Source organism: Rhynchophorus ferrugineus, unplaced genomic scaffold (genome assembly GCF_030347505.1).
Source record: "Rhynchophorus ferrugineus isolate W39M unplaced genomic scaffold, kcgeb_rfMv2 rfM1, whole genome shotgun sequence".
Taxonomy (NCBI): domain Eukaryota; kingdom Metazoa; phylum Arthropoda; class Insecta; order Coleoptera; family Curculionidae; genus Rhynchophorus; species Rhynchophorus ferrugineus.
In genome coordinates this window covers 51,906,944-52,456,328 of record NW_027472580.1, presented here as the reverse complement: position 1 = coordinate 52,456,328, position 549,385 = coordinate 51,906,944, and the positions used below count along the sequence as shown (strand labels likewise).

Below are 549,385 nucleotides of genomic sequence, written 5' to 3'. Positions count from 1 at the left end.
AATAAATTAATGTAATGATGTAATTAGGAAAGGTTTTCATACCATTCCCGAGTCATCCTGCTCAGAAATTTAAAATTGTCCTTGACCTATCCTTTGGGTTTCCTACCACAGCTCCGATCGAACAGGTAAATTGTACACTACAAGCCCAAATAATAAGACTTAAGAATATTGAAAGAAGAAAGTGGTCATGACTAGATAGAACTGATTTTGATACATAATCATTTCAAGAACCTTTATTTTCTCTCGCTTTATAATGGTGATAGTAAAGATGCTTGTAGCTCTTTTCAAATTTATGATCAAGATTATTGTTCCTAATATATTTAATATACTAAGACACATTAACATTACATTTTGATACGATAATGGTAAGAAATACATTAAAAGATATATAATAAGATACATATTTTTTGAAAATTTTAGCTTATTATATGGTATTTCGCTAAAACGTTGGTCATCCAAGGTCTTAATTTTGTTGTTTTAACATATTTATATTGTGAATTCTACGTGAGCAGCGCCAACCGGTAACTGTCACCACCGCGAGAAGATAAAGTTGATAAAGTGTTTTCTCGACAACAGATACATCCAAACAGAGTTATATTTTCCCCGTGCAGTTGGCGTCCCCAAGCATAAAAATAAAAGAAAACAATTACAAGAAGGGGCTGTCACAAAACGAAGATCTATTTTTGTCGGCGCGGAAATGTGATACTTCGGAGACAAGTTCAAATAACGCGTAGCACGTCGAGAAAGATAAAAAGGTTTTCTTTCTGTGAAAACCTACTCTTATTATAGACGGTCATTTGCGGCATCTTTGACGTGAAAAAAAGTACACGTTGTTGCAAAGGGTAAAGATGTTCGATGACAGCGGCCGTTCGCCACTAGAAAAATTAATATATTTTTACAAAGTGGATTTTTTTAAACGGCTTTTTTCGTATGGTCTCTGATGATCTTCGTTATTTATTAAATTATTTTTTTATTACTAGTTTATTAAGTTTTTCATCATAAGATCTGGTCATCATATCAACAATATGAGGTTTTTTTTTGTATACGCTTCATCAAAAAATAGTAAGAAAACAGCAACGTTGTGTTTTATGAATTGCTGCTCCTTGATCGAATTTTTAACAATATAAGTTTAGTGCCTACATGATTTGAAATTATTTATTTAAAAATATCTTTAAGATGAACCGATAACTCTTACCTGATAATGTGTTTTTACGCCCTTGATCAGCGATATCTATTAGTTAATTAAAATCTAACTGCTAAGTTGTATTGTATACAGGCGCTCATTGACATGGAACGATCAAAATTGTATATTCGATATTCGCTGCCGAAGTCCATGAAACAGTTTTATGAAGATGATGCTGCTCCGTCATAATTTTGTAGTTTTTGATTTTAACGATTTAAAACTGGCGATTTTGATGTCAATAGCAAGGAGCGGTGTAGAAGATCAAAAAAGTTTTAAAACAATGAAATAGAATCCGACTGTCTCACATATCGAATAAGACAAATCTAGCTTTTTGAGAAGATGATTTTGAAAGCGCGTCTATTGCGAGGCGATATTCAGACAAATTGAACAGCAAGGAAACAGAAGAAGAAAAAGATGAAAACCGTGTGCTGAATTGGAGTTTGGAATTCGGTGTGCGTTTGTGCGGTGGGCATCTTTGAACATAATTGTTTATACTATCAGGCCTTTAAATGTGAAAATACAACAGCACTTGACGAAAATAAAGGAAAAACAAGGAAAAGAATAAGAGCAGGGAGAAAAATGATAATAGACGATTAAAAAGATGATAATAGACGGATAACTGTGAATATGGAATATGGAAATAGATGGATTGGAGAAAGATAAAAGGAGGGTAGGAGAGATATATTTACCAAACAGTTAATTGCAAAAAATGGAGAATGGGAGAGTGTGGTGACCAGGGCGACCAAAGACAAGTATATGGCGAAAGAAAATGGGAAAATGGAATAAAAGCAATAGACAAAATAAATTCAACAAGGTAAGGACTACAGAAAATATGACAAACTGCACAAATTAAAAGTATGGATTTAGGGCAAAATAAGTTAAATATACCAACATCTACACCACTTGGTGGTACAAAAGGTGATTTTTAATTTAATACGGTATACTCTTGTTGGCAGAAAAATGAGAAATGTTGTAGAAAACTATGGAAAATAGTTCGATTTATTAATAGTTCTCAATACTTTTCTTCATAAAGGGAAGAAATGACCCGAATATATACAAGCATCTAATACATAAAGTCTCGTTACTATTTAATAAAATCTTTTCTACAGTCACTCTATTAGTCTGAGAGTAAAACTGAATAGAAAAAGGTTTTAAATGCATTATATTCAAGAAGGATTAGTTTGAAGGGGAGCAAGAACTGTTTACGTCTTATTATATTTCAATAGACTTTTATTTTTTTGTTTGTTTTTTGAACATATTTTATCAAAGCACTAACAGTTCAACTTCAGCTGATGTAAGTAGTAAAACATATTTTTTTTAATAAATATCAAACCAGTAATTAAAAAAGTTTCAGAGCGCTTCAAGATAAAACTATTCTTAACCATTCTCTAATTTAACGTATAAAATTGAATGTTTGCATGTATTGAATGTATTTATGGTGGGTTCTTTGTATTCCTGTTGAAGTTTCTGGCCCATATATATAAACAAAACATTTTCAGTTTGTATATTGGCTATGAAAAAAAAAATTAAAAAGTAATTTAACATTTATCAGATTACGACAATGACATTCGTCAAATTAAGAAGAGTTACTATCTTTTTCTAGGAAGAGTCAATAAAATAATGTTAAATGTCTAGCTGTATCCAGGAATGTAAAAAAGTGTTTTGTGGTATAACCTGTTTCTTGAACTACTTATAAATTAGTAAGAAAGATTTAAAATATTTTTATTTGGATACAGCTGGTACTTAAAGAGTTGTGAAGGAATTATCTATGAGTTAAGAGAGTCACAAAGGAACAACATTTTGTCAGCGTTCTAAAAGTTGAAATTTTTATTGAAATGAAGCAAATAATCTTAGCTTTTAATAATTAAAATGTTTATTCGGAAAAAAACTAGAGAAAGACAAAACAGTAATAGCAAAAACATTTCATTAGTAATATCACTTACTTAAATTCAGTCAATTATTCTAAATATTTATTATATAACTCCCTTATGTAAAACCAAACAATAAAAATAGAAATGCGCAAAATGTGACGGCTGTAAAAATACTGAATTCTTTTAATGCCATTAATGAAAGAACTGAGAATTGCGCCGATCTTTTTACCACCCAAAAAGTTGCGGTTTCAGATGAAAGAGATGCGAAGGAAGCACAGGAAACCACAAATCAGAGTTTTCTCTTGGTATCCTCCTTATCTCCGGGGATACGATTTGACCCAGGGTGAATAAACTGTTAACATCGCTTCTGCCTTCAACTGGATGCCTTATATTTCTTTTCGATCGGTATGAATACGGAACGATTAATACTTTTTTAAACTATTTTAATTATAATGGATGTAGTTTTTATAGTTGCCAGGAAGCAGCGGTGGTCGTTTGATCTAATGCTAATCAGCTAGCCGCAAAGTATGCTAAATAGTTGGCTATGTAATCTTCGGCTTATAAATAGGACATTAAAATGCTGATAATATTGCACCAGATCGTGTTCGGTTCAATAGATTTTAATTTAATTCAATTAAAACATTTTTTGAGGTCAGTGTCATTAGATGGCATTATAACAAATTATGTATATATGCTAATTTTTCTGATGCATAATAAAACAGATTTTATTTGCGAAATTTAACTTTTTATTAGAACTATATAATATTATATAGTTATAATACATTAGTTTTTTTAATAACTCACCATCATGTCATTTTAATGTCTGAGCTTTCATTAGAACGTAATTAATATTACAGGATTACCTTTAAAACACAAGTTGTTAAGTTAAAAACACAAGTTGTGTGTTGCCTTTCCTAATAATTTTTAAATTAATTGCATGTTACATTTGATTTGCTTAGTAAAATCTTAATTTACAAATTAATGTATTACTACTGTTCTGTTGTACTTGTATTAATATACAAGCAAGGCGAGTAGAAGATTAATATATAATTACGTTTATAATTTATTAAGTACATCAGTATGTATTTCCTAAATTAAAATAAAATTAATCTACTTTAGCTAAAGCTAAGAATACACTTATACACTAAATAAGTTCGTGTGGTTTGATTCGATCAATCTTATGATTTAGTGCTTGTGGTCCTGTATTGCTTCCACATTGCTGTGATTTAGCAACCTTATTTCATGTTTTAAGGCGAAATCTTGGATCACTTCGTGTATCCATTTGATTATGAGGTCATCGTGCAGCTCTCGGTTGGTTACGTAGCTATAAGCATTGGTAATTAATCGTAGAATTTGACAGCTACTTGTAGTTGTTCTATAGCTTTAGACAGAGATAAATCTTTTGCCATTATAACTGTGTCGTCAGCAAATGTTACAAGTTTTGGGTAGATACGTTGGATTACTAGTGGATTTGATCTCTTATTGCAGTGCCATATTTGTACCTCATAGGTCCATATTGGTATGATTAAGATTGATTGATAAACCAATCTTTTTGATTTTAAGTTGAGAGTATCTTCCCACTAACCAGTACAGCTGTTTGACTTTGAGTCTAATCTGCTCTGCTTTTTGTGATGATGTTTCCAGTTTAACCATGGAGATATATTCCGAGGTATTTCGCTGATTTTTCTTGAGGAATCGGGCACCCGTCAAGTGATATAATTAGGTTTTTGTCATTTCGCCGCAATCCAAAATTAACATGAACAGATTTGGAGTTATTAAGCTGTATTTTCCGGTCTCTAGTTCATTTGTAGATCTTGTTGACCGCTACTTGTACTTTTTTTACAGCCTTAGGCAGAGATACATATTTTGCCATGATAACTGCGTCATCGGCAAATGTTCCAAGTGCTGTTTCTTTTGTTGTTGGGATATCAAATGTATAGAGCAGATATAGGAGTGGTTCCAAGACACTACCTTGTAGACCTCCAGCCGAAATAGGTCTAATTGTTGAGAATACCCCTGAGGGACTTTAAATTTTATTTCGAAAAGATATGATTTTAGCAGTAGACAGTAATACCGCGACAACAATTTCCTCATTTAGTATATTAATTCCAAATACCTGACCAAAAAATAAATGGTTTAATACGTTTCAACAGCAGTTTCTAAAATAATTTTGATATCGCAGGTAGAAGCTGAATAGGCCTGAATAGGTCTTAAGTGGTTTGCGTCTTTATTAACTAATAATTGTAGAATTAACGAAGTATTTTCTTGATTGGAATAGTGAGTTTGTTTGGTCTTGATTGGAATTACGAATGATGAGCCCGAAGTTTAAGCTGCTGTTAAGGTTAACAATGAAGTTAATTAATTTGTTTTTGCTGCATTATCAGGAAAAGAACGTAAGACTCAAAAGTATTAACGATCTTGAACTGCAAACCCGAAATATAATTGAACAAATTCGGAAGCTACTTCGAAATCAAGAGAGAAATCAGAATATGAGGTAAATCAATCCCTTGAAATTAGGGAATTGATGAAAGAGAGACGAAAAGCTAGAAGAGTTTTGTATAGAACAAAAAATGCTGTATGCAAAATAATGTTTAATTGAATTAGTGATTAGCCCGGAAGCAGATTACTCGCTATGGTCAAAGTGCTTAACAGGTAAATCAACTCAACATAAGCCACTTGACAGGTGCTTGACACGTGCATGGAAGGACAGCACGAGGAATGGAACCCATCAACATCACATGGTCGACGACATCCCACGAGACTAGCCTGATGGACGAAAACCACACAAGACCATCATGTATACCATCAACACATGAACACCCTCGCATCACTAGACGGGACACGTAACATACTTATAAGTACCCTCAAACAAAGCTAAACGCCCCAAGACGAACGACGTCCTGCTACAACTCCAATGGCAGCTGATTCCGTAAAACTCCTCGCTCAGGTTGGGATCCCCATCTCATCAGCAGTCCCCGGGCGTTTGTTTGCGTGATTGCGGGTGCACTCCGGAACCTGCACCACATAGAGGTACGTTCCACGGCAGTTCCACTAGCAGGGGAGTTATGTGGCGACCGCCACGACCCTTTAGGCCACCACGAATTCACCACCATCAAGTACAAAGGTTGGCAACGCCGGTGGATTGGTACCATGCAGTTCCAGGCGATAAAAGACCATCACGACGACGTCTCGTTCTCTTTTCTTTTCTCTATCCCCTTGTAATAGTACCACTTCCACAGCGCTACCGTACTTCCTCTACCTAAATTCCTTCCAAAAATAGTAGTGAGTGTTCTGACAAATAATTGCAGCGGCAGCCACACATTTCGACCTATTGACCGACCCGACGAACATTCCTATATATGTATGCCTATTAAGTGTCCGTGTCTATTAGGTGATGTGACTGGGTTAAGACTCACATCTTCCGCTGTTACTAACAGATGGTGACAACAAATTATTTAAGCCCATTTAAGTCAACGAAAGGAAAAACCTAGTTTCAAATATATTACTAGAATCTAGTCCTATACTATACTTTGGAAAAAATTGGAAAAGGAAAAGGACATACTCCGTAAATATACTTCTGCCAATGATACCTGATGAGAGCATTCAGGTTGGAAAAAAGTCAATGCATCTGAAAACCGGCTTATAATGTTGTTATTGCGAAATCAGGAGATAAATCCAACCTCCAACCAATAGCCTAATAGGCATTGTAAGCTCATTATTAAAAATATTTGGGTGAGCAAATTTCTACGCTTTCATTGAAACAGCAACATTGAAAAACATCATCATACCTGTAAATCCATCAAGTTGCTATGTTAATAGACGAGGTATACCGCATTTTTCAGACAAGAGCTTAATGGGGCTGTTCTCCTGGATCTATTTAGTGCTTTTGTGTATCAGGCAAACTGACAAATATCAATAAATAAAGTGTTTCAAAATTAAATGTTGAGGATAATCTGAATGTAGCCCCATCAGCCTCATGGTATGCCAGAAAGAACAAAATTCAGTGAGAACAAGGAATGCCATTAAATGTCTCTGAATCTACAACACTATACAATCATCGAAACACTTATACAAGAAGCTTCCAGCATCAATAATAATTCAATTCGATCAATTCCCTCTCTGTTCTCGTAATATCAGGCTGCAAAATTTGAAATAGAATATCGTTTGGTAATTATGAAAGGTCTTGGTGCAACTCCCGAAGTTCTCTACGACAGTTCCGATAAACACAGATGCATATTGCAAATCCAAGCAATAAGACTCAAGAAAAGCAACAATAGCATATCCGAATGATGAATTCATCAGAGTTGGATCTACTGCCATCGTTCGTGATCCAGAACAAGATACTAAGAAGTGACGTGACGTCTGCTTTTCCGTTCCAAAGTGAGTTTGTGTTCTCGAAATTGTTAAAGATTACACGCCAGTTTCGTGAGATGCAAGAGGATTTTATTTGTAGATTCTATGTTATTGATTATAATAATTAATTATAATTGTCGTCTTAAATAATTACATTTAATTCCCAATATCTAAATAACAAAAACATTGAATCACAATAGCTTGGAGCCTACACGTTTTTATGTAGTTTTTATTTCTTTATTATACTTTACCATTTAACGTTTCTATTAAACTTAATTAACAAAGAGATAAGATATCCGGCACATTAAAAACATAAAAGTTATAAAGTTGAAAAACTAAGAGTGTACATTAGGAGATCAATAAATTCCAATGATAATTCACCTATAGCATAATTTACGTGAGAAACTAATTGGTAGTTTTAACGTAACATTTTTTTATGATAAGAAATAGTAGCATTTTGGAGTAATTATAAGAAAAAAATTATAAAATGTCGATAAAACAAACATTAAAAGTTTTACTGGAACTGAAGTTTTAATATGTAAATATTCTTGGTAATTTATCTTAGTTTTATAATTTCTCTTTGATATTTATCAAATAATATATTCATGAGCTTTCACGAAACTAAGACCTAAATATTGTGTATGAATGGACGAAACGGCATTTCAGAAAATGTTTAAAAATCATCTTAATTTGAATATTAGATGCATAACCTATTTTTTCCGTAAACATACTGATGACCTTTACGACCTGGCTCAAGATTAAACATTGTTGCCATTTAGGATGTGAAAGAAATATTAAGGCATAACTATATATTTTATATAAATACCCTACTTTATGTTGATTTAATTGTTAGTATGTTATTTACTTTTGTGTTTAATTTGATGATTTCTTAATTTTTGCCATATATTGCAAATTTAACTGATATTAACATATATTGTACTCTATTCTTTGTTACTTAATTAATACTAAGAGTAATTACTCTTAGTAATTCTCTAGTTTTTCTCTTCGGATAACCTTACATTTATATGGTTTTCAGGGACGAATCGATTTTAAAACATAATAAATGCTTATTGTGAGGTACTAATGAAATAATTTTTTATTTGTATGGTTAAATTATCGAATAATTAAATTTATAAACACAAAACTCGTCTAAACAGTTATCCGAGTTACTTGGAATGACATCCTATAGAATAAAATAGTAGTATAGGTGAGGGAAACAATTATCCCAAGGAAATTAAGAAAATAATAGGAAAAAATGACAACTGAATAGAACACCAGAAAATAAAAATATCTTAAATAATATAGCAATAGGTTGAAAAGACAAATATTGGAAGTTAAAAACAAAGAAGTGCCATTAAACAATTAAAACGATTTTGTTTGCACCACCCACTTATAAAAAATCTAGTAGAAAATTGTGCACGTAACAATCAACAAAAAGCTGATCGTTTGGATCGGACCTACAAACCAAGCAAAAGAGAATTTGGATATAATTTATAATCAGGCCTTTTCATAAGGTTTCAACTCCTAAAATATTAGTCTCTGAGATGCGAAGATGTATTTGACAAATCATTTCAATCATGTGGTGGGTTATGATTGTAGAGCTATCTTCATTATTCGAGATGATCATCGTGCGATTTCACGTAGGGTTCACTTGCTTTTTGAATGTTGTCGTTGGTAGATATACCCCTGCCGCTCAATCTCCTATGTGTTTGGTACAACGGCCACACCATTCCTGCGGGTTTTTCTTTTTTAATTTTAGTTTTTGCCTAACATCTTTATTTAATTTTTGGTATTTTTCTAGATTTATTAATTAGCAACTTGTTTATGATCTTCTACTATTTGTAGACATTACTGTATCGTTCTAGTTCCTGGAGCTTATTTGTCATTTCGATTTGAAACTCATTCTCATATTTTGTATTTTGGAAATAGCTCTAGTGGCGATTGATTATATGCGGCTTTTTCCACTTTGTCCTTTGGAGTCACAATTGCACTGTAAAATGAAAAAGATGAAGTAAAATGATGAAGGTGGTCAAATCCACAATCAGGTCCTCTCATCGCCATTATCTCGTTAAGCTTTGAATGAAACCGGAAGTTTATTAAAGCATAATCCAACACCACTGAATCAATGCCTATTGGCTCTATGTTAGTTGGTTCTTAGAAGGCTGTTAGAATACAGTGTTATCTACTATCTAAGTTGTTTAGTAAGGCAAATAAATAAAAACATAAACTATTGTCATTCATGTTCCACATAAAATTTTATTTCTGGAGGCATCTTTCTATAGCATCTCCGTATGAGGTGTATGGCGTATAATATATATTTTGAGTCTTTATTTAGATAAATTGGTACAATTTAGTTTATTCAACGTATTGCCCACCACAACTTTTTCCCATCTTTCAGACACTACACTGACTTTGTGTTGAAAAAATTCTCGCATTTTGAAGCGATATAAGATTTGATCCAATTTTTGGCTTCTTTAAAGAAGTGACGTGCTGTTAGATCAGACCATGAATTATTGATTGAGAAGAGTAAGAATTTATATTTAACTAATTCCATATAGATTTTTATGATGAACAATTACTTCTAAAGTTTTCCAAAAATGACATTTACTCGCTTGAGAACTCAAACTAATCTTATAATATAATTTTTTTTACTCTTTGTGATTCCACAATCTGCCCTATAGGCAATAAGTATTTCTTATATTATATTTACATGGCATGCAGAAAATCACTTCATTAAGCGATCTTCGGTATAAAATATCAACTTAATTAATTAATCTTATTCTAAAGCTTATTCTAAAGTCTACATATGTCCAGTAATCAGATTAGGTGGTGTTAAACGTTTTAGGCTACGCACTTTATTATCACGTCGCATATTTAGCTGATTATAGGTTCTAGAGGAATATCGCGTTTTATCACTTTATTTGAAATATAGTTCGGAGCATCAACAATGGCACGCAACACTTTATTTGGAACCGTTGAATAATGGATATATTAGATTTGCTAGCGGTACCCCATAGTTGGATTCCATATGACCAAATAGGTTTGAGTATAGACTCATACAGCAACGCCTTGTTATCTAATGATAACTTGGATTTGAGCCTGATGAGCCAATACATTTGATATAATTTCAGTCGAAGTTGTTTTCGTTTAGAGAGTATGTGCTTCTTCCAGGTTAGGCGTCGATCTAAGTGCATACCAAGATATTTAACTTGCTCTGCTTGGGGGAGTTGACGATGATTGATACTCACTGGTGCACATGTTCTTCTACGCAGAGTAAACGTTACATGGTTGGATCTTGTTTCATTGACTTTAATGCGCCAGGTTTTCCACCATAATTGTATTTGATCCAGGTGGGTTTGTAGGTTTATTGATGCTGTGACTGGATTTTCATGGGATGCTGTATCGTCTGCGTATGTCACCACAGTAGTTATTTTTGTGGTGGGCAGATCGGCCGTATACAGAAGATAGAGTACTGGACCCAGTACACTACCTTGCGGAACTCCTGAATATATGGGGTTTAATTCGGTATGTTCATCGCCTTGATTTACAATAAAATGTCTATAAGTGAGATACGATATTAGCAACTGATAGTCCGGATGAGGGAGAAGTTTCTTTAGTTTAACCTGCAAGCCCATATGCCATACTTTGTCAAAAGCTTGAGATATATCTAAAAGAGCAGCCGAACAATATTTTTTGGCATTTAGGTCACTGTTAATTTTGTTTACAAGTCTGTGCACTTGTTCTATAGTCAAATGCTCATTGCGAAAGCCAAACTGATGTTCTGGAATAATTTTTCTTTTTTATGTTGGCTCACCAGTAGAGATATGTTGTAAATTATCTGTGTTTATTGCTTTTAATAGTTCTCTAACTTTTCAGGTTATTATTTTTGAACCCCACATTAAATGTTTTGCATTTTAATCTGAAGATTAGCGTACTGAAAAAATCTTGAAAGTGTTCTGCCTTGTTGTTATGTTTGGGTGGGCAATAAATCGCAGATGCTTTATATCATTTCGAATGATTATGGCTGTACGTCCATATGCTTTATCATCAAGGTGATATGTATGATAAAGTTTATATTTGGGAATTTTCAAATAATGTTTATCCGTAAGATGTCTTTCGTAAACCATCATAACGTCAATATTTTGTTCAGTTACGAACATTTTTAGTTCCCTGGCGTGTTGTTGGAACCTGTTCGCATTCCAGACGGCGATTTTGTAGCTAATGGTTTCAGGCATTAGGCAAGTTTGCTGACGACGGTTGTGAGTAGACCAAGCATCGTACTCATTTGATTCATTAGTTTGGCCATCATGTTTTCTAATCTAGAAATATTGCTGCTAGTTTCAGTAGATTGTGATGTAGTTTCTCGATTTTGTTCTGAACCATTTTCAACTATTTGGGCATAAGTTATGTCTGGCCGACTTGGTCTGATGGGTGGACTGGTAGGTGTGGATTACTTTTGTTGCTGTTGACGCCTTTTTTCTCTCAACGCAGAATAGAGTTTCTGCTGTAGTTGCTTTTGAACTGCGCAACCCTTGTAGTTCGCTGGATGATTTCCGTTACAGTTAGCACATTTGACTTTTTCATCGCGAACTTTACGAGTACAATCTCCTGTTTTGTGTTCTCCTGTACATTTTACGCATCTATATGATTTGCGACACCTCGTGCATTATTAATTCTTTTTGTATGTGGTGGTTCGCATTTAATAATATTATTTTCCAATTTAGTGATTTCATACACCGCCTTATTATTTCCATTAGGTTTCCATTAAGTCCGTCCCGTGATGTAATCCTTTTAAAACGAATTTAAATATTCTCTCGGATTTTGGCCTGAATGTATGGAATTGGGTGTTTCTTTCATCTAATTCTTTTACTAGAACTTTAAAGTGAAAAAGAACTTTTAAGTTTCATATAGGTCATGGATGTGTTTTATTACTCCTATCTTATAGACTGTTATTGGTGGTGGTTTGGGAACAACTTTTTCAGGGCTTGGTTGTATATTTTCTTCAATTTCTTCCGACAGGTTGCTAAAGCTGTTTTTTTGTCTCTATTGGTTTCTGTAACCATTAATCACTGATTCTTGTTTGTTTCATCGCGATTTCTTCTTCTGGGCTTCTCAATCGTTTTTTGTTAATGACTGTAGTCCATTCTGATTGTGGAGTTTGCGTTATTGCTGATTGTTCTAATCTTATATCAAAGTGTGCAGGTTATTTGGTTGAATCGCTGTGGTTTACCATTTTTAGATTTTTAATATTTTATTTTATTTACTTCCAGAGGATAAAAAAATAATAAAAATAAAACATTGTTTATTCACGCACTTCATTTTTCACTTACGTATTATTTTTTGCACTAGTTTTTGACCAAAAATACTATAAATGAATTTCAGAAGGACTGTTGTAAAATAAGTGGAAATAATTTTAAAACACTAATAAAAATGAGATGCAGGCTTTTTGTCTGGTCACGTAAACACGTATTCACTACACTTTGATAATATAAATAAAATGAAATAATTTTAGATTACTTAACTAATGGCACCTTCTCTTTGAACAATATTCAACGTTGTTTTTATTGTACTGAAATGACTATTTTCTCAAGTAAATAGGTATATAATGGATGTAATTTATTATATGTTAAATAAAAAGTTTTTTTTCAATTTAAGAGTCAAATCAAGCTAAATATAATTAACATGTATATACAATATTAATTGTTATTTCAATTCAATTTAGATAAAATATATAAAATTATAAGATAATATGATGACACTAAATATAGATATCCTGTGATATAATCATTAAAATTTATATTCATAAAGATGAGTTAATCCATAAACATCTTAATAGGTTTAATTAATTAATTTGCGAAACAAACTGTCAAATCTTGACGTCAAGAAAGCCAACGTTAATAAATTGAATTCATTGACTAAAATTACACAAATAATTTAAATTTATGACAGTATAAATCAAACGTTGTGGCAAATATACGGACCTAATACATCCCATTTTAAATATAGATATTTTGTGATCTATTGAAACCAAACTTCGATCTATAAAAATATGTTCTGGCCTGTGTGTAACATAATTTGATAGATATTTCCTGATATGATCATTAGTATTTGAAAAATTGGTCGAAAGGGCTACATTTTTTAAAAATTTTCGAAAATAAGGTACTTTACGAATTATGACACTTCGAATTTAATTTACTGCTTAAGCGTGCTTCAGTGGCAAAAATAGCTTTCTAAATAAAAATAGCTCGATATAGATTTTGGAAAGTGTTAGACTGCGTCGGTAATTATTTGGTTTTCTTTTTATTGTGACAGACTAGTCTTGAGTTTGTTCATATTTTAGAAGTTAATTACTTTGTAAATGGTTGTTTCAATAATAAATTACAATAGTTTAAAATACTAACTAATAAAATGGCATATATATTATGCGATTTAATATTAAGAATCTTTAATTCATTTTTGATGAGATTCTTATAGATAGATACAGTTTTTTTTCAGTTTTATTGATAGTCCATGTTTCCTTTGAAACTATTCTTTTAATTTTTCAATTTCTATCCAGAACATTTTTTTGTAATATTGTATAATTTTTGTATATTTGTTATAAAATTTAATTCGCTAAAAAACAATTCAAACAACAAACAAAACAAAATTTGTATCTGCGTCAGCTCATTTTATAGAAGATTTTGCAGAAAGGTTTTGGTCCACAGGCTTACAAAATCCAACACGTACAACTGAAGGCATATTATATGATCACTGGGTTAAGCGTAGATTAGATGAATCTGTCGGAAATTATTAACTCAAATTTTCATAAGAAAATGTTGTGAAGTTAATTGTTGGTCGAATAGTTACTTCAATAATAAATATTGCCATATATGGAATGAATTATTCCTAAGTCTATGCTGAGATACTATTACATCCAGAAAAACTGACTGTTTGGTGTTTCCTTAGACTGTTGGAATTAAACTATACATCAACATAATTTTTTCAAAACAATGGCAGCCAAAACGTTATAATCAATATTGACTGCTATTAGGGTCTTTAACTCTAATAACCCTTCAATTACTTGCGATTAGTAATTAATAATTAATATATATATATATATATATAATTATAATTATATATAATAATAATATAATTAGAATTATATTGTATTATACTATTTGGTATTTGTAACTTGATTATTTCTTAAAAATGTAATTTGTAATTGGTATTTCAAATACCTTACGCTCAGGTATTTTGTAATTAGTATGTCAAATACTTTAAAATACATTTAAATATATATATATATATATATATATATATATATATATATATATATATATATATATATATATTATTAATGGGTGCGTATTATTATATGATTTCAGTTATATAATATGACTATCCTGTCTTCTAGTAGATCACTTCAGTAAGTAATCTATTGCACAACTTATAATCTAAATGAGATTATTAATTCCCACTCTATGTGTCTATTAATCAGTCTGAATGGCAGTTTGCGTTTGAGTCTACGCACTTCATTGTCATCGCGTACATTTAACTGTTTGGCGAGTGCATTGGGATGCAGTAATAATCTTTCAGAGTACTTTGCACTAACACTCGGAATTACACTCGTTATGGGGATATCACGCTGAATCACTTTGTTGGACACGTAATATGGGGCATCGACGATGATTCGCAACATTTTATTCTGGAACCTCTGGAGGATGTCTATGTTAGATTTGCTAGTAGTACCCCACAGTTCAATACCATAGGTCCAAATGGGCTTAAATATTGACTTATAGAGCAAAACTTTATTATCTAATGATAATTTAGATTTACGCCCTATCAGCCAATACATTTGGTTTAGCTTAAGCCCAAGCTGTTTACGTTTTGTAACTATATGTTCTTCCATGTCAAACGTCGATCGAAATGCATTCCCTGATATTTAACATTGTCTGCTTGCGGAAGTTCATGATTATTCAATTTTACTGAGGGACATGTTTAAATATGCCAATATTTAAAATTAGGCTACACCTTACTGTACTGTTTGGTACTGTGCGTCAAATTTTAGAAGCTGTAGTTGAATCACCATCCACCTCTGACGTTTATGAGGAATTTTTACTAGTAAATATATACAAGTTGAAATTAGGAAGAGAGAGTTATTTTTTCCTAAACATCAGATGTGCCAGCCACACGTTAAACTTTTGGCCACTACAGACATACTACATAATTTTATTAAAACTAAATGTATACTATTCAGCAATTGCTAAAGGTATTATTTTATTGAATATGTCCAAAAGGCCTATCTCGGTTGAAATCATAGAAGACTGTATTAGATATCAATTAATATATCTCTATTCCCTAATATGAAAGTTTACGATCCTACAGTGCAGCTTATCAGAAGTAAATCGAAATTAAAATGACTAGAACTAAAATACTTGGAGAAATTAATAGCTAATAATAAGAATGAATAGGTACAGGGTAACAATAGTTACTATGGTAAATTTCTTCTTAATTCAATCTCCGTAAAAACTGGATCAGATTGGCTTCCAATTTCAGGCACTTTACTGTTGTTACATCACAACTAAAAGAGATTTGAAATAAGTTTAGAAAGATTTAATAAGTTTTTAAATTGGCACCTCAAATAAATGGAACCATATTGGTATGTTACCGCCCTAACATAGTTACAAAATCTTTTGGTTACTTTGGTACTGGTCCTTTGCTAAAGATACACTACAAAATATATGAAATAATGCTTGGGAGTAGAAACGGGAGTAGCAGTACTAGTAAAGAATGTTATGATTTTATTGCTTTTGTGAATAGCGACAACGATCAACAACTGAAAACTAAAATGGAGTTGAAGGTAGTCAGCTTTCTAAACGATAAAAGAAAAAAGTTTATCATCTTTGAGCGCTAAAAGCATATCAAAAAAATATGTTGATGCAATATAATACAAGTTTGTGGTCATCAGGACCAGCACATCTAGTATTCATGAAAGGTAATTCTTTTTTTATTGATTAACACGCTGGGTTCGTTCTGTTCTATTTACATAACCTAATACTTTTAATTTTGTATTTTAAATACGACGGAGATGCTACTTTGTAATTAGTATTTTAATTAAAGCAAAGCATCTGTTTTGCGTAGCTCTGACTAACTTTTTAGAAGAAGGAAACCTTATAACTTCCAGAAAAGTGAAAATGCTGTAGTGATTCAGGCAAGTTGCTCATTTATATGCGTTAAAATTTTTCTCTTGATAATCTTGGTGATGTTAGAATGCCAGTCTCATTGATAATATGTAAAATAATAATTAATAAAATTAGGTTTAAATTCTAGACCAAAAAATCAGTATTTAGCTCCCAAATGAAGGTCGCGGGTTTGCTTCTCGCCGGCGACAATAATTTTTTGTTGTTGTGTAGTTAGAACATTTGTCAAATCGCTTAGGCTAGGTAGCAGACCCCGAGGCCTGAGGCGCTCCTTATTTTCAATCATTGATTCTTTATTTCTATTTTTCCTCATAGGGCTACACCTTTACTTGGCCTACCCATTGTATTATTAAATAAAATAACTGTGTAATTTATTGTAAATTTATAGCAAATATCTAGCACTAAACTAAAAAATAAAATATTTTTAACAAAAACATTGAATCGACTTCAGAAAATAAATAATGGAACTTATTAAAAATTAAAAAATAATCGAACATAGATTTTTAACACAAAAAAAACATTTAAAAATAAAATATGTACATAATGATCGTTGTAATAACTAAATAAAAATAAACAAAAAGTTATTTAACCTATCTACTACACGTATTTTATATTCTATTATATATACACAATTTAAAATTGTTTTTATTTAGTTATTACGACGATTTATTCAACATTTTATTAAAAAAAAATTTGTGTTAAAAATCTAAATTTGGTTATTTTTAAATTTTTGCTTCTTATTTATTATTTGAAGTCGGTTAATTTTTGTTGTTAAAAATATTTTAGTTTTTTTTGTTTAGTTATTTTAGTTTGGTTTAGTTTGGCCTTTATTGGTAATTATGTTAATGGGTTGAAACATAAACGTTTCTTCCATCCTAGCTAATTCCTGGGCTCAATTATTTTCCGCGAAACATTATTGGAGCGTATATGTTCAGTAACATAATATTTTTTAAAGTTTTTAATTTCTATTATTACACGTAATTTTCTTAATAATATTGACTGTATTTATATTTTATAACACTCATTGACTATTTTATGTTTGTAATTTAAAAAGTTTTGTATTTTTTGTAAATACAATGTATTCCTCATTTTAATTTGTTATTGTTGTATGTTTATTATAGATTCAATAATATGCATAACTTTATTGAGTTATACGAATTATGATACAATTTATTGTAATAATAAATTTGTATAGTTACAGAAGTGTTTGTTCAATATGGCACAAGCATTTTAGTTATATAACTGCACATTATTTTATATTTTAATAATATAATATTATTTTTTATTTTAATTAATAATTAAGTGAACAAATTAGTTGCTATTATAATGTCAAAAATAAAGAGCTTGTACCAAAATTGAGGAACCATACTTAAAGATTTAAAAGATCGTCTTTAAAATCCCATAGTTGAAATCCGAGGCTTACCTGATACTATAAATGACGATCAGTCCTGTTGAAAAGAGGATGGTTGAGGATCGGGATAAACAAGAGGATTTACTCGGGACATGATATACCCTAGTGAGTGGCATTCTCAGAATAAAAGCTGTAGATTTGTCGTGTTTTCTTTTCATAAATGTAACTTGATATTAGCTATTATATTTCTATTTTGTTTAAAAATATTTTATTTGTATTTTTTGTATTTATGGATTGAACATCTGTTTTACTTCTGTATTATTGTTATGAAAGTCCTGGAGGTCTAAATATTGGATTTAAATATTATCCATGTTTATTTGTATGTATTTGTCGTCACTGTTTCTACAGTCGTTTTAAACTTTTAAATTAAATAATTTAGAGTAATCAACCACTTATTTTAATAGATAAATGAATATAAAATTAACCAATTCCTTCTAATGAACTAAATTTAAAGAATCTAAATTAAAGGAGAAAAGAATAGCAAACAAACAGTTTAAGAAGATCGTGTATAATGTTTATTAACAAGAAACCAAGAATTGTGGAACTTTGACAGTGAAACCATGTTCTCTCGTCTCTCTTTTTTAAGAGGGTATTCTATTTGAAATTTTTTTAAGAATATGCTATTAAGATGCTTTTTTAGAACTTAAATTATTTTAGGATATATTAGCTGGTTTAGTAACGCGGCATCTACATAGAGGCATCTAAAAACGAAACTTTAAATCCGTCCTTTTCGAAACTACTTTTTTCGATACGGTTGACATGATATAAAAGGTCAATTGAAAAATCCCCGGCCTGACACATAAATGGCGCTACACGAATTAAATCCATATATGTTGAATGAATTGAATGAAATAGTAGACACTCTAAAGATATCGACTGAACGTGTACATCATATCATTCACGAATATTTAGGTATGAGAAAGCTCTGTGTAAGGTGGGTGTCGCGCGAGCTCACTTTTGGCCAAATTCGGAGCAGTGTTTGAAGATGATTAAGCGTAATAAATCCGAGTTTTTGCGAGGATATGTGACAATGGATGAAACATGGCTCCATCATTTCACTCCGAAGTCCAATCGACAGTCATCCGAGTCATCCGACTGCACACGATGAACCGGTCCAAAGCGTAAGAAAAGGCAACAGTCGGCTGGCAAGGTTATGGCGTCTGTATTTTGGGATGCGCAAGGAATGATTTTCATTGACAGCCGCTATTTTCTGCTCTCAGGTGATAGCCGAAACTGAGGCCTATTTTGAAGCAAAGGACAAATCATACTACAAAAATGGTATCAAAAAGTTAGAGGGTCGCTATAATCAGTGTATCACTCTTGAAGAGAATTATATTGAATAAAAAAAAACTAATTTTTCCAAAAAATTTGTTTTCCTATAATAGTCCGGGGACATTTAATTGACCTGTTAAGTTCTACTGAACCGATTTTTGTGAAATTTTTTTTCTTATATTTTAAAGTCTCGTTTTTACCAACTAGGATCAGGACTCAGAACGAATCACGGTCCTCGGCATTAAACCCTACCGACTGGCAAAACATCCGCCTTTACCCAGTCAGGTGTACTGGCGTGACTAGGATCATTATCCTTCTCAAATTTCGCGCTATTGCCTTTTGAAAAACATAAACATAACATAACATAAATTTACGACTATGCCTCAGCAGGATTGGAAACCGCGATTATCGCAACAGTAGGAGGACCGTCCTGTCTTGACTACTGCGCCAATTAAACAGGCTTAATTGAAATTTGTTGTAGGCCTTCTCTATCATAAAAAGTAAAGCTGAATCAAAATTTGGATTCTTACTATTTTTAGATAATTCAGAAAAATCAAAAATATTATAAAAAATAACTCGTATTATAATTATATATAAAATAGCCATAATTTGGCAAAAAGATTGTATTTTGTAGCTGTAACTTTTTGGATTTCTAACTTTTATCTTTTTTTCTTTTATGTATTTTTTAAAGATTAATAAATATCTAATAATAAATATCTAAAAATGAAGATTAAAAATATTGTTTCTTTTTCTTTCACTTAAAAAAATATTTAAAATTCATGCCTCTATACTAGAATACTCTCTTAACCTAAAGCTAATTAGTTATAAAGTAGCTAGACATTTGCTCACCACCGCCCTATCTATTTCAGCCGATCCTCGTTGCAATAAATTATCTTATTATGGTCCACCCTATTATTTTAAAGATATTCTTAACATTCTTAAAATCAACTATTCAATGTGCCCCGAGCTTGATTGGCGCAGTGGTAAAGACGGCAGGACGGTTTACCTACTGTTGCTATAGTCGCGGATTCGAATCCTGCTAGGACATAGTCGCAAATTTATGTTTGTGATTGTTTAATATTTGTGAATGTCTGCCCTAGGCAAGAGTATAAAATCCGACAAGGAAACTAAAATTGGTGACTCGCCAGTCGATAGGCTTAATGCTGAGAAGACTATTCAATGTGACCATAAGAAACTAAAACACATATTTTCAGTTGGCCTGACTTAAAGAATATAAGAGGATATAATTTACCTACATAACATTATGATTTTATAGTCAGAACGAAAGATGGATATTTTTGTTATCAATTATGTATAATATTACAAGTATTTACACATACACTTATTTATAACTTTGGAATATAGCTTTTTTGGAATAATATGTAATATTAGTGGTCCTATTATACATCTTCGGCAAGTTTAATTAAAAAATTAAACAAGGAAACTGTCAAAAATTGATGCAAATTAACTTATCTATGATTACTTAGCAATGTTATATTAACGAATACATTAGCCGGCGTGAGTTAAAAAAACGATAAGAATCTTCATCACATCGAAATACAAGTTACGCTACTCGTATTGTGGAAAATCCAAAAGTTATCTGTAATATATAGGCAACCTATATTAGTGTCGATGATTTAATATTAATTTGTTAAATTATATTGTATTGTAAAAATGATTAAAATGAAATAAGTGGTATTTTGTAATAATTGAATGAATGATTTATCAACATGATTGTTTTGGACATTTTAAATTGATCTTATACGTACTGTGTGTTCTAATGAAGAAATTTGGGCATTGGATTAGATTGTTAGTAGTAATACATTAATAAAAATTATCTGCTTAAATAATAAATAAAAAACTATTAAAATTATATAGTTTCCCTAAAATTTCTATACGATTTGTAGAAATCTCTCGGGCTCGGCACCGACTTTACAATGATCAGTTGGTAGTAGTTAAAATAACATTGTAAATAGATAAGTAGGTTTAGGTAGGTATTAAGCTAAATTGTGTGTATATAGTAGAATATAAAATATGTGCAGTGGATATGTTAATTTTATTATATGTTATGTTTATTTTATTTAGTTATTACAATTATTATTAGGTACATATTTTATTTAAAATGTTTTTTTATATTAAAAATCTAAGTTATTTTTTGAAGTAGGTTCAATTTTTTTTGTTAAAAGTATTTTAATTTTCTCTTTTTAATGTCAGATATTTACGCAATAAATTACGCAGTTATTTTATTAAGTATTACAATGGATAGACCAAGTAAAGGTGCAGCCCGTATGAGGAAAAATAGGAATAAAGAAACAATCATTGAAAATAAAGAGCGCTTGAGGCCTCGGGGCCCGCTACCTGGACTAGGTGGTTTTGCAAATGTTCTAACTAAACAACGAAAAGTCGGAAATTGAACCCGCGACCTTCATTTGGGAGCTAAATGCTTTGAACATTACACCATAGAAGCAATTACCTACATTATTTCTATGAGGTCTTATGTGCTATAGTTAGTGCTTAAAAAAGCAGATTTAATGGCTTTTGAACTAGACAGCTTTCGATTTTCCGTCACATCAGCACAGCAATAACGTTATACCCAAATATCTGATTATTTTAGATAAAAAATATGTGAAAAATTTGTACGCGTCTTTGAAATTTGAGCGTTTCCCTCGATTTGCCTCCCTTCCCCCCAACAGATCCTGATTTGGTTCCAATGGGAAGTGCCAACTCGGAAGTGTACTCTTTCGAATAAAAAAATAATTTTGAAAATCGGCTCATAATTGACGGAAAAATCGGTGAACATACATTAAAAAAATTATACATAGACATAGAACCTCCCCCTTTAACAATAAGTCGGTTAATAAAGGCAAATCATTTTATAGTAGGATTTAAACTTAGTCTGCCACTTAAAATCATCTGATATTTTCTTAAATCATGTAAAACATATTATACTTATAACTATTTAAGAAAAGATCAGATAATTTTAAGTCGCACATAAATGGGTGGTGCAAATTCCTTAATAGGGGAGAAAATTTCCGGTCAGAATTATATTTTTCATGCTAAACAGTATTTTTCAGAACACAATATTCAAATTTTAAAGTTGCATGTCTGGTCCCTTGGTTTGAATATTATCAAAAATTGTTGGGGTTAAGTAGCAAGTGCTGTGTCCCGAAATGGGAAACATTTTAATATTTTAATTTAGTTTAATCTAACAATACTATCCAAGATGAGTGGAAAACGTTATCTATATGAAACGCTGCCGAAGAGACTCATTGAAGTGGTGAAAACTAGAACAGGATGTAGCCAACAACTAAAAAACATATGGATTTAATTCTAGTAGCGCCATCTATGTGCCAGGTTGGGGACTTTTCAATTGACCTGTTAAGTTAAAATTAAGAATAATATTTATACGCTATGCAAGTTCGTGTGGTTTGATTCGCTTCAATCTTCTGATTTCCTGCGTGTTGTCCAGTAGCTGTATTGCTTCCATGATGTTATGATTTAGTAAATTTATTTCATGTTTTAAGGCAAAATCTTGGGTATCTTCGTAAATCCATTTGATTTCGAGGACATCGTGCAGTTTTTCGTTGGTTACGTAGTGATAGGCATTGATAACTAATTTTGATGATTTTGATTACTTTGATGTTTTTGTGCAACCCCATTGGTCCAAATTGGATTTATAATTGGCTGATAAAACAATAATTTGATTTTAGGTCGAGTTGAATCTTCCGAATCTGACGACTATTTATATAAAATTAGTATTTAAACTGAATAGGAGTGTATTTTTAAAAGGATTTGGCCATCCGGGATCTTCCGCAGCCAAGATTCAGATTGCGTTGCATCTGTTCGCGACAATTGCTCTAGGGAGTTCATCTCCCTACAATTATGTGACCTTTTCCGTAATTGTAATCACTCGGCAGCATAAGGCTCCCGGTTCAAAATTTATCCCCAAACAAACTCAGGTCATAACAGTCATAACCAATTGTGGATAAAAATGCAGTTAATCTATTGCAGATCAATTTTGGCAAAATCAAGACTCTAAAATATATCTTATATCTTAAAGAAACACAACTTAACTAATGAAAACATATTTTATTCAACAATGTTACATTAAAAGGAAAAACAATTAAAATAAAAATTTACAAGTAGTGTTCTCGAAAATTGCACAATCCGACCCACCGATAGTAAAAGTAAATAGTAAAAAAACTAACTAAAATAAATTGCCTAACATAACAAAACTTCGTGACTTTACAACTAAGTTCATCCTTACCGCTGTGAGCCAGAAAAAGGTTTTTTTTCTGGTGCAGCTGTAGGTGGAGGGGATAATTTTGACGCAATACAGGGAAGTCCTGGGAGAGTACCATATAATTATTCTATTTTTCACTATCGTAAAAACAAATATTTAGGTACGTTAACTGTATTGCCCTTACGTTCGTACTTTTAATAGAAGATAATACTGAAAAAAATCAACATGTACATTGGCTTCAAAATGTGTTAATTTAGATATTACCCCTTCATTTTAAATTAAACATTTGCGTGTTAAATCTACCTAGAGTGAATATATTTTTGGTTTCTATAAAAATATCGTCTAATAAAGGAACTTAATTTCATTAATTGTATGCTGAAAATAATTTAGATCGAAATGTTAAATACTAAAATAATTATGTTGTACAGGGTGCTGTAAATAAAAATGGTTATATTATATTTAAAAAAGAGACTCATGTTAATGTTCAGTTGATAATAATTTTTCAAATAATTGTACAACACCCTGTACAATGCAATGTACAATATTCTAATGATAATGTAATAAAAGGGCTAATTGAAATATCTTAAAACTATCTAATTAATAAACATTCTAAAATTACTGTAAAAATAATTTAGAAATCATTCGCCAATACATCACAGTTACTTTTATTTCCTTGTCAAATGTTCTTGTACTACACTACTTTGAAGGACTATTCTTACAAGTTTCGCGATTCTAAGCTTATCTACTATCATTTATAACGAACAGTGTTTCGATATAGGAAATGTCCATTAAATTAATTGTGTTATAACCGAAGCGAACTATGACTCGGTAAAAAAATGTTTTCCTTTTTCTTGCAGGATTGCATTCAATTTGTTAATGTCGTCGCTCTATCTAATTTTAGCTCACAACATCAAAACTATAGATGAAAATAACAGGAACAAGCTAGTCGACGTCTAATTTCTGTGTGATTTCTTTTAAATTAGGCACAATTCTTTGACGCAAGCTCATCACTGATTTCGTACTTGAAATTTAGTGATTTTGTTTTTTAGATCTCCAATCAAGTACAATCATAAAATTGTTTATTTAATAATAGTTGCGTAATAACGTGGCTACATAAAAACAGTAAAATGAGTATGATATATATTAAGTGCTTATTAGATATGCAGTTTAGGCAACCAGTAATTCTTAATACTTGTAAATTTTATATGCCCTTGATGGAGATCTATATACCAGCTATATAATAATAATAATATTAAACACCAAAATTAGGATAGTCTAGCTTTATCTATGTTAGCTATTTCGTTCGGCGTAAAGCCTAGAATACTCTGGATGGCTTTTAAGTGACCTTGATTGTTTTCTTTATCGGTTAAGAAATAGTATATGGCTGATCTGAGAAACTGTAATGTGATTTCAGGGTCGATTTTATTTTTGCTCTTGGCTTCCATCAATTGTCGATACATAGCCTGAAAAATTTTAAATCGTTTAGTCAAATACATTTATAGTTACGGTTGATAGTGCTGATGATGTTAGAAAATACATATATATAGTGTGACACATGCAGGTGTGGGGTTGTGTAATAATAATTGAGATGATTGCCTGAAAAGTTCCATAACTTTAGTGAATTTGTAGATACTACTACTACATCTTTAACTTTCTATAATGCAATGGCGCGTTTAAGAATTTTAAGTTAAATCGTATATTTTACCATCCAAATTTATAAACTTAATAAATGAAGTGATATGTTTTTAAGATTTCCATGTTGAATTGTTTGTTCATTATTAAACGTCAGAATACTTTATTACTATTTTTATTATTTTTATCGGGCTTAAGGAATAATTATTGTATTTTTATGATTAATTGATTAATTAGTTAATTTTTAGATTTTTAGATTAATAATTGATTTAATTTCTAAGTTTTTTTCTTAGGTGGAACATATTAACATTTGATATCAAGTAACCGAAGCTAGTTGTAACTTATTTGTTCAATTAATTAATTATTAACTTATTTCATCATATTTTCATCAAAACATATCATATCGGAACCTTAAATATTGTGTGTAATACTGTGAAATTACCACATTTAGAGGGTATTTTAATGATGGATTTTTTTCAAACCGAGTATAACAATTACGAACCTCTTGGGAATAATAATAGGCCAAAAAGCTCAAGCATTTGCTGTTAAAGAATTCAGCACTATGAAACAAGTGTTTCTGATGCTTCAAAGGAATTGCTCGCCTATTAGAAATAACAGGAAAATTCTTATTTTAAAGTATTGTATGGAGATCACTGACTAAAGAAATAGAAGCATAACGTACCATCGATTTAGGTTACCTTTTCTCAAAACTACTTGTTGAATATGATTAATATGACGAATGTGTACTAAATTAGGAGTGAACCTTTCTAATATATTCGTCTATCATTCCTATTTTTTAATTATTTCACAAAAAGTAAAAAAAAAACAAAGAAAAGTTTTTTTAATCCAGCTTTTTCAGAAAAAATATTCCTCTGAGTTACGGACGATAAAGGCATCTTTGCTGATTAAAAATTATTTTGTGAGGAAACTTAAGATTAAAAAGTTTATTTCTTGAATTACCAGAACGATTGGACTCATGTCGTCTAGGTTGTGCCATTTTCTTTAGGTTTTCCATTTTATCAATCACCCTATTTGGCCGTTTTACAAACGTTTTTTCGAACGAACAAATTTTTTGAATAGAATTATTGTATTATTACGATTTAGGCCTCATTCTTTTCCAAATTTTAAAGCTATGTTATAAAAAAAATGTATTACACATTTAACCACAACCCTAGACCATCTTTAAAATGCGGATTTCGCGTCCATGAATCGATTTAATTTGTGACATCCTCAAAAGAATGAAGCGACTGTTCGGCCAAATCGTGTATTCTTGATCGGAATAGATGATAATCCGAAGCAGCAATATCTGGAAAATATGACGAGGGGGCTAGAATGTCCCATTTTAGCATTTCACGACAAGTTTTAACCTCTTGACCTACATACGGACGGGCATGATTCATGTCATGTAACATGATTATTATGTTATACCTTTCTTGATATTGTGGCTGTTTATCTTTTAGTGTCCGACTAAAATACATAATCTCAGTTCTATAACGTGCTGATGTGTAATCGTTTCGTAAAGGTTTATTAACATTATACGGTTCCATCATATATACAACAAGATCTTCGAGCTATGAATATTTGGCTTTATCGTGGATATGGAAAAAAGGCTAGGATTCCTCATGATTTTTGGCACTTGAGGTTGTCATAGAGAATCAACTTTTCGGTCCCAACAACTATGCAATACCAAATTGCCATACCTTTCTGACGTTGGAGCAGTTGCTGAGATGTGAAAAAAAAGTGCTGAACATCAATAGACTTTAATTCACACAGTAGCGTTTTTTTAATAACAAATTAATTATTTTTAATGTCCTTCTTTTTAAACCAGTCTAAGACTTTTAAAAGATGGAAATTTGTTTGTTGAGTATCCGCGTCCAGCAACTTTGCTAATACCGTGTCTTCAAAATTCTTTACTGCTCTGGGATACTTTTTTCCTTCTATTCCCGCCAGTGATGGTAGTTGGGTTCAAAGCTACACATGTTTTTGTCATTTAGATATATGTTAAACTCTATATTGATACTTCCATTCTCTATTTTAATCTTCCATGTCTTGTAAAATGGCCAGATTGGTCATCTTGTATCCCTAATATATATTGGTTACTTTATTGTATGCATGGTTTAACTAATATTTCTTATTTTTATGATAAAAATATTAATATAATTTAAACTATATACATTTCTTACTATTTTTTACTTAAGTAAGATCAAATATTAATTATATCATTAATCATTAGAAATTAAAATATTAATTTGAGGAAATACAATTACATTAACTAAAAATAAAATATTGTCAAAAGGTGTAAATAAAGTGAATAGGAAAACTTGTTTGCTGCGCAAAAATTAGAGATGACATATTGCATTAGCTCCAACATATGGCCGTAAAATAACTTTTGTGTAATTCTAGACTAAGCTCTTTGGCCATTACTGAACTTTTCAGACTACCCATCTCAGTCGAGTTTTATTAAGAAAGCTCAAGCACAGATATCTAAAGAAAACATATATGTAGGTGCTACAAGAAATATGATCATGTTTCATTTTCGCCACGTGCACGAACATTTCTAATAAATTTCGGCTTATAAGAAAGAGAAATCAAATACTAAATCTTCAAATTACTGGGCCTATGCCTGTTGTGAAGCAAATATCTACAGGGTGCACTAATTAAAAGATTCACAATCGAGACGTTCTTTTTTACCTTTCGTGCACCGAGTACCCAAAGCGATAGCGCCTCTTTGGCGCTCAATAATGGTTGTGAGTGGTTAGAAGTTGACGCGTATTCTACGTCCTAGAAAACGACAATACACAAGGGTTATGTTTATGAATATTGCGCAAATACCAATATTGTTCGATTGGTATTTGCTTTTGATTTAAATGGTGAACGTTCACAAAACCGTTTCACTAGCCAAAACAAGAAAAAAACAAGTGTTGTCGCTGACCTTGTTACTCATCTTACCTTTATATTCTCTAGTTCATTCTTGGTTACTTGTAATTCGTTGAGTAATTCAGGAACAGAAACTCTATTGGGGTGTTGTCTAGCTATTTCCATTACCTAATAAACATTTTAGATATTAGACAAAACAGTTTTAATTAGGCAAAACAGTTTTAATATATATTATGTGATGCATATTTTGTGATGTATGTTCATTTTAAAAAGACATTTATTGAGGAAAAATGGCACATCATTTTCTACAACCTTTTTCCATCTTTCCAGCAATATGTTGATACCGTATCGAAATAACAATATGGGTTGGCGGCAATCTAATCATGAATCTATTTTCGCATTTCTTCAGCATTTCGAGAAGATACACCTACCAATTCAAGCTACAACAGGGTATCCTCCACAACACTTTTTTGCAATAATACACTCGTTCAATGTGTTCAATTGACGTTGGTAAACATCAGCAGTAATAGCTTATCAGGTTTTAGCAGTTCGTAATACATTACACAATATTCCGCTTCAATGTGGATTGCTCTCTAGGTCTAACTCATGATTGCGCTTGGGATTGTCGAAGTAGATCCAACATTTAACAAGCATGTGTGCTTAATAAATAGTTTTTTACAAATTGCACAAATTAACATGAATAAACTGTTGATGAAAAAATCATCGTATTTTTAACCGACTTCGAGAAAGGAGGAGGTTCTATGTTCGACTGTATATTTTTGTATAGAGTAAGTCGTGATCTAGCTGATCAAAAATGTCAAAAGGTGTTAATGTATTGATTTAAATTTGCAGGACAAGAAAAAGGAGTTACCCGGTCAGCTCAAAAAATTGAAGTGATAGCGATCTGAAGGTATGGAAGTAAATCAAACACTTGAAATATAATCCAATTACTACCACAAAGAAGGAATCAGAATGAAAACTAGCCACACTTTGTATTGTGATATACTGCTTTAATGATAAATGAGAAAATATATTTGCATTAAACTATCAACGATAACGGTTTATTATAATAACCTCAAGAGCTAGAAGTATTCAATTAAGCCCAGCTCAACAATCTTCTTCAGTTAAAATTATTAAATAAGAGATCATTTATTGTGAATTGCCAAAACGAAATGAAAATATAACTAGGGATCGTTATAGACTACAACTTAAAGAACTTAAAGAAGAAGAAGAAAATGACTGGAATACTGCGACAAGACATGGCAAAACAAAACTCAATTAGTATAAAAAGTTTCTGGAAACGTTCAAATAAGAAATTCTGTCTTATTCATTGCATTCTCCAGATGTTGAGCTGCTGTGATTACCTTTTTTTGATTGCATCTGAAAGAGTTCAACTCGGGATTCGTTTCTTGACTGAAAGATCGGACAAAGTAGTATTAGCTATTTTTCTCAATTTCATTTTAAATGAGGTGTTTTATTTTCTATTTATATTTCCATACTACTCTAATTTAAAAGAATGCGAAGAAGGAAAATATATGATGTAGGTATTACCTGATTAATACAGGAGCTTTGCAATTTAATATAATATAATGAAAATATTTCAAATCTAACTTACTGCGTTTTCTGGCTCCTTAACAACCGACGGACTTGGAGAACTAGTGTCTAAATAGGTCTTCTTAGCGTGTTTTTCTTGTTCTTCCAGTTTTCGACTAGCCTCCTCCAGTTGCGATTCTAATTCCTTTATCTTTTCTTTAGCTGAATCCAATTCTGGTACCAACTCCCAGTATCTATATCGAAAAATTCATGGAGATCTATTGTTTAATTCAATTTTTAGCGTTACCTTGCATTAATCTCTGTTATTCTTTGTAACAATTCTTCAACTTTATCATTATGCTTTTGCTTCAGATGATAGGTTTCTTCCTCGTGTGCTCTGATAAGTTCTTGAATTCTTTTCTCGTATTCCATGATTAATTTGCTTTGCTCGGAGTTTTTGTCCACAATATGGACTGAACATGCTTTATCAGATGTTTCCGTCTTTGTTTTATAAGGAGACCTAAGAAAAATCTATTAGCTGCAAGTAAAGTTGTACAACATATACATGCCTTGTGAAGTCATCATTAGAATGAATAGAGGAGTTAGTACCATCATCGAAATGTCCAGAATCGGCAAAGGAACTATTCAGTTCTGTTGGTACCAGATGAGAATGAATATCAACAACATCCCCATCTGGAGTGGTTTCTTCACTGGGGTTTTCCTGAAAATACTAAGAATAGTCGAAATTTAACTTGAAATATTATTTCTCATCTTACCCTTACAGTAACCGCATCACTGCTGTTTGATTTGTCTTCTGGTGAGCTAAGGGCAGCCTTGTATAGCCTTAATTCTACAACTTCTTTGGTTAACTTAAGAATATCGCTATCTTTCTGTTCCAGGTCCTTTTTGGCTTGATGTAAAAGATATTTTAATTTTTTAACTTGCCTGTAAATATATTATTTACAAATTACAAATGCAAATTACTTATAAGTGGTCTTCTTATATAGTAAATTTACCTGTGCGCTCTTTGAGTTGGTGTTAGGTAATCCTCTCCCGATATTCCCGCATTTTGACTGCAGTGAAAGACATATCTGACACAATGAAACGATTTAATTAATTCAGTATGGACAGAGATCGTTTCCTTGTTCCGAAGATGGTAGCTATAAAAATACTTACTTCATGCTCCTTCCTGAGAAAGTGGTACCATTTCTGGCAACGCTAGCATGTTCGCAGGACGCCACACTGCTGCCTGCAATCACGTAAGTCCGTCAATTAGCAACAAACAGTGGAACGACAAAAGCAAAAGTAAAAAAAGTATCATGAACGGTGTCACGATATACCTGTCTATCGCAAGTTACCCGAAGACATACCGGTTTCAGAACTGGTAACAATTAGGTCCAAGATAGCGATTTTCATTAAAAAAACAGACCGTAAAAAGTTGCTGACATTTTGTTTTAATTACTAGGGAATGTATTTCTTTTGTACATATATATTAGCGTTTTTGTTGAATTGAATCTATCTTATTATTTATTTAATAATAACTGAATTTATGAAATTTATTTATTAATAAGCTATATCTCTTATTTGCATTTTCATTTACGTCCTGTCTTACATATGGGTGATTAACTATATCTGATACGTTCAGGCATACAGTGCAACGTGTTGAGTTTAATTTTGTAACCCTTGTACGCAACTAATACACCGACTATAAGAATAATTACAGTGGCAACACTAACTAAACCGAAGTGGTAGCGTTCCATGAGGATTGAATATTAAGAAATAAAATATTTTTACAAAAAAATTGAACTGACTTCAAAAAATAAATAAGGAACTCACCAAAATGTAAAAAATAATGAATCTTTTAACACAAAAGAAAAACGTTTTAAAACAAAACGTGTACGTAATAATCGTTGTAATAACTAAATAAAAATCAGTTTGAAGTCGGTACCGTGCCCAAACAGTTATATTAAATTAGATTTGTTTTGCTTCTTTTTAATTTTGTGTTTATGACAAAAAATTATATTATTATTTTTGTATTGACGGGTCAGCATCGACTTTAAACTGAAATTCTAAATTGGTCACTGGCAAATCGGTAAGCTTAATACCGTGTACTGTAGTTCGGAAAAAGGAGGCTTTAACATATATTAACAGAAATATACCCAAGATAATTTTATTTTACATAGAAATTTAACCGACTTCAAAATATAAATAAGGAACGCACTAAAATGCAAAAAATAATCAAACTTAGACTTTAAAAAAATCAGTTTGAAGTCGGTACCGTGTTCAAACAGTTATATTATATTAGATTTGTTTTGTTCCTTTTTAATTTTGTGTGTACGCCATTATATTATTATTTTAGTATTATATAAGGGCTCAGCATCGAGTATTACAATGCATAGCCCAAGTAAAAGTACAGCCCCCGAAAATAAGGAATATTACCTAGTCTAGGTGATTTGTCAAATTTTCCAACCAAACTAGAGAAAAGTTGGTGCTCTGTTGGGAATCGAACTCTTGACCTCCACGTGTGGGCTTAATTTTCGAACTATTACACCATAAAAACAGTTGCCTGTCATGTTTCTACGACTTTTCATATGATATGGCTAGTGCTTAAAAAGCAAACTAAATGGTTTTTACACTGATCTTTTACTTTTTTTTACTTTTTGAACACTTTTACTCCCGATTTTTCGTCACAGCGATTGAGCAATGACATTATACACAAATATCTGATTATTTCAGATAAAAAATATGCCAAAACATTGTGCGTGCCTTTTAAATTTGAATTCCCTCTTCCCCTCAACAGATCCTAACTTGATTCCAATGGGACCACCTCGGAGGGGCACTCTTTCACAATAAAAAACTAATCTTGAAAATCGCTCCAGAATTGACGAAGAAATCGGCGAACATACATTAAAAAAAGTATACAGCCGAATATAGAACCTTGTCCTTTTTTGAAGTCGGTTAATAAATGCATTGTTTAGATTGTACAAATCTTTTATTCCGAGAAATTGGCTGAGTATATTTTGTTTAAAATATTTTTCATTGTCAACATATGGTATATCCGCATTGAAAAATAATCTACCCAATATTTCGAAAGAATTATTAAAACAATGACTATGAATGTGAATATGTCGGATTTGATTGGGCTTTCCATTTAAGTATTTTCATGTAGATGTTCACAAATATTTTCACAGAAAGAGTCACTTGGTTAGATTTTTTCTCTTATAGGAACAGTTTGTATTCGATATTTCGCTCAAACGTAATAGTTTTGTTTGAATTTTCATTTTCGCGTTTTCGTAGATTTTTGGGGTTTCCACGGTGTTTATAACTTAGCATTATTATATGCTTCGATTCGAATAAACGATGCGTTTCATCTGTCACGCCCGGTAAACAAAAGGAGTAACTTCTGTTGAATATGGCAGACATGAAGTAGGACATGACAACCTACTGAAGCATTTCTAATATTTATTTAATTGATTTAGCAATAGGTGGCAAGCGCTGTCGTGCAAAACATAACTTTGCGTGCCTTTTAGCATATTCAGTTTTAATGTGTTCAGTTATTCTTTATAACCACATGCCGTCGCAGTGTTACCAAGTTTTAACAATTAACAAAACGGAAAACTCCGTTATAATATCACATAAATACAAATCATAATTTTGGTATAGGGGTTTTCAATGGTGGCGGATCAATGTTGCCTGTTTGTGGTGAAGTTTAATCTGTTATTTATCATTTAGTCACTGATTGCCGCTACTGTACCGTTTAGTTACGGCAAATTATCGTGGCCAATAACACGATTGAGTTGTAGGGTCAAAAATAACAAAATTGTATTATTTAAAAGACCCAATTTTGAAAAAAAAAATCTTTACAGTCCGAGGCATAATTTTAGATGAATGGTTATGTAAACAAGTATGATTGGTCGACAAGCAAACAGGTCAATTGAAAAGTCCTCAGCCTGACACATAGATGGTGCTACTAGAATTAAATTCATATGTTTTTTAGTTAGCCTTAATGATCAAAAGATGCGTGTATAAATTTGACAACTGTCGGATCATTAGTTTGTGAATTATACCATTTTGAGTGAAGCAACTTTTGTTATTGTGAAAAAAATGGATCAAAAGGAACTTCGCGTGTTGATAAAATATTGCTTTTTGAAGGGACAAAATACAGTTGAAGCAAAAATTTGGCTTGATGCCGAGTTTCCGGACACTGCCCCAGGAAAATCAACCATCAAGGATTGGTATGCTAAGTTTAGACGTGGTGAAATGAGCACCGAAGACGGTGAACGCAGTGGACGCCCAAAAGAGGTTGTTACCAACGAAACCTCTCATTCACGAATATCTGGATATGAGAAAGCTCTGTGCAAAGTGGGTGCCGCGCGAACTTACTTTTGATCAAAAACAACGACGAGTTGATGATTGGGAGCAGTGTTTGAAGATGATCAAGCGTAATAAATCCGAGTTTTTGCATTGATATGTGACAATGGATGAAACATGGCTCCATCATTTCACTCCGAAGTCCGATCGACAGTCATCCAAGTGGACTGCACACGTTGAACCTGATTCAAAGCGTGGTAAAACAGTCGGCTGGCAAGGTTATGGCGTCTTTATTTTGGTTACGGATTTTCATTGACTTCCTTGAAAAAGGAAAGGAAAAGGAACAGGAAGGACCATCAACAGCGACTATTACATAGCGTTATTGGACCGTTTGAAGGACGAAATGGCCGAAAAAACGGCTGCAGTGCTGTTTCACCAAGACAATGCACCGTGTCACAAGTCAGTGAAAACGATGAGCCCTATTTTGAAGCAAAGGACAAATCGTACTACAAAAATGGTATCACCCTTGAAGGGAATTATGTTGAATAAAAAAACTAATTTTGACAATAAAATGTGTTTTACTATGGTAGGCCGGGGACTTTTCAATTGACCTGTTACATAAAGTTCACCCTTTGAAAGATAGAATCAATAGAGCTACATAAATCTGATAACCGATTTCTTCTAGCTAAAAATGAATGATAATTTGGCGGACAATATCTAATTCTAGAAGAATGACGTTAGAAGAGTTTATTAAAAAAATCCATCTTAGTAAGAATGCTTTCTCAGTGTCGATGGCAGTAATCCAAAATTAGAACTTATAAGAGACATGTTAAATTTACATCAACTCCTTGAGCTAAATCGTCACTATATATAAAATATATCATGCAATATCATATTAAGAAAAGGTAGCTTGTAACTAATTAAATCTAACTAACCATTAACAGCAATTTAGAAGATTAAACAGTAAATACCAATGGATTAATGAATATAATGAACAATTGGACATCTAAAAATAACCTATTTAGTAATTTCAATCAGTAGTAAATAGTATTGGGTACGGCAACAAAAAAATAAGCCAGTAATATTTTACTACTGTGATTAAATAAAGTAAGATATACAAATCGTTGTATTGTTCTTTATGAATTCTTTTGCCTGGTCACACTCTCAAAAATTGCGTGAAGCTATTCGATTTAATAGATTAGAATTATAGGCCAATATCTCTTTTTATCATAACAGTATTGCACTTTCTTATATAGCATTGGGCCGGCTTGGTGGCGCAGTGGTAAAGACGACAAGACGGTCCACCTACTGTTACGGGATACTCGCGGGTTCAAATCCTGCTGGGGTATAGTGGTAAAATTTATGTTTGTGATTGTTTAATATTTGTGATTATTCTAGGTAAAAGTGTAAAATACGACAAGGAAAATGATCCTAGTCACTCCAGTAACCAAGCTGGGTAAGACCGAATGTCTTCTGGGATGATTTCTAAAGCAGTTAAGCGTAAAATAATTTGGTTGTTATGGACAAACAAATATTTTTGAGGACGGGGTTTTGCGTCAGTGAAGAGGATTAAGAAATAGTAAAAAATGTTATACGGAATCCAACAACTTCTTTTAAAATATATTTGAAACTCTTCTTTTTACTAGCAAGGGATTATCTGGACTGAACATACAGCTTAAAATGCTCTGGTTAATCCCAGAAGACATCTTACCTCGCCTGGTTACTGGGATCATGTTCCATGTAGGATTTTTCACTCTTGTCTAAGGACAATCATAAACGTAAATTTACGACCATTCCCCAGCAGGATTCGAACCCGCGACTATCGCAACAGTAGGAGGACCGTCATGTCGCCTTTACCAGTGCGTCAACCAAGCTGACAATCTAATAATGACTTGAAGAAGTACAAAAATGTATAGAAATAACATGGTCCAAGTTATATTCTCAAATTTGGAAAGGTAAATAATTTGTTTGTATTTTATTTCAATAGTCTTACTATTTTTTAATTGCCGTATTATAATAATAATTGTCCGGATAAATTTTTATTTAATTAAAAAGGTTTTTTGGAAATTATTGACGAATTGATGAGAACAAACTGTTAAGATTCTTGAAAAATTGTTCAGATAAAGTGGACTTATTTTAAAAGTTACTTTTTCTTATTTATTTACACATTTTTGTGAATAATATTAGTTTTATGAACCTATCAATCTACATCTAAAGAAAAAGTTATACACCCACTCGATGAAAATAAAATTATCTTAATGAAAGTGGCCTATATATGTTAAATTTTCTTTTACTAGATAATGAAAATGCACGGTATTTTGTTTTGCTACTTTCGTAATAAACCCTCATGAAACAATTTATCTTCATGCAAATAAAACACTTTTTTACAAAATTGCGCTCAATTTAATATGAAACTATTTCCTAAAGGAAAACCGTTTCAGCTACAACTTTCTCTGTAATAACCATTTTTACGTGTTGTTTTTTATCGCTATCCTTATCGTGTTAATTAAAGTGGCAGCTCGTTTTGTTTCAATGGTCTCGTGCTTTTCATGTCGTGAGCGGGATTAATCAGGAGGGATATGTAGGGTTGCCTAACGATGCGTTTCATTTGATAAATTGGTATTGATTTGGCTAGCAATTATTAGCAATTATATTATCTAATTATTGGTTCTGGGTAGATTCTGGATTGATTATTCAAGTTTTACATTAGTTTGTTGTTCTCCCATATTTCTGGCAATATGGCGATACCGATTCGAAAGAATGATGTTGATTTGACAACTATCCAATAATCTATCTATTTTCACATTTCTTCAATAAACTGGGTGTGGCAGAACTTCCCATTGCAACTGCAACACTATATCTTTAATAAATTAACAACGGATTGCGCAGCGTTTTTATGCGATTTGCTAATTCCACCATAAGCACAACAAAACCTTTAATATCTACAGCGTTTTGAATTGTCCTAATACTGACATTTGAACAATGATGATATTGCATGATAACGAAAGAGTTTTCTATAGGATTTTTCAATAAGGCCGCTCGATGTTGCTAGTCTGTGGTGGCCATTTTGTCTTCGCGCCGTCCATTTAATCTCCCCTTCAATCTGTCAATTTGTTACGATACCAATTCAATTTGAGAAAATATACTATCAAACATACCTCTAAACATGGTTTTATTTGATCATTTATAAAATCTCTATTACTAGAATAACACACCGTATTATAAAACATTATCTTCTCAAATATGCTTTTAGGCAAATGTTCTTTCATCATATATCGGTATATCGGATATAATTACTTCTGCATTTGTATTAACTGAATAAATCAATAACACTAAATGGAAAACCGTTATTTTATGTAGGGAAATGTCAAAACCATCGCATTTAATAGTTAGGTTAGGTTGGTTATGAGTTGTTTATATTTATAGTTCGTATTTTTGTCAACAATCTTAAGCATCTAATACAAAAATATAAATACATAAATAATATAATAAAAAAAAAGAGACTGGAAAGACTCACATCTACTTTTATGACTGAAGAAGAATTAGAAATCTACCCAAATTTTAGCTTATTTATATTAATATTTTTAATGAATCACACATTTTAATTTTTTTATATTTTGTCTATGTTATATTAAAATTGTCAGTGAATACATATGATTCATCTAGCACAAGGCTATAATGATATTTGATTGATTTATTTATAGACCGGAAAACATTATTCAAAACAATAGAAATTTGCAAAAAAATATATAAAATGGAACAAAGTGTACCAAGAAAATATTATTTTGATTGTATTGCTAAATCCATCGTATTGCAATTTATTAGTACAATTTTGTTGGCGTCCTTGTATATACAGTATATTGCAAAATTAAATTACGAATAAATTAATCGACAAAAAGAAAATTTTAGTTAATTTACATTAGTAGAAGGTACTAACGATACATGATTTGATATTTGCTGATGTTATAAAATTGTAGACGTTTGTTAGTAACTATATATTTAGTACGAAGTAAAATAAGCGACATTAAGTTTGTATTTTACTTTATGTATAATGTTTCTATGATAATATTTTTAAAGGAAATTAACCTAACATTGCCGTTCGATAAATAACTCGATTAATTTGTTTACAAAAAACACTATGGTATTACTAAATAGAAAATTTGAATTATACTTCCATTGTTACATAACTGTACTTTAACAGTTTTCAATCAACTCAACAGCTTTTTTAATTATTTTTCTATAAATAATATATATTGTTCGGAAAGCCATTTTGACTTTATTAATTTAGGATTTTTTTATTAATATGGAGAATAGACTTTCTTTTAGTTCTGGTTTAAATTTGGTATAGTCTTATTTTAATAATCAATGTGATTTGAACTCCCCAGAGACTTTTGTGGCGTAATCGACCTTTTAGATGGAAAATATAGCAAACAGTTCTAAAAAAAGCGTTGACCACACTTATAGAAAGCGATCTGAAAAATAGGATATTAACATTGTCCGGCTGCTACCGACTGCCAACTGTGAGATTTAGAGAGAAATGTTCGGAGCTCTGCGGTACTAATAGTAGCGTGTTGGTTGAGAAGTTGAGAAGTTGGTTGAGGGGCTCGGGATTGCTGATAATGTTGATGATTGGTTGCATCAATGTTATATTCCTGCTATTTTTGAATATTTGCAAGTAGTTAAAATTGCTAAAGTGGTGAGAGGAAAAGTCATTTCGGTTATTTCATGTTCTTCAAAGCAAATTTAAAGTAAATTTATCCAAATAAATTTCATACATTAATTAATTATATATATTTTTTTCGACTACTCTTTATTACTTCTCCGATAAAACCATGATTCCATCACTGCAGCACTTATGAGTTTTTTAAATTTATGATTTTTATTATTTTGGAGAATATACTTTGTTTTAGTTCAGTTAAATTAGTCAGTTTTAATAATCAATGTGATTTATGAAGAATGTAAGTAAATTGGCGTTGCAGATGTTGCTTCTTATCCAGATTATTTGAATAAAGTGGTTATGTTAGTCTCAATAGAAGTGAAATGTTCTAATGTTGCATGGAAATAAAAGTACTGTTGATTTCTAGTCAAGAATACAGCTTTTATATACACCTAATATTTTTACTCATTATATAAATGGCTTTTAGAATTTCATGATATTTCACACTGTATATTATTTTGTTGGTTCAAATCAGTTATTATAAAATTAGTAGATTAAATATAATTTTTACAATATAATTCGAGAAAAGAAAATTTAGTGTTTCGCTTCTATCTCATTTGGAAATGTATTAATCAATATATATGGGTCATCAACCTTTACGCTGTAATATTAATAGCGTAGTAGCAATTTGTTCTTACTACCGTAATCTTTTAATTATTCCCACAGTAATTTGAAAGTTAAACCATATATCTTAATAAACTGTATTAATATAAAATCAATTCGTGTAAGTACTACAATAAATTATTGTGCTATGAAATATTGCCGATTAACAAATGTGATAATAGTGACGTTTTAATATTTTGTCTGTTAATTGTTCAGGATGCGAGAATAAGTGCATAATTGGAAGAACAAATTACGTAAAGAGCAGATACAGACTATTTTGGTTTTTACATGCCTGTCCAGTGAAAGGTGAAGGAATTCCTCAGAGACTTTTGTGGCGTAATCGACCTTTAAGATGGAGGATACAGCAAAAAAAAGCATTGACTACAATCATAGAAAGCAATAAGAAAAATAGGATATTAACATTGTGCGGCTGCTACCGACTGCCAACTGTGAGGTTTAGTGAGAAATGTTTGGAGCCCTGCCGAACTAATAGTACCGTGTTGGTTGAGAAGTTGAGAAGTTGGTTGAGAGGCTATGGATTGATGATAATGTTGATGATTGGTTGCATTAATATTTTATTCCTGCTATTTCTGAATATTTCCATGTAGTAAAATTGCTAAAGTGGTGAGGGGAAAAGTCATTTCGGTTATTTCATGTTCTTCAAAGCAAATATATCCAAATAAATTTCATACATTAATTAATTGTATATGTTTTTTTCGATTGGCCTTTATCACTTTTCCGATAAAACCATGATTCCATCACTGCAGAACTTCTGAGTTTTTTGGATAATAAACCGAACCAATTGAATTTTACAAGATTTTTTGAAACCAGATTCACACCATTAAAGAGCTTGTAGAGATTGAAACAAATGACAATCGGATGGGGCAAGGTCTAGAACATACGGTGCGTTTTGTTTCATTGTCCTCCTATTCATTTATTCTGGTTCTTTTTTCAATCGCCTGCTTCAGTCGTATTAGTAACTAATGATTTGGCCAGATTTTAGTAACTCGTTATCAACAATTCCTTTCTAATCTCACCAAACATTTAGTATCACCTTTCTTGGCGTTAATGTAGGCTTTGTAATAGTTTGTGAAGCTTTTTCTAGTTTTCACTACTTTAATCCACTTTCCATCGGCGATTTACAAATGAGAATTTAGCCCATTAATGTTTTAACTGTTAAATCATGTGAAACATAAGTACCAAAATTATTAGGTTTCCAGTGTTTTGTAAGCTGTTCAAAAATATTTTATGGTTTATGTTCCGTTCCGTTCCGTTCCGTAATGATGTTGTTAAATGAAATAGTCGACCTACTTCAATATATTAAAGAACTTCTTAGATTTCGCAGGGCTTCATTCATTTTGAACATTTAAATTTCCGGAACAAAATTGAGAGAACAAATTCTAACAATGGCGTTCATTTAAGAACCACCAACACTACATCATTTATGATGAATCGACGCTGATTTTTTTCATGTAAAAAAGTTTATAGAAGAAAGTAAGAGGAAAAGTAAAAGCAAAAATAAATATATACGTAAAATATGACAAAAATTAGTAAATGAAGGACGCTACCTTTATGCATCGAATATTCTGAGGACTGTCACTTTTTAAAGGAGCTATGGTATTAATTGTTTAACTGAATAAGTATTATTAAGGATATGCGACTTTTCCATCAAACCTATCATTATAGATATTTAGTTTAATAATCTTATCAGTAGATACGTCTTGATTATTTTTTATTTCACTGACAGTATCGTATTACTTGGTTATAGTTTATTAGTGATAAAGTTTTCAAATAAGTTATAGCATCATCATTATATATTTAATTTATATGCTATTTGGCTACAATAATGAAGGAATTGATTTTGTATAATTAAGTTACTTAATTCATTTAGATTTATGATATACTGTAATTAGTAACATAGAGCTAACAAATAAGCTGATAAATTACTCAGTGTTTGAAGACAGATGGTTGAACATTTTATGCTATACGCCGTATTCTTGTGAAAAAATGTTTTTATATAAATATTATGATCAACCTGAAAGCACTTACTTAACACTCGAGCAGACCTTTCGAATGAATGACAGTAATTGAATGACAGAATGAAGTAATTCAATTACAAGGAATCTAGGTTTCACATTAATTGAAACCATGAAAATCTGAAATGTTGTTGTCTGGCATCCAGAGTCCTTATATACTATATATTGTACTATATATAGGGAATTATAATTAAAGAACATATTAAAAAAGTGTACTAAATCCGAAAGTATTGAAATTTTGAACCGAATGAAAATTCAGGTATATTTTAACAACTGAGAGGCCATTGTCGCAAATTTGAAAATAAATAAGGTCATATTACCATCAATAACAATATAACCTAGTGATAAACAATTAAGTATAGTAATATAAAAAAAACTTACCTATACTAGTAATACTTTCGTTATCCCAGTTGTCCAGATGTGTTATCGAGTGATTCTTTGCCGGCGAAACTGGATTGCTGCCAATTGACGGCGACTTTGAACTAGTTAGGCGCGTACTGGACAATGATAACGACTGAAAGAGACAATAACATCATGAATGGTGAGGTCTCTTGGCGACAAAAACCGCAAATTAAAGTGAACGCATTATAAAGAATCAAAAATTTCTCCAAAAAGCGTGAAGAATCTGTTCTAGATTTAAATTTATTCTGGGTTATGTGCGTCAATTTCTCTAGTAAACTGACACCAATACATCATTGGTAACGGCGATTTGTTCGTTATTAAATTTTGTCGCGCCCGCTTGTCCTATTATTGTTAGTCGCTAACAGCTGATTGTCTTGCCTTTTTCAGTTTCATTTCGATGAGAAGTGTTCGTTGCCGTCGATGGAAACTAACTAACACGAGACGTCGTATTATGTATGAAAAGGAAATAAATATGCAATTCTCAGGTTCTTGCGTTCATGGGAAACCTTACAATGGTGTGGAAAAAAGGCTTAAGATAAAGCTTTTTCACAATTATGATATACTGTTGCAAAAAATTCAATACAAGAACATACAGTGCGGCTGAGAAGTTAGAAGTATTTTATTTAATAAACTATCAATGAGTTCACCTTATTAATTTATTACCTTATAGATTTTCAAAAGAATATTCATATATTATTAATCACTTATTCACGCAATATTTTTGTTGAGTCAATCAATAAGTAAGTCAGACTCGAATTGCATTTTCGCAGTACCTACAAATTGAAAACCGTAGTTATTTCTCAAGCTTTAATTATATAAACATTTTTTCACCTTTATTAGGCCTACATTTTCCTTCACTGAAATCTCATCTCACATATAGTAATTTCACTGAAAAAACAACACGAATTTACTGAATTACATCCAATATATTCAGGAGTTCCACAAGGCGGTGCATCGGGACCGATAGTCTCCGATATATCTGCTATAACATATACAGCTGATCTATCGACTACAAAAATCACTACTGTGTCATTTTCGAACGAATCTAGCAGGTTACGAAGATTCAGTAACAATATTGAAGAACCTTCCAACACACCTTGATAAAATATAACTGTGGCTGAAGACATGGCGTATTAAAGTAAATTAAACAAAATCTACCCATGTAACATGCCCACCAGTGAAAATCAATAATTGCTAATTTCTCCAAGCTGAGGATGTTAAATATCTTGAACTATCTTGATTATCTGATGAAAGCTATCAAGTTTTCATTAGATCAAGGTATTAGGTATTGCCATATGAATTAAAACTTAAGCCTATTTGGTCATATGGAATCCAACTATGGGGTACTGCCAGCAAGTTTAATATAGCCATTATTCAACGGTTCCAAAACAAAGTAATTCATACCGTTGTCGATGCTCCGTATTGTCTTTGAAGAAGTGATACAACGTGATATCCCTTTAGAACCCATAATGAGTATAATTCAAAATGGTTGTGTGTGCTTAAAAAGAGTTTTAGCGTACCCCAATCTGTTAAATAATTAGTACTAGTCAATTAAATGTGCGACGTGATAGTGAAGTGTGCAGACTAAAATGTTTAATACCATCCGATCTAATTATAAGACTTATATAGATTTTCAAATAAGATTTAAAATAAGATTAACAAATTAAAATAATATGATGTACACGTTCCGTTGATATCTTTAGAGTGTCTGCTGTTTCATTAATTTCAAATTACGGCCATTCAAAATCATTTTATGGATTTTTAAAATATTTTCGTCGGTAACAATCTCTTTTGGGCGTCCACTGCAATTAAAAATCAATGTTTTATCAATACGCGAAATTCTATTTTATCCGTTTTGTTCATAATAATAAACGTTGCTATACTCAACATTCACAAACTCATTAGTTACAGTTGTTGGATCGTTGATCCAACAGCTGTCAAATTTATACACGTATTTTTTGATGGTTAGGGCTAACTAAAAAATATTTAGATTATTAGCGTTATCTATGTGTCTGGCCGGGGACTTTTCAATTGACCTGTCAAATTTTACCTCTTGGATCATACGAGGATTGGCGTGGTTTATAACAAGATTAATGTCATGCAATTCTTGATATAGCGGTCGTTTTTCTTTTAATACCTGCAAATTTTAATAACAGCTAATGTCTTACATTTTAAATAATTTTTTAAGGTTTTTAATCCATGAACACATTTGTTGAATAAGTTATTGTGAGTGGGCAAGAGTTTGGCAACAATCTTCGTTCAGCAGCTACTTTAAATTCAAGTCTTCGAACTTCTTCATTGTCCCGGGTCGTTGTGTGTTTTCCACGTGGAGATCTAAATTCTCTAACTTCTCTTCTGATCCGAAACCTCCGGAACTATTCCAAGCATTTTTTTGCTAATAGTGTCATACACATAATTAATGCATATGTCTCTATTATTATTATACGCTATTTTGGTAAGTTGACTTTTTTCGCGATTAAAAGTAAAAAAAAAACATATCAAATTTCCATCTACTCTTTTGAGCTCCGTTTTTTTTAAATGGCTAAAAGTGTGTTGGATAGTGTTGGTGAACGAGAACTTTTGATACTCTTGATGATAAAAATGCCGCCAAAAGTTTTAAAGGAGGTATACGGAGAGATAAAATTCGTTATTTCGATTTGTAAGACAAGAAATCATTCGAAAAACTAACAAAGTTATGTCGTAGAAAATTCGTGGAATGCTTGGTCTTGTTAAGGCTGGAAATCGTGCTGGGAGTTATCTTCTCAAGAGTGGACAAACGCCTAAAAAGGAATGATAAATAAATAAGGAAATTGGTTCAACACGAATTGAAACCTAGGGATATTAATTTGTATCGAATTATCACTGGCGATCAAGAAAATCCTTCATAATAATATTTATCGGTTTCATAATAATATTTATATAATACAAAAAATGTTTTTGTTTTAATTATTGAAACAACGAGATATTCCGCTAGAACTTATAACGAGTATAATTTAAAGCTTTAGTGTTAAGTACTTGAAAATAGTGTCAGTGTACTCAAGATATTTTATCAAAATATTAACATTATCAAAATTGGACAAATTAATTTGAATTATTTCTTTTAAATAATTAGAATTTGCTATTTTATGTTTGAATAGCGGAATATGAAATTTCTTCAAGTGATAGTCCTAGTTCTTTATTTTCAAAACAATTTGTTATTTATACGATTTTTTAAATTACATTTTGCATTGGATATGCTTAGTACAATCTTAAATTACAAATTAACTTATTACTATTGTTCTGTTGTACTTTCATTAATACACAAGCAAGGCTAGTACGGGATTAATACATCAGTATGTATTTCTCAAACTAAAATACTAATCTACTTAAGCTATACACTAAACAATAAGCATTGGTAATTAATGGATGCGATGGATTACTAGTTGCTTTGATGTTTTAGTAGAACCCCATATTTGCACCCCATAGGTCCAAATTGGCTTTGTGATTGACTGATAAACTAGTCTCTTTGATTTTAGGTCAACTTGAGAGTATCTCCCGACTAACCAGTACAGTTGCTTGACTTTGAGTCTAAGCTGCTTTGTTTTTTTTTAACATGATGTTTTCAATTTAACCTATCATCAAGATTTATTCCCAGGTATTTAGCTTATTCTGCTTGAGGAATCGGGCATCCGTAAAGTGATATAATTAGGTTTTTGTTATTTCGTTGCAACGCAAAATTAACATAGACAAATTTATAAGATTAAATACATAGTTTTTGAAGTGTTTAAACCAATATCGGCATGTTGCTTCTCACAGAGTACCGTTGCCGTTTGACTTATCAGGGATTATGCACTATTATTTGTTTGTGATTGATATATTATATACTGAATAAACTATAAATAACAGTCACTTAAATTGGAGCTTGCTTATGGATGTGTTACCTTTATAAACTATATTCATTCCGACTCTCTTGACTGGAAAACGGCGGAAACTTCCCAATATTATTCATAAATGATTACTGAAGCTCCTGTTATAATGTTAACATTATTCATGGAATATTTTTTTCAAATCTTAGCTTTAAGATGTTGTATATTTGTTGAGCTAAAAATCGATGCCAAGGCGACGAGAGGGCGTCGCGATTTCGTCTTCATTTCACTGAATCATTTAAGATTTGCCAACTTTTTTGTCATATAAAATGTTTCAAAATAATGTGACATATACGGGATTTACATTAGCATAATTTGAAACTAACTCAAGAAAATGAAATAATAGAAATATTTTTTACTATAATTGATAGAAATATTAATTTAGTACATATTGTTGCATGTTGGCAACACTTCCGTTCAAATAATATGACGCGTATGTATTGTTATGTAACGCGTAGTTATATTTCAATCTTGTAGGTTATATTTCAGTGTATTTTTGCGACAGTTAAAACAATCGATCATTAATTAACACTCACTGGAATAGTATTATTTCGACAAAAACAATAAAAAGGTAGCTCTACAAAGCTAATATTCATGAAAAGGCAGTGATTGAAAAACCCTTAATGACGGAAGCCTACTCTAATATGCGAAAGAAGTGGTGCTACGATCATAACATGTGGGCAGTTGATTAATGGAAGAATGTGGTATGGTTCGATGAAACATCGTTTACATTTTTTACTACAAATGGTCGGGTTTATGTATAATAGTTACATTAGTGTGTTATATTAGAAGAACCCCAAAAGAAGGTGACGATCCAGATCCACGTGGTCTACGATCCAGACGGCCTGGTTCCTACAGTCAATCATGAGGGAAGTTCCGTTATGATATGCATGGCAAAATCAAGAAACGTGTACCATTACTTGGATATCTTAATATAAAAAGTGGTAAATATGGTTTGGTCCTCGTGTACCGAGGACTGTTGTCTAAAGCTGATATTTAATTATCATAGAAAGATTGTTTATGGTAAATTATTTCACTCTAATTGAAGCTGAAGGTGAGCTGAAGGTAGTTTTTAATTTATAATTTATATTTTAATTTCTTGGAAAAATATTAATTTACTGAATATGGATATTATTTTGCTTTTCTTTTATTACTTTAAGTTTCAAAATGGACTAGACGTTATATATTGAAGCCTAAAGAGTGTTTTTTCTAATCAGTTTTATAATTATTTAATGAAGCTGGAGAAAAAGAAGAAAAGGAAGCTTTACTACTTTATAAAGCATAAAGTATTGTATAGCAAAATAAAAGGATTAAAAGATGATGCAGGTCTGCATGAATTTTAACATGATAAGGGAGTATGAAATTCCAATGGATTTATCGATAGATGAAAAAAACCTAAAGAAGTTTGTTTTTGTATGCACTTGATCAATAAGTATATTAACTTAAGTCTCTTGACAGAAACGTTATTCTTATTCTTGTTTTAAAATGCATCTAAATGAATATGTAGCAAATAGTTATGAACTAGCTCTTGGCGATTTTGATTTTGATGGAGAAGTTCAGGTACTTGAAGTATTGGGTATGAAGTCGCAGCAGAAGATCAAGTAAGGTTAAGATATTTGATGGGTTTCAATTCCGTTAGCAGGATGCCAGCTTTGTTATCCGTTTTTCACTTCGATACCAATTTGAAATAAGATAATTTTGTGTTAAAATTATTTTCTTTGTTGTTCAACTTTTAAATAGCTTTTGAAATTATTGCAAGCAAATGAAGAGTCTAAAGTTTATCTAGATTTCAAACAAAGTAAGTTTCGTAACAACAAGATTTTTTGTACAGTAATATATCAACTCTAATATATAGTGCTAACAATTTTAGGACGCAAATTTTTGGGATTATCAAAATTATAATTTTTTCGCCCTTTTTGAGTCTATTTTAAGTTTAATTTGCTCTGTAATGTTCTTTATTTATCTCTTGCTCAATTTACCTCGTCGTTTACATGTTAAGTATTATTTTATGGATTATACTTCGCACGCATGTCTTCAAACCATCTATATTAAAAATATAATAATGTTCCATATTTAACTTGTTCGTGAATTAAAAAACTGATTTTAAAGTTTCATCCCAGTATCTGATAAGAGTATATGACTTAGATTTAATATTACTAGGGTAATTTTGAGGATCTAATATAAAAATTTAACTTTTGTTTAGTTTCCATCTGCACTTTGTAATTTATGTTAGGATTTTTTAATTCATTTCAGAGTTGATTTTTAACCCATGCATTTCTAGCACCTTTTTTTTCTGAGTCATCTCCGTGATATTTTCTTAGTTTAAATTGTTGCAGTTTTGTTATATTTAAGACAAAAGTAGCACTTTTTATTTAACTAGGATCTAATGAATATAAATAAAATTTGGGTTTTAAAATTATTGGTTATTCAATAAATCGTCATAAATAATAACTTTTAAAATGAAGTTTTTTTTGAAGTTTGTTTGATTTAAGTTACTTCACAACGCATTGGGGTTATTAGCGACTGAATATATATATATATATATATATATATATATATATATATATATGTATATATATATATATATATATATATATATATATATATATATATATATATATATATATATATATATGTATATATATATTTGCGACTGATTATATATATATATATATATATATATATATATATATATATAATATTTACATAATTAAAGTTGCATTAGCACCGTTAAAGTGGATACCGTTCTTTCTACTGGAGATAATGAAAGCTTTCAACACCGACCGAACCGAAAATATTGACAAGATTGCCTGGATTTAATAAGAATCGATATTATATCAACGATTCGTTATTTGAGGTACTTTAAGGAAATTATCTATAGAGTTATTTGTGGAGAAATTGGTTTATTAAATTGAATTGTGCTTAAAATTGCATTTTCGACATTTATCAATTTTCATTTTTGATTTGGAAACATCTGTTGTCGAATTCCTTCATTTAACATTTAATGTTAAATATCATTAAATACTTTTACAAACTTACGATAATGCCCAATTGTCAGTTTTGGCTTTAACCATTTAATAGTAATTTTGATGTCACTAACAAAGAACGGCCTGGAGAATGAAAAGCTCGAAGACAAAGAATCATTACTTGCCAGGCAAAAAAAAGAGTTTATAGCCATAAAGTTTTACTGTGTAATTGGTTGGAGCAACAAAGTGTAGTGTATTTTGAACTGCGAAAGCCGAATGAAACTGTTACTGCAGATGTCTACCGATGTCAATAGAGCCAACTGTATGACTTATTGTTGCAAAGAAGCCAGCAATAATGAGTAACAGATGCAATGCATCTACTTGAATGAAAACATTCGACCATAAGTTACATGAACTGTGATGGATACATTATTGCAGCTTGAATGGGAGGTTTGCCGCACTCAACGTATTCACTAGGTATTATGAAAACTTTAAAGTGAAAAATGATCAAAATACATGCAAGAAATACTTAATAATATATGAATAATAGAAAATCGCATCATTAATGCAGCATTATTTAAATAAATTTGAATAAGATAATATTATCAAGATAAAATTTACACCCTTACCCTATTGATATAATTGAACTATATACGTAAGAATCATCATAATATATATTATTGCTATAAAAAATACTATTAGTTTCAAGCAAGTGTCCAAGGGGCACTAAAATTCTACGAGACCCATACTACTACTTTTTTATTATAAAAATGTTACGTTAGTCACGATATTTTTCTGATACTGCGGAATACGTCAAAAAATCCCTTCGAGAATATTCGGGGTAATTTTTGGTTAATTACATAAATCGATGTCGTATGCTATTATGGAACAATATGGTAGTGAAACAAGTGAAAATGAGTTCCGTTTTCGCACGGTGTTTTCTGTTTCATTAGCAATTCCGATTGTTTTCTCACCGTACTCATTTTATTCAAATTCCATTGTTTCGTGCACGGTACTATAAATAATCACATGGTACTATAAATAATAGGTGTTGTTCGGAGAATAACACCGTTTAAGATTTTTGTTTTTGTACTTTTATTTTTTTTGTAATAATAAGGTAATACAATATTTTATTTTGAGTATATATAAAATTTTCAATAGTTATTGTTTTTTGGAAATATTGTGGATTGATTGAAAGTTTGGATAATCCATCTACAGTTCCACAAATCCTTAATTTTCTCACTTCTTGAGTTCTTAAATATTTGATTTTTTTCAACATTTGGGGTTTAGCGAATTTATTTATATACATTTCAAAGACTAATCAATTATTAGACCTATAAATTAGTTGTCTTAAATTTGAAGCTTCATTGTAAAAAATCGGTATAATGTATTTAAATATTCAAGTATTGTCCATCGGATTTTATCTCCAAAGAACAATGTATCTAATACTATTCACGAATCGACCCACTTTTTGGCATCTTCATGAGAAGTCAAGCGCTGTTTAGGTAGGTCATGACACATATGTCTGTACAAGTAATAATCAGAAGGAGCAAGGTTTACAGAATACAGCGGATGGGATAGTACTTCCCATTTCAATGTTTCCAAGTATATTTTCGCCGATTTTGCAATATGTTGTAGGGCGTAGCCATGCTAAAGATTAACACTGTTGTATTCTTGCTCGAATTCCGGCCGTTTTCCGTCAGTTGTAGTCGATAACAATCTCCATTGCTGGTTTCATTAGGTTTTTCGAATACAGAGTATTCAGTAATATTTTTCAGTAATTTATTCAGTAGTAAAATGATAACAAAAAAATCAGTTAAAAGGTACAAAATATAAAAGCTTTTGGATCATTCCCATATTTTTCAAGTTATTGGAAATTGTTTCTTGTATTACTTTTAGCAATTCTACATATTATTCTTGTGTTTTGCATGGCTTGATATAAAGTAATGCTTTGAAATCTTCGTCAACGGGTTTTTTTGGCTGTCCAGAACGCTCTTTGTCTTCAGTATTAAAATCACTACTTTTAAAATATTAAAATCACTATTCGCAAATTCAGACATTTTCAATATTTCAACACAATTTTGTTTGTTCATACTTAGATGAAATGACACATGAGTTAGAAGTGAAGCTTATTAGTGAAATTTCAACATGAAATTGGTTACAAATGTACCGGATGTGATTTAAAATACAGTAACACCATCTGTTGTAAATTATTTAAAATGAAGTTATAGCCCTAATGCATATATGCCATTATGATTGTTAATATTTTTCCCCCTGACAGGTAAAACCATAATTTCATCATTGTAAACCTTCTGTGATTTCTGAGCAAATAACTCAAAAAAGGGTCTTTTCCATCTAGTTTGGAAGTTCTAGTTCTAGTTCCATCAGGAGTGTTTTGTAGACCCGCGAACGGATGGTAGTTCCTATGAACTATACAGGGATGCATTAGAGCTTACCAGTCAATTTCTTTCAATTTTTGCTTAACGTTGTCGTGATGGAAAGAACCTGCTGAGGTGATAATAGAGCGTCGAATTAAGGATTTGGCAAAGTTCGAATATCTCATGATTCCATCTTAGTCAAATCTCAGTCCAACCAAACAATTTGTAGACCTTTATGAAGATTCGAGTTTCTTTTGGTATCTAATCTGGTGTGGGCTCTGAGTTGAAAGATGCTGGTCTACCTCGATACCCCCTCTACTGAGTAACGCAGGCGAGGTTAATTTTTAATATTAAAGTTTTCAGGAAACTGGTAAACCGGTAAACCAATTTTGACACTTACATAAAAAATAGCCCACTGATCTGTCTATTACCAAAGCCCAATAGCTTTTAAAGGAGAAAATTAATGACGATACCTTTATAACTAGAATGTTTCATTGGATTGTTATATGTCACTTTTGGGATTCGCTATAGTATGTATAGTATTCAATAAATAAAATGTGATATAATACTAATACATATTGATTAAGAACTTAAACTACACTTGATTACACACCCACAATAGTTGAGTGGGCAGGTTCCTTTTATTATATTTACATTAAATTTACCCTCCCACTAATGTACTTGCTATACTGTACTTCATCTACTATTTTTATTAGTTTTTATTTTAATAATAATAATAATCCAATAATAATTTATATCAAATAATTTTTTATTTATTCTGTGCCTATTATGAAGAAAATCAACATGGATATTAAATTTGTTATTTTGGTATTTCATTGGTGATACATATACCCTATATAGTAATTTGAGATAAAATACCGCAGTCTAGCCAACTTGATAGCCTCAGTACCCAAGTTGATACAATGACCCCTATACCACTAGGATAGTGGCGGCTTTGAATTCTGTCTGGGCAGAGATATAAATGTAGATATAGATAAATATATAGATATAAAAATAAATTTATGTTTGTGAATGTTTATATTGGTGTTATTTCACTCATGTTGGTAACCAGGCAGAGGAAGATCAGAGGGAAGTCTTCTATAATTATTGTTAAGTGACTGGTCATTTAATAAGTTCAGGAAGTTTTCCAAGCCCATATTACGGAAATAAGTGTAAACCAGGTAAACCCTAGATGGTTAAAGGATATCCTAAAATATACACACTAAATATATCTAAAATTGAAGATAATAAAACATTATGTAACATTTTAAATTATTAATATTTTCTCTCTATAGAACCGATCATGTTGTTATTTTACTTCCTCAAGGTTGATAACCGGCTCAAGCTATCTGGCTACTTTTTGAACTTATTATTATTCCGTGACAGTATTTATATCTTTCTTAACTTTGAATTTTAGGCATTTGTTATATATTCTTAAAAATTTCATATGCTTTTTTAAAACCTTGCCTTGAAATTTATATAAATTAGTAAACTAATGGTGTCCGTTATGTTGTAGATTTTTAATGCTTCTAATACTGGTTAATTGAATTGGATGCAGAATTATGTTGCAAGATGTTACTTAAATTATATTAATAAAAAAATGAACCAATCAGTTGGTTTGCTTTAGTGCAATATGAATTACGTCATAACGTGAAAGTTGGTAAAAAAACTTTCAACTATTAATTGCAAAAGAGCACTATTAATAATCAACATAGTTTACTTTGATTTTCTCTTTCTTTGATATATAAATTTAATTAATTAATAAATTTATAATGTATTATTTTAGAATTTGTCAATATTTGTTAGTTTAATCAAGAATAAACATTGTCAAATTAAGTATTAGTAAAGTTCTATAAATTAAGTAGTTAATATTATAAACAGTTTTATCTTTTTACTTTTTAATTGATTTTTTAAATTCTCATTCTCTCTCAATCTCATTTTTATATTATCATAATTGCTATATGTTTATAAAAATAGTATATGTTATAAAATCATCATTATCATAAATCTATAGCCGGTGGTCGGGGAAAATGTCTACTTCTCAACCAATAGGGAATGAAAATAATGAAATATAGGTCTACGGTAGGATAATTGTCACATCCTTAAATGTCTTAGTAACAATAACATTAACAACTGTAACATTTCCTCATAATATACCAGTTTTGTAGTACGATTTGTTTATTGCTTCAAAATAGGCCTCAGTTTCGGCGACACACCTCTTCACTCGACGAAAATTTCTTCCCAGGGAGCATTCCTTTGAGATCTGGGAACAGGAAATAGTCGATGGGGGCAGATCTGGAGAATATGGTGGATGAGGAAGCAATTCGAAGCCCAATTCATTGATTCTTGCCATCGTTTTCACTGACTTGTGACACAGTGCATTATATTGGAGAAGCAGCACTTTCTTTTTCTTCAAATGCGGCCGTTTAACGGCTATTTCGTACTTCAAACAGTCCGATAACGAACGTCTGCAATAGTCGCTGTTGATGGGCCTTCCTTTTTTAAGGTAGTCACTGAAAATTATTCCATGCGCATCCCAAAATACAGACGCCATAACCTTGCCAGACGACTGTTGCGTTTTCCCACGCTTTGGAGCGGGTTCATCGTGTGCAGTCCACTCGGATGACTGCCGATTGGACTTCGGAGTGAAATTATGTAGCCATGTTTTATCCATTGTCACATATCGACGCAAAAACTCGGGTTTATTACACATGATCATCTTCAAATACTGCTCCGAATCATCAACTCGTCGTTCCCAAATATGCCCAAATATTCGTGAATGATTCGTTCAGTTAATATCTTCAGAGTGTCTGCTATTTCATTCAATTTCAATTTACGGTCATTTAAAATCATTTTGTTAATTTTTGAAATGTTTTCATCGGTAACAACCTCTTTTGGGAGACTATTGCGTTCACCATCTTCGGTGCTCATTTCACCACCACTTTGTAGACTTAGCATATCAATCCTTGATGTTTGATTTTCCTGGGATAGTGTCCGGAAACTCGGCATCAAGCCAAGTTCTTGCTTCAATTGTATTTTTTTCCTTCAAAAACCAATATTTTATCAACAGGCGAAATTCCTTTTCATCTATTTTTTTCACAATAACAAAAGTTGCTTCACTCAAAATGCTATAATTCACAAACTAATGATCCGACAGATGTCAAATTTATACACTCATCTTTTGAGGGTTAGGGACAACTAAAAACCATATGGATTTAATTCTGGCGGCATTTTTGTGTTAGGACAGGGATTTTTCAATTAACCTGTTAAAGAAGAAAAGGCTCCTAGACCCCCTCCTTATTAGACCGATGCAGCTTATTACTTCAATGGTAGATATCAATGGTACTTGAACTTCTACATTAGACTCGTTTAAATTTTCAATAATATGTAATCCGTCAGATATAAATATTTTAGTCATCGAAACTAACATCAGATTGGTCAAGGAGTTTGTAGCCTCATAATGAACACATTATTATTGAATTTGTGGTTTTAAAAAGATTTTACATTACTATGTTGAAAATCAATCATTTTGATATAAGCAAATAGAACCATCCTAAAATTTTTAAGGGAATATATTTTCGAAGAAGTGATAATAAAACACATATTTTTTTAATTAATAAGAAAAATTTTATTACTATTTCAATGTTCAAATGTACCTAGCTCTAGAAAATAGAAATTGAGCTCAACGTCAAATTTCATTAATCGTAATTCTCGAACAGAAAATCCAATAAATTCAATAATAGTAAAATGTTTAAATAGAAGTTGGTTTCCAATTTATCGCATTTTGATGTTTAACCTAAAAATAAAGGACATCAGTAGAAACGAAATACATTAATCTAACAATGTTGTTTGCGGTTTAATAGCTGTTAAAAAATAGAAATTTGAGAGATGGCATTTTCCGCTTTTATTCGCAATATAATGTTTTTTTTTATGGAGAGAGTGAATTATAATTATACCTTCTTGATGAAATGCAATTGAAATATTAATTCGTTAGTTTTCTTTTCTCGTAAATAATTGTTATCTTTTGTTGTGCACTAATAGTTTTTCAGAATGTGTTATTAATATTTTAATAGCTTACTAAAGGAAATGTTTGTTTTACAAAACTTTACTGAATGAATTAGCTGAAAGTCTCTGATAAAGGGCTTATTAGATTCTCCTTTGAGTAAAGAGCCATAGAGGATATATCAAAAGGAAAAGATGACAAAGCTTTTCATTATATCTGGTAACTTTAGAAACATAGAAAGGCTTTTATAAAAATAATTAACTTTTGATTTAAATAACAGGCAATTGTTAATCAACAATTGTTAATTATTAGTATTATTGCTAAATTAATACGTTTTAGTTACATTTTTACACAACACATTTTATTAGGTGAAAGCTTACATTGACTATCATAACCGATATCAATTGTTGAGAATACGAAATATAAATGTAAACAATCGTTATTAGATAGGTATTATTAGATATTATTATATAGATTAGGTATTCTAGTCTAGAAATTAGATTTTTAATTCTTTAAAAATATTTTCAAAGCTTTAAAAATATGCATTTAAGAGAATTCAAATTATCTTCAGAGCTATTTCGGAGATATTAATATGATTATAACAATTCTTCTAAGTTTTTTGTTATATTTTAAAATCTCCTTTTTATCGACTATTGCTTATATCTACTGCTTAACGTGGGCTTCGAACTAGTAACCGACACCGTTACTTCAAAGTTTCAGAGTTATATCTGCAATGTTTGTTAACAATATTTTTCTACAATAGTATGTTTACATCGAAATAACTACTTCAATATCGTCTAAATGAAGTTTTCAGCGACATGTTTGAGGTGAAGTTTGAAGAAAATTAGTATTATTCATCAACACATTGTCCTATTCAAAAATATATTGGTAAATTCAGAAAATAATACCGGAATTCGACATATAAATATATAACTTCGAGGTTCGCAGGCGTGTAACATAATTGAAACGTGAAGAAAAATAATAAATTATAATATATAATACCAATAGTTACATAATACGGAAGAATTCCGCTATTAGAACTGTTAGTAGAAAGTTAAATAAAATATTAATTATATTAGTGCGTTACATATAAGGATTAAATGAATGATATTAAACATCCATACGTTAATATAGCTGTCACGAGAAAGTTTAAAATGTGTGTGTTCGGTATATAGAAAATATATTATAAAATAAAATATTTTTATGACATAAATATTTTGGCATATAGTCCTTATTCGACTTTAGGCAAATTATTTGTAACGTTTTCGAATAAGTGGAGCTGAAAGCGTATGGCAGAGTGTCGAATATCCTGAAAATTTACACTAGACCTTTAAATCAAATTTTAACCTTTTTCTTTCAATGATATCTAGTCTCAGTCAGCTTAGTTTCTAGCTAGGATGGTTGTTCCTTGTCAAATTTTATATTTCGGCTATAGACTGGTTTGGACCGGACTATAGATTGACTATAAGCTGGTTTCTTCGGCGAATTGACGACAAACTCAATCTAAAAAGGCCCTTATACATAGCCCTACATCATAATGCTATGTATGTATTACATACATATTTAATTTCTGTTTACTGATGCATGTTGCAACTGATATACTGGTAGAATAAGTCGGGTATTACAGACCTGTTTCGCTGCTTAGTGGAATATTAAAGTTGTTTGAGCAACTACTCTCATAATGTATTAAACCATTATTAAATAATATCAGTTTGCTGATTTGGATTTCGAAATCGTTGCTTAATAATCCAAGTGTATAGAGTAATAATGGTTATTAAAAGGGAATTTGGGAAAAATAAATACCACGCTGAAATTTTCTTGCACTTATCACAGGCGTTAGACCGCCTGTGGCATTTTGGACTAATTCAGGAGATGAGGAAATTGTTGCTGCGGTATTATTGTCAATTGTTAGTGTCGTATCTTTTCGAAAAATAGTTTAGATTATCCCATGAAGTGGCATTTTCTATAATAAAATTTATTTTGGGTGGAATTCCTTCTGGTAATCGCCCTGGAACTTTCATTTCTGGAAGGATTCATTTCTGTATAGACAATATAAGATCTACAGAAGAACTTGAGATTGAATTAGAAAGATAAAAATCTAATTTTATATAATTTCAAAGATGCTACGTTACACATAATCCACTTAGATGGCAGATTAAATTGGAAACACCATGTTAAACAAACACTTGGACAATCATATGTAAATATGGGATTCCACAATGTCATTAAATCCACTAGTAATAATTAATTTTATTAGTAAGTAATAATTAATATAATTTAATTTTATTTTAGGAAATACATACTGATTTATTTATCTCGCACTCGTGTTCGTGAATTGATCCAAGTACAAATGAAAAGTAGTAATAAATTAACTTATAATTAAATTAATCGTATCTAATAAAATATATTATAATTTAATCTTAACTTAATCTTAACTTAATCCTTAAATTTAAAGAGTAAGGGAAATGACCAATAATTCGAAATGAAGTTAAAATGATTACTAGTAATATAATGATATACTCATGTAAATATATATTAAAGTCGATGTATGGTAGGGGTGTCGATATTTTTTATATCGGATATATCGGATATTAAAATATCGTTTTCAATATTTATAAAAAGTATCGATATATCAGAGAAAAAAATTATATATTTTTGCAATATAATACTTTTAATAAATCCTTAAAATTAAGTACCAAATTAAAAGGTTAAATAAAAAAAAATATTGCCTAAAAATATCGATATTTTTTCGGCATCCCTAATGTACGGCACTGTTTGGACCTTACCAATGATTTTAAAAGCTTTTAGTAGGATTATATTACATTTTTAGCAACAATAAAATTTACCATAATTTAAACATAAGGTAATATAACTTAAATTTAAATAATTTAAATTGTAAATGAAATTTAATATATTTAGTAAATATGAAATATTTTATCAATTTAAAACTTTAATACAATTTTAATAAAAATTGCATTAGTATGTTATTGGCGAAAGTAGCTTTAATACATGGAAATATAATAATAGAACTCGTGATTCTAATTTTAGCATGAACTAGTTTCAAAATGTTAAGGGACGTGACATGATTAATGAAAATACTGCTGTACAACTTTTTAATAGATTGATTGGTTCCTGAAATACGTTATTAATAGAAAATAAATATATTAATAGAAGTTAGCAATTTTATTATAATATTAAAGCTTAGTAGGTTAAAAGTCAACTGGATAAATACATTATGACAAAAAACAACAAAAAGCTTTCTTTGAAAAATTTGTCCGGATATGTTATTGCTGTTTTAATTCGTGAGGTATCTATAAAAATCGAAGAATTAACTACACACACCAAACATTTACGAATAAAACTAAACGACCTCAAATATGTTTTTATCAACTTAACTAATAAAAGGCTAACCAACGCACTAGATCGCAAACACTATTATTACGATTATTACTAGACAATATTGGATCGCAAATTAAAATAGAAGGAACATTTTAAAAATAAATTAGTCGAGCTGAAAACAAAATATAGACGGCTATGTTGGCTTCCTGAAAGCAAATTTAAAATGACAATAATAAGATTACGATGTATAGTCAAGTGTTAAAACCGATATGGTTGCGTACTATACTGCTATGGGGTTCATTAGTTCACTATACAGCTGTAGGCACTCGGCGCAGCAATATAAGGAATATTCAAATATTTCCGAACAAAGTGTTGTATGACGAATTTGGTATACACGCAATGCAACATACGGTCAAAGAAGTTAGAAGCTTCATCAAAAGCTAATTGACTATCTTGCTCTATTTTTGCTAGAGAAGGCAATAGCGAGTGCTATTGGAAACTTTTGTTTTGTTGTGTTTATACGTGTATATTGATCGACTATAAGGACAGTCGTTTTAGTCGCTAGTAGTCGTTTTAGACTTTTCGAAAATAAGAACTAGAAGCTCAACCTGAACGATGTCGTGATTGATGCCACATGATCTGGTTTATTAATTTTTCTGGGAATAATAGAAAATGAACCCACTTTGAGGTAATTCTAGATATATTCACAGATAAAATAGAGATTTAACTTTATAGGCAATTTTGAAGAAATTTTATTAGTTGTTTAAATGGCTATGCTAAAATCCGCGAAGATATCTGATTGTTTCATTTCGTTTCAATCGTATCTTCAGTGTGTCTTACGTAGGGAAGGGTGTGTTTATTTTTTTATTCGGTTTAGTGATTAATTTATTAATCATTAGTTCGTTAGCATAATATCGGTCTGTAGTACAATGCACCACAAAAATGCAGAAATGCAGCACCGTTTTCGTTTGAATAAGTGTACGTCTGTGTTTAATAATGTTATTTATTTTAATATTATATTTTATGGATATATTTATTCTTATATTAGATTTTATAGATCTGTGTATATTATATTTATATTTAAAATAATGTATTATGTAATTTTACATTATATATATATTTATTTATACAGATTATATATATTTTAATTTCTTCAATAATTTTTATGAGTTCAAGTTATATGAGTGGTCGATTATAACCCCATCTAGACATTGGATGTAGCAAAACTTTTTTTCAGAGATTATTATTGACTTTTCTCTGTACTAGTCTATGGATATATTGTGCTAACAATATATTGTATTTTACTAAACACTTTACTAGAAACATAGAAAAAGTTATGATGAAAAATATTTCCTTAATGTAAAAAATTAAGACAAATTTTTATGTTATGGAGCAATGATATTTACATTGTTATTATTTTATAGTCATACATGTTACTGTACATTATTGAAATATTGCGTCTTAAAAATGTTTATTAAAATAATATACGACAATAATGTGCAAGTTATAATTTGAAAGTTTTTGGTAAATTATAAATACAGAAGTGTTGAAAATTTCTACCAAATAATAAGTTTTGTTTTTTTACGCTTGTACAATAAATCGTCAGATCTCACGGTAAAATTGTATAAAATGACACATGAACTTCTCTTTCATCTATTGCTCCAGTACGCCCCTGCTACTATTATTATAACTTATATCCCAAGAGAACGGAATTAGGTTTAAGTTAAAAAACAATAGAATAGTAGAAAACTGATAAAAAATAGTGTTGGCAACACATTAAACCGATCGGTATAGAATTTCACGAGGATAAACTATTGTACAGTATAATTTCGTATTTATTAACTTTATTTGAACTCAATAATATAATACAAATATTTTTACATAGGGAATGAATTTGATTCGTAACATTAAAACATTATACGATAAGAAAATTGAAAATACGAATTGTCTTTGTAAATATATATGTCTATATATGCGACTACCAAACGAAACGAAAGCCTATAGACCTATATCACTGCTGCCAGTAATATCTAAGGTTTTTGAAAACACTCCTATTGAAAGAACACCAGTTTGGGTTTATTAACAAGCATTCAACAGCTGACCAGGTCCACAGAATAACAGATGTTATTGAAAAAGCCTACGAAATTAAAAAAGTATACTCAGCTATATTCTTAGATGTAGCACAAGCCTTCGATAAGGTTTGGCATGAAGGCCTTGTTCATAAACTACAGGTAATGTTACCAAAACAACACACCGCACTATTAAAATCGTACATTACTGCCAGAATGTTTAGAGTCAAACAAGAAGAAGCTTACTCTACAATAAAAGAAGTTAAAGCAGGTTTACCACAAGGAAGTGTACTGGGGCCAATGCTTTGTCTAATCTACACTTGTGATATACCACAAATGGAGAATATTACGATGGCTACATTTGCTGATAATCCTCACGAAAATTACAACAGGCAAGTGACAATATAAATAATTGGATACAAGCCTGGAAAATAAAAATTAACGAAACTAAATCTGTGCATGTGCATTTCACCTATAATCAGCCCGTACAAGCACCAATAACATTAAATAATACTATCATTTCATATAGCAACAACGCTAAATGTCTCGGAATAAATCTTGATGCAAAACTTTGCTGGAATGAACATATAAAGAAGAAAAAAAAAAGAACTGGAATTGAAATATAGGAAAATGTATTGGCTAATGGGTAGAAAATCACAGTTATCAGTAGATAATAAATTGTTATTATATAAGCAAATACTGAAACCTATATGGACATACGGAGTTCTATTATGGGGATGTTCTGCAAAGAGTAACATAAACAAAATATAATTTTTTTAGAACAAAGAGTTATTGTGCGCACCCAAATACTATAGGACTGATTACATACATCGAGACCTTCAAATACCTACAGTCAGTCAAGAAATCAAGAAAATTGAAAGGGGACATGAGGAAAGACTCCATTCTCATGAGAATATTGAAGTATTGTAGATTTTGCAGATATCACCAGAACAGGACACAGGCTCAAAAGAATCAAACCATCTGATCTTGTGTAGTGTTGTGTAGCGAGGTGCATATAATAGAAAATACAGCAGGGACATGTATAAACATTATTTCACCAGGGACTGAGATAGGGCCGATGGGTCCTCCTAGTTATATACCTAGAATTAAGTTATTATAAAGACAAATTGTAGGTTAGTCGGAAACGACTAGTAATATTGTAATAATTAAATAATATAAAAAAAAATATATATATATATATATATATATATATATATATGCGACTAATATGGCCCTGGTTGTTCGAAAAACGATTTGAAATTCTTTGATTCGATTTCGATTTGAATTCGAAAAACGAGTTTGATTGATTCTATGCGATGAGTGTTGATTGATTGATTTTATGTTAGAATAAAATAATTTTTAAGTAAAATAAATATGTTTGCTTAAACCATATACGTTCCCTAACCAGTCGAGCCGGTAGAATTCACAGAGATCATGAAGCTTTCTTTTTAGAATTTATTCTATTAACCTATAGAAGTTTAGTTATTACTAATTAAGAAAATAATCAGTGTATTAAGAAAAGAATTAAGTTAACGTTGCATTGGTAACCGTCCCACAGATATTCGAAAGATTCCTTGACATAGTTAAATAGAGTTCAGGCAAAAGTATCGCCATTCAAGCAGCAAGAATACCAAACTGGATTGAAGGTACCCCCTGTACTCCCAAGTCCCATAGCCAGAAACAGGTAGAGGCAGAAAACATACATGCTTCGAAAAACACAAGTGGCCATGGTTTCCTCGTACAAGCATCGGAAGTCATGGAGTCGCATCACCAAGGGCACACTGAAGTTACTGTGATCTAAAATAATCTACTGGAATTTGGATGAAAACTTGTAGATCTGGGTATAAGGCCTAAGACCATCGAAGACAGACTGTAGTTACTGTGAATTAACATAACCTACTGGAATTTGTGCGAAAAAAAAAGAAAACAAAATACTAAAAATTTGAACGAAGTAGGTGAGGGTGTATGGCTACCAAAGATGGATTACAGTAGCTGGCGTATATTATTAGAATTTAAGGACATCAGAACTTACGAAACTACCCCATGCAGTTACACCATGGACATTTGGATAAAAACTGCGTACGAAGGTAGATTCGATACTCATAAATTGTTTCACTATAATGCCAAGTTGCCTAGATAGGAGAACGACCACGTATGTCCCTTTGGTCGTTTCTTTAGGAAGAGGATATTATATTGCGCGACTCATACGGTCCCGGGCTGTAGAAAAAACGGCGTGTCTATATCAGATTGTGATAAGGGCTTCATTTACATTAAAATAGGATGGGACCGGCAGTGTTGCTTGTGTAGTCAGTTAAATAAAAACGTTTTCAAATCAAATAAAAGTTCTTATTTTACACCTTACACGTTTTATAACATACACATATCGTAGTAATTTTATAAATAAAAAACAACAAAGCCGGAAACAACAGGAAACAATTAACTTAATTATTCCGATCGCAGCTCTTTAGATCGAAACAAATTATTCTCGATGATTTTACATTCGATTTCGATATCTGGTTTTAATCAAAAGAAATTCGCGCTATTAATTAATAGCAGCAGTGTGGCAACGTGACCGGCCTGAATGCATATGTTGATTTAATAAAAAAAAAAAACAAATGCAACTTTTAAATAAATCCCGGTAGGGCAGGAAATTATTAACGAGGCAAGCAAACGCCTCAAGGCCGAACACCATTATTTTCTATAACCTCTAAAACGTCCGCAAAATATTAAATGGTTGTTAATAGGGACGATATAACAGCGTTTAGCGTTAGACACGGGGAAAAACACATTAGCGATTAACATTGGCGTTTGTACCGTAGAGAAAGGACGTGGAAAAAAATGACAGAAAAAATGGTTTGACAAAAAATACACTACTTACTAGACTGCGAATCCTGCCTGGTGATTGGGGAGAATTGACGGTAGCCTTGCTGATTCCCGTCGGTGGTTTGGTCGAAATTTTCACTGAAGCAGGTCGATGTATCGACGTCGATTTTCCACCATCGTTGGTGGCGCGTTTATCACCCCTCTCCATGAACGAGTCGCCCCGTTGCAGCGGAGGGTCGTTGCCAGACTGCCGTCGGCTGGCAGCACCGTTTCCTGGTAGGGGTCGAGGGCTGGCAGAAATGTTCTGCCTTCGGTCTTGACTGGAATTAGGATTATTGATTGTTAACCATTTTGCGATGATGCTACTTTTTGTATACATTTTATTTATTCGGTTAATTAAGATGTTGTCTAGTTTATAATATATATTATCGATTTTGTAATATTAATTACATTTGTGTAGTAGTATATTTTTTTTAATAACTCATATAATCGCATTTACTCGCAACTAAAACCTAGTTCGTTATGTAAATAAAACTTTATAAGTAGTAGAACTAAACTAACTATTTAACGCTATTTTAAAACTTCATCTTCAGTACGAACATAACCAACATTTCATAATTAAGTTTAATTTGAAAAATACATGTTAAGACAGCACTTTAGACAAACATAATTCGCTAACAATGGAATAAAAATCTCTACCAGTGCGACTCTATATTGTTCCTCATTTCATCACTATAGATTGCTGGAAGAAAATCACAATTATCAGTATATAATAAATTGTTATTATACGATATTATAGAATTATTGAAACCTATATTATATATATTATGGAATTTAATTATGGGGATACTCCTCGAAAAGTAATATAAATACCAAGTTTTCTAGAGCAGAAGTCCTGATAAGTATTATAGATGCACCCAGATTGTCACTCAGGACTCCATTCTCATATGAATACCGAAATGTTACAACTCTTGGATAGCACCAGAACAGGACACAGGTTCAAAATAATGAAACTATTTGATCTTGTATAGTCAAGTCTACTAAGGTACATTTAATATATAACCTGCAGTGTTAATACATAAACATTATGACACTAGAGACTAAAATAGGGACTATGGGTCCTCTTAGATTGTAGAGAAAGGTAAATTGTAGATTAGTAGTGTAAATAAAACTTTATAAGTAGTAGAACTAAACTAACTATTTAACGCAATTTTAAAACTTCATCTTAAGTACAAACATAACAAAAATTTAATAATTAAGTTTAATTTGAAAAATACATGTTAAGATAGCACTTTAGACAAACATAATTCGCTAACAATGTCTACCAGTGCGACTTTATATTGTTCCTCATTTCATCACTATAGATTGCTGAAAGAAAATCACAATTATCAGTATATAATAAATTGTTATTATACGATATTATAGAATTATTGAAACCTATATTATATATATTATGGAACTCAATTATGGGGATACTCCTCGAAAAGTAATATAAATACCAAGTTTTCTAGAGCAAAGTCCTGAGAAGTATTATAGATGCACCCAGATTGTCACTCAGGACTCCATTGTCACATGAATACCGAAATGTTAAAACTTTTGGATAACACCAGAACAGGACACAGGTTCAAAATAATGGAACTATTTGATCTTGTATAGTCGAGTCTACTAAGGTACATTTAATATAAAACCTGCAGTGTTAATACATCAACATTATGACACTAAAGACTAATATAGGGCCGATGGGTCCTCTTAGATTGTAGAGAAAAGTAAATTGTAGATTAGTCGGCAGCGATTAGTTTAGGTTTAGGAGTTTAGAAACAAGTTTAGGAGTAGTGCAAACCAGAATTATTACCTGTACCCAGAATAGAGTTCGTATTCGAAATTAAAGTATCGAATTGAAATGAAAGTGTTAACTTAATTTTTGTTTGTGGATCACCTTCAAACTAGTATAACAATAAACTCAGATTATTATTACAATTTTTGGACAAACTGAATTGAAATTATTATGAAAAATGCCAATTTTAATAGAATAACAAAATGTACCTGTTGACGTCGATCAACTATAAACTTCAACTAAAAAACTTATAAATAATATGAGCTATTTATGTCTTTTACAATAAAGCCAGTATTATTAGAATAAAAAAAAACAAGTAATATGATTCAGATTATTAACGTAACCTTTTAGACAAGCGGTAAATAAATTTTAATTGGGAAACATTAATTCTAACGCACTAAAAAACAATTTTCCATTAAAATAACGTACCTTTTTAAGCGGCTCAAGAACGTCTAGCTAAAATCAGCTCCTTATGACTTTTGTCATAAAGTTAGTATTATTAGAGTAAAAAGAATTCGAACAAGAAAGTAAAATCACCTTCACAATTGTAAATTAGTTTTCTAAACTCTTTGAAAGATGTCAAAGTTCAGTTAATTCAGGTGGTGAATTGTGTCACCATTTTGATTTTGTCATTGGAAAACTATCAGATAATATCCATACGTCAAAAAAATGTCAGATTTATTGAGAACATTGCCGTTGTTCGTGAACACAGAACATAGAAATATAGAATGGGAAATTAATTAATTAACCATGTTCTCATTGTGCATCTAAATCACTAGAAGACTGTTATAATACCACTAATTTCTAATAAAACATACTTATAGTCTATCCAATAAAACATCCAAAGAACGTCATCCACATTTATCATCATTTATCATGTCGCAATGTTGCCGCATCAAATTGTGTTGCCGTTTGTCGGTTTATAACCTCTAACTATTATCACCAACATTTTGAATAGTTTTGTTTGTTGAAGAATTTGAATCAACACAAATTGAATTTTATAGATTGATTCGGTTACGTCTTAATTATACATTTTTACAAACTGCATTTGACAATATATTTATGAGCCTTGCTCGTTTTATTGGAAGTACTATAGCTTGTTTCATTTCATTTCAATATCGTCACGTCCTGTGACATATATTATTATATGCAACATATTCTGTTGTATACAATAATTTTTATTTGTTATATTATTTCGGAAGATTTAATTATCCACATTAATCATATTTTAGACTATTTTATTTTTATTATATTGTATATTATATATTATATTTATTAGAAACTATTTTATCAAATAGGACAATTTAAGAAATTAATTTGACTGATTTAAGGCATTAATAAGGTTTCAGCAGGATTTGTATTTTAAATATATTCGAATATAAATTATATACAATTTTTTATATATTTTAAAGTCTCATTTTTCCAACGATGATTTGGATGATTTCGAACGAGGGTTTATCTGGACTGGACATACCGTTTAACGACCAACTTAAAAATCATCCCGGAGACAAAGAGTCTTACCCTGCCTGGTTGCTGGTGTGATTGAGATCATTTTCTTTGTCGGATTTTACACTCTTGCCAATCACAAACATAAATTTACGACCATGCCTCAACGGGATTTGAATACAATGATGATTTTGGCCTGAAAAGAGTATGTTTAACAGTCTCATGTTCTGTACTTTTAATTTAATAGATTCAACTGGAGCCATACGTCAGAAACTTTTTTTTTCATAGTTTTGTCAAATATCGTGAAGATTTTTCAAAAAAACTTGCTGTCAGTGACAATATTAGTAATAATTTGATGCCCTTCAGAACTCAAGGGATTTAAAGTCTGTTGTCAGACCTTAATGGGGTATTGTAGTCTAGAAATTTGAAATGATCGATTTTTTCATATTTCCAAAGTTTAACCTTTTAAATATATATAGCTGTAGTGTATGTGTTAGTGAGGCGGTATATAAAAGCAAAATTTTAACCGTGTTTTATCGAAACCAGTTATTTCGATACGATTGACAGATCTTTAGTTTTACTGAAACGATTTACTTGACATTTGGTAGAAGCCTTTTCTATCATCTCTTCTGTTAAGGTAAATCTATAACGGAATTTGGATTTTTAATATTTTTAATTATTGAGTAAATATTTAACAGTAAAAGGAGAAAAAAATTACAAAAAATTGAACGGACTTTTTGCTCGGCAAGTGACTTCAAAATGATCAGTTAGTAGCAGTTAAAATAATATTTAATTAATTAAATAGGTTTAAGTAGATATTAAGCTAAATTGTGTGTATATATTAGTATATAAAATACGTGTAGCAGATATATTAAATAAGGTTTTTGTTTATTTTTATTTAGTTATTACAACGATTGTTATTTACATAGTTTATTTTAAAACTTTTTTTGTGTTTAAAATCTAATCTGATTATTTTTTACTTTTTAGTGAGTCATAGTGTTAGATATTTGCTCAATAAATTACGCAGTTATTTTATTTAATATTACAAAGGGTAGGCCAAGTAAAGGTGCAGCCCGTATGAGGAAAAATAGGAATAAAAATACCTAGCTAGCCTACCTAGTCTAGCGTCCCCGTGTGAAAGCTTAACTTTCTAACCGTTACAGCATAGAAACAATTGTATATAATATTTATACAACTTTCCATACGATATAGTTAGTGCATAAAACAAGCTGAATGGTTTTTACACTGAACTGCTTCGGATTTTTCGTTACATCAATTCAGCAATTACATTATACACAAATATCTGATTATTTTAGAAAAAAAAATATATGAAAACTTTGTACACGCATTTGTAATTTGAGGCTTTCCCTCGATTTACCTTCCGCCCCCTTCTCCTCATCAGATCCTAACTTGGTTTTAATGGGACCACTTCGGAAGTGCACTCTTTCGAATAAAAAAAGAATTTTGAAAATCGGTCTATAATACACGGAGAAATCGACGAGAATACATTAAAAATATATATATACCAACGAACATAAAACCTCCTGCTTTTTCGAAGTCGGTTAAAATTTGGACGAAAAGGAGTTTTGTTTTTGTATATGAAATTTCTATTTGTATTTTAAACAGTAAACGATTCGTAATCTTTCTCATATAAAAATATTCGCGCAATATTTATCTCACTTGAGCCGTAATCCAATTAAAGTCCTTTGATCAATTGTAAATCATCAACTAATGAAAGTGCAAGATCCGTAAAAGAAAACATAGTAAATCATTATTTGAAATGTACCTCGTGACAATTCTAGGTTTTCGATAACAAGCTATTTACTCGAATTTTTCAAATTAAACTGATACCGATTCGTATTAATAATGTTTGTATGTTATTCAGCTTTATATATCTTGCATTTTGGAAATTAGAACTCTGCATCTAACAATCAGGATAATGGAGGTAGTAGCATATATATTTAAATTAAGAGGCGGTGTTTTATATGCACTATTTCATATATATTAGTTTTTTTTGTACTTTTGGGTATATATTAAAAGATATTGTACTATTATATATTCACTTTTTATTACCAATTATGATATGGGGCAAAATACTTTTACTTTTGTAGCAATAAATCATAAGAGTTTCATTGATATTAATATTTTAAAACTATTCTGCGATAATAAGTAATATATTAATTACATTATATTTTGTGAAATTATTATAATATTAATAATTTATAGTAATAATAAAATTAAAGTCCCTTCGGTTATTGGAAATAAAATGCTAAATAATACATTACAATATCATAGGTTAGTTTTGTCTTAGCAGTATTTCTGCTGAATTTCAGAGAAGCCTTATGATATTCATTTCTGAGAATACTCGACTCATAGGTAGATGAAATAAGTAAGATCTTATTTGCTGTTTGAATACATTCTTCTACACATATTAAACTATCTCTAATAGATATTATCAATGAAGATCGGGATATATTATAATTATATTTAATAGAAAAGTTTTTTATGAACATGTTTTTTCATCATATGCACCCCTTATTAACGGTTATTGGCTTATTATCATGGGCAGGTATTTTGATCAGCGATATTTCTTATAGCTAAATATTGAATTATATATCATCTATTTGGTTTAATATGATAGTCATATTGTATTACTCGTATATTCGAAAATACTTTTTCCAATTATTTATTTTTTATCAAAATATTCATATAACATGTTTGCTTAATTATGTTAATGATGTTGAATTTTTAATATCAATTATCATGTTTTAGACATTTGTTCAGAAAATAATGACTTCTTTAACAATCATTAGTGGTACACTTTTTTCACTGGAAAAAGTTCTCAAATATTATGTAGAAAGCAAATTACAATTAAAAACTAATTGATGTACATCTCGTTTACTGAATGAATGATGAAACCCACGACCTTTGTATGTGGTATGTCTCCACATATGCTATATTAGAATGATAATGTATGCAATAAAATAAAAGTACTCCTTTATTATTGCCATTATTCTCGTTAATCATTTCCTCTCACGAACATCAGTACATTATATTTAATTTAAAAAATTGTTCATCGCAATGGAAATTATAGATAGTTGTGCTTTAAGAGATATGCAAATTGTACTAGCCATGTGTGTTTATAAAAAGAGTAAAATAATTCATGTTTCTCTCTTTGATTATTGTATCGAAAGTTCAGTATTGTATTTTTTTGTATATATAAATTAAATCTGGAAAAAGCATTGCTCATTTGTAAATATTTATTTGATAAATAATGTAATCTACATTATCGATTGTATATAGTATGTAGCTAGATCATACGTTATGTGAAAAGATAAAATAATAGATAATGTTACGTAGGTTTATCGAAAACTTTCCCTTTATCCTAATATGGATAATTTTTTCAAATGTATGAATATATAACAATTTATGTAATTAAAAATATGTTTGCAGGTTTGCATAAGTGAAGTGTTAATGAAAATTAGCAAAAACTAATATACACTTTGGAATCACTCACAGAATTTGGAGCTGAGTATTAAACTAAAGATAAATTATCATTATACATTGTATATTTGTACATTGATAAATTAATGAAAATGAACTTAAATCAAAATATATTTTAAAATCATTTGGAGATAGTAAAGCCATAGAGAAATAGGGACTTAACTATTAATTTTATAGGAAATTTTGGGGAAATGTTTCGCGACGTCCAACATCTAGGTGTTGCCACTTTTAACTTATTTTTAACTACTAGTTTTAAACTCTACGCTATAAGCCGTGACAGGATCTGATTGGCTCACTTCGTTTCTATGGTACGTTTGTTATTTATTTATTTTGAGCGCCATGTTCAGTATGGCTGACATAAGGAATAGTTTAGAGATTAAATTATTAGCTCATTAGTATATATAAGTCGGTAGTACAAAAAGTAAAGTAAATTATCGATCTAGGAAGTGCTGTGTGATAGTAAAGAAATGCAGAATCGTTTTGGAGAATCGTCTAGAAAACATATTTATATTTTATAGATAAATTAACATTATATATTTATTGTTATCGATTATATTTATATTTACTTATTTTACAGATTATATTTAATTGAGTTTTATTTAATAAATTTAATTCAGAAAAAAATATTTTTTATTTACATTTCAGAAGATTTAAATTGACGAATCAAATTACTTGAGTGGCCATTTATGCGCCCTCTGGATGTTGGGCAAAGCAAAACTTTGCGTTACTCTATGAGTATATCTCTCTATGCGTAAAGCTAAGTATTAGGATAAAGATAAACTGAAGATATTGAATAGATAAACTGTCTCCTTATATTGTAACATATCTCCAATATTTGTTGGTTTGTGTATACCATATACAACGTACCTGTATAACAAGAAGTTATGATGGGTGTTGGTCGGTATGGTCGATATGTAGTTTATGTATGTTTTTGTATTTCAAATCACTATAAAATTGAAATACTTAGTGTATTCCATTACGATGCTGAATAATTCAGAAATTTTATTTGGGGACTCTGCTGAACTCTGAACTGATTATATGTTTTCTGAATATGTGGAATATGGATTATTTTTTGAGAGAATTTTGGTGTTTGCAAGAACATGTCAAATTAACCAGAATTTGGAATATTAGACACAATTAAATGCTGAGTGAAAGTAGATGAAAATCATAAACCTTTTCGTGTTAGTTAATATGATTAATCTGTTTTTCAGGCAGATGTTATATATTTGATCTTAAATGGTTTCTTATGAATCAGGTGTTTATACTATCATCAGATTACATTTACGGTTTCTTTGTACCTAATAATTTGTCAGTTTTTAAGTTTGGATAGATATTTTAACATTTCATCAGTTCAGTAAGCAATATTTATTAGTATTTCTTTTTGAAATACTAGCGGAGATTCGATCAGTAGTACTTTAGGAAACTAGTTATTGTATAAAGATGTTTCGACTCACTTAAGAAATAATTCGTTTTCATTTAAGCTGTTATTGGTTTTCTTCGTCTTTGAAACCAACCTACGAGTTACTCAGATCTATGTCTTACCTGTATATAATAATACACACCGTAATTTACTTTAAATATGCATCCCGTTCATATTTCTGATCAAACAGCTTTGCTCACTTTTGTACTTTTATAAATTTAAAAATAACTAATGAAAATGCAAAACTGTCTAGTAAACTGTTTTTTAGTGACTTTTCTTGTTGATGATGGTTGATTTACTGTTGAGTCGATGTCTAATAATTCCTCATAAAGATAAAGCCATCCTGAGTGCTTCAACATAAAAAATACTTGACTTGTATAGTATTTCTTAAAGACATACTAATTTTAGATTGAAAAAAAAATCATTCTCAGATTTCAAAAGAGAGGAACAAAAGAGCTTTAGTTTTCCCAATCCACGGGCCTACATTTCTCTAGAAATATTGATTCAGTGAAAGTGTTATATAGCGCGTTAGTTTACCCAGTCAAAAGTTTTTGTGCCTTTAAAATGGAGATTTTAGAATGTTATTTTTGTAATGTTTTAGTTTTTTACTAGGGAAAATGTAGTTTGAGCTAATAGCAAACTATGTGGTAATCATGGTCATGAATACTTAATCACTGAGGGACTGAATATTAGCCATAAATAGTTCTGAACCATGAAAATAAGCTCGATACTTAGGCTCCACCTGAATTAACAGTGAGAAATTTAATGAACCGAGCTTTCATTTCTAATCGCAGTTGAGACAAGATGCTCGATTTGAGAGGTGATGATATACTGGTCGGTTTTGCTCATCATGAGATTCTCAAATATAGCCAAACCATTAGTGCGAATTAATACCGTCAATAAAAATTTAATTATTGGTCAGAATTGATCAAATGGTTCAATCATTCGTCCAGAAATCTCAAAAGATCAACAGTGAGAAAATGGTACATGAATTATTGCTGAGAGTTTGAAATTTATATGAATAAATTCGCTCCAAAAAACATCAAACCATGTTTCCCCTATATAATAACATAATGAAAGTAAGTTTAAAACAGCCATTGGCTAAAATGTTTCTATTGTAAGCAAAGAGGTTTTCGTTTATAAATTTCTCAGTGAGAGTGGTGGCGATTTTTAAAACATTCAATGGAAATATGGCATATTATGTGGCAACAAAGAGTTGTTTTGATATGTTTTCATCATTATCACATTATTATCAATTCATACTCGGCGCTTGGGTGGTGTGTTTAACCAAGATGCTGCTGTAAGCGCCGCACGACTTCAGGCGGTCGGAAGCACTTATTCTCGCCTCAGAAATGTTAGTCACCTTTTTTTCAATACTTTGGTCTTCGGTCAGTGCCAACTATATCATGAAGAATGCTAGAAGCATCAACGTCTGTATCAGTGAATGTGGCGATATCATCCGAGAACATCAGAGCGATCAAGGAGTATGTAGCATCATAATAAAAATATTAAATCTATTCAAAAATCATAATGTCGCTATGTTGAAAAGCAGTGGACAGACATCTCCTTAGTGAACACCGATTCGGATCCTAAATGGGTGTCACGAATAATTTCGAATTCTTATACATCTACTAGAACATTGGTAAAATGACTGAAGAACTTTAACAATTTTCAGCCCAAAGTGAAAGGTAGTGTTAATAGTCGAAAGCAGAATGAAAATCAACTTTTTGATCTCTTTGATTTGTTGTGTCTTTTGTCTCATTTATATTTTCATAAACACCTTGATAATTTTAATGATAAGTTTTAAGTATAGCTTTTTTTTTGCTTAGTTAATTTTAGATATCGAATTAATGCACCATTCAACACTTATGCGAAATTGTGTGCGTACAGCAGCTAAGGGTTGATTAAACACTTATTAAACATTTGACACAATGTAAAAATTGTTGTAAAACAGCAATATTGTAAAACTTGTTTTTATTTGTGCTCACCAAATGGGCCTTGGATGATTATTATTTATTCACAGATTTGAATATTTTAGAGAAAAAGATCACTATTCCAATAAAGAAGTCATGGATATATATTTTGTGGACAATGATACAAAAGATGTTTAATAAAAATAATAAAATTTTTGTTGTTTTCCAAACTTTCTGTTATTTTCATAATATCAAAATTCTTATATATATTTTTCGATTATTGTATTATTATTCGGTGCTTTAATACAGTTGCATGTAGTTAATCTTTAATGAAATTAAAATTATCAATTTCCTCACACATTTATAGCATTACAAATGCCTACCTCAGTGATTTTTCGCTGGTTGAATCCAGAACATCTCTACCAAACGTAACATAAGGACTGGTTCCGATTTCGCCTTTTAACCTAAGACTGTTGTGTCTACGGAAAGGCGTGGGAGATAAGATTGGTATCCTGGATTCAGATGTTCTTTGTTGGTTGGAGGGAAACATTTTTCCACTCATGATTTCTTCTTATGAATATACCTGTAAAATGGAATTTTATTAATATTATTACGGTTATTTGTAAACTATAGTAAATTCATTGAACAAATTAATTGACTGACTGGTTTGTTTGAATATATAAAATTATGGTTTATTTTTTAATTAGTTTATATGCCATAATCTTAAAATAGTTATTAACAGGTCAAATGAAAAGTCCCCGGCATCACACATAGATGGCGCTACTAGAATTAATTCCTTCATATGTATTCATATGTTTTTTAGTTAGCACTAACCCTTAAAAGATGTGTGTTTAAATTTGACAGCTGTCGAATCATTAGTTAGAAAACAACGACGAGACGAAACGATGGCAAAAATCCATGAATTGGGCTTCGAATTGTTTCCTCATCCACCGTATTCTCCAGATCTGGCCCCCATCGAGTATTTCCTGTTCTCAAATCTCTGCTCGCTGGGAACAAATGTTTGTCGAATGAAGAGGTGATCGTCGAAACTGAGGTCTATTTTGAAGCAAAGGACAAATCATACTACAAATATGGTATCGAAAAGTTGGAGGGTGGTTATAATCAGTGTATCACCCTTGAAGGGTGATACACTGTTGTTGTTGAATAAAAAAAAACTAATTTTGCCAAAAAATGTGTTTTGCTATGGTAGGCCGTGGACTTTTGAACAATTGAACTGTTATAAATAGTTAATATTCTAATAATATTAATTTACATATAATTGACTGACATTTAATTCGAATATATGACCTTGATTCTTAATCTTTTGATTAGTTTTTTATATTGTACTATAAATAGAACGTACACTAAAATTATTTTCAGTAGTTGTTAATGATATTAATTAGATAGGTTAGGATAGCCATCTTGAAATATCAATTTTGCTTTGCAAATTAGTTTAAATAAGGCAAGAAATATAACGTTAAATGAAATATCACGTGTACCAAGGTTCTTAACTGATATACGCACAGACAATACAATACGCGGCAAGCAATGAAGCAGCAATATTGAAAGGGTTTGAAATGGTATTTTAGCCAATTCGTTTGTATTTTTCCACCCTTTTTCCCTATAGCTTATCAGCGTCTAGTAACATTTGATTCATCAATTGAGAAGTGGCCCAAAATTCCTTGATAGTTTGAACTGGATCTTTGTCCAATGGGTCTTGCAATGCATTATCAGAGAACTGGTTGGTTCTCCAGGCCGTTCTTTGGCACTGACATTAAAAGCACTACATTTAAATTGCTGAAACCAAAATCGTCAACTGGAATACGATAGGGCACCATATTTCTTCGAGTCAAACAATAAATAAAATGAATGTTAAAAATTTTGTTATGAGCCTTTCATAATTAGCATCTGTATGTACTGAATGACTTACTAAAATTAAAGAGAAACGCTTATTTTACGTAGAGAGATGTTAAAATCATTCGAATTTATCAATTTTTCAGCGAAATTGTTGATCGTGGTTGCTGTAAGTATCAAATATTTTATTAATATTTAGTGATAGCGTATTTGGCCATTAAATAAATACAAATTCAATAACACTCATTTCAGAGTAACGTATTAATTTCAATCCTTTTAGATACTCTTTCTTCAGTTATTGTAGTAAATCCATGACTCATTAATTATCACACAAAAATGTAGAAAATAATTTTTATTTTGCAAGGTTCAAAATTGCTGATAAGTTCTTGTTGTTGGTCTATATTCAGCAAAGGCAGTATCCACTGTGAGAACAATGTTCCAATTTTCATTTAAAATTATAATATCTATAAGGTGTCACCACCTCAAGCAACACCAATTTTGTAGATTTTATACTTTCTGAAAGATTTACTGATTTTGAGTAAGCAAAACGCTCAGTATTATTGATGTTTGTACTTGTACCACCATGTTTTAGTTCAGCATACAAGTCAATAATAGTTGATTTCTCTGGTACCGATTCTGCATAACGTTTATTAAACTATTGTTTGATTTTAACAAGTATTTTTGCCCATCAAAAACAATGGAAATTTTTTATGAAGGAATTTTGTATCCATTGTTTTAAAAATAAAAAAGTCGTTTTGCTAAAATCACCATAACTTGTATACTAGTTGTTGGAATGTCATGAGATCTATAGGTCAAATCGGACGCTTATTGAGGGGTGTTTTATAAGCATCAAAACAGTATATATAAACTTGAATTTCAACATCAATTATGTCTCAGTTTATCAACAATTATAAATTTGGAATATAAGGAATTATAGGCCTTAAAACATTATCATCTTACAGGCGATAAGTCACTGTAACAAGTCAATTGAAAAGTCCCCGGCCTCCATTGTACTACGATTTGTCCTTTGCTTCAAAATAGGCCTCAGTTTCGGCGATCACCTCTTCATTCGACGAAAATTTCTTCCCAGCGAGCATTCTTTTGAGATCTGAGAACAAGAAATAGTCGCTGGAAGCCAGCTCTGGAGAATACGGTGGATGAGGAAACAATTCGAAGCCCTATTCATGGATTTTTGCCATCGTTTTCACTGACTTGTGACACGGTGCATTGTCTTAATGAAGCAGCACTTTCTTTTTCTTTAAATGCGGCCATTTTTCAGCGATTTCGTCCTTCAAACGGTCCAATAACGCTATGCAATAGTCGCTGTTGATGGTTCTTCCGTTTTCAAGACAGTCAATGAAAATTATTCCATGCGCATCCCAAAATACAGACGCCATTACCTTGCCAGTCGACTGTTGCGTTTTCGCACGTTTTGGAGCGGGTTCATCGTGTGCAGTCCACTCGGATGACTGTCGATTGGAGTTCGGAGTGAAATGATGGAGCCATGTTTTATCCATTGTCACATATCGATGCAAAAACTCGGATTTATTACGCTTCATCATCTTCAAACACTGCTCCGAATCATCAAGTCGTCGTTGTTTTTGGTTAAAAGTGAGCTCGTGCGGCACCCATTTTGCATAGAGCTTTCTCATACCCAAATATTCGTGAATGATATAATGTACACGTTCATTTGATATCTTTAGAGTATCTGCTATTTCATTCACTTTCAATTTACGGTAATTCAAAATCATTTGTGGATTTTTTTAATGTTTTCGTAGGTAACAACCTCTTTTGGGCGTCCACTGCGGTCACCGTCCTCGGTGCTCATTTCACCACGTTTAAAATTAGCATACCACTCCTTGATGGTTGATTTTTCTGGGGCATCAAGTTTTTGCTTCAACTGTATTTTTTTCCCTTCAAAAAGCAATATTTTATCAACATGCGAAATTCCTTTTTATCCATTTTTTTCGCAATAACAAAAGTTACTTCACTTAAAATGCTATAATTCACAAACTAATAATCCGACAGGGGTCAAATTTTTAGTTAGGGCTAACTAAAAAACATATTGATTTAATTTTAGTAGCTCCATCTATGTGTCAGGCCGGGAACTTTTCAACTGACCTGTTATTAGAATAATTATTTAACTCCAATTCATTACTTCAGTAATTAAAAATGACTTGAAAATATCTACTATGTTAATGAGTTAGTTTTGCCTTTCTATAAGATAATGGTGAGCTAAATTTGGTGAGTAGGCTGGATATTGATGAAAAACAATTTAGTTCTTTTCTAAACAAATAAGCTAGGTTTATTTAGGTGACTAACATTTTCCGCGATCGGAAGAGTTGCGGCCGATCGCCAAATTAGATTTAGTGAAGAATGTTCGAAGTACTGTGGCACCAACAGTAGCGTATTGGTTGAGAAGTAGGCACTAACCGTGAGCACCGGCTATGGATTTACGATGATGATGATGCTACGATTATTATTTTTCCAATGTGTAGGTAATCTACTACCAAAATTCCGTTTTGCATTTCAATAATCTCATGGTAACATTTTCACTTCTCAACTCGCCTTGGAACCAAAGTACATTCATATTCCTTCTTGTTTTGATTCAGTATTATGGTGTTAGATCCTAGTCGTATCCATATTGATTTATAATTGTTACCTTCTGAATTAAGTGGGTGTAAAGAATCGTTAAAAAACCCGATGATCAAAAGATAAAGCAAGAGTTTACTCGTCACGCCAGAAAATCAGGGCTAAAGTTACCAAATTAACGAAGACTCAAAGTTATTAAATATGCAGTTTTCGTGGAAAACAATTTTCATTAAACGAAAGGTAATAACAGCTGTACACGAATATCTTACACTATAGTGATTGGATCCATGAAATAAATCTATTGAAGTTCACAGAAATGTCAGTAAAAATGAAATTCGTTAAATAATTATCATAAATTATTGAACAAGCTAGTAATTTCAAAATACAGTAGTAAATATAAACATATATGCTAATGGTAATGATATTTTATTGATTCTTTGTTAACAGGATAGTTAATACAACCTAAAGGTTTAATATTTTCCTTACGGTCCTTTTAAATGCACCTAAATGGGCCAGTTGCCAAGAAGAAACAATTTGAAACTACGCTAACAAATGAATCTTTTGTTCTTTATGGCCTCCATTTATTTCACTTTCATCAATATCCTTTAGAAGCCTCGTTTAGTAACAAGAATAAATTGTAATACTTAAGCAATTTAGATTAAAGGTTGTATTATTATAAAGTAGGCCTTATTTAGTATCGAAAATTACTATTTTTTTTGGTGCAATTTGAATTACAGTTCTTAAATAGTTCCTTTGCTTTAGAAAATAATTTGTTTTTACAGTTTATAAACATTAAATTATGTTAATTTTTTGAACCTTAATATAGCAAAAGGGTTTGTGTTGAAAATTGAAATGCTGATAACTTCACTTGCTTAGAATATAGAATCTGGTGCTTAGTTGAGGTTGGTGAGTTCTTTGGCAAGTGCTTCCCGATGAGGCACAGTACCAAACAACAAATTATTGGTCATATTATACATCTGTAAAATTATTTAAAAACAAATATATATAATTTGGAAACGTAACTTTTCGAATATTGTCTTTATGTAAGATTATTGGTCTTTAAACAATACAAGTATTGATTTTTTTAATTTGTATGAGTATGTTATTACAAAGATGGTAACCTAGAATAAAATTATTAACAACAATCTACAGTATTTTGTTTGTTTAGTAACATAAAGTTTTTAATTGAGTAGACGCTATTAAAATTATATTTAAGTATTTAAATACTATTTATGTCTTGTTGTGAAATTAACTAGCTATGAAATTAAATCTACACAAAAGTAGATTACGAATTTTTAAAAAAGTAGAAAATTTCCTTTATATTTTACACAAACAAAAACAAGTGAAACGTTTTAGATGCATTTCGAACTATAAAATAATAAAAAGTTCTATGTTTTGAAAGTCGAAACGCTGATTACTTGACTCGCAAATGAAGAAAAATGTACCAGCAAAAGTAATGTTCATAAGTTTCTAATCATCCATAAGTTTTAGTTTGAAATAAGAATTAATAATTTTTTTAACTCTACTTATTTTCATAGTTCGACTAGTTTTTCTACTGAATTATAAAATGTTAGAAACGCTACCTTCATAGGCTACTATTGTTTCCTTGGAATAGGAATATTGTTATATTATCATTTAGAATTTTAAGAATCTAAATGATAATATAACAATAAAATTTTTATATCTGCTTCAAATAGTAATTGTTAAAATGTAAATAGTTAATAGTATTAGTCAAATTAAATGTTATATAAAAATCACGTGTACTAAGTATTTAAAGGTATTTTATTTTAGGTATTAAATCTTATAATTCGTCAAACAAGAGCCAGTGTAGTAAAAGACATTGTTATTAGAAAGTGATTTTAAATCACTGGCTTATATGCTTACCAGTTTAGGATATTTTTAACTAATTGAATTATATCAAGTATTTCTTATATAATTTTAGCACGAACGAGTTCATAAAACAACTTATATTATCAAATTAATTAAAATTAACTTAAATTTATGTTTAAAAAAACAAATAAATAACATAATATTATTATTTTTTATTCTATTAAAAAAGGTAAAATAAGCTTAACATATAAGAATATCAAAATAATAATATTGCCTTAAGAATAAAAAATACATTTGGAACATTAGTCTATAGTCTCTAAATGGGCAAACCTTGTCTCTTTATGTATGATTAGATACATCGATAGTTATACATCTATAATCAGTGAAGTTCGACACAAGGGTTAATGTCAAAATCAATTTGGTTGTGTGCTGTGGATTGTACTTGCTGTCTAATGTCTAGGATTTCGAGCAAGAGACTTGTAGAAAAGTTTTACTTAGACAAGATAAAAAATGTTTGCTTCCAACTGTTAAACTTCCACCCCCAAATAATCCCAATGATTATTACTTGTATGTACATAATTTAAGTAACGTAACGCTTAATGTCTTATTACATTACTATATAGTGGTAAGCTTAAAAAAATAAATATATATATATATATATATATATATATATATATGTATATGAACAAATATGTTATGGAAATAAATAAATATATACGTTACGTTATATACAAAATATATAAATAAAAAATATATTTTGCAGTATAACATTTTGGCGAAATACTGAATAAAATATAAATAATAATTTTGTAATAGTTAAGTATTTAAGAATCAAACATTTAAATCAAATATATTCTATCAATGATATCTATAATAGTTTCTGTACCAACTAAATGAAAATTGAAAGGCTAATCTTATGTCCTGAGTGCACTTTATCTAATAGTTACATAGATTTTATACTGTTACTTTTACTGATGCATAAGGCGAAAGCTTATTAAAGTTAGACTGTATCACTGTTTTTTTTATATAATTTTATTGTATAATTTTCGTGACATTTACATTCTATATAACTGTTGCGGATTATATCCAATTCTAATTCTAGTCAGTTCTAATCAGGAAGAGCAATTAAAAGTATTGTTGCTTTTTATGCGTTTCATACATTAAAAAGACTTATAACATTTTTGGAATCAATCAGTTGTATATTTTTATTTGTATTATATCATTTTAATTAATTTCAATAAGAAACTTCTTTTTTAAATATAAATATATTTTAGAAAGCAAATTATTGTTTACAATCATAAAATTAATTTATTTTAATCAAAATTTTATCCATGTAATGTTTTCCCACTTTTCCACCAATTGATGAATAGAATTATATTTCTAGTTTTAGTGTAGTAAAATATCTATACAACCTTAGTCAAAGTAAGATGATTCTTCTAATATTTAACCGATTATATAATCCGGCAGTAATGTAAACATACATAAACCTTTTAGTATATTCTTACTCAATCCTCTATGGTCCCACTAAACATATTTAATAAATAATATATTGACCGCTTTGTTAAACTATATATTTTCTACAGAAACTACAAATCCAACTTCAGGGTAATGATAGGTACACATATTAAAATAATTTAATTACTCTTTCACATCTTTCTGACTACTTATTTTGTTTCTTCGAATAGCAGGATTATCATTCTATTGCATATGCCCTTTTTGAGAATTTTTTTTTTGTTACGAAGACATTATACACATTTTATGTTCTAAAATTCGTCGGTTATATGGACATACTCCTTTAACAAAAAATAATACTATTTATAATGGTTTGCAAAAATCTTTAATTATGGTTGAACGCTGTATATTCTATAAAAACATTGTTCTAAGTAAAAAGTTAATTAAATGAACGAATTAGATTTTTCAACGATATTTGACAATATCAAAAAATGGTTAATGCGCCATCCGCAAAGTTTTTATAAATATGTCATTTAAATTTGTGACACCAAAACATCGCAATATTGCCGCATCAACTCTGAGTTTTAGTTGTTTGGCTTTGTCATAAAAAAATTATATTCTAAATAAAATAATTTAACAAAAATATTATCAAATATAATTTATTTTAACATTATAGAACATCTAAAAGCAATAGTTAATTATACCGCCACAATAGTTTATAGGTTAGAGTTATAACTTCTTATCACTATCGCTTTCAAGAATTTTACATACGTCATCGTGACAACCGGACGACTTTGACAGGCCCATTCGTGTACGCGTCCTAACTAATCAGACAGTATTGTGTCTCATTTTAACTAAAATAAAAATGAGAAGGAATACATTGTCTGATTCTAAAACAAATTTACAAATTGCGACAGGTAATTAAACATCTTGATGACGTAACAGGTCAATTGAAAAGTCCCCGGCCTACCATAATAAATCACATATTTTTGGCAAATTTAGTTTTTTTTATTCAACATAATTCCTTTCAAGGGTGATACATTGATTATAGCGACCCTCTAACGTCTCGATACCATTTTTGTAGTACGATTTTTCCTTTGCTTCAAAACAGGCATCAGTTTCGTCGATCACCTCTTCATTCGAGGAAAATTTCTTCCCAGCGAGTATTCTTTTGGCATCTGTGAACAGCAAATAGTCAGTGGGGGCCAGATCTGGAGAATACGGTGGATGAGGAAGCAATTCGAAGCCCAATTCATGGATTTTTGCCATTGTTTTCACTGACATGTGACACGGTGCATTGTCTTAGTGAAGCAGCACTCCCTTTTTCTTCAAATGCGGCCGTATTCAGCGATGTTATCCTTCAATCGGTTCAGTACCGCTATGCAATAGTCGTTGTTGGTGGTCCTTCTGTTTTCAAGACAGTCAATGAAAATTATTCCAAGCGCATCCCAAAATACAGACGCCATAACCTTTGGAGCGGGTTCATCGTATGCAGTCCACTTGGATGACTGTCGATTGGACTTCGGAGTTAAATGATGGAGCCACGTTTCAGCCATTGTCACATATCGATGCAAAAACTCGGATTTATTACGCTTCATCATCTTCAAACACTGCTCCGATTCATCAAGTCGTCGTTGTTTTTGGTTAAAAGTGAGCTCGCGCGGAACCCACTTTGCACAGAGCTTTCTCATACCCAAATATTCGTGAGTGATATGATCGGTCATTCAAAACAATTTTGTAGACTTTTTAAATGTTTCCGTCGGTAAGAACCTCTTTTGGGTGTCAACTGCGTTCACCGTCTTCGGTGCTCATTTCACCACATCTAAACTTAGCATACTAATCCTTGATGGTTGATTTTCCTGGGGCAGTGTCCGGAAACTGGGCATCAAGCCAAGTTTTTGCTTCAACTGTATTCTTTCCATTCAAAAAGTAATATTTTATATAATAATTAACACGCCAAATTCCTTTTTATCCATTTTTTTCACAATAACAAAAGTTGCTTCACTCAAAATGCTATAATTGACAACCTAATGATCCGACAGCTGTCAAATTTATACAAGCGTCTTTTGAGGCTTAGAGCTAACTAAAAAACTAGTAGAGCTATCTATGTGTCAGGCCGTGGACTTTTCGATTAACTTGTTATGTACAAAAACTTTGAATAGGCTATAGATAAAAATCTAGTCTCCAGAAAAATATGGTCTTTGAGACATTACTTGTAGATGATATTTTGTTAATTAGAGATCTTTAAGTATTTTATCGGCAATAAATCGCTTATTATACCGTTATTGTTTGAACAATTAGAACAACAATTTTTGTGCTGCTTCTTGCTTGCGCCAATCTTAAGATTTGAAGGTATTTTAACAAGGTTCTATTTTGATCTGTTCAACATATCCTTCATTATTTATGTTTTAAGATATTATTTGATATTACCTTTAGAAAGAACCTTTATCATTTAAAATTCTCTTGAAAAATTAACTTTTTACAAAACAGGAACACAAAATTGGTACATTTTGTAAAATATAATTTTAATTTTTAACACATTATTTAATTACAATTTAATGTTCATTCGTAATAATTGTTATTACTGGGTACCATTAAATCAAATGTATTTATACATTGTAATAAGATGATTATATCTTATATTTATTATTCTTACCCTTGTTAATATATAAATACGTTACATATGAAAGAGGTGAATTTATACAACTTATATTAATATACTTCTTTGTAAGTACTTTTGAATGAATTATTACCATATGTTGTTACTTATATATAGTGATCATTTGGAAATACATTAATTGATTATTAAAATTTTGAAATATTCATGTTAGATTTATATAGTTAGAATACATATATTATTAGAAAATATATATTTTAAGTCTCAACGCAAAGATCAATACTATAGACAATCAGTTGCAAAGAGAATATCTAAAAGATATCATACTTACGGATATATTGTACAAACATAATTATTGAAAGGGGTTTACTGGCCTGTAAAATTTTGTATCAAATTTGAATAAGACAACGTTTTTTCTTTCTTTTTTTTTATTGAAACTTTTGTTTCAAACTTTCATTGAAAATGCTGGCAAGGTAAACATTAATTTATACTCGATTAATACAAACGATTCTTATCCAATAATTATATTATTTATATGGTAAATTGTGATATAATATTATTAATGTCGGTTTCATGAATAACTAATCAAACTAAAACTTGCAAAGCCAATACGTTCTTTATCAAAATATTACTAGTAAAAAAACAACCCAAAATTTAAATTGATTGAAATATTCTAAAGACGCTTTTTTGGTATACCCTACCCTCTTCAACATATATCATTTTTAAGATAAGTTCAGAATATTTACAATTTTATCTTATTGTTGCCGAATTAATGATACATGATATTTTAGATACAATATTGTATATATAATGAATGAAAAATCATCTATGTAAATAACAAATATAGTTATATTTTTTACATATAGTTTAAATACAATGCGTAATAGCATTTAATAATACATATGATTAATTATAATTCTTACTGAATTATTATCAATAGACATCGTTATTGTCAATCTGAATTATTTCTTTTGTTGAAACAAAAACATGTGCAAAAAAGTAATTTATAAAACTTTCCCTAACTTACTATTTTCTCCGTTTATTATGAAAATTAATTATGTATTTATAAATATATTATAATTTATTGTAAAAGAAAATACTCGATATTTTTATGGTTGATTTTATTTCTGGTTCCCTAACTTACTATTTTCTCCGTTTATTATGAAAATTAATTATGTATTTATAAATATATTATAATTTATTGTAAAAGAAAATACTCGATATTTTTATGGTTGATTTTATTTCTGGTAAATGCAACTTTTTCTATATTTACATTATTAGTACCACGTCACGGATACTGTATTTCTATGTGGTGTTCTAACTGTACCTCAGCACTGTAATTATCCGTACTTTTAGCGCGTGTATATTTATATTAAATATTATAATATCCTAGATCGCACAATATCGTAAAATACATTTTCTAAGCGTAACTATTAACAAAATTTATTATATAAGAATAAGTAATTCTGCTAGAAATGTTACATATTTTAATAAATTTAGAAAGTAGTTAATGTAATAGAGTATTATATAAACAATGAATAAAGTTTGATGTATAGATAATATATATTAAAAAACTGTTTAAAAAATTCGGTCAGGTCATAAAACAAATAATATGTCTAATTAGTAATAGAAAATGATAATTTACCTTTTTGCGCACCGTTCAAACAAAAGTTCAATGATATTTTGTTTTTAATAAATTACTCACCATATTTGTTGTAAAATGAAAACGAAAAAAACTATATTACGATATTTAACTGAAACTGACACAATCTTGCTTAAAAACAAAACAGCTAAATATGCCACGCTACCTTGATTACTTTTATCGTTCTGGCGCAGGTTGCTTTTTAATCTTATCAACAAAATTCACTTGCTTCACGACTGACAATCTATGTCACATGCCAAACGCAGTGCGACTCGGACTTGCCGAGGCGTTCGCGGTTAGAATGGGGCGCTTGATACGGGGGTACGGGAAAAAATTTGATCCATATTTCGGTCTATACAAACAAAACGTACCGGTGCCGCAGTCGTTTGTTATGTAAGTAAGAGGTCGATTCCTTCCGCTTACCTTTCGGATGGTCACGAAATGTCAAAACAAAGTCCCGGATTGTAGTCTGGTCAATGAAAACAAAAATTATTGGCAGAATGGCGCGCCACTGTTATTCAACGCGATTGCGAATTTTGTTTATTTCGCCGTTGACCGGAACCAGCAACCAAAACCATTTCTTGCAACTCATCGCGCTCTGCTACAGTTTTGAGGTTGCATTTCTTGAAATAATGATTATTTTGGTTCCCCTCTAGTTGATTCGAAAAAAAGTAAAGGGGGGCATCAACATTGTAACTCTCGCTCTCGGCCGTCCGTGACGTAACACAATACGCTACACCATATATATGTTCTTTCATTCTTTATCCTGATTGTATACATATTAGTTATCCAATCTTTATCCCCATTTTTTATATTAAACACATTTTGATATTTTAAAATATAAGTATCATTTAATAATAATTTTATTAGAACTTAAATAAATTAATTTTAAAAACGCGCATAACATTATGTGTATGTGTATAATTGGTTGTATATACCCAGAGAACCTTAGTATAAATCGAACATAATTTGTTTTTAAGACTTATTATGGCATATAAAAAATAATGATTATCTATTATTTCCTTCAATATTTTTATACATACAGTTTTATGTATAATATTATATTTACCAAATATTAATATTGTAACTCAGTATTAAATATATCTATTAAATATTGATAATCAACCGGATTATAGGCAACCAAATATTCGAGATTTTTAATTTTTTAAAATATATTTTAAAGTCTCCTTTTACCAACTATGGGTTTATCTGGCCTGGACCTAAAGTTTAACGTGGGTTCCGAACCACGGTCTTCAACATTAAGCCTGCCGACTGGCGAGTAACCAACCGATTTAGAAATCATCCCAGAAGACATCCGGTCTTACTCAGCCTGGTTACTGGCGTGACTGGGATCATTTTCCTTGTCAGATTTTACACTCTTACCTAGAACATTCACAAATTTTAAACAATCACAAACATAGATTTACGACCATGCCCCAGCAGTATTCGAACTCGCGGCTATCGCAACAGTAGGAGGACCGTCCCATCGCCTTTACCACAGCGCCACCAAGCCGGCGATTTTTTAAATTATTGTGGGGTATAAACATTATTGACTAAAACTAAAATTTTAAACAAAGAATGTAAACTGCCATCTAAATGGGAAATCTCTATATATTTTTCTACACTTTCAAAGAAAAGTACATTGTTTTAGGTGTTACTTTTAACAACTATATTTCTTCAAAGGAAAGTGTATCTGCGGTCGTCAAGGTCTTATTTTGCTGGAGAATAAATAAACTGGGTGCGTGATCAACCAGTAGATATATATTTGGTATAATAGTGGTGTAATTGTCTGCGATTGTTTAATTATTTATAGCAGCGTTAGGTGTCTCACCATATTTAACATTAGTCTCTTTTTCTATAGTAGATATAATTATATTCTGTGGTTTGGCACGTAACACAGTACTAAAAAAAATTTGTTTACTATTTATTTATTTGAGTTTTTGCATATGGCTTGTGAATACTATGGCGAACAGTGTATAAAGCATGTTTTCGAAATTATTTCAAATATTTTATTTTTGAAGATTTTTTAAATCAAATTTATAGCAATCAAATTAGAACTACAATTCAAGAAAATTGTCTCGTAATCACTTAACTGATTCCGGAGTTATTAAAAGCATCCGTTATAGCATATATGTGTTACAACTACAGATGATATTTATTGCTTAATTTTTGGAGATTTCTTGGCAAAATTATTTCAAAAGTGTCTTTTTAAGTTGAAGGTTTCGAGATGATAATTTTGCATTTTCAGTATTTTAAATTTGTGCATATCGTCCAGTGTTTTGAACTGATTTCTCATTAAAAGATTGCAAAAATATTAGGTAAATATTCTGGCGAATCTACGGCGTACTTTCTGTCTTGGACTGAGCACTGTTAGGAAGCAATACAATTTGCCTACTTCCTTGACCAGTAAATAGCCTTTCTGATCTGAAGTTCTTCATTCAACTGGTTCAGTTGTTGTTTGTAGCTTTCCGCTACCATCAGTCTCAGTCAAATCATAATTCGTAATGTAACTCGTATATAACTGTATAATGGTGTAGGATCGGACTGGATCTACTGCTTAATGTGGGCTCCAAACAGTAGTCGTTGACATTAAGTTTACCAAATCTGGCTGGTTACTGGGCATGACTGGGATCATTTTTCTTGTTGGATTTTTAGACTCTTGCATTTTGGACAATAGATGACAGTAATTAAGAATGACAATAATATTGATTTATAATAATAATATACTATAGATTATTAAAAATATATTAATTTTAAAACTAAAATTGGGATTAGTAAGATTGTACCAGAAAAAAAACACATTTCAAAATTCGCCATGTTAAGTCAAACACCAATCAGAAACTCTACGAAATAGTGACGTCACTTACCCTTTCCTAACCCTCATTTCGGCAATCCAAGGTTTAAACTTTCTATCGAAGCGCGTTAGGATAGTTTTTATTAGGATAATTTATCTTATATTTCACAGTTAAAAAGTCGATTTTGTGTTACCAATGGAAATATACAAAAAAACTGAACTGCGATTTATTAACGCAAACACACTAAATTGCAGAATCGACACGTTGAGTCACCATCAACTCAATCAAATAATGTATAGTAACTGAAATAATAATTTAAAAAATATATTATTAGAACTTTTATAGAATTGAAGTGAACAAGTATATCAGACACACTCAAGTAAAAATGTTATCAGTATACGAAACGCTACAATTGATACTACATGGCAAGAAAACTAATAATTTGCCCAATATTATCACAATTGCCAGTTGTCTATATTTGCTAAGATAAATCAAAATTATATTGATGGCAAATCTATTAAAAAATTAACAATTAATGATAATTTCATATTAATAATAATGGTAATTTAATAATATAATATTAATAAGATTCAGATTGCATATTTATGTGAGAGATGTGCAAATACTCATTTTATATAGTTCATAGTAACTATAATACAAAAAAGGTTTAAATTATACACATTTGATGAGGGACGTTAGATTTTCATAAACTTTTGGCAGCGTTGTAAAACGAAAAATTATATCCGGTAATGTATCAAATTACCTTGTAATATTTGTGTAAATAAAATCTACAAATTATAATTTTAAAGCTTATTTTAATAATAGGTTAATAGCGTTACAATAGCAATACATCAGCAAGCACCTGTAATACTTTACAAAATCTGTGTTTAGGTATTCAACATATTGATTTTTCCTATGAATTATGAATAAATGAATTCTTGCCAATACATACTTACCAGGCTGTAAAAACTGGATAAAATAAGTTTGTTCAGTCAAATATTGTATTAGTTACCCTCAACCAGGTGAATTATAGCCCATCGAATTATTTAATATACAAGAAAAGAGATATTTGATATCAGATTTTTGTAATCTAACTATTATGGAATTTGACTGTCGTTGAACGCTTGCATTTAATTAATATTTTTTCTTGTATTTTGGAAATATATAGTCGTTCTGTAGCGAGAAGCAGTAAATGATAAAAGTCCATTTTCGTTTAGTTGGCATTCGAGATCTTTAGAAATATATACTGACTTCATGTACACTTGTGCAACTAAAGCCATAACATTATATTAAATATTATTTGGTAACTGGAAAAACAACAAAATAACTAGGGACTTATAAACACAATAAACAAATCAAATGAGGCCTAACCTCAAATGTTATCAACAGTGTTATTTAGCTCGACATTACTTTAGTTACACTTTAGGCATAATTAAAGGTATTTAAAATATTTAATATTTACATTAGAATGGGAATTATCGGTGTTCAAACTATACCGGCTGGTTTGCACCTTGCAAGATTTAACCCTATTTTTCGGAGTATTTAGTGAAGTATATTTACATTAAGGGTCCTTACACCATCGAGGTCGTCGTTGATAATGTCCGATTATAATACAAAATTATTAAAATAATGTATAAATAAGACTTGTACCCATAAAAATCGTCCAGTGCGACCAAAACAACTACGCTACGCGCAGATTTGGGGCATTTTTATTGCAAATCAATTTTTTACAGAAATAACTTTGATTCCTGGTAAACTAAATATGTAGAATCATAAAGTAGTTTTTCAAAAATAGTTATCTATTCTGTTCCAATTATCGTGCTCCAGCAGGATTCGGATCTACGAATATCGCAATATCTAAATTCATATTCAAACTTGTACTTACGTTGTTGTATTAATAATTTAATATTATGTTACTATATTTTGTTACATTGGAAGCCATCGACTAACTTATTGATAAAAAGTACATTTCAAGGTCTGATTTTGTCATACATAGAAAATGGATTTGTTATTAGCTTACACTAAGGCATGTTTATTATAGAGCAATCGATTTACAAAATTAATCATATATAATTTGTGTCAATCAAAGTCATAAAACGAAAAACTGAAAGAACAATTTTTGTTCTATCAGTATGCTAATGGACTACATAAGGGGCAGACGTGATGTTTGTATCAGGGTGATGTACTTCTTAGAGCAAATTGATATTCGTACCTTAAAACGTAAGTTGAAGAAGATTTGTAGACATATGTCTATCTTTTTATTTTATTTCGTTCTATTAATATTATTAATATTTAAAATGCTTTAGTCCTAGTCATTATTATTTAGTTTCTTAGTTTCTATAATTTGTTAGACTTTGTTATTTATACTTTAAAGTTTGACAATTATTTCATGATTAGAAGCTCATGAGAACTGTGTAAGTTTGTAAAGCTAAATAATAATAATACGTATTTTCAAGATTTTATTATTTTTTGCGCTTGACTATTTCATCTTTGTTAAAATAACGGACATATAAGTTTTCGATCATATTTATATAGGAGAATTGGCAATACTAATGAACCAGGAATAATTATTGTATGTTATAAATATAAAGTGATTCATTTAAAAATATTCTGATTTGTTTATGATTAAAAACAAGTAACTAAAACAATAAACCACAATAGACATTCAGGTAGCTAATTACACAGTTTGGTTTTCTAGATTTTAAAAGTATTATTTTACACTTGCAATAAAGCTATTGTGATCAAGAAATAGTAAGATGTTGGTAATAAGTGGTACTGTTCTGAATTTTTTTCGCTCAGTTAAACTATTTACACCAGACAGTCCCTGTTATTCGTATAAAAATAATTATTTGAGAGCTACTCATTGGGCTAAAACAATTTCAGAAATTGAATTCAACAACTGTTTCAAATAATTTTAAAAAAGTTGACATACATGCTTTATATCCACTTATAGGAGATAAATCCATTTTTGTAATTTTGTGATTAGACTATACCGCGACCTTATTTAGAATACATACATTATCTTTTTGCCTTCATTATGTTTTCTGTTATTGGCAAATTTAATATAAGTGTTTTACTTATTATGAAAATATAATTTATTAATTACATAATTTATACCCTAAATTTAAAATGTATTCAATCAAATTTAAAATTGAATATCGGAAATCGTTATTTATTTATTACCATAATTTGAATATAGCAAAGAGCACTAATCTTGTTCTGGCCTCAAGAAAATTTATCCCTGAAACTATAAACAGCATTCTACTCGTTGTATGTTCAAGAAATGTCTATATTTAGTAAAAAAATTGAATCTGTTACCAACAATCTCAACATAATTATAAAATATGTTGTATCAAATAAACTGCTCCGAAATTGATTAATGACAACTTCTGGACTGGAACTGAATAAACGAAAAATTCCATAGCCAACTGCTAGTTAGGTATAACTTAGATTCTCAACTAAAATATAAAACGCACATAAAGAATACATGTAAGCAATTGAGTCATAAATTAGGAAAAATATATTATATTTCTGAGCGCTTTGCAATGAACTATACTGATAACATCATGTTAGACAAAAAGCAAAACACATTCGAACCAAAATAAAACAACTATGCTGGTTAGTGAGAAGATACTCTCAACTTAATCAAAGATATTGATTTATCAGACAATCATAAAGCCAATTTGGACATATGGGGTGCAAATATAGGGTTGCACGAAACATTCAAATCAACTAGTCATCCAACGCTGCCAATACAAAATTCTTCGATTAATTATCAATGCATATCGCTACGTAACCAACGAAGAACTGTACGATGACACGAAAATCAAATGGATATACGAAGTTTTAAAAGATTTCGCCTTAAAACACGAAAGAAGATTACTAAATCATACTAACGTGGAAGCAATACAACTATTGGACAACGCGCAGGATATCAGAAGATTGAAGCAAACCAAACCATACGAACATGTATATAAAGTGTATACCTTTAGTGTAAACAATAGCTTAAGTTATTATAATTTTATAATTGAGGAATATATTTGATGAATGATATGAATGATGTATTTATCTCGCACTCGTCTTGCTTGTTCATTAATACAAGTACAAATTAAATGTAATAAATTTATAATTTTTAAATAATATTTATAATTTACTAGCTGACCCGACAGACTTCGTCCTGTCAAAAAGATTTGTAATGTGGCAGTTTTTGTGCCTACGTATTTTAAAAAATTCTCCTGAACAGAACCATCACCCTGGTGATAGGGCGTTGTGAATAAAAAATAATTAAATAAAACATATATAAGGATTGAAAAGTAAGTAATCGCTTTATTGTTAATCATGTGAATCATAATTATTATTATTATTATCATTATATTGCTTTGTGGTATACGATGTTTTTTGTTTGATTACCTGGCGCATAGATAAACAAATCTGATGGTTTTCCAACACGGGAACAGGCAACATACAATTGACCATGTGAGAAACATGGGTTTTCTAGATTAATACCACAAACACTTAATGATTGCCCCTGGGACTTGTTTATAGTCATAGCAAAAGCAAGCCGTCAACATGTCTATAGGAAATTTGCCATTACCAATGTCAATGAGTTGTTTAGAGAATATGTTTCCAGATTGGTCATTTTGCAACTCGACACGCATATTCTTGCTTAAATGAAGTACTTTAACATGTTTCCACAAATTGGAGGACTTTAGACATGCATTGAGTTCATCAGCTGGCGTTGATCGTGGAATCACTGGCAATGTTTGACGAAAATCTCCTGCTAATAAAATCATTGCACCACCAAATCGGTTATTATTGCTACGTAGATCTTTTAAGGTTCTGTCTAAAGCCTCCAAAGATTTTTTATGTGCCATCGTGCATTCATCCCAAACAATCAATTTACATTGCTGCAAAACCTTTGCCATTGCAGAGTTCTTCGAAACGTTGCAGGTTGGAGTTTCATTGCTTTGCATATTTAATGGCAATTTTAGTGCTGAATGAGCTGTTCGATCACCTTCAAGCAAAGTTGCTGCGATTCCCGACGAAGCGAGTGCAAGTGCAATTTTATTTTGTGAGCGAATTGTTGCTAATATTAATGAAATAAAAAAAGTTTTTCCTGTACCACCAGGTGCATCTAAGAAATAAATCCCTCCAGTTTCATCATTTGTTACTTTCATAAGAGTTTCAAATACATACTTCTGTTGTTCATTTAACAGTGGAAGATTTGTTTGAATTTATTCTTTCAAAGCGTTGAGATCATACAGTCTTTTTCGATGCAACTCTTGGTTAAAAGCGTCATGCATTGGACGATTGGGCGCGGTCAGGCCTAATTGAATTAATAGTTTGTTTGACATTATCAAGCACATGTCCTCAATTGAAATCAATGCTTCATTGTAAATTTCTTCACTGATTTGTATATTTGGATTTCCCATTCTATTCCGTATTTGATACAAAATATCATCACACATATAATATTTGTACTTCATCCACAAATCAATTGGGTTTGATGGGAAGCATGTAGATATGATTATAGAAAACAATGTTCGTATTTGATGAGTGTGTGATGATATTACAGCATCATTGAGAGTTTGATCCCAATGAGCGTCATTTTCAAGCAATTGCAAACGTTGACAGGCTTCTCTGTAGGATCCACACAATTCACCATCAACAGTTCGTAACTGTTGGAATGATGTTGGGCCACGTACATTGACTAATAGCAGTCGTAAATAAAAACATTCATCATTGCTTGGATGTACTGAATAAATCCGGCCAATCGCATCGGTGGAATATACATCTGTATATCCTGGAACTGGTTTTCCTTGTTTCCGTCGTATAAATCTCCTTGAGGATTGATTCCAGGTATAATATTTTGGCATTTCAGAATATAGCAATGTTTGTGCGAAATCATCGTTTTGGCATGTCTCAAAAAAACTGGTTAATGTAGTAGATGGTGGCTGAGCAGCTCTTTGTACTGCGTTCTGTGCTGTAAAATACACTCTTTGTCCATTTTCTAAATGCACAGCTAAGTGAACAACAGAAGGGTGTCTCTCATGAATAGGAAAAGAAAATATTCGCCAAACTGCTTCATTACTACTGACATAGCGGCCCATTTGGTATTGGGTAACTTCATCATTAGAATTCTCTGCACCAATTCCAATCACAGCCATATCACTCCCTTTGGTTACATATTTGCAAATGTATTTAATCGATTTCACTGAATGGCAAGATTCAACGTTGATGTGTGCTTTGAATGTCTTTGATAAAATGGGTGAATATGGAACAATCCAACGATTATCTATTTCAATATCTTGTTAATTTAATTTGACAATTGTTGATTTTCCATTGTCTGCTGTCGATCTGCGACGATACAATGGATAACCGTCATTACCAGTAATTGTTTCCGATATTAATGTCCGTGGATATCGTTTTGAACATTTACCATCCATCATACACGGTGAATTTTGATTAAGAGTTCCACAGGGACCATGTATCATGTTTTTGATAACTACCTCATGCAATCCAGGATCTACTTGTACATTAGGGATTTCAGCTGATATCACTGCATCAACTTCATTTGGCCTTATCTTTTCAACCAACCAAACCAAAATGTGTGCATGTGGCAATCCTCGTTTCTGCCACTCCACAGAATACATCCAGCAGCGTGTCTCACCAAACACATTATGTTTTACGATGAAATTCATTAAAGATTTCAACTTTTGTCTAAAGACTCTGGCTGTAATATCATGACGATCAATGGATGATTTCCCAGGTAATAACTCCTGCTTAATTTGTATCCATTGCGGATTGCATGTAAATGTGATGAACAAATCTGCTGTACCATAATGACGAACATACGACATGGCATCTTGAGCATATTCGTGCATATGCCGAGGGCTTCCGATGTATGTTGCTGGAAGAATAGTCATCCGACCGACATTCTGTGCATTTCCATCAGTATTAATCGCATCTCGAAGGTGAATATACTCTTCAGATCGGAGTTTGGTTTGATTCAACCTGATGAATGTTAATCTCTCCGTTTCAATTTTAACATACATGTCATCAACATATTTGTGATATAATCGCCGACATTTCAATATGTGATTATCTGCATTTTCCCGAATCATTAGGCGGTATGAATAGTTCATTGAACTGACTTTTTTGTTGGTTTCAGAACCTGTAAACAGATTTTGTTTTAATAACATTCAAATATAAAATTAAAATACGTAATATAGTGACTGAGATATTATCGCCATAGCTAAACTAATATTTTAGTTACCTGTAATGGGATTTATCATTTTTATTGAGAAATCGTAGCCATCTTCACCTTGCCAAAATATAATGGGATATTGCAGTGCATCATATGAGCGGTGTGTTTCCTTTATACGTTGTAATTGATCATTCCGACGATGTAAAACAATATCACGGGATTCCAAGTTTTCTCCAACTACAACGACAGCAACTTCATCAATAGTTGGTATTAAAACGTCTTGTATGTTGACCTGCAGGTGTTTTATCAGCTCTGATTACAATTTTGTGATTATCGGATGGCATCAGATCCAGGGCAGTTTTAAACAATATAATCAATTGATTGTGTTGATGAAATAAAGTTTGTAATTGTTCTACAATAGACCTTTTTACTAAATTGTTATGTGCACAACGCAGATCAATTTCTTGTGGTGAATTGCCCATAAAATAAATTTGCAGGAATTTGTTGTCGCTATCTGACACTGGTAACAGTGAACCTGCTCTGTGATATATTTGCCCTTGTATCTGTAAATAAAAAAAATATTATGGTGTGGTATAAATTAATGGATTGTCAATGATCAAACTTAAATAATATTTGATCTTAAAAAGTATATATTTAGTTTTAACTAATATCTATCAAATATAAAATATAATAAAAGTGTCACTGAAACTGAATCACCATATAATATGATGACTAAGTGATATATTTCGTAATGATTAAGAAATTGAAGATTAGTAACACATCTTAACTTTGGTGACAGAAAATTTTGTTCGCTAAAATAATTATGAGTAACTGCTGCATTTGTTGCCCCAAATGAAGTCATTTGAAAGCAATTGTTATATTGTTGAATATGTGTCAAAAAGTGTATAGAATCTGTTCCTATTCCTGAAACCAATGAGTACAATGGTTCTGGTGGTGGATCCAATTGTATCAATTTCACTTTACCATTTGCGCAACACAATCCATTGGCTTCGTTTTTGTATTTTAATGCCTTACAGTGTGAGCAAACCAAGTTCATAGAACCAATAACAACACATTGGTAGTTACTGTAGTCAATTGACACATCGTAACTGAAAGCAGCTGGATTCAAACTTGCGCGATTATTAGTTGAATGTCGCGCTCGCGCTTCACGCGTTTGTGATATCCGAATTCTTTCACGTTCATTTCCGTCGTCACGTTCTTGTGCAGTAAGATTAGATCGGTAATTAGCTTGGTTTATAGCATTTCTGGTTCTTCTACCTAAATTGCTTCGTCTTATAGGAGGCATATCAAATATAAATTATTTTTTCACTAATCACGAACTAAACAAACACTAACTAACTAAACACTCTGCACAAAACACGATATACGAATTTGTTTCGTGTATCACTTGACAATTCATCTGTCATCTGTCAAAAGTCATCTGTAACAGACAACTTTTTTTTTTTAAATTTGATATGACTTGAACTCAAATCCTTTTAATCCGTACGAATTGTTTTATTTATTTAAAATTTTTTATTTGTTTAAAATTTAATTCAAATTTTAAATAAATAAAACAATTCGTACGGCTTAAAAGGATTTGAGTTCAAGTCATATCAAATTTTAAAAAAAAAGTTGTCTGTTACAGATGACTTTTGACAGATGACAGATGAATTGTCAACTGATACACGAAACAAATTCAAACAAAAAGGGCTATTTTTAGGGTTTTTCCAGCAATAATTCTAATTTTTCTCGCCGTAAAAACCATCCCTGAACTTCAACGAACATTTTAAAAAAAGATTTGGCCAAATTGGTCCAGGCGTTGTTGAGTTATGCGCTTAGGAACATATTTTGCGATTCATTTTTATATATAAGATAATTAACATTCTACTAAGCATACATAATAAAGATGTTACCAAAAAAATAATAATAAGCACTGATTATATCGAATATCGCTGTTAATATAAAAAAATTAGAAATTTAATTGATGTAATACAAATAAAAAATTAACAACAAATAACCAGAACTTATCAGTCCATTAACGTTTTGTAAATGTCTATTTTCCCTCCTGTTATCTTCATTTTGAATTAGTATTTGGCTAATTACGTTTTTCTGTTCTCTGCATTGTTGTTCATAAGCGATTTCTATTTCCGTAATGGTATACTATTTTCAAAACAATAAAAAGTATTGTTGTGCTGGTGGTTAATTAAAAGAAATATGGATGTGCTTGCGACACGATTGCTGATGACCGACGGAAGTAGTAAAACGGTATGTGAATTTATAATGAAGAAAATATGCACAATGGTCAAAAGAAACGTATAAATAGGAAGTCCGTAATACAAGACAATATGCTATTAGTAAAATACGAATATACCATCAAATAATGTCGAGATTGCGTAATTCCAATAGATTGGTATGAGAATATAGTTTCCCTTGCCTTAGTTTTGTGTGTTTGTATCGAAACTGTTACTACTTGAAAACATATTACATCCAATTCTCAGTCTCACTCGGTTATATTCTCCACAAGTGTTGAATTCGATTGTTAATTTATATGTATATCTTCTATTTTATTTCATTTTACTTCGTTTTAATGAACTGAGTTTTTGTATCTTATTATTTACCACACTTTGTTCTTATTTATCTTGATCGTTTTATTTTATTAATCTTGAATTTATTCTGTTTCACTTATAACTAATTCCAATTTCATTAAGTCTAATACAACTATTCTTCAAAAAATACTTAATATTTATATTTTATATTCATTAATGTAATCGATTATTAAAATTCAGAAATCGTTTTTGAGAACTTTTTGCAACCTTTTTTAACGTCTTTTTTTTAACAAACAAAAGTCTATGGATTAAATTAATGATTCGAAAACAAAGGTCGATAGCTAATTAAAATATTAAATTCTATTTTTCCGCATTACTAGAATAAACTGGTGTTTGCGGAAAAGAGGTACTAAAATTGATTTATATGAATGCAAGTTTGATATTAAGTAAAAATATTTACTTTATATGATGCGGCTCGATTATAGTTTCTAAAATTTATTTCTTATAATATCTTCGAACGCTTAAACATTTCAAAGAGCCATATTGTATATCACGTCGTGAGTATGTAATAATAAAATATAACTATAATACGAGTATAATGATTATATTAAAATTCAAGCGTATTGCCAATTAATCCAATTAACATTCCATACAGGCCATAATTTTTCCATTTCCAAAATAAAAGACCGTCCCTATATAAGAATCATAGATGAAATTAAATAAAAATCGCCAAAAGAGTTCAATATTAACTCAAAAACGAGATTTAGTGTTGGTGATTGGACGAAGCACTATTATTTTGAATATGTTGAAGGTGGAAACAATAATGTAACTGAATAAACAACGTTCTTTATAGAAAATAAAAATCTTCCCTATAATATTTGTTAATGTGGTGTATATTTTTTATGTATAATTTATTCTTAATGCAATAAGGCTAAATACATATTGACAATCTTAAGATAACACTATAAAAGTTCTTTAAGGAAAAACCTAAAGATAGCCCACACTAACAGGTCAATTGAAAAGTCCCCGGCCTACTACAGTAAAACAGTTTCTTTGGCAAAATTAGTTTTTTTATTCAACATAATTCCCTTCAAGGGTGAGACACTGATTATAGGACTATCAAACTTTTCGATACCATTTTGGTAGTACGATTTGTTCTTTGCTTAAAAATAGGCCTCAGTTTCGTAGATCACCTCTTCATTTGACGAAAATGTCTTCCCAGCGAGCATTGTTTTGAGATCTGAGAACAGGAAATAGTCGCTGGGGGGCAGATCTGGAGAATACGGTGGATGAGGAAGCTATTCGAAGCCCAATTCATGGATTTTTGCCATCGTTTTCACTGACCTGTGACACGGTGCATTGTCTTGGTGAAACAGAACTTTCTTTTTCTTCAAATGCGGCGATTTCGTCCTTCAAACGGTCCAATAACGCTATATAATAGTCGCTGTTGATTGTCCTTTCTTTTTCAAGGTAGTCAATGAAAATTATTCCATGCGCATCCCAAAATACAGACTCCATAACCTTGCCAGCCGATTGTTGCGTTTTCCCACGCTTTGAAGCGGGTTCATCGTGTGCAGTCCACTCGGATGACGGTCGATTGGACTTTGGAGTGAAATGATAGAGACATGTTTCATGCGTTGTCACATATCGATGCAAAAACTCGGGTTTATTACGCTTTATCATCTTCAAACACTGCTCCGAATCATCAACTCGTCGTTATTTTTGGTCAAAAGTGAGCTCGCGCGGCACCCATTTTGCACAGAGCTTTATCATATCCAAATATTCTTAAATGATATGATGTACACGTTCAGTTGATATCTTTAGAGTGTCTGCTATTTCATTCCGTTTCAATTTACGGTCATTCAAAATCATTTTGTGGATTTTATTAATGTTTTCGTTGGTAACAACCTCTTTTGGGCGCCTCCTGCGTTCACAAATCTCAATAATCCGACAGCTGTCAATTTTATACACGTATCTTTTGAGGGTTAGGGCTAACTAAAAACATATGAATTTAATTCCAATAACGCCATCTATGTGTCAGGGTGGGGACTTTTCAATTGACCTGTTATATTAAAATATAATATGGATCTCTTAAAAATAGAAAAGGTATTTCTTGTATTCCATAGATATAATTTTTTATATATAATGATTCATGCATTTTATCCGCGTTAACAACATAATCAGATATCAGGAAGATATCATTAATAACGCGTGCCAGTACAGGAAAAGCTTCCACTTGCTTTTAAAAATGATCTAGTCATCCAATGAGGGGTCTAAATGGGTTCATTCTAATAACTTATGCAGCAGCTGAATGATATTGCATGCTATTTGTATACTATATTATTATATATTATCTGTCTATAGTAACATTGTTCATATATTAATTGACACTACGTTTTTTGTTGTAAATAGACTTTATTACTGTACAAGATCAAAAGGCTTGATTATTTTGAGTCTATGTCATGCTGATTGAGTGGGGTCCCTTGCGATTCTCTTAATTTCTTAACTGTCGATATCAGAAGGTTTTAGTGTAAGTAATCATATCTATATTTAAGATCATTTCCATTATTTTTAATATTTAATATTATCCTCCCAATGGATATCTTTTATCGTTCGAATGAGCAAAGGGGTTTTGCATCGCAGTTACTATTGCTCGACTGTTGTAACTTTCTGGTGATTTCTTTACCGTTATCCCTATCAATAAGAATACCAGTATCATCATCTATGGCGATATTTTCCATTTGTGGTATATCACATGTGCAAATCAGGTAAATAATTGTTCCCAATACACTCTAGTATAAGATTCCTCTTGTTTGATCCTGAACATTTTATTTCATTATTTTGTTTTGATTTAGTATTCCAAACCTTGTCAAAGACTTGGGCAATTGTTTAATATTTGTTCATAAAACTGATGAGCTGAAGTATTAGATTTTTTCTTTCTATAACTTAGTTAAACAATTTCAGTATGATATTTTAGAATACTTGTAAGATTTTAGTTTACCTGATGGTTTTCTTAGTTTTGGGATCATCATACGTTATAAAGTAAATTAACGTGCATGTGTTAAAATTAGCGAAAATATTATTTCTATCTACTCTTTGTATGCCCTACCAGTATTATTATTAAAAAACTTATATCATTGCTGATGGCACCCATCTAATATCGAAATATAAAAGGTCACTCTTATATGTAATACATTATATATTTTCTTTATTCAGTTTAAATTATTTGTTAAAAATAATTACTTAAACAGTTATTATAATTATGGCAATAATAATTAATTATTAACGAGCAAGTATTAAGGTTTTTTATTAATTTAACCAGCATTACAAATAACAACAGCACATCAAAGCATTGGCTGATTATATGTCTAATTGAATGAAACAAGTATTTTCTTCATGTCTAAATAAATGCATTAATTATGTCGTTTTTTATGTTAATTGATTTTGAAAAACGCACTAATTAACTTTATTAACGAACGTTAATGAGTCAAAGATAACCCTGTAAGTTAAACGTGATCCCATATGTGCCTTCTATAATTACAAAGGAAGCAGACCGCTGGACTAGACTTTCGGTACCACTGTAGGAATCATGGTGTCCGATCATGGAGTCTATGCGAACTTAGTCCAGACGTACGGATGAAAATAACCAGGTAGCTTAATTAACAACGTTACGAACTGAAATTCGACGTACGGTTTACCGGTTTATATCATGACTTACCAGTCCCACTCGTTGGCTACCATCGTCCACCCCACTCCAAACCATTGGTAAAATCGATGGGGAAAGTAATGGGTACAAATATTATTAACAAACATTCAACTGATAATTTAAATAACACTTATAGGTATATCATTAAATTTGTAGTTTGTTGAAATATTAATTTCGTAGTCATTATGATAACATAAGTTCTAATGACTTTAATCTTTTTAGTATATCATTGGATTTTCACCTAGTTTTTTGTTTTCTTGACTTCTCTTTCTTATTTTTAATCACTTCCTGTTTTGGGTACTAATGGATGTCATATCACAAATAGATACCATAACACATACTCGTTCTTCAGAATACTTTTTTATTAATACGTTGTTACTAGTTTTTGTCGACTTTTTACACTTTTTTACAATAGGTATATATTTAGGACAATGCATTAGTATAGTCTCTATAGATTTTTAATTAGTCTCTATACTAATAATGTTCATGTATCCTGTATCTGTCAAATACACTACAAGATCAGATGGTTTGACACTTTTAAATCTGTGCTGCTTAATTATTACTAAGAATTGTAATACTTTGGTATTAACATGAGAGTAAAGTCTTTCCTTATGTGTGCTTGAAATATTTTTTATTTCCTGATTAACAGTTGATAGCTTAAGCATCAGTATTATAGTATCCAGGTACAACCACAATACTTCTTACTGATTTTTTCTGAAAAAATTGTATTTTATTTGTATTACTTTTCGCGGAACTTATCACTAACTGAATTCTTTAGATTTTAGAATTTGCCTATATAACAATTTATTAACTATATGGAGTTATTCTTCCAATTAACCAATACTATTTTTTATACTTAAAGTCTGATTCCCTTATTTTCTATTCTTTTTAATGTCCTCCTTCCAAAATAATTTTGCGTCGAGATTTATGTCAAAATACTTGCATTGTAGCTGCAATGCATATAGCTATATGGGGAGGTATTATTATTTGTTATTGTTGTAAGTACAGTTAGATTATATGTAAATTCTAAATACACCAATTTGCTTTGATGGAATTTGAAGTATTGGTCCATTTATTTATATTGCTCCACTCGCCTGTTGTAATGTCTGTTTTTTCTCAGTTATCTCCATTAAGTAACTCAATATCATTAGTAAATGTAGCAATGGCTATATGTTACATTTATTTTTGATATATCATACCTTTAAGGTAAAAATCAACGTACTCCAATACTCTCTTTGATACACCTGCTTAGCTTATTTCATTGTAGAATGGGATTCCTCTTTTTTGACTCTAAACTGATGGTAGAAGTTCAGTGTGTTTCTCTGGCAATATTTTCTGAAGTTTTCTGAAGTTCTGAAGTCATTTCGTGTCCATGCCAGTATACCTCATGTCGAAGTCTTGATCTATATCTAAGAACATAGCCAAATTGTTGAACATTTGTTCATAAAACCATAGTGATAAGAAGATATTACATTTTTCTTTCTATAATTTGTTTTAATATTTCCTATATGAGTTATTCATATACCTTAGGTATGTAAGATTTTAGTTCATTTAGAAGTTTGTCTTTTTTTGATATCATCAGCCGATTCCTAAACATCTAGAGTTTGCTTTAGTTAATAAGTTTCCTTTAGTTAGTAAATTCCATTTCTTGGTGGATTTTGTAACACTTCTCTGATTATGGAGTGCTCCGTTGCTTTCTTTGGGTTGTTGTCAATTTTTATAATGTTTGTGGCTTTTTTGGCATGATTCGATAAACTGTTAAAGTGTAAATTATTATTTGGTTTGAGTATTTGAATAATTGATCCAGGATCTATTATGCTAGGTAGAAATTAGTGCATGGGTTGATTTTTATTGTTTATGAAACAGCTGTTTAAAAGACGTATATTAAACAACAAATAAAAGAAAATATAGATTATATGATAATGTTTCTATATTTTCTTGTTTGTCTTTTTCTTCGTTATATCAAGACATTTATGTAATACAAAAAATTCTGAAATTGTGTCCAGCGTATTATTTCAGATAATATCATTGCAAGTTTGTGCTCATTACTAATGCAATATTATATTATTAAAAGTGTAATTAAGTAACTTCTGTTTTTATTAAATGTTTGCAGACAATCTATGTATTATGGATCCATATATAATACTATCTTAATGTGGTGCTCACTGAGGTATTGTAACACGTGAAAATTATATGAATGTTTTGATGTTGCGAATTACTTAATCATGTCTCTGCTCCTAAAATAATTGTTTTTTATATCAGATTTAAACACATTGATTTCAATACATACCTTGTGTAGTGGTTTCACTTAGTTTGAGTTTCCAGTTCCGTGTCTATATATATTTCAGTCCTTTTGCGTTCGTAAATTCACCGCTATTAAACTTAACAGTTTATAAACAACTTCTCGCACATAAGTTACTTACATTTCAATTACTTCAAATTAAAGAAGCAAATATTTTTTTTGTTTGACAAAGTTGATTATCTTATTGAAAATATATGTTTTCCTGCAAAATAGATATTTAGCAAATAAATTAAAAAAGACAAAAATTCGATGTTATTTAACACTAAATTGAACTTAACTGATAATATTTTTAACAAAATTGAATTTAATTACAAGAAAGAATTTTAAAATTCAAATAATTAAAACATGTTAATAATAACCATACCACTATATTTATCGATGTATTAAATTATTTACACTGTATCATGTACGTGCTCACGTGCGGTATATTTAATATATTATTTCGAATTAGTCGGATGTGTTAGTTTTGACTTAAACAATCCCAAAAGAACAATAGAAATTGAATGATAACATCAGTAATGGTAGAGTCATCATCGTAGTTACCGTTAATGCATTCTAAAAAAATAACATTTGTACAAGCGAAATTCTATTAAAATCGGCTCTCGAATTATTACAATTAAATTTACTATTAAAATGTCTTATTAATATTAATAAAATAAATGTATAATAATTTTATATTTCTAATTAATTAATAACTAGATCTGATTAAATCAAATACTTCTATATATTTCCATAACGCGTTTAAAGTTAGATGCTACGTTACTAAAACGGCTATATCTTTATATAATAATTTAGATTTGGAAAATTCCTCTAAGGAATATATACTTATAGGATTAAGTTTTGAAAGTATAAAAAAATCGAACTTTTCAAATTTCTAATTAAAAGACTAGAACATATAAGTGTTTAAAATGTCATAATGACTGAAATGAATTCAGAGGACACAACGCAGACACAAAAAATCTTATTAGCACTTAAATTATGTCGTACAAAATGTAACTTTAGATTATATTATATACTTTATAGTACCTAATGTGTCATAAAAATTTGTTGCAATTTACCGAGATATACTATTATAATTGTTTTGTACTATTCTTCTGAATTGTGAACGGTGCTCTGTAGCTTCAAATGCATTTTTTAAAAATTAGTGTTAGAAGATGTTTTTAGAATATCTATCTAGGAACTAAGTCATCAGTATACTCATCAATAAAAACCGTTTTATTTTTTTGACTTCTTAGTTACTCATTAATTTTTCTTGTGAACAAAGTGTGCTTGATTTTTGTGGCAATTTATTTTTCAGATAACTGTGTTATCAGTAGTTTTGGGCATAATCGATTATATTTTAATAAAATATATAATCTAAAATATCGTTTTCAATATTGCCAAATATAAACCCCCTCTAAACTATATAATCAATTCTATAAAATTATACATTTTTAGTACAATCAAGAATGTGATCCAATTTTGATTGTGTAATTTTCTCCATCTGTGTCTCATATTTAATCTGAGATTATCGATTCCAATCGAAATAAGTTGATATATACTCAATCAGGAGTAGATATTATTTTGGATATATTCACTAGTTAACATGTTGTCGCCTTAGATTATTTTTATGAGGATCTATTAAGGACAGGTGATAGACAAACAATAAACACAACTGATGCAGTTAAAGCCAACTATTAGAGACAGAATAATCAAGAATGTGTGCTAAATTAGGTTAAAAAACGGCTGGCAAATCGGCATTTTAGATGATTATGTTTTTTATAAGTTAAATTGTCTGGAATAGGACAACAATCATTAAATAATAAGAATATTTCAGTAGCATTATAAAATAAGGTAACCTTATAGTACACCAAAATTATCAGGAATAAACATTTCCATTCATTAATTTAACAAGCTTAATATTATTCTCGATATAATATTTAAATTGAATTTTGTACAATCACATATATGTTATCTGTGAAAATGTATGAGTAAGAATTTCGTGGAACATATTCTTAATCAGGAGATTAATTTTCTAGTTAACATGATGATATTAATTAGAAGAACGTAGCAAAAAATTTTTTTTTTATGTGCCTTAAAAAATGTTATTTTATTTAATAAACGAAGTCTGATCTAATATCTGGAATAACGCCTCGTTGCTTGTAAAAACTTAAAGAGTCACAAACATGTAATTGAAAGTATTCTAAGTTGCTAGCATTTCTGTTGTTTTGTCAATATTTAAATTTGACTTTAGAAAAAAATTGCACTAACAGGTCAATTGAAAAGTCCCCGACCTGACACATAGATGACGCTACTACAATTAAATCCATAGGTTTTTTAGTTAGCCCCAATCCTCAAAAGATTCGTGTATAAATTTGACAGCTGTCGGATCATTAGTTTGTGAATTATAACATTTTGAATTGAAAGTTTAGACGTGGTGAAATGAGCACCGTCGTGGTCGTGGAGTTGATGATTCGGAGCAGTGTTTGAAGATGATCAAGCGTAGTAAACCGGAGTTTTTGCGTTGATATGGGACAATGGCTCCATCATTTCACTCCGAAGTCTAATCGACAGTCATCCGAGTGGACTGTACACTATGAACCCGCTCCACAGCGTGGGAAAACGCAACAGTCGGCTGGCAAGGTTATGGCGTCTGTATTTTGGGATGCGCATGGAATGATTTTCCTTGACCACCTTGAAAAATGAAGCACTATCAAAACCAAAAAAAAAAACTTAATTTTGCCAAAGAAATGTGTTTTACTATGTCATGCCGGGGTCTTTTCAATTGACCTTTTATGAGGCTATCTAATTGATTCGTTTTACACCGTTCCTGTTTTAGTTAACTATTTTAATAATTTCAATTATTTTTAATAATTTTATTAATTATTTTGAGTTTCTACCTGTATGAAATTATTTTATTATGATTTAAAATAAAAGCAAGATATTAAGAAAAACGTTACAGATGAAGTCCTGGCATTGTGAAACTAAAATATTTCATGGTATTAGAACAAGATCTGCTTAAAAAAATCAGAAGATAAAGCAATTAATACTTTATTTAGATCTTATAGAGATTGAAGAAAATTGTAAAAATGTGTAATATTTCTATTAAAATGTATTTATTTTATTACGATAAGCAGTACAAATGAGTTTTGAAGTATTTACTAAAAATACGTATCAAATATTTCTCCCTAAAATCAATATTACTCAAGTAAAATCAATTTTATGTACCAACCACGATTATCAAATGCTACATGAGACACACAACGATTATAGTCCATTAATAAAAACATCGCATTTTTACAGTGGCGATTTTGACATAAGCGACAAGAATGACAACCATACAGTTTGAAGACGCTAAACAATATGAATTTACATGCGACAAAATTCGTATGTGAAACTTATATCAAAGGTATATGAAAAATATAGTGCAATTTTCCCCGAAAAAGTTTCAAGGTTACAAATAAACCGTCAATATTCATTCATACACTTTATAATTTAATTGATAAGACCTACTATCACTATTTTCAAACATTATGTATACTTGATATATTTGTTATATAACTCTAATAAATAATAAAAACACGTATAAGTTCATGAAGAAAAATGCGGAAATACGTCAATCTCATTAAATGGTAATTAGCACAAACTAATTTTCGAGAATATTGATAGTAACAGTGACTTAAATTACTAGAATATATATTTATTGATAAATAATCAATCAAAAAGCATGAAAGCTCAACAATAGAAATATCTCTCCTCTTGTATATTATATAATAAAAAAATTAAACAAAAAAAATCAAATATAACTCACATTGCGTGGATTTTAAACGGATATGTTACCATGATAATCGTTTTTTGGGCTAACATTAATCAGCACTGAGTAATTTCCCCCACCATCAGGTAGTACCCATACGTTATCGTTACTACATTATTCGAGTTTACCTGTAAAGTTGTAGTTGTATTACGCTTGCAGCCGTCAAAAGATTAAAGTTTTGTGAGTCATTTGACTAAACCCAATTGTCAATAATCGTACTGTTGCGGTTCCTACGCCAATTTTATACCATCGGATTTTTTCAGTGATGTTTAGCAGTGTTGACAACTAAAATTACCAGAGGTAAGTGGATGATGGTTCGTGTTAACTTTCATTCTAATTTCTGCATCTATTTCGAGGTAACCGACAGTAGATGGATTACTTTTCTTTTTGTTAATATCGAACAAAAACCTGTTACGAACAGATGTTGTCTCTTCATAACGTTACGACAATATTATTTGGCAATTTTATCAATTGATCATATCTAATCAGCATTTAGATATATTGCCAAGGTAATAGGCGAAAATTTATTGATAATAATACACATGTTTTTAATAGTTAATTTCAATTTGTTCGTATTTAAATCCTATGTAGGTGTAAATCTCATGTAAGTTTAAATTTATTTTTAAATCATTCTACGAGGCTAAAACAATGAACAAATTGCAGGAAGGAAGTTACTTAATACTTTAAAACATTAAATAGACTTACTGTCAATAATATTAACATAAGGATTCACATCCTTTCTCAACAAAGACTGATTACGTATTTCCATCTACTGAAGTGTAATGGAACATTGTTTTTATATATTTTTATTTTAAAATAACGATGCAACTATCACTAACCAAAAAACTTATTTTTCTAAGGTTCTAAGGTTTTACACTTAATTTAAAACAGTAAAATATTTATTTTACTGTTTCAAAATGTATTCAAATTAAGTCCTAATAATCGGTTTTAATTCAATAAAATTTATTTGCATTTTTTTTTGATTATGATCTTAATCGATCATTTTTTTTTACATAATTTAAAACATATACCAATTTTTAGTAATTTTAGTTATTAAATATAACTGTTTATTTTAATGGTTATTGTTATTATTGTTTAATTTAATTAATTAACATTCCCCATTTCGTCGATTTTATTGATATACTAAGCTAGTCATATGACGTTTGTGTTTGGATTGATATATCCACTTTAAATTACCAGTGATATATAACGCAAAAGTGACTTCTTTTCTGGCGCTAAGGCAATGCCTCGGATATGCTCTCTTATTTCATCAATTTCAATGATTCCAGCTCATTTAGTATTCAATTTTATTGGTTTAAATCAACTTTTAATGATTCCACGTGTTTTTTCTTGTGTTGTTCCTCAAGTAAAGCCTAAGAAATTTTCTAAATTTCCTAAGAGATTTTCACATAAAATTCTTAAAATCAATCAATATTTAAAGCACAGAAACTTTGTTGAGTAAGTAATAAATACCTTTTTCTTTGCTGAAAATTTGCCGTTGAAAAGTTGTTTTATTATAATAAAGCAAAAGCACATTAAACTATTAGTTGCTTGTAGGTATTATGATAATTTTTTCACTTATATATATAGTTATTCTTCAACATTTTCTTAATTTTCCCATCTTTCTGGTTTATTAGTGATCCATTTTTGCACTACTTCTTCCTCTCAACAGCAACCACGTTTCAGTTAAGTTATGCTGCATCGATCTGAACAAATAGTAATTAGAAGGCGCTATATCTGGCGAGTATGCTGAATCTGTCAAAACATTCCTTTCGCGCTGCAACAGTGCATCTCTTGCAATATGTATTGTCATGCAAGAATTATATTTCTTTCATTCTATTACGTATGTTAATACGAACGTTAATACGCATACGTCAATTGACGTTGGCAAACATCAGCACTAACAGTTTCATTTGGTTTTAGTAGCTCGTAATTACACTACACCCCGCTAATCCCGCTATATACACAGTAAGATTTTATGGCCATGCATATTTTGTTTTGGTGTCGATGAAGATGCCTCTCCTGAATTAACCAATGACTTTTTGCGCTCTTCATCGCCTATCACAATATACCAGAGAAAGCTCTTCTTTTTGTCCAGTAACCAATGAAACAGCGATGTTGGTGGGCTTTTGCCTCCTTTCCGGTCTTTTCTTTTGCATGTAAATGTCTGGAAATAGTAGATTCATCGTCTGCTAAAATATATGAGATTGGCAGTCTGAGCTGTCTGTCTTAAATTTTGTAGTTCATTCTCCTGAAGCTTTTTTGGTCATCCAAGCCGTTCTTTGCACAAAACCAACAATAGAGACATGACGAAGTAACATCATCATAAGCTTATAAAACCTGCTGTCATGGGCTTCCACAGCAGATTTATTATATTTTTTTACTCATAAAATAGGAAACGGCAATTTTGAGCGTTCCATGATTAGGTATACAATTTTTTTGATAATTAAATTTACATTAGATATGCTTAGTACAATCTTAATTTATAAATTAATATATTACTACTGTTTGTTGTACTTGCATGAATGCACAAGCAAGACGAGTATAAATTAATACATCAGTACATATTCCCCAAATTAACGTTGCTATGATTTTATATTCTTTATTCATGTTATAAGGCGGAATCTTGGATAAATTCGTAAATCCATTAGATTTCGAGGTCATCGTGCAATTTAACTTAACACCAAAATGGATACTCAGGTATTTGGTTGATTCTGCTTAATGAATCGGGCATCCGTAAAGTAACATAATTAGGTTTTAGGTTTTAGTGCATTTGTAGATCTTGTTAACTCTCACCTCTTCTACAATCTTGAGCAGAGGTATATCTTATTCCATAATAACAACTGTGTCGTTAACAAATGTTTCAAGTACTAGTTCTTTTGTTGTTGGGATATCAGCAGTAGAGACAAGATATATAGTTTTTTTTAAATATCGAATTAAATATTAATATAAAATTAAAATTGAGTAATTTTTAGATACAATATATTTTTTCAAGAACAATATTCGATATTCTAAATGCTATATTTTTACAAGTAATGCTATATGTTATCGAACAGTGAAAACTTATGACATTGTCAAATATTTAGATTTAGATAGAAGGAATTGTTGTTGTTCTACTTGCTAGACTTGTGGAAAATAATAGTAAAGCGTTTCATGTTATACCCACTTTAGTTAATGTACTTAATTCACCTCAGTGTAATTCATTTTTTCGAGTATTAAAATAATTCATAACCATACAAATATAAGTAAATGAAAAAACTAAATGAAATAATAATTTTTATTCATATTTTATTTTTAATTTATAACGAATTTTTAAATTTATTGTAATAAATTTACACAATTTTTTTTTGGTAAAGGAAAAATAAATTTTACCATCTATTTTTATCATGTTTTATGTAATAAGTATGCTAGACAAGTACTAATTATAGGATTATAAATGTTAAATTTTAATAGGGTCGGCCATATTTGTTTACCTGTTACTGTTGCTAATAAAAACATAATGTAATAAAAATCACAATATTCAAGATAATATCAAAATAATGAATATATGAAATTCAATAATTTAGTTGTTTTATTCAGAGATGATTATTATATCACAATGAAATATTTTATTATTTTACTATAATTACAAGAGTATGGTGACGATCTGGCTAAAATTAAAATTTATGAGTTAGTTAGATGCAGGTGTGATAAAGTTAATAAAATTGTTCTTAATTCAAAACAATTTACTTAAAAAAGATACGATAATTTACTACTAATCATTCGGCTTCTTATGACAAATGGTTGAGAAACGGCCACTTTAGTTAATGTACTTAATTCACCTCAGTGTAATTCATTTTTTCGAGTATTAAAATAATTCATAACCATACAAATATAAGTAAATGAAAAAACTAAATGAAATAATAATTTTTATTCATATTTTCTTTTTAATTTATAACGAATTTTTAAATTTATTGTAATAAATTTACACAATTTTTTTTTGGTAAAGGAAAAATAAATTTTACCATCTATTTTTATCATGTTTTATGTAATAAGTATGCTAGACAAGTACTAATTATAGGATTATAAATGTTAAATTTTAATAGGGTCGGCCATATTTGTTTACCTGTTACTGTTGCTAATAAAAACATAATGTAATAAAAATCACAATATTCAAGATAATATCAAAATAATGAATATATGAAATTCAACAATTTAGTTGTTTTATTCAGAGATGATTATTATATCACAATGAAATATTTTATTATTTTACTATAATTACAAGAGTATGGTGACGATCTGGCTAAAATTAAAATTTATGAGTTAGTTAGATGCAGGTGTGATAAGGTTAATAAAATTGTTCTTAATTCAAAACAATTTACTTAAAAAAGATACGATAATTTACTACTAATCATTCGGCTTCTTATGACAAATGGTTGAGAAACGGCCACTTTCAACGTTTTTTGTAGTGACATTCTCAGCTAATGACCTCGATATTCGTTTGTCTCTAAGTTCTTTAACGGCTGATCTTTTCTGAACGTCATCAGAAACCAAACATTTTCGATTGGTTTGGCATTGACAATGCCAGTCGATCTAATAGCTGTTTGAGGTCGTTGTCTCTTTATAATCACTGTCTATGTACTCCTTTTATAGTATTATAATTTTTAAATTGAACTCGAATGCAACATGAGTTTTTTAAAGAATCAGTTAAATCTCTTTTAGCTTCAGCAGAAACTTATTTATTTTTTAGATAGATATAATGTGTTTGAAAAGAAAATTTATATTATTGATTTATGTTATAATATTATTATTAATAGGATAGAAATTTTCGCTAAATTTTATCCGAATAAAAATTTTATTTCAGTTTTTTAAAAATATTATTACTTATTTACTTATTTAAATTCTAAAAAATTGAACCGGCTTCAAAAAATAAATAAGGAACTCACTAAAATTTAAAAAATAATCAAACTTAGATTTTTAACAGAAAAAGAATTAAAATAAAATATGTACATAATAATTGTTGTAATAACTAAATAAAAATAAACAAAAACCTTATTTAATTTATCTACTACACGTATTTTAGATTCTACTATATACACACAATTTAGCTTAATACCTACCTAAACCTATTTATCTTTTTACAATATTATTTTAACTACTATCAACTGACTACTTTGAAGTCGGTGCCGCTTTCTTCTTCGTCGTTTTGCACCAAAGTTATATTAATTTAGATTTCTTTTGTTGGTAATTTAATTTTTTGTATATGTAACAAAATTTTATTATTATTTTTGTATTTTTTGGGCTCGGCAGCGACTGCAAAGTGATCAATTGGTGGTAGTTCTCTTTTTAGTGTTCAATATTTACACAACAAATCACCCAGTTATTTTATTTAATATAAGTATATTTATTTAGTATAAGTAAAGGTGCAGCCAAGCAAAGTATGAGTGAAAATAGGAATTAAGGAGCGCGTCAGACCCCGAGGTCCGCTACCTAATTTACATAATTTGACGAATGTTCTAACTAAGCAACAACAAAAAGTTCCACGCCGGGGAACGAACCCGCGGGAACCTCCGTTTGGGAGCTTTAATCATTACACCATAGAAGAAGGTTTCTACAATATTTCTACGAGGTTATATGCTACAATTAGTGCTTAAAAAGCACACTGGATGGCTTTTACACTGAACGACTTTCGATTTTCCGTCATAAATTAAGCGTTTCCCTCGATTTAACACCTCCCCCCTTCCCCCACTAATAGACCCTCATTTGGTTTCAATGTAACCACCTTGAAGTGCTCTCTTTCGAAAGAAAAATAATTTTGAAAATCGACACTCATAGACGGAGAAATCTGCAAACATACATAAAAAAAAGAAATATATATATATATATATATATATATATATATATACATATATATATATATATATATATATATATATATATATATATATATGTATGTATATATATATATATAGCCGAACATAGAACCTCCTCCTTTTTCGAAGTCGGTTAAAAATAGGTCACATTTTTAATTGTTGAGGATATAATTGATAATTATATTTTAATTAGTTTTACTACAATTAACTATCTAATTATATTAATTAATGTCGAATTATCAAACTCGAATTTTATAACATCTATTAACATACAAAAAAATAGTTGAATCAAAAATAGTGTAAAGTAGATACAACAGGGATCTATTTTAGTTTAATTACTCTTGATTTAACACCCAAAAATTTTCTTTGAAATTTGTTTGAAAATAGTGATTCCACAAATATACCCTCGGCTTTATTGAATTGTATGTTACCTGTAGCAGTTTATTTTTTGGGCTGGCAAGTAGTCACATTCGGTGAACAGATTTAGGATTTTCCACGTAGCTTTCCTTAGGTTTGAACATTCAGCTTTTCGCCTTTAATGCTTATAATCAGGTTTTTTCTCATTTCATTGTTTTCTTTTTGAACTATTGGTAATTATTTAGAGGTTAGGGTGTAGCTTTGACATCTTCCCTTGTGGCTAGAATATATTCATTACCAAAATTATATCAATTTGTATAGGAATGTACTAAAAGTTATATTTTTATTATTTTTACGGCATAAAATTTGTAATCTCTAACAATCTGCTTATCAAAAATGAAAATGATTCCATTTTTACATTAATAAAATCCTATATGTTCTATAGGATCTGTAAGGAGACCTACTATGGATATTCCTTCAACTGGAGACGTGTATTTGCACTTACTCCTTGTTATTTTTAAGGGAATTGCAAATTTTATTTTAATACTTCGGGAGTGTGCTAACGAAATTAAATTGCATAGTTCCTATCTTGGAGAAACAGATGCAATAACTTCTGTTGATTCCCATATTTTATTTCTCAATAGGGTTAAGTTATAAAGATTTTGTAAAGAACTGATCCATCATTGGGTCTAAAGTCAAGTCTGTGGTTAGAGTTAACCTTAGGAAAACGTAAACTACAAAATTCCTTACGCCTATTTAAAATCTAGAATTTCCGTATAGATTTTCATTATTTAATTTTAGTCATATCTGTGTTCGAATTGGATCTCTTGAAAATAATGTTATCTATCCGAACCTTCACGTCTTGTATTATAATATTAATTATATTGCTTAGAAAAATTAGTTCTTGATAATGCTATTGCTCTAATAGTAATAATTTATTAATTATAACTGGACAATCGAAAAAAAGCGATATATATAAACGAAATTTATGGACTCTAATGATAGTCCTTTGATGGAAAAAAGGATACTAGAATGTAGTGCTTTTTGTAATCGCAACTTAATGCAACTTAATATATAATTTCAGGTTGAGTTAATATGCTCCATGACTAGCGAAACATTGATACGTTGCGTTACGGGGATGTTAATCTTTGTTTTTACAAAGCTTTGACCTTTATGTATAAAAAACTCACAATTATATTTTATTAATATTATCTTTAATATCGCAGGTAAACAAAGCTTCGCCGTAATGTTTTTTATCACAATTAGTACAAATAAAAAATATTTGTTGTTCAGTTTTTAACCTGAATCGCTATATTTATCGCTTGCACTTATCGCGATTAAATTTATTTAGCGTTTATAATACCTTGAAAGTTAGAACGCTTTCAAATACGTACTTTACACTATAATTTTATATTGAACTATATATAATTGAAATAATACATAATCTATATAGTGAATATGATGGTAATGTTTTTTTAATGTATATATATATATATATATATATATATATATATATATATATATATATATATATATATATATATATATATATATTTGAATATTATATGTCCTGCGTTTTTTATGTATCTTTGTTGGCTGATTGTTTACCAATCCGGTCTATTCGAATTTGGGCAGCAAACATTGAAGAGTTTGAAAGACCAGAACGTCTGCATTAAAATGGATGCACTGAGCGTAACATTTACATTAAAGAACACTCATTTGACAATCAATGACTGAATAATAAACAACCGTTACTTTCATTGAATCATAATTACATTTACAAATTTTTATTACATATAAACAAAACTTATATACAGTCTATCCAAAGTTATTTTCTACATACGTCATCTGAATTTGTGACGACAAAACGTCGAAATGTTGCCATGATATCAACAATACGCAATATCAACTCTGTGTTTTAGTTCAGTTTGGCTTTGACATACAACAAAATTCTAATCTAAATAAAGTAATTCAAATAATTCAATTACAGTAAAACTAATGCATATATTATCGAAGGACTTAAAACTGAGGCCTAATCCACCTAATTAACTATTATATATCCAAGTAACATATTTAACTTTCATTAGAGAGCATATTTACCTTTTACGCTTACTTATGTGCCCTTCAGTACAGTGTTTCATTTTAAAGATATTTAAAGATTTAAAGATATTTATTGATATCACTGTATTTCTCCTTCGATTGTTCTGTTATTACCTGTAAAAATCTTTCTTGATAAAACTAGATTTAATCACGGCACTCTTCTTAATGCATTAGCCACATTTGCAAAACAGTTAGTATTCTTTCTCTATTGACACAGTTTAACCAAATGCTCATGTATTTTCTGAACTATTACACACATATCTCTGCAGATAAATCTTTTACACTCTACAAAATCATTTCCTAGAGTTGTTATATATTAATTATGTACTCACCAATCATATCATATTCAGAAAGTTCCATTCAAGTGAATAAATAAGCTATTAATTTCCAATATATCTAACATTTGTTCAGAATTCTAACAATGGTCAATTTCTTCTTCAATGTGTCTTGCTTGCCGAAGCTGTTATTAACAATTCCTGTTTCAAGCTCAAAGTACAATATATCTGTAATAAATTTAATCATAATATTCAATCATAAATGTTATGACTAATAAAACTAACTTTTTTCCAACAACTTTTGTTGTCATAACACTAGTTTTATTATCATCTCGCCATGAGTGACCGTTGGATATATTGGTCCCATTCTGAAATATCCATGTCTCATCTAAATACATAAATTAAAATAATAATTCCTTCTTCATTTTATTATACGCTTTTATTAAAATGTTATTCCGTTAAAAGCAATATCCGGAAGGATCAAAGTGTCCTTTGAAATTATTATATTAAAGTATGTTTGTATTGAATAATTACTCACTGTTTTTATACACTTCATATATTTAATGTCTGATAGAGCTAACATGAATCTCATCTGATCTTGATTTGTCACTCGCTTATTATGAGGACGGTTTTTTTTTGGTGAATTCAAGATCATATTTTTCATTTTTGACATATTTCAGTGACCGTGCCCATACTAATCAGCGCAGCTGCAACACGCTTAAGAATATTTTCAATAACAATCGCAGCAAATTAATATTTAACAGTGAAAATGTCTACCTCTCTAACGAATTTTACTGGCAAGAGGGGGCCTCCATTATCTCGTTCCTGTTCAAAGTAACTGATTATAGACGCAGTCTATTCTGTCTGGCTTCAGAATTTTCAATTAGAGTAATAATAAGCAGCGATTTGAAATTTATCGAAACAAGCAAAGCATTAAAACAACATTTGACGGTTTATAATCTCTTATCACTATTGTCTTGAAGAATTTTGTGTACCTTTGACTACAGGACGACATTGACAGGTGAGTTCGGTTACACGTTCGGACTTATCAGATAGCATAGTATCTCTTTTTAACTAGAATAAATAGAGAAGGAAAATATTGTCTGATTCAAAAAAGAATTTACAAATTGCGACAGGCAATACATTAAACATCTTGATGGCGTATGTACAAAAAAAAACCTTGGATAGAGTATTTAGAGATTTTTAGGATATCGATTCAATTAATCTGTGTTTGGTTTTTTCCTTTTCTAGTTTCAAGCCTTGTTATTCCACTCGGCGTCTATTTTGATGTTGATCGTTAAATTCTCCATTCAAGTGATGATGCGAAGCTTCTGCCTGTCCAAATTTTTAATAGTCTGCTACATATACCTTTGTTCTGGACAGTATTTCATAAATGACAATTCCTTTGCCATGATGCTAAATTGACTTGCCAGGATGTTTTTATAACTAGAACGTTCTATGGGCTGTTTTTATGTGAATTGAATAACATTTGCTTATAAATTAGTTTTAAATGTTTTTTTTTAATTTGAAGCTTTATTGTGAAATATCGATACAATCTATTTTATTCAAAATATTGTCCACCGACAACCTTTTTCATACTTTTTCCCATCTTTCCAGTGAATTCATACGGCACAAAATGTCCAAGCTGTTGGATCATTCCCATGTTCTTCAAGTGACTGGAAACGATCGAGTAATGAATTCAGATCCTCGTTTTCCATTTTTTTAGCTGTCCAGAACCCTCTTTCTTTTTGGTGTCAAAATCACCAATTTTAAGACGTCGAAACCAGTGTTCACAAGTTGCAATCGATGGAGCATGTTGCCATAAGCTTCACACAGCATTCGAGATTTCCTGCAAATGCAATTTACTGGATACTTATTCAAACATGTTCCACGCACTGAATAAAGTTTTGTTCACATTTCGACGAAATAACTCGACTGAAAAGTACAGCCTGTTAATGGGGCTTCCACTTGTAGTTGATTATAAATGTATCTGATGCGATTTAACATACAGTAACACTGTAATCTGTTATAAATCCTAAAAATTAACGTATAGGTCTATATGGGCGGTGTTTTTTTAGGCAAAGCTTCCTTGAAATAGTTTAAGGTTTATTGACGTTTTTAAACTCTCGTGGAATTGTGTCATTAATATGTATGAAATATTTGAGTTCTTGACAGACTGTTATACATCTCGTGTGCTTTACTTTATCTTATATGTACATTAAGGTAATGAAAACGCGTTTAAAATTCAATTAAATATACTATACCATCAAAGCACATTTTCAATATCGTCTACGTTTCTATACACCTGCATTTTTAACAAAAACAATTTTACCAACGACACGTTACGGTTCAGTTTGACGCATTCTTTGGTGTAATTATGTGATCAGAATTTTTGTCGTAGTGGTGGTATATATTTATTTAGAACGTAAAATATTAGTAGCGGCTTACTAAGATTATCCACATAGGAATTATTTCTCTCCCATTTTACATATTTTAATAATAATATACTATGATGCAAACTGAAATAAATTGATGTAATGCAATTTAAATAAACGGACTCGCTTTGATTATTAAATTGCTGCACACTTGGTTGCATATATGACTACTTTTATGTTCGTTGTACTACTATATACCAACATAATTGGCTTTATATGTGATGTTATTATTGTATTTTGTCTCATAACCAGCTATTTTTAGATTTATTAAGAATAATTTTTATATTTATATTAAAACAATTTTGTTACTAATAGCATTACGAAATATTAGAGTTATTAGTATTTCATAAACTATTAGCATTTTTAAAATAACAATTTTTGTACTGTTTATACTTTATTAGTACATTTTATTTTACTTATAACATTTATATAATAGTTCAAAATTACGGAATATATACACAGAATCGTAATTTTTCCATCTGAGTGGCCATGAAAGGAACACTACTATGTACTATTTGGTTTTTGCGCAAGAACTGTTCTATTTAATAGTTTTCAAAGTCATTTTTTTTCAAACTAATAGTTGCAAAATCTCAATTACTATTTATAAAGGTGAATATACTGGGGAAAAGAAAACGCAAGTGTGGTACTGTCAATCCAAGTTGCTTTGTGGATTATTAATTATACACGACTTCAGTGTATCTAGGTGATTGCTTTGTGTAAATACTAATTAGCTTTATCTCGTTTACGTCGTTTTTTTTTAACTTTATTGATGTGTTATAATATTAAGATAATCCCAGTAAAATGTCGGAGTGATAAATATTATCTTCACAATTTTAAACCTAACAGTATTTTATTTTCAGACGTTTTAACAATGGCTGAGTTCGATTACGGATGGCGGGATAGCGACATCATCAGCAATACCTTGAATAAGACTTATTACAAGAATATAACGTCGAATGATCGAGATGTGGCGATTAAGGCATTGAGGAATGTGATGAAAAATAGCGAGGACTTCGAAATACGCAACTATACCGAGCAAGATGACAAGACATTGCAGAAGTTCCTTTTCGCCAGGAATTTTATTTTGGAAGACAGTTTCGAATTGGTGAAGAATTATTACGCCTACAGGAAAAGGAACCCAGACGTATTCAGAGGTCTCAGTCTGGAATCGTCTGATATTCGACGCGCTTTAGAAGACGGTAAGTGCATAGTGTAATCTTTATATCATATATAATATTTATACTGTCATGATATTCTTATATAATTTTCATAATGGGCTTCATGATAATGATTTGATACATTATTCATATCATTTACAAAGAACACGATTTTTTTTTATGAAATTACTCGTGAAAGATGTTGTCTATACCAAATAAAAATTTTAAAAAAGTTGTTATATTGTTGCCGATTAACCTACAATTTGTTTTTATAATAACTTGAATTTAGATACATATCTAGGAGAACCCATCGGGGCCCTATCTTAATTTTTGGTGTAATATTGTTTATGTATTAACGTTTCTGTTTTTTTTTATTAATGCACGTCACTACACTACACTACACCGTACACAAGATCAAATGTTTTGAGTCTGTATCCTGTTCTGGTGTTATCCAGGAGTTTTCTGTATTAGCTCGATATTGACATATTCATACCTGAAGGTCCCAGTGTAAGTAATCAGTCTTGTAGTATGTGGGTGTACTGCCTCAGGACTTTGTTCTGAAAAATTTGTGTTGTATCTATATTATTTTTCACAGAACATCTCTAATTGGATTCCATGTGTCCATATAGGCTTCAACCCTTGCTTGTTTAATATCAAGTTATTGTGTACTGATAATTGCAATTTTAACCAATACGTTTCCCTATATTTTAATTCCAGTTCCTTGTCTATTTTATATGTTAATTCCAACGAAGTTTTTAGCGTTGTTGCTATATGTTGTTATTTATATTGTCACTTGCTTGTTGGAATATTCGTCTAGCTTATTCGCTCCGTCAGAATGCAAATGTAGCGATTGTGATATATTTCATTTGTGGTATTTTTTTATTCGAAAATGGTGTTTCATACATCTTACATCAATTCCTCAACGTCATTCCATCAAGAGCTACACAATCATTCCATCGCCGCCCTAACATTTCAATGCCACTTTTATAGAAAGATTTATCTATTGCTTCAAAATAGGTCTGTCACCAGGTGCTGTTCACTCAGATGATGATCGTTTTGATTCCGGAGTGAAGTGATGGATTCATGTTTCATCCATTGTCAGATATCGACGTAAACACTCCGGTTTGTTACGTTTAAACACGGACAAACATTGCTCATAATCATGAGCATTACAATGTTAGCTAACTTACGCAACTTCACTTTTTGTTAATTCAAAGCGATTTTATGGATTTTCTGGTGTGACTACCTGATTTGGACGTCCATTGCGTGCATTATCGGTGTCTCTACGATTACGTTTGAATTCAGCAAAACGACATTATATTGTTGTTTCTGATGAAGCGGAATCCTTATAACACTTTTTCAAGCCATTACTTCGATTGAACGGTATTTTTCAAGAAGAAGCAATGTAAAATTAAAACACGAAATTGTTTTTGATTCATTGTTTTGAACATAACAAAAATAGTGTCACTCTTAGCATAATAACTCTCAAACTTATGAGTAGAATATGAAGTGAAAGTAAAACTAACTGACTAACTGAATAAAGCGGTGAATGCAATAAAACTAACGCCATCTGTGTGTTAGGCTCGGGACTCTTCACCTCATGTGTTATGTACTTTGTTGTGGTACATTTGCTTTAGCTTCTTTTATTATAGAGTAGGCTTCCTCTTGTTTAACTATAAACATGCTACCTCTAATGCAAAAAAAATTTAAGAGTTCTGTGTGTTGTTTCGGTAACATTTTCTGTAGCTTATGAATAAGGCCGTCATGATATAACTTTTTGAAGGCTTGTGATACATTTAAGAATATAGATGAATATACCTTTTTACCTTTATAGGCTTTTTCAATAACATCTATTATTCTATCAAAAAAATTTCATTAGAAAATTGCTATAGTAAACATAATGATACACATCAAAAAGAGAAATTAAAAAGGATAGATATAGTAGTAATTGATATTGTAGGAAATGATAAACTATTTCATATTTGTTTTATGTGAATTGCATATATGTAGTTCTAGGCATAATTATGTGAAAATATACCAAGAATATTTCTTATTATAAAACAAAATAACTTTATTCCGCCATCAAAAATATAAGAAATGATCAGAAGAGTGATACAATATCTAGTTAAGATATATAACTTAAAATTGTTTTTCGCTCTTAAATTAGCAACTCGCACTTGAAAGTTTTATTATTATTCATCAACGTCTCTTCAACACTCATACAAGTCTATGTTATATAGTTAATAATTCATTTATATTTATATAATTTTAATTCATATATAATATAATTATATAAATTGCATTTAATTTATTGAAACATCCTTAAAATACATGTATATTTATAGACGCAAAAAAGTGTAATGAGCGATAAAGTAATCTTTTTAAATGTTATGTAAATACATAGTTACATTAAAGTAGGACAATAAATTCATTAGTCTACATTTTGTTGATTCTTAATTATTTATTTTAGCACTTAAGTTGTAAATTATTTTCAATTCGGTCTTATTATGGTTTTAAAAGTTAATAACTGTTTAAACCAGTTAATCTTCATTTAATATTAGATATGAATCAACTAAGAAGTATTTGAAGATAATACCTATTGCTTGCTAAAATATTGTTAAACCTAAGGCTAAATAGAAATATGGGTAAACGGTTGTATGCACATATGTAAACCATCAATAAACAAAAGAAATTATACATCTTTAATTAACTCCAAACATTTTTAATTATATTCCAATAGTATTTTCAACATTAATACACACACACACACATACACACATACACTATTAATAAGTAGTTATTATTATTTAGTACTTATTATTTTAACAAATTGAATATCAATCAACTCAGAAACATTTCAAGATAGTTAATATTGCCTGTTAGAAAAATTGTTAATTAGAAAAATGGATATACGGTTTTATATAGATATAGTAAAGCAATATATTAAATAGTAAGAAACAAGTAACTGAAAAAATTTGAAACTAATAGTTATGGTCTAATAGATATTTAGATATTATGTGAGACTGAAAAAATATTCCCCATAGTGTAATGATCACATATCACTTAACGATCTTGCTTTATTAGTTTTTGAACAGCATCAACGTTTTATGATTTTAATTATAAAATCACTACTAAATGTATTCATTATTTCATTGTTCTTGATACATTGATACATTCATTGCTTATGGTACTCTGTCTATTTACTATATGGTGGTGTTTGGAAACAATATACTAGTCGTAGTAAGGACCTTATCATTGAAGATGTCCAGATATCCATGTGCAGTAAATCTGGCAGTAATGTGAGGTGAGAGAACCAGCTGAACACTGCGATATTGTTGCTCAAATCATAACGGAACCTGGCTCATGCTTGACTCTAGGAAGCAAATAGTCGAGATAGCAGACTTTTTTTGGTGGCTTCCAAACATAACCCGGCTTTTGTAGAAAACAATGCCAACGATGATTCATCGGACCATACCACATTCTTCCAATGGTCAAGTGACTAGGTTTTATGATTTTATGGATGCTTTATGATCACTTCTTTCGCAATTTCTGTTATAAAGGGTCTTGCAATCGCAACGCTTCCATGAATGCTAGCTTTGTTGAGCTCTCGCCGTACTGTTTTTATACAGTATTATTCATGTAAGTGTTCTGCTATCACTGTTGAAGCGTTAGTTTTTAGTTGTCTGGTTACAAACTTCTTTATTTTGACATAGTTTGGATTTCGAAGTCACCACATGACAATCGACCAAGTGCACAGAGTAACAGCGGTTCTTGAAAAGACATTCGAAGGCACAAGAAGAAGATTTTGACCTGGCGTAGGCATTTGGGATTAATCTACAAAATTACCAAATTACCACCGCGATATTACTGTCGACTGCTGGAATCATATCTTTTTGAAAGAATATTTACAGTCTCGCATGAAGGGACATTCTAAACCTAGCTACTTAAACCCTTCAGCTGGAATTCCATAAGGTAGTATCTTGGGACCACTTCTATATCTGCTCTATACTACTGATATACCAACAACAAAAGAAACAGCACTTGGAACATTTGCCGACGACACAATTATGATGACAAAAGAAGTATCTCTGTCTAAGGCTGCAGAAAATGTAAAATTAGCGGTCAACGAGATCTAAAAATTGACTAGAGACAATATACAGCTTAATAGCTCTAAATCTGTCCATGTTAATTTTGACGGATGCCCGATTCCTCAAGCAGAATCAGCTAAATACCTCGGAATACATCTCGATGGTAGGTTAAATTGGAAATATCACGTTAGATAAAAAGCACACCATATTAGACTCAAAGTGAAGCAACTCTACTCTTATCCATTAATTTGGCTTTAACAGTTAATAAAACCAATTTGGACCTATGGGGTACAAATAAATTGGTAGTAATTCAATGCACCCAAAACAGATGCTTATTGCAATGTAACCAACGAAAAGCTAGCTGCACGATGACATCGAAATTACATAGATATACGAAGTGATCCAAGATTTTACTTACTTATTAACTTTAGCTTAAGTAGATTTGTTTTATTTTAATTTGGAAAATACATACTCATGTTTTTATCCCGTACTCGCTTTACTTGCGTTTTAGTACAACAGAACAGTAGTAATGAATTAATTTATAAATTAAGATTGTACTAAGCATATCGAATGTAAGGTGCAGTTAATTTTAAAAAATAACAGACCCTTTTGTCTCTGCCATTTAGGATTGCTAATAATTAAATCATTTATGCCTCTTCGCCGATGATTTTTTATAAAGTCTGCCGATTACTACGGTGGACAGTGGCCCTCGTGAAGCATTAAACAATTCGCTACAGACGGTCCTGCATAATCGAGCATAAATGAATTCATCATCTCAACCCTGTTTCGAAGTTTGAGAGAGCAGACCCGTCGTCTGTTTTAACGGGACAAAGCCAACAAACCTGCAAGACGGCATGTAAACTGAGTAACATGTCCCATTGCCAACATGCAACAAATTGTACTAACAGGTCAATTGAAAAGCCCCCGGCCTGACACATAGATTGTGCTACTAGAATTAAATCCATATGTTTTTTAATTAATCCTAATCCTGCGTGTATAAATTTGACAGTTGTGCGGATCATTAGTTTGTGACTTATAGCATTTTGAGTGAAGCAACTTTTGTTATTGTGAAAAAAATTGATAAAAAGGAATTTCACGTATTGATAAAATATTGCTTTTTGAAAGGAAAAAATACAGTTGAAGCAAAAACTTGGCTTGATGCCGAGTTTCGGACACTGCCGCAGCAAAATCAACCATCAAGGATTGGTAGGCTAAGTTTAGACGTGGTGAAATTAGCACCGAAGGCGGCGAACGCAGTAGACGCCCAAAAGAAGTTGTTGCCGACGAAAACATTAAAAAAGGCCACAAATGATTTTGAATGACCGTAAATTGAAATTGAATGACATAGCAGATACTCTAAAGATATCAACTGAACGTGCACAGCATATCATTCACGAATATTTGGGTTTAAAAAAAATGGCTCTTTTGGCCCATGTTCTAAAACATTTTCATTGCTATTTAACCTTGGCTTTTCGGTTTGTCAGTTTTCTCATTCTATAATTCCTCCATTTACAATTTTCAAGACATTGTAATTTACACAAATTGCGTATAAACAATAAAATTAATGATTCTGATAGATGCTATTAATAAAAATGTCATTATTACCCTTTAAAATATTAGTTAATATATGAAATAGTATGGCTTAAGGCAAGTATCCGAAGGAGTTTTAGGTTTACCTTAATTAACTTTTGTAAATTATTACCATTTACGTTATGATATGTTTAGATAATTACTGTTTACTTCAGTAATTTCTTATTAAATGTAGATTCAATATATGACCGAAATAAAATTAATTACCATTAAATTAATTGTTACACAATAATAATATACAAGATGTAATAGATAAGTTTTATTTGTATATAATTTTGTAGTTTGCTTATTTGTTTTATTATACAGTATTTTGTATGTGAAGCCCTATACTATCAGAAAATAATAATTTTTAGTTACTTTTAATATAATCTTTTGATATTTCATGGATACATTATGTAATTTGGTAATGTAGCCTTAAAAATATTTTAATTTCAGGTCTGCCAGGTGTCTTAAAAGACAAAGATCGTAAAGGCCGCTGCGTTTTACTTTTAACCGGAAATAACTGGGATTGCAGTTACAGCCTCCTAAGTATATACAGGGCTATGTTGTTCTCCTTAGAGCAGCTGACCAACGATATGCATAATCAGGCGAATGGATTTGTCGTAATAGTGGACTGGACAGAATTTACATACCGACAAACATCTTGCTTAAAACCGTCCATATTGAGGGTAATGATTGAAGGTTTGCAGGTAAATAAATTAGAGTTGATATCACTGATGTATATAATGTGAAATCCATCGAGAAATTCAAAACTTTTTACAGGACTGTTTTCCTGCCAAATTCAAGGGTATTCATTTCATTGGCCAACCGTGGTATGTTGATGCAGCACTCACAGTAATAAAACCTTTTTTAAAGGAAGAAATTAAAGAAAGAATATTCAGTCATGGAAATAACTTGAGCACATTACATGAACTTGTACACAAGTAAGAATATTTCATTTTATTTTATATTTCATTGTTAAATATATTTATTTTAGGGACGTTTTACCGGCAGAATTGGGTGGCGAGCAACCTAGCTATAATCCTAGATCTTTCTTAGATTTACTGGAAGAAAAAATGAGAAATAATGCTTGAACAGAATCTCAAGAGGTCTACAAGATAATGACAATATTATGACAATAAGAATGGTCGAAAAATAGTGTTTTTAAAGAACACATAAGCTGAAAGCCGTTTAAAAATACTCGATGTGTAACTAACAGCATATGCTATAGATATGTGTGATTTTTAATGTTTTTTGCCCTTTTTATGCTCCTATTTAATTATTCACCTTAATAAGTGTTAGTAGCATTTTTTACTCTCTTCTCTGAAACTGTTTTGCAATTATTTTATCAAACTTAGGAAAATGTATAATTGCTTTGGTTGTATTTTAATTTTTGTGTTAAATATTTATATCCTTATATCGCTGACGGGGTAAGCTTATATGCAACCAAATATACCAAACTCATATGCCAAAAGTTGTATAAGCCTTTTTAAATTTTGTATTGATAAATACAAGATATTTAGATGGAAATGGCACCCTGTTTGACGTGTGTATTTGAGTGCATATTCAGTTGTATAAAAAAGACTGACTATTTATATATGGAAATATAATAGACTATAAATAAATCTGTGATTAGTACATGTTTTAATATCCTTTGATATCCTTTCTAATAATTTATTTTAATTATAACATCTTTATAATAAATATGTATATTTCATTTGATCTTTTTCTGAAATATAAATATGTGTTAGTAGAATAATAAAAAAAATTAAATCATACATAGTCTGTAATATATAAGCCCCAATTCTTTTTATTTTTACTTTATACACGTCTTTCCAAAATATAGGCAACCAAATATAGCTTGATGGTAAAGTTAACCTCGTTAAATAAAAGCCTTGAAAATAAGAGAAGTGATTACATTAATCATTTTTGTTTAGTTTAATATTTACGGTATTAGTGTTTCATCTTTACGCACAATAAGCGCTCTTTATTGATCAGACGGCATTATCTTCAGTGAGCGTTGTGTATTAATGTAGTGCGGTTCAGCTGATTAAAGTTCAAAATGAGTCTTGGTAAAATAGGACATTTTCTTATTGCCGCACACTTTTGGTTTGGTTGTTATTACGATTGGAATTATGTAAAAATACCAATTGAAATTCATGATATGGGAGATTCTTCATTTAACTCTAAAAAATTAAAATTTTTGACTTATTGGGATGCTGTAAGTTTTTTGTGGAGTACTAAATAACATCTAATTCTTAATTTTCAGTTGTTACAATCAACTTTTTTTACAATATGCTTTCTCAATGATATTTTTGGTACAAACGAAAAGTATCCAAAATCTACACCATTCTTTCGAAAATTAAAGGATTTGGTAAGTAGAATAATTTTTATCAGTAAATAAAAAAAATTGTAATATTAAATTAATATTTAAAATTTTTGATTGATTCAATAAACTGATAAACTGATAATTTTAGATTACATTTATAATCACAATCAACTCCAAGGCTAAATAATACAATTTGTTATATTTAATATTTTCCTTTTTAATCCTAATTAGAAAATTATTATTTCTCTTTCAAAATTAATAATTAATATATTTTTTTTTAAATATTAATTAACTAATTAGTGATATATGTCTACTATATAATATATAATTAAATATACATATATATGTATATAATGTATCAATAAATAACTCATTTGTTAACATTATAAATTATATATAAAAATACTACTAAATGCGAAAATAAAAAATACAAAATATAAAAATTGTATACAAACTTATGTTACATACAGATTATTTTATTAGTACATAAGGCAGGTTAAAGTACAAATACTATTGTCTATGTAAATAATTTAAATTTTCACTTTTTTATGAATATTTCTCATAAAAAACAAGTTTAATAACCATTACTTCAGGTTTATCTAGTAACTGAAAATGTTTATACTTCACTAACGTCATAATGTAGTTTGTAGGTTGACCAATTAAAAATTTGTAGAGTGATTTAATTTTTATTACTATATTGTGAAATATGTAGTTCCTTAAAATAATTTATAATGCTTTAAAATGTGGAATTAATTAAAGAAATATTATTCATTAGTATTTTGAATTGAAAAATAACGCGTGGATATTTGTTGATATTTCACGAATAAATCAAGGAAATATTTTATATAAATTTGCTAACCGCTAAAGGAGTAATATATATCCAAAAAATAAGAAAACTATAATGTATCCCAATATGTATAATGTATAATGTATATATGAGCATTATATACGTTTAATGGTTTGCAGGGTTTACTTAACAAATCTCAGTTAAACATATTTATTTTTATCTTTTATTTAATATTAATCCATTTGTTGTTGGATTTCGGTAACAATTAAACCTTTTTTAACACCAGTAGCCCTACTAATATATTGAGCGTTCCCAATATTTTGGTCAAGTTTAACGCCATCTGATGTTTTCAATAGAGCATTTCATATCAGGTATAGTCTTGATCACTATACCGAAATTAACAATAACCACCGTTTACCGGTAACCACCGGCCGTTTTTTAAAATTACATTCATGCTCTTCAAATCCCTTAATAAAATAAATAAACTTGACTGGTTTATGAACAAAAACTTGTTTTGATTCAGCGTTTGATGTAATTTTATTTGCCTTCACTAAATATCACATAAAAGACCGTGACTCGATAACCTTAGTTTAGTTCACATATTTTAGTAAATAATATAATTTTAACCTTGTTTATATAATAAAGTATTTTGATAAATTCGTTTGATTTTCAAGTATAATTTATATGCGTTTTTAATTAACTATTACTTTTTTAGTTGTTACCTGCTTTGGCTTTTCCTTTGGCCATGTTTGTTGGAGTCACGTTTTGGGGGTTGTACTTCATTGATCGTGAACTGATATTTCCACGAAGTATAGATCCTTATTTTCCATGGTGGTTGAACCATCTCATGCACACCAATATTATGTTTTTTATTATTTTAGAATTATTTACCTCATACAGGAAATATCCATCAAGGAAACTAGGTCTATCTATTTTAACATTGTTTATGGTAATTTATTTAATATGGATTCATATTTTAAATGTTTATACAAATTTGTGGGTTTATCCCATACTGAATGTTTTAAATTTCCCAAGTAGAATAGTATTTTTTGCTATTTGTCTTGTATTAGTGGTGGGAATGTATCTTATAGGGGAAAAAATTAATGCGGCTAAATGGGGTAGCTACTCTTCAAAACTATCGCTGAAGAAACAATAAAAATATGGGTAGTTTGTACAACAAAACTGGGTATTGTTTTGATATGTGACATTAGAATATATTTGAGGTCCTTTTGGTGTTTTGTATTTATTAGACTGTAAGTACTACAAAATTTGTTGAAAGTTGATGCAATAATGTTATCGTTTTTGTAGGTTCAATATTATAGATATTGAGCTTGTAGTATTATTATATAGTGGCCTATAAATATGTACTTGTAATTTTTTACACTTGTAAAAGATTATTAGGGTGCTAAAATCCTGTTGTATTGTAAGGTTTGTGGAGTGTTTCATGAAGTTGCCTTGTTACCAGTCTTACTGTTAAATAAAAAAATTAAACACTCAATCAAATTATATAATACTTTCATTGTTAATAATTTCTTATTTAAATATAATATATACTAATACATTATTTAAATAAGAAATTATGGTTGATTTATTAGAATTTTAGTTATAATTATATCTAGTCTTTTGCCCTCTATAGTGTTTGTATTAACAAATTATTTTGTGGGAATACAGTAGTCTCTCTTTAAAATTCCTTTGTAATAACCATTCCATTATAATAAAAACAATAATCATTTCGGTTGTTTCATTTGTTAAACATCACATCAATTTTTTAATACCTAACCATAAGCACCCAAAGAAAATATTTGTGTACGCTAATCAATAAAAAAAATCTCTACATAATGTTACATAGAGTTATTGTAGGTTCTTCTGTTTTTTTCCTAAGTTACTAAATCACATCAGTAAATTTCAAATTATTTTCGGTTATTAAACTATAAAAGTCATATACTCACAGCTTACTTAAGAAATAAAACTGCAATGTTCTTAAACAATATTTATTTTAAGTTATGAAATAATATGGTATTACTTCTTGCTAGCTAAAATTATACCATCATATTTCTGTTGGAACCATTTCATAGCATCTTCCTTTGTTAAACGATGTTGGAATCCAACTTTTCCTTGCTTTCTGCGTCTGTGGGCTACATTGAAACCAGGCCTGCCCAATACTACATAGAAGTCCAGACCATAAATACCAATACTGGGATCATATTTAATTCCCAAATCAATGTGTTCTTGGATACCAAATCCAAAATTACCAGATGCTAAAATTTTAAATATTTTAGTAATAAAATAAAAATAATTATAAAGATTATGTTTTACCTGAAAAGTTATCTCTTCTTAATTCATATTCTCTAACTTTCAAGCCCCTTTCTAAAATTTCTTCAGCTTTAGCACCTCTTACTGTACAATGGACAGCAATTTTTTCATTACGGCGAATACCAAAAGATCTTACGGTATATCTAGCTTTTGAAAACACCGGTTGTTGTCCGGTGAGTTGTTCCAACACCTTAAAAAGTACCGGAACAATAAAATACCTTGCCACTCTTAAGAATAAATATTTTACCTTAGCAGCTCTAGTAAGTCTATCACCACTTTCCCCAACACAGATATTTAGGCATAGTTTACGGATATGTAAATCCCTCATGGGATTTTTTGATCTATCCTTAACTTCTTTCTTTTCTTTCTTTGCTACGGGCTAAAACAAAATAAAATAGGTTATATCTGCCAATCTAAATATACATGTAAACAAAAATGTGGAATATAATAAATATTAACTTCTTCATTTGGTTTAATATTTATGACTATTTATTTACTAACAACATTTAGTCTATTTCAGAAGTAAAAGCCAGTTTGCAAAATTCCAAACAACTTGAATTACTGCAACTAAATATGTAAAAAATTTCAATAAATAACACTAAACAAAGCAAAATAATATGATTAATTAAATAATCAAATATTTAGGCAATATTTTAAATACATTTCATAGCATTAAACACTATATAAATTAAGATGTTCACAGATATTATTCGAAAATAAAAATTTAAAAACACTCACCGCCATGGTTCAACTTTGAAGGAAGATGTCAAACTGTGGGTTGTCAAAATATGCGTTCAGTGTAATAAAATGGCGTCTTTACAGGTGTTATTAAAATTATTTTTAATACTTAAATTTATATATATCAACTAGTTAAATATAAAAATGTACTTTAATGTATGCTAAGGTGATTTCTTATATAAATTTAGAGTTTCTATTATAAATTAAATAGCAGATAGTGAGAACCTGGCAACATCAATATCGTTAAGAAAGGAATTCTTTTTATCGGCTGACTCATGCGTTGCGAGGGAGAGTTTGATTAATAAATCTAAACATTAAAAACAGATTAATTTTGGCATTTCTTTCTTTATTTGAATGTACTTATATGCAAAATGTCTATGAATAAAAAAAGTGCAGTTGATTTTCTTCAATTAGAGGAAATTGGACCTCAAGTAACATCAACCGATCCAAACGAAAGAAAGTTAGCGAGAAGATTACGCATTGAAAGGCGCTGGGAAGCTTTAAAGAAAAGGTAAAATCAAATAAACATACTACAATTAATAACATTATTACAATCTAAAAAAATATTTTAAAATATTATATATCTTTGCACATACCTCCAGTAGGAAAGTTATTATTAATTTATATAAATTTATTTCAAGCATTACAATGTTAATTTTTTATTTAGTAATCATTAATATTATTTAGTAATATATGAGATTACAGCATTTGCATATATTTTAAAGCTTCTTTAGAGAGCTATAAATATAACCCACACATATATAATACATATTATATCTAAAATACAAAGTATTTGTGCGCAGATAATTTTGTGTTGCATAACCGTAGAACATAAGGGTAAACAATATCTAAATATCTAATACCGGCGGTAACATCTGTTGGCTAGTCTAGAATAATAACTGTAGAAAATTATGGATTGACAAAAATGAATGTCTTAGAACGAGTTAATTGGTGCTCGATATTGATTATAAATATTTAAAAAATGGTTATATTATTTATTTGGAATATTTTAATTGAACTGATTTCCCTTTTCGAATAAATTACATGTTTATCATTATGGAATTATTTTATTTCATTTGATTTCAGCAAACTAAATGTTACCGACATTGATTCATCTGTCGAAGAGCAAAATGCGATTTATAATCAACTGCAAAAAAGTGCCAAACTATTAGAGACATATTTGATGGAGGGTATGTTTGTAGTTTGCTATTAAATCGTGCTAATTGAATTAATAATTATTATAGGAGAGGAATATATAACAAATGTACGAGTAGCTAATGATTCGAGGGAAGTTGATCGCAGAGAAAGTGAAGGAATTAACAGAGAAAAGATATACGAGCAGCTTGATCAAGAAGCAGATGCTGCTCAAGAATTATTTAATAATATTGCAGATAAGTGGGCGGTATGCTTCGTATTTTTTAGTTGTATATGTATGTATGTGATTGTGTTAATCTATGGAAATCATCAAAAATCCAACTTTTATTTGTATTGTAAATATTTCAGGATTTTTAAAATAATGTTTCCTTATTATATATTTTTTATTAAATTATACTATTATGTGTTCATATTTTAAATTTGGTTAGTCTGTCCAGTAACTTTTACGCGAATATTTTGGTATATCCTGGTCGGGAAGACCCGCAGGTATAAGCGAGTTGGACTGGTTATATGGGGACTGCTTCTGGGCTACCCACTAAACCCCATTCTATCAGCTGATCCAATGACCCTAACTGATACTTCTTACTGTTAGTAAGGAGGGTGCCCGTCACCGGTAAGAGGCACAAGAGCCAGGCAAGGACGTGGCGTCATTATCACACCACGCAGCTTACGGTACATGAGTTAATCGCTCGCCGGAGAAAGTCGAGACAAGTTGGAGTTAGAGCACGACGGGGTAGTGTCGGCTGTGATAGAATAAGGTAACGAAGAGCCGAATGAGTTATTGGACTAAAATATCGGCTAGCTCGGTAATACATCTATGTTCAAGAGACGAAGAGTGGAGAAATATCTCGAGTAAACCTCGGATATAAAATCGTGAACTTGGGGGACGTTTGTTTCTTTATGAATTTGATTGTTCCTGACGAACCAGGGGGCATTGATTATTCTCCTGAGAATTTTGTTTTGAAAGACGTGAAGACGTTCCACCTGGCTAGGTTAGACATATTTTAGATAGACACTGGAGCTGTATAGAACGACTGATCGAACCACCATCTTGTACAGGAGAGATTTTATAGAGAGAGGAATCTGGCTGATTATATACTGAGAAGGCCTGTTGGCCCGGTTCATAAGCGGGAACAGCAAATTAAAAATACCTTGACTTTTATGGAGGGACTTTTGTATGTGGGAATTCCACCTAAATTTACGATCGAAGACAAGACCGAGATAGTTGGCTTCTTCTGACAATGGGATTTCGGCGTTCTTGATTTTAAGACGCGAAATGCTCGGTGCAAAACGCTTCTTGTGGAAGAGGATGGCCTGGGTTTTCTGTGAGGTGACCTGCAACCTCCAGAAATGTAATGTATAGGTATAGGATCTGAGTGAGCTTGAATGCCTGTATGATAAATGGGTAGGTTAAAAAGTGTTTACATATTTTTGTAGAATATAAAAAACAAATGGAAAATCGGATAGAAATAATATTATTAAGAGATAAGTATATGAGCTTAGTTCCTATTTTTAGCTTATATATTTATGAAAGTATTATGTCAATTTTTTATATATTTTTTTCAAAATAGGGCATGCTATACATAAATGGAAGTTAAAATAGTAAAATTATTTATAGTAAAAGCTAATATAGTAAAAATTATAGGTATCATTGGATATTTTTCTTCTAATGTTGATGAATGTTGCTAAGCCAAATTCCAGTAGTTATACCTCTTAAAAGAGGATATGTTCAACAAGCTTGATATGCATATGGCGGTAATTGTTATGACTGATCATTCATTTAATTTCTTTTTGTTGAATTATAATATAAATATTGAATATAATAGTATTTTTAAGATATTTAACGATATATTTAGATTATATAGTATAATTTACTATACTATTTAAAAGGAATTAGTTATTAATTTGTTATTAAAAATAAATAACTGTATTCAATTACTGAAATACGAATTCCTTTATTTTTATATTAATTAATAATCTAATTAATAATATATTAGTAAAATATTTCTTTATAGTCAATTCAGAGACACAATGACCCTTTACAAATCAATGAGGACATTTTGGAACAGAAGGAGAAATGTGATATGTTAATAAGCCAGAAGGATGGTATTATCGCTATGCTGAACGAAGAGCTGAAGAAAGCGGAACGGATGTTCACAAGGGATCAAAGGAAACAGAACCAAGACATAAACACGTTAGCTCAAAGAATAGAGAAACAGGTAATTTAATTGTTAACATTTTTTTTACCATTTTAAATTTTAAGAAGTAGATTTTAGTAAGCTGAAATAATGCTTTTTCTGTCATTGTTTATAACGATGCTGTAGAAGAATTTCTTTAAACAAATCTATCGTATCAATGCAAAACAAGTCAAACATAATTTTTTCGATAAATAACGACTGTTTGAAAAAACGATCAGTTCGGTAGAATTAGGCTATAAATTAGTTTTAAAGGATTTTTTTAATTCCATCTTTTATTGTGAAAAATCGGTATAATGTATTTTATTTAAAGGATTGTCATTGTCATTCAATTGGACAAAATGCGAAGTAGAAAAGTAAAGAACTGCTAAACTACCTAACCTAACTATTAGACTGGATGGTTTTGATATTACTTATAATATTTAGTTCTACACAGACGCTAACGATGGAACGCTTGAAATTGTATTTTCGACATTCTTTAATTGTGTTCCTTGATTTTAAAATATCTCTTGCCGAAGCCAATCAGCAAACTCTTTTAAAATCTTATGGTGATGCTGCTGTATCATGTCTCAATTGTCGGATTTAAAAGGGGCAATTTTAATGTCGATGGCAAATAATGACCTGGACTCAAAAATCAATTCTGAACTTCCAAAGAATTTTCAGACAACCTAGCAGTTAATGAATGAGGCCTTAATAAATCAAACAGTTAATGAATAACGCCCGAAACAGGCATTTACATGCGATGGGAAATATCCAAAAGGAGGGAAAATGGATACCATACGAATTTATTGGAAGTGCCATTGGGAATCGTTTCAACATCGCAGTTTCATTGCTTCATGGACAAAGAAAGAACAGTTTTCTGTGAAATATTGTGACTGGCGATGAAATATGGATATGCTACAACTGAATCTCACGCGTAAAAAGTTATGAGGTAGCCTTAAAAAGTTATGAGGTATAGTAGAGTCATCTTTATCAACACTGAAGCGGAATATTTATGACTATAAAGAATTGCTGTGTACATGGTGGGGTTGCAACCGAATTAAACTATTTGTGCACATGTCTGCAACGTATATTGTTGAAAAAATTAATAACAATAGCAAGTAACAGTCTCAAAGTCGTCCTCTTGCATGACAATGGTCTGACATATGTTGCTAAGTTGTACAGGATATACCGTTGTAGTATTCAGTGTTCTCACCAGATATAGCGTATTCTAGTTAACACTTCTTTAGGTAATATTCCGGCATTGTGACACGGTTTCAAAATACTGAAGAAGTGCGAAAATGGATTGATGATTGGATCGCTACAAAACTATTATATATTATTATAAGAACAACTTTCGACACGATATCACCATGTTTGCAGAAAGACGAAAAAGATAAATGTAGAAAATGTTTTTAAAAGTGAAATAAATTATCTACTATAATTAAAAATAGGTAATTTTAATAATCTCAAGATATCTCTCATTAAAAGTTACAGTATTAAAATATTTCTACATATAACTACAAAGCGTGTTGGAATGATTAAAGTAATATTTCTTTTTCATATTAATCATTAGAATTAATTCGCTGCTTTTCTTTTTTTATATTTTTTTATTGAAATTGGAATGGAAAACACATTTTAAAAATAACTCCTGCCTCAACAGACATTGATTAAGAAACGTGGTGATTAGACGGATCAGTATCTGAAGCATACGATGGGTGGGGTGCTATTTTTCATTTAGACCTTCTCAAACATTTTTTGACCTGTTTTGATATATGTAGACTAATAAGTAATGTTGAGTTTTTTGGAATATTTCGGTTAAATCGTCTCAGTTACGGTTTAATTATAGTAGTTTATAGTAGATGACACTTTACTGATATATGGCATGTTATTTAGTTTTCCAACTGATATTGATGATTCATTGGATTCAACTGATGTAAAACACTATCGATTAATTCAAAAATTTGAATTATAGATTACATTTATGAGGAGGGCATACCGACAGGAATTAAATGTCATTGAGCAGGTTATATTACAAGAGCGGCAACATTTAATTGAAAATGCCGACAAGAAGTGGGAAGATCTCTATCAAAAGCGAGAAGAACAAGAGTTATCTAACACTAACAAGAAATTTGAACAAGTGGAAGAGTTTGATCAGAGAATGACTCAGTTGAGAACTGAATTTCAGGTTTTATTTCATATACACATATAAACATTTATATTTTTTAAATACAATATATATTTTAGGATTACTATAGGGAGACGAGAATACATTTAGAAAATGATATCGAGGAACTGCAGAGAGAACTGGAAAAGATTAAGGCTCTGGCATTGTTAAACAGCGAAAAATTGGACTATAACTATCAGATACTGAAGAAACGAGAGGATGAAAATATTATCATTAAGTCTCAGCAGAAAAGAAGAATGAACAAGCTCCAGGATGTGATAAATGACTTTAGATCGAAAATTGCGGAATATGAAAATAGTAGTACTAATCAGATTAGAAAGTTATCTGAAAATATTAAGAAGCTTCACAGATCTATTTTGGATGTAAGTAGTTCCTCCCATCTCCTAAATAATTTTTTAGGCCTGTTTTGAGGCAAAATGGTATCGAATCGTCGCCACTAAGAATACAACTGCAACAACTTTAAAAGCATCTTTTTTTTCCTTTGCAAACTCTATAAATTCTGCTATTATTAAAGGTTATGTAACTCATTTAGATATCATTTGGTATCATTCTGAAACCTTGGGTTTAATCTTAAAAAATAACATAAAAGTCATGAAAATATTTCTAATTTAAAGATAATTTTAAGATTGAAGAAAAAAAAAGTAAAAATGAATCACCTAATGTGCATTTATTCTTATATATATTTTCCTGCTAGGTGGAAGCAAAGGCTGATCGTTTTGCTCGTGTAAATGATGAGAAATTTCATATGGTATGGGAAATGAATCGCAAAAGAGTTCAAGGTGTGCTAAGAAGAATCTTTGACACCGACAAAATTTTGTATGAGCAGCAGATGGGCATCGATTGGGATCCCCCGCCAAATTTTATCATCGATAAGAAAGCTCTACCCAGTTATAAATTGGCTTTAACCTCACTTCCTCCTGAGTCTATCTTTGGTAAAATATAGAACTCAGGTGATAAAAATGTAGTTAAATTATGTTTTCAGACTTAACTAACCCTAAAGGGGCAGGAACGATTGTGGCCAAAACGAAATCGGGTGCAACAGGGCATGAAGAAAACATTGAAGAACCAGAAGTGAATGAGAACTATCGAAAAGTAATTAAACATATTTTGATGAAGATTTCGGACAAGAGTGGGTTCTTGGCAGAAAGGCGATTGAAAACTCTTCTAAAAGGTTACGAAGATGATCAAAAACATTTGGTCCGATTGGATAACGTATTTCAGGTTTTTATCATATCTTATCTATTCATTTTTGTTTATATTTTATGACATTAAATATTTTATTCAGTTTTCAATTAAATGTTGTATAAAATTTTCAATGTAAATTTATAAAATTATAAGTATAGCTTTTTTGGTTGCAATGGTGAAGGAATAATAATTGAGGAACATGACATAATGGTGGAGTTAAATTTACAATGTATTTCTTGCACGATCGGTGATGTATAATTAATTCATATCATAAGTATTTTGTTTTCCTTTTTTTATTAGATACATTTATTTTTGTGATTAATCATGTTTTTGTTAGAGAATATTTCATAGAATGTATAAAACATATTTGGAGGTTTTACATAGTATCATTATTTGTCGACTTAGTCGGGTCCTGTTATGTTTTTATGAATGGAGACCTTTTATTATAACAATTTTACAATAAAGAAAATAATCACTAATACAACTAACTTAAAAATGAAAACAAGAGATCAGATTAAAACGGAATGGTAGCAGTTATTTATGATAGCAGATCAAAAATGTGTCTGATTACTAAGATTGTTAGCTTCATCTGTTTAGCGATCATTAAAAAGGAATATATGGCAAAATTCCATGAGCAAGGATGTAGACTTATTTATCAGATACACCAGATTTATTTCTCATTAATTATGTCCTATTATATAATAGGGATGTTTCACGAAATATTATTATTTTCTTTGTTTGTGGGAGTGTAGAGACATCACAAACCACTATGAAGTTAAAGATTGGCAGAACTGACTTTGTTAATCAAACGTTAAATATGAACCTCTTATTTCACCAGTCAAAGCGATTCTTCCACCCTTACATATAAAACTTTGTTTAATGAAGACCATGGATAAAAATGTTAAAGGATTTTTGTATTTGAAAACTGTTTTTTTTTAAATTAAGTTATGCTAAATTAAAAGAAGAAAGAACATTTTTGTTGGCCCACAAATAAGAAAACTTAAAAAAAACAATGAAATCGGTCAAAATCTTACCGGCTTGTTCATCTCTAAAGAAAGTAATTCATGGATTTTTAGGCCATTTTAAAACTGAAAATATCGAGTTTTTATTGTATCACTGATCGCTTGTTTTAACCGTCGAAAAACATAAAGGTTTCTACTGATCACATTTTGTTGAATCACTTGGGGCGAACAATCTCTTTAAGAATATATTTCTTACATACCCGATTTTTCGACCGGAGATTCGATTTTTATTTGACAAACAAGGGAAACGCTTTCACCAGGATTTAAAACAGATAGAAGACCGTTATTAAGGAAATGTTAGTAAATTACTGTTGGTTTTTAATTAAAGAGGATTCTACTGTTCACAACAGGAATAGCTAATATTACGTCATTTTCTGTCAGAATATATCTTTCAGATTGATGAGCATTAAAAAACATTACATAGTATTGCGGCCAACTTGCATTTGAGTAATACTGGTTTGAAATTAATAGTACGGTGGGAGCTCTCCAAAGCTAACATTCATGTCTTTTTGTTTATTCAGGCCTTCACTATGGGACGATTTGTACGCATCAGATGTAGCATTTAATCAGTTAATGCAGATATATTTGATTTTCGTTGTAAGCCGCTTTCTATTCAAAAAACGTATTTCAGTATCTGCCTTCAATTCATACGGCAGCCGATTGTTTTCATAGTATTAACATGTTAACTCCCTAGGACTTAGATTATATTGTTTTTGAGACAAGTCTTTATCAAGTAGTTCCACCACTTTCAATAATTAAAACTGTTCAGGTCATTCTCTGCTTCTCAAATTGTCTTTTTTTTAATATTAAAATAGTAAAGTAACTGTTTAACTAAAACTAATATAGTAAAATAGTAATTTACTGCCAGAAAAAATCGACATTTGGGGGTTGCTGTTTATTTTTTCTAGATTAATAACAGATAAGTGATGCGAAAATTTAATTAAGCTGAAATTTCATGCGTTGCAACAATTGTCATAGCATTTTTTTGTGCAGAGTCGAAAATTGTAAACAGTTACGCGGTTAGTTTTTAGTATACACAAATAAAAAATTATTGGGGTACCAAATTATGACTGGGCAGGTATTTGTCAGACCGGGATTCATTCGAGGAAATCTTTTTTACCGCTAAATGATCATGTAATTTGCAATATTAAGTTTTTTATCTTAACAACCATTTTCGGGTGTCAGACAGGACTGATTTCGTTATATAATTTTTTTTTCTTAAGAACATTATGTCCAACAATTTCCAACGAAAGCGTCAGATGGCGTTTGATAACAGTGTTGCCAGAGTCAGATATATAATTAGTAACCCCAATATTTCAGACAGTATACATTTTGTCAACTACTCTTTAATCAAATAAAATATACTGACGTAGACTCTAACTAACGATAATTGTCTAATATGTTACAGGCACTAGGAATACAGGGTGCTTCGAACATCGACATTCTATTTAAACACTTCCAGCCATACACATTTTGTCCCATTTGTAATGGGTCATTTATCATATCTAGCACCAAAGTGGACACGGATTTGATAAGTTCGGGAACTTCCCAAATTTATTCATTATTTTCCAGTAAGTTCTATAAACGTTTTTCTTTCCGCAGATGTACGCTATTGTTGGTTTGTTTAGGGACTACCGCTATAGAACAACTTATCATACCAGAATTAAATGATGTAATGGATGCCATTCGTCAACCCGACGCGGTATTTGATAATGTCATGGCCGATATGGTGACTTCAGTCGATTTATATGAAGATGTTAGTTCCGAAAATTCTTACTTTGAACGAATTGAAGATATATGCGGTGCTGCGGGAGTTGATGAGTAGTAAGTTATGCAATGCAATGCAATAGTGTAAATAATAATGTTTATGTCGTATGAATGAGGGTTGCCTTTTATATTTTATTGTTCACTAAGATTTCGTTCCAGAATAGGACCATTGAGTTTCTTGTTTTTTATATTTTTGTTATAAATGGTAAAAAATTTTCGTATATTTACAGATGGTGCAGGTTGATGTTATTATATTTTTACAATGAAAAAAGTTCAATATAGCGTCGAGTGATGTGTAATCAAGTTTATCAACAGTTGTTTATCAAGTTTAACAACTATTAAACTAATTAACTAAACTGAAAACAACTAAATTTTAGTTTAATCCGCCTGGATTATGCACGTACAAAAGTCATTTTTGCATATGATGCGGACTGCCAGTGTATAGTGATGGAATAATATATGCAGTATCGTATGTTATTGATATTAATTGTTCTATCTACGTTACTCAAGATCATTATGAGGCACATAATGATCGCATGGCGTCGATCATAAGACTTGGACACTTGACTGGAATAATGTGGTATGATCCGATGAATCATCGTTCTGCCTGGTTAGTTTACTGCGAATGAATATCTCAACTTCTTCAGTGATGAAGTTCTTGTTATGAGTAGTATATTGTTGAAACACTGTTATATTCTAAGATGATAATGCGTCCGCACACATAGTTAAAAAGGTTCAACATTCGTTTGACAGATGGCACAGTTAGCAGACCCTCGCATAATTGAACCGTTATAGGGAATTGATTAGATATAAGCAGAAGGGGTAGATTTCCATCTTCAACTTTATTGAAGCAATTGGAGGATATTTTGGTGCATTCCATTGGAAACTATCCAGACACTACGAATCTACCCCGCAAAGAATTGCAGCTGCTTTAAAAGCAATTAGTCAATATCTCAATTAATAAATATTGTGTACAGGTCAGGTGTTTATATTATTTTGTTCATCCCTTGTATTTAATTACTTGTCATTTTTTACCTGTTTTTAACTTTAACTTGCTTTAATGAGAAGGTAAATCCGCCATAATATAGTCTGGTGCATTTAACTGTAATACGTATTTTATGTTCATTGTGTTTTAACTAAATACTAGTATAAATTTATTTTGTCGTTTTTAGTGAAAAATCCAAGGATAAAACAAAGTCACCATCATCTCGTTTAAAACAATCTGGCACGAAAGGTTTTATAGAGATGTTGCAATGTCAATATAAGCATCCTTTAGTGATTAGCTCGGTTTATGTTTTGAAAGCTTTGAGAGAATTTGTCGTTTCCTATTATGTGAAAAAAGCAGGGTAAGTACCTGTTATATATTGTTAATAATAGCTGTAATAATACTACTGTCAATACATTACATAGGGTGTTTATTATTGATTTATGTTTAAATTTAAATTTTATACTTTAAATGATTTTGTTTTTTGTTATTAGTTATTATTTGCTAAAAAAGTCCTAAAATATTGCAGTGGCAGTTAGGAAACTATAAACATTAAGTGAAAATCATAAGAGGTCACGTCCTGTGTACATGGCCGATCTCTTTGTCACTCTGTCATATGTTTCTGCTTTGATGAGGGCATGGAGAAAAGTTCTTGGCGTGACATAGAGATGGCGTTTAAGTACATTAGTAAAATTGTATTTTTCATTAGTTCGTGTGACAAATATCAACTTGTTACAACTTACAAGTAGTTTTTCAAGCGTTTTTTTTTCGTTAAAATGGATAAGCTTGAATATCACGCCGTCATAAAATACTTTATCTTGGAGGAAATTCATCCGTAGTTGACAAATGTCTTCAGAGACATGCGACTACGGTTTAGATCACTTGGATTAATCATAGTATTAATCAAGCATATCTCTCGACCTGTAAATAATGGCAAAACACTGCAACCACACTGGAAACTATTAAAAAATCTTATTGGTTGATAGGCGAGTGGTGGTAAGTACGATAGCTGATGTTGCGGGGATATGGGGAAAAAGGGCGCGAAATATCTAATTCCAAATAATTAGGAATCTGAGATATCTCCACAAGATTAATTAGCAATGTCATTTGTGATCTTTGATGAGGTATATGTTCATCATTCAACATCAGAAACGAAACAGCAGTGGAAGCAGTAGATGGAAGATGTTTCAACGTCAAAGAAATCGAAGGCGATCGTATCTGATGGAAACATCATCGCTGGTGATGTTTTGGGATAGTAAACAAATCTTGTTAAACAGTCGAATATTACTCCAATCTTTTTGACTAGCTGAAAGCCAAAATTCATCATACGAGATCTAACTTGAACAACTTTCATCACAACAACATCTGTCACTAGGACACAATTTGCTTGGTTGGTTGGCTATTTTTATGAATTGATATCGTCAAATTTCTATCTATATCCGAACTTGATGTATAACGCCGGATTTTTAATACTAACGAATCAATTGCAACCAATTTCTGTGATGATTTTTTGTTATAGTCTAATTCGAATTGGACCAATTCTTCATCGAAGCATGTTGTGTATTATGGTCTTTTCCGATTTTCCACTCGCGTGTGATTGTTATTCTCGTTATAGAACTATTAGTTGCTTGCATGTATTTTGATCAGCGATATCTATTGTTGAATATGGAAAAGTATTAATTCAAATAACTGTTAAGCAAACTAATTTATCTTTTAAAATCGATTGTTTTAATATTTTTTTTTATAAAATGACAATTACTAATTTATTTATGACATTGTTACTAGCCGTTTCCGACTAAGCTACAATTTGTCTTTACAATAACTTACATCTAAGTACATATCTAGGAGGCCCTATCTTAGTCTCTGCTGTAATAATGTTTATGTATTAACAATGCTGATTGTCTATTAAATGTACCTCACTAAACTAAATCACAAAAGATTAAGTGGTTTGATTTTTTAAAATCTGGCTGTCCTCGTGCAATTTTATTGTTTTCCTGAGTATCAGTCGGTATCTGAATGTCTCAGTGTAAGCAATTAGCCTTATACTATCTCAGTGCACCTACAATACTTCTGAGAACTTTGTTCTGGAAAACTTCCGTTGTATTTATAATCTTTTTCGCTGAACACCCCTATAATTGAATTCGATATGTTCATATAGGTTTCAACACTTGTTTGTATAATAGCAACTTATTACTAGTATTAATTCTGATAACTGTGATTTTTTGTAAATTAACCAATACATGTTCCTATATTTTAACTTCAGTTCTTTTCTTTTCTTAGTTTTGCATTGCAAGATTCATTCCAAGAGAGTTGGCGTTATTGTTATATGGAATGATACTATTATTTAGTGCTATTGGTGCTTATGCGGTCTTATTATATGTGAACTGCACAAGCTTAGATTTACTTTTGTTATTTTTTATTTTCCAAGTTTGGTTCCAATTATTTATATTGTCATTTGCCTGTTGTAATTTTCCTGTGGCTTCTTCGATATTGTTTTCGACATCAAGAATCGCAGTGTCATCAACAAATGTAGTGATCATTGATATTTTCAATTTGTGTTGAATCACATTTATATAGTTTATATAGTAATTTAGAGTAGATAAATAATTGGCCCAATACATTTCCTTGCGGTACATGTGCTTTAGCTTCTCTTATTGTAGAGCTTCAGCTGTCTCGATGTAAGATTTCAGTAGTTTAGTGTATTGTTTTGGTAAATTTTTCTGTAGCTTATGAACAGTGTCATCACCTTATCGAAGGCTTGTGCTATATCTAGGAATATAGTTGAATATATCTTTTTATCTTCATAGGTCTTGTCAATTACATCTATTATGTTCTATATCTGGTCAATTGTCGAATGTTTGTTAACAAACCCAAACTGATGAGTTGCAGAATATGAATTAAATGACTAATTGATATTGCACCCATTTTTCTCAACAAAGGTATTTGTAAAGCAAAAATATAATCAGAATATACAGAAGCACATAATAGAATCAGAAACAAACCTATTATTTGATTCTGCCCAAATGTCGTCTTGACTCACCTAAGATTCAAGAACTTGATTTCACAAAAAGACCACGCTCGATTGAAAACCCTGAAAAACGTCATAAATTATGTATGTATATATATTGAGTAATTTTTGTGCATATCACAAAAATATGTGTAGAGATGTTTGTTTTCTTTCAGTCTGGCATTTAATTGTGCAATAATATTTATATTTATACATTTTTTACAAACATTATTTAAAATGTAAATATTAATCTACCGACGTGAATATATTAATTTGTAATTGGCGGTTTAGCGCGTAATTTAGTGGTGGATAACTTGATTTTCGTTTTGATTAATAATAATTTACGATTTGCTTCTCTGATTATCATTTTCAAATGTTATGTAGGTCAGTGCAAACTTTTAATATGATAATTTGCGTATATTTACATTTATGAGGATATTTGACTGTTTTGCGTTTCTTTTTCAGAATCTTATGTTTTTCATGTTTGATAGGATAATGTTTCCTGTTTATAGGTTGTTTAAGAAAGTTTGTCGTTATATTGCTTGGAAACTTAACTTAAACAAGAAATATTTAGCAAAAGCTTTGGATATTTCGATGCGAGCGAAAATTTCGAAGTTTTGAGTTTCAAAGAGGTAGTAGAACCGTGTATTCCATATTCGCTTGTTAAGGAATTACATTCAGATGCGATTATATATGGGAATAAAAATATATGGTCATTTAATTTTTTTCATATAGGTTTCATGATCGTTGTGTGTCGGAACCATACAACGTTTCCTTGATGGGGTTTGTTCAATGGTTCTTTGTTTTAAAGAAGTATATTGGGGCCAATTATTTACTTACTCTACACATGTTATATACCACAAATGGAAAATATGAGTAGATTTGCTGATGACATTGCGATTTACAGGTAACAACAATTTTACATACAAACAACAGGTAAGTGACAATGTAAATAATTGGACCCAAACTTGGAAAATAAACATTAACAGGTCGCATACACACCAATTACAATAGATAACCCTTAATCATTCCATATTGTACAAACAACAACAACGTACAACGTGGTTTCTCTCTTGTCTTACACTTGTATGTATCTGACAACTACATAACTCTAAAGTCCCTAGAAACTAGTAACATTTCATTATTGTACTTAACACAGATTTCTTCTTTTAACTAAAGAAGAAATATTATAAATATTTATCTTATGACTTATCATTAACAGTTTCCTCTTCTAGTTTCACTTTTTGAAATGGTAGGTTAATATGTTCATTACAATATCCAGGTTACTCTTCAAAATTTACATCTCTAGAGAACATAACGTTTTTTGATCCTTTTAAATCCAAATTCTAAACCGTTCATCACCATCATATCCTATGAGATGCCCTTTTACGGATTGTTTTATACATTTTTCTTCTTTTCCGACATGTTGAACCAATAATCTTAGATGTTTGATTCGCGGTTTCTTTCCATTCCACAATTCATAAGGACTAACACCATCTGCAGATGATTTTCCCGTTCTGTTCAGATTATATACTGCAGTGTTAACTAACTCAGCCTATAATCCTGCTGGATAGGTCACTTCTAGATTTGAATATTTCAATGTCGTGGCGATTTCAACTACAGTTCTGTTGTCTCGCTTACAAAATCGATTCTTCTCAGGAGTATAGGGTGTCCTCAACCTTTGTCTAATTTCGGTTTTGCGTAAGATAAATCTAACCTCTCCATTGTCAAACTCCTTGCCATTATCACTCAGCATCTCTTTTACCGAATGTCCCAATATCTTTGTAAGTCTTTCAGCGCCTGACTTTTTTGCTATAAAATACAATACCTTAATTTTGTATAATTATCCTTAAACAAAACAAAGTAACGATTCTTTCCAAATGATTCATCAAAAGGTCCACATACATCTGTTGATATTAGTTCACCTGGAGTTTTTGACACCTCTCTTGTACCGAATGGTGAACAATGTCCCTTTCAATATGTACATGGTTCACAAATGTCTCCTTCATCTATCTTGACATCAATACAAAAATTTTCTTGAGTTTTGCTTTTATGTGATGTTTATCCTGGTGACCTCATCTCCCATGATATAACTGTATCAGATCAGGTTTACCCTCGACAACAGAATATACATCAACTCGATGTTCAGGTAATAATGGTTTAATGGCTGCTTTGTACAAAGTACCATTTACTGCACGAAAATCACATAACTTCAATTAACCATGAATCTTTATAAAACAGGACATAGGCGTTGACTCAAACTTACTATTTTTATTTCGGTTATGAGCAGCTAGAACCGAAAACACATTTTTGGAAATATTCGGTACATACCAGACATCCATCAATGTTATTTCCTCACATCTGTCATCAGCACTTTTAATGCATTGTGGTTGACTGAATGCCTCATAACTGACAAAATAATCTGGCCTATTTGTCACATGCTTCATGGCCCCATTGTCAATCCACCTATTGTTTTCATCTACTTCTGCAGAAAAAATCTTACCGCATGACCTTAATAGTACTATGTTTGTCTCTACTGTTTTGTCCTTTTCCTCCTTCAGTGTTGCATGCTTAGATGGTCGTCCATCAGCAATCCACTTTTGACATTGTCTAATTCAATGGTTGTTTGCAATAGTTACATGTATTTTTTCACTTAAACTTGTGTCTGATTCTGTTATCTTGTTTTACTTTTCTTGATTTTACCGCCAAAACTTCCTGTTCAATTTTTACATCACTGCTTTTTGTAAAATTCCTTTCAAACATGTAAAGTTGTTCTTTTAGCTCTTCGAATATCCTCATGTCATTCCTAGTTAACAACATCCAACTTGATTTGAAAGTTTCAAAGTTTGCTGGTAAAATATGCAGAACTTTGCATACTAACATTAAATCAGGTAATTCATTTTCGTTTTTGGCCTTAAATTCATTATTTAATTCATTCCACAAACCTGTCAATTTTGCAATGTGTGTTGCGATATCTTAAAAAGTCGGTAAACTGATTACTTAAAACCGAGACCTTCAGATACCGACTGTGGCTCAGAAAATCAAGAGAATTGAATGGAGACATAAAGACAGAATTCATTAAAAAGAATTTAACCATTTGATTTTGTGTGGTATACTGTAAGATAGGGCCGATGGATCCTCCAGGATATATACCTAGATTTAAGTGAGTGTAAAGGCAGCAACGACCAGTAACAATGTAATAAATAAATTTAAAAAAATCCACCATGAAAATATCTTATTCTAAAACCCTCTACTGAGTACTATATTTATTATTTTAATACTAAATTTTTGTGTTTTAAATCTTTTTTTTATATACACCGACTCTATAAAATAACAATTAATACCTATAGTAAAAACGAGAGTTTATTTATAACATCTCATTTTTATCATTTAATTAGTACAGCTTTAGGTAACAATTTTTCATAATTACAATTTTTACATTTCCAAATATCAATATTTTATTGATCATAAAACTAAAAACCAATTACTGTTATTTACTATCAACCTATTTCAAATTATGGTCGGTCAAGATATTTTCATAATTTAATAAATGTTAATATTTAGCATTTGAATTAATATTTCATCAATTTATATATCATTTATGTTGATCTCTGCATATCTTTTTATGGATTATATTTATAAATGTATGTATCATTCTTAGTAATATCACTAAGAAATTTATCTAAGCTAAAATAATTAAATAATCTTTCAAATATATAGACGTACACAAATATATTATGTAGGAAATTGGTTAGTAAGATTTGTGTTCGATCAGAGTTGGCGTTAATAGGTTTGTCGGTCTATTTTTTCGGTAGATTGTTGAATTGAGACTTATTAATTGAGAAAGTTTTAGTGAAAGCTCTATAGTCTATCCAACGTCGCAATGTTGCCGTATCGACTCTGAGTTTTAGTTCAGTTTGGCTTTGATATATAACAAAATTATAGTTCAAATAAAATAATGAAACATAAATGTTAACAAATATAATTTATTTTAACATTATAGTATATCTAATGCATATATTATCCAATAATTTAAACTACAGGTAATTATAAGCGACAATAATTTATAGGTTAAAGATGTTTTATTATATTTACATTTAACTATTTTCCACACCGCCCATGACATAGAGTTCTAGGCGCTTTTTTATATAGTGGTATCCCCCTGGCATCCCCCTATCTACTATATCCAAATAATGTATTTTACTTTCATTAGAGAGTATATTTAGTGAGAGTATTTTAGTATTTAGTGTTTAGTTCTTGTTTCGTTCGATGGCGTATATTTCCTTGTCAAATCATTTTGATGAAACCACTGTATTTTTTTTTCTTCTACTACTATCTGTGTACACCATTCTTGATAAAATTAATCACTGAATTCTCGCTAATGCATTTGCCATATCTGCAAAACAGTTGTTATTTTTTCTCTCCTCGCACATTTTATCCAAATATTCATATATGTTCTGAACAATTACACCCATATTTAATGGACATAAATCTTTCGCACTCTAGAATTCGATTTCCTACAATTATCCTATATTAATTATATATACACCTTTAGATGTTTCCACTCTCATCGTCCTGTCTTGAAAATAATTAGCATTGAATCATAATCCTATATTCATAAAGTTTCACTTAACTGAATAACTAGTTGTTCATTTCCAATTTATCGAACGTTTATTCACGATTTCATCATTTCTCAATTTCTTCTTCAACGTATCTGATCGAGCTCATCCAAACCAAAGGTGTTATTAACCTTTCCTGTTTCCAGCATGAAGTAGAATAAATCTGCAATGAATTATTAATAAATGTTATGACTAATAATACCTAATTAATTGTTATTCAAACGTTTACCTATTTCTATCAACTTTAGTTGTCTTAACATTTTTAACTATCATCTATTACATCTTAACTATTTTTTTTTACCATCTTGTAATGAGTGAACGTTGAATGTATACACAAATTGAAATAGTAAATGTTTTGATTTTATTATATGTTTTTAAAAACTGTATTCTTTTATTTACTTTTTATTATTTAAAACCTCTGAAATAATTGTATTAAATTATGTTTATATTGAAACAAATACTCACTGTTTTTATACATTTCATATATTTGATCTTTGATAGTGGTAACATAAAGTTGATTTTGATTCGTCGCCTGCCTCCTATGAGAACGGTTTCTTTTCGTTGAATCCAAGATTATGTTTTTTTGATATTTCAGCCCATATTAATATTCAATACAGCTGCAACAAGGTAAAACACATTTTCAATAAAACCAGTAGAAAATTAATATTTAACAGTAAGAATGCTCACCTCTCTAACGAGTTTTATGACAAGAGGGCTCAATTATCTCGTTCCTGTTCGAAATAACTGATTAGCGGGAAAATATTTCCTGGAGAATGGAGCTATTTGAAATTTATCAAAACAAGTAAAGCGTTAAGACAACATTTGCCGGTTCACAATCTCTTATCACTATTCTTTTGAAGAATTTTGCATATGTTTGACAACCGGGCGATTTTGACAGGCTCGTTTACGTGTTTGAATGTATCGGACAACATTGTATGCGGCAGGCAATACATTAAACATATTGATGATGTATGTTTACAGTAAGTTTGGAGAGACTATCAGTATTTCATTAGGCAGTGTGTTCGATGAATTTTATCAATATATTTTCTTTACAGAAGTTTTTCTTCTTGTCTAACTACTAACTATACCTTCTCGTACTGCTCAAAAACCATTTTAAAATCAATTAATACGAATTGTGATGATAACTAGTTTTGAAAAACTATTCTATAATATTTTTCTATAACAGTTTCTAGGGAACTTTTACATTTTCTCTTTTTTCTCCTTTTCATATTTTAAGATTAACTTATTTATTATGTACCAATACTTTCCGATTTTGAAAGTTTCTTTTCCTGGGTAAGTATGCAATGTTATGATTTGATACATATGTCATTATTTTCTACTCTCATTAACCTCAAAACTGCATAAGTTATATTCCGCCCAAGTAACAGCGTTATAGATGTAAAGGTTATAGATTTATAATTTATAGAATTTCGTGTTTGTTGACAACGCGTTGTTTAATAGAGCCACATCAGTCATGGAAGTGTTGCTATCACTTGAATGGGACTTTTATCGCAGCCGTCGTACTTTCCCGACATAGCTCTATCCGACTACCACTTTGCCGACTTTTCTCGTCGATGGGGTATACATTTGTAGAGTATTGCTTCGCCAATTCCGGAGATGTTAAAAAATAGCTCGAAGAATGGTTTAGCTCAAAGGAGAAATTTTCAAAAAAACGGAATTGCATCATTAAAATCTCAGACATTTTCGAAGTTTGCATGTAACAAAATGAAGTTCGCTTTCTAGACTTATATAAAAATATTAATATATCTACGAAATCAACAATATATGGATTTATCGATATTTTTCGCGCTACTAAATAGTGATGTTTATCATTACAGTATTTTCTGGTTAAATTTTAGAAAATAATAATATTATCAATTTTGACCTAAATATGAGTGCATTTTTATAGTCCATTAATCCACTTTCCTTAGATACATATAATAATATTATAATTGTTTATTGCTATCATCATCTTAATTATTGATGTTATTATATTTGTGCCAAAAACGGTTTATAGCGAAATAAAAATCGAACAGAAATAGATGTTGGACTATTATCACCAAGAGCATTGGAATAAGTATTATGTTTAGAGATTTCGCATTGAAAAATTGAAAGATATATTTGTAATGCAGTTTAATGACATTTAAAGATGTAGACGTTAGTTTTAAAGTGACAGTATCAAATGTGCCAATTTAATAAGTTATAATTTTAATATACTTGTGCAATTAAAATCATGTATTAAAATTAAGTGCATTTAAATTTTTAACATATCAAAATTCATATGCAAAAAGTTCATATACTTATTTCTGGAACTATTATTAGATTTTATTACTGTTATAATATTTTTGTTCATTTGCATTTATTAGAATGCAATAGTGATTTTACTTACTGTTATTTGTCGTCAGTTATAACATTGTATGAAGAATATGGTTTTTGATTTTACAGGGTGCCCACTACTGGAGCTCGATTAGAAAAGAAACGACTATCAATTTCCCGTATATTATCCGAAAAAGATATTAACAATTACTGGGAGAAATTCAAGCAAAACTTCGGCCAAGATCGCGTGAGGGTCTGGGATGCCTTATTGGTTGGTTTAAAAAAATACCACGAGATTTTGAAAGGTAATCTTGCTACTATTTAATTTGATTCTGTTCATGTTTATATTTGATGCCGTTAGATCGAAAGAGTATCTGTGATGATGTTCTGAAACTGAGAAAAGAAAATGCAGAACTGAAGCGTTTGTTAAGCAACTATTTGGATCATCGGGAATTTTTGCCACCACCTTGTGCTAATCAACGTGATGATTCTGCATCGAAATAATATAACATATATACAAATTTTATATTAATTTTATACGGCTTTAAAATCGTAAAATAAAGTATGGCAATTAATTGTTGCTTTATTGTTGATTTTTTTATTATGCTTTATTATTTTAAGTATGCTTAAATTTAGTCACCCATCTTTCTATCATTTCAAATGAAGAGAAGTCATTATATAGTTAAAAAGAACATGTACAAATTTGTTATAAACAAGTGCAGACTTTTTTACATTTGTAATTTGTACAAAATAATAATTTCCTAATAGGTTGTTTAAAAACCATATGCATTTTTTAAATAAGTATTTATTTAATAAAGCTAGTTGAGAATTGAGTACACATTCTATGTATAGAATAAGGTAAGGTAGCGTCATTAGTTTACTGATTCAAAATTATTGTGTTTTGAGAATTGAGAATTCAGAAGGTTATTTGCGCCTTATTTTGCTTCCTATTTTTGAAAAGAGGAAAACACACGTCTCAAAATTTGTAAGGTGGTTAGGTGCCATTCATTTATTCTGTAAGATGACTTGACTATGCCTTACTTTTTCTTTCACGGGGCTGAAAGAGGGTTGATAGTTTTTACGTAAGAGCGTAAGTGGCGATGTTCGTGCGTTTTTTCGTCCGACATGCCCATTAGGGCATGTTTCCTGCCCCAAGGCATATTTAAACATCTGATCGCTTTGCGATTTTGTTAGTGTGACAGTCTTTAAAAATTAAAGTTGAAGCCGCATTCAAATCTCTTCTTTACGATATTTATTGTCCATCAATACAAGAACCGTTCATGGGAAGAATTTGTTTTGTATACTGTAAATACCTTGCGTCGAAAAAGACAGTGCAAGCCCACAAACAATTTTATGGCTGTACTTCCAATATTGAAAAAGAAGAAGTTTTAGCCGTTTCATATCCAAAGCGAGGAAAATAAGTTTTGCGCCGCTGTTAAGAATCTCAGAGAAATAATTGAGTAAATTTGTTAATTACGTTTATAAAATTCTAATAGTTATTTCCCAAAATACCGCTTTTATATCTGCATTTTCCTAGCTTTATGCTAGTAGTTTGAACTCTCTGGCATATTGCCGGTCACTGTTTGATCGCATTTTGTTGCCGCTACCTGGTCTCTGGCTTATTTGAGACATGGAATAACAATTCATTGGTTAGAAGAGAAAGTGATTGGCAGATACAGTAATAGAGTATACTTTCAAAGTTGGCGCGACATTCATGCCACTATAAATAGGGCGAATCGAGGGGTTCTATTTCATTCAGTAAATTAACAAAACTCATAATTCCCAATTTACAATTCACGATAACTCATGAGTTAGGGTCGAGATGTTTAGGTATAAAGGCCCATATTAAAGATCGCCTTGGTTCACTTAAATTGTAATTAATGCAAATAAAAAAAATTAAGTAGTGCAATATAAAGTGTTTCATTAATGGGCAAGAAAGTCTAGCTGACATCGTCAGCTGTGAGCAACTAGGGCGTAGAGTGAATCAACAACAATAAACAAATAAAAATGCTCCAACGGTAGCTCGTTACGAGCTATCAAAACAGTTCTCCAACAATGAAGAGAGAATTATTTTTTTATCATTAGTCGCATCGAGACTGATTTTGAATAGGTGGACGTTGACGACGTCACAAGCCGGAAAGGAAATTAGAAGCAACACCTTCGGAGATTTTTTAGTGACAGATCCATTTTCTGAACCAGTGTTGAGTTGGACTGGTCAAAATCTTACATAAATAAAAATGATAAAGAAAAAGTAAAGAAAAACAACTTTTTTTTGGCAAAAATTATTAAATAATATTATTGTATTCAAGTAATTGATTGTATTTTATTTGTTGAGTCTATATATCCTAGCAATGAGGTGTCATTATATTGTGTTTTTAAGAAAATAATACTTATTCCTTTATTTTACAATACCTTTTACAATTTTCGTTCTGTTTTTTTAGGCATTCCTTTACAGAATTAAGCGGCATTTTTTAAGTTAAAATTTTAAAATTTTCTCTAATTATCTTCTTGTTATTTGAGATGTTCTTAAAACTGGATATTAAAATGAAACATAAAATAAACACTTACTTATAAATGACTAATAAATAATAAAGGATCAAAATCATTTTTTAAAATCAATGATCATTCAATAATTCCTCAAAAACCATTTTGAAAAAAGATAATTATATTTGTTGTACATGGTAAAGCCAGGAAAATCTGTCTATACCAATCAGCTAAAGTGAGAAAAAAGTGAAAAGTAATGATTTTTCTGTTGAAGTTATGTAAGGTGTGCTCCATTTTGATAATCGATATCTATTGGTGAAAATGTAAAGAATTAATGTAAAAAACAGTTTTGACAAAACAAAACTCCGTTGATACCGATGCGAGATATTCATGACCATAAAGTCTTGCTATGTATATGGAGGGATAAACAGTAGTGTATTACGAACTGCTAAATCAAATAAAACTGTTACTGCAGATGTGTGGTGAAGTCAATTTAACAAACTAAACGACGCACTATTATAGCTACTGCTAACGTCGTTCTTTCAACACGGTATTGCCATGTTTCCTGAAAGATGGGACAAATTTGTAGAAAATGACGGAGAAACACTTTGATTGGTGTATATTGTGTCAATTTTTATTAATAATGACCTTTTTCAAGAGAAATTAACCAGAGAAACATATAGCATCTAAACCATGCATCGATCCAATTTTTGGTATCTTTTTGACATCAGATGCTATCAAGACAAGTTCTAAAGGAACAGAAAAAACAATATCTGCAGTATTTGCAATGCTTTTTCAAGCTGTTATAAAATCTTGTCATACTATAAAATCACTTAACGGTAAAGTTTTTGACGTTATGTTCTATGCACCCCTATGTTCTTTGTCGATCTTAAATCCGTGTAACTTTGCAAACTTTTGACACTACTGCTTTTTCCGCCTTGCTATATTTTTACAAGCACCAGATGCTTATTAAATCATTAAAAAAGAAATAAATATTTACTGATAGAAAAAGCTAATATATCAATACTATGTTGTTGGCGGATGACCGATATTTGTCAAGTTTTACGATATTGCGTTTTATATCAGACAATTTTAACATAATTTATTGATGGTATCAAGCGGAAACTTATTTTCACATCTAACATTAACTAACGCATCATCGAAATAAAATAATATACATATGTACTTTCTATACGTTTATTTATCACACATTTATAGACGATATAAAGCAAATAATCACAATCTATTTGTAGTCAGATTTGTAACATAGTGAAAAACACATAGATACATACTACCTAATATAGGCTTAATAGAATTATATACAGGGTGCAAAATATTTTTTTTATTTCATTATTAATCCACCCTATATATTTTTTATTTATAAGAATACAAAAATGTTTACTTTTTACTTTTACTGCTAATATCTTCGTATGTTACGAGTAATCGTTGAACTTTTTTACCTTAATTATACCATTGAAACATTTAAATTACTTCCTATAGTTGTCTGATGGTTTCTCTTGTTTTCAGAAATAACGAATCAAAAATAGTTTTCGTTTCGTAATCTTTTAATAAATACAGGTTCGTTATCTTCATCTTCCTGTAAGAATATATTATGTTTAAATAGTTCAGTAGCATTCAACAAATCTAGGAAAAATTAAACCAAGTTGTTCATTTTGTTTTTTTGTAGTTGTTCATTTTGATTTAATTTCTATTAATGTCATCTTTACAAAGGAATATGTAAAACTACATATAGTAATAATGGTAGTAATATACTTGACGGTTAAGGCAAACGGTCAGTGAAATTTGTAATATCAGACTCGAAAGAGGGCTCATCGACATCATCGGTAAAGAGGATTAGTGGGCGAAACCCAAAGTTAATTGACAAAAACTGATAGAGATTAAAGAGGAGTGTGGCCAGACAACATAAAATTACCGTAGAAAAATTGATAGCTCCATAGAGAACCCCAAAAGAAGCCTATGATTCGGACTGTCTGCTTCTGATTAATGGAAATATTGTGGTATTGATGAATTTCTAACTATGCCTGGTATATTAATGGTATAATACTAAGTTATTCCAAGATGATAATGCGTTCTATACAGCCAAAAGTTTCAGACGTGGCTTGAGGAACATCAACATATGATTTTCCCTGATCAACATTATTCCCAGCTCTTACACACACAATTAAATTGCTATGGAGAGATTTAGAGCACAGACTGAGGAGGAGATTTCCATGTCAACAACATTCGACAACAATGAACATTATTGATGCAGTTGTGTGATGTTTTGGTACAAGTGAGACTTTCTTTGGAAACTATTAAGACATTCTACGAAACTATTCTGCGATTAAGTACCTTTTTTAAAACCAATGGTGGTTCAACAGTTAAGATACTGAATAACCTAGCAATAGTTTTTCCTAGATCCAGTATGTAGAGTTTATCTAAAACAGCATTAAACTTACAGCAAAAAATGATGGTGCTTCAATTTCAACAGTATTATGTGTTCCTCCTTCTTTAGCCGTTAGCCAGAATGTTTGCATCATACCTTTACCCTAAAAAATAATGTAGTTACAGATCGCGCTTCCTATTTGAATTGGATGTGATACTTTAACTTCCACAAAGCCTCTCTCCTCTATTTTGTAGCCTCCAATTACGTCAAGTGCTTTTTTCATTTCTAAACTGATATGTATTTTTGAAGCTGAAATATATTTTTATTATCCATGTATTATTATTATATATTGAAATTAAAATACCTTCTCCTGTTGATTCCATTCTGGATGCTGTATTAACTGTATCACCAAATAAACAGTATCTAGGCATCTTCGAACCAACTATCCCTGCTACCACAGGACCAGTATGCGCCCCAGATCTAAAATAATATCTGCCAAAATAGAAAGATGTTTATAACTATTTTAGTATTACCTTATTTGTAATTTTTCGGATTTTCTATGAGGAATTTTAAAATGTTTCGAACCTGCGAGTAGATCTAACGCCATGCTTGCTATTTCCGAAACATGTTTGTTTCCTACGACAATACAACAAGAAGTCGTTAGTGGTCGATTTAGTTTTGACGCAAAGGTCCTTACCATTTTTTACTGGAAGTCCAGAAGCGACCATGTAAGAGTCTCCGATGGTTTCAACCTTGTAGACATCGTAACATTCAATTTTGGCATCAAACTGTTTGTAAATTTTGTTCAGAAACGTAACAACCTGTAAAAGTGTGAGACTGAAAATAATTAAGGATACCAGTGACAATAAATTAACAATACCTCTAAAGGGGTGCTAATAGCTGCTATTTCAGTAAATCCAACGATATCACTGAAGTATACCGTGACGGATGCGTAATACTCGGCGGGAACCTAAAACAGGAGCGATTATGAATACTGTTATTATATAATACATTATGTTTTTATGTTACTTGTCTGGTTTGCTTTAGCTGCGTAGCTACACTAGGAGGCAGCATTTGGAAGAGAAGTAAATCACTTTTCTTTTTCTCACGTTTTAGTTCTTTGGCTTTCTTGGATAAATTAGCTGCATACACCTGTGATAACAAATATACATCGATTTTTTAAAACTGCAAAATGAACTGTAAAAGAAAGTATATTAATAGTAATCAACTGCCTTTGTCATCATTCCCCTCCAATCATTTCCCTTAACCTATAACCATATTAGAATCTCCAAGAATTAGTACAATTATTTTTTAGTCAAAGGAACTAAATTGAAAATTTGAAATTTGAAAACTATAACACGTGTTTCTCCGGAGATGCTTTTGAAATAGACGAATATGTGCCTTCATGCACATAACTTCATGCTGATAAGAACCACACAATTTAACACTAAAAACTCTAGGTATTACCACATATACAGGTAATATTGTATCTTGCATTATCAAAATATTATTTAAGACTGTCTGTTTTAAAATGCTTAATTAAAATGATATCATTGTACCCAACATACTGAGAAAAGGAGATGTAATAAGAAAAATAATTAAGTGTTCCTGTATTTTGATGTATTTTGAAAATGGGTTATACAAATATTAACTAGTATTTAAACAAATTACTTTTAATAATAGTATTTTTTAAACCTATTCTTTAAATTTCCCCGGTATTAAATAAACCCGCTTTGCGCTTCCTCAGGTGACTCAAGCGAACAAAAATTGGTTACAACTTTATACATAGGATATTATATTGTAAGCTGGATAATTGAAGCTGGACTAACTTCAAAAGATATATCACTTTTCTCGCATAATGCGGAGCGATGACTTGTTTGTTTACTGTGTACATTTTCTGTTGAAGCATTTATTTTCGCAGGAAATACTGATTATGAAAAATTTATACAAGAACCTAATAATATATTAGGGTAGTAATGCCAAAAATAATTTATAGGATTTTTATGAAGTTAGTCAAATAGATATTTGAAAAATTTACTATAAAATAAGGATGATGGATGACAAATGTTAACAATTGTGCGTAAAAGATAATACGATAGACGTCCTTCAAAACATAGATATAATAATGTATTATTGTGCTATTGTGAAAGCTACGTTTTACTTAAGATTTATGTTAGCAATATTTACCTGAATCGTTGCTACAGCATTATGTACCAACCAAATTATAACTGGAGATACAGCTAGAACCACAATGAGCAATGTTACTCCTATAGCTTCTTGTCGAGCAGCGACTTGTAGATTTTGGTTAACATATTCTCTAAAGTAAGTGTATGTATTAATAACATTATTTAAAAGCATTTAAATAAATCTTACCCAATGGTAACACGCAGTGACCTTTGTAATTTTCTTAATTCATCGGTGTATAGTGCTATGGAGTCAAAATAATTTAAAGCTTGAGAATAATTGGGATTCCTTTTCTCATTCCTCATTATGATATCATGCCTGAAAATACCAATAAATAACAAAATATCGCCCTAAATCTATGTCTGACACTCACTTCAACCTAATATTTCCGTAATTGTTCATCGTCTGTGACAAGAGTTTGTATTCTTCTTTCAATTTTGCGACATAATTCAGAGATGTGTTCAATAAGTCTTTCGCTATAGAATCGTGTTGAATATAGCTGATGTAATTCGGCGATCTTAGATAACCTTTACCAAAGTAGTTGACGCCATATACACTAGCAATTCCAGTGCTTTCAATGCTTTTTAGTAAGTTCTTGAAAGCCAATAAGTATCTGCAATAATCATCTCATATTTTTATTTTATAGAACACGTTGTTTCAAGAAGGATACCTCCAAACACCACTGGTGTCGGTTTCTTTGATTTGTTGTGTTAAATGTTCCAACATGGCTGCGTTGACCGTCGTATACCAAGCTAGCACATCTGTAACGGTTGTTTCTTCGGAAAGCTTAACCGTTTGCCTACAAAATGTTTTATGTTGATTTTTAAAAGATCATTACATTGATTATCAAATATTTATGGGTGCGTTCGGAAATCTTTTTTGTGACTATAAATATGTAATACTGAGTAAAACTATCGGCCAGTATTATTAAGTCGAGATCAGAATATATGATATATTAAACATTTAAGATAATTTTTCGACACTGGTCTTTTAATATATTACCATGATTTATATTTCATACGATGAGCATTTTTCGATAGGCACATCCATTAGATAAAGTGACTGTTATGTGAAAAATAATGACGTCTATGTCAAATTTGATATAATATAGGTGAAATATTGTTGACTGTTTATGATAAAGTATAGTTTAAGCAAAGCTATAAGAATGGCTTAGAATGTAACGAGTCCGGGCACATTAAACACAATAATAGCGAGCACGACACAAGGAAATTGAGCGATTTCGCAGAAGCAGAGTTCCTATGATCTAGAAACGAGTGGTATTCCATTACCATTTAGAAATATATTAATGTGCTAACAAATCAGTTACAGTAGTGGAAATATCAATCGTTTATTAATATTATCACTAAAATAAAGCGGTAAATCTACTGGGTTATGTTGTGCTGGAGGAAAAGTAAGTTGCCAAAACCACTCCTACCATCAGATCCATTAGGCTCATTAGTTTTTGGGATCGGAAATTATTATAACCACTTCATGGCCAATTAACGTTAACAAAACCTTAAGAAAGCTCAGATACCAGAACATCTTTATGATTTATTAGGAGCAGTGTTACTATTACCAGATCATTTGCTCAAATTTATGAATCAAAATTTATTTTATGGTCAATCTGGATGCGGAAATTGATAAGCGCTTTGTTTATAATTCAAAGTAAAGAGAACTATTGCCCAAGAACTACAAACCTGTCGCCAGAACAACGATTTAGTAAACATGTTTAAAATAGCATTGGATCGAGATCTGACAGCCATGATATCACCATCAGACTCGACAAAACACCTACTGGTGAGTATGCGAGCAGATTTAATTGGATAATTAGTAATAATAACAGATAACTAATAGAATTAACGTTATATGTCTAGAAGTTTTTCAGCTCGTGGTTTTCTAGTTTTCATATGCAAGTCATATCAAATAGTGGAAAATCCCCTTAAGCGAAAGAAACTTCGTTAGAACTCCATCATTACTTTTCATTCATTCACTTTGTTGTTATTCTATTCACTGGTCCGTGTTTACAGTTATCTTGAGTTTGAATTTCTAATGTTAGAATCATATTCACTTGACATTAGTTCCTACTTTTGTTAAGTAAGGATCAGTTAGTCACCATTTATAACGGCTACAACCCTCGTTCATTTGATCCCTCATATTACTTTCTGACCAATTTTTATCTGGACTTCTCCCGATACTCATTACATCTTCAGCTTCTCAAATAATCGAAAAAGCTCGGACATCTCGTTAATGACTCCTGAACTTCAATTTATTTAAACTTATTCGTCCATTTATTTGTCGCAGGTTCTATATTCTGCAGAAAACTTATATGATAATAGGTCCTTTATTATATCTTCTGGCTTATTCTAGTCTCTATTTACATACCACCGAAAAAAATGACATTCTAACGGATAAAAAAAGGTTTTTTTTCATGTAATATAACTCGAAAAAATTATAAAAATATTCAGAGAACGGGACGGCTGCCATCAACACAAAAAGTGTTTTTATGCTGCGAAATTGGAAACAGAAGGGTATTGATTTAGAAGCCCCTAACACCGAAATTATTGCTATATGTTTTATAAATAACAATTATTCTAAATAATATTAACACTGCGCTCTTATTATGTGCGGCTTTGGGAATTTTTGAAAAACATTATGATTCTCTTACTACTTTTAAAATGAATCAAATATTGAAGGATTCGTCGAATTCATCAGTTGTCAGAAGGACGACAAAATGTTATTCGGCAGCAATTGGTTTTATTTTAATTAAAAGAGTAAAATTAAAGAGAAATGACAGGGAATCTAGTAATAAACGAACATTTGTAGTGCGAAAATATCCGAAGAGATTTTGATATTGATACAAATAATTAATAAAATTTTTGTGGTAAAAGTTTAAGTGAATTTTGTCGTCTGCCAGCTAATTTAAACGACCATTTAGATTATTTATTGCTTAGATATAGAGAATCAAACTAAAAATAATTGATATTTTCCATATCTAAATATGGATATTGTTATGTAGTATTAACAATCTTTCTTCTTGGTATTCTTAATAAGTCGAAGGTTATATTTGTAAAGGTGATATTTATAATACATATGCAGACTTATGTAATTAGTTTTATATTACTAATTCATAATTTTTACCACTATTAGTTCTAATTACTTATTATTTAATTTATTTTATATATTATTTTATGTTTTATTTACCTAGTATCCATATTAACTTAATATACATATACATTTTTACCTAAATGTGGTGAGATTTGTGATGAAAGTTGTCTTGTCCAGGTATACTTTTCTGCTGTCGTCGAATTGTAGAATCAATTCTGGCCAGACGCTCATATTTCGTAGGGCTTCGTTGGTCAATCGAAATCTTGTTTCTAAATTTGTCCTGAAATATATAATTAATGTAACAGGGGTACGAGTAAGATACTATATTTTTATCCATAAATTAGGTACAAGGACAATATTTTTGTTTTTTTTATATCAAGATTTACATTTCAGTACTTATTATTATATTATTAAAATAAATAAGCAGGAAACTGTAACCAACGAGCCAACCGTCATCGACATGATGAAATGGATCAGTGAATTTCAGACTGAAATGCGACACAATTTTAGTTAGCAAATAGTGTAGAAAAATTGGAAAATTCCAAAACAAGATGAAGATAAACAAAAATAAAGTTACTCATTAAGTTCAGTTCAGTTCTTAAGGATTATAATATGGAACGCAAATGGGCTAAATCAGCTAGTCCCGGAACTAATATTATGAGAATGAGAAGAATATTTCTGAGAACAAATAACATATATAATAGATATAGCTCTCATATTGGAGACTAATAATTCTAAACAAATACATAAAAATACAGGGCTATGATGTATACTGGACAGTACACCCCAGTGAAAGTGCTTGACGCGGAACAGCTCTAATTATAAAACAAAATATGCCGCATTTCCAACAAGATGAGATAAAAAATGAAGAAATACAAGTTACAATAGTTAGCATTGAAAAGAACGGCCGAATGAAAAAACACAGGAGCTACAAAATAACACAACAGCAATACAGAGATTTATTTTTAAAATTAGGCCCACGATTTTTTATTGTACTGACTTTAATATTAATCACACAGCCTGGGGTTTACGATTAATAACACTTAGAAAAGAAAATAAATTATTCGCAGTAATTAATATTACAAATTGTAACTATAATTCAGGGCACGAATCCACTTATTATCCTACAGACAGTAATAAAGTGACAGATCTACTGGATTTTTATATTTTTAAAGGCATCTCATCAAATCAAATACAGATTGAAAACTTGACAATTCTGAAATCTATCTGAAATAAGTCTGAAAAAGTATAGACGATCTTGAATTCAAACCCAAAATATAATTGAACAAATTCGGTCTGCTGCAAAATAAGCTACTCTGGCATAAAGAGAGAAATCAGAATATGAGGTAAATTACCCCCTTGAAATTAAGGAATTTATAAAAGAATGACAAAAATCTAGAAGAGTCTGGAACAGAACCAAATATTCTGTAGACAAAACAATATTTAATAGAATTAGTAATCAGACAAGTCAAGATATTGGAGAATATAAACAGAATTGATTCGAAAGATATGTAAGTGAATTAAAAGCGGAACTTGAGTATTTTAAAGGCCAATTATTAGAGCACCGCCTATTAAAAATGATCGAAATGAATGGGTTCGACGCAACGATGAAAAAGCTGAATTATTTGTAGAACATTTAGCTAACATATTCCAACCGAATGATATAGAATCTATAACAGATATAATTCCAAACGGGCCGAACAAGTTGGATCTTACAGGCCTATTTTACTAATAAATTATTCGAGAAAATGCTTTTTAAACGTATTAAACCAAGTGTAAAAATATCATATTTCCAGTTTTGATTTCGAAATCACCATTCGACAATAAACTAAGTGCGCAGAGTCCTATATTATATATATTTATTGACTTGCAATATTCCTGGACGTCTCACAAGCTTTTGACCGGGTATGGCATTTGGAATGAATCTACAAAATGAGTAAATTGCTACCGCGGAATTACTATCGGTTGGTGGAATCATATCTTTTTAAAAGATAATTTAGAGTATCGCATGAAGGGGCATTCTCAACACTTAAACGTATTTCGGCTAAAGTTCCACAGGGTAGTGTTGATACCACTCCTGTATCTGCTCTATACTGCTGTCAACAACGGTCAACAAGATCTACAAGTAGACTAAAGACTGGAAAATACAGTTTAATAGCTCCAAATTTTTCCATGTTAATCCATGTTAGTTGCGTTGCAGTTAAATAACAAAAACCTAATTATATTACTTGACGGATGCTCCATTCCTCAAGCAGAATAGCTAAATACTGCGGAATATATCTCGGTGATAGGTTAAATTGGGAACATCATGTTAGCTAAAAAGCAGAGATGATTAGACTCAAAGTCAAACAATTATATTAGTTAGTCGGAAGATACTCTCAGCTAGACCTAAGATCAAAGAGATTGGTCTATAAGTCAATCATAAAGCCAATTTGGATGTATGGTTATGCAAATATGGGGTTTCATTAAAACATTAAACCAACTAGTAATCCAACGCATCCAAAACAAATTTCTACGATTAATTACCAATGCTTATTGCTACCTAATCGACGAAGAGCTGCATGATGACCTTGAAATCAAATAGATATACGTGATAATAAGTGATTCAAGATTTCGCCTTAAGACATGAAATAAGTTTGCTAAATCACAGCTACTGGACAACATGTAAGAAATCGGAAGATTGAAGCGAACCAAACTACATGAATATTATTGTATGTACATTAATACTGATGTATTAATTCCGTACTCGCCTTGTTTGTGCAAGAACAACAGAACAGTAGTAATAACTTAATTTGTAAATTAAGATTGTACTAAGCATATCTAATTTAAGATGTAATTAATAAAAAATAGCATTATTGAGTTATACAGTGTTTATATGCTAACAATAGGACGCTAAAGTTGCACTTTCGACATTCAATATTTGATTTGAAGATATCTGCTGTTCCTATCAAGCACTCATATCCTCATATCAACCACGTCATATTCCAGCTGTCAGTTTTGGTTTCAACGATTTAGAGGTGTTTTTTGATTTTGATGTCAATGATTTTACAGTTTATTGATTACTTTGAAAACAATTACTTTTCAATAACTAAACTCTCAGGAGACTTTCAGGCAGCTTAGCAGTTGAAAAATCCACTTTTTCTAGAGGTTTGTAGGCGATGGGAAAGATACGAAAAAAGAAGAAGGCTACCATATGGAAATGTCATTATTGATCAAGAATTCATTGTTTTCAAAACAAAGAAGAGTTTTCTATGGCATATGCAATTGGCGATGAAAGTCTTTCCGGATATAGCGCTTTTTGATTACCACTTGGTCAGATTTGTGCAGCGCGTATTGGCTGGCACACGATTTTGAAATGTGTGAAGGAGTGTGAAGATGGATCAATGATTGGATCGCTGCTAAAACAACAACTTCATATCGCCATGTTGCCAGAATGATCACTGAAAAGCTTAAGAAAATAATGGAAAATATATTGTTTAACCAATATTGTACCAGTCTTTTTTAATAAATGCCTCTTTAAGGTGAAAAATATTATCGAAATACATTAATACCTAATATATCTACAGAAATATTCACTAATTTAAGTGATATTCATCAACCAAATTCTAGATTAAAACTCAGTTATTGTATGATTATTAACATAAATTAAAACGAGTAGATGTATTATAATATTAGACCAAAGTAATAAAGTAGTAATAAATACTTCTTCTGAATTAATCCATTTTTTTCTGGGGTAAATATTTTAAGTAAGAAAAAAATGAATACAAAATAATTTAACTTCGAATTTATGATTATATGAGCGTATCATACCCTTTATACTTATTCATTTTTTTCCACTGTAATTTACTCTGAAATTTCTCGACATCCTTACACGAAAATCCATAACATCCACCCATTAATTTACTATATGATTTCTGGCTTTGGGACGTATATTGCGGACAAAGCTCAGCCAATTGATTTCTATCAGATACAAGTAAATAAAACCAATATTTACTCCCCTCATATGAAATGCTCTAAAAATAAGTATGAAGACATGTATCGCAATAATTCTCCTCATAGACGTTTACTTAATCATTTTTAGTTTTGTGGTTTACGAGGGGTAATTTTTATATGGCGCCTCTGACCTATTTATCGCCCTCGAATAATTGACTGGGTTACGATTATGTTATATTGCCTTGATCGATTAGAATCGATATGATTTTATAAAATATTTCATACGTTCTATATCAATCAGGTGTATTATATTAGCATGATTTGTTCAATAAACTGATGATAAATTATGATGTTTGGGAAGTCTATCCTATCTGTTTTACAGGAGATGGCTCTCAGCACTTCATAATAAATTCATCACTGTAACAGTTAATTCTGTATATTTGTTATTTGATATAACAATATATAGAAAAGCTTTGTGTCTTATTTCTAATTCTGTAATCAGAAATGCTGCATAACAGTATCCATTTATAATTTTAAGCTTATGGGGAGCTTATATGGTCAGATTGAAATTATTTTTACATGTTAGTTTTGATGCTTCAAGGCTGATAAATTTAGTCCATGTTTGATGAAAATTGGTAATGATACACTTCCTGAAAGATATATCTGTTTGACATCATGTTTGTAATTAATTGATGATCGTCATCTTTGATATTTTAATTAAATCGGTCTGTTTAGCGTTAACGTCTAAACATGGACCTCAGTCACCCGTTACCTCTTGTAACAGATGTGACCGAATATAAGTTTTTGTGTCCTTTTCAAAGGGTATTAGAACGTTTAACTATATTAGTTTTAGTTTTAAGTTACTTAAACTATCTATTAAACATTTTTATATTATAATAATATATATGATTATATTTCTTACCTATAATGCGTTCCGTTGGTGTATACGAAGAAGGCAACCTCAGAACGTTCTAGTTGCATTCTAGTCACCACTTTTCCAAGTTCAGTTGCAAATGTTACCTAAGAAAATATAAGAGAAATTATATTAATAGTGTAGTAAGATTATTTTTCTAAGGTCTCTCTTAATTATTTTTAAAATGACGCTCAGTTTAATTGGAATGGAGATTTATGAAAATATAGAGAAATGTTAAAAACTGTGTATGTAATTCTCGTATATAATTGGAGTTAAACAGAAAAATATAAATAAATTTTATATATATTAAAATGATTAAGTATAATCAAGTGAAGAACTTCTGGAATCAGTGGTAGCAATATAATAAGAAACGACATTACCGATATAATTAATGTTCGTTATGGGAATTTGAGAAATGTTATAACATCTAAAAATTATGCTTTTAATTTATAAATAATTAATTAGTAAAAGCTAAAATTAAGTAACCAGAAACCAATTGTTACTACAATTGCAAGTTTGAAAATAACATCCACCTAAATAATAATATTAGTATTTTCATCAAGTTCTAAAAAAAGGGAAACAACTAAGAAGTCTCTCCGTTATGTCGCGTGACTGATACGGCCCTGGCTACGAAGATTGTGTATTTGGACAAGGTTATGTATTTACATTAAGAATGAATGGTATGGAGTGAGACATATAGGGATAGGGGTTTGGTTTATGTTATATTAGATTCGCCTGTATCGTTTTGTATCGCCGTTCAACAAGTTGCCATCTCTTTCCGTAAAGTATAACAGCCCTTAAAGTAAAACAGTAAAATAGTTTAAAAACTCTTAAAATTTTATAATTTATGTATGTAGTTTTACGGTTATATTTTATATTCTTTGAATAGTTTTTTTTTCTAAAGTTATAAAGTGCCTTTTCGTTAAGAATAAAATACCGAAGTATAACTATAGTATTAACTTATGTATACTAGTGCAGCATAATATTTGAACAAAATACCGAATATTTCCTATATATAGTATATAAATACTGATATCAACAATAAAATTGATTACCAACAACTAAATAATGACAGCATGAAAGTGTTATGACCGATAATTAGAAATGGCCAAATTTGTGAACAAGTATCAATAATAGCATGTGATAGAGGTTGACAGCTTATCTCAAAACGCTGGCGAAAAACTGATCCTGATAAAAATGGAAATTCAAGTGGATAGTAAGTTGCACTTGAAAGTAGGCATTCTCATAAGATCTAAGAGATTACTTTGAAGCGATTTAAGATTTCTCAGTGGTCAATGTTGACATTGGTATAAGCTATGTGACGAAATTCAAGTGCAGTTCAAATTTCTGTCGCCTTCGTGTATCGGTGGCTCCGAGTAATCTAATTTTCAAGATTTGTGCGGCATTGATTCGGCTGAATTAGAGCGATGCCGTGGGTTATGTTGATTTTGTTGTGTGAGGGCATAGTTGGAGTATAACGGGATCAACTCGCACGATCGATCGATTGGTAATAAATTAACGTAACACTTGAGATGTATGAGTTGGTATCGTTTTTTACAACTTTCCTATGCTAAATAATATAATATAATTTTTTATTTAAACAAACGACGTTATCTAATATCTTTGAGATCCTGGATCAGTAGGATTTTGTACGAGTGCAGCTCCGATGTCAATTTATTAATGTGTAGTCTGTGAAAGGTAGAACTTGGCCTTTTAAATAATATATTTTCAGCGCCGTATCTCATCGACCCATCTTAATTGAAAAAACCCTACAACTATCAGCAAAAACAAAAGTAGTAAATTAAATTAGGACTAATTAATAACACATTTATTTTAGTGGTGTAAATAGACATGCCCCTCATGGGATGTATGGGATTCAAAAATAGTTTCTGTAAAATATGATTGCTTCGACATTAATTTTCTTGGATAATAAATTCAATTTGAATAAATGGAACATTTATCACTAAAATTATATTATTATTGATTACTTATTTTTGTTATATTTTAATGCCTCCTTTTTACCGACTATGATTTATCAGGACTGGACCTATTGCTTAACACTGGCTCCGAACCACGATCCTCGGCACGAAGCCTACCGACTGGTGAGTGGCCAACTTGGAAGTCGGTCTTCTCCAGCCTGGTTACCGGCGTGACTGGGATGATATTTAGGCGGATTTTGCACTCTTGCTTTATGGACAATCAGAAACATAAATTTACAACTGTGCTCCAGCAGGATTGGAATCCGCTTCTATTGCAACAGTAGGAGGATTATAGGATTTAATTTACTACACGGTATACATTAAATGGCGATTCTGTTTTCGGAACATCAGACTGTAAGGATTTTGAAGAAACTCAATATCGAAATTATATTCAGGTCATACAGGAAGTTTATCTCAGACATTTCCTAACCCCCAAAGTTAAGAGGTCTAGCTTAAGGTAACAGCTTAATCTACTACGACATTTATAATATGCACGGACAAAGATACGACAATGGTTCGAATATGAAGAGTAAACATAGAGGTGTACAGAAAATAACTTTAGACATTAATTCTCGAGAAATATCTGTACTTCATTGTAAATACCGTTTCAGCCTTGTCATAAACGATGCTGAAATAACTGATGATAAATTATTTCTCACTTATTTGAGTTCAATTTCTCACAATTTTCTCAAGATCTCACAACTCTCGTAGGAAAATGAAGTGTTTTAAAATTATTCTGGAATATTGAAAATTTTGGAAAATATTCTGATCATGAATAATTTAATTTTTGCAGAAAGCTTGATGAAGCTTTAATATACGATTAAAATCGAAAATGATATGGTCGGAAAAGAACTTTTACGTGAACTACAATTTCATGTAGTAGTAGTCGACGGTAGTACTTGAGTGTCTACTATAATACTAAATACTTCGCTTTTATATATAATAATCATAACTTTAGGCTTAATAAAGTACTGCGAAAGTACTGTAACTGAACATAGATATGGAACGCAACGTTCACTTAAATAATATAAAATTAATTTGCCTATAACATGTTTTTCTGATTTATATTTGGCAAATAGAAGTGATTAAATAACATATACTCATATATAACACATATAAAAATATTCTGGCTGAAAGTCGACGAAGTGTCTTTATGACGCGTAAGGCATAGTCTGACGAGTTTTCCTTAAAATGCAAACATTCATTAACTATTTTAGATAGCCTAATTAATTATTTCAAGGAGATATATCTATAATCTAAAACTTAATTATAATAATATATGTCCCAACCTTTGCTATATAATTTCTTTTGGTTAGTTTGTCTTAAATTTAACTTTATTTAATTTAAATTTAATTTATGTTTATAGCTTTTGCTGAAAATTGTGGTTTGATATGGTCAACATGATACATCGTATTATTTATATTATTATTTAATATAATTTTTGAGTATTTTTCCATTATAATATTTGATAGTTAGATAGGTTTACGGTTATTACCGTAAAAAAATAGTTTATGCTTATTCTTATTTCAGTGTAATATTTTGTGTTACTCCAAATAATATTCTTCAGTGCCAACATTATAAACAAATAAATTTAACATCCTTTCTGTGATAAAAAAACTATGATCTTACCACCAAAAGTAAGGATTGAAGTTGAATAAAACCGGTTAATTCTAATCAGAAACTGTTGAAATAATTTCCCGACTCCTTTTAATACTTTAATTACAGATCAATTTAAGCGAAAACCAATAATGCCTGTACATGTCCATACATTTTAATTTGTCATTGGCGTGGTGTAATTAAGTTAACAAATGACTGTCGGGTTGGAAAGTGTGTTGGAAGAGCACCTCACACCCAGTGTCAATATGTAATTAATGGAAAATTTTTAAAGGGTCTGCTTCTAAAAGTATGCCTATCGTATAGAATAATGTTATGACCGTTATATATTCTTCGTGCTTTTAATTATTTCACCCCATTTGTTTATGTCCGGTTATTTGATACAATTATTAATTTGTTTCACTTTGTACGGTGACTATTATTAATATTCTTTCGTGGAAGTTTTTTTTTTATAAATATTAAGATATATTATTATGAAATTTTGGCGTATACCTATATTTTAATATTTTTTACAATATACTTTTTTGATAATATATAGATGAAGCAATTTCGTCTAGAATCCCTTATACATTATTAAAATTAATATATTTGTAAATTATTTTTCAACAATATTTATTCTGTCCAAAATCACTAAACACCTTGTGAGAAATGCAGACAATAATATTGAACATTCAGCGATAATTTAGTATCGTAATATTTGATTGTGAAACCTTTATTTCTTATCATTATATGCATTCTCAAAATATTGATTCGATTAATTTGCTTGAGATTATTAAGTCACACTAAGACATAAAATGTAATTGGTCATATTCATGTTAATATGTCAATATTGTCAGTTATTGGAAAGTAATTTTCTGGGTTTGTTACAGTTATGAACCCGTCTTTTTACTTTTTTTTTTTTAATAATCTTAGATTTAATTTTTATTGTCTAGGGGTGAGTAAATTTTCTACTAAGGTGCTATCTATTTTTTTATATTTTTCTTTTTAAATCTCTTTTTTACCAACGAGGAAATCATCCCAGAAGATATCCCGTCTTACCTTTTCTGATTACTTGCGTGACTGGGATAATATTCCTTGTCGGATTTTGCACCCTTATCTAAAGGACACTAACATATTTTAAACAATCACAAACATAAATTTACCAACTATCGCAACAGTACCTGAGTACAAGAGGACAGTCCTGTCGCCTTTACCACTGTGCCAACCAAGCCGGCGCTAAGATGTTTTGTTTGTATACTGTTTCGAAGATTTCTTAATAGCTTGTTTTTTATTAGCGTTATTTTTAAACAATTTGAATTAAACATTTTGAATCACGTTAATTGTTAGTAGTAGTAATAGAACGAGAATTTTTATTTCGCATAATTTTCTAGTTCATGGTATACAGTTTATAATGTCATATTTATTAGGGTAGTTAATTTATTTGGTATTGAACTATGATTAAACGTAGCTTGAATATGTTTTTATCACATATTTTACAAAAAATTAATCCTTACGTAGAACAATACTAATTAACTCGATCAAGATAATAAAACTCGATAGGTGGTAGCTATTCGGGAAATATTGACTCACAAGCTATGTGGTTTTGTTCTTTGTTATTACACGATATTCCGATAAGGGTTAAATGGGATATTAGTCTTTTCTAGGAATGTTTTAAATGATTTTAATTATTTCTTCATCACAATGTTAATAGTTTCCTACTACGTACTGTTTCACACCTACAAAAATTGTACAATACAAATATTCATTCTTAAGAACCTTTAATTAAACACTTTATCTAATACTATTTTTTATATTAGTAATATTAGTAAACTTGTAATTATTTTACTTTCAATATGTGAATATTGATTACGTTTTTTGAACTGTTATTGGCGATTTAAAAGGTTGGGTTTAGTTTTATTGAGAACGGATCTTTGGATAAAAACGCAGCTTATTATTACAAATGCTTTACTGTGATTAGATTTTCTTTAGATTCCGCTTGGTCATCACTCGGTTAAGTAAGTTGAGCACAATATATTCACATCGTTTTTTGGATTTTACAGGAACTTAAAATATATCAAAGATCGAGTATTGATTCGAAGAAGGCATAATAATAAACTAAAAAACTAATTTTACAGCAGATGACAATTTTACGTTATATAATATTAACTATATATGTATATACACACGTTGTGTATACACATATAGTCTATTCAAGATAACAGTGAACTCACGTCATGAATATATGCCTGTTGCAAATTGTAAATTCGTTTTAGAGTCAAATAATATTATCCTTCTCATTCTATTCTATTTAAAAGGGGATAGAATCCTGTCTGCTTGTCTGATATCGAAATTAAAACGAATCAGCCTGCCAAAGTACTCCGATTGTCAAATGTCTCCAAAATTCTTCAAAACATTAATTATAATAATTACAGGTTATAAACCGGCAAAAGTTATCTGAAAGCTTTGCTTATTTTAATATATTTCAAATCGCTGGTTATTAGTACTTTGATTGAGAATGCCGAAGCCAGACAGAACAGATTGCGTCTCTTCATTGTGAGTCAGTTACGTCCAACAGGAACGAGATAATGGAGCAAAAATAGCCAGTAGAATTATTTAAAGAGGTAAGCATTTGTACTGTCAATTATTAAGTTGCTGCGTTTTTTATTGAAAATATTTTTGTGTTGCAGCTGCACTGAATGTTAGTATAGGCAAGGCCGCTGAAATATCTAAAGAAAAAGAAAAATATTATCTTATATTCACCGAAAAGAGGCCATCCTTATACTAAGAGGATGACTTATCAAAATCAGATTGATGTTAGCTCTATCAGAGATCAAATATACGAAATGTATGCAAAACAGGGAGTAGTATTTTCAACATAAACTTAATTTAATAAAATTGTTTCAGAGGAAACTATTAATCTGAAAATTATCCACAGAAAGCTTAAAACTATGCAGACCTTTCAAGGATGTAGAGCACCTTTTAATAAATTGTTAGGTAATATAGGATTTAAATGGTGTAAAGATAACCCACGAAGAGGTCGAATGAGCCTTCCAGACATTGCTTTTAAAAGAATACAATTTTTAAAAGCATATAATAAAATCAAGGAAGACTTATTATTTAGGGGAACTAGTATACTCAATGGTCACTCATGACAAGATTATAATTAAAATAGTGTTGGCAACAAAAGTTGATGGAGAAAGGTAAACGTTGGAATAGATTTTTTTTAAAGTTTATCGAAGATATATAGTTTTTTATGGTAGAAACGGGAATGGTTTATAACCCCTTCGGTTATGATGAACTCGATCAGGCACATTGAAGAAGAAATTGGCAAATGATGGAATTGGGAACAATTGTTATATAGATTCGAAATTAGCAGCTTAGTTATTCAATTCAACGAAACTTTCTGAATATATGATTGTGATTCAATGCTCCAAATTTCCTAGACAGGATTATAATAGTAGAAACAACTCGGTGAGATATAATTAATATACGATAACTGTCGAAGGAAATCTTGTTGTAGAGTGTGAACGAATATACATGAGCATTTGGTTAAAATATGTGAGGAGAGATATAATATTAACTATTTTGTATATATGGCAAAGGCATTAGAGACAATGTAGTGATTAAATCTAGTTTTATCAAGGAAAATTTATACAGGTAGTAATAGAACAAACTAAGGAGAAATACAGTGATACCGTATGACTTTACTAGGAAACAATGTACCGAAGAAAATAAGAACTAAGCATAAAAGGTAAATATGCTATCTAATGAAAGTAAAACATATTACCTGGATGTATAATTGTTAATTAGGTATCCAGGGGATACCACTACATAAAAAAAACGCGAACTGTATATATATATAACTCATAGGTGGTATGGAAAAAATCAATATAAGTATAATAAAACATAACCTTAAGTACAAAGAATATTGTAAATGTATAATTGATTAGTCCTTTGGTAATATATACATTAGATGTACTGTAATGTTAAAGCAAATTATACTTCATAGCAGTATTTTGAACTTAATAATATAATTTTTTATTTTGAACAGTTTAATTAGTTTACCTACATTAGAATTCTGTTGAATGTGAAAGCCAAAATGAACTAAACCTCAGGGTTGATGTGGTAAAATTGCGACATTTTGACGTCATCAATTCAGATGACTTGAGATCTTTGTTTTATTGAATGGACTATATATCAACAATGTTTATATACGATATTTTGGGAAGCTGAAGGGTCACTTGGACCGTGAGTACTGATATTATTGCAGAGATATGATAGCATTGTTATCGCTACAGGTAATTTCTTATTAGAAACTACGACGGAGATGGGTTCGGAAATTTAACGTTGAATATTAGGTATTTGTATGTAATCATTTTTCCGTATTAAAAAAGCATTCATATTATTTAGCAGCGATTTATTTTGAGACCTTGCGACAGATATATAACATTCAAAAGTTATTATATTTGGTGATTACTCTGGCTCTGGATACTATAAATTTTTTTAAACGTGTACACGAGTGTTGTTGGGCAGTAGACATATGCAGTATCATTTCCTCATACACTGCACCATGCTAATTCCATCGTATACGCAGTATTACTTATATTATATACTTATATGTTTTAAACATCTCGCTTCGGTGTCGATAGGATGGCACTTCTGGGTTAATCCGCAATATTTCGGCTTGATTTTCATCGCCACATATAATATGTCACAAGAAAAGCTTTTTTAATCGGCAACTAATGAAACCGTCATGTTCAAAAAAATTGGAATTGTCTCTTTAGTTAACATTAACTATTGAAACCAATAACCATTAACTAACAAAACATATACAGCTATTTGAGGGATGTTGAACATCTCTTCATACACTGTTGGGTAATATAGGATTTAAGTGGTGTAAAGATAACCCACGAAGGGCACTAAGCATTACATACATACAACACTGCATTTAAGGAATGGCTTAAAGTACATAAAATAACTTTCGAAGAGATCATGTTAAAGAATGAACTATTTCCAATTGTTGCTCGGTAAATATATATGGAATATTTAATTGCATTTTATGTAATTTAATTTTTTGGAAATAAGCCTGAGAAAATAAGCCATAGTAGATCAGATTACTGAACGTTATGGCCATAGAGTATTATGTCTTCCTCCCTATCATTATATATTTAACCCAATTGAGTTGATACGTGGTATTGTAATAGACATTTAGGTCAAGAAGAATATTCAAACCAGGATTGTCTGGATTTATGGACAGAGGCATTGTCGAAAATAGCACGAAGAACACGAAACAAGAATTTGACAAATGGTAGGATCTTGAGCATATTTTTATATAGATTGGAAATAAACAGCTTAGTTATTAACTTGATTAGTGTTTCTAAAAGTGACAGTGGTTGAATAAAACTTAATGAATATTGGTTTATGATTCAATGCTGACAATTACCAAGACAGGGCGATGAAAGAGGAAACAACTAAAGGAAAGTATACAATTAATATACTTTAATTGTAGGAAATTGCATAACAGAGTGTGAAAAATTTATGAACGTGTATGTTATTGTTCAGAATATACATGAACATTTGGTTAACATGTAATTTTATCAAGATGTATACAGGTAGTAAGAGGACAAACTAAAGAAAAATATGGTAATATCATAATGACTTTACAAGGATATATTGCATCGAAAGAAACAAGAACTAAAGTAAAACATAAATATGCCCTCTAATGAAAGTCAAATAGATTACTAAGTTATACAATTGTTAATTACGTGGATTAGGCCTTCGGTGGGTACCACAACATAAAAAACGCGCCTATAAACCTACCTATACTGGTGTGGAAAAAGGTTCAATGTACATATAATAAAACATTTCTAACCTATAAATTATTCTTGCTGTATAATTGATTGTAGTTTTAAGTTCTTCGATAATATATCCATTAGTTGTACTATAATATTAAAATAAATTATAATACATAACATTTTTGTTCATTATTTTATTTATATTAAAATTTTGTTATATGTCAGAGCCAAAATGTACCAGAACCCAGGGTTGCTGCGGCAACATCGCGACGCTTTGACAGGTCACCCGTTTCACTATTGTTTTGTATAGACTATATATAATATTTATGTATGTGTTACAATCATACATATTACATATTATCGATAGTTTTTTTTTGGATAATTTAAATATATTTAATTTAATTAGGAATGCAACACCTTAATATTACAATTAAATAAATTATTTACCTGGTTCTCTATTTCTATACTATCGTGTTTAAATATCATGATGTTGTTCAGCATTATGCAGGTTTGAACGATCAATGCCATAATCGGTATGAAAGGCAGAACCAACATCTGAAGTAGATGCAATTTGCGCCCTCTTCCATCTGCTGGGTTAATCGATTTTGCACAACAGTATCCCCGTGGCGCCATTTGAGAGACGTCTTCCGAACTGAGTGATCTTAAGGAAAAGTCATCACCTTCAGTTATATTGTTAGTGAGGGCGTTTTGATTTGTCTTCTTGTCGCCTGCCATAACTGTAAACAAAAACAACGAAATTTGGTATTAAAAGTAGTGTTTTTATTTTGACAATTTGACATTTAATAGCACCTTTAGTAACAACTGAATATTCACTACAAAAGAATAACATATAAAATTAATTTATCTCTTATAAACTTTGGTAGATAATGATAAGTGGTTTTGGATATTAGTGATTTTGAATAGTAGTGAAACTAAATATGAAAAGTTCCTGCTAACCACTCTATTTTCATATTCATTAATTTTCTACTGAAATTTACATGTTTCAAAAATCAACGTTTGCTAATATCGCGTTAATATTTATTTAGAAATACCGATTTCAGTTTTAAGAAGCTATATTAGCATAACAAGGGAATAATGTGTGCGCGCTTATTGTTAATAGAGTAATTTTAGAAAAGAGTATCTATAGGGTGCTTATTGGGAAGATTTTAAATTTGAATTTCGCGCCAATGATTAATACGAGATAGTGAGGAGAGATATTGGTCGACGCGAGTGCGCGTTAGTGCTTTTGTTCAATTGTGTTTATATACGAATTTATAAGTTTTTAAGTTTAGTTAATATATATATATATATATATATATATATATATATATATATATATATATATATATATATATATATACTAGAGGAAGTGTGACAATATCTGACGATTACTAGCTTAGTTGATATAGCAGTCAAGGCGACAGAACGGTCTTCCTACTGTTAAAAATCCGAATGAAGAAAATCGTCCTATTCATGGCAGTAACACGCCGTACCCTATTGATATAACAAGGGTATAAAATGTAATAACTGCTGATAATAAGTTTTAACTTGAGTAGCATATAGTATTTCCCTGTGGTTTAGGAATATCATTAATATAGAGCAAATAGAGAATAGGTTCTAGGACGCTACCTTGTCACACTTATATTCATTTTAATTCACAATATTCACTATTTTATTTTTAAGAGTCTGAGAATATGATGTTAATATCTCTAATTTTTATATTTATAGTAATTTATTTAGTAATAGTAATTTAGTAACTTTAGTAATTTATTTATAATTTAGAGTAATTTATTATTAAGTTACTTAACTGTTTTGTTAAAATAATAGATTTTCAAGATTTGTTAGGGCTTTAATGTGCTGGATAAAAAGCTAGAAGAACTGTCTTTTTTACAGTATTTTCGCTAAAGGTTACTGCAATGTGTGAATGATTAGACTTTAAATCAAAGGTCTGTTCAATTTCTTTGTGATAAAATAATCTAGTAAACCGGCGATTTTATCTGTGTCAGTAGGCCAATAGATAGTGTTGCCTATTAAATGGAAATTAAACCGCCTTTTTGATTTCCTTATCTTTTAGTTTGGGTTAGTCCTTTAGTTGGGGTTAGTCTAAATTCCCAGTCTTTTTCAAAAATAGATCTTTCTCCCAAGTTTATAATTTTGTTAATGGGTTATTTTTTGGTAGACTGTTTCAATTATAAGTTGCTTCAATTATTGTTTTTTGTTTCGTCGATTTAGTTCCGACTACTGTTAAGATTATTGCATCTCAGAGATAAGACAGACATTCATTAGCATTTAGGAATACTTAATAGCTATATATTTTTAATAACTTATTTTTCATATTCAGCATTAGGGAGTTCCATAATGGAGATTTCAAATAGTGGTGCTTAAATCTTTGTTCTAAGTTGATTGGGTTACTGGGGAGTGTAATATTGTTATTTCTTATTGTATTAGGGATTATATTTTTTATCTGGAGATAATTTATTTGCCTTTTTTTATTCAACTATGCTGCGATGGTATATTTGCTGTAGTTAGCGGAATGTTGAAAAATACATCTTATTTAACATAAGTCGGAGTTGTATTGGCATATGTCTTTATGTCCCTATAACTTTCGCCTCTTATGCGCTGTGGGATAAATTTTTTGTTTCTCAGTGCTTCAATTTTAATTTATATATTATTTCGATACACTTCGATTTTATGGTTTTTCTTCTAGCTCCTTTACTATTCCGCAATTGTTGAAAATTGCTTGTTCCTAGACATTTCATGTCACTGTTTTTTATTAGCTCTCCTCTTTCCCGGTATTCATTTTCTGTATTAAGATTAATTTTAATTTGTCTTTATAAGTAGTAATCTTGTTTGTCGGTATCAGGTCACTTGCTATTTTCTGATGCTAGTAATTATTCTACTCACCTGAAAAAGCAATCAGCCTCGGACCCTCGCATAATTTTTTACTTATATTTTTATAGAAAAAAAAGGAAAATTTAAGGGCTTCATATTTTGGATTATGTGTTGAATTAATAGTTACAGAATATAATTTTTATGGATGTTTTATCAAATTTATGTCTCATACAAATATATAACAACGAATTTAATCTAAAAAATATTATCCAGTTTTTTCTACAACCTTGCTTCAAGTCTCATGTAACATATAGTAAAAAGCAAAGTAATATTGAGTAATGAATTTGCAAACTTCCATGGTATAAAGTCATCGATGTTATGTACATTGTACATTTTGTACACCTAGGGCTAGGATGGGGTCAACTCTACCGAGCATGTAAGGTGCGGAAGATATAGGAGTAATATTCACAAAAGTTCAAGAGGATATTGTGAGTCACATGGTCACTCTCTTTTTGTGGATGATTTGTTTTAGTACGCTAGTTTTAGTTTCTTGAACATGGGAATCTCATAAAAATAAAATCACTCGTCGTACATTCTTCATTACATATATGTTTTATATTTGTTTCTGAATAGGCACTTGTGCCTGATCTGATAAAATTCCTAAACAGTGTCTCAGTGATCATTTAACTTGTGGATGTCATCGCTAATTTGAAATTCATTGGTTCATAAATTTCTTGACATGTAACAACAGCTAATGCCAATAAGTCTAATGGAGCTAATTGAGTCGATTTGATTCTGTTGAGGATTAAATGTGGTTTATAGAGTTGTAATTGTGGTTAATTTTTATATTATTTTTCACATTAATATACCTAGTCAACAGGCAACGATTTTTCACGAAAAGAAAATTGTTTATCAACATCAACAAATTCCTATATTTCTTTCCTATATAATGTAAGCAATCGTAGCTATTGTCTTTAAAATGAACTGCACTTATTCATTTGAAGTATTCATACTTTCAGCTATAAAATGTAATTTATACTCTCAATGATGAAGATGCACAATATCTGCGTAGTAATTTTTAGAAGTGGTGATGTAACCCCAGTATTATGCCCTCAGGTTAATGCCAATAAGTCTAATGGAGCTAAACTATACAGAACTAGTCTTAGGGTATATATTTTTGATAAAAAATATGTTTTTTTTGTAAGCTAGATGTTTTCCCGCGATTAAGATATTATTATTAAGATACTATTAAGCGTTATATAAAAGTGTCAACAGCTAATTTTACACATTATTTGTTGCATAGACTGAATGCAGAAAATTAAGCAAGAAGTAATGCTCTGTTTTCAAAGTAACATATTGGGTCACAAAAATGGTTTCAACGACAAAATTTGAATTGCTTGTTATTTGCTGGATTAGTTAAAAGTAACTTTAAGAAAATGGTAATAAAATATGATATAAAATTTCTTAACAAAAATATTATCATTAAGTTATTAATGGTTTCTCATTTATTTGCAAGTAATTAAAATTATTAAATAATACCCATGATCACAACTATGAATATTTTATAGGGGCTGTATATTTTGACATAACATTTCTATATAATCAAAAAGTAATTTTCAACTAATCATTTCCGTTGTGTTCAACTCAGAATGTTACAAATTGGAAATATTTCTACTTTGTACTTGTGTTGTTAAAACACTGGCAGTAATTAAGATTGGCGTATTTATCAGGTTTTCGGAAGTTAGTGGTAAACGTTACTATAAAAGACTAAATGACGTAACATTTCGATTAAACATCAACAAATATATTTTACATTCAATTTTCAATTATATATTATTAGAACATATTGGGTCGATTTGATTCTGTTAAAGATTGAATGTGGTTTATTCTATAACTGTGGTATGATAATTTTTATTTGTTATTAATTGGCTTTCAGATTAACACACCTAGTTTACTGGCACTGATTTATGAAAATAATTTGTTTTTCAACAAATTCGTTATTTTTTGTATAATGTAAGCAATCGTAGCTATTGTCTTTAGAACTCATTCATTTGAGGTGTTCATCTCATTGTTTGTTACGATATTTGTAGTCATTTTCAAAAGTGATGATGTATTCCCAGCATTTGTCCTTGTTGTAAAACTAGTGAAGTGATACTACTTAAATTGTTATTCTATTTTGTTTGATATATAGTTTGATGATATTTTTGTTAAATTCATATGAAATTTACAATCAATATCACTTTTTAAAATGAGCAGCATGTGCTAGGTCTAGAACTTATTATACAGTATATTAAAACACTTTTTAATTCTTAGTAAGAGAAACGTACTTAAATTTAATATCAAATAAAAAACTTGATAAATAAATAAGAAATGTAATTTTTGGTTTGTTTTGAGCTGGTTGTGCTGTCTGTAACAATATGAGTATAATGTTATATATTAATAGGGTAGGGAATCTACTCGTTCCTTCCGTTTTGATTTTCGAGTCTTGTTATTGGGACTAGCAGCGTGCAATTTACTAGAATGGAATCGAGATTTTGGTAGGAATTTCAAAATATGGGCAATTGGAGTTTTTAAATTTCTGAATAAGATAACTTGGTAATGGTTAATAACGTAAATTAAGTAAATTGGTTTCAGTAAGGGAACGATTCTGGTGATAAATTATTCGCAGCTTCCAAAAATTGAGCAATGTGGCTATTGCATTTAGCTGTTATATTTCTTAATATTTCACTCAATCAGTAACGTTTTATCCAGGATAGTAAAATATGAAGTCCTTGACATTTATGGGAGATTTAGGTACTTTTGATTGAATTTACTACTATTTTTTGTTAATTCATTTAATGCTCTATTAATCGATAATTTTCGCTCTACTTATTTTTAGGTTTAAAGGGCGAAGATGATATAAGCTAGCATGGGCCCATTAAAATATTTCTTTTATCAACTAGCCCTTTTATTTTATGAATACTTTTGAATAAAGAATATTATTCTTCAAATAGAAAATTCTAAACAACTATGCTGTAACAATATTGTAGGAAAAAAGGATTAAATGAAACAGTCAAGCAGAGTACAATTAGTGTAACCAAATTATTTTATTTTCTATTAAGCTACAAATATGTTGCAATAGTGGCACAGTGGAAATAATAAAATGTCTTTTATTCTTTAAAGTTGATACTTTAATAACTTAGTAATACTTTAATAACTCATTTAATTATATTTTAATTATTGTTCAAAGTATATGTAATACGCAAAGAGCATTTACATTACGAAGGTATCTTGCCAATCTATATTATACAATATTCCTTTTCTTCCCTTTTCTTAAATAAATATTAATTATATTTTAATTATTGTTCAAAGTATATGTAATGTATATATCATTGTAATGCATTTTCTATAACTCCTTTACTTTATGAACTAACGACGTTCTAACTTCCTATATCATTAATATCTACATATCACTTTTCTCCTAACTATACTGATTGGATAATTTTTGCAGATTGTTAGGTGCTATGTATGGTTGAACAAAATTCTTGAATTATATCTATATCCTATCATAACATTCAGTCAAAAGTTATTATTGAAAATAGATTATTTCATTATTAACAAGAGAACTAATAATTATAAAAAAAGCTACTCTAAAAGTCTAAACTCTAAACTCTAACAATCAAATAAACCATTAAATGCTGTATATATGATATTAAGAGTCAGCAATAAGATATATAATTAGAATACCGAAAAGGCATCCTTATATTATTGGTTTTCAAAATTAATTATAGGAAATTGTAGGCAATATTACAAGGTCTTCATGGGCTTGACAACATCCGTCGATCTATTTAAAGCAAGATTAAATTAACTACAGTGCCATAAAAAGAATGATGATAATTTGAAAATAGACAACTAAATATTGTAAATAATCATCTGGTTCGAGAGTGGGATTGAATTCGTTAAATCTATTACTCCATAGTTTACTATTATTTTTAAAAGTGTGTAACATATCGGTACAATATGGAACTATCTTTGGATTGTTTACCAAAATACTATTTGTTATACGTTGGGTTACAAAAGGATAATATTTATGTTCTTTATTTTTAGATTTTGGTGTATTTAGAGCTCTTTGTTGAGTTGAATACGAACAAGATTATATTCTATGATAATTATTATTTCTTTATAACGTAGAGATATATCTCTAATTAAAACGAAGATGTCATAATGTAATAAAAGAGAGATGTTATTATATTATTAAGTAATTAATAAAATATATAAAGGAAGATATGGTGACACCCTGTTTAAAATATATTTCATATCATAGAACCTGTTTTAAAACGCTGAGAAGAAATTACTTTTGGCTATTGCATCTAAAAATTACATTGAGATAACAGGAAATCGTAATAGCACCAGAAAATGCATAAAACAGCGCTTCTAATAATATTTTGATAATGCTTACTTAATTTGTTTCCAGATCTTTGCCACATCAAACGTAACAACGAACGAGATAATAAGCGAGTCCGAAAGCAGACTGTATCTACTTGTTGATTGGATACCAGGACTGGATTGACCGTAGCCAGTAGTCGTCCAGGCGCAACTTCTGAACGTGCACTTCCAGCGAAAACTAAATTTCGCTTGTCGTTGTGGCCGCTCGGACAGTCGCAAACTTGCGCAAATTCCGAGACAAATATCGAAAACGAATTTCGATGATGTTTGCTCGAAGGTAAAGAGGGTTAATTGGCTTGCCCGATGACTTAATTTCCTCCCGGTTTTTTTTTGCGCCAAGGAGTGTTATTGGGGGTGAGGGAAAAATCGAAAGTTTTATTAACGAAACGGTCATTCTGGTCCACGTGTCGAATGGCGATCCAATTGTGCCATTATCTTCCTTTTTCTGTTTTTGAGTAATTATAATTGAATATTTCTTCCATTGTTTCAAATTAAGTTCATTTAATTATTATTAGGAAGGAATAATGGGACATTTTTATACTTAAAATTGTTCAAAATATATATGAATATAATAGATGTCAGTAAGTATTATAAAATATTGATAAAATATAAAATATAAAATATGTATTATAAATAAAATATGAGTGTGTACTTTGCTCTCTTTCTAAATTATATTGTGCAATCAATCATTTAATACTGTTTAAAATTGTTAATTGAGAGTTAAATCAAAATTAATCAAAATTAGTTAAATAAAAAATTATGTATTTATCTTAAAATAAATAAACTTGTTGTTTTTGGTTGTCCCGGTGTTTTGAATTACACTAATTTATATTCGCGTTTGTTTTAATACAATATAAAAAAGTTTAGACTAATATTTGTTGTACTTGGGCCAAACCTCCCTTGAAAATGAACAAGTTTTGGTGCGATAAAATGCGTTACTTATTTCGTTACGGTAAATGCAATGTAAAATTCCCTCCAGGAAAGTGGATACTAAAATATTTTTTAATATTTTAAGGATATTGACCGACTCATACAAGAGTTATTTTATTTAAGCGATTACAATTTTAACACTTATTATTATACTTATTATGATTCAACTAACTTATGCTTAAGCGACTGGATATTGTTAATTTTTTTATAGGATGTAGATCTTTTATACAACTCTTACTATGTAACAGTTCTTTATTGATTCTAATGAAGTATCATCCATGTGCCAGATTATGCTGTTAAGTTTGTTTAGTAATGAAATTAGAGCTTGATTTTTATTTGAAACATTGTTTTTACATTCCAATTAGATTTTTGGTCACTAGATTAATTTTTATATTTAAAAGTTGTTTATGTTGTTATTGTTTTATTCATCAATTATTTACTTTTTGCATATAACCTTGGTTTGTTAAATATTTAATATATTTTATTGAATAATATTATACGTCACATATATAGGGTGGTACGGATTGGTTAATTTATATAACATTTTGAGCAATATAACATTTTGAGGTTAATATGGTAGTTGTGTGTCACGTGCATATATGCCTACAGTGCCATTCTATTAAATTTTGATATTGCAGGGATCGTAATGTTTATAAGTAGCTCGTAACAAAATATTATTAGAACAAGTTAAGTTTTAAGAAGCGAGTATCAGTAGAATCTAGTTGAAAAATTATTTTGTCTTGTTTTAGACATTGTTTAGGCTTCGTAACTGATGCTGATGGCTCCCAGGACCTATTTTTTATCAAAGGTAATACTCTTATTCTATATATCATTATATTATATTACTATAGTGGATAGTGGATAGTGGAATATTCCATATACTAATTTTCAAGATTTTTAGGCATTTTTCTATTGTTTTGTGCACCAACTGGAAATTAAGTTTCAAATATTTAGGTTATTTTTGAAGAATAAAATCTACTACAAAGTATTTCTTGCATTTATTTTTTTGCTGGATTTGGATTTGTTACTTGTCTTGGAAATAAACATACGACCACTAACAATACAACTACTTAAAAAAAACTGCTTACTACATAACCGCTCACCCGGAGTATGTTTTTCATATACTTTTACTAAAATATAATTATTTACGGCAGCACTTCTTCATCATAGTCATGACGTTTTTTTCATTATCAAACTCTCTGTATAAAGCAAATATATATAAAGTCCATATATAATCCTTTTAATAAAACAGCCTATGCACGTCATCAATGCTGTCGAGTGTATTGCCAAATAAAATTTGTAAAATCATAAAATTCATTTTAAACTCGGGGCGGATTTTTCTTTTTCGTTTTACTAATTTGCATAAGTCTGGTTGAAAAAAGACAGAATGGAGTATGATGCGTCCGATCATGTAATCGAATCGGTCTATAAAATTTGATTAGTAATATGTCAATTGAAAAGTCCCTGGCCTGCCATAGCAAAACACTTTTTTTTCGCAAAATTAGTTTTTTTTATTCAACATAATTTCCTTCAAGGGTGATACACTAATTATAGCGACCCTCCAACTTTTCGATACAATTTTTGTAGTACGATTTGTCCTTTGCTTCAAAATAGGCTTCAGTTTCGGCGATTACCTCTTCATTCGACGAAAATTTCTTCCCAGCCAGCATTATTTTGAGATCTAAGAACAGGAAATAGTCGCAGGGGGCCAGATCAGTTTTCAGCGATTTCGTCCTTCAAACGGTCCAATAACGCTATGTAATAGTCGCTGTTGATGGTCCTTTCTTTTTCAAGGTGGTCAATGAAAATTATTCCATGCGCATCCCAAAATACAGACGCCATAAACTTGCCAGCTGACTGTTGCGTTTTCCACGCTTTGGAGCGGGTTGTGCAGTACACTCGGATGACGATTGGATTTCGGAGTGAAATGATGGAGCCATGTTTCAACCATAGTCACATATCAATTCATAAACTCAGATTTATTACGCTTGATCATCTTCAAACATTGCTCCGAATCATCAACTCGTCCTTGTTTTTGGTTAATAGTGAGCTCGCGCGGCACCCACTTTGCACATAGTTTTCTCATACTCAAATATTCGTGAATGATATGATGTACACGTTCAGATGATATCTTTTTAGAGTGTCTGCTATTTCATTCAATTTCAATTTACGGTCATTCAAAATCATTTTGTGGATTTTTAAATGTTTTCGTCGTTTCGTTTTGAGGGTTAGTGCTAACTAAAAACTATGGATATGGATTTAATTCTAGTAGCGCCATCTATATGTCAACCCGGGAACTTTTCAATTGACCTGTTATTGGTAGTGGTCGACACCGTTATCATATGTCTGCAAAATTGTTCAAAACATGAATGATAATAATCAGAGGTTATAAACCGCAAACATTCTTTTAGTGATTTCTGATTAAAAATGCCAAAGTCATGAAACAATCAGGCTCAGGAACTGATTGAGCTCATAACAAGAACGAGATAATGGGGCCCCTTTTGCTAGTAAAATGCTATAGATGCTGTAAAATTATTTATACTATTAAATATTATTAGTTGTTGTAGTTTTATTTATATATATTTTAGCGTGATGCAGCTGCACTATATATTAATATATGCATTGAAAACAAGAACTAAATATAAAAAAGTAAATATGCTCTATAGTGAAAGAAAAATATATTACTTGAATATTTAATTTTTAAATAGATAAATTAAACATCTAGGAGATACCACAGCATACAAAATGTGCTTAGAACTCTACCCCGTAGGTAGTATGGAAAAATAGTTCCATGATAATATAATAAAATAACTCTAACCTACAAACTATGGTCGCTGTTTAATTATATTAAAATAACAATATTAAAATAAATTATATTATTGTTATTTGCCCTTCAGTGAAATAAAATGTGCTGAAATGAACATCTATTAACAGTTGCTTTGTGAATAATTGTGGAGAAAAGGTTTTTGGAGAGAACAACGGAATATTGCAGAATATTAACAAAATTTTAATGTGCGCTCAAAATAGATTGACTTTCAACTTAATAAGTTTAACGAATAAGAAATAAATATATTGTTACTCTTATATATTATTAAATATATCATTCAAACATTGCTATTACATTTACAATAAATTATATACACGTAAGCAATATTGGATTACTGTTCTAGATACCAAAAATTGGCTTATCGATTTACATATTTTAGCTGTGAAAGTAATGTAATATGGCTGAAGTTTTTAATGGAAATTGAATTGCAGACAAATATTGACGAACGACTAAACTAGTTAAGCAGCTTGTATTACATTTGTTTTATTGAAATACCCCATTTATCTGATAAGGTCGCTTAGGCCATCTCAATATGATAAATTATTCATTAGCGGTTTAGATTGAGAAATTATTGTAAGAATAATATGTTCATGGTTTTCTTGAATAATCACTGATTTTTAGATAAGATATTTAAATCTTTGTATTAGTGCAATTTCAAAATGGTTATTTAATTAGTTAAACTAACAATCGTTAGAACTATTTTTAAAAATTTTTAATGCTGTCAAAGCCTTTAAGTGGCATTTTGTTGACGAAAGGTCTAGTTTGGTACATGTGGACAACTGTTGCCAAAGAAGTGTTGCATTATTTCAGTTAGCTGCAGTTACAGGTGTATACTGAAGTTTTTAGTTATTTCTGTTGGTGTTTATAGAGAGAAGAATTATAGAGAGATAATATTCAATGGTTGACCAGGTGCATAAAATAACAGATGTAATTGAAAAAGCCTATGAAGGTAAAAAGGTATGTTCAGCTATATTCTTAGATGTAGCACAATCTTTGGATAACGTATGTCACGACGGCCTTGTTCATAAGCTACAGAAAATGTTATAGAAACAATATACTGAGCGATTGAAATGTTTCATTACAGCCAGAATGTTTAGAGTCAAACAAGAGCAAGCCTACTCTACAATAAAAGAAGCTAAAGCAGATGTACAACAAGGAAGTTTATTGGGGCTAATTCTTTACCTTCTCTATACATGTGATCTCCCAAAAAATGCTTATTCACTCTTGCTGTCGGATACAATAGCGAAAAAGCTACACGAATATTACAACAGGCCAAGTGACAATATAAATAATGGGACCCAAACTCGGAAAATAAATAATAACTGAAGTAAATGTATGCATGTGTAGTTCACGTACAATGAGACCGCACAAGCATCAAAAACAATAAATAATACTATCATTCCATATAGCAACAATGCTAAGAATCTCGGAATGAATCTTGATGCAAAACTTCGCTGGAAGGAACATGTTAAAAATAAAAAGAAAGAATTAGACTTAAAATATAGGAACATGTATTGAAATGGGAAGAAAATTACAATTATGAGTGCATAATGAATTGTTATTATACAAGCAAGTATTGAAACTTAGATGGAAATACAGGTTTGAGTTACGGGGATATTAAAACTAAAACCACGAAAACTAATATAAATATAATGCAAGCTCTCCAGAACAATATCCTGAAATGTACTGTAGGTGAACCGAGATACTGCAAAACTGATTATTTATACCTAGACCTTCAGATAGCTGTCACTCGGGAAATCAATAGAATTGCAAGGAGACATGAGGACAGACGCTTTTCTCGTGTCAATATCGAAGTAATACAAATCTTGGATAACACCAGAATGGGACACAGACTCAAAATAATCAAACCATTTGATCTTCTGTAGTGTAGTATCGTGAGGTGCATTTAATAGAAAAACAGCAGTGTTAATACATTAACGTTATCACTCTAGAAACTATATATAGATTTAAATGATTGCAAATATAAATTGTAATTATTGGCCATTTGGTTATATATTTTGCTGCTCTCGCATGCCATTTATCTATACTATTCCAAAACAATAGTTTCTCTTTTGGATTGAGCCTTTGGTTATGCGGAAAGTACGATAGAGGCGATAAAAGTTCCTATGTAAGTGAGTTCAATACCTCTTTTGACTGGTTTTGGTTTATGAGACGATTCGACATGCTGCAAAATCACATTATCATGTATTTGACCGTATTGCCTTTATGTTTCTCTAAGTCTAAACAGTTCATAACATACAACATTAATTTGGCCCCACCAGAGACGGAGCATAGTATTATAACCAAAGTGGTTTGACCTTGCAGTCGATTCTTTTAAGCCCAGGTCGAGGCTGGGATTATATTGTATTGTTCGCATTGGATTTTTAAAACAAGTTAATTTTTCACAATTCGTTACTATTCGAAGCGGTGACTTCCGTTTGTACCTTTGAATCAGCATTTCGCTGACAATTTTTGTGCTTTATAATTGTCTATGATTCAAGTCATGTGGCACCCATATTACCAATTCTTGGATCTTTCTTTTCGTTTCCAATCATTCACAAATTGCAACACGGCTCACATTCAGTGCTTCTGCCAATTGTTTTTGAGTTTGTGTGGGGTCTTGATCCAGTAACCCTTGATATTCCACATCTTCAAAATTTTCGGTCTACCAGGACGTCCTTTGTATTCGAAGTTGAAATTACCTTATACTAAACATACAAGTGAAAAATACGGCATCATTTATTAAATTAGTAGGAATAGTGGAAAAGTAATTGTAATAGGATTTTCCAAAATGATTACAAAACAGATGTGCATGGAATACAAGTTAAGACTCTGCTAGATTATAATATCAACCGATATATCCGAGTTCCCTATGCCGCCTCTGTAATATAGGTGCTCTATCAACACCCATACAGAATACGAAAAGAGACATAACGCGTGGTCCGAAAAGTAAACCGGATGTTTTGTTTACAAATTTACGTATGGCTTCTGAACTGTGGATAATTCAAGCAACATATCATAGAGAGCGTCTTAAATAATAACCACATTAAAATCGAGACTTTGGAAAATAAATTGTCTAATAAAAACATATTCTAAGAAATACAATAACTAAAGCTTATTTGTATTGATATATACTAGTTATCCCCTAAGCACTAAAATGCAAAGTAAATATAAATAAAGTGTAAATATATATAATAAATTTAACTATTTAACTATCAACCATTGGTAGCCATTCAATCCCAGATCCATTTTTGTTCTTCAAGACATGCTGCATCGATCTGAACAATCATAAGGCACTATATCTACTATATCTAGCGAGTACGCTGAGTGAAGCAGAACTTTCCATTTGATTTTAACAGTGTATACTTCACAACTTTTGCAACTGTTGACTTTTGTCAAATAAGAGGATGACTATGCGTCTGTTATTCGATATTGCTGATTTTTTTGAAACAATTGGTTATTCCCCTTGTTAATTGGCATCTGTAGTTGCACAGTACAGTTGCATTCGGTATTAACAGCTCCTAGTAGACTCTGTTTCAAAATCTGTGTGAAGTTTCTCCTGGAAAACCCTTCGTTTTTTCAAATATTTGATGAACTTTGGCAGAAAATTTGTTCAAAATAAACGACAAAGTAAAGAATATCGAATATCCAATTTTGATTGTTCCATGATTCCAGCGTTACATAGAATAACAGTTTAATTGAAAAGTCCCCGGCCTGACACATAGATGGCGCTACTAAAATTAAATACATTTTTTTTACTTAGCCTTAACCCTCAAAAGATTCGTGTACAAATTTGACAGCTGTCGGATCATTAGTTTGTGAATTATAACACCCAAAAAAATCCACAAAGTGATTTTGAATGACCGTAAATTGAAATTGAATGAAATAGCAGATACTCTAAATATATTAACTGAACGTGCACATCATATCTCGAATATTTGATTACAAGGTATTTATGTATACTATAATTTAAAGGGCTAGGTCAGCTTCAAAAATTCTTCTCGGTTCTCCTCACTTTTTTTTAAAATCTTATTAAATAGTATAATATGTTTGGAATATTCTCCCAACAGTTTTAATATATTAGCGTCAAATTCTAGGACATAGACTCTCTTCAGGCCATGTCAATGTAGCGTGTCGCAGGTATATTTTAAAACAGCTGCTAAGCAATTATTTGTCTGTCCTTCTCACTTGCCCTCATTTTCTAAGAACAACTAGTTGAATATTTTAGTTGGTTGTTGCTTCTTCAGCGACGAACCAGTTAACTTAGAAAATTAGGATACATTACATAACAAATATTTCCGGATTTGGCGCATGCGCATTATTTAGTATAGAAAGCCATAGAAAGGAATAGACAAAATTGTCTTCCTTTTCTAACGGCGTTTTTTTTTTGGAGTCGGTTCGTACAGTCAATCAAGTGAAAACAACAAAAAAATCTAAAATATTTAGATTTTATGTTAAATTAATAATTCCATAGGAATAATAACTAAGTCGTGTTATTTTTGGTAGTTTAACATACATTGATTTTCAAATATGAGAGAACAAGGGTAAATTAGAATGTAAGTTTAATTTTTAAAATATTGTAAATTCGAAACAGCATCAAATTTATATTTTAGTGGTAATGATAGCTGCCAAATTTATATCACACCATTTTCAACGACATCGAATAGGTATCAATATATGCCAAAATTTAATGATAACAAGAGCAGAGAAGAAAATTATTTTTGTTGTGATGGAAGTAGTCAATTTATTAATGAAGTTTGTCCCTCAATAACAGGAGCAAAAATTGCTGTAACTGGTTTAGACATTTATTGTAAACATGATATAACATAATTTAGTAATCATTAATTTTTATTTTATAGCTGAGATGTAGCTAGAATTTGTTGAGAGGTAGAGTCGAGTAAATTAGACAGGATTTTGCTAGGATGCAAGAACAGTGGAGAGTGATACTATGAAACTATTAAGTTTGCTAACAAAACTAGATTTGGATCAAATAAACAAAATATAATATCACACTCTAATCATCTAATGACAAACAAGGAAGAGGGAACGCATTTTTATATAAGAGTATAGGTAAATAAATTATTATGTTGTAAGTGTAATGATATTGAATGGATATTTCTTTCAGCTTAAAAGTACGATCATACATTCGTTTTAAGCTAGTAAATGTACAATATGTTAACCGAAAGCTCGAGGTTCATTAATGGGGTTTGCAGATCAAGAATAGGAGCAGAAATTGCAGTAGGAATCATAGTTGATCACATTTGAAGATTTTTAGGATAATTTCACTGCTTTTATATATAATGGTGGCTTTTTCGTTTGGTTTTAACTATATTGGCTGGAAATGATCTAAACGATTTTGATCTTGTTTATGGTAATGTTTATGTATATGGTTCTTGGAGTTCATGATAATTGTTCAAATATGAAAATTAATTTAAATATGGTGTTTTTATAAAAATAGAAATGCTTCAGCTATAGTAATTATATTTATATTATCACATCTCATTCAATATTTTTTTAAATAAATGTTTGTTATGTGTTATTTCAAAAATTTCCCTCGTACTATATATCGGAAACTATATATAATAGTTTCAATGTTAAATTAAATATTTATCAAATTTGTGTATATTTGTTTATAAAAAATAACTTATATATAAAAAAGGAGTAAGTAAATGAAGATGAATATACGCATATATGTTAAATTGAATTATACCCTGTGTCAAAAATAAATGAGCCCAATATTCGCATGCGCCAAATTCGGAGATATTTGTTAAGTAATGTATCCTTAGAAATTGCTTCAAAAATACTTCCTGCTGTTTCAAAAATAACCCAAATTTCTGCAATTGTTGCTGAAACAGTCACAAATATCCCTAAAGAGAGCATGAGAACCACAAATAGCCTAAAAAAAGTTGACGTTGGGACCCGAGAAGCAAGAATTCGTGACAAGTAAAATCAAAAGGATGTTCCGGATATTGCTGCTGCGGCAATGTCTGCATGATATTTAGTAAGTTTTAAAGCAATTCTTAAAAGCTGGTGGATATGATTTTTCAAAAAAAAATTGATAATGTTAATAAAATATCGATATATATATATATATATATATATATATATATATATATATTAAATATCGCCGATGTTTTTTTGGTCGATATATCGATATGTTTATATTTTTGGCCAATATTTTTCGATAATTTTTAAAAGAAGTATCGATAGTTGAAAATAAAGGAATCGAATTTTATTTGTAACGTAACGGTTTTTGGGAGGAGAGTATCGAAATTTTGATGTGGGATGTATCTTCCCTGTCAAATGGATTTTGCGCTTTGCGAGCTTTTATTTTGAGACTTTTCACCTCTGGACTTCAAGTGAATTTTGAGTGATCTGATATCGATTTTGTGTTCGCTGATATATGATGGGTTATCCTGATCACGCCAGAAGAAATTTTGTTGAGATTTTTTTTTATATTTTAAAGTCTCATTTTTACCAACGAGGGTTTATCTGGACTAGACCTACGGTTTAACGTGGGCTCCGAACCACGGTCCACGGCATTAAGCCTATCGACTCGCCAGCGACCAATTTAGAGACCATCCCAGAAAACATTCGATCTTACCCAGCCTGGCTTTTATTAAAATTTCCTCATTTACATTTCTTGTATCTATTTACTAAAGAAACTACAAATAATTGAAATCAATCAAACTACGCCATTTATTTTATACTAAAATTATTTAAAGCAGGATAATATTATATTTAAAATAAGCTTTAATACCGTTAATATATTTTATTATCACATAGGTGCATATTATATTTACAAATTTATTATAGAACTAAATATTTTCGCGTTAATATTTTACTGGAAGATACGTCTGAAGAATCGAGTTGGGGTGTACGAATCCAGGGATTGGAGCAAAGTTGGTGGGGCGCGCGGTTGGGCTTGGTGTTGGTTTTGGATATTTGTATCCATCATTATCGCCTTCATAATTGTACGAGTCTTTGTAGGATCCATCATCACCAAATCCACCTGAAATGAAAATTAAAATATGATGAACTGAGTATTATTTTTTAGAGCAATAGACTAGTATTAATACGAAAATATATAAGAATGATAACAACTAGATATTTATAAAACACTTAAAATAAATTATTCTCAAACAAATCTATTATTAATTACAACTGTCACTTAAAAAATAAATCATTTTATATTGAACAGATACAAAGATATCTGGTAACATTGTTAGATATTACCTGATTATCTTGATTCAGATACTATAGATACATCACACTGCATATAATAAATTGTTTAATGAGTTTTTATTTGATGAGAACTGATGTTATTAAGTTCGAAAGGTTCGTTCGAGTTAAGGTCGAAATACGTCCAAGAAGTCGTTGATATTAATTTTTGGATTATAAGTGACACTGACCCATTCATATATTTTTCATTACGACATCCTAAAACTAACGTCAATTTTTTTTGGGTATCTCAAAATATTCATACATTGAAATCGATTTTCAATAAATAAAGAACAAAGTGGTAGTAGCACCATGGTATTTTGGTAATCTTCCCGATTATTATTTTAAGGATGAACTAAATATATTAAAAAATGTATACAGAAGTTTAGGGAGATTATGCTGAATAATACAATATATTTCAAACTATTAAGTGGTTTTTTAGAAGAAAAATATAGTGGTCAATAATATGATTAAAAAAAAATTTCAATCTTTCAACTATATAAATATTATCATTAGAAATTGTAACTGATGCAAGTAATATCCACTCTAATAAAAAATATCACAAAATAACTTTGTGAATATAGTCTTTTGGCGCCATTAGTGGTATCTTTCAAGGATTCAAGGTGGGTATGGAATTTGAAATTCGAAATTAATTTGTGAAATTAAAGCGGTTAGCCTATTATTTTGGATCTTCCAGGCGATTTTTATTTATTTTTTGGGTTTAATGTACTGAGATTATTTTGATATTTTTAAAACAATTATTACCAGCTGTATAAGAATTTTTTGTTGAACATTTTAATACGAAATTATGGACAATATTTATGACAACCTTGCTATTTTTAAGCGCTTTTATATACAATCCTAAAACAGACATAAATAAAAATCACTCGATTTTTATCAAGATGTCTCAAGATCATCTAAATTTCTGTTTTAATAGTATGACATTTAAAGGTACTGTTTCCAATATGTTATGAAATATAGATTCGATCATCGCCTATTTTTGTTTCTAAATCATTTGTTTTGTTATACTGTGACCCTAGTCGTATACAAATATCAATTTGTAATATACATCTCAGTATAAATTTGTTTAAAATAGCCATTATGTAAAAATTCCAACGACATTATTTTATTAATATGTATATTAGCATTCCTCGGAGTTGCAATATAGTGAAAGAGTGCAAAAATTAACAATTATTATTTAAATTAATAACACTTCTGCCGCGTATACGGTGCTATTGGATAAATATTTAAATTAAAAAATATCGAAATCGCAAAATTTTAATATTTTTCTGACATTTAATTTTTGACCAGAATTCATTCTTATTTTATTTACATTAGTGGAGATTTTTTCCAAGTAATGCTACAAATAAATTTTGATTAGATTGAATTTCAATATAATATTTCATTAAAAAATGTCTTATTTTGTTTATATTACATCTATATCTATATCATCATTCTATATCATCTATATCTTGTATTTTGTTAACCTTTTGTCTGCAATCACCTTCTTTTGAAAGTTACAATACAATATATTTCTATTATGAGCATATAATCTACTGCTTATTTTACTTGTTTTATATGATATAAGTTTATTCTATTTTTACATAGAGAACGAAATGAATCAACTAGATACTTTAATTATTCACATTTAACATATTGTTAATTGATTTTAATAAATTAAATTAATTTACCGGATCTATTGGTCTGATTTAGTTATTTATGTTGCCTTACTGCATTTGTTTATATTTTATAAATACGTATTTTATGGAACTAAATTATGTAAATTGCCTAATGAAAAATTTGCTTTATTTATTTTTTATTATTAATTAATTTTTATAAGTAATTAACTATATTATTCTTTTTTAAATTATATTAATTATATTATGATTATTTTATTTTATAATACAAAATCTTGGGCTCTAAACCACGGTTTTCGGCATTAAGCCTACAGAATGGTCAATGGCCAACTTAGAAGACATCCGGTCTTACTCAGCCTCGTTACTGCCGTGACTGAGATGGTTTTTCCTTGCCGTATTTTACATTGTTGCTTAGAGACATTTACAATAAAGATCATTAACAATAATTACATTCATACCCTGAGGTATTCGAACCTGCGATTATCGCAGCAGTAGAAAGACAGTCCTGTTGCTTTAATCACTGCAGCTATCAAGCAGACACTTGTTTTATAAAATAAATACAAATTAATTTTAATTTTAGGTAGAAATAAACATACTATCTGCATTACATAACATACAATTTTTACTTTTAATTTGCCTAAAAATTATTTGTTTATAAAACAACATTTATTATGTAAATTGACAAATGAATTATGTTATTTATATGCGAGAATGGCGTTTAACAGAATTCCAGATTCAAGACAGTACAAAAACTAACAAATATTCAAATCAAGTTAAAGAAAAAAATGCGGAATTTTGAAATCGTGTTATTTTAATAGCTTTTCATAAGATGTTTCATTAATTAATGATATATCAAGCGTTATAACTGAATATATTAGAAAGACAGTTGTTTTCTTTTTCTGTTGGTGCAGTTTAGTTGCGTTATACTCTTAGGCTATAATCTATTGTTTTATCCCCATGTTCTAATTTGTAATAATATAATTAAAGTATGTTTAATAATATTTTAATAAAAACCAGCAGCTATATTCTTATGTGTTGTTCATTTAAAAAAACATCAACTAGTGATATAATAAAAATCTAAACAATAACAATTACTCTTTGTTAATAGTATTGGATAAATTTTTGATCATTTTATAGTTACTTTAAAGTTATAGTTATTAAAGTACTAGATGTTTTTACGTTTTTTTTGTAATATTAATGTTAAGTCATGGATATTTTGTTTTAATTTAAAATCCTTATTGTATAATTAATTCAGTTCAATTCAGTTAATTCAATACTTGACTGGAAACTATGTTATAAACTATAGTGTTATAATAATTAGGTAATTTTTCTTATGTCACAACAATTGCTAACTAACTAATGCAAAAATAATTAATTAAATCATTAAATTGTTATTTTTAACAATCTATAATAATATGTGATAGTAAAAGTTATATGTTAATTAGTTGATTATCGATAAAAGACTATATTCATTTATTAAACTTACCACTTGGTCCCTCTATATGTACGTATGGGACATCTTGGTGAACGTAACGTCCAGAGTCATCAGGTTTGTACGAACCTATCGCAACAGGGACATTGTCTGAATGTTTACATACTAGCAACATGATTACTTACCACTATCATCGTGAATATATTGTCCACTGTTAATGGCTTCATTCAGGTTATAATTACGGACACTTTGTTGAAGATTGACCGGAAATGTAGCAGCTGAGGCCATATACAAGACTCCGAAGAGCACGATCTGAAAACCGTTATGTATTTAAAAATTTTTCCTTACATTCACAAATTACAAGAAATTTTATTGAACATTTCCACTAAGTCATACAAAAGTACTTATTCTTTACGTACCACTGTAGGTGTATTCATGGTGTTCACCGGACTAGATTGAAACCGACTAGTTTGAATTCTTCAACGTCTTTGATTTTATATATAGAACGATGCTACCAATTGCTGATATTTGATATACATCCGATTTTAGTTTTAGCATTGTTTTCGCATAGTTTTACGTTAAAGTTCACGGTAAAATATCTTATTATGCAATGTTAATGGAACGATTGATTTAGTATATCATTAATTGGATTTAATAATATATACACTAACGAAGTTATCTTATAAATAAAGTGGCTAGTAAAGGTCTTTCTTTTAAGTATATAAAACAATTATACAATAATAATCATTGTTAATTCCCTTATTAAAATGACAATAAACTTTTTATTATTGGTTTTATCGGTTATTGGTGGCGGTATTAATTTTATGCAATTTAAGCTGGTAGAATTAGAGATTTCTGAATTTGTTGAAGGTGCAAAGATATTTGATTTTTTATCAACTTTTGAATTGACCGAAATATTAAACTTTTATTAGTGGCTGTCTTAGAAGATCATTACAAGAATGTTATTCTGTCTACTATATGTTACATATTAAAGTAATAGAAAAATATTTGTTTGTAAGTGATAAGATCCTCTTTATTTTTTCGCTGTTTCAACTCTTGTACCCGTCTTTTTAATTTGCTTTACAGGAGGTAATAAAGGTAATAGTTCTAATTCTTCGCCTTCTTGGTGTCTTAAATGTATTCGGTGTCTTAAATTAAAATTGATATATGTTAAGCGTCCAAATTCATATATAGAGAACACAACTACATGTGTTAAACGGTGAGATTGCTACAGCTATGTTTGTTTAATATTACAAAAAAACAGGAAGATATTATGTAATGTGTTTAAGATATAAGGATTTTGTTTACGTTAGAATTGGATTGAGCTAGCAGTACCTTTTGTGCTCTTGGTTTAATAAGTCGTCACGTCTATGCAAAAAAATCAAATTTTTTTTAAATAAATTTTAAAACATTGTTTTTAAACATAAGATGTTTCACAAATAACGCAGTCGGTAGAATTATAGGGCCGTTATCTTTTGAATTAATTCAATTAAGTGGAGATTTATTTAAAAAATAAGCAGATTATTAGGAAAAGAAGATAGACTGATGTTGGATTGTTTTTACTTACTCAAAGCATTTTTTGGCCTAGTTAAGTAAAGTTTGGGCAAAATTATCGCTGTTGAAGCTGTACTGCCACTAAAGGTAGACTGCCACTGATTAAACTCTACTTCATTAATAAAACAGTAACATTATCCGACATAGTATTACATTAATAAGATTCCTTGCAAATATGATGTCTTTAATACGAAATTTGAAGTGACTTATTGACATAAGGAAAAACTTTACATATATTTTAATGTTTTTTAATAGTGTTTTAATATCGGCGAAGAAAAGGTAACAGATTAAAAGGCATTAAGTGATATTTATCTAATTAATGTCGTTTATGAAATCAAGTTAAAACATATTTATTATGAAAACTCTTACATATGGGACATTAAAACAACTTTTAATACAATCGATTGGTGTCACCAGGTATTAAAAGCTTGTAAAATAATACGCATTGCAGATTCCACAAAATGTTTATCCTAAAAAACGTTTAGCCTAATTTTTGGTATGGTTAGGTTAGAGTAGGAGTTTATTCCGATTGTAGTAGTTTGCTTCTTTTTCTATATACAATTTCCAAATTGGTCTATTTTTCGTTAGTGGAATATTTAGATTTTAAACTATGAGATCAGGTAATATCCGTTTTATTTATTATTTTTTTGGCTCAGGTATTATGATATTTCAGCTGATTTTTAATAGACACTGACTGAATCTACTTATAAGTTTTAGCAATATAAGTATGTCCATTAACCCTGAACTGACTTGAAACTTTGTTGTAGAAACGCATTGATTTTTATAGGCTGTAATTTTTTAACACATTTATTACACATTAACACTACTAAAAGACAATTGCAGTTAATATATTTTCCACTGAATCACTTAGTGTTCAAACATTTGCAAGACCAGAAGGCTTTTTCCGCTTGACGCGTCTAATGACATTATTCACATTTAGAAGTCTGGACGCTTTCGTGTTGACGTGGTTCTGAAGTCTTCTTTGATGGGAATCGATAAATCATCTGATAGTGTCCGTTACAGATGCGTGCATACCAAGTCGAATTCACAATACACTTCAGCACCTTACTGGCGCCACACTGGTTTCAGCACCTGCTGATATAAAATAAGCTTGGTGTAGGTTGATACCTTGGAATTTCGTCCAAGCACCCAATACATTTTCCTGAACTTGATATTGAGTTCACCGTGTTTCTTTTTTATGTTCTATCTGAGCTTGGCAAACGGGGCCATGTCAAGGTATTTTGCTCTACTGCAGCTCTGCTATCATGCTGCAGCGTGGTGCTCTAATTTGCACATTCACTGTGTATAGATTTTGGTTCATTTAATTTAATTCACCATTTTTTTGTCCAAATAGCAACTTTATCAAGAGTAGACTAGAGTTTCCGCGTTGAGCTCTTTAGAGTCTCTGCTAGTGCTAATACTGCCGTATCATCAGCAAAGGTACCAGTTGTACTATACGATGTTGTGGTTTTTTAATGACTCGATTTTTTATAGTTATATCTTGTTATTAGATATGTAAACAGTTGGGTGGCAGTTTTATAATTAAGGTGACCGAATTGTTCATAAGGTCAGTCCCTAAGTGTTTTAAACTTATTTTTGTGATTGCCTATAGATTAGGTTATTAAATTGTACATATTATAACTACCCTACCAATAACAATCACACCAGTAAGAGCGCTGGATATAAGGTAACCTTATCAATGTTTTTTCCTATCTTCAAAACAGTTCTTGGATTTAACAGTTAGTGGATTGATGTGACTATGTTTTTAAAGAGCTTCTTTTAGTTTTTAATTTTATGAATAGCCAGAACTCTGACTGTGGCATGTGAGATGACTCATTACTGCATATGTGTATATAATAATATTCCTTATTGAAAGTTTGGCCCGGTTGAAGAAACTCATATCATCACCGTAGTATAATAAACACTAAACATAAATTTTGTACGTAGTGAACAAATTTGTATAGATCTGAACGTAGAAATATACACAAGGACTTATTACAATGTGGGCTAACATTACAGTAACAATCATATATTATAAATTGGTCATTGTAGTAAAGATGACTTGAAAAAAAAAGGATTATACCTATGGGTAAGATTTAACGTATGCGAAGGCTAAAACTATGTGTTAATCTTAATCTCTAGGCAGCTTTCGGATGCAAATTAAAAGAAATGTCAGATGCATCATAAAGTCAGCATTTTGATTCTTATTTAATAATGTTGGGGAAGGTAACAATAAATTTCGTTGGAAATGTAAACACATTGGTTGTTTTGTCTCTTAACGATTTTATTTGCCTTTTTTGTGTCGATATCGGTTCGGTTATGGTTCATATGAATTGTAATTTGGAGAATCCGTGGACGTTAATGTGGGTGTTTATAAAAAAATGCGGACACTGTTATTCGATTAATATATAAATGTTTTTGTTGGGAATGAAGAGAGAAACGTGCGACATCACTGTTTCAGATGCAGTCATGGTCCAGGAATAACAGGCTTAAATATTACATAACATCTCTAATAACATTTTTAAGGTAAAACGTCATCTCACTGAAATCTAAGAGATCCGTAATTGAGAAACCCCGGTTATCTCCCATTACCTATTATTAATCTTTGAGATACTTTGGGATTTTTGTCTTTTTATGTTTTCATCTATTACTACTTAATGGCCTTTTTATGTTAAATGAATACTAAATGGACTATGGCTATATTAATTAAATCATCATTCATTAGTTATAAAACAATACCGAAACTATTTTCTATATTCTATTATATTCTACTATTAAATATTTGAAACTATTTATTATATAACAAAACTTTATGTTGTTAGACTTAAAACAAATTTGTATTCAATTTCTTTACTAATATACTATTGTGTATCTTGCCTATTTTTGATGTTTAAATTGGATTGAGTTTTTCATTGTTAATTTTGTTTAATGAAAAACTTCATAATCAAGCGCTTTAGGTGAGCCTTTTAATTTGTTGCTAATACGATAATTCAAATTTGCTTTTAGTGCACGGATAATTTAGAAATACGATTATTTTTTGAAGAAACAAAAATGAACTAGTTTTTTTCAGCTAAAATAATGCATCTTTCTAAAATAAATCGACAAATGGCACACTCAAATATAGTACATATATACACAAAGTAAATTAGTGGGCATCTAATTGACTGTTTAGTTTCTAAACATTAAAATTGTTAAATTGTTATAGAATCTAACTAAACTTATATTTTCTACAGAGCATAACAATCAATTAATTCAAATGGCTTAATCTAGATATTTTTTGGACTCTAGTTTACTCGGGAAAGTAAAAACCCTTCGAAGTAAACTATTGGTTCCAAGGAAAGGTGATTGTCAGTTACCGTATAGTTTCAGAGTGGGAGTGACATACACACTAAACAGGGCGAACCAAGAGGTTCACAAGCATTTACGATCAATTCACATTAAAGTATTCATGAAAATATTCACGATAAGTTTATATTCACGAGTAGTTATTAGTCGAGTTTGTAAAATAAGATCGATTCGTATGATCGAAGATATTTCGTGTATTTTATTATGTTGCATTATGTTGTAATTATATTTATAAGTTATATTAGTAACTAACAAACAGTTTACTTTTTTATAAAGAAAGATAATATACCCAGGAACTAATTGATATCAGTTTCGGAAATCACTGACATTTTCAAAAACAACTTATTTTTGATCATATTGAATAAGTAATTCAATATGGTCCTTGGAGCCGGATACCGATTTACCAACCAGTAATTACTAATTATTTCTCTTTACATTTCTGCTCGAAAGTTATTAAGTAAGCTTGGCTTTATACACTTACAATACATTACATTATGCCCGGAACAACTATCGATTTTGAATTATCACAGCCATCAGTATCATCAGTGATTCTACAAACGAATCTATATTTAACTATTGTCATCCTCAATGTTTATCAATATTATGTTTATCTGCTTGGTTACACCAAGCTTCTTTCGAAAACGAAACAATGTTTCATGAAGACACAAAATAATTTTTTATATACAATTTTAAAAGGTTGAAATAGTTATTTTCACACGCAATGTTTTAGAATATAGCGAGGCAGTTATGTTATATCGTTCGAGTGATACGCCACTAGTTATTCAAAGAAATAGGACGGTATAAATACACCGTAGGACCGAAAGATTTGATTATTGAGACCACTAAATATAGTGGTTTCGTTTATGTTAGTGTAGATTCAAACCCTTAGTGTCGGTTCCTGTTGCCCTTCGGGAAGTTGATACTTCTTTCCTTAAAATAAAATAAAAAATTAAAGTACATTAAAATTGTTGTGTTTTAAACGCCCTCACATTTCATAATTGGTGCACTCGGTAGGATTATGGAGCGATCATAAGCCTGGTCTTTTTTGAATTCATTTAATTAATCAGAATGAAATTAACTATCAAGAAAGAGGACGGACTGACATTCGATTGGCAATCGTTTCGCAGTTATTTGAAGAATTATTTGGTGTAGATTTTTGGAATCTGGATAAAAGTACAACAACCTTATCCATCTCCATGCTTGTTTATTTATGAGGGAGATGTTACGGGACTCATACCAGTCTGACTATTTAAGATATGTGAGGTACCTAGATATAAGGGTTTCGTATATATTACAATAGGATTAAGCTGGAAGTATCGCTGGGACTTCCAGTTCAACAAGTCGCCACGCCAAGTTGTATAAGTAAAATAAAAAAGTTTTTATTGTTTTTATCCCTATAAATTTCACAACTGATATCAGGTCAATTTTTTCAATTAATTATTTTTCAGAATAATTTCGACAGCTATTCAACACTTAATGCTCTTATATTTGTATTAGATTGTATTAATATTTCTCGTAAATTGTGCCTTGTTACTCTATTTGGATGTCTACATTAAGTACGAGAAACAGTAACAAGACACACAAAATATCTATTCAAGATAACCGATAGCAATTTATAAGTTTTAGATAATCTTTTTTTTGTATAAATACATAATAAATATAATATTTTAATTAATATAATTATAGAATAATATATTTATTTATTTATGAGTTTTAGATTATATTAAAAAAATATAATTTAATTAATTAGATTAGGAAAATCTATTACGTGTCTTTTAGCAACATTTACAGCTTCTTGCATTTAAATTGACTTTAATAAACCCAGTATACACCACGATATCGGTGAGGTTTGTCATACTTCGGGTATATTATTCCGGATATGGAATTTTTAGAACTGAATCAGTAAATTTTTACTTGAGCGTAAATTTTAATTGATTAAGGGAATTTTAGAAAACCCAATTTTAGAACAATGTCCGGAATGTCCGGTAATATTTTATGTGCCTCACATTTTCTTAGATTTCGGATTTTTAGTATAAATTGGCAGAACGTGATACATTTTGATTATGTTCTTTTGAAATATTATAAGTCGGCTTTTGGATTCAAGTAATAGGATTATCTATATTTAAGTATAGGTATAGGATATCTTTAAGTAATAGGACTAATTTTAATCAATAAACGAGCCTCCAATCTAGAAGCTAATAGTTTAGATATGAGCACACGGATCAAATCAAATATTTTAAAATTAATCTTGTTTTCACATCTAAACGTAAGAACTAAGTGCCTAATTTTTCAATTTCTTACTTTTTATTACCATTAATTTGGTATATAATATATTTTCACTCTCTTTGAATTACAAATCTCTTTGGTATAAAAATAAGTGCAAGAGGGTCCATGGACTATATATAGTATGGAATAACTTAAATCATAAAATAAATCAAGATTCGTTCACAATTCTAGTAGTATAGCGTAAATACTTTGATTGGACAATATATTTGATATTATGATAATTACTTAATTAATTTATTTTATTCAGTCGCATTAAATAATAAATATTAAAAATATATAAATAGTGGTCTTCTGGACGAAGATCAAAACTGCTACATAAAACATTTCTTCTACAATTTTTTATATAAAATGATTTTACAAATTTAATATTGTATGATAACAGCAGTTGTTAAGCCCTCCTACTGCTGTAATAGTCATAGGTTTGAATACTGCCAGACATGGACGTACTTTATATTTCTGATTGTAACTCTAAATGTCCCCAGGCAACAGTCTAAAATCCGACAAAGTATAACTACTCCAGTACTCTGGGATGATGTCTCTAAGTTAATGATGTCTCTGTTAATGCCGAGGAATATGGTTTGAAGCCCAAGTTAAGCAGTTGGTTGTTCGTAAAAATATGACCAAAATATAATAAAAAAAGAAGCATTAGCACTACGTCGAGTGTCAGTCTAGTGAACTCTGGAATCTAGTCTAGTCTAGAATTACTCGAGTGTAATTACTGATTACTATGATCCGTGGAGTTACTGAACAACCTACTGTAATATTGATCATTAATATAAAATCATATTACAAAACCTTGGCCTACTGAGTTGAATAATTCCATGAAATAACTAATTTAGTAACATAATATTTATTGCTTGTTATTATAATAAAAATATATAATGCTACAATAATTTTATTGAAGAAGCAGTAAAAAAACATATAAAAAACTGTTTTTCCAATTATTGTTTGTGTCAATGCTAATAATGACAAGTAAATAAATTCTTTGCCTTCAGATATTAAAGTTATTTGTCTTGGAAATGTTAAAACACTTTATGTAGGCGGATATATTCAACTATTTTATTCAGTTACACTGTTACATAGACAGAATTATTAAGGTGATTTATGAATGTAATTTTATATTGTGTCTGTATCTATAATTTTTTAAGATTATCCATATTTTTTTCATTTTGTTTATGAAGATTTTTTATATTTCCAAGTTATCATTTACTATTAAATGAACAATTCTTGTATATAAATATATTACTCGTATTACAATTTCGCAAACGGCTGCAAGAATACCGACGATAATCTAGGATCAGGGTTTTTAGGTATAGAAATCGATCTATCAATGTTTGACCTTCCAATACATTAGTTTTAAATAAATATTTAATTTTATTGTTTTAGCGCGAACTTTTGCCAAATATGTGATTGCTTCTATGCCATAAAACGATTGATAGTATATTTTCGTGCCGTCTTTCTTTTATAAGTTGGACAGTCATTGTTTCCACTTTGCTTATATTTTTGATTCTTTATTATTTCTCGAAACAATTTTACAATAACAAAAATGTACATAAATATATATTTTGTGCTGGTATATTTTAATGTATGATTACAAGAACTATAAAAATATAAGTAATAATACAGTATATTATCACATAAGTTTATCATAAGTCAACATTGTAGACCATTCAATACAGACTCTTGAGGAAGAATGCGAACGACTACACAGTCATCTCTGTCAATCACTGTCTATTATTATTTGCAATAGCTAGGGTTATTAAACCAAAAATAATTATATGACTTCAAATAGTCTGAGCAAAGCTTGATCTGCTAGATTTCTTTATTATAATATATTTACACGAAAAACAAAAATTATTTACTAATTATCTTAAAGTTATTATTGATATTAATGCCATTATTTATTGGTGAAAGAGTGAATTTTTAATACTTATTACCTTTGGTGTTTGATTTGAAGGATTATGCTTCCGAAGTCCATCAAATAGTTTTACTAAATTATAGTGAAATTGCTGGTCAATTTTGGTTTGAACAATTTAAAAGTAGCAATTTTTGATACCAATGATAATTAGTGGTCTGGATTAAAAAAAAGATGTTGAAAGAGTGGAGAAAATAGTTGACGAAAATAAAGATTTGCAACACTTATTGGACCAAAATTCCAGATAGTTTAGTAGTTAGTTTATGATTTCCAGGTGTTTTCAGAGAAAATGGCTACCATAGGAAGTGAATGAAAATGCCATTTCGAACTGTTTCATTATTGGGGCTTCATTGCATGTTGCGCAAAGGAAGAGTTGATCTGCTACGACAATTTTCAGTGGAAAAGTTAGCCCATGACAAACACCCACAATGATAACGAGGCGGAATATTCATAGTCATAAAGTTTTGCCGTGTTTAGGGTGAGATCAGCATGGTACGACATGTTAATTGGACAAATAGAGTAATTGAACGTATTGTTGCAAAAAGACAGTGATGGTAAGAAATGAAATTCAAGTCATCTTTTTGTTTGATAATGCTCGGTCATACTTTTCAAAATATGTGAAGATATCCTGTTGAATCTTGAATGAGAAGTTCTGCCGTACTGTACTCACTAGACATACCGCTTTCTGATTCATAGTTGTTCATATGGATGTAGCGTGGTTTGGCAGCCATGTAATTTTGAAATACTGATGATTAACGAAAATAGATCGATAATTGCAACTTTGTTCTTACGATAAAATATCGCCATGTTGCCAGAAATATGCGAAAACCTTATATATTGCAGATATTTTTCTCATTAAGTTGATTTTTAAAGTAAAAACATCATAAGAATGCATGCAAACATATAATAGATATTTATTTAATTAGATACTATAATAGTTTGGTCATTAGGCATGGGGTTGTCTATGTTTTCAACGGTATAATTTTGATTCATCATTGTCATGCAAGGAAAATATTATACAAGTAAAATATTTGTTAGTAAGATAATTAACCCTGTGGTTCTATGATCTCTTGTTCGGTAATTTAAATACTGCTGTTTTTATCTTGAATATAATTTCAAATATCCATTTAATGAATTAGATGGAACCACATATTGAAAATCTGGAATATAATCGATGGTAAATGAGAAGTTTTTAAAAGTGGACATGATGAACTACATGAATTACATACTCTACTCAAACGAAAAACGATGATATATTATGAATTATGTAGCCATTGTTGAACTGACGACTTTTTGTTGAGTATTTAGCATTTATCACCAATAACTATATAAACAAATAATAAATAATATACTAAAAAATGTATATATATTCAAGTCTTGAGGCTTACATACAAATTGATTTATTTTTTTTGGATTATTAGTATATCACAGATGCGAATAATTTCTCTAGAGGAGATACCACTTGACTTTCTTATATTATGTTACGCAGTTCCAGTCGCCACAAGTAGCATACTTCATCAAATAGGGAATCACATTTTCCTCCATGACACCGGTAAATAGATGAGACCACGGGCCTCTTGCGAAGACAGCGACGTCATCAGCACCGTGAGTTTCTTTGTCTTTTGGTACGGTACCTGGCCATCGAAAACTAACGTCACCTAATGATGCAAAAACGTACGTTTCAGTTAGCGAGAATCGATAACAAAATAAAATTAATGGAACTTACTCATCTCTTCGGGTGAAGGAACGTATCTGTTTCCGTAATCGTCTGTCGGTTTATAACCCGGGCCATTAGCATAATTTAAAATGGTGTAGAGATTGTCATCGCTACCTTTGCCTGCATACCCGAAAACATCGCTACCTCGTGCAGCATACCCAGCGTAGCTCATGGTATGGGCATGATCTACAAATAATTAAAATGATAGGTATAATTTAAAAAATATTACTTACACCTAATTAGATCTTGGTTGTTAATATAAGAAAATGTATAAATATTAAGATTATCAAGATTTCAAAATAAAAAGGAAAATTATTGTCTTTTGAAAGGGTGCGTTTCTTTGATGAAACTTTATTTTGTTTTATTGTAATTCAGGTTATCCATGCTAATAAAAATATGCATAAGATCTATATAATAATTTTTAAATCGAATTTAACTATGTTTTTGTTCCAGTCTAACGATACTTTAATGGGACCTCTGTTCAACAGGTTTTTAACAAATGTATATCAGTTAATACAATATTTTATTTTATTCTATTAACAAGCTATTTTATTTATTTTAAGCCTGTTTTAATTATGTTTTATAATAAATTATATTCTAATAATATTGGTAAAAAATAAAAATATTTAAAATTTATCTACAAGAGGGTTATTTTTACTAAATATTTACCAGTATTGTATTAGGGTCTTTTCTCTTTTTCTATATCTCATTATTGTTTGTTTAGATATTGGATCTAAATTGTATTGTTTCTTCGTTAAAATTTCATTTTATCGCCAAATGAGCTCGTTGAATTTGATAGCGATCATGATAACATACAACATGTATAAATGTTATATTATTATGGATCCAAGTTCAGTTTAGTGAACTAGGGGAGTGGCAATGGTTTGTGCCGTTTCTTCATATTTGAACATGTGAACAAAAATTTATATAAAATTATTTTTCTATTACGGTGTGTAAAATACTGCAGATATATCTCCACATCGCATAAATAGTTATTAATATATAGGGCAACTGAGTTGACAGGTGACTGAGCAACTAACAAGAATCAAATAACGATTTGTAGACCAATAATAGAATTGTATAGTTTTGTTTTAAATAAGTGTCCTTATTTATGTTTTTGTTGACAGTTCATTTCCAGTTGATCTGGAGTTATTAAGAACAATATTTTAAAAATATGTCTATAAAGTGAAACAGTAGTTGTAATATATGTGGCATGTTCTTCTTTAATCTTCTTATATATAAAAATGAATCGCAAAATGTGTTGGTAAGCGCATAACTCAACAACGCCTGGACCAATTTGGCCAAATCTTTTTTTAAAATGTTCGTTGAAGTTCAAGGATGGTTTTTACGGCGAGAAAAATTAGAATTATTGCTGGAAAAACCCTAAAAATAGCCCTTTTCTTTTTCCCATACAAATGATTTGTAACTAAAACGTAGTCAATTTGAGCTTTATTGCTATGGTATAAAGTTCATATTAAATTACAAGCACTCACTGTTGTCTAAGCAATGTAGGTGTGTTCCTAACGTCAAAGATCATATCTATCAAAACAATGTGCGTGTGTGCGTTGGAGCACAGAATACATAGTTGGAAAAGTTTAATGTCGCGTTCCGAAACTCGCGTTTCTTTTGTATTAGTTTCGGCACGCGAGATAAAATGCATCAGTTTCCACGTCATTACATCAGTCAAACAAAAATCGCGTTACCAACAGTATTTTATTATTTTTAATATCCAAATTTTAAATAAATAAAACAATTCGTACGGCTTAAAAGGATTTGAGTTCAAGTCATATCAAATTTTAAAAAAAAGTTGTCTGTTACAGATGACTTTTGACAGATGACAGATGAATTGTCAACTGATACACGAAACAAATTCGTATATCGTGTTTTGTGCAGAGTGTTTAGTTAGTTAGTGTTTGTTTAGTTCGTGATTAGTGAAAAAATAATTTATATTTGATATGCCTCCTATAAGACGAAGCAATTTAGGTAGAAGAACCAGAAATGCTATAAACCAAGCTAATTACCGATCTAATCGTACTGCACAAGAACGTGACGACGGAAATGAACGTGAAAGAATTCGGATATCACAAACGCGTGAAGCGCGAGCGCGACATTCAACTAATAATCGCGCAAGTTTGAATCGAGCTGCTTTCAGTTACGATGTGTCAATTGACTACAGTAACTACCAATGTGTTGTTATTGGTTCTATGAACTTGGTTTGCTCACACTGTAAGGCATTAAAATACAAAAACGAAGCCAATGGATTGTGTTGCGCAAATGGTAAAGTGAAATTGATACCATTGGATCCACCACCAGAACCATTGTACTCATTGGTTTCAGGAATAGGAACAGATTCTATACACTTTTTGACACATATCCAACAATATAACAATTGCTTTCAAATGACTTCATTTGGGGCAACAAATGCAGTTCGGGAAAATTTTATGCCAACTTTCAAGGTATGTATTATAGCAGTTACTCATAATTATTTTAGCGAACAAAATTTTCTGTCACCAAAGTTAAGATGTGTTACTAATCTTCAATTTCTTAATCATTACGAAATATATCACTTAGTCATCATATTATATGGTGATTCAGTTTCAGTGACACTTTTATTATATTTTATATTTGATAGATATTAGTTAAAACTAAATATATACTTTTTAAGATCAAATATTATTTAAGTTTGATCACTGACAATCCATTAATTTATACCACACCATAATATTTACAGATACAAGGGCAAATATATCACAGAGCAGGTTCACTGTTACCAGTATCAGATAGCGACAACAAATTCCTGCAAATTTATTTTATGGGCAATTCACCATAAGAAATTGATCTGCGTTGTGCACATAACAATTTAGTAAAGAGGTCTATTGTAGAACAATTACAAACTTTATTTCATCAACACAATCAATTGATTATATTGTTTAAAACTGCCCTGGATCTGATGCCATCCGATAATCACATAATTGTAATCAGAGCTGATAAAACACCTGCAGGTCAACATACAAGACGTTTTAATGCACCAACTATTGATGAAGTTGCTATCGTTGTAGTTGGAGAAAATTTGGAATCCCGTGATATTGTTTTACATCGTCGGAATGATCAATTACAACGTATAAAGGAAACACACCGCTCATATGATGCACTGCAATATCCCATTATATTTTGGCAAGGTGAAGATGGCTACGATTTATCAATAAAAATGATAAATCCCATTACAGGTAACTAAAATATTAGTTTAGCTATGGCGATAATATCTCAGTCACTATATTATGTATTTGAATGTTATTAAAACAAAATCTGTTTACAGGTTCTGAAACCAACAAAAAAGTCAGTTCAATGAACTATTATTCATACCGCCTAATGATTCTGGAAAATGAAGATAATCACATATTGAAATGTCGGCGATTATATCACAAATATGTTGTTGACATGTATGTTAAAATTGAAACGGAGAGATTAACATTCATCAGGTTGAATCAAACCAAACTCCGATCTGAAGAGTATATTCACCTTCGAGATGCGATTAATACTGATGGAAATGCACAGAATGTCGGTCGGATGACTATTCTTCTAGCAACATACATCGGAAGCCCTCGGCATATGCACGAATATGCTCAAGATGCCATGTCGTATGTTCGTCATTATGGTACAGCAGATTTGTTCATCACATTTACATGCAATCCGCAATGGATAGAAATTAAGCAGGAGTTATTCCCTGGGCAATCTCCCATTGATCGTCATGATATTACAGCCAGAGTCTTTAGACAAAAGTTGAAATCTTTAATGAATTTCATCGTAAAACATAATGTGTTTGGTGAGACACGCTGCTGGATGTATTCTGTGGAGTGGCAGAAACGAGGATTGCCACATGCACACATTTTGATTTGGTTGGTTGAAAAGATGAGGTCAAATGAAGTTGATGCAGTGATATTAGCTGAAATCCCTAATGTACAAGTAGATCCTGGATTGCATGAGGTAGTTATCAAAAACATGATACATGGTCCCTGTGGAACTCTTAATCAAAATTCACCGTGTATGATGGATGGTAAATGTTCAAAACGATATCCACGGACATTAATATCGGAAACAATTACTGGTAATGACGGTTATCCATTGTATCGTCGCAGATCGACAGCAGACAATGGAAAATCAACAATTGTCAAATTAAATTAACAAGATATTGAAATAGATAATCGTTGGATTGTTCCATATTCACCCATTTTATCAAAGACATTCAAAGCACACATCAACGTTGAATCTTGCCATTCAGTGAAATCGATTAAATACATTTGCAAATATGTAACCAAAGGGAGTGATATGGCTATGATTGGAATTGGTGCAGAGAATTTTAATGATGAAGTTACCCAATACCAAATGGGCCGCTATGTCAGTAGTAATGAAGCAGTTTGGCGAATATTTTCTTTTCCTATTCATGAGAGACACCCTTCTGTTGTTCACTTAGCTGTGCATTTAGAAAATGGACAAAGAGTGTATTTTACAGCACAGAACGCAGTACAAAGAGCTGCTCAGCCACCATCTACTACATTAACCAGTTTTTTTGAGACATGCCAAAACGATGATTTCGCACAAACATTGCTATATTCTGAAATGCCAAAATATTATACCTGGAATCAATCCTCAAGGAGATTTATACGACGGAAACAAGGAAAACCAGTTCCAGGATATACAGATGTATATTCCACCGATGCGATTGGCCGGATTTATTCAGTACATCCAAGCAATGATGAATGTTTTTATTTACGACTGCTATTAGTCAATGTACGTGGCCCAACATCATTCCAACAGTTACGAACTGTTGATGGTGAATTGTATGGATCCTACAGAGAAGCCTGTCAACGTTTGCAATTGCTTGAAAATGACGCTCATTGGGATCAAACTCTCAATGATGCTGTAATATCATCACACGCTCATCAAATACGAACATTGTTTTCTATAATCATATCTACATGCTTCCCATCAAACCCAATTGATTTGTGGATGAAGTACAAAGATTATATGTGTGATGATATTTTGTATCAAATACGGAATATAATGTGAAATCCAAATATACAAATCAGTGAAGAAATTTACAATGAAGCATTGATTTCAATTGAGGACATGTGCTTGATAATGTCAAACAAACTATTAATTCAATTAGGCCTGACCGCGCCCAATCGTCCAATGAATGACGCTTTTAACCAAGAGTTGCATCGAGAAAGACTGTATGATCTCAACGCTTTGAAAGAATTAATTCAAACAAATCTTCCACTGTTAAATGAACAACAGAAGTATGTATTTGAAACTCTTATGAAAGTAACAAATGATGAAACTGGAGGGATTTACTTCTTAGATGCACCTGATGGTACAGGAAAAACTTTTTTGATTTCATTAATATTAGCAACAATTCGCTCACAAAATAAAATTGCACTTGCACTCGCTTCGTCGGGAATCGCAGCAACTTTGCTTGAAGGTGTTCGAACAGCCCATTCAGTACTAAAATTGCCATTAAATATGCAAAGCAATGAAACTCCAACATGCAACGTTTCGAAGAACTCTGCAATGGCAAAGGTTTTGCAGCAATGTAAATTGATTGTTTGGGATGAATGCACGATGGCACATAAAAAATCTTTGGAGGCTTTAGACAGAACCTTAAAAGATCTACGTAGCAATAATAACCGATTTGGTGGTGCAATGCTTTTATTAGCAGGAGATTTTCGTCAAACATTGCCAGTGATTCCACGATCAACGCCAGCTGATGAACTCAATGCATGTCTAAAGTCCTCCAATTTGTGGAAACATGTCAAAGTACTTCATTTAAGCAAGAATATGCGTGTCGAGTTGCAAAATGACCAATCTGGAAACATATTCTCTAAACAACTCATTGACATTGGTAATGGCAAATTTCCTATAGACATGTTGACTGGCTGCATTAACTTTCCTCAAAGTTTTTGTCAGTTAACTCGATCAAAAGATGAACTTATTCAGAAGGTGTTTCCAGATGTTTCTCAAAATTACAGAAACCATGATTGGTTGAGCGAACGAGCTATACTGGCTGCAAAAAACATAGATGTAAATGAATTAAATTTCAAAATTCAAGAACAAATTACAGGCGAATTGAGGATATATAAATCAGTTGATTCGGCTACTAATCAAGATGATGTAGTCAACTATCCACCGGAATTTTTAAACTCGCTGGATTTGCCAGGATTGCCACCTCACAATCTTCAATTAAAGGTTGGATCGGTGGTTATAATGTGGCGAAATATCAACCAACCGCGTCTTTGCAACGGTACACGGTTAGCGATAAAAAAATTACTAAACAATGTGATAGAAGCAACTATACTCAAAGGAAAGTATAAAGGAGAAGATATTCTCATACCGCGCATCCCAATGATTCCGACTGATGTGCCATTTGAGTTTAAACGACTACAGTTTCCAGTGCGGCTTGCTTTTGCTATGACTATAAACAAGTCCCAGGGGCAATCATTAAGTGTTTGTGGTATTAATCTAGAAAACCCATGTTTCTCACATGGTCAATTGTATGTTGCCTGTTCCCGTGTTGGAAAACCATCAGATTTGTTTATCTATGCGCCAGGTAATCAAACAAAAAACATCGTATACCACAAAGCACTACAATGATAATAATAATAATAATTATGATTCACATGATTAACAATAAAGCGATTACTTACTTTTCAATCCTTATATATGTTTTATTTAATTATTTTTTATTCACAACGCCCTATCACCAGGGTGATGGTTCTGTTCAGGAGAATTTTTTAAAATACGTAGGCACAAAAACTGCCCCATTACAAATCTTTTTGACAGGACGAAGTCTGTCGGGTCAGCTAGTTTAAAATATATCTAGAGTTGTAGAATAGAACTACATTTTTGTTAAGAATTTGATTATCGTTGATATGGCACAAATATTTGAAATGTGTGCCCAAATAATAAAACTTACAGAAGCGGAGATATTTTAGTATGTTGAGAACATTATGAGTTAATGCCCCTCCTCCTAAAACTACAATTTTGTAAGTTGTGAATTTCTTTCCAAAAATGTGAGTTAAGCACATAATCCTTCGATATATTTCTATGTGACTTTTTCTAGACATTTTACCATTTCATGATTTTTTTAATATAAAATGCTTACCTAGCAAATAGTCTGTTTCATTTGCGACTGGTAATAATTGTTTTTTGTTATATATATATATATATATATATATATATATATATATATATATATATATATATATATACATATTCATATTGTCACTAGACATTTTACCATTTCATAATTTTTTGAGTCGATTGAGCATACAAACAAATTGCTGAAGATATTGAAGGTATACCTCAAATAGTTTATGAAAAATGAGGCATACTTTGAAGAAGGAAAGCATTAATAATTACTTGTTTTGTTGTTTATTTATTGAATTCAAAGAGTGGGATTATGATCATGAGCAATATTTAAAATATTTTGAGTACCGAAAGAATTTAATATTTATGTAATTTTTTTATCTTTATTTAGGGCGAGTTACTTACTATTAACGCATTACTATTACTTGTAACTGGGTAACTGATATGAAAAACGATAAAATTGAATAATTGTTCCTTTTATAAATTTGACATAATTTTTATTGAAAGTCAAAAGGAAAAAAATATTAATTCCATCTAAGCTGAAATAATTAGAATTTTTGTTCCTATTCAACTGATATTCTCATTATTTGTGTATGGTGTAGAAAAATGTATAAAATATCAATTACTCCACTGTTAACTGAATCAAATTACTGACGAAAAATTTACCTGATGTAACAACAATTAAAGTGTCTTCCTCATTGGTCATATCGACAGCTTTTTTAACAGCTTTTGAAAATTCTACTGTTTCATCTAAAGCTTTTCGAGCCCAGGCTTCGTGATGAGCGGTATCAATTCTTCCGCCTAAAAATGAAATTAATTCTGTGAATACTTTTCATGTTAACAGTTAACAGTGTGACAGCTTCTCAATTCAGTTCAGGTAATAATTTGATGAAAAAAACTAGTCTATTCTTACCCTCTACAAAGAGAAAGAATCCTTTAGAATCCCATTTATCTAATGTCTTAATTGCTGTTTCCGTCATTTCCTCGAGTGATGGTTGAGTTTCATTGTTTCGGTCCATGTTGTACTGCATATGGCAAGAATCAAATAAACCTGTGTATATAAATAAATAAGTCTACATAATATCGAAATATTGATAAAATTGATCAGAATATAACTTTCTTAGATGCTTTTCTGCAATTAATGGTGTTAACAAGTTCACAGGTGTGTGAACAGAGTTTAGAGTTTGCAACACTTTACAACAGATGGTATTATTGTGTATTAAGTCGCATCGGGCCTATTTGTAATCAATTTTATGTTGAAGCCTCATTGACAGTCATCGCATTTCACTATGTGTCATTTCGTCAAAGAAGAACAATATATTTTTTCAGTATATTGAAAATGCCTGAATATACATCGAGTAAATCGCATTTAGCGGGAAGTCTTGCCTTTTTATTCCAATTTGAAGAAATTGACAACTGAATGTCATCGAAAGCAGTGTGAAGCTTATGGCAACCATGCTCCATCAATTTCAACATGTGCATACTGGTTTCAGTATTTTAAAGTTGTTATTTTGACACCCAATACACATAGCGTTCTGGATAGCCAAACAAATTGAAGACGAAAATTTGTAGGCGTTGCTCGATCAAATTAACAATGTGAATCGCTGTTGATTAGAAGAGATCCGTTAAAGTCAAGAATTGCCTGAAGAATGGTCAGAATACGAGAAAAAACACAAGAACGTAATTCTTCAGCATGACAACGTTCGATTACACGCTGAAAAATCGATGAAAACATACTTGGAAATATTAGTATCGTTCTTTCGAAATGGAATCCGTAAACTGTCTTAAAGATAGAAAAATGTAACGGCTATTGATGAACAACACTTAATAAAACTAGCGTAAACTATACTGAATAAAATTCATTGTACCTATTTTTACAATAAAGCTTAATAAATAATAATTAAAACGAAATTATAATTGCATAATTATACTGATTGATATTCTGCAACTTTAAAAGCAACATATAATATGTACGAATACGAATATGACATACATAAGGTACCATACACCAATATCATTAATGTACTAAGAATATTTAATTCAGAAGAAAGCTTTTACGAATTGGGTGTAACCTTTATTGATTAATATATTATATAATTGACTGTTGGGTTTTTCTATGTGTGAGTTATTATCTAAATTACTTCTTTATTTAAAAAGTCCAGGAATACTATTAGGTATGCAACATATCTAACATCAAATATTTGCTGCGGTTTATTATGGCAGAACCGATCCGATAATTTTTAAGAATTGCAGGTTATAGATCATATGCCAGCGATTACAAAAAACCTTCCTCGAAAAAATCTAATGGAATCAAATCCTATCACGATCTACGAGAAAAATCATATTTTAGAATCTCTCATCAACGATGAGATAAAAAAGTAGGGACAAAAACTAATGATGCTTTTGTCACAATCAACATGCAATCGTAACTTTTTGTGATTGTATTACAAGTTTCGTATGAATTGTTATCCTTTAGCCATATCCATATATATGCCTCATTGCTCAAAATGATTTTTCAGCTAAAACTGGAATACAATTAGATGACTATACATAATGTCATATCAAATACTTTTCTACTATACTCCCATGGTCTTTTTCGTATTACAAAATCATAATAAAGAAATCATGCAATCCCGCAACTTGGCTTATTACACTCATAATAACAACATCGACTTGACCAAAGAACAACCATTGAACCCCACTGAACATATACCTATAATGTACAATTCATTTCTGAGCTTATATGTTTGATGCCAATTATATCTGATATGAGACCAAAATATTGTTTAAAAATTACTTAATAATCAATCAAGGTGTTAATCATGATGTTTGGGCGTTAATAGATTAATAGTTTAGAAACCTGTTTTTTATTTAGAAATGAATGAAAAGTCAATGAATTCTTTACAGAGTTTTGTGGCAAAATCGACCTTTTATATGAAAGATCGAACGAAGAACTCCGAAAAAGATATTGACCAATATTATAGAAAACTAAATTGTCCTAGCTACTAATTGTACAAGGCTAGAAATGTTGAGGTCAATAGCCAACTGTGGCGAGAATTAATGAAGAATTTCCTGCGGCACCAACAACAGTGTATTGGTTGAGAATGACTCCACCCAAGCGCTGTCTATGGAGTGATGATCACGATGATCATGTAATATATCATGATTGAAGTTATGAAAATTAGCTCATATGAACTATGTGACTGTGAAATGTATAATAAAATGCTATTCAACGAAACACCAAGTTAAAATAAATATTTCTCAAGGTCTGTGTCCATGATCATCATTTTAACATATTTTCATAAAAGTTTGGCATGCCATTTTTACATTTATATTTAAATATTGAGCATTCTAAAACTGGAAATGAATACTATTAATACTAGCAGGTTTTAGATATTTATGTATATATTTTTATATAAAATACTTACCTAGCAAATAGTCTGTTTCATTTGCAACTTGCAATAATTGTTTTTTGTTCCATATATATTCATATTTATCACTCTGACTTCTCCTAATCTTTTCCCATTGGACTATTAAATTGGCTCCATCAAGCCGTCTTCCCTTATTTCCTTCTTCGTCAAGTTTACCTTCTGGTAAGAAATTTGCCCTTCCGCCACCTAATAACATTCGAGATATAATACATTCTTTTTCATTAATTATATATTAATACCTAAGACTACATTTAATTTTTGACCTGTCATGCCATAAATCATTTGATGCGCGATATCGTGACAGTCTTTTGCTTTGAGCCCGTTTTTAAATACATCTGCGTCAGCTTCCCAATCCCTGTTAGCCGTATGAGCGTAGACACCAGCAGGAGAGGCGTGAGTCACACGAGTCGTTGTAACTAAACCAGTTCTTTTTCCGTTCATTTGGAAATATCTAGCGACTGATTCAACGTGATTTTCATCGATGTTCATAGCTGTACAATTGTTTTTAGTTACAGCCGCCGTAACGCCAATTGTTCCTAAATTGGCTTTAATACCTCCAAGATAAGCGGTTGCTGAACAGGCGGAATCGGCCGTTTGATGATCTACACAGTATGTCTAAACATATAAAATATTATTAGATATCTACTTTACGTTATACGATTTTCAAGTAGCAGATTCAACAAATTCAGTATATTAGTTTAGAAGCCTAGAATCTTGAATAAATCGATTTTTTTCATATTTTCAAAGATTAACCATCTCAGAATACGTTCTTAAGAGAATTTTTGAAAATTCAAATTATTTTCGGAGATGTATCTGTTTTAGTGACTCGGTATCTAAACTGGCTCAATCGTAATCGAAATTTTAAACGCGTATTTTTCGAAACTACTTTTTCGAGACGGTTGACATATCAAGTTTTATGGACCGATTTACTTGAAATTTGGCGTAAGCCTATACTCTATAAATTCTTTTAGCGCAGAAACTATAACAAAATTTCTATTTTTACTATTTAAAAAAAATTCAAACACGGTAAAAACATTGGTCGACGCCATTTTTTTTTGATCCCCCCATTTTATCAGCCTGAATTATTAGGAACATAATTTTTTCCCATTTTGTTTTTTTATTTTATAAAATTATAATTTTTTTATATCACTTGAAAAAAACTCAAATCTTATTTTTATTCACCTTTGTAATTTAAAAACAAGCTATTTACATGCTGAGGTATTGGAAGCTCAAAACCAACGAATAATAGCAGATCACAAATTTGTCAAATTGGAGGGATTTGAGTGAGAAAGGCTGATAATAACATCCTTGCAGAGCCTGCTTGGTCAGCGTAGTGGTAAAGGCGACAGGACGATCCTCCCACTGTTGCGATAGTCGCGGATAGTCGAATTCTGCTGGGGTATGGTCGTAAATTTATGTTTGTGATTGTTTAATATTTGTGATTGTCCTAGGCAAGACTGCTAAATTCGATAAGGAAAATGATCCGAGTCATGCCAGTAACCAGGCTGGGTAAGACCGGATGTCTTTTGGGATGATTTATAAGTCAGTCGCCAGATGTTAGTCGGCTTCATACCGAGGACTGTGGTTCGCAGTCTACTTTAAATTGTAAGTCCAGTCCAAGCTCTCGTTGGTAAAAATGAGACTTTAAAATATGTATAAAAAACATCCTCGTAGCAGACTGTTAAGAGAAATTAGACAACTAATTTTGAAAAATCACAATCAATCGTTTTACTACATTTAAAATTTAATTTTATTTCTAATTTGTCTTTATTTTTATATATAAATATATAAAATAAAAATTATTATTGAGATGTATAATGGCAATAGAGTAATAATTTGTTTTAAAATAAATTTCATATATAATTATATTGATTAAAAAAAGTATACTTGTTTAAAACATAAGATTTCCTCACTAATAAAAGTTTACTTTTATTACTCCGATTTTTCTCATTGTATTTCTCTTGTATATTTTACAATATCTTGGAAGTATCCTTCCTTATGCTAAACTCACTTAATCCAGTAGCCTTAAAATACATTGACCTCTAGCTAAAGGACATCACAATAATAATATACTTGTTTATATATAGCTTGAAGTAAATACATTTTTATTGTGATATTAAATAATCAAATATGCCACTAAATATTGACTCAATCTATAATTTATTATATTTATTTTATGATAATTAACGAGGAGGTTTGAAAATGTTATGAAAAATAACAAATTGTCGTCCTTATGTTAAATTGTTAATATAACAATATTATTTATTTTTTAACATGTTAAAAGGGGAATATTTATAATATTACCTGACCGTTGCAAAACGTATTAATTATTCAGGTACACAATAAAAAATGCCAAATTTTATCTGAATATATTCAGTAATGTTTTTGGCCCAGAAGTTATCTATCTATATATATAACATTTCTATTGCTTTTTTATATCCCAAAAAGTCATTCCAAAGACAGTCAGTGGCTTTGCTAAACTAGGAGTGTAATACTACCGATATAAAATCGTTGCCACATCTGTTTGAGTATCGGCATAAAAACTTTTATGAGAATTCTACCTACACAGGTAATAAGTATAAACTGTAATAAGAATTGCTAACATGCTTTAAATACATTAACGTAGTTGTTTTTTTACTATCTATAAAATATGTATGATTATTTATTGTTTATTTAATGTTAATATTGTGGTTATACTGGAAAATACCTTTATATTTTAATTTAAAAAAAAAATTAAAAATATTGTGTAATACTAGTTTGAATCTTTTTGGGCAAATATTAATATATTCATCAAAATACATATATACAATTCCTATTTTCACCTGAGCGTGTTTTGATTTTTGCGAAATAATTACAGTAGTATGATATATATTTATTTGACTTAGATATTGAAATTTGTTTTTCTCTTTATTGAGAGTAACTTTAATAAAACTTATACATTTTTAATGATTTTAATAATCTCTTTTTACCAACTATGGGTTTATCTGGACTGGGCCTAAAGTTTAACGTGAGCTCCGAACCACGGTCGTCAGCATTAAGCCTACCGACTGGCGAGTGACCAATTTTAGAAATCATCCCAGAAGACATCGGGTCTTATCCAGCCTGGTTACTGGCGTGACTGGGATCATTTTTCTTGTCGGATATTACACTCTTGCCAAGAACATTCACAAATATTAAACAATTACAAACATAAATTTACGTCAATCCCCTTTACCACTACGCCACCAAGCCGGCTTTAGTAATCTTTAATAGTAGTTGAATTTGTAAAATATTCAGGCGATACTGTAGTGTCATTTTAAAAAAAGTTTTGGAATAGTGTCTATTAGTATCTTTATTGTCTATTAGTAAAATATAATCCTAGTTTAGTACTGCTTTTCAAATAAACTTTTTAAAATTTCTCGTCCAACTGAATTTAGTTTGAATTCTGATAAGGTGGTGATTCTACTGTAGTGACTATTATTATTAATACTATGAATAATAATGACGCCCATAATATTATTATAGTTCATATGGTTGCATTTAAAATTCAACAAACCGATTTTTTTAAAAGTATTTGTCCTTGAAAGTGATCTTTGATATATTTAGTTCATTATTTTTCCAGTCGGTGAAAGAGTTACTGAATTCGAGTAATGTAACTGCGGTTGAAGCCTTTTTGGAATTGATTTTGATTGAATGATGTGAATTGATTTTTGAATAAATATGTTGGAAAAAACCCAGCAAATGTGAGTAGGCGTATTTTAATGGCGGAAGCCACTAGTCATCGGGCATAGTTTGAGGTAAACTATATCTAAGATTGAATCAATATTTTTTGTTGACGTTTTGGTTTGAAAAGGGGATTTATGACGAACAATACAACGATCGAGTATTTCGTATTATTTATTTAATAGTTTACTTGGAATATTGTATAGAAAAAAAAAAAGAATATCATTGTACGTTATATTCCTTGTAACGCCAATGCCAAACTCGAATAAACGATCAATATTAGTCGGCCAAGAATCCGGGTAAACATAACAAGAGCGATTACTTTGCATTCACTTACATGCCGAATTGCGGTTATGTTGGTTGTATTTTCTTTTTTAAATTTATATTTTTATCATGTGATACGATGGAAACTTTTGTCCCATATACATTTTAAGGTTATAAACTAGCATTATTGATAATAATTTGTTATATGTTGAGTTATAATTAAATATATTATAGGATGATTCTTACTTTTGATAGACCAGTATATGGAAACTCTTCGAAAGATAACGATTTTTCTTCCCCGCCTAAATATGTCCTAGTAGCAGCGATTGTTGGGATTGACATACCATCCCCAAGAAAAAAGATAACATTTCTTGCGGTATCTAAAAAAAGCGACAATAAATTTAATTATATTGTAATAGTAAGCATTTAGTTTCAAATAAAACTCTTAATCTAGTTTAAAGATTGGACTTAAATTATAACTATTATATTAAAGACCCTGAAGAAGTTTTGAATGTATGTATAGTTAACGGATTTAAAACATTAAAACTTTAAAATATTTAAAAATCAAAATATAGTGAGTTATAAATGATAGTTACCGCCATAACATAAAGCTGTTGAAATTTTGGTAGTTTCTGTGTAATTTTTGTAGAAAATATTTTATTACCTTAAGCAGTATAAGGACGCCTTTTGCTAAATATAATTTGCCTTTGGTTTCGAAAATTCAATGGTTACGGCTATGTGGTCATAATTTATAAGTTAAAACTGTTAATAAAAATAATATTCCTATAGTTTTTTTAATTTATGAGTAGTGTTTATATTTATTTTATATATTATCTTCGCTCAGTATATTTGAATTGAGATTTCGACGTTTTCTCACCCGATTGTACATTATCTTAAAATTGTATTATGATGGTAAAATATACTACATATTATATTTGTATCTTAAATTCTACTTCTTACTAAAATTTGGGCGTCGGTAAATTCTCTCTTTTACAGCCATCATTGCACTGTCCTTCCAAAATTCGTGGGTCTTTTCCTGAGCTATTTCTTCCTTTGCTTTCAGTCTTACCATCTTATTTTCAAACGGCCGTACCTCTTCAATAAAAGAACATTAAACAATATAGTAAACACCATCTACTCTACATACCTTCATCTTTGTGGTAGTGAGATAGGCTCGGTAAACACAATATCACGTTGGCACATAGTAATAGGCAATAACAGTACTGAATCATTGCAAACTGTTGCACAGGAACTGGTTAATTTCTAAATCGTAGAGTGTAATCGATTGGACGCAAAAAACTGCAATATTTGAAATTGGTCATAAATGTATAAGTACCGAGATCAGGTTCATTCTCTCCCACTATTACATGACTCGGTAAGGTCAATGTAAAGTACCACTGATACTAAAATAATTAAGTCTGTCCATTCTGCGGTTTGACATTCAATGTGGTTCATTTTGCAGGCTCGGCACGTCCTTGTTTTCTCGTTTTTTTTCTTATATGATTGTCCGGAATAAAATATTAGGCGGCTTTTTTTTTCAACTCGCTCGATTGGTATACTTTTGTGCAAGTTTTTCAATTTGAAATGTTGCTAATGTTTATTATATAACAAAAGAAGTATTTGAGAAATATGTAGAAAATATATATAGTCGGTCTTTAGATTTCCATTTAATTCGAAATATTGCACTGGGGATAATTAGCTTAATTTTTGTAAATATTTTTCGATGTTTTTGTTGATATACATTACCAATTTATTGATATATATGCCTTTTTGAACGATAATCTTTTTCCAATTTTGTGGTAATATCCTAATTCAGTCACTGTAAAATTAAGTAACTGTTTTCTTGCCAAAATGAACAAAATTCACAAGACTCTTTTGAAAAAGTTATCTTATTAAATATTTCATTTTGTCATATTTTTTAAATCCTACAGTAAGACAAAAATGGAAGATTTTTGAGTTAAAACACCGATGAATTTATTATTTTTCATCTCTTCCAAGGTAATCCGACGAGGATGCAAAATGTATTTATGTCAACGTTTTTTGTGAACGGAAGAAATTGATATTAAATGACAACACAATGATAATTTTCCCAGTTACTTAAGTAAATAGGCTGATGAAGATATGGGTCCTGGCCATCTGGGTTAGTTCCTAAGTTGGTCTTTGGTCACTGTGTAGGCTGAATGCACGGTCGTGGTTCGAAGCCCATGTTATGCTATAGATCCAGTCTTATTTTAATCCTGATTGGAAAAAAAAGCCTTTAAAATATAATAAAAGAAAATACAAAGTCAATTAAATCTATTTTGTTATCACTATTATTTTAGTTTAAACCTAATAAAAACATAGTTTGCTAGATATTGTAAACATCAGTTACTCAGGTATATTGTTTGCAAAATTAACATTGACCTAGAAGATCGTTCTTAATTTTACTAAATTTAAACTCAAAATCAACTCAAATGAAAATATTATCAGGGTGGTTATGTTTGGACGCATTTTCGGAATAATTTCGACTGCTGGCCATTTACAAGTTGACATGTTTTATGAATTGTCAATAATTAATGCCCATGGGGATATCAAATGGAATTTAATTGGTTAGGTAGTAGTGGAAATCTAAATAATAATTATAAAGGGTAGTAGTGTCTTAAATAAAATGAAATAAATAAAATAACACAATAATTAAAACTATAAATTAAAAAATATCATTAGTATCTAGAGAAATTTAGTATTAATTTAATATGTAATTTTAGTTTTAGATTAAATTTGCTGAAGTAGTATTATTCCAACCAAATTAGCTATCCAAATTTAAAAAGTAATTGAGTAATTAAAGTCGCATGTAAAATTATAAATGCCTTTAATAAAGGTCCTTTGGTAATTTAAAATGAATAATGGCAATATGGAAGTAGAATAATAATATAGATCCTAGGGTTGGTTAAGACTAAGGAATTTTTATGAAAAAATTCTTCATGTTTTAGAAAAACTATCTAGCCGTTAAAAAAGTGCCCAAAAATATTTTTATGAAAATTATAAATTTATTATTTTCAGTTGTGATTAGTTGAATTGAAATTATTTTAGAGAAAATTTATGTTGTATTTTTATAAATGGAAATTACTTTTTTACACATTTACTAAAATTTAAATGCCGGCTTTGTTGGCTCAGTGGTCAAGGCCACAGGACTGGGCTCCTACTGTTGCGACAGTCTCAGCCTCAAATCCTGCTGGGACATGAGCATAAATTTATGTTTGTTATTGTTTATAATTGTGATTGTTCAAAAGGCAAAACTGCAAAATCTGACAAGGATCATTAACCTAATCATGCTATTAACTAGGCTGGGTAAAACAGATGTCTTTTGAGATTATATCTTAATTGGTCAGTATTAAACTGACTCAGATTCTAAGCTGGTCTCAGTCGCCAGATGAATTCTGGTAAAAAGGAGACTTTAAAATGTAAAATTAAATAAAAAAATAAAAAGTATATTAAAATAAATGTAACTGAATTAATAGCCAAAAAATACATATGAATTTCAAATGAAAATGAATGAATTGTTTTTCAATTATACATCAATTATATTTTTCAACTCGAAAACCTTTCATGTCACCTTTATTTAACGTAAACGTATTCGTTTCTTGTAATTACATTATTTAGGCTTATTTCACGTACATCATCAATGCCGTCGCGAATATATTTACAAGCAATAAGAACTATAACAATAAATGCGCATAAACTATCACTAAGTGTTATTGAATCATACTTGCGTCACTATTCAACGAGGCGACGACTGAGCAATAGATTTCGAAGAAAAAAATAAGTGTTTTTATCGAGATAAAAAACAAACCTACCTCAATATCAATTATGAGGCGGTTAAAATAAGCGAAATATATATACAATTATTTAATAGAAGTTAGCAGCCATGACAGATTTTGATGTCATGTAATCGAAAAAATTGATCGGTGATTGCTTGACTGGGTAGACCTTGCTAGTCAGCTTGGAAGATAATAATAATAAAGAGTAAACTAATAATAGCCGGGCGAATAAAATTGTATTAAAAATATGTATAATATGGGTCATCTGCTGTTAAATTATAACTACATGGTAAAACTAAAACAGTGACTGAGGGTCCTTAAAATAGAACTACTAAGGTTTTTTTAGGTTGATATAGTTGTTTTATTGGCAAGAGTTGACTTTGATAGTTCTTGGCAGTCACGTTGTGTTGTCATTCACTCACTCAGTCAGTTACTGTAGTTACGTAATTGAGAAAACCCTCCAAAAGATCAATTTGTACTAAATAAAATAAACGATTAAAGTAAGCACTTGTTAGTTCAGATGTGTTTGGTGGTCAGATTCGAGCGAATTGACGTGATTGTGAATTGACGATTCTTGTTAGATTTTGTGTCTGCACTCGTAGAAGGACCTATACAAGGAACTGATTCAAAACTGACTCAAGAAAGTCAAAGTTAATAAAAAATTATCTGAAATAAAAGAAGAATAAATCAGAAAGTCCAACTATATAATTGAAAGTTAGCTGTCTGTTGAAACTAAACATGTATAGTATACAATTTTATTATTCTTATAATTTATTATAAGATGAAAAAAATTATAGTAATAATGCTTTAACATTCTGTTTAAGACGTAGAAAAAATCACATAGAAAACATAAAGATAACCTATAGTTGTATTTAAAATTAAATTTCTTATCAATTTGCGAAGTATTGATGAAAAGCATATAGATTAAACTGTATCTAGCTTGAGAAAAAGATTAGTCAGGATTTAGGCGTAGTCGTGGTTGTGTAAAGTACATTTTTATACTCCTTCCTTTCATAGAGAAACGAATGCAGTTTACCTTCATCCCAGTCTCAAACTTCACAATATTAATCTGAAATCTGAATCGCAATATTCATACATAGTGGAACTGGACGAGTTCAAAGTGTTCTTCTCTTTTCAACCTCTTGGTAAATGCACTGTAGTCGAATAGTTTTAGTTTATATGTTTTAGAATATTGATAGAATTATATAGAATCAATTGTCACTGCCAATTTTCTTACATATAAATCCACATGTGTAGTCCTTATAGAATTTAATTTTATTCGCCATTCTTTAGTCTCCTCAGTAATGTTATTGACAGCTGTCTGTAATCTATTTACAGTTGTCTCGTTTTTGTTACTCTTGCGAGTGTTGCAGTATTATCAGCAAATGTGGCCAATGTTACTCTTTTATATTTAGGGATATCAATTGTGTAGTGTAAACGCAATGTTGATACAGCTAAAGGTACTACCTTCTGGTGAAATCCCCTAGGTGGATCTCAGATTTGAATAACCTTTGCTCTATCTTATTCTGATGTGACGGTTTGGACGGAACATGGGATTTGAGCTGAGCAAATTGTCGATTTTTTTTTCTGAGTCGGCGTTCATTAATCAAGTTTATATTACTGAGGTAATATGGCTAGAACGCAGAGTGAGCTTCAAAAAAAAATGTAATTAATATTGTTCCAGACCAAACAATTTGCTGCTGCAACAGTGGCGAGATTTGGTTGATATTTCAAAATGTTTTTGCCATAAATGCTTTTGCATTTCAAACAATAATAGCTTGACCATTCTACAAACCGCAATTTTTATAAGAGGCATGAATACATTTTTCATTAAAGTCCACCACGCTTTAGGAGCTAAGATGAAATAAAATTCATTCTGAGATCAGATTAACCTATTTTTCCGTCGCATATTATCAGTAATTAACAAATTATTGTTAAAATTTCTCGTTACCTTTCATTGTCGATCAATAGCCTCGTACTGAACATTCATCTCAAACAATTCTAAGTTTCGGAAACATTTTTACTTAGATTTACATATTCAAAACCGATGAGTGGGAGAATCTCTTCGGATTCTATAATATTGATGGTCTGTGAGGGCGGATTTTGGGTTTTGCGGTTAAAACGGTCTCTTTACCATTCTTGGCTCAAGTTGAGTGACGAAAACCTCGAGTTTTTCTAAAGTTAGCACTAAATAAAACGCATGTTCTGCTATACAGAAATGCTCCACAATGACTAAATTTTCAAGAGCCAGGCTATCGATTAGCGTAAGTATCCCATCACATTTTCGCAATTCTTTATGCTTATTTTAAATTATATTTTAAAATCTTCTTTTTATCAACTGCTGCTGAACTTGAGTTCCGAACCATGGGCTTCGGCATTAGGCTTCCCGATTAGCGTGTGACAAACTTATACAGAAGACATCCGGTTTTACCCAGCTTCTTACCCATTGGACAATAACACTTATAAAACAATCACAAACATAAATTGACGACCATTCCCCAGCAGGATTAGTATCTGCTACTATCGCAGCAGTAGGAGGACCGCCCTGTCGCCTTGCCATCTGCACCAAACAAATAACAAAATATAACATTTTGAGACCGTTTCATAGTCGAAATTTATAATTATTTTAAATCATTTATAATTAACGATAAAATGTTTATAAACCCTGTTTTCGAACAGCATTCATTTCTTTACAAATATTTAAAGTTAAGGTAAGGTAAAATTAAGTAAATATATTATATTTTGATATTCATGTTTATGTTTTAATTTTTCTTTGATGGATATATTAGAAAAATATAGCAGTTAAGGAAATGAAATTATAATAGAAATAATAATTTTTTTATTAATTTGTATAGTTGGGCTGTTATTTATAATTTAAATTTCGTTTAAATAATATTGTTTTAAAATAAATAGAGTCGAACGCCATTAATTCAATTTATTTCTCAATTATAATAAATACATGGTTCCTTATACAATAATGATATTGATTAAATTGTATTAACAATCACCAATTGGGGTATAATTCTGATGAACAAAAATGGAATCGCCATTTACTTACGTATTAACCAAATTTTGTATACAAAGCGAATTATGACACATTTGTTTTTAACCTTGCAAGTTTACAGTGCATAACAATGTATAATTACAGATGTATGTAAAAAATATAACAATGATTAGATGTTATTTATAATTTGTTTCTTATACTATGATATTTAGATATCTAAAAACTTTATATAAATTAAAGGCAAAAGGTACATGATTCTTTTTCTCGAAATTATATCTTGCAAAAATTTTCGGACATTTAAAAAAATACATATTGTCATCTCGTTTGCTTTTTAATGTTAACAACCTACTTACTGCACCAAATTCTGGTAGTAATCGGTTAGCGAAAAAGTATATTAAACATCTGCTATTGGTACTAGTCGATTCTTTCTACCATTTACCTATATTAAGAAACATTTCTTGATTTGATTCATACAATTCTGTAGAAACATTCATAGTCATATAAGAGTCCTGGAAAAGAGATATGCAACTACCAACGCACATCAAACATTTATTCCATTTATTACTACTATTACTTTGTTCTACCCCATCAATATTATGAATTATCATAAATATTTACGATACCAGAAGCAGACCAATTACAACAAATTCGATTTCAAACATTTTCTTAGAAATTTTACTCGCAAAATAACATACCTACCTATCTATTTAACAAAAAAATATTCATTTATAATCAACGATAAAATGTTTATAAACCCTGTTTTCGAACAGCATTCATTTATTTTATATAAATACGCTCCCTACGTTACATTGATATTTTATTATACTTATACATAGAATGTGAAGCAGTGCCCATTGTAATAACATACATGAAACTTTCTAGATATATCTAAAGTATTCAGAGCTTTAAATTTTTTTTGATGTAATAAAAGTGAGTTAGTTGTATGGCCGTTTTAGTAATTCAAAAACTGTGAAGATTATTCTGGATATTTACCTTTTGTAAACTACTTATTCTTCTATATATACGAGAGCATTTAAAAGTATTTTGGAAATGCTTTGAATATCGCTTGGATACGAGTTCTAAATATTTGTTTGTTTGAAGTCGATTAAAAAGTATGGCAATATAATTTATATTGCGGTGAACTGCAAAAAGGGTATAAATCCCCAAAAACTCTGAGTTATCTGTTAATAATTAGAATAATTCATCTCCCCAGGATTTAAGCTCTAGTATAAAGTAACTGTGAAGATTAGATGTAGTTGAGATCTTTAATTAGAAATCTGAAAGGAAAGCAAATGCGAACTTAATTTCCTATGTTTTGTTAGAAAGTGTATACATATTTCAATTTCAAAATATTAATAAATATGTTATAATAATTTGTTAACGTATATGTTAGAAACATTTTGAATTATGATATTAAGAGATAAATAATATTTTAAGAAACAAATAATCTCACCATATCCAAAATATATCAAGACAATGATACGGCACAAACAAAAAATATTTAGAACTTACGTCCATCCAGAGGCTTTTCTAGTTTTTATTTTAAATTAATAATATAATCTAATATTGTTATCAATATACTTTTAACGCTATTGTATACACATATTTCATTATGATATGATTGAATACTTTTGATTTAATGTTATTGCACAGATGAGACTGATTCTTTTCAGCTATCTTTGTTACATATAAAATAAATGAGTTTCACGCATCAAAATATATATTTAGATCTCTTTTAGAAATATTATATTATCAGCAATACCAAATAGATTCTTTATAAATGTGTATATCGTGTATATATGGGAAGACTAAATATAAAGTGTAAGGTTTAAGAAGATAATGGAAATTTAACGATTTGAAAAATTTAAAGCTTGGAAGATTCTTAAGTACAATATAGAGCCGTGGATCTTTATAAGCAGTCAAAGATTTTTTTAATTGGACCATAGTTCCTATCTAACTAGTTTTTGGAAGTCAGGATTCCCACAAATTCTGAAAGAGAACGAAAAACATATTAATATTGGTGTTTTTATAAAGTTGCTGTTTCTAAAATATTTTCATAATGGATAATCTCTTTTAAGTTATTAAAAAAAGAAGTCTTATATACAGTGACTGTTACACAAGGCGCTCTTTTGGCGATTAGACTGATAGACCACTGCATATTTGAACGAAAGAGATCGTCAGCTGAGTAAATAGCGGTTCCAAGGTCACATTGATATATTGGAGTATATTGATTAACAAAGTTGAAAATAATATTTTTCTTAGTTAGACCAGAGACTTGTTAAATTTGATTGTATTTTAAATAAATTAAAGAATTTGCGAAAGAAAAATGTCGAGTGTTATCTATGCATTACTTTGCACTAAAAATTCTTTGTTGTTAATAATATTTGAAGCGGAGTATTCTCTTAAAACAAACAATATAGGTAATGTTGCAAATTTAATTTAAAGAAATCTCCAATTCTTCTGAGTTATTTGTAAAATATAGTTTTCAATTTAGTTTACAAAAACAATGAACTATGTTAATCCAACAGTAATACAAGTATTGCTGAAAAAAGGGCACAAAAAGTGTTTCAAAAGTGAAATACAGTTGATTCCCAATAATAATTCATTAGTTTTTGATTGTGTAATATAACATAAAAAAAAAATTTGATTAAAAATATGTAACGCTGTTATATTGAAATCATCAACATTGAATTTACTTGTATCGTTGAACAATAATCATAATGTTATTGTAATGAACAAAGCCTTACCTTCATAGTTTACTTGACCGTCACCATCTAAATCGGCTTCCTTGATCATATCGTCGACTTCCTCTTCGGACAGTCGTTCGCCTAAACTGGTCATCACGTGGCGCAGCTCAATGTTCGATATAAGACCGTCATTGTTCTTGTCGAAAACCCTGTAAAAGCCGTCATCGTCACTTGACCCACATTTAAATTAGGATGTTACAAGCGAATACATTCTTAAGATGCATGGACCTTGGCGAGCTCCCAAGTTTGTTTTTTGAAAAGTTCAGCGAATCGGGAAACTTTTCCTTAAATATGACGTATTTATTTGTCATTTTCGAATGATGCACGTCCGAGAGTTATTCGCTCTTGAAAAGTTTCTGGCTACAAACCGAGGGTCTTGCCAAGTTAAATTGACATCGCGTTTTTTCTTATGTTCTTTTTTGTTTTTCCGATTTTTCCTCTTTAAAGTTGTGCAGTTCGAGGACTGAATATTTACGAAACTAATATTTCTTTCTGTATAATGTAAATAAACAGTATGTAAACATTTCCTGTATGTTGGATACATATAATGAAGTTGTTATAACATTTTCGATTATCCATATTAAGTTATTTATGGCATTCTTCACAATAATCGATGAAAGGCTCAAATAAATTAATTGATAATATAAATGTTAATATAAGTTTTCATCTCTTTGGTTTGAAATCTGTGAAACTTAATGCACTCAACCTTCTTTTCTTATATCTTGTTTAAAAGCCTTCAGTCTGCTGTCTTATCAGATATCGGCAAAATTAACATGTTTTAAATCAACTTCAAGATTAAGGCTGCAGTAACCCATTAGATAAACAACTGTACGAAGACAGTTTGTTAAGTCGGCGACTTTTTGAATTGAGAAATATTTGTTTCTCAATTCACGATAGTGTAATAATAGTTGGAAGTTTAAGGCAATAGTGATGCTTTTAAAGTTACTGAGTGTGAAATTAAAAAATCATTGTCTCATCAAGCTACCTTCGTAGCATTTCACTAAAAAGTTTAATTTTTTAAAGAAAAGGGTTTTAATCGCAAAAATATTAATTTACTTCAAAAAACTGATTTATTTAACGAGAAGAAGAGGCGACTTGTTGAACGGCGAAACAAAGCGACACTGATGGCCAAGACAGTCCAATCCGTATCATTCGTTCACCATTAAGTTAAAAGATGGGCGGATAGTCTGGAATATATATATATATATATATATATATATATATATATATATATATATATATATATACATACACACATATATTTATATATATATATATATATATATATATATATATATATATATAAAGTAATTTATAGTCCTCCCAATAACAGAGAATGCACGTCATAGATGACGTTGAATACACTACCATATGCAGTTTATAAAAATGTAAAATTCGCTTTAAATTCGAAGCAGATTTTTCCTTGTGATTTTGATAGTTAAAGTAACTTAGTTAAGAAGACACAGAATACTGTCTGTACCATCGGAACGTGTAAATGAATCAGTTTATCAAACTGAATTTGTTTTGGTACTGGTTAACTCTGTTGTCAAATGTCTGCAAAATTCTTTAAAATGTTAGTAATGCTAATCAGAGGTTATAAGCCAGTACACTTTGTAAATAGAAGTCAAAGTTGACACGGTATCATTGCTACGTGCTGATATAAATACATTTTGATGACGCGGATTGGCTGTTTTATTGGTTAGATTATATTAAGGGAAAAAACAGTTAATCCCAATCCATTGAATGATAAATATTCATTGACTAGATCTCCCGTTCTTTACAATACGTATCCAAACTATCAGACGAGTTTTAATAAACGACGTATATAATAAAGTCTTGTTCTTGTGCGATCGGATGTAAACGCTATCAAGCAAAACAAAAAATAACAACATCAATTTTAGTTTGGCGTAATACGTTTTTTATTAATCAATATTAGAGTGGCTGATATATCAATATTACTCAAATTATGTTAATGAAATGTAAAGGGAATTAATAGGTTTATTTATATAATGATCTCTTAAATTATTTTCTAATTGAAAACGAAACAAATTTACGAATTAAACAGTGAATGATTTCTAATAAATTAATTTACAAGAGCATTGCAAATTAATAGACTTTTAATTCTATTTTTGGTATAGTATAAAATAAATTTGCTTTGTTTAATAGCTATTTAAATTATATAGGTTTTGGGTTATCGAATATTTATTAATTGGAATTATATTAGGTGTTTGTATATATAATGATCAGGTTTTACCTTTAAAGGCATTTCTTTAGAACAATAGGTGTACAAAATAGTAATCAAAACCTCAGTCAACTTTTTTAGCGCTTTTCTGGGAACATAATAATGTCGTCTCTTGTTTTATATTCAATCACCGAATCATTTTCGCGCTTCTTCAGTATTTCCAAACCATGTGACAACCAAAAAATACTGCATCAAACTGAAAAAGTGGTAATCAGAAGGCGCTATGTCTAGTGAGTACGCTGGGTACACCAGAACTTCCCATTTGAGATGCTAGATTGTATTGCTCTCAACTCTTTCAACTGAAATTCGTCGTTAAGCATTCTCATGCAAAATGTTGACTTTGTGCCTATTAGTCGGTATTGCTTGTATTTGTTTGCAACAATACATTGTTAAATTGACTTGATAATTCAGTTGACGTCCATAGACGCCAATAGTAACAGCTTCATTCGGTTTTAGCAGTTCGTAATGCGTTAATCGTTACAATTCATGAACGTTTACAGAAGCTTGATCATGCGGTCAAGTGGTTCAAATTCTGGAGGTCAACCCCCTTAAAACCCAGGCCATCATTTTCCATAAGAAGCGTTACGCACTACGCGTCTCGCAACTTAAGATCGTCACCGTAATAATTCCATGGCAGGATAACGTCACGTACCTAGGTATTCACTTCGACCGGCGGTTCGGTTGGCATTCCCAAATCCAGAAAGCAATCCCGAAAGGTTCGGGGATAGCACACCTGCTATCTTCTCTGATCTGCCCTTTTAGCAGACTTCCCATCTCCATCAAATGCTTATTTTACAAGATGATAATTAATTCCGTCCGTACTCCTCTATGGATCTAATGTCTACTTCAAGTGTGTTACACCCAACCAGGTCAAATGGCTTCAAGTTCTCCAAAATAAGCTCCTCGGGAGAATATTAAACGCTCCATGGTTTGTCAGAAATAATCAAATTCATAGGGAAACTGACACTCCAGAATTCAAGCATATCATATCTCAATCATTCCACAAACAATAACACAGCTCAAGTTCTTCTGAAAACGCGCTTGTTCGCGAGCTGGTCGACATGCCGGGAGCTTTTTCCAGGCTGAAACGACCTCATCCTACAGTCATAACTTTTGCCCCCATGCAACAGTATCCAGTTATGTGTTAACTCAAGTTCGCGAATCAATAGAATCGCCGAGTCCTCGTGCCCAATAACGGCTGCCCGATCAGCGGGTGCCATATCCCCAAATTTAATGCAGTAGCAGTAGCGATCTACAGTGGTTAACTGTGAGGCGGTTTCGGTTTAGTGTATTCGTAAGCCCAGAGGCAGTCCCACATAACCCGGTCCAACTTGTCACTCTCCAGGGCAAGTCTCCGCGACCAGGCATGCGTCATGCATTCCACCGCCTAGAGCCGCCTAGTTTTAGGCCAGAACAAAAAAAAATGCGTTAATCGAGCCCATCATAGATACATCAATAATTTGTATTCTGTAATATTTAATGAAAAATATTCGAAGTCCTGCAGCATCAACAGCACCGTGTTGGTTGAAAAGTAGACACTCTCTCCGAGTCTACGGATTGATAATGGTAATAACCATCACTATTTCGCCGATTTGTCGATGTGGATTACATTCCTGAATCGATCCGATGTAACCAACATTAATAATTGCGAGAAAACGGAAACAAATCACCATAAGTGCTGACGGTTTTTTAGGATTTTTTAAATTCAAATAACTCAAAAATGCTAATCGGAAATCTATTATTTTATATCGAGAAAATTTATTTAACAGTTAGGTAGGGTTGTTTAATAATTTTTTCACATCGCAATATTATGTAGTTAATACGTATTTATATTTTAAGAAATGTTAAAATTATAATTAATCAATGATATTACTATTGTTAGAACTCTACCTAAATGCTTCTTTAAGTTCTTCTTCTCCATCAGCATCTTTCATTTTCTTCGACATCATCTGGAGAAATTCGTTGAACTCTATAGTACCGTTGCCGTCTTGGTCTACTTCATTTACCATATCCCTAAGTTCCGTTTCTAAAAAATAAGAAAAATGAAATGGTAAAGTGAAATAGTATACTTTATGAAAGTTTGATGAATTCAGATTTTATGTTATAAACAAAGTAATATTATAAAAAGTGATATTATCTTTTGTTTATGAATTGAATCCAAACTGGCAAAACAGTGGTAACAGTTTAGATTACTATTGTAAACTTTTGTACCAATTGGATGTAACATTTTGTGAAAAGTAAAAACATTTCTTAGAAAAGAAATCCGGTAAGATAATATATACCAGGTGTATCGGAAAGTCATTCCGGTTTTTTCCAAAAAAAAAAACTACATAATTTTCAAGATAATGGATATATTTATTTATTTAGAATATTCTCCGTTTCATTCTATATATCTGACCTATCTTTTAGGCAATTTATGGATACTATTCTAAAAAAAATGTTTGTCCTTTGAGCAAAACCATTCATGGAGCCATTTTCTAACTTCTTTAAAATTAGACAAGTGGTGCTTTGTAAGTGCGTGTCCCATTGATACGAAAAGTTGATAGTTGGTTGGACGGTTGGCAAAGTCTAGATAGTATGGCGGCTGCGATAATAAGATCCACCGAAGTGTTTTTAACGCTCCCTTGACCAGTTTTACTTTATGAGAGGGCGCGTTATAATGCTGTAAAATTACTTTACGTGTCTTCGAGACAATTCTGGACGTTTTTCGATCAATACACGTTTTAAATTGATCATTTGTCATTGGTAGCGATCACTATTAACTGTTTCACCAGGTTTCTACAGCTCGTAATACACTACTATAACCGGCGGTAACAGCCACTCTGGCCCTACCAAACACAGTACATTGTCTTACGAACAAAACGATTTTCTCTTGGAGTCAATCGGCCAGCTTCACCAGGTGATAACCAATATTATTTGCTCTTATGGTTTTCAAAATAAATCCACTTTTCCTGACCCGTCACTATTCACTGCAGAAATTCCTTCCGATCATACCTTTGAAGCAGAATTTCACAGGCGATTTTTTAATTCTCCATTTGTCTGTCATTCAATTGATATGGTACCCATCTTCCTATCAATCGCTAATCATTTCTTGGTCCACATTTAACGCTTCTGTCAATTATTTTTGAGTTAATGTGAACGAACTATAAAGTGTATGTGAGTAACTATAAATCAGTATATTTATGAAAGAAAAGAAACAATTCTATTCTATGATAATGAAACTTAAATCCTTAATAAATAATGGACGCATTAGATACAACAGATAGCTTAAGTTACTATTTTAGATAACGTTCTCGTTGCAAATATTTATGATTAATATATGATTAACACTATTTAATATAACAGCATCCGTGATAAGTCATTATTAAGAAACAGCACTGGTTTCTTTTAAAAATAAAAATTAACGGATATACTGTAACAATTAAAATTCTTGGGTATTGCACTCACAATTTTAGTATGATTCATGAAAATTGGCACAGTTTTAGACTTTCACAATTAATCTCCTTTTATATTTAAAAAATAGTTAAAGCAGCAATGTTTATTTATATCTTTGGAAATTAGAATTCTAGGTCGTAATAATGAATCGATTTATGGATTAGTCGATGGGGAAAAGTGGGGTCATTGAAGGCTCTTCGTGACAATAGAAGTGCAGGTTCCTCACATCTGCATAATTCGAAATATTTGATAATAAGAATGTTGTTGGATGATCTATAAAACATTTTGAGTAGTTGACTAAGTAAGGTTTCAACGGATTTTGACGATTTTATATCCAATAATTCTGCTTATAGCTATCTCTTATCATTATAATGCATCTCGAACAATATAAATCTCCATCTATTAATGTAATAATATTAATGGAATTAAGAATAATCTCCACGAATTTTTCCACTACCTGATTCGCTTCATATGATTCCGTCGATTCGAGATCATCGATCTGGGTGTTTAATTGAGAAACATTATGAGAAACCTTTCGCGCATTATGTACTAAACCTTATTATTTCTTTATAGCGGTATTGGTAGTAGTATTCAAGTTTAACGATCAGTATCAAGTGCAATATAGCTGCCAAATATAAAATGACATGTATCTCAAAATCAAAATGAATTAATTTAAATATAGCGTATTCAAAATAATAAAGTTCATTATAATTTCATTCTGATTAAACAACATGAAATAAATTATACATGTTTAAGAATAAAGCAAAATAGAACAGTGAAGATTGATATGATTGTGTTAATTAAAATTTAGTTCTAGTAGGATATAGTTAGTAAAGATTGTTATATGATTATAATTAACCAATTATTGCTATTAAATATTTATATTGTTTCGTTTTATTTATGTGAAGTATGGTTTTACTAATAAAAATAAAAATAATAAATAAACTGAAAGTATAAATAAAATATTTTTTATTTAATTTTTTATTTTTACCCATTCACATTTTATAACTGGTTAATTCAGTATAATATTCGGGGAGACTATAAGGCTGTTCTTTATTGAAATTCTTTAATTAACCGGAATCAAATCAGTTTTCAAGCAATTAAAACAGGTTGACGTTGACTTGAAGCATTTCTCGGTCTAGTTAAGTGTAAAAAAGTGTTCGGGCAAACATATCCGAAGCTGTAAGATTACAAAAAGTGTATTTATTCTCAAAGATTCATCAAGATCCAACCTCCATGCTTTGAAAAAAAATTTTAGTCCCTGGATTTCTAATTCACGTATTGTAGTTCAGGGTATTAGGTAATATTACGCGGATATTAGTTGTTACATATGTTGTTGTTAGTGATACATATGTAATACTACTGGAATTTCATTTGCAATGTGTGGCCAGCGAAGGCGGATTGCAGTGGATACTATAGGAATTTAGAGTATCTAAAACTTGAGAACCTATTCCATACAGAGTATATCATGAAAGCTTGGGTAAAAAAGTGCTATTCAGAAAATTATTGAGGCCAAACTGGCGGAAATGTATACGTGATACTTGAAGGAGAAATAATTTTAATTCCAAACTATAAGCTGTCCAGACGGGAAAAAGAGCGAGAACATCCCACTGGTCCTTTTTAGGAGAGAAGTATCATATCGTGCGACTAAAACGGCCTTGACTACGAAGACCGAGTATTTGTGTTATACTGAAAGGTGTGGTGAGTGACAGGCCTAGGCATAGAGGTGTGGTTTGTATATAAATGAGCTTTGAAGTAAAATTAAAATTTTTGTTGTTTCTAGTAATTATTATTTAGCTTAATTTGGTGATAATGGATGTTAGTTAAACATCTCAATATATGTTATTGGACATATTTTCCAAGAAAAATTCTTAAATTTGTTTTTGAATGAGTGCTAATTAATGTTAATTAGTTAAAGACAAAGATGAGAATAACCTAAGCATATCATAATATTATTATTATTATTGGGTATATTGGGTATTATAACTATATAATATTTTAATATTTGGGAGAGTAACTACAATGGAAAACTTAGTTGATCGAAGATAATCCGTGCTACAATATGCTACAGTCAGCTATGTGTGTTATTATTACTGAAAATAAGAACAAAATTTGTTACAAATGACACATGAAAAGAAAAACTGTCAATAAAGCATTAAAAATGTGCAGGTCCAGTTTATATATATCTCAGAGGCAAACGGAACTATCTATCAATATTCATACATAATTACCACTTCGGCATGCTGTTTAAAAATACCTAAACCTATTAATAAGCCCATTGTTTTTGAAACTTGAATTGAACGAAATTTCCATAGCAGTCCTTCACTTTCTTCAAGAAATAACATATCACATTTGCTGGGTATATCTCTAAACCACCTGAAAACTTCCCAACCTGAAGGGATAAGCTAAGGTTAATAAAGGTATATAACGTTCCCACACCTACAGGACCTAAGAGAAATTGGAAGGATAGAGAAGTTGGTAGGGGGATTCAAAATAATTCATGATATTGACAAGCACAGCGAGATATAGAAGTACGGTTCAGTCAGACTTGACTGAGCTTTAGTTGGATACTAAGCACTACATTCACTTCGATAGCGTCCAGAACTCAGTCATTTCACAAAGCTCTTTTAAATACCAAAGCAACAAAACTAAGGGCAGAAGATCAACCCTATATGGCACACTTTTTTAAATTAAGGTCTGTAACAAAAAAATAATAAAAATAATTAATATGTCCTTTGATTGCTATGCGTTAAAAAGCAATTTAACCTCAGATATTTAGTGATGAAACGTGTCCGTTTTCTAAAAATGAACAATAAAGCGTTAGAATGTTTTTTTTTATTCCCAACATATCCACGTTTTATCGCCGCTAATTTACTGAACTAGTTTTTCTTGTAATAGATACTTTGGAAATTACTTAAAATATAAGTAGGTAATGCCAATTGAAATTAGAAATATTAGAACATAAACTTATAAGGAAGATATATGGTCGTAGATTTAAGCTGATAACTTTACGGGAAAAGATTAATTCCTTGGTCCGATCAGTAATCGAATTAGTTCTATGGTAAGATTTTAGTTCTTGGAACAAACGCCGATATGTAATTTGAAACTTTATGTTAGCTTAAATGAAATTATATCATCGTCTTTTCCTTTCTGTGCAAGAGGATGATTAATCAAACTTGTCGAAAGTTGCTTTAATCTTTCTGTAGACCTTGGTTGGTACTTAGGATAAAATGTGCAGAAAAAATACTGAGAAATACAATAATTCTCTTTAAATTTTTAAATTCACTAATAATAATCTGGCCGATACTTTTTTGTTTAAAAGTTATTTTGAACTAAAAGAAAAAAGTTTTAAAAGAAATTGGTTTCATTTAATTGAATGTTAAATATTGAGTACGTAAATATTTTGTTTTTAAGATTTTTAATTTTGTTTGTCAATGTTAGTTCATGTATTCCTGCGTAATTATATTCGATGGATAATATTTAGACTAGGCTATAAGAAACATGTATTTCATAATATTTCCAAATTATATTTACGGATTTTGCTGTTGCTAAGTTATTTGGTCTTTATTTAATTACACCATTTAATAACGAACATTGGAAATTATGTCAGTTATTGTTTTTGTCTTTTCTGAACACGCTGTTGCTATTTCAAGCAGAATCGAACATCGAAATATGATGGTATATCTATGAAATAAAGATGTGATCAATTTCCAACTTTATAAAAATTAAACTGATAAACCCTATAAAATTAAAAATTAACTGTTATTTTTACAACTTGTTTTTTATGTATGCGTCAATGACGAAATATATAAAAACATTTCAATATATGATTAACAGTATGTTAAAAAATATTAATTTGGTGAATTTAAATATTTAGTCAACAAAACCGACATCTCATTAATAGCGCCAAAAATTAATTAATATTCTACTAATTGATTTTTACTTAACAGAAAAATAGACAGGATCTCTTGCCCTTGGTGCTTGAAGCTGTTTACATTAAAGTTTTTATTGGTGTAGGTTATAGGTTGATACCTATTATATAATAATCTCTAGTTAGTTTTATCTTAGTTCACTATCACGAAGTTTAATTTTTTTTTTAATTGATATTTTATAAGATAATAACTAAATATAATAATTTTGTTTTTTTCTATTAGCCAATGCCTACGCGCTCAAATCTAATTATATAGGATTAATAATTAATCACAAAAAGGATGGTGATTTTCGGAGACCATGTTTTTATTAATATTTTATATATTTAGATTATTTTTATAATTGAAGCATATTTTTGATTATGAATTATGATAGGTAATCTGATTTATGATTATAACCTTATAATTGACTTACTCTGTTTATAATATTATAGCTGAAAATGTATTTGCATAATTTATATGAATATGTGTAAAAACATTAATTTTATAATAAGGAAATTAATTGTAAATTGATTGATACATATTGATATGAGTTACCAGTATACTTACTATCATTAATGGTAATTTAAAAATTAATAAAAAATGCAATATATAATAACAAATAATATTGTACATTATTTAACATAAATAAATATATAATACATTATATGTAGTTTTTTTAATTAGAAAACTCTTGCAAAAACAATTCAAACAAATAAGGGAGACTCTGGAAACCTGTTATTATTTTTAGTCATGTTAAATAAAGTGAAATCTAGTATCAAAGAATTATATTTACCTGTTGGTCTTTGTCCTAAAGATCTCATTACTACTCCTAATTCGGCCATAGTGATTGTACCGTCTTCGTCTTTATCAAAAAGCATGAAAGCTTCTTTGAATTCTGCCACTTGATCTTCAGAAAGTCCATATTCGCTCTGAAATACAGAAATTGCGATATTAATACAGCTAAATAGTTACTTTTAATTTAACCATATATATTGTCCTTAATTATATAATTTATACATCAATAATTAATATACATATTAAGCTAATCTCTTTTAATAATACTTGAGTAAAACACGATTTAAAGGATGCATGGCAACATTCTACAACAAAATATATGTAATCCAACAAGTTTTTAGGTGTTAACACTCTTTAGGTATAGAATATCCAAATATTAGTAAAATCGTTGGTCGTGAAGAACGGAGAAAAAAAATTAAAGTAATGGAGAATGGATCTCTACGAAGGCGAAAAATTGTAATTGTATGGAGATTTTTAACATTCTTTTTAATTTAAATTTAAATTCTTAGAGCTTTTTAATCCAGCTCTAACTACAGTTTCCGTAAGATCTCCAATAAACTATTAATAATATTTTGAAATTAGTTTATGGTTTACCCAAAATTACATAACGTTCATATTGCTTTGAAATATTTGTGTAAATTCTATCAGTTCTCCAAATCTCCGGTCTAGAATAACCTGGTCGCGAAATGACGGACATACTTTGCCAGGATATTATGAAAAGAATATCATGATTTTGGCTATAATTTGTCTGAATAACACCATTTGGAATAAGTGTATATTCCGAATAATATTACTCTATTCGAGAAAAAAATCTGTCTATTCCGGTGGCAGATTTCAACGTATATATAAGCGCAGTCAGAAATAGCCTAGAAAAATGGCCTAGGGCTTTGGGAAAATTTGGTAATGGAAAAAGGAATATCAATGATTTACGTTTATTGTCACTTGCGTCATTAAATAATTTTGTGGTAGTTAAGATTGTATTCCAACACCTTCCGAAGCACTAACATGGCGGAGTTTAAGAGGCATTGATTCCGAGGTGTTAAATTATGTTTTTTATGATTTTATTTCATTCAAAACTCAACCATTTCAATGCAATGCGAGCAATTGATTGTGGATCTGACATCTCCACTGTACAATAATGAAATTGTGACTATAGTGGTAAAAATTTAAGAAGTCGCATATTAATCTATCATAATAAATCGCGACTAGAGCTCCTTATGGAATCCAAAATAAGAAGTAGTTGCAAATCCAAACAACAAATAAATTCCATGCACTAGCTTTTGGTACACTTGATAAGCAAATATTTGAAACATTTGTTGAATATACTTTGAACATATATGTCGAATGAAAGATGAATGAACTCCTCACAGACTTCAAGATCAAGATCGTTAAAAACCATCTAAAAAATAAGAGATTTAGTGAAGAATATTCGCCCTGCGGTAGCAATAACATCGTATTAGTTGAGAACTAGACACCGCTACCGAGGGCCTGCTATGTATTGATGTTAGAATATTTCATATTTTTTACTTATTTGACGGAACATTATTTAAGTGACTACATAAATATACAAGATTGCAAACAAGACCTGAGTAACCAAAAAGTGTTTATAAGGTAAGTTGGGGAGTTGAATTTAAATTAGTAGCCCGAAATTGGTTTCGATATAAAATCTAAAATAGGTCTTTTGACCATTAATAACCATTTATTTAAAAAAGTATAAACCAGAAACGAACAGAAGTTCAACTGAGTCTTTTGTACTACTTGGGGTCTGTTTCATGCATTAGGGACCAAGAGTAATCGCTCATCATGCCTCCGTCCCAAAATCCTTGGTATCGGCTTTTGATTTTCCCTATATTTTGTTGTAGTCTTTCCCCATGTTTGTTGCTCATGTCGCCCAAGTTTTGTAGGAAATAATATATATTTGAGCTCCAATTCTGTGGTAATTTTGCAACAATTTGTCTATTAGGTGCTTGTAATCCAGTGATTTGTGGTTATCGAGAAAGCTTTGATCAACACTTTGAAACAATGACCATGCCCCTGCTTCATCAGGCTTTAAACATTTTGTAAAGTCTACGAAATGATTTTCTTGGATAACGAAATTGTTTTCACTGTTCGCTGTTAATGAAGGCTGTTAATGTTTCAATTGCACCGAGTCAAATTGGCAATGGATCACTGTCCGTATTTGGATTTGACTTCGAAACGAACAAAAGTATATTTAATCATGATTTTTCTGTTCTTTCCAAAAAGTTGGCACAGAAAATGAAAATTATACATTTTCGCCAACTGATTACTTGTACAGCTTTGTTCTTGTACGCGTTACAATATAATTTCGGTACCCATGGCTTGTCAGTGTTTACAAAAATAAAACCAAAATACTGCAATTATGTATTTTTACAACTTTATGGCTGCATTTTCACATGCTCTGTAGTACAATTACAGTTCAAAAACAAATTGACAGCCGTTATAAGATTGCAGTGATACCGTCATGCGCGAACTCGAAAACTAAAAGCCATTTTGACAAACGGATTGAATATCTGAGTTTGTGGTAACAAATAACATTAAAAATAGCTCTCATCTGCTCGGGTTCAGAAGTTAACAGCAATTTGCAAACTTGTGTTATTAATATTAACGTTCATGATATTTGGGCTTTTGTATTTTCTGTATAGAAAATTTTAAGTCACCTAACTTACATCTCTTTAGCCTTTGGTATCATTTTTCTCAGAATCATTAACAAACGCAAGTACATAGACATTTGCAACTAATCATTTGCATCTAAGAGACATTGCAAGGAATCGAATATGATCGAATCATAATTATTATCGGAAAGTACTGATAGTTCTGTTGTGTTAGTTTTATTATTGTTGCAGAGTTTGTTCGCATAATCGTGATTATTAAATAATTTTTAATAAAGTGTTACTGCCGATGGGTATTACCGATCCTTGATTATTGAGATGATATTTTATTTAAGTCTTATATTGTCTTTTTTTTGTGTTTTTCTTTTATGGTTTGTTTTTACACTGCTGATTACTTCTAATAACAAAAGAAACAGTACTTGGAATAATTGTCTTTGAACTTGTTTGTCCAGAGCTATAGAAAAAGTATAAATGTCATTGAATAAGATCCACAGATGGACTAAATCTACAAAGTGAAATAAGATTTCGCCTTAAAACATGAAGTAAGGTTATTAAATCATAGCAACGAAAGTAATATCACAAAAAAACAATGATTTTGTAGGTATAGTATATCTTAAGAAAGCATTTTTGTTTACAGACAGAGATTTGTAAACATATATTTAGCAGATGTTGGGAGGTATAATTAAATATGTTTTGAAGTAATTAAATCTTTAGCAATTTTTCTACTTTTTCATATGACTGGTAGTGGTAGATAGGACGGTGGATACATTTATAAAGGGATTCCGGAGAATAGTCTCCAAGGTTCCAAGGTGGAATTATTTATTTTGATTGTTAAATTTGCCCCACATACTATTTTTAAATAGCACAGAATATAAAATTAGGAAAAACTGATACATATCTTATATTAATATTTATTTAATGAAGCCAAACAGCGTATTAACACTCCATAGAACATAGATAGGTATAAATTAATCATATCTTTATATCTAGATATAAAGATATGATTAATTACTTGTTAGTTAATTCATTACGGTAGTCAGCCAAGTTAGTTAAATTATTGTGCTTTAAACATTAATCTATTTATTAAGTAATTTTCATGGCATTGTGCTTTTTTAATTCCAAAATGCAGCGCAGACTCATCAAAAAAACATGTGGTGTTTATGGTGATAGGTATTTAAGTGAACGGCTGTGTCAGGATTGGTTTGCTAGTTCTCGTTCTTAAATCTTGAAAATGAATATAACCCTTAGCGAACTTTATCATCATTAAATATCAACTACAAAAATGAGAAATGTATTGGAGCGAGTTTTTATTTGCGAGTCCCAGCTCAAACGAAACGAAATCGAGCCATTACTAAGCATTAGCACCAATAAGAAAACGCACACATCCCTTTATATTATATATATAGTACTTACAGATGATTGTTGTATTTCTAGTTCACTAGTTAGTCTTTTCAATCTGGAATATTCTTTGTCGTAACGGTGATTATTTGTCATTTTCTTTGTTTTTAATTCCGTTCTTTTTATAATCGGAATCTATACGCGGCTACGTTTTTTTTTCTTAATGAAAAATTCTGGAACATAATACGTCATTCAGAGGATGTTTCTATTGTGAAGTGAATGGAGACTGTTTATATTATACGTCGCGGGTATCTGGAAAGCGTTGTCAGTTTTTGTTAAGACAATGAGGTAGTCGGGAAATTTTAGATTTTCGTTTATTTTTCCTGACATTCCGCAACTGCAAAAACCGTATTTTTATCTTATAAACAACTACCTACTATGATTTTTTTTGTAGTAAGTTAATATTAAATCTTAAATTAATCTCTTTGAATGATATAACAGCGTTGGTGGTGTTTGAAGTTGAATATAAATATTTTCTTATTTAATATTGTGTAATATTACATACCTATTTTTATTAAAATTACAATTCGTCTTCCCGTGTAGATTTCAAAATTTTTAAATAAAAAAGCTAGTTCCTAAATTTAGGTTAAAATATAGATACCTTATATTTAATTTGTGGATTAGTTGAAATATGCAAATTATTTCAGCAAAAGTATATTTATCGAACTAAAAAATAGGTAATTTTCAATTTGTTAGCTAAAGTTTAAATAAACATTTATTAACAAATTCTTGTAAATGCATATCCTTTATTATCATTGCATTGTTCGTTTTGCTTTTATTGACGTTTAAATATTCCAACAATTGTTTGGTTGTTTATTTCAGAAGGTTACCACTATTGATTATATATAATTTGTTTTATTGTCTAAAAATTAAAATGAATGTTTATCGATAAATATTTATAAATGTACATACTTTATCATAACTTCATTGTCCTTATTAATATTATTGACGTTCACATATTCCGACAATTGTTTGGTTGTATATTTCAGAAAATTACAACTATTCATTATATATAATTTGTTTTATTGTCTAAAAATTAAAATGAATATTTATCAAATAATATTTATAAATGTACATAATTATGATAACTTCATTGTCCTTATTGATATTATTGACATTCACATATTCCGATAATTGTTTGGTTTTTTATTTCTGAGATTTTATTTCTGATTTTATATATTATTATCATTATCTTGATATATTGCCAATTTGTCACATAAAAAAAGAGAATATTTAGGCTATCGATGTTAATAATAAACAAGTTAAATATCAGTTCTTATCATGTCATTATGATTAAAATTAAATCGTGTATAACATTGCGCAATGCAACAGTCATAATTGAAGAAACTTTTATATATTGCAATATTACAATTAAAAAAATGTAATTAAAATTGGAAATATATTTTTGCAGATGATTATTCTTTTCTATATCAATCCTTCATAGAAGTAAAACACAGTGAGCCGTTATAAAAATTCAGAAGTAAATATCGTTATTATATGGACAGTAGCTATTTTGTACTTTTATCATATATATTTGATTTAGTGTGCCTTTGTAAAACATGTATTGTGGGTTTAAAAGTACGAATGGAGTTAAAACATGTAATAGTTTGTTATAATTACATTGAAAAAACAATTATATTTAAATAAAAATGTTTTTTTTGCAAATGCAGTTATTTCAATATTGTTGATCTTGATATGCTGTAGTAAAACCTGGAATATGTAAGAAAATAAATTATTTCATAAATAAACCAGAGGTATTCAGTAAAAAGTAAGTGCTCTTGGCTACCGTTGACACGAAAAATAAAAATCTATCAATTTAAATTTATAGGTTCATCAACCAAAATTTGAAATTATGATGAGGATTAATTTTCGAATAAATCGAATAATAATAGCAAGGTAAATGTTCTCATTTACTAATAAGACTTCAACTATTAAGAACTTGATTTATTCTGTTTGAAATATAGATGCAGCTCAATATGCACATGCGCCAAATCCGGAGATATTTGTTAAGTAATGTATCCTGGTTGTCAGATGGATATATTTAATTTTTGAATAATTATTTCTTAATATATAGATGGAAAATGATCTATTTTTTGAATCGAGTAATAAAATATATGAAAAGTTCAGCTAATAAGAGGTTGAATCCTATAAATCTATTAACTGATTGTATAAAATGTAAATATTTTGGATCGTTTCAAGTAGAAAAATTAAACCTGTGTAGATTGTTTAAATATGACATTAATAAAAAAGAAAGCAAGTTTAAAATAAATGTAAAACATATAAATAAGTTGGACAAAACAAACATTATTTTTGAAAAACATTATTTACTTTTTATTAGTTTATATGTTATATGCCATTTATTACGTTTTTATTATAGTTTGTTATTAGGTGCCTAAAAAGTTATTGCACCTCAAAAATCATTACAAATAATAATATTTATACGTTTTAAAAATATAGAAATGTGCATCAGATATCGTAAATTTTATATTAAGTTACGTTAGATATAAAGTTGAGCTTACTTTGTTGCCAGATGGATATATTTAATTTTTGAATAATTATTTCTTCGCATTTTCCATATATTTTTTTCTGTAAAGAGAAAATTAACTACTAAATCAATTTTCATTGCAATTACTTTTTTTTTGGCACAAGTTCTCAACATAAATAGATACACTTAACTAGAACGTTGATTGATTGAAAGTGTGGTTAGGTAACTTTTCATGTACATAATTAGGCATTTGTTGATAGATAACCAAAGTTGTACCACTAAAATGTTGTTTATGTAAGTTTTTTTTATGTGTAAAATTAAAATAATTTCATACCGGCCGAGAAAATCTTAATTTCTCCAATATATGTAATATATTGTGTTTATTACGAAAGTTTTCATTTAGAATCACGTTTAGTCACATTTTCCACATACCACGGCCACGAAATGTCTAAAATAAGCATTTTACCCTAGTTTAAAAGTGATAAATTCGGATGATTTTTAACAGAGAGTCGATGGCTGCCGAAAAGTCGCGTTTTTCGCTGAGCACTAACGGTTCTGTTGTGTTTATTTTAGTTGCTGTTTATTTATTTAATGTTGGCACTGGTGACAATCCAAACGTTCGGATTGGTTTGGAGTAGGACGATGTTATTTCCGAAGCTAAATTTTTCCAAGTTTCCGACATACCGTAATAGTTTATTGCTGTGATGTTGGCTCTATGCTGTTGTATCCTACTAGTTTTTGTCTTTAGAATTGTTTAATTCGTTAAAGTTCTAAATTAGTGTAAATAATTTAATGGGTATATTATAATATTTTTAAATAAGTCGAGCTATCAGTGGCAGATCTATGTTCGTCAACTTAATACAATACTACTTTATCTAACTGGCCTTATATAACCTTATAACTTCTAGGTAAAGTAACATTGTTATAATATATTACTAAATGTATCTAGCTAATGGCTAGTTACCCGAAGCCAGCTTGAGCTTTACTATTTCCGAAATAAGGAATAAGTTCATATACAGGGCACGGACAAAATAATGTCAACATCTGACATAGATATAATATTTTTTTATTAATAAGGTGCTGAGCCACCATTTTCTTTTAAGACAGCTGGAATTTTTGCGGAATAGATTCGTAGTATCTGAACAGTTTCCAATGGAATGTTGTCCCTTTCTTGAACTAAAAAATCCCCCAATTGCGTCAGTGTTGTTGCAGATGGAAATCTAATCCTCATTCACTGCTCTAAAACTCCCGGTCAATTATAATGGGATCTGGAGATTGTGTTGGCTAGAGATGATGATTGATGATATTCTGATACTTGTCAAACCTATAGGAACTTTATCGTTAAGTTTGTTGATCTATTCATTTGCAGTAATAAAGAATGAGAGGATCAGCTGGATAACAGGATATGACTGACCAAATTATAACGCAACATCCTTTACAATTTACTGTAAGTGTGTATCTCTATTCATAAACCTGGCGGTTTGTATGAAATAGTGTAAAAGATGATTCATAGCATATTTTCCCAATCTTTCTCAGTTTAGCGATGTCTAACCTTATAAAAGGTCTCGCAATGGCAGCCCGTCTATGAATGTTAGTTTTGTGGAGCTCCCGCCATACTGCTTTTGTTGAAACAGTATTACTCAAGTGAGAAATTCTGCCGTCACTTTTTCCGAGGTAGTATTGTGTTATTTGGAAACAATCTTTTTTAACGGTCGTCCATCACTGTCGGTTAATTCTGGATTTCGTCTACTATTCCTCTTCGCTGATGAGGTTTTTGCCATATTTTGAGTATTCTGTCTTTATCATGGATATTACTGCTCGTGAAAAGTTAAACAAATCAGCTGTTTTCATCACAGAGGCTTCCGCTAACCGTGCACCAAGGATTTGCTCTCTTTTGAAGTTTGAGAGATCACAAATATCACTGATCTCTTAACTTTCGCAGAACAAAACCTATACACTGAAATATAACTTAAAAGACTTAAAATATGTAAACTGTAACATGTAACAAGATGTACTATAATACACGGTGTGTATATTATTTTGTCTCTCTCTTTTGTCTTTCCTAAATTAAAATTCTATTTAGACTTCTTCAACTAAAGTGAAGAGTTACATTTATACTCTATTATTATAACTAATTGTAATATTATAACTCTATACAAGTTCTTGTGGTTTGTTCTGTGCTTTGTGTTATCCAATAGCTTCTACATTGCTGTAATTTTATAACCTTGTTTTCTATTTTAAAGGGTAATCTTTAATTACTTCGTAAATTCTTTTAATTTCGAATAGTCATGGTGTTGTTATTCATTGTTAACGTAGCAATAGGAATTGCTAATTAATCGACGAACTTATTTTGTAAACTATTTATATACAACATACACATAATAACGAACTATTATATATTTATTAGATATGAAATAAAAAGGAAAATCGTTGTTAGTTTTAAGATATCACATATACATTTACTATTGTGTCTTTGGTGAATTTATTCAATAGTGGGCTGAAGAGTGAAAAATCTAGACGGGTTTTCTGCGAAGAACTATAATTCTAATGTGACATATTGGACCCTAGATACAATAGGCTGTGTTTATTGAATTTTTCATTCTATTTCTTTGGACTTATTATATTATTAGACATCGAAATTGAATACCTATCATTGCATTTAATTTTTTTCCTTTATTTACAGATCTGATCTGATCAGCTGATCATCAGCCATGTCACATGTTGGTTAACAATCTAATGAAAAAATCATCGCCATTCATAAAGCACAAAAACATTTCAATCACATCGAATTTAATCTGAAATACAGGGCACTTAAGTACAGGGCAAGATATATATCGTTTACCGCATTTCAGTGCAATTTTTGTGTTATTATTTAGTTACTCTGGTTAAGATTTAGGTCTACCGCCATGATCCTTTATTAAAGCAAGAGACTAAATTGTGGTGTGAACACTCTTTGGCTTCCAGGCGAGCTCGTGTTCAGAAATAGACCAAGAAAATGTTGGCGTCGGCTCTTCTAGAATATTCTCTAAACTAGCAAGACTATTCTCTAAAACAAAGTTACGTTACGCAAAAATTCGTAAAATAGGGCCCTATTTAGGGGACAAAAACTAATTTTCAATTAAACTGACCCACTTTCTACGTTATGAATTGTTTTAAATTCCAGCTTCTCTATTTTTAGCCCCTTCTGATTGCTGCCTCTTCTCACACGTTTAAAAAAACTTTTAATGAAGGCAAATTTTGTTAAGTGAAGAGACATCAAGAAGGTCTTGATGGACGGATATTAGATTGGACTCAATGCATTACAAGAACCTACATATATAGAAAATATGGCATTTTGCTATAAATATCACTAATTTTGAAACTTAGATGTAATAAGACGTTGAATGGCAAATATATGGAAAAAGAGGTGGATCAACTAATGATATTTTAATTCTTCCTTTATACAAAAAAAAACCTTTACGTTAATGTGAATGTGAAAACATCAGAAATGTAAGATAAATCCTCTAGAGCTTCTTGATATTATAGTAGGGCCATCTTAGCTACGCTTATTAAATTATTTAAATGATATTGAAAGGCATCTATTTGAAATATTTCACAGAAAATCATTCTAGGTTTGGTACTAATTATAATATTTTTTCATATTTCTGATTATAAATTTTGATATTTAATATGAACGGTCGCGTATTTGGCCTCGAATGTCTTCAGGAATGTTTGGAAAATTATGTTAACATTTAATTTATTCAAATGATATAATTTCGCACTATACCAAAACTGAGTTCGCCCCATTATGCATGTATATCTTCTAATTTGTATACTAATGCGTGTTTTTAGATAAGCCTGATTACTGTAAGATATTTTGTTCACATAACATAAATATGTCAAATATCAGCCGTTTTGCTGAATGGACCCAATTACGTAATTTTAAGAAGGATAATTTATTCGTTTGTTGTCTTATATTTTTAACCGACTTCGAAAAAGGAGGAGGTTCTGTGTTCGGTTGTATATTTTTTTAATGTATGTTCGCCGAATTCTCCGTTAATTATGCACCGATTTTCAAAATTCTTTTTTTTGTTCAAAGTCAGCAACTCAAAGTGATCAGTAGATAGTATTAAAATAATATTGCAAATAGATAAGTAGATTTAGGTAGGTATTAAGCAAAATTGTGTGTATATAGTAAAATATACGTGTAGTAGATAAGTTAAATAAAGTTCTTGTTTATTTTTATTTAGTTATTACAAAAATTATTATGTACATATTTTATTTTAAAACGTTTTTTTTGTGTTAAAAATCCAAGTTTGATTATTTTTTAATTTTTAGTGAGTTCCTTATTTATTTTTTGAAGTCGGTTCAATTTTTTTGTTAAAAATATTTTTAAATTGTTAAACAAAATCTAATTGAATTTAATTAAACTATAAACTGACACAGGATAATGACGTCATGAGCTAATTGGTAAAACATGTTAATATTAGGTTAATTTTTCTTGAAAATTTCATTTTTGAACAGAGTCATGGTTACACAGACTTACTTTTTAATGATTATATAATTAGTCATTGGCAAATGGTTTACATAGTTAAAATTTAATAAACAATTATATACAATTTTTTCATTTGCTAATATTCGCACATAATAATTGATAAAATAATTATACTGATATATATTTTTGTTCATATTTTAAAACAAATAGTAGTAAATATTGTCTACAAATTTCATTAAGAAGCTTACTTGTTTAATCCTCTATATGGATTTATAGATATTATATTATATTTATAGTTTTATTATATAAATTTTAATTTAATAAGTAGAATGAAAGAAAGGAAAGTAAATTCTTCCTTTTGTGAAAATAAATATTTTCAAATGAAACGACGAAGAATTCGATTGAAGACAGACAATCTACAACTTATATCTGCTGGTGAATTAACATATTGGCAATTAGTTCCTGAAAAAATCGATACAAAATGTTATTGGGCTGAGTCATTGTTCAATTTATCATCAGATCTTATACCGGTTATAGTAACAGTTTCTTCAAACGTCCAGAGATATAGTCATTATTTAGATAAATGCTAAATAGAGTAATTTATTCAAATTTGCTATTCAAACTGATATGGATATTGAAGAAGTAGCAATATTTGTTTATTATTACATAATATCTCAGTGATATTAAATACTTGCTGTCCTAAATTACTAAAAAAAATGAAATAGTTTCGAATTAAAGTCTCTTAGGTCCCACAAAATTGTTCATATTAACATTAACTTCTTCACTGGCACTGTGCTCACTAACACCTTTGCACCTAACACTTCGTTATGACAATCCTCATTTTCAATATATATGAAAAATATGCAGTACTGAAAACGTACAGAAAATACTAGGATGATGAAATAATTCTGAAACCCGAAAAAAAGATTGTAGTGTTATGATAATGTAGCACAAGGGTTGCATGTTTACGTTACTGAAGTAATGTTTCAGTAACTAAAATCATACATTACAGATATACAGTTTATAATAAAATAAGTTGATGGAAAGATTGACCTACACTCAACATATTCAGGTTTTTCATAGAACAGTGCACTTGGTCTAGCAGTGTATTTCTTGCATACAGCTGGTTTACCAACCAGAATTTTTTTTAGAGGGGCAACCTACGCTCAGGACACACGACTCTGTCGACGTTAACATCGTCTCGATGATACAATAGTAGCAACAACAGAACGCCAAACACTTTGGCTAGTACAACTCTGACTGAAAACTGACCAACTATTTATTTGCAAACCAATACTGATAAGACCCATTTTTTAATGTTAAAATGTGAAACATATGCTACCATATGGCTTGATTAAAGGGAAGAGATTTATGTTCAGGCTGTCAGAGATAAAATAGTAAAATTATAAAATTGTATTATAATTTCTGCATTTTTATTGCTTTACGACGATATTTTCTGGCAAATTATTGGTTTATGTTTGATCACATTTTATTGCCCCTACCTTGTCTCTAGCTTATTTGGGACAGGGAAGAAACGGAAAAATTGATGGATATATACAGTATGTTTTCAGAGTAGGCGTGACACACATGTCACCCTAAATGAGGCGAATCAAGATATTCGCACCCATTCTCGTCATATTTAATTCTAGTTTACAATCCACGCAAAGTGTTATTATTCAAGTAAGATCCGTATAATCGAAGATAGTTCGGGTATTTCAATGTAACTGTAAGAATAAATATAATATACGTAGTTACTTTTATTTCAAGTAAAATAGTGGATACACAAGGAATTAATTGATATCAGTTTCGTGAACTAGTGATATCCTTCAGGCTGACTTATTAATTTACCCGACTAAACCAGTGTTTGACTATTATTTTATGAATTACACAAAGTAATTCAACTTGGTTTGTCAAGATCAATCAAGGTTCTTCGAGCTGGATACGCGGGTTATTATTTATTAACACTATTGAACCAACGTTCCGAATATTATTTTATGAACTGCACCAAGCAGCTTTTTTAATTCCCATTGTAACGTCTAACTTAAGTTTATACAATTCAATTTGCTAATCGATCCAAAGAAAACGCCCTGTTTTTGTGAATACATATTTATGTATTGCAGCAGATATTTATTTATATTTATATATACTATTAAATAACTTATTGGGGTGCATTCTATTTACGAGGACACAATTTATATGTTTAGACGCAAATGTCAAATCTATCATATTTTATTGCAGCTCTGTGGGTTTAAAATATAGCCGATTTAATCTCCAACGGTTCAATTTTAAACATTAATTTAATATATTCAAATCTCTAAAGAATTGAAAGCGAGATAAAATGAAAACCAAATACATTTAAACAGTTTCGTTAACCAGCAAAACAAACAGACTATTTATTAATAAATAATTCATATAGAATAATCAAATATTAACATATAATTGAAATGGTTTTTGTTCAAGTAAGGGAGCGGTTTCAGGGAGTGAAATACAAATTAAAGCATGTAAATAAAAATAGTTCAAATCCACATATAAAGCAGTAAGTAATTTTTAAATATTGAAGTAATAACATAATTTTCTGGGGACAAAACTAGCACTAACGTGGAAGAATTAGGAGCTTTAAGAAAATCCGCTTATTCTCACTCATAAGCTCATGAAAAAAATATGTTAAATATTTTATTTCATTTTATTTCTGATAAAATATACATTACTGAAACTATCCATAAGAGTGTTATATAATTTAGAAAATATTTTTTTCAATTTTAATAGCAAATCTACTAAACTGAAAACCTTATATTTATAACCCAACTATAAAATTTTGATTGACATGTTTTTTTTACATAATTCCGATATAAACACCTCTGGATTGACCGGCATTTTTTCGTCCTAAAATAGACCCATTTCTTTATTGAAATAAAACTATCTGCGTAATATATTAACGATGGGCTAGTATTAGCTTTATTTCCTTTCGATTCTTAGATACACCCTGTTTATTTTTAAACAGGATTTAATATTATTTGAATGTGGTTGAGAAGTTTTTTTAATTAAAGCCATTAATTTTTTGTTTAGCTTATTGTACCTTGTACACATTTGTTACTAGTCTGTTATCAAGATAATGTTATAAAAAAATACTGATTGGTTTGTCTTTCAAGGGTTATATAGAGTATATTGTTTAAAATACGAAGTATGAATATAAACAACTGTTAAACAATATCGTCTAACTTTTTTTAAATATATTTTAGACCGGAGATCATCCCAGAAAAGACCTGGTTTTACCCAGCCTGGTTACTGCCCTCTCTGGGATCATTTTCCTTATCGGATTTTGCACCCTTGCCTAAAGAAAATTACAAACATAATGACTATGCTCAGCAGGATTCTAACCTGTGACTATCTCAACAACAAGACGACCGTCCTATCCATAGTTTTTGTGGTTTTGTAGGTTATTAGGTTTTGTGGTGTGTTGCGACTGGCGATGAATAAACTGGATCTTTTACGACAATTTCAAACGCAAAAAACCATAAGTCAATCGAGGTGAGCTAGCCACATTCACATCAACACGAAATATTAATGGCCACAATAAGTAACATATGCAAATTCATCAGTTTGCATCAAAACACTGCTGCAGCTGGAATGGGAGCTTCTGCTGCATCTAGCGTACCACCTCGTATAGCGCCTTCTAGTTAATCATTGTTCATATCGAAGTAGGCTTGGCTGACACATGGTTTCCAAATACTTGTTCATATCGAAGAAATACAATGTGTCTGACTGATGGATCGTTACCAAATCAACATGGTTGTTTCGACGCAGTATTGCCATTAAGATGGGCATTAAGATGGGAAAATTTGCAGAAAGTGATGTAAAATATTTTGATTAACATATATTGTATCAATCATTCTCATTAAATAGCTTTTAAAGATATAAAATACTATAAATGGCCTAGCAATTAAAAACAATTTTAATCCAAAAAGCTTTTTTGGAGAAAATATTAAGTTATTTTTTAATATAACTTCACTCAAGAGAAATATAATCATTTCTTCGTTCTCCAACTTTTCTATAACTGATTTATTTAATGTTGATGCTTTGCATTTTTGGCCTATGACCTTTGAAGATACGTATTTATTTCGAAAGCCACTAAAATTGTTTGGTGATCAAATAATTATTTTATTAAAAAATTAATTTCATATTTTTTTAAATCCTTATTTAGATTGATTGAAAATTTTGTTTAGATTATTGATTTCAGAGTATATCATAAAAATGTAAGTACTGCTTAGTTAGGTTTCGTATTAGTTCGAACACCCAAGCGGATAATGTTTGGTTAACATAGTAAATGAGGTAGGATTTGACATGTAACGACCATTTTCTATTTAACACCGGATCTAACCGCAACAATTTCCCGCGGTGGTTTAATTCATTTTGAGTAGGTTATGATTGACCATACCATAATTAAAAAGTATAGAACAGAAACCCTTAGGTAAATTGTATCAGCAAATTGTAAAAAATAAACTTCATCTATTCATTAGGGAGAATGTCACTTTTCAATAAGTTGCTGTTGGTGCCATAGGACTTGTCCACAAAATCTCGTTACTGCTAACGGCCAATCTCAACCATTTTGGCCTCAAATAGTGTCAGTACTTGGATAAATAGAAAGTATTTTTGGAGCTCTTTGCATCTTTCATTCAAAAGGTCGCTTTCAAACCATATTTTTCTTAATATTTTTGTAATCATTGTAACTAGAATTGTTCTTTATGTCTAGAGATCAAGAAATATTTGCGACAGGAAGGTTTTCGGTTAAAATACATTGATATCGCTGTTATTTTTTGGTTTGAATACTGACATTAAAGCTAAATGAATTAAGCTGATAAATGAGTCAGCTAAATGCTTTTAAATTATGAAATGGCAGAATATTAATGCATGTATCTTAAACTTTGCTTTGCTCTTCATATACTTTAAATAAATATATTTATTAATAAAAAATAATGTATGAATATTTATATCATCTTGTACTTGATACAAGAAATATTTCAATTAGTTTTTTTTCTTATATATGATATATGTCCCAGTATAAGTATTTATTTAATACTCAATGTTATTGCGGATCAGTCTTCTCATGATTCTAGTATCTAAACTTTCAAATGAAGCTCATACTTTATAAGAAACTAAATTTTTACATATTTTATTTAATTGTTACGGAATATAACATATATGGTATTATGAACGGAATGTAATATCGTTCAAATATACCTTGTAGTTTCTCAGTATTGTATGGATATATGGATTGTATGGACTTTGTATGGTCCAATTTTTAATGAATGTTGCACTATGTTAAATGCAAGGAAGTCGATTGATTATATCTTATTGGAATAGATCTGCAATTTCAGAGAATTCCAGAAGAAACGATTAACGAGCTCAAATTATACAATCTTGGCAGAAATCATGTCACCTCTAAGAGAAATATTAATATTCTGAAATTATTTGTATAGAATATCATCGCCTAAAGAGCCAAAAAAACTCGACTAATGCACTAAATTAATTACTGAGTTCATTAATTTAGATATGGTCTCATGAACTGAATACAGAGGACTCAAAATAACACTCTTAGAATTTTTTTCATTATTTTTTTTACATTTTTTTATATATTTTAAAGTCTACTTTTACCAACTATGGGTTTATCTGGACTGGACCTACGGTTTAACGTGGGCTCCGAACCACGGTCCTCAGCATTAAAGCCTACCGACTGGCGAGTAACCAACTTTAGAAATCATCCCAGAAGTCATCCGATCTTACCCAGCCTGGTTACTGGCGTGACTGCGATCATTTTCCTTGTCCGATTTTACACTCTTGCCTAGAACATTCACAAATTTTTAAACAATCACAAACATAAATTTACGACCATGCCCCAGCAGAATTCGAACCCGCGGTTATCGCAACAGTAAGATGACTGTCCCATCGCCTTTACCACTGCGCAAACCAAGCCGGCATTTTCATTAATTTATTGAATATACTTGAAAAATTGAATTATTTTTGAAAATTACTATAATCAGTGAGCGTGTGTTGCAATTTTCGTTGTAAATATAGGTGACTATAATATAATATTATTGCATAGTTACATTTTCATATATGGATGTAGCAAATGTTTACAAAAACAGCAGTTATAGCCCTGGAAGGCTTCATGGACAATAACATTAACATGTTTCGATTACAATATTTTTGGTCAGTTGGAGATGTTATGATTTTTTTTCCAATCATTTCCCACATGACCTTAATAAGCAGAATCGATGCGTAGTTGAGGAATGTAACTGTAGTAATAATTTTAAAAATAATACTAGAACTTTTATAGAATTGAAGTGAATGAGTATTTCAGATACATCAACCATGATGTGGTAGAGTAATAAAAACCTTCATGGCAAACATACTGAAATCATTTATGATGACAATTTGAAGATACAGATGCTAATGTATTTGACAGGGCAACCAAAATATATTATTTACATAGTTGAACAAAATTTAACAAACACAAACACAGAACCAAACTCTAGATTTTTTTTAATTTAAATATTTTCATTAGTTTATTGAATATACTTGAAAAATTTAAATTATTTTTGGAAATTACTATAATCTGTCAGCGTGTGTTGCAATTTTTATTGTAAATATATTATAGTAAAGGTGACTAGCTGATTTTAAATGAAATAGAAACACACCTTTCATCTCCGTGATGATCTCATCACTTTTTGAAATTTGTTGGCCGGGGTATATATAACAGTTTATTTTGTCTCATTCGTTTTTATTCGTATAATTTTTTTATTCTTAATAGATTTGTTAAATATAAGTTGGCTTCGTTTCAAAAGATTTTAAATCATTGGCATGAACGGCTATGCGTTCTTTAAATTATTGATATGTCTTTAACATACATTTTAATAATAAATATAGAAAACATTATAGCCTTGTATAGATATTTTATTTAATTATCATGTACTTATTAAGCACTTGTATTATTTGTTACTCCATTTTTATAAACAACTTGTTCATAAATAATTAAATAACATAAATATATACATCTTTAAATCTATTCTCCAATTAGGAGGGTTTCGCACAAAATAATACTCGGAGGCTTAAATCTACAGAAGCTATCCGATCATACACATCCTCCAAACTGACGTGATTAGGATATTTTGTTGTTGTGGAATGTTACAGTTTTGTCTATAGACAATTACAAACATATATTAAAATTACCCATGCCCTAGAGGGATTTAAGCTCGCAACTATCGCTTGGTAGGAATAATTGTTCTGTCATTTTCACTACTGCGTTACTATGCTGTAATTTAAATTAAAAAAGTTATTTAGTACCTAATATATATTCCATTGTTTTTTGGAATGCTATAAAAAAGGAGTTATAATAAAATTGAAACGTGATAAGCAAGATTGGCCATTTTTAAGCCAAAATAATTTTTATATACATTATTTGATTGAAAATAATTGTAAAAACCTTTAAAAGGATGACTTTATTTTAACTTAATTTTGAAAATTCTGCATTTCTTATTTGGTCATAAATTATTTTACATATATATATATATATATATATATATATATATATATATATATATATGTATAAATATATATATTACATAAAATTAAATTAAAGAAAGTATAGGATTCTAGTAAATTCCATAACAAAGTTAATTTTGTGAAAAAAATGTTTTAGAAATGCTTAAGAATAAGTATTAACTGTAATTAATTTAAAACTACGTTTCTATTATTCCTAAGTCTGCAAACTTATTTTAAGGTATTTCAATTATTTGTATTATTTTAATTCCGTCTTTATTTTTAATTTCTATTAACTAAGCCACTAGTAGTTAATTTCTTTAAAGAATTTAAATATCTCAGCATTATGGCGTGCTTAAGGATACATTGCTCCACAAATATCTTCGGATTTGGCCCATGCACCTATTGAGCCGTTTAATCTTAAAACAGAGAATAATCTGAGTTTGGCGCATGCGTAAATACAGTTTTATTTACTTTTTTATCTTATCGCGCTTATTAGATTTAATGTCGTATATATATATATATATATATATATATATATATATGTGTGTGTATTCTCTCGTGGGCTTTTACCCTATATAGTAAAATCAATAATTATATTATAAATAGTTATAATTAACGCTAAAACAAAAATCGCTAGTTAATATAGATTTCGAAAACAACATAATAATATAATGGTTTCGAAAAAGTTTTTCGGTTTTTCTCATATTTTTAAACATAAATAAATGATACATACATGTATCGTTTAAAGCAAGTAAACTTCAATATATACCTATTTTAAGGTCAGTATTATATCGTGGAGATAGTTTTGGAGATAGTGAATCATCAAAACTTTCCATCCAAAATATCCTTAATTTTTGCCGAGATAATAAAGATGTATATGGCTTAACCTTGGCAATTACGTTAGACAACGCTTATCCTATTTATAAAATTTTCAATTTTCTCTTCTTTAATCACATTATTTTTCAACAGTAGAGGGTCAAACTAATGGGTTTAACCAGTTTGAAGCAGCTCATGATGAACGATTCCTTTCCATTCTAAAATTAATGATATTTAACACGACCTTCCTTGTTGGCGATGTGAAATTTGGAATTCTTTTCTTTTTTCCAGGTTTCGACCACGATTTGTTTATACTAGATATTTTGAAACCTATTTCGTAGTATTATTACGGAATGCAATATCTGGGTCCATTTCCAAAGATTGGTTGACAAGAGGTAGGTTCATCTTTAACGGCGAAATCTTGGGAACGAAAACGAATAAACTAATTCTGACATTCCGTTCGCTGTAGTGATCGTCATCATAAACACAATATATAATTTTTGATAAACTTACGTACATATTTCCGTTTTTGGAAATGTGACTTTAAACCCATGTATTAAGAAAAAGCTGATATTGTAAAGAATATTGTAATCTAATTTTATGTGTATGATAATGTAATTAGTGAAGTTGATTAGGTCTAATATAAACTGTACAGATCTAGCTACCTTGCTGAAAAACTACTGAGGAAAAGATGTGTTTTATTATTTATAATACTTGATGCTCGAAAGTTTGTGACAAGGAATCCAAGGTATAAGCAAAGGTGGCCCTTTAACCTTGAAACAGGATATGGAGGAAGGTATAAAGATCTTTTCTAATTAACAATCGGCATTCTGCTGTAAATTGCCAGGTATAACATTAATAGGGTAGAAATTGATTAAATTAAAGAGCTATTGTTACCGGAAGTTCCCTTTATTTCCATTAATCTAGAGTATTGAGTAAATATTGCTTTTTGAGGATATATTTGATAACTTTGCTCCAAGAAATTGAAAGCATTATTAATGTATAGTTACATTTTCATATATGGATGAAGCAAATATTTGCAAAAATAGCAGTTATGTCAATGGAAGGTTTCGTGGACAATAACATTTGATAGCAAATGTTTCGATGACAATATTTTTAGTCAGTTGGAGATGTTTTATAGAATTGATTGAGTGAATATTCCAGACACGTTAATCATAATGTGGTAGAAAATCGGAGAACATTAAGTAATTATACTATCAGTATAACACTTTCAATGTTTCCACGGCAAACTTACTGAAATATTGTTTGCTGACAATTCGAAGATACAGATGCAAATGTATTTGACAGGGCAACTAAAATATTCATTTTACATAGTTGAATAAAATTATTAGAGACTCATATACATAATAAACAAGAAAACGCGGCCCAACTTACTTAACATTATTTACTTAGTGATCTACACCAACATAAAAGAAGTTTAAATTATATATATTTGATGATGCAGCTCTGTGCTGTATCAAATTACCTTATAATTGCGTAAAGAAAATGCACAAATGGTAATTTTGAAGTTTATTTTAATAATAGCCCAACAATATTATAAGAACATGTAACTACAATATTCCATCAAGCACTTTTAAAAATCTATGTTTAGACCAATTTTAATACATCAAGTTTTCCTATGAATTCTTCAACTAGGTATATGCTTAGATGACACTTCAGTGACATTTCGTTAGTAGATTTGGTTTGATCTGTACGTAAGTATTGTTTGAAATGCTTGAAATAACTGTTTGGAATAACATGCATACCAGGCTAGAAAAATTTGATAAAAAAAAATATTGTTCAATCAATATATCACTTACACTTAATTTTGTAATACCTCATCGAACCATTTGATTTAAAAGAAACCCGATATTTGATATTGGCCTTTCGTAATCTAACCTTGATGAGATTTAATTGACACTTGTTGAAGGTTTGAATTTAATTAGTATTTTTCTTTGTATTTTGAGAAAATTTTCGCTAATAGTGAATGTTCAGTAAGTTCAGTTAGAAGCCCATTTTCTTCTGTGTAGATCGATGATCCTAGATGGCGTTCGAATCTTGTACAAACATATAGTGTCTCCATGCATACTTATACGACTAAACGAGTCACATATTGAATTAAAGACTGAGTATAATTTTGTATATTATTTGGTAACTGAAAAAAGGACAGAATTATTAGGGACTCGTATACACAGCAAACAAACAAATGAACTGGATTAACTTCAAACAGTATTGTTTACCTCGATGTTACATTAATTACACTTAATTAATTAAAAGTACTTAAAATAGTAATAATTATTTTAGAATGACATTATTATAATCTATACTGGCTGGTTCCCGCATTTTTCTGTCTTGCAACGAAAATACTCAACTTGTTTTCGGCTTTTAGCGATATACATTATCAATATGCGATATAATATCTTACTGTAATACATAATAATGTATAAATAAGACTTGTCCCCATACACGCCGTCCAGTGCGGCCAAAACAGCTACGCCAAATGTCAACTTTTCTTTCAAATCGTTTTTTTTTTTAGAAATAATTTTTGTCATGTAGTGTATTAACTATATAGAAAATGGGACATTAAAGACTAAGAATAAATATCGAATTTAGAAGAATTAGAAATGCGATTGAATCAATATTAAATTAAAAATAGAAATGTTCAACATTGGCCGATGAAATCGAAATAATTATCATAACTAGACGATTTTATTAAATAGTTTGCAGAGTTGTGCAACGATACAGTTTTCAAAGCATATAAGTTTATATAACAATAAAGTAGGTTGCAAATTATTTTCATAGTAAATTAATTCAAATTATTTTCTTCTTAGATAATAAATTATTCTACTTGGCCGTCCGCATTTTTAATCTGAACGATTTAAAATCTTATTATCTTCTAACTAATCTTTTTAATAGCCATCAATAAATTCTTCCACGTGATAGTGGGTGGATTGCATAAAATATCTGCTAATATTTAACAATATTTTTGTCTCATACATTGAATAACCACGCTTATATGATAATTTTATATATCTGACCTGTTGCAAATATGTCAATGTCTCTTGATTTATAACACGATCTACATTTTTCACTCATAATAGAAAAAAGAACGAAGTAAATTATGTCATAGAATTGCCGACAGCTTAAACACATCTCCATCGTTATTTATTAGTTTTATACGATACACAACGTTCGAAAGTGAAAATGAAATTGATATTTAAATCATCTCATCAGGTATGCGGTAAGATACCGTATTTAATTTTTTTAATAATAATATGGAAATTTATTCAGACATTGATCGTTAACATAAATGCTTCAGCTCTCCTTTTCATAGGTCATGTTGGAGGAGAGACAGAAATGTTTCAAATTAGGTGATTAAGACGGTTGTTTGTTTGTTATAATTTAATATATTTGTGTGTTTTTTTTCATAAATATTTTGAAGCATTATATATATTAAATATCAAAAGTGACTAATTTAAAAGTTATCTTAAGGTGAATTAAAATTGTGTTACGGATTTTAAGTAGATAAATAGTTTTAAACAAAAATGTTTTTTTTTTGTTCATGAGCACTGTTAATAATTATAATATAATTTTGTAAATATTTTTAAAGATATTTTCTTTTCTTTTGTTTCTCAATTTCAATAAATTTGCTATATAACAAGTCAATTGAAAAGTCCCCGGCCTACTATAGTAAAACACATATTCTTGGCAAAATTAGGTTTTTTTATTCAACATAATCCTCTTCAAGGGTAATACACTGATTATAGCAACCCTCCTACTTTTCGATACCATTTTTCTAGTAGGATTTGTCCTTTGCTTCAAAATTGGCGTCAGTTTAGGCGACCACCTCTTCATTCGACGAAAATTTCTTCCCAGCGAGCATTCTTTTGAGATCTGAGAACAGGAAATAGTGGCTGGGGGCTAGATCTGGAGAATACAGTAGATGAACGGATTTTTACCATCGTTCTCACTGACTTGTGACACGGTGCATTGTCTTGGTAAAGCAACACTTTATTTTTCTTCAAATACAGCCTTTTTCGCCAATTTCGTCCTTCAAACGGTCCAATAACGCTATGTAATAGTGAATGTTGATGGTCCTTCCTTTTCCAAGGTAGTCAATGAAAATTATTTCATGTGCATCCCAAAATACAGACGCCATAACCTTGCCACTCGACTGTTGCGTTTTCCCCACGGAGCGGATTCATCGTGTGCAGTCTACTTGGATGACTCTCGATTGGACTCGGAGTGAAATGATGGAGCCATGCTTCATCCATTGTCACATGTCGACGCAAAACTCGGGTTTATTACGCTTGATCATCTTCAAACGCGGCTTCGAATCATTAAATCAAAATTATCCGAATCATTAAATCCCGAAAAACTAGTCGTTGTTTTTAGTCAAAAGTGAGCTCGCGCGGCACCCACATTACACATAGCTTTCTCATACCCAAATATTCGTGAATGATATGTTGTACACGTTCAGTTGATATCTTTAGAGTGTCTGCTTTTTTTGATTCGATTTCAATTTACAGTCATTCAAAATCATTTTGTGGATTTTTTAAATGTTTTCGTTGGTAACAACCTCTTTTGGGCGCCCGAACTGCTTTGGAACTGCGTTCACCGTTTTCGGTGCTCATTTCACGACGTCTAAACTTAGCATACCAGTCCTTGGTGGTTGATTTTCCTGGGACAGTATCCGGAAACTCGGCATCAAGTCAAGTTTTTGCTTCAAATGTATTTTTTCCCTTCAAAAAGCAATATTTTATCAACACGCGAAATTCCTTTTTATTAATTTTTCTCACAATAACAAAAGTTGCTTCACTCAAAATTCTAAAATTCACAAACTAATGACCCGACAGCTGTCAAATTTATACACGCATCTTTTGACGGTCAGGGCTAACTAAAACATATGGATTTAATTCTAGTAGCTCCATCTATGTGTCAGGCCGGGGACTTTTCAATTTATCTGTTATGTTATGTAAATAAAGTACTGGTTTTTGTACGTTTCTCGATTGTTTTTGACGTGAGTGTTGTTCATTATCATTAATTATTATCATATAATTTCATCATCATTATTAATAATACATATTTTCTTTAAAGCTGTATATATCTTATATATAAAAATGAATCGCAAAATGTGTTGGTAAGCGCATAACTCAACAACGCCTGGACCAATTTGGCCAAATCTTTTTTTAAAATGTTCGTTGAAGTTCAAGGATGGTTTTTACGGCGAGAAAAATTAGAATTATTGCTGGAAAAACCCTAAAAATAGCCCTTTTCTTTTTCCCATACAAATGATTTGTAACTAAAACGTAGTCAATTTGAGCTTTATTGCTATGGTATAAAGTTCATATTAAATTACAAGCACTCACTGTTGTCTAAGCAATGTAGGTGTGTTCCTAACGTCAAAGATCATATCTATCAAAACAATGTGCGTGTGTGCGTTGGAGCACAGAATACATAGTCGGAGGAGTTTAATGTCGCGTTCCGAAACTCGCGTTTCTTTTGTATTAGTTTCGGCACGCGAGATAAAATGCATCAGTTTCCACGTCATTACATCAGTCAAACAAAAATCGCGTTACCAACAGTGTTTTATTATTTTTAATATCCAAATTTTAAATAAATAAAACAATTCGTACGGCTTAAAAGGATTTGAGTTCAAGTCATATCAAATTAAAAAAAAAAAAGTTGTCTGTTACAGATGACTTTTGACAGATGACAGATGAATTGTCAACTGATACACGAAACAAATTCGTATATCGTGTTTTGTGCAGAGTGTTTAGTTAGTTAGTGTTTGTTTAGTTCGTGATTAGTGAAAAAATAATTTATATTTGATATGCCTCCTATAAGACGAAGCAATTTAGGTAGAAGAACCAGAAATGCTATAAACCAAGCTAATTACCGATCTAATCGTACTGCACAAGAACGTGACGACGGAAATGAACGTGAAAGAATTCGGATATCACAAACGCGTGAAGCGCGAGCGCGACATTCAACTAATAATCGCGCAAGTTTGAATCGAGCTGCTTTCAGTTACGATGTGTCAATTGACTACAGTAACTACCAATGTGTTGTTATTGGTTCTATGAACTTGGTTTGCTCACACTGTAAGGCATTAAAATACAAAAACGAAGCCAATGGATTGTGTTGCGCAAATGGTAAAGTGAAATTGATACCATTGGATCCACCACCAGAACCATTGTACTCATTGGTTTCAGGAATAGGAACAGATTCTATACACTTTTTGACACATATCCAACAATATAACGATTGCTTTCAAATGACTTCATTTGGGGCAACAAATGTAGTTCGGGAAAATTTTATGCCAACTTTCAAGGTATGTATTATAGCAGTTACTCATAATTATTTTAGCGAACAAAATTTTCTGTCACCAAAGTTAAGATGTGTTACTAATCTTCAATTTCTTAATCATTACGAAATATATCACTTAGTCATCATATTATATGGTGATTCAGTTTCAGTGACACTTTTATTATATTTTATATTTGATAGATATTAGTTAAAACTAAATATATACTTTTTAAGATCAAATATTATTTAAGTTTGATCACTGACAATCCATTAATTTATACCACACCATAATATTTTTTTTATTTACAGATACAAAGGCAAATATATCACAGAGCAGGTTCACTGTTACCAGTGTCAGATAGCGACAACAAATTCCTGCAAATTTATTTTATGGGCAATTCACCACAAGAAATTGATCTGCGTTGTGCACATAACAATTTAGTAAAGAGGTCTATTGTAGAACAATTACAAACTTTATTTCAACAACACAATCAATTGATTATATTGTTTAAAACTGCCCTGGATCTGATGCCATCCGATAATCACAAAATTGTAATCAGAGCTGATAAAACACCTGCAGGTCAACATACAAGACGTTTTAATGCACCAACTATTGATGAAGTTGCTATCGTTGTAGTTGGAGAAAACTTGGAATCCCGTGATATTGTTTTACATCGTCGGAATGATCAATTACAACGTATAAAGAAAACACACCGCTCATATGATGCACTGCAATATCCCATTATATTTTGGCAAGGTGAAGATAGCTACGATTTCTCAATAAAAATGATAAATCCCATTACAGGTAACTAAAATATTAGTTTAACTATGGCGATAATGTCTCAGTCACTATATTATGTATTTTAATTTTATATTTGAATGTTATTAAAACAAAATCTATTTACAGGTTCTGAAACCAACAAAAAATTCAGTTCAATGAACTATTATTCATACCGCCTAATGATTCGGGAAAATGAAGATAATCACATATTGAAATGTCGGCGATTATATCACAAATATGTTGTTGACATGTATGTTAAAATTGAAACGGAGAGATTAACATTCATCAGGTTGAATCAAACCAAACTCCGATCTGAAGAGTATATTCACCTTCGAGATGCGATTAATACTGATGGAAATGCACAGAATGTCGGTCGGATGACTATTCTTCCAGCAACATACATCGGAAGCCCTCGGCATATGCACGAATATGCTCAAGATGCCATGTCGTATGTTCGTCATTATGGTACAGCAGATTTGTTCATCACATTTACATGCAATCCGCAATAGATAGAAATTAAGCAGGATTTATTCCCTGGGCAATCACCCATTGATCGTCATGATATTACAGCCAGAGTCTTTAGACAAAAGTTGAAATCTTTAATGAATTTCATCGTAAAACATAATGTGTTTGGTGAGACACGCTGCTGGATGTATTCTGTGGAGTGGCAGAAACGAGGATTGCCACATGCACACATTTTGATTTGGTTGGTTGAAAAGATAAGGCCAAATGAAGTTGATGCAGTGATATCAGCTGAAATCCCTAATGTACAAGTAGATCCTGGATTGCATGAGGTAGTTATCAAAAACATGATACATGGTCCCTGTGGAACTCTGAATCAAAATTCACCGTGTATGATGGATGGTAAATGTTCAAAACGATATCCACGGACATTAATATCGGAAACAATTACTGGTAATGACGGTTATCCATTGTATCGTCGCAGATCGACAGCAGACAATGGAAAATCAACAATTGTCAAATTAAATCAACAAGATATTGAAATAGATAATCGTTGGATTGTTCCATATTCACCCATTTTATCAAAGACATTCAAAGCACACATCAACGTTGAATCTTGCCATTCAGTGAAATCGATTATTACATTTGCAAATATGTAACCAAAGGGAGTGATATGGCTGTGATTGGAATTGGTGCAGAGAATTCTAATGATAAAGTTACCCAATACCAAATGGGCCGCTATGTCAGTAGTAATGAAGCAGTTTGGCGAATATTTTCTTTTCCTATTCATGAGAGACACCCTTCTGTTGTTCACTTAGCTGTACATTTAGAAAATGGACAAGGAGTGTATTTTACAGCACAGAACGCAGTACAAAGAGCTGCTCAGCCACCATCTACTACATTAACCAGTTTTTTTGAGACATGCCAAAACGATGATTTCGCACAAACATTGCTATATTCTGAAATGCCAAAATATTATACCTGGAATCAATCCTCAAGGAGATTTATACGACGGAAACAAGGAAAACCAGTTCCAGGATATACAGATGTATATTCCACCGATGCGATTGGCCGGATTTATTCAGTACATCCAAGCAATGATGAATGTTTTTATTTACGACTGCTATTAGTCAATGTACGTGGCCCAACATCATTCCAACAGTTACGAACTGTTGATGGTGAATTGTGTGGATCCTACAGAGAAGCCAAGTCAACGTTTGCAATTGCTTGAAAATGACGCTCATTGGGATCAAACTCTCAATGATGCTGTAATATCATCACACGCTCATCAAATACGAACATTGTTTTCTATAATCATATCTACATGCTTCCCATCAAACCCAATTGATTTGTGGATCAAGTACAAAGATAATATGTGTGATGATATTTTATATCAAATACGGAATAGAATGGGAAATCCAAATATATAAATCAGTGAAGAAATTTACAATGAAGCATTGATTTCAATTGAGAACATGTGATTGATAATGTCAAACAAACTATTAATTCAATTAGGCCTGACCGCGCCCAATCGTCCAATGCATGACGCTTTTAACCAAGAGTTGCATCGAGAAAGACTGTATGATCTCAACGCTTTGAAAGAATTAATTCAAACAAATCTTCCACTGTTAAATGAACAACAGAAGTATGTATTTGAAACTCTTATGAAAGTAACAAATGATGAAACTGGAGGGATTTATTTCTTAGATGCACCTGGTGGTACAGGAAAAACTTTTTTTATTTCATTAATATTAGCAACAATTCGCTCACAAAATAAAATTGCACTTGCACTCGCTTCGTCGGGAATCGCAGCAACTTTGCTTGAAGGTGGTCGAACAGCCCATTCAGCACTAAAATTGCCATTAAATATGCAAAGCAATGAAACTCCAACCTGCAACGTTTCGAAGAACTCTGCAATGGCAAAGGTTTTGCAGCAATGTAAATTGATTGTTTGGGATGAATGCACGATGGCACATAAAAAATCTTTGGAGGCTTTAGACAGAACCTTAAAAGATCTACGTAGCAATAATAACCGATTTGGTGGTGCAATGATTTTATTAGCAGGAGATTTTCGTCAAACATTGCCAGTGATTCCACGATCAACGCCAGCTGATGAACTCAATGCATGTCTAAAGTCCTCCAATTTGTGGAAACATGTCAAAGTACTTCATTTAAGCAAGAATATGCGTGTCGAGTTGCAAAATGACCAATCTGGAAACATATTCTCTAAACAACTCATTGACATTGGTAATGGCAAATTTCCTATAGACATGTTGACTGGCTGCATTAACTTTCCTCAAAGTTTTTGTCAGTTAACTCGATCAAAAGATGAACTTATTCAGAAGGTGTCTCCAGATGTTTCTCAAAATTACAGAAACCATGATTGGTTGAGCGAACGAGCTATACTGGCTGCAAAAAACATAGATGTAAATGAATTAAATTTCAAAATTCAAGAACAAATTACAGGCGAATTGAGGATATATAAATCAGTTGATTCGGCTACTAATCAAGATGATGTAGTCAACTATCCACCGGAATTTTTAAACTCGCTGGATTTGCCAGGATTGCCACCTCACAATCTTCAATTAAAGGTTGGATCGGTGGTTATAATGTTGCGAAATATCAACCAACCGCGTCTTTGAAGGTTAGCGATAAAAAAATTACTAAACAATATGATAGAAGCAACTATACTCAAAGGAAAGTATAAAGGAGAAGATGTTCTCATACCGCGCATCCCAATGATTCCGACTGATGTGCCATTTGAGTTTAAACGACTACAGTTTCCAGTGCGGCTTGCTTTTGCTATGACTATAAACAAGTCCCAGGGGCAATCATTAAGTGTTTGTGGTATTAATCTAGAAAACCCATGTTTCTCACATGGTCAATTGTATGTTGCCTGTTCCCGTGTTGGAAAACCATCAGATTTGTTTATCTATGCGCCAGGTAATCAAACAAAAAACATCGTATACCACAAAGCACTACAATGATAATAATAATAATAATTATGATTCACATGATTAACAATAAAGCGATTACTTACTTTTCAATCCTTATATATATTTTATTTAATTATTTTTTATTCACAACGCCCTATCACCAGGGTGATGGTTCTGTTCAGGAGAATTTTTTAAAATACGTAGGCACAAAAACTGCCACATTACAAATCTTTTTATTACACCTACACAAATAAAACCTGGCGCAATCGATATGATTATTCCGAGAAGATTATAAGGCTGTGGTCCTTTCAATTCATTCAGTAAATTTAAATCGAACAATTATTGGGAAAACATTATTAAGAAAAGAAGGTATGTGGCGTTGGATCTCTAATTGTTCTTAGAATATGATACGTTCTTTAAGATCCCTTTGCCCTTGAAGGGTGGAGCAAAGTAACTTAGTTATTTTGACGTGGAGAATGCAAATGAATCGAGGCTTTAAAAAGCTCTAGCCTGTGGATACGTGGAATTTGGATGTAATGAAGTTGAGAAAACTAATTCTAGTTTATTGAAATTTAGATCGGTCTGAAATATCTTGGTTACTCAATGCTTGGAAATTTCGCTAGATACATAAAACACGGACAAAGACTGATCAAGGAAATCATAAATCCTTCCGAATGTCTATGGTATTTGAAATTCCATTTCGTTGTACGATATTTTAGATCTTTTAATTTTAGGTCGTTTAAGTGTTTTTTTTTAAAGGTTTGAACGATGATGTGAAGGAACTAGGCAGGATTTCTTTCCAATTGTAGAGTTTGTCATCTTTGCGAATATTTAGCAATTATCAGGGATGGCAACATAGTTGATGTTTCTTCGGTAATAAGATGTGACATCTTAACATGCCTTAGATATTTTAGTACTTCGTAAGAGTTCATTTCTAAAGACGCGACCGTTAGTGCCCCTACATTCTTCGTGTTCGGTTTATTTTACTGTGTTTTGTCCCACCCAAGGTTTTCATCAAATGGTGAGTTTGTTCACGGAGTATTCCAGATTTCTATTTTTAATTATCACGTATTATTTGCTAAGGCTTCATTTACTATGTTCCCTTTATTATTTTATATTTATTAGTCTTCATTTATTAAATTCAATTTTCCATTTAGTATTCTCTATTTATAATTCTCTATTCATTATACTACATTATGCTGTACTTTTTTTTATCCATTTATCGTTATCTATTTTATTCTACTCTATTTTATTATTTCTTCGAATCGTCATATATTCCCCATAATTCTTAAAATATGGTAAATCAATGAACATAGTTTTGTGGTTGCAACTGTAAATATAAATTATAACTATTTTATGAGCCAAAAACTAACGCCAAAGTAGGCAGAATTATTTATGTGTAGTTATGATCTATGGATTGCTCGAACTCATCAAAAGTGGTTTAAGCTGGCTGCTGGTGGCAGCGTATCTAGCGCGTGACCTTTGGCTTTCCCTCTTGTACGCGTTGCACGTCCATCATGTCTGGAGCTGGAGAAGTGAATGTACAATAGCAACAATACTGTTGATTTATTTATTTATTTATCTGAAAATTTAACGAGACTTACTAACCTTAGTGGCAGGATCTTGTGCGTCTGCTTCCCTTGATCTTATTGCACGTCCATTATTGTTAGTGCACATGTCATACTTCATCCTAGAATAGTTTATCATTGCTTCAGTTACCGTTATTGTCTGTTTTATAATGACTGTCCGTCAATGTTATTCATTAGTATGGACTAAGATTATTCTTAGCCATCATAGTTATTCCATCATTGTTATTGCCTACTATTGTCATCGTCTTTTGCTGATGTTATGAATACCACACGTCATGTGCTAGTACAAGCCAGCGGTGGATATGTTAAATAAAATAGAAATGTATTTTTTTATTCTCCTAGGATTCAACATTTTGCCCAATAGGGTAGTAGGCCAGCTTGTATATAGATGACTTATGGGGCACTAGACTAAACAAGACACCAGCAGAATATCTGGATATATTGGATGTAATTCAGTATATTTGTTATCCTATTTTACCTTTTGTTACACTGTTATAGCTTTCATGCGGAGGTGTGTTTGTGTGTTTTTTTTATTTTAAGCTTTCGTTTAGATTAAAATAAGAACAATTCGAGACTATTGTTAGAGCCTCAGTTGACCCAACCTGTCACCACTTCTTATTATTGTAATAAAATACCTATATATTTCATAACAATTTAATTATAGTAGTTAAAATAATTTGATTCGGCATAATACCCAAGTCTCATTCAAATTAACGTTTTGAAAATTGCATTCAAATGTGTTTTTATAATATAACAAGCAAATGCGGAACTCATTGTGCCTTTACCCCCCTCTACTGTAAATTGGAACTCTGTACATTAAAACAAAATGTTTAAAACAAACCCAAAAAGAAGTTCAAATCCTTTCTTATATTTAAATAATTGAACAAAAGTTGCCGAGAAAAATTCACTTTTCCGCATGTTTCGACCGGAATAACGAGGCACATTTTACATGTACGAGTTTTACGAAGTGACAATGTATCCACAAACCACCGTTTGGTACGGATTATGGGCAGGCGGTGCCATTGGTCTTTTATTTTAAATAACATTTTTGGGGTTATCTATCTGTTATATAATAGTGGTAACCTGTTTCTTTTGGATTAAATGAAAGGGTGTGGACGCCACGTGGTTCTAGTAGATCACCGCCAAGTGTCGCACAGAACATGTTATGGTCGACATGTTGCATGAACGGATTGTGATTATATCTGGGGAGGTGACGTGAATGAACTGATAAGGTCGCCTGAGATGAAATTTTACTTCTGAGATTTTTTGAAGCCGAATTTTTATACTAAATAGGTACATTTCACCGATTCTTTTAAAATAAACATAATTCATATCTTCACTCAAATGTATCGCATAATAACTTAAAATATCATTACTCCGATGTGTGTTGTAGTGAGAGACCGCAGGGGACTTCAACGATACTAAATTCTCTACATAATGACATAAACAGGTCTATGAAATTAAAAAGGATTGCGCAAATATCTCACATACGGCTTGTTTCATTTCGTTTTAACCTCGACCTGTTCTTATTGAAATTCTCTATAGGTACAACTCAGTTCAGCATTTAAACAAAAACGGCGACCAAGTTAAAAACTTGCTTTTGTAACATGTAATATATTACTAACGTATATGGAAATATTTACACGGTAAGCTCGCCTTCTTCGACCCGTTCAATTGACCGTCATTTAACCGATGTAGTTATTCTGTCTCGAAATGTAGTGGCTTTCAAATAAAGGTCTTGCGAAATGATTGCGTGCTACATATATCTGCTTCGAAACACTCTTCCACGTGCTTAAATATCATTTTAAATGTTTTAAATATTTTTCTAAGTTGTTAATGCGATTTTGTTTACTGAAACGTTTAATGGATATAATACGCATGTCAATACTTTATAACGTCGTTCCGAAATTCAAGATACAGCTACTCAAAATAATAAGCAAAACATTCTTGGGTTTATTTTAGTTAAATCGCTTTAAATGTTTTTCTTGGCTGTTCACGGAACTGAGCGATTTTTTTGAAACACTTAATGGAGTATATGAGACATGTCAGTATTATGATATGCATCCTATCTTGGTAACTTTTTAATTAGGACATATGTATGATATGTAAACATAATATATATCATTTTTATATTTAGTGTACAAATAAGTTTCAGTCGTTTTCAAAAATAAGACATCAGTAACAAACAAGAGTGCACTTTCGAGGTGGTCCCATTGGAATCAAATTAGGATCTGTTTGTTATCGAGGGAAACGCTCAAATTTCAAGGGTACGTACAAAGTTTTAACATATGTTTTATCTAAAATAATCAGATATTGGTGTACAATGTTATTGCTGAACAAAATATGACAAAAAATTGGAAGTCATTCAGTGCAAAAGCTATTCAGTTTGCTTTATAAGCATTAACTATAGCATATAAGGCCTAGTAGAAATACTGTGGACAACTGCTTCTATAGTGTAATGTTTAAAGACTTTAGCTCCCAATCGGAGATCGAGGATTCGATTCCCGGCGGGGATAATAACTTTTTGTTAATGTTTAATTAGAATATTTGTCAAGTTACCTAGGCTAGGTAGCGGAGTCCGGGGCCTGAAGCGCTTCTTATTTTCAACCAATGTTTCTTTATTCTAATTTTTGCTCATACTTTTACTCCATTACTTGGCCTACCCATTATAATATTAAATAAAATAACTGTGTAATTTATTGAGTAAATATCTAGTACTAAAAAGAGGAAAATAAAATGTTTCGGTGTAAAATGTTTTGTGAAATGATTCGGACAGTGAGCGGAGTAAGCACTGTTAGTTTCGGTGAATTTATGCCTTACTCTTTTAATTCAAGAAATTCTCCAACTGGATCCCATCATTTGATTTTAGAAACATATGATAATCTTGGTGTGAAATAAGTTGTAAGTAATTTTAAAAGTACGCGAATTTGACATCAACGACAAAAAGCATTGTAGAAAGAAAAAGAAAAAGCAAAAGAAAAATAAATGAAGATGTGGAAATGTGAGTTAAAACTGATTCATAACATATTTCATTCTACAATTTTTTTTTTATTCGGATAGAGGGCGGAGTAAGGGTTATTTTTGGTGAAATTATATTTTACTTTTTGTAATTTAACAAGAACTGTAGTTTAGAGACATATGATAATTTTTACTTAAGTGAAATATGTTGTTGTGAATAAATGCAAGAGTATGGCTTTGAGAATGGCGACAAACCAGCTATGGACAATCTGTTAGTAGGGCAGTAGACTAAACAAGATATCTGGCGAACAACTGAATATATTTGATGTAATTCACTCCATTGGTTACCTTATTTTACAATAAATTGTCTATCTGTGAAATATGATTTCAATAGCTAGATTTCAATAGTGTGGCTAGGACAGAAGCTTTTTCTTTTTACTTGCAGAAGGGAGCAGTCTGTCGGACCTTATAAAAGCTGGAGATAATATATATCGAGAAATGCACAATATTAATTGTCATTTAGGATTTTATTTGGTTCACCAATCTGTGAGCTTGTTCTATTATTCCGTATTTGTTTCGGAAACAAAATCGGTTCTCCGTATTCTATTATTACACTTTAGAATATTACAACTTTGTATATTACAGGTAAAACTTATAGGACACTTAAAGGGTTATAAAACATAAAATTCTAATAAATAAATGTCGAATTATTTATAAAAAATGAACTGAATTAATTTGCACTCGCAATACATATAAGTCCATATACGCCCCAAAAAAGTTGAAAATACGGGGAAATGCTATCTATATATATATTTTTAAGTATATGTCAGCCACAGACATCGTTTGCCTATCATTTTACCGGTATTTATGCGATGGTATAAATTTAGTTGAACTTTAAATTATTATAAAATATTTTGTGTGGTTAATCTTTTATATTAGTGATTTCCTAATAATATTTGGGTATGCAACTCTTCTTATTAAAATATGATCCGCAAACATTGCTTAATTTATAATACTTCAGCAAATAATAACTTTATTTCACCTAATTTATGTAAAATATCGAAATACAATTCGAACAATTTTAGTTTTTATATTTGAAAAATCAAAGAAATTAATATTTTATAAAGAATATTGCAAGTGGAGATTTCAAGGAGCCTATTTAGAAATTCGATTTTAAAAATCGAAGGTTATGAATGTCAAAATTATTCCATTTCGGAGCCAACTTTGCAATTAGTTGACAATTTATGGGACCATCTAAAATTCGAGTATCCTCCATTTGAATATCGGCGATGAAATCGTCAATGTTGCAGAACCGTATTCAGTTTATTTTTGTTGTGACTTGAGGAATTCCGAAAATGATATAAACATATTTAAATATTCGAGAAAACATTGTGATCCAAGGTTTTTTGTGTTTTATGGATAAATATATATATATTATACTTGACTTATTTAATGTATTATTGCCAAAAAGTTGACAAATTCTGCAGTTATTTAAATTCTGACATTGGATAAAAATAATATATATCATAATAATATGCAGAAATGTGATGTTTTGCACAATTTGTATAATTATGGTTAATATACTGATTTATAGAACGCTTTTTTTGGTTGCTTTAAATGTCTCTTAGTAGCTATTGTATACTCGGTGTTTAATATTTTTGGTTAAGGTGAGCACTATTGGATTCTATTTATTTTCATTGTTTATTTATTGCTACAAATTTAAGAAATATTTTTCTACTTGAACAGTATTAAAAAAATTGATCTGTATTGTTTTTGTTCTAGTGTGTTTTACATATTTTGATCTTTTTAAAGTTATACCTATTCAGATACTGAAATGAGATATATCTTATTAAAATTGTGATATATACTCACAATAAAACTCAGTCTGTAAAATAAAATAATAAACTCACATAATTTTGGGCTTAGGTTATGCTATTCAATTACCTGCATCAATAGGTTTTGAAACAATTTGCTTTGGGTGAATACCTTGCTTCTCTTTCAGACTTTAGTATTCAGCTTAAACAAATTTGTGTTGATTTGCTTCATTAATTATCTTCTGTTCAAGTGTTTCATGTGTTAATAATACGTAGTGTTATTATTAGTGTTGGGAACAATCGACTGAAATCGACTATCGACTGTTCAGTAACTGACTACTTTTTACTATCGACTATTTCAGTCGCTATTTTTGGTTCGACTGTTTTTACTAGTAACTGTTTTCGTCGATTGTTTTCAGTCGCTATTTTCGGTCCGACTGATTTTATTACTATTTACTATCGACTGTTTCAGTCGTTTACTTTTAGTTACTATTTTCGGTTCTGTTAGTTCATTCGACTGACTTTTAACGTTCTGGCCTTCCGTTCTAGCCGCGATTTTGAAACTAATGCACCGAATTTAAGCTTATATAGTTTTATATGTAATATATATGGTTTTATGTTTTTTTTGTAGTTTGCTTGTGAATAACTATATATTGTAAATTAATATAGCAGCATTTTGGATCGCTAGTTTTCGAGGGCAAAAAAAATTAAATTGTAAATGATGGATGATAGTAAGATACTTTTGACTGGCATAGTAGGTAATACTTTTGACTGGTATAATAGGTAATACTTTTTTAATAAACTTTCGCGATTTTTGTCCAAGCCTCTTGTTTGTCGAAACTTTTTTCCTAAAATCTTGAAAACCAAAATTAGGTACCAAAGGTTTCAGAAATTGCACAGATCCAAAAGATTTGAAATCTTTTTTACGGTAGCAGTTGTTAAATTTCTTTTAAAAATATTAACCGTAAAGAGGTGAATAAAGCATATTAAATATTTGTAATAAATATATTTTCTGATAGGAAAATTCTACTTTAATATTTAACAATTTATTTTGTTGGCTATTAAGAAGAGCACCACAATTTTTATTTGTTAACGAATAGACTATCTTAACAGAATATTTTCAACTTTTAAAGCCCATTGAAATAATGACCACCGATTTATCTGGAGAAAGATATCCCAATGATGTCTTTAATTATACGGTTAATAAGAGGACTGCAACATTCCATCAAATCCAGGATTTTAACAAGTGGATGGGGAAATAATGACAAAATTGTCTATTAGATGTCATCAATAAAAGACTAGCAATTTTAGAAATGAATATGATATATGGGAAATCCATATTTTTAGATCCTAGATTTAAAAAAGCAGGATTTTGTATTGCGAATAATGCTGTGGCGATACAAAAAGGTATCACAAAAGAGGTATTTTCCATTCTAACTTCAAAAAATACAAATATAGTTCCACAACTCGAAATTCAAGACAAAATTACTAAGCAAGAATGTATTGACAACTGGAGATATTTTGATAAAAAAATGGCTAGAATGAAAGAAGTAATTACTCCAAGTACTGCAGCAACTTTGCAGATTTAGCAGTATTTGGAAATTCGATTTATCAGGCGTTTAGAAAACACATTGGATTTTTGGCAAACCTATAAAATGAAACTTCCTGAATTATATCAGTTACACATAAAATATTCTTCTATACCTGCAACATCTGTCCCCTGGAAACAAGTTTTTTCAAAATCTGGGCAAATAATTAATGATCGAAGAAATAGCGTTACGGGAGAAAAGTTGAACATGATAATACACAGTAATTTTTTCAAAAGTAAATTAAACTTTTATTTAAAAAGGGTGTGGTAGTTATTGTACGATCATTTTTAGGTTCATCATGGATTAGATTTTTTAATGATTAAATTATTAATTATTTTTTAGTTATGGTTATGGAAAATCTTTAAAAGTTCTTAGGGTTTATTTAAGTTGTATTTTACTATTTATATTTATCATGCTGTTATTCAAAAAAAGCAATTAATATATTAAAACACGATAAAACATTTGTGGTGTTATTATTCCATTCATTTTTACACATCCACAGAACATTCAATATGAAAGCAATCCTACTTCCTTTAAATTTATTTTATTTATTACATGATAATAGAAATTACGAAATTAGTAATTTTGTTTTCCTTTTCTATTTGAAGGTTATCACGTGAATGAATAAATATACGTTTCGGTTATAGTACCATTGGAGAATATAAAGACATTTAAAATTAACTGCTCCAAGCATTTATCTTCTTTCCTATCTCACATTTTATACAGACAAGAATTCGTACATCTTCGTCTGACATCACGAATGGAATAAAACAGCCGAACCGTGTATTTGACTGAAAATAGTAATTACTATTTTCAGTCGCTATTTTTTTGACTATCGACTGTTTCGACTGTTTTGGGACTATCGACTGTTTCGACTGTTTTTAGTCGATAGTTCCCAACGCTAGTTATTATTAACTAAATTTACAACATCCATCTTGAAGATTCCTTAGAATCAGTTGTGCAACTACACAACATTAGTTAGCACATATATTAAATTAATCAATACTTCCTTTTTATTTGGTTCAATAAATCAATTATGCCTCGTTTTCCACTTGAATTATTAATTAGTGTGTTTTTGCAGCAGGACAAGATAAGTAATATCTAAGATACGTTAAGATAAAATGAGCCGTTGGTGAGAAACCTTTGAATGTTTTGGCTTGTAATATCAAATTAGATGTAAATATATTATGCGTGCTGTATACCTCAATAAGTCAGAAATAATGGGTAAACATCACGTGGTACCAAGTTGAAAATATAATGGTTTTAAGCAGCTGTAATTTAAAAAGCTTAAGTTAGTAGAAACTGTTAGAGCATATAAACTAACCAAAAACTGTATAGCCCTCGCATTTTAAAATGCGCGTAATATATTATTCGTGGACGACTTGGCTAAATCTCTAATTAGATCTCAGTATTACTTAATAAATGTTTGTGGATTATTAAAAAATTGTACTCCCTAATTATACAAAACTATATGTAAAAAACGGTTGTAAATGTTGAAAGAAGATAAGTTAAATTAACATTATCAAGTGAATCGCAAACATACAAACAATACCAAAAAGTAGATGAGAAATTTGATATATGAATATTAGAATGAGGTTAGTAGTAAGAATGAACTTGAACAAATGTTTGAATGAATGAATGAGACAAATTTGATTTCAGTGATATAAAAAATAAATAAGTTATGTTATAATCATGATTATTTACAAATTAGTTTATTTATAGGCTTGTTTTATATTGATTATTTTAATATATTAAACGCAAGTTTTTTTTGCTTTGCATTCTTTGAGTTTGAGAATTGTATAATGCAATAATAATGAGGTTATATCTTGCTTGATGATTATGATCAACGTGATATTTTATAGTTTATATTGTTAAGTTACTTTGAATAGAAACAATGATTTATATGTTAAATGTTTTGCAAATTACATTATAGAATAATAGTTGAAATATGGTAAGACTTACTAATAAGATAAACTGACTGCTAATTGGAGTTACTTAATAAGAGAAAAAACTTAAGAAACAGTGTGTATAATTCAGAGTCGTCAGAAATGTAATTAGTCTCTATATATATTCAGTACCGTATTAGCCCATAAGTACAATAAATAATTGCTTAGGGCATAACGTCTAGGGAGCACTAGAAACAGCACCAACAATTTTGCTAGAACATAAATTCAACTTATAGACAGTGGGCACATTTCCAAAATGAAAATTAGTTTGAAGGCATGGAAAAAGTGATGATTTTCACAGAGAATGTTTTGAGAAATATTAAGTTACGTTAGGTTTTTGTTTATAGTTATTCTTGCATACATGTTTATTCACAATATATTTTTAATGGGCGGGTTTTGTGCTTTAGGTAATTTATCTAATTCTGTGTTTTCTATATTAATCATCGAAGTGGCACTATACCCAAATGTGGCATTATGAAGTAATAATATCAAAGAAAATAAAAATTGAACAGATATAATTTTTTTAAAAATGTTTATTGAACCTGCACTTTCTATTTTATCAACGTTGCGTCAATAATATGGAGGTTGTAAGGTAGAATTTGGGATATATTGCAATATATGTTAATTCATTATTGTTGATTATCTGAATAGAAGAGGGAGTTTATAATTATAAATGCTCTGTCGATGGCAAAAAGCTCTATCGCCAGAATATCTTTTATAGGAAGCTGAAATCATTGAATATACATTTGAATATCGCAAGTATAAGTTGCACCAATATATTCCACTTTTTTGAACAGATATGACAAATATTTACAGTGTTCCGCTTCTGTGACCTAAGCGAAGATAATTTTATGTTTTGATATTTGCAATGTTTTTTAGGATATCTTCCCAAGAAGGGAGTAACACTTTTTGGAATCAATCATATCTCTAAATAATAAATATTGGTATATTGAAGTATTTCTCTCCTGTAATCCAGGTGGAAATACTTCTCTGTGCTGATATTTGCAATGTTCCTTGGCTACTCTCCCAAGCAGATATTCTGTTCATCGGACTAGGTAGGCTCGTTAATGCATTTTGGTGTGCGAAGTGCAATGCTTTTCCGTATGTATCCGATTACTTAATAAAATTTTCCTTTAAATCAAACGACAAATGTAATGAATATATATGTTTATCGTCTATATAAAGTGAATAACCGAATAATTTTAAATAAAAAGCTGTTATATTATATAGAGGAATATCAAAACCATCGGCTTTAACAGTTAGGTTAAGTTGTATAACACTTTTTTACTTTGATATTTCATATTTTCATCAATAGATATCGCTGATTAAAGTACGAGTATATGCCATTATCTATCTAATCAATTTTGTTAGGCGAATTGCATGGCGTATAGATATTATTTGTTGCATATACCACTATTAACAAACCTATTTCTGTCATTAATCTATTAATCGGAAAGAGCTAGACCTATATCACTGGTGCCAGTATTATCTAAGGTTTATGAAAAACTCCTGTTGAAAAAAATAAAACCGATCATAGAGAGAAAAAACCTAATACCAACACACCAGTTTGGGTTTATTAACAAGCATTCAACAAATGACTAGGTCCACAGAATAACATATGTTATTAAAAAACCTACGAAAGTAAAAAAGTATATTCTTAGATTAGCACAAGCCTTCGATAAGGTTTGATATGAAGGCCTTGTTCATAAACTACAGAAAATGTTACCAAAACAATACACCGAACTATTAAAATCGTACATTACAACCAAAATGTTTAGAGTCAAACGAGAAGAAGCTTACTGTACAATAAAAGAAGCTAAAGTAGGTGTACCACAAGGAAGTGTACTGGGGCCAATGCTTGATCTACCCTACACTTGGTATATACTAGAAATGGAATATTACGATGGCTATATTTGATGATTATACTGCTATTATAGCTGTAGGAGGCAATAGTGAAAAAGCCTCACGAATATTACAACAGGCAAGTGACAATATAAATAATAGGACAAAAGCTTGGAAAATAAAAATTAACTAAAGTAAATCTGTGCATGTGTAGTTCCTACAATCAAACCATACAAGCACCAATAACATAAAAAAATACTCTCATTCCATATAGCAACAACTTTAAATATCTCGGAATGAATCTTGTTGCAAAACTTCCCTGGAAGGAACGTATAAAGAAGAAAAGAGAAGAACTGGAATTGAAATAGAGGAAAATGTATTGGCTAATTGGAAGAAAATCACAATTATCCATTTATTAATCCATGTTTTTATCTTCAAGATTTAATTGCACTACTTTACTGAATTTAATTTACAATGAATTCATGTTTAATAACAATCACTTAAATTTAAATGGCATACTTAAATTATCAGACATATCCCCTCGTTGGAATTTTACACTCACCAAATTAATAGTAACTATCAGATCGTGTTGATGATGTTTTCCTTTTTTCGGTTTTTTTGTTTTCTTGGCGGCGGCCGCAGCTTCGACTTTGGCTGGCGCCTGTTTTATCGGCTGGCCTTTCTGCTGCGCGGCCACTGGTTTCTGCGAAGTCTTACATGGTGTTTTGGGACCACCCTTAGACGCGTGCGTGGGCGTACGCGGTCTCGGTTGAGTGACGTGTCCACTACCATCGGCCGGTTTATTACGTGCCTGAAAAATAAGAATAACCGCATTATTATGAACTACGTAGCTTGTTTTCAAAAGCTAAATAAAATGGACATCATTGGCATGTTCTAGGCGTGCGACTACAATGGGAACTTTGCTTAAATAACACCAATTAATTAATACATTAATTTTGGTAGATATTTTTAAATTTTTATTACCAGTAAACAATTTGTATATAGCATTTGTTTTTTCTAATACTGTTTTGTGTCTGTCTGTTCGTTGATTCGAATGGAATTTTATTGAGATTCCAATCTAATGTTTACATAAATCTATGCAAATTTTGTACCTATACATAACTTAATTTTTTTTTGTTCGGTCATTTGACATCTTTTAGTACATTAAGTTTTAAATCTCTTAATAATTTTTATTACATTTTAAAGATTTGATCTTAATTAATTAATACACATTAATTTGCTACTATTATTACTCGCATGAATATATCAAAATAAGTGCGGCATAAATACATCCGAATCAATATTTCAAATAAAAACAATTGTACAATTATTAACAAACATTATACAATTTTGTATGGTTTATGTCGCTTCAATCTTTCCATTGCATGCTGTTTGTCCTGTGCCTTATGTTGTCTAATGCTGTAATATAATCTTGGATAAATTCATTAATCCATTTGATTTTGAGATTATCGTGTAAACCTTTATTGCGTTGGATTAATAGTTGGTTAATGTCTTAGCAATCCCATATCCGCAACTCATAAATCTAAATAGACTTTATAATTGACTAATAAATCATTCTGTTTCATCATCAATCATTCGATCAAGTAGGCAGTTCTTTGACTTGTTATTTGTGTCTGATCTATTAAGCTTTTGGCTAACATTGTTTTTCCAATTTAACCTACCATAGAGATGGATGCCAATTGCATCCCTCAATTGACATAACAGTCGATTATAATAACATAGATGTATATATTATAATAGTGACAGTAGTATAATTGTAAATAATAATATGTTGTACATTACATTATTAACAATATATATTGCATTTATCAAGATTATTAAGAGATTTTTAAGAGTAAAATAATTTTGACTGCATTTATGTTATCTTGGTAAATACTAGATATTTTTTTGATTGATTTATTAAATTTTCTAGGGCTATTTTCTAAGATATTTTTTCAAGCCTTTTGAATGTTAAAACATCTTTCTTTTTAGTTTCAACGAATAATAATGTTAAAATATTCCTGTTGAACTATAAAAGATATTATTATTGTATTTAAAAATAGTGCAATAGTTAAATAGTTGATAAAGATTTATTGAGATAATGCATTACAAATATTTTTTTTAGTCATAACCCTTTTGGTCTGTACAATCAAGTCAAATACATAAAATATAAAAATAATTTTACATCATTAAAAATAAACTCTTGTCTTGAACGTAATCATCTCTTTCGTTTTCTTTCCCAAAGAAAGAGAAGGAATACATACATCTTCGCTTAACTTATGGCATAGTAAAAAAACATTAGTAACCACCCGTTGTAATAAAATAGAAATACATATATTACTTTTATCACATTATGTTACTTTTACCTCCCAAATATTAAAATACAATGAAACATATGTGGGATTAATATTCCATTCCTTTCTTTACACTGTCACTTGCCAAATTCAAATTATTGAAAGTGAAATGATCTATGCCACACAAAGAATCAAACAATTATCTCCGTCCGGTTTCAAAATTAATACGTAAAGAATTCGAATATCTTCATATGTTATCATGAATAGAAAAATAGTCGAAGCGTGCATTTGACTGAAATAGTAATCAACATTTTTAGCCGTTACTTTTTTTGAATATCGACTAGTTCGACTCTTTTTCAACTGTTTTAGTCGATAGTTTCCAACGCTAATAATAAGACGTATATGTTGTAAAGATCCATAAAGACTTCAGAAGGTTGATGGGTCTCAAACATGTGAAAACCAATAAACTATTGAAGTAAAACGAAAGGTTATATATAAAAAATAGATCTGGCGAATTCATAAAAGATTTAGAATCGTTTGAACAAATCTTAAATATCTCAGGTTACTTCAATTAAAAAGATAAGCTTACACAGGTTTGTGTTTGATAAGATTTACGGTGTTCTTGGAATGGTGTTATGGTCAAATTTACGGTCAATTACGGTCATACCCGAGATCCGTAAAATCGATCTTAATGTCAAAGATGAACTATGTTTCTATCTGTAAGTTATATGGAATAATTAATAAAATTAATAGAAAAGTAAAACAAGAAATTAATGTTTGATATAACATAATAAAGCCTTATTATTATGGGAATAAAATTTAATTATCAACATTGTTACTTGATGAAGATGTCATACAGAATATATAAAAAGCTAATCTTGTAGATAGTTTAAAGTAAATATATTATTAGTAATTATGTTTATAGAAATTGATATTACTAATCACAGTTATATGCTGATATTATATCATTATTTATTTCAGCGATATTATACATCTAAACTTATTAGTTCGAATTAAAGTAATAAGATTAACCAAATAAAACTTGCAACTATATTGACAAATATAGGTGTGTATTGGTTTCGATAGTTTAAAAGCGATAACTTCGACGACGTCTTGGTCAACCAAAAACAGTGTTTAATAAAAAATACTTGGTGATGTCAAATACAAGAGCTAACAAAAGTTTATATGCATTTGATATGATTTAAAATACACAAGTTTTAAGTGAGTGACACTGAATGGAATGATTTGTTGAAATAGGAATATATAGTAGCACTGAAAGCAATGGAAGATTTATATATTTGTGTTACGGTGGTCATCAATGACAGCCTCTTTCGCATATTATCGTCATACGTAATCCACTGTTCATTTTGTGTTGTTAATTTTCAAATTTTGTTTTGTTTCAGCAAAGATTCACAGATGGAACTTGGCCTATTACGTTTTTCACGGTTAATTCATGTGCAACTTAAGTATTGAGCTTTTAACTAGTATTCTGTCTTCCTGCTATACACAAAGATTATTATGGTTCGACTCAATATGTCAGTATACCCCTTTTTTTATCTTTAACTGACCTTTACTTAATCAGTGAGCCTGATTAGCTATTTAAAAGGCACCCATAACAACTTCTATCCAGCTTTATATTTTTATTTGATTATTATTATTATAATAAATATTTGTTTTTTTAGATCTATCTGTCACTAAGGTTAATGTATAGCTTGATAAGAGTATATTCGGGAGATGCTCTCTATCGAGAGATATTTTCCATACAAATCTTACTAATTCTACATAGTAGACTTAATGTCTATGGAGAAGATTTTTCAGACAGTATATAGTTTATGCAGTTTGAGTATTGTGAGCTCTTGTCGGAGAACAATCCCAATGTGAGTATGCTCAATCTACCATCAAGTCATTGTTTATTTAGTTGATTTATTATTTTGTACGTTTGTTTTGTTATTGTTAATAATTTCGAAGGAAACAATTTCAACCAAGAATTGACTGTGGTACCGCGCCAGTTCAATCACATGAAACCATCATTAGTTAATATTACTACTGACCCAAGCATTATCATATTCATCAGATACAGCTACAGTATAATAAATAATAAGTTTATGTTACTTAATTTTTTTTTAAACAACGGGAATAAATACATTAAATGAATGTGAAGCAATGAATAAGATGATGAAGTAACTAATAAGAGATTATCCTATGTTTCATCGTAAATTAAAATTAGTATAAAATAACCCGATAAAACACAAAGAAAAGCGTCATTTAGAGGGATTTGTAAAACTCCTTTGGGATTGGCTTGGTGACCTTTGTCACGAAGCCTTTTATAGGCTCAACTTCATTACATATTAAGTCCATTCCTTTTTTATCAAAACTTTTATGTTTGCCTGCTGAATACATTGACCTAATAAATAATGGTTGTGTATATATTATATTTTTTGGAATACAATACTAACATTTTGTTTTAAAAGTAGATAGTTTATACCTTTATAGTTCATTTAATATTATAGTTAAAATAGTTTAACTTTTATTTTTCCACTGTTATAATTAAAAATATTAAATAATTAAAATTTTAATTTACTATTTTAAAACTTAAATCTAACTGAGATTTTATGATTTCTCTTATATCGTCGAAACTGTAGTTAAATATATTCTTTCGGGTTAGTTGAAAACACAATGGATAGTCATTATTTCTCTTTTTAAAAGGACACTGGAGTCTTATTATTCATCCCAAAATCAAAAAAAAGATTGAAAACTTAAAATAGGATTATAGAAGGAATGCTGCTTCATCATACACAATATTTTTTATTAACACAAAAAATTATAACGAATATAACGTAAAAAGAACGGAATTAAAGTTTAAAATATTTGATCGTAGTTTATATTGTTATTTTTGCTCTATTATTATAATTATATGTTTTAAAAATCCACGTATTTTACAATCGTAGTATTATATCTATAGGCCACTAGTTTAAGCAAACTTGAAATTCGGTTCCCATTATTTTTAAATTTATAACCGACTTCTTTTATATTGTTGGTTTTGTTTGTTTGTTTGAAATATTTTACTACTTTTAACAAATTAGGGTTTATCTGTATTGAATCTACAATACCACGAGAGCTATTTCGCGATTGTTTTTTGTGAAGTATACCGAGTAGCTAGTCATTAGCTCTAATATCATTCCAAAATAATAATAATCCAGAGATAATAAGAATACCAGAATATAATAAGAATGCCAGAATACAATAATAATTTATAACTTTTTTTTGTTTCTAGCGGAGATTTTATATTACGGTTTTCAATAGGCATTATTTTAGTCATCAAAACAACTTGTTAAAAAAAGTAGATTGACGTTGGATTGGATATAGTTCTATAGTTACTCGAAGTATTCTTTAATATAGGTTAGTGGAGTTCTGGCAATATCATCGAAGTTGAACCTGTAAGATCATTGAAGGTGGTGCTCAAAGTTTCCTAGCCATACACTATTACAATTAAGAAAAATCCATTGATTGGCTTTGAAAAGTGACCCCGTCCGCAGATTTCTAATATAAGCATCGCAGTTTATGTTGTAAAGTCACCAAAGGTGGACTACGCTTGGTGTGAACTAAAGTAGTCAACTTAGACAGAAGCTTTCAGTTCAGATTATTCTAATAGTACATTGCAGTAGCTCAGTTGTTTAACCAAAATTTTGGAAATCAAGATGATGTGATGTGTTTACATTAAAATAGTATTGTAGAGGCAGTGTTCTCTATGCAGTCAGTTCATGTAAAAGTTATACGTTTTATAACTTTTTTACTAAATTTAAAAATACTACTATAACAGATTGTTATAAATGGAAAGTAAATGTACTAAACTAACACCGAAGTAACGTGTTGAAGACAGGCACATCGGGATACTTTTTGAAGTGAACTAAATTATGTTGACTTGGTCAAAGATGAAAAGTGCTTGGTTTTGATCACTTACTGGCGATCATACAGTGACTAACCTAACAATATTTAGGAAAAGGCGTTTTAGGAAAACATATTGCACAAAGGTTATATTTATTTTTACTGGTAAAATATTAATTTCCTATTTATAAACAATAATAACTGTTAACAAAATAATTTAAAATTTTTTAAATATATTAGAGTGTCCATTTTACCAATAAGTAGGGTTAATCTAGACTGGACAACTCTTTAACGTGGTTTCCGAATCACGGTTCACGGCATTAAGCCTATCGAGTGGCTTAACTTGGAAATCATCCCAGAAGACATCCGGTCTTACCCAGCCTCATTACTAACGTGATCGGGAACATTTTCCTTGTCGCATATTGCACTCTTAAATAAGAACAATTACAAATGTTAAACAATCCCAAATATAAATATACGACCATGTCCCAGCAGGATTCGAATCCACTACTATCTTATAAATTAGATATTAAATACTGGATTAAATATAATTAAGTTGATCTGGATCCTGGATTATTTATAGCAGAAAATTTAAATTAAGTATATAAATATATATATATATATATATATATATATATATATATATATATAATTTAATTTAAACTTTTTATCTATAAAAAATTGAGCCCTTTAGACTATCAGTACATTAGATGTTATTGTGCATGATTATGCTTTCTATTGAAATATAATGTAAACAAATTTTAGTTTTTTTGCGATATTTTTTGTACAGAAAAGCTCTTAAAGTATATTTTACGAATAAATGGAATTTAAAAGGTTTTTTGTGTAAAGCTTCATTTAAAATTCAATTATTCTGGCGCTCTTCTCCCGTTTTATGGTAATTGTTGTGTAGTATTAAATATTAAGTTGCTAAAATTGTAAAATAATAAACCTAATAGCTTTAAAAATTATATCGGAAAAATAAAGAATTGGGTTTTTATTATGTTACTAAACGTGAACCACTTGCTTTAAAGGGTTTGTATAATATAAAACATATATATTTTGTGTGTCATATATTTGTTAATTGAAATAGTATCTTTACGGTCATAAGTCATAGGTATGCTCAATATATAGTATTTAATACATTATGTGTAATCAATTTTAATATTATACAATTATATATATATTGATATTAATAATAAATATTAGGTAAGATTTATTAAATAATTTATTAACTATTAAATTCGATGGTTTTGACGTCGAAGAGTTTTTCATTTAATATTATTGGGTTATTCAGGCCAATTGTCCATTGTCCATATCTATCAAATACGTTTAAATACTTCATATTCCAATTAGTTTTAATTAATTAAATGTAGCAATTTTGATCTAACTGGCAAAGAACGGTTTGGAGGACCAAACAAATTCGGAGACCATGTGGTGCAAAGCTTATTCGACGAAGACCCAGTTCGAACTCTCAAAGAACTTACATTTTTATAGGAATATAATGTGAATTCTTTATGCTGACGTCTGGTAATTTTAATTCAATAAAGCTATATTTACAGTATTCATGTTGAATATGGAAAAGGACACAGGGGACTCATCGAAATTGTGTAGTGTTTATGGTGATAAGTGTTTAACAAAGTAAATAAAAAGGATATAATTAGTCTTCCTGACAGCATTCCAACAACACTAAAAGATTGTAACTTATGAAGGTATAGTTTTTAAAAACACCGGATAAACCGATATATTTTATCTCGCGAAATCGATATGGAATCAAACTTTGAATATAAAAAGGTTTCGAACAATAATCTGCATACTTAAGCTCGTTTTGAACTAATAAGTGATTTTCATTTCATATAATGCGCCGGATTTTAGTTTGTGAATTATTGCTGGAGAAAAAGGAAAAAGATGCATTTTTAAATCAATGATTATGGGTGATAAAATATAGATTAAGGAGGGGTTCATGGAGAGTGTAATACTATATGGTGATATTATATAGGAGTTTTTTTTGGAATTGATCAATGGGAAGAGCGTTTTTTTTTCTTCATGATACTGGAATACACTTTTTTAATGACTGGATAAAATTTGGGAAAGATTCTGATATATCCACCGTATACCTTGGCTCAATAAAAATATCTTAAAGAGATAAAACTGGCTTCAAAAGCGGTTTGTAAATATCACTTGTTTCAATTTGTTTTAATAGAAATCTCAGAGTTTGAACTTTATATGGATTTTTTAAAAATTAGAAAAAAAAGTTACGGTCATCTCAACCGTTTGTTATGATTAATTATGAAAATACAAACGTATTTATATAACAGTATTAAAATGTGAAGTCAACTGGAATTTGTATGCTGAACAGAGTTGGACATTTTGTTTAAAAAATTTAAAAAACTATTTTCAATAGGATCTTATAGTTAAGATCGAGACATTTCTACTGTTTTAGAAGTCACACAGTGCTTAACTTGTAACTTGTAAATAATTTAATATCTGAATAAAAGCAGGTTTTTAGAGGAGAAAAGCTACTTTTGTCATATCACAAGTACTGGAAATATACCTAATTTGATGGGAAGATGATATTATATCCATAAGTATGTCTATATTAAAGTCTCTTGAAGATTAGTAAAATGGTACATGAAGTAAGATATGCGTGAATATGCAAAAATATCAAAAGATCTATTAGCTGATTGGTTCTAAATTTTATCACCTTCTGGTGTTATTGTTATAAAATAAGTCATCTCATGATTAAGTTTAAATTTACTCTGAAAAACTAAATATAACTTCTATTAATAGATCGTGTTTTCCTTTATACTTTTTAAATAGACTCATAAGAAAATTTGCGTAGGCATTGGCGCGTTCTGTCATCTAACGACTAACTAGGCGCCGATTATTTGTCGGGTCAAAAATGAAACCAATTAAATTCCAACCTCATAACCATCATAATTTATCTGTCGTCTCTCGTAAATCTCGGAACTTCAACTCAATGTGTAAACCATATTTCATAAGATCGAACAGATACAATTTTTCTTCTTTAATTTACGATTCAGTCGAAGTTTAAGGTCCCATCCAATCGTGGTATCTATAAATAAATTGGCGCCAGCATTCGAATACATACCAATTTTCGAAATACTACAGTCGCCTTGTTTGCATAATAATCGAATATTCATTATATATTTGCGTTTTCAGTAATTCCTTGAAGTCTATAAAAATGTATCCGTTTCACTGGAATGTTCTCAATTCAAACAGACTTTTTCCTATGTAAACATATTCGTATTTTCCATACTATAGTGAAGATGATGTTACAATGCAAAAAAGACTATGATGTTTTTTAAAGATCGAACAGTGGTTAAAATTTCAGATTTTTTAGATTTTATATATGATATTAATTAAAGTATGTAAAAACATATTGAAATAGATACAAATTGTCGCAAGGGTAAACTCAGGCGCTTTTTTTATTCAAATTGCATTTGATTAAAACTAATTTCCATTAAGTTTCAACAGTTAATAACGTATTGATAAGTTTCAACTACTACACCACTGAAAATTATAATAAAAGTAACATAAGTAGCATAATTTTCAGAATTTTAATAACTTAGGGTATCAAATATAAGTATATATCTATATATATCTATATAAGTATATATCTTTCTTTACGTTTATGTTATAAACATAAACATGGAATAATAAATGAAGTAATGTTTGTATATTACAACAGGGAATATATGAATAAAACATTTTTGAAATGGATACTTGAATTTATCATGTACATTAAAACAATAACGAACACAATTAGATAATTTATTTTTTACAATTTAGAAATGTATATTAAAGGAAAGCATCTACAATTATTAAATGAACTATCTACTTTTCAAAATTTAAGCCTATAAAGTATGTAATCAAAATAATTGATCTTATAGTATTAACCGGTAAACTACTTAAAATAATTCAGTTCGCCAAAATGTTTGCACAGTTACTGTTAATAATTAACAATTTATTCTATTTTTCCTAAGTATACCATCTATGCAAATTGTGTATATCTCTACATGCATAGTATGTATTCTTATAATCTTTTATCCATATTTATCACCTAAAATATATATTGAAAAACTATGGTTACACCAGGTTGATTAAAAGAATAATTTCTTTACCTAAATTATTAAGTAAAATTGCACCGTTCTTTGCTTATTTATTCCACTCTTCTATCTTTAAAACAGTAATTGTAATTTTTTCACTGTCAGTTGATGTATTTATCTGAAGCTTTTATTTTATGTATCTTACGTAAGCAAGAACAATTTTTCTTAAATGTTCTGTGTTCACCAGATATTAAATTAAATCAAAAGCTGCTTGCGAAAATCTAAATACTCTGTAAGCAACGAGGACAGAAGATTATTGTTATTCTCGAATTTTGTTAATCCATACCAGAATGAAATTTTCGCATTTGTTGGGATTCTCTTTCACCATTGTCTTTTACCCAAACTCCAACTCTTCAATAGTTTCAATAATACGGGAATAACGGACAGTAACGCAATATCTTAAACAACAGTGAATACATTGAAATAACTTCAATAATAACACTTTTTTTTAACTCACTTTCCGTTTTAATATTGTTTCAAATATACAAATTACGGTTTTGTCTCCCGTTAAAAATTGCTCTGCCTACATTTTGCGATGCAGCGCTGCCAGATTTTAATTTTAGAAATTACGCATCTGAGGTCGATTTACGTACAATAGAAGCTCCGAATAATGTACCCCTACTGTATAAAAGTTGGAGCAGGCACCACGTCGGTCAAGTCCAATGAAAATAGAGCCTAAAATATTTGTTTATATATTTTATGCCCCCGATTTAATGGCTATTTTTGGTTGCTTGAATTGGGTGCATTTCGTTTTATTAGAATTTACTTACTTATAACGCATATTATACAAAAATTTTAGGCCTAAATATTCTTCCTCTATATAAGCACGGTTAAGCCAAATTTCACGCCTCCAAAAGCCCTCGTTTTTCTCAAAAGGGGAGGTAACATTTTCGATAAGCCATTTAATATATAGATAGCATCTTATTTTGTTCTGCATATTTTTTAAATAACTAAAAGTTCTAGGTGGAAAGATAAATCCAAAATCATTATTCTATAAAATCTATATTCTACCGGCATTAAGGAATTATTTGCTTTTCAACCAATATAAGTCAGAGAATATGAAGGTGGTTAAATCACAAACACTATTACTTCAAAGTACTATTTTAATTCCAGGAGAGAAGAGAGGACTTATTGAACGCCGATGCAAAACTGACGGTTTTTATTTATTAGAAAACAGACCAAACCTATTTGACTCATTAGACCATTCAATCGATTTAGAAACACATGGCCCTTGTGCATGTGATATAATATAATAATATATTATAATAGTCGCAAAAGTCCAAATGAGATTCTAAATATTCTTCGCCAATTTTCATCAATGCTGAAAGTCAGCCGTTGAAATTGTCAATATCGATTTCGGATCACTCTACACTAAACATAATTCATGTATTTGCCTTATGTGCTGATCTTTTTACTTTTCATCTTAAAGGTTTATTTCAGCATAAAACATATATAAGGAAGTTGTTGATGTTTCATTGGATAGGCAGATTCTGATCTTCATTCTGCAATTTTAGTTGTGTCATGATTTTGAGCGCTACACGGAATAACTCAATAATACCAAAAGGCAAACCATTATTTTATGTAAAAAATATCAAAACTGTCGAATTTAACAGTTGATTACATCGACATTTCACATTTTTAACAATACACTGCTATAAAAAGAAAGTGTTAATAATTGGTTCAATATTCCAATAATTATTTACGATATATATGAAATTTTTATGCAACCTGTCTACACTGCAATCATCTAATTGCAATGAAATCCTTTTCACTACAAAATATTTTCATACAAAATCGCTACAAAATCATTTCAAGACCTTTCCGTACATTTCATAATTATATATAATTAGTTTTATAACATTATTTGTTATTATACTGATCATTTTGTAATTATAATTTGTCTTATACTTTATTGGCTTGGACTGACATGTGTTGTGAACATGAATAACCTTTTAAAATATCGTAATTGACATAAATTGTATTGATTTAATTTGTAAATTTAAGATGTTTGAATATTTTATGAAGTATTTCAGTAATACGTTGGTTTCCTTAATTTAAATAAGTAAAACATCGCTTGAATAATCTCCGGCATGACTTGTTGATGGCACCTTTAAAACATTGATGTATTATTTCGAAACAACTAAACTTTTATATGTATTATATATATTTTGATAATAAATATTTGAGTTATTGTAGTTTTAATTTTTTTAATTGGGATTTAAATCCTCATTATATTTCTTAATAAATATCCCATATTTAAACTAAAATTCTGCTTCCTATGATTGCGTTTGCTATTCTATCTGAGATTTGGCTAGAAGCATTTCAGTTTAACTGGCTTACTATAGAGGAATAGTCAATGCTCTGAAAAATTTTATGCTAATAAGTTGAGTTAATTTTGATGTTAGATTTCTTTGTGCAACCTAATAGTTTCATACCGTAGGTCTACATTGGCATCAACATTTTCTTGTATAATTTGTTGTGAGGTGATAATTTGGATTGTCATCTAAGAAGCTACCACATTTTTTCCAGTCTTTGATCTTGGACAGTGTCATGAACACCTATTTTGTTATGTACTCATATTGAATTACTCTAGAACCTATTATTATGGGCAGCTATTTTTTATGTGTGAAATCCGCATTTGAGTTTACACATAATATATAATATTTTTTGCCATTTCTTAGTCAACTCAGTATTATTATTGCTGACAGTGACTGTCTGAGTGTAATCTATTTACAGTTGTCTCAAAGTTGTTACCTGTAGTATCATCAGCGAATATGGGATATCACTATTTTTTTTTGTTCTCTATTGGACAGTGTCATGCCCACCTATTTTGTTGTGTACTCATATTGATCTATTTACGATATTCTATTACGACTCTATTTACAGTTGTCTCAATGTTGTTACTTGTAGTATCATCAGCATATATAGCTATTGTTACTGTTTCACATTTAGGGATATCACTGTTTCATTTTGTTTTGTTCAGACTTAAAACCAGGCGGTGGAATGGATGATGCATACCTGATCATACCTGATCGACTTGCCCTGGATTGACAAGTTGGACCGGGTTATGTTGGTCTGCTTCTGGACTTACCAATACACTAAACCGAAACCGCCTCACAGTTAACCTCTGTGGACTGCTACTGCTACTGCATTAAATTTGGGGATATGGCACCCGCTAACCCGGCAGCCGTTATTGGGCCCGAGGACCCGGCGTAATAATTGATAGTGAAACTAACTATTGATTCGCAAACTTGAGTTGAGAAACACGCGACTGGATACTGTCGTAAAAGTTATGACTGCAGCGAAAGATGAGGTCGTTTCAGCCTGGGAAAGGGGAGGTTAGCGGTGACGCAGAGCTAAGCTTCCAGCATGTCGACCAGCTCGCAAACAAGAGCGTTTTAATAAGAACTTCAGCTGAGTTGTTGTTTGTGGAATGATTGAGATATGGAGTGCTTGATTTCTGGAGTGCCAGTTTCACTATGAATTTGATTATATCTGACAAACCATGGATAGATTAATATTTCTCGTGAGGAGCTTATTTTGGATAACTTGAAGCCGTTTCACCTCGTTGGGCGTAACAAACTTGAAATAAATGTGTGGATTATTTAAGTAAAATATGAGAATACTGTTCGTGTGATTACGTAATTTGTTTTTTAACTTTTATTCTTTTATCTATTTATGTTATTGTGTTATATTAAAGGCTTCAGTCACGTCCAGAAACATAAGTTTCCAAATGTACATTTTTAAAAAAGAATTCTCAATTGCATCCTTAATACCATGTAGTTGTTCAGTATTTATTTCTACATTCGATGGGGGAGCCGTGCTTTTTCCCAATAGTCCGTTTGTGGTGCTTTAAGAACAATTTCTCAAACAATTTGGATACTAGTGATGGTAGTAGAGATATTGGTCAATATGATGTTTTATCTTTGGGCGATTTACCTAGTTTAGAAATGATTTTATAAGGTTATATTTAGGAAGAGTTTCCGCAATTTTCTACAGCATTTTTATATTCCAATCTCACTGTAGAATTGACATTGAACGTATTTTATATAAATCAAAAATATGCTTTATATTATAAACGTTTCAATTTAAAACTATTTGAAATACACCTAAATAAATTGTAGTACCTCGAGGAATCAAAAACTTGGATTAATTTTTCACTTTTCTGACATTCCTAGCTTCGATCGGAAATACTCCTCGACACAAAAACTATTTAAAACCGCTGGTATAATGCCACTGATACTACTTGTGGCCACGTTATTTCGGTTTCACATATTCCTCGGTATCCAGTAAAAAATAAGTTTTAGTCATTCTTTGCTATATCCTAATTTAAATGCATGTGATCGCAATTTTTCGTCGTGAATCACGACAATCGTCGGATCCATGCTAGGTCACCTGCAAATTATTTGGAATTGAGATTTATTTTTGTCAGAGGGGATGCAATATTTAGAAACACATTTTATATACAGTGCAATGGACGACTATAAATATGGCGTCTAAGGTATATAATAGTTATAGAAGAAACTATAGCCGATTTTCACATATATCTTGTCTTAAAATTAATACTATCGGTTTTGGAATTAATTGTTAATGTTTTTTGATAAATGCCAATTTATTTGAGGTAAATGTTATGAAATTGAAACATAAGCATGACTAAAATATTTTTCAATGCTACCACTTCTTTCCATCTTTCGCTCTAGTTACCAGTAAGAAATTCTTAACTTTAGACACATAAATCCATAAACCTTAATTAATTCTTGCGGTCTTCTTAACAAGTTGGTAGGGAAAAAAGTATATTGGTAACAGATAGTGTATCAATTTATCAATACCGGTGGTATTGTGTAGTGTTTAAGAGTTAAATTGTAATTTTTTCATGAATTTGATATTCAATTTTAAAAGTTTGAAATACGGTGTAAAAAGTTTGAAGGTAAACGATGAGACCGGAGAATATTGATTAAAAAATAATAATATTTGCTATGAAATAATATTTTATAACAAACGATTCATATCATTCAGATACAATATGGGTAAGAGATAAAATTGATAGAGTAATTCAAGAAATATAGAAGACAAACATAGGACACAAATGGTGTAATTAGAAAGAATCAAAAACTTTCCAAACATACTGACAATCATACTGATCAAAAGCAAATGGAAAGTGTTAGTGGTAGGGAGAAGAAATAAAATATCCAGATAGAAAAAGTAAAGATAGACCGAAAGTAAAAGATGTCATAAAAAGGAAATTTATGCTAAAATTAAAAGCTGTCAATGTTAATATATTAATAAAAAAGGGATATTTGATAAAACAGAAATGAAATACAAAGCGATGAAATTAAAATACAAGTAGAAGAATAGAAATATGAAAGATATGGTAAAAGTAACAAAGACGGGCAGAATGATAACTACGTAAATGACAATTTAACTTATTATAGAACCATTAGAAGAATATGTAGAACAGACTACTTAGTTCGAGCGTCACTTACAGCGTATGCAAGTAATCAAACTAGTTAAGATAGTTTCCAAAGTAAAGATCAAAAAGAAGAAGACCAGAATTTATCATAATTAAAAACGTATACAAATAAAAATACATACAATTACCTATTTACTGTTTCCCCTCAGGCGGATATGATTATAAATGTATAGTCTATTCAAAGTTTTTTTGTATATACGTCATCAATAGATTTAATGTATTGCCTGCCGCTATGTGTGAATTTGTTTCAGAATCAGACAATAGTTTCCTTCTCATTTTATTATAATTAATAAGAGACATAATGCTTTCTGATAAGTTCGAACGTGAAACCGAACTAGCTTGTCAAAGTCGTCCGGTTGCCAAACTTACGCACAATTATTAAAAATATTATAATTAGGGGTTCTAAACCGGCAAACGTTGTTTTACGGCTTTCTTTTAAGAAATTTTAAATCGCGGCATCTTTTATTGAAAATAATTTAGCGTGTTGCAGCTGCACTGAAAAGTACGGGCACGGTCTCTAAATATCTCAAAAAATAAAGAACAATATAAATTAAATTCACCAAAAAGGAACCGTCTTTATGAAAAACGGGTAATGAATAAAAACGGCAAGAAAATAACGATCGATTAGGTTTTGTTAGTCATAACATTTATTAATAATTCATTGCAGACATAACTATATTTCATGAAGAACTACTGCATGCTGAAAGCAGGAATATAAATGAAACATTTTTATTCCTGATGCAGAATTAGTGTTTTCCTCTAAGTCCAAGGTTGACTACCATGGAGAAATGAACCATAACTTGTTTTTGCAGTGGTTTGAACATCAGCTTTTAAAGAACTTGTAGGAACCACAATATATTGTTATGGACAATTCACCATATCATAGTACACTGGTGGAGAAGATCCCAACAAGTGCATCAACAAAGGGTGCAATTAAGGAATGGCTAAAAGCACATAAAATAAGTTTTCAGGAAACCAAGTTGAAGAATGAAATATTTGAAATTGTTACTAGATAAATATAAATGGAATGTTTCATGGTGTTTTTGTAATTTACTTTTTTCAGAAATAAGCCCGATAAAAGATATACAGTTGATCAAATGGATGAACAATATGGTCACATAGTATTACGACTTCTTTCCTATCACTGTTTATTCAATCCAATCGAGTTGATATGGGGGGTAGCAAAGTATTATAATAAGAATAGACATGCTGGTCGAGAAGGATATTTCATCAAGAACTGTTTGGATATGAGGTAGGAAGCTTTGTCGACCATAACACCTTCGGTTTGGATGAACTCCATAAGACATACAGAAGAAGTACTTGATAATTGGTGGAATCCTGAACATGTTTTAAACAGATTGGAAATTAACAATTTAGTGATTGGCTTGGACAGTGACTCGGAAAGTGAAAGTGACTAAAGGTAAGTTTCAGGATATGTGATGGTGATAATGCTGGAAGTTTCTGAGACAGAATGGCAAGAGTAGAAACAACTAAAGGTATATACATACTTAGTAGAATATAACTGTAGAAAATGGTATTGTAGGGCGTTGAAGATTTATGTGCACAGATATGATTGTAATTGATCAGAATTAAATATGAGCATTAGGTAAGAATGTATGAGGGGAGAATGAATACTAACTATTTTGTAGATGTGGTAAATGGTATCAAGAATGCTGTACACAGGCAGTAGCAGGATGACTTGACAGGTAAACACACCATCGAAATAAACAAGAACTAAACGTAAAAATGCAAATATGCTCTCGAATGAAAGTAAATTACATTACTTTGATATATTATAATTAAGTAGGCCTCCAGGAATCCCCCTAACCATTATATAAAAAACGCGCCTAGAACTCTACCTCATGGGTGGTGTGGAAAAATAGTTCAGTGTAAATAAAACAACTCTAACCTACAAACTATTATACCTGTGTTCGTAATTGTAGTTTTAAGTCCTTCTGTAATATATGCATTGGATGTACTATAGTGTTAAAATAAACTAAATATGTTTGATAACACTTTCATTCAATTATTTTATTTAGATTAGAAATATTGTTGTATGTCAAAGCCAAACTGAACTGAAACTCAGAGTTGATACGGCAACATTACTACGTTTTGATGTTACAAATTTAGGTAACGTATATACAAAATAACTTGAATAGACTATATGTAAGCATACTAGTCTTTGTAAAGTCAATATAAGGTTTGTTTAGATAGTTTAACTGACGTTTAACCGAATAGTTGGTAGTTTATTTGACATTAAAAAATAACTATTGTAACTTAATACTGAATAAATTACTGAGAGTTACATCTTAACAGAAGCTTATAAAAATCCAATCAGTAATCGGGGGGAGCTTACGAAGAGATGCCATTATAAACAAATGGGTTGTTTAAGATACTATGATGGCGTAATTGACAATGCGTTTATAACTGCATTCAGGTTACAAGACTATAGGTGTTGTGCAGTTTGTTATAGTTGCCCTTTACTGATAGGGAATAGAGATTTTTGATAACTTACATACTTACAAAATAATTTTAGTTTGAAAAACTTGAACATAATGATGTTTTATCAAATTAGTCTCAGTAAATTCAATAAAAGTATTAAATATGTATAATTATCTGAATATATATCCTTTTGTTTGTTTTATATTACATAGCAATATTTTTATATATGATATTACTTATTTTATTATATCCTTAATGAGGGCTTACACGCTCCTTTGTTTAACCTTTTAATTTTCTGTAAATTTGTGTTTATTGTGTGACTGATGTTTCGGCTAATTATGTTTTATACAGGAAGAGTCATCAAGTTATGGATAAGCTTTACTATCAATCTCTAAAATACATTGTTGTGAAATTTTTCAGTGAGTATTTTTACTGTTGCGTTTGATATTCACAGCCTTCAAACTCCTCAACTTTTTGATATCCTTAACACAAGTTTAAGCACCGTTCCCTTATCGACTATTTTTGTTAATATGATTTCTCCGGAGCAATTCTTTTTAATAATTCATCAAGCAATTGTTTCCAGCTATTATTATTAAGATTATTCTCCATAAGTTGCTTTAATAACTTTGAAACTCTTTGAAATTTAGCTTGCCGAATATTATATTGTTATAATTTTACCCTAATTGATTTTGATGCGTTTAGATATGGTAATAATCCCTACCCTTAATTATAAAGGTATAATATATAAAATTTTATATATTAAGTAGTAAAATAGTTTTGATGTTATATTTTGTAATGAACAAATAAATTATATATATGTATATAAATGACTAGTTAAGCGCACTGAAAGAAATGATATAAAATTACATGGTGGTACTTGCTTGCATTCTAATGTTTATTTACTTTAAAAACCTTTATTAAGAAAAATTGATATGATATATAATATTAATCAAAATGAGTATGCTGGTTGCAGCAGAAGTACCTATTTGAGCTGTAATGCAAGAAGATGACCTTAATTTACTCTATGTGTTGCTACTCACTCTTCTTGATCTTTTTGCAATAATACGTTGTTCAATTAGTGCAATTGTTACTGGATATCTGCAGTAACACTTTCACTTTGGCACAGCAAAATGTTATGGTTCATAATAGTTTCCTGTGGTTACTTTACATACAGACATCCTTTTTTGATCATTTAATCTTTTCCTTCTTATAAGGGCACTCTGAAAGCTCTTTAAGAATTTTACCTGGGTTTTCGTCTAATTGGCCTTGCAGTTCGTTGTCTTCGAACTTTTCATATTTCCAGGCATCAAAATCGTTACTTTAAATTGTTTTAAATAGAAACCGAAAATTGAGATATGACGGAACGTAAGGATTTTACAAGATTTAAGTGTCTGATAGGCCTCGGAAGTAGATTTATTCATATCAATGAAGAAAAGTAGAGAATGTGCAAGATGCAATTTTAAATTATGCACCCAAAACTTTCCTTTTCTGCGAAAATATGTGGGACTCGTCGAAGTAAATTTACTCAGGTTAAGTTGTTTAACAATGATTTACATTGACACTTCGCATTTTCACATTTAATATACCTAAAAAGGTTTCAAAAACAAAAAATATTATTATTTTTGATGGGAGGATTTAGTAAGATATTTGAAATAATACGTATTCAAAATTAGACTTGATATAAACTATTAATTAACCTAAACATGCATGCATGCTTCCATGAAAAATATTACTACTTTGTTCCTTATATTCGGAACATACATTAGTAAACCATTAGTTATAACTTGAACTGATTGGTTTATTTTATGCCGTTATTGTGAAGATGGATTCTCGTAATAGCAAAATTAGCAGAATTTCAAAATATAACAATGAGACAAGAATGGAAATATCCGTTTACTTTACTCATCGTACATCTTGTCGGCTCTATAACTGATTGCGAAGCCGCATTCTCTAAATTTAGCTGACTGGCGGAAAAATTCAAATCCGATGGCGGACATATATATTTTTGAATGGACCTAGACGAATCAGTCTGAAGTTCTTGCCGACCCATTTTGGAACAGGAGGCTCAACATTGTTCAGTCAAATCACGTCGACCGGTTTTATCAAAATGGTTTGTGGAATTTAATATGGTGCACATTTTCTTTTTCGTGATTTGGTTTGAATGTGATTGTGTTGTATTATTAGTGAATAATTACGATAAGTATAGTTAAAAAGTTTTTAAACATAATATTAACATCAATACTCTTGATTAAACATAATGAATGAATGTTAAAAAAATGTAGAAGTGTAGACTTACACTATATACTTGATTTAAAAATGCATGTTCTGTGTTCAACTGCATGTTTTAATTTTGTGGAACAAAAAAAATGTGGAAACTTGTTAAAAAATTTTATGTAATATTTTAGAAATATAAATAATGCTAATTGTAATATATTTAACAAAAAGAGTGACAATGGCTAGTTCTCCCAAAAATGATTATTTGTTTTATAATTTACTAAAATATAGATTAATATTTATGGATGGTGGTTTGTAGAATAGACAATAATATATTTTAGTAATTATATTCATAAATCTGAAATATTTTAATAAATATTTATTTAGAATTACTATCGGGTTCCATATATTACATAGTAAAATGCTTTATTTGACTTATTGATTTTTTAATTATTTTGTTAGAGCTTAGAATAAATTTTCATTATTCTCTTGTGAGAACACCTTGGTATTATTTTCTTGATCTTCAAGAACAAAATCAAAATCAAGATCAAGTATTTCAGTTATGAAGGATAAGTTGGTCAGCTCACTCATATGGTATAGATTAGAAATAATTTTTACTTAAAGGGAAATATTTAGTTCAGATTGTAAAAAAGTTAGATTTGTGACTTTTTTCCTAATATAACGGACATTTATATTTAAGTATTTGGTTCGAGCTGTCGAATAACTTAGGATTTCCAATGGATTCATTCATTGAATATCTGATCTGATTAAAGCTTTTAAATTAATATGACCACTATAAATCGTAAGTGTCGACGAGAATTGCGTACATTAGAATAAATTAGTGGGATAGAATGATCTCTTGGTAAACCACTATATTTATAAATAAATATATAAATTAAATAATATTAAATATTATAAGATATAGATTATAAGATAAATATTTAAGATAAATTTTCAATATGTGGAGAAAAATAAAGCAGATTTATTATTATATTATTTTGAACCAATACATTTGGCTAACAAATATATCCAATGCCAACAAATTCGTGAGTAACATGTCAAACTGAACTACTGGACTAGAATTAATGAGAAAACCTGAAAATATAAATATTCGGTGTTCAGTCTCAGTTTGAAACATTGGCAGATCTATCAACCGGCAATATATATCTAAACTTTATTGTTAATAAAAATGTAATTTTATCTAAAAATCGTAAAATGTTAAATATATTTATATATAAGAGCCACATATATACACTGCTTTTCTATAATATATATTATAGCGGTTGTTTCGCTCTGGGACTCAACCCAGTTTTTGATATGAAGCCCGACCGACTATTTTGGACTAATTTAGATATGCCAGAAGATATTAGGGCCTTTCCAGCCGGGTTATAAGAATGACTTGGACAATTGTTTTTTGTAGTATTGTAAACTCTTGTATATGGATAATAAATACCATACCATACAATTACAGTAAACCACAAATATAACATGTGTCGAGCGAGAATCAAACCTGCGATTACACTAATAGGATGATCTTTTTGTTGTCTTGGCCTTTGTGATACCAAATCAAATATAATAAAAAACACCAATTTAATATTTTTATCAATTACAACTAATATGGATCTTTATTACTTATAACTAACATTAATATTTCAATGTTTATAAGAAGATCCTCTTAGTTTTAATTAAACTTATTTTCACATTTTCATTAATAATATTACAAATAAATTCGGAGCTTTCATAGCTCTTTATTTATATATAGACTTTACTAAGTTTATTAAGATTTACATACATAATTGTACTAATACCTCATCGAAGGAAATAACTTCTACATGAAGACTTATCTGAGTCAACATAAATTTAAATTGCGGCCGGATTTCATACTCATACGTTTTGATGTTTCTTTTCAAAGCAAACTTTTTTAACCTTCGTACTGACATTGCGCCAATTTCTTAAAAAATATAACATCTTTTATTATGTATATTTCGTACTAATAAGACTAATTTAAACTAAGGTTAATATTAACAGTTATATATTTTATACAAGTTCGTGCAATTTGGCTCGCTTCAGTCCTCTGATCTCGTGCATCTAGTAACTGTATTGCTTCCACCCTATAATTTAGTAATATTCATAATGTTTTACAGTAAAGTCTTGAACTCCTTTGAAGGTCATGATTATCGCGAAGCTGTTCGTTGTTTAGATAGCGACGAACATTAACAATTAATGGAAGAACTCCGGTTTATTAATTCCTTGTTTAGATAGAAGCTACAAATATGCATTTTTCTAATGTTTAAGGTAGTAGCGTCGTTTAATATTTGCAACCTCATCCAGGTCATCGTCTGTGCAGCTCTACTTCCTTCTATCACCTAATTCAGTTACTGATAAAATACGATATCAGATCAGATCAAATTCAATCAATCATCATTAGATTAAAACTACACAAGAAGATATATGAGGCTTTTTCTATCTTCAAAACTAAAAGAAATCCGCAAATAGTTAATAGGTGCGTACAAAATCTTCTGTGAGCGTTAGAAAGTAAACTTAGGAGAAATTTGGAGGATAAGTATATAGTATATGAAAAGAGAGTCAGGCCAGTTCTGATTAATGGGTGGATACTGGTCAAACATTACAGTTCAATAAATTCAAGCTATAAGATCAGTTTTATTTGGAATGATTATTGAAATTGAGTAATATCCAAAAAAATAACTTTAATATCATTAGATATTAAAAATATATATATTAGCATCCTGATATATTTTCGGTTGCTTTCAGTAGACTCCATTTGATTGAATTTTTTTAAGATCGTGCCAAATATTTTTAAAAACATTGCAGCTTTATAGCATTGCGATATATTTAAACATCCATAAAAATACATCGTCGATTGTATCCAGAAACAATGAAAAAATGACAGCCACATGGAAATATTTTAATCCTTAATCATTTGATATTTTTGTTTTGTCAGCTGAAGTGTAAGCGACTAAAACATTATATTTTTAAATTTAATATACTGGTAACAAGTTAACGTTATAGCTAGCTTTGTTGTTACATGCTGTGAAGTTTGGTTTATATTTTAAATAAATAAACTCATCATATTTGGAAACAGTAAACTAAAACATTGTCTATCTGTAAACTAAAATAACATGAAAAATAATTGCTGAAAATACTGATGCATACTTTTATATACTTTTAGACGTGTTTAAAAATACTTTTCTCCAAACTTTTTTATTAGATTCTGTTAAGAAAAATAATGACGAGTGTTTTTGAATTATTGCAGAAAATATTAAAATTTAGTGCAATAAGTGCCTTTTAAATCAGATTCGATATAGTTTAAAAGTACATAGGTTAATCGTTAATCGACTATTCCATTTACAGCATTAAAAGGTAAAGTTTAAATGAAGATGTACTAATCTTTGTGGGTAATATGACTACGCCAGAAATGACCAGAAATGATTACTAAAGTGACATTAGATTACACTAGGTAATCATTTACCGAAGTGTACAGCCTAGTAGATATATTGAATATTTCAATAAGTGTTTTATCTTATTGTGGTTTATGTTTTTAACGACATTGTAAGTTTAAATAATAAAAATTAAAAAACTGTTTAGAATTGGATTGCCAAAGAAACTGATGATTTTTTTGTTTTTACCTTTTTTATATTCTGTTTCTGTGATTTGGGCTATTTTCTAATTTAAACCGTGTGACAAACAATGTACGATATTATTTATTATTAGCATCTCTTTTAAGGTCATGAAATTAGTTATAACTAATAATAAGAATTATGATTATTATTCGCTCTAATAGCAATTCTATTTTTTTTGTTTCATATTCTATCGCAAAAAATCGCATAAAAAAACTAATACGGTATTAATGTAATTTTAGTATAGCTAGAAAGCGATAGAATTTAGAAATTTAGAGACAATATTTATAAAAACGACTATACTATAAACCACAAAAAAAACGTAACAACTGCACATTCCAGCTTCCATAAATTTTGGACCGGGGCCATTAATATACAGCTTTTCAACCATAAATAAAAATAAATCCGATAAAAAATATCGCTATTTATTTAGTTAATAGTATACAAAATGGACTGGAAGTTTACACGGCGTGGGTTACGAAGTTGGGCCGTGCCAAATTAAATCAAAATTTTAATGATTAAAACGATTTGTCACAGAGTTGGACGGAACTGTCTAAATTGAGGGAGTCGGGGGACATTTTTCAAGTGATTGGAATTATAAACGTGCCAACTGAAAATTGCTACGAAATTAAATTAAGTTAATTTTAATGTCAAAATGAACTTTTTTAGTTTATATTTATCATTATTGATGATTTACTTTAAATTATTAAATATGATGGTATATCATGATCTGGAGAGTCTAGAGGACGATTAATATTAATGATATGTCAATTAGTTCACCAACACAATTCTGATGACAAGTCTAGTAAAAAAGACTATAGTATTTCATTTTGTTAACGTTGCAACAAAACAGCTACAGCTAAAAGATTTTGTAATGTTACTTTTCATAATTTATTTTATTAATAAGGATATAAAATAAACAATTCGTGTTGATTTAATATTATATTACTTTTCATTCTATTTTGTATATAAAAATAGTAATAGATATAGCGATTTAGTGATCTGATAAATATTATTATTTATTAAACAGCTAATATATATGATATGTATTATCTTGGATCAGGGACACATAATAGTAAATGTCTACTTACTACAATAAATAGACGTTTCAATACGTGTATACCGTTTAATGATGTGTGCCAGACGAGTGAGAAATAGTTAAAAGCCTTATAATGCTTTCAAAAAGATTACATTGTAGTAAATATTATTTCTGTAATATAAAAAATTACTACTGTTTCTAATATGTAACAACTGTTACAGAAAAATGTTCAAATCGTATCCATTCTCATCATAAATCTTAACAAACTAATATGTTATATCGACGTATTAGTCATAATATCAATTTACTAATGATTTTAATGACTTAAATATGTTTTCTACTGAACTGTTATCTGAATTATCCTTTTGGTATTTTGTAAGAATATATATCGAATATATATTATTTTTCGTATGTGTTTTTGTGTTCATATCAACACCGATATTTAAATTAATGACATCTTTCAGTAGATATGTTTTCTGTTGTAACTTGCAATAATAGACACACCCAAGGCCAAAACGCGATTAATACATCCGCATATAAAAATAAAACCAAATTAAAACAAAACTAAAAACTGCTTAAACTAAAGTTAAATTCTATGAGCATTATTTTAGCAACCTTAAAATATTCCGAAACATGATTCAGTCTCATATAGGCATTAAATATGTATGTTAACGTGATGGTTGCTTTTCGTTGTAGCTCTTTCAATAACCCAGGTGAAATATGATCAATTCCAGGAGCCTTTTTAGGATCGAGGTTGTTATCAATTTCCGTGGAGAAATCAGATTTACAGCTACATCGGGATAACAAACAGGAATTGCATTCATTCTAAGTTCTATATAATTCGGTAGGAATAAGATAGCTAAATATGATGCGAATAATTCGGCTTTTCCGTCGTTGCGTTGAACACATCATTCATTTCGATCAGTTTTAATATGCGGAAATAACAACACCGAATGTATTTGTTTTTTTTTTGAGCGATCGTAAATCAGTAATCATGTATCTAAATCACGTAACTAAGACTTGGATTATTATGGAGCTCAGTGTTATCACTATATCTAACAAAGCGGCAAATTTTTGGACAAATGAATAAATGAACGTAAGGGAGACTTACAAAGTCACATTGAGTTCAAAAAAAGCAACACGGATAACTGACATCTTGGCTCAAATCAGAGAATAAAAGAAGAAATACGACGCGAATTATATGGTGTACCAGAATGGCGGCGTTACGGGTCCACGCATCAGACATCAAAATTGGCATTCTGCATATATAATTTGAAGGTATGGTTATCTCCCATAAAGGAAACCCGAATTGATCGCCGAAATTATACTACTTCGATCGTTTTAGCTCAACATCAACTTGAGAATTATGAGTACATATAGCTGTAGTAAATTGAATATAACATATGTTAGGTTGTGTTCGCCATTTTACACATCATGTATATTCTCAATCTTATTTCACTTTATAGTGTCCATTACAATATTGAAAAAGCAATCTCAATCGCCGGTAACATGACAAGATTCATTGTTAACCCAAATTTAATTATAATTAAATTATTATATTGAACGTGGACGGTTTATTGACAAGTGAAGTAGATACTGACATGGAATAATAATTCAAATCGTAACTGTAATCAAGTTAGGTAAGACCATCAAATTGTTATATTTCGGCGTTGGACATTTGCCAGCCGTTAGGTTTTACGAATCAGTAAATATTAATATTCTATAATAAGTTAATAAAGAGTAAATACCGGTCAGATAAAAATAAAAATATACTTTAATTTGTTCATAGAATATTCAATTAAAATAATTGGTTGATATACACTGAACTGATAAGAAATAACTTTTATTTTAACTAACAATACAAAACCAACGAACCAAAACTAAAAAAAAAACAATAAAAATATTATTCTTATTATAGTAAATTGAATATAACATATGTTAGATTGTGTTCGCCATTTTACACATCATGTATATTCTCAATCTTATTTCACTTTATAGTGTCCATTACAATATTGAAAAAGCAATCTCAATCGCCAATAACATGACAAGGTTCATTGTCAACCCAAATTTAATTATAATTAAATTATTATATTGAACGTGGACGGTTTATTGACAAGTGAAGTAGAATCTGATATGGAATAATAATTCAAATCGTAACTGTAATCAAGTTAGGTAAGACCGTCAAATTGTAATATTTCGACGTTGGACACTTGTCACTCGTTAGGTTTTACGAATCAGTAAATATTAATATTCTATAATAAGTTAATAAAGAGTAAATACCGGTCAGATAAAAATAAAAATATACTTTAATTTGTTCAAAGAATATTCAATTAAAAGTAAATGATTGTTATACACTGAACTGACAAGAAATAACTTTTATTTTAACTAACAATACAAAACCAAAACTAAAAAAAAACAATAAAAATATTATTCTTTGAATAATAATTTTAATTAGTAATTGTTATTAAAAATGTATATTATGGAGAATACAGCACTAATTACGTCTTCAAATTATTTAACAGAGAAAACTGGTAATTCAAACAATCAAATATATTTAAGATATTTATTGATATATATCATTATCTAAATGGATTTAAAGTTTCTCACAAGAGCTGAACTAATAAATTCACTAACACCAATATTCCAGTAAGTTTAAAGACTTGAGAAATGTCTCTCTTCAGTAACCATTCATAAATTAGTTTCGCATTAATCCTCTTTAACAAAACAGCTTAGAAAGGGTATTATTAATTATTAATTACAACCGACCACGCGTTGTGTGCCTAAATTTAGTTTAATAGTAAAGAGAAAAAGAAGAGTATATGTTACTAATATGTTTAATTTCATAGTAATATATATATACAATGTATTTTGCTTGTTATTGGATATTGTCTGATTTGCTGCCTCTAGATACCTACACTGCAAATTCTTCTGGACTGAAGTTGAATAGAAGAATAGTAAAATCATTAGTTTTGTAACATCGGTTGTGTTGCCGTTATTTATATACAATCGTCTCCCAACAAAACTTGGTCTGATTTAAATTAACATCTAATGTTTTAAATGGTAAATTTTTTAATTTAAAATAATATCCATAGGAATTATCCCAAACATGTTTAAATATTACACGACATATATTCAAGTGAATATTCCAATCGTTCGTCGTTCCTCTAGATTTCTAGAGTCTAGATAAATTTGGAGCCAGATTTTTAGAATTCAAATAATTATTTAAACATATTCTCTATCAAGACTTTGATCAAGACTATTAACAGTTTCTTGTAAATTAAAAGCATTACTATGTTTTTATCGTGAACCGACTTTTACAGAATATGCTTTTTTCATCGGTAGAAATCATCGGTAGATCCGCTCTGCACAACAATCATATTTAATCAATAATCAAATCATGTTCATCTGTTGCTTTGAACTTGTTGATCAATTTTAGCTGGTATGGTTTGAACAATGGTATGGTTACTCAATTTAACGTTTCCGCAACTAAATCCAAATAAGAACTATGTACGTATTAGGTATTGAAATGCTTTATCAAAAAAAATTGTGAAAACTTTAGATGTTTTTCGATTTTGCGCTAAAGAACATTGGTACGAATAAGGATATGAATGAATACAGATGTGAAGTGGGACCCTTAATGTCGTTTCATTTTACAACTTGACATTATTTCAAAATTTTTGGATGACATATACTTCTTTCCGCCCAGCAAAGCGAAAATTATGCGATTTCCTTTTTTTAGCCCAGTTTCATTCTAGCGAGATATAAATTGGATCTTTATGACTGGATCGTTTGCGTATTTGAAAAATTACAATTCGATGATATGCAGATTTAAAATGTTTCTTTGATTAGTCGGTTGTGAATAATTTCATTCAGATTACTTTTTAAATGATACTTTTTTCCTGCTGGTTTTGGTTCCACATTATTTTTCATTATATTTTAAATGAGAAAAATACATGGTCGCAAAGTTCAAACCATAATATACAGCGAACGTCAAATAAAACAATATAAGATGTTATTGAGGTCCAAATAATAGATTTTGTCTTTCAAACTCAACCAGTTTTAGAATACATTCACTTTTATTCTACTCTAAATATACTTCTATTATTTTTTTGTGATACTTGGATCAGCTGAAATTGTTGAAATATGTCACACATGTTAATAACATTTTGTTAACGCAACTGTTCTGAATGATATGTATTCTAATTTAATTTGAATACAATTATTTATGTAAAAAAGCTTTCATATTATATATAATATGGTATTAAACAATATGTTACATTTATTGTATGATGATGTATTTATGCTTTGCTTTATTGATGCGTTTTATGGTTGCTACATGGTATAAACTAGTTTAAGCGATTAGAGAATAATACGTTAAATTTATGATAGTTATATATTAAATATGATGGATTGTTAGATAATATATAATTTTGTATATGATAAAATATAAATTGTAATGGTTTATAATACATATTTGATATGCTTGATGTAACGAAATATATTAATTATTCTTTGTGTTTTTACCTAGCATATGACGGTAGTAAACTTTGATACTATTCGGAAGAATATAAAGAATATATTATATATTATATAATATTTTTTTTTTTTTATTACTCTTCGTGAGTCCACAATCTGCCCTATTGGCAATAAGTATTTCTTATGTCTATATTATATATACATGGCATGTAGAAAATCACTTCATTAAGCAATCTTCTGTATAAAATATTATCTTAATTAATTAGTCTTATTCTAATGCTTATTCTAAACTCTACATATGTCTAGTAATCAGATCAGGTGGTGTTAAACGTTTTAGTCTACGCACTTCACTATCACGTCGCATATTTAGCTGATTAGCGAGTACATTGGGATGCACTGACACTCTTTCGAAGTACTTCACACAAACACGTTGGATTACACTCGTAGGTTCTAGAGGAATATCGCGTTGTATCACTTTATTTGAAATATAGTACGGAGCATCAACAATGGCACGCAACACCTTATTTTGGAACCGTTGTATGATGGATATATTAGATTTGCTAGCGGTACCCCATAGTTGAATTCCATATGTCCAAATGGGCTTGAGTATAGACTCATACAGCAATACCTTGTTATCTAATGATAACTTGGATTTGCGCCCAATGAGCCAATACATTTGATATAATTTTAGTCCTAGTTGTTTCCGTTTAGAGAGTATGTGCTTCTTCCAGGTTAGGCGTCGATCTAAATGCATACCAAGATATTTAACATGCTCTGCTTGGGGGAGTTGACGATGATTGATATTTACTGGTGGACATGTTCTTCTACGCAGGGTAAACGTTATATGCGTGGATTTTGATTCATTGGCTTTAATGCGCCATGTCTTCAACCATAATTGTATTTGCTCCAGGTGGGTTTGTAGGTTTATTGATGCTGTGACTGGATCTTCATGGGATGCTAAGATTGCTGTATCGTCTGCATATGTTGCCACAGTAGTTATTTTTGTGGTGGGCAGATCAGCCGTATACAGAAGATACAGTACTGGACCCAGTACACTACCTTGCGGAACTCCTGAATATATGGGATTTAGTTCGGTATATTCATCGCCTTGATTTACAATAAAATGTCTGTCAGTGAGATACGATTTTAGTAGCTGATAGTCCGGATGAGGGAGAAGTTTCTTTAGTTTAACCTGTAAGCCCGTATGCCATACTTTGTCAAAAGCCTGAGATATGTCTAGGAAAGCAGCCGAACAATATCTTTTGGCATTTAGGTCGGCGTTTATTTGATTTATAAGTCTATGCACTTGTTCTATAGTCCCATGCTTATTGCGAAAGCCAAACTGATGTTCTGGAATAATTTTTCTTTTTTCTATTATATAGTTTAGTTTTTTTATGTATAATTTCTCGAAAACTTTCGAGATTACTGGTAATAAACTTATAGGTCGGTAGGAGGTCACATGTTCTGGTATTTTTCCTGGTTTAAGTATCATTAATATTTTAGCTACTTTCCAGATACTAGGGAAGTAATTAATTCGTAGCATAGCATTAAATATATATGTTAATAGTTTTATAGCCTTTTCTGACAGTTCTTTTAAAATTTTGCCAGTAATTAAGTCATAACCAGGAGCTTTTTTAATATTAATCTCTCTCATTATTGTATGTTTAACTTTTTTGACCGTTAATTTCTCGTGCGGTAAATCCATTTGAAATGGCGAATCTAGAAAGCTAGTAATTTTATTTTCGTCATCTTTATGTAGCTGAGTCTGGAAAGGTTTAAAAACATTTTTTAAGTGTTTTGAGAAAACGTCGGCCTTCTCTTTATTGCTTCTTGCCCAATTATTTTCGCTTGTTTTAATAGGTGGGTTATGCTGCTGGGATCTCCTAAGCTTTTTTGTTGCTTTCCACAACGAATAGTCTGTAGCCTCAGTTGATGTCAAGTTTTCTAGGTATTCTTGAATGCCTTGGTTTTGTTCAATTTGGATTAGATCTCTCAGCTCTTTTATGGCCCTATTAAATTTTCTTTTATTCTCTTCAGTCCTTTGCTGTTGCCAATTTCGTCGTAACTTTCTTTTTTCTGCTATCTTTTTCTGTATTGTACATGATATATGTGTATTTTTTCTTGGAAATGTTTCACTGTTGGGAGTCGCGGAATATGCTGCCTCCTGTATATTTTTTGTAAGATTTATTGCTGCTATTTCTATATCCATTTCAGTTTGTAACGGTAAGTTTAGAGAGATATTTTGGTCTAAGTTTTCTCTAAATGAGGGCCAGTTAGTTCTATTATTGCACAGAGAAGGGGGTTTATCTTTGATGGTAATTTTTGAAGAAATTGTTACTATTATTGGTGAATGATCAGAAGACAGGTCGAAGCATGATTCTGCCTGACACTTTTTTGGATCAATATTTTTTGTAATACAGAAATCTATTGTATCTGGTTTTTTATTTCTGTCTGAAGGCCAATATGTTGGTTCACCAGTAGAGATATGTTGTAAGTTATCTTTCCTTATGGCTTTGAGCAGTTCTCTACCTTTTGAGGTTATTATTCTTGAACCCCACATTAAATGTTTTGCATTATAATCTCCTCCTGCTATAAATCTATTACCTAGCGTACTGAAGAATTCTTGAAATTGTTCTGCCTTGTTGTTATGTTTGGGTGGGCAATAAATCGCAGAAATTGTTAATGGTCCATGGGCTTCCTCTATGGTTATGCTGGTGGCTTGCAGGTAGTCTTTGCGGAATTTTTCTTTTTCGAAATGCTTTATATCATCTCGAATTATTATGGCTGTACCTCCATGTGCTTTATCATCTGGGTGATTTGTATGATAAAGCTTATATTTAGGAACTTTCAGATAATTCTTGTCCGTAAAGTGTGTTTCGGAAACCATCATAACGTCAATATTTTGTTCATTTAGGAACATTTTTAGTTCCCTGGCGTGTTGTTGGAGCCCATTGGCATTCCAGACGGCGATTTTGTAGCTATTGGTTTCAGGCATTAGGCAAGTTTGCTTACGACGGTTGTGAGTAGACCAAGCATCGTACTCATTTGATCCATTAGTTTGGCCATCATATTTTCTAATCTTGAGATGTTGCTAGTTTCAGTAGATTGAGATATTGTTTCTCGTTTTTGTGCTGAACCATTTTCAACTATTTGGGCATAAGTTATGTCTGGTTGACTTGTTCTGGTGGGTAGTGGTAGATTGGTAGTAGTGGATTGTTTTTGTTGATGCCTTTTTTCCCTTAAGGCAGGATAGAGTTTCTGCTGTAGTTGCTTGTGAACTGCGCAACCCTTGTAGTTCGCTGGATGATTTCCGTTACAGTTAACACATTTCACTTTTTCATCGCGAACTTTACGAGTACAATCTCCTGTCTTATGTTCTCCTGCACATTTTACGCATCTATATGATTTGCGACAGTAAGTCTTTGTGTGCCCGTGCGCTTGACACCTTGTGCATTGTGGTATAATTCTTTTTATATGTGGTGGTTCGCATTTAATAATATTATTTTCTAATTTGGTGATTTCATACACCGCCTTATTATTTCCATTAGGTTTTATGTCTATATAAAACATAGGCAGAGGTTGTTTTGTCGTGTGATGTCGTATATTGTGAATATTTACGACCTCGTGGCCTTTTTCAGCTAGTGCTACCTTGATGGTGTTAAAGTCCGTCCCGTGATGTAATCCTTTTAATACGAATTTAAATGTTCTCTCGGATTTTGGCCTGAATGTATGGTATTGGGTGTTTCTTTCATCTAATTCTTTTATAAGAACTTTAAAGTGATCCGCTTCGAACAATTGGATTTTAATTGTTTCATAGCTCACTGTTTTAATTGTGTAGTTCGTAGTAATGGTTTTCAATAAATCATGGATATTTTTGATTATTCCTACCTTATAGACTGTTATTGGTGGTGGTTTGGGAACAACTTTTTCAGGGCTTGGTTGTATGTTCCCTTCAATTTCTTCCGACAGGTTGCTAAAACTGTTTTTTGTCTCTATCGGTTTCTGCAACCAATAGTCACTGATTCTTGTTTGTTTCCTCGCGATTTCTTCTTCTGGACTTCTCAATCGTTTTTTGTTAATGACTGTAGTCCATTCTGATGGTGGAGTTTGCGTTATTGCTGTTTGTTCTAATCTTATATCAAAGTGTGCAGGTGATTTGGTTGAATCGCTATAGTTTGCCATTTTTTAATTTTTAATATTTTATTTAATTTACTTCCAGAGGATAAAAAAAATAAAATAAATACATTGTTTATTTCACGCACTTCATTTTTCACTTACGTTATTTTAGCACTAGTTTTTTACTATAATACTATAAATGAATTTCAAAAAGACTATTGTAAAATAAGATGAAATAATTTTAAACACTAATAAAAATGAGATGCAGTCCTTTTGTCTGGTCACGTAAACACGTATTCACTACACTTTAGGTCCACTGAGAGACGGATAGCCGTATCTGTTATGCGTTTTTAATACTCAATTAAATAACCGTAATAAAATACTGGGTTTTTTTAAAGAAAGGTATCTTTTTATAGCTTGGACCGTATTGAAAATACGTCTTCACCCTACGAAGGTTGGAACTGAACTATTATATAATATAAATTTAAATACAAAAAATACAATATATTTTTAAAGATTAAGTGGCCATTAAAATCGTCAGAAACATTGTTTGTGTTGTCAGGTAAATGTTTTGTCAGGTTTGTGTCATCATGTGTTTACAGGTAAATCATTAAAATCTAAAGACATATATATATATATATATATATATATATATATATATATATATATATATATATATACCTATTTGTACCTCTTTTATGCAAATTGAATTTAATTGCAGTGGAAAAGAATTGCACAAGTATCTAACATTTCTAAGAATGAATTTTCTATTTCATTGGCGTCAAAACTTGATGTAGAATTTTAATGTTGAAAGTAAGAAACTCTTGTTTAATATATTCAGTTGGGGTAGACACTAAAATTCTTTTGATGATCATGGTGCTGTTGGTGCGGCGGGACATCGAACTCTTGCCTAAATCTCGCCATAGTAAGCTGTCGGTTGCAGCTATTTTAGCCTCGAACATTGCTAGTCTCATATTCAGATCGCTTTTTGTGATCTTTATACTTTAAGGCAGGCTACTAAAGTAATACAATATCAAAGTCATCTTCAAACAATATGTGGGCTCTTCCTAATCACAAAGCAGAGTGGGGCTTCTATAAGTAACAAGAGTATAGAAGGTCCCCTACAATAAATATATATCCAAGTTAGCCTTGACCGAAAACTGGAATACAACCAAAAAAGCTAATAAGGAAAAAATAAATCGAAGAATTGATAAACACCAAAACAATTTTAGGGTTAATCTGTCGTTAATCAGGATCTGAAGGTGTAGTAATTATTGCGAATGTAGTCTAGTTTTAGCTAATCAAAGTGACTTTAATTCGGATGCAAATCTTTCAATGTTAACGATGGCAAAGTTTCACATCAACTGTGGTTAACCCAGTAGCTTATTACTTAACATATGATATAGATGATACTACAGGCTGTCTATACGCCTTAATTACAGCTTTATTCAAATAAAAGAAATGTCCCTAAATGACGCTTATTTACCTCAAATATTTTAAAAGAACTTTAATTAGGATTCTTTAGGATTAAATATAATAGATTATAATGAATATCCAAAGAATTAACAATTTAACGACATGACGACATTTCTATATATTATATATATATTTAGGAGGTGCATATATTAAAAAATTCAGCAGTGACATGTATAAACATTATTTCACTAGAGACTGAGTTAGGGCCGATGGGTCCTCCTAGTTATGTACCTAGATTTAAGTTAGCATAAAGACAAATTGTAGGTTAGACGGAAACGACTAGTAACAATGTATTAATTAAATAATAAATATATATATATATATATATATATATATATATATATATTTATAAATAGAGAGAAGGTTATAAATGTAATGCTTGTATATTTGTTGCTTAAATTGTAGTTAATATGTAATATGTGTGACATAATAGATTAACGGATATTAATTATAACTACTGTACCAATTCCAATATTTATTTACTAAAAGCTGAAAAATTTTAAATGAAATAAAGTATAAACTAATAATGGATACTTTTCTATTTTCAGACCACCGAAGATGAACAACTACACCGTAAGTATTTCTGTTTAACTCATACATTTTTACCGAATAGCCTGACTAAATATAGCAAAGAATAACTATCGTCTTAAGCTGAATTCGCGCGCATTTTTTCTTTCATACGTTAATTGCTAAATATAAATGTATGTCACTATAAATAACCGAAGAATGTTAGTGTTTTGTTTTGGTTAAAATTAGACAGGCTTTCGTTTACGGCTGACTGTTCGGAATGTTGCAAATTAGAATTGTTGTAATCACTATTACATTTCCAAGAGGCGGTCTTAAATTACGCGCCTTAGTCAGTTGAAGGCGCCGTATAAAAATACTTGTTTATTTCTAACGGATAATAAGAGTTTCTTTTATAATTTGTATAAATTGATGTTGTTATGAATTCCTTCTCAATTTTCGAAGTATTTTTAATTTAAAAATGTGTGATGATGTTTTATGATGAATGATAATGCTTTTCCTATTTATAATTTTTGGATTTTGGATAATTTGGATTTGTTGCATTGGTAGTAGGAAGTGCAGCTCATTATAAGATATTCCTTTCTAATCCCTCGCGACATTAATATCACCTCCATGAGCATCAATGGGGGCTTTGTCATTCGATCATGACCATTCACTATTGTCGTACGTGATGTTTTTTAAAACTGTTTGATATCGTTTTACCAGCGACTTACTAATGGAAACTCGATCCATTATACTTTTCAGTGTTAATTAATGTGAAACCCAAGAATCTCTCTTCTTTTAGCGTTCAGTGTGATGTTAAATTATTTAAAACTATTTAATTGTTGATGGGTTTCGGCGATGTCGCGAGATAAAATATGTCGATATCCGATTACTTTTTCAATAATTGGTCGGTCATGGCGAGGTTCATCTTTAACAACAAAATTTCTGAAGCAAATATTGGCAATCGAATTTTGACACTGGCAATCACCTGAGTAGTCACAATTTCTGACACTAACAATTTTTGATGTTTGTGTGCTCCTTTTTTTCCTTTTCGGAAATCAATCAATCAAATAAGTTTTGTAAGTAATCATCTTGAAATAAGAATAACTTTTGACAAAGTAAAAGAATGACCTTCATATATAATTTTCTTTGAACAGTTCGTAGGATTGGTTCTTTGGATAACTGATTATGTATAATCTATAAATGACTTTACCAACATTCAATAAGTCTTTGGTTAGATCATCAGGTAGGCCCATATAATTTCTGGATAGTGTTTACCATTAAACGACAGATGTCAATATTGTATGTCATTCCAACTATTAGTTTATAAATAAAACAAGCTCTTAATTTCTCTTTTATTAAAAAAAATATAAAAAATAATGTGTGTTCATTAAATATATTGTACTAGCGACCCGCTCCGGCTTCGCACGGGTGCAATGCTGATACTAAATTAAATACACTACAGAAAAAATATGAACGTTGTATATAAAAACATAGCGGCCCGCTCCGACTTTGCACGGGCATAAAATATATATGCCTATGTCACTCAATGAAAACATGATTAAAATCGATCCAGTATTTTTGGTTCATTCATTACTGCCCTTGGCCTGCACGCATTAAATTTGGAGTAAAACAATTCCTCTTCCCCTATACTTACTATGAAGATTTCCTGCTATCTTTGGAATATCTAAATTCATACAATTTTTATTACATTACACATTTTTAAACGCAAATTTTAAATTTGTAATATCTCCGAAAATATTTGTTTAATTTACATGCTGTAAGGAACCATATTGATCTATATTAATTGCACACTGTATTTAAGGTACTTAATTCGATAAGGATTAATGCCGTATTGCTTAAAATAGCTTCGTAAATAAGCCATTTTCTCACGTAAAAAGTAAACAATAAAAATGGTTAATGTGGGTTATCCCTAAAAGATAAACATATACCATCGCGGACTTTTTTGTAGACCTTTTTATGGTGTACAATAGTGTAGTACATTAATTTGATCTAACTCGTAGGGTTAGGCAGCGTTTTGGCTAATTGCTAAATAAGCCTAAAAAAATAGGTTAATTTACGACATCACGTTAGAAACCTCTAAAATTAGCAATGTTGCCTTAGTATATTATGCATTTATTATACATATAAACCTTCCTCTTGAATCACTCTATCTACTGAAAAAAACCGCATCAAAATCCGTTGCGTAGTTTTAAAGATTTAAGCGCACATAGGGATATAGGGGCAGAAAAGGCGACTTTGTTTTATACTATGTAGTGATAAAGGTATATTGGAGACTCCCTATCATAGAAATCAACTAGTATTGAATGGTAAATATCTTCATCGCTCAATATCGACAATTAGACCGAAACACAAATAAATCGACAAAATAGTTCTGAAAAATCGTATAATATAGTTGAACGAATTATAATTTCATGTTCACAATTTTATACGAAAAATTAAATTTCTCCTAAAGGGGTTTACTGGTCAAGAAACATTAAAGCGTCAGCGATTTGAATCAAAAAGATCGAAAGATGATGAAAGCCGTCTAAAAAGTCTATCACTACAAAAATTGACTGAGAAGATTATGGTTAAGGCTATGGCAGGTATTTTTGGACGTACATCGTTTTTTGTTCCTCAACTATCTTGAAACAAACAAAACTATCAAAAGAAAATATCATTAGGGTCAAAACAACGTATCGTTAAAAGTCGATAAAAATATTAATTAAATAGAGTGGATTACATCTCGCTTTCCTACCATATCTGGCCCCAGGAACTGTTGTTTTTTGTAGCCTTGATCAAGTGACTGTAGAAACTGGCGACTATTTTAAAGGTAACGAAATATATGCGATAGACAAAATAATGTGAACACCATGCAATGTTGTTGCTTGTTGTTCAGTTTACATGCCAAGTATTGTACGTTATATTTCAGTGTATCATATGCTTCGTTCACTGTCCACGGAAACGATAGCAAACCTAAAACATGTTAAAACATCATCGATGAAGAGCAATACTGGGCGAAATCCGATTTTGGCCAGACCGCATAAGACTACAGCGGCAAATGTGACATAAAAACTCAACATTCACTTAATCGTCGTATTGTTCGACAAAAACAATACGGCAAATTAATCGTTTTTGCTGCTTGCTTCAAAAGACAGAATGTATATGTGAGAATTGAGGATGGGCACGTGGTGAAGTGATTGAAACCAATGGGAATATTTATGATATATTCGAGTGATTAACAATTTACAGTTGACGACACAGCTACTGAAGGGAGCCCGGGAAAGAAGAGACCATCGAGTATCTTATGTCGGGGTTTTATAGGTCCAGCTCCATTGTTGGTTAATTGATTTGGCGAATTGGTTGGGCGGGACTTTGGTGTTCCCTCTTTCAGTGTTGAAAATTTCATAATTTTGTAAAAACCTTTTATCTCCTGGGGAACATCATACTATTTACGAAGATTAATTGAGAGTGTTGCTATCGCTAATTGTTCTGATACAGTATGGATGATCACATATATATAGAGAATGAAGTTCTTAAGGTTAAGAATTTGGTAGGTTCGCATGATTTAGACGGTAATAAGATGGTATTCAGCTAATCCTCTCACTCACATTATTGGCCGGATTACTGCCAATTAATATCTTGACTTGTTCGATGATGAAGTTCTTGCTGATATTAGCATATTGTTGAAAAATATTGAATATTCGACGATGATAATGCGCCGATACCCATAAAACGCTAAAAAGCTTCTCAACCTCAAACACCTTCGCTAACCAGGATCTCTGGAATCAATTAATCACTCTAAGAAGAAGAAAAGTGAAAGTTTAAACTAACGGTTTTGTTGTATAATAACCTGGCATCTAATTAGAAATGAAACAACCTAGGATTATCTTACAGTTGATTGTATTTAATGGCTTCAGTATTTACGTATCTCACTGAAGAAGAAAAACTTTAAACATAACACCAAAATAGAAAATGATATTAATTAAATATAAGAAGAGAAATTACGTTATATTTTAAAAACGACATTTTCGAAAATATGTTTTCGTTTCACCACCGCCCAATAAATATGACATTAATTTCAACTGGTTCAAATCCAAATTACCGTGCAGTAAAATCGATTCTCAGTTTTCTTTGTTAACCTTGACGCAATCAATTATACACAGTTCGAAATCGCTTCGCGAATGATTAAACCTTTAGATTTCATAAGCACTACAAAAGGATTAATGCCGCCGTAAAATCTCATCGTAAAAATTGTCCCGAACGATAAAATATCACGAGCAGACAGTAAAATTTAATTACTAATAATGTAATAACAAAATAGACGGTGCGCAAAAATTAAGTCATATGACAGCTTATAAATTATGTTTTAAGTTATGGTTTTCATCACATCTCTTAACGACTTTAATATAGTATCATTACAATATTTAGATATTAGAGTAAATACGTAGTTATGCATAATTCCAGACGAAACGAAAAATCAACTTAAGTGGATCGGCATTATCTTAGTGAGCATGCGCATATTAAATTACTTATTCTAGTTAATTCTGATTTTATTAACATTTCAATTTGATAACAAAAAAGAACATGTAGTAAATATTTTAAGAAACAAGAATGTAACGATATATAATTATTATATTGATTACAACAGTTGTAGTAGTAACGGTAATAATCATTTAAATTTTAATCAATTAAATATCACTTATAATTTTCTAAATTGAAATCAAACATAAAATAGCTAATTTTCAGTGTTTGTAATGGAATTTTTTGCACATTTAATATCAGACAGTATAATAATATTAATTAATATTAATAAGCAATTTTCTTTTTAGAAATTACCATAATTTTGCTACAAAATAATAGAAGAATTTTAACGCAAAGAAAATTATCTTTAATCTCTTAATAAATCTATTTAAACCAAAATTAATTTATTACATGTTTAAATAATTTACAAAAAAATAAAATATTGAACTTTAAATCTATTTCGGTAATACACAAATAAATAAATAGTAATAAATAGTAGTAAACGCCACTGTTTATCCGTGTCTCCCTTTTAAAATGTGATTGGAAGTGAGGTGGTTGGAATATAAGCATTCGTTTATATTCTAGACTGGATTGGAAGTACAATGTCGGGCAAAATCGATATAAAATATTTTAATAATCGATTATTCGAATTATTATAACCTAAGAAAAATAGTATTTCTATCTCAAAATACATCAAAACTTGTGTAGGTATAGTACCCCTGGAACTTTTAGGCAAAGTATTTAATTTTAAATAATTATTTCCTAAATATATTCATATTTTATAACCAGAAAATTAAGTATCGCTAAAGTCAACAAATCGATTCAGTAGCAAACATTTTTATTACCGTATAAAGTCATCCAATCTTCGGCCATTTCAATAATAAAAACGCAGTAAAAATATGTTTCTTTTTGTACATAAATAAATTAAGAATTACTCAATAACTTAAGAAAATTGCTTACAAGTAATTTTAAACAATTGCAAAAAAAATTGAAATTTAGTTTATTTAATTAAATCAGTTTAAAGTGTAAAATGTTTCAGTTATTCATATCATAATATTAGAGACCACATTAGATTATAAATAAACTATTGTTTATAATTATTTGACTTTTAATTGTTTTTAGTGGAATAGGGTTAAATATATTGATGATATAGTACTTGATAAATGCACTGCATATTTATGATAAAACCTGTTTTTCAATACCTACACAGCAATATAACAAGACGTACTGTTACAAAACAGAGCACCAAAGATATCCTCTTGCACTACAACGGTCGGTCATATGTTGTAAGAGTTGTGAACGATAGCCTATAATAGTTTGAATGCGCAAGTTCGAGCGCACTCGGCGAACCCACCAGATATGGCGCTTTCTGATTACCACCGTTTGATTGAAGCAGCATGGCTAGATAACGAATGGTAACTTGGATAGCTGTCAGACAAACATTGTTCCTTAGACGTGGTATTGCTAAGTTACCAGATATAGCAAAGCAGAACTGTCGTTGGTGAAATGCAATGGATTCGCAATGTAAAATATAAGAATCTCCTTCACTAAGCTATGAAGGCCGTATATGCTGCGATATTGGCGCAAAGAATTATCGGCCATTAAGTTAAAATAATTAAGAATTAATTAGATTTTACACTAAATAATTTAATAAGCCTAACTTTTTTTCAGTTTTGAAACGAGCCTTCTCAATGTTCGATTCGACAAAGAATGGCACAATTGACAGGGAAAAAGTGAGAACTATTTTAACAACCCTTGGGCATAGCTATGACGAAAAAGAACTAGAACAAATGCTTGCTGATGAAGATCCAGAAGGTAAGTGACTTGAAAACTTTAATGTGGTCAGTTAATTTTAAGTTATGTTAAGTTAAATTTATATTAAATTTTATGGTGGTCTACTAGAGCCATCCGGCCGCTACCTCCAATAAAGTTTTGTCGTCAATACTGTCAACAATACTGTCTACCGTCTACCGCGATTATCAGTAAAAAAGAACATGTAATATCAATTTTTATTATGGCTTGAGCAGATACTCAGTACCATGTATTATATATGTGTTTCTATTTTTATTAACTTACGAATTCAATCATTTGCCTATAAATATATAATTATGTGTTTGTTGATTTTTGAAGTTTGACATTATTCATAATAATATTTGATTGAAACCCCACCACCTAACCATGTTTTAATTTGCCTTTCTATTGTTGTTAAAATAAACAGTTACCAAACAATATTAGAAACTATAAAATCAGAATTGTCGTACGATTCATAAAAAGATGCACTAATATGTGTGTGTCACAGTCTGTAGAAATTTGCGATAACGTGTATTACAGCAAATTGTGAATAAAAATATTAGTCGGAAGAACAAAGACGTCATGATACCAGATAATTCAGAGGTTCAGATGTGCAGGAAACTTTAGAGCATTACACACATGCTGTCTGGAAATTTGATATCGTTCAAATTACAATGTGTCCACGATGGTTACTTATATACTATATTTTTCAGATAAATATTTTAGTGATCATGCATTTTCCAATTCTTCTATTATGTCCAATTCTCTATATTGTTGTTTATCCCACAACATTTTGCCAAACAGTTATTGCGTCCTATTATTTTAATTCACCAAAACATCATTCAATTTACCAATACAATTTTACAATAGAATAAGGTACATTAATATATATATTTTGCGCTAGAATATTTTAAGGTACTATGATAGAACAATACTAATGGTGTACAATACATACTCATTGTTTGTGGATAAGCTTATCATAAAATGACCATGGCGCCCATGTCATATATAATTTCGAGCAAGAGTTCGAATTCGAACGAATTCGTTAAGAACTCCACAGTCACTATTAATGAGCGGTGAAATAATATTTTAAAAACTTAAAGCAACATATTTTCAGTGGAATCACACAATAGCTCGAGTATGGCCACATTATCTAAAATTAATTAAGGTACTTTTTCTGTCATATAACTTTCGTCACAGGTTAAATATATTCTGGCAATGGCTGGGCCACGTTAACAAAAATTTACATGTCTTGTTAGCTATTTTCTAATTTCAGTTTTTAGTTCCCATTTTTTTATCCATTAAAACAATTAATACCATATCGGAATGCAATTACTATATAATTACGTCATATCTGGTATAACGCAAATGTTGTGTATCTGCCGAGCTAATGAAAATGTGTACCTTTTAAACGACAACTATTGAGTGAGAAACTCCATTTTCCATTTCGTTCATCATTCCACATAATAGCTGTTTCTAATGGGTTTCTACGTGGTTAAATAAGTGAAAATGGGAGTGTTTCCAGCTGACAAATGATTTTTTTCATATAGAAAAGTGCTATTGCCGAGTTACGGGAATTGCTCTGTTCATTAAAGGCATAAAACCTCTGGGAAAAAAACAATAAAAGCGTTGTTAGGGAACAAAGTGAGTGGTGAAATAAGAAAGCAATTCTATAAAAAACCTACCATATTATACAATATTACAAGAAATATATGGCCTTATATTTAACGCATATAAATTAAATAATTTTAACATTTTAATAAATAATTGTAAGATGTAAAATTGGTGTTACATTTTGAATTGTTTCGTCCGGACAAACTGTTAACAAGAAATAAGAATTATTAGCATTATCTATATGAAGCTCTTCATCTGACGAGATTAAAATTATCCGTCTACGACTTTTGATCTTATGACCAAGGCAATGCGTCTTTTCTTAAAGCTTTGACCTTTGCATTAACAATTCAGCTCGTGTCAACTTGCAATGATTTTTTCACCTGATTTAGCTCCATCTTTCTTCTGGCTATTTTATGAAGTACACACACTGAGAAAACTATTTAAAATCATCGTTTTGAGTCGATCGAAGAGATTAAAGCGAAATTTCAAGTATAGAATATTTTTAGTATATTTTTGTAAGCAAAATATGTTTGAATTATGTTAACAGTATAAATATAATGGTATGAATAGTCATAGCTTATCATACGATCAAAGGTATGTATCATATTCGGATCGGTTAGAGCTTACAAAATCTACATGGTAATGTTTAAATAAAAAGACCTACTTGAATCGTTTCATTTCATTCGATGACTTACTTCGTGCGAATAAAAATTGCTTTAGTTCGGATCAGTTGTTTTTATGTATTTCAGTATGGTGCCCAATGAACTTGAAATAGCAAGTTATTATAGCTAACGATAAATAATGCTTGGATTACTTATTGCTCCAATTCTCTTAACTTTACAAATAACACTTAAAGCCTATTTGTGCACTCTATAACATCAATTCAGTTACTTGAAATTTTTTTATGGTATATTTGGGTAAAGTTTGCGCAAAAGTATCACAGTTCAATCTGTAGAGTCACCAAAGATAGATTTAAGGTGCTCAAAGTCTCCATATAAGCAATTCGAATTATGACTCATCTATGAAACACCTTTAGTCTGTGATTTCCTGAGATAAGCATCGCAGTTTAAGATGTAATGCCATCAAAGGCGTAGTAAAGTTGTTGCAAATTAACCAAGTATACTGGGTTTCGAGTAAAAGCATGCTGGGCATGGTGTAGTAAAGGCGGTTTACATTAGCTCAACTATAGAATATTGGAATTTAGATTTACAAAGTCATGATACTAACCAATGAAGATTATCAAAGACAAACTAGCAGACGAAGGGACAACGACAGTCTAAAATATTTTATTGCAATTAAAAGTTGTGCAGACGACACAAATAGAATAGTTTTAAAGTAAATGAAAAAAGCATATTTATTAGACCCTACAAATTTCATAATTTCTATACATTTTTTAATCACACAAATTCTCCAAAATTTTAAACCATTTAAGAAAATAATCGATGACCATTTTGTTTAGTACATATTTTGTTATTATTTATTTTTTTATTTATTTATATAATTAAATTATGTAAGCTTGATGACACCAGGGTCTTCTAATCAATTTTCATTTATTTTGATCATCTACATATAAGCGTTCAAATAAGTTGTTTCAACATGGCTTGAACGCAGTATCCCTTTGCATTCCACCCGCTTTCCATAAACAATGTTCACTCTAGGAGTTTGTTTCGAATTTCGATTACAAAACAGCGTTGTTTGTAAAAGTGGGCGGTCGAAGATGAACGAAATGCTCGACAAGATGGATAGGTACTAGCACGGGTGCGCTATTGACTGGAGAAAATTCTTCGAATAGCGAATTTACTCGGCAATCAATCTTTCGACCAACGTTAACCTCAAAGCAACTTTCTTACCATATACCGACACCTCTGGCGTGAATTAATAATGAGATATATATCTGTCTGAAATTAGTTTTCTTTGCAGGGGTCCTATTTTTCATTGTAAATGAGCCATTAATTTTCATAATACATTTCTTTTTTTTTCTTTCAGCACTAATGGCTTTATCAATTATAGGGGTAACAGATTAAAAATGACTTACGGATGCTAAAATATTTTCAATATATATTTAGAATTGTTAAATTTGATATATTTTAAATCGATATATCTTTTCTTTTACTATAACATAAATATTTTCGCAATCTTTATTGCTTATATAGCACAGTGCTATATTTTCAATTGCTTAACATTTTTAGGTACTTGCATGTAATCTGATTACCTTTTTACTTTAAAAAAGTATTTATTGAGAATAATTTGTACAATGTATATTAATAAATATATTTTCCATCTATCTGGGAATATGACAATGCTGTGTTAAAAGAACGATATTGTTTTGTTCAATCGACGTTCGTTGACATTGCCTCCAGTAGTTTCATTAGGTTTTACTATCTCTAAAACTCTGTCTCTCCTGGACTCTCTTGGACAAAATCATGCCATTTTATGCTTGCTACTGTCGTAGTAAATCCAATTTTCATGCCAGTTCAAATACACCAGGAAAAACTTTTTTGTATGCCAAGTAATGAAATCGCGAAATTGAATTGGATGATATTTTCCATCAACTCCTTTTTGGACCATAGGTAAAGGTCTAGACACAATTGATTCATCAACTATTGAGGTGTAAGTTGTTGGTCTTCCAGGCCGTTCCTTGTCGTTAACATCAAAATCGACATTACTAAATCTTTGAAGCCAAAGTTACCAATTGCGATGGACCAACGTAACGAAGCAGTTTCGTCCTAAGTTTCTCAAAGTTTTTAATGAAAACCAATCATCTAAAGTAACAAATTTCGAAAATGTTGAGTGATCCATGATCATATACACTGAATAACTCAACAACACTAAACGAAAAACTGTTATTTTATTCCCCAAAATGTCAAATCCATCGAATTTAACAGTTTTTTGGAAATTATACAATTTCACCTATTTTCACCCATAGAAATTCGAACCCATAACACATGGGCTAAAAAGTCAACGTAACAAAGGAAACGCAATTTTTTTGTTCAAAATTGGCTTTATTTCTCAACGTAATCTTCATCAAGAGTCACACACACATTCCATCGCCACTCTAACATTACAATACCACTTTTATAGAACGATTTATCTTTTGCCTCAAAATAGGCCTGCCACGAGTTTCTGTCCACAATAACTTTCTTTGGAAGGTTAGTACTTATTGAAAAAGCGGTGAATGCAATAAAGCTAGCGCCATGTATGTATCAGGCCCGATACTTTTCAGCTCATGTGTTACAATTAGAAACACATAATACAAGATATCTACTGAAAATTATAGGAGTACTATCCTACCAGGAAATTATTGGTGTAGTCAATACAGTCCAAAATTTTTATACATACTACATATAGTCTTTCCAATAAAACAGCTATGCAATGTTATAGATGGTGTCGAATACACTGTTAAATAGAGTTTTTAAAAATGTAAAATTCGTTTTGAACTCGAATTTCTGTTGGGTTGGTACCGATCGACTTTTTTTGTCCAATGGCTACAGAATTACTCAAAACATTAATGATACTAATTAGAGGTTAGAAACCAGTTACAAAATTAATTAATAAAGCCTAAACTAATAAGCTTTTAAACATCACCAATGAGGATTGTTAAATATTTCAATGCTAACTATTGCACTGTCAAATATCTAGCGAAATAATATTGCACGCCTTAAAGGGCTCGACCGTTTCGATATACTAAATGAACATTCTGACAGATTACAGCCAGTTTATAACGGATAATAGAATGGGTTTTCTTTTTCATTTGGGCTCGTGACATTTTCCTTCGAGTTGATTTATGTATCTGGTGATATTAGACCAGGGCCCTTGGTGTAGGAGTTTTTAATTTATTCAAGCTTTATTTGTTAGATTTTATTTGATTAAAATCTAAATAATAGTAATGTATACTTTGTTAAATATGTCAGATCTATGCCAAATAAAGCGCTTTTGGGAGAAGTTTTTTTTTACCACGTTAATATGAAAGTATGTTACGTTACTACTGATAAACTCCTGAAATTTAAGAAGGTAATTAAGAAAAATAATTTGAAAAGACGGCTTTAGCAACATACAGCCTTTATATAAAAACCAAAAGAAGAAATTACAGATTGTATAAATGTGATAGTTATGGGTAATAAAAGGATAATTAAATAATTTTTTTAATAAGAATCTTTACACAATCGCTATTAAATGAGCACCTTAGGGTGAAATATATGGACTCAGTCGTATTAAGACAAATTAGAACTTTAGAAGAAGTTTTATGATGCTGGCGAATTTTGATGTATTTTATACTTTTAGAGCAAATTTATTTCTATACATTTCAAACATTAATAAATGATATTGTGTGCCGATTTGATTGGTGAACTTTTGGAGCGTTTCTGATAAACCCTTAATTTCGTCACTGTAGAACCTCTGAAGAGACCTTTAGAAACTCTATAATTTTTTACAGAGCTTTTGAACACGATATTGAGGAACTGAACAAGATGAACAACTTTAAAGATATTCTATATAAAAAAACTGAAATTAGTTTTTCTCCAATTTATATTTTATATTTAAGCTACAGGGTATTCAAATAATTTTTGAGGAGTTTTATGACAAAAAATCGAGACTCAATTTTTTTATAGCTCTGCCTCATGATTATTTAATTTTGTTTGAATTTTCAGTACTATATACCTCGACTAAAGACAAAAAGTTGCTCTAAAATGAGGCTTTAATTCACCATATTAAAAAGTTACTTAATTGGTGCCTTTACTAAACAGAAGGCTATTTTACAATTATATAAAAAGAGGATGATCAATAAACTATTTTTGTGTATATGCAATAAAATAGTATTATTCAGATATTGTACTGTTTAATTATCATTATAAAACTAATTAATTGACCAAATTAAATAAATTTGATCATTATATTTATGGTTAGTGTTTCGAAGGTGCGTTGTAATCCATTTTAATTATTTTGTTTTCGAGCATAAAATTCTTACATCGGATAGCTGGCAAGACTTAATTGCCAGTTGGATTAAAACAGATGCTTTAAATTTTATAATGGCAATCAACCGTTGGAATGGGTTAAGTTTTACTTCTTTTTGATCTAAAAGGCCTGAGGAAATTTAAGCGAATTTTGATTTTCTATGTTTATATAGTTTATAATTTATTTAATCAGAAACATATTTATAAATATTTATTTAATCAATTATAGTATTTTGTAATTTCATGTTATTGATATTAGTGTCATTAGTTAACTCTCTGTTTATTTGACACAGGTATATAAGGTGGGGCAAAAGTCCCGCTACTATATTGATTTGACACTAATACGACGTTTAGCTCAGTTTCGTTTTAACCATTATTTGTGTAGACGTCTAAATTTTATTATGTAAACGCCACAAGAACGAGCAGAAATAGTGACAACATTTATTAAAAATAATCTTTCCATTATTGCTACTCAACGGAAATTGCGGCAATTGTAGCGGGACTTTTTCCCCACGTTGTTTTTATGAATAATAACTAATATCAGTAACTTAATAAATCTAATTCAGTAACTTAATAAATTAGGTTAATGAAACTAATAACCTCTTCAACTCGATACCAATATTTTAAAAAAATATTGTGTATGCATATATCGCCTAATTTATTTGTGTCTTATTCTTTTTTCTCTATAATGGTAGTAGTATTTTAACGACCTTGAGGCATGTTGAATTTTACAGCTACAGTACAATAACGGCATACAAATTATTTAACAATATTATGTCCGAATGTTGAACACATGCGGGGTGTCAACAACAACGACCACAAACGATAACGAGTATCTGGCAATAGCGATACGTTGATCTCGGATATCATTGAAGGGTACATTGATTCATTTAGTCACTAACCATCGTTCAGTTCAAACATACCATCATTGACTTACCATTATACACCGAATAAACCCCCAAAATATTTTCTGAATTATCGTTTATTACCTGTTATTGTTATTATTATGTGCCACAACATTTTAAATTTAATGAAAGACAATCTAAACTTGTTGCATTATATTGTTTCTAAATTACAGGACCAATAAAAATATTAACATCGATATTTGCGGAATGCTATCACGACTTAGACTATTTCAACTTTCGAAAATAAGCCAGTGTCTATCCGATAGCCAAATTATTTTTCCCTTTAGTTTAAGAGTTTCCTCCATTATTAATTTGTTCCTCCGAATGCCATTCTGTTAAATATGGCCGTCAAGATACCGTTACCTGTCTCAAATGCAGTTCCGTTAAAATAGTTTAGTATCAGTATTAGCAAATCTTACAATGTCGAAAGTAAATCTCAAATACATTGCATATTTTATAGTCTACATTTTAGCAACTCAGGTTTATCTGGACTGGATCTACAGTTTAACGTGGGCTCCAAACTACAGTCCTCGGCATTAAACCTACCGACTGGTGAGTGATCAACTTGGGGATCATCTTAGAAGACATCCGGTCTTACCCAGCTTGGTTACGGATGTGACTGGTATCATTTTGCTTGTCTGATTTTGCACTCTAGCCCAAGGACAAATGCAAAGGTTAAACAATCACTAACATAAATTTATGATTATGCCCCAGCTGGATTTGAACCCGAGTCTATCGCAATAGCAGGAGGATTGTCCAGTCGCCTTTACCACTGCGCCAACCAAGTCGAATTACATATTATTCTTCATCTTATCAACATTGAATAATCACTGCTGTTGAATATTTTTCCGCTGAAAAGTAGCGTTAGATGATTTTACAACTGAACCACTCTTGTTAACCGACTTCAAAAAAGGAGGAGGTTCTATGTTTTGCTCTATGTATATATTTTTTTAATGTATGTTCGCCGATTTCTCCGTCAATTATGGACCAATATTCAAAATTATTCGAAAGAGTGCACTTTTTAGGTGGTCCCATTGGAACCATGTTAGGATCTGGTGGAAGAAGGGGGAGAAATCCAGGGAAAACCTTAAATTTCAAGAGCATGTACAACGTTTTCACATATTATTTATCTAAAATAATCAGATGTTTGTGTATAATAGAACATTTGTCAAATCACCATCAATATTTGTCAGATAGGGAAGCACCCCAGAGCCTGAAGCGTTCCTTATTTTCTATCATTGTTTCTTTATCCTTCTTTCTTCTCATACGGGCTGCACCTTTATTTGGCCTATCCATTGTAATACTTAATAAAATAACTGCCTAATTTATAGAGTAAATATCTAACACTAGAAAAAGAAAAATAAAATATTTTTAACAAAATAATTGAACCGATTTCGAAGAAATAAATAAGGAACTCATTAAAAAGTAAAAAAAAATTATTTAAAACTTTAAACTTTAAATTTTTAACACAAAAAAGTTTGATTCTTTTTTATTTTTTAGTGAGTTCCTTATTTATTCTTTCGAAGTCGGTTCAGTTTTTTTGTTGTTATTTTTTTTAAATTAGTTTATCTTAACAAAATCAGAGGTGCAGGTTACAATGGTTTGGAAATGTATGTCGAATTAAAGTTATCAATGCCTCACAAACTTCTGTGACGAAATCGATATTTTGGAAAGAAGATACAGCAAAGTCCAAAAAATGGACAATAGATGGACTATAATGGACTCGAAGAAAACCATCTGAAATATAGTAGAAAACAAAACTCATTTATCGGGTTCTCTATATGTTTTAATGAATTTGGTAATATATGACCTTTTCACCTTGTAAAATAATTTGGCCATTATTTTGTTTGATTATATTAGAAAATACGAGGATCGGAGATATGATCATATTATCATATCATAGGATAGTTTCGTTTGGTTTGATATCCCATATCCACATATTTGATGATTTTTAGGCTAACCGAGGCCATTTTTTATAAATGTTTATGAATTATTAAAAAAAAATTAAATTATCTGCAAATAACAAATGTCGTGCTGTGAAAAATGTACTGTTTTCGCTGAATTACCTTATAACAAACAGTACATCAATTATGTAGTAATATTTTTTATTTTTTTTTAATTTAAATTTTTTTTTCAATTAAGTTTTACTATGAAACTTTAGTTATGTCTTTACGAAACACGAAATACTAAATTGGCGCCCAGTTTTCAGTTCCTGTGTTGACGATGCTTTACGAGATTATTGAACAACCTAGTATATAATAGAGTACGACATATATATCGTATTCCTATCGTATCGAAGCAGCGTTTGCACATTTTCGGAAACTTTTAAATCGGATAAAATTAGATGACAGGAATCTTTAAAAGAAAAAGTCAATATTGGTTCTAAGCGCGAGGAAAAATTTATTTTACGACATGTCAAACTTCTCCGAAGATATTTTACACTGGCGGAGGGGCATTAAAGTTTGGTTATTTTAAGTATAATAAATCGTTTATATAGAGATCCGTTACTCTGTAAGAGAAATGAGAAGAAGGCGTCACCCCAAATATTTAATGGTTAAGACCATCGTGAAAATTTAAATGTATTTTATCGATTTTGTTGTTTATTAATGTTGTTTTGTCATGACTCTTTGTCCGATGTGGTATGGTGTATATAGATAGTACAACCTTAATTTACAAATTCATTCATTACTATAGGTTTGTTGTACTTGCATCAAAACACAAGCAAGACGAGTGCGGCATCAATACTTCAGTATATATTCCCTTAATTAAATTTAAATTGAAATTAGACTACCAAAGCTAAGAGTTCAGTCGCTTAAATATTCTGAATTCCTTCGAGTTATTCAATAGATGCATCTACTTCATACTGTTGATATAACAACCGGAAAAGAAACAGAATTATGAAGAAAAAGCATGGTTCCAAGATCCTATAATGCAGAATTCTAGCCGAAATAAGTATATATTTTGAAAATGCCAGTTCATGCGAAGCACTATATTTTCTGTTACAAATATATGGGTCCACAAAAATTTATAAATAATTCTGTGGTTACAATCTGACCATCTTGTGGATTAGTCCCAAATTTCATACCCGAACTAATGCTTGTTATATGACTAGGAATATCGTAGAGCAGTATCAGATTCTTCAAACGCCTTTACAATAACTGTTAATAAAAGACAAGATCTCTCGTCGTCGTTGGAGAACTTCTTGCTCCCGAGTGAACTGCCGTTGGAGACTTTTTATTTGTTTATTGTTATTGATTCACTCTGCCTCCTGGTTGCTCACAGCTGACGATTTGAACTAAACTTTCTTGCAAATTAATTAACACTTTACTTTGCACTACTTACTTTATTTGCACTAATTACAATTTAAGTGAACCAATGCGATCTTTAATATGGGTCTTTCTATCTAGACTTCTCGACCCTGAATTATGAATTGTGAGTTTAGTGAATATTTAAGGTGGCATATATGTAACACCTGCTTTGAAAGTATACTGTATCTACAAATCAACTTCTCATAACCAATAGCCAATTAAAAGATATTTTCTATGTTGCAAATAAGCCAGAGATCAGATAGCGGTAACAAAATGTGATCAAACACTATCCGGCAATATCCAGAGAGACCCAAAAATATCGCCATAAAGCTATAAAAGGTCATATTATAAAAGCGGTATTTTGGGATATTACTGTTAGAATTTTACACTATTTAACTATTACAACATAATTAGCAATTTTACTCATTTATCTCTACATATTTAACAATAACCTCTGTTTATTCCATGGTCGATTGTTGAGTGGTGATTTCGAAATCCAAACTGAAAATCTAGTAATTTTATAAGTGATTATATGTGATAACTGTAAGAGATTAGTTTTTATATAGTAGATAGCAGCGATAAGAGATAACAACCTGTAAGCCCTGCCTTGTTCTGTCGATTTATCAGATTTTTTAACGTAATTTGTGCCACCTTAAAAGATCGCGGGACATGCTTCATCCTCAAAAGAGGCATTAAGTACATATGTCAACATGATGATTGCTTTTCATATTAGTTTTTTCAATGATCCAGGAGAAAATCATCAAACCCAGGATCTTGTTTAGATTTAAGAATATACGGGGCAACATACTATATCTATCTATTGTTGATTGTACACCATCCGGTTAAAATACATTGAATTAATTGAAATCATTGCATTAGACATATTAATTTATATCATTTTTGACAGGTGGCATTCGAGCAATTTCTTGGAAATGACAATGTGTCAAAAATAGTGGTTGGAGAAAACCTGTGGAATATATTTAAACTTAATTTATTAAACAAAATTTCATTTAATTAACTTAATCAGTAGTACAATCTTTATCCAAACATTCCGACCTAATTACTAACCGTAGTGTTAATTGTTGAGAGCGAATCTAAATAAAGATTTTATTAACAAAAACATAATAGACTTTTTCTTTAAAGTACGTCATCTTTTAAGTGGGTTAACTGTACTAGTTCATCTAATCATTGTAAAAGAATATAATTTCTTATGATGGAATGAAACTTTGTTTAATATTGAAACATACCATATCTTAGTTATTCCCGAAATCCCTCTTTACTTATAGTATATTACTATTTTCGTATATTAAACTTTGAGTATTAGGAATTTTATACATATTCAACATGTTTTTATATTACAAGAATATTTCAAAAGAAAATTTCAGTTATATACCCAAACATAAAGGAAACTTATTTATAACACGTCAGAGTTTTCAAAAGTATGTAACAAAGGTAGGGAGGTGTTGCTTCTTTTAACTATAATAAATCTCCTAAAAAATCTATTCCCAAAAATGGAAAAAGTTCTCTGAACTCAGGCGACCGTAAAGAATTTTATTATTTCCACTGTTTATTGGGAACAGCCTTTAAGACTAATTAAACTCCGGCGCTATAAATTCAGTGGGAAATGAAATATAAAATAGTACGGACATCATTAGAGAACGTAATTAGCGACTTATTCGCATCTGCCTTGTGACTTCTTTAATCATCTCGGATATTTTGTTTTGTTGGCGCGTATCCAATTGGAATTTTCAACGAGAATTTAACCGTTATGGGCTTATTTGAATAAGAAATTCTCATTTAAGTAGGCCACTATTTAAGTTTACATAATACTGTTAGCATGGGGAGCTTATGAAGTGCTTCGTATTTTCCATGTTAAGATTATAATATTCAGATAGAGTGTTTAAAATTATAGTTTCAAAAATGATATATTACGATTGGAAAGGTAAAACCAAAAATTGTCATATTATAAAATGTAAGCTTACAAGATACTGTAATATACCTGTACTCAACTGTCATACATGTACTCAACATGTATTAGGTACAATAACACAAACATGCGCTACTCTTTGACATCTGCTATATATATATATATATATATATATATATATATATGTTGCTATACATATTGCTCATATGTTTTTTGTTATTTACTATCTCTAAATCTTAATGGACGTTTTTAAACCCGTCTTTTATAAAAATCTTACATTTATGGGATATTAGACTGCAAATATGCTGAAATATTTTATTTTAAAATGGTAGGCATGTGTATTTTTGTAGCAGTAACATTTATAAATTAAATTAAACAAATCTTCCTTTGTTTTCATTTTATGTTATTAAAGTCAAAACCTAGATAGTGTTTTAATGAAAAATATTAAATAGTGACATTATTTAATTATTCATATTTCAGAGTCGATCGAAAAGTATTTGGTAGATATAACAACAATTTGTTCAAATATTTTCATGAAATAATATTTGTTCTTGTATAAACTAAAGTTGCAATAAGACTCTCATAGGTTCATCTTGATGAGAATATTGTCTTTTTAATAAAACATTTTGTTATGTATTTGTGAAATAATATTTTTAAATTAAATCAATTTAAAATGACTTTCAAGTGAATATTATTATATAATAAAGCTAAATATAATAGTGCTCAGTAGCTATCAGATATTAAATTATTATAAAATAAATAATTTTACAGTTACCTACAGTACAGTAACAGTAACTATAGTAGGGTAATCTCTTCCATTTTTTAGTTACCATTGTTTAGTTTTTAACGTTTAACGTTGAGCTATAGTCCTCGACATTTAACCTATTGACTGGCGACTAACTAATTTAGTGGTCATTCGGTTTATTCACTATGGTTACTATAGTATTCTTTGACCGAATCAACGACATAGAAATATTCCAGAAAACACAATTTCTAACCTAACCCGGTTACTAACGTGACTGTGAACATTTTCATTGCCTTTTGAAGAATCATATTTATAAACAATCACAAACAAAAAATGACGACCATGCCCAAGTGGGATTCAAGCCCTTGACTATAACAACAGGAGGAGGGCCGTCCTGTCGCCTTGTAGCACCAACCAAGCCGACATGTTCCAATTATAAAATACCAATAAATTCCTCATCTGCAAAGGTTCACATGAAAATTAAGATGGCAAATCAATTTATTTGCTAACAGAAAATATATTTATATATGCAAATAAAAATATATTCGAATAGAAATTCGAATAAAACTCATATTGGTAGTGTAATATTATGGATAAACACTTAAAAAAGGGATCAGCATTATTTTCTATAATATTAAGAAACTTTATAGACTTCGTATATCAAGAGAAACTTGTATTTTGGGATATTGGTAAGTTACTTGGGCCAATCAAAAACGTCCTAATTTTTAGATGTAGTTGCTGCTTGCCAAAGTATTTCGAAAATAATACCATTTTATCGTGCGTGTATAGGTTTTGAGGACCTTTGCAATATGTTACTAAAAGTTTTTTCTTAAACACCCAGATAACACCCATAATCGATATAGATTTCCCTAGTGCTTTTTAGGTGATATCTGAATTTTTCGTTTTCTCTTCAGTTAGAGAATTCATCAGTGAGATTATCAAGCGTGTTGAAAGAAGTATTCTTAAAGGACGAAGCTAAATTACAAAAATACATAAGTCTAACTAAGTTTAGCTAAACTAGTTAGTTTAGTTTAACTAATCTAGCTAAGTTTTTAATATGAATATGATAATAGAATTGTCTAAGCGGATACAGTATAATTTATACTATTTATAGTTTAATTATTTCGACACTAACATATCAAGAAAGAATACAAATAAAAATATATAGAATCAAATATCATATATCAAATTGTTCTAATCACTGGCATAAATATATTTGCAGGAAACTAATTTGTTGGTATATTAAATTTCATAAAAAATAAAAAATAAGGGGTGTAATAAAAATGTATGATTTAATATATATAGATATTACATTTATAAAAAGTTAATTTTAGAAACAATTAAATTGTTTTTCTTTATAAAAATTTTGACATATTAAACTGATTAAATCCGATTTTACCTCTGATATTGGAAATTTACGCCATATCCAGTGAAAATCAAATTAAAATCACTAATACAACATCAATCTAAATTTTGTAATATCAGGCGATGCTTTAGAACGCTCCACTAAAACTAATTAAACTTTCATTTTTAACAGTTAGCTTTTTGTGCCAATCAGTATTATTGCCACTTTGATTCTTACCTATTCGGGCAATGCTAAAATATCCCACTTGGACACGTGCCAACAAAAATATTCTAATATTATTAAACAAGTCGTTAGGGTGACCTTTCTAATTAGGTTTCCTGACTATGTTATATTTCGTTTTCTACTCACTTATTAAAAACAGTTTAATTAAAGCCGAGAGTGTTTCGCCGTGACAGATCATGAAACATACCACGAAATATTTCAGCAATGCCTAACTATTTTTTGTTCATTAAAATATATTAAATCAAAACATTTCAAAACTTTTATTATACTAGTTCGTTGACCCCAATCAACTAAGAGTTTTTGCTGCTTTATCCAGAAAGTTTAACATTCTATATACAAATCTTCCTGACAATTTTAATAATAACAATATATCTAGTTATTAGGGATTTACTTAATAAAAAAATACTAAAAAATTTTAATTAATGATTGTGAAAGATTCTTTGCTAATTAAATTCACTAAGCATTTCATTTTATATGACATCATAGTTATTATTTTGTATTATTTTATTTTATTTATTTTAAATTATATTATTAAATAATTTTATCTGTCATTGTTTTTCTGAACTATTTATTTACGATGTTAGTTTAATATAATTAAACCTTATTAAAAAGTATGAAAATAAAATATATTCTAATTTAATATTAAAATTATGACAATTAAAGTGTAAAGAATCGTGTTAAAATTCTGGGATATATCTTCTGGTATATTTGAGATGTTTTTACTTATCATTTTTTTTTGTTAAATTAATACGAATTTTACGATATAGGGCAATATTATTTTTTATATCATCTATTGCTTTCCTCTTGATATCGTATGTTATTGTTGACATAGTGTTTTACAATTTTTTAAAATATATTGCTGTGGTTTAGATTTTTAAATTAAACCATTATTTAATACATGTCATAGCTTTATGAGAAATTACGTCCCAGACTTGACATATAGACAATATTCGAGTAGTGATAACATTTTGGCGTATAATTTAAAAGTTACGCTGGTTTTAGTTAACCGTAGTTTTGCCCAGGCAGGACTATCCTCCTATTGGTACGATAGTCTCGGGTTCGAATTTTGCTGGATCATGTTAGTAAATTTATGTTTGTGATTGTCCAAAATGCAAGAGTGCAAAATCCGATAATGAAAATAAACCCAGTCATGCCAGTAACCAGGCTGGATAAGACCGGATGTTTTCTGGCATGATATCTTGGTCGCCAGTCGGTAGGCTCAATGCCGAGGACCGTGGTACGGAGTTTATGTTAAGCGGCAGGTTAGGTCCAGATAAATCCTAATTAGTATAATGGAGACTGTAAAATATAATAAAATACTTACATAGTAAAACTATAACAATAGAATTTTTAATATTAAAGAAAGTCTGGTTTTTTCAAACCGCCGTAATTTCTTGAAAGAAGAAAAGTAGCAAACACTCATTGATCAACACTATTTGAAGTTTAATGAACAAATCCGAAATTAGTTTTTACACAAACTTTTATAAATCTAAATTAATATTTTCATGTGATGTTAACAGGTCAATTGAAAAGTCTCCGGTCTGACACATAGATGGCGCTACTAGAATTATATCCATATGTTTTTAGTTAGCCTTAACCCTCAGAAGATGCGTGTATACATTTGACAGCTTTCGGATCATTAGTTTGTGAATTATACCATTCCGAGTGAAGTAACTTTTGTTCTTGCACTTGGTAGCATGGCTTGATGCCGAATTTCCGGACCCTGCCCCAGGATAATCAATCATCAAGGATTGGTATGCTACGTTTAACCGTTTTGACATGAGTACTGAAGACGGTGAACGCAGTGGACGCCCAAAAGAGTTTGTAACCTGCGAAAACATAAAAATAAACACAAAATTATTTTGAATGACCGTAAATTAAAATTGAATGAAATAACAGACACTCTAAAGATATCAACTGAACATGTACAACATATCATTCACGAATATTAGGGTATGAGAAAACTCTGTGCAAAGTGGGTGCCGCGCGATCTCACTTTTGATCAAAAACAACGACGAGTTGACGATTCGGAGCAGTGTTTGAAGATGATCAAGCTATGTGACAAAGGATGAAACATGGCTCCATCATTTCACTTCGAAGTCCAATCGATAGTCATCTGAGTGGACTGCACAGGATGAACCCGCTCCAAAGCGTGGGAAAACGCAACAGTCGGCTGGCAAGGTTATGGCGCCTGTATTTTGGGATGCGCATGGAATAATTTTCATTGACTACCTTGGAAAAGGAAGGAACATCAACAGCGACTATTACATAGCATTATTAGACCGTTTGAAGGACGAGATCGCCGGAAAACGGTCGCATTTGAAGATAAAGAGAGTGCTACTTCACCAAGATAATACACCGTGTCACAAGTCAGTGAAAACGACGATAAAATTGCGTGAATTGGGCTGGGAATTGCTTCCTCATCCACCGTATTCTCCAGATCTGACCCCCAGTGACTATTTCCTGTTTTCAGATCTCAAAAGAATGCTCGATGGGAAGAAATTTTCGTCGAATGATGAGGTGATTGCCGAAACTGAGGCCTATTTTGAAACAAAGGATAAATCGTACTACAAAAATGGTGTCGAAAAGTTGGAGGGTCGCTGTAATCAATGCATCACCCTTGAAGGGAATTATGTTGAATAAAAAAACTACTTTTGCCAAAAAATATCTTTTACTATGGTAGGTCGGGGACTTTTCAATTAACTTGTTACATAGCTATTATAAGGTTGATCTTTAAATTATTAGATTTTTCAATATCTTTAGAGGGCACACATATGAACTTCATATTTTATTTTATATACATTTAATTTCAGAGTTTGTAATTTCATTTAGAATAAATTTATTTTATTTATTCTTACATTTATTATTCTTTGTTTAATATATTTATGTCGTGTTCTTAACTTAATTCTCAAAGGACATTATACAAACTCAAGTGATGTTATTATATTTAAAATCTTAGTCAAAAAGATTTCAGGTTTAAACAAAGGATATTGAATGTCAAAAATCCAATATCTTATGTATAGCTTTTTGGGCTTCGGCGACAAAAAAAATCAGCATAGATACTAATAGCCATAATATATACCAAATTTTGTGGATGATACAGTTTTTTATTTAATGTCCCATTTTGTATTTTATTTATTATAAGTTATTTTTTTTAATGATTTATTATCAAAGGTGATATAATTCATGAGTTAGTCTTACTTTTCTTAGACTTTGATTTTTATAATATTGTAGTGTTGATTCCTTCATAGATAATACTAAAGTAGTACTAAATGATAAACTGTTATGTAGAGAAATATTAAAACCATCAATATAGTCAGGTTAGGTAGTTCTGTTGTTGTTGAATTGTTTACATTGATACCTATATATTGTCACCTATATCTCGTATCAGTAGATATTGCTGATCAAAATAAATGCAGGCACCTGATAACTTCATGACTATTGAGCATCATCTCTATCCTTGGCAGGTAGTTTGAATTACTGAGTTTCTATACATTCTTCTTCTTTTTTTGGCTTCATATTTTATAACAGATGCAATACCAATATAGGTTGAATGCAATATAGGTTGAATACTTGACTACTTTTTACTGGTGTATTTACTTTCCTTGAATTTTGTATATATGATATGAGTTTTTACACAGCCTCCCCAATATTTTTTGATACCAAATATTAACTCTAGTTTATTTTTTAAGTTATTCCACCTTTCTTAAATTATAACATGAAAGAAGAGTCAAATATTTTAGTTAACTATATATAACGTCGTTATCTTAACTAATTAATATTATATTTCCATATGAGTCTAGTTGTTATATATACCTTATATTGTTGTTAGTTCATTATAATATCGTACATTAAAAGTTGGATATGTTAAATAAAACCGAGTCGGCTTGTTTGGCTGGTAAGTGGTTGAACCACAGCCAACAAAGTCACAAGTTCAAATACCCAAGTCTCTGTACACGGATGCTTGCGTTTGTAATAGACAAGAGCAAACATTTACATGACATACTCATCTAAGTTATGTCAATAATCAGACTAAGGTCAGATGAATTCAGGCTTTGATGGCAATGCAACAATGAACATGAAATAAAATTTTGATGGTGTATAAATTAAGAATGTTTGGTATTAAAGAGTGAGAAGTAAGGTGAGATAATTTCTGAAGAAATTCCTACCTATAGTCTGTTTTCTTTAATGTAGTCAAATTGTTTTTGAAATCAGAATATCTGAAAATATTATATTGAAAATATCTTTTTAATATGCATTAAACCAGCAAAAAACGGAGATTATATTTGAGAATAGATATATAAATCAATTTTTTTACATATTTTATTAAATATGGTCAGAACCATATTATATTAACAATAATTTATTACTATTTTTTTGTATATGTTTTTTAGTTGTACTTCTAGTATTTCTAATTTATAGACTCATTGGTTTAGCCCATATACATTCTACTTCTTAAGAACGGATTGCTCATTTTGTTTTTCTTTGATTTGCTTGCAGACGTTTTGAAGTGTTCAACTTTTCGACCCTATTCGCCAACTGACTTAAATTGTGTCGCATTTTAGTATGGAATTCACTGAGCATGTTCATAGTTGTCAGTGATGGTTAACTCGTCAGTTACTTATATAATTATAGTTTATTTGGACGATTTTTTTGTTTTTTCTGTTGTACATGCCTTTGTATTTAGCAATGTATATTTTTTCATTGCGCAAGGATTCAATCTTTTCAATTGCAATTTCAATGCAGGAAATTTTCATTCCTTATTCTGTTTACTATATTGCTTTCTACATAGATTTGTGTGGTGTTTTACAGGTGTTTAGAGATTATATTTTTCATATGGTAGGCTGTTTTGTTATTTTCATTTTGAACTAGATCTAATCAAATGCTTCTGAATATTAGTGTAAACTCTCTCGTTATTATCTGTTATGTTAATATAAGTGTTTGACAGAACTTTCAAATTATTCTGAAGAAATTGATAAATAGGCTATATCCGAAGGGCGAGATTGTCTAACTGAAACTGAAACTGAAAATGAAAATATGCAGGAGTTATAGAAACTAGCTACATAATTTGCATAGATGGAATATATAGGACAAATGGATAATATTATGAATTATTAACAGCACATTTGTAAATCTTTTAAAGCATTAATGAAATATAATATAATGATTAATGCAATAATATATGTGATTATATGACATTTTATACTTTGAACATTGTACCTATTACTTTGATTATTTACTTTATAGACCTAAGTTTTCAAATATCAATAATTAATTTAATGATTGTAAATATATACCTTTAATATACATTTCCAAATTTCAAAAAATAAATGACCTAATTGTAATCGTTATTATTTTAATATACATGTTAAATGGAAATATCAATTTCAAAATTATTTTATTCATATATTCTCTGTTTTAATATAGTACATACATATATTACTTTATTTATTATTACATACGTGTGTTTATAATATAAAGGTAAAGAAATATCACGTGCAGATTATGCTTTGAAGTTGTGGAAATAATCTTACCTATGATACGTTGTTATAATACTCAATGGCATAGTTATTTACACTTATTTACTACACTTTGTTGATTATTGAAAGTTAATGGAAATTAGATTAAATTAACTACAATTTAAAAAATTTTAGTTAGTGTTAGTCCTTGAGACAGTTTATATATATTAATATATAGACATTTATCATTTTAGCATAACAAAATGTACGCATCACATGTATCAAACAAATGCATTTCTGATATTATATTGAAAATACTGAAAATCTTTAATAACATATCATATTTAAATTAGTCCTTTTACTTTATTATGAAAGAAAAATTATTAATTTAACTCATTGTGGCCGTATTTCGACTATAGCAATCATTAGTATATATTAATCAGTATTGATATTAACGTTTATTTTTATTTTTAGAAACTGGTACCGTGAATCTTGATGCCTTCTGCCGCGTAGCATCACATTTCTTAGAGAACGAGGACGAAGAAGCGCTACAAAAGGAACTGAAAGAAGCCTTTCGACTTTACGACAAAGAAGGTAAACAACCGTTTAACATTATAAATTCAATCCCTAGTCTCTCTGATGGTTTTTCGATTATGCTTCAGTAAACTACATCTAATTTTATAGAGAGTTGTCTTTGCTTTAGTCCCCGTTTTCTTCACCCCCTTTCAATCCCGTCCATTTTTCAAACCATTCTTGCGGTTACGGAATAATTTATCACATGTTCGCCCTAGAAAAATGACTTATTTTTGATATCTTCCGATGTTCAACTTTATAGAGGGTTCTGATAAATGAGGCAAGATAAATCACACCATCATTTTCAGATGATTTTCCCTACTGGCTCGAAAACAGATAATTAAATGGACCGAGCGCGGAATGATTATGATGGATTAGTTGATGGTCTCAACACTTATGATTTTTTGCTGCTTTTGATATTAGCTTATTAGCTATATAAGATATAGAAACAAATGAATTATTAATTTTTGATGAATTATTAATTAGTTTGCTTATGCATTAATAATTTAAATTATTATATTAATTGATTTAAAATTTTTGTATCACCCATTACTCTCTAACAGTTATGAGTATCTTTTCATTAATTGATATTTTTCATGGTGAAATAACTGAAAATTCATCAAAGAAATTAATACTTTTCTGAATTTTCAAAAAGTAATGTACATTATCCTCTTGTTGACGAATATTATTAAGTAATAGGTATAAAAAATCTAATGAATGTTCAAAAAATATATTGGCTATATAGCCAATATATTTCTTTTGTTTTAGTTTTTCTTATAATAGTTCTAGTTCATATAAATAGATTATCTTCAGACTGAATGAGCATATTTAATTCCGCACCATAAATGCTGTGGTTAGGTTTGATATATTCGACACTTTTTCACCAATTTAATACTTTGTCGAAACTTTGTCTTTCAGTATAATGAATCTAGCCAATATCCATATTTTAGGTAATAAGGATATTTTTTCCGGAAATCCATATTTTTCTGAACTAATGCCCTTTCCTTGCTCTTTAGTATAATACATCTAAAAAAACATCACCATACTTTTTAAGTTCCGATAGTTCAATATTTTTAGGAAATTTCCGAACCGAAAAATCAATAATTTAAAAAAACTTGAATTTAATAATATTTGTTCTGTTTCCGATATTTCTAGTTCTGCCTCTATCAATTAAAGCTCTCACATTTTCAACTTCAGGTTAACGATGTGAAAATGTAATCAGAATTACTACAATCATAGCTCAAATCAAGCTGTTCCTAACTGTTAAAGAAACATACATTCAATATAACACTCAAAAGATCAAATAATATCGAGACAATAAATGCGAAATCTGTTCCAAAATAATTAAGATCAGTCACAGTTAGTTTTGAAAGAAACGACTAATGCAACCCAATCCAAAAAAATTAGGATCAGTCACATCAGTTACCTTACAAAAGTTAATGCAACCAGTACTGATAAATTAACGCACAAACATCTATTTATCCGGAAATACGTATTGAGTACGGGAATATCTCTAGAAACTAATATCCAAATCCTAAAATAGCAAATCCGATGATGGATATGATTTTTATAATATATTGAATACGTCTCCTAAGCAGCTTTCGAAGTTAACATCGAAATTGTGTTAAGCTTATCTTGAAAAAAACACGCCTAAAATATGTTTATATATATTTTACTTTAAAAAATATTAAACCCAAACAAAAATTATACTTCAGGCAAACAAAATATTTACTTCATTGAATCAATAAATAAGACCATATTTAGTTGCCTATAAACAGGTCGATTAATGCGTTCAGAAAAATCAGTTTATGTTAACTCTATATTACTTATAGAATAACTATATACTAGTTTCACTTAACACACGTACATATTTTTGGTTGTTTCTGTCCTTTTAATACCTAGATGAACATAATGTTAAACATATTTTCTTCATAAGTAGCTGATATTCTTTAATATAAGAATACGTGATTTAGTGATTGTGAAGGAAGTGATTTACATTAAATACTGGATGTACTCGGCATGCGTTGTACTGCTACGTAAAATAAAAAATAAGAAAAAGATCGTATAATATGTTAAATACTATGTTTTTTACGTGGCTGATATTAAACTTATTTACCTAATTATTTTTTATAAGTTCTAGTTTTCTTATAATGACGCTAACAAATATAACAATTTCATTAGACATTTGTAAGTTTTTATTAGAGTATTGGATTTTCAGAACATGTCATAGATAACAAATATCATTATTTGTTAATACGTTGTTTTCTATTCACACAACATCCACCTGTCTATCCTACTGTCTAATTTCGCATTCTCAACATCTTGTAAGTTATCTCACTAAGATCGTCAATTATTAAACTGATATATAATTTTAAGGATAACTTTTTAAAATTCATTTAAATATTATTAACATTCGTTCAGTTCACATTAGTTTACTAAGTGTTCACATAAACAATTTTTAGAATCGTTCTGTCCATCCATTGCCAATTCCAATAATTTTAATCTCCGATTTTTTATTTTTAAAATAATTTGATTTCAATATTTTACTTAGCATAGGAACCATTAGACATACATTTTTTAGTTATTGTTAAACGTATATATAAATATGGAGTACTGGCCTTAAATTTGGCCAGTTTTTCCTTATATGTTAGAAAGCTACTTGGCTTATTTATATAAGTAACGGAACAGCCGGAAGGACAAACATTAACAAAATTCACTAAACAGGTTATACAACCAAACATTTTTTTAGGTTACATATTACATGTCAAGTAGAACTAGATATTTAATTTTGTTATTGAAGTCTCTTGTAATATAATATGAATTTAAATAGATTTTTTGAGTTGAACCTTGACAGTTGTAAACAGAATAATGCAACAAAGTATCAAACAAATTTTTGAAATAACAAATAGCTCGTTTTGGCTTGGAACTTTCTATTTCTTCGATTGAAAAGTTTCTGTAGAGCTGTTTCTGTTGTATTAAAAATTACAAATTGATCAGTTTAGGAACTTTGATTTCAATATCACCAACTTGTTAAAAACTGAAATTATTCAAAACAATATTCTTTACTAATTGCCTTTAATTTTCCACGAACATTTGAATTCTTGGCGAAACTGGAAAATTGCTTGTGATTCCTATAATGTTTGTCAAAGATAATTCTCAAATATCTCTAATAATATAATGTGAGTAATATATTAAATTTAATTTAGGTAATGGATATATACCAACTTCAAGTTTGAGAGAAATATTGGCGGCCTTAGATGATCAACTCACCAACGATCAGTTAAATGAAATGATCGCTGAAATTGATACAGACGCATCAGGAACTGTTGATTTTGACGGTACGAGGGTAATTCAAAATTATTTTATTAAACTATTTTAATTATATTTCTCTGTTTTAGAATTCATGGAAATGATGACTGGCGATTAAAATAATCCAACAAATAATTTTTTTTCTAGCACAGTATAAGTATGTTAATTATAAAATTAGTTATTATTTTTACCTAAACCTTGTGAATATATCCTATTAGCCAATAGACTTATACGTAATTTATAGATTGTTAATACTATATTGTTTTTTATTTGTATTATTGCCATTATATCCGCCATTTATCCCCTTGCGTTATAGATAGAACCTCGTCGACTATCACAATCAGTTTAGAGAACAGAAGTAAAAAGACCTGATAATACCAGATATAATTCTGCTGAGGCTCCATCAAGATAAGGACGATTCTTATAAATGCCATAACATGAAGGCTTGAAGAAAAAACAAAATATATAATTTGGATATATAATTGAATAATCAAGTAGTTTCATTCCAGTATCGATGTAGGGACCAGTGTACAAATCAGGGTCAAAAAGATAGAATCAAGTACTAAGCATAATGAACTAATTTCAGAACAAGATCTATCAACAGCCATTTGTATATTCTGTATTGTTGTGTTAGCTGAGTTTGATAATAGTTATCAGCACTGATAACAGATTGGTGGAGATATTTCTTTTAATAGAGTAAGATAATTACACAGAAATTTATTGTTCGTCTTCTGCAAAATTAACTAAATTTAACAAAAATTAATTCAATTTTAATAATTTATGACCCCATTTAGAAATTTTATCATTAGAGAGACTTAACATGTTCTCCATCTTCAAGATAATTTAAGACCAACATAATTTTCCTAATATAATTGTTGCTTGATATAGGCAATTAAAATATTTATATAATATAGATATAAATAAGTACCTGGTCACGTTAACTGAGAGGATATATTCAAATATTCAAAATGCTATTTTAAATATTTTCTCATGTTTGAAGGAAAATGTTATTCTGACTCTGACAAATGAATGCATTGATAGTATTAAAGCTTTTCTGCTAGCTACAACTGAATGAATTTTCTGGATACTCTAATAGATGAACACCATTAATAGTACTGAGTAATTTAAACCCACCTTAGTTATGCCACCAGACTTCAGGTGAAAACAGAACTTCAGGCAGAGTTTGAAAATGGCTGATGTATATTCCCAATTCTTCAACCAGAAAAAAAACGAACGAAGAATGTTATACATCGAGAAGTTGTATAATATATAATAACATAATTATATAGTTTAGGGTTATATTCAATAATTATCTTAAGTAAAGATGAGGTTATATTATTTTTTTATGGTTTAAGTATATTGGTGACACGCTATGAAAGATAATGAGAACGCAACACATTAAATAGTAACGTGTAATGACTAACTCACTGATAACTACCATATTTTAAATACCAAGTTTCGAGTCAATCCATCGTTTCGAATGAAATTAAGGATATTGTTCATATTTTATACCCACATTAGAGAACCAATTTTTATCCTGTACTCAGCCAAATGGGCGGGTATCAATTAGTTACGGGGGCAGTTGTATAAATCAGTAATTTTTATAAATCTCCGAATTTGAATTAGAACAAAATATGTAATTCATAATACCAATTTTCAATTTTGTCGAATAACGAAAAACGCAATGTACAGTTAAAATAAGTAAATGTTCGATAACGTGTCACTTGGAAACTATAAGATATTATTCAATTTGGTGAACATTTTCATAATCAGCGTGCTGAAGAGTACTTAGTGTGTGAATTTAAACAAAATTCGTAATTCATAAGACCGCTTTTTAGTAACTTTAACTGTTTTACTGCTACACTCAAATGAAATCTATTACTATGAGATTTTGAGCAACCTGCATCATTTAGTTTGAGTCTCACGGTCTTTGACAGCAGACTACTTCTCAAATATTTTCAAAAATCAAAAATAACTTTTAATTGATTAAGAAAAGTAATTCTCGGTGCTGATTATACATTATTTTTGTATAAATACACATCGCAAAGAAACATGAAAAGCTTGATAAGTACTATGCGAACTTTACACCATCAATTCCGATGGTTAAGAAGTGGTTTTCTTAGTCGTACTAGTACAAGTGACGCCGAAGCATCAGGTCGTCTGTAAAACTCCTCATACTGTGAATGAGATGAAATAAAGAATGAAATTACATGAGGTGACTGAGGCTGTAGCTGTGTGCATCTCAACGGGGAGGGAATAACTACTCGAACTCGAACCGTGTAACTTATTCAAAGATGAATTTGGCGACATTAAGACGCAATTCAAATATATTTAACTGTTTCAAGACATGTATACACCACAAAACATCACATGCCAAGGAGCAATTAAAACGGTTAAAGCCAAGTTTGTCGTCCACTAGTTTAAGGCCCTGAGAAAACCTATTATTTGGAAAAATTAGAAAAATGCAGTACTAAATGTATTTAGTTAAAAAGAATTTATGTTGAGAAATGAAACGCTTTTTTATCGAAAAATAAATATTTCATTTAGAAAGAATAGAAGCTAAAATTGAGAGACATGGTCAAAAATCTAAATCATCAGAAACCGTTTTATATTTATCTTAGCTGTTTTTATTGGTACGTAAAGGTACATAACGGATATGTCATGCATCATCAGGCATTGCTTATCGCTATATGTGTACTGGATAGCGGAAAAATCTCCATTTCGCAAATCGACGCTAAACGTCGGTGGATTACGAAATGCTTCGCCGACATATGTATTTTGTTGGAAATTCCGATATGAAGAGAGAGTTTTTGGCGGAGATTTAGGATGGTAAACGATTAGGGGAGGGAATAGAATGACGAAACGTGACGGTTTTTGCGATATAATAAAATTGTCGCGCACAGCTTGTGGTACAGAAACTTTTATTCTACTTAGATTGTAAAATTGGACGCTTTCGAGAGGGTTATCATACAATGATGATAATCAAATTTCACTTATTTGTAGAATAAATAATTCGATTTACTCAAATATATATAATTCAATAGAATTGAATCTCATTAACTTACATGCTACAAATTAACTTGATGTGTGTTTCCCTTTTAAATTTATTTCAATAACAGCTTTAATTAGCACATTACCATAAATTAGCTCATTTTTGATGACTTAAAATGTATTAAATAGTATTCCGACAAGGGAAATTTTATTCATAAGGATAAACATGTAACAGATATTATTCAAATTAAATTGAATTATTATTTAGTATATTGCATGAAACAATAATAAAACTACAATGAAAATAGTAAAATGCTATATTGATGAAAATATGAAGTGTCAATGCAAAAATGTTGTAAACAACGTACAAATAAGTGTTAAATTAGATGATTTTCAAGTTTCTCTATATAAAATAATAGTTCTCCAATAAACATTCTAAAGGTACTCGGTGTATACGGACTCTAAACATGGAATATTAAAAATTAAATTTTTGACATTCATTGCCTTTTTTTGGATTTAAAGAAATCTGTTAACGAAGCCCATGAAATAGTCTTTTATCAACTTATCATGATACTGTTCCATCATATATCAATTGTAGGGTTAATTTCATTGACTTCGAGTTGGTTATTTTGATGTCAAAAATCAATATGGCCTAGAGGAGAAAACACAACACCGATGTGCAAAACCTATACCAGGACGAATAACCAGCACAAACTTTCAAAGGATTTTCAGACATCTTAGCAGGTGATGAATCTAATTTTATCAATTATATTCTTTGAAAAAAATCCAAATATAGCTCCAATTCAAATATCTGCTAAATCAACATCATTTTTTCCAACACGGTATAAAAATGAAAAACAAAATGGCAGAAAATGATGAAAGTTAACAGGTCAATTGAAAAGTCCTCAGCCTACCATAGTAAAACACATTTTTTTGGCAAAATTAGTTTTTATTATTCAACATAATTCCCTTCAAGGGTGATATACTGATTATAGCGACCCTCCAACTTTTCGATACCATTTTTGTAGTACGATTTGTCCTTTGCTTCAAAATAGGCCTCAGTTTCGGCGATAACCTCTTCATTCGACGAAAATTTCTTCCCATCGAGTGTTCTTTTGGCATCTGAGAACAGGAAATAGTCGCTGGAGGTCAGATCTGGAGAACACGGTGGATGAGGAAGCAATTCCCAGCCAAATTCATGGATTTTTGCCATCGTTTTCACTGACTTGTGACACGGTGCATTGTCTTGGCGAAGCACTCAAAATGCTTCTTCAAATGCGACCGTTTTTCGGCGATTTCGTCCTTCAAACGATCCAATAACGCTATGTAATAGTCGCTGTTGGTGGTCCTTCCTTTTTTCAAGGTAGTCAATGAAAATTAATCCATGCGCATCCCAAAATACAGGCGTCATAAACTTGTTAGCCGACTGTTGCGTTTTTCCACGCTTTGGAGCGGGTTCATCGTGTGCAGTCACCTCGGATGACTGTCGGTTGGACTTCGGAGTGAAATGATGGAGCCATGTTTTATCCATTGCCATATATCGACGCAAAAACTCGGGTTTGTTATGCTTAATCATCTTCAAACCCTGCTCCGAATCATCAACTTGTCGTTGTTTTTGGTCAAAAGTGAGCTCGCGTGGCACCCACTTTGCACAGAGCTTCCTCATACCCAAATATTCGCGAATAATATGGTACACGTTCAGCTGATATCTTTAGAATGTTTGCTATTTCATTCAATTTCAATTAACGGTCATTCAAAATCATTTTGTTTTTTTTAATGGTTTCGTCGGTAACAAGCTCTTTTGGGCGTCCACTGCGTTCACCGTCTTCGGTGCTTATTTCCCCACGTCTAAACTTAGCATACCAATCTTTGATGGTTGATTTTATAGGGGTAGTGTCCGGAAACTCGGCATCAAGCCTCAACTTGCTTGCTCAACTCTCGCTTCAACTGTATTTGTTCCCTTCAAAAAGCAATATTTTATCAACAGGCTTATTTCCTTTTTATAAATTTTTTTTCACAGTAATAAAAGTTGCTTCACTCAATATGCTATAATTCGCAAACTAATTATCCGAGAGCTGTCACATTTATACACGCATTTTGAGGATTAGGGCTAACGAAAAAACATATGGATTTAATTCTAGTAGCGCCATCTATGTGTCAGACCGGGGACTTTTCAATTGATCTGTTATTTTCATTAGTATATACTGTACCAATTTTTTTTCGATAAATACCTTTTTAAAGTGAAAAGATGATACCTGCAAGCTTTTAATACAACAAAATATATTTTTATAATATTTTGAGGATTTTTACAGTCAATTAATTTAATAATGTATTTATAATGTTCAAATATTTCATTATTTTTTATTTTATGAGAACTAATAGAATTACAGTAATATCAGAAAACTATAAGATTTCTCAGATAACATGACCGAAATATCCCAGTTGTTTTTGTTTTTAACCCTTTTATCAAGTTTGTGCAGTAATCGGAAATCCATCCTATAAATGAAAACCGCTTCTTTGTATTATTTGTTTCAATTATTTTTCTTTAAACTGCGATTATATTGTTGAGCTGACGAGAACATATCATGTTTTATATACTGTATGAATTGGATTTTGTACAATTTAAATAAAAGTTCAGATGCTGGACAAACAATCAATATTATTTAAAAATCCTTAAAAAACTAGTAAAATTGCAGATTAGAGAGCCATTCTAGATAACTGATGATTAATTCAAAAAGTAATGGAGAATTAAGTTAAAAATAATTTAATTGAACAACAACGATATAATACATATATTAAAATAAACATGTTATGAGGTAATCTGGTAGATAATTTGCATTACATCCTAGATTGGAAAAGAAGATACTGATGGAAATTGAGGATAGAAAATTCAGAAAATGTGATGATTATTTGGTGTCCATTTTACTTGTTACAAAATGCGATTTAATTTCTTAAAAAGGGCCCGTAGTCTTATGACAAACATCCGTAACAATAATAGTAATAATAAATAGTGTAATGAACTATTAATGTTCCCCTATACATTTAATAAACCTATGCAGTTAATTGTGATAAGAAAATATTTTTGTGGCTAATATCAACTCTATAACTATATGTCTATGTTATACTGGATTGAAAAAAATGCGATCAATTTTTCCTCAACCAAGCATCATACCAAGCAACGTCTTCCCTCTCATAAAACACACCTCTTATCTGCATATTTTAAGTTTCTGTAACATTCTAGGAAAAAGTAGATGCTGCTTTATGATGTGAATCTTTATGGACCGTTTTGAGCACAAGGTGCTAGGCCCTACTCGACTAAAACCTTTTACCGGGTTTAGATGCGTAGAAGACATCTTACTGATTTGCCTCATTTTCACATTAAATATCCAATTCAGAAAGGATACCCAAAATATTCCCGAAATTACATTAAGCATTTTTATATTTTTTATGATTTTAAATATTTTAGCCAGTTAGGTCATTAGATGTACGAGAAATCTTCACAGATAGGCCGATTACTTTCGGCTCCGTAACCTATCCTAAACATTATCCGTCATGAAAAAGGAAACAGAAGAAGATACAAACGAAAAAGCTTTTCTCGCAGTCCCCCGTTTCATCAGGGAAGAATACATCGGAAGGGTGCTAAACAAAAACACTATCAAAGTTATATTGAAATCACGCATGAAGATGTATTAGGTACCCCTTAACCATAAAGGGGATCTGCTATCTACTATATCTGTTGTGATTGTGGTTGAAATTGGCGAAATAGGAGGGAGAAAACATATGTTAAGAATTTAATAGATCGATAGTATACTGACTTTGAAAGATTAAAGTCCATATAATACCTAAAATTAAAATTAAATGTATTTGTCACTTGTTATAAGGGTTATTTTGAATCTAGGATACTTTAAACAGAATACGGTACAGAAAGAAATACAGCGCAGGCTTATCGAAAATTGTGTGCCATGGCAATCAAATCTTTGTAAAACTCAATAACATTTTAAAGTATATTGAGGTCATCGTTACAGAATATCGAACACTTGGGTTCCGCATGAATTAACAGTGTAAATTTTAATGGACCGAATTTCCATATGTAAATAGATTCTGCAAGGAAACTAAATAGAGCGGTTTTCGAAATGAATACTACAACAATGCAGGAAAAGGATCATTGCTGACGTCCAGCTTCAAAAACGTAGCAAATCCCTCATTACTGTCAAAGAAGCTAAGAGTTTGGTTTGAAATGGAGTTGAATTGAAATGGAATTTTGAAAACAAAAACATCAATTTCAATGTCTTCCATTACGACAACCAAATACATGTTTAGTGATTCGAAAAATACTAAAAGGGTTATGGTCATTGATCAAAGTGGCCTATATATCATTAATTAGTGCCTAATTCTTCGACTAATTTCACTTACTAATCTATGTAATTATCTCCGGATGTAAATTTCTCCTTTAGACTAGAATAAAACTGGAAAGCAGTGTTATCTGCGATTTCGGTTCAATAACTTGCCTCTTCATTCCGTTCATATAAAATAATTTTAATGTAAATTAATAATGTCTGTTTTTAAATCCTATACGTTTAATGACTGGTATAGTCGGTAGGTTTCCTGGGATATTAAAAGTCTGTCACCTTTTAAATTCACTCAATTAGCCGAAATAAATTTACTTATCACGAAAGTAATCAGTTTATTAAGAAAATAAACATCTTGGGTAATCGTTCCGCAGACACTCGAAGCATTTATTTACTTGAGTTCGATACTTTTAACGCAGTTCATGTTGTAAGTTTGCAACTATGGACTGAAATCCTCAAGCCATAAATGAATGGAATTATAACACATCCATGTTTTGAAAAATACTGCTAGTTCGTAGATTACGCTACCAAAAGTAGACTGAAATTGTTTTGAACTTAAGATACGGGAATTTGTATAGAAGTTTGCAGTATTGTATGTCCACCTATCAAATGTAGATTACAATAGCTCAGTTGTTACGCTGTAGACTATTGGAAAATAAAATTGCCTAATCTTAGGAAATTATTTCATATATTGATTCTTCAGATGCCACAATCATATTTGTTACTTAGTTTAGATACTCTTGTATTAACATAAATTATCACAAATTCTTATTCAGCTACCTATACGTTATTATTTATTTTACGCATTGTATTATTTTTATCGTTACATAATAATGGTTATATTATTTCAGTATTGAGTTTTCTTTTCATATTTTTAGGAAATGTCTTTAATTAACTTTAATTAACATCAAGTAGATGACGCAATTGTCCCTGGTCCTAATCTCAAATAATTTTATTCTTAAAAATGATCACAATCCCTTTTCTTTTCTTTCTGGCTTCTTTTTCTTTTTTCGCTTTTTCTTTTGGCTATAGTAATTTTTATTAAAAAGGATATGTCTCTTTCAGAACAGAAAATGGCTTGATTTTAGTAAGCATTATGACTCGTTAATCAATAATATAATTACGTTTTTATTGTCGATATAAGCAAACATCTTTTTCAATTAATAACATGGAATAAAGTTTCTAACGATGGTTAAACACTCATATTTCAAATAGATTGATTTGGATGTAAACTGATGAGTGAAAATTAATATGGATGAAAATCAAATATAATTAAAGCCTTGTTGTATAAAGTTCATAATGTTTTGCTACGATTACAATTGGATTGTATATTTCTTAAATGATTCTGTGATTGTAAATTCGCGAAGATGAACATCGATCAGGATGAATGATTCAAAATTCACCAAAATGATAATAATAAGATGCAATAATTGGTCAGATATATGGTAGAAATAAAGGGAGAACGTGTTTAGTTCCATGGCCGAAATTTCCATTGTTTTTACAGGATTTGACCCTGTAACTTTTATTATGAACAACCGGAAAGAAATAATTTTCAGAGAATGAGTGGATTAGAACTTAAATTGTTGTCTATTTCTTTTGAACTTAATTGTTAAATATTTTGAAAATATTTAAAAAGCATTTTGTGAATTCTATTTATGTTCACTTCATAACATCAATTGATAATATATATTTATTACCAAATTTTATGTTTTATCACATCTTTATCAATGAGCGAGAAATCTGAAAATATTTATTAGCTCAATTATATTTAAAGCCCACTAAGTTTATATATTATTTAGATACTATTCTTAACATATAGAACATAATTTATAATACCTCTATATATTAAAGCATGTATATAGATTACAGAACGGATCGGTAATAAATAGCTGATAATTTATCCTCAAGTACTAAGAGGCAAGTTCTGGAAAAGTTTATCAATAGTAAAGTTTCACGAAAAAGCTTAATATGCTCATACATCTTATAAAATTAAGTGTTTCGAATTTTATATCACTTTTGCATCTTTATATACTCTAATACTAATTTTAAGTTAAAAACTAATACGGTTAATTATAATAATAAACTGAAAGTGTGGCCGAATATCAACTGTATAAGTATACTGCTTATGCCATATTGAAATCATATTAGGGTTTCATCCCTTATCAATCTACGTCAACATTTATTAACACCTTGGTCGTTCATAACTATTAAATTCGTCGCATTTAACATTTATCGTAATAAAACGACAGTTCTTCATTTAATATTATTATTGAGTTATTCGGTGTATTCAGACGCCAATCATAGAACCTACAAAATTGCATTTTCGACACCCATTATATATTGGTTGTTTGATTTTGTTGAACCAATCTGCTGTCGTAGCCCCTCAAACACTTGCGAAAAACACTCAGAGACTTTTGAAAATGCTTTTCCGTCATATTCCAATTATGGGCTATGGTTTAAACAATTTAAGAATGGCGATTTTGATGACAAAAGGACGGCTTGGAAAACTGAAGGACGTTCGAAGACAACAAGTTGCAAGACAGCAGACGATAAAAATTCTCAAATTCCCCGAAAAATAGTCAAAAAGCTTATAATTTGATGAATGAACTGTTTTCAGGCCTTTGCATGCGATGAGAAATATCCACAATGGGCAAAATTGGCTACCACATAAATTGATGAAAAATGCCATTTCAAATTTTCTCCTGTATAAGAAAAAATGGTATAAATGATACGCTGCTGTTGATAAGAAAAATAAATTGCATTTTAAGTTAGTTTAAATCTACCTTGAAAAAGTGTTGGACTATCAAATTAGGTACGGTATATACGGAATAGTGCTATCAGATTTGTTTAGAAACTTGTTTTCGTTATAAGCCTATATCTCGAAAACTAAATAAATGATTTTAAAAATAAATAGTTTAGAACATAAATTTTACTTCTCTATCTATACCTTGTTGAAACCCACATTATACTAAAAGACAGTGTATAAACATAGAATACATTTCACACACCTTCTTCCCCCTTTAATTACGCTTACGAAAACAAGTCGATCGCGATAGAGATTTAAGACAAAAAAATAGATCCGCAGATCTTATATACATAAAAATTGGCCACCCTTAATAACTATAACAATAAATATGTTTAAAATGTTTAACACCCATAAAACTATATTTTTCTAAATCAGGCAAAAAATACTAACAATAGTTAGTTACAATACATTCTGAAAAATGTATACTAAATTTAGGTTTTATATTACACTGGAAATATAACCAAATTCCCCATATTCGGAACAAATTTAGCGTACTAACTAATCTCCATATTCATCAGAGGAGCGAAACCGTAAGCCGATTGCTCTTGCATTTCATTCAGAAACACAACGTGTTAGATAGTTAGGGTGAATAGAATGTGGCCACAATAGACGTCGAGAACCAAAATGGAGACTGATACGGGACTTTTCAAGTGGAAGAACCATATGTACCGCTTACACACTTCCGATTATTGTTATTTGCAACGGTAGATGTAGAATCCGTTAATAATTAATAGTGGAAATCTATACGGAATTAAATACTTTAAATTAATATTTAAAGTACTTAAAAGAATAACAATCTAATATCACTTGTAATAATGACTAAAAGTATTTTCAAATTGAGAGTTATTTTCAACTTAATTATTCAGATAAATATTATAAATAATAAAATATTTACATGTAATAACTATAATATTTACATTATTGTATTAACAACTGTTTGCTTTCTTTATTTATATGTTTGTATTTTTTAAATGAGTTAACATAGTACCTGTATCTCGTCGGATCTGAGTCGGATGTGGTTTTTATATGCAGAGAAAGGACAAAATAATGTGAACACTTGACATATACACAATATTTATTTATATACTAGCTGACCCGACAGACTTCGTCCTGTCAAAAAGATTTGTAATGTGGCAGTTTTTGTGCCTACGTATTTTAAAAAATTCTCCTGAACAGAACCATCACCCTGGTGATAGGGCGTTGTGAATAAAAAATAATTAAATAAAACATATATAAGGATTGAAAAGTAAGTAATCGCTTTATTGTTAATCATGTGAATCATAATTATTATTATTATTATCATTATATTGCTTTGTGGTATACGATGTTTTTTGTTTGATTACCTGGCGCATAGATAAACAAATCTGATGGTTTTCCAACACGGGAACAGGCAACATACAATTGACCATGTGAGAAACATGGGTTTTCTAGATTAATACCACAAACACTTAATGATTGCCCCTGGGACTTGTTTATAGTCATAGCAAAAGCAAGCCGTCAACATGTCTATAGGAAATTTGCCATTACCAATGTCAATGAGTTGTTTAGAGAATATGTTTCCAGATTGGTCATTTTGCAACTCGACACGCATATTCTTCCTTAAATGAAGTACTTTAACATGTTTCCACAAATTGGAGGACTTTAGACATGCATTGAGTTCATCAGCTGGCGTTGATCGTGGAATCACTGGCAATGTTTGACGAAAATCTCCTGCTAATAAAATCATTGCACCACCAAATCGGTTATTATTGCTACGTAGATCTTTTAAGGTTCTGTCTAAAGCCTCCAAAGATTTTTTATGTGCCATCGTGCATTCATCCCAAACAATCAATTTACATTGCTGCAAAACCTTTGCCATTGCAGAGTTCTTCGAAACGTTGCAGGTTGGAGTTTCATTGCTTTGCATATTTAATGGCAATTTTAGTGCTGAATGGGCTGTTCGACCACCTTCAAGCAAAGTTGCTGCGATTCCCGACGAAGCGAGTGCAAGTGCAATTTTATTTTGTGAGCGAATTGTTGCTAATATTAATGAAATAAAAAAAGTTTTTCCTGTACCACCAGGTGCATCTAAGAAATAAATCCCTCCAGTTTCATCATTTGTTACTTTCATAAGAGTTTCAAATACATACTTCTGTTGTTCATTTAACAGTGGAAGATTTGTTTGAATTTATTCTTTCAAAGCGTTGAGATCATACAGTCTTTCTCGATGCAACTCTTGGTTAAAAGCGTCATGCATTGGACGATTGGGCGCGGTCAGGCCTAATTGAATTAATAGTTTGTTTGACATTATCAAGCACATGTCCTCAATTGAAATCAATGCTTCATTGTAAATTTCTTCACTGATTTGTATATTTGGATTTCCCATTCTATTCCGTATTTGATACAAAATATCATCACACATATAATCTTTGTACTTGATCCACAAATCAATTGGGTTTGATGGGAAGCATGTAGATATGATTATAGAAAACAATGTTCGTACTTGATGAGCGTGTGATGATATTACAGCATCATTGAGAGTTTGATCCCAATGAGCGTTATTTTCAAGCAATTGCAAACGTTGACAGGCTTCTCTGTAGGATCCACACAATTCATCATCAACATTTCCTAACTATTAGAATGATGTTGGGCCACGTACATTGACTAATAGCAGTCGTAAATAAAAACATTCATCATTGCTTGGATGTACTGAATAAATCCGGCCAATCGCATCGGTGGAATATACATCTGTATATCCTGGAACTGGTTTTCCTTGTTTCCGTCGTATAAATCTCCTTGAGGATTGATTCCAGGTATAATATTTTGGCATTTCAGAATATAGCAATGTTTGTGCGAAATCATCGTTTTGGCATGTCTCAAAAAAACTGGTTAATGTAGTAGATGGTGGCTGAGCAGCTCTTTGTACTGCGTTCTGTGCTGTAAAATACACTCTTTGTCCATTTTCTAAATGCACAGCTAAGTGAACAACAGAAGGGTGTCTCTCATGAATAGGAAAAGAAAATATTCGCCAAACTGCTTCATTACTACTGACATAGCGGCCCATTTGGTATTGGGTAACTTCATCATTAGAATTCCCTGCACCAATTCCAATCACAGCCATATCACTCCCTTTGGTTACATATTTGCAAATGTATTTAATCGATTTCACTGAATGGCAAGATTCAACGTTGATGTGTGCTTTGAATGTCTTTGATAAAATGGGTGAATATGGAACAATCCAACGATTATCTATTTCAATATCTTGTTAATTTAATTTCACAATTGTTGATTTTCCATTGTCTGCTGTCGATCTGCGACGATACAGTGGATAACCGTCATTACCAGTAATTGTTTCCGATATTAATGTCCGTGGATATCGTTTTGAACATTTACCATCCATCATACACGGTGAATTTTGATTAAGAGTTCCACAGGGACCATGTATCATGTTTTTGATAACTACCTCATGCAATCCAGGATCTACTTGTACATTAGGGATTTCAGCTGATATCACTGCATCAACTTCATTTGGCCTTATCTTTTCAACCAACCAAATCAAAATGTGTGCATGTGGCAATCCTCGTTTCTGCCACTCCACAGAATACATCCAGCAGCGTGTCTCACCAAACACATTATGTTTTACGATGAAATTCATTAAAGATTTCAACTTTTGTCTAAAGACTCTGGCTGTAATATCATGACGATCAATGGATGATTTCCCAGGTAATAACTCCTGCTTAATTTCTATCCATTGCGGATTGCATGTAAATGTGATGAACAAATCTGCTGTACCATAATGACGAACATACGACATGGCATCTTGAGCATATTCGTGCATATGCCGAGGGCTTCCGATGTATGTTGCTGGAAGAATAGTCATCCGACCGACATTCTGTGCATTTCCATCAGTATTAATCGCATCTCGAAGGTGAATATACTCTTCAGATCGGAGTTTGGTTTGATTCAACCTGATGAATGTTAATCTCTCCGTTTCAATTTTAACATACATGTCATCAACATATTTGTGATATAATCGCCGACATTTCAATATGTGATTATCTGCATTTTCCCGAATCATTAGGCGGTATGAATAATAGTTCATTGAACTGACTTTTTTGTTGGTTTCAGAACCTGTAAACAGATTTTGTTTTAATAACATTCAAATATAAAATTAAAATACATAATATAGTGACTGAGATATTATCGCCATAGCTAAACTAATATTTTAGTTACCTGTAATGGGATTTATCATTTTTATTGATAAATCGTAGCCATCTTCACCTTGCCAAAATATAATGGGATATTGCAGTGCATCATATGAGCGGTGTGTTTCCTTTATAGGTTGTAATTGAAAACGACGATGTAAAACAATATCACGGGATTCCAAGTTTTCTCCAACTACAACGATAGCAACTTCATCAATAGTTGGTGCATTAAAACGTCTTGTATGTTGACCTGCAGGTGTTTTATCAGCTCTGATTACAATTTTGTGATTATCGGATGGCATCAGATCCAGGGCAGTTTTAAACAATATAATCAATTGATTGTGTTGATGAAATAAAGTTTGTAATTGTTCTACAATAGACCTTTTTACTAAATTGTTATGTGCACAACGCAGATCAATTTCTTGTGGTGAATTGCCCATAAAATAAATTTGCAGGAATTTGTTGTCGCTATCTGACACTGGTAACAGTGAACCTGCTCTGTGATATATTTGCCCTTGTATCTGTAAATAAAAAAAATATTATGGTGTGGTATAAATTAATGGATTGTCAATGATCAAACTTAAATAATATTTGATCTTAAAAAGTATATATTTAGTTTTAACTAATATCTATCAAATATAAAATATAATAAAAGTGTCACTGAAACTGAATCACCATATAATATGATGACTAAGTGATATATTTCGTAATGATTAAGAAATTGAAGATTAGTAACACATCTTAACTTTGGTGACAGAAAATTTTGTTCGCTAAAATAATTATGAGTAACTGCTATAATACATACCTTGAAAGTTGGCATAAAATTTTCCCGAACTGCATTTGTTGCCCCAAATGAAGTCATTTGAAAGCAATTGTTATATTGTTGAATATGTGTCAAAAAAGTGTATAGAATCTGTTCCTATTCCTGAAACCAATGAGTACAATGGTTCTGGTGGTGGATCCAATTGTATCAATTTCACTTTACCATTTGCGCAACACAATCCATTGGCTTCGTTTTTGTATTTTAATGCCTTACAGTGTGAGCAAACCAAGTTCATAGAACCAATAACAACACATTGGTAGTTACTGTAGTCAATTGACACATCGTAACTGAAAGCAGCTGGATTCAAACTTGCGCGATTATTAGTTGAATGTCGCGCTCGCGCTTCACGCGTTTGTGATATCCGAATTCTTTCACGTTCATTTCCGTCGTCACGTTCTTGTGCAGTACGATTAGATCGGTAATTAGCTTGGTTTATAGCATTTCTGGTTCTTCTACCTAAATTGCTTCGTCTTATAGGAGGCATATCAAATATAAATTATTTTTTCACTAATCACGAACTAAACAAACACTAACTAACTAAACACTCTGCACAAAACACGATATACGAATTTGTTTCGTGTATCACTTGACAATTCATCTGTCATCTGTCAAAAGTCATCTGTAACAGACAACTTTTTTTTTTTAAATTTGATATGACTTGAACTCAAATCCTTTTAATCCGTACGAATTGTTTTATTTATTTAAAATTTTTTATTTGTTTAAAATTTAATTCAAATTTTAAATAAATAAAACAATTCGTACGGCTTAAAAGGATTTGAGTTCAAGTCATATCAAATTTAAAAAAAAAAAGTTGTCTGTTACAGATGACTTTTGACAGATGACAGATGAATTGTCAACTGATACACGAAACAAATTCAAACAAAAAGGGCTATTTTTAGGGTTTTTCCAGCAATAATTCTAATTTTTCTCGCCGTAAAAACCATCCCTGAACTTCAACGAACATTTTAAAAAAAGATTTGGCCAAATTGGTCCAGGCGTTGTTGAGTTATGCGCTTAGGAACATATTTTGCGATTCATTTTTATATATAAGATAAGGGATTAGTCTGAGTCACCATTAGCTTTTAAGACAGCTGCATTTCTTCGTGGAATAGATTCTTAGAGTGTCTGAATAGTTCTAATGATGCTGAAGATGGAAATCTACCCTTCACTCTCTACTAAAAAACTCCCCATAACGGTTCTATTATGTTCATGTCTGGTGATTGCAGTAGCCCTAGGTGATGCTTGATGATATTTGATGCTTCTCAAACCAAGACTGAGTTTTATGGCTGTGTGCATAGATACATTATCACCTTGGAATATGAGAAAGTGTTTAGCAGCAATATGCCTCTCATTGTAAAATTATCATGACTGATTATATCAAGAATGCATTTGCACTAATCTGGCCAGTGATGTAAATGGCCCTCCATACATAGATCGGGCCGTTTATAGGAAGCAATGTAAATGATGATTCATATTCACATCACTTTTTTCCAATTATCAAATGTCAGTTTTATGATCTTTGTACTACATCTTTACAAATCGCAATGAGCTTCCGCTTTACTTTCTGGAGCTGCCGCTGTACTATTTTGTTGAGTTTTGCTGTCATTTTTTCCTTGATAGATTTATTTTGTCTAGCCACAACCCTTTTTAATATTCGTGGCTTTCTGTTAGATAACTTTGGGTTTCGCCTACTATTTCTCTTCGCCGATGGTTTTATGGATGCTGATTATAGCAGATACTGTCGTTCGTGAAATATTAAACAACTCAGCTGTTTTCATCACAGACACTCTCGCTAACAAAGCACAAAAAATTTGCCATATTTCGATATCTGAAAGATCATCCATTTCACCGATCGCTTGTTTTAACTGTCGCAACACAAAGCGCATAATACAGTGAAATATAACCTACAGTATATCCAAAGTTGCTGTGAACATACATCATTCATATGTTTAATGTATTGCCTGTAGCAATTTGTAAATTTGTTTTAGAATTAGATAATATTTTCCTTCTCATGTTATTCTAAAACTAAAAAGAGATACAATGTTGTCTGGTACATTCGCACACGTAAACGAACAACTCTGTCAAAATCGCCCGGTTGTAAAACGTATGCAAAATTCTTCAAAACAATAGTGATAAGAGGTTATAAACCGGCAAATGTTATCTTAACGCTTTGCTTATTTTGATCAATTTCAATCGCTGCTTATTACTACTCTGATTAAAAATGCCAGACAGAACAGATAGACTCTCTAATCAGTTACCTCGAACAAGAACGAGATAATGGAGGCGCCCCATCACGAAGAGTGTGGCGAACCAAGATCAGCTTGATGTTAGCACTATTAGAGATCAAATATATGAAATGTATAAAAACAGTCAGTAGGGTTTTCAATATAAACATAATTTAATGCAATTATTTGAGGGAATTGTTAGTCTGAAAAGTATCGGTCACTCATGGCAAGATAATAACAAAAAGTGTAACGTAGTAAGTACGTAGTAACGTAGTAAGTGTAAAGTAGTGTTAACACAACTAAAGTTGATGGAAAAAGGTAAACGTAGAATAACAATTGATTAGGTTTTAACAGTCATAACGTTTGTTAATAATTTATTGTAGATATATTGTGCTTCATGCTGGAAACAGGAAAGGTTAATAGCACCTTTGGTTTGGATGACCTCGATCAGACATATTGAAAAAGAAATCGGGAAATCATTTGATTAATGAACTTTTGATCTGATTGATGGGATTATAAAGATTTATGTCCATTAGATATTTGTGTAATTGTTCAGAATATGCATGAGTATTTAGTTAAAATGTGCGAGAAGGGAAAAAATAACAACTGTTTTGCAGATATGGCAACTGCGTTAGGGAGAATTCATTTATTAATTTTATCAAGAATAGTGTAGCCGGCGTGGTGGCGCAGTCACTGCTGAGCGTGGTCGTAAATTCATGTTTGTGATTTTTTAAAATTTGTGAATGTTCTAGGTACGAGTGTAAAATCTGACAAGGAAAATGATCCCAGTCACGCCAGTAACCAGGCTAGGAAGAATAGTATACACAAATAGTAGCAAAAGAAATAAAACATACAGTGATATCAAAATGACTTGACAAGGACACACTCCACCGCAGGAAACAAGAACTAAGCATAAAAAGGTAAATATGCTCTCTAATGAAAGTAGATACTATTACTTTGATATACAATTGTTAATTAAGTGGATTAGGCCTCCAGTAGGATACCAAAACGTAAAAAACGCGCCTAGAACACTACCTCATGGGTGGTGTGGAACAGAAATCAATATAATTATAAGCCGGCTTGGTGGCGCAGTGTTAAGGAAGATGGGACGGTCTCCTACTGTTGCAATAGTCGCGGGTTCGAATCCTGCTGGGGTAGGGTGGTAAATTTATGTTTGTGATTGTTTAAAATTTGTTCATGTTCTAGGCAAAATTATAAAAAAACAACTCTAACCAATAAATTATTGTAGCTGTATAATTAATTATAGTATTAATTATTCGATAATATATGCATAGGATGTACTGTAATGTTAAAATAAACTATATATAAATGATTACAATTTTGTTGAATTATTTTATATAGATTCGAATGTACTTATATTAGAGCCAAAATGAACTAAGACTCAAAGATGATACGGCAACATTGCGAGGTTTTGACGTCATAAATTTAGATAACATAACCTGTAACCTCTAACCTTTAATAAAAAAATTAAAGGTACTGTTAATTATTAGAAATTTTATTTTTTTAGGAACTCGTCTAACCTATTTTTGTACGCACCAGATGGAAACATTTTAATAAAAAAGTTATTCAACCAAACATTTTTTTATTTTATGCCGAATTATTGGGTACAACCAAACATCTACTTTCGTTTGAGGATTATGTCCTTTTAAATATAGTTTTTTAATTATTATTATTTTTTTAATTAAAATAGAAATTGAAAATAAATTACGTGTATTTAAATTAATTTCTTTGTTTAGGAAGAATTTCTTGATTTAGAACATGTTTCATTACAATCGGATCAATGGTGTAGGCACGCATCGAGGACAAACAAACATTCATTTTTATATAATAAAGGATAAAAGTGATATTAATAGAATTTTAACACTGTTAATGTAGAGTGATGCAGACAAAAAAAAACGATGAATCAAATGGTATTAAATAAACTTTAAAAAAACTAATAATTCACTGATATATATTTATGTACTAATGCAAATCTATATATCAAAAAATTGAAAAGGTTAATGGTATGTGAAACCAAATCCTATAAAGATTACTTTGATGATGTAAACTGAAAAAAGTTAAAAATGTATTACGAAAAATTATAATTAATTATTGGTTGTTAGAGACGACATCAATGTTATTAATCTAAAGTAATATCAAACAATGCTACATTTATGTGTGTCAGGTAGTATTCTTAAAACTGTTACGAAAAACAGTCGTTCTAGATTTATTTAAAAAAAAAATAAACTCGATACTAAACAATAGAAAGCATAGGTAAAAAAAGGATGACGTAAACTTAATGAATGTATATTTATCTGGAAAAAGAAAATAATAATTAACTTTTACAATATACGTACATTCTCCTTAACTGCATATTTAAACTTACTATTAGTATCAAAAAATAACTTTAGAAGTAGAAGGCATAGAAGTTATTAATTTCTTTCAATTATTTTTGTTCCGTTAGGACTAAGCCTTCAATTGACACAATGCTTTTAGGCAACATTTTTCTTCACCCTTACTCCTTCACTGAAAGCTTGGTTAAAGTCAATTTAAGCCCAGCCGACTCAGAACGATATCCTAAAAGCGATTTTATTTCGACGATTTAAATTCCGATGGAGCTTTTGAACTTTTGATGAAAATATTGCGATATATCAATACCTTGTAAGAAGCATTATCATGATGAAGGAATTAAAACTTGATGATCAAAACGAAAATGATAATAAATATTTTAACAGATTTTTCCGAAGGAAGAAAATCATAATAAACAACGCCACGATTTTTACTTTACATTTTCTTACTATTAAAATTAAACAAATCCAAGTGTACCACAAGGCAGTGTTTTAAATCGTGTTCTTTTCCTACTCTACACGTACGACATACCACATATAGAAAATGTACTACTAGAACTCCAATTACAAGATAAAATATGTAATGGTTATTTGGTATAAAATCTAAATTATCCGTACATAATAAGTTAGAATTCAATTATGAGGATCTTCTGAGAGAAGTAATATAAAAATAAACCAAGTATTTCAGAATAAAGTCCTGAGAAGCTCTGTGCATCCATCAAGATTAGGGATGTCGGCAGAGGAGAAAAATATTCATATTTTGATATATCGATTTATATCGATATATTTAAAAAATATTTAAAAAATATATCAATATATCGGAGAATAAAAAATATCGATATTTCTTTTAAAATATATCTATAATTTTACAACCAAAAATTGATATTGAAAAATCGATATTTCGATATTCTTTGGCATCCCTAACCGAGATGCCATAAAATTAATTACTTACACCGTTACCTTCCGATTCCAATTGTCATGGAGTAAATTAAGAGTCTCATAACAAGGCATGAGAAAAGACTCTTCGATATCAAACCAAACTGAGATTGTAGAGTGAAGTATATTAAATGGTAAAAACACTGAAAAAGTGCTATTTTTAGCTACTTTTATTTTCTTTTATTAGAGACTAAGCAACGGATAATTCATCTTAGATAAATATCTAGTTATAATCTATATATCTATAATCGATATCTATAATATGTCTCTGTTGAGACAAATTAAAATTCGGCAATGACTGGTCATACTACATCAGTAAAAAAAAAACCTTACTATCCAGATGATTGAAAACTTGCTTCATTGCTACCGGTGGAAAAGTGTATTGGGGCCAATGGACGTTCTCTGATAAAATGATACTTTAATAATTACTGTTGGGAACAGCAGTGAAAACGCAACCAGATAATTTCAATAGTATTATATGTATATATATGTATTTCTAATTATTATGCCTAAGCTAAAATTAAGAATAACACTTAGACACTATACAAGTTCGCCAGGTTTGATTTGCTTCAGTATTTTGATATCCTGTGCGTGGTTTTAATGCGAAACCTTGGATAACTTGATAGGTCCATTTGACTTAGAGACAACAATATCAGTGAATTATCATCTGTCATGCTATGGAAGCTATGGAGATAAATGGTATGGGTATAAACATTATAAACAAAATACATATTTTTCTGAACAAAGTCCTAAAAGAATTAGTAGATGCACCCAAATACCATAGGGATGATTACTTACACTGAAACCTTCTTCACACTATCCATACTTCTTACAGTCTCATTTTAATACCAAAGTATTGCAATTCTTGGATAACACTCGAGCAAGCCAAAGATTCAAAAGGCTCAAACCATTTGTTTTTATAGTGCAGTGGAGTTTATTTAATAAAACATAAACAGCAGTGAGAGCATAAAGAGCAATACTCCAGACATCAAGCAAGGACCGCCTTGTTTTCATATATGCAAATCTAGTTATTAAATTATAATTAGTTTTTTTTTGCTAAACGTAGGCTGTAGTAAATGTAGAATATGTAGGTTAGCTGATCATATTAGTGCATTCATTTGTGTGAAAATTATCAAACAAGGTAGGGGTCGATATTGATAAAATACAAACTCGCTATAACACAATGAAAAACATGAATAATGCAAATTTAGGAAACAAATATTGACTTTATTTATACCGAAAACAAAATAACGGAATAATAATTTTCAAGTATGTGTCAAAACAGTTTTTGACATGTTTAATTGTAAATTATTTTATTGTCAAATAAATTGCCAATTAACAACTTCCCGCAAGCATAAATATAAATAACTACATAAATATAAATAAAACGTGCAGTGGAATCGTGCAAAATATCCAAAATCACAATACCAAGTCAAGTAAATTTAATACTAAATTGCCACGGTACTCGGCCGTAATCTGACGAACAATAAAGCCAACAAACTGTTTCGACATAATTGAAAATCTGATTGACGCGAACGTATATATATAATCAACGTGAGCAAAATTAATCTTTAATGAACTGAAACTGCTCCACGTTTGTATTAAAATTAGTCCGCGGTAACATATTATTCCTTGATTGCATCTGCCTGAACAACATGCATTCTGCATTAATATGTATCTAAACAAGCACAGAACTTTCTAAAAAAAACTATTCTAGTGAAATTATTTTTTTATATTGAATGGGATATGGAGTAATTTTAGATTACACAAGTTTATTCTGCTGTGTAATGATTGCCAACAAAATGTTATATATTCATATTTATCTTATTCAGAAATGTATTAAAATATGTATTAAAAGTCATATGTTGTAGATAATTTATAAGAACAAATACTAAAGAATTACTCTTTAATTTAAAGAAATCTTTATTGTAATAAAGAGGGCGTTTAACAAACGCTTGCCTTATCCAGAAATATATGATTACAATAAATATATATCAAAACTTAATATAAAAGAAAAATATTATTTATACAGATTGGAAATCATGCAAAAATATACCATAGAAATACAACAAAAATAATGTATTTCCTACTAATCAATAGCAATAAAAAATATCGATACATGATGAAAAATATAATTAGATAATTAGCATTTAATAAAACTCATGAATAAAATGATCCAATTTTGATATGGAACATAAATAGAGAGATATAATAAGTAATGTAATTTCCATAGTTCCTAATAGATGGCTTAAAGGTCGCATATCTCTAGTAATAATATTTAATGAAGCCATACTATAACATGTTTCAAATGCAACATTTCATAGAAAATTATGAATATAAATGTAGCGTAATTTCTTTACACCGTGAAAAATTGTGCTTCAAAAATCCCAGAAGGTAAATTTCCTCAAATCTTACTTTTAGAAGAAAAAGAGCAGAAAAATAGGAATGCCTTCGAAAAATATATGGTGTTTATAGTGATTAATGCTTAAGTGTGTGCCATTTGCAGAACTAGTCTTATTAATGAAATCGGACAGAAAATTTCAGGAAAATGATTCAGGCATCGATGTTAAAGATACATCCATATAAATTATAGTAGTAAGGCGAAATACTTTATTTGGTCACATTACTATATTAATTAAACTGTGGTCATAAACTAGTTTTAAACTATTTACATTACAGGACTATAAGGTCCAAAAAAATCTGGTTTATTCTTGAAGCAAGAGATTACACACTATGATAAGTAGTTCAAGTGATGCAATAATGAATGTAAAAGTTATTAATCGAAGCCCAGAATAACTTCATAAACAGTTGCAACGCCCGCATTAACTCCAACTCCAAGCCGTGATAAATATTTGATGAAATTTGAAGTTGTCTTTTATAAATAACAACTGGGATCTGGCCAAACAATTAATTGGAGGATATAATTATTCAATAAAAAAGGTAGCACAAACGTTAATAAAAGACTAACATTTGTTCAAATCTCAGAAATTCTATAGTTACAGAATTATGATTTTACTAGAAAAGAGACTGATTAATTTGATATTTGATATAAGGAACGAAAATAATTTTTCCACAACCCGCTATATCATACTCTGACATTATTTAAACAAGTTAAAAAAGGAAAATGCATATATGCAAATGATGAATAAATCATATAATATCTTTAAAAAAATAATTTTTTACTATATTTATAGAAAAATATATTTTAATTACCTTTAATTCTAATAAGGGTATTTTTTGAAACATATTTGTTTATTTTAATATATCAAGCAATACTGTCCACTTAAATAGATTAAACTAATTATAACTTAATGGTTTTTTATATAGATGTTTTGTCTAAAAGAGTACTCACCATTTTGTTAAGAAACAATTAGTAAAAATATCATTAAAATAGTTTTAATAATTTTGAACTTGTACTAAATTAAGTTGAACTTGATAATTTTAAAATGATATACAACAATGTTTTAATGAAAAGAATAAACTTGTGTAATTTTGTTATGATTTATCATACACCATTCTAATAACTATATCTAAAAATGAATGTTCAGCTAGGGTTTGCTAAGAAAATGATTTCTAGCAGGAAAATTACCTGACTTAGACTTCTATAGCTACTGGCGCTTCCACTGCGCGCCTGAAAAAAATTCAAATTTAATTTTAGCACACGTACTTTATTCTTGTATTAATCTAAAGGACAATGTGACATGTGAGTCTAGAGACTGAAGGTTTCTGAAGTGCCTAATTGGTGGGCTCTCAGTGATTTTACAAAACAGCTGTTTTATTTTATGATACTTAAACGTATTCGTAAAGAAAACTATATCAGTGTTACTTTAAGACCACCTTGAGTGACTGTCTAAAAGTACATCCACAAATATATTTTAATTATTTGAAAGTAAGATATTGAAATTAACAAGTAGCATTTTTTCCATTGTAAATAACAAAATAATTTTGTTTAAAATTAAACGGAAATTAATTATACATTAAAATTAAAATATTATCAATCGCAAGCTGTTACATTCTCCCATCTTTTGTCAAAATATGAATCCCACTTAGAACAACTCTTCTTCATTACATATATCTCATAACATATTTTTTTCATTTGTCATAAGAATTGAACTAGCTATGTATTATTAACAAATAGTAGCTTTATTAGGCATATTATCTTACTGAGCAACAATTATATCATTATAGTTCCATAGTCCTCCATATCACATCTTCTAATCCCACCAATTACTCAGCATATGATCTTAGATATTTCGTTTTGTAGCTGATATAAATAATTTAGCAGGCTTAACGGCCGACTTTCTATGATTGATATCATTGTATTAGATCCATTTATCATCATCAATGATCAATAATACGATGCAAACATTGGTTTTATTTTTACATTTTATTAGCCGGCTAATAATTCAAGAAATAATTCTCAATATCTCCGAGTGTTTATTCGAAAAGCAACCCTCATTCCATAGACGGCACTAATACGATCTCGGAGAGAAATATGTAGAATTTGTATTAGGCATAACATTTGAAAGACCTCAATCTTACAGGTGATAAACTGTAACAGTGTCTAAGTCTCGGAGCAATAAAGAAGGAATGGCAAAATTAGTGCTAGAAAGTCACAGATTTTAGTCTTGATTGTAATATTTTCTTTCTTCCACACCCATAATATTCAGAAGCAAAACCTTCTTCGAAAAACTGCATGATGTCGCTTCCTTTTTCTGTAATGCTGATCCCAAATACCTGAACTCTTGTACTTACTTTAATTCCTTGACATTTACGGTGGCAGACGATCCACCAGTTGACATTACGTTAGTATTTCTTCATTATTTCTCAAGTCATATGGCTCTGCAATGCGAACTAAACCATAAAGATTATTATAAACCTCAACGTCTATAGCAGCGAATATAGAGCTACCATCAGCGAACATGAGATGGGACAATGGGTTTTTTTAAATGTTTGTCGCTTTATTGTATCCACCACTATGTTGAAATGCAATGGAGAGACAACATTTTCTTGGCGAACACCAGATCGTACCTTAAATGAACTCAATAATTCAGTTCGAATTCGCCCACAGCTGAATTAACCATTTTACGACACCTGAAGGAGTTTAATAACCTTTAGGGGCTAAAATAACATGTTTATCTTCCGAAGCCTATCAACCTAAAGTGAGGACCAGTGTATATAGTCGAAAGATAACCAATATCTCATAATATCTCATTTATATCTCACTAAATTTTAACATATTATCCTACTCTTTATAAATCAACTCCAAATGAACTCGGTAATTCTTGAACTTTATCGAGCAATCGCTCCAATTCTTCAGCACTTTGTCGGCTGTCTAACTCGTTATTTGGTTTGGAAATTAAATGTTTCTAAAACATTTCACCTTTTTCATATGTTCGTATTAAAATAGTTCGACTCACATTCCAATCAAAGGTTGTTCGTAAGCGCTCTGATTTTGGAAACTTTTGACCCTATATTTCGCTTTCAAGTCATTTTCGATAATCTTGATCAATGTCTTTCATTTTTCAACACTACAGAATTATGCCCATCTGCTTAGCAATTAAATGAAATGTACTCAAATGAATATTATGCGGGAAAATAAATTGTTGTTATCCTATCTTTTTAAAAAGCTACTATTAATTCCAACAACATATACTTTTATTGTTCTATAATGCATTAAATTAGACGCACTTTTGACAGATAATTGTATGTATGATAAAAATTGAGAATTGTATAAAATAATTTGCGTGCTTATATACAATGTTATTTATATATTCACTTATTTATTAGATCCGAAAACATATCGATGATATGGTCTTCTGTCATCGGTAAAGTGATGTTAAAGTTCAATCTATAAAACTGATGTAGGTTTATATTGAAACAACAACGAAATAAATATATATATATATATATATATATATATATATATATATATATATATATATATATATATATATATATATATATAGTTAGATGATAATTACAATGATGTTTTTGTTTTTGTGTTTTTTTTAATATTTATGAAACAACAATTAAACGATAATATATTGAAAATGTTCCAAAATATCATTTAAATTCAAACACTAAAACCGACAGAATAGGCCGAAAACATATACACAATCAACTAAGCTTCAACCATATATTTAACAAGGTCCTGTTTTAAATTTGCATAAAAATACTGGTCATTTCTAGCAAATTGATTTTCTTGGTCTATGTCAATACATATTAACCTGTAAGCCAACGCTGAATTTTATCAAAATATGACAAACGACAACGAAAAATTTCGAAACAAAATATGTTTTGATGCCCGGACTTTTGACGCTGGGTTTCATTAAATCAGGTGATATTTAATTAGATTAGCTTTATCTGGATTTTCATATAATGTGTCAAATAGACTACAGTAATTTTGGGATCTGGTTTTCTTTGAATAGAAATACAAGGTGAGATGGCCTGACATTTAATATTATTACAATAAGTTGGAAAAACGCAACAGTATTAAATAAACATCAAAACATTACGACAAATATTTACATGTTCTAGAACGTATAATAAATATCAATTTTTTCTAAAACTGTATTAATTTACGAAAAAATAACTACTTGAATAGAATGGATGTTATAGAAACAAAATAAGATCTCTATGATGATGCAAAATGAAGATTGAAGCGTATTGCGTATACGTATTGAAGAATATTTAAATTTTTGCACATAACGTTACAAAACTGCCATGTAACTGCTACTATAGACAGCAGAAAGAGTAAGTTAAGATTTTAAAAGGTCTTCTGAATATTTTTTAGTTGGCGACATAAATCAAAATAAGCGATAATAAAGTGAAAGGGAAACTTAATGTCTAATTAATTTTGAAGGTGATGTAAAGCTTGACAATTAATAATTCACGAATTTTACAACAATGCCATGTTATGTTGCAATGTTTCTTTGTCGTGTTATTTATGATTCCAATAGTTGGCTCAAACATATCAATTTGAGTACAACAATCGAACCAATTTATTATGATAGTTTTGTTGGTTGAGCTACGTCTGATGCACGCAAAAACCTTCCTAGGATCAGATTATGATTAAACAAGTTTAATTTGATAAAATTAGAAGTAATTAAATATCTTTAAATAACACTACAGCAGTTAGTTTACTAGGGTTTTTCTTGTTAAGGAAATATTTTGGTGTTGAGACACAACTTTGAGTAATAAGTAATATTTGATAACTCCAAGTCTAGCTATCTCGAAAGCTTGGCTATTTTATTTTCCTGGGGAACGTAACTTCATGTAGTCGGGAGATTTCTATGGGGTCTGATACAGTTAATAACAAAGAAATACTAAGAATCACATAAATAATGGCTATTCGTAAAATAATATGAGAAACGCTCTTGGATATATAAGGAAAGTAGAAAATTTAAGGATAAAGTGGATACTGGATAGTAAAGGGGAACAAATAAGCACATTATTAGAATGGATGACAGAAGAATAGTCAGAAATTCATATAAAAAATCACTACCAGTACGCAGGAGTCCAGGAAACAAATAGAGAGTCGAAACAGAGAAACAGAAACAAAGAGATGAACAAATAGAGAGACAACTAAAATAATTCTGCTTGACTACGAGGCAGAAGACAAAATATTTATTTAATGTCAAGTTTCTAGACAACAATAAATAATTTTATTCTTATATAATGTTAAAAGATATTAGCATTGCTTATAAATAGATATACTTGCTGCACAATCTTATTTTCGTATTTGTTTTTATCGTTTCATTTCATTTCATTTGTCCATAGAAAGCTTAGAGATATGCAGCTCTTTAAGGAATGTAGAACATCATTTCGTACATTTTTGAGTAATATAGGATTTAAATGGTGTAAAGATAACCCACAAAGAAGTTTAATGGTTCTTCCAAATATTGACTAAAAGAATACAATTTTTAAAAGCATAAAATAAAATCTAGGTGGACTTAATTCAATTTGTGTATTTAGATGGATGTTTCAGAATGGGACCAGTGTACCCAATGGTATTTCATGGCAAGATGATAATAAAAATGGCGTTAAGACAACAAAAGTTGATGGAAAAATGTTAACGTTTAAATAACAATTGATTAGGTTTTATTAGTCATAACATTTATTAATAAACTGGAAACTGGAAACAAGAATGGTTAGATGCATTTGATTAGTCACATTGAAGAAGAAATTACCAAATGTTGGAATCGATTCACTTGAATAGAGCTTTCTGAATACAGGATTATAATTCAATAATTAACAACTTACAAGACAGGATTAAGGGAATGGAAACAACTAGACGCGAGTATATAATTAATATACAATAACTGTAGGAAAATTTATTATAGATTGTGAAAAATTTATGTGCACAGATATTTATGTAATTGTTCAGAACATATAAGAGTATTTGTTTAAAATGTGTAAGGAGAAACAATACTAACTACATTACAGATATGGCAAATGGATTAGGAAGAATTCAGTTATTAAATCTAGTTTTATCAAGAGAGAGGTATACAGGTACTAACAGAAAAAGTTTTGGAGAAATACAGTGATATCAAAATGACTTTACAAGGGAACACTGTACCGAAGGAAACAACAACTAAGCGTAAAAGGAAAATCTGTTCTCTAATAAAAAAAAATTAGTTAGATATATAGGAATACATTACTTGGATATACAACTGTTAACTAGGTAGATTAGGTCTCCAGGGAATACTACCACATGAAAAACGGTCAACGATGCGGCAACATTGCGAACTTTGACGTTATTAATTCAGATGACGTGAGTTCACTCTCTTAATTAACGGAAAAATGGTTCAGATTTTGTTTGAAGAGCATCGGAATATTTTCTTTGGACAGCACAATAGCCTCACCTTAACATAGTTGAAGTATTATGGAGAAAAGAGTGAGGAGTGGGTTTGCATCACCAATATGATTAAAGTAATTTGTAGATCTGTTCGTACTACAATGGGGCAACATTCTGTTGGAAACTATTCAAATACTCTACGAATCTATTTAGCAAAGGATTGTAGCTGTTTTAAAAGCAAATTACATTATATATGTACATGGCTGATATTCTTAAAGTTGAAACAGAAAACCCGTTTTATGCGTGTGACGCCGCTATATTTTAATCAAACATATACGTCAAAAAAACACCAAAAGTCCCTCTATATAACAGTTAAATAGCCCTCTACATAACCTCTATTTAAATAATTAAATAATTTGTGGATTTATACAAAAACCTAAGCGATGATTTTTAATCCAATACGCTCCTTAACACTGGTTAAAAAATTTTGCTGAAACGATTTTCATGTCAGCAAGCAAGTGACTTCAAAGAGTTACGGTATATCGAGAGCACTAAGCTCCTTCTATGTGGCTCAAGCAAACTATCTTCAACTACTACTACTCAAACTACTCAAAACTACTACTTCCAGAGATCAAATATAAGATGTTTTGTTTAGGAATTGTCATAAATGATTCTCAATTACTCAATGATATGTCAGAAATAATCAGTTACACCTAGAAACTGTAGTTAGTCCTGAGTTCATAAATACATTTACAGAAAAGTTTCTAAAAGCAACTGCCAACAACGATAGTAGTTTAATTTAAATCTTTCTGTTACCATAATATAATGTTATACAATTTGCAACGGGATACCGATTGATAATTAAGAAGATAATAAACGCCCTTACCCCATTTTTTAGGACCACTACTACAATCCTGACCCCAATTATTAAATTGCATAGTGGAAGAACGAACACAAAAAATGGACAAAGAGTGTATGCCTGTTATAGATATGTATATACCTATTCTAAAACAAAAGTAGCTAATTACCAGGGTCATGTTTTTTGGAAGGGGAAATTGTTGTATAACATGTAATATATGAGGGCTCATTTCACTTTAATGGGACAGTTTAAACTTTCTATAAATTCCAAGAAGATAACTAAAGGACCGTACCGTCTGGCGAGTGTCTCTTTATTAAAGAGCCGGGAGGACCCTACGTCTTGTAAAATGTAATGCGGAAAATGTACAGCATTCATTTAATCAATACGGAGTTGCAAATTAAATTTCCCAAAAGTGTTTTATGAAAGTAGTAACAAGCCGAGCGTAAAATTCGTTAGCTCTAGCTAGAGTAATAGCGCATATTTTATGTTTTGTATCATACTGAAAGGTTGCCCTGTAGTATGCCTAAAAGGATGTTTTAATTGAAACAATATCAATAATTTTATATAAAGCAAGAAAGCAAATAGACGTTTTATATTAAATTCTTGAATGTATTTCGATCAGTGATATTTATTGGTGAAAATTAAGAGTATTAATATGAACAGCTGTTAAAATACCTGATCAAACTACTAAATTCAATGGTTTTCCTTATAGGGTAATTGAGTTATTCAGTGGAGCATCTACACTAGTCATGGCATGTTCGAAATTATAGTTGTTTGATTTAAAGAAATCTGCTGTCGAAGCCCAATAAATACATTTAAATATTTTTTAAATACATTTAAAATCGTCGGATCGGTGGCGCAGTTGTTAAGGCGACAAGACGATTCTACTACTGTAATCGCGGGTTCGAATCCTGCTGGAGCATGAATGTATTTTGTGTTTGTGATTTTAGCTGAAAATGTGTTTATAGCAACAGTGGATAACCCGACAAGTAATAACCATCTCAGTCACGCCAGTAACAAAACTGACCGGATGTCTCTAAGTTGATCACTGGCCAGTCGATAGGCTTAATGCCAAAGACCGTAGTCCAGTTTAGTCCAGGCAGTACGACCAGTTCAGAAAAACCTTCGTAAGTAAAAGGAAGCTTTAAAATTTATTTTAAAATAAATTAAAACCTAGTAATGCTGCCTCGTCATAATCGAATTGTCGGTTTTGGACTCAACAATTTAATAGCAGCATTTTGATAACAATGAAAATGGACGGTTTGAAGGATTAAAACACTTCAAGATAATGCGCAAAATGTGGCTCAGAGTCTCATAAAACGTTCAGACGCCTTAGCAGTTAATTAACCGACAGTTTCCACACATTTAAATGTGATGTGAAAGGCCTAGAATAGGTGAAAATACAATTTAGAATCGTTTCATTAATTGGCAGGCAAAAAAGTAGACAATGAAAAGTGGATCTACCACGACAAGCCCAGGCGCAAAAAATCATCTGTTAGTCCTGGAGAACTATGTCATATGTATGTCATGGTAGAGTGTATTACGAACAACTAAAACAGAGTGAAGGTGCTACTGCAGGTATATTTAGCGATGCCAATTGAACAAATTGAACAACATATTGTTGTAAAAAAGACCAGTAATAACAATTAACAGACACAGAGGCATCATATTGCGTGGCAACGCTAGGTCACATACTGAAATAGTTGCGAAGTTGCAGCTCCGATTTGAAGTTCTACCACATGTACTCACCAGTTCATACAGTACTTGTTCAAATTTTTGCAACATGTTTTTGCTGACAAACGGCTTCAAAACGCTGAAGAAATGCAAAAATACATCGATTATTAGATCGCTGTCAAGCTAACATCGTTCTTTCAACATTGAATCGCAATATTGCTGGTTCCATAAATATGGAACAGTTGCAGAAAATGGTGGAAAAAATTTTGGTTAAAATACATTGCACCTATTTTTCTTTGTACATTCCTCATTAAAGTGAAAACAAAAATGATCAAAATACATAGCAGCACCTAATAGTACAAAAATATGGACCAATGTGTATGACTCCAAAATGGCTTATGACGAAGTCACCATAGCCAATGTTAAATTGCTGCATTCAAAGTTCGCTGAGTTCTCCATTCAGTCCTCCAAATTCCATTAATAGGCTATAATATTAACTTGCAAACCAATTAGCCAATCATTTTACAATTTTTTTTGTGTTCTCTTGACCTTCAGATAGAAGGCTGAGTTCAATCCGTTGGACTATAAACCGACTGGGCTACTATTTGTCATGACCTTATAATTGAAGTGAAATTTTCAGTGTATAAAATTTTTGAGGTATAAGAAATATATAATCACCTAGAACGAACAATACGAAATTCAAGTTAATCATATTTATACCTTTTATAGATTACAAATTAACCTGACGAAAACTGTTCCATGGAAAATTATATTTTCATGATCGTCTGACTGTTGTTAAGATTCCATTCGCATTTCAAAACTAAGCATTACATTTCAATCGTAAATTTATAAGGTCCATTCAGATTGCCAGCACATTCAGAAAAACTTAACGATCACAAATGTTTTAATAGAAATGATATGTGTTGTTTTCAAGGCACATTGATTTGTTTCAAACTCTGAGATCCATTGTGAATTAGGTCCTCTTTGGTATTCTTTTCCTGTTGTAATTCTGAATAAAAGTCTTTCCACTCTATCTGTCCTTAAAATGGATGAATGAGTTAAATGATTCTCTTATAAAATTAATCAGAATTAATCATTGGGCCCTAATAATTTATTTGATTTTACTAAGTAGTTTATCAAATATTTTACGTAAAGAAACTTATTGCATTAAATTTCTGATTTTTTATCTTGACACCCTATAATTGTAGGAGTAATAACTCAACCTTGAGGGATTTAAAAAAGATGGCGTAACGTATACTAATGTCACATAATAATACCAGGTACTATCCAATATAACTATATTAATTCTTTAATTTTGATTATACATTTCCTTGTGGAATTGTAATGAAAATATTTTTCTCAGCTGTGATAATGTCAAACGAGGAAACATTATTGTTAGTTTTTCTAGTAAATTTAAATAAATGTTAACATCTACACAGAAATGCTGAAAATAAAGCTCTTCTCAGACTTAACATAGATGAACGCTGATGTGAACATCTATATCGAGTGCTAAGCTCTACTAAAAAAATGTGGCTATCTAAAAATTTTTCCCGACGCAACGTAATTAATAATGCATAGTTCTTATCCTATGTGTGGTATAGCGCGATATTGGCTCATTGTAAGATATAAGTATTGTGAAGATTAAGTGGCCAGTGTATAGTATCTATACTATCAATTCAACAAGTGGCCGGTATCTTTCTATTAAAATAAAGTTCAATATTCAGATAGTTTAAAAGAAGATTTTGTTTTAAACCTTAAACGATTCATAACTATTTAAACGTTCTCTTTTGATCCGATTAAATTAATCAAAATCAATTTAGTCATCAAAAATCGAAGACACGTTGACGTTGGATTGGCAAATGATCGGGTATTATTCGCAGCATTTTTTGGCGCAATTTAGTAATGTTCTGGCAAAAGTTTCAAGCAATTCAATTAATTATAGCTATTCAATCTGTAAAGTCACTTAGTCATGAATTGTTAACATTAGGAAAGATTTGAGTTTTATAAAAATACCCTACTATATTGACTTTTGGCATAACCATCCTAGTCAGTCCAGGGTATGAGGCAACCAAAAGAAAACTGAAATAACTGAGAGCTAAGCTCGTTATTGGTAGGCAGAAACTTCAGGGCATTCAGCACCAAAGAATTGCTCAGCCATTTTTGGAAAACATTCTGTATGTTAATTTGGCTACGAGATGTGACGAGTAAAGTGTTTATAATTAAGGATTTCATTTATATCAAAATAGAATTGAATCAGAAACAGTATCTGTAGCATCTATAAAACTAGTCGCCTAGTCTTGAAAAATAAGTTTAGTTTTCAGTAAATTGAAATGATCCTAAATGAAAAAGCTGCAATGTTAAATAATGGCATAAATTCATTCACTTTATATTCCAAGCACAACTATTCCATAGTATAGTAGTATAAAGAAGTTTTACAGAATGAAATTGTACTTCATAATATAATAACAGAATCAGAATGTAATATTATACATGATTAAACATATTTAACTCATAGATGCTGAACAAACATTTAAACAAATAAAGATTATACAAAAAATATTAGCACGTGACTCTTGCGTAAGACTGTAATCTTCACTGTAACTAATTATAATTAAAAATGTAAATCGGGTTTACCTTGCTCTTGGTTCTCGGTATAAAATCCTCCTTGGACGATTTCCTTCTCTTATCTTTCTCCTTGAGAATCATACGTGCCGCAGCAAACGCCATCTTGCCCAGAAAAATCCTTATATCTACCTTTTTCCTTTACATTTTTACTTTGCGCCTGCGAAAGATAAGGTTTTTTATTGTGGCCGGCATTTTATTTCATAAAGAATGGGTTACTTTATGTCACTTTGGCTTTACATAATGCACAGGACGCTTTAACGCGGGATTACGGCAACAAACTGCCGTCCGAAGAGTTTAAAAGACGCTATCTCTGTATTTTATTGATGGAAAATTCCGGAGAAGTAACATTTAGAAATTTGTTTTAAAAAATATAAACGAGAAGATAGGAACATATTTACATATAGGTCTAAGAAATAGAATTGACTTTTTTAAAGACTTACAATATTTTTCTCACAATATAAATTTAATCTGCCTCATACAAAAATTATCAAGCTTAAACTTTGGTTACTATTTTTGGGAAAATTCAATATTCTTATAACTTTTTTTGTTAAAAATGAGTATGTTTAGTAGTTGTAATATTAATATGATCTATATATTGGTTATTAAACAATTAACTTTTATATTACTAGTTGGTGTAGTAATCCATATGATTTTTAGTTAGCCCTAACTCTCAAACGATGCATGTATAAATTTGATAGCTGTCGGATACTTAGTTTGTGAATTATGGCATTTTGAGGGAAGCAACTTTTGTTATTGTGAAAAAAATGGATCAAAGGGAATTTTGCGTGTTGATAAAATATTGCTTTTTGAAAGGAAAATATACAGTTGAAGCAAAAACTTGGCTTGATGCCGAGTTTATGGATACAGCCCCAGGAAAATCAATCATCAAGGATTGGTATGCTAAGTTTAGACGTGGTAAAATGAGCACAGAAGACGATGAACGCAGTGGACGCCCAAATGAGGTTGTTAAATAACGACGAAAACATTTAAAAAATCCACAAAATGATTTTGGATTATCGTAGATTGAAAATTAGTGAAATAGCAGACACTATAAAGATATCAACTGAACGTGTACATCATATCATTCACAGATATTTGGGTATAAAAAAGCTCTGTGCAAAGTGGGTGCCGCGCGAGCTCACTTTTGACTAAAAACAACGACGAGTTAATGATTCGGAGCAGTGTTTGAAGATGATCAAGCGTAATAAACCCGAGTTTTTGCGTCGATATGTGAAAATGAATGAAACGGCTCCATTATTTCACTCCAAAGTTCTATTGACAGTCATCCGAGTGGACTGCACACGATGAACCCGCTTCAAAGCGCGGGAAAGCTCAACAGTCGGCTGGCAAGGTTATGGCGTCTGTTGAATTGGGCCGTTTGAAGGGCAAAATAGCCGAAAAACGGCCGCATTTGAAAAACAAAGTACTGCTTCACCAACACAATGTACCGTGTCACAAGTCAGTTAAAAAAATGGCACAAATCCATGAATTGGGCCTCGAATTGCTTCCTCATCCACTGTATTCTCTAGATCTGGCCTCCAGCGACTATTTCCTGTTCTCAGATCTCAAAAGAATGTTAAGTGGAAAGAAATTTTCGTCGAATGAATAAGTGAGCGCCCAAGCTGAGGCGTATTTTAAGGCAAAGGACAAATCGTACTACAAAAATTGGATGGAAAAGTTGGAGGTCGCTAAAATCAGTGTATGTACCCTTGAATGGAATTATGTTGAATAAAGGAAATTGCCAAATAATGTGTTTTGCTACGGTAGGCTGGGAAATTTTCAATTTAACTGTTAGTGTGTGTTGTGTCTGTATACAGCTTCACATACTTCACGAACTTACAAATTTATATTATTTCTATGTGTTCTTCTAATATTTATAATTTTAATTCTTTGCTTATTTTTGATTTTCTCATTCTGTTAATCTTTATTACACTCTTTTACTCTTCTGAGATATTTCATATGTGTTGTGTGGATTTTGTTTTATCTGGTTTTAATACTACCAATGTCTTTCAGCAGAGTATTAGAATTTGGCTATATATCGTTTATGTATTTCGATTTTTGTTTTTCTGTTAAATTTGTCATTTATTGCTTTTACGTATTTATTTCTATTTCCAGTTAATTGAATAAATAGAGAAATTGCTATCATTATTTTTTTAATTTATAAGTTTATTTCATGTGGCTATCTCATCGCTATAATCTTCTTTTGATTATTATAAATATATTAGCAGAAAAAGCAGGACTACACATAGGATATAAATATGTGAAAAAAAAAGAAATATCGGAAGGATTTAATTTTTTTCATATTTTTATAACTATGGGCAGTCCTGTATTTTCGAGGTGACATTTCTTTATAATTTTACCTGTAAATAATTATAGGCTTAGACTTCTAGCTTGTCTGATATGTATGCTTTCTTATTGTTTTTCATTACAGAGTATTTGTCTGTTCTATGTTTCTTGAATTACTGCCCTTTGTTTTAATATAGTCCATAATTATACTTTTCTTTGGTCTATAAATGCTACATGTATCCATTATTAGTGGTTGTACTTTTTCGATTATTTGTATTAGCCTGAATATATGGTCTGTGATTTTTATTGCTGTCTTACCTATTGATGACTTCAGACGATTTTCTATTAGTTTACTTCTGGTGTTCTGTTTTCTGCCTCTTTTTAATTATTTTATTATTTCAATAATTTTATTTAATTATTTATCAATTGTAATCGGTTGTGACCTTTTATAATGATATCGTGTGATTTAAAGTTACGTCTTCTGATATTTATTATAATCCAATACTCGTATATTTTAATTCATCTGGCCGCCTTAACCACTACGTCAATCAAGCTGGTTATATTCTAGTTCCCATACTTTAATTTGTTTCAATCCTTTAATCTCTTGTGAATGATCCAGTTAATATTTCCTATATGTTGATATAATCCAGTAATATTATTTAGTGTTATGTTATTTGCGAATCTTTCTACGTTGTTCTATTTGATTTGAAATTCATTCTGTAGCTTCTCATTGGTCACATAGTGATAATATTGTTAATCGAACGAATATATTTGTTTTGACAGTGTTGAAATAGATGTCATAGTGTAAGCCGATATTTGATTATCTCTTAAGCACAAATAGGGATTTCATGGATTAATATCACATCGATTAACACTTGCAGTTGCTTAAATTTGAGTGTGATTTGCTACTTAATATGATACTTCCAATATAATCCTCTACTGACTACAGAAAAATTATTCTTTGAAATATAATCGGAATGTAATTTTTTTTCAAATTAAATTTATTGCATAGACATACAAATATACACGTTCACAATTCTAAATTAATAGTTTATTAAATTGGAAGTGTTAACAAAACCGTTAAAATAATTTATCTTGTAAGTATATAAAAAACATTTCAACTTATAACATTACAATTTAATAAATAAAAATTAATAATATGATACCAACTGATATATTAACTGAATATCTTCATTAGACCGCTTTCTTGGCGTTTTATAGGATTTTTATCATCCTTAGACCATTTGGATCTGTGCCATCCTTAGGTCTTTATTTTATGAAGTATTCTCTAGCATATGGATTTCGCGTTCTATCATTCTTCGTCTTTCCTCCTCGTTTTAACTTTTAGCTTTTATTTATAAGAATTCAAGTTTTTAAACTATTCAGCAAGGTAAAAGACCAACATGATCAGTTGTAACTTTAAAAATCCAATAGGTACTCCACGAAATAACTATAAATAAACGAGGAAAAGTAAAATATAAAATTGCTGGGTATAGATTTATGTGCGATGAAAAAATGACAATAGTACAATTACTTATTATTTTTAAAATAAAAAAGTGTTTTTATTACGTTGGACAAAATGTTGATAATTAATTCATTCTGTTGTACCCAACAAAGGCTCGAAACGCCTTATGGAAATTAAATTAGGCCGTTTCTTATTTCGTGAAATTACACTCACCCACCTTAATACCCTGTATTCGAATTGTTTGTTACGTGTGTCCCCACCCGCTTCGTGGACAGGTTTCGTGACCCACAAAACGAATTTGACTGTCTAAGTTATGTAAACAGGCGCAAATGGAAAGCTCAACATTTATTGAGGGTGTCATTAAGCTAACGACAACATGACGATGAAGGTAGACCTATGAATTGCAAATGGGACATTTTAGGATAATACAATTTCGAGTAGTTTTCGCAAACAGTCTGGCTATGTACATTTTGGCAATGATCTATTACTATTATTAAAGTAAATTTATACAACAATATATTTATTATTTTTATAAACTATGGATGGTTTTAAAATTTCCGTTAGTATAATGTTTGGAAGCCTATGATAATTAATTTTAAAGGTTTAATATTGCTCAATTCTCTCTACAGGTTTTTTAGGATAATTTTTGTTTGGTTTATATTATATTCCTTTATTTATATGTCTGGCTTTTTACATTTCTTTCTTCGGTTTATACGAGGGCCACTATTTATATTTCGGGAATTGGCAACACTATTGTCATGTGAGTCTATTTGACGGTTCCATCGTAAAGTTTGTCATTTTTGACGATACACGTACTTAGAACATTTTGTCGCAAGGACGCTATTTGTTTATTTTATATTTAGTTGAAAGTTTCGTCTCGTCAAAAAAATGGAACTGAATCATGAACATTTTCCTGCGATGATTTTTTAAGATTTTCGACCTGGATTATCACAAGAGTGCATCAATCCACTTAATTTGACTTTTGGCGATGAACCTCCAACAAAAACCACCGTGTATAGCTGGTTTAATGAATTCAATCGTAGTTCGCTGTCTGACGAGTTTCGTGAAGGTCGTGCAAAACATCGATGCTGTGTGCGAAATGATTATTGTGAGATTGAGGTAACCCTAAGTATTAGTTTCACCAACATATATGCGATTCTACATGAACACTTAGCTGTGCGAAAGTTATGTTCGCGTTGGATCCCACACAATTTGACAATCGCTCAAAAAAAGGCTCGTGTCGATTGGTGCAAAGAAATGCTTAAGAAAATCAATCGCGGTGCTTCTAAAGATAATTGTAAAATCGTGGCTGGTGACGAATCATGGATAGATTCGTGTGAACCCGAAAGTAAACAGCAGTCGACTGGGTGTCCAAGGTGAATCAAATCCAACAAAAGTTGTTCGCGCACGAGGCACTTCAAAAAAAATGATGGCCTCTTTCTTCGGGAAATCTGAAAAATATAAATATTGCAACAGTGCCTCTAGAGGATCGTAGAACAATTAATTTTGATTGGTACACAACCGTTTGTTTGCCAGTAGTCTTCGGTGAAATAAGAAGACAAACAAGAGACGGATTATTCTTCATCATAACAATGCGAGCAAACAAGAGACTATTTGAACACTCAAAACATCGAATTGATGGGTCACCCGATGACTTCTTTTTGTTCCCATCCGTGAAGAATAAACTGCGTGTTCAACGATTTTCTTCGCCATGAAGAAGCTATTGAAGCGTTCAAAAATCATGTTTTAAAGATACCTCATTCAGAATGGAATAAATGCTTTGAACATTGGTTTAAGCGTATGCGAAAGTATGTCGATCATCGTGGCGAGTACTTTGAATAACAATAAAAATATATTCGCAGCTTAACTATTTGTTTTTTTTCCCTATTCCCGAAACCATGACCCTCGTATTCTATGTTATATTACTTCATTATTCAGAAAATTTTCCTTCTATTTAAATGTACTCTTCCAAGAATCCTGAAAAACACAGCCGTTTAGTTTCCAAAAAGATGTGAGATATTTTAATTATCACATCATAGCTCAATTCATACTTTAATTCAATGAATTTATCGGTACTTATGATTCACTTATTTTGTCAACACAACTCATTTGATTGAAATGGAAGTGTTTTGTGATCTAAGCCGGCTATTTTTAATACATTTTTGAGGTAGTTTTAACAGTTTGTTCAGCTATAAAAAAATTCTTTTTCTGTTTCTTAATCAGTTTCTGACACGAGTTCTTTTTGCAATTGAAATGCCGTATTCATATCGCTCCTTAGCTCGATTATTCTTACTTTGTATCACGATCATGATGGTGCACCCAAGTCTGATATATTTACTACATTTACTGCTTATTAAAATAGCAATGGAATGTATTTGTGATCAATTGTGAGTTAATTTGATATCCATTGTGAATACTCAATTGTTGTGCAACATTCAACAGCTTATTTTGCCTCGATAATGATGTAATTAAATGTAATTCTATGATAAAATTTAAGTTATTTTGTATGCCTGTTGAAATATTAATATTTAATGCAGTAGGAGAGTAAAAAAAAATTCAAAGAATAAAATATAATTATTGTATAGAAATGAACATTAATAAGAGCAACTTAACATTGTGGTTAAGAGAATAGATATATCGTTATTTGTTATATAGTCGAAATTTTCATTAACTTCCTTTTCAAGATCTTTGTTACAAAACCATTTGTGCTTGATCTCAAACTAGTCTTACGTTTTGATAATCACTTAATAATAATCGTCTTTTATGTGGAAAGTGTTAGCAACTATAAAAACAGTTTAATAACGACAGTATAGGAGAGAATAACGCGTTTGAACAGATTATGAATGAATAACAAATGTATTCTGATTTTTGAAGAGATTGGGGTAATTTTTACCCCGATGACTTGAAAAATGGAAATAGATTTACAACGTGGCGCTGTTTGGTAATCAATTTGTGTCGTTTAAATACTGGAGATAACTGATGCTCGATATAATAATATAATAATTAATTTTATCATATTTGAATTTAATTATATTTATGTTTTTATATGGTTTCGTGATGGTGCTACATGCTATACAACTCTCTCTCTCTCGTTTCAGAATCGTGATCAATTAGATGTGACTAGTTGATTTGTTTTATTCAAATGCATTACCATCAAGCACACAATCACTCGAATACTCAAAGATACCTCTCGCAGTATGAACTTGTTAGTTAGACAAGCGTAACTCGTTTTCATCAACACGTATGCATTTTGAGTTGTCTTGTTAAAACAGAACTCTTTTTTCTTGCGTATGAGGAACATGACACTTACACTTAATCGGTGGTAGTATTGATAGTTTTTTCCTTTTAAAGACAATTCTATTTTCAAAAAATGTGTAAAAGACAAAGAAAATATATGCGCTAAATATCAAATGCACTAAATTATCACTTTTACGTTATCATTTTTATCTTTTAAAGATACCTTTCGACATCATGCAATAAATTAATAATTATATTAATAAATATAGAATAGATTTATATTTTTCATTAATTTATACCATTGTTTCGTCAAGAGACACACATTTTATTATAAAAAGTAAAGGGAAAAGAACTCGGTTTTATAATACCAGAGAATACTAGAACTATTGTTATAGGAAATTCTTTAGGTTTCTTTTATCTTTGTCGCGAATTATTTTAATAGGAGCTTAGTTGGAGCAGCATCCACAACTCTGGGCACCAATTAAGGAAAAACCAGTGTAATACTTTAAGAAAACTGAAAAGAGTCTTCTTTTTTCATCAGTACAGCCCGCTTTAGAATTTCAATACAGCCCGGACATTTTTTTAGAGATATTTAGAAAAAAAGCGGCCTTTTTTCCGTACCCTTTTTGTTCATAATTCATGAAGCACTTTAACTAAAAGAACGTGAATTAGATGTGAAGTAAATGGGTTTTTAATTTCGCTTTGTTTAAACAGGATCTGAATATTTTATTTGTCGAAAGTTTACTGTACATTACGTGTATATATTTTCGAGATATCATGTAAATTAGTTCTTTTGTATAAATAATAACATTTCAAGACTATTAAATGTTAATGTTGATATTATATGTTATAATGTATAAGTAGTTTCATTGTTATTAGTTTAGTATTAAATTATTATTAAAAACAGTATAATTGTGTGAGAATGTTATCAATGTTATATTTGTTAATATTATATTTACAGTCACTCCAATTGTCTATAAATGATCATTTGATTAACATCTACTAAGTTTTCAAATTCTTGGTATGGACCTTCATCATATCCCCATTTTAATTTTTCTTGAGCTGACCCGAATTTATATATTAATAATATTTTAATTCAAAGTCATTACCTAAGAAATATCGAAATCAATATTTATGGTGAAAGAACTCTGCATCAGATTTATTGCAGAAGTAGATGATAATTTTTCGAGAAACAAAAAGATCCCATACACTACCATATTTATAATATTATCTTTATTTAATATATCAAATATAAAATTACTTAAGAATTAAAGTTCTCAATCCGTTTTTGAATAGGGAAAACTTGTGTAAATTATTAAAAATCATTGATGATGCTACTATAGATTATTTATAAAAACAGTTTTATACTAATATTGTATTCTTTTTAAAAATCCGATTATTTAGCAGTTTAAGGCGTTTTTTAAATTTATTTATTACATTGTTACAAGTCGTTGCCGACTAACCCATAATTTAACTTTACAATAACTTCAATCTAGGAATATATCTAGGAGGACCAATCAGCTCAATCTTAGTATTTCTATTTAATGCACTTCACTACACTACACAAGATCAAGTGGTGCGATTATTTTGAGACTGTGTACTGATCTGGTCTGTTCTTACCCAATAGTTATATTACTTTGATATTGACATGATAATGGAGTCTTTCCTCATGTAAGCAATCAGTTCTGTAGTATGTCGGGGCACCTGCAATACTTATCCGGACTTTGCTCTGAAAAGTTTCGCGGAACATCCCTATAATTTAATTCCGTATAACCATATAGGTCTTGCGGTATTGCTTGTGTAATAGCAATATATTATGGACTAATAATTGGGATTTTTTTCCAATTAACCAATACGTATTCCTATATTTTAACTCCAGTTCTTTTTTTCTGTCTTTTACATCTTCCTTCCTGCAAAGTATTTTATCAAGATTCATTCCGAAATACTTAGCATTATTGCTATATGGAATGATAGCATTATTTATCGTTATTGGTGCTTGTGCGGCCCGATTATACATGAACTGTACATGCACAGATTTACTTTTGATAATTTTTATTTTCCAAGTTTGGATCCAATTATTAATATTAACACTTTTGATTGACACTTTATTGATAATTTTCCTGTGGCTTCTTCGGTATTGTCTCCGAGAACAAAAATTACGGTTTCATCAGCAAAAGCCATCGTAATATTTTCAATATGTGGTATATCATAAATGTAGGTATAGAATTCGCCCCAATACATATTCTTGTGGTAGATCTGCTTTAGCTTATTTTGTTGTAGTGTAGGCTTCCTCTTATTTGACTCTAAACATTCTGGCTAAAGTTTTAATAGTTAGTGTGTGGTTTCGGTAACATTTTCTATAGCTTAAGAAAAATTCCGTCGGGCCATATCTGATCGGAGTTTGTTTGTTCTACATCTATATAGCTGAGCATACCTTGTTATCTTCATACGCTTTTTGAATTACATCTGTTTGTAAAGAAACCCAAACTAATATGTAGGTATTAAGTTCTTTCTCTCTATAATCGGTGTTCTTTTTAACATGATTTTTTCAAATATCTTAGGTATTACTGATAGCAGTCAGATACTACTATAGGCTTTTGTTTGGTTCTGTGATTTTTAAGATTTTGACGTTATGATAATTTCAGCCATCTTCCAAAGATCTGGAACATGTTTTAGTCGAAATACAGCATTGATCTAGTTGGTGTGTTTATTATTATGATTTGGATAATTGTAATGTTAGAATAGCCAGTTCCAATCTTTCCAGTCAAAATGAAAGCTCAGTTTTTGTTTTGCTGATTCCGTTATGGTAATTTCGATGCCAAAGTTGCATCACGCATTAGAAGAGCAAATGTTGAAAACTACTAGTCTACTAGTTAAATTATCGGATAAGCAGATTATTTAACTAATAGCTGAATATTGCACAAAGGAGCATTTGGAACCACTTGAGAAAGGATGAATATAAATGAAGCTGGATGTACGGTGTCACACGAGTTAAACCAAAAAACGCATGGACCGAATACCAATTTTTGAGTTTAGTGATTTAAAGTAAAATAATTATTAATTAATTAAATTGAAATGGTTTTGGTCAAAGCCAAAATTTACGGTGTGAAAGATGTTGCTGTACGTTCGGTGGGTTTGGTAAGGCATCAAATACAACAACGCTTAATACGAACCTTTGCTGGCAATAATTTGATCGTCTGAAAGTAAACAATCATCGAAAAGCCCAGTAATTGTTGTTCATTAAGACAATACTAGGCCACACATATCGGTAACAAATTGCCAGAAACTCCAGGACCTCCATTGGAAAAAATTCAATTCCATATAAATGAATGGATATATTTTTGTTATATCTGTTATATAAAAATTACACAAATATTAAGTGAATTATGAAATGTAAATTTAATATTTACATTAAATTGTTTCAAATAGAAAACAAAGTTATCGTAAAAAATTAAATAAGATATTACATTTGTGGTATTAGCATAAATATAATTATTAAGTTTCCAAACGGAAAGCTTTTACTTTTACCTTTTTCCAACCATTAAACGGAGTTTTCGAACTTTGCCATTTCTAAAATTATGTCGCTTATGACACCGAATCTACGAATATAACATCAAAAATTACTTAACGACGTGAACTGGAATTATGATAAATGGCTTATAAAATATATTATTACCCTTATTTATATCTTTTTTCGTGCTAATATGTAATTATATATTGAAAACTTCATATCATAATATGTAAAGGTTTTCCTTAAATTAATTCTAGAAGGTTATCTTCAAAATCATATATTAGTAAATCTGCTTCTATAGTCTGCTGCTAGTTCAATCTATTAAATAATAAATTATTCTGTTAATTTGAAAAACAAATTTAAGAATAATGTAATTTTAACGTTAAATTAAAACGTAAATAAAAACCGAAAATTCATTATGTGGCACATAAGTAAGAAATTGAAGAATGTGCACAAAGAGCAAATCGGCAATGTCGATTATGAATGTGCCTGTATGCTTCTTAGATAAAAAAAATTCAATATTTTTAGTCTTTCAGCGACCAGTCAATTGGTAAAGGGTACGTTCAAAGTCTAGCCATGACGAAGGATTATTATGTTAATGCAATTTCTAAAAACCTATTTTGTATATTTAATATTTAATTTTTGATTAGTTTTATGCTTCTTATCTAATACTCCATTGCATCTAATTATACAATTAACACTTTTATTTTGCTTTCATCCCACAACAATACTTATTAGCACTTGTCATCATTCAATTCATACTTTGTTGCAACTTTCAAACAAGCTCGGTTGTTTTTTTATTCAAATTATACGTTTCCTGGATAGCCAACAGATGTATAATTCTATTTACAAAATCCTTTTGAATCGTTTTCGTTTATCGTGCCTACAAAAAATAGGAATAATTTTTTCTCAGATATCTTCGAAGTAGTTTAATAGAGGAAATCATTGTTTTCCTAGATCTTCAAAGCACTGAAAGTGAAATAACTGTATTTATTCACAAACAATACTTTCATTTCAATTAAATTGTCTTATAGTTTTAATGTCGTTCATTTCACCGCCGCATAAACCAAACTTATTATTTAATAAAACCGAATTATAATTGTAATATTCTATAATTGTTACTATATGTCTTTAGTAATGAGTTTTCTAGTTAGGATTTCTTGTTAGGATTCAATATCACTTATTCTCGATACAATTAGTTGAGCCAACTACAATAATTAAATTATACTTCATGAATATTTAAATAAATATTTGGTAATTTCAGTTATATTTCATTTGCACTTTTCTCTAATAATGTATTGAAAACATTAATAACTGAGTATATCAATATATAATGAAACATATCAAATAGCACAAAATATTTTGATGACGAAATAATAATATGATAATTAGCTTTGGGTTTGATAATACTTAGCATACAATTACAATAAAGTGCATACAATAGAGCTTCAAACGAATTTACATAAAACTTATTTATCCACCCTATAATTTCAAAAGGTATTTTATTGGCTAATTTATGTCAGCATAATCTACCGATTTATCCTCTCATTCACATTTGTTTAAGAACAAATATAAACATCTCAAGTTACTTCCGATTACACCTTTTCCGACCCAATTCATTTTTTGGGTTAAAAATTCCTCAGGTTACCAGGTCACAACGTGAATAAAGAAAATCCACCCTCCCGCATATCGATTCCCATTACACTCCAACGAACTATTTTAGTAAGCTCTCCCCTCTGAAGCTATCCTAAAGCAATTTAAATATTATAATTTATACTTCATATTTTGGATATCTTTAAATTTTATTTGAGTTTCTGAAGCTTTTCTCAATACACCTACATTTTCTAGACTTAATAGTCAATATTATTATTTTTAATGTAGATTTTACACAGGAGGTATTTTTAACACTGGGTTATTATACCTAACTGGGAAAGATATTTATTAATATAATATAACAATAAAGGAGTGTGAGCCTGTATGTTATTCTGCATGGTTATTTTGTATCTATAAGGAGTTTAGCGAGAACGTCAAAAATAACAGGTAAATTGAAAAGTCACGGCCCTGACACGTAGATGGCGCTACTAAAATACAATCTATATGTTTTTTAATTAGCCATAAACCTCAAAAGATGCGTGTATAAATTTGACAGCTGCCGGATCATTAATTAGTGAATTATGGCGTTTTATGGCGTTTTGAGTGAAGCAACTTTTGTTATTGTAAAAAAATGGATAAAAAGGAATGTTGCGTGTTAATAAAATATTGCTTATTGAAGGGAAAAATACTGTTGAAGCAAAAACTTGGCTTGATGCCGAGTTCCTGCCACTGCCCTGGGAAAATCAACCATCAAGGATTGGTATGCTAAGTTTAGGCGTGGTGAAATGAGCACCGAAGGCGGTGAACGCAGTGGACGCCCAAAAGAGGTTGTTGCCGACGAAAACATTAAAAAAATCAACAAAATTATTTTTAATTACCGTAAATTAAAATTGAATGAAATAGCAGATACTCTGAAGATATCAGATGAACGTGTACATTATATCATTCACTTATATTTGTGTATGAGAAAGCTCCGTGAATAGTGGGTGCCGCACCAGCTCACTTTTGACCAAAAACAAGGACGAGTTGGTGATTCGAAGCAGTTTTTGAAGATGATCAAGTGTAATAAACCAGAGTTTTTGCATCGATATGTAACAATGGATGAAACATGGCTCCATTATTTCAATCCGAAGTCCAATCGACAGTCATCCGAGTGGACTACACACAATGAACCCGCTCCAAAGCGTAGGATAACGTAACAGTCGGCTGGCAAGGTTATGGCCTCTGTATTTTGGTATGCGCATGGTATAATTGTCCTTGACTTGGAAAAGGAAGGACCATGAACAGCAACTATTACATAGCGTTACTGGAGCGATTGAAGGACGAAATCACCGAAAAACGGCTGCATTTGAAGAAAAAGAAAGTGCTGCTTCACCAAGAAAATGCACCGTGTCACAAATCAGTGAAATTCTCCAGATCTGGTCCCTAGCGACTATTTCCTGTTCTCAGGTCTCAAAAAATTCTCCCTTGAAAGACACTTTCGTCAAATGAAGAGGTGACCGCCGAAACTGAGGCCTATTTTGAAACAAAGGACAAATCATACTACAAAAATGGTATTGAACCGAACCGGAATTATGTTGAATTAAAAAAACTAATTTTGCCAAAAAAATGTGTTTTACTATGATAGGCCGGGGACTTTTCAATTGACCTGTTAGTGAAGTGGATTAACCATTTCTGGAATGGAATTTAGAATCGCAGTTTTCCTATATCCATAATATCTATAGCATTAAAATAGAAAAGTATTATTCTAAAAGTCTTATTCGTAACAATTTGTTGAGCTATAAAAACACACGCCAGAATGGTAAAAATTTTGTCCTTTAGGTTTATATTTTAAATTTGGATTATGCGGCAATGGTTAACGCCCTTTTTTGAGGAATCTTGATCGATGAGTTTCAGTTAGAATAATGGATAAAAGCGGATGGAAAATTATGATCATCTAGATGTGTTTTCTAACGAATTTTCTGCAATTAATTTTATATTTGCAATAATTTAAATTTCTTTTAATACTGTATATGATGAAGATGTAAAAATTAAGAGCCACATAGTTCTAGATAATATGACTTCTATGCATTTGTAAGTAATCTATATTTGTATCAGCTTTATTATTATGTAGTCACACTTGGTGCATTATAATATTTTACTTTCCTTTACACTTTATTCCCCTTACTAAATATGTATGCTTACTAGACACTAAAACATATAAAATATTACTAAATACATATAAATAATGGCTAAAACAATAGTCATTAGACTTTCGATAAATTTTGTTAATATAATCACAATGTTACAAAAGTACATAAAAAATATAAAATAGGCTCTATTCTATACTTCATGACCTGTTTTGGGGAGCAATGAAAACCTTTGTTATTTCTATAGTTTTATATATAATTACATATGATATAAGTTAGGTTGTTATAGATTGGAGAATAATTACATTATAATAGTTTTTCCTTCCCTGTATAAGGTATTTTATTTTGAAGTCTGGAACGCCAGTTAGGATAGATTTTGTCGTTTTTGTTGCAAAAATTTCGTTTCAAATAAAAACGAACCAAACCATATGAACTTGTATAATGTATGTATTTAATTTAATCCTTAGCTGAAGTAGCCTTATTTAATTTGAATTTGTGGAATACATACTGATGAATATATTATACATTCGTCCTGCTTTTATATTGATGCAGGTACAATAGAACAATAGTAATACATTCATTTTAAAAATTAACATTGTACTAACCATATCTAAGTAAGATGTGATTTTTAAAAAATCGCTCATAATCGCCACTTCTGCAGAGTGGTGCTAGATATTTATACATGATGAAGTTAACCAACTTTTACTCTTAATTCATAAGATAAATTAGGGTTGAAATATATTATCCTAAGCCAAATATTTCACGGAGAACACTATTTCTCTTGGTCATTGTATTCAGAGATTTCACTGGCAGAATACTCTTCCAAAAGGAACCTTCCAATTTCAAAAACAAAATATATTAATAATCTGACAATTTTGTGCTCTTTTTAATACAATAAGTCCTTTTTCTCGAAGATCAAAATAGTCTAAAAAATAATGAGTTTTCAACCATTAGCTTTGTGATATATTTATATATGACATATATGTAAAATTTTTAAACTGAAAATATCGAATATCTTTAATTAATAAAATTTAATATTCTGATTTTAAAGAGAAATTTTTGTTAAACATTATATTGAATATTTAAACTTTAAATTGGATATACCAGAATTTTCTGTACAATGCTTAAATTAAAAAGAACGTACAAATTTCGTTGACGGATGACCATAAAACACAATTATGGAATTTCTATAAAGTAATACGAGTTTCATAAAAGTTTACAACAAATTTGTGGTATTGAGTGCCTTCGTACCAATAAAATATGGTTATTGAGCGAAAAGAGTAACGCTTGGAACGACACGAGCCAAAAGAGCAATCACCCAAAGTTGAAAAATATAAAGCTGGATTTTAAACTTTTAATAATATCAAAAGCTGGATCATTGAATTACCCAGCAAAGTGGAAACGAAAGTTTTAGATGTACGCGGTACGGGGTCGTTGCGGAAAACCTCAAAAATCCGGAAGAGAAAGGTCTGTAATATCTGTAATAAAACGGTGACCATATAAAATAAGATATTCTTTTTAATATTACTACAATACTAATAATAACTAAGTCAAGAGTCATTTTTCTTGACAATAAACTCTAATTTTTCCTAACATTTTTAAAATGACGTATTCGTAGCTCTACATTTTCTGATAATTAGAAATTATACATTTCAGGTAACGGAATAAAAGCAATAAGTAGATAACTATTAACATATAAACTGTTCAAAATAACAGTGAATTAGCGTCATCAATATGTTAAATGTATTGTCTGTCGGAAATTTTAAATTCGTTTTAGAGCCAGGCTATATTTTCCTTCTCATTTTATTCTATTTAAAAAGAGATAGAATTCAGCCGCAAAACTCGTCAAGTTTTATTGGATGCACTATAATATTAAAATAAATATTTGATGACAATATTTTTCATTCATTATTTCATTTAGATTAAATTTTTGTTATATGTTACAGCTAAAATGAACTCAAAGTTGATGCTACAAAATTGCGACGATTTTTCGTAATTAATTTTGATGATGTGAGTTCACTCTTTTATTGACCGGGCTGTAGATAAGTTTCATCATCACTATTCATGCAATTAAATAGGAAATCTAAAATTTAAAGCAAATAAAATTATTTATAATGAGACTGTTACAGATATCTCTCCTATAGAGGTAAAAACATTAAAGAAGTAGAGCAAAACATAGAAGTAAAAATTTTTTGATTGTGACCATGGAAACACCATAATATAGACCAGACGCATATTTGATCTATTTTCACAAACAATAATGTCTCCTAGAATAAGGATTTTTCCATAATCCATGAAAATAATACGCGACTAATTGGAACAGAAATGACGACAACTGCAACTAAATAAATTGGAATTTTTGCAGACCCCATCTATTTTGAGACTCTATGGGAAACTTTTTTCATCATTTCATCTGTTTCACTCTGTCTAAAAATGAATCAAAAAGGGAAATGGTCGGAGTTTTGGACAGAAAAGGGTAAGGGGAAAAAGAACGACGATTGACAAAAGTTGGGAAAAAAAGCCAGATTTAAAGTTTAATAAAAGTACAGGCTCGATCGTTGAATAGCTGGAAAAGCTGGAAGCCCAACGAAAGTTTCGATTTTCGTGTTACGAGGGCATAGCAGAGAATTTCCGAGATCACGGAAATGGGATATTTAGTCAAACGACTTTACTGAAAAACCAAAGGCATTGATTTCATTAAATTAACATAAATTTACTAACAACTGATGAAAGTGTCGTCTTACTAAAACACCTAACCAATTTTACGTAATACAGAATATCAACTTATATATATAAATTTCAAATTATCCGAAATTATTAAAAATGGATTAGGAAATAATGAATTGAATATGAAATTGATTGTTATAATTTCGTTTAAATATTAATGAAACCTTAGATAATAATGTTTATATGAACTTTAACAATTAACTAAGATGAGAAGCTTAATTTTTCAAACATAATGTAATAATAAAAAAAGTTAAAATATAAAACAAAAATAGTGGGATAATAGTACCCGCAAAAAATTAGGTAAAATACTATATTAACGACAGGATTTATACATATCCGGCCATTAATATATAAGAACTAACGTTGGAAACTATGGACTGAAAACAGTCGAAACAGTCGATAGTCGCAAAACAGTCGAAACAGTCGATAGTCAAAAAAATAGCGACTGAAAATAGTAATTACTATTTTCAGTTAAATGCACGGTTCGACTGTTTTTTCCAATCGTGATGTCAGACAAAGAACGGAGATAAATGCTTGGAGCAATTAATTTTAAATGTCTTTATATTCCTCAGTGGTAGTATAAGCGAGACAGAGATGTATATATATATATTCATTCACGTGATAACTTTAAAAAAGAAAAGAAAAAATTCTAATTTCTATTATCATGTAATAAATAATATAATTTTAGACACAGTAGGATTACTTTTATACTGAATGTTCTGTGGATGTGTAAAAAGCAATGGAATAATAACACCACAAATGTTTTATGGTGTTTTAATATATTAATTGCTATTTTTAAATAACAGCATAATAAATATAAATAGTACAATATAACTTAAATAAAATCTAAATATCTAAATCTAATCCACGATGAACCTAAAAATGATCGTACAATAACTACCAGACCTTTTTAAATAAAAGTTTTATTTATATTTGAACAGAACTATCTTTAAATTACTGTGAATATTATCATGTTCAACTTTTCTCCCGTGAGGCGGTTTCTTCGATCGTTATTTGCCCAGATTTTGAAAAAAAAACTCGCTCCCAGGGGACATATGTTGCGGGTATAGAGGAATATTTTACTTGTAACTGATATTATTATTCAGGTAGTTTCATTTTATGGGTTTGCTAATAATCCAATGGGTTTTCTAAACGACCAATAAATGGAATTTCTCAATACTGCTAAATCTGTAAAGTTGCTGCAGTACTTGAAGTAATTATTTCTGTCATTCTAGCCATTTTTTTATCAAAATATCTCCAGATGTCAATACATCCTGGGTCAGTAGTATTGTCTTGAATTTCGAATTGTGGAACTATATTTGTATTTTTTGAAGTTAGAATGGAAGATACCTCTTTTGTGATACCTTTTTGTATCGCCTCAACATTATTTGCAATAACAAATCCTGCTTTTTTAAATCCAGGATCTAAAAATGTGGATTTCCCGCATATCGTATTCACTTCTAAAATTGCCAGTCTTTTATTGATGACATCTAATAGACAATTTTGTAATTTTTTCATGGTATAATAATAATTAACGGTATAATTAAAGACATCGTTGGGATATCTTTCACCAGATAACTCGGTGGTTATTATTTCAATGGGTTTTAAAAGTTGAACACATTCTGTTAAGGTAGTCCATTCGTTAACAAATAAAAACTGTGGTGCTCTTCTTAATAGCCAACAAAATATGATAGTAGAGATTTCCTATCAGAAAATGTATTTATTACAAATATTTAATATATTTTATACACCTCTTTATCGTTATTATGCCAGTCAAAAGTATCTTACTATTTATCATTTACAATTTAATTTTTTTGCCCTCGAAAACTAGCGTTCCAAAATGCTGCTATATTGATTTACAATATATAGTTATTCATAAGCAAACTACAAAAAAAAAACATAAAACCATAAATATTACATATAAATCTATATAAGCATAAAATCGGCGCATTACTTTCAAGGTCGTGGCTAGGACGGAAGGCCGGAGCGTTAAAAATCAGTCGAATGAACTAATAGAACTGAAAATAGTAAGTAAAAGTAATCGACTTAAACAGTCGATAGTAAATAGTAATAAAATCAGTCGGACCGAAAATAGCGACTGAAAACAGTCGATTGAGAACAGTTACTAGTAAAAATAGTCGAACCAAAAATAGCGACTGGAATAGTCGATAGTAAAAAGTACTCAATTACTGAATAGTCGATAGTCGATATCAGTCGATTGTTCCCAACACTAATAAGAACCTTGCATGAAATTCCTGTTAATATTCTTGTTAAAAATTGTACATTGCATTTCATGGCCTATTTCACAAGATACTAGAGGCAATGTATCCTTCACAGTTGCTAGAACGTGCGGCCAAGCATTGTCATTGTCAAAGAATGACTTTGCGTCTGTTACTCATTTTTGTTTTTTTCTACAACAATTTTAATTTTAAGATCTCGAAAAAAAATTATATACGTTACTTTCAGATTCAATAAATCATTGCGAGCTATAAATTTATATAGTTTATAAATAATTTATGTTCTTACTACTATTGTAGATCTAAAATGCACTAATTGAACTATACTAATCGTAAAGTAAGTTTACTCCAGTTAACTCGCTCCAATAGGATTATTGATTATTGATTAGTGTTCGTTATAATTACCTAAATAAACAATAGTTATCCGGATTCAAGGTCTAGTAATAAGACGTGACAGTAAAATCAAATGCCGCACTAACAGGATTATTTCTAAATCATAACTTTCAGGTCTCACAATATAAATTATGAATATTAAGGTGTATGACAGAGTAATATATAGTCCCTTTATCTTGAGCTACAACGTCCTGACCTATATGCTTTACAGTTGATACTCAAACTTAAGGAACGGGATTATAGATTTTTGTTGAGAATTTAAAGATAATAAGATGTAAATGGATGAAATAAAAACAGATTCAAATTACGGAAAATATAAGTGCCTATATTATAAAGAATTTCTTGACATATTCAAAATTTAGTTGTAAAAAGTACTACATCTATATTAATATTTTTCAATTATTCGCTTAAATTTCTAGTTCTAGCGTTAAGTATTACCGCTAACCAATATTTTATCACCATTATATGTTGAAAAAACGTGCTTTGCGCCTATTTAAAAACTGAAAATGTGTTAGAAACAACTAGGCATGCGATGTTCAATTGTTGATTCACCGAATTCTCCTATTTTTCTGCCCACAGTTATCTTGGCTTTTCCTTAATTCATTTACTATTCATTTCGCCAACTAAATAAAAGCAAAAATTTCGAAAGGCAAAACTTGTTTCTAAACGGTGTATATTACTTGTACCAATAGAATGTAACTTATAAAAAATTATTGAGCTATATTTTGATTGCAATTGTAACAGTAATTACATTTTCTTTAGAATTAGATTATTTAGAAGGACCTTAAAATTAAATATCGTATATAACATAAATCTATAAATCGTAGACGACAAAGAATATACAGCTATGATTCATTACTACCAAAAAATAAAATTCAGTTACACACGCAATCTTGTTTGTAATATTAGTTATTTTAATTATAGTTTGAGGAGGGTAATATTTTTATCTGAAAATATTACCTTTATGCCAAATATTAGACTTCAGTTCTATTTTATTTTAGTTTTTGTTTTCGGTATATTATTTTTAGGTGTATATCAAAATTTTGATATTATGTTATGCTAGTAAAATATCTGAATACCTTTTATATATTCTAAAGGCTAAAAAATACTGAAACCTAAATCTTTCCAAAAAACTTATTCGTATATTCTATATTATTAAATGCAAATTATGAAGCTAAAAATCATCTAATTAATAATCAGTTACCTTCACTGACAAAACTTAAACTATTTAGTCTGCAAAATTGTATCTAAATAGAGCTATAGTTTTGAAATCTAAAATACTGGAAGCCCATCAGGAACTTGTTTCCTACTAATTCGCATAAAATTAAAAAAATATATTGGTTTTACGTTGAAAATTATTAAACATATTTTCCGTAAAGATAAAGCAATGCCCGTAATGTCATAAAAAGAGGCTTAGAGTAGGATTTTTCAAAGTTTTTTATGGATACAACCTCCATAAAGTCTCACCATGAGCGTCTCTAAAGATGAAGGTCTTTATGCAGCTTTTTAATGATAACCCACCATAGGGTTTAACAACATCGAAAATAATTAATAGGATATTTAAAATTTAATGCAAAATGTGTTAAATGATTGTGTGTTAAATGACAACGAAACCTACAGAATTCTCAAAGAAACAATTGGAGACAGGTTGGCAGGATTTGGACAAAAAATGTATTATTTGCGAAAAGCTTGCCATTATTGTTCTCATAGATTTTCATTCTGTTTTGGACTATATTATTTGGCCCACACCTTGGGCGCTATCTCTAAAAGTGATAAAACTTCTTCAGGAATCTTAAACAATAGTTCTCCATTAGTTGCGTGGAAATTGGAAATGATTTGTGAAATTAATTTCTGATCCGATAGTCATTAGCTAAGGTGATTTGCTCTCCACTGCTTTACTATATTCTTGTGTTTGCTAATGGTAGCGTTATATTCACTAATAGAGAATTTTGTATATATAGTTCGAATTATCACAGAGTTATGGTATCGCCACATGAAATTATTGGCAATCCGCCATCACCTGCTATTATAAATCTTAACGACATCCTGTTAGAGCAGGAAAACAGTTAGAAGTGACGAAGTTCAAGTACTTGGGATCAGTAGTTCAGGGGAAAAAAGAGGCTTCTACCACTAAAATAATAAACCGAATCGGTCAAGCTTTAGTAGCTTTTTGTTCACTAAGATGGTGCGTGTGAATGAAAGGGATATTAATACCATCCCACCGATTGATGGTGGATGATAATGATCGATACATCAATATTTTTACCTCTTCTGGCGTCCTTGTAGTACCCATGAAACTTAAAATGTCAGTAAACATGTATAAACTAGCATCTAGTAAATCTGTGTAGACCAATCGATAATCTCTCACAATTATATCCCATATTATGATTTTCTAGTTTTAATACAAATTTTACAAAAACAAACATTAAGTTGTCTGTGACAGACTCAATTGCCATCAATTAATATTATTCTTATGCGTTAGCTATTTTTTTTTTATATACATTGATATTATAAACTTAATTGTTCTAATATAAAACAAGCACAAAAACTATAAATTATCTAAAAACATTTTAAAAGGAAAACAACTTGTTGATCCTATTGTTCTTCAAGCTACAACCAATGGAAATATATTACAAAGTAATTGAAACCTTTAATATCTTCAAACACTATTACAACCTATAATCTATATAACTGACTAAAGTTTTTACTTGTTTTCTTAATGAATGCATGACAGTAAAAATGGCGTTGAATGTGGATCGGTAGTTTCATTTATTTTTAGTCTGGACACAAAAGGGAATTTAATTAAAAATATTAATACTACAAACGGGATTGCGTGTTACCTTTTTTATTATTAAGAACGGCAGAAACGGTATGAGAGACCATAAAGCTTTCTACTCAATCAAATTGTTCGCTTTTTTATTTACTGTTTCTAAGAAAAACCATAACGCAACAAGATTTTACTATTGAGATTACTATGTTAGAAATTAATTGGTGTTGGAATTAATTCTATATCGGATAACTCTTTTCGTAATTGGATACAATTCATTTTTCGAAGTATTTACAAGAACTGAACTCCTGATCGGGCAGGCAAAGTGATATTGATCAAAATATGTGGAAGTCAGGCGAAGCAAAGTCTGGAGAATAAGGCCCTACTTGAGTGTTTCAAAATATTCTTCGCCGATTTTGGGACTTATACACAAATTTTGTCATGCTGAAAAATGATTTCGACGTGTAAATAAGGTACCTAAAACAAATATGGCCTAGGAATGCTCACTTATACAAATGCTACATGAGATCTAATGATATAAACTGATCGAATATAATAATTTTACAATATTTAGTTATAAATTAATTTAGAATTGCTATAAAATGTCATAGGTAAAAAGGTGTAAATCAGAACATTTCCTCTTCAGCTGTCATGCAAAACGGATGGACTAAGTTTAAATTTTAATTCAATTTAAACTTGGCTATATATCTTGATGCAGTAAATAATCCTATAGTCATAAATTCGATGAAGTACTTTCATTTCCTCCCGTTTCCTACTTATCTACAGTAATTAATGTTTGAATCTACTCGGAAACTTTATATTCTAGAATTATGGAGAAGATTTTTAAAATGACATCATATGCCTAAACAATTTTGTTAAGAAGTAAAGTTTCTAATATAATATTAAAAATACTGCTGTATTAAAATATTATATTTTTGTTATAAGCACTGTTTTAATTTCAGTTTCGACATAGCATCTTTAATTTCTTACATTAAATATATAGGTATTATTTAACATTTATATCTCTGTTTCATCCGGTGCCGAACCCAAATAGTTATATTAATTTAGATTTGTTTAATTTTATTTTTTGTATATTTCACAAAATTATATTATTATTTTTGTATTGTTTGAACTTGGCACCGCCTTCAAAGTGATCAGTTGGTAGTAGTTAAACTAATATTGTAAATAGATAAATATGTTTATGTAGGTATTAAGCTAAATCGTATGTATATAGTAGAATATAAAATACGTGTAGCAGATAGGTTAAATAAAATTTTTAATTATATTTATTTAGTTATTACAACGATTATTAAGCACATAATTTTATTTTAAGTGTGGAGAATCTAAGTTTGATTATTTTCTAATTTTTTTGAATTCCTTATTTATTTTTTGAAGTCGGTTTAATTTTTTTATTAGAAATATTTTATTTTTATCTTAGGGTTAGATATTTAATCAATAAATTACGCAGATGTTTTATTTAATATTACTATGGGTAGGCTAAGTAAGAATGCAGTCCGTATGAGAAAAATTGGAAGAACGAAACAATGATTGAAAATAAGGAGCACTTCACGCCCCGGGGTCCGCTAGTCTAGGTGATTTGACAAATGACAACTTTGACTAAACAACAACAAATATATATTGTCCCCACCGAGAATCAAACCCGCGACCTCCGTTTGATAGCTAACCCTTTAACCATTACACCATAGAAGCAGTTGTCTACAATATTTTTACGAGGTCTTTTATGCTATAGTTAGTGCTTAAAAACCAAACTGAATGGATTTTGCACTGAACGACATCCAATTTTCCATCATATTAGCTCAGAAAGAACATACGTACGTTGAAATTTGAGCTTTTTCCTCGATTTCCCCAACAGATTTTGTTCCAACGCGACCACCTCGGAAGTGCACTCTTTTGAACAAAAAAATAATTTTGATAATCGGCCCACAATTGACGGAGAAATCGGTGAACAGCATTAAAAAATATATATACAATAGAACATAGTACCTCCTCCTTTTTCGAAGTTGGTTTAAAATAAACTCATATGGAGGGTAGTGATCTTCTTCAATATGAACATAATTGTAAAATATTGATGCACATTGGTGAAATGCTCTTTTAATCGCTAATTTTAACAATAGTGTAACGTTTTAGTGGTGGCATTTTATCCGCCAGTATTCCTGTTTTGTTTATTACTTGCATACCCTAAAAATGGACCGCACAAAGTTCCACTGCAGAAATGAACATTAGTGGAAGCTTATAATAATACTACTCTGTCACAGTCAATCAAAATAGAGAAATATGAAACAACAGTATAATTTTGTCCTAGAGGGTTATCGATATTGCAATGAAATCGTCGTATATGTTATATCCAATTCAATGCTGTGAATTTTGTTCAATTAACAAAGTGTGGTAAAACTGACTAAGATGATTGCTACTGAAATCAATGACTGTTAAATAAGGAATTTCAATAAGGCAGTATTGTAGAAAAGGTCATTAACAGTGAAATATTGTCGCCCATTTGTCCTATCGAATAAATATTTATTGGAGAAGGTGTAAAGGTGTGAAAGACGAGAAAGAATTTTCAGAGCACTCAAAACCTCAATTCATTAAGCTTTTGATAAAAGTGCATGAGATGTATTCTTCTTCTCGAACAGTATTTTCAAACACAATATAGCCTAATAAATTTGATAAAATCAGTAATAAGCTCCAACAAATAAAATACAATTAATCTCTATTTATAGTATGAAATAATATACATCGAAAATACCAAGCGTAGGTTGCACAAGTAGTAGGTTCTTATTACTTAATAAAATTAGTTTTTATTAAAACTAAATTACTATAATTTATTCAAAAATATTTGCTATGTTTTAATGATACAAAAAGCTAATATTAGCTTCCACGCATTTCATAAATCTTAAAAATTTAAAACAATTTGGTAGTCGGTATTTGTGATCTTATTTTGCTTTAGTACTCAAATGGCGTTAATGACGATAATTTACTCTACCCCCGTGAAGAGTTAGATATCAATTATATCTAATTAGAAGTTACTACTAAGGCAATGAAATTACCGAAATATGAGACCTAAATATAACAGAAATATACTTCAGTTACTAATTTCGAGAAGTCTAGGGGAAACCTTTATTTTAACACTGAACAATAAATATTCAGCAACATTATTCTGCATTATACATCAAATTAGGGACATTGTCAAATATTAATATAGTTTTATTTTAGATATAATTATCTAATTATATATCTTACGAAGAAAGAAGAACAATTATATATTTCCCCAAGAATTTGTAGAAGCAGTTTTGTAGAGAAACTAGGTGTCACTAGGCATTTCGTAAATGCAGTTTTTATTTTCGATAATCTGCTGTAATTATACTAGATCAATACAAGAAACTAAAAAATGAAGTTAAACTTAATATTTTAGATCTGAAGCTAACTATGGTATAAAAATCTGACGGCAAAGAAATGGGTTAGCTAAATACTAATAATTAATTTGACATATTGGGGTTGGGTATATTTTAATTAGCGATATATATTTGTAAAAACGAAAAGTATTAATGTAAGCAACTGTTAAATAACATAACCTACTAAATTCGATGGAATATTTCTTTATATAAAATAACTGTTTTTTTATTTAGTATTATTGAGCTACTCAGTCTCTATGGATGCTTGTCATAGAACGCACAAAATAGGTTTCGGTAATAATTATTTCGTTAATTTCGGTAATAATTATTATTCTTCTATAGTTTGAAGAAATGTTTATATATATTATGTAACTATATTATATATATAAACGTATGCTCATATTGCTTCGTCAAGGGAGACATTTGGAGTATAAAATCGGATTTGGTTTCAAACACTTATTGGAAAATCTAACATAAATCAACACATTTTAAACAGCTTAAAAATTGATGAGTCAAGTTTGAAATTACGAAAAAGGGGAAAGTGGTTGCCACACTAAGTGCTTGAAAATATGATTTCGAACAGTTGCAACATTGCCGTTTCTTTGCTTGCTAGACAAAAATGTAGAGTTTTTTTGTGACGTATAAATATACTGATATATTAGAAATGGATCTACTAAGTCAAACTTAATCGGTAAAAGTCATGAGTTAGCTATTCAGAACCATCTTTAGATTCGTTCATCCAGAATATTCTTGGACATAAAGTATTCCTGTAAATATGTGTATTATGAGGTGCTAAAACCGAATTAAACTGTTAATTCAGAAGACTATCGACATAAAATAAACAACTTAAAAAATATTATAATATTGTTATAAATAAGAATAGCAGTTGCAAAGTTGCAAAACCCAAAAAGGATATGTTGCAAGAGTTGTAAAATATACACTACTGCAAATCGAATGGGAAATTCTCCCACACCTAGCGTACTCACCATACATAGCGCCTTCTTATTAGATCTGACTGATGCTACTTCAAATTAATATAGCATGGCTTAAGAGGTATACGGTTTCGAAATGCTGAAGTGCGAAAATAATTGAATCGTTTCTAAACTGATATATTTCTTTCAACAATCTATAGCGATATCGCCAGAAAAATTGAAGAGTTATAGAAAGTGATGGACAATATTTTGATTAATTCTATACCAATTTTTACCGATATATAATTGGTATGTAATTTGTACCGATTTCAAAACGGGCACCTATTAATATATATATTATAACATATTATATTACTTATTGATTGATAATAATAGCTATTATCACCAGAATTTAGGCGTAGAAAAAAATTTCTTGGAGGAATTTGCCCAAGAGTAAGGACAAATTCACAATGGTATTAGTGTATTATTCAGAAATAAAAGACATATAATTTATTCGACTATATAATAATGAGTAGTCTAAATAAACTGTACCACCTTATATCAAAACATATTTGACGAACATGTAAAATGGTTTCACTTGCAGTGTATCACTCCGAAGTGGTTTGCCTGATCTAATAATGAGACAAACCCTTTTTATTTGACCTTACGGTCAAGCCAAATGACCCAAATACACGACATGATATCGGCCTTTTCTGAAATAATACTAAATTTCGATGAGACTGATTTAAGCATTATACTAAAAAGGATGATGAATTACAGTAGATAATAGCAAGTCAGTAAAAAATGTTCACCTTTTTTTTGCGGCGAATATTGAAATAACAGTCGTATTTTATTTAGATTTTATTGGCTTTTTATTAGTAAGCTTATTTGCGTGTCGTTGTCAATAGAATATTAACCTAAGTGGTTAATACTCCTGATATATCACTCATTACAGAATAATTAATTTGAGAAGTTCCCAGTATGATTTAAGTAATTGCGTAGTGAAAGCTTATATAATGATGTACCTTGTGATAGAAAATAATTAAATATATAGTTTCCTTGTAATTATAAAGATTTATATCCCTTCTTATATATAGTAAAACAACCGTCCACTACAAACTATAGTGGCTATACTTATACATTAGATGTACTATAGTGTTAAAAAGTATATTTCAAAATATTATTGTTGTTTCACTATTTTATTTGCATTAGTAGTTTGTTATATGTTAGAGTCAAAATACACCAAAAGTTACATTTGATACGGCAACATTGCGAGGTGTTGACATCATAAATTTTGTTTATTGCATAGATCTAAAATAAAAGGAAATATAAATATAGAAGCAATAAAGTGTCCCCAGCAAATTTTCCCTTCCTTTAAGCAACAACAGAAAATATTAGAAAAAGTACAACATTAAAGTTATCTTCAAACCATACAGGAATATATCTCAGGGTCTCACCCCAAAACTACAGTGATCCACTGGAGATACTACCACTGGAATAATCCTCTGTGAGCGTACGCAAGATCAATTAAGCGGACAGTAAATACACGGATAAAAGAACATCAACGATATGTAAGGTATGGACATGCGATCCTATCAGTTTTGGCTCTACATTGGATGGACGCTGAGGACAGCAATATGTTTAATAAAGTCAAGATTTCCGCCACATCATAAGGCTATTTTTTATTTTGAATGCTAAGATCAAACTAAAGAAATGTTCTAAAACCAATCCCTAGCATACCTTACTCTTGAACTTTTTTTTTTGCTTTTGTACAATATTCACTTATTTCTATAGGAAAAATTCCGATATGTCGAACATTCCTTCGAATTCGAACATTACTTCCTATTACTATTACAAAAATATTAGTTGCCGCAGTGGTAAAGGCGACAGGACGGTCCGCCTACTCTTGCGATAGTCGCGGGTTTGAATCCTGCTGGGGCATGGTCGTAAATGTATGTTTGTGATTGTTAATATTTATAATTGCCCTAGGCAATAGTGTAAAATCCGACAAGGATAATGATCCCAGTCACGCCAGTAATCAGGCTGAGTAAGACCGGGTGTTTCTCGGATGATTTTTAAGTTTGTCACTCGCCAGTCTTAACTTAGGTTAAACTTTACGTCCAGTCCAGTAAAGGAAACTTTAAAATATAAGGAGACTAAAAAATAGTAGTTTTCAAAAGGAAGAACCTATATGTTTGCTATATATCTTAGCTCATGTTTTTTACAAAAATAATAAAAAATCTAAAAATATTTCAATAGATACGTTCTGGATAAATAAGAGACCTTGCAACTCGGTATCAATATTAGAACATTTTCGGATAGATTTCCACTTCACCATCGAATACAATAAAATTGTATTACCAAATTATAATGTTATATATGCATATATTACCTACAACATTAATATATTATTGCGGAATTATAACGAAAAAAAAATTAAAAAAGTAAAGATTAGTAAATATAATAAGTAATAGTAATTAATAAGAAATTCAGTTGAATTTTTTATTATAAATAATAATTATCATAAAATCCTAAAGTTGTAATAGTATAATATCATATACTTACTGCAGTTACTTTAGTTTTTTTTTTAAAGTACTCGTAGTTTAGATGGAACTAACGTTTCTCGATCATAAAATACAAGAAGATTGAATGTAACATATGTGGAATTCTATTATATTTCGTGATGTTCAAGCTGAAATGGTATATATTGTTACTGATAAAAACTGATTGATAGAAATAAAATTATATTGCTTTTTTGGATACCTAGCGAATTTTCTTTTTATGTTGCAATAATAAAAATATTTTCTTATACAGCAAAACCGAAATGAACGAAGACTAGATAGAAGACTAGATATATAGGATTTACTTTTATGTGTTTCACTTTAAAGCTTAAGAATTCTACTAAATACATTTCTTTTGTCAATTTCCTTTAACTCAAACGCCATAGGACTAATTTGTTTAATATAACTTATAAATCGATAAAATTTTGTATATTACATATAAGATTTAGCTATGTCCGAGATATTAACGAATTTGTTATTTGAAATATGCCATTATGTATTCTCACAGTGGCATCAAACTTATAATTCCAATTTTCGGAAGCTTCGACTAATGATTAGTTAGCGCATCATGATTATATAAATAGAATATTTTTATTCAAACAGAAATAATTAGAATAACAAATATTGAAAATATTACCTTTTAATTAATTTTCAATATTAATATTGTTCTCCATTAAATATATATATATATATATATATATATATATATATATATATATATATATATATATAATATAGGAAATAATTGCAACAGATCTAATCCAACACAATATATAACAGGCCAATTGAAAAGCTCTCAGCCTGACACATAGATGGCGTTACTAGAATCAAATACTAATAATAACCTTCAAAAGATGCGTGTATAAATATGACAGCTGTCGGATCATTAGTTTGTGAATTATAGCATTTTGAGTGAAGCAACTTTTGTTATTGTGAAAAAAAAATGGATAAAAAGTAATTTCGCGTGTTGAAAAAATATTGCTTTTTGAAGGGCAACAATACAGTTGAAGCAAAAACTTGGCTTGATGGAGAGTTTCCGGATACTGCCCCAGGAAAATCAACCATCAAGGATTGGTATGCTAAGTTTAGACGTGGTAAAATAAACACCGAAGACGGTGAACGCAGTGGATGCCCAAAAGAGGTTGTTTAAAAACAAGGACAATTTGATGATTCGGAGCAGTATTTGAAGATGATGAAGCGTAATAAACCCGAGTTTTTGCACCGATATGTGACAATGGATGAAACATGGCTCCATCAGTTCACTCCGAAGTCCAATCGACAGTCATCCGAGTGGACTGCACACGATGAACCCGCTCCAAAGCGTGGGAAAACGCAACAGTCGGCTGGCAAGGTTATGGTGTTATGATTATCTTGAAAAAGGAAGGACCATCAACAGCGACTATTACATAGCGTTATCGGGCCGCTTGAAGGACAAAATCTCCGAAGAACGGCCGCATTTGAAGAAAAAGAAAGTGCTGCTTCACCAAGACAATGTACCATGTCACAAGTCAGTGAAAATGATGGCAAAAATCCATGAATTGGGCTTCGAATTGCTTCCTCATGCACCATATTCTCTATATCTGGCTCCCAACGGCCTACTTTGAAGCAAAGGAAAAATCATACTACAAAAATGGCATCGAAAAGTTGGAGGGTCGCTATAATCAGTGTACCTTTGAAGGGAATTGTGTTGAAATAAAAAAAAAATTGCCAAAAAAGTGTTTTTTTTTATGGTAGGCCGGGGCTTTTCAATTGACCTGTTATACAATAATACAGTTAATGATTTTACAAATATAATGTCTTTAATATAACATTTCGTAAAAACAACAATAAATGTAATCATATATGTTAATATATAGATCAACTTACAAATAAATCTAGTTAACTCTTCAAAACAAATGATTATCAGTAAATAATAAAAGTATTGTTTGAGAATTGGTGTTGAAAAAATCATTTTCAGATGGTGATTTATTATGTTTTTAATCAACAAGGTTAAGGGGCATTCTAGTCTATAAATCTGATTAAAAATAGATTTACTTAACGCTTTCAAAAATTATAATTGAAATTATTTTCAAAGATATAGCTGTTTTATTGACGCGGCATCTAAAAAATAAAATAAACATGATGTCTGAAGTTCTATTGAACGGATATGTTTAAATCTGATGTGAGCGTTATCTAAATCTCTTCTATATTATGTACTGCCGTATAGACCAATAGTTTTTTAGATCGTATAAAAATAGGTTGAGTATAGGAAAGCAGCTTCTTCAACACCTCTTAACTACAAATATATTGCTGAAGTTAAAAAGATTGTGGAATAAAATTCAAACTAAAGATTGGATTCTAGCAAATGAAATCTTTCATATCCGATTTCTGCAATAAATATGTATTATTTCATGCTATTTTCTACCCATCTAACTACACCACAGATTTAGGATATTTCTAAAAGCGACATTTCTATGATATTTATATACGCGGAGAAACTTCACAAATGGCTACAAAGTCCTCAAATGCTAAGAGTTTGGTGAAATTGAAAAATAAATTTCCTTCACTAACGAATTGGAATTTTTAATGTCAATAATTAAAAAGATTGAAGCAGCTGATTAAAAAAAATTCGTCAATAGGAAAGGTGTTACTCCCATCACAACAACGCAATGAAGTTTTGATGCACTTACGGTATAGAACGAAACTTTTCCCATCTTTGACATCGTTTAGTTCTTGGGCTTTCCAGAGGATATCCCATTTTAGCCAGCCTCATTATCGATATTACTGATAAGTGTGACTGAGATTAATAATATATCATACTAATGGCAAATCAAGCGCTTCTCACGCACTATTCAAAACGCCACCACGTAGGCTATCTAATAATTCAGTTTAATTTGTTAAAAAAACACAAACAAGTTCAAGGAATTATATCTAAATCTACGATGATTGATGATTAATGTAGACAAATTAACTTTGTCTTGATTTTCTCCATTTCTCTCTGAATGTTTTAATAATATATTTATATAAATTTAAATAAAAATAGGTAAATAGGTCTTAGGTAAAATGTAGGTTCTTATATTAAGTAATTAGGTTTATTATAGCTATTAGATATAAAATGTAGACAAAAATGAGTATCTACGTTTATATAATTATATTGAATACAAATTTTACACTTTAATTTTTTGTTCGGTTATTGCACGTTTCGTTACTTAAATAACTTATATTTTTAATAATTGAAATGGAACATTTATAAAAAAATAAAAATAATCATTTTCCTTAAATATATCGCATATTATAGAAAAAAGAATATTATAGAAAAAACTAACTGAAAAAAAATCTATGTAATTAGAAAATTTGTACGAATAATAAATTCATGTATATATGGAACAAAGTTAAAATATTTTAATTATTAAAGATCGAGAAGACCTATATGAAATTTGAATTGGTCTTAAAAGATGTTTCAAATATTACTTTGAACAAATGCCACAATATCTTTTACAAACACTTCAAAAGAAAGAGAACCCATTGATAGAATTGGTGCGTCGTCGGTGCTTTATTTCCAAAGAGATATTAAAGTAACCCAATAAGTAATCTTACTGTTTCTTCAGATCCATCGCACTGAATTCGCACGTGAATTCGCCCGGTGGAATGTGAGGAGGAGGAAACGGCCGCGTGCAGCCCGAGTTAAAGACTGAATTTGGTTTTCGACGCGCTGAAATAACCTGTTTTCTGGTTGCGCACGTGGACGAATTTTGGAAATCGTGGAAATCAACAGTAATGGATAGCGCTGATGGAGCAAGCACGGCGGGAAGTTAACGGTTGGGGGGATGGAACGGAGGCTCGAAGGAAAACGTTTGCGCGAAAAAAAAAACGAACTTTTTTTTTCAATTGTTCAGAAGTTTAAATAGACTTTTTAGTCGTTTTTCCCTCTTTTTTAATTAGTGCAAGTTCGTTGTTTTGCTCTTAATTAAACTTTTTTAATTGGGACATAATTACTAATATATATATATATATACATAGGAGAGCATTAAAAATTCGAATATCTGTAATTTTAATTAGTTTATATACTTAACTTATATTCATGGAAAACCTGTATATCTTAAATATAGCCGAATAAAGAAATTTCAACTTTTCTTTGAAATGAATTACTTAAATTACAAAATTATATAAACAATTTAAATTATAGCCCTAAAATTCAAGAAAAACCATTCTACATACATATAGTTAATTAAAGTTTTTTAGTAATGCGTAATGGATATTTGTGACGTCCAAATATTACAATGTTGCCGCATCAACTCTTTTGAGTTTTAATTCAGTTGGCTTTGACTTACAAAAAAAATTCCAATCTAAATAAAATAATTGAACAAAAATGTTATCAAATATAATTTATTTTAACATTATAGCATATCTAAAAACTACAGTTAATTATACAGACACAATAATTTATAGGTAACAGTGAAAATCTATCACTATTGCTTTCGAGAATTTTTCATACATCTGCCAGCCGGTCGCCGTCTGGTTGTCAGATGTACGCTAAATTATTCAAAATATTAGTTATAATTATTACAGGTTATAAACCGGCAAATATTATTTTAGCCCTTTGCTTATTTTTATAATTTGAGTGGCTGCGTAATATATCATATTACTTTGTTTGAAAATTCCAAAAACAATAGATATTCAGGGTCACAAATTGATTGCAGCTTTAATAGGTTATTTCGAAAAGGAACGAGATAATGAAGTAAATTCCTGGTAAATTCTGTTAGAGAGGTAATTATTGATGAGATTAAATAATATAAGTCCTTACAGCGAGTTGTACTGCTGTGAGTATTGTGAATCACATCGTTTACAAAATGAAGAATAATACGTTAGATTCACCCAAGAAAACCCGTCTACATACGAAGTGGGTGACGAATCTTGTCCATCTTGCTATTGGCTCTATTCGAGACCAAATATACGAAATATATAAGAACAGTAAGTCCACTATTTTATCGATATAAACATAATTTAATAAAATTATTTTAGAGAAAATTGTCTGTGTGAAAAGTATACATAAAATAATTAGAGACATGCAGCTTTTTGAGGGATGTAAGACAACAATAAAACAAAAGTGTAAAAGACAACAAAAATTGATGCAAAAAGGTAAAGTTACAATAGCATTCGATTACGTTTTGTTGATCATTATATTTATTAATAATTAATTGCAGATATATTGCTAGTGGAGAAGGATATTCCATCAAAAACTGTTTGGATATGTGGAAGGAAGCATTGTCAACCATAACATCTTAGGTTTGGATGGACTCGATTAGACATAGAGAGGAAATAATTGATAAATGGTGGAATTGTGAATATGTTTCAGACAGATTAGAAATTAACAGTTTAGTGATTGAATTGGATAATGAGTGGGAAAGTGAAAGTGACTGAAGGAAACTTTCAGGATATGTGATAATGCTGTGCAATGCTAGAAATTCCTGAGACAGTGTGATGAGAGTGGAAACAACTTAAGGTATGCCCATAATTAATTGAACATAATTGTAGAAAATGGTATTGTAGGGCTTTAAAGATTTGAATATTAAATTTGAAGAATTAAATATGAGAATATAGAATAAAATTAAATTAGTTTACAACATACAGGAGAGAATGAATACTAACTGTTTTGTAGATATGGTAAATGCATTAGACAGAATTCAGTGATTCATTTTATGAAGAATGGTGAACACCGTAGCAGAAGAAATTAAAACACAGTGACACCACGATGATTTGAGAAGTAAACACACCATTGAAGGAAACAAGAACTAAACGAAAAAAGTAAATATGCTCTCGAATGAAAGTAAAATACTTTTCTCAGATATACAATTTTTCAATTAGGTGGATTAGGCCTCCAGGGGATACCACTACATAAAAAAACTCACCTAGAAACTCTACCTCATGGATGGTGTGGAAAAGAGTTAAATGTAAACAAAACAAATCTAACCTACAAACTATTATAGCTGTATCTTAATTGCAGTTTTAAGTCCTTCGATAACATATGTATTAGATTTACTATAATGTTAAAATAAATTATATTTCATACTATTTCTGTTAAATTATTTTATTTAGATTAGAATTTTTTTGTATGTCAAAGCCAAAGTAAAACTCGGAGTTAATTCGGCAACATTGCAATATTTCGACGTCACAAATATCCATGATGCATTACTAAAAAAACTTTGAATAGACTATATCTTCTCTGCGAATTAAATGATACGTATGCTGTTATCTATGCAATAATATTTTAGGAAATTTTTTGTTGGCTAATAGAATACAACTTTATGTAGTATTTATTATTTTATGTCGTATTATTTCCATTAATTTATATTAAATGTATAGTTTTAGTGCTGTACAATAATTTCCATTTCCATTGTAAGAACAATGTTTCATATGTGACTGCTAAGGTCATATCCATACATGTCGATTACATAACTTATAATGGAGCGACATAAATTTAAACCAATTTTATAAAATGGCAACTATATTGAATGTGACAGATTTATTCTAATGCACTATAATATTGTCACACGTACATAGGGTACTATTCCACTAGAAAAAGTAATATTATATTTCTGAATAATAACTTCTTCCTAATTTTATAACTTTTTTGTTAACTAGGATTTATCTCGACTAGATCAACTGCTTAATGTGCACTCCGAGGCATGGTTCTTGGCATTAATCCTACCGATTGGAGGTTTTCAGAAAATATCCTGCCTTACACAGCCTGGCTACTGGCGTTACTGGAGCAATTTCCCTCGTCGGCTATTGCACTGCTGCCCCTTGGATAACAAACAAAAATCCATCCTGTCATCTTGACCAAGTAGTGACAAATTAACTCAGCAAAATTTTGACAAAAAACGATAAATTTGATATTCTTATCGGAATAATTTATTATAAATATATAATTTTACTTTGTTTATCTATATATTAATGGGATTGGTGAACATTTTCCCTCCGTTTTTGAAGATAACGGGGTCAACTGGAGAAGTGAAATTTGGCACGGTTAAAGCTTAAATCGAGGAAGAATATTTAGATGTCAGATCGGTGACAGGAAATTTGTAAACAAATCCAGGGGGTAGCCGTGCGAGCTAAAAGATAGCTTCTTAAGTCTATAAAAATGTATAAAAGTTTATAAAAAGAAAATAAACGATAGTCTTCCTTAAAATTAAGTGAATGTTTATTTTTTACATTTGATATGATATTAAAACATTATTAAACGAAGTTATTTAATTTTAAGCAGTGTTTAGTGTTACTTTCAGTTATTCCCATATTGTAGGAATCAGTAAAGAGTTATGGCAAGTTTGGATTATTTTGAAAATAACAAGAATGATCCGCTTTCTTTGCTTACAAGATATTTAGATTTTTGAAATCAAAATATTGACTTAATATGTCGTCTGGTAAAGAGAAGGAAACAAAGAAAAATTATTCTTGCTTAAGGACTGTTATTAATTGATATCGAGACATAGAGTTTATATGGTTCTGAATATATAGTATACAATTGCATTAAAGATAATTATAAAGGTTTTTAAAATTTTTCCGTAAATTTTAGTGGTATTGACTTGACTGATTAATTAACTGCAAGTTTCCTTAGATAATGAATCTCTTAACAAAGCACTAATCGAATATTGTAGATAATAAGTACGTTAAATTGTTCATCAAGAGTTAAAATGAATATTTCGTAGAATATTAGCAGTTAAAGAAGTTTCATAAAATTTTAATTGGGATACATGGGACATAAGACAAAGTAGAGAGCAATACGTAAATGAAAGATAATAGAAGACAAACTAAAGAAGAGCTATCAAATGAGCTATAGGGTCTAATATAAGCAAAGAACAATGTAATTTTATTTTAAAATTTAGGTAAAGAAAATATTCTTTTAATGAGGCTGGTTGGTGTACTTATTGTTTTTTTTAAATATATATTTTAGTCGAGAAAAATGGATAAAAGATAAGGACTTAGGATAGGAAATAAATACATACATGAAGTAATGCAAATAATCAGGATTTAAAATGAAACTAACCTCATAATTTGCATAGATGGAACACATCGAACAAATAGAAGAAAATATGAATTATTAACAGTACATTTATAAACATTTTAAAGCATTGATAAATATTAAGGTATTTAATGATTAATGTAATAAGATATGGGACTATATGACATTTTATTCTTTGAACCTTGTACCAATTATTTTGATTGTTTTGATTTTTGAGATTTAGTATACTTAGATTTCGGAAATTTGGTAGTTAATTTAATGATTGTAAATATATTCCTTTAATATATATTTCTAAAGTATAAGAAATAAATTACTTAATAGTGTTTGTTCTTGTTTTCTTATATGTTAATGACAAATAACAACTTCAAAATTATTTTTACACATATTCTCTGTTTTATTTATTATTTACAAATATGTATTACTTAATTAATTATTCCATACTTATGATTATAGTATGTTATGATCATGTGTACTTGTATTTGATGCTCTGTTATTGTTGCAGTTCTGAAAATAATCTTACTTATAATAGTTTGTTATAATGTTCAATACCATATTTACACTTCTTGATATTTTGTTGGTTATAGAAAATCAATAGATCAAGAAGTTAGATCTAATTAAATGCAATTTTAAAACATTTAGTGAATGTTGGTTCTAAAGATAGTTTACATATATTTTGTTTTAATATAAAGATATTTATTATTTTAATTAATGTTATATATCAAATATATTTCTGATATTATACTGAAAATACTGTGAAAACAAGTTTTAGTAACATACCATTTTAAAATTAGTCCTTCTACTCTATTGCGAGAAATTAATTTAATACGTAATGGTCGAATTTCGAACACAGGACGATCACTAGTAACCATAAACAATTGACTAAAATAGTCTTTATTATTATTTAAATTAGTTTTAAAAAATGTTTTTTTATATTATAAAGATGGTATTTTAAGTATATGAATAATATAACGAAATGTAATATATTCATGTCAACAATTCATATTGATTCATATATGAAGAATATGAAAAGTATTTTATAAAATAAATGGACGAGAAAACATCAGTGCTAGAAAAATTTCGATTAAGGTTCGTTGGAAGCAAAAAGAGAAATCGGACGGTCGTTAAAGTACGGTCTAATGGTTAGTTTTGTCCTCTTTTTGCCCATGCTGAAAATTAGACATTCAAACTAGAAACGCAAATGAAGCATAAAATTATTTTAAAATGTTTAATTTCGACAGAAATTATTTTCTATTCATTATAAATATTATTTTTTATACTTTGTTAGTTCTATTTTGAAATTAGGTTGTTCCATAAGTTTTATGTTTGATAAGAAATAATATAATAATAGCTATTAGTATCATCACTGTAGGGAATATATTATTATTATATAAACGCTACTAATTGTTAGTGTTGAAATTTGTACTAAAACAACGCTTATAGTTTACTTATTTTTTAAAAAATTTAAAGCCTTTCGACATATTATTTGGCGAATACAGAGCGAATTTTGTGGATTAACGGTTACAATACGTACAATAAAATCATGTTGTACTGAACAACGGGATTATTTGTATACAATAAAAAGGTGATCAAATTGAACATATATGTGTCTAAATAAAATAATTGAGTATACTGGATAATGGATTTATAGCCCGTCCAATAAAACAGCCAATGACCGTCATCAACATGACGTCAGCATCAATGTTTAAGTTCTGTTTTTCCTAGTTTTAATTTATAGCGTTTGTCGGTTTATAGCCTCTAATTGTTATCACTAATAATATTAAAAAATGTGCAAATAAATGGCAACAAGGCCCATCAATAACATTTCAAATCGAATTTTATAACAAATCAATTGAAAAGTTTCCGGCCTGACACATTGATGGCTAGAATTAAATCCATATGTTTTTCAGTTAGTCCTAACCCTCAAAAGATGCGTTTGTTAATTATAGCATTTTGAGTGAAGCAACTTTTGTTATTGAAAAAATGGATAAAAAGAAATTTCACGTGTTGATAAAATATTGTTTTTTGAGGGGAAAAAATATAGTTGAAGCAAGAACTTGTCGTTTCCGGATATTGCATTGATATCAAGGATTGGTGTGCTAAGTTTAGACGTGGTGAAATGAGCACCGAAGATGGTAAACACAGTGGACACCCAAAAGAGGTTGTTACCGGCGAAACTATTAAAAGAATCAACAAAATGATTTTGAATGACCGTTAATTGAAATTGAATGAAATAGCAGACACTCTAAAGATTATCAACTGAACGTGTACATCATACCATTCACGAATATTTGGGTATGAGAAAGCCATGTGCAAAATGAGTATTTTTGCGTCGATATGTGACAATGGATGAAACATTGCACCATCATTTCATTTCAAGTCCAATCAATAGTCATCAGAGTGGACTGCACACGATGAAGCCACTCCAAAGCGTGGGAAAACACAACGGTCTACCGGCAAGATTATGGCGTCTATATTTTGGGATTCGCATGGAATAATTTTCATTGACTAACTTGAAAAAGGAAGGATCATCAACAGCGACTATTATATAGCATTATTGGACCGTTTGATGGACGAAATCGCCAAAAACGGCCGCATTTGAATGAAAAGAAAGTACTGCTTCACCAAGACAATACACCGTGTAAAGGTCAGTGAAAACGATGGTAAAAATCAATGATTTGGGCTTCGAATTGCTTCCTCATCTACCGTATTCACCAGATTTCCTGTTCTCAGATCTCAAAAGAATGGGAATTTTTTCGCTGGGAAGAAATTTTCATCGAATGAGGTGATCGTCGAAACTAACTCCTATTTTAAATCAAAGGACAAATCGTACTACAAGAATGGTATCGAAAAGTTGGTGGGTTGTTATAATCAATGTATCACCCCTGAAAGGAATTATGTTGAATAAAAAACTAATTTTGCCAAAAAAATGTGTTTTTGTATGGTGGGCCGAGGACTTTTCAATTGACCTGTTAGATTAATTCGGTTACATATTCTAACGCATTAGGTAGCATCTCTTTTTAACCTGAACCAAATCAGCAAATAAATCTGATACGAGTTTTTACAAATTTCAGTTTTCAATTCAAACTATATTCGACGTCATCAATCGACGTGTAATGGCTGTTTTACTGGACGACCTATAGACACATAAAAGGGTGTCCGTCATATACTCTTTCTTAGTTGAGGGATGTCAAATAATAAGAAGAATATCCAACATGTAGAACATTCCTTTGTACACTGCTAAGTAATATAGCATTTAAATGGTGTAAAAATGACAAACGAAGAGGTCTAATGCAACTTCCAAAGATTTATTTTAAAAAGAATATCTTTTTCAAAAGACATATAATAAAATCAAAGAAGAATTATTATTTAATTTGTGTATTGAGATGAGACATGGATATCACTTATGGCAAGATGATAATAAAAAGTGTTAAGACAATAAACATTCATGGAAAAAGGTAAATTTTGGAATAACAATTAATTAGGTATTATTAGTCATAACATCTATCAATAATTCATTGCATAATAACACTTTTTGTTTCTCTTGTTAGAGAATCAGCTCCTAAAGAACTTAGAATCATCACTACATAGTACATAGTACACGTAGGACGTGGAAAAGTTCTTTTTTAAAAACTATTTTAAATCGTTACTGACGAAAGAAAAACTTGAGAAATGATGGTGGATATACAATTAACTAAGTTGTTTAGACCTACAGGTGATATCACTACATAAAAAACGCTAAGATAATAATATGCATCACATGTACTATAATGTTAAAATAAATTATATTTGATATAATTTTTGTTATTATTGTCATTATTTTATTTAGATTAGCGAGAAATATTGTGACGTTTTGAGGTCATAAGTTGAGATGAGGTAGGTGAACTGCTATTTTGGATAGACTATATAATAATTTTTAAGCTACTATACTGAATCGCAACAAGAGGTTATGGAATAATTCTTAGGGAGGCAAAATTAATATATAAAATTAATTCACATATTATATAGGTATGGGTATGTAGATGCAAATATTAGGGAAAAGGAAATTAATACAACCTTTATCACGCATTAAAAAACATTTCGAAAACTGGTGAATTTCAAGGTAATATGGAGGTGAAACTATAGTGTCGCCGCTTATTATTCTGCGACGAAATATGTTGAGTGTTAAAGGGAGGAAACAATGTCGTAAATAAAATAAAATTTATTTTCTCTCTTGCGTAAATTAATGTGCAAAGATGAGTTTATTTATTTAAACGAATCATTTAACTAATAAATAAAACAAAGGAAATAATATTGAAACAGCATAAAATCGATACGTATGTCGGCAAAGAAAATTATGAAATGAACTCGAATTACTTACTAAATCGTATATCTGGTTTGGCTAATGCCGATTCCGATCTCGGGCCCAACTGCTGATTATACAAATGACTATAACATATAAGAAATCTACTATTCTCTTTGATTTCTTGAATTTTATTCGTTGTGATGTGTTCTCTGTTCTAAATCACGATTCGATTCTGACAGTTTCTTTGTTCTGATTGATCTGTTTCTTCACAATTAACAATTCTATTTTTGTTCTTGATTATTGTCTCTTTGACTTTTTCTTTCTTCTTAATTCTGATTTTTCTTACATCTTGAGTCTGTTAATCACACCCTGTGGTACTTTTGACTAATTCTGGTTATCACTCTGATGATACATCATATTTTATTGCTGAAGTTTCTCCCTCATATTCTTGGTGGTGGCTGAGAAGGCTAGTTTAACAAACCCTTTTTTGCATCCAGATTCGTTGAAATTTTCGGGAAGTGAAAAACTATTCCAACTAGACATTCTTACGACGATGAAACACGTACGTTACGAACTCTTAAGAAATGCTGAAGTATTATGGTTATGACCACAATAAGGGATTTTCCACCAAACTTACTACATTATACGAAGCACATACTTTTGTTAGCTATGTGTTTGCTATATTTCACGGTATCTTTCCTACTATGACCTGGCCTCATGAAACATTCGATACCATACGATATTATATATTATCTCGTATTATATTTTTCCCATGTTACAAATATTATAAAACAGTTAAATGACAACTAAATTACAATAAAAATTTTTTAATTTTTTTTTCAACTTTATAGACAATTGAAATATAACTGCATCAAAACAGAATCTATAATTTGAATCACTGCATCAAAAGTTCAGAGAGATTGTATTAATAATTAGACTTTATTTCATGCATTTAAAAAAAGGCATGTCTTTTTCGCCTAGTCTAAAATAGATTTGATTAATATTTTCTGTTTGCATGGACCATAATTTTCGTTCTGCCTTGGAGGGGAACTTGCTTCACACTAGGAATATTATTGCTCATTACACAGTGCGTTGACAATCAATTCAAAGTAGAAATAAATAACCTATAGTACGAATTTAATTGGAATAATTAGCCCTTATATTAAATTTAACTATTGGAGTGATTATTTCATTAAAAAATTTAAAAATTAAATTAAATGAGTTTGATTTTATAATATACTAGTGATCTCGTATCGGTAATAAATTTATATTATATATATATATATATATATATATATATATATATATATATATATATATATATATATATGTATGTATGTATATAAACAGCTGTGAGAGAGTTTTTTTAATGGGTCAACGATCCAAAGAGTTTCTCAAATATAGGTGGAAGAATGCGATTAATGTAAAGTAGGTAACAAAGGTAAACTTGTGGTGTTTTATCAAAACCAATATGAAACCACCACACTAGACAGGTGGTCTCAATCGGAACAACCGATAACAGAAAGGGACGGCATTTGATAAAAACAGAACTTTCTATTTAATTTTCTCGCATTGCTGCTTTTAATGCTATTCATCTTGGTTTCTCGCTTTGTTTTTAATTTCATATCTCCGAAGTCGAAATTGCCACTTTTAAAATCATAACTTTCCGGGAAGACTTAATGATTTTCAAAAGCACTTTGAATTAAGAAGGAAATTTAATTTTTTGCGAATAGTGCTATATATTTCTCGACAATAAAAACATATACGTTGAAAAAATAACATTATAGAGAATAAAGGGTTGTTAAATAATGCAAAAATGTGTTGGGAAAGAATAATTTCGATCGTTTTCCAAAGCTGATTTGCTCAAAAAATTTCAGACACTAATCAATAATATATACGTACCATTTTGACTGATGACCTTTTGCCACTTTTCTGGTGAAATCATAATACCTTCACTTTTTTCTCGTCGTTCGTTCCCTTTTTTATCGCCTGCTTCAATCGCATTATTTGTTGACAGTAGAGAGTCGAATTAATGGTATGGCTAGGTTCGAGCAACTCATGATGAACAACTCCTTTCCAATTACGTTACTAGATCCACTTTTCATTGCCCGTAATCATTCATTTAAAAAATTGCTCGATTTCGTTTCGTTGCAGCACCGATTAATTTAATTGGTTTACATTTTTCACTACTAAATCTTGTAGAATCTAAGGTTATTGCAGCATTCAATTTTACGTATATGATTCAAAGCCGTCTTATGTTTGAACGAGGTTAATATTGTTAATTCATAATTCAATATGTTAAATATGTTCGTAGAATATATATATTGCCACGATATTTTTAAGAACATCATTAATTTCTTGAAATATTGGGCGGCCAGGAAAAAAAACGAGTATCGCTATAAACATCACACAATTTTCTAGTTAAGAAATGACCTTCTGGATTCTCAGTCTTGAAATCGCAATAGTTTTTGACTCAGAAAACAAATGACACTATATTTATGTATTGAATGGTTTATAGCCTGTTACCTTTTATTTCATTAGTATTACTATCTATTAAATTAAGCCAAAATTGGTATGGGGACATAGCCTTATATCATCTATAATTTTTTTTTAATAAAATTTATTATTAAATCTGTTAATTAAATCATTGGTATATTATATGTCCATATCTATTTATTTATTTTTTTATTTTTAGTCACCCTAACAATGTATTGCATCGCATTAGTTGGCTAAATTAAACATTCACTCATTTTGAACGAATTAAATTCCTCATTCAGCACTAGAGTTTTATTAAAGAACATCAATTCCAGCGATATTCAATCCCTAGTATGTTATTGTCGGAAAGCTAAACTCTTAATCTACGCAGATTCTCGCTGGGCCCACATATATTTAGTTTGTAAAATTCGAATGAATGGTGTTTGCGAACTAACCCATTGAATAAACGTCTGTTATGCGATTGCTATGGGAGCAATAAATAATTATTTACACCACAATTCAGTTATCTAGCCATGGTAGGGTTATATTTACAAATAACAGTATTTAAATTTAAGAAGCTGTAAAAAGGTGTATTCCACATTACTAGTTTCTGTAAATATATAAAAATAATTGAAACATTATATATTAATATATTAAATCATTGAAAACCACCAAATTCAAACCATCTAGTATTAGTCAACTGTAATTTAGATAAAAAAAGTAGCAAGTAAAAAAATTATATATTCTATTCAAAATAACAGTGAACTCGCGTCATCACGATGTCACGATGTCGAATATGTGCCTATCACAAGTTTTAAATTCGTTTTAAAACCAGACAATAGTTTCCTTATCATTATATTCTAGTTACGATACGAAGAGATACAATGCTGTGTGATACGTTCGAACATGTAACCGAATCAGCCTACAAAAGTAGCCTGGTTGCCAAGCGTATACAAAATTTTTCAAAACATCAGTGACAAAAAATTGCAGATTATAAACCGCCAAGTGTTGTTTTGGTACTTTAATCATTTTAATAAATTTCAAATCGCTGCTTATTATTACTCTGATTGAAAATGCTGACGCCAGTAGATAACCAGTCAGAAACAGATTGAGCCTCTAATCAGTTACTTCGAACAAAAATACAAAAATATATCAAATAATAATTTTCTTTGATTTTTATTGGAAATATTTTAACGTGTTGCGGCAGCACTGAATATTAATATGAACATTGTGACTAAAATATCACAAAAAATGAAAAGCAATATAATATTGGATTGACCGCAAAGAAAACGGCCCCAAAAGAAGAGGACGAGCAATTAAGGTCACCCTAAGCTATATCAGATATTAAATTTATCTAATTTATAAAAACATTGATTATTTTTTTCAATATATACATAACTTAATACAAATACTTCAGGGGTAACTCTTACTATGGAAAATATCCATAAAAAACTTAGAGATATACAACTTTTTGATGGACGTAGAACAGCCCTAAATAAACATAAGAAATAAATGATTTAAAAGCTGTAAAGATTATCCCCGAATGGGACTAATTGAACTTCCAGACAGTGCTTTTAAACGAATACAATTCTTATAAGCGTATATTAAAATTAAGGAGAACTTATTATTTCAATTTGTGTATTTAAATGAGACATTGATTTTTTAATTTTGAGCATTGGACCACTCATGGCACGATGATAATTAAAATAGCATAAATACAACGAAAGGTGATGAAAAAAGGTAAACACGAAAAAAGTTTAATAATAATTCATTACAGATATATTATTATTCATACTTGAAATAAGAATGGTTTTATTCCTGGTGCAGAGTTAGTGTTTTCCTCCAAGTTCAGGAGCGACTAGCATGAAAAAATGAATCATAACATATTTTCCTTCTGGTTTGAAAATCAGCTGTAAAGGACCTTGGAGAAACTATTATTATTTACCAACTAACCAACATTATTTTTGTTTCATTGTTTTATTTACAGTTGAATTTTGTTATATTTTAAAGCCAATATAAACTAAAACTCAAATAAAGCAATTTATTAAGTAGTAATATTTATAAGCAATTCGTTATATAATATATTAGTTATAAAAAAATCTAGCATAAATTGCATTAACATTAATATATTATAAATTTGTATTTTACCAAACAAGATAATGAATGATTAATTATTTTTTCATATTTACCTTGTTTAAATATTTTTCTATTTTATTTTAATATTAAATAACAACGCAAAGAAAGATGAGTATACTAAACTTGTACAAGACATTAATTCAGAGATCTGATATTAAAGGCATATGTAATTAATTTTTAAGTCAATATTAAAAATTTTCCAATGACACAAGAATAGAGAATTATTAAATCATTTTAAAGAAAACGTTCAAAATAATTAAACCTCTAATAAAAGAATTGCCAACCATCTGAGAATACTTGGCAGGTATTTTGAGCTTTAATCTAAATGTACAAACATGTGTAACAAATTTCAAAGAATTCAGCTTGTACAAAATAGATAATTTTTTAAGATTGAAATATTGACTGGTGTGATGACCTTTCGTTGCATTTATGCTATTTTAATTATCATCGTGCCATGAGTGGCCCAATGCTCAAAATTAAAAAATCAATGTCTCATTTAAATACACAAATTGAAATAATTAATTCTCCTTATGTTTAATATACGCTTATAAAAATTGTATTCGTTTAAAACCAGTGTCTGGAAGTTCAATTAGTCCCATTCGGGGATAATCTTTACAGCTTTTAAATCATTTATTTCTTATGTTTATTTAGGGCTGTTCTACGTCCATCAAAAAGTTGTATATCTCTAAGTTTTTTATGGATATTTTCCATAGTAGCAGTTTCCCCTGAAGTATTTGTATTAAATTATGTATATATTGAAAAAATTAATCAGTGTTTTTATAAATTAGATAAATTTAATATCTGAGAGAGCTTACGGTGACTTTAATTACTCGTCCTCTTCTTTTAGGGCCGTTTTCTTTTCGGTCAATCCAATATTATATTGCTTTTCATTTTTTGTGATATTTTAGTCACAATGTTCATATTAATATTCAGTGCTGCTGCAACACATTAAAATATTTCCAATAAAAATCAAAGCAAATTATTATTTGATATATTTTTGTATTTTTGTTCGAAGTAACTGATTAGAGGCCCAATCTGTTTCTGACTGGTTATCTACTGGCGTTAGCATTTTCAATCAGAGTAATAATAAGCAGCGATTTGAAATTTATTAAAATGATTAAAGCACCAAAACAACACTTGGCGGTTTATAATCTGCAATTTTTTGTCACTGATGTTTTGAAGAATTTTGCATACGTTTGGCAACCAGCATTACATACTTTTGTAGGCTGATTCGGTTACATGTTCGAACGTATTACACAACATTGTATCTCTTCGTATCGTAACTAGAATATAATGATAAGGAAACTATTGTCTGATTTTAAAACGAATTTAGAACTTGTGAGAGGCACATATTTGACATCGTGAACGATTTTAAATAAAACGTTCAAAATAACTAAACCTCTAATAAAAGAATTACCAACCACCTGAGAATACTTGGCAGGTATTTTGAGCTTTAATCTAAATGTGCAAACATGTATGATAAATTTCAAAGAATTCAGCGTGTAGAAAATAGATAATACTTCAATCATAAAGATGTTCTTCAATATTTTTTAAAAGTATTTTGAGGAAATAATAACGTGCGATTAAAATAAAATGGATATATTATGTCGATGAGTTGAATATCAAAAATAATATTTAAGATCACCACTTAACTTACAATATTCACAAATAACGTTTTCATCTAAGTAAATATTAATCTTCATAAACTTCACAGACGAATTTTTGTCCTGTTTAGACTGATGTGTCCTTTACACCCCGCTTCATCTTCTTAAAGTCACACAACGTGTAACTTTTACAAACGAGTAATCTTATATATAAAAATGAATCGCAAAATGTGATGGTAAGCGCATAACTCAACAACGCCTGGACCAATTTGGCCAAATCTTTTTTTAAAATGTTCGTTGAAGTTCAAGGATGGTTTCTACGGCGAGAAAAATTAGAATTATTGCTGTAAAAACCCTAAAAAAAGCCCTTTTTGTTTGAATTTGTTTCGTGTATCAGTTGACAATTCATCTGTCATCTGTCAAAAGTCATCTGTAACAGACAACTTTTTTTTTAAATTTGATATGACTTGAACTCAAATCCTTTTAAGCCGTACGAATTGTTTTATTTATTTAAAATTTTTTATTTATTTAAAATTTAATTCAAATTTTAAATAAATAAAACAATTCGTACGGCTTAAAAGGATTTGAGTTCAAGTCATATCAAATTTAAAAAAAAAAGTTGACTGTTACAGATGACTTTTGACAGATGACAGATGAATTGTCAACTGATACACGAAACAAATTCGTATATCGTGTTTTGTGCAGAGTGTTTAGTTAGTTAGTGTTTGTTTAGTTCGTGATTAGTGAAAAAATAATTTATATTTGATATGCCTCCTATAAGACGAAGCAATTTAGGTAGAAGAACCAGAAATGCTATAAACCAAGCTAATTACCGATATAATCGTATTGCAAAAGAACGTGACGACGGAAATGAACGTGAAAGAATTCGGATATCACAAACGCGTGAACCGCGAGCGCGACGTTCAACTAATAATCGCGCAAGTTTGAATCGAGCTGCTTTCAGTTACGATGTGTCAATTAACTACAGTAACTACCAATGTGTTGTTATTGGTTCTATGAACTTGGTTTGCTCACACTGTAAGGCATTAAAATACAAAAACGAAGCCAATGGATTGTGTTGCGCAAATGGTAAAGTGAAATTGATACCATTGGATCCACCACCAGAACCATTGTACTCATTGGTTTCAGGAATAGGAACAGATTCTATACACTTTTTGACACATATCCAACAATATAACAATTGCTTTCAAATGACTTCATTTGGGGCAACAAATGCAGTTCGGGAAAATTTTATGCCAACTTTCAAGGTATGTATTATAGCAGTTAATCATAATTATTTTAGCGAACAAAATTTTCTGTCACCAAAGTTAAGATGTGTTACTAATCTTCAATTTCTTAATCATTACGAAATATATCACTTAGTCATCATATTATATGGTGATTCAGTTTCAGTGACACTTTTATTATATTTTATAATTGATAGATATTAGTTAAAACTAAATATATACTTTTTAAGATCAAATATTATTTAAGTTTGATCACTGACAATCCATTAATTTATACCACACCATAATATTTTTTTTATTTACAGATACAAGGGCAAATATATCACAGAGCAGGTTCACTGTTACCAGTGTCAGATAGCGACAACAAATTCCTGCAAATTTATTTTATGGGCAATTCACCACAAGAAATTGATCTGCGTTGTGCACATAACAATTTAGTAAAAAGGTCTATTGTAGAACAATTACAAAATTTATTTCATCAACGCAATCAATTGATTATATTGTTTAAAACTGCCCTGGATCTGATGCCATCCGATAATCACAAAATTGTAATCAGAGCTGATAAAACACCTGCAGGTCAACATACAAGACGTTTTAATGCACCAACTATTGATGAAGTTGCTATCGTTGTAGTTGGAGAAAACTTGGAATCCCGTGATATTGTTTTACATCGTCGGAATGATCAATTACAACGTATAAAGGAAACACACCGCTCATATGATGCACTGCAATATCCCATTATATTTTGGCAAGGTGAAGATGGCTACGATTTCTCAATAAAAATGATAAATCCCATTACAGGTAACTAAAATATTAGTTTAGCTATGGCGATAATATCTCAGTCACTATATTATGTATTTTAATTTTATATTTGAATGTTATTAAAACAAAATCTGTTTACAGGTTCTGAAACCAACAAAAAAGTCAGTTCAATGAACTATTATTCATACCGCCTAATGATTCGGGAAAATGAAGATAATCACATATTGAAATGTCGCCGATTATATCACAAATATGTTGTTGACATGTATGTTAAAATTGAAACGGAGAGATTAACATTCATCAGGTTGAATCAAACCAAACTCCGATCTGAAGAGTATATTCACCTTCGAGATGCGATTAATACTGATGGAAATGCACAGAATGTCGGTCGGATGACTATTCTTCCAGCAACATACATCGGAAGCCCTCGGCATTTGCACGAATATGCTCAAGATGCCATGTCGTATGTTCGTCATTATGGTACAGCAGATTTGTTCATCACATTTACATGCAATCCGCAATGGATAGAAATTAAGCAGGAGTTATTCCCTGGGCAATCACCCATTGATCGTCATGATATTACAGCCAGAGTCTTTAGACAAAAGTTGAAATCTTTAATGAATTTCATCGTAAAACATAATGTGTTTGGTGAGACACGCTGCTGGATGTATTCTGTGGAGTGGCAGAAACAAGGATTGCCACATGCACACATTTTGATTTGGTTGGTTGAAAAGATAAGGCCAAATGAAGTTGATGCAGTGATATCAGCTGAAATCCCTAATGTACAAGTAGATCCTGGATTGCATGAGGTAGTTATCAAAAACATGATACATGGTCCCTGTGGAACTCTTAATCAAAATTCACCGTGTATGATGGATGGTAAATGTTCAAAACGATATCCACGGACATTAATATCGGAAACAATTACTGGTAATGACGGTTATCCATTGTATCGTCGCAGATCGACAGCAGACAATGGAAAATCAACAATTGTCAAATTAAATCAACAAGATATTGAAATAGATAATCGTTGAATTGTTCCATATTCACCCATTTTATCAAAGACATTCAAAGCACACATCAACGTTGAATCTTGCCATTCAGTGAAATCGATTAAATACATTTGCAAATATGTAACCAAAGGGAGTGATATGGCTGTGATTGGAATTGGTGCAGAGAATTCTAATAATGAAGTTACCCAATACCAAATGGGCCGCTATGTTAGCAGTAATGAAGCAGTTTGGCGAATATTTTCTTTTCCTATTCATGAGAGACACCCTTCTGTTGTTCACTTAGCTGTACATTTAGAAAATGGACAAAGAGTGTATTTTACAGCACAGAACGCAGTACAAAGAGCTGCTCAGCCACCATCTACTACATTAACCAGTTTTTTTGAGACATGCCAAAACGATGATTTCGCACAAACATTGCTATATTCTGAAATGCCAAAATATTATACCTGGAATCAATCCTCAAGGAGATTTATACGACGGAAACAAGGAAAACCAGTTCCAGGATATACAGATGTATATTCCACCGATGCGATTGGCCGGATTTATTCAGTACATCCAAGCAATGATGAATGTTTTTATTTACGACTGCTATTAGTCAATGTACGTGGCCCAACATCATTCCAACAGTTACGAACTGTTGATGGTGAATTGTGTGGATCCTACAGAGAAGCCTGTCAACGTTTGCAATTGCTTGAAAATGACGCTCATTGGGATCAAACTCTCAATGATGCTGTAATATCATCACACGCTCATCAAATACGAACATTGTTTTCTATAATCATATCTACATGCTTCCCATCAAACCCAATTGATTTGTGGATGAAGTACAAAGATTATATGTGTGATGATATTTTGTATCAAATACGGAATAGAATGGGAAATCCAAATATACAAATCAGTGAAGAAATTTACAATGAAGCATTGATTTCAATTGAGGACATGTGCTTGATAATGTCAAACAAACTATTAATTCAATTAGGCCTGACCGCGCCCAATCGTCCAATGCATGACGCTTTTAACCAAGAGTTGCATCGAGAAAGACTGTATGATCTCAACGCTTTGAAAGAATAAATTCAAACAAATCTTCCACTGTTAAATGAACAACAGAAGTATGTATTTGAAACTCTTATGAAAGTAACAAATGATGAAACTGGAGGGATTTACTTCTTAGATGCACCTGGTGGTACAGGAAAAACTTTTTTGATTTCATTAATATTAGCAACAATTCGCTCACAAAATAAAATTGCACTTGCACTCGCTTCGTCGGGAATCGCAGCAACTTTGCTTGAAGGTGGTCGAACAGCCCATTCAGCACTAAAATTGCCATTAAATATGCAAAGCAATGAAACTCCAACCTGCAACGTTTCGAAGAACTCTGCAATGGCAAAGGTTTTGCAGCAATGTAAATTGATTGTTTGGGATGAATGCACGATGGCACATAAAAAATCTTTGGAGGCTTTAGACAGAACCTTAAAAGATCTACGTAGCAATAATAACCGATTTGGTGGTGCAATGCTTTTATTAGCAGGAGATTTTCGTCAAACATTGCCAGTGATTCCACGATCAACGCCAGCTGATGAACTCAATGCATGTCTAAAGTCCTCCAATTTGTGGAAACATGTCAAAGTACTTCATTTAAGCAAGAATATGCGTGTCGAGTTGCAAAATGACCAATCTGGAAACATATTCTCTAAACAACTCATTGACATTGGTAATGGCAAATTTCCTATAGACATGTTGACTGGCTGCATTAACTTTCCTCAAAGTTTTTGTCAGTTAACTCGATCAAAAGATGAACTTATTCAGAAGGTGTTTCCAGATGTTTCTCAAAATTACAGAAACCATGATTGGTTGAGCGAGCGAGCTATACTGGCTGCAAAAAACATAGATGTAAATGAATTAAATTTCAAAATTCAAGAACAAATTACAGGCGAATTGAGGATATATAAATCAGTTGATTCGGCTACTAATCAAGATGATGTAGTCAACTATCCACCGGAATTTTTAAACTCGCTGGATTTGCCAGGATTGCCACCTCACAATCTTCAATTAAAGGTTGGATCGGTGGTTATAATGTTGCGAAATATCAACCAACCGCGTCTTTGCAACGGTACACGGTTAGCGATAAAAAAATTACTAAACAATGTGATAGAAGCAACTATACTCAAAGGAAAGTATAAAGGAGAAGATGTTCCCAATGATTCCGACTGATGTGCCATTTGAGTTTAAACGACTACAGTTTCCAGTGCGGCTTGCTTTTGCTATGACTATAAACAAGTCCCAGGGGCAAACATTAAGTGTTTGTGGTATTAATCTAGAAAACCCATGTTTCTCACATGGTCAATTGTATGTTGCCTGTTCCCGTGTTGGAAAACCATCAGATTTGTTTATCTATGCGCCAGGTAATCAAACAAAGAACATCGTATACCACAAAGCACTACAATGATAATAATAATAATAATTATGATTCACATGATTAACAATAAAGCGATTACTTACTTTTCAATCCTTATATATGTTTTATTTAATTATTTTTTATTCACAACGCCCTATCACCAGGGTGATGGTTCTGTTCAGGAGAATTTTTTAAAATACGTAGGCACAAAAACTGCCACATTACAAATCTTTTTGACACGACGAAGTCTGTCGGGTCAGCTAGTACTTTATAAAAAATGTTACTTAGGAGTGATGAATGACGAATAATAAAGAAACGTCTACCGTATAATATTTCTTTACCGAATAAAACAACTTTTTAAATGTACATTGGCAGTAATTTTTCTTTCATGTTTTTTTTACAATTTTATTTTATTTAATATATTATATATATATATATATATATATATATATATATATATATATTAAATAAAATAAAATAATATATTTATATAAAGCGTCCTGTTGGCGAAGGCGACACCTTTTGCTAAGGTAACAATCTAGAAGTTTAATCAATATTTCCTCTGTAAGGGCCAGACATCCAAGTTGGATAAAAAATCAATACTCCGACAACTAGATCGGTATAGGTAACTGTAGTCTTCTTAGACAAATGTGTCAGACTGTCCGACATGTTTGCGCTTTTTGTCGCTTTTTGAGAGGAAAACAATACAAAAAAAATACAAATGATTATAGAAAAAGTTCCTTATCTTTATATTCTAGATGCTGTCGCTAGGATTCAAAAATGACAAAAATTTTGATTTTTAAAATTTTAAAATAAAGAATATGTTTAGATCGCGGAAAATATGTTAGGTGGCGCCATATTGTATATTTCATTAAGATCCATATATAGTTACCACACCCACTATATATCATATTATATATTGGATTTTTTATTGTAAAATAATAAAATAATGCTATTTTGCATTTATGGATAATATTTGATGTAATATTTTGTTCTATATTATTCCAATTTTTGGTACGTAATTATTTGAAATAAAATAAAAAAATATAAAATTATAATTTTATTAATAATTTATGATTATTTAGGAATAAATAGGAAACTAATACAAAAATGAACCGCTATAAAGCAAAATAGAGATATAATTAATATCTATCATACATACAATTGGAAGTAAGGAAGTAAGAATTGGAAATAAGAATTGAGATGAGCTTTGATTTAATTAGTCATATATCTTCAGATTCGAATAAATCACTAACTATAGAATAAGTACATAATACAATTAACGTATAGTATAAATACTACATAATATAAACTAGTATGCAAATAAAAATAAAAAAAGCAATAATATTTAACGTAGTCATTAATGTTAGGTTTGGAGGTGGTGTTACAAGTAAAATTTAATCGAAATTAGATCTTGTCAATTCCAATTTATCAGATTGTGTGAATAGAGATTCTTATCATTACTGATGTCCTTGTTAATTGTTATATATTGTCAAATATGTTTTCCAGCATATGCATCTTTATTGTCATATATCAATTTACTAATATATTTGAGATTATTAAATCATGAAATTATTTCATTCCACTTTACAAAAATGGCTTAATTAATGCTGTACTTCATTGCTGTGTTATTTTAGTCTGCCATTTCAATGAAGTAAATATTAAAAAACTTACTTTTTATAGATGTCTCGAAAGTGGTTTTCTGTGTTCCGAAAAAAATTTATTTTTCTTTACCAATAAACAATCAGGCCAAATTCCGGTGACCAAATGTTAGAACTATTGCTCGATTACGACTTGTGTCAAATATTTACAAACCATAAATTATCTAAATCATTGGGAGTTGATTTATCAACATAAGGCAAATACTTGAGAGTTTTGAGAGTGTCGTACGGATTCTTGAGAGTGTCAAAAAAAGATAGGAGGTAGGTACTTGGAAAGAAATTTAAAGAAATTTGACACATGAGAGATAAAACATGGATCGGCTACAACAATCCCAAGTTATAGTTTTGAATTACATCCGTGTTGAATAAAAATTCTTAGGACAAGTCTTCGATAGTCAATGAACTAACAATATTAAATTCAAATTCGGAATAATAACCGAATTATTCCTCCATATTCCTCCCTATTCCTTAAGATACTATACTAATAATACAACAAAACCATTTTTCAGAGCGACAATACTCGAATATACCTCAAAACAGTTCAAAAATATTTGGAACCATTCAAATAGGAAATCCAAACCTATCTTTTTCTGCACATGTTGATCAATCAACTGCGACTTGATTTTTTTTTAAATATATTTTAAAGTCTCCTTTTAGCAACTATGGGTTTATCTGGACTGGGCCTAAAGTTTAACGTGGGCTCCGAACCACGGTCCTCAGCATTAAACTTGCCGACTGGCGAGTGGCCAACTTAGAAATCATCACAGAAGACATCCGGTCTTACCCATCCTGGTTACTGGCGTGACTGGGATCATTTTCTTATCAGATTTTATGCTCTTGCCTAGAACAATCACAAATTTTAAACAATCACAAACATAAATTTACGACCATGCCCCAGCAGGATTTGAATCCGCGGCTATCGCAACAGTAGGAGGACCGTCCTATCGCCTTTACCACTGTGCAACCAAGCCGGCTACGACTTGATTTGATTAATAATTTCAAGAATCTGTCTTCTCAATATTTGCATCATCTGTATCATTTCTCTATCAGAATTGCCAATAGGTGTACAGCTGATAGATTCACTATAAAATAATTAGATGAATATTACATTTTCAAATTAGATTTCAAGACAAGTCAATAAATGTAAAGAGAACTGAAATCTGAGATATTTTAATAAGCTTTCCTCAACAAGCTACTATATATTTACAACATATTGTGTTACTGTATGATAAATCGCATCGGATACGCCTATAACCAACTTCATGTTGAGACCTTACTTCATTTCAGTATGTGCCAGTTTTACTAAATTAAATTAAATTATTTTTTAATTTGAAAAGAAAAGCGACTGAAGGTCATCGAATGCTGTGAAACTTATGACAACCATTCTCGATCGATTTCAACATGTGAATATTGGTTTTAACGTTTTAAAATTGTCAATTTTGACACCGAAGGCAAAGAGCGTTCTGGACAACTAAAAAAAGAAAAAAACGAAGATTTGTAGGCATTGCCCTATGATGATTTGTGTGAAATACGAGCAGAGTATGCAGAAATGTTGTGAATAACATAACAAAACAGTTCAAAACGCTTGAGCCATATGGGAATGATCGAAAGGCTTGGATATTTTGTGTCGTATGAATTGAGGCGAAGAGATATTTAAAGACGTTTAGCCGCTGCTTCAACGGCAAAATCAGAAATGTTTTTTTGCATCATATAATTATTGCTGATGAAAAGTGTATCTATTATGATAATTCAAAGCGAAAAACCTAGTCATGCATCAACATCAACGACAAAGCCGAGATGCATGGCTTCCAGCTATACCTCTGTTTTTGATAGAGATAGGTAAAATTTAACGAAACCATCATTGGCAAAAACGGCCAGAATACGATAAAATACACAACAATGTTATTCCTCAGCATAACAACGCTCGACCACATATTATAAGACCGATTAAAGTATACTTGGAAACATTAGAATGGGAAATGGTATCCCACCCGCCATATCCTCCAAACCTTGCTCCATCTGATTATTACTTGTTCCAATATTTAAGTCGAGGCCTGCCTGGGCAGTGCTTCTCAGCAATTTTCTACTTACAAAAATGGGTCGTTTCATAGATAGCCTCAAAAAATACATCGTTATTTCGAGATCAGATCTATAAATTGCCTGAAAGATAAAAAATATCAAAACTTTCCAATCAATTCATCAGAATTTGCCAAGTCCTAAGGATGTATGTGGCCTGGCGGCGTATTAGAAAAGAAGCTCTTACCTGTTGAATTCTTATTTTTTTAAGTGCCTGCTTTTATACCAAACAACTTCTTTCCTATCCCATTATCCCACTAACCTAACACTAAACATCGGACTTTGCAACCCTTTATGAAGCTTCTTTGAGTTTTTACCACGGTTTTTGAATCTCATGATTATATATAATCCACTATTCATTAGTAGTAAAAATAGAAGCTTATTCTATTACATTTACAAGCTTGTATAAATAGTTCAGAACTATTTTATGAACAAATGTTAAATTTATAGCGATGTCGTGAGATGAAATATTTCCATCAACCTAGATATTTTCAAATATTTCATTGACTTTTTCAACAATAGGGACTTCAAGACGATGGTCATATTTAACATAAACCAGCAAATTAATTTTGACAGTGGCGTTCAACACTCCCAATTACCTTTACGACGAAGTCATGATATAAAATCTAGATTTGAATTATTAAACTGGTATTACTAAAGTACTCGCTTCAGCAGTACGTATACTAAAATTGGAACGATATAGAGAAGACGAATGACCATATCTTTATTCAAGATGAGTGCTGGTACATTGGCAGCATGGAATCTTTGGCGGTAGAATACATCCGTACATACACTTGCCCTCCGTATCCTCTTACCAATTCGTCGGAATCATATTCAACTCCCGATTCGCACATAAAATATCTTAGAGGAAAACTTATGGCTATTATTTGTATGTTCCAAAACTTGAGAGGACACCATTGGTGAGATCATATTGGGTTGTATTGCTAAATATATACAGTCCTATTATCCAAACTTTTTAATGTTTCTTCTCAACGTTTCTCCTCGACATCTCTTTGATACTTGTAAAAACTGTATCCCATTCACAACTTCGCTTTACTAATCGCCCTTGGCGCCTTTCATACGAACCCCACCGTGAGCTTGCTTTGAGAAGCTGAGCTGCATTGCCTTTCTACCAGACGTGAATTATCTTTAATGAATTAAAAATAATCGAAATTGAAAAAAAAATTGATGCACAAAAAAAAATCCAAAACATTTTTGGATTTTTTTTCTCTATTATGCTTAGTCATCAAGGTATAAACACACACTACTTTCCCTCAGCTTAAAAAACCAAATTTAACGCTGTACCCCTGAACCTTACCCACAATCGGATATGATACATCCATGACAAAGTATAACAAGGAAAACTCATGAGCACTTTGAGTTTCCCAAAGTAACAAGTATATTAACAGCTGAACATTTCAAAATTCTAAAATGTGTTGAATTCGCCAATGAGCTCTATGCTCAATTCTATGAGCTCTATGCTGTCACCAGACTCAGCGCCCTCTTGCCACCTGTTGGTACCCACTATACAAGAGAAATATACCCTACTCCAAACATCAGGCAGTTCAATAGTCATAATGTGGATAATTTCAGAGCAGTATATTTTCAGGGACAGAGATTTATAAGTTTATTTCACCGAATTGTCTAAACAGTTGGATCAGATCCATTAGGACCTTATGTATGTACATAAGCTGTGGATAATTTTTTGTGGGAGGTTAAGAAAACGTTCTACCAGGGACATTGTTCAGCAGCAGCAACATCAGCAAACATAAACTTAATGTATTAATATGATTGAAAATCGGCCATAAAAGAAGGCCCATGAGGCTTATAATTAAATAAACCACTAAATTAAATACAGGTACTATTAGAAATATGATACTTCAAAACCAACTATTAGAAAAAACCGAAAATATTTTCCCGAACATTATTTACTATTTTAATCCATCAATTATTAACTGCATATATTCTACAATCTTTCACTTTAGATTACTTAATCTGATTACTTTTCTCTAACGCATTTATTTTGAGGTTTTATATGAATATGAATGTATTTATATTGATAATTCTAACAGAAAAAATATAAATTAGTGTGCAGTAAATACTTAAAATATACATTTTTATATTTTATATCAAATGAAGCTGATTTATTGGCTGTATTGATAAACCTATTATAACGATGCATATTCTTTTAAATTTGATAATGACAAAATATGGTATTTGTAACGTTATCTGAAGCAATACCTAAAATTGTTTTCAATAAAACACTCTCTATATAATAAAAAATAAATGAAAACCTTTGAACGTTTCCCTTTCTCGATTACTTTGATGTTTACTTTGCTGAATTGAAAAAGACAGAGAACAAATAAATTCTTGTCGTGTTCTTAATTCAAAGTATTTTAAAATATACAAAACTTCATCATACCACAGGCATTCCGAGGATGTTTATATTTTAGAAATAAAAAATCAAAAATATTTCATGTTTTTTATTTTATATTCTTTAAGGCTTCTTAACCTCTTTGTCCGAATTACAGGTTTCCTGAAAATAATGATAAATCCCTCCTAATGACCAGCATTTGCTTTAAATCCGTCAGTGAAAAATTTTTATTGCTATATTATACTGATGTGTTCGATAAAACACTCTATATATGGTAAAAAGCTTTTTCCAAAATAACCGAAATCAGAATACATCATGCACTGATCGAAAACGACGCGAAAATCTGACATAAAACATCAACTTTTTTGTCCAACGAACTCGAAATAAAATACTTTCCGGCTGTCGCCATGGCAACGAAGGTTCTCTCTCTATGAAGCACTGAATCAATCCAGAATTTATTCGTTAAATTGATGCAAAATTTTCCAACTAGCCGGAAAACAGCGCCAGGTAAATTTATACAGAACTCTTTTGGTTTTTATTGTTCGGTTCAGAGTAAGTCCGAAACTGAGCACGACTATGCAGTTGGATATGCCGCAAAGTTATTTATATTTAAAGTTGAGATGTGACTTTAGAAAGATATAAGAAACGTTCTGCTTTATTTGTTGCTTTCAAATTTAAATCATTTTAAATAGGATTTTGCAGCATTTTATATAAGTTACTTCCATGCATTTTTATCAGCGATATCTATTAGTTAAAATATAAAATATCAATGTAAACAATAGGCACAAACAACATAACCTAATTGTTAAATTCAATGGTTTTGATATTTCCCCGAATAAAATGACAGTTTTTCAATATTTCAGATTTATTCTGTACGTGCAGACGCTAATCATGGAATGCTCAAAATTGCATTTCCAACGTTAATTATCTTTGTTGTTTGATTTGAAAAAATCTGCTGCTGAAAGCCATCAAACACTTTTAGAAACTTATGGCGTAATTATGTTTCATCATATTCCAATTGTTGATTTTGGTTTGGTTAAACAGCTCAGCAGTTCATGAATGAACTGGTTCCGGACGTTTTACATGCAATAGAAACGATCCAAGATATAATTGCTACTACGCGAATTGACTGAAAATGATTTTTCGAATCATTTCAATATCGCGGATTCATTATATTTCAGGCATAAAAAATCAAAAAGAAGAACACACTTTCTATCAAGCCTTTGGAAACGGTTATGACGTATTGTAAACGTCATTTTTCTTCATATACAAAACAAACAAATAATCTTAAGGTCCCAATTAAATCTCTTTTGTATCAGACGTGCACTCCTTTCCATATCCTCACAGAGTTCCTGAATGCAACATTGTACGTTAATGGCACTAAAACACATCCAGAAACTCGGGCAGTGATAACCACTGAAATTATAAACAAAATTATTCAAGCGTTCATAAACTATTTAAATTAGTTAATAATTTGTAACGTAAATATAAAAAATAATAAATAGAATAAAATAAAATACATTAAAAAATATAATAAATAAAATATAATAAAATAAATAATTAAATAGAATTATATAAAATAGTTAAATAAAGAAATCCATTCTAATAATTAAAATAGACCGTGTAAGATTGAACTTATCATCATGAGATTTCATTGAACATCAGTTTATAATATTATTATATAGTAGTATATTATTATAAAAAATTACAATATTATATTAATTTCTGGAAGAAGCACATACTTGCTAAACCAAAACAACTTGGACTTATCAACTCTATCAAATGTATTTGCTTGTCAGGCGCAAATTCAATTTATAAATGTACTTGTGTAATGTATTTAAATGCACTTCTATACCAATCAATACTCAAGCGTATTTGGTCAAATGGAATCCGACTATGGAGTACTGCTAGCAAGTCTAATATAAGATTATCATAAAATGGTTCGAATACAAAGTGTTGTGTGCCATTGTTAATTTTCCGCACTATATCTCTAATGAAGTGATACAAAGCCATAACACTTTAGAACCCATAACGAGTGTGCTTCAGAATGAAGTGATTTTCTACATGTCATGTATATAACATAATCACAAGAAATGCTTATTGCCCACTGGCCAGATTGCTGAAACATTAAGGATAATAAAAAATTAATTCCTTATAATATTAAAATTATATTTAAAATTAAACATTTAATATATTTTCATGGTTCATTACAGTTTAAGAAATTATTCTAATGCACAGAAATCAATTTATTTTAGACTTTTTGGTGTAAAGTGTACTGGTATAATGAAGACAGAAACTTTGATGTCGGTCTTTATGACACAATGGTGCGCTAAAACAGGTACAGAATGTTATGTATCTTGAAGTAATAGTAAACGAATAACTATCTCATCAACTCGAAATCGGGAACTGTATCGAGTAAACTAGAAAGACGAACTCATGGAGTGGGAACTATTGTTACCGAATAAAAACTTAAACCAAACATCTCAAATCAAGGACAGAAGAAATCGCAGAATGATAGCTTATATGGTGCACAAACTTGGATATTAATAACAACACTAAAATTTGCAAGCCTGTGAAATGTGGTTATATAACTCACAGACAGAATACTCATACCAAAGTGCTGAATCATGCACACATTAGTAACAAAAAAAATTAATGAATAACATCAAAGTTAATGGACCTAACAACAGCCCACGATGCAAGATAGAGAGATGCAGACAAATTGTCAACAAGAAGAAAAAGAAGAGGAAGAAGATTTTGATCTCAACGGCCATGATGATCGATCTTAGTGGATGATAGATTCGACGCAAATGTAATAAGAGCTTGCAGCTTAGTAAGGAGTCATTAAAAGAGCTATTTCCAATTAGCTCCCAGTAGTACATAGGACGTGAGCGTCATATTTATTTATCTCTCTTTTTTACCCGGCTACAAAAAGTAACTTTTTGTTGAAAATTGTAAGGTGCCCGGTAAGGCATTAAGAGCCTGTTTTATTACGTACTCCTAGAAAATGGTTAGACGATGAGTGCAGAAGACTACAGTAGCACCCGATAAAAATAAGACTTGAACAAAATGTGCTAATAACTACCTCAGTAAATTCTATTTACTGGGTATTAAAGCGCCACTAAAGATAACATTAAGGGCATTGTGGCATGGAAACGCTTAATGAAGCGAGGACAGTGAGCTTGCATGACTTAGAAGACCATTTTGAACTTGGGACGAAGATATTTACTAAATTTGGCCCCATTTGTCCAGAATATAATCCGGTCACTGCAGCACACTTTCATTTGCACATGCACATCCGGCATCATTTCTTATGACAAATACAATTATATCTAGCGAATAAACTGAAGAATACTTGGTTATAAATATAACAGTCGAGAAAAATATTTCCAAAATAAAGTTTATTATTGGTTTAGTTCTTATTTCTTTCTGAAATATTTGTAAAAATTAAATCATACACCTAATATAACACAAAAATTAAAGATATATCCATTTAATTTACCATTAGATAATTCAAATATATTTAAGTTCCCTCTTATTACGAAATATTTAAAGTTTTCTGTTCAAGTAAAACGCTGCTGATTATCTCTCTGTCAACATGTTTAAACTGACGTAAGCATGGAAAAGCAAGTACACTGAGAAACAATGCCGTTTCTGTGTTTCCCATTCTCGAATTACTTTGATGTTTACTTTGATGAATTGAAAAGGGCAGAGGGTAAAATATATTTTCACAAGAAAAATTCTGATAGTTCTTGTAGCTCAAAGGATTTTAAATATTTGCAGAAGCTAAATTGTTATATATAATTTGTTATATATTAATAAGTTATAATTAGTAAAATAATCTTAGCAAAAAGCCTATAATGTGTTTAATTAAAAAATTAGAAGATTTTAAAACATATACTTTCTTCTGATTACTATCGTTTTAGATAACTAATGATTTTAAATCTGATTTTTTAAGTTCACTTATTAACAAAAATCGCTCTTTATATTGTCACTTTCCTTGTCATTAAAACTTATATTGGACTTTAAGAATTACATTTCAAATAATAACTTAACAAATATACCAATATATTTAGATATAACATAGCATAAATATTATATACCCAATGCCGATATTAATTATAGAGAAAATAAACATATAATCTATTTAAAGTTTATTTGTATGTGCGTCATCAATATGTTTAATGTATTGACCGCCCCAATTTGTAAATTTGTTTTAGAATCGGACAATATTTTCTTTCTCATTTTATTCTAAAAAAAATGAAAACGAGAAACAATGCTGTCTGATTAGTTCGAACACATAAACCAAGGAGCCTCTCAAAGTCGTTCGGTTGTCAGAGGTACGTAGAGATATTAAAAATATTAGTTATTATTTCTGCAGATTAAAAGCCGACAAACGTTATTTTAGCCCTTTGATTATTTTGATAAATTTTAAATCGCTCGGTAATATATCGTCTCACTTTGTTTGAAAGTGCCGAAAACAATAGGAAAAACAAATAATACTCAGGGTCATAAATTGATTGGGACTTTAGTAAGGTAATATGAAAAGGAACGAGATAATGAAGGCCCCTTTTGCCTGTAAATTCCGTTAGAAAAGTAATTATTGATGATAATAAAAGTTGCTGCAATTTTATTGAAAATGCTTTTTAGCAAATTGCGACTGCGCTGAATATTAGAGTGCGTATTGTGAATAACATCGCTTACAAAATAAAGAACAATATGTTAGATTCAACTAAGAAAACCCGTCTACATACGAAGTGGGTAACGAATCTTGACCATCTTGATATTGACTCTATTCGAGATCAAATATACGAAATGTATAGGACCAGTGTAAACATAATTTAATAAAATCATTTTAGAGAAAATTGTTGGTCTTGAAAGTGTGCATAAAAGAGTAAGGGATATGCAGCTTCTTGAGGGATGTAAGACATGCCTCCATACGTAAGATTTGAATGGTATAAAGCTAACCCTCGAACAGGCCTAACGGGACTTCCAGACATTGCCTTAAAATGAATTCAGTGTTTAAAGGCGTACAATAAAATCAACGAAGATAAATTATTTGAATTTGTGCGTCTTGATGAAACATGGACATTTCAAAATTGTTCATTGGGGCACTCTTCGCAAGACAGTAACAAAAAAGTGTAAAGACAACAAAAATTGATGGAAAAAGATAAAATACTAATACAAAATAATAAATTACAATAGCATTTGAATAGGTTTTGTTGATCATAATATTTATTAATAATTAATTGAACATATATTGTCATTCGTGCAGGGAATAAGAATGGTTTTATTCCTGATGCAGAATTAGCGTTTCCTTCCAAATCCAATGGCGACTACCATGGAGAAATGAACCATAACATGTCCTTGTTACGATTTAAAAATCAATAGATAAATAATCTGGAGGAACCATCAGTTATTATTTTGGAGAGTGCACCTAATCATAGCACACTTGTGGAAAAATCCCAAAAACATCTTTTAACAAAGGCTGTAATTAAAGAATGGTTTTCAAAACATGAATCTTCATTCGACGAAAATGTCTTCGTAGCGAGCATTCTTTTGAGATCTGAGAACAGGAAATAATCTCTGGGGGCCAGATCTAGATAATACGGTGGATGCGGAAGCATTTCGAAGCCCAATTCATTGATTCTTGCCATCGTTTCCACTGACTTGTGACACGGTGCATTGTCTTGGTAAAGCAGCACTTTCTTTTTCTTCAAAGGCGGCCGTTTTTCGGCGATTTCGTCCTTCAAACGGCTCAATAACGCTATGTAATAATCGCTGTTAATGGCCCTTCCTTTTTCAAGGTAATCAATGAAAATTATTCCGTGTGCATCCGAAAATACAGATTCCATTAACTTGCCAGCCGACTATTGCGTTTTCCCACGCTTTGGAGCGGATTCATCATGTGCAGTCCACCCGGATAACTGTCGATTGGACTTCGGAGTGTTTCATCCATTGTCACATATCCATGCAAAAACTCGGGTTTATTACGCTTGATCATCTTCAACCACTATTCCGAATCATTAACTCGTCATTGTTTTTGGTCAAAAGTGAGCTTGCGCGGCACCCACTTTGCACAGAGCTTTCTCATACCCAAATATTCGTGAATGAAATGATATACACGTTCTGTTGATATCTTTAGAGTATCTGCCATTTTATTCAATTTCAATTTCAATTCAAAATCATTTTGTGGATTTTTTTATGTTTTCGTCGGAAACAACCTCTTTTAGGCGTCCACTGCATTCACCGTCTTCGCTGCTCATTTCACCATGTCTAAACTTAACATACCAATCCTTGATGGTTGATTTTCCTGGGGCAGTGTCTGGAAACTCGGCATAAAGCCAAGTTTTTGCTTCAACTGTATTTTTCCCTTCAAGACGCAATATTTTATCACCACACGAAATTCCTTTTTATAAATTTTTTTCACAACAACAAAAGTTGCTTCACTCAAAATGCTATAATTCACAAACTAATGATCCGGCAGTCAAATTTATACACGCATGTTTTGAGGGTTAGAGCTAACTAAAAAATATATGGATTTAATTTTACTAGCGCCATCTATGTGTCAGATCAGGGACTTTTCAATTGATTTGTTACAATCTCTTGCAGAAGATATAATTGGTGAATATCAATCGGGTTTCAGGTGTGGCAGGTCCGATCGATCAGCTTTTTACAGTAAAACTAAAAACACTACGAAAAGCCTGGAAACACGACATTGATGTATATAACATATTTATATATTTTAGGGCTTAAGTCTCGGTTGATAGAAATAAATTGCTTTGTATATTGATCAAATTATGGATACCGCATAAACTATCCAGAACGATAAAAGTAACAATGGATGACATGGTAGCGATAGTACGGATTAAACACCAACTAATTGACGCGTTCAGTATCTTGAAAGACTTAAAGCAAGGACGTGGGCTGGCCACTGCCCTATTAAATTTAGCTCTAGAATCCATAGTAAGGCAGGTAGAAATCAGGAAGGAAAACCAGCTAACCATATTGTTGGATAGCTGCTACCTATTCAGATGACATCAATATTATGAGCCTAAGAGCAGAAGCGGCTAGATACAACATCGGCCTAGATATTAGCCCCAGTAAAACAGAAAATTTAATACAAAAAAGAGGTAATGAAGACGCATGAATTATGGTGCATACGTACTTGGGAGTGGACCTGAACTCAGCGGGTACGAAAGATGGAGAAATTCGCAGAAGGGTAAACATAGCCAATAAAGCCTATTTCTCAACGTCCCACGTTCTAAAATCTAAAAACCTAATAACAAGTCTACAATACAATAATAGGACTCACTGCAAACTATGGAAGAACAAAAACATGTCCAATATCTTCGAATGAAAGTTATTGATAAAGATAATGGGACTAATTAAAAACAATAACATCTAGAAAACTAGATTTAATCAAGAATTATATAATCTATTTAAAGTACTCCACTCTCAGAATTCATCAGACTACAACGGTTACAGTGGCCAGTGCATGTGATAAGAATGGCAGACGAGAGGTTACCAAAAAGATTTTTAGATAGTCGAATGCACGAAAAACGGCCAGTGAGAAGACTCCGGATTGATAGAGAGATGAAACTCAGGAAGATGCACGATAACTTCTGGGCATCCGAGTGTGGAGGAGAGCGGCATGAGATAGAGAGGCAGAAAATGCGGGAAGCCAAGGCTCAGTTTGGGCTGTAGCGCCATATATACCACTATAGAGTACCAAGTACAATATCATATTATGTTCAATTTAGTAATGCATATTAAAGTACTGTATCAAAACAGTATTCTATACAAAACAATATTGTTTATATATATTTAATATAAGTACGATATATTGATTTTCTACATATCAATAAAATATTGTATTTGTCAGCTGTATCAATACAGATAATCGCTTCTGCTGTCGACATATGTATTAGTGAACTAGTACTTGAATAAATATTACAGTTGAATGTTATGTACAATTGCTAGTAACATTCTTAATACTTTAATTTATTAATGCGTTAGGGGATTTCTCATTTATTTATAAATTACAAGACTCAACAATGCGGGCTATACCGAATGGAAACATCCGCACCAGCGAACGCAGCCCTTTTCAACCTGCTTTAATAATAAATCTTTAATTTATAAATAAGTAATCTTTACGCACTACGACAAATTTTATAAACAAGACATTATTTTCAGTTCCTTCTCCCAATGTAGAAACACTGGAATGAGATTGACAGTCTGACTGAAATGTATCGAAAACTTTTGTTGAGTTTCAAGCCTTTTAAGCTTTTTATGGAAGCGTGAAAAACATTTTATCTACGTTTTACTTCGAAATAAAACTATTCAATACTATTCAATAAGTTGGCTTTTAACTCGTGAGCATGTTTAATATTTTGGCACAATTGTATCGTAGCAAACAGATAGAAAATAAACTGATGCAATCAAATAACATAATTCTGGCCATAATTGTTCAATAAATGTCGTGTTCGATAAGAGATGAAACTATTAGATGAGCCTCTATGTATCTACCTCCTTTAATAAGCTGTCGGTTATCGAATCCCCGATTAATTGAGAGATATATATTAATGGACTTAAACTTATTAATCTATATTGGCATAATTGAACCAAATTGAGGTTTAGGAAAATTTTATTGAACAATAGTTTGGTAGAGAATAGAACAAATTTGTTATCGTAGAACTAAGATTATTGAACAAATTTTTCATTTACTGACCTAATTAGCCAAAGATGGCACCATAAATAAAGAACATCTGGAAATGCAGAAATGGAATGAAGGCCTTATATGCAAAATAACCTTAACTCCAACCTATATTCCTATCTATAATAATCAATATCACTTAAAACAACGGATAAAACTTCCGCTAAAAACTAATAAAATTATTCAACATTATGTAATCCTGCTTCTTACGAACCTCACCATAATATATTTTATAATAAAATTCATAGAATAACAAAAGTTATATTTCTCAATGAACGACCTATCTTCACTGCCTTTGAGAACCCTAAATGTAAATCTAGTCTCACTTCTATTTCGGCTTTTAGTTCATAAATTATTCATTTAATTAAGGATCCATATCAAAAATTATATAAATTAGTTATTCGTTAATTGAAATAACTAAACTTATTGTTTAATTAAGCTAAAAGTAGATCAGAACAAATATGTTGAGTTCATGTTATTTAATATATTGTATGATTAGTTTTAGTTAAAGTATTAACAGATAAAATATCTGTATAAAAAGAAATATTTCAGGAATGTCGAAAAGTATATTAAAAATTACCTTCTTATATCAGATATTATTACTTTTACTATATTTTAGGATAGTTAAGCCGCACTACTAGTATAGGCTGGGGCAAAAGTCCCGCCACCATTTTGATTGGCTGTAACTTTGCTCAAAGGAAAGATAAGTGTTTGGTTCTCATAAAAAGTTTACATGATGACATGAAAAATTATATCGGAAATGGTGACCGCGATTGGCTATGCAACTTTCGGCTTTTTTAAGACATTTTTCATGATATCCTGTAACATCTGAGTCTGAATTTCTCCAATTTCGTGACGAATATTGTCTTTAAGATGTTTAATCGTTTGGGGCTTATTCACATAAACTTTTGATTTTAAAAAACCCCATAAAAAGAAATCCGTAGATATGGCTGGCCAAGCTAAATAGCCACTTCGCGAAATTAATCTTCGTGGAAAATCGTCATTCAGTAATTGAATTGTTGAACGAGCTGTACGTTCTGTGTCTTCATCGTGTAGAAACTACATGTCCTCTAGGCCGTGCGCTTCCATTTCAGGCACAAGAAAATTTCGACTCATGTTTTGATACCGTTCAGCAGTAAAATTAACTGCAACAGCTTGATCATTTTCAAAAAAATAAGCACCAATGATGTTTCCAGCATGAATGCTACACCATACAGTTGTTTTTAGTGGATGTAATGACGATTCATGAATTAATTGAGGATTCTGTGTTCCCCAAAGCCGACTGTTTACTCAACTAGTTTATCAGGATCCCTCGGTAGCAATTTTTGGAGTAATTGTATATTGTGCGGGAACATTTTCAAATCAGATTTCAAAATTCGCCTTAAACTGCTAACCACGTCTCCGAATTGATGTTTCTGGAGACTCTGCAATACTATCGGGAACCAGACTCACATTTTCAGCGTTACGAGACCCTGCTCTCGTCCAGAACGAGGCCTGTCTGCTGTCGTACCATACCGTCGAAAATTCGCATGTAAACGATATATTATGATTTTGTGAGGCACTAGATGATTAGGATATTTTTGACGCAATTTCCGACGAGTGGCAATAATGGAACAATTATTATCAATAAATATTGTCACTATCTCTGCTCGTTCTTGTGGCGTATATTTATCTATAATAAAATTTGGACGTCTACACAACACAATGGTTAAAGCGAAACTAAGCTAAACGTTACATAAACAAGATGGCGCTCAATCAAAATATTAGCAGGTATTTTAAACTACCTGTTAGTATTTCTATATCTATTGATGAACATTCACAGTATCAATGCAAAGAAATGTTAACCTAACGTAACTGTTACATTCAATTGTTTTAACATTTATCCACATAATCGTCAAATAACAGTTTTCCATTTGGTATTATTGTGATATGCAGATTATACAAATAATAATAATGCATTTCAGCGTTAATTACTTTTGCTGTATGATTTGATGTAACCTGCTGCCTATACCGTCATATCCCATTTATCGGTTTTAGAGAATAAAAAAAGTTCGAACACCAAACCCCACCTCAAAGTCTCAAAGAACGTTCAGGCTGCTTATGTCTGAGCTTTTTCTGTCATGTCTTCCAATTTTCAAAATGACCAAAAATTTTAAGAGCTAAACTGAACAGACCTGTTAATATTTACATTATGAATTTTAAAGATGTGGAAATCGAAATGGATGAGAAAATTCCTCTTTTAGACTGGTGGGACGGACGAATCTATTTTTGGGTGATATTTTGCATATGACGCTTTTTTCCATCACAGCCCTATATGCCAATGCTGACAACTTAATATGTTGTTATTACAAAAACAAAAGCTCTGTTAAGGGGCTGCTAGTTTTAAGAAATTACAGAAATGTAAGTCTGCTTTATCGAAAAATAAAACTGGTTAAGTGTACTGTACACAATAAGGGAGAGCATGGGTCAAAAGCCGAATGGAGAGATGATTAGCCTGTCGATGTGTTATATGTCATTTGTAGTACATGTTGTATAGAAGATGTATATATGGAAAATATTATTAACCCAAAAATTTAACAGACTTCGAAAAATGAATAAGGAACTTACTAAAAATTAAAAATAATCAAACTTAGATTTTTAACACAAAAAGAAAGTTTTAAATTAAAATATATAAATAATAATCGTTGTAATAACTAAATAAAAATAAGCAAAAACATTATTTAATTTATCTATTACACGAATTTTATATTCTACTTTAAACACACAATTTAGATTGATACCTAGCTGAACCTATTTATCTATTTACAATATTAATTTAACTAATACCAACTGATCACTATGAAGTCGGAACGAGCAACAAATTAGATTTATTTTGTACGTTATTTAATTTTCTGTATATATCACAAAATTATATTATTATTTTTGTATTGTTTGTGCTCGGCACCGTGCAGCCTCTACGAGGAAAAATTGGAATAATGAAACAATGATTGAAAATAAGGAACGCTTCAGGCCCCGGGATCCGATACCTAACGTAGATGATTTGACAAATGTTCTGACCAAACTAGAACAACAAGAAAGTGTTGTTGGCCCCGCCGAGAATAAAACCCGCGAGCTCCGCGTTTGAGCTGAATGCTCTAACCACTACACCATTGAATAAATTATATTTTTACGGTCTTTCATATGATATGGTTAGTGTTTAAAAAGGAAATTGAACGAATTACGTTTTTCCGTTACATCAGTTCAGCAATAACATTATACACAAATATCTTACTATTTTAGATAAAAAAAATGTGAAAACTTTGCCCGCACCTTTGAAATTTGAAGGTTTCCCTCGATTTCCCCTCTTTCACCTATCAGATCCTGACGTGGTTAAAATGGGACCACCTCGGAAGTGCCCTGTTTCGAATAAAAAAAAAGAATTATGAAAATATGTCCATAATTGACGGAGAAATCGGCGAACATACATTTAAAAATATATATATACAGTCGAAGATAGAACCTCCTCCTTTTTTGATGACGGTTAAAAATGAATAGATGTTCTTCAGTCTCGCTAATACATGAGATGGTGATCTGGTGAAACACATATGGTAAAAAAATATGGAATGATCCTGAGGAACAAAGAGAAAAGCTGTGCTAATGATGATTTCAAATCGATTTCTAATTGCGGTCCAGTAAACATTTACCATTCCACTTCTTGAGCAACAATGACGTCGATTGCTACAATGTATATTGTACAGGACCATTTTATGCCTTTAAAAGTATTCAGTACACCTTAAAAGTTTTTTGATAACATTCAAACATGTATCAAAAATATGTTAAAAGATCATTACAAGGACAAATTTATCACTTACTAGGAGCGTTGTCGCCGCTACCAAATGTAGATCATCAATTCTTCACAAATTTATTTTATGGGCAAACCGGATGCGGAAAATGAGAGGCGTTATGCTCACAATCCAATTGTAAAGCGAACTATGGCCCAAGAACTACAAACATTTCTTCATTAAAACAACAATTTATTCAAAATGTGCAAAACATCATTTAATCGGATGCCATCTGACAGTCAGAATATCGTCATCGCATCTTACAAAAGACCTACCAGCGAGAACGTAGGGAGATATAATCATCGACTAGCTTTGTACCTTAATTTGTATAGGAAGCAGAACTACAATTCTGTCGAAATATTGTCAAAACATTAAAGGTTTTTGTAAGAACTCTGCGTGAATATATTTTACAAAAAATTTATTGAAAATGTTTTGAAGCGCCATACTAATTTCTATCTACTCTCTAATATTAACTAATTGTCATTGTATAGACTATAGCAGACACATTAATATTGGAATAATAAACAGCGGTTTTTACTAAAAGTTCCGACATCAAGATAAATGCCTTAGGAAGCTTAATTTTCCACCCATCCATTGTTGTAACGAAATAACACACTCTGTCGGAAACCACTTGTTGAATACATTCATTTGACTGATGATTCGCGTAACGTGTTTGATGGTTTTTGTATACAGCGTACAATAAGATGAAACAGATGGGATTTAGCTATTAATGGATCTCTTTATTTTACCATTTATATGTTTTTATGCTAGTTCTTTTTAATTTTGGTTATTTAATTTATAAATATGTTGATCCTATATTACTATTACTCATTTAATTAACTTCAAGTAAAATTAACTTGTTATATATGTTTACAATAACACCTTTAGCTTGAATAAATTCTATCAGACACACATAAGAAGAAATTGACTAGTGATGGAATCATGAACAAGTTAGATTCAAATTTTCATTCGAATCGAATAACAGTTTATTTATTGACTTGAATAGTTACTGAGGATGTTATTGACTTGAATAGTTCTGACCTTTCTCGTTCCTGAATCCGTTCTTCAATTCTGACCCAATGCAATTACACAATTACCAAGATAGGGCGATGAGAGTGGAAATAACTAAAGGTAGTATATAATTAATAGAGGATAACTGTAGAAATGTGGGAAATAGTTGAGTATATTCATGGTCATTTGGTTTAGAATGTATGAAGAGAGAAGGAATACTAATTGTTTTGCAGATATGGCATTATTGTGCAGTGATTATTACTTTTCTTGTAAGTTATTTTGATAGTAAAACTTAATAAAAATAATTAAAATGTTCATTTAAACGGTTCATTAAAAATTAACACCACAGATTTTGAAAAATATCGTTCAACTTTTTCATGCCATATTTTTTTTTCGTCTAATTATGGCCTAAAGAATTCATTGTTATGCAGTTCTTAGATAAACGTTTAATTTGCTTTACATTTTTAGTCACACACTTTCAATTTTTCTGTTATAATATATAACACTGAAATTTAAAATTTTCCACTATACATACAAACACAGTCGAATCTGTGAACCACTTACCTTAGATATAATGTAATGGTTGATTAAATCTAATTACTAACATTTACGATTTTTTTGTGATATAATATATGACCAGTTCTTACAGTTTATTTTTGTTTTCGCGATTTGGATGTGAAGGTATTTTTTGGATACGATTTGAACGTAAATTTATGCATCGTGCCACCACAGTGATTCCGAATTTGATTAGATACGAGAATTTTGATTTAAACCCATATCAAGTTATTTCTTTCACAATTTTCCTTGTTGGATAGACTTTCTGATCTTATCTTGTATCTGATGCCATTTAATGACAACAGCCACTGACACGATCAATAATTTAAAGTCGCCTCTCTAACGTTAGATGGTTCAAGTGTCCAGAATCGTGCAACTTGACCGCAAGATTTCTCGAAGTAATAGCTTTATCCCAATAAGAATAATCGGTCTCTGACTACATCTCAAATTCAGTCGCAAAAATGCTCAAATATTTTCGAATCCCAACATTGTTATTTAAGAGAATAGCAGTTAGGTAGTATTTTTTAAATTAATTTTATGCACATTGTTCCTCAACTAATTTTTGTAATTAGCTATTACTTAATAGAGAAAATTAGCACATGCTCACTAATTTCCACTCGCCATTTTAACTAACATAAAAATAAATGAAGATTATAGTGAAGGTAAGAATGAAAAATGTTTATATTTGCTTACCTTATACAACATATAAATCAAATAGTGTCAATTCCCGAATATTGTCAATATTATGAAAATTGAATAATTAATTATCAAATAATATATTACTTTTCCAGTTCTTATTCAGAGAGTACAAATGCTTGTCAGTTTTCTCTTTATTTGATATTTCACTGGTTTTTTTATTATATAAGTAAAACTGCTGATTTACAGAATTTAACATTTCATCTATATAAGATTTCGAATATATTACCACGACATAATATTTTTTTTCGAATATATTACCAGCAACACGACATGTATAAGTATCTGTCCCACTGTATGTTTGACCCCAAATAGTTTTAGTTTGCTGAATACATAATAAATGATGAATAAATAGAATAATAAATGATCAATAATTCTGTATTATTAGCTTTTTATTGTTGTACCTATTTATTTTCTATAAGGAAGTTATTTTCTTGTTGTGCCATCACTGGCTAGTTGGTCAAAAAAATGTACACCACCATGGATATATTTGTTGGGCAATAGTTCATTAATAATTAAAATATTTTCGTCATTTTATTGTTGTGATAAGCCCGCTTCAAATATTCAATTCGCTGGCAATTATATAAATGATAATAAACATATTTTACATGCGTAGCAGTACACCACTCAGGCAGTCCTTCATATACATCTAACTTCGCGAAACTTCTTAATATTGCTTAGTGCTTGTAATAGATTATACCTTAAAGAATCCCAAATGGAAAACTTGTACTCTCTCCCCATTTTGTCTTCCTCCTTTCGTTATCTGTGTACAGTACCCGGTGATGATAATTGCTAGCTGTCGGTCTTTCAGTCATTATAATTGTTTTCTAAATTTCCTGCTTGACAATATCTTTTCTTCACTCCTCCAAAAAATTATAATATTTTACTAATAATTCGTACCTTATACAGGTTATTTCCATATTATCTGCTGCTATTTTGACGGTGTCTATTTTAAATATGTAATGTGAAATTAATATGTCAAATGTTTAAGTATTCATCTCTTTATAAGGTTAGTTATTGAAATGTACTAATTGTAAAATAACATAAATTAAACTTGTAAAAAATTTTTATTGATGAAAATTCATAACCAAGTTGGGCGTTATTACTATCTTTGATATTTGCTAAAAGTTTTACCGCGATTTTCCGAGTTCAAGAACAGTCATTTCTGGTAAGTTTGCGCTTGATAGAGCAACATGCAATTTACGAGAGAAATGTCTTATCTTTCTGTGTCAGCAGTAGCTCAGTCGTTCCGTAGTTTTATGATTTATTAAGTTCATTTTATCGAACTTCACTCGTTAGGCATTACGTACCTATGGTAATTAAATTTGTATTTCCAATAAAAACTTTAATTCCATGATGGTTATAAAATATACATAAAGTTCTTTGTTATAAAATAAGAACGTAGATACTTTTTATATAAAAAAATGGTTTTTCTTTATACTTTTTATACTTTCTATATGAAACCTTAGAAATTTATTGTGATGCTGCTCCATCATATATTAGCGGTCGGTTTTGGTTTCAATGATTTAATAGTGGTCATTTTGATGTCAATGGAAAGACCATAAATGTCGAGTAATAGACGCAAAGTTATTTTCAACACAGTATTTCACCATGTTACCAGAAATTATTTTGATTTCTTAGTAAATTAATTTTTAAAGTGAAAAATAATAAAAACACATTCCAGAACATAGAATTTTATATCAATTCATGTTTTGACATTCCGTTAATTAATTAGTATTAAAAGAAGAAACAGTCTATAACCCAATTAATTCTGTTAACCACAAATCGAATTCACTACAACTTCAAATATCCAATATAAAAACATAAGAAGAAATTCGGTCTTTGGTCGGGAATCGCGAATTGCGAGAAAACTACCACAAAAATAAATACCAATATATTTTTTATATTTTAGACAATTATTATAATAATTAAATGTATATATTATAATACATAATAGTAAGAATCATTATATACATTAAATATATATTCAGTTCTGTGGTAATATTAATAAAATTGATGAATAATTCAAAATTACACTTCTGATGTGAATAAAATAATTTTGATTAATTATTTTGGTGCCTTGGAATGAAAAAAAAAGTCGCAAGTTCAATACTCCTCGATACACAAGACCAATACACACAATTCAATTCTACAATGTACCCTATAATTTTAAGTTAAAATACTTTTTGATTCAAGAGATATATGTGTATAGAACAAATATCTAAAAAATGTCCGAACTTGTTGAGAGCTAGACGAATGTGTACCTTCCCGATCAGGAGTGAATAACAGTGTGGTATCTAGTTTTGGATGTATTGTTTTCTATTCTCAAGGTTCAAAACTACATACTGCATAGTGGCTGCTGCACCAACTAAGCAACTTAACTAAGGTTTTCTGGCGTGAATTGGCTCGGGTATTTACTTCCGTTCTCGTAGAGTGTAAAAGGAATTGTTCACGACAAATTGCGTTACTTACTACAAATTGTCAAAATAATATATTGAAAATGAATGTTTCCTGAACTATCTGAGCACTCTAGTAGAGTAAAAGTGACTTTTATGGAATAACAAACATTTTCAAACTAATATTATGTATTAGTATTTGTTGCTTGTTTAAATATTAACAACTAGTTAATTATATAAATATGTTGGCAGCTCTTATACAAAATACAAAATTATATAATATATAACATACCCTAATATTATTATAAATATTAATTATAATACCCTAATAATAATTTAGGAAGTATGAATAATATATCACTTGAGACAAGTAGATATATTTACAAAGTGTTTAAAAAGTAATTATATTCCCACTAATACCCTTGAAATGTTACTTTTGATGGCCTTTAAAATAATCCTTAAATGCAGCTAGATGCAGTTATAATCTTATTAATATTTCTTTTTGTTAAGTTATTTCCCTGTCATTAAATACAGTTCATGCAAATTTCCGTCGGGTAATAAAACAGTTCAGTTTATGAGATAACCATTTTATCTGGCTGAGGCTCTAAAAATTTCGAGATAGCCAAAGTCATTTCGTAAATATAAAACGTTCATATTATGGCGACTTTCCGATAATATTCACCGAAATTGGCGATATCTTTGTTGGCTGATGTCGACAAATGGTCGTTACTTGCGGCAACGGCTTCACTCGAAAGATTCCAAGAGTCAAAATGCATTGATTAAATCGTCATTTTGTAAAATAGTCCGGATAACTGGAAACTAGATATTATTATCATTCACTACAATTAGGATAAATAGCTACTAAAATGTAATCTTTCTACAAATAAATGGAATGTAGTTTTAGTATTAGTTAAGGTTTATAACATCTTGCTTAATAAAATAATATAGTATTTGAAATAATAACCTCTATATTATGATTAATTGAAAGCAGACACATGTTACACGAATGACATTGTAGGCAATAGATAACTATTGAAACGTAAAACAGAAAAGAAATGTAGGAATTTATGGATGCCCAGTGATTTAACTAACAGATCAATTGAAAAGTCTACCATAGTAAAACACATTTTTTTGGCAAAATTAGTTTTTTTTATTCAACATAAGGCCCTCAACGGTGATACACTGATTATAGCGACCCTCCAACTTTTCGATACCATTTTTGTAGTACGATTTGTCCTTTGCTTTACAATAGGCCTCAGTTTCCCCGATCACCTCACCATTCGACGAAAATTTCTTCTCAGCAGCATTCTTTTGAGATCTGATGAACAGAAAATAATCGTTAGGGGCCAGATCTGGAGAATACGGTGCATGGGGAAGCAATTCGAAGCCCAATTCGTGGATTTTTGCCATCGTTTTCACGGACTTGTGATACGATGTATAGTCTTGGTGAAGCAGCACTTTCTTTTTCTTCAAATGCGACACTTTTTCGGCTATTTCGTCCTTCAAACGGTCCAATAACGTTATGTAATGGTCGCTGTTGATCAATACGCTTCAAAAATCAATATATTATCAACACTCAAAATTCCCTTTTATCCATTTTTTCAGAATAACAAAGGTTGCTTCACTCAAAATGTTATAATTCACAAACTAATGATCCGACAACTGTCAAATTTATCACGCATCTTTTGAGGGTGAGGGATAACTAAAAAACATATGAATTTAATTTTAGTAGCGCCATCTATATGTCAGGCCGGAGATTTTTTAATTCACCTGTTAAGAAAAACATTTATTTTTAGATACTAAACTTCGTGTATCAACGAACTCCTCTTAATGTAACAAGATGTATACTCAATATAAGACTTTGAAATCACTTCTTAATAAGAGCCAAATTTTTATCCATTGAGTATCTTTGGAACCAGATCTGAAGAGTAAGGTTGATTGGTACCTTGCCGAAGTCTAACAAGAAGTTAATAATGACAAAGGCAGGTTCTCTTCAATATCGTATTAAATCCTCGTCGCCGTTTATGCATCATTTAAAAAATCAAGCAATCTCGTAATCAAATTCGGAACGATAGAATATCACCAAAAATATCTCTCCATAATTCTCGCAATTTTTGTAGCTGTCTCTATATGCATTTAACATTATCAATTTAGTAATTAAATTTAAGCTATTTTGTATTTTAAATTAATTTAAGTTATTTTCTACATAAATGTTAAAGCTAATCATGTCTTCACAAACTAATTTGCGCAAAAAATAGAGAAACACACTGGTGGATAATTAATAAGTATTGATTTTGGAGTTGCAGAGTCTCAATAATACTTATCAAAACCTTATTTTTTGTTATAACATTCTTTCCAACAAAAAAAAGTGTAATCAACATAACAACATTTTTTACAAGTAACCTAAAGAATAGTTAATTTTGATTAACCAACCTTTAAAGTTAAATAATAGATCTAAACAATAGTATTATAAAAATAAAATTAATTAAAATTTACTAACACATCTCTACTAACATATTTGTTTAATTTAGTATCTAATTACTATTATTTAATACATATTGGCAAATTTACGCTCCATAAATTTAGCTTTCAATGGTAATTGTGTTTACACTATATGTAAAATACATCAGTTTACACTTTAACTAATATATAATAAACATATATTTCAAATTAGTATTGACATATATATTACACGTCAATATGTTTAATTGTAAACCCGAAACAGTTTTTTATTTATATAAAATTTAATATAATGGGGAAAATATATTCATGTTTCCTGTAGAAATATATATAATTCAAATAAACTATAAGATTGTGGTCTGAGTATTGATATAAAGCTAGCAATAATTAGGTGAAAGTTTGACATAGTGTTATATATGATAGATATTCAAATACTTCCAGATCAGATGTAACGTATTATTTTACTTAAAAGGGGAAAATATTATTTTGTATCCCAAATATTATTAAAAATACGTAGTATAATTATATTCTGAAGATATTTATCATTTTATTTCCAATTAAAATATAAAAATGGTTATGTTATTAGGTGCTTGCATGTATGTTAACTAGCAATATCTATTGATAGAAATCAAGTATCAATGTAAACAACTGTTAAACAACCTAACCTGTTATATTCAATGATTTTAACATTTTTCTATATATAATAGGAGTTTCTCATTTTGTATTATAGGGTTATTTATTGTATACAGACTTCTATCATGAAACACTAAAAATTAAATTTTCGTCCTTCATTACTCTTGTTATTTGATTTAAAGAAACCTGCTGAAGCCTATCAAACACTCTTAGAAACTTATGATGATGAAGCTCCGTCATATATAGATTGTCAGTTTTGGCGCCATCGATTTAAAAGTGATAATTTTGATTACATTGACAAAAAAACACCCTAGAAAGATTCCGAAAAGAATAAATAATAAAATTCATTGCAATGAAAATCTACTCCAAACTCTTAAAGAACTTTCTGACAGTTTAGCAACTGTTTCCAGACGAGGGAAAATATTTTGACTGAAAACTTTCGATTTCGGTTTCAACATCGCGGGTTCATTTACATATTAGATATGAAAATAACTGAAAATTTATGGACACAATGTCTTACTGTATGTATCAGCAAATTATATTCATACGCTGATAAGATATAAAACCGAATAAAGCTGTTACTGTAGATGTCTACTGACGGGAACTTAACAAACTGAAGGAAGTACTGCTGTGAAAAGTACTGGCACTAGTGAGTAAGAGACGTCATCCCCTTGCTTGCTTGCAACCCTTGGCCACACCTTGCCGGAACCGTGAATGATACGCTATTGCAGTTTGATTGGAAAGTTCTACCACCTGGAGCATATCGACTCTACATAGCGCGTTCGGATTAAAAGCTATTATGTTATATAACTTTACAATCAACAAATCTGATGATATTTGAATGTAAACAAGACTACTGTTCTAAGTAATCACAACTCGTTTTATAAAATTCTGTAGTTGTGCTTTATTTGTTTTCTTCGTCTATATTAGTGGCACTATTTTTCAGTGTCACTTTCAGGTTACGAACTGTAATCAAATTGTCTTTAATTTGTTAATTTTATTTTGCGTTATAAATAAAATGTGGCTTTCAACTGTCAAAACAGCAACACTTTCATTGTATACTACTACGCAGTAGATCTATCGTTAACGGGCTCTATCACAATTTGACCCCACTAAACCCTGTCTGTTTTTGAAAAATGATTAAATTATTGGACAATAGAAGAAGGCAGGACCATTTCGTATCCCGATAAATTCTCGAGAATACCGGGTTTGGAGAACTGAAAACGGGATAATTCCGTCAAAAACAACGACGTATAACAACGTTGTTAATGTTAACCAGTATATAATATCACATTCACAGCTTTTAAATTAGTGACACCAACCTCCGATCTCCATCAACCGATTTCTTCACATCTAATTAAGAATACTTAATTTCCTACAAATTTTATCCATAACAGGGTGTCGTATCTATATAATAGTGATAAGGATAAATGAATCTGCTCGTATTAGAATGTAGCACCTAAATCAAGCAATCGATAAAACACTTTCGCACTGAATTTTTTTAAAGACTCCTTTAAACCAACGAGGGTTTATCTGGACTGCAGCTACAGTTTAAGATGGCACCCGAGCCTCGGTCTTCGACATTAAGCCTACCGACAGTCCAGTGACCAACTTAGAGACCATCCCAGAAGACATCCGGTCTTACCCAGCCTGATTACTGGTGTGACTGGGATGGGAATTTCTGTTCGGATTTTCAACTGTTGCCTAAAGACATTTATAATTACAATCATAAACATAAAGTACATCCATCTCCCAACAGGATTCGAACCCGCGATTATCGCAACAGTAAGAGGACCGTCCTGTCGCCTTGACCACTGCGCCAACAAAGCCGGCTTGCAAAGAATTGAGTGAATATTAATTTAAATGAATATTTATTTTATATATACTACATTTTTATTCATATATCATAGATATCTACTCTTAAAATTGTTATTTGCTCTTTATATTTGCATGTTAAAACCAATATCTGACAAATTGGATTTATGTATTTTTGTTTGTTTTTAATTACGTACTTAGTATCACTGCCTTGTGGTTTTATACGCAGTATTAAATAAACAGAATAATAATTGATTTTGTCTGATGAAATTTATTTCTGAAATCTGTTTGTGAAATCTGTTTTTCACAGTGACTAATTTTACTAATTTACAACCGTTTCAATAATTCATTATAAAACTCACACCGGAAAATTTTTATCTCTAATAGAATGTTACTCAAACTCAACTTCAATATCTTTGAAATGATGGCAACAAAAATGAAAGTGTCAAAATATTACGATAATTAAAGTAGCAAATATTCTACTAGCATCACGATATATAAAGCATTTATAATGAAGGTAATTCTGTAATTATTTATAATTATATAATTTAAATTATTAAAACATATATTTTTGACACATGAAGTTATGTATTTTAAAACCCCAGATTTTCAAGTTCTTTTCAAGACAAAACTTTAAAAACGTTATTTTTTCAAGACGCTAGATAGTCGTAGATAACAATTAAGCAAGAGGCAAATTCAGATGAATTAAACCATTAGAACTTGTAATGCACTGAATTGTTTTTAACAACAATTTAAAAGTATTGTAACTGAAGCTATAAGGTCACAAAAAGTGGATTGAAGGTGTTCCACGTACTTATCATAAAATATTTGAAATAAGTAACACTCAAGCTTTGAAAAACACCCCTAGTATTTGGATTCTCGATACCTGCATCACAGTTCAAGATATAAGACCATCAACGGCGGACTGAAGTTGCTGTGAATGAACACAGTCTACTGGAACTTAGAAAGGAGCTTGTAGTTCATGATGAATGGCCACCATAGACGGATTGCAATAGCTCAGTTTTTTAGCCCTAGTCTGTTGTAATCTGAAATCACCAAAACTTGGAAAACCATTCCACAGAGGTATACCATGGAAATTTGGATAGAAACGGTGCCATGGTCTGTTTATGGATAGTCAAAAACCATTTTTAAAGTAAATTAATAGCTTTTGTTTTCTAAACCCCTTCGCATATTATAACTTATAGACCTATTTTTAAGTAAAATAAATTTAAGGTTAAGCAGCAACGATAGTATAATATATAAGTAACAATGTATAAAAAAACTAAAAAAGTACTGACAAAATTAAATCAAATATAATAGATAAGACAATGTTAATATCTATGTTTATTTGTTCTAAGTTCTGTTAATTCGAGTAAGCTTCCTGTAATTTGTTCCAAGATGAACTAGTCTTATTTCAAGGAAAGATCTAATCCGCCGTGAAATATCGAACGGGTTAGATTCATTCGAATAGCTTGTAAACGTTTCCGGCTATACGACCTCTACGACCCATTTCCTATTAAAACGCAGCCCAATCGTGGATTAATTGAAATGAAATTTGTCCTTTCCTCGAATCAAACGAATCAACCGCACCACGTAATGAACAATTCCTGTAACGTCCCTCCAAATATTGTGGAACAATATCCCGGTTACGTATTTACATAAATTTACATGATTCCATTTGGAAAAAATGAGATTTTATAATTGAATTTGAATTATGAAACTGGACTAAAAAACGGAAAAATACTATAAATAATTGATTTTGATAAACAATCATGCAAATATTCTGGTCAATTTTTCATGTTAAAAAGGCATTTATTGGAAAAATTGGTAAAACACCTATTATTCAAAATATTTTCCGTGATTTTCCACAACTACTTTTCCCATCTTTCTGGCAAACGAACCACGTTGTTTTGGGAATGATGCAATCATCGATGCATTTTCGCAGTTCTTTAACATTTCGAAGCCAGCGTGAAAAGTATACTAGCTAATCCATTCTGCATTGAGCCGAACAAGTGATAACCAGAAGACGTTATGTCTGGTGAATACGCTGCGTCCGATAGAATTTGTCATTGGTACAGTGTATCCTTCACAGGATGCATTAAAAATCATTGTGGTCTGGTAGGTTGAACATAGTGCGCATCGATACTTTTACGGAAATTACTACCTTGACTACTACTAGTACTTATACAGGTGTACAATAAAATTCTAATATTGTTTTCTAAAGAATACAATACATACAATCATAATAGAATACAATCTTTATACAATAATATATTTTTGCTTTAACCTCCTATGACTTCCAATTTTCAAAGTTTCCCAAATTATTAAAATATAGAAGATTGTTTAACATCTATATTATGGATGTGAAAAAGATCCTGCCGAAATTCAGTATGGGTACTAAAATTATTAAGTTGAGGGCCCAGATGACCGATGATCCGTTTCGTCATCGCCTTTGATTCAAATTTTTGCATATGTCGGTTTCTTTCTCTTATTACAAACTTGAAAACTTAGTTTTCTTTCACTCCAAAATTTAAGTCATTTAATTAATTTATCCTATTTTTAATAATTGAAACTAAACTTACCTTTAACCTACCATATTTGTAATCCTGTTAAAACACTGAAATGTTAAGTATTATTAAAAGCCGTTTAAATGAGAAGGAACGTAGTGAGATAGTGTCGCTAAATTTAAATGAAAAAACTACTATACTATATGTACTATATAATAGAAAAACTTGTCTGCTCTGTTATTTTTTTGTTCCAAAATAAAAAAATATTCTTATTTCCAAATGTCTTGGTAAACAAATTAATTTTCTAAAATAAATTACATCCATAAAGCAAGCAGCCTAGAGAAATATGTTATGCCGACCTACATATGAATAGTGCCGAAAGTAACCGAATCTCCAGACCACGATGACTTTTAATGTATCCTATCCTTCACGACTCTTTCAACCGAACTGTGTATCTGACTGTTATCATGCAAGAGGATAATTTTGAAGTGCATATATTGTAACTAGTGGGGTACTGATTATTGCATCATTAGGATTTAGTGTCCATATTAGATCACATTTTTCTGAATTTGATGTTGAGAATTCGTCTTGGATAACCCATTATTTTCTATGGTTCATTGTATTGCAATAGGCCAACTTGTTATGTAGCTTGGTTCAAGTATCGTTTACATTTTGTCGTTGAATATCAGAATGGGTTTTGATCTAGATTTGTAATAACGACAAAATGTTTCCATTTTTATCATTCTTAAGGCCTTTAGGCATTTGATTTCTGTTAATAACCCAAATCCTAAGTACTCAAATAATTCTTGAAATATTTAAAATGAGCTTTCGCTGAACAATTCCTCCTATTCATCATTATCGTCCCTTATTGAATGTCCGGATCAAATTTATCATAGAAACCATAATTACCTTTTTCGAAACTTAATCCATTTTCGACATAAGTATTAAAAAATAGGATGACTTTCAGGAATAATATTATCAGATCACAATAGTAAAACTTTCAGCAAAAACAGTATATTCGGTACAAAACCCTACACATTTTTAATTACATTTTTATTATTGGTTCTTAATATTTTTATTCGTAATGAAAAAGCTAAATAATTAAATTACTTAAAACAAAATAAACTAAAAATTGTATAATTTTTCTTGTGATCACAATTTCCTAGATGCTTAAACCTTTTTAGTCGTAATAAAAAAAAAACAAAAATTAAAAATATATATCCCTTTTTAGCTTAAAATAATAAAAACACAGCAACACATTTCGTTAAAGCCGTAACACTAAACTGTTTTTATTTAGGATTAAAATACCGAAAATAACATAATATTTTGATCATAAAAATAAATGTTATAGATTAGATTAAATTTTAAACAATTCCATAAAAAATAAAAACCGATAAAAAATTTTGTTATAAAATATTTTATGGAAAGACAAAATTATGTGCTTAATTACGAGGGTTGTACTTCGGAAGCCATGTTAACCAACAATAAGATATAAGCTAATAAGTAAGAGAGATCGAACATATTAAATTAAAAGCCACTAAAACAATAGAATATTTACTTATAACATTAACAAAATATTTCTATGCATACTTATTTTCATATTTTTTTTACCTGCTTTGTTGCAATGTTTGCAAATGTTTTATATGCAACCTGTAACGCTCGTGGAGAATAATTGAAATTTTCATATTACTTCAATAATATTACTTCAACTATAATGCCCACTTTTTTCCTTCTCTGTTCTTTGCAATGCCACTCTGCTTCAAAATAATTAGCCACTGCATTGTCCATCTTGCCTGAATCCGCATATTCCACTCAGCACCAATGACAGCTCGTTTGTATGGTGAGCAAGGCTTCTCTGATACTTTATGCTATGCTGACGTATCTCCTGATTTTATGTTCGCATATTGAGATCTAGATACATATATCATGTTTTAAAGAATATTGAGCATGTTCGGTAATGCCTTGCCCAGGAACATTTCCAATATTTTAATATTGCTGTTGCTTGCTGTGCCCCATAGTTGAATGTCGTATGGCCAGATTGGCACAATGTTTCACTCGTATACCAACATTGTGCTTTAATTTCATAATCACTTAACTCTCCATGACATGTTACATATTGAATTAACTCACCACAGCATGTGATATGTTGGAAAGGAAGAAGTAGCTAAAATTATTTTTATTTTTGCTCAATTCCCTCACCCTTCAAAATTATTTATATTTCTGGATTATGCATTTGGGTGATAGAACATTCTTATTTGGTTTCTATAAAATTATTCTCTGAATCATGCTGAAATATTTATCTCAGATTTTCCTAAACAGAAAACAGCTTTTTAAAAAACTGTTTTTTAAAAAACTGTTTTCTGATTAGGAAAAACTGAAATTTTTTGTGCAAAAATCTACAAATCTTTAACTTCTTCAGTATTATAAATAAAAAACATAAAACAAGAAAATAAAAAACATTTTAATTTAGCGAGTGGACTCGGTTGCCATGTTACAAAATCACTTCATTACTTTTCTTCTAGTAAGAGTGTTTATCTTATTGAAATTTGAAATCAAAAATTGTAGCCTATAAAGAGCAATTATTGAGAAAAATATTATATAAAAAAATATGTATTAATAATAATATTTCCATTATTTTCTACAACTTTGACAATCTTCCTGGCAACATGGCTATAATGTATCCATCGACCTAAACAAGTGTTAATCTACTAAACAAATGGTAATCACAGACAGAAGTCTAATTTATTCCGATTTAGCAACTCGTAATACACTAAACCTATATGCGTAAGTCTTTATGCGGACAACTCTACTGAGACAACTCTTCATCGCCAGTTACTGTACGCCATAGAAAACTGTTCACTTTGGCTGACAAGCAATGAAATCGCAATGTTAAAACGGTTCCAAATGAAATTTTCAGTCAGTTTGTGTGGTAGCCATTTTTTTTCCTTGTGGATTTTTTTCATCGCATCTAAAGGTCTAGAATCAGCTGATCTCTCAACTGCTAGGCTGCCTAAAAGTTATCCGGGCGTTTAAGCTGAGTTTTCGTCGAACCATTAAAGTATTTTAATTAATTGCCTTCGAACTTTCTTAGCCCTTCAGGACATACATAACGATGACCATTTTGAAATAAATGCAACCAGAACCGACTTTGAGATATTAAAAAAAATGTCTGTAATTAAAATACTTAAAGCACTTGATACGCTGTATGGTCAGATTCCAATACTAATACCGTATTAAGTATAATTAAATTATTATCAAGAAACATGCTATTTTAATGCTATTTTAGTTGAATGACAGATCAAAATTAGATTTCGGTGCAGCTGTTCACTTATTCAATTTTAATGTTGCATACAATTTAGTAAAATTCATAACTATATTTTATTAAATAAAAGAAACACAAAGTATGTTGAAAGAATATATAAAACTGATATAAATCTCGAAATAATTTAGTATTAAACTGATTATTTATATTTCACATGAGAATCGTGAACGAACAATTTTCTATCAATGGAATTAGTGTAAACATTGTTATTTCTCAAATAGAAAACTTTGAAATGCTAGCAGTAATAACCAGTTTTTCCATATTTCTGGCGACCAAAACAAAGCATAATGGAGAAGGGTAAATGAATAATGTTTAGGGTAAATGATGTGGCTCAGTGAATGGAGGTAAATCGAAATGAAACAGTGGTGTTTACATAATGTGACCGTTATTTATTGGCAATATAAAAAAATGTGAAAATACAAATAATAAAACGGATGGCAGCGGAGTTACCTGAAGACGAGGCTTGGGCAGTCGATGGTGGCACGTCTTAACCGAACGAGGGTTGAGCACTGAATGACCGAAATACCCTTCAATAATATCCCAAATAAACGTCTCGGGGTTGCCGCCAGCTATTCGTTGTCGGGTTCCAGTTGGCACCCCGCCCGTGTTCAACATCTGGGATTATATTTCTGGGTATTTTGTAGACAGTTATTCCACGATGTAAAATTCGACATGCTCAAGGTCGCTACAATACTCCCCTGCCAGAATTTTACATAAAATTATTTCAAACAAAATGTGCTGTGTAAAATGGGCTTTGAAAAATATGATAGTTCGAAACGGTTGTGGTTGGTACTGTTGCGATCTGGTACGGCTGTTGATATCTTCCGGTCCTACAGATACCGTTGCATCATCGTCGCTTTGGCACTTGAATGTGGTCCATCGACGACGTTGAAAACAAGCTATTGTTCGGACAGGGCTCCCCTAATCGACGCTGTGGGAGGATCGATTGTTCGACGACGTGGTAGCTTATTTTCTTCGACGAGGAGACGTTGGCAATTCTGGTACCTCGGCGAAGACATGACGAGTCTACGGTGACTGCAATCGGTACCTAGCTTCTGGAGCTGCTCTGTGACTAATCCGTAGTCACATACGTTAGGTTAATTCAGAAAAAACAAATAACGACGGTATCCGACCGAAGCTGCCCAAAGCCTTTCAAATCAAAATATCTGCCATTATGACGGAGACGGCGAGCGAAGTAAGACATTATGATTTAAACATAGCGCCGAAAGAAATGTTTAGCCGAGACGCTGATGATTAAGCAGTGATGTAAAAATATTCCAAAAGATTGTGAAATAATAATTTTGACAAAAAAAAATTTTTTAAATTAATTGGAAATAATGAAATTAATCGGAATAAAATGAAAATGAATCTTGAAGGTAAAATTGAAAAGGAATCGAATTAAAAATATTTAAAATTTTGAAACAAAAAAATATAACGGTCACGTAAAATACACCATTTTCTACGTACCCTCCATTCACGAGTCCAAACCCAATTTTGCGAAAGATCACGTCGGGGTCACCACTTTAGGGTAAATGATGTGGCTCAGTGAATGAAGGTAAATCGAAATGAAACAGTGGTGTGTACATAATGTGACCGTTATTTATTGGCAATATAAAAAAATGTGAAAATACAAATAATAAAACGGATGGCAGCGGAGTTACCTGAAGACGAGGCTTGGGCAGTCGATGGTGGCACGTCTTAACCGAACGAGGGTTGAGCACTGAATGACCGAAATACCCTTCAATAATATCCCAAATAAACGTCTCGGGGTTGCCGCCAGCTATTCGTTGTCGGGTTCCAGTTGGCACCCCGCCCGTGTTCAACATCTGGGATTATATTTCTGGGTATTTTGTAGACAGTTATTCCACGATGTAAAATTCGACATGCTCAAGGTCGCTACAAATGCTTAATTCTTAATTCTTAATTTGAACATGTAACTAATTGGTGTTCTAAACATCAATTCACAATATAGTATCCAAAATTAATTATATTTAATCAACCTTTATAATTTTTTAAAGTTACTTATTGATAAACTGTTAAAAATTTAGCTAATTTAACCAATATCTGACCAGCATATTTATACGATAACAATTCTCACCGACTTGGTTGGCGCATTGGTTAAAGCGACAGGACTTTCCTCATGGTCGTAAATTTATATTTGTGATTGTTTAAAATTGTGTTCGTCCAAAAGGCAAAAGTGCGAAATCCGACAAGGAAAACGCTTCCATTCACGCCATTAACCAAGCTGGGTAAGACCTGATATTTTCTGGGATGATTTCTAAGATAGGCTTAATGCCAAGGACCATAGTTCGCAGTTCACGTTAAGTAGTAGGTCCAGTCCAGATAAACGCTAGTTGGTATAAAAGAGACTTTAAGATAAAATAAAAAATGTTTCCTTTCTTTCTAATTCATCTTTCTCTCTATACAACATATGCAGGTGTTTTTCGGCAGCTTACAACATAATCATCATCTTCTCTCAAGATTTCTGAATAATATAGAGTAAAGCAGTTTAGTAAAATATTACAATAACACTAACCACAAATACTTTTATTATTGTTTGACGTATTAACTAAAAGATGCGTTTACTATCAATCATATAATCCTCGTTAAGGAATAGCACTTACGAGGGTGGTTCAAATATGATGGAGACAAACGCTGTAGATAGTGCGCATGTACGTGCCGACCGCACTAGCGCAACGAATTGTCATTCGTTTTTTAGTGTGGGAAGGCGTTAAAAAGACTGAAATAATTCTGCTTTTGCGAAATCAGTTCGGTAGTGAGTGCCGGTAGTGAAACCGTCGAGAATGAGCCGCATGATTGTCGATCGTGAACCAATATCACACTAGACAACATTCGCCGCGTAGAACAACTCATTCTGGAGAACCGTAGGATGAATGTTCGAGACATTTCGGCTGAACTCGGCATAAGTATTGGTAATGTAGAGTCTATCATCCTCAGTTCCTAAACTGTTGAACTTCGAGTCAAAATTTACGCGGTTGAATGTTTGTCGCCACCTGCTGACGCGATACGAGGCGGAAATGAATGGTTTTTTTAACGCGAATATTCATTAAAGACGAAACATGGATACACTATTACACTCCCGAAAGCAGGATGTCGTCTAAAGAGTGGAGGAAGAAGGAGGAAATGGCACTAGTGAAAGCGAAGGCAACCAGGTCCGCAGGTAAGATTCTGTGTACGGTAGTCTGGTACTGGCGAGGTGTGCTGTACATCGAATTCCTGCACACCCAACGTACCATTAATGCTGCATACTACTCTAACCTTCTGAAAACACTCGTGAAACACGCTTATCTATCGAAACGGAGGAGGATTTCAGCACGAAGTGCGATTCTTCTCCAGGATAACGCGCGCTCTCATACCGCGCGTCTCACGCTAGCTACAATATCGAAATTAGGGTGAGAGGTACCGAAACACCCCGCCTACAGTTTGGATTTATCACCCTGCAACTAACACGTGTTTGGACCACTGAAAGAAGCCCTCGGAGGTCAAAGATTCAATACCGAGGACGAGGTAGAGAAGTTCGTGCACACATGGTTGTCCGAGTTGCCCAAGGAATTCTTCGATACCTGCACCAAAAAACTTCCGGAAAGATGGACAAAATGCGTAATTAGTCGGGGGAAATACCTAGAAAAACTGTACATTTTTTTAAATTTTTTCAATAGTAAATAAACGTGTCAGAGTATTTGTGCTGATCATATTTGAACCACCCTCGTATTAAATCGTCTTGTATAATAATTTAATAATATAACGTTAGTAATTGATATAAAACACATACGTTAGGATATTTTGACATTCATTCGAACAAATATTTAAGTAGTTATTAAAAATTTATTTCCTTTTAGTGATTTAATTTCATTTTAGTTTTAGTCACTAAGCCGCCATCTCACAGATCATTGGCTTTTTGTGAATTTTAAGTCAAAAACTTAACTCACATCATTTTGCAACCATCCTGTTCGCCAAATTTATCTTCGTAGGATTTCTGGTTAAAAGGCGATTAAGGCCAAGCGTTTAATTAAGATATTGTTGAATTCAACATCGATAAGGGAACAGAACATTAGACAGTTAACAAAGTTAAAAAAATTTCATACAAGGAGCTCAAAGGGATAAAATCTTAATATTTATACGTTTTGTTATATAATTCTTTTACTTATTTCATGAATTACAATTTGTAAAAAAAATAAATAAATAAAAATATTAAGGCAATATTAGAAAAAACATTTTATATCAAAATAATATAAAAATATATGTTTCCTTCGAATACAATTCTATTTTACAGGAAGTTAATCAAAGAAACCGAATAAAAAACGATGTCTCCTTCCCGTGCCAATCAGTTTGCTTTCAATTATTTTACATCGAATAAAACAGAAAATCCAATATCCCCGTTACAAAGCTTATTCAATTTATTTTAAACTGTCGAACAATCAGATAAATACATTTACACTAGGTGCAACCTACAATAAACTAAAACAATTTGCCTAATTTATGGGAATAAAACACATAAATACTTTTGGTAATTTAAAAATTCCATCGTTGGACTTTTATTATTTACAAAATATCAATATCGTCTATTGCTTTGAAATATATCAGCATCCAATAACCTAATGCTATACGTGTTTGTTTTATTTTAACTGTAAATTATTGACCAATAAAAAGGAAGCAATTTAAACGTTCAAATTAAATGTTTCAGTTCCTATTGGATACGATTGTATTTACAATTCAGATAGGAAGATTTTTATTGGAGAGTATGTAATTTAAAAGTTTCGCACATATATAGACAGATCTGTTCAATAAGTTTTGTTATTCTATAAAAATTGAAATTATTTTATGATTTAAAATATACTTTATTAACTTATGTAGTAACCTTAAATTTATTTATATTGTGTCTACACATGCAATTTAGTCCCCTATGAATCCCCTTCCTGAAGTAATATTTCAAAATATTGCAATAAATACAATTATACTCATACACTTTTTATCAAGCTAATTGAAGACTTATCTAACTTCCCCAATTTATGAGCATATTTTTTTTAATTTCTGAACAGAATAACTCGATAATGTTATAAAGAATTTTCTTAATTACAAATCTTCAAAAACAAAACACCTTCTTTCCGTAAACAAAGACGTCGAAACAGAGCAAGTTGTTAGGCCTATCATCAAGGCTTATAGGGAAATATACGGTGTGCACTATGAAGTAGCGTGCCCAGTCCGCTTCATCAATTTGAAAATTTCATAGCTATAATATGTTATCATATATCTTATTGTTTTATATGTGTAACTTAAGTATTTTCACTCGATACATATAATTTATTCAAAGTTTCAAACAGTAATTTAACTCGTAAATAAACGTTTTAAAAATAAATACGTCTTTGTGGATTAACTTGCGTAGAGAAATGAGTAAAACTTGTAGTTTTTAATTCAACGTGTATCCTCTCCTACCCTTCAATACTTTTCAATAGTGCCATCATCAGAAGAGTTCCAATTTTTCACTGTGTATGGGTACAACTTTAGAGAAGTAAAAAGAAAGAGTACGAGGAAGTATTCTTCAAAAGCATTTGTATTAATACCTGGTAATTTTAAAGCACTTAAAAGTAATATAATGATTATCTTGGCATGATTTATTTGATCTGCTATAATGTAATCTTGAATTATCAATAAAGGAAGAATTAATGAAAACGCGACGATATTGAATTAAATGCTCCAGTTTATATTGGATCCAGTCGTATTTACATTTCAAACGAATCCGAATTTAAGTAAAGGTCGTTTCCACAGCAAACGGTTTAATTTGACTGGCTAGCACGAATAATGAACCCTTTTTGTATAATAATGTTTGCAGTTGTAATTTTTTAAAGAAAGAGAATGAAAACAAAGGTTAACCATTTAATTCGGTATTAGACAGTTAATATATTATTATATCTACTGAGTCTCATAAAAACTTAAATAAGTCGAAAACATATCATAACATTTAATATAAAACCTAGGTTGTATACATTTATTTCCAACAATTTTTTTATACTAATATATACAATTTTTATTGACTTTCATCACAGTTTTGAAATCAAAATATCCTAATAAAATAATACATGGATACTTTAACAATAATGAAAATATTTTTACACACTAAATAATAATCATTCTTCATTATCACAACAGTAGTATCCAATGAGCTTCATAAAATATTACAGAAGAAGTAAAGACATTCGATAAATTTGAACTTGAATGAAAGAGACATTAACTAATGTATTTTGAACAAGAAAAGGGAATTAAACAAATACCTAAATAAAACGAGAGCCAAATCTAACCATCAAACAACATCAAAACCATTTTCGCATGGGTATGTCAGACCACAAGGAAGTGAACAAGATGTAAAATATAATTAGCTAGTTCAGAACAAACGCACTTAACTAAAATGACTAACATTCCAATTTAGTTGGTTATATTTGACCTTTTTATTGTTTACACGCTCGTATTTCGTACGGAATAAAATTTAGCAAAGGATATTGTTTCTCTTTGAAAAACAAGTCATCGCACGATTACAATTATTAATATTTTACAATTAGTGGAATTGTTTAAAAGCTTTTAAAAAAATAAAACTTTTATCGGTAGATACGTATTATATTATTCTAATTTACTATTATATTTATTATTCACTAAATAACTTTAAATAATATAAATAAAAGCCTTTAACTTGAGATGTAATTTAATATCAGCAGCAAAAACAGCATCAATATATACAATTATATATATTCACATATTATAGATGTAGTTCCTTTCATTAAGTTCTTTTCACTTTATATTTTTCATCTAGTAGCATTATAGCGATAGACAAAATAATATGAACACAGTACAGTACAAACAGTAACATCGTATTGGATATCGGCAATACTCTTTCCGTGCAAATAATGCAATGCGTATGTATTATTCAATTTACATGCCAAGTCTTGTAGATTATATTTTAGTGAATTATGGTGAGTACAGACATGAACGAAGCGACCAGTTCGGGGTATGTGCGAGACCATGCGCTAAGGTTTGGCATGGATTCGGCGAATATCGTGGAGCGTTCGGTTCCTGTCGGAAAATTTCGGTCCCCAAAAATCATACGACGGTTTTCATCGTTTGGTACGGAGGCGCGTATTCTTTTTTATAATCAAACTTTTCACAATGTGAAGACAAAATAAAATGTCTTATGAATAATTTCTCGGCAGTACGTGTAGTGATCTTTTCCAAAAAAGCAATGTTTGTATTGCTAAAATAATATGCACCGTCTAAGCGTTTTTAAAAGAGTATCAAATTATTGTATGTATGGCCGGTAACATAACAAGGAAGAAAATACGAATAATATTAAAATCCAACTTGTTTGAAGATTATGGTAAGGATATGTCATAAAATTCTTATGTTTATGCAACTTTAATATTCTATTTATAGATTCCTGGAGAGATTTCAAACATTTACAATTCTGTAATGACTACGAAATAATCCAAAATCATAAGAAGATTTATTCAGCCCCAAGAGAGAAGACTCTATATGTGGAAATGTCACTATGAGGTAGACATAATAACACCATAAATTAAAACTATTATCTTTATCTGGTGGCGCAAAATTTATAAATGAAGTCATCAGTCAATTCATCCGTCAAGGTTAGAGACAATAATTATATAAACAGGTGCGAATTTGTATTTACTGCATGGTGTATGATTTTATTCTAGAAATTTAATTACTGCTTTAAAGGTGAAATATTTGTGAACTGCATCTAAATAATTTCAGACACAACGGCTATGTAGTATGAAAAAATAAACGCTGACATGTACAAGATTATTTGGATGAAGGGGCCATCGTCCTTATAAAAATCTATTATGCTAGTATATATTTTTTAATTATATAGTAAAAAATAAACTTGCTGACAAGCACATTTGAGACATATCTTGGAAAAATGAAGGAGTAACATCTTTAAACCGTAGTGATATAACTGCTATCTAAAGATTAACATAGGTAAGCAACTCTTTTCTAAAATTACTGATTTTAATGAATTTCACTTCATATTTTAGGCCAAAAATATGGAAGTCTTTATGGAGAGAGGCTAAATAAACCAATTGTTGGGTGTAGTGTAGTTAATGGGTGGTTATTTTAACATGTCGATGTGTTTGATATATTTTAAAACTTTTTTATTCCGCTATGAATTAAATAAAACTAGTAGTATTATGACATTATTGTATTTTTTCAAGCTTATTCCAACATCTTTCCTCTCACCAATTGCGAAATAGCTTTTCTGTAAAAATAAAAATTTAGTAATATTTTTTTTTACTAATAACTAATAAATCATAATTTCTGAAAGAGTAAATGTAACTCCCTTCAATTCAATGAAAAGTAAGAAAAATAACTAATATTTTTAAGTTATTGATAATTGCAATTTGCAAGAGAGAAATCCATATTATTATTTTAGATTTCATAATAAGATAATATAAATATTTTAATTTTTCACGTTTTTTTTATAATGTTTTTATATAATTATATGTATTATTATAGATATTAAGCACATATTTATCATTCAAAAACGTTTTTGTAGTAATAATTAAATTACAAGGAAATAAACAGGATTATTTTCTCTAAACCATGTCATTCATATTCCCGCCAATTTTTCTCACTCAATTTTGTTGGCCCGATCCGCGACTCTTGGTACAACGTTCTGTTCGTCGCTAAACCCAGAAGTGCATGTGCATTACGAACCAATTTCGAAATCTGTTCGGCACTAATGTTCTCCGATCTCAGTTCTGCTCATGCGTATTTTCAATTTTATTTCGCCCTGAGTGCTCAGGTCTGTATTCATCATTGTATGCTTTGTTCTGCAACTGTTTTTAAAATTTCACCCATGTAAAATGTATGATCTCCCAGAAGAAAAATGGTCCGTCATTTTCATTTATGAGGAAAACGGCTGAACTGGTTAACGTTTCACGACTGACAATATCCACGGTTATGTCAGCATTCACAAAACATGGCAAAATAATCATCAGCGAAGGGCAACCGTGAGCGAAACCCTAATCTGAAAGAGGTCAACGAACATTAAGAAGATTTATTACCGGAAAACATAAAACTAAAACGACAAAAATGACAGCCACTCACAACAAGTAAAAAAAGTGACAACAGTCACTTGAGAAATAGTGTTTTGACAAAATCAGTACAGCGGGAGTTCTACTAATCTAACACCATTCATTGAAGGATGCTGCGATTGCCAAAGCCTTTATAACGGAAGCCAACGTTAGCTGCAGAAGAAGTTATGCAACGATTGGGAGAATATAATATTGTCCGTTGAATCATCGTTTACATTATTTCCTATAAATAGCAAGGTTTATATTTGGAAAACCCTAAAAGAAACTATGAATCCGGACTGCCTGCCTTATAAGTATTAACATTGCCATTTCCCAACATGATAATAGACAACCAAAAAAGTTTAGTCTTGATTTGAGGACATTGTTGGTGGAACATCATCAAATATCTTCATCGGCTAGCACAATCGACAGACCTATATATAATTTACCGTTACCGTCTAGAACAGTGAGTGAAGAGTAGATCTTCATTTCCAACACCTTTGAAGCTGGTTGGTGGATTTTTTGGTAATAAAATGGGACAAAACAGTGCTTTAAAAACAAATGGTGACTCAATACCTTATTAATTAATACACATTGCGTATATATCAGGTATTCATATTATTTTGTCCGCTCCCTGTATGTATTTTGCATACTCCAAGGATGTACAATATTGTCTGTAGCAGTGTCAGACCTATTCCTTACATAATCTTATCAAACATACATATTTACACATCATATTTTTTAATAACAATGACATTAATACATAATAATACAATAATAAAAATACCCTACCAAATAGTGTTCAACTGTTATATATCAACTCATATTTTACATTGTCTGCCATTATCATCAGATATAGATTTTCATAATGTGCAATTATAGAACGAACCACTTATATATTACATCTTGTTCACTTACAGGAAAGTCTGGAGTATGTCTAAAAAATGAACCCGTTAAAGATAACAGAAGGTACCAACATTAACATCATCAACAAAGTTTTTAAATTGATAAATACTAAAATAATCTCAACAAAGACGAGCGCGATGAAGAAAACAGTACTCTAATTGGTTAATTCACTCAGCCTTAACAGGAACTTGCTAAAATAGAAATCTGATTAGGAAGGCTGAAAACCGTGAAAAATATTGCTTCCTGAACAAGCGACTATTTCTTATCGGTTTTGAAATAGCAACGTTATTATGCAAAAACAAAATAATGGCCACCCCATAGTAATCAGAGTGAACTTAGAACATGCTAGCTGCTTTATTACGGCCGCCGTATTTGGGCTTGGATCTATTTTGAGTTCAACAATATGGTCCACCAACCACTTGCCACACCAGCTATAAAACAATCAATTTAGAGATGAATGATTATCATTTCTTAAGATTAAGGATTAATTAGGAATAAGGATTAATTTTTCATGAACAATATAATATAAAACTAAAAACAAATAAATATTAGCTAGAAAACCGGTTAAAAAATCATTTATTTAATATTTTTAACTCTTCTACTGTAGAGAAATTGACTTAAATTGGAGTACGTCAGATCGCTTGGTATCATAACAACATATTCACCCATTATTAAATAAAAGTAAAATACATTTTTACAATCATGTTCTTTAAAAACATGTCTCAAAAACTAAAGAAAGTTTAATAAAGCATTTGATTAAAATAATGAATACTTAAATTACAATTACACTCATATATTGACTGAATAAACACCACTTTATTAATATGTAATTACTATAATGAGATTCAATCAGACAAAAACAGCTCAATTTATTTCTTTTTGGTTTTGATTTCTTCACTCGAGTGAAATATTTCCTTGAAGCTACGTTATAATGTCTATTAATAATATTAGCTGAGAGTTATTTACAACTTTAACTCATGTACTTTTGCATTTAAAAATATTATATATTGTTTTTTTATGGCTCACACTATGACTTTTACTATTCATAACAATATAATTCTAAATACATTTCAATTAATTTAAACTGAAAAGGTATCAAATTCTTAACTGCAGTAACTTTCATGATAAAAAAACAGGTAACTAAAACTGAAAAAATCCCTTACTTTTTTACGAGATACTTCGATTAACCAATGCTTGGCGATATAAAATTATTTTCTCCTTCAGATATCAGATACACGCCTCCAATCAAACGGATTTTGAGGTAAAATACCTTTAAACCTTAGAAGGAGGGCGTTAAAAAGCCTCAAAGGGCTCTCTTGAGCGCAAATACCAAATATATGGCGGCGAAATGAGATATTTCGAACTGGGGAAGTAAGAAAAAAGACGGCGAATTACTACCGACGGGATTCGCGTAGTTCAAACGTGCTCTGAACGATTGTGAAGGGAATTTTGCGAATGTAATGAAAAATACTCGGCAACCCTAATATTTTAATAATTTCGTTAAAAGAGACGCTAAATAATAGTGATTTAAAAAGTGGTATTTTAGGTCCGCCATTCTTTTAAATAGGCAATATAGTGAACACCAATATTATTATATCCGAAATTCCAAATAATACTTTTACATAATGGCACATTTTACATTTACTTGTTTACTTGTTTAAATCTTGTACAAACCTGAGATGGTTCCCAGAACTATTCAAAAGGGCGAGACCTATACTGAGTATAATAAACTTACTATTAATTTAATTAGTTATGGAATGTTCGCTGCGTTAAAAACATACGACTTAATAAACGGTCAAGTATTTAAATAACTACCAAAAAATGCCTTAATCTAACTTGCACGCTTGGTCATCACTACACTACGATAGCACTGTACATATGCAAGCAGATATTTAATATTTAGACAAATTTATTGGAGGTATTAAGTTATACATCCCAATAGACATCGGTCTTACCCAGCTTGGTTACTGGCTTGTCGGATTTTACGTTCTTGTTTTTTGGATATTCATAATTATAAATAATCACAAACGTAGATTTACACCCACTCCACGGCAGGATTCGAATCCGCAAAATCCATCAAAAGAGTTCTGTGATCTTGACCATTGCGCCAAGCAAGCAAGAATAATATTATTAAACTAACCAAAAAATAAAACCATTATTATTTTTTCAAAAAAAAATTATTACTGAAATATTAATCTTACGAATTAATATTGCTTGAAATATAATTACAATTTGCGAAGCATACTATTTATAATTAAAAAATAATACGAAATGTCAAAATTATATTTTCCTACATGTTTTTTGTATTGTTCCTTGTGGTTATATTGTTTCTGTAATTTCCGCTAAAATTAATTGTTAAAATGAAAGACATACTTTATACATTCCAAAATTATATTTTCTATGAATTTCATATACTATAAAATAAAATTATCGCGCTACTACATTACAGATCTGTCCTATAAACATCTCCACATTTCCTAGAACAAATCGATATTACACTTTTATTCATTTAGTCGTCGTGATACATTGTTATGAGATAAAATTTCATTTATATCCTGATTCAATGCAATGGAACAATTTTAATATTCCCTATGACGATATTTTACCTCCTTTATTTTAGACGAAAAGCGTTACTATGGAAATGTAAATTCCAGTTTAGGAGCAGTTGCTCCAAACTCTTAACCAGAATATGAGTTCATGCAGTTTTTATTAGTACTCCGTTTACCGTAACGCTGTTACCATTTTCATCTTGACTAATAATATCACTATTCGAAAACCCACATTTTTAGGTTACAATATATATATTTTTTGTGGTTCTGCAATTTTATTTAAAAAATGAAAATTAAATATACAATCATTTTAAATACTAAATAATGAAAAGAGCAAAACACACATTTTGTATATATGACCGAAGGTTCTCATACAAGGGGATGGCTTTACATCCATTAATTGCTATTGCTGATATTTTTTGAAATAATACTTCGTCGCAGTCAAAATACTATAGCCATTTCATTGATTGACGATTGATGAGATACAACATTCCAGCTGAGTATTTCTAATGTATCCTTAACTAATATATAAACAAAAGGTATGATAAAAAAAATGTTTTGGATTAATGATTTTAGTGCAAATAAATCTTATTTGTAAATATCATATTTATACAACTTTTCCTTGCGATCCAACCTATTATACAATTTAGCTATTAGGGAGCAAATGTTTCGCATTAATATAATTTTTTATAAAAACATATATAAAAGTTAAAATTCCTTGTACATAAACTGCTGTTCGTTGGTCTGCCTAAAACTCGATAACGGCTACACCGTTTTGGCTAATCTTGGTTTTGGAATATTTGTCGTTTAAGAGTAACGTCCAAGGAATGTTTGTATGTTAAGAAAATATAGAATAATTACGAGGAAAATAGTAAAAACAACAATTTTGTTTTCCTCGACAAAGTGTGAAAGTTACTGCCATAAATGGTTTCAGTGTCACAAGGGATCGGCCTTTTTGTTCGTTATGAAATATTTGGGTACGTTCGAAAATTTATTTTCTGACTAAATACCGGCTACTAATATCCAACATCACTAAAATATAAAATTTATTAAAAATTGAAGAAAATTTCTCCAGAACGAAATAACGAATATATATTAGTAAATAATATCCCTTCAGTATATGATTACAAATCTAAACCTATTTCTCCAAAATTTAATTATATCCAATTGACTCAGGAAGTAACATATAAATTATCCTATCCTATAGATTATCCTCGATATCTATGCGTTTTGAAGTAGTTACATATAGGGATGCCGAAAAAATATCGGTATATCGATATTTTTTTAACCGATATTATTCTACATTATTTATAAAAGAGATATTTCATAAAAATTATAAAATTGGTACTTAATTCTAAATGCTTCTTAACTTGTTTATTTTCCTTCGGTATATCGATATTTTTAGGTGTTCATTGTAATTTTGAAACACATTTCTTTTATTATGCAGAATTTTAGCATATTAAAGTAATAAAAATCTTGTTTATGTTTGTTTATATTAAAAATAATGATTTTAGCTTCACACAGATTTTATGCATAAAATTTATGGAAAAAACCATTTTACAACCAAATAGTAAAATACTGTAAATGAAAATGTAATTTCTTTTTTTTTTTTTTCATGTGTTCCAAAGAGCTCAATCGATTCCTTTCAGCAGCAATTCATAAATGGAAACTTGAAACAGTTTTAAGTAAATTTTTAAGAAATATTTCATGGCTCATATTTAGTTATCTAGCGATATCGCGAGACAAAACCATGATTGATAATATGGACAATCATCCGAATAAACATTTTAATAATACTATTTTATTACAAGAGATTTATTTTATAATAATAATAATATAGATATAAAGCTAATATAATTACAAATAACAGTGTAACTAACTTGTTCCTTTCTAAGATCTAATTATCCCATAACGTTCATAGTCTAGGACTATTTGATATGCGGTCCGTATATCCTAACTAAATTATATTACCGAGAGACCTGTAAAAGTTTCTAGAAATTAGCTCTAAGCGGGTGTGGCGTATACGTTTTATTGTACACAAAATTTATTCCGCAACAGACATCATAAAAATAGCATAAATAATAAAATGACATATTTCATGTTAAACTTCTAAAAAGCCATATTTAAAATATTTTTAGTATTTCATTCTTAGTATCATATACAAATATTTCAGACAAAAGTGCTGAAAGGTATTGTGGACGTACCCAGGTACTCTCATGCAACAACAAAGTGCTCCAACTCTTGGGCAACAATGAACTAGGACGCAGATTCAAGAGAAGCAAGCCGTGTGATCTTGTTTAGTCGTGTAGTGAAGGGCAATAATCTTCCTAGATAAATACCTAATTTTAAGTTAGTGTAGAGAAAAATTGTAATTTGTTGTAAGTATCAGCAACGACTATTAACTGGCGATGAAACTTGGATCTACTACAACAACTCCAAGCGCAAAAAAACATTGGTTAGCCCAGGAGAGCCATCCACATCGACACCGTCATTCAAACAAACTGAACGATGTATTGTTGAAATAATGTCCATAAAAACTGTTGACATAGCGTTTTCTGATTAGTAGCTTTTCAGAGCAAAAACGGATGGATGATTGGATCGCTGTCAAACCAATATCATTCTTTTGACATATTACCGCTATGTTGCCAACAAGATGGAAAAAAGTAGTAGAAGAAAAAAAAATATATATATATTATATATATATATATATATATATATATATATATATATATATATATATATTATATATATATATATATATATATATATATATATATATATATATTATATATATTAATATTATATATATATATATATATATATATATATATATATATATATATATATATATATATATATATATATATATATACATACATATATATATATATATATATTATATATATATATATATATATATATATATATATATATATTATATATATATATATATATATATATATATATATATATATATATATATATATTATATATATATATATATATATATATATATACATACATATATATATATATATATATATATTATATATATATATATATATATATATATATATATATATATACATACATATATATATATATATATATATATTATATATATATATATATATATATATATATATATATATATATATATACATACATATATATATATATATATATATATATACATACATATATATACATATATATATAGATATATAGTGCTACTTTTATTTTCAATAAATACAAAAAGTGAAAAATCAGAATACAGGGAGGCATTTAACATAAAAAGATAGATTTATTAGTAGTATTCTGTAGTTAGTAGGTAGGACAACCCTTTTTTAATAAAATATTATGGAAGAGAACATATTGATTTCAAAAATATCGCTCCACTTGTTATAACTAAAGCAGTTGTACCTACTTTTGTATACATTTTCTTACATTTTTACCAATACCTACAGCTGACTTTTAACTATCTGGCAGGAAATAGACCTATAGGAACTGCTTAAGAAATAACTTTAATTTGCCCCCGTAATATTATAAAATTATAAGGTTTTACAAAGTGATGTAATTACAATTAGAATTTAGCATACAGTGCTAGAGATTATCTGGAGAGGGTTACTACATATATCATATATTTTAGCACAAAGATTTTCAATATATTGTAATAAATTAAAAAATAACACAAATATAGAACTAGTTACATAATAGGAAGTGCCCAAAATTAACAAGTTATCAGACATGATTGTTAATATATATATATATATGGCTCAAAAGTTTTTTGTTCAAAATTGGCTTTATTCGTCAACTTTATCTCATTCAAGAACCACACAATCAATCGACCGGCTCTCTAACATTTCAATACCATTTTTATAGAACGGTTTATCTTTTACCTCAAAATAGGCCTGTCACCAGTTGTTGTCCACTAAGATGACAATCATTCTGATTCCAAAGTGAAGTAATGGATCCATGTTTCATCCATTCTCATAATATCGATGCAAAAATTCCGGTTTATTACATTACATTACATAGTTCAAAGCTCATGCAATATAAAACCAACACATTCTTTTGATATCTTTACGACGTTAGCTAACTCACGGACGCCCACTACGTTCTGCATCTTTGGTATCTCTACGGTCACGTTTAAACCAACGTTTTATTGTTGTTTCTGATGAAGCGGAGTATTTATAATACCTTTCTAGTCATTGCTTTGCTTGAACGGTATTTTTTCCCATCAAGGACCAGTGTAGAATTAAAAGGCGAAATTGTGTTTGATCCATTGTTTTGAAAATAACAAAAGTAGTGCCACTGTTAACACAATAATTCACAAACTGATGAGTAGAAGATCATGAAGTTTTAACACCTTTCTTTTGAAGGTTAGTACTAACTGAAAAAGTAGTTAATGCAATACAACTAGCGCCATCGTAGAGTATGGTGTAATAAAATAGAATAATTCTCCATCTACGAACTTAATGAGTGTAATGGATATAGTGGTGAAACTAATTGCAGAAATTTTAATTTTCCACCAGCACAACATAACCATAGAGTAATATAGAGTAAAGTCAATAAGGGTCTCTCGAGAAAAGTTTCGATACGTCCAATATTTAGATATAATCGCCCATTGAAGGAATTTGATTGGTCAGTTTAACCTCTATTATAGGCACCTATAAAGAAAATATTTTACTGTGAAGATATTTGCTTGGTTCTTTGATAAAATTTACCATGCAGGTACGGCACGTGACATCCCTAACGTAAAATCTCATTAACCAATAAAATACAATTTAATTTATGAAAAAAAAATCAAATAAAATTCAATCAATGGCTTTACTGCATTTCATGCTTTATTCATGCTTTTAATATAATAGGATATATTCTGGAGTTCTGTCTGTTTGTTTTATTATATTGATAACAAATTCCTCATCCTTCCCTGTTATAATTAATACTTCTTTAATCCACAAATATGTCATACCATACTAATAGATCCAAACTGTCTTAATTAAGTATCCTTACGCAACAACATATTAATTCGTATATTTAGCCAAAATATATTGCCTTACAAAAATTAACACCTTAAAAAATTGATGCTACTTTAATAAGCATATTTTTAAAATGCAATGAAATTTGATATTATTGATTGACTTTGCGATACAAATCCGGTATATATCATATCATATATTGTTATATTATATTTAACACATATGTAATTTTCAGTTGTTTGCACGTTATCGAATAGATGCATTATAAAATACCTTCTTTTGTATGAAATATAAATCGTGGTAAATTATTAAATGGTCGTTATCGAGAAATTATGTTCAATGTTTAATACACTATATTTTCTAATCAAGATTTGGTAACAACAGTGACCGTTATATTAATATTTTTTAATTTAATATTTCTAAATATTTTTAGTCACAAAATACATTTCCGAACGCTGAAATTATTGATGAGAGTGACAGTGACAGTCACAATGAGAGTGACACTTTGTATTGGAAAACAAAATTGTTGCTTTTACTATTTTCATCGAAATTATTCCACATTGCCTCATCTTATGTACCTTCCCTGGACTTTCACAAATATTTCAAAACCAAAATTAGCCAAATGTGCCCAGTCGTTTTTCAACTTTAGCAAGTCTAACGAACAGCAAGTCATTATATATATATATATATATATATATATATATATATATATATATATATATACATTTACATTATAATAGAACTTGTATGGCATTCATACTGGAGTACGTTTCCAGATGCACTAACCATGAAACGCGGTATCAGTGTTGCATTTATTTATTTATTTATTTATTGATGACCCATCAGTCTCTTTGCTATTTAAGGTGTATCTCCAATTTCACAAAATAGTACAACATTCGAATAAAATAAAATATAAGTGAACAAGTGTACCAAACACAAGAAATAAGATATAAAAACAATTTATTATTATTTATAAAATTTGATAACAATTTATAATATGAAATATAAGCAAACAAAACATTTAAGGTAAAAATAATAAATATACTTATAAACTGATAATAGTATACCACCTTAAGGAAACGGTTACTGTAACTATACATTTGACAATATGCCAGTTACGACCAGAAAGTTCATTAGGCGATTTTTCAGCTGAAATCCACGTTCCGTCGCTTCTCCCAATTTAAATAGAGCTCAGTCAATAGATGAGTAACGGCCAGTGACGATCCACACTCATTGCATGACGGTAGGGGAGAAATTCATGAGAAAAGCTACAATGACCAATTCGAGGAAGTCTAATTATAGACAGTTTGTGTCTGCTAATATTGGAAGCATTAAAGCCCTAGTAGAAATATCTTCACCTTCCATAATTTATTGTTCTCCATCAGGCCCCACCCAAGCTAAAACCAAAGCAGCTAAGGATATCTGCTTCAGAAAAGGTGGGTATCCTATTAGGGTCCCTCCCTTCTCCCCGCCAGATAATCTACCTCTATTTCAGTATGAGAAGGAAGCCACATAAATGTAACAGTTTTGCCGCTGCTTCTCAAATTTGCAGTCAACTCACGGATAAGTAGTCCCAATGGTTGATGGAGTTATACTGAAATAAGGCTTTCCGGGGAACGTATTGAGTCGAAACCGATCACTATAATATTTATTTGTATATTTTGTAAAAACTATAGCGCTTTGTAAAAGTTCAATCGTTAATATACCCAATGAAGAGGAAAACTTGAAGTAGTATTCCGATAACGCTGATGTAAAAGCAGCGCCCACATAACTATTGCTCTTGGATCCAGAAATGTCGAACGCTTCTCGATTTTGCATATCATCCTAGCGCACATTTTAATTTTAATATATGTACCGTCGAAGCAAGAATGTCACTGTTACACAAGAATATTAATAAGTGCCTATTCGTACTGTCAGAAAAATGCTCGATCAATGCACAATCATAAGAAGGTTGCGATTCAGGGTTAACGGCACTCAAAGGCGTATTATAGCTCAGTTCTTAGGCTCAATTTATTAGCCGTAGACTATTGGAAACGGGAATCACCATAGCAGCTTGGAGTCAAGCAGTGCCGTTTCGAAAATCTTTAAAGGCAAACTGCGGGCGAAAGTACATTTGATACTCAAACATAATTTTATTATAATTGCAAGCTGTCCAGGCGGAACAACGATCACGTCCATCCATGTAGGCGTTTGTTTAGGAGGGAGGTGTTACCATATAACTGGAACTGCAGTAGCTACGGACTGCATTGTGATCTAAAGGACCATGTGTTAAGAGTGGTGTAACCATGTATTAAGAGTGTGTGTTTTTATACCTCTTTTATAATAGTCAAAAATTCTCAGTATCGTTTTATATAGCTGTTCAAGAAGTCGCCTCTTTTTTCTTTAAATATTTTTTTAATTAAATTAAAACAAAATTGATTAATTTTGTATTTAAAACCGTTTCCCATTTTTTAACTTGCATTTATAATACAGATACAAAAGAATTAATTTTATTCGTTCATAGTAACTACAACACAAGTAGTTGAAATTAAATACGTTTATTAATGTTTTATTAGTTAAACTATTAAAACTTGTAGAAAATGTGCGAATATAAAAAGTGTATTTAGTATTGTACTAAAAAGCATATAATATGTGTGTAAATAAAATTCACATTTTGTAAATTTTTAGTTTTATTTTAATAATAATCTTGCAAACGTGTATAAGTTACAATACGTCAACCAATTTTGCTGTAACATTTCTGTTAAAGGATGATTTGACATATCAAATATCCTTAAATGTCTAATTATCTTCTAACTATCCGCTTGATTTATTTTACTTTACTCGGTTTCATTGCAATACTTGGAGGTTGTATATGTACACTATCTCCACGTAAATGTTATCTGAAATGTGTAAAACCTCTGTCATACAAAGCTATCAGGCTATAAAATTTTGAATAAACAACTGGATTTAATAAAACATGTATCCGATACTGTAAACCGTCTGAAGTATAATTCGACCGAGATCGGCTTAATTGACACTTCAGCATTATTAAAATTATGAACATCAAATACTATATAAAATGTGAAAGAGTTTACAAAACAAAAAAAGTAAATTTACTTTAAAGTACTGGATTATTATATGGAAAAAAGCCGATTTTTTGAACGGCGGTACTCCGTTCACATTAAAACACTACTGAGGATAAACATCTACTAATCTATCTAAACTATCTATTACAAGATAAACCAAATCCTTATCTCAATGACCACTATTTTTGCACTGCTATTATGCACATGACCGCGTTTCATCGAATACAGAGTCTGTACCCTCGACCAATGCTTTTTTTGGAGAAATAACATTAATTTCAGATAAAATAAATACATCAACAAATCGTGCGGAAATTTTTTTAAAAATAATCACAATGTTCATTTTTATATTTTATGTTGACAGATGTGTAATGTTCAATCAGTAAGATGAAAAAGCTTATATGGAATACAATAAATTTAACTAAGTCTGTCTGCAATTATATACAATTTAAAGAAACTATGTTTTCGTGTGTGGTAAATTCGCCATTTTGCAAAAAAAATAAGCGCAAAAGTGTTTACATCATTCCCAGTATCGATCTAAATATAGAAGTCGACACGCAAATATTAAAACCACTTTAATTAATAAATCCCAAAAGAAAAACTTGTTTTTAATGAAAGTAAATGGTTCAGGCCATTTTCTTGATGAAAGAGAAGCGCTTAATTAGAGTTATTAACATTTTTAGGTATCCGATGTCGAAATTAAAGTTACTTAATTCTATTTACGAGGAATGTTTGTCAACAACAAAAAAGTTTATATATTAAATATTATAAAATTCAGTAACGGATTTATCTTGGTATAAAACAACCAGTTACAACACTAAAATAATTACTTTCAACATAACAAACATATTAGATTTTCTTACATCTTCAGTCAAATTCATCATCATCCACAAATAATTTGTCATATCCTCCGTTATAATTTTCCAATCTAGACCAAATATCTATTTGTGACTAGCCCGTTTCAAAATATTAATTTCTCTTAAATCGAAACTGAGAACTATATTTATCAGCATAATTCATCATATCTTTTCTAAAATGTAGTATTAAAAAATTTAACTATATAAAAATATATTGTGGATACAAAAAGGAACGTTCTACTAAAGAAAAAGTATTATATGTTGTTCTTCAAGTCCAGTCCACCATCAACTGCATACATATCGATACTGTATAAGGAATTTTAGATAATCACTACGAACTTCTCCGCTTGAATGAAGCACGCCGACTATAATGAAAGATTATTCGAATTTATTATAGCCTTGACTGACTAACGTTACATGTACTGTAGAATGCACAAGTCTTAAAGAGAAAAAAATATAATTATCATGCTTATTAACAATCACATTAACATAATTTTGAGCTACCGTGTACCGATTATATTAGTTCTAGGAACGAATTTGTAACGAAAAAAGGTAATCTCAACAAATGAAGAATTGAGACTAATATAGTCGACAATAAGTTTAATAACATATTCTTACGTACTAAAATTTAACATAAAAGCAAATATACACGGACAATGGATACAGTCAATAGATTTTCAGCTTAGGCAAACCAAAGATTGAAAATGTGGTTGAGATTTCTAGTGATGAGCAGCAAAGAAAATGGCAAGGATGTCAAAAATGTGTGTATGACTCGATTTCAATAGCGTCATGCAGGAAATAGGATAGTAAATAAGCTGGCACATTATTAAAATCTTCAATTCCCTTCATTATAGAAATTAAGTACAGAGCTAGCGGTAAATCGGACATAGCTAATCCTTTATTTAACTGATATTAGCAAGAAAACTATAATATCGCTGTAGTGAAAAAGTCGTGCAAATACAAGATAATAAGAGTGCACATTAAATATTGAAGAAATTAATAAGCACTAATGATCCGAAGTAATAAGATCATAGTTGGGCCATATTTCTTTAAGTTGCATTTATATATATATTTTATATATTTTTGAGTGGATCTATTACTTTAACAGTTATGCACGTATTATGGCATAATTCCTTAGAGTTTTTAAATATTATGATAGGATAAATTTCTTTAAAAACAGTTTGATTCACTGGAGGAGCCTGGAGGTTTAGTATTTTATTATCATTATGTAATCTTTTACTATTCCAAATTTCACCCTTCTTGATGTGAACGCAATATTCTCAAGAATTGATAATTTTTTACTTTAAAAAGGCACTTATGACAAAGAGGGTACAATAGGTAATATGTTCCACAATTTTCTACAACTTTCTCCCATCTCCCTTGCTGCATAGCAATGCTATATCGAAAGAACGATGTTGGCTTAGTTGAGATCCGCTTCTTCGGCATTTCAAAACCGCTTGTCGGCCAAACCATGCATTTTTCTGAACAAATGGCAATCAATAAACAATCTTAAGCCACTATGTCTAGTGGGTACACTGGGTGCCGTTACTCATTAGATTTGCAGTAGTGTTAACAACTGTTGTAATGTGTAACCGAGCATCCGAGAATCATCGTCTGAATGGTATTGTCATAACATGTCTGTTACCGTAGCTGATCTTTTTTACAAAAATACATCGATTCGTTCGAACTGCAAAATACTCATTTGGTCCTAGCACTTCGTAATTCAGTACATCATGTTTTAAAGACTTTTGTAAGACTTAGAGCCATAAATATTCTACTTTGGTGACAATGTAAATGGCATTCTCGACTCAACTTTTTGAGCTTGCAGATTCTTGTTTTTCTCTGTGACAATTCGAAATGGGATATTCAGAGAATTTGTTTGGTAGCTATTCTCATTGTCAATTAATTGCATTAAGATATAATGGAGAGCACCACCAGCATAATGTTCTAAAAATGTTTAATGACCTTCGGCTGCAGATTTCTTCAAATCAAACATCAAAAGTCATCAATGCGGCTATATTTTTGGCTAAACTCCAATTAACTATACCAAGGAATGCTTCACGTAACTATGGAACGATTGCCAGTCCGTCAATCTATCATCTTTTTCTTCATCATTAACTTGATTCCGGTTAATTCAATGAATCCAAAAAAGAATAACCTTAGGATCTCCCTGAAATTATACTGATCGCACCAGTTACGAAATTTGAAGGATTTACCATTTTTATATAAGGAAAATACTATTTTTATTTTCATTCAAAATTTATTTCATTTTAAAAATTGACCTTAATAGGAATACGAAGTACCAGAGGAGATCATAAAACCAGAAATTATTAATTAATGTTTCAAAATCATACGTCCTTAATATATTTTTAATAATATGCCAATAGTTGTATTATATTATGAAAATATCGATCTTATCTGAGCCTTTATCGTAACTACTTTTAACTTTTAATTAACTCTCTAACTTTTTAATACCATAGCTGTTGATAAGGAACTAAATTAAAAATGCCATTATGTAGCTCCAAAGTTTCCCTTGCTGGTAAAATCAAATAATAAACTAACAAGTAGATATTTCTAATTAAAAAAAAAGACTAGTAATATTAAATTGTAATAACTGAATGATATTATAAATATATATAATACAACAGATGGGTAACTCATCGCCGATCCACTTATCTTCGTTTATTATTGAAGAGAATTCCGCCATTGACATGATATCAATTGATGCCCAGTTTCTGCTTTCCGTGTTTCATAAAAATAATAACGAGTATCTTGAATCGAAGCTGTATAAAAAAAATTCGAAATGTCTCTGTAAACCTTAGGTATACCTATTTTAGAATTATCAAACTAATTATCAAGAAGAATAAGAATTTAGAATTATCAAAAATTTGTTGCTAAAATAGCCAAATAAATCCAAATGGTCTTTTGCTGATATTGCGTGATCTCCGGGAAGGAGTTCCAAGTCTTTCCCAAATCGCTATTGGCGGTGTGCCAGATTTTATTTCACCAAATTCCATTTTCTCTCTGCATACTGCGCCTCATGTTGTCCTCTGGACCCAGACCTGCAGGAACTCTCCTTACCAAGCCTCTCTTATGCCTGATAAGCTCTTTATGTTCCCTCAAAAGCGTCACACGTCCGGAGACACTCGTCAAAATTTGATAACCCTTCTAATTATAAACCAAGCACAGTCTTGATGGAAAAATGCCACTAAAACCATATATTTATAAAATATAAGCCTCTATAATATACGTGCACTTGTCCTAAGAATATTTATTCGCATTAACTAATACATTAAATTTAATGCCAATTAACCACCTCAAAATGACTGCTAAAGGTACTTAAAGTAGAACATATTTGAAGCATTTTGAACTATTTTTAGTTTAAGTTTATATATAAATATAAATTCTTAGAAGTAGAGTTATTTATGCTATTTTGGGCCAAGACATTGTGAGCAAATAAATGATCTAATCAAATTGTGACCAAGATTTTTAAATCTTACATATATAATCACAAAATATAGAGAATATAGAAGGGAATCTATATAGGTGCCATATAAAACAGTATAAAAGTATAAAAGCACAATTAACAAATTTGACGTAATTGCTTTTAAGAATTAGTGTTGAGCTAAACAAATTTCTGTTTATTTGATAACAAAAAATACCAATACCATGTTCAAATACTGGCTGTGTCAGTGGCATTTCTTAGAATTTTGGTTATATACCTTTGTGTTCTAGGTTATAGTAACTTGAATAGGCATTATTTCCCAAGGTATATCTGCTCTATATCAGAAGAAGCTTAATTACTTAAGTAATAAGATTTAATAGATTCGTAGTTTGCATTTTAGAAATGTTGGCTTTCAAGTCAACGTGAAGGGCCATTGTTCGACAAATATTGACTTAAACAGTAAATCCTTCAAGAAATGATAATGACAGGTTTTACTTTTTAATATATGTCACTTCGTCGAAATTCAAGGGATTTTTCTAGTGCGTTGAGAATTTACGAATTTATACCGAGTAAATCGCATTTGCGGGAAGCCTCTGAAGGTCATCGAATGTTGTGTAAATTTTATGGCAATCATCCTCCATCCATTTTAGTATGTGAATATACTGGTTTCGACGTTAGAAAAATAGTGATTTTAATACCAAAGAGAAAGTCCATTCTGGACAATCAAAAAAAAATAAAGACAAGGATTTGAAGGCATTATTCAAATATATTTATATACAATATATATTTCAATGAATCCATCAATGGGAATACAAGTGATAAGTTTAAGCTGAGCTCTGCGCGAAAAATGGCCGGAATACGAACACCACGATGTGAATCTTCAGCATGACAATGCTTGACCACATATTGCTAAACCGGTTGAAAACATACTTAGAAATATTTAAACCTAATAAATATAAAATAAGCTCTCTTTCTAATTACTACTTATTCCAACATATGGGTCGTAAACTGTCTAAGCAGCGCTTCACTTCAATGAAGTTACCAAAAAATAGATCGATTCGTGTATTGCCTCAAATAACAAATCGTTCTTTCGAAGAGTTTAGATGCAAGCTCATGGAGCGCTATCTATTCGTCAACAGTAAAACAGAACAATAGAAACAATTTTGATATTTCATTTTTTATAAAAAATTATTCAATATTTCTACATTTAATTTAATTTAATTTTAAAAATGTCTGCACAATAGATATAACACGCGGTAAATTAAGAATAGTTTGTATATGGTTTCATCACTATGTAAGAGAAGTAGGTCTACTACGTCTAATTGGAAGCGACTTCATGTTCAGAAATCAAGTATTAACGTCAATTTTAGAATGCAAAAGGGTCCAACTAGATACGAAAAGTCCTACGAAATATATTAAATAGCCGGTTTGGTGGCGCAGTGGTAAAGGCGATGGGACGGTCCTGAATCCTGCTGGGGCATGGTGGTAAATTTATGCTTGTGATTGTTTAAAATTAGTGAATGTTCTAGGCAAGAGTGTAAAATTCAACAAGGAAAATAATCCCAGTCACGCCAGTAACCAGGCTGGGTAAGACCGGATGTCTTCTGGGATGATTTCTAAAGTTGGTCACTCGCCAGTCAGTAGGCTTAATGCTGAGGACCGTGGTTCGGAGCCCACGTTAAACTTTAGGCCCAGTCCAGATAAACCCATAGTTGGTAAAAGGAGACTTTAAAATATATAAAAAATATATATATTAAATAGTTTTATAAGTTAAAAATTTAATATACAAAAATAAAACGCATTCTACACAAACACGATGGCATTAAGAGTAATAATATCGTAAACATATATGGCTATAGTACTTTATATGCTCACAACCAATTTTTTTGCAGAAAGAATGCAGTAAACAAAATTCACAATAAAAGCTCTCTTCTGATATAGAATAATATTTATTTAACACAATCTTTAGTATTTATATACCTGCACCTAAAACTAATCTCGCTAGCAATAGTTATTAGAAAACAAGGACTTTCATTTTCAGAATTCTAAAAACTTGTAGTTGAAGGAATTCAATTCAATAACTTCATCTCTTTTATGTTTTTGTAACGACCGCTTTCAGTATTAATGTTAAACGTAAAAATTTTATAAATTAACGATTTTAACAAAATTTCTAATTATCACTAGGTAATTTTTACAGAAATCATCCTTGATTCGCTTAATGTTTGCTTTAATTTTGTCTTATAAACTTTATAATTTATAAATATATTTTATCTAATTTTACATTTTTAAAGTTTGGGCGAAACAAAATATTCATAACCAATATTTAATGCAAGTTTTTTCCTTCATAATAAGAAACGAAAAAGTCTTAAATTGATAAATTAATGCAAAGGAATTTTATTATAAAAATATATTTTATAATAAAAATGTTGCTTTAAAGGTATTAATATTTTTGATCATAGCAATATATTAACCGAGTAATTTATTTTCATATAAAAGAACAATTATATAATATTTAATAAATCTTTAATAATAATTGAAACAGATGGATTCCACAAATATTTATCTTTTTCGGAAATATACATTGCTTAAATTGTTATTCCCAAAATGTTTGTGCTCCACTTGTGGCAGTTCTACTTATACCGCTTTGGCCTATATACGTGCAGTAATAACTGTCTCCTCTAATATATAATTCTACTAAGCATACAGATAGTATTCAAAACCAGGATTTAACATTTACTATGCCACAATAGAGGAGTAGAAAAGATTAGGTAAAATACTGTTATTTATCATAAACTGATAGAAGTAAATTCAAATTGAAAACTAATGACAAAAATGCATGTTAGACTAGATGTTAGACCTTTTCATTTCCTTTTTAATTTATCATAGACAAATATAGTTCATTTCAGTAAATAATTTATATTTTACACTATTTTGTCATTTTTATTTGTTAGTTTTATAAGCAATTTTTTAGAATTTCAATTAGTAGAAGACATATACTCAAGCAGCACACGAAAATATCTCAGACATTCTCTAACAATAAAGTTCAAAGAAATCCGCTAAAGGTAACAGACAGCTAAAGGTAAGGTCTCATATGAGTGTGGGAAAGTGGCTATAGAACAACCTGGAGGTATGATAAGCACAGGAATAAAAGAACGTTAATGATGTGAGGGATATGGGCACACGTTCCAATTCCAAGCTTTAGCTGAGCACTAGATGGACATTGGCCACAACATTTTTTTGGTTTTTGTTACTCAACAAGGCTATTTTGACCGCAATAAACATCAAAATAATATCAACAAAGAAAATGGCTATAACCCTATCTGGAACTTATATAGAAAAATCAATAAACTTTGAATTTTATTTCAAGTCTTACTATTTTTTGATCAGACTATTATATATAAAATAAATGCAAAGCTTTCAAATTCAATTTAAAAGATGAATTGCTATACGTATACCAATAAGAACTAAAGCATACTTACCAATTTTCTTATTTAATGTCTCACAGTCTCCTTTTCACCAACTAGAGTTTATCTGGTCTAGGCCTACTGAATAATGAGGACTCCGAACCACCCTCGGAATTAACCCTAACAATTGGCCAGTAACCAATTTAGAGATCTACCCAGAAGACATTCAGTCTTATCCAGTCTGGTTACTAGCAATGAACGAGCAATTATGAACATTACAAAAATAAATTGACAACCATGCCCCAGCAGGATTCGAATCCGCAAGTATCGCAATAATAGGAAGACCGTCCGGTCGCCTTGGAGGCTGAACCGAACAAACATGCATCAACTATATTACACTAATGCACCATAAGTAAAGGGACATTACAACTGGTAACCACGGATGTTTTCAGTCACAAGCAATTAAAAAGCTGGTATATTAAAAATGGATACATATAAAGGTTAATGTTTATAGATAAAAACCTGGTGTCTGACAGGTTTGTATCTTACAGGAACTTAAATAATTTTATAGGAATTATAAAAAGCAATAGTCAAAAAACAGATGTAACTTTCGTATAGTCGTCGATGAAACAAGATGAGCTTCCCAAATGATGGACGGAGCTCTTCCTGCAGCTCTACAAACAACCATGATCAATATTGGCATCTCCGCTAGCAATTGACGTTCCAAAAACCTCATTTCTTGATGACGAACCAATGACAAATTGCGAACGGCAATTAAAGAATTAAAGTTACGACAGGAATTATCAAGGCCAATTGAGAAACATTGTTTCCACATATACTATTTTTTTCTCCTATTTTACTACCACATAAAATAGGAGCGAAAAGTAGCATCTACCGCTGAAATAAGCCGAACTGGCCAAAATACAGACCCTTTTTCTTCTCTAAAATGGTGCTTGTGAAAGAAATATTACAATCAAGACAAATATCTGCCTATTTCAAACGCTTATATTGCTAATCTTTGACTGTAGACTGTAGTTCGACTTTCAAAGACGGTACTTAATACAAATTCTACATATTTCTCTAAGATCGTATTAGAAAGATATGATAATCAGTGTACAATTGAGGAACAATTTCAGAGGCGTAGATTACAATAGCTTAGACAGCTCCGACAAGTACATAAACCAAGATCCTAGAAAAAATCTAAATTATATATTTATATATATATATATATATATATATATATATATATATATATATATATACTTAAACATAATATAGATATATAATAGATAAAAAATGTCAAAATACAGTAACTTTATAATTTTTATACTTTAAATAAAACAGCAAGAAAACTTCTTAGTATTTTGTTTTGAACACGCGTACGATATATTTTACTCTTATATTAAAAAACAAAGGTTCATTTTTATTTAAAAAAAAAACAACAAGAAGAAGATTGGTTTAATAATACTCCGCCCTCATTATCATTTCATGTTCTAAATAATCCGTGAAAAATATACGTTTTCTCGGAAAATGGAATTCGCGTTTTTTTCTACAGTTTTCCGTCAATTTTCGGCATGGTAAAAAATTCAATCTGCGTATTTTGTTTCTCGAACACTTTTTCTTTCCCCATTATACATTTACCATTCCAATATTACAAAAGGATTATTAAGTAATAAACATTACATATGTTAGAAGTAGTACTAAATAAGAAAGTATGTATTTTATAATATGCACGCTATAATTAACAATTTTGAATAGTTACAAAGACTTATGCATTGAATTGCATTTTGACTAGACACATAAATCAAAGATTCCCGAATGAAAAACTACTGGTGAAAATCCTCTAAATAGACCAAAGACACATGTTTCGCTCTAATAATCCCGTCCATTATCTTCAAACATATAATTTGAAGGAAATTACAACATGGAACAAAAAAGAATAATCATAAAATTACAACCGAATTCACTGATGGATTGATAATAGATTAATACTGAAAGATTGATGGATAGATTAATTCGAGAGTAATTCATTACTACACATCTAAATCAAAAAATTCCGCGTGAACAGCTATTACTAAAAGTCCTCCAAAGATTCCGAAAATCATTGAACTGAATGTATTACTCTAATAGTCCTGTTCAGTATTTCAAAACCTATAATTTGACGAATATTACAACAGTGAACAAAAAATAAAGATCATAAAAATACCAATAATGTCACTGAAGGATTTATAAGTCTTATAATTAAATTCCACTGACGTATCCTAAATGTCAATAAAAATATGTTAAAGATTTATAAATCGACTGCTGGCTATACTTAAACGAGTCATGATAAACTTTTTATAGTACTATGATAAAGTTGTGGACTTCGCCAATGAAGACGACAATGTCATACTAATTATATTAAGTACTTGCATGTATTTTGATACAATATATATTAATCATACTATTTTCTGTCATTTTCTTCAACATTTTACCATATTTCTTACAACATGTTAACATCGTATAGAAAGAACGATGTTGGGTTGGCAGCGACCCAGTGATCGATCCGTTTTAGCACTTCGATGGGTCTTCGAAGCGGTAATGATAAGATATAATGCAGAACGGTATGCGGTGAAATTCTTCCCATTTCGAGCTACAACCATATGGTTATAATTAATTTTGCCAACCATATTTCTTTCAATTATCTAATTCAACATTTGATATTAGCAGCCCTTAACACACTCGCTTAGTATTCCCATCACAAGCATAGCAAAACTTTAACCTGGACTAACCCATGATTTTGTGCTTCGGGATATTGAGTATATCAACTTCTCATCACTAATAACAATACACCACTAAAAACTTCTTTTGTCCAGCATAACAGAGCATTCTTTGTAACTGGTTTTGTTCAGGCTTCAGTATCTGATTTGTTCAAATCAAACAACAAAAGAAACAATCGTTGATGCAACTTTGAGTGATTCATGAGTACCCTTCATATATATTAAATAACTCAATTACTAAAAGGAACACATCAATCTGCAATTGGCCATTCACCAAACGATATATATTATCAATCACTTTATAGGTGTAATAACTGTTAATAAAGAATAGTCGATTTACATTAACAATTAGCAATGCAATAGCAACATTGATTTGGCTAATTAGTGAAATTTAAAACAAATTATACGATTAAGTAAATCAACTGATCCTTTTTTCATTTCTATTTCTGTACATTAAATCGTTCGTGTTTCGTTTATTAAACCATTTTATACATTAAACCAAAGATTTTTCAGCAAAAATATTTTTTATTCATAAGACTTGAGAAACTATAAGAAGCTTAGGAAGCAATCTATATAAAATGAGAAACGTAAAATTTTACTGGCTATTAGAATGTATTCGGCGTTCAAAGGATTCTTCCACATACTACCCCACTTCCTTTCCTTAGAAAAATTAAATTGGGTTTCATTCGGTGCCATTTATACAAAAATCCACGTCATTTTATGATTCATTAAACACCTATTATATTTACAAAAGTTTTATTTGGTTTTTGTAAACCAATGACCTTTACCGAGTAAAAATTTTTTTTCTGTAGATCTGACTTTACGTTCGAATAAGTCAAAATATATTATTGTAATACGCTTGTAAAAATGGGAAAAATTAACGTAAATAAATTATTTTTGAAGTTATACAAATTTTTACCGAATTGAAAAATATTTTATGCGAACCTTCTCCTTCAAAACCTGTGAATTATACCAGATTCTTTTAAAACTGGCCGTATAAGTCCTAAAAACGATCCACATGAAGGGGGTTCAAACTGTACCAAAACCAGAAATGGTCACAAGAATTCTAAGAGCACCTACTGACTCAAAGAGGTGGTAGAAATTTAGTTAATAAGAACAGTTGACAATATTTTAAAAGAACTCAGATTATTGTTGAAACACTTATTGGATACTAACATTCATAACAAACACTTAAGAGTCTTTGCTAGTCTTGTAAGGAGGTATTGGGCAGGTCTTTCAGAAAACCACTACATTGATGGGAAACATAAATTAGATGATCATTGTAATAAGTGTATTGATATTGACAACATTGATACTGAAAAGAAAGTCTCAAAGTTATTGAAGACGCTAGTACTTATATTTAAACATTTCAAATACGTATGAGGAAACTACTGAAAAGGTGTAATAATGTTATTGATGCATATTTAATGCTTACGTTTTACCACATTCATAATCACTTTTATTTTACCTTCGATAACAAAATTGTGCCACTAAATCAAAAATAATTAAAACGAATATGTTTTTGTGATATATTGATTTATTATTAATCGCATTTGAAAATTATGAGAAAGATTAAATCTAAATATTATAACATCGAACCTAAGCAGTGTATTGTCTAAAATTAACTAAACTCAACTAGATAAAATGAATTCTAGAGTTGTTTAGAAAAAAAATAGACAAGCTTATATTTTTAATCTCAAAAATATTGGGAATTGGAATTATATCTGTTCTTCATTAAATAGTGTTAGATCAGGATTATGTGCAAGTAAGTTGCAATCATAACACATGTACAAGAAGTAACAGCCGGGGCTGAAATCCAGTACATATCACGCCACCAAATTGTAAACAACGAACAAATCAAATACGTATTACGGTAAACATTTCTGTGCTACTTTATTCAAAATGTGCTGTTGAAGCATCCATAATACTTAACCAAATTTACTCCGATTAAGGCATATCAGACAAGTGATGATAATTATTTGATAATAGATATCAAGATAGTTATTTTTGTGAAGAAACACTTTATTTGCTAACTTATTTCTTTTGCCTCATCTGATTTGGGTCCTAATACTGAACTAGTTTTACCTTTGTGCTTGTCTTGTCTATCTAGTGCTTTTTAATACCCTGAATTTATAATTTACATCTTTAATACCTCAAATATAGAGCGATCCGGATATATTCATTATTTAACATTATTTAGACCTTTAATTGTTTACAATAAAAAAATAGAAAACAATGTGTAATTTTTTTCAAAATTAATTAATTAAATTTCTATGGATATGTGTCCCATTTCTTATTAAATAATCAAATTCATTCAACTATTGCAACGCTGTAGGATTACTGTTGTATATAAGTAATAATAATAACAAATTATTTATTTACAGTGAAGTTAGAAAACACCAATCACCGAATTCATGTTTCGTTTAGTTGATTCAGAATTATCAATTTACACGCGACCCACTCAGTTATCAATAACAAAAAAAAACAGCAAAACATACTTTTAAAAGAATAAAATTTTTAAAAACATACAATAAAATCAAGGAAAACTTATTATTTCAATATGTATATTTATGTGACATATGAATATTTCAGAAGAGGACCAATATACCCAATGGTCACTTATGGCAACATGATAATAAAAATAGTGTTAAGACAACAAAAGTTAATTTGAACAGATTGGTTATTAGCTTTAATAAAATTTTCTGACTGTAGGACTATGATTCTATTCTGAAAATTTCTGATAGGCTGGTGAGAGTGGAAGCAACTAAAGATAGATATAAGTTTATACGCATATAAGAGATATAAGTTTTATACGCACAGATATGTGTGTCATTGCTCAGAATATACATGAGAATTTGGTTAAAAGGTGTGAGGAGAGAAAGAAGATTAAATGTTTTGCAGATATAGCCAATACATTAGAGAGAATGCAGCGAAACCAAGGAAAAACACAGTGATATCAAAATGAATTTACAAAAAAAAAACACTATACCGAAGGAAATAAGAAAAGAGTAAAACGTAAATATGATTTCTAATGAAAGTAAAATATATTACTTGGATGTTTAATTGTTAATTAGTCCCTCCAGGGACATAAAAAAATACACCTGGAACTGTAACTCATAGGTGGGATGGAAAAAAATGTAAATATAATAAAACCCAACCGTAACGACCAAACTATTATAACTCTATAATTAGTTGTAGTCTTAAAATATATTTTATAACAATACTTTTTAATATAATAACATATTTTTTTATTTCTAACAGTTTAAATATTTTATTTAGATTAGAATTTTGTTATAGGTCATATGCAAAATGAACTAAAACTCAGAATTGATGTGGCCACGTTTTGACGTCATCAATTCATATGAGGTGAGTTCACTGCTATTTTGAGTAGACCATAAAAGCAATAATGCAATAAAATAAATTAACTCGAGACAACGCCCTTATACCATTGGTGTTTGAAAATAAATACACTAGATTTTAGGAAGTTAACTCAAATAGATTATATGGGCGTTTATTATTAGTGTCATAATATAAAACAAATAAGTTTCACTCAAATTTTAAAAGGCATAGATAGGGCGGATATAAAGCGCATAGCTACATTTATTTTTCCTCTATGATGTATCCATTAAATAAATATCTATATGACTGTTAAACGGCAATATTTTGTAAAATGTTTTCGACCCTTTTGTTGAATTCTCCGTGACCACATATTCTCATATTGAATACATACATCTACGTGAATAATCTAAGCCCCAACCCTAATGAACACACAAAATAAGATTATCAAACGATTTACAAAAATAATGTTTGTATTTCAACAGATATCACAAATACACAAACACAAATTATATTCCAGTAGAAATAATATAATGTAACTGCTTTATGAGATTTCTAAGTTTTTACGTTCTTCATTGTGATATCAATATAAATAGGCCTATTCTCGTTTCGGCAACAAGTTGGTATTTGAAAACACGACCTTTTTTTCACTTTTAAAGATTACTAACCACTCGTTATTTTAAAAGTGTGTATTAAATAAAACATATTCTAATAAACCTGATATAATTAATGCGTATTTAGTTTTATTAAACATAAGTATTTAGGTAAATAGATAAAAAACATTACAATCTCAAATAGTATTACCACAAAGTGAATAGGAAATTTTATTAAATTGTAATAAAATTATATAAGTAAATACTTAAAATAACGCAAGTTTAATAGTCTGTTTTTGAAATTTATAAAGTAATATTAACTTTTAGTATCCAGAAAATCTATATTTAATTTTGCTAAATAATTTTATGATTAGGGACACACAAATGTGTTTTAACCAAACAGAAAAAGCATAAGGAATATATGTATATTTATTAACTTTTTATCTACATTGATAAACCCATGCAACACTGTTAGATATTTTCATCGTCCTTGCATATGTACACAAGCAATATATTTATAAACATCAAGAAGCATCACATAGATCTTACCCTTCTCATGACCCTCAAGGAAAACGAAGAGGTCTTCATATTACTTGAACGTTACGTTTAAAAAATAAAGAATATTCAACGTTTATTGAGGCAAGGGTAAATTAGAATAATAATGTAATGGTTAAAGAAATAAAAGTCGGGCAGGCAGATGGGCAAACGTCCGATCTTGTTTAAAGCCCGACGAATACTGAGCTTGATCTCTCCGAGAGTCGAGTGGTCTGTGCTTTACGTTGGGTGTTAGGCTTTCGCCGTTGTCATGGAAAAGCGAAGCTGCGTTCCCAAATTAGATTCTATTCGAACTTTATATTTCATTAAAGAGTATTATTGATTTGTTAAAAAAAAGTTTTAATATAAGTTGATTTTATTTAAATTTCAAATTTCCCTATCTAATCCATAACTATATGAATTACTTCTAAGACTTATTTCTAACAAATTATTGTGGTCCTGGTCCGGGTGGACCTGGTGGTTCTGGTTCAGGTTCTGGTCCGGGTGGGCCTGGTGGTTCTGGTTCAGGTTCTGGGCCAGGTGGGCCTGGTGGTTCTGGTTCAGGTTCTGGACCGGGTGGACCTGGTGGTTCTGGTTCAGGTTCTGGACCGGGTGGGCCTGGTGGTTCTGGCTCAGGTTCTGGTGGTGGAGGAGCGGGGAACTGTTGTGGCCCAGGGCCAGGTTGTGGGCCTGGTGGTTCTGGTTCAGGTTCTGGTCCGGGTGGGCCTGGTGGTTCTGGTTCAGGTTCTGGGCCAGGTGGGCCTGGTGGTTCTGGTTCAGGTTCTGGGCCGGGTGGACCTGGTGGTTCTGGTTCAGGTTCTGGACCGGGTGGGCCTGGTGGTTCTGGCTCAGGTTCTGGTGGTGGAGGAGCGGGGAACTGTTGTGGCCCTGGGCCAGGTTGTGGGCCTGGTGGTTCTGGTTCAGGTTCTGGTCCGGGTGGGCCTGGTGGTTCTGGTTCAGGTTCTGGGCCAGGTGGGCCTGGTGGTTCTGGTTCAGGTTCGGGACCGGGTGGACCTGGTGGTTCTGGCTCAGGTTCTGGACCGGGTGGGCCTGGTGGTTCTGGCTCAGGTTCTGGTGGTGGAGGAGCAGGGAACTGTTGTGGTCCTGGGCCAGGTTGTGGGCCTGGTGGTTCCGGTTCAGGTTCTGGTCCGGGTGGGCCTGGTGGTTCTGGTTCAGGTTCTGGACCAGGTGGGCCTGGTGGTTCTGGTTCAGGTTCGGGACCGGGTGGACCTGGTGGTTCTGGCTCAGGTTCTGGACCGGGTGGGCCTGGTGGTTCTGGCTCAGGTTCTGGTGGTGGAGGAGCAGGGAACTGCTGTGGTCCTGGGCCAGGTTGTGGGCCTGGTGGTTCTGGTTCAGGTTCTGGTCCGGGTGGGCCTGGGGGTTCTGGTTCTGGTTCTGGGCCAGGTGGGCCTGGTGGTTCTGGTTCAGGCTCTGGGCCAGGTGGGCCTGGGGGTTCTGGTTCAGGTTCTGGACCGGGTGGGCCTGGTGGTTCTGGCTCTGGTTCTGGTGGTGGAGGAGCAGGGAATTGTTGTGGTCCTGGGCCGGGTTGTGGGCCTGGTGGTTCTGGTTCAGGTTCTGGACCAGGTGGGCCTGGTGGTTCTGGTTCAGGTTCTGGGCCAGGTGGGCCTGGTGGTTCCGGTTCAGGTTCTGGACCGGGTGGACCTGGTGGCTCTGGCTCAGGTTCTGGACCGGGTGGGCCTGGTGGTTCTGGCTCAGGTTCTGGTGGTGGAGGAGCAGGGAACTGTTGTGGTCCTGGGCCAGGCTGTGGGCCTGGTGGTTCTGGTTCAGGTTCTGGACCGGGTGGGCCTGGTGGTTCTGGTTCAGGTTCTGGACCAGGTGGGCCTGGTGGTTCCGGTTCAGGTTCTGGACCGGGTGGACCTGGTGGCTCTGGCTCAGGTTCTGGACCGGGTGGGCCTGGTGGTTCTGGCTCAGGTTCTGGTGGTGGAGGAGCAGGGAACTGTTGTGGTCCTGGGCCAGGCTGTGGGCCTGGTGGTTCTGGTTCAGGTTCTGGACCGGGTGGGCCTGGTGGTTCTGGTTCAGGTTCTGGACCGGGTGGGCCTGGTGGTTCTGGTTCAGGTTCTGGGCCCGGTGGACCTGGTGGTTCTGGTTCAGGTTCTGGGCCGGGTGGACCTGGTGGTTCTGGCTCAGGTTCTGGTGGTGGTGGAGCAGGGAATTGTTGTGCTAATTGTCTATGTTGAGCATGTTGAGATGCTCTTCCTCGCAGTGAAAATCCTTGGACAGATGCCTTGTAATATAATTAAATATATTAGTTAACACTACTTTAAATAAGTTTATATTTTAAAAATATTTCAATACAATAAATTTTATAATTTATTATTTATTTTATAATAAACTTATAATATATACTTACCAAGGCAATTGCTGCTAAGAGCAGTAATAACTTAAACCTCATATTGCTTGCGATCATGCGCTAAAGCAAGTGATGCTGTGTTCAATTTAGTAATCTGCTTTTATAGTAAATAGAGGAATTTTATCACAGTATGGAATTCCATTTCAATAATATCCACTTCAGAATTCACGTTTGAAGTATTTCTGATATTATTGTCTGAATTAAAATACCTAAGATGCGGATCTTTAATTCGTACTAATTTTTTAGTATCTCAATTATAATATCACCAGATCGCATACCTCAATTAGAATAAATATTTATAACGAATAGTTTGTTTCTTAGCAATATATTAATGGTTTATAAATCGGGCAAAATTTATTTTATACCGTTATTATACATTCGCGGGAAAAACTATTTTATATAAAGTTGTAAAAATTATTTTCAGTATAATTTGCATCAATTTCAATATACCTATTAAATACTCCAGTTGATGGATCTATCGTTGCTATAGTTTTCCAGAAATCATACAATAGAACATCATCTTCGTCAAAGAAGGAAATTTTTAAAAAAGTGCTCTAAGGTGTAAGTGTATAATCAGAATGTCGAAACAATTTATACTTTAATTATTTAATTTTTGTATTCTTTTTTTTTTTACTGTGTAGGCTGGTGCCTAATTTTTATGCAAAATTATATTTTCATATGCAAAACAAGTTTTTCCCCGAATATTTTAATCTAGCTAATGAAAAATATTATATACTTCGAGTTTACAAGTTTTTTGGATACTTAAAGATAATTTCGTTAAAATTTTTAAAATCAAAGAGAAATTGTGGTTATATTAGTCGGCTGTGGATGGTACTCCACGAACTTGCTTTTATAATTGATTATTGAGCACTATCACTTGGTCTAGAATAAGTTTTAATAAACTTTGAAATACCCACTAAATGCTAGTTTATTTGAAATTTTTCCATCTTTATAATTCATTATTATATTATTATATTAATATATATCTGGCTAAACTTTAATGCATTTGTTCAAGTATTCTATTAATTTATTTGTTTCATATCTGAAGTCAATCCTAAAAACTGTTAGGCCTTCTGTCAATGAAATGTTGAAATGTAAATACAGCAAGAAGTCAAGAGGAGATAAATCTAGCGGGTGTAATGGATAACATTTAATGTTTTAATGAACTGATATCTGCAGTGGGATTACTTCTCGTATCACTCACTATCTTAACGAAATAATTTTATAATCCAGTTTGTTCTGCCGATTTATTACATCCTTCTGACAGAAATATTATAGCAACAATTTCAGCTTATTGTTTAACCAATATATTTAAGTCTAATTTATAGAGATGAAAATATATTAAAATCATTTTAATATTTTTGAAAATCATATTCGTATATGTCCTTGTTAGTACATTTTTTATGGAAACACAAGACTTTAAACAGCATATTATTTATATTCTGTAAATAATATAACCTCTTGTACGGCCTTAAATTCAATAGTCTTCAACGCTTATTTCTCTTAATATACAGGAATTTATTTTGATGTTACATTGTAAATAAATTAGCTTTTTTTTTAGAAGATATAAATGTTTCCTATTGAAATAATTGAATTAGCATCGCGATATCAATTACATAAAATTATATATATCTACAAATTTTTTGCTGTAAGTAATTATATTTTAATTTTTTTATTATTTTTATTTAATTAATACATTGTTACTAGTCGTTTCTGTCTAACCTACAATTCGTCTTTATGCTAACTTAAATCTAGGTATATAACTAGGAGGACCCATCGGCCCTAACTCGTCTCTGGTGAAATAATGTTTATACATGTCACTGCTGAATATTTTAATATATGCACCTCACTACACAAGATCAGATGGTTTGATTCTTTTGAGTCTGTGTCCGGTTCTGGTGGTATCCAAAAGTTGCAGTATTTCAATATTAGTATGAGAATGGAGTCTTTCCTCATGCCGCCTTGCAATTCTCTTGATTTCTTGACTGACTGTGGGTATCTGAAGGTCTCGATGTAGGTAATCAGTCCTATAGTATTTGGGTGCACCCACAATACCTCTCAGGACTTTGTTCTGAAAAATCTATTTTAAATGATATTTGTTAAAAAATTGAAAATAATAGTATTACTTGTACTGGTAATATACTTTTCGAGTAGATATGTGTATTTACATATATCGCACTTTATAGTGTAATACTGAGTTAATTGAATTAATACATGTACATGAATATGAATATATATATAAATATTTCAAGTACTGCAAATGATTTTGCATTTACAATGTTGGATGGATAAAAGCATTTACCATTCCTCTTCATTTTTCAGAAAATTTTCAAATTCTAAACTGTCAACTAATATATTCTTACTGCTTATACTGCTGATATTTTTACTAAGCTTTCCTCTATTTAGGATTATAATACCTTATCATCTAGCTGCTTTTGCAGCCTCCGATATGGACTGTTTTAACGCCAAGTCCGTTATTTAGGCAGGCAAATATATATGACAATAAATATTATTAAAAAGTTATTATTAGTGACAGAATGTTATTCCAATAATGGGCATATAATTGTATATATGGGACTATATGTGCGCCATTGACTGGAGTACTTTAATATTAAACTAGGTCGAAGGATACAGGAATCATTACTCGGCGCTTTCTCGAGAGTAATTCTCCAGTTTCTAACAAATAATCTAACAGTTAATATGGTCGCTATTTCTATATCTCTTCTAATAAGATTTGATTAGAGCTCGTGAATAAAGTGGTGTTATCTAAGAGTAGAGTGGCTTCAATATACATTCTTCTGGGGATATCCGCCATGAAAACCTTAAATAAGGTCGAGACCGACTCGAGGACAAAAGGTATGAATTCCGAACTTAATATTCTCCTGACTGAAGAGACAGGAATTTATCTTTACTTGAAAGGAAGTTCCTGAGAGAAAAGATCTTATCCCGACAAATTTGTTTTTCGTGTCGGTTTTAGACTTCTTGCCACCTGGCAAAAGTATGAAACTTTATTTCACATGTGTCCATTTAAGATCGCGTTGTATATTCTCTATATTTTGTGCCACTAATGCAATAAGCAGCTGACAAACAAAACAAATATGACGGCAACAGGTAGATTCCGTTTCCTAACCATCATTTCCGCATTCTAACATTTGAACTTCTTTGCGCTCTTGTGCAATACGGTTTTATGCAACCAACGGAAAGAAGAAATAGATTTAGAACATTAACTGCGATTTATCAACGCAGATAACCTATTCTAATACTATTCTCACGGTACCCTTGGGTACCGTAAGTATAGTATTAGAATCAAGTGCCCTATATTTTCTAAGAAAAATCAAAATTATTTAGATGACAAACCTACTAAATAATTTTTTGATGATAATAAGATGCATATGCAAATGTATTTGAGAGGGCTACCAAAATATTCACTTTACATAATTGATAGTAACTACAACACAAAGAAAGGTTTAAATTATATACATTTGATGATGGATATGTATATTTTTTAAACCTTTAGAAGATATTTGGGTAAATAAAATGCACACACAGTAATTTCATTTTAATAATAGTATTACAATCTTATAAGCATGTGCATCTACAATACTTCATCAAGTACATTACAAAATCAAGTATTCCTATGCATTCTTAAACTAGATCTCTGCTTAGTTTATTTTAATGTACTTGAGTGCTGTGACAACATTTGGTCCGTACATTGTCTGTCCGTAAGAATTGTTCGAAATTTTGAAACCTCGGTTTGCCATAACACACATACCAGACGGTAAAGACTTAATAATAGAACATTGTTTAATCAAATGTTTAATCACTTACCTTTAGATATAAGAATAACCTATCGAACTATTTGATGTACAAGAAACCAGATATTCGCTTTTCGTAATCTAACAATGATGGAATTTGATTGACACTTGTTGAACGCCTGAATGTAATTAAAATGTTTCTTTGTATTTTGAGAATATATGGTCATTCACTAGTGTTCAGTAAGAACATATACTGACTTCATGCATTTACCATTTACGTACGACTAAACCAGTCACATAATATTAAATATAATTTTCAATATTATTTGATAACCGGAAATAGAACAAAATAATTAAATACTCGATAAACAAATAAATGAGACCTAACCTCAAATGTTATCAACAGTGTTATTTACCTCGATATGACGTTACTTACACTTTAGACGTAATTAGAGGTACTTAAATCAGTAAATTGGAATGATCTTATTACTGTGAATAAGTTACCGATGTTCAAAGTAATTCTACTGCTTAGAAACGAAAATACACAACGTAATTGGGGTTTTTATATTAAAGGCCCTAACACCATCCATGGAATGTGTACTTATAATACAAAACTATTAAAATAATGCATAAATAATATATTACACCCTTACAAACCGTCCCATGCAACCAAACAACTATGTCACGCGCAGATTTGGAGCGTTTTAGCGCGCATTTAAAATGTCATTGTTTCAAACGTCAATCTTTCTTTCAAATAAATGTTTTTAAAGAAATAACTGTTATTTCTTGTATAGTAAATACATAGGATTGCTATAATGTAGTTTTTAAAAATACTCATCTAGCCTATTATCGTAAGAAACTAATTGAAGAATAATGTAAATGTAAAGTCGATAGTACAAAAAGTAAAGTGAATTATAGATCTAGGAAGTGTTGTGTACCCGGATACACAGATAGTAAAGAAATGCAGAATCGTTTTCGTTCGAAGAAGTATTTGGCTGTCATTAAAAAATAGTTGATAATGTTAAAAATCCCAAAGCGATTGGATAACTATTTAACTAAACTTATGATCGTTAGAGCATGTTTTGTTGTTGCAAGTTGGGGTAATTTTATTCATATATATAAATATCAAATATTTATTTTTTTAATTGTAGAAATTCCAAAAGAACCTATGCCAACATACTTTTCTTCTTGGATCAATCCAATTGGCAGCTCCTGACTGCAAAACTATTAAGAGATGATTAACCGATATTCAATACGTAAGGAATTTTGGTGAAAAATTTGCCCAAGTAAAAACAAATTTGTTAAAGTGTCATCAATTTAATAACTACCTTGAGGGGTTCATTTCATTAAAAAAAAGTGTAATTATCCAGATAAATATATTGGCTTAAGGCCACTTAACCAAGATGGTTTTTTGGATGTAGCTCATGGATTCTGGAATATACATCCTCGGCTAGTATGTTTTAGAAATCATTTGAAGCACTTAACATAAGTTAATTTTTCTTATCTCATGGGCCTTTGAGAAATTAGGAGGTTCCTATATGAATAAATGAGTCAAGGCAATATATTATGCCCCTGAAAATTATTTTATTATATTGTCAGTAGGTCTCTCTATTTTAACTCTGCGTGGCAAACTCTATCAAAGAACCAATCAAATGTCTTCACAGCGAAATGTATTTTTACAGGTGCCTATAATGGAGATTTAATCATTATCAATCAATATCATAGAGTAATAGAACAAGAGCTAGTAGACTATAGTCTATATGGCGCCATGATCAAAGATTTGAAGGCTTTAGCTTACTACTTGACCATAAGAAATAATAAACCTAACCTTTTCAATTCTGATAAAGCTGAAGCAGAGAGAGATTGAGTGGCAGGGTTTTTGGCTAGGCTTATTGAATTATCTATAAGAAAGCTAAAAAATACATCAGCCGCGCGGGCTGCATATTTTAACAGGGTAATTGTTGAGAAGTTCTTAATTTTTTGTAGAAGCTCTATGACGAACATAATTTGACTCGGTGAAACAGGAGTGTCCGTTGTACCTAAAACTAAAACAATAAATATTAGCTAAAAGATGCCGTAAACAAGTAGTCACAATAGTCTCCGCTGAGAGAAGAACGACTATAACTGTAGAAATAAGTTTTAGTGCTGCCTGGCACTATACGCCCCAATGCTGTTTGTTTTTCAGAAAAAGAAAGAATCCAGAGTTAATATTGAATGCTCCACTAGGAGCTTGCTATCTTTTGCTATCATTTTCTGAATTGTACACGATATATGTGTATTTTTACTTCTTGGAAAGGTTTCACTGTTAGGAGTCGCTGAATATACTATCTCCTGTATATTTTTTGTAATGTTTATTGCTGCTATTTCTATATCAAATTCAGTTTGTAACAGTAAATTTAGAAAGATGTTTCAGTCTAAGTCTTCTCTAAATAGTGGCCGGTTAGTTCCGTTATTGCACAGAGAAGAGGATTTATCTTTGATGGTAATTTTTGAAGAAACTCTTACTATTATTGTGAATAATCAGAAGACATATCGACACTTTTCTGTATCAATATTTTTTGTAATACAGAAATCTATAGTATAGGGTTTTTTATTTGAACTCTCTGATGGTCAATATGTGGTTATTATTCTTGAAACCCACATTAAATGTTTTGCATTGTAATCTCCTCCGGCTATAGATCTATTCCGTAGCGTACTAAAGAAAGCTTGAAAATACTCTACCTGTTGTGATGTTTAGGTGGACAATAAATCGCAGATTTTGTTAAAGGTCCATGGACTTTCTCTACGGTTATACTGGTTGCTTAAAGGGAGTCATTGCAGGGCACTATATGCCGCCAGTGCTGGTTTTTTCCACGAAAAGAATGAATCCAAAGTTAATATTGAATGCTCCACCAGGAAGTTGGGGCATGATTTAAGCAGTTTGTCATCTTTAGTCGTACCACCATTGATAGACCAGTACTGTTGCTACTTGATGGACATAGTACACACACAGAATTTTGAATTAATAAATGAAGCAAATGGAGTCATACACTTATGTTTTCTATCGTATACCACCCACCGATTGTTTCACGTCGCCAATGTTGCTTTTACGCGGTCTTTAAACGTCTATTATGACCAAGCTGTTTCAACGTGGCTCCGCACCAATCCAAGAGTAGTGGTAACAATACGTTAAGTAGTTGAGATTTGATGACTTTATTGCCTCTTCGACAACCGATATTCCTATTCCTACCACAACAGTAGTGACAATATTGTAGTAGAATCCTCAAATGCAGTAACGCCAGCGGCGTCCAATAACGCTGCTGCGATAGCTCCCACCGTTCCCAGAGCTATAACGACTTCGGTAAACGGAAGCAATTGTAGGAAATTCGACACACGTGTCTGCAGCGTTAGTATCGGCATGGACCAATAAAGCCATCACCAAGACCAATAAGAGTTGTTTTCTCTACCAAAAACAAAACAAATAACAAAGGTAAATAAAAAGTGTGGTAAAACGGTTATTTTAACTTCCTCTCCTTATAAACGTGAGTTAGAGGTGGTAATGCAAAAGAAGAACGAAGTAGAGGAATCAAAAAAGAAAAGGATGGAAATCCGAGAAAAAAAGAAGAACGCTGTAGATAAAGTGCATCTGCTAAAATTAAAAAGAAGAATGTTAGGAAAAGTGCAAAAAGCACTTTTTCTAAAAAAAGTAAAAGAAAAAAGTAGGTTGGACCACATGCTCGAATTGTCATAAATGGGCACATTGTGGCTACACAGGAGTTGACGGTGATGATGAAAGTCATACGTGTTTGTGAACTCCGCTAACCCAATTAGTAAGGGAATTTCATACCACATGTTACCAGATAGGGGTACCCCGTCTTACCCGATATATGGGGCAAGATGGGGAGATACGCCTTTTCTAACTTTCCGCAATATTATGACCGATTAATTTTAAGTGATGTTTCTAATTGTCTGCCATTTGCTAGTCTGATTGCCAAGGATAATGTTAATAATAATATGTTTATGAAACTATACTACTTTTTGATTTATTATTCTTTGAACCTTAGCTTTCCTGTCTTGCGCCGCCCTCCCCTAGGTGGAATAGACTCAATATAGAAATATTGGTATGAAAAGATTCGGAAAGAACCAGATATCAGTCTTGATTGTAATATAATATGTGTGTGTATTTATGTGGATTCGAAAATCGTTTATGATTACAATTAGAACCGGTAGGTGACAATAAGGTGTTAGAAATATTTTAAATATATATAATATAAACCACCTTAATAATGGAAATTGCTATATGTGGTATAAAATAAAATGTTATATTATATTTATAATATTTTTTGCGTATAATGCGTTTATTGAATCGTCATAATTTTACATCAATATCAAGATTCAGGGTCAAGTGTAGCATAAAACTGATTTCTTCTTTCAATGCCTGATGATCCAAAATGTTTACAAATCTATTTTATAGGCAACGAGGAAAAAATTAACACAGGCTGTCTGTACAACCACATCGAGCAGATGGATGAAAGAGAAATTGTGGAAAATTTGAGGACGTTTTTACAAAATGATAACTAATTGGCAGTTATTCAACGCCATTTCCACTAGATTATAAAACGACAACTACATTATTGTTACTTATTGTGGAAATACAGTAGTGGTTTTCCAAGAAGCCTGCGACAAACACTATCCCCTTCATTCCTTGGTTAAATGAAAATCTTATTCCAGAAAAACATGTTTTGAGATATAAGTGAATAATCTTAGTATTGGATATATTCGTTGATATTAGCGTTTTATTGAATTCCGCGAGGGGGTAAGTAATCTTAAGAGAAAGTGATCTTTTCTTCGGTATATCCAATTTTTTCACAAATATGTATATGCAATGCATCCAAACTATTAGAATTATAATATGAGTTTATTATTTCACAGTTTGAAAATTAAATCACGTCAACTTTAAATGCTAATCAAGTAATGCACTGATATATCGAAAGAAAATTGGCTATGCTCCTACCAAAGATGCAAAAACATTTACCTTAAAAATTGTCTGCTGTTATGATAGTGATCCGTGCTTAAACAATTGCTTCCATAATTGGGATATCCAAACAATAAGGATATCCTTGGAATAGGAATAGATACGCTTGGAATATTCAATTTAATCAAACTTTCCTAGATTTTGTGATTTGTAATTCCTTACAAACATATTTTATTTAATATAATGACTATAACTTTTGTAAAAATGTAACCAACATATAGTTTTACATAAAAGTCTTATTTATAATAATTTATTGTGGTCCTGGACCAGGTTGTGGGCCTGGTGGTTCTGGTTCAGGCTCTGGACCGGGTGGGCCTGGTGGTTCTGGTTCAGGTTCTGGTCCAGGTGGGCCTGGTGGTTCTGGCTCAGGTTCTGGGCCAGGTGGACCTGGTGGTTCCGGTTCAGGTTCTGGGCCGGGTGGGCCTGGTGGTTCTGGCTCAGGTTCTGGTGGTGGAGGAGCAGGGAACTGTTGTGGTCCTGGGCCGGGTTGTGGGCCTGGTGGTTCTGGTTCAGGTTCTGGACCGGGTGGGCCTGGTGGTTCTGGTTCAGGTTCTGGGCCGGGTGGGCCTGGTGGTTCTGGTTCAGGTTCTGGGCCGGGTGGGCCTGGTGGTTCCGGTTCAGGTTCTGGGCCGGGTGGGCCTGGTGGTTCTGGCTCAGGTTCTGGTGGTGGAGGAGCAGGGAACTGTTGTGGTCCTGGGCCGGGTTGTGGGCCTGGTGGTTCTGGTTCAGGTTCTGGACCGGGTGGGCCTGGCGGTTCTGGTTCAGGTTCTGGACCAGGTGGGCCTGGTGGTTCTGGTTCAGGTTCTGGGCCTGGTGGGCCTGGTGGTTCTGGTTCAGGTTCTGGGCCGGGTGGGCCTGGTGGTTCTGGCTCAGGTTCTGGTGGTGGAGGAGCAGGGAACTGTTGTGGTCCTGGGCCAGGTTGTGGGCCTGGTGGTTCTGGTTCAGGCTCTGGACCGGGTGGGCCTGGTGGTTCTGGTTCAGGTTCTGGGCCAGGTGGGCCTGGTGGTTCTGGTTCAGGTTCTGGGCCGGGTGGGCCTGGTGGCTCTGGTTCAGGTTCTGGGCCAGGTGGGCCTGGTGGTTCTGGCTCAGGTTCTGGTGGTGGAGGTGCAGGGAACTGTTGTGGTCCTGGACCAGGTTGTGGGCCTGGTGGTTCTGGTTCAGGTTCTGGACCGGGTGGGCCTGGTGGTTCTGGTTCAGGTTCTGGGCCCGGTGGGCCTGGTGGTTCTGGTTCAGGTTCTGGGCCAGGTGGGCCTGGTGGTTCTGGTTCAGGTTCTGGGCCGGGTGGGCCTGGTGGTTCTGGCTCAGGTTCTGGTGGTGGAGGTGCAGGGAACTGTTGTGGTCCTGGACCAGGTTGTGGGCCTGGTGGTTCTGGTTCAGGTTCTGGACCGGGTGGGCCTGGTGGTTCTGGTTCAGGTTCTGGACCGGGTGGGCCTGGTGGTTCTGGTTCAGGTTCTGGGCCCGGTGGGCCTGGTGGTTCTGGTTCAGGTTCTGGGCCGGGTGGACCTGGTGGTTCTGGCTCAGGTTCTGGTGGTGGTGGAGCAGGGAATTGTTGTGCTAATTGTCTATGTTGAGCATGTTGAGATGCTCTTCCTCGCAGTGAAAATCCTTGGACAGATGCCTTGTAATATAATTAAAAATATTAGTTAACACTACTTTAAATAAGTTTATATTTAAAAAATATTTCAATACAATAAATTTTATAATTTATTATTTATTTTATAATAAACTTATAATATATACTTACCAAGGCAATTGCTGCTAAGAGCAGTAATAACTTAAACCTCATATTGCTTGCGATCATGCGCTAAAGCAAGTGATGCTGTGTCCAATTTAATAATCTGCTTTTATAGTAAATAGAGGAATTTTATCACATCGAGTATGGAATTTCATTTCAATAATACCCACTTGAAAATTTAAATTTGATTAATAATTTTGATAATATTGTCTCAACTAAGATACCTGCGTTGGGGACCATCTGCGATGGCCTAGATTATATTTGTATTATTTTAAAAGTATGTTAATTACAATATCACTTACAGTGAATAATTGTTTCTTTAGTGATTTTTTAATTAGTTACGAATTTGGCTGTGATGCCAAAAAATTATGTTACCACATTATTTTACTTTCGGATATTTTCATTCCCTAAAATTACTACCATTAAGTTTTTTCCGCAAAATTTAAGGATATATTTTTTTCTCACAAAATGTGATCATTTTTATTGCTATCATTGACATAATCAATAAGAGTTTAATCAAATATATTTTAAAAGCCTATATTTCAATCGAATTAATCAACTTTTTATTTAGTCAAGTACTAATAACCCCAATGTTCAAATTTTAAGAAACATCAACAACTTAGATTGCAACTTAAAAATTGTCTTACAACTGAATCTTTTGTTGGGTTTCAAATTTCCTGGATATAGTCAATATTTTTATTGAATATAAAGTAAATGTTTTTGATACTGCAGATATTTCAAGAGATTAAGAAGAGATGTTTAAATGAAGTGTACGTACATTTTTAGGAAAATGTAAACATTTAGTTTATAGAAACGGTGTGATATAAATTGATAATATAAGATTTGAAGCTTTGTAATTTATTATTTCTCTTGGCTTCTATAATTGTCCGGAACAGATACATAACGAAGGAATATTGAAATATATTATTGCAAATTTTATTGCAATAAATGAAATAATTAAAATACATAAAAAATAATACATTTACACAATTAGACACACACAAACAATATAAATAAAATATTAAAACAAAAATAAGAAACAATATAATTTATTTTGATATGATATTTATATCCAACACATTTTGTTTAAAGGGGCCAACTATATCCAAATATTATTAGTAGGTTGTGTTGTATTTATATCCTTATTCTCCTATTTTTTTCATTTTTAGTTGTGTTCCCTCTAGGCCTAATCCACCTTTTGGTAAGCTTTATTTATTTTTAGTCCCAAAAAGTGATAAAAATGAAATGTGAAATGTGAAATGTAAAATGTGAAATGTGAAATGTGTATTATGTATTATGTATTGCGTGTTTGGTGAAACATATTTACCTTTCTACGTTTCGTTATTTTCTTGGTGTTTCTATTTTATGTTTTTATTTCAAATCACTTTTTTCTTGTTGTTGTTTTCATATCTGAATCATCACTTCTATGTTCTTAATAATTTCGATTTGAGATTCTGGATCCACTGATTTCAAAATGTGACATATACTACCTATTCTTTTACCAATATAATTCTCCTTATTTAGTTAGTTCAATTACTCCCTTTGTATATTTTTCTTGTTTTCTTCCCTGTCTTGCGATTTAATGTCCATTCTCTCCTCATGTATATGTACTAAATACGCAAAGTTATTCTTTATATTCTGGATAGCTACAGATATACCTGTAGCAAATCTTACACACGCTACTATATAAAGTTTTACAATTATTCTCACATTAACATTTACATTGTATTTTTTTTTTAATTTTATATTTCAAATTTGGCTCACTACTGTAAAACTGGATCAATTATGTAATTTGTTTGTATTATCTTTTATAAATTCTGCTCTCTTATGGGCTTTAATAATTATTCTATCTTGATAGTTATTTTATCTTTCCATACTTTCAAATGTATCAGGCCATCTAAAAAATCTAGTAGTTTTTCAACTGTTACCCTAACATATCTTTTTAGTGTATTTGTTTTTAGCAAATTGTTCAAATCATTTTTACACTTATTATAATATTCAAACAAGTTCCGTTTTCATATTATTTAATATAAATATCCACTTGGCCCATAGCAGTCTACAAAATAATTGTTACATTTTATTAATAATTCATATATTATATACTTATTCTCGTATTGTCCGCTGCTATACAAAGCTCGGGGAGAGTGTCTATTTCTTAAACAATGTGCTGCTGTTAAACCCGTAGAATTTCCGTTGTTCTTAACCAAATCTTACTATAGTTGCCGCTCGACCAAAACCGTTCTAGTCTCGGATAATGTTGGTGCCTTATTTTTCAGTCCGCTTTCTATGATATTTATTCTTTTTCTATGATTTACCAATTACAAACAATTTACCGCTTAATTAGCCGCTAATTCGATAACTTTTTCGTAGCCAGCACAACAAATGTATAGTTTATTTTTAGTATACCTATAATGAAAATAACGATAGTATGGAATAATCAACATAAAATGATTAGCAAAATAAAAGTGTGAAGAAGCCAGATTTTAGTATTCTAGTCCTGCCCTCTAACATGTCTCACGCACCACCACCATGGAAATACGACAGTATATAGTAATTAACTATAACTGTATGATATATAACGCAACATATAATTACAATTTCTTAAATTAAGACACAAATTCAACAAATAGTCCAATTAGATGAATGATTTGCATTATACAAGAATCCAACATAATGTTTTTGGTATTTATATATTCATTATCAAAGTAACTTGGCGATATTTAGTATTCATTCAAAGTCATGTAGTATTTACCATTTATTATTCTAACGCTAATTTAATCTTTTGCATAATAATTTCGACCACAATAGTTAGAGATTCCGAATATGGAAAACAATATTATAAATACATTTTCGGCTATATGAACAGATACAATAATGAACAGATGATATGAGTAAAATAATTGATGGAGTAAAGTTCTTGGAAAATACATTCTTTCAGGGTGAGGTTGTATACTCACCAATACTCACAAATGGGACTTTTTAGTCCTTCGTATCAAATTAGTACTGAGAAAAATAAGAGGACATTTTAGCCCTACGAGCCAGATTTGAATCAATTTATTAGCACCAACAAAAACGACATTTTGGCCCTTCAAACTGGCAAATATTGCAATATATTGGTCCTTCGAAAAGAGTTGTGAGTGTTATTGTGAAATAAGCTAAAAGGTAAGGCTAAAATATCATATTCTTTTGTTTAAAGTAGATTTCAAAGTAGTTTTGGATTCAATTTGGGTTAATCTCTTTGGTCATCACCAGGTTAAAAAGATAATCTAATAAGAATCAGAGCTGGTTTTAAATGACGAATTACAGTATTTGAAAATATATTGGATGAAATGGATCTAAAAAATTCCTTTAATTGTAAAGAATTAGAAAGAATATGAGGAAAGAGTAACATTTTTGGAATTATACTATAATTCAATAAAGAATTCAAAGGCCCGAATCAAAAGATCGAGACCGAGAGACAACGCCAGTTCTCATTAGTCAGTTAGTTGTAATCAACGAAAATACCTGTGCTAAAAAATAAATTTGAATAGAAACAAATGGGCATGTCGGCTACATCGAGTGTAATATGTCCGAATAAGGGTCGTAAATTAGTTCAAAAGGTTATTGACAACGTTTATAATGAATTACAAAATCTTATTGATTACATTCCTTTGAAAAAGTGTGAAGAAATATAGGACGAAGTAAAAGAAATAGTCTGGCGTCAATTGTTAGAACAACCATTAACCCGGAATTTAGAATTTACAGAAAAATTTTATATTTTGCCCGAATATAAGAAAGGAAGTAACAGAACAACTACATGTAATAGCAAAAATGTTTTTAAATGTTGTATGTCGCATCATGAATTGAAGAATGAGAATTTTGCAAATAGGCATTTAACTGTAAAAATGTATCATAAAAATCCTGAATTGATTAAAAACATCATAACATGTTTTAATTGTTTCTTTATAAAATCTGCATTTAAAAATCTGAGTATAAAACTTAAGAATGAGATGTTGATTCGTTAAATGAAATAAAAATATTTTGGAAATTAAAAACTATTTCTTATATTATGGTTCAGGTATAGGTATATGGTATGGTAAGGCTATTATACATCCTATTACCTATTTTATTTTTTTTATTTTTTCTATAACACCTTTATTAGATACGCTTAGTACAATCTTAATTTACAATTAATTTATTACTACTTTTCCTATGTACTTGGATTAATTAATAAGCAAGACGAGTGCGAGAAAATACATCAATATATACTCCTCAATTATAAAATTATAATAACTTATAGCTTTAGTTTACACTAAATGTATACACTTTATATAAGTTCGTATGGTTTTGTTCGCTTCAATCTCCTGCGCGCTGTTCAGCAGTTGTATTGCTTCCACGTTAGTATGACTTAGTAATCTTCTTTCGTGTTTCAAGGCGAAATCTTGGATAACTTCGCAAATTCATTGGATTTCCAGGTCATCGTGTAGTTCTTCGTTGGTTACATAGCGATAGGCATTGGTAATCAATCGAAAAACCTTGTTTTGACAGCGTTGTATAACTAGTTGATTTGAATTTTTAATGCAACCCCATATTTGCACCCCATAGGTCCAAATTGGCTTTATAATTGTATTACAGATCAACCTCTTTGATTTTAGATCAAGTTGAGAGTATCTTCCAACTAACCAGTATAGTTGTTTTATTTTGGCTATAATGTGTTTTGTTTTTTGTCTAACGTGATGTTTCCAATTTAAACTACCGTCAAGATGGATTCCATGGTATTTAGCAGATTCTGCTTGAGGAATCGAGCATCCATTGAGTGATATAATTAAGTTTTTATTATTTCGGCGCAATGTAAAATTAACGTGGACAGATCTGGAACTATTAAGTTGAATTTTCCAATCTTTCGTCCATTTGTGGATTTTGTTGACTGCCACTTCCACTTTTTCTATTGCCCTAGGTAGACCTGTTTTATAGAGAGATTTCAATGATGAAAAATTATTCCTTGGGTAACCTTCAACTTATAGTTCAACTTAGACAGCACCTGTATCCTTATTATAGACCAATAAATGGGACAGAACTCATTTTACCTTATATATTTTAAATACATTATGTTAATTTAGATTTGTTTAGGTGATAAGTTAATTTTTTGTATGTCCCAAAATTATATTATTATTTTTGTATTGTTTGAGCTCGGCACCGACTTCGAAATGATCAGTTTGTAGTAGCTAAAATAATATTGTAAATGGATAAATAGGTTTAGGTAGGTATTAAGCCAAATTGTGTATATATAAATACTAGAATATAAGTGTAGTAAATAGGTTAAATAAGGTTTTTGGTGATTTTTATTTAGTTATTACAACGATTATTATGTACACATTATTATGTGTGATGATTATGTGATGTTTTAAAAATTTTTTTTTTGAGTTAAAAATCTAAATTTGATTATTTTTTAATTTTAAGTAAGTTTCTTATTTATTTTTTGAATTCGGTTCAATGCTTTTATTAAAAATATTTTTTGTCAAATGTGTTATTTTTCTCTTTTTAGTGTTAGATATTTACTCAATATATTACGCAGTTATTTTATTTAATATTAGAATGGGTAGACTAAGTAAAGGTGCAGCCCTTAAGAGGAAAAATAGGAATAAAAAAACAAAGATTGAAAATAAAGAGCGCTTCAGGCTCTGGGGACTACTTGCCTGTGTGATTTGACAAATGTTCTAACTAAACAACAACAAAAAGTTATTGTCCCCGCCGGGAATCAAACCGGCGACCTCTGTTTGGGAGCTAAACGCTTTAACCATTAACCATAACACCATAAAATCAATTGTCTACAATATTTCTACGAGGCCTTATATGCTATGTCAGTGCTTAAAAAGCAAGCTGAATGGCTTTTGCACTGAACGACTTCCGATTTTCCGTCAGAGCTCAGCAAAAACATATACATATACACACATATCTGATTATTTTAGATAAAAAATTTGTGAAAGCTTTGTACGTGCCTTTGAAATTTGAGCGTTTCCCTCGATTTCCCCCTCCCCCAACAGATCCTGATTCGGTTCCAATGGGACCACCGTGGAAGCTCACTCTTTCAAGTAAAAAAAGTATTTTGAAAATCGGCCTACAATTGACGGAGAAATCGGCGAATATACATTAAAAAATATATATACAGCCGAACAAAAAACCTCCTCCTTTTTCGAAGTCGATTAATGAGAAAATTTCTGAAATGGTTAAACGGGCGCTATGAGAAATAAAATATTGTTACATGCTAATTTTATCTGTTTAAAATGTATGGAAATTGTTTTCTGTGGGATAAGGTCTTCTGTGGGAAAATTTTTTGAGGTTTTGGTGTTAAACTATGCGACAGCTTGTTAACCCAACTTAAATCTCAAAAAATCAATCAAATTCCCTTTTTTTTTCTTGAACCTACTGTCCACTGTTTAAGTGGAAGCTTACCAGAATTGTCTAGACCGATCATTCAACAAATTATCCAACAAATGAAACACGTTTGATTTCGTTGGTGTAGGGATTGTATCAGCACAAAGTTGAACGCTGTACCACGTAAAAAGAATAGATCAGGAATACAACCTGATTGATTAATATGGGTTAAGGAAGAGCTTTCTAACGCGTTCAGGTTACAGTGATTCACAAAATTATTGTAAAAAGTGCATTTGTGTATTTTCAGTAATACTTAAAATCGTGTAAGTAATTATTACCGAAATTGTGAAATATGTTTTTCAAAGATTTATTCTTTATAAATTCAGTTTTATAAATAAGTGGTTTTTTACCTAAAGTATCACTCTACTGTTTAAAATTTGTTGATAGTTTATCATTTTATTTGCTAATGATTGTTGTCCATACACTACTATTTTGTAGGCTGTATGGCCACTTATGTTTGTTATCTCGTCTAGGTTCCGTATTATGAACATGTTTTGGTTTTGTCTCAATTAGTGGAAAGTATATTATATACTTTCCAGGCGGGCGATATATTAAAGGGCTTTTTAATAGCCCAATGGCCATTATTAGTCACGTTTGTAAATTTGTAATTAGTGAATAGCCTTGCAAATTTTGGGATATTTTTTACCAGCGCGGCCTTACACCGAATCTTATTTATTTCATGGAAATTACTTCCCAATGTTTATGCGTATTTACTTACAACATTTGTAAATCCTTTGATGGTGTGAGGTTGACGATACACCACAGTACGATGCAGCCAGAAGAGGTCCATTTAGAAAGAACCAAATTAAAGCTCTCCCTGGTTTACTTAGATTGTGATAAATGTAAATAAACTAAATAAAGTGCAGTAATAGTTTTATTAGTTCGCAAGAAGTTTAACCAGAGTAGTTAATTGCGAGCAACCAAAGCACAAGTGAATCATCAGTATTATAAACAAATAAAAGGGACCCAAAAGCAGTTTCACTAAGGGGCTATTGAAAAAATTTTCCAACATCCGCAGGAGTGTACATTTTCGGTTAGTTCTTCGATCTGGATCAACAAATAGAGGAAAAAATTATTTAACATTATTAAAAAACAATATCAAAAATTATTCCTTTTTGCCTGGCAAGAAAAGTCCAAGACGTCAACGATTCTTCAATGACTATAAATGTCATCTATCCATGTTTTTTTTCCTTTACTCCCTTTACTAAATTTTCGAGATTTGTACGCGTTTGGGCTAGCTTTAATGGATACAATTCGTTGCTATGTGTTAAAATTATCTTTCTATCAAAATTTGATGTAACGTGCGATTGACATCGTTAAAGAGCTGCTGATGAAGATAAATAAATTTTAAAAATCGCAATTTGTAATTATGAAGATCAATATTGATAACAAATATTTACGTCTTTCGATTTTTGTCCTTGTGTGCGATAAAAATAATCGTTACCCACTAGAAAACTTAGTCCTTTTGACCTTTAAAGTCTTTAAAAATACTTTAAAGGTCATCAATTATGTATGACATAAATAAAATACAAATAAAATAGTTTGTTACAATACTTCTTTGTTTTGTTTATAATAAAAATGATTCTCGCAAAAACTACATTCTAATTAATAATTCGAATATGTTATTTAAGTAATTACGATAGCCTTTTTAAAATTCTCAACAATATATTTTATCAATAGATCGATTAAAAGCACTTTTAATTGTAATTGACGCGGAATTTTATCTAATTTAAGCAATAGTAAATAACGTTCTAAGATTCTTTAAATTATTTGCATTATTTACATACCTAACAATATTTTTAAAATTATTATATTAGACAAGGTTGTTACGCATAGATTACTCCAATTAAATCACCATATTCATTCATAAAATATTCCTAAGTTTATCACATACAAAACATTTTATCAATGACAGCTTAATTTAACTAATTAACGTTGAATAATTGAAATAGCTTAAAAATTCTTGTTATCCTATCCGTTTACGGATATATTTTAGGATGTACAAATAATGTTTGAGGGGTTTCTTTTGTTTGTTAAGAAGAATATGAGTACGGTAGGTGGTATAAGACAAGGAAGTGAATCCAATGATTCATATGGGTTGATGGTTGAACGTTGTCAACCGGCAAGATAATTTTTTTTCATATATTAATATATTAGGGGCAAAGAGTGTCACAAATAAAGTATGTTATTTATGAGAACAGTTTAATAAATCAATGACTTTTTTTACTGCGCAGAAACTTTAACAACAACAATTGTCTATTTATTAATAGACTACTGTGAGATTTTGAGCAAACTTTGTCATTTACAAAGGAAAAAAGCTTAATTTTTGTGTATCAATTTTACCTCAGGAAAATTTTCTTTTAAGAGTATTATTATTGAATTTTTACAATAATAGAATAGGCACAAGAATTGGTAATCTTACTGGTTATTTACTATTTTGGTTAAAAATTAAGTGGACGGAGTAAGGTCAGATTGGCCGTATTAGGATTAAAATTTAGAATACCGATTTAGTAGTAGAATCATCAAGGTACTATTTTAAAAATATCATATAGAATAACCAGAAAGATTAAAATCTTAGAAGAATACAATATTATATCAATATAATATAGTTGGAAAATTATCAAACCACTATTATAAAAATATTGTCAGGAAAATTTAAATCTATATCGAAGATTCTCACATAGTGTACAAACAGAATTAATATATAATAGAAAATAACTAAAGATTTAAAATAAAAAGTTATACCCAGTTAGTTAACTATAATAACAAAGTAGTAATGCAAATATAAAATTTAGAATGACTGGGGATAACTAATGATAAAAGATTAAAATTTTGACACTGTTATAAAAAAATCCCCAACACTAATTTCTGTTGTAAAAATTCCCTAACACTATTTTCTCAATTATCTTTCAGTTATCGAAGGTCACCACACGGTTGGGGAGAGGGGCTTTGTACCCAGTAGTATCTTTTTAGTTATCGAAGGACTCCACATGATTGGCCTGGGTTCTGTTCCTAACAATATTTTTAGTTATAAAAGGTTCCCATATGGTTGGGCTAGGTCTTGTTTCCAACAATTTTTTTAATTATAAAAGGTCCCCATAGGGTTGGGCTGGGTTCTGTTCTCAACGGTATATTTCAGCCAGTTCAAGAATGAATTCGGTTCGGTTTTGTGAACCAAATGTTACGTTTGAGTTAGGTGAAGGTTGCGATCAGGATTGTCGTGTAACAACTTTTCCTAATTGTTTTCAGCTGCGTAAAGTTTGATAACGGGTGAAAATCATATTATTGTATGTGTTAACCCTAAGTGTACAACTATGAAATGTTCATGATTATAACTACTGCTTTTAATGTAAGTAGTCCAAGGTTTCCATGCCATGCTATACTTCTTCTCAGATTTAAGTGTGACGTGAAGACTCTGCAGTGTCAGGGATGCCGTGTTAGATTTCACAGCTGATTGATGTCTTGATGGTGGCCTAATATCTCCCTATATTACCAGTTAGTTATTATATCAAGAAAGAGAACCAGGCGTACACCAGGGTCGATAATATTGAACGAAATTGACAGCGCGGATAGCGTCATACTTAAAAGAGCGGGAAAAGAGTGTAAGCAAAAAGTTATATAGCAAAACTAAAGAAATATCTAGTGTTATTTTAAAATTTTTCCCATGTTTATTTACCTCCTTATATAGAATTTTATTCCAAAATAAATGAAATCGCCAAATCCAAAACGTTTTTTCTACAACCCATCATGATGATGTTTAACCGCAATCCACTCGATTTTTTGCGGCTTTTCAAAACAGGACAGAGACCAAGGAATAACTAAAACAGTGGGTCTCTTCGGATACACGCGGTGTTATTCATATCGATTATCTTAAAAGGAGTAAAACGATCGCTCGCGAATATTATCCAGAAATTTTGGACATATATGATATTGATTTTAAGCAGAAACTACTGCATTGGGCGAAGAAAAATACTACTCCTTCAAGGTATCATCTTGATGTGTTTAGTCACCACGACAAAATTCCATGAATTGGGCTATGACCTGCCACCCCAACCAGCATATTTTCCCGATTTAACCTACTGCGACTACTTCCTGTTTCCAAACCTGAGGAAATAGCTGTGCAGTAGAGAGTTGAATGAATGGAATGGAGAGATTATTGTTAAAATAAATACCAATTTCGAAGGCCTTTTATAAAGCCTATTATTTGTAAGGAATAAACAATTAATTAAAATATTATCAAAACGAACAAATTCAACTAATAACTTCTGTTTCATTTATGATGAAATTAAAATACCTTTCACATTGAATAAATTTTACACCTACTGCAAGGATTGCGCCACAGAATTATTTCGGTGTCAGGGTAAGCAATGAGGATAAGTCATGAGCACCGTAATACACGCCGCAATACCAGTATGGAGTATATCTCGACGATAGCTAAAAATATAATGTAACCTATGCTTTTACTGTGCGTATATGACGAGGCATTCGACTAGTGTTCGTGTTTTCCCCTTCCATAAATCACATTATGTTCAAGTATTCCATTTATCCGTCATATTAAAAACTTAGATAATGTAGTTCCTATTCCTTTACAAAATTATAAACTTAAGTTTAGTATGAAAACAACATTGGAGAGAAGAGCAATAGATATTCTACGTGCTGTGTCCCTGATTTTCAAGTGAAATTATTTTACCTTTTACTGGTTACTTTTTACTTGAGAACAACGCAGAGTGAATTAAACAAGATATGTAATATCATAGAAGAGTTTGACTCGTCAAAGGAGACTGCAGAACATATCATTTTTACATAAGAATATATAAAAATGTATATGATGCCAATGACGATAAGAGGAATAATGAAAGGCTTCAATAAAGATGCAACCAAGCAACCAACTTGTGTATGAGGAACTATCTTTTTTTTAATTATTTAAAAGTCCACGTATTAGATGTTATATGCATGTATTCTGATCACTTTTTCATTTTCTACAACTTTTTCCCATTTTTCTACCAACATGGCGATACTATGTCAAAAGACGATATCCAATCATCAATGCATTTTAGCACATTTTCGGCATTAACGGTGAGTCAGTGCACCGTGATGGCTTTCAGCAATTGACAACCAGGCGGCTATAACAGGTCAATTGAAAAGTCCCCGACCTACCATAGTAAAACACATTTTTTTGGCAAAATTAGTTTTTATTCAACATAATTCTCTTCAAGGGTGATACACTGATTGTAGCGACCCTCCAACTTTTCGATAAAATTTTTGTAGTACCATTTGTCCTTTGCTTCAAAATAGGCCTCAGTTTCGGCGATTGTTTGGTAATATGTTTTGGTGCATTGTTTTGGTAAAGCAACACTTTCTTTTTTTTTTCAAACGCGCCCATTTTTCGATGATTTCGTCCGTCCAAACGGTCCAATAACGCTATGTAATAGTCGCTATTGATGGTCCTTCCCTTTTCAAGGTGAAAATTATTCCATGCCCATCCCAAAATACAGGCGCCATAACCTTGCCAGCCGACTGCTGCGTTTTCCCACGCTTTAGAGCGGGTTCATCGTGTGCAGTTCACTCGGATGACTGTCGATTGGACTTCGGAGTAAAATGATGGAGCCATATTTCATTCATTCTCACATATTGACGCAAAAACTCGGGTTTATTATGCTTGATCATCTTCAAACACTTCTCCGAATCTTCAACTCGTCGTTGTTTTTTGGTCAAAAGTGAGCTCACGCGGCACCCACCTTGCACAGAGCTTTCTCATACCCAAATATTGTTTCTGATATTTCATACAATTTCAATTTACGGTCATTCAAAATCATTTTGTGGTTTTTTTAAATGTTTTCGTCGGTAACAACATCTTTTGGGCGTCCACTGCGTTCACCGTCTTCGGTGCTCATTTCACCACGTCTAAACTTAACATACCAATGGTTGATGGTTGATTTTTCTGGAACAGTGTCCGGAAACTCGACATCAAGTCAAGTTTTTGCTTCAACTGTGTTTTTCCCCTCAAAAAGCAATATTTTATCAACACGCGAAATTCCTTTTTATCCTTTTTTTTTTCAAAATAACACAAGTTGCTTCACTCAAAATCCAATAATTTACAAACTAATGATCCGACAGCTGTCAAATTTATACACGCATTTTTTAGTAGCGCCATCTATGTGTCAGGCCGGAGATAATTGATCTGTTATATCTGGTGAGTGTGCTGGGCGCGGTAGAACTTTCTTTAGAGTTGCAGCCGTGACAATCCTTCAAAACTTTCAACCTGTGACCGAGTGAAATCATGGAAGAGAATGACTTTGCGTCTGATAGTGTCCATTGCTAGCTTTTTTCCAAGAATATCTCATTCAATTTGTTTAACTGACGTCGGCAGACATCTGCAGCAGCAACTTGATTTGATATAAGCAACTCGTACTCGACAACATCCATGATCGACAACAGCAACTCGATCCCACCATGTTCACAAAAATACTTTATGATGCCATGACTATTCTGCCTAATTTTGAAATGGATTACTCTCCTAGACAAATCCATGATTTTCTGTTATTTGAAGTGTCATAGTAAATATGCCACACAAAACTCTTCTTCTTGACTAGCAATCAATAAAACCGCATATTTATTTTCGAGTAATTTGATGACACTCTTGTGGATATTCACTTTTACATTTAAACGTTTGGAAACAATTGATTTATCAAATGCTACGTGAATGCTTGGTAAGAGTTTGAGCTGGCTTCTCATCCAATAAGTTTTAACATATATTGCCTTCCTTGTCCTCCAGACCAATGTCGTCATTAACATCAAAATCGCTAGTTTTAAATCATTGAAACTAAAACCGACAATTAGGATATCACGTAGAATCATATGTGTCTAACGTACAAATTAAAGAACAAAAGCAATGAATGTCGAAAACTTTCTTTGGAGCGTTTCTTGCCTGTGAACAATACCAAATAGAAAACTATTATTTTATACAGAGAATGTCAGATCTATAGAATTTAAAAGTTTGGTTAGATTGTTTAACAGTTTTTTTACATTTTATTTGGTTTGGTTTCGATACCTAGCATTTTTGCCAACATATATATAGTTGATTAAAATACATACATCTTTATGTATAAAATACAACACTGATCAATTTAAATGGTCCAATTTTCAAATATTCAGTTCACACAATATTTTTGAAATTAATTGGTTAAACAAATAATTATTTAAAATTTAGATTTAAAATTTTATTTAAAGTTTTTTTAAGTATCTTCAACTGTGACTTAATAGTGATCAACGCGAGTATTAAATTTAAGCTATATATATATATATATATATATATATATATATATATATATATATATATATATATATATATATATATATATATATATATATATTTATACTCAAGTTTTATTTATTGTGTAATGATAACACTTATTTGTAATGGATTTATAATCAAACAATTCTGATATATATATATATATATATATATATATATATATATATGTATATTTATATATATATATATATATATACATATATATATATATATATACATAACATAAAAAGGAGAAGGAGCCGGGTAAATATTAATCAGAATTGTTCGATTATAAATCTATTACGATCCATTACATATTTTAACGAGTTTGCAGATAATCCACAAAAAGGTTAATATTATTATAACTGATTGCAATTAACAATCGATTACATTTCCTAATAAGTATACTACATGGGAGTGTACCATGTACCAGAGAAATAGAGGTTTAACTTTATAGGCAACTTATTACTTGTTTTAATCGCTATGCTAAGAACCGCAAAGACAGTTGATGGGTTCATTTCGTTTCTATGGTGCGTTTGTATAGTAAGTTGGGATAAGTTTATTCATATTAATAATTACTCAAATATTTCTTTTTTAATTTCATAAATTATTCCCCTTCCGAAAGAAGCTGTGTAAAGTGGAGATACTCCTATTTTTAGATCAACTATATGATGGTTGCAACTCCATTAAAAGGATAGCTCCTGAATGCAAACTTTTTGAAGGAATTTTGGTGCAAAGCGGTTCAGTACTTAAATAGTAGAAAATTGTATTGCCCAGCTAAAAAAAATTGTTAAAGTGGCATCAATTAAAAATTTAACGACTTTGAGAGGCTTCATTTCTTTAAAGATAAATATTTTAAGTAAGTATCCAAATAAATATATTGGCTTAAGGCGCCTTAACCAAGACGGTTTGGAAAACTGTTTTGAATCTATTAGAGCTCATGGATTCAGGAATATAGATCCCTCAAAAAGCATGTTTGAAAAATCGCCTTTAGATAATTGTGGATGAACATGAAGGTATTTTAGAGAAAATTTACATTATTTACTAACGGGGAATGTATTACAGGACTTGAATTCTAACTTGAGTCTATACCTTCAGTTTCAGATGCTCCTATATGAAAAAACAATTTTACCGTAGTGGCACCGTAGTATACATTTCAGGTTATCCAACAACTTGGGATTGATTTTATAGAGGCAATCCCATGTCCTAAACTCCAAAAAAATAATTTTATTACAATCTTAGTAGGTCTTTATATATATATATATATATATATATATATATATATGAAATATCAATGAAACGTGACGTCAGACTGTCATGTCCGGCACCTGCATGGAAAACTTTATCAATCAAATGTCTTCACAGCAAAATGTTTACCTTACAGGCGCCTATAATGAATTTTTAAACTGAGCGATCAAATTACTTGAATAGGCGATAAACCTCGTCTAGATATTGAAGGTAGCGAAACTTTTCTACAGAGACCCCTATTGATTTTTCGCTCTATTACTCTATGGTAGGAGTCCGCCAAACTTGTAGTGATGCTCTAAATTGAATGATGGACGATGAATTTGAATTCATTCAATCTATTGAAATAGAACAAATTATTAAGAACAGTGTCCCTCAACATTGTTTACTAGAGTTTGGACAGGAACTCAGGAATATTGAATATAATGTAAGCATTTGAAACTTATCATAATTTGTTAGAGTTTAGGACACATCACAGTTCAAAGTGTTAGGCTACCAAAAGGGAATTGAAGCTCAAAATACCTCTAAACTAACAAAGCTTAAAAATTAATCGTTAGTCTGAATACCACAAATATTTGTAGTTTTTTTATATATATTATTTGTGCCTTTTTTATTTGTTTTTTAGAGAAATCATTTTGAACCAGTACTATCTTCAATTTCTTCAGTCCTCTTCTGGTACATATGTTAACCATCCTAATTTTGTTATTATAATGTAACATACTATATCAGCAGCATCATTACTTTATCAACTGTAAAAAAGTTATAAAATCAAGAAAAAATTTCGATATTAAAAAGTAATAAAAGCAAAACAAATTGTTGCTGCAATATATCTTACCAAATGTAACAAAAACAATGTTTCACTTGAAATTATTTTATCTTACGCTATTATACAATAGTATTATACACAATAATTCCATAAATTTTTAAGTACCCAGGGTACTCGAGCTGAATCATTTAATTCATTCATAAATAACCAGGATTACTTTTACATTCGCTTCTATTATATTTTAAATCATTTTGTATTGACAATTTAGGTAATGATAAAGATCTGTCAAAATAATAATGTATTGTATAGATTTGTTTAATTGCAATGAGTCAGAGAGTAATAGACAGAAAAAATATAGGGGTCACAGGACATTAACAGCCCTGAGGTCATATTTCATTGACCATTAAAACCTAAATAAAAAACAATTTAATTTATGGAAATAAAATTATTAAATGAAATTCATCAAAAATATAAAAATAAATATATATGTAAAAATAAATAAACATAAAATGTATCTCTAAAATATAAGTATAATATAAAACATCTATAAAATATAAAAAGAAATAGATATACTGAAAGTAAACTTTGAGTCTTTCCCTATTAAAATTCTATTTACTTGTTTAATCCAAAAGTATATAGTGTACTTAATTACTATTTTTGATATGTTATCTGGACGATCATTATGTACTGCGCAATTAGAAGGATTTTAATTTACTTTTTTTATAATATCTGACCAAAAATGACGATATATTAACGATGTGGCAATATCGCCGGATAAAATAAAACATATATATGAAAAGTAGGTTTTTAGAACAGTATAATAGAACAATATTATTGGAGTCTGGGCCAGAGATATTGAGTTGCTTCTATAAAATTAGTCTCAGCTTGTCAGTCTATTGAGTTACTCATAATTAAATGCAAACAAAAATTACATTTTTTTTAAAGGTTTACCAAATAACCTAAAATATACACTACAGTACAACGTAAAATGTTTTTTCGTACAGAAATGTCTGGAACTAAAGTTATAATGTCAAGTTGCAATTTCTCAACCCCTGGTAATACATCCCCCGTTAGTAAGAAATAAGTAAATCGTACGTAGAAGTTAATCATCTAAAACACCCTCATGTTTAGTTTCTTCCCAATTTCCTAAAGCAAATGAGATCCCTCTAAATCATTTTTCAAATATGCTTGTTAATAAATATACTTAATTCAAATATTCTTGAATCCATGACTTCTAATAGATCCAACAAATTTTCCAAACTACCTTCGTTAAGTATTTGCGAATATTCCTTCGTTAAGTATAAGCCGATATATTTATTGGGATACTTTATCAAAATATATTTCTTTAAAGAAATTAACCCCCTCAAATTAATTATTAAATTTTTAATTGATATTTTAACACATTTATTTTTAGTTGGGCAATTAAATTTTGCACTATTTAAGTACTGAATCGCTTTGCAACAAAATTCCTCGTGCATTGAACTTACGGTTAACCCTGTCTGAAATGGATTGGATTCAGGAGCATTGCATTTAGAGCAGTTGCAACTATCAAATACTCGATCTAAGAATAACAAAAAATATCTCCTGTTGGCAAAGCTTCTTTCGGAAGGGGACTAATTTCTGATATTAAAAATTAATATTTTAATGATTATTAATATAAATAAACTTACCTCAACATACAACAACAAAACACGTGGTAACGATCATAAATTTCGCTTTAGGATATTTAATCTCATCATATAGAAGCCTATAATAAAGATTTAAACTGACCAATAAAATTATTTGTATGGGCGATTATAATCCCATCCAGATATTGGCCATTAGTATCCAATGGCCATTAGTATTAATCAATGTTTACTGAATTACTAAATTCGATTTCAAAGCTTTCAAGGCCTTTGATTCAAGTTTAATCTCTTCAAACGACTCAAAATGATTAGTAAAATGAGTGCAGTATAAGGCAAAAATTGAGCAGTTTTAAAATGACCTTATTTCAATTTTTTATTTTAAAAAATCACAAAAAAAAATGCTGTTTAAACTGATTTAATGTTTAACAATTAAATGCGACCCTTTACAACTAACCAATCGCTAAGTCAGAATAAACAAGCAGGATCAATACAAAAGTATGTTTTAAGAACAGTATTTCTTAGTCCATTCATTAAATCTTGGAGATTTCACAAAAAGCTTAACGGTGCTTAAGGATCATTCACTGATCCTTAGTAATACCATGCGATTGCTGTCTCTGGTTAGGCGGGCAATTGCGAGTTAACTGCCCCGGACATGAGGAGACAACTTCAATAAAAACATAAATCCTACAGCAATATATGCTACTACTATAATCGTCTCCTTAAACTTCATCTTGATGCCAATCTGCAACTGATACTGTCCCTGTATTATATTGCGTATTTATACTAAACTGTCCAGCATTATCTAGCATACTTCAGTTGACAAAAACAGTACAATTTTGATGTGGTATTTGATAATATTGTAATTTTACTTTATCTTGGAGTGAATTTAAGTGATTAAATATGTTCAAAAGATTTTCACTCTGTGTCCATTTAACTAATTAAGTCTAATCATTAGTCATAATCTGATTGTATTTCAACATTTCAACAGCATTCATTTAACATTCTTTGGCATTGTATCTGTTAATTGGTTATTCAGTAAATCTTGTGGGCTTGAAAAAAAAAAGAGAGAGAATATTGATAACTATCAATGTATAATCGTAGACAGAAAATTTAAAAGGGTTCCATTTTGGCGACATTGTTATTGGAGCTGCCATAGCAGTAATATGTAGAGATTCGTCAGTCGGTAGCTTTAAAACCAAGGACCATGATTCCAATCCCACATTAAGCTGCTTCAATCATAATCATCTTCAGTATATTACCGTGAGGTTGACGTGACAAAATGCATGTACATACACGTTACGTCGTACGACTGGTACGCCGTTTGTAATTCCTTTATACCCGTATAGCGATATCCCTTTCCAAGCGTTTGTTTCTAAGTGGTGACAAATGTGCATATTTTAAACTTTCATTTAGTTTTGATGGTATTATAAACAGATAGTATTATTACAGTATCAGTCGATCCACTATAGTAATTCCAAAAAAATATGGATATATCAATATATTGGAGAATAAAATGTATCCAAATAGTAAACAGCCAGGAGAATTATCGATATTTTTGCAAAAAAAAATTAAATAAGTTTCTAGTAAAGTAAATATATATTTTGAAAAAAATATCGATAATTTTATTCGCCGATATTTTTAGATATTTTTTATGACACCACTTGTCATTGAATAAAAGTATGTTTCCATCCCTACACAAATCAACAAGGTAGAAGTAGTGAAAAATATCCCTAGTCCATGAATTTAAGGTATTTAGGTGTTCTAATTTCAACGATAATATTTATTTGAAACTGGCGACCCGCCCCGGCTTCGCACGGGTGCAATGCTGATACTAAATTAAATACACTACAGAAAAAATATGAACGTTGTATATAAAAGCATAGCGGCCCGCTCCGACTTTGCACGGGCATAAAATATATACGCCTATGTCACTCAATGAAAACATGATTAAAATCGATCCAGTATTTTTGGTTCATTCATTACTGCCCTTGGCCTGCACGCATTAAATTTGGAGTAAAACAATTCCTCTTCCCCTATACTTACTATGAAGATTTCCTGCTATCTTTGGAATATCTAAATTCATACAATTTTTATTACATTACACATGTTTAAACGCAAATTTTAAATTTGTAATATCTCCGAAAATATTTGTTTAATTTACATGCTGTAAGGAACCATATTGATCTATATTAATTGCACACTGTATTTAAGGTACTTAATTCGATAAGGATTAATGCCGTATTGCTTAAAATAGCTTCGTAAATAAGCCATTTTCTCACGTAAAAAGTAAACAATAAAAATGGTTAATGTGGGTTATCCCTAAAAGATAAACATATACCATCACGGACTTTTTTGTAGACCTTTTTATGGTGTACAATACTGTAGTACATTAATTTGATCTAACTCGTAGGGTTAGGCAGCGTTTTTGCTAATTGCTAAATAAGCCTAAAAAAAATAGGTTAATTTACGACATCACGTTAGAAACCTCTAAAATTAGCAATGTTGCCTTAGTATATTATGCATGTATTATACATATAAACCTTCCTCTTGAATAACTCTATCTATTGAAAAAAACCGCATCAAAATCCGTTGCGTAGTTTTAAAGATTTAAGCGCACATAGGGATATAGGGACAGAAAAGGCGACTTTGTTTTATACTATGTAGTGAAGTGAAAATATGTGTGAATATTTATATTAGAATATATTTTATTATTTTATATAATATTTATATATATTTTAATTAGAATGTTAAATTACTAGATTGCCTTTTTAAACTTTTTTTGAGCATTTTTATTGCATCAAATTTAACGAAAAATTTTTGTATTAGATCCATCAGTTAAAATAAAAAGGCATTTTAATATATTCTCTAATTAAAGTATAAAAATATATTGCAAAACTTACTATTCTTTTCTCTGACGAATGTGATCTCTAGATGTTTTTTTTTTATTATGAACAGTTAGTACTTACAGTTCCTCCATTCTACAGACCAGTATTTTCAAATGATTGTCCATCTTAACGCAATGATAACAAATCACTGTTCCTGATGTCTCTTTTAACGATGTTCTCGCAATTAAGTACTGGACAACGCATCGGAATTTGGTGAAATGAATATGGTCTGATTTCATCAACTTGTTCTGTTAATCTTTAGTTATATCTTCTAACCATTGGTTAATTAATTCTTCAGTCTTCTATCCTCATCTTTTAATTCGAATAACCATCTCGAATCCCACTTCTAATGTGAGAATTGAGGGTGGGCAAGTGGTAAAATGATAGAAACTAACGGGATTATTTATGGTTTATTCGAGTGATTGACAATTTACAGTTGACGACACAGCTACTCAAGGGAGCCCGGAGAAGAAGAGACCGTCGAGTATCTTGTGTCGGGGTTTTATAGGTCCATCGTTTGGTCCTGGATTGAGGGCGGGACTGGGGTATTTTTCTTTTAGTGTTGGGAATTCCATAATTCTGTAAAATCCTTTTGTCTCCTGGGGAATACCATACTATGTACAAAGACCAATTCAGATCGTTGTTATCGCTAATTGTTCTGATAAAGGATATATGCTCACATATGCATTAGTTCGGAACCTTTAGATAAGCTAATTTCTAAGATATCTTCCTAAGATCTTTCTAAGATAAAAATTAGGTGTGAAACCAGACGTATCTGAAACCGATCAAGACACTTGAGATGAGAATGCGGAGGATGCAGACTCCAAGTGCCAGACTGAATACCTTAAATTTCCCAGAATATTTAAATACTTAGTCAAGGGAGCGTACAGTTGGTGCTACTTTGACAATGCAAAGGTTGTTGCCAGTTATCGTCTAATATTTATATTTAATATGTTTTATTACAAAAAAAGTTATTTTAATTTTACCAGTTTTTCTCTTACTATTGGAGAAAAAAAAGCGCAACATCCTTAACTATATATTATTAGAGCGTCGGTTGATAAAACATGCCACCAATTTTTATTCTTGAAATACATTTTTTTTTTCGTAAAAAAATTTGTTTTTTTTAGTTAGAGGACTCTTCGTAACGTCTTCTATCCAGGAAGTTTATTCCGTAACAAGAATATATGAAGTTTGTGTGATTACCTTTTATTCAGCAAACGCGCCATTTGCAAATAAACACACAAACGAAAGAAATGCATGGAGTAGTATAGTCACAGGAAAAATAGAGATTTAACTTTATATGTAATTTTGGAGAAATACTACGCAACGATGCGTTGCATCTAGACTTATTCTAGCGTCTAGAATTATTTTTACCCATATATTTATTTTTACATTTCAATTTATTTTTACAGATTATATTTATTTTTATATTCTCATTGAATTTTATTTAATAAATATTTTCATTAAAAAAATTTAATTGTTTTTTATTTAAAATTCATTGGTCGATGATACGTGACCTCGGGGCTGTCAAGTGCCGCACCTGCGTGAGAAATTTTTAAAGAACTAATAAAATGTCTTCACAGCAAAATGTTTTCCTTACAGAAGCCTGTAATAAATATTTAATCTGACCAATAAAATTACTTGTATGGGCGATTATAATCCCATCCAGATATTGGTAGCGAAAGTTTTCTCCAGAGACCCTGTTGAGTTTTCTCTCTATTACTATATGGTTATAGCATAGATCTATGCTGATTTAAAGTTATTTACACTTTTAATCTACAGTAGCCATAAGTGTTAGTCAACGTTTACTGAATTACTGAATTCGATTTCAAAGCTTTCAAGGCCTTTGATTCAAGTTTAAATCTTCAAACGACCCAAAATGGTTCGTAAAATGAGTGCAGAATAAGGCAAAAATTGAGCAGTTGTAAAATGCCCATAATTTCTATTTTTGATTTGAAAAAATCACAAAAAATGCTATTTAAACCGATTTAACGTTTAACAATTAAATGCGACCCTTTACAACTAACCAGTCACTAAATCAGAATAAACAAGCAGGATCAATACAAAAGTATGTATTAAGAACAGTGTTTCTTAGTCCATTCATTAAAGCTCAGATCTTATCGTATCTATCAGATCAAAAAAAAACAATTTATTTTTACCCACTAACTATTTAACAATTTTCATTTAATACAATTATTTATGATAATTTGAAAATATTTTAATTGATAACATTATATTAACATCTCATATATAATTATCATTAACTATTTGAACTGAATCTACTGCTAACCACATTCTTTCAGAGGCCAACACAGCGTAACTTCTGAATCATTCTTTGTCGGACTTGAACAATCTTGTCCATGGACAATGATAAACAACCTTAAACGTACCAACCACGAGACTCGGATGAGACAACTTCAATAAAAACATGAATCCTACGGTTGGATTGAGAGCCGATTGAATGCGTGGCTAAATAGAAGATCACTCCTTATCAGTGAAACTCCAGATTACCTCCCACTTCTACCGTCAGTATTAAGGCTGCTACTACATTCCGAGTTCTGTGGTATTAACAAGATTCTGAACCACCAATCATTTCTTCCTCTTATAGGGTCCCTTTAAAACCCCGATATGTCAATAATAATAATAGACCCCCGTTTGACAATGATAACAAATTTGTGATTTCTAGTACAAATACTTCAATCAAAAATTTTACCGCTGTCAAAATATTTAAAGATATTCTTTTTTATGTGAGTAAACCATCCTTTATGAACAAACTAAACGATGGTTCACCACTCATTACCAAAAATAATGACGAACAATCCACTAAGTTAAAAAATCTATCATCCCTCTATAGTCATCTGATTTCTGTTATACGTGGTTATACTGGGGTCGGTGTTATAATCGTAATCCCATCGTAATCTTTCTTTATGTACTGATGAAAAAGGCAGAAATCAGACAGAGCAAAACCACGAATTTAACTTTAAAATAAAATCACTGCCTCGGAAGGCGAGGTTTAGCTATTTGTCACTCCTGGTCCATATGTTCCTTCCGCTCTGTGAGTGGACAAATATGACATGACAATTCATGTACTAACCCTTCTTAGTGCCCAAACTATAATCAGAACCATTCGCCATGGTACAAAGTATGCGAAAAGTATAATTTTATCTATAAAAGTATATACCCTCTGGAAGATCAATCATGCTGCCCTCTCATTTCCTCCTAAGGTTAACACCTAAGGATTTCCCTCTCCCCCCCCCCCTCCATCGTATCAAACCCTTTCTCCAGAGTTACCTCCAATCCCAAACAGACCTTCAGTACTACAGTCAAAACTAATAATCTTCCTTCCGCCAACAGTCTCCTGATATCAGGGCCCCCTTTTCAAAAGTCACAAAACATCTCAATCCTTCAATCCCAAAACCTCGGCTTCTGAATCATCTTTGTCGGAATCCCAGAGAATGTTCAGCTTACCAAAAACTATGTCCCATTTCTTATTGTTAGAAAAGATAGGACCAGTGCAGGTCGCGACTCTGGAGATCTTGCAATAATGATCCATGAGTCATTGGACCTAAAAACTATTTCTTTTACCACGAAGCTTGAAGATGTTGGTGTCAGTTCTCTACACTACCCAGTTACCATATTCTGCATCTACATTTCTCTCTCCACGGACAACTCAGCCCAATCGCTCCTCTCCTTAATCTCCAACTTTCCTCTCTTTTGTACCAAGCCTATCAGTTATCTGTCCCACGACTCAATCTCCTCCACGACAAAACCTTTACCAGTGCAAAAATGCTGGTTCTTAGAGGATAGACCAAACAAACTCTTTGAAATCGGAAATGACTTTTTCAGCCTTCTTCCGGTTCCCTCTACCCGTTCAACTCTGTGGAATGAGACTCGGATACTGTTAAATCTCTCAGTAAATTAATAAATAATAAAATTGACAAAATATGCTAAATATATACAATATTTATTTTTAAATTACTTAATCCAATACTACTATTTAATACATTTCCAATATTGTTCATATTTTAATTATTACATTGTTGTAAAAATAATTTCAAATACATCGTGGAGTTATGAAGCAGGTTCTGGATGAGGTGCTGGTGGTTCTGGTTCTGGGTGAGGCGCTGGTGGCTCTGGTTCTGGTTCTGGATGAGGCGCTGGTGGTTCTGGTTCGGGTTCTGGGTGAGGCGCTGGTGGCTCTGGTTCAGGTTCTGGGTGAGGCGCTGGTGGCTCTGGTTCAGGTTCTGGGTGAGGCACTGGTGGCTCTGGTTCCGGTTCTGAGGGTGACGCAGCTAATATTCTCGAATGTGGGCCTGGTTCTGGGTGAGGCGCTGGTGGCTCTGGTTCTGGTTCTGGATGAGGCGCTGGTGGTTCTGGTTCGGGTTCTGGATGAGGCGCTGGTGGCTCTGGTTCAGGTTCTGGGTGAGGCGCTGGTGGCTCTGGTTCAGGTTCTGGGTGAGGCACTGGTGGCTCTGGTTCCGGTTCTGGGGGTGGTTCTGGTTCTGGTTCTGGACGCAGCAAATATTCTCGAATGTGGGCCTGGTTCTGGGTGAGGCGCTGGTGGCTCTGGTTCTGGTTCTGGATGAGGCGCTGGTGGTTCTGGTTCGGGTTCTGGATGAGGCGCTGGTGGCTCTGGTTCAGGTTCTGGGTGAGGCGCTGGTGGCTCTGGTTCAGGTTCTGGGTGAGGCGCTGGTGGTTCTGGTTCGGGTTCTGGGTGAGGCGCTGGTGGTTCTGGTTCTGGTTCTGGAGGTGGTGGCTCTGGTTCCGGTTCTGGGGGTGACGCAGCTAATATTCTCGAATGTGGACCTGGTTCTGGATGGGGCGCTGGTGGCTCTGGTTCTGGTTCTGGATGAGGCGCTGGTGGTTCTGGTTCGGGTTCTGGGAGGCGCTGGTGGTTCTGGTTCGGGTTCTGGATGAGGCGCTGGTGGCTCCGGTTCAGGTTCTGGGTGAGGCACTGGTGGCTCTGGTTCCGGTTCTGGGTGAGGCGCTGGTGGTTCTGGTTCGGGTTCTGGGTGAGGCGCTGGTGGTTCTGGTTCTGGTTCTGGAGGTGGCGCAGCTAATATTCTCGAATGTGGACCTGGTTCTGGATGGGGCGCTGGTGGCTCTGGTTCAGGTTCTGGGTGAGGCGCTGGTGGCTCTGGTTCAGGTTCTGGGTGAGGCGCTGGTGGTTCTGGTTCGGGTTCTGGGTGAGGCGCTGGTGGTTCTGGTTCTGGTTCTGGAGGTGGCGCAGCTAATATTCTCGAATGTGGACCTGGTTCTGGATGGGGCGCTGGTGGCTCTGGTTCTGGTTCTGGATGAGGCGCTGGTGGTTCTGGTTCGGGTTCTGGGTGAGGCGCTGGTGGCTCTGGTTCAGGTTCTGGGTGAGGCGCTGGTGGCTCTGGTTCGGGTTCTGGGTGAGGCGCTGGTGGTTCTGGTTCTGGTTCTGGAGGTGGCGCAGCTAATATTCTCGAATGTGGACCTGGTTCTGGATGGGGCGCTGGTGGCTCTGGTTCTGGTTCTGGATGAGGCGCTGGTGGTTCTGGTTCGGGTTCTGGGAGGCGCTGGTGGTTCTGGTTCGGGTTCTGGATGAGGCGCTGGTGGCTCCGGTTCAGGTTCTGGGTGAGGCACTGGTGGCTCTGGTTCCGGTTCTGGGTGAGGCGCTGGTGGTTCTGGTTCGGGTTCTGGGTGAGGCGCTGGTGGTTCTGGTTCTGGTTCTGGAGGTGGCGCAGCTAATATTCTCGAATGTGGACCTGGTTCTGGATGGGGCGCTGGTGGCTCTGGTTCTGGTTCTGGATGAGGCGCTGGTGGTTCTGGTTCGGGTTCTGGGTGAGGCGCTGGTGGCTCTGGTTCAGGTTCTGGGTGAGGCGCTGGTGGCTCTGGTTCGGGTTCTGGGTGAGGCGCTGGTGGTTCTGGTTCTGGTTCTGGAGGTGGCGCAGCTAATATTCTCGAATGTGGACCTTGTTCTGGGTGAGGCGCTGGTGGCTCCGGTTCAGGTTCTGGGTGAGGCGCTGGTGGCTCCGGTTCAGGTTCTGGGTGTGGCGCTGGTGGTTCTGGTTCGGGTTCTGGGTGAGGCGCTGGTGGTTCTGGTTCGGGTTCTGGATGAGGCGCTGGTGGTTCTGGTTCTGGTTCTGGGGGTGGTGCAGCTAATATCCTCAAATGTCGACTTGGTTTTACGCCATTACCTCTCAAGCTAAAACCTTGCACCACAACCTAAAACCAAATATTAGAAATATGATATGTATCAGGCATGTATTACAATGTCATGTGGAGTAAAATTGTGTTTTGTTGTATAATCTGTTAAGATGTTACAATACAATAACAATAACAAGTTACCAAGTTACGATTTTCAAAAATTGGATAACGTCTCGTCAAATATGACAAGTATCTTTTTAATTGTTTATATTTCGTAGTCAAAATATAAACTAAAAAAATATTTACACAGACTTTTTTGATTTAAGCATATTCACGGATATACGCATTACACAGTTAAAATTTCATTATAATCGAATCAACCATATAGGCGTCAGGACAGACGCATTGAGAAAAAAGAAGCAAACAAACATTAATTTTGCTATTATCTAATATAAGAGTTTTACTAAAATAAGGTACATACCACAATACATGCTACTACTACAATCGTCTCCTTAAACTTCATCTTGATGCCAATCTGCAACTGATACTCTCCCTGCATTATAGTGTGTATTTATACTAAACTGTCCGGCATTATCTAGCATACTTCAGTGGACGAAAACATTATATTTTTGATGTGGTATTTGATAAAATTGTAATTTTACTTTATCTTGGAATGAACTTAAGTGGTGCAATAGGTTTTCAAGAGGATTTTCAATCATTGTCCATCTAACTAATTAAGTCTCCGACATGATCTAAGTATATTTTAACAATTCAACGTGTCAATACGTTCAATATATCGATTTAACATATTTTGGCCTTGTATCTATTAACTGGTCTTGTAGGTTTTCAGGTGCAAAAAAGAGAATGGAAACCATCAAAGTATAACTTAGAGAGCCAATTTGAAAGAGCTCCATTTTAACGAGATTGTTATTACCGTTGTCGTACCATTAATAAACAATTAGACTTGCCCTAAAATACGTGAATATGAGTTCATGAATGTAATAAAAGCTATCATGGTATTAACAGCGTGATGATGCTCCTAAACTTACTATTAGAAATTCATACAATCACTAACTATAATGAATATTTTGCCAGTGATCAAAATATTGGTCAACTAGAGACAGTTTTAATTTGAACCTATTTTTTTAGTTATATTTTAAGGTCTTCTTTTTACCAACGAAGGGTGTATCTGAGCTAGACTACTATTTAACGTAGAATCTGAATCAATGTTCTCGGCATTAAGCCTACCGACTGAAAAGTGATCAACTTAGAAGCCATCCAAAAAGACATCCGGTGTTACCTAACCTGGATAAGAACATGACTGGAATAGTGTTTCCCTAAAATAATAATTTTACACTTTTTCTGAGCAACATGTACAATCATGCTCCGCCAGCAAAAGGAAGATGGAAATTATTTTAAGTCGGCAGTTTCAGAGCAACTGCTTACTTACTGCTTAGGATAATAGGAAATAGTTTTATGTCTATTCATTCAAATTCGACATAACAGAATTCAATGAATAAACGACCGCTTTGTATTTTCCATTTTCGATATGCATTACCTTTGTTGGTTGATTTAAAGAAATCTGGTGCCGAAGCCCATCAAACTATTAGAAATGTATCGACAGTTTGACCCTGCCTCGTCATATAAATCACCTAAAACGTTCGAAGACAATGAATTGCAAAACTTATGGAACGAAAACCCAGTTCAAATTCTCAAAGAAATTTCAAGCAAGTTAGCAATTGATGGATCAACTATTTTTAGACTTTTAGATGCAATTGGAAAGTTCCAAAAGGATGGAGAATGGCTACCATGCAAATCCACTTAAAATTTCAATCAATACAATATCTCGGTTTAATCGCTTTGCAGACAAAATTAAAGAAATTTTCTACGGCATATTGTAAATAGTGTTGAAAAATAAATCTACTACGATAATCCCAAGTACAAAAACTAGTCAGTT

At 30.8% G+C, this 549,385-nt stretch overlaps 15 protein-coding genes and 2 long non-coding RNA genes across 34 annotated transcripts; 5 read left to right on the top strand and 12 right to left on the bottom strand.

Moving 5' to 3' along the window:
* Window positions 1-23,338: 23,338 nt before the first annotated feature.
* Window positions 23,339-88,214, bottom strand: qtc (GRIP domain-containing protein quick-to-court). 10 transcript variants are annotated; one of them, XM_076393770.1, is made up of 13 exons: window positions 88,078-88,214; window positions 73,607-73,806; window positions 63,162-63,426; window positions 41,603-41,735; window positions 30,731-30,803; window positions 30,571-30,645; window positions 30,331-30,499; window positions 30,124-30,284; window positions 29,862-30,074; window positions 29,637-29,808; window positions 28,094-28,189; window positions 27,836-27,925; window positions 23,339-24,975 (listed from the first exon to the last, which is right to left on the bottom strand). In XM_076393770.1, the coding sequence occupies exons 2-13, from the start codon at window positions 73,783-73,785 to the stop codon at window positions 24,778-24,780; spliced, it is 1,824 nt and encodes a 607-aa protein (XP_076249885.1). In that variant the 5' UTR covers window positions 73,786-73,806; window positions 88,078-88,214; the 3' UTR covers window positions 23,339-24,777. The 10 variants fall into 10 exon arrangements, with proteins under 10 accessions (XP_076249885.1, XP_076249883.1, XP_076249884.1 ...); XM_076393768.1 differs by lacking the exon at window positions 88,078-88,214 and adding an exon at window positions 85,634-85,768; XM_076393769.1 differs by lacking the exon at window positions 88,078-88,214 and adding an exon at window positions 85,377-85,498.
* Window positions 88,215-90,151: 1,937 nt separating this feature from the next.
* LOC143189112 (clavesin-1) lies at window positions 90,152-127,030 on the top strand. Of its 3 annotated transcripts, none has more exons than XM_076393786.1 (5): window positions 90,152-90,225; window positions 119,439-119,777; window positions 125,849-126,102; window positions 126,176-126,336; window positions 126,390-127,030. In XM_076393786.1, the coding sequence occupies exons 1-5, from the start codon at window positions 90,186-90,188 to the stop codon at window positions 126,484-126,486; spliced, it is 891 nt and encodes a 296-aa protein (XP_076249901.1). In that variant the 5' UTR covers window positions 90,152-90,185; the 3' UTR covers window positions 126,487-127,030. The 3 variants fall into 3 exon arrangements, with proteins under 3 accessions (XP_076249901.1, XP_076249903.1, XP_076249904.1); XM_076393788.1 differs by lacking the exon at window positions 90,152-90,225 and adding an exon at window positions 107,719-107,859; XM_076393789.1 differs by lacking the exon at window positions 90,152-90,225 and adding an exon at window positions 108,119-108,163.
* Window positions 103,543-107,690, bottom strand: LOC143189127 (uncharacterized). Of its 2 annotated transcripts, XR_013003614.1 has the most exons (4): window positions 107,557-107,690; window positions 103,888-103,968; window positions 103,755-103,845; window positions 103,543-103,701 (listed from the first exon to the last, which is right to left on the bottom strand). It is a non-coding gene; the product is annotated as an uncharacterized LOC143189127 (long non-coding RNA). The 2 variants fall into 2 exon arrangements; XR_013003613.1 differs by lacking the exon at window positions 107,557-107,690 and having other exon boundaries at window positions 103,755-103,890.
* Window positions 116,256-118,485, bottom strand: LOC143189128 (uncharacterized). The gene is made up of 3 exons (XR_013003615.1): window positions 118,408-118,485; window positions 116,429-116,531; window positions 116,256-116,371 (listed from the first exon to the last, which is right to left on the bottom strand). It is a non-coding gene; the product is annotated as an uncharacterized LOC143189128 (long non-coding RNA).
* A 243-nt stretch (window positions 127,031-127,273) lies between the features above and the next one.
* On the top strand, window positions 127,274-130,239 carry LOC143189118 (androgen-induced gene 1 protein). Its single transcript, XM_076393803.1, has 3 exons — window positions 127,274-127,613; window positions 127,662-127,766; window positions 129,224-130,239. Exons 1-3 carry the CDS (start codon window positions 127,455-127,457, stop codon window positions 129,662-129,664), a joined length of 705 nt encoding a protein of 234 aa, XP_076249918.1. The 5' UTR covers window positions 127,274-127,454; the 3' UTR covers window positions 129,665-130,239.
* Window positions 130,240-130,485: 246 nt separating this feature from the next.
* RpL11 (Ribosomal protein L11) lies at window positions 130,486-131,702 on the bottom strand. The gene is made up of 4 exons (XM_076393809.1): window positions 131,560-131,702; window positions 131,069-131,200; window positions 130,825-131,011; window positions 130,486-130,766 (listed from the first exon to the last, which is right to left on the bottom strand). The coding sequence occupies exons 1-4, from the start codon at window positions 131,563-131,565 to the stop codon at window positions 130,528-130,530; spliced, it is 564 nt and encodes a 187-aa protein (XP_076249924.1). The 5' UTR covers window positions 131,566-131,702; the 3' UTR covers window positions 130,486-130,527.
* Window positions 131,703-131,821: 119 nt separating this feature from the next.
* LOC143189102 (dynein regulatory complex protein 1) lies at window positions 131,822-152,557 on the top strand. The gene is made up of 13 exons (XM_076393764.1): window positions 131,822-132,070; window positions 132,646-132,749; window positions 132,804-132,961; window positions 134,730-134,933; window positions 136,864-137,076; window positions 137,136-137,438; window positions 137,771-138,008; window positions 138,059-138,297; window positions 140,692-140,854; window positions 140,912-141,107; window positions 142,223-142,396; window positions 152,107-152,282; window positions 152,339-152,557. The coding sequence occupies exons 1-13, from the start codon at window positions 131,931-131,933 to the stop codon at window positions 152,479-152,481; spliced, it is 2,451 nt and encodes an 816-aa protein (XP_076249879.1). The 5' UTR covers window positions 131,822-131,930; the 3' UTR covers window positions 152,482-152,557.
* Window positions 152,558-155,880: 3,323 nt separating this feature from the next.
* Window positions 155,881-183,781, bottom strand: LOC143198306 (uncharacterized). The gene is made up of 16 exons (XM_076407442.1): window positions 183,620-183,781; window positions 176,797-177,086; window positions 166,992-167,089; window positions 162,273-162,416; window positions 159,702-159,830; window positions 159,405-159,644; window positions 159,221-159,349; window positions 159,035-159,164; window positions 157,877-157,999; window positions 157,728-157,817; window positions 157,545-157,668; window positions 157,381-157,483; window positions 157,212-157,327; window positions 157,065-157,156; window positions 156,921-157,010; window positions 155,881-156,058 (listed from the first exon to the last, which is right to left on the bottom strand). The coding sequence occupies exons 1-16, from the start codon at window positions 183,645-183,647 to the stop codon at window positions 155,999-156,001; spliced, it is 1,986 nt and encodes a 661-aa protein (XP_076263557.1). The 5' UTR covers window positions 183,648-183,781; the 3' UTR covers window positions 155,881-155,998.
* A 10,334-nt stretch (window positions 183,782-194,115) lies between these two features.
* LOC143198296 (uncharacterized) lies at window positions 194,116-198,144 on the bottom strand. The gene is made up of 4 exons (XM_076407430.1): window positions 198,073-198,144; window positions 197,839-197,965; window positions 197,708-197,782; window positions 194,116-194,375 (listed from the first exon to the last, which is right to left on the bottom strand). Exons 1-4 carry the CDS (start codon window positions 198,088-198,090, stop codon window positions 194,197-194,199), a joined length of 399 nt encoding a protein of 132 aa, XP_076263545.1. The 5' UTR covers window positions 198,091-198,144; the 3' UTR covers window positions 194,116-194,196.
* A 9,958-nt stretch (window positions 198,145-208,102) lies between these two features.
* LOC143189108 (membrane-bound alkaline phosphatase) lies at window positions 208,103-224,323 on the bottom strand. The gene is made up of 9 exons (XM_076393782.1): window positions 224,158-224,323; window positions 223,971-224,105; window positions 223,257-223,390; window positions 219,284-219,659; window positions 219,042-219,230; window positions 216,527-216,664; window positions 216,280-216,414; window positions 208,480-208,656; window positions 208,103-208,411 (listed from the first exon to the last, which is right to left on the bottom strand). The coding sequence occupies exons 1-9, from the start codon at window positions 224,240-224,242 to the stop codon at window positions 208,230-208,232; spliced, it is 1,551 nt and encodes a 516-aa protein (XP_076249897.1). The 5' UTR covers window positions 224,243-224,323; the 3' UTR covers window positions 208,103-208,229.
* A 5,404-nt stretch (window positions 224,324-229,727) lies between these two features.
* On the bottom strand, window positions 229,728-508,387 carry LOC143189115 (neo-calmodulin). Of its 6 annotated transcripts, none has more exons than XM_076393794.1 (7): window positions 508,229-508,387; window positions 375,137-375,178; window positions 285,072-285,320; window positions 242,940-243,075; window positions 236,691-236,826; window positions 232,559-232,707; window positions 229,728-231,800 (listed from the first exon to the last, which is right to left on the bottom strand). In XM_076393794.1, the coding sequence occupies exons 1-7, from the start codon at window positions 508,265-508,267 to the stop codon at window positions 231,769-231,771; spliced, it is 783 nt and encodes a 260-aa protein (XP_076249909.1). In that variant the 5' UTR covers window positions 508,268-508,387; the 3' UTR covers window positions 229,728-231,768. The 6 variants fall into 6 exon arrangements, with proteins under 6 accessions (XP_076249909.1, XP_076249907.1, XP_076249910.1 ...); XM_076393792.1 differs by lacking the exon at window positions 508,229-508,387 and adding an exon at window positions 385,515-385,662; XM_076393795.1 differs by lacking the exon at window positions 375,137-375,178 and having other exon boundaries at window positions 508,229-508,385.
* LOC143189124 (troponin C) lies at window positions 304,704-351,142 on the top strand. Its single transcript, XM_076393811.1, has 6 exons — window positions 304,704-304,837; window positions 320,235-320,259; window positions 326,389-326,532; window positions 347,478-347,597; window positions 350,783-350,914; window positions 350,975-351,142. The coding sequence occupies exons 1-6, from the start codon at window positions 304,835-304,837 to the stop codon at window positions 351,001-351,003; spliced, it is 453 nt and encodes a 150-aa protein (XP_076249926.1). The 5' UTR covers window positions 304,704-304,834; the 3' UTR covers window positions 351,004-351,142.
* On the bottom strand, window positions 364,202-365,328 carry LOC143189113 (uncharacterized). The gene is made up of 2 exons (XM_076393790.1): window positions 365,244-365,328; window positions 364,202-365,141 (listed from the first exon to the last, which is right to left on the bottom strand). Exons 1-2 carry the CDS (start codon window positions 365,260-365,262, stop codon window positions 364,276-364,278), a joined length of 885 nt encoding a protein of 294 aa, XP_076249905.1. The 5' UTR covers window positions 365,263-365,328; the 3' UTR covers window positions 364,202-364,275.
* Window positions 434,732-438,430, top strand: LOC143200247 (uncharacterized). Its single transcript, XM_076410667.1, has 3 exons — window positions 434,732-435,276; window positions 435,379-436,176; window positions 438,426-438,430. The coding sequence occupies exons 1-3, from the start codon at window positions 434,862-434,864 to the stop codon at window positions 438,428-438,430; spliced, it is 1,218 nt and encodes a 405-aa protein (XP_076266782.1). The 5' UTR covers window positions 434,732-434,861.
* A 184-nt stretch (window positions 508,388-508,571) lies between the features above and the next one.
* LOC143189103 (uncharacterized) lies at window positions 508,572-510,654 on the bottom strand. Its single transcript, XM_076393766.1, has 2 exons — window positions 510,585-510,654; window positions 508,572-510,458 (listed from the first exon to the last, which is right to left on the bottom strand). Exons 1-2 carry the CDS (start codon window positions 510,639-510,641, stop codon window positions 508,662-508,664), a joined length of 1,854 nt encoding a protein of 617 aa, XP_076249881.1. The 5' UTR covers window positions 510,642-510,654; the 3' UTR covers window positions 508,572-508,661.
* Window positions 510,655-519,492: 8,838 nt separating this feature from the next.
* Window positions 519,493-521,202, bottom strand: LOC143189110 (uncharacterized). The gene is made up of 2 exons (XM_076393784.1): window positions 521,098-521,202; window positions 519,493-520,971 (listed from the first exon to the last, which is right to left on the bottom strand). Exons 1-2 carry the CDS (start codon window positions 521,152-521,154, stop codon window positions 519,604-519,606), a joined length of 1,425 nt encoding a protein of 474 aa, XP_076249899.1. The 5' UTR covers window positions 521,155-521,202; the 3' UTR covers window positions 519,493-519,603.
* Window positions 521,203-546,550: 25,348 nt separating this feature from the next.
* On the bottom strand, window positions 546,551-547,968 carry LOC143198287 (uncharacterized). Its single transcript, XM_076407417.1, has 2 exons — window positions 547,910-547,968; window positions 546,551-547,506 (listed from the first exon to the last, which is right to left on the bottom strand). The coding sequence occupies exons 1-2, from the start codon at window positions 547,949-547,951 to the stop codon at window positions 546,667-546,669; spliced, it is 882 nt and encodes a 293-aa protein (XP_076263532.1). The 5' UTR covers window positions 547,952-547,968; the 3' UTR covers window positions 546,551-546,666.
* Between the last annotated feature and the right edge of the window lie 1,417 nt (window positions 547,969-549,385).

Coding starts and splice junctions, on each gene's coding strand:
- qtc (XM_076393770.1), bottom strand. CDS start 73,785: ATGAGTGGAAAAATGTTTCCCTCCAACCAACAAAGAACATCTGAATCC. Junction 63,427..73,606: donor ACCAGCGAAAAATCACTGAG/GTAGGCATTTGT, acceptor TCCTAATTCCAG/TCAAGACCGAAGGCAGAACA. Junction 30,075..30,123: donor TCTAATGATGACTTCACAAG/GCATGTATATGT, acceptor GATTTTTCTTAG/GTCTCCTTATAAAACAAAGA.
- LOC143189112 (XM_076393786.1), top strand. CDS start 90,186: ATGTACTTCTTAGAGCAAATTGATATTCGTACCTTAAAAC. Junction 90,226..119,438: donor TGATATTCGTACCTTAAAAC/GTAAGTTGAAGA, acceptor TTTTATTTTCAG/ACGTTTTAACAATGGCTGAG. Junction 126,337..126,389: donor TTACATGAACTTGTACACAA/GTAAGAATATTT, acceptor TATTTATTTTAG/GGACGTTTTACCGGCAGAAT.
- LOC143189118 (XM_076393803.1), top strand. CDS start 127,455: ATGAGTCTTGGTAAAATAGGACATTTTCTTATTGCCGCACACTTTTGG. Junction 127,614..127,661: donor TTTTGACTTATTGGGATGCT/GTAAGTTTTTTG, acceptor CTTAATTTTCAG/TTGTTACAATCAACTTTTTT. Junction 127,767..129,223: donor TTCGAAAATTAAAGGATTTG/GTAAGTAGAATA, acceptor TTACTTTTTTAG/TTGTTACCTGCTTTGGCTTT.
- RpL11 (XM_076393809.1), bottom strand. Junction 131,012..131,068: donor GACTTACTAGAGCTGCTAAG/GTAAAATATTTA, acceptor GTACTTTTTAAG/GTGTTGGAACAACTCACCGG. Junction 130,767..130,824: donor AAGAAGAGATAACTTTTCAG/GTAAAACATAAT, acceptor TTAAAATTTTAG/CATCTGGTAATTTTGGATTT.
- LOC143189102 (XM_076393764.1), top strand. CDS start 131,931: ATGTCTATGAATAAAAAAAGTGCAGTTGATTTTCTTCAATTAGAGGAA. Junction 138,298..140,691: donor GATTGGATAACGTATTTCAG/GTTTTTATCATA, acceptor AATATGTTACAG/GCACTAGGAATACAGGGTGC. Junction 152,283..152,338: donor ATACCACGAGATTTTGAAAG/GTAATCTTGCTA, acceptor TGATGCCGTTAG/ATCGAAAGAGTATCTGTGAT.
- LOC143198306 (XM_076407442.1), bottom strand. CDS start 183,647: ATGTGGCAAAGATCTGGAAACAAATTAA. Junction 159,350..159,404: donor TACGGAAATATTAGGTTGAA/GTGAGTGTCAGA, acceptor TGGTATTTTCAG/GCATGATATCATAATGAGGA. Junction 156,059..156,920: donor AAGCACCATCATTTTTTGCT/GTAAGTTTAATG, acceptor ATATTCTTACAG/GAAGATGAAGATAACGAACC.
- LOC143198296 (XM_076407430.1), bottom strand. Junction 197,783..197,838: donor ATATATTCACGATGATAGTG/GTAAGTAATCAT, acceptor CTGTTGCGATAG/GTTCGTACAAACCTGATGAC. Junction 194,376..197,707: donor ACATATAGAGGGACCAAGTG/GTAAGTTTAATA, acceptor TTTTCATTTCAG/GTGGATTTGGTGATGATGGA.
- LOC143189108 (XM_076393782.1), bottom strand. CDS start 224,242: ATGATTCAGTACTGTTATTGCCTATTACTATGTGCCAACGTGATATTG. Junction 223,391..223,970: donor TTACCGACGCCCAAATTTTA/GTAAGAAGTAGA, acceptor CGCTTTTTTTAG/ATACCGCAAGAAATGTTATC. Junction 216,415..216,526: donor ATTCTTTCTCTTTGTAGAGG/GTAAGAATAGAC, acceptor TTTCATTTTTAG/GCGGAAGAATTGATACCGCT.
- LOC143189124 (XM_076393811.1), top strand. Junction 320,260..326,388: donor CGAAGATGAACAACTACACC/GTAAGTATTTCT, acceptor ACTTTTTTTCAG/TTTTGAAACGAGCCTTCTCA. Junction 350,915..350,974: donor AGGAACTGTTGATTTTGACG/GTACGAGGGTAA, acceptor TCTCTGTTTTAG/AATTCATGGAAATGATGACT.
- LOC143189115 (XM_076393792.1), bottom strand. CDS start 385,607: ATGGCGTTTGCTGCGGCACGTATGATTCTCAAGGAGAAAGATAAGAGA. Junction 285,321..375,136: donor GCTATAGAAGTCTAAGTCAG/GTAATTTTCCTG, acceptor CTTATTTTTCAG/GCACGTAATAAACCGGCCGA. Junction 236,827..242,939: donor TTTAGGACAAAGACCAACAG/GTAAATATAATT, acceptor CTTATTTTTTAG/AAACGGAACTTAGGGATATG.
- LOC143200247 (XM_076410667.1), top strand. CDS start 434,862: ATGGGCAATTCACCACAAGAAATTGATCTGCGTTGTGCACATAACAAT. Junction 435,277..435,378: donor AATGATAAATCCCATTACAG/GTAACTAAAATA, acceptor ATCTGTTTACAG/GTTCTGAAACCAACAAAAAA.
- LOC143189103 (XM_076393766.1), bottom strand. CDS start 510,641: ATGATCGCAAGCAATATGAGGTTTAAGTTATTACTGCTCTTAGCAGCA. Junction 510,459..510,584: donor TCTTAGCAGCAATTGCCTTG/GTAAGTATATAT, acceptor TTATATTACAAG/GCATCTGTCCAAGGATTTTC.
- LOC143189110 (XM_076393784.1), bottom strand. CDS start 521,154: ATGATCGCAAGCAATATGAGGTTTAAGTTATTACTGCTCTTAGCAGCA. Junction 520,972..521,097: donor TCTTAGCAGCAATTGCCTTG/GTAAGTATATAT, acceptor TTATATTACAAG/GCATCTGTCCAAGGATTTTC.
- LOC143198287 (XM_076407417.1), bottom strand. CDS start 547,951: ATGAAGTTTAAGGAGACGATTGTAGTAGTAGCATGTATTGTG. Junction 547,507..547,909: donor TAGTAGTAGCATGTATTGTG/GTATGTACCTTA, acceptor ATTTGGTTTTAG/GTTGTGGTGCAAGGTTTTAG.